Source organism: Sebastes umbrosus, chromosome 2 (assembly GCF_015220745.1).
Source record: "Sebastes umbrosus isolate fSebUmb1 chromosome 2, fSebUmb1.pri, whole genome shotgun sequence".
NCBI lineage: Eukaryota > Metazoa > Chordata > Actinopteri > Perciformes > Sebastidae > Sebastes > Sebastes umbrosus.
The window spans coordinates 38408472-38837682 of NC_051270.1; the positions used below are offsets into that span (position 1 = coordinate 38408472).

The following is a 429211-nucleotide window of genomic DNA, read 5'->3' on the forward strand; positions in this document are numbered from 1 at the left end:
CTGCATGGTTTAAGAGTTCAGAGCAAACCTTACATTCAGAAGAGGGTGAAGCTCAATTTTATGGGTCCATAATTTACTAATTATTTATTAAATCTGAATAAGGAAATACCTTTCCTTAAAGGACAATGTAATGTTGTACTAATTTCAGGGAAATAAAGACAAACGCAGTTAGCATTTGAGTTTTGTAAGAAGCGTTAAGTTCATAAGCAGTTGTTGGTTTCCAGAGAAAAAAACTGCTTCGTTTGATTTCATATAGTTGAATTATTATTCAAAATTATTCAGCAACATGCAACATGGCGACGCTCTTAAAATTATTCAAGTAATGTTTCACATGATACGATTCCCATTATTTCATGTTCAGCTAACTGTAGCTGACACAATGCTGGTTTGTACTAAAAAAGAACAGTCTGTGTAATTATTACCTAATAACCTTTTTCCAGGAACCTTTCTAAGAATTCACAGTTACAGGAATAAGTTCTTTGTAGGAAATGAATATTAATATTACCTGTAAATAAAGCATTACCATAAAATGCAGTTTATAGAACTCCAGTTATGTACTGATTGTTTTACAGCATATAGCTTGAAGGATTGAAGAAACCCAACCCTAACTTAATCTGACTCCTCTCTTTTTTCCAATATTGTTAGGATTATAATGTTTTTCATAATGTTTAATTCTTTCAGTGGTGTCAGTACTAATGAGAAAATATGCACACACTAGATATATGAGGTTTCTGAGGACAAATAGTAACAGCCACTTTGTGGTTATTATTCAATAACAAACGAAGTGTGTGTGTGTGCTATCCAGCCTCCACCTTGACCTGTAGTAACACTTCACATTCAGCTGTAACCCATCATCAAGCAGCATGTGTGAGAAGCCTATCACCTCCATACGTGCAGGCTGTGGCCACATCCTGCTCCTGGATTACTTCCCAACCCTGAGTATTTGCGCAGGAATTCCGAGATAAAGGTCTCACAGAAAGATCATAGCAAAGCTGCGCTGAACGGAGGAGCCAAACACGGGCGGCACTGGAAGCCGCACACGGAGTCGCAGGCAAACACTCCCAGTGTGTGACGCGGTGCCTTTTGGGCAAGGCGGTACCGCCACAGCACACATTCAGAAGTCAGATCTTTCTCAGGCTAATGGGTGGGAGATACAAAAGGTATTCATAGAGTCCTGGTGAACAAGGATGTTTAATTAATATATAACATTTATCTAACTAGACTAACTAATGAAAGAAAATGATCATGACTTACTGTACCTCTCGACACCAAGTTGTTAGAGTGTACAAGTAACAGTGTGTAGCTGTGAAAGACGTAATCATACAAATTCAACATGAAAACAAATCCCACCGTTAAAAAAAAACGGGGGTCAGATAAGCAACTTTTTTACTTGAGGCATATCATAGATAGATAGATAGATAGATAGACAGATACTTTATGATCCTGAAGGAAATTTAGGCATCCAGTAGCTTAAACAACACATCCAACACCAATACACCTTAAAATGAGATACAATCGAATAGAATAAAGTAAAACTAGAAAATTTCGCAAGAAATTTTGACCAGTGTGCCTGGTGCTGGGGGATGGGGTGGGGGCTAGGGGTGGTGTGTGTGTGGAGCGGGGGGGGGCAGATTCAGACTGTCTGAGGTCCATAGTGAGGTCATCACTGTAGGCTATTCGCTAATATCTAATGTTTCCATAGGTTATATGTGAATTTCGCTCCAATTATTACTGTATACGCTGATCTATAATGTTCGTGATGTTCTCCTCATTTCTGTATTTTACACACCACTGGCAACCACTGACAGACACGCACTGTCCATGGCGATTGGGGGGCCGTGAGGAGTGTTTAGTTTCCTGTTATCATACAGTAAGAGTTGAGGGCTTTTATTTTGAAAACTAGGTGAATCCCTAGTTTCCTGTTATCAGACAATGAGAGTTGGGGCTTTTAATCACAGGTGTAATTAATAACATTAATTATGTCCCTGTCCATTTGAAGGCCCTGGTTTAGAGCATGCTGGCTCACTGAAATGGCGTGATACAGTAAATAGAGTGTGTGTGTGTGTGTGTGTGTGTGTGTGTGTGCGTGTATGGATGTGTGTATTAGTCAGCCTGCTCTGTTTGGCTAAAGTGAATCACCTGTCTATCACCCTCAGTAGGCAGTTTTACAATAGGAGTTAATCAGAGACGTACATGTCATAAAAGTGCTTCTAAACAGAAACCGTGAATCCAATCGCTTAGATTGTCCATGAGACCAGTTAGGAGTCTCTGATGAACAAATGGTGCGACATTTGGGTCTGTAGTGTCAAAAATGTGACCTCGGCGGCAGTTTCGAAAAGTGGTAACTTTTTTCTCTGATCCCAAAAATTCTGTGAAATTTATATGGGCCCCTATGGGAGCATAGCCTGGAGTTGCTCTCACGTTCAGGCCATGTGTCGCTTAATGTGTAAGTCCGACTGATTCCTAGCTACATGACTGCGACCGGCACAAAATTTTCTACAATTTGATGTATTAATTGTGTATGAGGAGTGGAAGTTGTGGACTAGGGAGCAATTTGTTCGGAAAATCGTCAAAAGATTTCAAAGCTTTCCCACACCCTAACGATGATGTCCACGTGCTCTAGCCCCTTAGCCCTTCGGCACGCTGCGGGACGAGTAGCGTGCCGAAAAACACACATGGGAAAGCCAGAATAAGAAAAGAAGCGTTGATTATAGCCCAGTGTGCTTTGCACAAGGCTTTGCTTCTAGGCACACTGGAATAAAATAACAAAATAAGATAACCATAAATACAGAAGTGAAGTGACAGTATGCCAAAGGTAGTGCAAATAGTGCAAGAGTACTGAACATAGTAGTCTGCATATTGTAGTGTATGATACAGTAGTGTAATGTAATAGTATAATAGTAGCTGTATAATATGATGATACAAGATGATGTAAGAAATGATATGAGAAGATATAATAAGATATAATAATAATAATGATAATAATAATAATAGAGGTGAAGTATAGGTTAATACAACAATAATAATAATAGTAATACTAATGATGGTACTGTATTCATTTCCACTAATTTTTTTTTTAATAAATCCACAGGGAGCCACTGGAGAGGAGCTAAAGAGCCGCATGTGGCTCCGGAGCAGCAGGTTGTTGACCCCTGGCCTAGCCTATTGAGTGCTCCAGGGATGACGTATTTGTATAGGCACAACCAGGAAGTTAGCATCGCCCTGGTTCCCTCGACAAAAAGTGGAAGAATCTTCTAATAGATCATATATCCCTAGAAAAAATGTCCGCCTTCCTCAACCTAAAACCGCAGTTTTCCATAACAACCTGGTCCACAGATCAATCATTAAATGAACCTCTGCTATTGCCTGATCTCCAATCCACAATTAAAGGATGAATGAATACACACACACAAAATTCTGAACCTCCCTTAGCCCAATTTTCTATCACACATACATTCCCTGCACCGTCAAACTTTCTCTCTTTTCCCTCCATACTTTGCTCATCCTGTTCCTCTTAAAAAAAAAAAATCCTTTTAAATTCATTAATTCATTAATTTATTAATTAGAGGGACTATTTGTAACTTTCAGAATTGCTTGTTAACAGCGACACCTGTGGCCGTGAAATCAACGAAAGTCAGCGTCGGGCTCGCGCTTGCTCGCTCTAAAATATACCTGAACGAGAATCGCTCAAACAGTGAGGCGACACACGTCAGCTAAAAGCACAATATCACTCTATATTTCAGCTGCTTGGCAGTAATGTTAGCTGACCAGACGAAGGTCTCTCCATGAACATGATTTAGATCTGATCCTAGTGTTGGCTTTTCCTGCCTAAGTGCAGGCTGAAGCAGCGGGGCTCTGCAGCGTGTCTCCCTGCTCTCGTCCGCCCGCAGCCGGAGAGAGCAGAGGAGACACCGGCACCCGGTCGGTAACAAGAAGACAACGTAACTCTCTGAAGAGCTCCGTCACTTCATAAGACACGGGAAAGCTCTGGTGGTCTGGAGGAACTGCAGCATTTATTTCTGCACAAACGTCCCCTGTGCATTCACTAGATATTCTCAGAGCTAAACTAACTCTTCTGCAGTGTGTAGTGAGCGCGCGTTCACGTCTAGAGGTGGAGGACGCACGCGCTGTCTGAGTGAAGGAGAGCAGGCAGCGGAGACGAGGCTCCGGCCACACGCGAGCGCGCATATGCGAACGCGCATGTGTGCCGACCCGCTACATTTATACGCTTAAAAAAGTTTACAAACAGTCCCTTTAATTCATTTATTTTTTAGCACTATTTTCTTTTCTGTTTCAATTTTGCAGTGATTTAGTATCAGAGCCATGGAATTAAACACAGCTACACATACTTGTTCTTTCTAATCGAGATTTTCCCCTTCACAATTCTGCTTTTCCTTGGTGTTAATTTTATTTTTATCATGGTATTTAACAGTTTTTGAGGGGGGGGGGGGGGGGGGGGGGGGGGGGGAGTTTCATTATTACTACTTACCCTATTTGTTATTTTTTCATTTATCATTTCGATTAATTAATTAATATTTAATCATTATTATTCTTTACTTTTGCATTGCACACTCTGATCCCAAACTTGGTTCAGTAACTCATCACTTTTTTAATATCAGAATGGCAACAAGGCTGTTGATCATTTTGATGATGATGATTGTTATTGTTATTATTGTTATTAGTAATATAACATTATTATTGTATTTGTTGTTGTTGTGGTGATATCATTATCATCATCATCATTATCAGGGGCGATTCCAGGATCAGACCTTTAGGGGGGGGCTTAGCCCCTAATGAGAATGTAACATGTATACAGTCAGGGGTGTAGGTTTCATTTTAACATTGGGGGGAAAACATATTGAGCAGGGGGTCTGGGGGTTGTGTGACCCTGTGATAGTCTGGCGACCTGTCTACCCCGCCTTCGCCCCAATGTCAGCTGGGATCGGCTCCAGCCCCCGCGCGACCCCGAATGGGATAAGTGGTCACAGATGATGGATGGATGGATGGATGGATAATGCAGTAAGCCTCTCAGTCATTCTGTACTGCTTTCAAATATGTATTCTCTTTTAGATAAACTTTTCTCATTAAATGTTATCCCATAATCTATATCTATGGTAATAACGACCAATTTGACCTACAACTATATGAAACGGCTACTATGGGGACTAACATCATCACACATGAATACAGTTGGGCTCCAATCCACAAGAGTCTCAGTTTTCCAGTGATACCCAATTTTTGCAATTCAAAGACTGTTTAGGGACCCCAGTATGCAGAAATATTCAAATACACCTTTTTGAAAATACGTAAAAAATAACATATTTATACAGCATGCAAACAAACTGCATGGTTTTTGTCCAAAACAGCATGGGATTAGCATAAATTTAGCATGTCTAGTAAAGGGGAGACTCATGGGTACCCATATAACCCATTTCATTCATGTCTTGAGGTCAGAGGTCAAGGGACCCCTTTGAAAATCGACATGCCAGTTTTCCCTCGCCAAAATTTTGCCTAACTCTGGAGCGTTATTTAGCCTCCTTCCCGACAAGCTAGTATGACATAGGTTTTGTAGTTTCATATGATACCAGTATCTTCACTATAGCTTTAAGACTGAGCCCGCTACAGAGGGTTCGATGATTATTTTTTAGGGCTGCTGAGATGAAATTTAGGTGTGCTTGAGCACACCCACAGAAGAGTCACCACATTTATTATTGATTATTATAAAACAGACAGGTTTGATGAGGATTAGGATGGGATTATTATTTATTAAACAGAATACTATTAGCAATATTGCACAATTTATAAGATGATGATTATGATGTTGATTGGTATCATCCTCATTATATATGTAGATTATTATTGGTAGGTCAAGATTTGTGATGGTGGTGATGATGATGATGATGATGATGATGATGATGATGATGATGATTGTTTTAAATCATTACCATCATTATAATGTCACTATTATTATTATTGATATTAATCTGTTAAGAATTAGCTTCATTTATCACCAGACAACAAGCATACCAACACACAGACATCATCATTCTCAGGATATAAACCTGATGAGGGGAATAGTATTATGTAAACGGACCACTTTCAGTTCTTGGACTAGTTTGGGATCTTGGGAAAGTTTAGAATCTGATTAGGACCTGATTCCCACTAAACCCATCTCTTAATAGACCCAATTGAACAGACCCTCAACAAGCCAAAACAAGGCAAGAGCAAAGAAAGCAAAGAAGAGGAGAAGGGGAAAGGAGCTAAAGATTAGAAAAAAAAAGGATGAAGCAAGTAAACAAATAAAAATAATAAATAAAAATATAATAAATTCTTCCCTGACCCAGCTGTCCTGACCTGACCCGCCCCAGATCCACCCCAGCGTCAGAGATGCCCTCCAAGAGCATTGTGGTATTGTTATTTTATTTCTTGTTTTTTAGATTATTTATTTATTTATGTATTCTTATTTCTCTTTCTATAATTCCTTTGGTTAATACTGTCGCCTCTTTTGCTCTTGCTCCCCTCTATATCTTTCACACAGAAAATCCATCCATCCACACAATCACAAACATATTCAGCAGCTGTGGCTCAGGAGAAAGAGTGGGTCGTCCACTAATCAGAAGATTGGCCGGTTGAGTCCCCGGCTCCTTCAGTCTGCATGTCCTTGGGCTCCTGATGAGCAGTTTTTGCACCTTAAGGGAGTTTTTCCTTGCCAGTGTCACCCTTGCTCATGGTGGGAAATGTTGGGTCTCTGTAAATAATAATATAAAGAGCAAAAGAGCCATTTTAGGCAAAAAAAACAAACAAAATCTGTCTGGAGCCGTAAAACATTTGAGCATTGTGATGAAGGTAACACCGTTTATAGTCTAACTATACTGTATAGTATATGAGTCTAATGCAGTGAGGGCCAAAGTACAAATGTACTACGGAGTATTAGGGCCACATTGAGGGGGAAAAAATCTGAGATTTCCAGAATAAAGTCATAATATTACGAGAAAAAAGTGGTAATATTCCGAGAATAAATCATAACTTTACGAGAAAAATGTCGTAATATTACAAAGATAGTCAGAATTTTACGAGAAAAAAAAAATAACACGTAAAATTACTAAATAACACGTAAAATGACTACCACTATACTACTCTATATATATATATATATATATATATATATACACACTAATATTATGACTTTATTCTCATAATACTACCACTTTATTTCTCATAAATCTATGACTTTATTCTCGTAATATTATGACTTTACTCTCGAAATCTCGGATTGATTTTTTTTCCTCAATGTGGCCCTAATACTCAAACAATGATAAATAAAAATGACAATGTAAACGAAAAAACAGTTATTTATTTCCACTCATTTTTAAAAAAATCCACAGGGAGCCACTGGAGAGGAGCTAAAGAGACGCATGTGGCTCCGGAGCCGCAGGTTGCAGACCCCTGGACTAGACCATAAGAAAAGTGCCCTGAGATAACTTCTGTTATAATTTGGCACTATGTGACTAAAATTGAATTGAAACTGATTTGAATATACCGTGGGTTGATTAGCTGATCGCAGTGTATGGTGAGCCGGGAGAGGTGATGATCTGATTGCAAGCAGGTGTGTTGGCAGAGCAGGACTGACTCATTCTCTCTTTTTCTCTTTCTCTCTCTCGCACACACACACACACACGCGCGTGTGCGTCACGGAAATAGTGTAAAGCATGTCATTAATAATAACTAATTATACAGTAACATTTGTTTACAGATTAACTTGATAATCTATGAATAAATAGACTAAATCACAAAGTAATTAATTAGGCATCTGTGCAGGTGGGCGTGGCAGGTATTCAGCTGCAGACAGAGGGAGAGGTTTGGAGTAGGCTCATGAGAGCAGAACCAGGGTGGTGTGTTGAACCGGAGGAGACACACACCGGAGAGGAGCGGACATCGGGGAGGATGATGGCGCCGCGTTCTCAGAGTTAAAAGTGTTTACGTCGAAAGTGCGTGAGATGAAAGATCGTGTTATACGTTGCTGAAGTGGTCCCGTGTCTGCTGTGTCGTGGGGAACCCACGGGGTGTAGCGGCAGCAACAGCAGCAGTGCTACAGCATCATTCAAGACGGCTTTGCTGCTTGCTTTTGACCTCAGCTAAGAGAGTATGTGAACCGACTGCGCTGTTGGTGCACCCCAGCTGCTTGATGCTTCGTGGTGACCGCAGCAGGTCTACTCTCATTCAACCCTCCTTTGTTCCCAAGAATTTGAGTTAAGTCACATCGCCGAGGGTCATACAACTAGATACGTCAGACTTGCAATACATAATCCACAGTAGGCTTGCATGACCACGCCCCTTTTTAGGGGAAACCAATCCTGTGTCTCTTGTAGACGGTAACAGCGAAAAGAGAAGAAGTTGAGACATGTCCCCAAACTTCTACTTTAACCAAACCGCTAATAGTAATAACGCTATGCTGAAGAGTTGCTGTGTAGTTGGTTGCACCAACAATAAATCCAAAAATGCTGATGTCAGATTTGTTCCCCTGCTATGTCGTAAAAAACATATAATTGAGGGGCTTAAAGGCTCCAAGCTATAGACCAGACCACATGGTGTCATCGCCAAGGCTGCGCTCCCTTTTGGGGGAAAGAAACTCACTGTCACAGGAGAGAAAATGAGGAAAAGCTGTTGTGTAGCGGGTTAACGAGGCTTTCACACTGAGATTTGAGGCACATACGATACGTGAATATTCATTGTCAGTGTGCTAAATGGCTAAATTGAGGCTGGTGACGGTGACTAGCATGGCCAGCTAACGTTAGCTTGAGTGTGAGGCTGCTGCAGTAATACAGTCATACATTAACGTTATAGCAGCATCAGACTGTCGTCTCCAACTAAATCTCAGCCTACAGATCAAACAGTTGGCTATTAACAGGCTGGTTATTAACAGAAAACACTTTGCATAACGGGATTCAATCAGATATGTAGAGATGTCTGGATAAGCAATATCCAACCACTGTGTTGGACGGGGGAAGACTGAAGGGACATGGCGGCGATCAACCTGAATTTATTAAGGTATCACGAAGGCTCAGGTTCAGGCAAGATCGCAAAATAATTATCAGCTATGCGTACATGGGATTTTCAGTTTTCTATCCCCCAAAATGGGGCATGTGTAGCGAACCCCAGCCAGACAATGGTGAAGCGTACTGATGTTTCAGAAGCCTTTTATTTATGTTCAGCCGTTAGCCATATTTTGAACACAAATTCACCTTTTCTTCAGAAAACACCGTAAGAGCTAAAGGACAGACAAATAAAATACAATGAGCTCTTACTAAAAATATAACATTACAAACCTTATCCATATACTGTATTTGCCATACAAATTAGCATTAATCAAACCTTAAGCCTAATATGTGCACATGAAAAGCTAGAAAGCTAGCATTACAGCAATGTCCATGAAAAGCTAATGTTAGCAAGACCGTCAGAATGACAACACAATTAAACACACACACTGTAAATGCGTCCACCTAAATCACAAAATGTTACTGCATATAATCATAAAACATATTCAACACACAATACCTTGTTCCCGTACTGGCTAGGCGCTTAATTATCAGTTTATGATGACATAAAGCAGCGCAATTGCGTGCTTTCCCTCCTTCAGTAAATCTCCGTAGCACTATCCTTCTTCCGCCAGGAGGTGGCGTCAAAATAAAAGTCACGTAATGTAAAAAGGTGACTTTCAAAATAAAAGCTTGCAGAAAGTAATTACCTTATAAACAGACCTTAATACACATTTAGGAGTCACTTACAGCATGACATCGACTTTTAGCAAAGTACCCGAATGTGTTGGTCTGATGTAAGCCTCTCCATCCCATGTGGGAGACAGGGAGGCTCCCATTAAAAACATAATCACAATTTGACCAAATTAATATCAAATGATTAAAAATTAAAAAATGATCCAAATAAAGGGACATTGACAGTACAGACACCTTCTGAACTGATGTCATTCATAACATGCCGGTGCAAGAATTCAACTGCCAAGTAGGAATCTGAATTATTTTAGTAATATATTGCATAGCATAATATTTTCTGTATTGACATTAAATGGCTCATAAGCCTTTATTGACACAACACAAACACTCCAGTTAGCAAAGCAGAACAGAGTTCTTATCAAAGATGCACCACAGGATGCATATCCTGAACTGAGGGAGCTGAGTTAGGTGGCTGCAACCGGGGGGAGTGGGAGGGGGAGTCTGCTGGCGAGAGGCGGATGCAGTTTGTGGAGGGGCTCCTGGCCGGGACCTTGGAGTGGGTACGGTGCCACCGTCCTGCAGACTTGGGGGCCACCGTTACCCTCGCAGGGAATCACCTGGCTGTCCATCCCAGAGGCCGGGCATCAGAGGGTCGGCCACTGGCGTTCATCTATCTAATCCCGGTGCCCCACAGAACACCCACAAAAACATATAATTGAGGGGCTTCAAGACTCCAAGCTATATTCCACCAACGTAGCATCATCGCCGAGGCTGCGCTCCCTTTTGGGAGAAAGAAACTCGCTGTCACAGGGCAGAAAATGATGAAAAGCTGCTGTGTAGCGGGTTAACCGAGGCTTTCACACTGACATTTGAGGCACATACGATACGTGAATATTCAATGTCAGTGTGGTAAATCGCTAAATGATGCTATTGACAGTGACTAGCATGGCTTAGCATAACATTTTCTTTGTTGACAGAGTTACATTAATGCCTCATAAGTCTTTATTGACACAACACAAACACTCCAGTTTGCAAAGCAGAACAGAGTTTTATATCAAAGATGCACCACAGGATGCATATCCTGGACCGAGGGAGCTGAGTCACCTCTGGATTGTGTACGCAGGCCTGCGACATCAACACAAGCCAAAACAATCCTTCATACCTCCTTAGAGCAACACACGTCATGTTTACATCTGAACAATGTAGCATATTGTGTTCTATTTTCAGCTAAGTGATGGGCGTGGGACCACTGCGTATTGAGACGTCTTACACACTGAAAAAGGCCATTGATTAGATATTCTATGTCTAACATTCAGACTGCTTGGTAGCTAGTTTATTTATTAACATGTAGATTTTGATTTCTAATAGTAATTTAAAGCAAGCAGAGTGAACTATGTGATTGGAGGAAATATTGTGTCTTTATAGTCCCTGCTTGCATGGCCACATAAATGTAAAGATTCTCTTTCAGACTCAGGGGTTTGGCCCCTGGACTCAAAAGCCCCCTTTCCAACCCAGCACATCTGTAGACACACAACTCAGTGACTTCTTTTCTGTACACCATCAAAACTGAACATGGCTTTAAGGGGAAGCTTTGGACCCTTTGACTCACCAACAACAAATGTTAACTCACAGAGGCTCTGGCTCACCCCGTGCCCAAATTGGACCATTCGGTAAACCATCCATGTCTTCTCACTGCGGTGATTTTGTCCTCACACTTCAATAAAATGTAAAATAAAAAATCATTCAAAGTGCAAACCTATTCGACACAATCCTACACATTATTTGAGTGATAGAAAGTGGTTAGATTGCATAAAAATACTCAGTGGTCAACATGATATCATGATGTCGGGCTGGTAGTTTTGGATCTGAAACCCTGTTGATCAGGATGTGAGTCTATAGTGATATTACACCTGCAACCCAGTGGCCAGAAAAATGTTGACATTAGACGTTTCTGAACAAAAATACGTTTCCATATCAGCCTCGTATCACGCTTGCAGAAATGCAATGCCACGTGGTTAACGTTGTGAAACGCTTGGTTAGGCTTCGGCAACAACATTACTTGGTTAAGATTAGAAAAAAAGACCATGGTTTGTGTTCATATAACATTAATTTAATTTAACAACAATGTAATGTATAACAACCGTAACAACGCAAGAAAACCACTACAGTTAGGCTTAGGAAGGGGCAAATGGCTCAAAGGTAAAGCGGGTCGTCCACCAATCGGCAGTTCGATCCCCCCGGCTCCTCCAGTCCGTATGAAGTGTCGTTGGGCAAAATACTGAACCCCAAATTGCTCCGGAATGCTCTGCCATCAGTGTATGAATGTGAGTGTGAATGGGTGAATGTTGGCAAGTAGTGTAAAGCACTTTGAGTGGTTGAAAGACTTGAAAGGAGATCTATAAAGGGAAGTCCATTTACATGGTTGGGCTTAAAACTGCTACGTTTGTGCAGTAAAAATAACACTGAACGGTGTGAACACGTGACACGAACAAACAGCTGATTGTAACGTGACGCACGGAACACGAACAGCGGCCTCCTGGATGAAAGCCAGTGTGTCTCTTTTCACTCTTTATACTACGTCATTTACTCAGACCGAACGCAAAAACGTCGACATTCAACGTATCATTGATTTGCAGATAGGTCCAATGCCAGCATTTTTTCCTGGCGACTGGGCTGACATCTGATACCAGAGCCCCAAGGCTTGTTTCAATATTCTGAAACAGTGATGTTCACTTGGCTGGTGACCTTTCAAGCATCGTGAATCGTTTTGTCAGTGAACCCACGGGTGGTATGAAACTCTGAACCACCATCGGGGGGGAAATGGAAAATGTATGAAGGCACTCTGCGAGATGGAAAGAAGAACAGTAAAGTTAAGTTCTACCATTTTGACAAAGGCCAGCTTCATAAATCCTTTTTGGTGGATGGAGAAGCAAAATGGGACCCTGGCTGCGGTCGAACAGTCCTTTTTTGGTTAGGAAGGTTCCTAACGGATTGAAATGACCCGGAAGTGATCTGAGTAGCAGCCATGATAAGAGCTGGTTGTTCGGACGTTCATAATAACAAACGATATGCTGATCTTGCATATTATTTTCATACGCTCATACACTAATTGGGATTCATGTTTAATATGAGTGGACAGTGACAACCATTTCGTTTCACTTTATTTTTAATTAATTATTTATTTATAACAAATAAAATGAACAGTAAACAATCAATAAACAAATAATCAACATAAATAAATATTACATGTCCGAAAAGAAGTTGGAAGAAGTTTATGATCCTACACCTTCTCCATAACTCCAACAATTAACCCAATATTTATCATATATTCCTTTGTTTATTTCAATTCCAACCTCAGTAATGAAGTGATATTTTTCACCGGTTGTCCACGTTTAAGGTCAGATGATCCTTTATTATATGTTGATAGAGTGTTCCAGCAGCAGGAGGACCTGCTGGATTTCTCTTTCACACACCGCGGGTGAAGCAGCCTGTCACTGAAAGACCTATTTAACAACGCACGGGGGGAAGCAGCGCCTTTTGTAGTCCATCTTCAGAACATTGTAGTTTCACCACAGCAGACACGTGTCACTAACATCCGCCGCCGTCACATCATAATTACGGAGCTTATAGTGAAAGAGCAGTCGTATTCTCTGAACACCGCGGTTGTCTTTTCTTTAGTCCTTCTGAATTCTCCTTCTCATCTTTCCTTGACCTCATGACGTTTTCCATCGAGGTCAAGGAAAAGTGGTAAGGAAAAGACCTTTTTATTTGACTTTTTGAATGCAGCCTTGAATCCTTGCTCTACCTGCACGCCTACCAACATCAGCTCATCACCCCTCCAGTATGTCAACCCCCGTTCTGCTCCCCGACCCGCCAGATAGTTGTCTCAGCTACAGTGGTAGTCTTACGTCTCAGGCCTCTCTAAATCTGGTTTAGTCCTCTGATCTATATTTGTGTCTTTTCCAAGCGTGACACTTACTGTCTTTTGTCCTGTGTCCCAGGATCATCTGCTTGTCTGCCTGCCAGCAAACCCTCGAGCCACGTACTGTAAGCCTTCCCTGTGCCTTTGCCAGCCATCATCTGGTCCAACAATAAATCTCCTTAACTTCCCCTATACCTCCGTATCAGTGTCCTGCGTTTGGGTCCACCTAGTTACATTATAACAGCTTAGCTCCAGTATGTCGACATGTGTGTTGCAATTGCAACGTTGTAATGTTAAACACACTACATTAACAACAATTTGGCAACTGGTAAATGGACTTTGCTAGTCTCCTGACCAGCGCTTCACACTACATGTCAACATTCACCCTTTTCACACTTTCGTACACCTGCTCATCAGGAACTATTCTAAATGCTCATTCACACACCAATGGCACAACCTTTGTGAGCAATTTGGGGTTCAGTGTCTGTATTAATTAGGGGTGGAATGGTTCGTGTATTTGACCTAAGCCGTTCGGTTCAAGACGTTTGTTTCGGTCCGCGACATCCTTTCAGTTCGCCGTTACCCAAACAGCTGTTTATATCTACTATTCGCACGCACGGAACAGAAACTCTGGAGCGTGAGTTTTACCCGGAAAGTTTTGGCAGCGCACCAGGAATGGTAGCAGCGCTGTAGCGCCCAGTAGCTCATGATAGTCGAGCTAAACTGACAACGATTTGTGTCAAACTGTACGCCGACACTGTTCAACTGAATTTGGGGTTATTTACGTGGACACTTGAAACATTTAATTACGACGGCATCACCCGAATTTGTCGATCAGCCGAGCGAAACAAAAGCAGACCGAGAGTCTGTCCCCCCCCCCCCCACAGCGTTCAGACAGCCTCCCACTGCAGATTCACACCGTGCCAAAGTAATATCTAATGCTATAGGAGTGTTTATCGCTGCATATACGACTAGACTCCATCGTAAACAATACAGAATTAAAGCATATGGTCAAAGAGCATGAGCCTTCACGTGTGAATTTTAGTCTGTTGTGCCTGCCCTTTATAAACTAGCATAAGCAGCAGTTGAGGATTTACCAACAGCCTTAAGATGGAACATTACAGACATTTGTGATTTATTTTTGTAATTTATTTTTTCGTATTGACAATATGTCAGTATTTGAGTGCCTTAACTGTTGTAGTAAGAATTATGACCAATGAGCCACTGTTGAATGAGTGGGAGATAAAAAGCTATCTGTTTTTTAGCATAGTTCCGGTTGAGCTTATGCTTCAATGTATGGCCTTAGTTTATAATTTCATCATGTATGAAAATAACAAAGCTGCATTTTTTTTGTTTGTACTTATCACTGTAGAATACCTATTCTTTCAATTTGTCAATGAAGAAGTGTTTATGTTCTTTATGTAAGCCATACTTTTGTTAAGGCAAACATTTGTTAACTTATTTTTGCCAAATAAATGAAAAGCATGTTGAAATCAGAACACGACCTCCTCGCTGTAACATAAATGAACCGAACTGAAGACCGTGACGCCAAAACCGTGATATGAACCGAACAGTGAATTTTGTGAACCGTTCCACCCCTAGTATTGATACACTAATTTATTCAGGTTTTAATTTGTGAACAGTATATATGTTTATATTTCACTGACAGATAATGCAAATAATGACTTTCCTCTGTCAGAAACAAATGAGGAAGTAGAGTGATGTTGATAAATCCTGATAGGCCGGCACAGGAGACTGCAATTAACATCCCATCTCCCACCAACAGTGAATGTTGGTTTCTTTCCACCATGCCCGTGATCTTTCCCTAACATTAACCAAGTAGTTTGTGTGACCTTTGGCTAGATCCAGGCTAGCTCCTCCTTCTCCCCCAGTCTCCAGTGTTTGCGCTAAACTAAGCTAACTGGCTCCTGACTCCAGTTATATAGACATAAGAGCAGTATTAATCTTTTCATCTAACGCTCTGCAAGAAAGCAAATAATCTTATCTCCCAAAAAATGGAACAATTTCTTTAAATCCAACTATCACAGTGTTTATCTTCTTCTTCTCCAAATATATAGATATTGTTACCAAACATCTTTTTGGACAGTTCTGAAAACCCCCGGGTCATGTTCAATGTCTGCAGGGAAAATTAAGTATGTTATAGTTAGGGACAAGGTCATCCTGCGTCCCAAACGCTATTCAGTTTAAGATACTGAAAAATTTGGGTAAGGTTAGGGAAGGATGGTGGTTTTGGTTAAATTTTGAAAGATGTTTCATGTCAACATTGGCTTTTTCAAACTACATTTGTGAAGACAATAAGCCATACTATGGTGAGATTTATGCCTTTTAGTTAGTTTTCCACCTCCGATGAAGAGCAGCTTACAGCCGCCTCTCTAAACTTTGTCTCATCCAGAGACCAGAGTCCCAAACGGGGTTCTGTGTCTGCCAGACGGTCTGAATGGGATACTACCATATCAGCAGTAATATCGTAATGCACAGCAGACGATGGGGCGGGCGGCATTGTGATATTATGACTTTATTCTTGTAATATTGCAACTTTTTTCCTCAAAATATTACGACTATTTATTTCTTGAATCTCAGAGAACACAGATATGTGGGAAATATTTTGAAAGTGCAGAAAAGTTTTGAACACGAGCTGAAATCTGAAACACATATCAGCTATTAAAGTCCATGGGTTTGTACATTAATTAAAGTGCATGCATTCATCATGGGTGTGAATAGGTGCCAAATGCACATTTAAAGAGGTTAATTCCCCCAACAAAAGACACAAAAGAGGAGGGAAGAGTTAATCACGTGTCAGCAGAGATGATATTAAATGGGAGAAGTTGATCTAATACGCCTGAATTTTATGTTTTCCTTTACATAAATAAAGATATTTCCACAATAAATTGATGCAGAAAAGGCACACATTGATGCAGAAAAAAGTCACCAGAATGCAGGAAATGCTCTGGTTCTGCTCAAAATTTCCTGGGGGAGGAACCCCAGACTCCCTGCTTAAAGCTGAAGTAGGCGAGATTGGAGCAAATATCATTAAATTCAGTTATTTTTATAAAACGCTATATATCGCTATATTGTGACAGTAGTACATGAAACAGGTAACCTGAAAAAAATCATGTGCCTCTGTGTTCTCCGGTGCTCCTAACGGCATCTGCAAGATTTCACAGACCACAGGAAAACAAGCAGTCAGAGCTGATCTGAGGTCTGCTGTCCAGCTGCCGTCTATGAGAGCCGGCTGTCAATCACTCGCAAACTCCGACCAAACGGTCAAACTAGGCAGCGCTGATCAAATATGAATCAATATTCTGTTACTGTAATGCCTATTTCTCTCCTCAAATGTTTTCAGAATCATCTTGTAGTGCACGGTTTAGCTATAAAATGAGAAAGTTTGGACGCCGCTGCAACCGCCATTGTGAAATCTGCCAAGTTCCGGTCACATGACCGGAGCACAGCCAAAAGGAACGCTCTCTCAATGAAATGACCTGTGATTGGTCAAAGTCTCCCGTCACGGGCTAGATTTTCTAAAGCCTGAAAACAGAGCCATGAGGAGGTGCAGAAGTCTAGTTATCTCTCAGAACATTTGAATTACAATATGCTGAAAGGTTATTATGCCCAATGATGCCAAAAATATACTGCCTACTGCCACATTAATATGTGTCCTTACCAATTTATTTTAGATGTAAATGACAACCACACTGAAGATATTTAGATCTGGAGCTGTCTCACGCCCTCTCTCTCTCTCTCTCTCTCTCTCTCTCTCTCTCTTTGTGTCTCTCTCTCTCTCATAGCTCCACCTTTACTGGTTATAAAGGGATCCGTCCTCCAGGTAAGTTCTCACATAGTGGGTCAGTCCTCAGCACCAAACATGGGGACCACAGGACTCCAATCCACGTTATGGCTCATCTACCTGATGCTGCTGGTCGGCACACTCACACAGACTGGTGAGTGATGACCTGAGAAATATGCTTACAGCTCCAGTCTTATCCACTGGATACAGCACGAGATGATTGGACGTTGTTAAGAGAAGTTCATATTGGTGTATGGTGAAGGAAAGAAAAGTTCATATTGGTGTATGGTGAAGGAAAGAAAACATGCTTAATATCTTAATATCTTGTTTTGATAACTTCCACATTTTCTTTGTGTTTGTCTGTAAAATACCATAAGAAACTTCAATGATACTGTTCATCATAATTACTACTACTTCTACTACTTCTACTAATAACCTACTTTGACTTTTATACTTTGATTCAAAGCCTAAAGCAGCTGATTAAAAGTTGCCAATTATCTGTTATCATTGCAATATAGACTCATGTCATGCTGCCAAGTATTGTTTAAATTTATAGAAGACATCTCCAAAGATACTGAATACTGTATGTATAAGTTTACATTTCTATTTCTACAATAGTCCATTTGATTGAATTGACTATGGCATCTTGGGTTTGATTATTTCATTCACAGCGGAAGAAGAATACAAAAGAATACAATGCACGTTCAAATATACATGCAAAAATAAAATACAAATAATAAATAAATATAAAATAAAATAAAATAAATAATTATTTTTTCTCTTTGTACAGTAACCGTCATTCCTTCGCTTCAGACACTGAGCCTGAGTTCAGGTAAATTGTGCAAATGCCCAAAACAGATTTTGCTCAAATCTTCACGTCAGTTAAAAATATATGTTTTAATCTGTTAATGTTGTTGCAGCTAATGCAAATCACATTGGCCGAGTGTGCACGACTTGGGGACATTATCACTGGAAGACCTTCGATGGAAACTTCTTCCAGTTGGCCTCCACCTGTAACCACGTCGTGGCCTCTCAGTGTAAGGACAACTACGAAGATTTCAACATCCAGATGAGGCGCGACATGGTCGACAACATCCCCACCATTAGCAACATCGTCATGAGGTTTGAAGGTTCTGTGGTGGAACTGACCAACAGCTCAGTGGTCGTCGATGGCAAGACGTAAGTTTGGTCCAGACCTTTCAACTACTGTACTTGTATCCCTGTGACACTGTACCTCATATGTTCTATGTTACATCCCTGAGACTCTGTTTTAGTTGGGAATTTTGCTCTAATCAGATATTTACATTCAGTACAGAACTGACGAGTTGAGAGTTTATCTTGAAAACAGTAGTTTGACATCTATCAATGGATGGAGGTCGTAGTCATGGAGTAGTCATGGAGATAGCTATCTCTATCTCCCGTCTTTATCTGCAAACTCCAATCGCTGAGTGTGAGATACAATAGACAGCTTTGAAAAAAGTGAATAAGTGGACTGTGAGTTAAGATTATTATATTATATTATTTTGCCTATTTACAACCAGTTATCTCTTCATCACTACCAATCGTTTTTAAAGGCTTTCCACAGGGTTTTAGATTATTGAATCCCAAGCAGACAAAGACCAAAGATAGTTATGTTAGCTAAAATATGAACAACCTGTAGATACATCTTTACCCAATGTGTAGAATTTTTACAGTAGGCTATGTGATTGGTTACAGCATCATTCAAATAATTCTGGTGAAGTTTTTGCTTTTAGAAAAATGATCCCAGTCCCAATTGAAAAGTCTTGAACATACCTGGCTTTAATTATTGTTATCCATTCCGATGTTCAGTTGTTTGTCAATCTTGTGTTATTGGTAGGTTCTGTTTACTGAAGTTATTATCGCTTAAGTTTTACGCTTAAGTGTGTACTAGTACCCCAGGGGGATACTTCCACAGTTGTTACAGGGAAAGCTTGTGGAATAGCAATCAGTGTGTAAAACGAATGGACATCTTCTATGCCCAAGTGCCAGTCAAAAAAAGTTAAAATAATAATAATAATAATAATAAAAATAGATGCCATCTGTTTCACATGGATTTGCAATGCTGTAGAATACTCCCTTTCAAAAACTATTTTTCTTTCTTTCATTTAGAAAGGGTACAACGTCCCGAGCCCAGGTTGGCTCTCTATCAGGTGCCTCTGTACCTGAAAGGGAACATTCTACAGTGTGAATCCTTGTGAAACAAGATTGTGGAATAGCCCAGCTAATATGAGCAAAAATGTATTTCATAAAAAAAGAAGATATATACATATTAATGTTTAAGAGGAAAACAATTGGTGCGATGCTGATATTTAATTATTAATTGTCACAGTAACCGATAAACTACGAGTTACAATAGGCTGTTGCATCAATAATCAGTGTGTCAGTGTTTGAAGAAAATATTGGAACATAACAGGTTGGTGTTGATGAAGGGTAAATAGGGCTGTGAAGGTAGGCTACATCAAGAAAACATGTTGGGAACCACTGAAAGCATTTCGCTCATGCTGGTCAGAACACGAGATGACCGCTGTGTCACTTAGAGATGACTTTCTGCAATTGTTACATTTTTATAAGCCTATCTCTTTTAAAGAGACTTAATGGCTGAACTGTTTGAGTCTCTAAGCTGTCAGTGTTACATTTCAATGTATAACTCATCTTATCAATTCTTCACATCAAGAGTAGGATTTCTAAACCACTTGGAAGCCTAAATATTTAATCTCATTGAAAGGATTTGAAAATGTACAATTTTGGCTGGCACGTCGGCGCTCGAGCATCATGCGTGAGAGGCGAGCCGATGCCTCGCAGACAAATCCCAGATATCTAGCATGCTAAATATGTCGACCTGTCGGGGACTCGGGCCACCAACTACAGCCAATGAGAGCGCGAGACACGGGTTGAGGGGAAACCTTGGATAGGAGGGGTCGCCTGTAACAACAGGAACTTACTGGATCTGCTGCATTTGCAACACGGAGCAAAGTTGTTGTTGCACTTAGAGGAATAAATAGTAAAAAAACACCAACATCACATCATTTACCGGGTATTTCCCGCGTGTTTCTTCGTGGCAAAACGTAATTTGTTGACCTCATCGGGGGGTTCCTCCCGGTGGAAGGTCTTGTAGTGTGTGACCGACCCTCTGTCGCCGGTCAGTCATTTAGTGTGAAAACTACAACGACTTCAAGACTCCCGATTACAAGACAGCAAGTTGGGTAGTGAGAACGGTGCTGTAATCTGACGATTTTGACAGTCTTGTGGTGTGAACAGCTGCTCAAACGAGTTTCAGGCTGTAAATTGAAGTGCAAATAAATGCTGTGTGTATGGTAGGAAATCATAATCCCACCTCGGAGAATGGTCAGAAAAAATCATAAGCAGCGAAGGCTTACACGCTGCTTAGAATCTCTTAGCTGCCCTTTGTTTATTACTGTTACTTATTACTATAATTTCAACCTGAACTAATCAATTTTCTTGAAATTCAAATTGAATCAAATGACACAGCATATTTTAAAGGGGGTCACTCACATTGCTGAGGTCATGAACACCCACCACTGCAGTTTGAACCTCTTAAAGCTAATTTTTTCCTCCGCCAAGGCCGAAGGCTTAGGAAGGAGGTTATGTTTTCACCGGCGTTGGTTTGTTGTTTGTTTGTTTGTTTGTCCGTTAGCAGGATTACTCCAAAAGTCCAAAATGGATTTGAAGGAAAACTTTTGGAGGGGTGGGGTGTGGCACAATGAACAATCCATTAGATTTTGGTGGCGATCCGGATCATGAACCGGATTCAGGAATATTTTTTAGAATTCCGATCAGCCTGAGCATTAACAACACAGTGTATAACACATGCGCAGTGTGACTGATGATGCGTTGATGATGCGTGACCACGCCTTCTTCCTCCTTCTGAGAGCAGAGAGATACGTGTGTGGATGTGTGTGCGGGAGCTGTTGGCTGTCCGCAGTGAGAAAGAACAAAGCGGTAGATGACGGGATGAGAGACAACGTAGTGTAACGTTATACAGACATAACAAGGCTGCTGAATGCAAGAGGCATCCACCGATACGATACACGGAAACACACCGTGTTAATAATACGCCAACCACCTCACGGTACCGCCAGCTGGGCGCTGTGATATGTTTTTAAAGTCACGCACATTGGCGGAGGTCTGCGCTCTCCGAGTGCCATTCTAGTTTGGTTTTACTTTTACTAATAGCCACTATCATTAACACTTTGAAGGCAGTCATACCCTGAACAAAGCTTTGATAAATCAACTATATTCTGCCTGCAACAGCAAAAACAGCAGTAAGACAAAGTTATCCAGATTGTAAATATTTTAGTCTGACCTCCTGTATCACTCTGGAAAGGCTGTACACTGTCTGCAGCATTTAGCCACTGACTACCTTAAAGGGGACATATCGTGTTCATTTTCAGGTTCATACTTGTATTTTGTGTTTTTTACTAGAACATGTTTACATGCTGTAATGTTAAAATAAACTTTATCTTCCTCATGCTGTCTGCTTGAATATACCTGCATTTACCCTCTGTCTGAAACGCTCCGTTTTAGTGCATTTCAACGGAATTGCAACGGAATTTCGTTGCTAGGCAACAGCTTGGGTCCATGTTTACTTCCTGTCAGCTGATATTATTCACATACACTGCAACAGGAAATAAACTGGGACACATTTAGAATGTTTACGTTTAAAACTTTGAAATGGTCTAAATATTGTAGATTTGTGATATCACAAATCTACAATATTTATTTATTCAAAAAGCACAGTTTCTGAATACGGGCTGTGTGTATTTCTCTGTGGATTAAGCGTTTCTATACTTTCACAGTATTTATATATAACTTAAATCTGCTTTATAATATAAAAGCCATGAAACTGTCACTTTTTTACAATATGGGACCTTTAACACTTAACAAATGAGCCTCATGACTGTCTGTGACTTACATTTCACAGTTATTAGTTTGTCTCTCATAAGAATATGACTTCCTGTATCAGCTGCTGCTTTCTGTCTAATGTTCACACTAACTCTCTGTGTTTGTTGCAGGGTGTCTCTGCCGTATGTCATATTCGGGGTGACTCTCAAGGGGACCACCTCCAGCATCACCGTCGAAGCTAAACTGGGAATTACAGTTATCTGGAACCTGGATGACTCCCTGGATGTATGTACTGTAGCACACCCTCTCATATGCACACAGTCCTGTTCTGTGTTCAGGTGTATGGTCATGGGGTTTTAAACACTTGACAAAAGGACACATTGTGAGTCTGCTGTAAACAATTCAACAGGATCTGACTCTACCTATTCCTGGTTATGTTTGTGTATGAGTACAAAAAAACATTCACTTAGTTTTATACCGTTTTAATTGTTTAAACGATAAGGCCGATGTTTACTTATCAAAAATACCAAAGCCAACAAGAAACGTATCATTCTAACAACTATTGCCTGTGTCACCACAGTCTGATAGAGCTTATCTTTCTTTGCCACAGAACTCCATTGTTTTCCAAAAGCCGTTAAAACCCAGAGCCACGGTGTTGCACTTGGGTGACGTACTTGATAAGTTAGGAAACAGCCAGTGCAGTTTTGTTTTGTTTTTCACTCACAGTTGTTCACAAACCAGCTGAATAAATTGATACAAAAGGCAAACGTAACTGCCAGTGATACCTACCACTCTTTATACATGGAGTTGCAGCTGTTCCATTTGGGGTGGAGTTATCACCTCCTCGTTTTGCTGTGAGCAATTAAATTAAATTAGAACCTCTAGTTACCAGCACTGTAGCACTTTAATACCGCTTGAACTCAACTTGCAATTTTTAAGTTGTAGCGGGCTCAGATACTGGTATCATATGAAACTAGAAAACCTAATGAATTCATTGTTGTACCAACCATGTCATACTAGCTTGTAGCAAAGGAGGATAGACAACGCTCAAAACTTATGCTAAATTTTGGCGAGGAAAAGCCGGCATGGTCATTTCCAAACGGGTCCCTTGACCTCTGACCTCCAGATATATGAATGTATATGGGTTCTATGGGTACCCACGAGTCTCCCCTTTTCAGACATGCCCACTTTATGATAATCACAAGCAGTTTGGGGCAAGTCATAGTCAAGTCAGCACAATGACACACTGACAGCTGTTGTTGCCTGTTGGGCTGCAGTTTGCCATGTTATGATTTGAGCATGTTTTTTATGCTAAATGCAGTACCTGTGAGGGTTTCTGGATAATATTTGTCATTGTTTTATGTTAATTGATCATAACAAATATATATACATACGTTTGTATAAAGCAGCATATTTGCCCACTCCCATGTTGATAAGAGTATTAAATACTTGATAAATCCCCCTTTAAGGTAAATTTTGAACAGTTAAAAAAATGTGTGATTAATTTGCGATTAGTCATGATTAATTATGGACAATCATAAGATTAATCACGATTAATTATGACTGCCTAGCAGCAGTGACTCACTGGGTGAGTTTGTGGGATACTTCCTGGAGAGATAAGCAAACAATATGGATACGCCAAACCTGAATACCACCATTAAATGTAGTTGCTTTAAGTAAACTTTTGTGTAATTTGCAGTTTTGACCACAGGTCATACACCAGCTTGAAAAGCAAAGCTTTACTTATAACTATCCAAACAGAACACTGCTAAAGAGTACAGTATACCCATGTCAGAGCTCACACACAGCACAAGAATGACCTACTGAAATACCAAAATGGATTACATAGAAAGACTGACATATGTCAAATTTCCATTAATAATATGTTTAAATCTTAACAACCTGCTTTGAATCATGACTAACTTGTGATTTTGCCAATAACTACTTTGCTGTATGTTTGGGACATGTTCACAGGTTGAGATAGACAAGAAGTACCAGAACCAGACATGTGGACTCTGTGGAAACTTTGACAGCGTAGCCAATGATTTCATGAAAGATGGTAAGGTCCTTTTCAGAGTACTCAATGTGTGAACAGATTCTTTAATATTAGGCATACAGCATCTGATGGCAGTGGCCCAAAAATGTCCTCTATTCCTAACGTTACTACTCCACAGCTCACAGTTTGAGTCGTTATTGCAAAACGTCACCTCGGCGACTTGCTGTAAGTCGTTTTTAGTTTATGCAGAAGTTAGCCCGCTACAACAGTCGCAATGCCAAAGGCACACATAAAAATGGCCGCCTCTCTGACCATCCTGCTACCAAGCCCCCAGGAAGAGCGCCGGTCGTTGATCCCAACTTTCGTAGTGGCCAAACGGCGGTACTGCAACTTCCATGTTCGTCACGTGATGCCATTGGGCCCAAAAAGACTTTTCCCCATAGACTTACATTGGGAAAGAGACGTCTGTAACTCAGAGGATAGTTTTTTTGGAGGTGAATCAACTCCCCAGTACGAACATTCCAATAGCCCTTATTTAAATCATTAGGTTTTAAAGTCGTAAAACGCACTAATAGCCGAATCCAGAGTTACTTCCCTTCATCTGTTCATGTGAATGACACCCAGACCGAGGCTGGAGCGCCAAGCCGTGATGACGGCGTGACGTTAGGACCCCGTGACGGAGTCATGTGACCGAGCGGACGCTACTGCGCATGTTTCATGTGCCCAAGATCAGGTTACTTTTCCAGGCGGATGTCGAGCCATTTTGTCTTCATGCGCCACTGAGCAACTTTCATAGGAATGAACGGGGCCCTGAATCCAACGCCATATCCAGTTCTTTTAATACATCCATGCCTGCTACGTTGATTTGTATGTGAACGTCCATTCTACTTCTATTCTATTTTTGTGGAATGAACAATCGACTCTCCATGTCGTCACCTCACACACATCTAGCTAGCTGCAGTAGCTCCTCCTGATTGGTCAGTCCGTGCTCTGGCTTGCCGGACACAAACGCAATAAGCCTGATAAGATCGATTTTTGCGATTCTCTCGTAATCTCGTGGCATCGCGAGAATCCAGCTGCCGTGCAAGGTAAACAAGAACCCAAACAAGGTGGAAGTCCTTTTTTGTTAGTTAGTGCTGACTATTAACTTAACAAAAACAACTTTCTGCACGAACTGCACATTTGAAAATAGTTTTTAAACATATTTCTCCATTGACTTGAAATTGTTGAACATTCGCAAAAAGAGGTGCAAAGTGTGTTGCAAATTGTTTACCTAACTGCAAGATACTGGGGCTGAATAATCACAATTAGCATTGTTGTGTGATTGCCTGTACTGTAGGAGCTCCACTGTCTGTGACAGACTATGCTGACACCTACAAGGTGGACGGGCCAACGGAGTTTTGTGAGGAGCCTGAGCTCAACCCGGTCCTGAGCTGTGGCAATCAGGTAATTATTCACTCTTTATAATACTCCAAACACATTAGCATTAAACATCTCATGAAGTCACGTGTGTGAAGAATGAGATGCCCTATACAAGGGGTTGGCAACCTTTTGCATTTTCTTGCTAATCAGTGTGCTATATCAACATTAAAGGTCCCATATGCTGCTTATTTTCAGGTTCATACTTGTATTTTATGTTTATAATAGAACATGTTTACATGCTGTAATGTTCAAAAAACAAATTTTTTTCATCATACCGTCTGCCTGAATATACCTGTATTTACCCTCTGTCTAAAAACACTCCGTTTTAGTGCATTTCAATGGCATTGCAACAGAATTTCGTTGCTAGGCAAAAGTTTGGGTCCATGTTTACTTCCTGTCAGCTGATATTATTTACATCCACTGCAACAGGAAATAAACTGGGACACATTTAGAATGTTTATGTTTAAAACCGTGTAATGGTCTAAATATTGTAGATTTGTGACATCACAAATGGACAGATATCCTAATGGCTTGTTTCAAACGCACAATTTCTGAATACGGGCTGTGTGTGTTTCTCCGTATATTGAGCGTTTTGATAGTTTAACAGTATTTATAAAGCACTTAAACCTGCTTTATAATGTGAAAGACCTGAAAATCTCACTTTTTACAATATGGGACCTTTAAGGTTCACATTTAGTATAATTATGACACCACATCAAAATTTAAATCTCCGACAGATCTGTAATTTTATTCCATCCATATAGGCAAGGTGCGTAGAAATGTTTAAAAAGTCATTTTCTCCCATAATCAGGACATTGTAATTATGTATGAGAGAACTAAGAAGGCTGCCAGTCTTATGAAAACATCCACATCTTAATTGAAATCATTAACCCTACCAACCTTCCACCAATCCTGTTCATCAGCAATAAACTTATCAAATTCTGCGAAGAAGGCAACAAGTACTAGTCAATCACAGAATCCTCCAATGAAACGTCAACCGATTATATTTTTCTTTGAATCCACAACATGTCTTCTAGACTAGTGGATAGAAAACATCCAAAATACACATTTAGGTGTTTATTTTACTACACATTGTGTCTTTGCGTCTGTAGAGTTCTCCTAAATTCACCAAAAGTTAGCATTAGATAATATCTCATTTGCATAATTAAATATAACATTTCAGAAAAAACTTGTAATTCAAAGAATAATTATCTTAATGCAAGCACTCAATGGGAGGGGCCGAGGTGGAGTCGGGGTGGTGACCGTTTCCGTGAAATACGCCCTAGCTAACATGGAGGGAGTGGGAGGGTTCGGGGTCTGGCCATCAAATACCTAGCTTTTCCACGGCCCTTTCGAGAAGACGAATAAGCTCCTGGTGGTAGGGACCCTTCATTGAAACAGGGTTGGACGACTCCATAGGCTCGCCAGGTACGTCCTCCCCCATCATCTTCCTCGTCCTCGAACCCCACTGAGACGCATGAAAATCCCGCAGTTCCTTATGGTGAGCATACGGCAACTCTTCCTGCTCTCCCTGGCCCGAAAGCTGAGAGTGAGCGGGGGGAATGTTGGCGAGATGCGGGGGGTTGCCAGCGGCAAATTGTCGTCTCTCTCCCGACCACTTGTAGGCCTTACTGCAGTACAAGAAGGTCCGGGAACCGGGTCGAATAAATCCCCCCGTTGTTGGGAATTCAGAAGAAGGGGTCCGACAGGGCCGCAGACTTTCGTTGACTTAACGGCCACAATTGTCGCTGTTAACAAGCAATTTCTGATTCTTACATAGAGTCCCTTTAATGCTCTGGATATCGTACCTTTAAAGTATGAGAGCAAGTCCATCAAAGTTGACACACATCGCACAACTCTTCTCCAGCACACCATGCTCTGCTCACCAAACTGCCTCATACACCAACCTGAAGCTCACATTGTCTTTGCACCCTCAAAGCCAAAATGAATAATCTATTTACATGTATTTTATTACTCCAAACTGGATTTTCTAGCAGATTGACTGATTTTCTGATTTTGTTTTTTCAGCAATTCTGTGACCAGGTCTTCTCCGCTGCTCCATTCAGAAGTTGCCAAAACCTTCTGGATGTGGAATCCTTCAGTGAAGCCTGTATGGCTGATATGTGCAACTCTAAAGACAACACCGACTCTGTCCTCTGCAAAACCATCTCAGAGTACTCCAGAGAATGTATCCATGCAGGTGGCAAGCCCCAACAATGGAGGAATGCAACTTTTTGCCGTAAGGATGCTAACATCTAACGATAGCTCCTTAGTATATATGGAGTTAATTTGAATGTTCTGGCCCTGAATGTCAAACATCAGTTGCAGTGTTGTTTGCCTCGTGTTTTGCAAAATTGTGTGATTGTCACTAGTACGGCAACATTAAAGTGTTTGTCTCCACAGGCATGGAATGTCCATACAACATGGAGTTCTTGGAATATAGCAGTGCATGTGTTGACAGCTGCTCCACCCCTCAGGCCAGCCAGACATGTGACATCCACCCCCATGATGGCTGCAGCTGTCCCGCCGGTATCCACACACGTTTTACACTAAAGTGTATACGTTATATATGCAAGCATACACAACGTCAATCATGTCTCATGCACAGACATAAAACACGACAGTAATGATTATTATCTCTCTTCTCCTCCTCAGGAACGGTCTTTGATGACATCAGTAACACTGGCTGTGTTGTAGTGGATCAGTGTCCATGTCTGCACAACAACAAGGTCTTCAAGTCAGGACAGTCCTACTCTTACAGCTGTAGATCCTGGTAAGATGAAGACTTGGGTGTACAAATGAATATAACTGAGTAAAAGTTATTTTTGAACTGCGTTCTGAAGTCTGACATTTTTCCTTCAACTGTGAGGAGAAAAGAATGACAGACAACTGAGCGCACTGCCTTATATACTGTGGGTATTTGAGTAGACACGTCCTGATGGCCGGCTACGCTTATGTCAGATTTTCAGTGGGCGAATGCATGCTCTTGACTGGAGGAGAGTATTACCCATAGAGCCCAGTAGAGGGCGGAGCCTGTGTGAGTTAGCACCAGCAATGTAGTAACGTAACTTTCACCAGATCAACTATCAAGTTACTTAAATTGTGTACTGCATTACTTTTTTACCAAATGTGAGTTGAACACTGATTTAAATGGATTACTGACGTGTGTGTGTGTGTGTGTGTGTGTGTGTGTGTGTGTGTGCTGACAGTGTGTGTGAGAGTGGCCAGTGGAACTGTATGGAGGAGAACTGTCCAGGAAGCTGCTCTGTGGAGGGAGGGGCTCACATCAACACCTTCGATGGAAAAGTCTTCACCTTCCATGGGGACTGCTCATACATCCTGGCTAAGGTAGTACACATTCATCATCTGCAACAGTGCTAGTATACACACCAGAGTTATGTCATTTTATACAAGCAGGATGGATGGATTGATAAACCATGTGCACAGAGAATGACAGACGTATCATCATGCTGCATGATATAATGTGACGAATGTGCAGCATGATCGACCCATTTATGAAAATCTTAGTGTGTCCTAAAATAGATCCTGTTTATGGTTGGTGACATGAGTGTACTGTCTCTAATTTATTTTACTGTCAGCAGTTTTCAGCCCTTCATTCACTATTAAACTTCCAAGTTTTGTCCCTAATGTGCGTTACAGCAAAGTGACGGCTTCTTATATACTGTGCTGGCGGACCTGGTCAAGTGTGGCCTGGCTGACAGTAGGACCTGCCTCAGAGCTGTAACTCTGAGTTTATACAGCAATTCTGTGGTAAGCTCCAGACGCAGAAACACGCACACATACACACAAACACATACAGTGCAAAAAAACAGCACAAAACACTACAAAAGTCACCTTTTTGAGTTGATTATGTGATTATAATGACAGTCTACCAGGGAGTCAGATACTGTATACACCTGTATATATAGTAGGGGTGTGATGAAATATCGTGCCACGAAAAATCGCGATATAAAAACATGACTGCTGTGCTCCTGTTTGTTATAATCTAACATGTGTCTTTCCACAAACTGTCAGGTTATTAAAATTCAGGCATCCGGGCAGGTCTATGTGAACCAGATTCTTTCTCAGCTTCCGCTGTTTACACGTGAGTTACTTCGAATGATATTACAGAAGGCATAGTCAGTTCAAAGTCATTAGTTACAGCCTTAATCGATTTACTCAAGTGCTAAATAAAAAAATGAATATGGGGATAGCTACAATCGTGCTGTGGCATTGACTTTTCCAATGTCTTCTGGCTGCTGCAGCGGAGGTGAGTGCCTTCAGGCCATCCTCCTTCTACATCGTCATCAGCATCAAGCTGGGCATTCAAGTGATGGTCCAGCTGTCCCCCGTGATGCAGGTCTTCATCTCAGCTCACACTTCACTCAAAGGAACCACCTCTGGTACGACATTATTGTTTCAGGAAAACACCTCCAGTATTTACAAAATTATAATCGATCAGTTATGTTCAGAAAAAAAGTACTGGAAAAGTGTTTCTGTTTGTAATACTTAACATGTTGTTAAACTGTGTAAATGTGCATCACCTCACCCAACAGGTTTGTGTGGGAACTTCAACGACGTAATGAGTGATGACTTCAGGGTGATTAGTGGGCTGGTGGAGGGCACCTCTGTAGCGTTTGCCAACACGTGGAAAACTAGAGCCAGCTGTCCAGACATCACAACACGCTTTGGACACCCCTGTCGCGAAAGTATCAGCAAGGGTACGGCTAGACTCTGCTCCTATGTGTTGTCACATCATATGATGTAATGTTTGTCATGTCATATCATAATGAACATATGAATGAAATTATACCAGGGGTCTGCAACCTTTAGTATCAAAAGAGCAATTTTAGGCAAAAAAAAAGAAGAAATTCTGTCTGTAGCCGCAAAACATTTGAGCAATGCGATGAAGGTAACACAGTTTATAGTCTAAGTATATAGTATATAAGTCTAATGCAGTGAGGGCCAAAGTGCAAATGCACTACTGAGTATTAGGGTCACATTGAGGGAAAAAACATCTGAGATTACGAGAATAAAGTCATAATATTACGAGAAAAAAGTAGTAACATTATGAGATTAAAGTCCTAACTTTACGACAAAAAAAAGAAAATAACACATAAAATTACTACTTTATAATATCATGTCTTTATTTTCATAATATTACGGCTTTTTTTCTCGTAAACCTATGACTTTATTCTCGTAATATTATTACTTTATTCTCGAAATCTCAGGTTTATTTTTTTCCCTGAATGTGGCCCTTATACTCCGTCATACCATTGTACCATAGACCTACAACAATGATAAATAAAATGAAAATGTAAACAAAAAACAGTTATTCATTTCAATTTTTAAAAGCCCCTCTCCAGCGAGCCACTGGAGAGGGGCTAAAGAGTCGCATGTGGCTCCGGAGCCGCAGGTTGCAGACCCCTGAACTATACCTATCGCACCACATTTTAGGGTTAACCATGCCATTTTCAGGGCATATGATGTTTTGTAACTTCTAAATTTATGTTTGTTTCTGTAACTCAGAGAGTTATGCCACATACTGGTGCTCCAAACTGGCAGATCCCAGCGACGTGTTTGCTCCTTGCCATTCTGTCATTAGCCCCAAGATATACAAAGATGTAAGTCTTCGCCACACAAAGCTGTAATAAGGAATAATCTACTACTATTGTACCCTTGTCAATATGTCCATGTCCGCTGTGTCTCCTCACAGAACTGCATGTATGACAGCTGTAACTGTGAGAAAAGTGAGGACTGCATGTGTGCCGCAGTCTCCTCATATGTCTATGCCTGTTCAGCGGCAGGAATCCGCATCAGTGACTGGAGGGCAACCGTCTGTGGTGAGTAAAAAACACCAAGGACCGTTTTGTTTTACTAGAGATATAGAGGCTGGATTTGTAACTAACAAACAGACAAGTCAAAAGTTTTATATTTAATGAGATTTCATGAAGTTATTGGTGTGTTTATAGGACCGGGTGCAATATCAATTCAGTTCAATTTATTTTTATATAGTGTCAAATCATAATAGAAGTTATCTAAAGACATTTTTCATATAGAGCAGGTCTAGACCGTACTTACATAATTTAGAGACCCAACAAGACCTTGGGCAGAACCAGGCTCTAGATGGGCGGCCATCTGCCTCGACCGGTTGGGAGAGAGAGAGAGAGAGAGAGAGAGAGAGAGAGAGAGAGAGAGAGAGAGAGAGAGAGAGATGCACAGCAACAACAATAATAGCACAATGACTATAATAATAATAGAAATAGGACTAATATAATTATAAATAGCAGTGGATATAATAGAGTGATAGATTTAGATTTAGGGTTGATTAATAAGCTTGAGTCGAAGATGGCTGCCACCTCGGCCAGTGCCTTGTGAGTACTAATTTGACTAATTTAATTGCACCTTTAGCACCCTATGACCCCATCTGCAACAACAAACAATTTACCGACTCAAATCTTCTGTCTCCCACTAGGCAAATTCAGTACATCATGTCCAGCAGGAACAGTGTACGGCTACAACATGACCTCCTGCAGACGTACCTGCCGTTCCCTCAGCCAGGCTGACTACTCCTGTCAGACCAGCTTCACCGCAGTGGACGGCTGCGGCTGTGCCGAGGGAACCTACATGAACGAGGAGGGGCAGTGCGTGCCCAGCGCAGGCTGTCCCTGCTACGATAAAGACACCATTATTCCTGCCGGACAGGTTGTCAGTGAAGACGGCTCCACATGGTAAATACAGAGTGTAATAAAGTCAGGAGTTGAGCATTAAGGGGTCAGGTAATAAACACCCAACAGTTTACTTTAGAGTGAGCCGTAAATCGAGAATATGGACAGGATATTTTTTGTTCCATAAATTGCATTTCATCCAGGTTTGTATATCCTTAAGGTGTGCTTGAAGTTTAGCTAACTGGTTGGTTTCATCTGGCTTGATATAATTGGATTTCGTCTGCATAACAATGATAGTTTATGGAGTGTTTTCTAATAACATTATCTAAAGGAAGCATATATAAGGTAGGTAGGTCCATCTGCCAAAACCGGTTGGTTTCAGAGAGAGAGAGAGAAAGAGGGAGAGAGAGATATAAGGAATTCCATTGACGGACAAAGAATGATTTCAGGATGCTTTTTCTCATTTTCCCTTCTACCTGTTCTCACAGTATCTGCAGACAAGGAGCTCTCAGATGCTCTGGAGGGACATGGCTATCAAGTAAGTTTCCACATATGGACATACTCAAATCCCCTATAATTCTAATAACCATTGAATGCCAATGTGTTTAAACTGTTGAATTCAATTGAAGCTTTCAAGCTGAAAGAAAATTCCTCCTGCTGAAATGCAAGGAATTGAGGATGGAATTATGCATATGACATCTGGAATTTTGACATAATCATAATACTCTTTTCCATGAATTTGTTATTTATTACCCAGCGTCAACATCATGCCGTGCCCCCATGGTTTACTTTGACTGCTCCGCTGTTCCACCTGGGACCACTGGGACTGAGTGTCATAAGAGCTGCGTCACTCTGGACATGGCTTGTGTAAGTGCAGCATAGCACATAACACACTCACAGAAGTCAAACATATTTACATGCACAGGCCCTGTTTGGCTCACACCTTCTTTTCACCCTCCACTTTGTTTGGATACAGATCAGTACAGGCTGTACGTCAGGCTGCACATGCCCTGATGGCCTGGTGTCAGATGGAGTAGGAGGCTGTATCAGTGAGACCAACTGTCCATGTCTGCACAATGGAAAGGTCTATCAGCCCGGGCAGACACTGACTGTGGACTGCAACACCTGGTTTGTACAGTGCTTTACATACACACCAGTATAGGATGTACCCGCATGGAAATACTAGTATTATATATAAACTATATATAATACTATGTGTCTTACAACTTATAGTTTTTAAAGGTTAATTTGGTCAAAATACTACTTTCTGTCTAACGACTTATTGCTTTAAAGGTTCATTCCGCCAAAATACTATTTTCTGTCTTACGAGTTATAGTTTTTCAAATTAAAAAATTCGGCCAAAATACTACTTTCTGTCTTACAAATTATAGTTTTTAAAGGTTCATTCGGCCAAAATACTACTTTCTGTCTAACAACTTATTGCTTTAAAGGTTCGTTCCGCCAAAATACTAGTTTATTTCCAATGACTTATAGTTTTTAAAGGTGCATTTGGCCAAAATACCACTTTCTGTCTAACAACTCATAGATTTTAAAGGTTCGTTCCGTCAAAATACTACTTTCTGTCTAAGAATTTAAAGTTTTTAAAGGTTCATTCGGCCAAAATACTACTTTCTGTCTAAGGACGTATTGCTTTAAAGGTTCATTCCACCAAAATACTACTTTCTGTCTAACAACTTATTGCTTTAAAGGTTCGTTCCGCCAAAATACTAGTTTATTTCCAATGACTTATAGTTTTTAAAGGTGCATTTGGCCAAAATACCACTTTCTGTCTAACAACTCATAGATTTTAAAGGTTCGTTCCGTCAAAATACTACTTTCTGTCTAAGAATTTAAAGTTTTTAAAGGTTCATTCGGCCAAAATACTACTTTCTGTCTCAGGACGTATTGCTTTAAAGGTTCATTCCACCAAAATACTCCTTTCTGTCTAACGACTTATAGTTTTTAAAGGTGTATTCGGCCAAAATCCTATTTTTAAAAACTTAAAGTTTTTAAAGGTTAATTCGGCCAAAAAACGACTTTCTGTCTAACAACTTATAGATTTTAAATGTTCATTCTGCCAAAATACTACTTTCTGTCTAACAACTTATAGTTTTTAAATGTTTGTTCGGCCAAAATACTACTTTCTGTCTAACGAGTCAATTAATTCCAACTTCCACCTTTTACAGTATTACAGTTTAGCTTCCTGCTTTTCTAGCAATGTATTTCAGCTCTTACATTTTTTTTGGGTCATGCAGTTCAGCTTCAGCTCCAACAGGATATAGGTCTATATGAGCCACAATCAGTTGACAAGTAATTGACAACTCTGGGCAGGGTCCTCTGGGCAGATATACTTGTGCGAAACAGAGAGCGAAATGAAAATTTATTTTTGTATTCCAATTTGCGCACACATTTTTGCATTCTAAATTCACATTTAATAAGAGTAGCCCTATAATTACAGATAATTTTGCTGATGATGCTGATGAAATAATAAACTAAATAAAAATGCAATGATTTTTCCGTTTACGTGATTTAAAGTTTGAGTCTGCTGTGTGTCTCCCTAGCTACTGCAGTAAAAGAAAGTTCACATGTACCACCAATGTGTGTGATGCAGTTTGTGGGATCTATGGCGACGGTCACTACATCACATTTGATGATAAGAGGTTTGACTTCAGCGGAGAGTGTGAATACACACTCGTACAGGTAAAGTGGCAGTGGGACAGATGCACTGTGAATAAAATTGTAAATTAAGTTCATTAGTGAAATACACATACTCTTCTTTGTTGTACGAACACAATGCTTTTTAAAATTAAATTTTCCTCTTAAATTATAACCCCCCTCCCTGTCACAAAGCATTTTTTTAATATTACATAATTATTGCGATTTTAAATTTCACCATATCCATGAATTTCAATGCATGCGACTTTAAAAAGAGTGTGTTTGTGTGTTCCCTATATATCCCACATTATTTACTATCCTGATTGCTCTCTTTTGTAGTATGCATAATGGTTACATAATTCCACCCTGTGTCTATGCCTTACTCAGGACTACTGTGGCACCAATTCGGGCAATGGAAACTTCAGAATTGTCACTGAGAATGTTCCCTGTGGAACCACAGGAACCACCTGCTCCAAGACCATCAAGATCTTCCTGGGGGTAAACACAACACATGTACACTGTGCACATGTTCCGCCTCAAATACTAGATCAGAATATCAGACTAATATTAATGTTAAGGATTGGGCAAGGATTATGGCTCAAATGATAATCACTAAGACTGGGACCTATCATTATTTCATGATTGATAAGCCTTATAACACCTTTGATAAGTCAGCATTAAAATGATGAACAATTTATATGAACAGGTGGGTGAACAAGCAAACTGAAATTGAATTATTTAATTAAATGTATTTGCTACCATAGTTGGAGGCACAAGGCTCATTCTAAAACCAATAATAATAGAATTTCATTCATGGTAATGATACTATATATCATGGACATGTTTAGCCTGTACGATCATTCACATTCAATGACACTGCCAATGAAATGTAGCCTTCATATTGCCATGCAGTCAATTTGTATCTGTGTCTTTGTGAAGGAGGAGGCAGTTTCTTTCCATCTATTTGAGAACCAAGTTCCTTTTCTTTAAAATAGCATGTAACTTTTCCAGTGAAAACTAGAGAATTTGTTTTAATTATTATTATTATTATTATTATTATTATTATTATTATTATTATTGAGTAAGTGATTACTTGTTCCACCTCACTTAACTAGTGCAGTAATAAAATGCCTGTTTATTCTATGTTGATGCCCACAGGATAATGAATTCCAATTTAAAGATGACAACTTCCAGGTGGTAAAGGGCAGCAGCCAGGTGTTCCCCGCTCAGGTACACAAGATGGGTATTTACCTGGTGGTGACGATCAAGGTGGGACTTGTGCTCATGTGGGACCAGAAGACCAGTCTTTTCATTAAACTCGGACCACAGTACCAGGTAAACAATCGAGTCTACATGTCTTGATTGACACTTGGGCTTTTGCACGAAGCATATTGGTTGAGGCAGTTCATTCAGTCTGGCTTATTGTCATGATACACCATAAGAATCTTCACAGCCACGTAAGCACATTTTGTAACCACAAATAAACTTGCATTAATCAATATTTTTGATTAAAATGTTGAGTAAATTAACTCTGTGTAATGCAAAAGGCTTCGCTTAGAGTGTTGAAATCACAAAGAATTATCACCCAACTTATCTACTCAACTAGTTAGTGAGTAGCAGGTAAACATTGCATCTAGCTTAACAGGATATTTTCCTCAGGAGCTGGTGGAGACAAAACAGAGATAAAAGGAGAAGGAATAATGGACTGAAATGTATCTGGTAATTTGAAACAAGACAGCATTCTCTTGCTGTCTGCTAACACATTTGCCATAACAGTCGACAATGATGGTGGTTGTTTTAATATTTACGTTTAGCTTTGAATTAGGTTACATTACATTTCTCACAAAAATTTGGCTTAAAAATCTATCTTATGTTATGCTGCAATACATAAGTATTTTGTCCTCAGCAGCTATTTGGTAAACATGTGACACTTTTAAATACGGGACAAAATTGAATGTGACACAGGGAACAGTTGCAGTTCCAGACGATGTTGGAAAGCTAGCAAAGTAGCATGGCCTCAGGAGCTCCGTCTAAACCCACCCCCTCCCCTCGGGGCTCCTTCCAAGGCAACGCCCCCCCCCACACACACATGCAAGAGCACCGCCGCATCGTAACTACTTCACAGACACAGAGCGGAGAGAGGACCTCAACTCAACAACGCTACCTCATGACAAGTAACCGCGGCAGTGCTACTGCAGGGCTGAGTTTTCTCTTCCATTCTCCAGGAAACGGGCGGCGGCGACGCGCTTTGAGTTCAGGCTGGTGCACACCAAGGGTAGAGTACGAGCAGGGAGGCAAGGAGGCATCTGAATGGTTCTTTCCAAGCGGACCGCGAGGCAGTGATTGGTAGACGTTTTTACAGGATTACAGCAGCTACAGATGACGGCTCTTTTCCGCTCCTTTTTCAGAGCTCATAAGTAATGGATCGCTGTCGGGGTGTAAAGACCATTTCAACCAATATAACAAATAGTGTAGACTGGAGAACATCGTCAACCCTGCCTTTAAAGCATAAGGTGAAAATGCAAAACCTACGCTCGGCTCGAGGTCTGAAGGATATTTCAGTGGCAACAAACAGGTGCCTTATTCTGTTTCAGTCCTATCATAGCAGTTAATTCTGTCATTGGGTTTCTCCCTCTCAGGGTCAAGTATGTGGTCTGTGTGGAAACTACGACGGCAACAGTAGGAATGACTTCACCACGCGCTCCCAGGAGACGGTGGCAGACGTACTGGAATTTGGAAACAGTTGGAAAGTGTCATCCGGCTGCCCAAATGCCCAAATACTCACTGATCCTTGTGCCTCTAACCGCTACCGGGAAGCCTGGGCCCAGAAACAGTGTAGCATCATCACCAGTGTTACCTTCCAGGGCTGTCATTCACAGGTAACTATGTATGCACATACACAAACATTATCACTTTAACTGCTGTGGTATTTGGGAAATGATATAAATGTAATTGTTTCTCTCCATCTATGGCACTAAGTGCTGCTCATTGCTTTGTGTGTTGATGACGTGGGTGTTCTGCCCATCCATCTGTTCAATCCAACATTGGTCTAGGGCAGGGGTCGGCAACCTGCGGCACTTTAGCCACTCTCCAGTGGCTCCCTGTGGCTTTGACAAAAAATTATATAAAAATGAATAATGGTTATTTTTTAACATTTTAACTTTCATTAATCACTGTTGTAGGCCTAAAGTGATTCTTACATTCTCCAATTGCAAAAATGTGTAGCCTATATTAGGGATGCACCGATACCAATGGGCTGATACCCAAAGCCCAGGTATTGCTATCGGTATCGGGACTGAAAAAGTGGGATCGGTGCATCCCTAGCCTATACACTGAATAATAAAATAAGTTTTAACATTTAAGTCAACTAAACTGTGTGTCATAGCCTAGGTACGTCTACGGCACGGCACTTATCCTCTAATGTTGCCAATCCTCAATAATGTTGGCTAATCTTGAATTTCCCTAGCTACAGTAAGGTCTCCAATTCCCCAAAAAAAAGAAAATTCTTGGAGGAAAATGGAGAACTTAAATGTGGCATGGACAGATTTAATTTGCTTTCTGCGGTGAGAAATTGAAAGACATTTCCAGAACAAACACACTGGAAGCTCCTGCTGAAAAGAGTTTCCAGCCAAATCTCCTACTTCAATGTCCTCTCGTTTGCACTCGAGTCCTCACTGCATTAGACTTAATAGGCGGTGTTACCTTCATTATAAGGCTCAAATACGTTTTGCAGCTCCAGACAGATTTTTTAATTTATTTTTTGGCCAAATGGCTCTTTTGATAGTAAAGGTTGCTGACCCCTGGTCTAGAACTAGATATCTTAAAAACTACTTTTCAGACTGTGAAATATTTGGACTGGATATTCACAGTTCACAGTAGGTGATTCCTTATGACTCTGACCTTCCACCATCACCCCACTATTTCTACTATTAGAACCAAAAGTATGGCCCGTGTGACTATTGCCATCAACATTTTTGTTGCCCTCAAATTGTATTATTCTGCTAAACAGTACATGATTGTGTGTTCAAGGTTGACCCAGGTCCATACTATGATTCTTGTGTGAGAGACTCTTGTGCATGTGACAGCGGTGGGGACTGCGAGTGTCTCTGCACTGCTGTGGCTACCTATGCCAAAATCTGTAATGAAGCTGGGGCCTGCGTTAAATGGAGAAAACCAAAGCTGTGCCGTAAGTTTGGTCACCATCACACCAGGAATATCTGAGCTACAAGATTGTTAGGGAATTGTCTCTGTAGTCAAAAGATTTAAATTTGTCATATTGAGTAACACCCTGATTTTTTGTAACAAGTTTCTTTAAGAAGATTTTGTCTCTTGCAGCTATTTTTTGCGACTATTATAACTCCCCTGGTGAGTGTGAGTGGCACTATAAGCCTTGTGGAGCTGACTGCATGAAGACATGTAGGAATCCATCAGGAAACTGTTCCAACCTCATCACTGCCCTGGAAGGTACGTTAAACAGATCTTTTGGCATGTCCTCTTCTTGACTACTGGAATCTCTGTGTCAAGGCCATATTTTGAGTCCAACTCAGGTCAACTGACCGATTGACCTTTTCTCTGCTCAGACATAAAAGTGAATATCAATCAGAAGTGCTTTTGTTCCAGTATTTAGACATCGTAGACATACGTTTTTTCTTCTTTTATTTTGTTGATGGATATGCTTACAAAACTTTTTGGGATTTAAACCAACCAAACAGGGATTATAGGCTGTATTTGCGTAACCTTTGACATAGTTGGAAAACACTATTTCATAATGATCTATTTATAGAACATATGAATGTTATACCATTTTGAAAACCTGAGGTCTTCAGCTTTCAGAATCCGTAAACCAACTGTATGTAGTCCAAACTATGTCTTATTACCAAGTATTTTAATAATAAAATCATACAGAAATAAACTTCGTAAATATAAGAACAAGTTGTGATCAAAAGATCCACGATAATTTTTTCTCATGAGGCTAGGAGGACGGGAGGAAAAACCAACCTATGGTGTCATGTCATTTTACAATAGTTGGATTCTTATCTCTACTTAATTTATTTATTAAACATAAGAACATAATTCACATTCGGTATAACAATAACAAAAGAACCAGAAATATATCAATATATATATCTTAAAACCTACATATAGGCCTATTGAGTGTCTTAATAGCCTTATAGTCAAATTAGAAAGTGGTTTCACATATTGCTCAACATCCTTCAACATCCTTCAAGAAAGTTGTCCAGTGATAGCAGGGTCAGTAAATGGCCCATCAGTGTGTGTGTGTGTGTGTGTGTGTGTGTGTGTGTGTGGGTGTGGGTGTGGGTGTGGGTGTGCGCATGTGGGTGTGGGAGAGGCGAATTTTAAAGTGCTTTGGGTAAAAGCGCTATATGAATGCAGGAGGATACCATTTAGCGATACTTTTTTACTGAGGTTAATCAAAATGTTATAATGGTGTTGCAGGCTGCTATCCACAGTGTCCCCCATCCCAGCCCTACTTTGATGAAGACGACATGAAATGTGTCACCAGGGAACAATGTGGCTGCTATGATGACAAAGGCACCCATTTCAGCATCGGAGACGAGGTTCCATCGAAGGACTGTTACACTTGGTATGTGTCATACAGAGGATTCATCGTCACGCTAAAGGCTTAGTCTTAGGCAGTGATGCATGTACCACATTTAGACATGCACTCTAGTGATGTAAAATAACTGAGTAGAAAACTATTTAATTTTTTGAGTGATTACATCCTTACTTTGACCAATCAGCATAGGGCATATTGACAGACTAATGTAATAGATACTGACCGTTGAATCCTTGCCACTGACCATTACCACTGACCTACTGATCATTGCCATTGCCAGATGAAAACAAATACGTGACCCACAAGCACAATAGCTGGAGAATTCAAAGCTCCAAATCTTTAATCAGCTTCTTTGTATTCTAAACTTTTGGTGAGTTGAAGTGTAAGAATGTCAGTGAACAAGAAACAACTGCCTTCATGAACGGCATCTCCTTTCTGGGAAGTAGTTAAAAACAGCAGTAGAAGCGAACATAGAGGATGCCACTTTGCGGGCACTGACCAGCAGCAAGAAAGGCTGGAGATGATAGTAGCTAACGTAAGGAGAAAGGCCAGGATGGGTGTGCAAGTTATCTCATTTCAAAAGGACATAAGCAGCATGGCTGGGGGCCCATCTGTGTGGAGTTTGCATGTCATCCCCGTATTAGTATGGGTTTACTCCGGGTGAGTTTAATTGGTGACTCTAAATTGCCCACAGGTATGAATGTAAGCTTGAATGGCTGTCTGACTCTATGTGTCAGCCCTGTGATTGATTGGCGACGGGGGGTGTACCACTCTTGCCCACTGTCAGCTGGGATCAGCTCCAGCCCCCGCGATGCTGTAAAGCGGTTACAGATAATGGATGGTTGGATGATGACTGCACATACAGTACATCAACCACTCAAGCCATTTTACGGCTTGAGTGGTTGGTCTCTATGAATGGTTAACATTATCTTCCCTGTTTTTCTTGGGACACGCCAGGAGTCGCCCTATACCCGGGCCTTGTTCATACTTTCAAATAATCCATTACTTAGCTCTAAATGAGTTGAGACATTAATACATGCGGATGAATTAACTCTATACACTAATTGTGTTTGTTGATAGTCAATTGTCAATCATTTACCAGTTTTTGAAGAACTGAAAGTTAGCTGGATACAAAACAAACTGGACAAATCAGCATTACTGTTACAGTTGCCCCGATAAACATTGTTCTGCGCAAGTCCTCATTTGAATCTCTATGCCAGGTTGACGCAAGGTACGTAAGGTTGGGATGATCCAAAGAGGATGACCTCAGATTTGGTGTCATCAAGGTGGATACTATGCAATTCTGAAGGGCTTGCAGGCTGGTTTTGTCATGAGGTTTTATCGTCATAAACTTTCTCATTTTACAGCTATACAGTACACTAAAATATGTTTCTGAAAACATGTGAGGTGAGAAATAAGCAATACAGTAACAAAATATTGATTCATATTTGTTCAGTGCTGCCTACTTTCAAAGTTTGATTGATGATCGCTGCATCTGGTTGACTATTTACTATAGTAAATATATATATATATATGATTGAGATATGGTTAACATCATAAGATATAATATGTCAATATCATTTTTGTATTTTTTCCTTCTATTTCAAAGCTCATGTACAGACTCTGGAATAAGGTGCAGCTACAATGTAACCTGTAAGTATACATAATGTATACTGTGACTATATATATATACACAGTATATATATATACTGTATATGCATGTTCTGAGAAAATTAAAAATGATGACACAATACTTTTGATCTGCAGCTTGTACATGCTTTCTTAATGGAAAAACCTACGAGTATGGAGCAACCATCTACAACACCACGGATGGGCTAGGGCACTGCATCACAGCTGAGTGTAGGGCCAATGGGACCGTAACCAGAAGCATGTACCCGTGCTTAACTACCACCACAGCTGGCCCTAAAACTACTCCCTTTGCATTCACCACAAATGAAACGACAACATCAGGTACCAAAATATATGCAGCATAACCACTGATCTTGCTTTCATATTCTCAATAATTGGTAAATAAAAAAAAGAAAGAAAATGATGTAAAAAAACAAGACGTACATGAGTAATTTGTCTGTATTTTTTTTATAAAATACCATTTGTTTTTCACAATGCCAGGTGTCACAACAAAAAAAACCTGAAACAACAGTTGTTGTTGTCACAGGAACTACACAAACATCAACTGTAATTACACAACCTTCAATTTTGAACACAACAACTGTTGTGGCATCAACTGTAACTACAGGAGCAACGGCTAAAGCTACAACTTCAATTGGCCCAATAACACAGACACTTCCAGGCAGCACAACTGTTTACACTACTGGACCAGCCAGAACCACAGTTGCTTCTACACCATCACTGCTTACCACAACTACAGCACCACCTGAAGTAACCACTAACACAGTTATAACCTCTACCACAGCTGCTGAAACTACGGCCTCAGTGCCAGGTGTCACAACAACAAGCCCTAAAACAACAGTTGTAACAACAAAGCCTTCTCTTAGAACCATAATCACTACGGTACCGTCAGTAACAACATCAGAAGAAACAACAATAAGCATTGGGACAACAACACCTAAAGTCACAACTAGCCCAGTTACAACCTCTACCACAGCTGTTGTTGAAACAACGACTTCAGTGCCAGGTGTCACAACAAAAGGCCCTGAAACAACAGTTGTAACATCAAAGCCTTCTGTTGGTACCTCATCCACTGAAGTGCCGTCAGTAACAACAAAGGGAACCACAGCCACACCTGCAGAAACAACATCAGAAAAAACAACAGTAAGCATTTCGACAACAAAACCACCTAAAGAAGTCACCACTGGCCAAGTAACAACCTCTACCACAGCTGTTGTTGAAACAACGACTTCAGTGCCAGGTGTCACAACAACAAGCCCTGAAACAACAGTTGTAACATCAAAGCCCTCTGTTGGTACCACAACCACTGAAGCACCGTCAGTAACAACTGAGGGAACCACAGCCAAACCTACAGAAACCACAATATCAGAGGAAACAACAGTGAGTGTTGGGACAACAGCCCCACCTAAAATCACCACTGGCCCAGTTACTTCTTCTACCACAGCTGTAGTTGAAAGTACAACCTCAGTGCCAGGTGAAACAACAACAGGCCCTGAAACAACGGTTGTAACATCAAAGCCTTCTGTTGGTACCACAACCACTGAAGTGCCGTCAGTAACAACAAAGGGAACCATAGCCACACCTGCAGAAACAACATCAGAAGAAACAACAGTAAGCATTGCGACAACAAAACCACCTAAAGAAGTCACCACTGGCCAAGTAACAACCTCTACCACAGCTGTTGTTGAAACAACGACCTCAGTGCCAGGTGTCACAACAACAAGCCCTGAAACAACAGTTGTAACATCAAAGCCCTCTGTTGGTACCACAACCACTGAAATACCGTCAGTAACAACTAAGGGAACCACAGCCAAACCTTCAGAAACCACAACATCAGAGGAAACAACAGTGAGTGTTGGGACAACAGCCACACCTAAAGTTACCACTGGCCCAGTTACTTCTTCTACCACAGCTGTAGTTGAAACTACAACCTCAGTGCCAGGTGTAACTACAACAGGCCCTGAAACAACAGTTGTAACATCGAAGCCTTCTGTTGGTACCACAACCACTGAAGTGCCGTCAGTAACAACTAAGGGAACCACAGCCAAACCGACAGAAACCACAACATCGGAGGAAACAACGGTGAGTGTTGGGACAACAGCCCCACCTAAAGTCACCACTGGCCAAGTAACAACCTCTACCACAGCTGTTGTTGAAACAACGACCTCAGTGCCAGGTGTCACAACAACAAGCCCTGAAACAACAGTTGTAACATCAAAGCCCTCTGTTGGTACCACAACCACTGAAGCACCGTCAGTAACAACTGAGGGAACCACAGCCAAACCTTCAGAAACCACAACATCAGAGGAAACAACGGTGAGTGTTGGGACAACAGCCCCACCTAAAGTCACCACTGGCCCAGTTACTTCTTCTACCACAGCTGTAGTTGAAACTACAACCTCAGTGCCAGGTGTCACAACAACAGGCCCTGAAACAACAGTTGTAACATCAAAGCCCTCTGTTGGTACCACAACCACTGAAGTACCATCAGTAACAACTGAGGGAACCACAGCGAAACCTTCAGAAACCACAACATCAGAGGAAACAACAGTAAGCATTGCGACAACAAAACCACCTAAAGAAGTCACCACTGGCCAAGTAACAACCTCTACCACAGCTGTAGTTGAAACTACAACCTCGGTGCCAGGTGTCACAACAACAAGCCCTGAAACAACAGTTGTAACATCAAAGCCTTCTGTTGGTACCTCATCCACTGAAGTGCCGTCAGTAACAACAAGGGGAACCACAGCCACACCTGCAGAAACAACATCAGAAAAAACAACAGTAAGCATTGTGACAACAAAACCACCTAAAGAAGTCACCACTGGCCAAGTAACAACCTCTACCACAGCTGTTGTTGAAACAACGACTTCAGTGCCAGGCGTCACAACAACAAGCCCTGAAACAACAGTTGTAACATCAAAGCCCTCTGTTGGTACCACAACCACTAAAGTACCATCAGTAACAACTGAGGGAACCACAGCCAAACCTTCAGAAACCACAACATCAGAGGAAACAACGGTGAGTGTTGGGACAACAGCCCCACCTAAAGTCACCACTGGCCCAGTTACTTCTTCTACCACAGCTGTAGTTGAAACTACAACCTCAGTGCCAGGTGTCACAACAACAAGCCCTGAAACAACAGTTGTAACATCAAAGCCTTCTGTTGGTACCTCATCCACTGAAGTGCCGTCAGTAACAACAAGGGGAACCACAGCCACACCTGCAGAAACAACATCAGAAAAAACAACAGTAAGCATTGCGACAACAAAACCACCTAAAGAAGTCACCACTGGCCAAGTAACAACCTCTACCACAGCTGTTGTTGAAACAACGACTTCAGTGCCAGGCGTCACAACAACAAGCCCTGAAACAACAGTTGTAACATCAAAGCCCTCTGTTGGTACCACAACCACTAAAGTACTATCAGTAACAACTGAGGGAACCACAGCCAAACCTTCAGAAACCACAACATCAGAGGAAACAACGGTGAGTGTTGGGACAACAGCCCCACCTAAAGTCACCACTGGCCCAGTTACTTCTTCTACCACAGCTGTAATTGAAACTACAACCTCAGTGCCAGGTGTCACAACAACAAGCCCTGAAACAACAGTTGTAACATCAAAGCCTTCTGTTGGTACCTCATCCACTGAAGTGCCGTCAGTAACAACAAGGGGAACCACAGCCACACCTGCAGAAACAACATCAGAAAAAAACAACAGTAAGCATTGCGACAACAAAACCACCTAAAGAAGTCACCACTGGCCAAGTAACAACCTCTACCACAGCTGTTGTTGAAACAACGACTTCAGTGCCAGGCGTCACAACAACAAGCCCTGAAACAACAGTTGTAACATCAAAGCCCTCTGTTGGTACCACAACCACTAAAGTACTATCAGTAACAACTGAGGGAACCACAGCCAAACCTTCAGAAACCACAACATCAGAGGAAACAACGGTGAGTGTTGGGACAACAGCCCCACCTAAAGTCACCACTGGCCCAGTTACTTCTTCTACCACAGCTGTAATTGAAACTACAACCTCAGTGCCAGGTGTCACAACAACAAGCCCTGAAACAACAGTTGTAACATCAAAGCCTTCTGTTGGTACCTCATCCACTGAAGTGCCGTCAGTAACAACAAGGGGAACCACAGCCACACCTGCAGAAACAACATCAGAAAAAACAACAGTAAGCATTGCGACAACAAAACCACCTAAAGAAGTCACCACTGGCCAAGTAACAACCTCTACCACAGCTGTTGTTGAAACAACGACTTCAGTGCCAGGTGTCACAACAAAAGGCCCTGAAACAACAGTTGTAACATCAAAGCCTTCTGTTGGTACCTCATCCACTGAAGTGCCGTCAGTAACAACAAAGGGAACCACAGCCACACCTGCAGAAACAACATCAGAAAAAACAACAGTAAGCATTGCGACAACAAAACCACCTAAAGAAGTCACCACTGGCCAAGTAACAACCTCTACCACAGCTGTTGTTGAAACAACGACTTCAGTGCCAGGTGTCACAACAACAAGCCCTGAAACAACAGTTGTAACATCAAAGCCCTCTGTTGGTACCACAACCACTGAAGTACCGTCAGTAACAACTAAGGGAACCACAGCCAAACCTACAGAAACCACAACATCAGAGGAAACAACAGTGAGTGTTGGGACAACAGCCCCATCTAAAGTCACCACTGGCCCAGTTACTTCTTCTACCACAGCTGTAGTTGAAAGTACAACCTCAGTGCCAGGTGAAACAACAACAGAACCTGAAACAACAGTTGTAACATCGAAGCCTTCTGTTGGTACCACAACCACTGAAGTGCCGTCAGTAACAACTAAGGGAACCACAGCCAAACCGACAGAAACCACAACATCGGAGGAAACAACGGTGAGTGTTGGGACAACAGCCCCACCTAAAGTCACCACTGGCCAAGTAACAACCTCTACCACAGCTGTTGTTGAAACAACGACCTCAGTGCCAGGTGTCACAACAACAAGCCCTGAAACAACAGTTGTAACATCAAAGCCCTCTGTTGGTACCACAACCACTGAAGCACCGTCAGTAACAACTGAGGGAACCACAGCCAAACCTTCAGAAACCACAACATCAGAGGAAACAACGGTGAGTGTTGGGACAACAGCCCCTACCTAAAGTCACCACTGGCCCAGTTACTTCTTCTACCACAGCTGTAGTTGAAACTACAACCTCAGTGCCAGGTGTCACAACAACAGGCCCTGAAACAACAGTTGTTACATCAAAGCCCTCTGTTGGTACCACAACCACTGAAGTACCATCAGTAACAACTGAGGGAACCACAGCGAAACCTTCAGAAACCACAACATCAGAAAAAACAACAGTAAGCATTGCGACAACAAAACCACCTATAGAAGTCACCACTGGCCAAGTAACAACCTCTACCACAGCTGTTGTTGAAACAACGACTTCAGTGCCAGGTGTCACAACAACAAGCCCTGAAACAACAGTTGTAACATCAAAGCCCTCTGTTGGTACCACAACCACTGAAGTACCGTCAGTAACAACTGAGGGAACCACAGCCAAACCTTCAGAAACCACAACATCAGAGGAAACAACGGTGAGTGTTGGGACAACAGCCCCACCTAAAATCACCACTGGCCCAGTTACTTCTTCTACCACAGCTGTAGTTGAAACTACAACCTCAGTGCCAGGTGTCACAACAACAGGCCCTGAAACAACAGTTGTAACATCAAAGCCCTCTGTTGGTACCACAACCACTGAAGTACCGTCAGTAACAACAAGTGGAACCACAGCCACACCTGCAGAAACAACATCAGAAAAAACAACAGTAAGCATTGCGACAACAAAACCACCTAAAGAAGTCACCACTGGCCAAGTAACAACCTCTACCACAGCTATTGTTGAAACAACAACATCAGTGCCAGGTGTCACAACAACAAGCCCTGAAACAACAGTTGTAACATCAAAGCCCTCTGTTGGTACCACAACCACTGAAGTACCATCAGTAACAACTGAGGGAACCACAGCGAAACCTTCAGAAACCACAACATCAGAGGAAACAACAGTAAGCATTGCGACAACAAAACCACCTAAAGAAGTCACCACTGGCCAAGTAACAACCTCTACCACAGCTGTTGTTGAAACAACGACTTCAGTGCCAGGTGTCACAACAACAAGCCCTGAAACAACAGTTGTAACATCAAAGCCCTCTGTTGGTACCACAACCACTGAAGCACCGTCAGTAACAACTAAGGGAACCACAGCCAAACCTATAGAAACCACAATATCAGAAGAAACAACGGTGAGTGTTGGGACAACAGCCCCACCTAAAGTCACCACTGGCCCAGTTACTTCTTCTACCACAGCTGTAGTTGAAACTACAACCTCAGTGCCAGGTGTCACAACAACAAGCCCTGAAACAACAGTTGTAACATCAAAGCCTTCTGTTGGTACCTCATCCACTGAAGTGCCGTCAGTAACAACAAGGGGAACCACAGCCACACCTGCAGAAACAACATCAGAAAAAACAACAGTAAGCATTGTGACAACAAAACCACCTAAAGAAGTCACCACTGGCCAAGTAAAAACCTCTACCACAGCTGTTGTTGAAACAACGACTTCAGTGCCAGGTGTCACAACAACAAGCCCTGAAATAACAGTTGTAACATCAAAGCCCTCTGTTGGTACCACAACCACTAAAGTACCATCAGTAACAACTGAGGGAACCACAGCCAAACCTTCAGAAACCACAACATCAGAGGAAACAACGGTGAGTGTTGGGACAACAGCCCCACCTAAAGTCACCACTGGCCCAGTTACTTCTTCTACCACAGCTGTAGTTGAAACTACAACCTCAGTGCCAGGTGTCACAACAACAAGCCCTGAAACAACAGTTGTAACATCAAAGCCTTCTGTTGGTACCTCATCCACTGAAGTGCCGTCAGTAACAACAAGGGGAACCACAGCCACACCTGCAGAAACAACATCAGAAAAAACAACAGTAAGCATTGCGACAACAAAACCACCTAAAGAAGTCACCACTGGCCAAGTAACAACCTCTACCACAGCTGTTGTTGAAACAACGACTTCAGTGCCAGGTGTCACAACAAAAGGCCGTGAAACAACAGTTGTAACATCAAAGCCTTCTGTTGGTACCTCATCCACTGAAGTGCCGTCAGTAACAACAAAGGGAACCACAGCCACACCTGCAGAAACAACATCAGAAAAAACAACAGTAAGCATTGCGACAACAAAACCACCTATAGAAGTCACCACTGGCCAAGTAACAACCTCTACCACAGCTGTTGTTGAAACAACGACTTCAGTGCCAGGTGTCACAACAACAAGCCCTGAAACAACAGTTGTAACATCAAAGCCCTCTGTTGGTACCACAACCACTGAAGCACCGTCAGTAACAACTGAGGGAACCACAGCCAAACCTTCAGAAACCACAACATCAGAGGAAACAACGGTGAGTGTTGGGACAACAGCCCCACCTAAAATCACCACTGGCCCAGTTACTTCTTCTACCACAGCTGTAGTTGAAAGTACAACCTCAGTGCCAGGTGAAACAACAACAGAACCTGAAACAACAGTTGTAACATCGAAGCCTTCTGTTGGTACCACAACCACTGAAGTGCCGTCAGTAACAACTAAGGGAACCACAGCCAAACCGACAGAAACCACAACATCGGAGGAAAACAACGGTGAGTGTTGGGACAACAGCCCCACCTAAAGTCACCACTGGCCAAGTAACAACCTCTACCACAGCTGTTGTTGAAACAACGACCTCAGTGCCAGGTGTCACAACAACAAGCCCTGAAACAACAGTTGTAACATCAAAGCCCTCTGTTGGTACCACAACCACTGAAGCACCGTCAGTAACAACTGAGGGAACCACAGCCAAACCTTCAGAAACCACAACATCAGAGGAAACAACGGTGAGTGTTGGGACAACAGCCCCACCTAAAGTCACCACTGGCCCAGTTACTTCTTCTACCACAGCTGTAGTTGAAACTACAACCTCAGTGCCAGGTGTCACAACAACAGGCCCTGAAACAACAGTTGTTACATCAAAGCCCTCTGTTGGTACCACAACCACTGAAGTACCATCAGTAACAACTGAGGGAACCACAGCGAAACCTTCAGAAACCACAACATCAGAAAAAACAACAGTAAGCATTGCGACAACAAAACCACCTATAGAAGTCACCACTGGCCAAGTAACAACCTCTACCACAGCTGTTGTTGAAACAACGACTTCAGTGCCAGGTGTCACAACAACAAGCCCTGAAACAACAGTTGTAACATCAAAGCCCTCTGTTGGTACCACAACCACTGAAGTACCGTCAGTAACAACTGAGGGAACCACAGCCAAACCTTCAGAAACCACAACATCAGAGGAAACAACGGTGAGTGTTGGGACAACAGCCCCACCTAAAAGTCACCACTGGCCCAGTTACTTCTTCTACCACAGCTGTAGTTGAAACTACAACCTCAGTGCCAGGTGTCACAACAACAAGCCCTGAAACAACAGTTGTAACATCAAAGCCTTCTGTTGGTACCTACAATCCACTGAAGTGCCGTCAGTAACAACAAGTGGAACCACAGCCACACCTGCAGAAACAACATCAGAAAAAACAACAGTAAGCATTGCTGACAACAAAACCACCTAAAGAAGTCACCACTGGCCAAGTAACAACCTCTACCACAGCTGTTGTTGAAACAACGACTTCAGTGCCAGGTGTCACAACAACAAGCCCTGAAACAACAGTTGTAACATCAAAGCCCTCTGTTGGTACCACAACCACTGAAGCTACCAGTCAGTAACAACTGAGGGAACCACAGCCAAACCTATCAGAAACCACAACATCAGAGGAAACAACGGTGAGTGTTGGGACAACAGCCCCACCTAAAGTCACCACTGGCCCAGTTACTTCTTCTACCACAGCTGTAGTTGAAACTACAACCTCAGTGCCAGGTGTCACAACAACAAGCCCTGAAACAACAGTTGTAACATCAAAGCCTTCTGTTGGTACCTCATCCACTGAAGTGCCGTCAGTAACAACAAGGGTAACCACAGCCACACCTGCAGAAACAACATCAGAAAAAACAACAGTAAGCATTGTGACAACAAAACCACCTAAAGAAGTCACCACTGGCCAAGTAACAACCTCTACCACAGCTGTTGTTGAAACAACGACTTCAGTGCCAGGTGTCACAACAACAAGCCCTGAAACTAACAGTTGTAACATCAAAGCCCTCTGTTGGTACCACAACCACTAAAGTACCATCAGTAACAACTGAGGGAACCACAGCCAAACCTTCAGAAACCACAACATCAGAGGAAACAACGGTGAGTGTTGGGACAACAGCCCCACCTAAAGTCACCACTGGCCCAGTTACTTCTTCTACCACAGCTGTAGTTGAAACTACAACCTCAGTGCCAGGTGTCACAACAACAAGCCCTGAAACAACAGTTGTAACATCAAAGCCTTCTGTTGGTACCTCATCCACTGAAGTGCCGTCAGTAACAACAAGGGGAACCACAGCCACACCTGCAGAAACAACATCAGAAAAAACAACAGTAAGCATTGCGACAACAAAACCACCTAAAGAAGTCACCACTGGCCAAGTAACAACCTCTACCACAGCTGTTGTTGAAACAACGACTTCAGTGCCAGGTGTCACAACAAAAGGCCGTGAAACAACAGTTGTAACATCAAAGCCTTCTGTTGGTACCTCATCCACTGAAGTGCCGTCAGTAACAACAAAGGGAACCACAGCCACACCTGCAGAAACAACATCAGAAAAAACAACAGTAAGCATTGCGACAACAAAACCACCTATAGAAGTCACCACTGGCCAAGTAACAACCTCTACCACAGCTGTTGTTGAAACAACGACTTCAGTGCCAGGTGTCACAACAACAAGCCCTGAAACAACAGTTGTAACATCAAAGCCCTCTGTTGGTACCACAACCACTGAAGCACCGTCAGTAACAACTGAGGGAACCACAGCCAAACCTTCAGAAACCACAACATCAGAGGAAACAACGGTGAGTGTTGGGACAACAGCCCCACCTAAAATCACCACTGGCCCAGTTACTTCTTCTACCACAGCTGTAGTTGAAACTACAACCTCAGTGCCAGGTGTCACAACAACAGGCCCTGAAACAACAGTTGTAACATCAAAGCCCTCTGTTGGTACCACAACCACTGAAGTACCGTCAGTAACAACAAGTGGAACCACAGCCACACCTGCAGAAACAACATCAGAAAAAACAACAGTAAGCATTGCGACAACAAAACCACCTAAAGAAGTCACCACTGGCCAAGTAACAACCTCTACCACAGCTATTGTTGAAACAACAACATCAGTGCCAGGTGTCACAACAACAAGCCCTGAAACAACAGTTGTAACATCAAAGCCCTCTGTTGGTACCACAACCACTGAAGTACCATCAGTAACAACTGAGGGAACCACAGCGAAACCTTCAGAAACCACAACATCAGAGGAAACAACAGTAAGCATTGCGACAACAAAACCACCTAAAGAAGTCACCACTGGCCAAGTAACAACCTCTACCACAGCTGTTGTTGAAACAACGACTTCAGTGCCAGGTGTCACAACAACAAGCCCTGAAACAACAGTTGTAACATCAAAGCCCTCTGTTGGTACCACAACCACTAAAGTACCATCAGTAACAACTGAGGGAACCACAGCCCAACCTTCAGAAACCACAACATTAGAGGAAACAACGGTGAGTGTTGGGACAACAGCCCCACCTAAAGTCACCACTGGCCCAGTTACTTCTTCTACCACAGCTGTAGTTGAAACTACAACCTCAGTGCCAGGTGTCACAACAACAAGCCCTGAAACAACAGTTGTAACATCAAAGCCTTCTGTTGGTACCTCATCCACTGAAGTGCCGTCAGTAACAACAAGGGGAACCACAGCCACACCTGCAGAAACAACATCAGAAAAAACAACAGTAAGCATTGTGACAACAAAACCACCTAAAGAAGTCACCACTGGCCAAGTAACAACCTCTACCACAGCTGTTGTTGAAACAACGACTTCAGTGCCAGGTGTCACAACAACAAGCCCTGAAACAACAGTTGTAACATCAAAGCCCTCTGTTGGTACCACAACCACTAAAGTACCATCAGTAACAACTGAGGGAACCACAGCCAAACCTTCAGAAACCACAACATCAGAGGAAACAACGGTGAGTGTTGGGACAACAGCCCCACCTAAAGTCACCACTGGCCCAGTTACTTCTTCTACCACAGCTGTAGTTGAAACTACAACCTCAGTGCCAGGTGTCACAACAACAAGCCCTGAAACAACAGTTGTAACATCAAAGCCTTCTGTTGGTACCTCATCCACTGAATTGCCGTCAGTAACAACAAGGGGAACCACAGCCACACCTGCAGAAACAACATCAGAAAAACCAACAGTAAGCATTGCGACAACAAAACCACCTAAAGAAGTCACCACTGGCCAAGTAACAACCTCTACCACAGCTGTTGTTGAAACAACGACTTCAGTGCCAGGCGTCACAACAACAAGCCCTGAAACAACAGTTGTAACATCAAAGCCCTCTGTTGGTACCACAACCACTAAAGTATCATCAGTAACAACTGAGGGAACCACAGCCAAACCTTCAGAAACCACAACATCAGAGGAAACAACGGTGAGTGTTGGGACAACAGCCCCACCTAAAGTCACCACTGGCCCAGTTACTTCTTCTACCACAGCTGTAGTTGAAACTACAACCTCAGTGCCAGGTGTCACAACAACAAGCCCTGAAACAACAGTTGTAACATCAAAGCCTTCTGTTGGTACCTCATCCACTGAAGTGCCGTCAGTAACAACAAGGGGAACCACAGCCACACCTGCAGAAACAACATCAGAAAAAACAACAGTAAGCATTGCGACAACAAAACCACCTAAAGAAGTCACCACTGGCCAAGTAACAACCTCTACCACAGCTGTTGTTGAAACAACGACTTCAGTACCAGGTGTCACAACAACAAGCCCTGAAACAACAGTTGTAACATCAAAGCCCTCTGTTGGTACCACAACCACTAAAGTACCATCAGTAACAACTGAGGGAACCACAGCCAAACCTTCAGAAACCACAACATCAGAGGAAACAACGGTGAGTGTTGGGACAACAGCCCCACCTAAAGTCACCACTGGCCCAGTTACTTCTTCTACCACAGCTGTAGTTGAAACTACAACCTCAGTGCCAGGTGTCACAACAACAAGCCCTGAAACAACAGTTGTAACATCAAAGCCTTCTGTTGGTACCTCATCCACTGAAGTGCCGTCAGTAACAACAAGGGGAACCACAGCCACACCTGCAGAAACAACATCAGAAAAAACAACAGTAAGCATTGCGACAACAAAACCACCTAAAGAAGTCACCACTGGCCAAGTAACAACCTCTACCACAGCTGTTGTTGAAACAACGACTTCAGTGCCAGGCGTCACAACAACAAGCCCTGAAACAACAGTTGTAACATCAAAGCCCTCTGTTGGTACCACAACCACTAAAGTACCATCAGTAACAACTGAGGGAACCACAGCCAAACCTTCAGAAACCACAACATCAGAGGAAACAACGGTGAGTGTTGGGACAACAGCCCCACCTAAAGTCACCACTGGCCCAGTTACTTCTTCTACCACAGCTGTAGTTGAAACTACAACCTCAGTGCCAGGTGTCACAACAACAAGGCCCTGAAACAACAGTTGTAACATCAAAGCCCTTCTGTTGGTACCATCATCCACTGAAGTAGCCGTCAGTAACAACAAGTGGAACCACAGCCACACCTGCAGAAACAACATCAGAAAAAACAACAGTAAGCATTGCGACAACAAAACCACCTAAAGAAGTCACCACTGGCCAAGTAACAACCTCTACCACAGCTGTTGTTGAAACAACGACTTCAGTGCCAGGCGTCACAACAACAAGCCCTGAAACAACAGTTGTAACATCAAAGCCCTCTGTTGGTACCACAACCACTAAAGTACCATCAGTAACAACTGAGGGAACCACAGCCAAACCTTCAGAAACCACAACATCAGAGGAAACAACGGTGAGTGTTGGGACAACAGCCCCACCTAAAGTCACCACTGGCCCAGTTACTTCTTCTACCACAGCTGTAGTTGAAACTACAACCTCAGTGCCAGGTGTCACAACAACAAGCCCTGAAACAACAGTTGTAACATCAAAGCCTTCTGTTGGTACCTCATCCACTGAAGTGCCGTCAGTAACAACAAGGGGAACCACAGCCACACCTGCAGAAACAACATCAGAAAAAACAACAGTAAGCATTGCGACAACAAAACCACCTAAAGAAGTCACCACTGGCCAAGTAACAACCTCTACCACAGCTGTTGTTGAAACAACGACTTCAGTGCCAGGTGTCACAACAACAAGCCCTGAAACAACAGTTGTAACATCAAAGCCCTCTGTTGGTACCACAACCACTAAAGTACCATCAGTAACAACTGAGGGAACCACAGCCAAACCTTCAGAAACCACAACATCAGAGGAAACAACGGTGAGTGTTGGGACAACAGCCCCACCTAAAGTCACCACTGGCCCAGTTACTTCTTCTACCACAGCTGTAGTTGAAACTACAACCTCAGTGCCAGGTGTCACAACAACAAGCCCTGAAACAACAGTTGTAACATCAAAGCCTTCTGTTGGTACCTCATCCACTGAAGTGCCGTCAGTAACAACAAGGGGAACCACAGCCACACCTGCAGAAACAACATCAGAAAAAACAACAGTTAAGCATTGCGACAACAAAACCACCTAAAGAAGTCACCACTGGCCAAGTAACAACCTCTACCACAGCTGTTGTTGAAACAACGACTTCAGTGCCAGGCGTCACAACAACAAGCCCTGAAACAACAGTTGTAACATCAAAGCCCTCTGTTGGTACCACAACCACTGAAGTACCATCAGTAACAACTGAGGGAACCACAGCCAAACCTTCAGAAACCACAACATCAGAGGAAACAACGGTGAGTGTTGGGACAACAGCCCCACCTAAAGTCACCACTGGCCCAGTTACTTCTTCTACCACAGCTGTAGTTGAAACTACAACCTCAGTGCCAGGTGTCACAACAACAAGCCCTGAAACAACAGTTGTAACATCAAAGCCTTCTGTTGGTACCTCATCCACTGAAGTGCCGTCAGTAACAACAAGGGGAACCACAGCCACACCTGCAGAAACAACATCAGAAAAAACAACAGTTAGCATTGCGACAACAAAACCACCTAAAGAAGTCACCACTGGCCAAGTAACAACCTCTACCACAGCTGTTGTTGAAACAACGACTTCAGTGCCAGGCGTCACAACAACAAGCCCTGAAACAACAGTTGTAACATCAAAGCCCTCTGTTGGTACCACAACCACTGAAAGTACCATCAGTAACAACTGAGGGAACCACAGCCAAACCTTCAGAAACCACAACATCAGAGGAAACAACGGTGAGTGTTGGGACAACAGCCCCACCTAAAGTCACCACTGGCCCAGGTACTTCTTCTACCACAGCTGTAGTTGAAACTACAACCTCAGTGCCAGGTGTCACAACAACAAGCCCTGAAACAACAGTTGTAACATCAAAGCCTTCTGTTGGTACCTCATCCACTGAAGTGCCGTCAGTAACAACAAGGGGAACCACAGCCACACCTGCAGAAACAACATCAGAAAAAACAACAGTAAGCATTGCGACAACAAAACCACCTAAAGAAGTCACCACTGGCCAAGTAACAACCTCTACCACAGCTGTTGTTGAAACAACGACTTCAGTGCCAGGCGTCACAACAACAAGCCCTGAAACAACAGTTGTAACATCAAAGCCCTCTGTTGGTACCACAACCACTGAAGTACCATCAGTAACAACTGAGGGAACCACAGCCAAACCTTCAGAAACCACAACATCAGAGGAAACAACGGTGAGTGTTGGGACAACAGCCCCACCTAAAGTCACCACTGGCCCAGTTACTTCTTCTACCATCAGCTGTAGTTGAAACTACAACCTCAGTGCCAGGTGTCACAACAACAGGCCCTGAAACAACAGTTGTAACATCAAAGCCCTCTGTTGGTACCACAACCACTGAAGTACCGTCAGTAACAACAAGTGGAACCACAGCCACACCTGCAGAAACAACATCAGAAAAAACAACAGTAAGCATTGCGACAACAATACCACCTATAGAAGTCACCACTGGCCAAGTAACAACCTCTACCACAGCTGTTGTTGAAACAACGACTTCAGTACCAGGTGTCACAACAACAAGCCCTGAAACAACAGTTGTAACATCAAAGCCCTCTGTTGGTACCACAACCACTGAAGTACCATCAGTAACAACTGAGGGAACCACAGCCAAACCTTCAGAAACCACAACATCAGAGGAAACAACGGTGAGTGTTGGGACAACAGCCCCACCTAAAGTCACCACTGGCCCAGTTACTTCTTCTACCACAGCTGTAGTTGAAACTACAACCTCAGTGCCAGGTGTCACAACAACAGGCCCTGAAACAACAGTTGTAACATCAAAGCCCTCTGTTGGTACCACAACCACTGAAGTACCGTCAGTAACAACAAGTGGAACCACAGCCACACCTGCAGAAACAACATCAGAAAAAACAACAGTTAGCATTGCGACAACAAAACCACCTAAAGAAGTCACCACTGGCCAAGTAACAACCTCTACCACAGCTGTTGTTGAAACAACGACTTCAGTGCCAGGCGTCACAACAACAAGCCCTGAAACAACAGTTGTAACATCAAAGCCCTCTGTTGGTACCACAACCACTGAAGTACCATCAGTAACAACTGAGGGAACCACAGCCAAACCTTCAGAAACCACAACATCAGAGGAAACAACGGTGAGTGTTGGGACAACAGCCCCACCTAAAGTCACCACTGGCCCAGTTACTTCTTCTACCACAGCTGTAGTTGAAACTACAACCTCAGTGCCAGGTGTCACAACAACAAGCCCTGAAACAACAGTTGTAACATCAAAGCCTTCTGTTGGTACCTCAATCCACTGAAGTACCGTCAGTAACAACAAGTGGAACCACAGCCACACCTGCAGAAACAACATCAGAAAAAACAACAGTAAGCATTGCGACAACAAACCACCTAAAGTCACCACTGGCCAAGTAACAACCTCTACCACAGCTGTTGTTGAAACAACGACTTCAGTACCAGGTGTCACAACAACAAGCCCTGAAACAACAGTTGTAACATCAAAGCCCTCTGTTGGTACCACAACCACTAAAGTACCATCAGTAACAACTGAGGGAACCACAGCCAAACCTTCAGAAACCACAACATCAGAGGAAACAACGGTGAGTGTTGGGACAACAGCCCCACCTAAAGTCACCACTGGCCCAGTTACTTCTTCTACCACAGCTGTAGTTGAAACTACAACCTCAGTGCCAGGTGTCACAACAACAGGCCCTGAAACAACAGTTGTAACATCAAAGCCCTCTGTTGGTACCACAACCACTGAAGTACCGTCAGTAACAACAAGTGGAACCACAGCCACACCTGCAGAAACAACATCAGAAAAAACAACAGTTAGCATTGCGACAACAAAACCACCTAAAGAAGTCACCACTGGCCAAGTAACAACCTCTACCACAGCTGTTGTTGAAACAACGACTTCAGTGCCAGGCGTCACAACAACAAGCCCTGAAACAACAGTTGTAACATCAAAGCCCTCTGTTGGTACCACAACCACTGAAGTACCATCAGTAACAACTGAGGGAACCACAGCCAAACCTTCAGAAACCACAACATCAGAGGAAACAACGGTGAGTGTTGGGACAACAGCCCCACCTAAAGTCACCACTGGCCCAGTTACTTCTTCTACCTCAGCTGTAGTTGAAACTACAACCTCAGTGCCAGGTGTCACAACAACAGGCCCTGAAACAACAGTTGTAACATCAAAGCCCTCTGTTGGTACCACAACCACTGAAGTACCGTCAGTAACAACAAGTGGAACCACAGCCACACCTGCAGAAACAACATCAGAAAAAACAACAGTAAGCATTGCGACAACAATACCACCTATAGAAGTCACCACTGGCCAAGTAACAACCTCTACCACAGCTGTTGTTGAAACAACGACTTCAGTGCCAGGCGTCACAACAACAAGCCCTGAAACAACAGTTGTAACATCAAAGCCCTCTGTTGGTACCACAACCACTAAAGTACCATCAGTAACAACTGAGGGAACCACAGCCAAACCTTCAGAAACCACAACATCAGAGGAAACAACGGTGAGTGTTGGGACAACAGCCCCACCTAAAGTCACCACTGGCCCAGTTACTTCTTCTACCACAGCTGTAGTTGAAACTACAACCTCAGTGCCAGGTGTCACAACAACAAGCCCTGAAACAACAGTTGTAACATCAAAGCCTTCTGTTGGTACCTCATCCACTGAAGTGCCAGTCAGTAACAACAAGGGGAACCACAGCCACACCTGCAGAAACAACATCAGAAAAAACAACAGTAAGCATTGCGACAACAAAACCACCTAAAGAAGTCACCACTGGCCAAGTAACAACCTCTACCACAGCTGTTGTTGAAACAACGACTTCAGTGCCAGGCGTCACAACAACAAGCCCTGAAACAACAGTTGTAACATCAAAGCCCTCTGTTGGTACCACAACCACTGAAGTACCATCAGTAACAACTGAGGGAACCACAGCCAAACCTTCAGAAACCACAACATCAGAGGAAACAACGGTGAGTGTTGGGACAACAGCCCCACCTAAAGTCACCACTGGCCCAGTTACTTCTTCTACCTCAGCTGTAGTTGAAACTACAACCTCAGTGCCAGGTGTCACAACAACAGGCCCTGAAACAACAGTTGTAACATCAAAGCCCTCTGTTGGTACCACAACCACTGAAGTACCGTCAGTAACAACAAGTGGAACCACAGCCACACCTGCAGAAACAACATCAGAAAAAACAACAGTAAGCATTGCGACAACAAAACCACCTAAAGAAGTCACCACTGGCCAAGTAACAACCTCTACCACAGCTGTTGTTGAAACAACGACTTCAGTGCCAGGCGTCACAACAACAAGCCCTGAAACAACAGTTGTAACATCAAAGCCCTCTGTTGGTACCACAACCACTAAAGTACCATCAGTAACAACTGAGGGAACCACAGCCAAACCTTCAGAAACCACAACATCAGAGGAAACAACGGTGAGTGTTGGGACAACAGCCCCACCTAAAGTCACCACTGGCCCAGTTACTTCTTCTACCACAGCTGTAGTTGAAACTACAACCTCAGTGCCAGGTGTCACAACAACAAGCCCTGAAACAACAGTTGTAACATCAAAGCCTTCTGTTGGTACCTCATCCACTGAAGTGCCGTCAGTAACAACAAGGGGAACCACAGCCACACCTGCAGAAACAACATCAGAAAAAACAACAGTAAGCATTGCGACAACAAAACCACCTAAAGAAGTCACCACTGGCCAAGTAACAACCTCTACCACAGCTGTTGTTGAAACAACGACTTCAGTGCCAGGCGTCACAACAACAAGCCCTGAAACAACAGTTGTAACATCAAAGCCCTCTGTTGGTACCACAACCACTAAAGTACCATCAGTAACAACTGAGGGAACCACAGCCAAACCTTCAGAAACCACAACATCAGAGGAAACAACGGTGAGTGTTGGGACAACAGCCCCACCTAAAGTCACCACTGGCCCAGTTACTTCTTCTACCACAGCTGTAGTTGAAACTACAACCTCAGTGCCAGGTGTCACAACAACAGGCCCTGAAACAACAGTTGTAACATCAAAGCCCTCTGTTGGTACCACAACCACTGAAGTACCGTCAGTAACAACAAGTGGAACCACAGCCACACCTGCAGAAACAACATCAGAAAAAACAACAGTAAGCATTGCGACAACAAAACCACCTAAAGAAGTCACCACTGGCCAAGTAACAACCTCTACCACAGCTGTTGTTGAAACAACGACTTCAGTGCCAGGCGTCACAACAACAAGCCCTGAAACAACAGTTGTAACATCAAAGCCCTCTGTTGGTACCACAACCACTGAAGTACCATCAGTAACAACTGAGGGAACCACAGCCAAACCTTCAGAAACCACAACATCAGAGGAAACAACGGTGAGTGTTGGGACAACAGCCCCACCTAAAGTCACCACTGGCCCAGTTACTTCTTCTACCACAGCTGTAGTTGAAACTACAACCTCAGTGCCAGGTGTCACAACAATAAGCCCTGAAACAACAGTTGTAACATCAAAGCCTTCTGTTGGTACCTCATCCACTGAAGTGCCGTCAGTAACAACAAGGGGAACCACAGCCACACCTGCAGAAACAACATCAGAAAAAACAACAGTAAGCATTGCGACAACAAAACCACCTAAAGAAGTCACCACTGGCCAAGTAACAACCTCTACCACAGCTGTTGTTGAAACAACGACTTCAGTGCCAGGCGTCACAACAACAAGCCCTGAAACAACAGTTGTAACATCAAAGCCCTCTGTTGGTACCACAACCACTAAAGCACCATCAGTAACAACTGAGGGAACCACAGCCAAACCTTCAGAAACCACAACATCAGAGGAAACAACGGTGAGTGTTGGGACAACAGCCCCACCTAAAGTCACCACTGGCCCAGTTACTTCTTCTACCACAGCTGTAGTTGAAACTACAACCTCAGTGCCAGGTGTCACAACAACAGGCCCTGAAACAACAGTTGTAACATCAAAGCCCTCTGTTGGTACCACAACCACTGAAGTACCGTCAGTAACAACAAGTGGAACCACAGCCACACCTGCAGAAACAACATCAGAAAAAACAACAGTTAGCATTGCGACAACAAAACCACCTAAAGAAGTCACCACTGGCCAAGTAACAACCTCTACCACAGCTGTTGTTGAAACAACGACTTCAGTGCCAGGCGTCACAACAACAAGCCCTGAAACAACAGTTGTAACATCAAAGCCCTCTATTGGTACCACAACCACTGAAGTACCATCAGTAACAACTGAGGGAACCACAGCCAAACCTTCAGAAACCACAACATCAGAGGAAACAACGGTGAGTGTTGGGACAACAGCCCCACCTAAAGTCACCACTGGCCCAGTTACTTCTTCTACCACAGCTGTAGTTGAAACTACAACCTCAGTGCCAGGTGTCACAACAACAGGCCCTGAAACAACAGTTGTAACATCAAAGCCCTCTGTTGGTACCACAACCACTGAAGTACCGTCAGTAACAACAAGTGGAACCACAGCCACACCTGCAGAAACAACATCAGAAAAAACAACAGTTAGCATTGCGACAACAAAACCACCTAAAGAAGTCACCACTGGCCAAGTAACAACCTCTACCACAGCTGTTGTTGAAACAACGACTTCAGTGCCAGGCGTCACAACAACAAGCCCTGAAACAACAGTTGTAACATCAAAGCCCTCTGTTGGTACCACAACCACTGAAGTACCATCAGTAACAACTGAGGGAACCACAGCCAAACCTTCAGAAACCACAACATCAGAGGAAACAACGGTGAGTGTTGGGACAACAGCCCCACCTAAAGTCACCACTGGCCCAGTTACTTCTTCTACCACAGCTGTAGTTGAAACTACAACCTCAGTGCCAGGTGTCACAACAACAAGCCCTGAAACAACAGTTGTAACATCAAAGCCTTCTGTTGGTACCTCATCCACTGAAGTGCCGTCAGTAACAACAAAGGGAACCACAGCCACACCTGCAGAAACAACATCAGAAAAAACAACAGTAAGCATTGCGACAACAACACCACCTAAAGAAGTCACCACTGGCCAAGTAACAACCTCTACCACAGCTGTTGTTGAAACAACGACTTCAGTGCCAGGTGTCACAACAACAAGCCCTGAAACAACAGTTGTAACATCAAAGCCCTCTGTTGGTACCACAACCACTAAAGTACCATCAGTAACAACTGAGGGAACCACAGCCAAACCTTCAGAAACCACAACATCAGAGGAAACAACGGTGAGTGTTGGGACAACAGCCCCACCTAAAGTCACCACTGGCCCAGTTACTTCTTCTACCACAGCTGTAGTTGAAACTACAACCTCAGTGCCAGGTGTCACAACAACAAGCCCTGAAACAACAGTTGTAACATCAAAGCCTTCTGTTGGTACCTCATCCACTGAAGTGCCGTCAGTAACAACAAAGGGAACCACAGCCACACCTGCAGAAACAACATCAGAAAAAACAACAGTAAGCATTGCGACAACAAAACCACCTAAAGAAGTCACCACTGGCCAAGTAACAACCTCTACCACAGCTGTTGTTGAAACAACGACTTCAGTGCCAGGCGTCACAACAACAAGCCCTGAAACAACAGTTGTAACATCAAAGCCCTCTGTTGGTACCACAACCACTAAAGTACCATCAGTAACAACTGAGGGAACCACAGCCAAACCTTCAGAAACCACAACATCAGAGGAAACAACGGTGAGTGTTGGGACAACAGCCCCACCTAAAGTCACCACTGGCCCAGTTACTTCTTCTACCACAGCTGTAGTTGAAACTACAACCTCAGTGCCAGGTGTCACAACAACAAGCCCCGAAACAACAGTTGTAACATCAAAGCCTTCTGTTGGTACCTCATCCACTGAAGTGCCGTCAGTAACAACAAGGGGAACCACAGCCACACCTGCAGAAACAACATCAGAAAAAACAACAGTAAGCATTGCGACAACAAAACCACCTAAAGAAGTCACCACTGGCCAAGTAACAACCTCTACCACAGCTGTTGTTGAAACAACGACTTCAGTGCCAGGCGTCACAACAACAAGCCCTGAAACAACAGTTGTAACATCAAAGCCCTCTGTTGGTACCACAATCACTGAAGTACCATCAGTAACAACTGAGGGAACCACAGCCAAACCTTCAGAAACCACAACATCAGAGGAAACAACGGTGAGTGTTGGGACAACAGCCCCACCTAAAGTCACCACTGGCCCAGTTACTTCTTCTACCTCAGCTGTAGTTGAAACTACAACCTCAGTGCCAGGTGTCACAACAACAGGCCCTGAAACAACAGTTGTAACATCAAAGCCCTCTGTTGGTACCACAACCACTGAAGTACCGTCAGTAACAACAAGTGGAACCACAGCCACACCTGCAGAAACAACATCAGAAAAAACAACAGTAAGCATTGCGACAACAAAACCACCTAAAGAAGTCACCACTGGCCAAGTAACAACCTCTACCACAGCTGTTGTTGAAACAACGACTTCAGTGCCAGGCGTCACAACAACAAGCCCTGAAACAACAGTTGTAACATCAAAGCCCTCTGTTGGTACCACAACCACTGAAGTACCATCAGTAACAACTGAGGGAACCACAGCCAAACCTTCAGAAACCACAACATCAGAGGAAACAACAGTGAGTGTTGGGACAACAGCCCCACCTAAAGTCACCACTGGCCCAGTTACTTCTTCTACCTCAGCTGTAGTTGAAACTACAACCTCAGTGCCAGGTGTCACAACAACAGGCCCTGAAACAACAGTTGTAACATCAAAGCCCTCTGTTGGTACCACAACCACTGAAGTACCGTCAGTAACAACAAGTGGAACCACAGCCACACCTGCAGAAACAACATCAGAAAAAACAACAGTTAGCATTGCGACAACAAAACCACCTAAAGAAGTCACCACTGGCCAAGTAACAACCTCTACCACAGCTGTTGTTGAAACAGCGACTTCAGTGCCAGGCGTCACAACAACAAGCCCTGAAACAACAGTTGTAACATCAAAGCCCTCTGTTGGTACCACAACCACTGAAGTACCATCAGTAACAACTGAGGGAACCACAGCCAAACCTTCAGAAACCACAACATCAGAGGAAACAACGGTGAATGTTGGGACAACAGCCCCACCTAAAGTCACCACTGGCCCAGTTACTTCTTCTACCACAGCTGTAGTTGAAACTACAACCTCAGTGCCAGGTGTCACAACAACAAGCCCTGAAACAACAGTTGTAACATCAAAGCCTTCTGTTGGTACCTCATCCACTGAAGTGCCGTCAGTAACAACAAGGGGAACCACAGCCACACCTGCAGAAACAACATCAGAAAAAACAACAGTAAGCATTGCGACAACAAAACCACCTAAAGAAGTCACCACTGGCCAAGTAACAACCTCTACCACAGCTGTTGTTGAAACAACGACTTCAGTGCCAGGCGTCACAACAACAAGCCCTGAAACAACAGTTGTAACATCGAAGCCCTCTGTTGGTACCACAACCACTGAAGTACCATCAGTAACAACTGAGGGAACCACAGCCAAACCTTCAGAAACCACAACATCAGAGGAAACAACGGTGAGTGTTGGGACAACAGCCCCACCTAAAGTCACCACTGGCCCAGTTACTTCTTCTACCTCAGCTGTAGTTGAAACTACAACCTCAGTGCCAGGTGTCACAACAACAGGCCCTGAAACAACAGTTGTAACATCAAAGCCCTCTGTTGGTACCACAACCACTGAAGTACCGTCAGTAACAACAAGTGGAACCACAGCCACACCTGCAGAAACAACATCAGAAAAAACAACAGTAAGCATTGCGACAACAAAACCACCTAAAGAAGTCACCACTGGCCAAGTAACAACCTCTACCACAGCTGTTGTTGAAACAACGACTTCAGTGCCAGGCGTCACAACAACAAGCCCTGAAACAACAGTTGTAACATCAAAGCCTTCTGTTGGTACCACAACCACTGAAGTGCCGCCAGTAACAACAAGGGGACCCACAGCCACACCTGCAGAAACAACATCAGAAGAATCAACAGTAAGCATTGCGACAACAAAACCACCTAAAGAAGTCACCACTATCCAAGTAACAACCTCTACCACAGCTGTTGTTGAAACAACGACTTCAGTGCCAGGAGTCACAACAACAAGCCCTGAAACAACAGTTGTAACATCAAAGCCCTCTGTTGGTACCACAACCACTGAAGTACCATCAGTAACAACTGAGGGAACCACAGCCAAACCTTCAGAAACCACAACATCAGAGGAAACAACGGTGAGTGTTGGGACAACAGCCCCACCTAAAGTCACCACTGGCCCAGTTACTTCTTCTACCACAGCTGTGGCTGAAACTACAACCTCAGTGCCAGGTTTCACAACAACAGGCCCTGAAACAACAGTTGTAACATCGAAGCCTTCTGTTGGTACCACAACAACAGAATTGCCATCAGTAACAACAAGGGGAACCACAGCCACACCTGCAGAAACAACAACATCTGAAAAGACGACAGTAAAGATCGCAACAACAAAACCACCAAAAGAAGTCACCACTGGCCCAGTAACTACCTCTACCACAGCTGTTGTTGAAATTACAACTTCGGTTTTAGGCCCTGAGACAACAGTTATTGTTGTCACAGGAAATACACAAACATCAGCTGTATATACACAACCTTCATTTTTGAACACAACAACTATTGTGGCATCAACTCTAACTACAGGAGCAACACCTAAAGCTACAACTTCCATTGGCCCAATAACACAGACACTTCCAGGCAGCACAACTGTTTACACTACTGGACCAGCCAGAACCACAGTTGCTTCTACACCATCACTGCTTACTGCAACTACAACATTATGTGTCTGCATTGTCAATGGAACTTCACATCGTCCTGGTAGGTGATTTTCTCTTTTCCATTTTCACATTCATCTTGTTTCTTTTGTCATGGGTTACCAGGACAGAAGGTACCAAGACCCCTTTTGTATTTGCTTTTTCAGATCATTATTATTTCTTAATATAATTTTTTTGTTATTCCAACGTCCAAACTGAAATCCTTTCTTTAATTTTTTTAAAGTAATTTTTTCTCTTCTCTATCTATTCAGAACATTGAACAGTGTACTTCAATTTATAATATTATGTGCAGTTTAACATATGTGTATTCAGTCTCCTACAGACATGGAAAAGCAGTTTTTTTTCATTCTCACACAGGCTCCGCCCTATTCTGGAATCTGTGGGTAATACTTTCCTGCAATCACACGCACGCGTTCGCCCATTGAGATTTGAATGAACGTAGCCAGCCAATCAGTATGTTCCTAATGAATACATTCATTACCACGGCATCAAGCGCTACCTGGTATCCATTTCTCTTCAGCGATTGGCAATTGCCCGCTGACTGCTACTTCTCCACGGATGGAGTTGCTGCTACAAGAACCTTGCCAGTGACCGTCGTGCCCGTCGGTCGATACCCAAGATTCGACGCCAGCAGAGATAGGATAATTTTTGACTCTGCGATGTAGACTCCGCTGTGATGACAGTGACCCAGAGTCTGAGTTCGACACTGCCGAAACCGCGCTCCGGCCTCCGACGCTCTACCGCTGCCTCCGGCCATTTCTGCCGAGACGCTAGTTTCATCCGCTGATGAAGACGATGATTTACCCTCGGTGTCTGGCGGTTCCACGGTCAGAGGGACGCATTGGGCTACAGCTGCTCACACCGAAACCTGTGAGCTGCCTTCGCCACGGCTTTTAAAGGCCTTGTAAAGGAATTTCAGATATTTTTTTCTAAACACTTTATAAATGTTGGAAAATAATTACGGAAAACATGTGAAAAGACTGTGATTATTGTAGTACTGGATTGTGGAGTTACTGTTTTTTGCCAGTTTTGTGTTCAGGATTTTTTGGGCAGGGCTGAAATCATGGCTCAATGAGGCAGTGGAGCAATCCTTAGCATGATCCAACCCCTCTTCAGAAACCTGGTTTTTGAAAGGCAAAAGAGAAGCCCAGGAAAATGACAAAGTGTTAGAGTATGGAGTATCAGGGCCACGAATGTCTTTGAGACTACCAGGACCACAAAAGCAAGCACTTTGTCCACGGCCCCGGGAAGCAGCGAGGTCCGGGCGGTGGGTGTGGTAAAGCTTGTGGCCGCTGGCCACCTTTGCCCCGAGCCTTTCCAAGCCAACCTAGACCCGGTCGCGGCGCACTGCCTCGGAGGAAATGCGCCCGGCAGGGGCCAGCCGGGTAGAGGTCCCACGAGGGGATCCTCCCACACCGAGCGGCCGTCCCTAACCCGTCGAGTTGAATCCCCCGGGCAGACTGCTTGTACATCATCCGTTTACCTCTAAACGGTTTCACGCCCTCTTGAACTCTCTCTTAAGTTCTTTTCAGCTTTCCCTAAAGGTACTTGTCGACTATCGATCTCTTGCCGGTATTTAGCCTTAGATGGAGTTTACCACTCGCTTTGGGCTGCAATCCCAAACAACCCGACTTCGAGAAGACCGTTAACGGCCTCACACCGTCCACGGGCTGAGCCTCGATCAGAAGGACTCAGGTCCCCAAGCAACACCGGGCAAGCGGTTTTCCGTACACCACATTTCCCCAATCCGCCCGTCGGTCGGGCATTCGCCGCTGGGTTCTTTCCTCTTTGCTTGCCGCTACTGAGGGAATGCACGTTCCCCGCTTGTGGGCGTGGTTTCAGCGCCTTCAGCGGACACGCCCCCTGTGTTTCAGAGCAGAGAATACTGCTTATTTTTCTATGATTTTGAAATCTAATATTATATACTTGAAGATTTTTTTAATCACTCAAATTTGGCTGGGTGGTTAGTATATTATATCTTTTTCTGCGGTGTGACAAACCCAGAATGCATATATTATTTCTTTACAAGGCCTTCGAGGCCCAGCACGTCCAGCTCAGGCAGCCTTCGTCTTGCCTCAAAATATTTCAACTGGGAACTCAGATGGCTACAGCTGCTAATAATTTAGGCCTGTTGGGTGTTTTGCTGGCATCTCCCGTGCCTGACGCTGTTGCACAGCCGTTTAAGAAGACTGAGGTGAAGTGAAACAACAGGACTGTAAGACTGTCAGAAAACACACCTCACACGGTGTAGCAGTTCTGAATATGGTCACTGACAAGCTGTCTGGTAGGCGTTCAAGGACCTCAAAGTCAGATCAGTGTGTTTCACTTACTCCTAGTTTTGGCCGTCGTTGCGGTGATTTCACGGATTGACGTGCACAAATCATTCTCCAGGTTGTCTGTGGAAGGTCTGCCATCTGTTGTCTTGTAACATCATTTACTATAGCCTATAGACCTGGATCCAGTGTTATTCAGGAACTGCTTATTAATGATTCTTTATCAGAATGTTTCTGATTTGTTCCTCACTCATTCTAGAGTAATTACTCACAATTTATTGTATTGTGAAGTGTAACCCTTTAGTTTCTAAAAACAAAATGCTAATTGTCTAATTTGCTGTACAATAAATTACCTGTCCAGGGTCTGAGCTCACTTCTCTTTTGCTTTGTTGGGGTTAGGGTTGCAGTGTTTGTTTGTTTTTGATCTAATATATACTCTCCGGCTTGCACCACTGCTTCCAAGTCCAAACAAAAATGGCATCCCACTGGCTACCTGGATAGGAAACAGAGTTGCAACTTGGGAAATGGGTCAGACTAGCAATAATTGCTTTTGAACAACCTTTTGGGATTTTCAGAAGGTACAAACTGGGGCTATAAATAATCAAGACTTAGTCTGCACACATTAGCCCGGAGTTGGCTTTACAAAACAGATTAATCCTGGTTTAGTCTCGGGCTCATTCAATACAGACCTTTCACAATAAGAGCCACCATTTTTTAAAGCAGGACTGTTTTCAGTCTGAACACCCACTAACTCTATTTTTTATTAAACATTTTTTTTTTACAAATCAGTAATCCTTTCATTTGGTGTACTAAACTTTTATCTCCACTCTCCTCTTATCTCCACAGGGGACTTGGTGTACAATGTCACTGATGGCTTAGGGTGGTGTTACATTGCATATTGCAATGCATCTTGTAAAGTTGAGAAGCAGAACAGTCCATGTCCTACAACACCGACACCCAGCACAACCGCACACTCTACCACTGCAGTGTTTAGCACCACTACAAAGACCATAATTTCTTCCACTACAAATATTCCTACCTCTACTTCCATTCCATCTACAACTACCAAAGACTGCAATGATGTGAATCCACCAAGAAAGGTGAGGTTTTATTCATGATTTCATGATTGTGTTTCCAAAAGACTTTGAGCATTTAAAATCACCAGTCATTGCTTTGTGTCCCAGAACACACCTGTGGGGACTTTTCAGTTAAACTTAAAGGAGAAATATGTAGCACTCACGGCTAGCATTTAAAATGTACTGCAGTCCAAATTCAAAACACCTATCAGTGTGACTGATAGCAGTTAAATGGACTTGGACTTATATAGCGCTTTTCTAGTCTTCCGACCACTCAAAGCGCTTTACACTACATGTCAGTATTCACCCATTCACACACTGATGGCAGAGGCTGCTAAGGTGCCAACTTTGCCCATCAGGATTTAATCTAAATACTCATTCACACACCGATGGCTATGCCTCCGGGAGCAATTTGGGGTTAAGTGTCTTGCTCAAGGACACATCGACATGTGACCCGGAGCAGCCGGGGATCGAACCACCTATCTTCCGATTGGTGGAAAACCTGCTCTACCCTCTGAGCCACAGCCGCCCCACAAGTTAACATGTGTTAGCATTATGTATTTAGCCTCTGGCCAGCAGCAGTCGGAATCAATTCACAGGCTGTGTGTCTCAAATACTCGCTGCCTTGATAACCCAGCTGCATTAACGTCATCTCTGTTGATCCAGTTCGTTTGCTTGCTTCCACGGCTGCAGAAGGCCGTGTTTGCGTGCCAATTTGTTTAATATGTGGCGACAGGGTGTCGAAATAGGCATTCGATGGGATCACACAGGCCAAAACAAAAACGGACGTTCTGGACCGGAATGGAAATTTCAAAAGGAGGATCATTAACAGGACTATTGTTATGTAGCGATATGAAGAACAAAGAGCAAACTATTTAGTTCCAAGATTGTCAATAATTCTTTTTTGCATGTAAAACAGTCGACTCTGATTAGGAAGTTTGAAAATAATTTCCGAGATTAAAAAAAGACATGCAAAATATAAGACCACATTTTGAACTATCTGTTTATATATGGCACTATGGTGATAGTTGACTGCTTGTTATTGAATGGATCATTGTGATTGTGCCAAATAAAATTATGCACTATTACTCACGGAAATCATCACTGTAGGAACATGTCTAGAAACATAAAATTCAACTTTTAAAGAGTCATCACCTGCGCACAACATTTGACCTGCTGTGAGCAGCATTTTCAAGAGCAATATGTTTCCTATGAGGAACAGGATTCCCAGCCTGTCAGTGCATTATGAAGGGGGGGTGAAAGTAGTGAATGTGATTGGCCATGATTGTCACACCCTCTAACACGTCCACCTATAAATGTATGATAATGTATTATTTCTGATCCCACCCCATATCCAAGTGTGCCATAGGTACACTTGGCAAGCCTGGCCAATTACTAAAAGTGCATTTGGAATGCGCCCAACGCACTGGTTGTGGTGGAGAAAATAGCCCTGCATCCCTGCGAAAAATCTGTTGAATTACACTTTTTGCGTTTCCTATATGACTTACTGCTTCTCGATACCCATCCAGAATGGAGAGTCCTGGAAGGTCAGCAACTGTACCACAGCTATCTGCACCAATGGCAATATCACAGAGACACCTACTCCCTGTCCCACTGTACAACAACGCATCTGTGCCAACGGACGCAAAGCTGTCAAAGTCTATGATGATGACGGATGCTGCTTCCACTACGAATGTGAATGTAAGTTGAAAATGTAACCTTTCAATGCAGGTTACCACTTTTGACTTTTATATGCAGCAAATGATTTTGTGTCAACATGCTAAGACTATTGACATTCCTCCTCCAAATGAATTGCACTACATACTAGAAAGCACTGAAGGCCAGATTTACTAAGAAAATGGTGGTGCGTAAATGTGTGTTGCAGTTTTCATAGAATTTGCAGCCACAATCAGTGTATTGAGCACCTGATTTACTAAAGCAGCAGCCTATTATGCAGTCAGCTCCTGGACTGATCCTGGGAGAGCCCCACCAGAAGCATTCTGCGAGAGAAGGAGAGCTCATTGGTGCAGTTCAACAGCGGATTTTCTGAGATCGCCAAACTAAAATATTGTAGTGATCTTGATTATAAAACATTTACATTGGCTGCAAATCCACCTGAGATAAATGGTTAGACTGTTTCTCAAAATGTTACTCATAAAATGGTGATATTGTTATATTTAGCTTATATCTAATTATTTATACATTAGGAGGCAATACAGTTTCATGGGATTTTATATTTGATGGTCAAGTTCAAATTCAAGTTTGATGAACACAAACCAAAATTCCCCGTCCAACAGTAGTCAGTAATTGTGTTCATTAATTATAGCCTAATTGCATTTTTTTTTTCACAATAATATAATAATATTTTTTTGTTGTTATATACAAGCCTATATTTAACCCCTTAAAACTCCAATGCCCTTTATGATAATCACATGCAGTTTTTTTTGGTAAGAACAATGAAGTTTTTTTAATGCAGTATTAATGTGTTATTTTCGCCTATTCTAAAATGTTGTGTTTGAATATTTTAGCATACTGGGGTCCCTAAACAGTCTTGAAATTACGTAAATTGGGTATCACTGGAAAGCTGAGACTCTTGTGGATCCAATGAGCCCAACTTTTATTCCTATCTGATGATGTTAGTCCACATAGTAGCCATTCCATTGTAGTGAGACCATTTTCCTATTATCTAGGATAATCAAAGCCTCATGAAACTTTACAGCCACAAACTAGAGACCTAGAGCATTCAGAGGATGGATGGATCAAACTAGAGACCTAGAGCATTCAGAGGATGGATGGCTTTCCTAGCTAGATTGACAATAAGGGGGTTTCTGAGCAGTTTACACAACAGAAGTGATCAACATCCAATTGCCGAAAAATGCGAGTCTTGCAGAAGTCTCCAAATGTCAAAAGTTTTTTATACTAAATCACAGCATGGCTTTTTCTATGGTGTTCCTCAAGGTCTTTGGTGTCTTAATGTGGTATTTTGGAGGGATTGTTGATCATTTTTTATCAACTTCTCGAGTGGTAAAAAATTTGGGAAAAAAAGTGTTAAATTTAGCACCGAATCTTTGTAACAAATTATAACAACACAAAATTTGCTGCAATAATTTATAAGATATAATAGAGCATGAGAATGGCCATCATATACTTCCATCATAATGTTCTAAGCCCTTATACACTTTCACAATTATTTTAATTAATTGATTAATTAGTCAATTAATACATTTTTATTTCTTATTAATGACTAGAACAACTTGACACACAGTGCTGAGCTGCATCTCAAATTAATCTTCAGGTTCCCAGCTTTCAGATGATTTACACCACTTCTATGTGGCATCTACTGCTGACTATATATCTACCCCTGAACTGAACATCCCCTTTCCCCCACCCCTACCCCTCAAAAAAAAGAGAGCGCAATTGTAAGGGGTTAATGCACTTTTCTTTTCATCACCACAACATTCCTGGCTGGAGTAAATTTAATTTGCGCTATGCTAGATCTGGTCTTCAGAGGCAGACTTCCCCGCACATTGTGTGACCTTAGTCAATCTAATGGAATACATGACTGGCCTCTGTTAACTAAGTGTATCCTCCTATTATTTGTGTAATCCTAAATCTTAAATGCATGCACTTAAATGCAATGAGGAGAGAGATGCACTTTGCAAACACTCGGTTGAATGACTTTCAATCTGCTTCTCTGGCCTTGTGCATCCGTTTGATAAATACGGCATCACATCTGCGCCTGAAAACAAGGTGCAAAAAGCCCCAGTAGTGCATACCACTGCCAATAAAGCAGAATAATCTTTGTTAGATAAAGTGTTTTTGTAGTGATACAACGTTGGGCCAGCGAAAGCCCTACTGAAACTGTAGGAATTATTCTTTTATTTATTTTTTTTCACAAAAATGAATCGCCTTTTTGAAGGCCTCAACATGCTCAAAAAGTTGTTAAACTTGGCACACTTATCAGACGCAGTAAAAAATTTTATATTTTAAGGGTCTCGAGCCTAGGTGTTGCAAAATGGCTTGCTAGCGCCCCCTAGAAAATTGGAAAAATTGAGCCCCTCACTCCGGTTTCACCTACATGTATGAAATTTGGCATGTGGAGACGCACAAAAAAGCCTCTTGAAGGTATGCCCAAAACTCAACAGGAAGTCAGCCATTTTTAATTTTATGTGCGATTTTCGCCTATTTTCGCCCATTTTTGGCGTTTTATAGGCCGTGTGCTTTAACGAACTCCTTACAAATTTAATCAGATTGACTTGAAATTTGGTCAGGACCATCTTAAGACCTTGAGGATGAAAAGTTATTCAAATGGTGGTTTTCACTGAACGACCTGACCGTGGCGTGGTGGCCATTTTGAACCATTCACCATGAAACAGATAGTCCGATCTGCCCCAGATTTCTCAGGCATGATAAGGGTCCAGTTCTGAGGACATTTACATGCAAATATATACTCTTAGCCCGCCCCCTATACATTAGCCCCCTTTCATAACCGTTTGTTGTAGAGTCTTGTGGCAGGCATCATTGCGCTCATCAGAGTTCCTGTTTCATTGTGCCTGGCCCTGTCAGTCGGCGTCCCGCCAGGGCGAGGGCACGTTCATCGCTGCTTGCAGCTTTAATTTGCAATGGATCTGCATTAAGAATCCACAGTGATATGTAAAATGTCATCATGCCATGCCTTCATGATTTAATTGTTGTTTGTGTAAAAAAAAAAGGCATATAAAAATAAATCAACCAATTACAGGAAAATAGTATGGCATATGACAAAATAAAAATGTTCATTGAAATATGTTATCTAGGAAATTTGGTTAAGAGCAGATGACATTTGTACTGTAGGAGGAGTGGTAAAATGTGTCTTGTTTCAGCAGTTAGGAGCAAATGGTGCCATCACATGATATGGATCAAAAGTTACTTATTTATATCTTGGGCCATTGTCTGACCATCCACTAGATTACATCAAAACTACTAAAACGATTCTGTAGTAGATATCAATTGCCAATAAACAAACATACTCCACTTGGTGGAGGTAATAAATATGTTTTCTGCCTGTTTCAGTTGTTACTGATTATTTCCATTCTCATCCTGCAGGTGTGTGCACTGGCTGGGCTGGATCCCACTACATGACATTCGATGGAAAATCATACAGTTTCAAGGAGAACTGCTCTTACTATCTGGTCAAAGAGATTATTACTAAATATAACCTGACTATAATAGTAAATAACGGTGCCTGTGCGCCTTCAGACAGCACATTCTGTCCCCAGGCTCTCATTGTTACATACCAATCCTACACTATAGTTTTGACTCAGTTGAAGACTTCAGGAACAGCAGCTAATGTGGTAAGTAACCATTCAAACTGTCAAAGACATTTGTTGTTTTTGTGTTAGTATCTCACTTCTTTACTGATTTTGAGATTTAATGGTTAATCTGTCAAACAAAGTGGTGCGGTATATGGTAACAGTTAGAAATGCTGCTGGACCCGGTTTACAGTCTTCTACAATGTGTTTTGTCTCCTTGTCCTGCAGGTCTATGTGAATCAGAAACGTATCTTTCCCGCCTACCAAAATTCTGTCCTACGCATCACTGGCACAGATATGGTGATCACATTGGAGATACCGGAAATCGACACAAAAGTGGTCTACAGGGGCTCCTCATTCAGCATTGATGTTCCTTATTCCCTCTTTGGTGGGAACACTGAGGGACAGTGTGGTGAGTAAGCGGAACATTTGATAGTTAACCTAAACCAGGGGTCTGCAACCTGAGGCTCCGGAGCCACATGCGGCTCTTTAGACCCTCTCTAGTGGCTCCCTGTGGATTTTTAAAAATGGAAATGAATAACTGTTTTTTGTTTACAATTTCATTTTTTTTGTATCATTGTTGTAGGTCTATAGTACGATGGAGTATTAGGAACACATTGAGGAAAAAAAATAAATCTGAGATTTCGAGAATAAAGTCATAATATTACGAGAATAAAGTCATATGTTTACGAGAAGAAAAGTCATAGTATTATGAGAATAAAGGTAATTTGTAAATAATAATGATAATCCACAATTAAAACCCTGTACTATATTCATTCATGGAGCTCTCCAAGTCACTGCATGTTCTACAGCACTGTCCTGCTCATATTTCAGAATAAAAGCATCGTGTTAACAAATGAAGGACTTGCGCCCACAGAAAAAACTCTTGAGGGCTTTTATTTTAAAATGAAAGCAGGAAGTGTTGATTTAAAAATAAATCTTTACTTTTTTTCATCTCCGTAACATTTTCTACAGATACAGACATTGAAACTGTAGTAATGTAGTTGATATGATGTCAATATACAGTCAATAGATCACTTTCACTGTTGTTGCTGTGAACCGCGGGCGGCTCGAGACTCGACTGAGACCTGCAGGCAGCTGTTAGAGTGAAAGAATTTTTCGACAATACTGAACTTTAAAAGTTGCTGTGTCAAATATCAATCTGTCAATTGGCAAGCTGAAAATTGGCAAATGATGATGATAATATGGTGAACAGAATATTAAGTTGGATAAAAGTGAATACAAATTAATATCAAAGGGGACATATCATGAAAAACTCAGGGGAGATAGCGGCTGCTGAGGTGTGTATTTCTGTTCATTGACTTTTCCAGTGCTTGTGCACGTATATTTGGGTATCTGGAATACCTACCAACCCACAAACTGTGAAATATGACAACCCAGTCAGTTTTTTATGGGCCACCTAGATCAGAAAACATGTAATTCAACAAGCCAATCAGATTTCAGATCAGGAGCGAAAGAGAGAGACAGAGAGAGACAGAGAGAGAGAGAAGGTGGACTATTGCATGCAATGGTTCTGTAAATTATTAATAATAATAAAAAATTGAAGGTCAACATTACGAATGAAGCTTCAAACTATTCAGCCCAGCCCTTATGCTGTGTGGTTGTGGGTTGCCTTGTGCTATTGTGCAACCAAACTCGGTGTGTGAGAGCACACGTGGGGCATGTGTACTATTTTCAATCATCCTCATGTTCTATTGTGCGCCAGCTAGTGAGCCTTTGGGCAAGTGCGGACCAGATTTTACTGCGCATGTGTTGTACTTCTCCTCGTGTCACATCCTGGCTCATCAGAATATACTAATATATCTCCACCTACGGCTTGAGAACTACCTTTGCAAAGGTGCACCGTATTTTTCTCGGCTTTTTCTGGAGTGGTGTTTAAAGAGACAGGCGCTAAAACGGAGCGTTTCAGACAGAGCGTGAATATATATAACATTAAAGGTCCCATATTGTAAAAAGTGAAATTTTCATGTCTTTTACATTATAAAGCAGGTTTAAGTGATATATAAATACTGTTAAACTATCAAAACGCTCAATATACGGAGAAACACACACAGCCCGTATTCAGAAATTGCGCGTTTGAAACAAGCCGTTAGGATTTCTGTCCATTTGTGATGTCACAAATATACAATATTTAGACCATTACATAGTTTTAAACGTAAACATTCTAAATGTGTTCCAGTTTATTTCATGTTGCAGTGTATGTAAATAACATCAGCTGACAGGAAGTAAACATGGACCCAAACTGTTGCCTAGCAACGCAATTCTGTTGCAATTCCATTGAAATGCACTTAAACGGAGCGTTTCAGACAGAGGGTGAATACAGGTATATTCAGGCACAGTACGATGAAAATAATGTTTTTTGAACATTACAGCATGTAAACATGTTCTATTAGAAACACAAAATACAAGTATGAACCTGAAAATGAGCACGATATGGGACCTTTAATTCAAATTCTCCTTTGTGAAGAAAAGGAAGGACTATCTGTACATGTACGAAAGGTCTGGACCACCCGTGAATTTTCTTCGAACATAAGAGAAAATTGTCAGAAAAAACAAAACTTAAATCACTCATACTTGCTATTTAAGAACAACTCTGTTGATTATTTTTTGTTTTTGCATGAAGCCCAAATGCTTTGGCTTCAACCTCCTGCCTCTTCTCTTCTAGGGACCTGTGACAACTCCCAGACCAACGACTGTCGTTCTCCAAACGGCCAGGTGGAAAGCTGCTCAGACTCTGCCGGCCAGTGGCATGTCCCAGGTACACCCTGTGTCAGCCCCACAACCCCACCGACTACTATAACCACCTCAAAACCAACACACTCAACAACAAAGCCCGCTTGCAAACCTGCCATTTGTGATCTCCTAACCAGCAGGTGAGGGGAACCACAAAATAACCACAAATAATTTATACTTTAATGAAAGTTAATGTTTATTGCAAGTCTGTTTTATTGCTTTCTATCACATCTTAGATGATGTTTATATTTTTTCTGGTCACTTGGGTGTATTCAAAGTCTTCTGACTTTTCATGACATACTGTCCTGGCTTGTATGTTCCCCTTTAGTGTTTTTGCACCGTGCCACACAGTCATACCCCCAGGACCATTTGTGACATCCTGTGCGTCTGACATTTGCAACAGTGGCAATGCCACAGGCTGCTCCAGCCTGGAGGCCTATGCCACTCAGTGCTCTAATGCAGGAGTCTGTATCGACTGGAGGAATGAAACCAATGGGCAGTGTGGTAAGATACATAATCAATAGTCTATAATACTATGAGTTGTTGCACGGAGTTCTGAAAAAACATATCTCCATCTTACAGAGCACAAGTGTCCAAGTAACAAGGTGTACATGGCCTGTGGCGCCAGTGTAGAGCCCACATGCAACGGCAGGTAAAGAATACGTTAACAATATGATGTGTTTTCTTTTTCTTTTTGTTGTTTTAAAGGGACTCTATGTAAGATTCAGAAATTGCTTGTGAAGAGCGACACCTGTGGCCGTTAAGTCAATGAAAGTCAGCGTCCTGTTGCTCGCGTTTGCTCTACATAGACATGAACGAGCATAGCTCAAAACAGTGAGGCGACACACGTCAGCTAAAACCACAATATCACTCTATATTTCAGCTGCTTGGCAGTAATGTTAGCTGACCAGACGAAGGTCTCTCCATGAATCAATGCTGATCCTAGTGTTGGCTTTTCCTGCCTCAGCCTCCCGACCGCGGCCGGAGGGAACAGGGAGACACCGGAGTTTTGGTCGTTTCTCTCTGCGGAGCCCCGTCACTTCACAAGACACGGGAAACCTCTGTTGGTCTGAAGGAGCTGCAGCAGTTATTTCTGCACAAACTAGATATTCTCAGAGCTAAACTAAGTTTTCTGCAGTGTGTAGTGTGCACGCATGCACGTGAGAGTGGAGCGAAATAGCGAGAACGAGCGCGGTGTGTGAGTGAAGGCAAGCAGGCAGAGCAGCAGAGGAGCAGAGTACAGCAGAGACTCCGGTCCTGGAGACCAAAGCTACGATCTCCCCCGCGTCCTTCGACCGCGGCCAACACTGTTTTGCAAGACGGGCTTCACTAGATATAATTCTGCGGTTTTGGTACTTCCGTGTAGTTTGTGTTGGAGTCTGAGTCTGAACAGCGTAGCGACACGCGAGTGCGCACATGGGACACCGACCCGCAATGATTTATACGTGTACAAACATTGCGTACAAGTTTTTACAAACAGTCCCTTTAAGAGATCTTAACATTTGAACGCCACTTCCCTGATTCATATGCTCACATTTCCGCTGTCGTGAATTAAATTGTGTTTATTAATATGTGTGAGGATGTGAGAAGGATGAACAGATTAGGAGCCCTGTTTGTGTGACGATTCTTCAAAACATATTAAATTCCATTTCTGACATCAGATATAACGAAAAGTTCCAGGCAGATAGCGATGCATCCACGAGCAACACAAAGGAGGGTTGCTTCTGTCCTCCTGGCACCGTCTTATTCAACACAGTCTATGACACGTGTGTTACCTCCTGCGGTAAGAGGAGATCCTATAAATACATTTCTCAAACGCATTAGCTTGAATTGAAATCCTTCAAATCTACATACACTTGTTTTTTTCTGTGTGAATTTCAGATTGTGTTGGACCTGATGGAAAACCCAAACAGGTGCGAACTCTGCCCGTCACATATATTCATGTACGGTAGCTAAAGCATGAGCTCTGTGTCTGAACTGGTTTTCTGTCTCTTAAACAGCCAGGTGACATGTGGACAAGCGACTGCAACACTTGTACGTGTGACAACGATTCCATGAGCATCCAGTGTGAGCCTGTTCAGTGCCCATCGGTGAAGAGCCCCGACTGCAGCGGACCCGGCCAGCAGCTGGTCAACAAGACGGACGGCTGCTGCACAATACAGTCATGCGGTCAGTTGTAGTGTCACAGAACTAGATGTGATTCTGTCACAGTTGATGGCAGTAAGATTAACCCACAGGCTTTCTTTTCATTCTACCCCCGCGACAATGTAGTCGGGGGAGTATATAGTGTCCGTCCGTCTGTCCTTCCATCCGTTCGCGTGTCACACTTTCATTTCCAGAACTAGAAAACTATTTAACTTAGGAACTTCAAATTTGACAGTGTGGTCTAGTTGTGCCTTTTGGGGGGTTAGAAGCCCAGGCTGCCCAAAATTTCTGAAATTTTTCTAAAAGGGCTAAACCTTTGGTCCTACTTTAGTAGGGGTCAAGCAGTGAGCGGGGGTATGTGAGCTCACTTTTGCCTTGTTGCATTGGTGTAGAACTTTCATACCCCATTTCCACCTGATTTAAACATGTGGTCTGTTTCTGACACATGTTACTGCAGGTGTAAATACACACAGCACACTGCAAATCGGAATGCTATTTAATCTGCCAGACCACATCTGGAGGTGGTCTCATTTCAGCCACATTATTAAAGTAATTGCTCAACATTTTGGGAAATATGCTTAATTGCTTTTCTGTTTGTGTTTGGATTAAACACACAAGATACTAAGTGTGAGCTTCAGATGTGTTGGTAGGCATATTTTGCTGACTTCAGCTCTGTACTTATCACACAGACATGAGACTGATATCCATCTGAACACCTCAATGAAAAGTAATGTATGAGCGGAAATTGACACACGCCACGTGTTGCCGGACATCGGTAGAAAAAAGCACGAAAAATGTTGAAAGTTGCGCTGAGCGTCATGAAAAAAAGGTGAAATTTGTGTCTGTGTGCACAAATCAAAGAGATTAAATTTCAGTACACTGCGGGAATGTGGTGACATAGTTTTAAGAGCAAAAGAGACACATCGGGCTGGCGGGAGGGGAGGCGGATGGGTCCAACAAAAACAGAGCTTTGATCCAGTAGAGCGCTGTTTGTGTCCTATGCGTCACGTTACAATCAGCTGTTCGTTCCTGTCCAGTGTTCACAACGTTCAGTGTCATTTTCACTGTCCAAATGTAGTAGTTTTAAGCCCAACCATGAATTTCTTTCTTAACCTAACTATAGTGGTTTTGTTGCCTAATCCTATAGTGACGAATGTGTCGAAAATGTGTTAAGAGCAGTGCCTTCCTGAAAAAGAGAGCATCGGTCTCGGCTGCATTTCCTGCTAATTTGTAGTGAATCATCTAAACATGTAGAGCCACTATTACGGTTCTTTAATAAAATTGTTATCAAAGGAAAGCTGAGACAAATCTCCACATTCATATATTATATTAATTTCTTCCTTTTTTTCCCCAACAGAGTGCAATGTAAATCTGTGTCCCCGTCCTATCACCTGCCCGCTGGGCTTCGAACTCAGCGTCGCCAACGGCACCTGTTGCGAATCCTACGAATGCCGTATGTGACTTTAGTTCAATCAACATATAACAATATCTGCTTGTGTATCAACTTAATCAAGATTTTGCATTTGTGGGGCTTACATGCTTGAGAATATTGCGAAGGTGTGGTGCATAAAGTTGATTGGTAACATTCTTTTCACATTCTGAGAATGAATGGATAATCATACTCGCAATCGAGTCTGGTGACTGTTGAGCAAAGAATAGATTTTCATTTACGAGGCCATTTTTGACAAAATAAATTCATATTCGATTTTTGATGCATTTTTGGTTTATGGAAAAGGCAGAAATATGCTGACCAGGCTTCAGTTCAGCTATTTAGTCTTGAAAGGAATAACGCTGATTTACACATTTTAATAATTTGTTCACAATTTATTGTTAGAAAAGTAAATATGAAACAAGTGATCCTCATATATGGGCTTTTCAAAACACTAACAGTGTTGGTGGGGAAAACATTAGTTTACTGTCTTACCTGAATTACACTAATAGAAGATCAATATTGATTTGTATGCATCCAGTACAGAGATAGATTAGCTTATTTAGCACACATCTACATTACTAATCTAAAAAAACTTGTGTCAGTGTTAAACTTACTCATGTCTCTTGTTTGTTTCTGCAGTTCCTAAAGGTGTATGTGTCTATAACGAGACTGAGTACACGGTAAGGGTACAGTCCAAACTCCAGACATCGATACATCTGTCAAAGCTCTTCCTTAGAATACTGAATTGATGTTTGAGAGTAAAACGTTGATCAATGTGTATTTTATAGCCTGGAACCATGATACCCACATCAGAAACGCCATCAGAACCACCATTAGAAGCGCCATCAACACCAGGGCAACCATCAGGACCAACCACAGCACCAGCAGGAGCAGGAGGAGCAACAACAGAGGGGTCTTTTAAACCGGAGCCCTGCCATGAGTGTTACTGTGGCCCCAGACTGGATCCCATCACCAAGCTGCACATCATTATTTGCAATCCTATTGTCTGCAACAAAAACTGCTCCATAGTAAGCTCATTCACAGGACGACCGACAAACACACACACTTTCGCCTCAGGGATACATTCACACTCTGAGCCAACTTTCTTTGGTACAATTGCACCAGCTAATGCATGTTGTAGTCAGTGTTAGTTGTCGCACTGGACTGTACAGTACTCGACTAACATGATTAACACCTCAGTGTAATGCAGTACAATCTAGTTTTGTATTTCTGCATTTATTTTATTGACATTTTTTGAAAAACAAAGCATCCTGGGCAGGGTCCGAAATTAACGTTTTCCACTTCCTGCCACTGTCGCAGCAGACAAGTATTTTTTTTTTGTCCTCCACTCAGAAATCTTATCTGCCACTTTGGAAATCTCTGCGCTACATAAAGGAATAACATTTTAGATCTGATGTCATTCAATGTTCGATATATTTTGCATAAAAAACATTATATAAGCCAACTTGGTAAATTACAGGGTTCGAATTACACCATGGATGGAGGTTAGCGTACTATACACATTACTGTGCTCGACTTTGTTATTGTCATCTACAGTGGTTGTTTGCATAAAAACACACAAATGATTATGATTATTTAAATATTTGCTTTGATTAAAAGAAATCTTGGCAAGCTGCTTAGACCTAGTGTTAGGAAGTTAAACAGGTCATAATTCTATTTTATATCGATGTGAAAACATCTCAAACAACTGGATTTACTCAAGTTTCTCGCCAAAAACTTAATTTTTACGAGATTACATTCGAACACCTCGTGATAACGTTGTAATTTACCTTCACCCAATAGTCCTTTTTCCTGAGCAGAAGTTGAACGCCTCATAATAATAACTCAATGGCACCTCCGTTAACGTTAGTAGCTCCGCTATTTATCAAAGTGGCAGGTGTCCTGATGATTTCACCCGCCACTGCCAACAATTTACCCGCATTTGTCCGGTGGCGGGTGATAATTTCAGACCCTGATCCTGTGGCTTTTGCCCATATTCTAGCTAAAGCTTAAGTGGTATCTTCTACTGTTCTACTGAAAAATACAATTTCAGCAACTCATCATTTTCACAAAGATAAAAAAAAGAAGAAAAATGTTAGAATCCTCTTTGAGTCTTACATGAGTTTTTTCAAAGCTTTATCTGTTTTCTTTGGTAAAATGATGAGTTGTTTAAATGCACTGTCTACTAAAGTGATATAAAGCTGAAAACACTATATGAACAGAGAAAGCCCAGTATCATGATCCAGCTTTTCAGAAAGTTCCATTACAAAGATTCTCTATCCATTGAAGTTTTATAGACAAAAAGGAGTTAAAGCATTTTCTCACAAAGCCAAAACATTTCTCTCTCTCCCTCACTCTCTCTGACTCTCTCTCCAGGGTTATGAATATCAGACTGTACCTGACAAGTGCTGCGGGAAGTGTGTTCAGGAGAGCTGTATTTTCACCACACCTGACAACATAACCCATATCATTGAGGTCAGTACTGCAGCTGTGTGAGTGTTGATCTTCATCACATCTGATGGTGTTCTACTACAGAAATAAGTTGCGTGATTGGCCTTAAAGGATAAAGGATTGAATGTCTCTGTTGACTTGGTTGAATGTCTGACCTAGCTTCTGCTCTTCTTGTTGGTACAGGTCAACAACACCTTTGTAGACCCTAATGACAAGTGTGTGCAATATACCTGTGAGAGGATCAATGAACAGCTTGTTACCAAGGAGACCAAGACCACTTGTCCTTCCTATAACTCCTCGGACTGTGAACCTGTGAGTTTGTCTAACCCTTACTCCCCTAATCCCCCCCTCCTCTACCCTAGCTGTCTAACACCCATTATACATGACATGTGTCTTTATCCCCCCAGGGCACCGAGACAACTGATGCTAACGGATGCTGCAAAACTTGTAAGTTAGTGGAGTCACAGTATTTAAAATAAAAAACGACTAAATCACAAATCATAAATTGGTTTTAAGAATGGGGAAGTTGACTTTCATGTTGAGCCTAACAGTTGCTGTGCGTTCCAGGCAAGCTGCAGAGCGTCTGTGAGGTCGAGAGTAAGCAGACGGTCATTGATGTGAACGACTGTAAGAGCACGGTCAACTTGACGTCCTGCGCTGGACACTGTGGAAGCTCGTCCATGTGAGTCTATTTAGCTCCCAAGTTTGAAGTTCGACTTGATCAGATAAACCCTTTAGTTTTCACTGTCATTTGAAGATCAGTTCTCTAAGGTTCAGTTAGCCTGCTTCAGTTCATGTGGCACTGTGCACTCTTTAACACAACATATCATTAGACAGTATTGGTTTCGCCTGTCAGAGGGCCAAGTAGGGTTATGGCGCCACTGTCTGATACCCGCTGCAGGGCCTAATGATAAGCCAAAACATCATTTAAAGGGACTCTATGTAAGAATCAGAAATGTCTTGTTAACAGCAACACCTGTGGCCGTTAAGTCAACGAAAGTCAGCGTCCTGTTGCTCGTGCTTGTGCTCTCTCTACATAGACATGAACGAGCATCGCTCAAGACAGTGAGGCGACACACGTCAGCTAAAAGCACAATATCACTCTATATTTCAGCTGCTTGGCAGTAATGTTAGCTGACCAGACGTAGGTCTCTCCATGAATCAATGCTGATTCTAGTGTTGGCTTTTCCTGCCTCAGCCTCCCGACCGCGGCCGGAGGGAACAGGGGAGACACCGGAGTTTTGGTCGTAGACGATAACGTTTCTCTCTGCGGAGCCCCGTCACTTCACAAGACACAGGAAACCTCTGTTGGTCTGGAGGAGCTGTAGCAGTTATTTCTGCACAAACGTCCACTGTACATTCACTAGATATTCTCAGAGCTAAACTAACTCTTCTGCAGTGTGGAGTGTGCGCGCATGCGTGTGTGAGTGAAGGCAAGCAGGCAGAGGAGCAGAGTACAGCATAGACTTCGGTCCTGGAGACCAAAGCTACGATCTCACCTACATCCTCCAACCGCGGCCAACACTGTTTAACAGACGGGCTTCACTAGATAGAACTGTGTGGTTTTGGTGCTTCCGTGTAGTTTGTGTTGGAGTCTTTTCTGAACAGCGTAGCCACACGCGAGCGCACATGGGACACCGACCCGCAATGATTTACATGTGTAAGAAGTTACAAACAGTACCTTTAGCAGGACTACTGGGCTTCTATAGGAAAGCTCACCCAACTTTTGGCTCATTTCACTGTCTTGCCCTGATTTGAAATTTGTGTCACTCTTTGCTAGATTAACCTGTTAGGAGGCCCAAGGGAAGAACGTTGCTGTTGGGAAACTCAAAGCATCATGTCAGCACAATATAAACTAAATTAATGAGGATATTGCATGCGTGTGCGTGTGTGTGTACAGATATTCTGCAGCAGCTAACACGTTGGTGCACCAGTGTGACTGTTGCCAAGAGGGCACCACCAGTCAGAAGCAGGTGGAGCTGACCTGCCCCGACGGCTCCAAGGTCCAGCACAGCTACATCGTGGCGGAGACGTGCCGCTGCACCAAAGGAGATTGTGGGGCGGGGACAACGCCCAGACCACAGCGCCGCAGGAGACGCTGATCAATTACTTGTTGAACTAAAACCTTACAAACACTGTGCAAGACTTAACTTTCTTATTCTTGTCAGGTTTTATTATTTATAGCTTTTTCAGTGTCACAACATAATAATGTGATGTAAACTCTCTTCATTTTAGGATTTCTTGGATGATAATTATTAAAATGCTATTTCTGCAATATGAACACTGGCTCTGACATTCTTATGATCACTGGGGAATGATTAAAGGGGGACGTATCATGCTCATTTTCAGGTTCATATTTGTATTTGGGGTTTCTACTACAACATGTTTACATGCTTCAATGTTCCAAAAAACATTATTTTTCTCATCCTGTTTGTCTGAATATACCTGTATTCACCCTTTGTCTGAAATATCTATTGAAAAATAAAATTCTATAATAACCTTTCAGCATATTGTAATTCAAGTGTTCTGAGAGAAAGCTAGACTTCTGCACCTCCTCATGGCTCTGTTTTCAGACTTTAGAAAATCTAGCCCGTGACAGGAGACTTTGACCAATCACAGGTCACTTCAGAGAGAGAAAAGAAGTACTTAATCATGAAAATTTGCAAAATCCTTTATTACAACATTAAGTGAAATTCTTGTGAAATAAGCAAAATCCTCAATTTGAAAAAAAGTAGTAAAAGTAAATAATTCTCAATTATAGATTTGTGTAAATTTGTTAAGTACAACATTAAGATTTCCACGAGTACAAAATTCAGTAAATTCCTAAAATACAAAAGTAAGTAAAATTCATAGACATATAAGTGCAAAATTAAGTAAACTCCTTATGTACAAAAATTAGCCAAATTCTACTGAAATAAAATTAAGCAAAATTCTTATGTAATAAGAAAATTCCTTAATTACAAAATGAAGTAAACTTCTTTAAAAGATAAGTACATTACTTAATTATAAAAATTTGCAAAATTCTTGATGACAACATTGAGTGAAATTCTGATGAAATAAGCAAAATCCTTCATTAGAAAAAAAGTAGTAAAAATAAAATCCTCAATTATAAATTTGTGTAAATTTACAGAAATTATGTCTGTTTAATATATAGCATTGTTCCTGACAGGCCTGGGTTGTACTCCGGTATTCCTGCTTTCAAGTCTAGTTTTAAATGACACTTTATGTTTGTGAGGTGTTTTTAGAGATTTACATCTTCAGTAGGTTCCAATGGACTACATACGTTCTGATAGGAAGTCAGAACGTATGAAAAGACTAACACATTGTTGGTTTTCATATTGAGAGTGAGACAAATATAGTATATAATGTGATAGAATAAATGCAGCCTTCTTTTTTAAAGGGAACATTCATATAAAATGAGCTGCTGCTGGGTTGTGTGTTATAAATCCATCTGGATGTGAGATGAGCTCCTTGGAGGTGCTACTCTGCTCCCTGAGCTCCTTCCTCCTTCAGCTGCAGGAACACCCAGGTTATAATAATCCGGCTCAGCCTTCTCCCGTCTGCCCGGCCTCTGTCCCCTGGTGGGCTGGAGACACATGACAGCACATAGATGTGACTTCCTGCATCACTCCTCTCTCTTCACTTCAATAAACACAGACTGAGTGCTTCATGTCATTCAGTGGTCTAAACAACAGACGTGAGTCAGTACTTTATAGTAGAAGTAAAGGCCAATGTTCGCCGACAGCAGAATCAGCGGCAGGACGATCGCTCTGATGATAAAAGGCCTTAGATCTGATCAAACACATGGACAGTCATCACATCACATCACATCACATGACATCATGAGTCCAACAGCTCCCATTAAACACAAACTGTATTGACCTGAAATCTAAAACCACTTCTTGAATCTGCTTTATGTGAATCCAGGCTCTGAGGACGGAGACTGTTCTTTGTTGGACAGATTATAAAATCCTCTGAGATTAATCTGTAGAAATACAATTGACGGGACTTTAGTGAGACTTTTATGTGTTTATAACCAAACATGCTCTGTCCTCCAGTAGATTGTTGCTGTTGACATTTATACACTTTGTAGAAGTTTGGTTACTATATGACATGTGGAACACAATGACTGTAGTCACAGTGTCATTCCACAAACAACAACATGCATGGACTTATTATGACTGAATATGTCATAACCCTTAAAGTACTTTAATAAAGTAGTACTAGTACTAAATTTCTCTCTTTAATGGGTTGTGAGCAGACGTCCTAAAGTGACATCATCTCCACGTAGAATAAACCTCTAATTTTTGTTCATGTTTTCATCTCTATGATCTCTGAAGGCTACGACAAATTTTGTCAAACTTCTTCAATACAAAAATAAGCAGAATTCTTATGAAATAAAAAAAAATCCTTGATTAATAAATTAACTACAATTCATGAAATAAGCAAAATCCTTCATTACAAATTAAGTAAAATCCTTAATTATAAAAATATGCAAAATTCTTAATGACAAAACTACATAAATTCCTGAAGTACCAAAACATGCAAATTTCTTATGAAATAAGAAAATTCCTTAAGTACAAAATTAAATAAAATTCTTATGAAATAAGAAAATTCCTCAAGTACAACACTATGCAAAATTCTTACGAAAAAAGAAAATGTCTTAAGTACAAAATTAAGTAAAATTCTTATAAAAATGAGAAAAGTCCTTCAGTGCAAAAATATGCAAATTTCTTATGAAATAAGAAAATTTCTTAAGTACAAAATTAAGTAAAATTCGTATGAAATAAGAAAATTCCTCAAGTACAACACTATGCAAAATTCTTATGAAATAAGCAAAGTCCTTAATTATAAAATAAGCCGAATCCTTTATTACAGAATGAAAGCTTTTCTGTTGCCAGCTGATCATTTCCACATTTTCCAAACCTGCATGTAAACAGTCAGTTTACCTGCGACGGTGAGAGAGATCAGACGGCTCTCAGACAAGAAGTCATGAGAAAAAACATAGACCTGATAAACACAGCTGTAGCTTCCTTGGTGGGCAGGCTCTGCAGCAGGAAACAGGAAGTGGGCGGAGTGATTGACAGCTGGCTGGGTGTAGTTGAGGGCAGAGGTGGAGGAGGTGAAGTTGAGCTGGAAGGAGCCTCCTGGATACTGTGGCTGGATGGAGCAGCTGATGGTGAAGGTGGAGCCCCTGAGCACGTGAAACCCCCGCTGCTGGGCCTCGGAGACCCCGTCCACGGAGGAGGACCCAGAGATGTTGGGCTGAAGCAGCAGGTCTGTAAACACAGAGAGATGATTGGCTGAGAGCTGGGGCACTGTCTGAAAACGGTGTGCACTGGTTTGCTACAGTTTCCAGGTTGAACGGCGTGTTTCCTAGAAATGGTGCAAACAGGCTTTGAGGTGCGTTTCCTCTCATTTGGTGGGTGTGTCAGAGGTGTTACCCAATCAGCAGCGACGTGCACGAACCCTGCCGTATTATGAAGGCAGTGCATTTGCGTAGAACAACAGAGTGTTCAGTGCACCGCCGTTTCCGTTTAAACGTTTTTCTGTGTTTTGTTGACCCTCCGTTCAACAAAATAGACCTGATTTCGTGCCTCCTCGTCTCCTCGATCCTCAATGCTCCGGCTTGTGATCCAGAAATTGATCTCAGCGCTGTATCTTGAAGGACATCCCAATTCCTAAAATGCATCTGGAGGAGCGAGGAGGCTTGCCGAAGGAGCTATAAGCGACGATACTTCTGTGTATACTTTGCGTAAGTCTTCTAGGCACCCGTGTTTTTTTTTGTTTTTTAACAACTTTATTGAGGCAGTTATCAAGTTTAAAACACTTGTGTATGTAACTCTAGTCTACAATTACAAACACGCCAGGGGGACTAAAGGTTGTAATAAAAAAGATTAAAAAAATAAAAGTTAGATAAATATCTTGTAAAGCTTACAGTGGTTTATTCAGAGTTTTCATGTGACGTCACGGCCCTATGGGAACGCCCACCTGGAGGGCAAAAGAAAGTTGCCCTCCACTGTCCGCCAGCGACAGCTCAGCTTTTACAACACTGTTAGTTGTTGTTCAATTTGATGCACAAACCGAAGAGAAGACGAGCCTGGACTGTGTTTCTACAGCACCGTCTCAGAACCAAAACCCAGAGCAGAGGATTGTGGATTTATGGAATTAAAATAGATGTGCCGCCGTCCCTGACAAGAGCGGACAACACTGACTGCACATCCTTGCAACCAACGACTTCGACCAAGCTAGCTGTCTCTCCCGTCTCCATGGTCAAACCAGCTCATTTAACCATTCAACCATTTAAATCATTTTCCAGACTTTGCTTCGCGAGCGGTGTTACTACGTCTGCTCTGCCTGTGTCCGTCTCCAGCGGCTGGTTTAACTACGGAGATGCGAGCGAAAGCTAGCTCGACCGCAGTGAAAAACGTTAATTTCTTGTCCTTCACCTCGCAAACAAAAACACTAGTGACCCATCCAGATTGAAAGTACAGATAACTGTGACGTTCCACTTTCATCTTGGCGACAGTATAAGGGATGGAGTCTCCACAAGATATAATGTTATGTAGCTAAACATCATCAAAGTAATTCCACTTAAATGATTAAAATACCGCAGCAGGTACTGTATATGGGTCACATGTACCTAAAACTTGCAGTTTGTATTTATATCTTACATATACATATATACATATATCTTTCCGAGGTCTCATTTTGTTAAAAGCCTGTTGCCTCAACTCCTCTCTCCTCGCGTCTCTTCCTCACCTCCTCGGCTCGCATCTCTCGTGGGTGGGACTAAGACGCGAGGAGAGGAGGTGAGGAAAGGAGGCAAGGAAAGGATGGAGGATGTAGAAACTGTGAAATGGGAAAGGTCTCCAGACAGACAGGTGTGTCATGTCAGGTGAAGCTCAGCAGTCTGTGGAGAGTTTGAAGCTTTCAGAAACAAGCCCACTTCTATCGCAAGCTATTTAAACATTTAATAGATAGACAGGAGATTCATTAGAGATATCTGCAACGTTGTTTAGCCTAGTCATAACTCTAATTCTAAGATAAGATAAGATAAGATAAGATATACTTTTATTGTCCCTGTTCGGAAATTTTTCCTGGACTCCGTCCAACTGCAGTTACAAACGCTAAATTAAAACAGCATCAACAACAATAATAAAAACAATTCCACATCAGACAGGGAAACAGTTCCACAGAAACAGATGTTTCAACACATACACAGTCCACGTATATAATGGCACATACTATTTATCACACACACTATCACACACACCATGGCAGATATTGCACCCAGGTAGTGCACTGCACCGTCTACTGTCTTGCCCATATTGCACAGACAATAGTCCAATATTACACAGATGCAACATATTGCACTGATTCTAGATATCTGTAATGTTGTTTTGACTAGTCATAACTCTAATTCTAGATATCTTTAATTATATTTAGACTAGTCATAAATCTAATTCTAGATATCTGTAATTACATTTTGACTAGTACGATTCAAACTACTTTTCCCATTCATGTGTATGAGGTTTCTCATAACGGATATCCACAACTGAATTGTGACTAGTCATAATTCAGTTTCAGATATCTACAATCTAATTACAACTAGTCATAACGAGATTTTAGATATTTCTAACTGTTGTATAGGATAGTTAGAACTGAACTACAGATATCTCTAACTGTTGTTGTGACTAGTCACAATGACGTTCTAGATATCTGGAATAAGTACTCTGACTAGTCACAATGTAATTACGACTAGTCAAAATGTAGTTGTAGATATCTCTAATGTTAATTCTGGATAGTCAAGCTGAGCTATTAAATGTTAAAACAGTTCTCCATACACTTCTCTACACTTTAGGATGTCACTGTCCTGGATAACTTTACAGTTCAGTCCAATGGAAACCACCGACTGTCACTGTGATGGAGGAAGGAACATACTGGAAACATTACTGTCATAGATGATGTCACTGATGGGCTTACCTGAGCAGGTGAGATTCAGGATGGAGTTAAAGGAACCTGATGTTGCACACTCCCTCAGAGCAGATCCAGACTGAACACAGTGAGACCTGATCCACCACACAGATCTGTCTGAGGACTCCTCTCTCTTTTCTACAGAAACAGCAGAGCCACAGTCCAACTCTCTGCAGGCAACAGCTGCTTCCTTCAGGGTCCAGTCAGAGATAAAGTCACTCACTGGTCTCCAGTCACCTTGATGTTTCACCTCCAGTGTTCCTGCACAGCGACTGTCTCCTCCCACCAACCTGACATCATCAGGCTCTGAACAGAAACAAGAGAGTCATCAGTAAAATAATAAAGTGAGTTTCATTAGAACAGAAATGAACCAGATCAGAGCTGCAGCTCATCTTCTACCTGAGCAGGTGAGTCCAACAGCTTTGCCAGGTGAGCAGGTGTTTCTATCTGAGCCTGAGCTTCTACAGTCCAGGAGAGCAGACTCATTTCCTCCACACTGGAACTCTTTGGTCCACATTGAAGCCTCCATGTCTCCATAGAGCGCCCCCTGGAGGACTGAAAGAGCCCCACAGCCGAGTTCCCTACAGACCACCTCAGCATCCTGCTGGTCAAAGTCAGCTTCACACACTGAGGACCACGACTGGTTAGAATGGTGAGACTTCACCTCCAGTCTGCCTGAACACAGACTCTTCCCATTCACCAGCCTGACAGAGTCTGGAGAGATGATAGAAGATAAAATAGAGAGAGATAAAAGACACCAGACACTAAATAAAAAGATGTCATGAAACAACAATTCAGTGATTCAAACTGGACTCAGAACAGTTCCAACATGAGTTCATCATCAGAACACATCTTTTCACTGCTCATTGACAGTGACAAACTGGAGAAGTTTAGAGCGGTCCATGCCATCGATTCGCTAAGTTAGCTCAAAACACAAATATCAAAAGCCAAAAGATCAAAACCATATAATTTATATTCAGAATGGGAGAAGGATTATCTTTTGGTTTCCTCATATTCTAACTCTGTCTGCATTATCTGCAATGTGAGCATGGCTTTACGAAAGAAGGTCAAGTTGGAGCGGCATTTCAAAACGGGGCACTAATAGGTTGACGGTGAATAAGTCTGGAGAGATGAGAGAAGATAAAATAGAGAAAGATAAAAGACACCAGACACTAAATAAAAATATTTTATGAAACAAGGCAGAGTTGCAACTTCAGCTCGATGAATCTGTGTTTTGGACAGACAGTACTTCAGCTTTGAAGTACATTAATAATAAAGACAAGTGCTTCCATACATTTGTGATAAATAGGATCTCTGCCATAGTAGAAGTTTCAAGCCCTTCCCAATGGAGGCACGTTGGCTCTAAAGACATCCCAGCTGACGCTTCATCCAGGGCATGAAGGTGCTTGAATTTCTAAAGAACTTGGTTGGCTTGAGGGTCCAAGTTTTCTGTGGAAGTCTGAGAAAGGTTGGCCAGCCGATTATGTCGGTGATGTCATAGTGAACTTGGATGATCCGGAGGTCAGAAAGGTCACCTCTGTGAATTCCGTTGTCAACAATTCACTTAAATACACTGACTATCTCATGACTTACTTCACTGACTGGAAGAGGCTGAAAGTGTCAGTGGCCTGGTTTCTAAGGCTGAAAGCAATTCTGTTGGAGCTCAGTAGTCTGAGAAAGGGGTTAACTGCCTCTGACAATGCACAAGCTTGTCAAATGGAAAAACTAAAGGCCACAATCACACAGAGGAGGAATGTCAAAAGACCTGTTGGAAGCGGAGCTGGCTGTCATTTGTTATTTGCAACAGCAAAGGTTTCAGGATGAATTTTCCTCTCCGGTATCTGAAAAGGGAACCGTGAGCATACAAAGTTCCATTTATAAGCTGGAGCCGAATTGAGAAAATGGACTCCTAAGAGTTGGAGGGAGATTAAGCAAAAGAGCAATGCCTTTAGAGGTAAAACATCTCATCCTCTCCAATGATCAGCATATCTCCATGCTTATCCTCCAATATACTTACAAACTATTAGATCACAGCGGTCAAAATCATACACTATCTATACTGAGGAGGAAGTATTGGATTACCAATGCAAACTTGGCTGTGAGGAAGATCATATCTGAATGCAGCTGTAGCAGACGGTACAATGGAACAGCTATAGAGCAAAAGATGGCAGATCTTCCGAAGGAGAGAATCATTCCTGATTTTCCTCCATTTACCAAAGTCGGAGTGGACTATCTTGGACATGTGGAAAGAAGGAAAGGCCGGACAACTTGCATACGTTACGGAGTGATATTTACCTGCCTGACGAGTAGAGCAGTTCATTTTGAGGTGGCAGACTCACTGGAGACTGACACAAGCATAAACGTGTTACGTCGGTTCATCAGCAGGAGAGGGCAGGTTGTTTACATCAAGTCAGACAATGGAGCTAACTTTGTCGGAGCAAAAAGAGAACTGAGAGAAGCTCTCGCCACATTGAATCACGCCGGCTGGAGTTGAATGGAGTTTTAATCCACCAGCAGGATCTCATCACAGTGGTGTTTGGGAGCGTATGATACGCATAGTAAAGCGCGTTTTCAACTCAGTCTAGCACCAGCAGATGTTGGATGATGATGGACTCCAAACAGTTATGTGTGAAGTAGAAGCCATTCTTAATGATCGTCCAATCACCAAGCTTATAGATGTTATAGATATCTGGAATAAGAACTTTGACTAGTCACAATGTAATAACGACTAGTCAAAATGTGGTTGTAGATATCTCTTATGTTAATTCTGGATAGTCAAGCTGAGCTATTAAATGTTAAAACAGCTCTCCATACACTTCTCTACACTTTAGGATGTCATTGTCCTGGATAACTTTACAGTTCAGTCCAATGGAAACCACCGACTGTCACTGTGACAGAGGAAGGAACATACTGGAAACATTACTGTCATAGATGATATCACTGATGATGTCACTGATAGGCTTACCTGAGCAGGTGAGATTCAGGATGTATTTAGAGGAACCTAGTGTTGCACACTCCCTCAGAGCAGATCCAGACTGAAAACAGTCAGACCTGATCCACCACACAGATCTGTCTGAGGACTCCTCTCTCCATCCTAAAGAAACAGCAAAGCCACAGTCCAGCTCTCTGCAGGCAGCAGCTGCTGCCTTCAGGGTCCAGTCAGAGTTAAAGTTATCATCACCCACTGGTCTCCAGTCTCCCTGATGTTTCAGCTCCAGTGTTCCTGCACAGCGATCGTCTCCTCCCACCAACTTGACAGGCTCTGAACAGAAACAAGAGAGTCATCAGTAAAAGAATAAAGTGAGTTTCATTAGAACAAAAATGAACCAGATCAGGTTGCTCCCGTCAGGCCGCAGATACAGTTTGCCTAAATGTAGGACCAATAGGCTCAACAATTATTTTGTTCCGACTGCCATTGGTTTCCTAAACAATACCCTGTAATGTTTTATGTTGTAAGCCTTTTTGTATTTATTGCCTTTAATAGGCTATTCATTGTGTTAATTGTTGTTGTTTGATGGCTGTGTGGTACTGCTGACTGTACAACAAATTGCCCCTAGGGGATAATAAAGTTTTCCTTGACCTTGACCAGACCTGGGGTCTCATTTATAACCGTTGCGTACACACAAAACGGGGCCTGAAATGTGCGTACGCCACTTCTCACAAAACAGTTGTGATCTATAAAAACAAACTTGACGGGAGAATGTGCGCACCGGTACGGAAACTTCGATCCATGCGTACGCACATTATGGAGGCAGGGGAAACTGGCAACGCAGATGGTGAGGTGGTGAGGTGGTGAATTGAGGCCAGACTATAGAAATTAAATATGAGAGCCATTATACATATATGATGCCTCTCACACATTTAACTTCACTTCGTATCACACGTTATAGAGCGCCAATAGTTTTAATATCTTCTAATAGTGTGCAGATATCAACAAGTACGATATTATTTTTCATTAAGCTGTTTTGTGTAAAATCGCTACAGTGAACATGATATGACTAATTTATTTATTTATTTATTCATATATTAGATAGGGACAGATACAGTATACATAAACTAAATGAAAACAGCTATCAGATGCAACTACAGTATCAGACTGTCTCCAGTGCACCACCCGGTGCACCACCGTGGTGGCTCTCATACACACTCTGCTTCCTCCAGTCACCTCCACCCGGCACATCTTCACCACCTGCACGCACAGTATGGATTGTGTAAATTAACAAAGTGAGGAAATAAAACCAGTGACAGCTCTCCCACAATCGTTACTCTTCATATCCTCATTATCATTATCAGTCCTAATCATAATGCAGGACAAGTTCACCATAACAACTTACATAAATAAATAAATTGTGTTCACCTATCAAACTTCCTTTTACAGATAATATCCAGGGTGGGGGGATATTTCTGATTGTCATGATCATTTTGGCAAGTTGTGAATCGATAAGTCTGATTTCTGTAAACATATAAACACTGCAGTGACACTCGTAACATGCTGCATGGTGGATGCGCTCTCACTGCGAGGACTATAAATGAAAGAATGAGGAGGGAACGAGTGTTCAGGGATCTCCTCACCTACAAGCACCTCGATCTCTGTATATCTCTGTATAAATATATATACATATACTATATATATATACAGAAACATTCATGAGGTGCTTTGCATCGACCATTTATGGCTGAATGTGGGCGTGTAGAAGGCGGAATATGAGGCGGATCCACGTGCGCACATTTCCAGGTGGACTGTGATTTATAAAGGGAACATTGCCTGCAAGTGTGCGTACGCACAGTGTAATAAGTCTGATTTTTTCTGGCGCACACCATTTTCGGCTTTTGTGCGCTCATATATTTTTAGTTTGGATCCTACGCACTGTTTTATAAATGAGACCCCTGAACTGCAGCTTCTCTTCTACCTGAGCAGGTGAGTCCAACAGATTTGCCAGGTGAGCAGGTGTTTCTATCTGAATCTGAGCTTCTACAGTCCAGGAGAAAAGACTCAGTTCCTCCACACTGGAACTCTTTGTTCCACAGTGGAGCCTCCACATCTCCATAGAGCGCCCCCTGGAGGACTGAAAGGGCCCCACAGCCGAGCTCCCTACAGACCACCTCTGCATCCTGCTGGTCAAAGTCAGCTTCACACACTGAGGACCACGACTGGTTAGAATGGTGAGACTTCACCTCCAGTCTGCCTGAGCACAGACTAGTCCCATTCACCAGCCTGACAGAGTCTGGAGAGATGATAGAAGATAAAATAGAGAGAGATAAAAGACACCAGACACTAAATAAAAAGATGTCATGAAACAACAATTCAGTGATTCAAACAGGACTCAGAACAGTTCCAACATGAGTTCATCATCAGGACACATCTTTTCACTGCTCATTGACAGTGACAAACTGGAGAATTTTAGAGCGGTCCATGCCATCGATTCGTTAAGTCAGCTCAAAACATAAATATCAATATCTAAAAGATCAAAACCATATAATTTATATTCAGACTGGGAGCAGGATTATCTTTTTGTTTCCTCATATTCTAACTCTGTCTGTATTATCTGCAATGTGAGCATGGCTTTACGAAAGAAGGTCCATTTGGAGCGGCATTTCAAAACGGGGCACTAAGCCAACTGAAAGAGTGTATTATATACAGATTCACAATATGTAGTTAGGGAGGGACAGGACCAAGACATAGGAATTCGATTTATAACTGGTTTTAAATGTCTTAAAAACCTCCCTGAATCAAGACATCAGCTACCAGGTTACATCTGTGGAGACAATCAGTCACAATGCTGATCAGAAGTGTCTTCTATTAGTTTAGGTTTTCCACCTCCGATGAAGAGCAGCACACAGCCTCTTCTGAAGCCTCAGGGCCCTATTTTAACCATTGGATGATATTTTAGCATAGAATTAGTAAATAATGTAATGTGCAATGAGTGCTTTATATTTTCAATAAAATAACATTTTGCAGTTTCTGTGGAATATTTTGGTCTAAAACCAAACTGTTGTGGGTGAAGTAGTTGATTGGTCTCTAGGTGGTCAGCTAGCTGTGCTGCCACAACCCTCTCAAGTACCTTTGACAGGACAGGAAGAATAGAAATAGGGCGATACTATGTCAGATCACGATTCCCTGCTTTAATGACGTGAAGGTGTAATGATGCCTTTTTCCATTTATTTGGGGATTTGCTGGTCCTAATTGATAAGTTAATGAGATGAGTCACAGGTGTATTTCTTAATGAAACAAGTATCCAGATGTCTTTTGCCTTAGAATTTGATAATTTCTTAATAACTTCTGCAATTTTTGCTTCATCGACCTCATGGATACGAAAGGAATCTGGTGATTCCATGGCTACGGAATTATTATTTATAGCTGACAAATCTAAATTTTGGGTCAGTTCTTCTACTGATTTTATAAATTATGTGTTAAATTCATGCGCTATGGTGGCATTATCTGTGGCAATCGTGTCATTTATTTTCAGTTCCTTAATTCTTTTCCAACGTGGGATTTGTTGGTTAAATTGTTGAAGTATTTCCAGAGGGATGCATTGCTGCGTTTCCTATAAGTCGTGTATAATATGAAGCTTTTGCTTTGCGTAATTCCAGCACTTGTTTTTTCACAAGTTTACGTATGTTATTATTTAGCCATGGTAAAGTTGTCTTCTTTTGTGTGCATTTCATGTTTTTGGTATATTTTGTTATGTAAATTGCTTAAAAAAGTAACTTTTTTTACTCAGATTTCATGCATATGGTGTTGTGTTCTTTATACCATGACAGTTTTCCTAAAATTAAATTTAAAAGAATTACACTATATGGCCTTGATTACAGTATCATAATATATCACGAAATACTGAATGGTAACCCCTGTATCATGATACGTATTGTATCGCCAGATTCTTGCCAATACACAGCCCTAATATAATATAATAAATCCAGCCTTCTTATTTAAAGGGAACATTTATATTAAATGAGCTGCTGGTGGGTGAATATAGAATTTAGTTAAAATAACAATGTGCCACACGTCATATTTAAACCGGTGTGGCTTTAAAATGACAGCTCCGAGGCTCCGAGGTCTCATTTTGTTAAAAGCCTGTTGCTTCAACTCCTCTCTTCCTCGCCTCCTTGGCTCGCATCTCTCGTGGGTGGGACTAAGACGCAAGGAGAGGAGGCGAGGAAAGGAATGGAGGATGTAGAAACTGTGAAATGGGAAAGGCCTCCACACAGACAGGTGTGTCATGTCAGGTGAAGCTCAGCAGTCTGTGGAGAGTTTGAAGCTTTCAGAAACAAGCCCACTTCTATGGCAAGCTATTTAAACATTTAATAGATAGACAGGAGATTCATTAGAGATATCTGCAACGTTGTTTAGCCTAGTCATAACTCTAATTCTAGATATCTGTAATTACATTTAGACTAGTCATAACTCTAATTCTAAATATCTGTAATTACATTTTGACTAGTACGATTCAAACTACTTTGCCATTCATGTGTATGGGGTTTCTCATTACAGATATCCACAACTGAATTATGACTAGTCATAATTCCAGTTTCAGATATCTACAATTTAATTCTGACATGTCATAATTCCAGTTCAAGATATCTTTAATTCCCCTCAGTTGTAGATATCTACATTGTCCTTTTTAGATATCTAAAATTAAATGTAGACTATTCAGAATGAGTATGTAGATTTATCTAACTGGAGTTAGGGATAGTCTAAATATAATTACAGATATCTAGAATTAGAGTTGTGATTAGGTGAATGCCGTATGAGTTTATAAAGTGTGTCTGGAGACAATAAATCTACAATAGGCTGTAAATTTCTACCACAACTCTCTAGTGAACAAAGCTCTCGTTGGCCACAGATTCCTTGATGATGAGCTCTTTCTATTTCAAGTCATTTTCTATCTGATCCACAGCGGTCCCCAACCACTCGTCTCGCAGCCGGCTGCACATAGAGACCAATGTAATGTGTCCAGCTCAGAGGACTAAAGGCTCGTTGTGATTAAAATGAGCTTGTAGCTCGTTGTCTACCTCACTACGGTTGGAAAGAGCCCTCGTTGGTGTTTTAACTATGTTTCTCTGATGAGTTATTGATCCGGGAAGAATCTGTCAATATCTTTCACACTTTTCCGAACTACCCAAGTTAGCAAAAGCTTCTGCTGACACTGTTCAGATGCTTTGTTGGGACGATATCCAATGGGAAGCCTTGATGAGCAACGTCATGACAACAACTCTGTCTAGTCATAATGAGGTTATAGATATCGGTAACTGTTATATAGGATAGTTAGAACTGAACTACAGATATCTCTAACTGTCATTGTGACTAGTCACAATGACGTTCTAGATATCTGGAATAAGAACTCTGACTAGTCACAATGTAATTACGACTAGTCAAAGTGTAGTTGTAGATATCTCTAATGTTAATTCTGGATAGTCAAGCTGAGATATTAAATGTTAAAACAGTTCTCCATACACTTCTCTACACTTTAGGATGTCATTGTCCTGGATAACTTTACAGTTCAGTCCAATGGAAACCACCGAAGGAAGGAACATACTGGAAACATTACTGTCATAGATGATGTCACTGATGATGTCACTGATGGGCTCACCTGAGCAGGTGAGATCCAGGATGTAGTCAGAGGAACCTGATCTTATACACTCCCTCAGAACAGATCCAGACTGAACACAGTCAGACCTGATCCACCACACAGATCTGTATGACTCCTCTCTCTTTTCTACAGAAACAGCAGAGCCACAGTCCAACTCTCTGCAGACAGCAGCTGCTTCCTTCAGGGTCCAGTCAGAGTTAAATCCTTCCGCTGGTCTCCAGTCTCCCTGATGTTTCACCTCCAGTGTTCCTGCACAGCGACTGTCTCTTCCCACCAACCTGACATCATCAGGCTCTGAACAGAAACAAGAGAGTCATCAGTAAAAGAATAAAGTGAGTTTTATTAGAACAGAAATGAACCAGATCAGAGCTGCAGCTTCTCTTCTACCTGAGCAGGTGAGTCCAACAGCTTTGCCAGGTGAGCAGGTGTTTCTATCTGAGCCTGAGCTTCTACAGTCCAGGAGAGCAGACTCATTTCCTCCACACTGGAACTCTTTGGTCCACATTGAAGCCTCCACGTCTCCATAGAGCGCCCCCTGGAGGACTGAAGGAGCCCCACAGCCGAGCTCCCTACAGACCACCTCTGCATCCTGCTGGTCAAAGTCAGCTTCACACACTGAGGACTACGATTGGTTAGAATGGTGAGACTGGTGAAGCTTCACCTCCAGTCTCCCTGAGCACAGATTAGTCCCATTCACCAGCCTGACAGAGTCTGGATAGATGATATAAGATACAATAGAGAGAGATAAAAGACACCAGACACTAAATAAAAAGATGTCATGATACAACAATTCAGTGATTCAAACTGGACTCAGAACAGTTCCAACATGAGTTCATCATCAGAAAGCTGTCAAACTGAAGAAGGAGTCCTTTCAGGCTGGTTGCTGGTTGGCCAAGGGGACTCCTGAAGCAGCAGACATGTATGTTTCATATTAGTGATGTGACGATGAGGAAATGTTCCCACCGGTTAATAAACTTATGACAACACAGGTGTTACCGATTACACCGGACATTTTACAAGAAAAGATGATGGTCAACATATGTAGCGCACTGACTCTAATCTTTACCGTTGGGTGGCGGTGTTGCCTCTCCAGTAGAGCTTTTGCTGAGGGGCTGTAGAGGTCTACCTGGCGCCGGCTGTGAACGCTCTGTCCTCGCGGCGATTACCTCAATAACGTTTTGGTTCCCTCATAGTATTTGGGTTTAAATCTGAAATATTGCCAAATAGGCGCGTTTGCTTTTCGCTTCAACACCAAATCCTCCGCCATCGTCTTGTCTGTCAACTCTCTCTCGTCCCGTGTGTGAAATCTGACTCCTGCTACTCTGAGCTGACTCCTTTCGGAGCAGATGCATTCACTTTCAGATTGTAGCGTCCGTCATCCGACTATCTATTGATAAAATGCCGCTGATACGAGAAAATGAACTAAATGGGTTTTATTTCTGCAAAAAAAGCATGACGAGGGTGGGGACGGTGGGGATGGTGGGGACGGTGGGGACGGTGGAGACGTAATGTAATCGGTGTGTGACACCGGTGGCAGCAGATCAACAGACTCCATCATGGCTGCTGGAGACAGTCTGCTGGGATTCTAGCTGCTGCATGTATGTGTCAACCTGGGTACATTACTGTCATAAATGATGTCACAGATGATGTCACTGATGGGCTTACCTGAGCAGGTGAGAGCCAGTATGGAGTAGGAGGAACCTGGTTTTGCACACTCCCTCAGAACAGATCCAGACTGAACACAGTCAGACCAGATGTCCCACACAGATCTGGATGAGGACTCCTCTCTCTGTTCTACAGAAACAGCAGAGCCACAGTCCAACTCTCTGCAGGCAGCAGCTGCTGCCTTCAGGGTACAGTAATAGTCACCCACTGGTCTCCAGTCTCCCTGATGTTTCAGCTCCAGTGTTCCTGCACAGCGACTGTCTCCTCCTACCAACCTGACGGACTCTGAACAGAAAGTCATCAGTAAAATAAGTGAATTTAAGAAAAAATCAAACTGAGACTTGACTTTATTTCTTTATTTTTCTTTTTTTATTTACCTGTTGAGTTGTGATTTTCTTCAGCCTGAAGTCCTGTAGAAATACACAAATATTTATTGTTTTAAGTACATTTTTGGAGATGTGACGGAGCCGCTGGCGGGGATGCCTTGAGACCGGCCCAGCCGTCAGTCATGTGATACGTCTTGCTTGATTATACTTCTGTGTTTACAGTCTGCAAATTGAATCGTTCATTTAGTCAGCAGTATGCAGAACAATATGGGAGTGAATCTTTCAGTATTTCACAATTTGATTTCAATTCTTGGGGTCACGATTCGGTTCAAAATCGATTCTGCATTCAGTACATGGCGGTGCTCAGGATCTACTCCAGTCCGTTGTGCACTAATAAAGGCGGTATGGTAAATTATATCATTGAAAGCAGAATAAAGTGTGTATAAGATTATGGAGTTTTTATATTTAAAAAAGTTATATCAAAGAATGTAAACACAAAGGCAAAAGGTAACATTTATTCATGCTAAACTTGCAAATAAACACATTATAATAAAAAGTGTTTAGTATTTCTCAATTCCCAGTGACTTCAAGGTCAAGTTATAAAAAAAATAAAAATGCTGCCTGTTATATGACTGATTTGTTATTTATGGCCAGCTGCCTTTTTATTTCTCAGAAATTTGCCAATTTCAAAAATAAATTGTGCACAGAATAACACTGCAAAACTGGTATTTTGTGGGATTTTTCAACTAATCACACAGTAATGCTTGTCACAACTTTGACTTGGTGTGTATTGTTCATCAGTAGCAATATCTAGGTTCTTTTGTAGAAAAAAAACTTTAAAAATCGGCCAAATGACGTGACGGACACAGAAGTTGTAGTTGTAATTAACTTTGATTCGCCAATTTTAAAACTGCCAGTATTCGGGCCCTTCTAGTTCATTGCGCTGGTTAGCATTATAGCTAGGCTAATGTTAGCGTTTAGCCGACGCCTGGAATGCCATAGCCAAACAGAGGCAGAGTAGGGACCCAGCAAGTCATGAAATCTCCCATAGAAATATATACATAGACGCCGCATCAGACGCTTCAGCCCGTTGCGGCAATACGTCAACATGGGTGCCATAAAGGACCTGGCAAGACTGGCCTGTAACCCTATACAAGTGAACGGGGGAGCTGCTGTTTTTCTGGATAAAAAGCACTATAAGTATAACTATATTTCACAACCGATTTCAACGAGTCGTTATGCTAATTGGACAAAGGCTATATTGTTAACATATTTATGGTTGGGGAGCTGGACTTTGACTATGTTGGTGCCTAGGCCTCCAGGAACTAGCCCTGTAGCTTTCAGCCTCCTTGCCCAAGGCACTTTGTAGATATGGCCTCTGTCCACTCAGCATACCCGAGGCCCTGCAGAAAGGTATTTGACGTGGACTTGATTTGTCCACTTCACATACCTTACCGCAGGTATGCCAAGTGGACCTTGTCCAATGGCAATACCTCGACCAATTGTAGCCACTTGGAATTGGATTACTGGTCCTCAGAGTGTTTTGAGCCATTTTATCAAATTTCTCTGATTTACTTCAAACTTGGCACACGGGAAGCTCTGCCTCCAGGATTGAATGTCCCAAAATTTCAGTTTTGGAAATATAAACCCTGAAAATGTCAATGTTAATGTATTGCCAGTGGACAGGTTGACCTTTTTTGACATTTAACCAATTAAGGCCATATTTTCAATTCTGCAATGAATTTTGACTCCAAAATGGCATGATGTGATCTCTGCGACCTCCTGAATCAACTAGCCTTGGATCTGTATTACTACAATGACCCTGTAAGGAAGTAGCCGTGGAGGGGAGATAGAAGCCTGAAACACAGGATTCTGGATTAGACGGTCAATTTTAGGTGCCCCTATAAATTTCACATCACTTAAAGCTATTTTAGCTGAAATATGACTGTCCATTACAAATACTTTATAATGGGATTTTCCGTAACTTTCAACCCCCATTCATTTGTAATTTCAAATGGACATCTTCCCCCAGAGTGTACAAAATACATAGAGATGTGCAACCACCACAGGATTGCTCTAGAATGAGTGGAGATCAACATATTTCAGTTTCCGCACCCCAGAAGCTCTAGAAAAAAACTTTCCTCCTCCCATCAAGGGGTCTTAGACTTGACGCCACTAACACCCTTTAGAGGTGTGAAGATGGAGTCATTTTTTTGCAGAGCACCTAGAACCACCAAATTTAAGGTGCTTAATCTTGACCCCACGAACTATTGCTGCTCCACATTTGGGGCCTTGTAGGTCCTCTGGTGCCCGAGCAATAGCGGTAAGAAATTTGAGAATTTTGGTGGAAAAATTGGGTGTGCAGTAACTTTCTTTCTAAGGTGTCCAGAGCTTCTAAATTCTAGGGACCCTTTCTCCTGTCAACAAAGAGTCCTGGCAGCAAATTTGAGCTCTATAGCTGCTCAGGAGCAAGGTTTGGTCACTAGTTTGTCACTCTGTGCCGTTCGAGGCCACAGTGTCTGCAGGTAAATCAGAGCAGGTTTTGATATCATATTCTGCAATTAGGCTCATATTCTGACCTATACTCGGCCCAAAGGAGGCCTTCTCAACCTCCAAATGTGGATCAAATTAGACAACTTGATAAAATACAAGTCACTTTGAATGTGTATGACATAATTAATAAGAAACTGTGCCTTATTTTGCCTAATTTCGCCAAGTTTTAAATGTTTTTTGCATTTCCCTACTGGTTGAGGCCTACTGTTTTGGTCATGTTTTGAGAAGTGTGTTTTTGTACTTTTCTGAAGCCGAAACAACTTGAAACTCAGGACACTTAAACCACATAGTTGAGTGATGAATATGTTTGATTTTGGTGTCTCTTAACCCCTGAGAACCTTCTTAAAAAGGCCAAAGTATTCTTTTAAAATTTGAAAGGGAAGGTATTACTATTGGACGCCTGGCCTGGAAATTATCCCTCACTTCCCTCATTTGATCTAAAGGATGACCAAAGGAGCTAAAACTCTTGGGAACCAGTTTAGACACTACGAGCAAAAACTTGGAAATAATTTCAAGTGTGGCAAACATGCCCTTGTTCCAATCTGCTTCATTTTCACAACATCCATTTGTGTGTGTGAGAGGGTATCACAGCCAAAGTCTGAGCATCCTAGTACATTCCAGCACAAAGTTGTGAAGTTTCTCTTTTCTTAATGTTTTTACATTAAAGCTGCAGTATGGAAAACGTCAACTTTTTTCGATCTTCATTTTTGCAGCATTTATTCATCTATGGGAAAGGGTGTAACTGATGAATTTTAAGCCTCCTAACGCAAGGCCTTTTGAAGATATATCCTCTGTTCACTTGGCATACCCAAGACACAGCAGTAAGGGATGTGAAGTGGACAAATGTTGTCAGGATGGTGGGCGGTGTCCAATGGCAATACCCGAGCGATTAAGGTATTGCCATTGGGCAATCCCGTCCAATGGCAATACCCAAAGAGCCTGCCATCTGGTGGACAGATGAAGGGTTACACTGAGAGTGCAGAAAATTGAGAAAACTTTGAAATATCATAACTCCGCGGGGAAAAGGGCCAGTGCTCCAGTTTTCAGTCCCCTTGATCATTGTAAAATGAGTTAATTTAGAGGCCTTTCCCTGATTTTTGGACCCCGAGACGGGCCCCGAAAGGAAAGCTTTTGAGTGTCCACTTGGAGCTTTGGACCCCATGTTAAGGTATCTGAATTGGACACCTTATCTCCCAAGGACCATAAGTACAGTTATGATCTGAATTAATTGAAATAATGGTGATAATACAGCAATTACAAAAACTAAATAATCTAATGACGTAATTGTTAACCATGACATGCCATCAGTTTTATTACTTTTATTACAACTTTTTTAATACATATCGTACATTTAATGTTTTAAACAAGATGTCATGTTAGATATAAACATCACTAAGCCAACATTAGCTTATATCGATTAGCTAACAATAACAAACGTTAGTTAGCTCTTATCTGATGTTACAGAAGCAGACGTTTTGTAAAGACGTAACGTTAACTTGAACAGTTGATAATGTGAAAAAGTGCTTAAAGGAAAATGTGATATGATAGTGCCAGTTTTTAATAATGACCTAATAATTGATTGAATCCACCATATCAAAGGACAGACCGCTGATCCAGCTCCTCCGTTCACTTGTATAGGGTTACAGGCCAGTCTGGCGAGGTCCAATATAGCTCCCACGTTGTTGGACAATCCAGGAGTCAATGTGGCGTATATAAATGTATGTCTATGTAAATATGTATATGTATATATATGTCTATGTATACATTCCTATGTATCTATGTGTCTATGTATATACATGTCTACATGTATGTATACATTTCTATGTATACATGTCTATGTATACATGTCTATGTAAACAGTATATATGTCTATTGTGACGCTCCTCCCCCTGTCTAGCAGGCTGCTCTGGTCAACCTCAGCAGGCAGTTGGCTGATGAGGGAGGGTCGTCAGCTTGATTGAGTTCACCTGGGCCTTCCAGGCTATAAAAGCTGCCCCATGTGCTCACTGTCTCTCTCTCTTCCTGCAGCCACATCCACCAAACATTCCCTTTGTTTGGTTCTGCACCTTCAACATCTCCACTGAACATATGCCACACATCCATGCACTACATTCATTTGATGACATTACTGATCTACACACTGCATTGTTCATTTTATGTTAACCTTAGTTTAATAAATTGTTTAGTTTTACATATAATCTTGCCTGGACTCTGTTTTTGTCACATTCCCTGAGCCAGTTTGTGACAAACACGTGTCTAAACATAGACATGTATACATGTCTATGTATACATGTCTATGTCTGTGTATATGTATATATTTCTATGTATATGTATAAATGTCTATTTATACATGTCTATGTATAAATGTGTATGTAATACAGTATATATGTATATGTATACATGTGCATGTATACATGTATTATACATGTGTATGTATATGTATATATATATATATATATATATGTATACATGTATTATATATGTATGTATACATGTCTATATATACATCTCTATGTATACATGTCTATGTATATATGTCTATATATACATCTCTATGTATATATGTCTATGTATACATTTCTATGTTTGTATGTCTATATATACATGTATGTCTATGTATATACATTTCTATGTATATATGTCTGTGTATATATATGTCTATGTATATATGTCTCTCTTTATATATGTCTATATACAAATTTCATTCAATTTTCAAAGCCTTTCGCTCCTTTGTGGAGCATAGGCCGTTGACCACAGTCCGCCAGAGTCTTTTGTCCTGGGCTTTCCTCTCCAGTTGTTTCCATGTCAGCCCGCTCTGTGTGATGTCCGTGTCAAGGTCCCTGCGCCAGGTGTTCTTGGGCCGGCCTCTCCTTCTTTTGCCTTGTGGGTTCCATCTAAGGGCCTGCCTGGTGATGCTGGTACCGGGTTTCCGGAGTGTATGGCCAATCCATCCCCATCTCCTTCTCCTGATCTCTTCTTCAACAGGTTTTTGACCTGTTCTTTGCCAAAGATCATTGTTACTGATGGTATCCGGCCAGTGGATGTTTAAGATGCGCCTCAGGCAGTTGTTTATGAATGTTTGTACTTTTGTTGTTGTGGTCTTTGTTGTCCTCCACGTCTCTGAACCATAGAGGAGTATTGGTTTAATGTTGGAGTTGAAGAGTCTGAGCTTTGTCCGCCGGCTGATTTCTTTGGAGCTCCAGATGTTCTTTAGTTGTATGAATGAAGCCCTTGCCTTGCCGATTCTGGCTCTGACATCTGCATCCGTTCCGCCCTGTTTATTGATGACACTACCGAGGTATGTAAAGGCTTCTACTTCTTCCAGTGCTGTTCCCTCCAAGGTCACTGAGTCTTCACTGGTTGTGTTGACCTTGAGGACTTTACTTTTTCCTTTATGGATGTTGAGACCTATTTGTGATGATGTGTCTGCCAGTATTGTTGTCTTTTCTTGCATCTGTTGTCGGCTGTGAGACAGCAAAGCCAGGTCATCAGCAAAATCTAAGTCGTCTAGCTGTGTTGTGAGTGTCCACTGGATCCCGTTTCTCCTCTGTGCTGTTGTGGTCTTCATTATCCAATCGATAACCGTGAGGAAGAGGAAAGGGGACAGTAGACAGCCTTGCCTGACGCCGGTCTTCACTTGGAAGCTTCTGGTGAGCTGTCCTCCATGGATAACTCTGCAGGTCATCCCTGCGTAAGAGTTCCTGATTATGTTGACCATTTTTTCTGGAATGCCATGGTATCGAAGTAGTTTCCAGAGGATGCTTCTGTCAATGCTGTCAAATGCCTTCTCATAGTCTATGAAGTTGATGTATAGCGGAGAATTCCATTCCAATGACTGTTCAACTATGATGCGGAGAGTTGCGATCTGGTCCACGCATGATCTATTCTGCCGAAAGCCTGCTTGCTGGTCTCTTAGCAGTGGGTCCACAGCTTTCTTTATTCGTTCCAGGAGAATTCTGTTGAATATCTTTCCTGGCACTGAGAGAAGCATGATTCCTCTGTAGTTAGAGCATTTGCTCAGGTCTCCTTTCTTGGGGAGCTTGACCAGATAGCCCTCTTGCCAGTCTGTTGGTACTTCCTCCTTCTCCCAGATCTTCTGAAACAGTGGGTGCAGCATCTCTACGGAGGTGTCCATGTCTGCCTTCAGCGCCTCTGCCGGAATGTTGTCTGGTCCTGCTGCCTTGTTGTTCCTCAATTGTGTGATGGCCTTTTTAATTTCCAGCTTGGTGGGTTTTCCGCAGTTGATGGGCAAATCCGTCTCCGCAGGTTGAATGTCTGGAGGGTTAGGTGGTGTAGGTCTGTTCAGAAGTTCTTCAAAGTGTTCTGCCCATCTCTCCTGTTGTTGCTCTAGTTCTGTGATCGTCTTCCCTTCCTTGTCTTTCACTGGTCGATCTGTCTGTCTGGTCTTGCTGGACAGCTTCTTGGTGGTGTCGTACAGCTCTTTCATGTTTCCCTTTGCTGCCGCCTCTTCTGGTTCTTTAGCCAGGCTGTCGATGTAATTTCTCTTGTCCTTCTTCGCACTTTTCTTTACCTTTCTGTTGACCTCTGTGTATTCTTGTTGGGCTTTTGCCTTGGTTGTTCTTGTACGACAGTTGTTAATCTCTGCCTTCTTCTGTCTTCTCTCTTCTATCTTGTGTAGAGTTTCTGCTGATATCCACTCTTTCTGCTGGCACTTCTTTAGTCCGATTACTTCCTGACATGTTGTTGTGACGGCCTCTCTTATCTTTTCCCATTGGTCTTTCATGTCTTCTTCCATGCCCAGATCTTGCAATACCTGGAATCTGTTCTTCAGAGTCAGCATGTACTCCTCCCTTTTCTGTGTCTCTTCCAAAAGGCGGACGTTGAACTTCTGTCTCTTTGTTGTTGTTTCCATCCAGTGCTTCTTCAGTTTCAGCTTCAGAGTGGCAACTAGCAGGTGGTGATCTGATGCTATGTCTGCTCCTCTCCTCACCCGCAGGTCCTGAAGTGATCTCCTGAACTTCCTGGTTATACAGAAGTGGTCGATCTGGTTCTCTGTCACGCCATCTGGTGATATCCAGGTCGCTTTATGAATCCTCTTGTGTTGAAAGACGCTTCCACCTATGACTAGGTTGTTCAGGGCACAGGTGTCTGCAAATCTCTCTCCATTCTTACTCATCTCTCCCAAACCCTGCTTGCCCATTACTTCTTCGTAGCCTGTGTTGTCTCTTCCGATCTTTGCATTGAAGTCCCCCATGAGAATACTGATGTCTTTTCCCTTTATCTGTTCCAGGATGCTCTGCAGTCTGTTATAAAAGTCATCCTTATTTTCATCGTTACTGTCGTTTGTTGGTGCGTAACACTGTATCACATTGGTAAAAAAACGGGAGAGACCTATACATAGACTTATATACATAGACTATATACAAATGTCTATGTATATAAGTCTATGTATAGGTCTCTCCCGTTTTTTACCTCAGTGATGAATACATTCTGTTTCCTGTGGCTGCTTCACATTAAACATCCCACTGTGTTTGTCGGGTTGAGGTGTTTTACTGTGAAGCAGCAGCAGCAGCAGTAGGAAATGTTGTTTTAGCATTATCAGTAAGTTAATGCAACTCAGATACGGCTGTAGGAGAGTGAACAGGAAACATTGAGGCTGATATCAATCAGAGCAGCTTACAAACAGCATCACTGGTTACGTGATGCATCGTTTCCTCTCAATGTGTCATGAGTCTGAATCTATGGCGGACTCCGTCACGAACCATGAAAACCACTGCCCAGAGAGATCATTACTGAGTACACATACGGCTACATTGATTACAGAAATAATAACTGACTAAAAATAGAATCAAAAACTTGGTTTGATTTGGTGAAAATATGAAAGATTATAACCAGGGCTGTCAAAGTTAATGTGTTAAGGCAAATATGTTTTAATGCCACTAATGTCTTTAATGCATTAACACGACTTGTGATTTTTAGGTTGTCCCTTGACCTCTGACCTCCAGATATGTGAATGAAAATAGGTTCTCTGGGTACCCACGAGTCTCCCCTTTACAGACATGCCCACTTTATGATAATCACATGCAGTTTGGGGGCAAGTCATAGTCAAGTCAGCACACTGACACACTGACAGCTGTTGTTGCCTGTTGGGCTGCAGTTTGCCATGTTATGATTTGAGCATATTTTTTATGCTAAATGCAGTACCTGTGAGGGTTTCTGGACAATATCTGTCATTGTTTTGTGTTGTTAATTGATTTCCAATAATAAATATATACATACATTTGCATAAAGCAGAATATTTGTCCACTATCATGTTGATAAGAGTATTAAATACTTTACAAATCTCCCTTTAAGGTACATTTTGAACGGATATAAAAATGTTCGATTAATCATGATTAAATATTTTAATCAATTGACAGCCCTAGTATTTATGTTATCATTTTATTAACATTTAAATGTATTTATTTATTTTTGCATTTATTTTTCTATTTATTTTAAATTCATAAATTAATTTATAAATTATTAAATTGTATGTATGTTATGTCATTGTATGTAATTGTATGTCATGTTAAATGCAAATAAGCAAGTGCCCACTGCTGCCACAGCTTTTGCCTTAACATAAAGGTAATATGTATATTATATTATTTTATTTAATTACTATTTTTAATAATTTATTTAAACACAAAATATTTTATAATTACCTTTGAGGTAATATTAAATCATGCAGTAATTTTTAACAACATTTTCCATAAGCCGATGTACTTCTCACCACGTTTGTGACTGAATGTGAACCAGGATATATCCGCATTTAACAAACAATCAACAAACAATCGACACCCTTTTAATGCTTGATGGTCACAGTTCACCGTGCCTCTCACCGTATTATCTACCGGATATGCACATGGACTCAAAACAAACAACCGGTAGAATTAAACAAGCGATCTTCTACAAACAGAGTCAAACTATCGCTACAAACAAATGGACCACCGTTCCCCGGTGCATAACAGAGCTAAACAAACAGCAGCATCAGTGATCTCCGCCGGGTAAACAGTCTCTCAGTCTGTGATCCAGTAAGATCTTACTGGCTGCTTCTACAACTTTGTAGCTGTCCGTTCTGCACACAGTTGTACCGCCGATCGCAGCGCTGTTTGAGTGACAGCACTGCTTGTTAACGTGGTGCTAACTTCTCCAGACCCTTTTCACTGTGACACTGAGAGTGTTGCTTTTCTAATGCTCTGGGCGTAATTAGATCAATTAGTTCTCTCCGGTTTACTTCATGAACATTCAGCTTTGCTAGTGGACTTATTCATTTACTAATTACATCCTGATTTATTCATTTTCTATTTATGTTATTTTCTTAATTTCTATTTATTTATACTTATAAAGCTTAATTTCCTGGAACCTTCAGTTTGGCTTAACACCCATGTTGATAAGATATTGATATTAAATACTTAACAAATCTCCCTTTAAGGAACATTTTGAACAGATAAAAAAAGTGCCATTAATTTGTGACTAATCGTGATTAGCTATTTTAATTGATTTGCAGCCCTAATTATAACTTTAATGTGTACAATTTTACAGCATCCATGTTCCCTTTTTTGTCTTTTCTTCTTTTGAGTGTGGAGGTGATGTGATGTGATGTGATGTGATGTGATGTGATGTGATGTGATGTGTGTGGGGGTGATCAGTGTCGGCCCGCCCGATACACTGAATATACAGCTGCGTAGGGCCCAAAAAATCTTTTTTTCCCCCTTTAAAATTAGGGCTGTCAATCAATTCAAATATTGAATCACTATTAATCACATGATGTTGTAGTATGAGGTTGTACTACTAGTATAGCACAAGGTTGTACTACTAGTATAGCACAAGGTTGTACTACTAGTATAGCACAAGGTTGTACTACTAGTATAGCACGAGGTTGTACTACTAGTATAGTATAGTACGAGGTTGTACTACTAGTATAGTTTAGTATAGTACGAGGTCGTACTACTAGTATAGTATAGTACAAGGTTGTACTACTAGTATAGTATAGTATGAGGTTGTACTACTAGTATAGTATAGTGTGAGGTTGTACTACTAGTATAGTATAGTATGAGGTTGTACTACTAGTATAGTATAGTATAGTATAGTATAGTATGAGGTTGTACTACTAGTATAGTATAGTATGAGGGTTATAATCCAGCCTTGGTGTGTGTGATCAGGTGGTTCTCTGGTTTAAAGATCAATATAAAGGTGTGAATAATAACACATGATGTTTAAAGCAGAGTCCTACCTGAGTTCCACAGCAGCAGCAGCAGCACCAACAGGTGATCCATGACGTCCAGGTAGACCGTCTGTCTGCTCATGTGTGCTGTCCTCACTGGAAGAGCTGCAGCTTCACTCATCATTTACTTCTCTTTAGTTTTACACATGATATTTATCCTCCTCCGAGCTACATTTCTGTGGAACTGATATTTTGATAAGAAGCTGCTGACAGATCACTGATTGCAGGACTGTGGTTTCTGGTACCGTGACAACCAGGGCAGGCTGAGATGTTCCTCTCAGATTAATGCCGTCAGAGTGTTCTTATCATTTCCAGGTAAATGTGTTAACCTCAGCAGAGAGCAGACTGAACTACAGCTGCAACTAACCATTATATTAATAGTTGATGAATCTGTCCATTCTGTTATTCAAGTAATCAATCATTGAGGAAGGAAAATACTGATCATAAATGGTGCTGGATGATATTTAAGTGTTTCAGTGTGTCGTCTCTTTGGTAACTGCTGCTTGTTTATGGACTTTATTGGACTTTATTAGTTGTAATCCACAGAAGACATTCCACAACTGTGTATCATGATTTCCAAATATTTCACTATCCACAAACATGTGTTTTTATATTTGTGTTGTGTAAAGTCACATCCACAAAAATAAAGGGTGATTTGCAAATACGCCTAACTTACTCTGTAAATACGTATTTTAAAGGGACTATTTGTAACTTTCAGAATTGCTTGTTAACAGCAACACCTGTGGCCGTTAAGTCAACCAAAGTCAGCGTCCTGTTGCTCGCGCTTGTGCTCGCTCTACATAGACATGAACGAGCATCGCTCAAAACAGTGAGGTGACACACGTCAGCTAAAAGCACAATATCACTCTATATTTCAGCTGCTTGGCAGTAATGTTAGCTGACCAGACAAAGGTCTCTCCATGAATCACTGCTGATCCTAGTGTTGGCTTTTCCTGCTTCAGCAAAAGTGGGTCGGTGCCGAGGCTGAAGCAGGAAGAGAAACGTTATCGTCTCCCGACTGCGCCCGCAGGGAGACACCGGCACCCGGTCAGAGACGACAACGTTTCTCTCTGTGGAGCCCCGTCACTTCACAAGACACGGGAAACCTCTGTTGGTCTGGAGGAGCTGCAACATTTATTTCTGCACAAACGTCCCCTGTACATTCACTAGATATTCTCAGAGCTAAACTAACTCTTCTGCTGTGTGTAGTGAGCGCGCATGCTCGTCTAGAGGTGGAGCGAGACAGCAAGAACATGCCCGGTGTGAGTGAAGGCAAGCAGGCAGAGGAGCAGTGACTCTGGCCACACGCGCTCGCATATGCGAGCCATATGCGAGCGCGCATGGGATCCCGACCCGGTACATTTATACGCTTAAAAAGTTACAAACAGTCCCTTTAAGGTTTACATGTAAAGTGATAGATACGCATTTGTGCATCTATTTCTACACGTGGAATGATATTTGCACATTTGCAGATTGCTTCCTGCTCATTTATGGGTCACGTGACATTTGCAACTTCCCTCCTGTGTATTTACGGAATTTTGTCCAATTGGTACCGCAGCAGGGGTCTCATTTATAACCGTTGCGTACGCACAAAACGGGGCCTGAAATGTGCGTACGGCACTTCCCATGCAACAGTTGTGATCTATAAAAACAAACTTGACGGGAGAATGTGCGCACCGGTACGGAAACTTTGACCCGTGCGTACGCACATTATGGAGACACCGAGGTAGGGGAAACTGGAGACGCAGACAGTGAGGTGGTGAATTGAAGCCAGACTTCCATCCATCCATCTGCAACCGCTTATCCCGTTAGGGGTCGCGGGGGGGCTGGAGCCGATCCCAGCCGACATTGGGCGAAGGCAGGGTACACCCTGGACAGGTCGCCAGTCCATCGCAGGGCTGAAGCCAGACTGTAGAAATTAAATGTGAGAGTCATCATTATACGTATAATGATGACTCTCACACATTTAACTTCACTTCATACTTATATCCACTTTATCATAAACATTTAAACCAGCAGTGTTATTTGTGCTAGTGAGCCATAACTATTCCATCAGCACCTTACAAATGTAAAATATATCAGCCAACTCAAATCTCAGATAAAATTCAACTCAATATTTCATCAGCATTGTCTCACATCCCGTCCCTGAGCCAGTTTGTGACAAACACGTGTCTAAACATAGACATGTATACACGTCTATGTATATACATGTCAATGTATATATGTCTATGTATATGTTTCTATGTATATATGTAAATTTATAAATGTCTACTTATACATGTGTATGTATATATATGTATATGTATACATGTGTATGTATACATGTATTATATATGTATACATGTCTATATATACATCTCTATGTATACATGTCTATGTATATATGTCTATGTAAACATTTCTATGTATATATGTCTATGTATACATTTCAATGTATGTATGTCTATATATACATGTATGTCTATGTATATACATTTCTATGTATATATGTCCGTGTATATATGTCTGTGTATGCATCTCTATGTATATACATGTATATACACAGATATATATACACAGACATGTATATATGTCTGTGTATATATAAATGTCTATGTATATATGTCTCTCTTTATATATGTCTATATACAAATGTCTATGTATATAAGTCTATGTATAGGTCTCTCCCGTTTTTGACCTCAGGGATGAATACATTCTGTTTCCTGTGGCTGCTTCACATTAAAAATCCCACTGTGTTTGTCGGGTTGAGGTGTTTTACTGTGAAGCAGCAGCAGGAAATGTTGTGTTAGCATTATCAGTAAGTTAATGCAGCTCAGATACGGCTGTAGGAGAGTGAACAGGAAACATTGAGGCTGATATCAATCAGAGCAGCTTACAAACAGCATCACTGGTTACGTGATGCATCGTTTCCTCTCAATGTGTCATGAGTCTGAATCTATGGCGGACTCCGTCACGAACCATGAAAACCACTGCCCAGAGAGATCATTACTGAGTACACATACGGCTACATTGATTACAGAAATAATAACTGACTAAAAATAGAATCAAAAACTTGGTTTGATTTGGTGAAAATATGAAAGATTATAACCAGGGCTGTCAAAGTTAATGTGTTAAGGCAAATATGTTTTAATGCCACTAATGTCTTTAATGCATTAACACGACTTGTGATTTTTATGTTGTCCCTTGACCTCTGACCTCCAGATATGTGAATGAAAATAGGTTCTCTGGGTACCCACGAGTCTCCCCTTTACAGACATGCCCACTTTATGATAATCACATGCAGTTTGGGGGCAAGTCAGTGTGTCAGTGTGCTGACTTGACTATGACAGCTGTTGTTGCCTGTTGGGCTGCAGTTTGCCATGTTATGATTTGAGCATATTTTTTATGCTAAATGCAGTACCTGTGAGGGTTTCTGGACAATATCTGTCATTGTTTTGTGTTGTTAACTGATTTCAGAATATTTGTCCACTATCATGTTGATAAGAGTATTACTGTAAATACTTTACAAATCTCCCTTTAAGGTACATTTTGATCGGATATAATAATTTGCGATTAATCATGATTAAATATTTTAACCGATTGACAGCCCTAGTATTTATGTTATCATTTTATTAACATTTCAATGTATTTATTTATTTTTGCATTTATTTTCTATTTATTTTAAAATTAATAAATTAATTTATATATTATGAAATTGTATATATTTATTTATTTATTTCTGCATGATCTTTCTTTTGCATTTTCTTCCCTATTTATTTCCCCAAACTTATTTATTTCTGTATTCTTTTCTCTATACATTTCTAATTCATTATGAAAATTAGGACAATATTTTGGACAATATCTGTCATTGTTTTGTGTTGTTCATTGATTTCCAATAATAAATATATACATACATTTGTATAAAGCAGCATATTTGTCCACTCCCATTGTCAAGTTATTGTTCAAATATGTGCAGTATCCCAACTTGAGAGAGATTGAAACATTAACTCGAAGATTTTTAACTTGAATCCACTCAATGACAAACAGCTTTTCCTTTTTCCCTCCTTGATTTTGTGGGTTGAGTACAAAGTTCATTTAATTTAAGAAATTATTATTAGCCATTAGTCATTAGGTGAAAAACCTTTTGAAATAGAAAAAAATACAGAAAAGAAAATATATACATTGTTACAAAATAAGTGTAAATATGAACAAATACATCTTTTGATACTTTGCAAAATTCATTAATCCTTATTTAATTTAATACACATACTCATATTAAATATCTCATGTTAAATGCAAATAAGCAAGTGCCCACTGCTGTCATAGCTTTTGCCTTAACATAAAGGTAATATGTATATTATATTATTTTATTTAATTACTATTTTTAATAATTTATTTAAACACAAAATATTTTATAATTACCTTTGAGGTAATATTAAATCACGCAGTAATTTTTAACAACATTTTCCATAAGCCGATGTACTTCTCACCACGTTTGTGACTGAATGTGAACCAGGATATATCCGCATTTAACAAACAATCAACAAACAATCAACACCCTTTTAATGCTTGATGGTCACAGTTCACCGTGCCTCTCACTGTGTTATCTACCGGATATGCACATGGACTCAAAATACCTGCTGCACCTGATTGGACAACTCTTTCCCTTGTGGGCGGTCCTCTCCCGGATTTCAAACCGGAACCAGCATGGAGGCTCGTTTGGAAACTTTCTCTTATTTCACGTAAATAGTTCACCGAAATGTGTTTCTGAAAACATTTGAGGCGAGAAATAAGCCATGCAGTTGCTGAATATGTCTTTATTTTGGATCAACAACGTTTATTTTAAAAGATCTTCGGGATTTTCGAGAGGCGGCGAGTCGCATCGGACGCCCGTGATTTGCATAAAGTAGCCAGAACCTCAACTTTATGCAAATAAGGAGCGGGCGTCGTGACGCCTAGTCTCTCGAATCGCGACGCCATGCTACCCGAATGCATTGCGCGGCTGCTTGCATAGACAATGAATGGAGAGCGTGGAAAGCACGGAGCCTGTGGACACGTACCGTTAGCTGGAAGGAGTAACGTGTCCTTGCTGGAATGGTGTGCTTCCTGCAGCTGCAAACATAGAGCTTCTAGGCCTGGTCCAGCTTCATCAGAGGGTCCAGGCTTATGAACGATTCCTCCAACACTGTCCAGCGTTTGGAGCTGTTTGCAGGCAGGCACATGGCAGGAGACTGCACCATTGGCCTGATGCCATCTTGTTCCTTAGCAGCCTGCACATCCTCCTCAGGCTGGACGGGTTCTTCCTCTGGCTTGTCAGGTGCTGGTGGCTTGTGACACTTTGCCCCAGGTAGGAGGCAACGGATGGGGATGCTCTCTTGGATCCTCCAGATCAGGACATTATAGACTTTTGGCATGTTGAACCTGGAAAGGATCTGGAGCTTCTGCAGCTGTGCCTGTGACATGACATGGCCCGTGCGTGTTAGCAGATCCCTGAGGTGGTTGTAGTCCACAAAATCACCATTCATGATTAAGCCGACACAGCTGATAAAGGTCACCACTTGCAAAAGTATGTCCCCATGAAGTCCTATTGGCAATCGAGAGAGGACCTTCTCCATCCATGGCATTCCATGGTCCCTGTATTTCTCCAGGGTCCTGGAATAGGCAAAGGAACACCTTTCGAGTTCCATGCAGGCCTGCAGGGTCATGCCTGTCACTTTGGTAAGAGCAGAAGGTTGTTGGTCTCCTAGGTGGACCTGGACAAAGTCCTTTCCATTCCACCACACCTTCTTGGTGCCCCTGAGGTCCCTGAACTTTATAGCTGGGAAAAAAGAAACCTTGTCCATCCACAAAGCCTTGCAGCAGACAAGACTCCACATCTTTTCCAGCTCTCTCCACCAGGGTGCGAGCCCTTGCAAATGTGTTTGGCGCAGGAAAGCTGTCCTTGATCTTTACAAAAGTCCTCCAGGGACAATGCACCGACGAGTCTACCTGGTGGTGAATCACCACAGAGATTTTAGAGGGGTAGCTCTGTGTTTATTTTGTAAAGGTCGCCTAGCAGCACTCTGATGAGAGCTGCACCAGTCACCGATGGTGCTGCATCAAGGACCTGACAAAGAGGGAAAATGCGCTCTATGCGCAGCTTCTGAAGCGCATCTCATGTCCAATGATAGAGTGGAGGAGTTGTTTCCTCAGAAGTGGCATTTGAGTGAGTTGCTAGGCCCAGGAACCCCCTGTGATTGGTCAAACTTTTGTCACTCACTGTGTTTGTGCCCAAGCTCGCACTGAGCTGAAAGTCAAGTGGTGACAGAGGCCGGCCATAGAAGAGCTCTTCCAGTGCCAATTCAGACTGGAATGCCTTCCAACTAGCATCAAAACTTGCCACTCCTTCACTGGTGTAGTACTCCTCTCTGAGAGTGTCAGTCAGGTACCCTATCACCTTGCGGAGAACTTTGAGCAGACCCTCACCATGAACTGTGTCCTTGAATGGCACAAGGATAGGACGCTCCGCAATGAGAAAGTGTAGTGACATGAGGTCAAAGTGGGCTGAAGTGTCAATGTACATTGGGATTTCATCTTCAAACCTCACAACCTACCCAATGCGGCATCCCAGTTGACAGACAAGTCTGTCCTGCAGGTCCCTCATGTGATTCAAGTAGCTGATGGCCCTTGAAAGGAGGGAAGTTTGACATTGAGGGTGTGACAACCCACATGTAACAATGGCACCACTCACAGGATGCTTGAATAGCATCTGAACGTACGCATGTGGGGAGTCCACGTACAGCTGGAGAAATGTGATCTTGCCTTCTTTTCCAAGGACACCCATCAGGTCATCACTGACATCCAGCCCAGTGTGGTCAAGATTTGTCTGGAAGTTTGCGGTCTCATGCATCCCCAATGTGGAAAATAATGTGCCTCTGAGACCCACAATGTCTTGCAACCCAAAAGGACATGGGTGTCAGGGTCCTTGGCCACAATCATGAGGGCCATGTGGACAGACACTGACCTAACAGATGATGGGTCAGCCAGGTCTGAAAGTTCCAGGGTGTTGGGATCTTTTTGGGTAAACTGATTAAGAAAGACCTTCATCTTTATGAAGTAGCAGCTGTTGACCTTCTCAATTGCCTGGTCAAGCAGGTTCAGGATGAAGTGGGAATCCTGCAATAACACGTGGTAATTTCTCGTTTCATGAGAGACCTGCTTTTGGATAGTGGGTCAGCTCATATCCTTTGGGGACAGGTTGGCGAGTAACTGTTTGAAGTTTCAAGTCACTTCCTTAAGCAACTCTGTGGCCACAATGTTGTAGAGGTCTTTTCTGAACAGCCTTGTATCTGGTGTTGTTCTGTCAGACGGGACAACGGTCAACAGTAGGTAGTACCCACCATCTACATATCCAAGTGTGTGTCCCACAGCATTTTTGAGGGCACGGATGCCATCTGGACTGTGTTTGGTCAAGTCCTCATGTTTCTTCAGCATGTGGTAATGTGGCTTCAGTGAAGGTGATTTGAAACGTGGGAGAAAGATGTGGTGCAGCCCACCTAGCAGCCCTTGCGGTTTGTCAAACTCTATGACAAGTCCATCCACATCAAACAGGTATTGAAGAAAATGATGGGGATAGGACCTGTTGGAGGCCTTGCGTTCGGCCTCCAACAGATTGTCTGGGACATCTGGATGGTTGTGTGAACGGTGTGAATTTGTGAGTGGTTCCAGATTTGAAGTATGTGGTGATTTTAATTCTTCTGTGGTATTGGTGGAGATCCCTTTGAAGTTACTCCCAGTCATATGTGGATGGGCGGGGGACGAAGGAAAGCCCCCTTTGATAAGAAGGGACTACAGCTCGTTGACAGATTATATCAACAAGTCCAGAATGAATTTTGTTGGTAGCTGGGCAACTGAGGTGGAAATCCAGGCTGCAGCAAACCTTCTGGGTGTAGATATCTACACACACTCTAGTGGCAAGTGGTTGAAATACAGATGTATGGGCAAGCAAGTTTCTGAGCAGGGAATTTACTTACTGCATCATAATCAGAATCATTATGAATCAGTTGTGTGTGTTAAACACCATTCAGGTTGCTATAATCTGTGTACGATTCAAGAACAGCTCAATACAAAGCAAATGCAAACCAGGAGAGATAGAAGCAGTTGTATTGAAATAATTGACCTGAGTGAATCTGAAGATTCAGTTGCAGTTCAGGGCAGTAGAATGTCATCAAAACGGCAGCATGTTGCTGATTCAGATGAATGCGATGACACATGTAGACAGAAAGAGTATTCATTCTGAAACAAAAAGATCTACTTGTGGACAGGATTCGAATTATATTCATAAAAAGAAACGATTGTCTTTACAGCAGCAATATGAAGATGATGCATCTAACAAGGAGGAGAAACAAAGGGCATCTCGTAAAAGATATTATGATAATGAAGCATATGGTTTGAAGTTGAGGGAAAAAAGTATACAGAAATATGCTATTAATGAGAAGCACAGGTTGTCTCTTTGTAAAGCCAGCATTAAAAAATATGTGGTAGATGAGCAACACAGATTGTCATTGAAAAGAGCTAATAAGCAGAAGTTTATTGAAATCAAAGAGAGAAAGAAAAGCGTTGACTTTGTGTTGAGACAGTTTCAGGAAAAGGTAAAAAGTAGTCCAGACTATATATGTTGCGTTTGTCATAGATTGCTTTTCAAGCACCAAGTACTAATTTGTAATAAGAATAGTTACTTGCAGCAGAAGGATAGTTCTTTGGTAGCCAGTAAGTGTATCACTGAAGATTATTTGCACAAGTGTGATCATTGTGAGGTACTTTGCAAGTGGTTAGAATCATCAAGAGGTCAGTTATGGATTTGTCATTGTTGCAATGTTAAATTGCGTCGGGGTGAAATGCCAGCAGAGAGCATTGTTAATAACTTGCATATGTATTCTATTCCTCCAGAGCTGAGTTGTCTTAATAGTTTAGAACAGCATTTGATTTCATTACACATTCCTTTTTATGAAGATGTTGGCCTTGCCTAAAGGTGCACAAAACGGCATTCATGGACCAGTCACTTGTGTTCCATCCAATATTGTTAGCACAACGGATGTTTTACCAAGAACTGACGCAGATGTATCTCTCTTGCGTGTGAAGTTGAAACGCAAATTGACATATAAAGGACACTACGAATATCAATATGTCAATATATATCATGTAAGACAAGTTTTGCTGTACTTACAGAAGACCAATCCATATTATGCAGATATAGCATTCAATAATGATTGGCTAAATGATTTTGAACAAGACAGCGATGAAGCTATGCATGTGGATGCTGAAGGGGAGGCAAGTGCTGAAGCAGACAATTTACATGATCGCCAATCACATGGCATGTTCATTGATACATGCCTTCAGCCAATAGACATAGGGCAGGAGATATTAGATCACTTTGACAACAATTTAAATGTTGCACCTGCTGAGGGTAACAACCCTGTTCAAGTCCTCCAAGATAAAACTAATGAGGCAAAAAGTTTCCCAACTTTATTCCCAATGGGAAGTCCAACATATCATGACTTCAGTAACAATAGATTGACTTTGTCACGCTATGTTAATAATCGCATCTTGAATGCTGATGGCAGGTTTGCTACAAATTTGGAATATATTTTCTACGCCCAATACATGAGTGAAGTGGATAAGGTTTCATCCAACATTTCAATAGCTTTACGCAAGGGGCATAATTGGAATAATACTTCTAAAATCTCAGCTGCCATGCTGAATAACAACCAGTCTTTGCAACGATTCTTTCAGAATGATGAGGGATATAGGTTTATGAAGCCTATTCGAGGCACCCCTGCTTTTTGGTCTGGGTTCCAAAAGGATTTGTTTGCAATGGTTAGACAGATTGGTCTGCCTACTTTCTTCTGTTCTTTCTCATCAGCTGACATGAGATGGGGGAATTTGTTAAGTTGTATGTTGCATCAAGAGGGTAGAATTGAGAATCCTGAAGATTTAGACTGGGCAGCCAAATGTGATCTTTTGCGACGCAACCCTGTTACTGCTGCTCGCATGTTTGACTATAGATTGCATACCTTTTTGAAGGCTGTCATATTTTCACCTAGTCAACCAATAGGGAAAGTGGTAGATTATTTCTATCGTTTTGAGTTTCAGCAGAGAGGGAGTCCTCACATTCACGCTATTTTCTGGATAGAAAACAGCCCTCAAGTTGATAGACAGAGTGATGAGGATGTAGTTACATTTGTTGACAAATATATCACATGTGAACTACCACATGATGATGAGGAACTTCTTGAAATAGTCTCAACTGTACAAACGCATAGCAGGAGACATTCAAAGACGTGCAGGAAGAAGAATACGGTATGCCGATTCAATTTCCCAAGACCACCTAGTGAGCGCACTTTTATTCCCAGAGTCAGTGATGCAGATGTTGCAGGGAAAACTTGTGATTGTACAGATAATACATGTTCTTGTTCTGTAAAACATGAGAAATTGTCAGATAAATTGACCAAAGAGCAGGCTAGTAAAATAATGTCTTCAGTTAAATGTGCATTAACAGATGAAAAATCTGCCTTTACTTCAGTGTCAAAGTTGTTTGACAGTCTAGGTATTGACCAACACAAGTTTGAATCAGCATATGAATGCATAGTTAAGAAATCTGAGTCAAGTTACCGATGTGTGGGTAAATCCATACAACAAAGATCTGCTTAAGGCTTGGAATGCAAACATGGACATACAATATATTGTAGATGCTGTTACGTCCACAAAGTGGAACAATAACTGAACAACAACCAAATTAAACAGAGTCAACGTGAAGTTTCAAAATGTAACAGTTTATTTCAGTACAACGGAAGGTTCACAAATGTGGTGGAGGTAGGGACAATATAGTTGTGCCAAATAATCAAAATTAAGAAACCAAAACTAGGCCTAACTAAATCTGTCTTCTTTAAACACAACAAACAAAAAGGCTGACTAAGTTATCTACTAACAGCAGTTTTACAAAACATACATGGGATGGCAACAACCACTAAACCTAGTGTTTCTAGACATGAAAAGACCTACGTGCAAGTGTACAGGGTACCCCAGACTTACCTATGCCCTCTACCTCCTTACCACAAACCTTATCTTTACTTTCCCACTGGAAACAAGAGACTTCAACATCCAAATACCTCATTACAAATGAGTCAGAGAGAGAGAGACAGCCCAGAGTGTGCCTCTTTTATGTGCAGCCCACGACAGCGATTGGCTGGATATAATGAGTGTGAGCCACTCAGCAGCTGGCAAACTCTGCACAGGTGGACTCCAATCACCTCCATTAACTCTGGATCCTGGAAGCACCTGCAAGACAAGGAGGAGGGGCAGAACAACACAGGAGAAAAACTCTGCAGGCCTGTCTGGCCCTGCAGGCACGTAACACCTCCACCCATAAGATTCCAACTATGGCTGGAATTATATACACACAATGCTATACTACAAACCTGTTAACTACGTGATAGTGCATCAGCTACCACATTTTCAGACCCTTTTTTATGTATTATTTCTAGGTTGAACCCCTGAACCATCAGCGACCAACGCATTAAACGCTGGTTGTGATTGTACATCCTTGAGAGGAACACCAAAGGATTATGATCTGTGTAGACTCTAATGGGTTCAACACTGGATGCAAGATAGACCTCAAAATGTTGCAAAGCCAACAACAAAGCGAGGGCCTCCTTCTCAATAGTGGAATAATTAAGCTGATGCTTATTGAATTTGCGAGAAAAATAACTCACGGGATGGTCAACACCCTGGGTGTCCTCCTGCAGAAGCACCGCTCCAGCCCCGACACCACTGGCATCAACCTCTATCTTGAAAGGCAAGGAAAAATTTGGGGCAGACAAAACTGGACCACAACACAATAGAGCTTTCAGACTCTCGAAGGACTTTTGGCACTCATCCGTCCAAACAAAGGGCTTGGATGGACTGGTCAAAGTAGTCAGTGGGGCCGCCACAGTGGAAAAGTTCATACAATACCGATGAAAGAACCCGGCCACCCCCAGATAACGCCGTAATTCCCTCCTGGTGGTGGGTACAGGGAATGCAGCAATGGCAGCTACCTTTGCATCTGCAGGACGCACTCTTCCTTGACCGACCTGCTGACCAAGATAAAGAACAGTGCCTTTGCCAAAATCACATTTTGCAAGGTTAAGGGTCAAAGATGCAGCCGAAAGTCGGCAGAAAACTTCCCTTAATGTGGCCTTGTGGCTCTCCCAATCATCGGTGTAAACAACAATGTCGTCTAAATAGGCTCTGCAGTTTGAGACACCTCCAAGTACTTTGTTGACTAGTCTCTGGAAGGTAGCAGGAGCATTACACATGCCGAAGGGCATCACCGTGTACTGAAGGAAATGATCAGGGGTCACAAAAGCAGAAATCTCTGAAGCACGTGGAGTTAAAGGGACTTGCCAATACCCCTTTAACATGTCAACCTTTGTGACAAATTTTGCCGGACCAATCTCATCAATACAGTCATCCATAAGTGGCAAAGGATATGCATCAGCAACAGTCACAGCATTCACTTTGCGAAAATCACTACAAAATCTAGGACTCCCATCAGACTTCATGTCTAAGAGACAAGGGGAGCTCCATGGACTACAACTTGGCACTGCAAATCCATTCTTAAGAAGATAGTCAACCTCCTTTTTCATCACCTCCCTTTTTGCTGGACTTGCCCGATAAGCATTTCGCTTTATCGGCCGAGGGCAGGTCAAGACAATGTCGTGACTGACGACAGAAGTCCGGGAGGGAACATCACCAAACAAACTTGGAAACTCACCTATTATCTGTTCAATATCTTTACGCTGGTTACTACGGAGATGAGATAAGTATTGGGGCAAATTAGACAATACCTCAGAGTTGCTCAACCTTGCCCCCTGTGGTGTGGCATTTCGCATCACCAACCCATCTTCATCACCAGCACTACTCACTCCTGCAAAAGAGACAACAGGTGAAACAATAGTCTTCACATCATGGACTGGAGATGACTCACTTTGATCATCTCGAGAATGATACAGTTTTATCATATTTACATGACACACTTGGGTCCGTCGCCTGCGGTCAGGTGTCTGGATAACGTAGTTTGTATCACTAAGCTTCTTCTCTACTACATAGGGACCTGAAAACTTGATAGAGAGGGCCGAACCAGACACAGGCAAGAGAAGCAAAACTTTGTCACCTGGCTGAAATGAATGGGCGACTGCCTTCTGGTCATAGTGCTGCTTCATCTTTACCTGAGAAGATTCTAGAGCCTCTTTAGCCAATGAGCAGGCGCGCTGCAGACGAACTTTAAGCATGGCAACATACTCAGGAACACTTTTTATCTTGACTGTTGGAGACACCAACTGTTCTTTGAGAACCTTTAATGGACCCCTAACTTCATGTCCAAACACTAACTGTGCAGGACTGAAGCCGAGTGACTCTTGCACTGCTTCACGGGCAGCAAACATCAAAAGAGGAATGCCATCATCCCAATCTTTCTGACTGTCATGGCAGTGTTTGCGCAGCATTGATTTCAGAGTCTGGTGGAATCTCTCTAGTGCCCCCTGGCTCTCTGGATGGTAAGCACTAGAGGTAACATGCTTAATTCCTAAGGCCTTCAGGGCCTGAGCAAAGACTCTGGACTTGAAATTGGTACCTTGGTCAGTTTGTATCTCACGAGGCAGACCAAATACCGTGAAAAACTTCACAAGAGCCTTGGTGACAACCGGAGCTGTGATTTTCCGTAGCGGAATGGCTTCTGGGAATCTGGTGGAAGAGCACATAATTGTGACCAAAAACTGATTACCGCTCTTAGTCTTTGGCAACGGTCCAACACAATCAACAATTACTTTCCCAAATGGCTCACCCATCACTGGAATCGGGTTGAGAGGAGCAGGAGCAATCACCTGATTTGGTTTCCCTGAAACATATGGCAGGTACGACAGTAACGAACAACATCAGACTTGAGTCCAGGCCAGAAGAAATGTCTAAGGACTCTATTATAAGTTTTTGTAACCCCCATATGTCCTGACCAATGGTGATCATGAGCTAAGGACAGTACCTGTGAACGATACACAGTGGGAACAACAACTTGGTAAGTTGCGTTACAGTCTACATCTACATCCTCTGAAACTTCACTTGTCCAGCGACGCATCAACAAGCCATCATTTAACAGATAAGCCATTTTCTTTTTCTTAGCTTCTTCCTGACTAAAGACAGAAGACAGACATTTGGAAAGAGTGGAATCACCTTTTTGTGCAGCAATGTATTCCGCACGACTTGCCGGGAGTTCAACAACCTCTCGAGTGGACTGAGACATGATGTCAGCAGGCTGATCAGTAAGCTGACTATCAGACTGTGTCACAGCAATATCAGGAACCTGGTCATTAACAAAGATAGTGTCAGACAAATCAAGATCATACTTCTTTGACTGGGCCCTGGTGACAGCACAAGCCGGAAAGACACTGGGGAGCAGTTGTCCCATTTGGTCAGACTCAGAAGTGGTAGGAGAGCTTTCAACCACCTCAGGAACTGGCACAACCTTACCACCAGCCAGATCATTGCTCAGAATAAAGTCAACACCCTTAATTGGTAACGCAGGAAGAACAGCAACTTTGAATAACCCACTAACCAGGGCATGGTGAACATGTACATTATGTAAAGGGGCCGGAATATAACTCATTCCAACACCCTGTACAATTGCACTTGAGTTACATGATGAGATAGACGACAATGGTAAGATACCTGCTCGAATTATCGACTGGGAACCTCCTGTGTCTCTCAAAATCGTTACCGACTGCTGGTCTTTTGGATCACCAGTAAGAGAAACAAAACCTTTTTGAATGAAAGGTTTGAAACAGGGATCAGGTTCACCATCCTCACTGTGAACTTTCTTGATTCCTGGCATGGACACAGTCTTCACCAGACCCACACCTTTCGGTTGTGTTGGGTTATACGGATTTTGTTGTTTACGCTTTAAAGTCAAACAATCAGCAATAAGATGACCTTTTTTCGACAGTAAAAGCACTCACGCTCACTACGTGGAGGAGACCGTGGTCCCCAGGTTTTCTCCAGTGAGGGATCAGGTCTCACAGGACGCGACACAGTGACTTTATCTGGACGAGAGGAAGACACAAACACATTCTTGTGAGTAAGAACAAACTCATCAGATAGTACTGCTGCTTTACTCACTGAGGTCACCTTCTGTTCATTTAAGAACATCACCATCTTCTCTGAGAGAGAATTCTTAAAGTCCTCCAAAAGAATCAACTGACGGAGGGACTCAAAGTTATTCTTAACATCATTGGCTGCACACCACTTATCAAAAAGAACACCTTTCTCACGTTCAAACTCAACAAAGGTCTGTCCAGCCAGTTCCCTATGATTCCTGAACTTCTGTCTGTAGGCCTCTGGCACAAGCTCATAGGCACGCAAAATAGACTCCTTAAGAACCTTGTAGTTCAAACTGTCTTCCAACGAAAGAGATGATACTACTTCCTGTGCCTTACCTACCAACTTACACTGTAATAAGATGGGCCACATGTCCTTGGGCCAATCTAGTGCAGTAGCAATCCGTTCAAATGCACCAAAGTAAGAATCAACTTCTGGCTCTCTAAATGTTGGCACAAGTGCAATATGCTTACTGACATCAAACCTAGTTTTATGAACATCATGTTTTGGTACACCCTCCTCAGATGAAGGTTTTAGAGACCGATTGGAAGTGATTCTCAGGGCCTCTAAATCAAGCTCCCGTATTCTAACTTCTGCCTCCAGTTCTAATTTACGAAGCTGTAATCGATGTTCATACTCTGCCTTACGCACCATTTCCTTCTCTTCTAACTGAAGGCGAGCCAGACGAACCTTAAGCTTAGCATCACTGCTAGAACCTCGACTGCCTGGAGAAAAAGCCTCAAAGCGTGGTAATGTTGAAGGTGGGGGATCACTTTCAGCTAATTTCCTCGTAGGAGTAGTTGATTCTATTTGCTCCTCCTTGGGAGTCTTTGGTTCTTCTAGGGAACCTGCATCATGTAAACTTCCATCAACAGAGGAATCAGGGTTTCCTGGAACCTCTAAAACATTTAATTCGACCAATTTTTCAATTAATTTCACTTTTATTTCTTTTTTTACACTATATTTGGACACTACAATGTTGAAGTGTGCCGCAATGCTAAGTAAATCGTCTTTACGACATCTCTCAACTTGCTCCAAATTAGGACTATTCACAAAATCCTTTAGATTAAACGCCATTTTTACACAGATTTCCAACTACCACAGTGACTCATCATCAATTCGGTTGTTGAGTTGTTCATGGGGAAAAGATCCCGGACGAGCCCCCATTTGTTACGTCCACAAAGTGGAACAATAACTGAACAACAACCAAATTAAACAGAGTCAACGTGAAGTTTCAAAATGTAACAGTTTATTTCAGTACAACGGAAGGTTCACAAATGTGGTGGAGGTAGGGACAATATAGTTGTGCCAAATAATCAAAATTAAGAAACCAAAACTAGGCCTAACTAAATCTGTCTTCTTTAAACACAACAAACAAAAAGGCTGACTAAGTTATCTACTAACAGCAGTTTTACAAAACATACATGGGATGGCAACAACCACTAAACCTAGTGTTTCTAGACATGAAAAGACCTACGTGCAAATGTTCAGGGTACCCCAGACTTACCTATGCCCTCTACCTCCTTACCACAAACCTTATCTTTACTTTCCCACTGGAAACAAGAGACTTCAACATCCAAATACCTCATTACAAATGAGTCAGAGAGAGAGAGACAGCCCAGAGTGTGCCTCTTTTATGTGCAGCCCACGACAGCGATTGGCTGGATATAATGAGTGTGAGCCACTCAGCAGCTGGCAAACTCTGCACAGGTGGACTCCAATCACCTCCATTAACTCTGGATCCTGGAAGCACCTGCAAGACAAGGAGGAGGGGCAGAACAACACAGGAGAAAAACTCTGCAGGCCTGTCTGGCCCTGCAGGCACGTAACAGATGCATATGCCTGCATTGTGTACATTATTTCGTACATATCCAAAGCTGAACGTCAGATGGGATTATTGTTAAGTAATGCTCAGAATGAGGCTAAGCAAGGTAATACTGATGCCAAAGCCACTTTGAAAAAGTTGGGCAGTGTGTATTTACACAACCGCGATGTGTGTGCACAAGAGGCAGTGTATAGGGTAACAAATATGCATCTCAAGGAATGTTCTCGTAAGGTTATGTTTATACTTACAGGAGACAATTGTACACGTTTGAGTTTGCCTCTGAAGGTACTTCAGCAGAAAGCACAGACAAAGGACCTCAGTGAGCAGGATATGTGGATGACGAGTCATGTTGATCGTTATAAAGCCAGGCCAGAGGAGAACATTTTCAATGAGATGTGTTTAGCTACATTTGTGTCAGAATATTGAGTTTTAGCCAAGACAGAGAAGGCGACAGCAAAAATCCAACTGGGGAAGGATTTAGGTTTTGTTAGGAAGAGGACGAGGACACAGCCAGCAGTTGTGCGATATGCACGCTTCAAACCAGACTCCGACTCTGAGAAATACTTCCAAAGCATTTTGCAACTTTTCCTACCTTATCGTTTGGATGTTGACTTGAAACCAACAGCCTATCAAACTTTTGAACAATATTATCATAATGGTCAGTGTACATTTAATGGCATTGTTCAAAATGTTAAGGTTGTAGTTGATGTCAACAGGCAAAAGTATGAAAAGGAAGGCGAAGACATTGTTCATGCTGAGAATGTATTCAATGGAACAGGTGGTCTTGAAGATGCATGGTGTGAAATGTGCCCTGAGCAACAGCTAGAGCAGTTGGAATGTGCACAGGAAATTCGAGAGCAACCAAAAGTGGATAATGAACATGTTGATGTTATTCCAGACTTGGCCGTGAGTAGTGATAAGTTCAATCAGTATGAGGCACATGTTAATGTTATGCCCAGATGTGATGCACTAAATCTACTCCGATCTCTCAATGACAAGCAAAGGGATGTTTTTTATCAAGTTAGACAGTGGTGCCTTCAAAAAGTCAGTGGCCAGAAGCCAGAACCTTTCCGTGTATTTATTACAGGAGGTGCTGGGACAGGCAAGACACATCTGATTAAGGCTATTCACTATGAAGCAACTATGTCTGAAATAATGAGGTGGATGTGCCTACCAAATTTCATGAATATCGGATCAATGTTCAAAGGCTAAAAGACATAAGGGGGCGCTAGAGAGCCAACATGCCACGCCCAAGCAAAATTTCACTGCTAAATCAAAGTAATTACTAGTTTAGATGTGCGTGTAAAGTTTCATTAGTTTTTATGCATCCTAAAGTCCTCAAACATGTGTTCATAAATTTTAAAATCACGCAGGAAGTCCAAGATAGCTGACTTCCTGTTGGCCGAAAAAATCTCAAAAATATTTAATACGCCTTTGAAGATGTGAGCAATGACATACTTACATTTCGTGAAGATCGAAGTAACTTTTTCTGGTGTTTTACCCTGCCAGTCTGGTCTGTCTTTCTGTAAGGAGGTGTGGCCATCTCCTCCTCCCTCTCCTGGGCGGTGGTTGCTGGAGCAGCTGACACAAATCACTCAATCAAGACACACTCTGCAGTATATCAACCCTGGTCTTCCTGCCATTCATCACCAAATCGTTTTAGACGCCACAGTGGTAGTAACGCATTCAGGCTCTCTTACCTTGCTCGCTAGTTTTGACTTTGTCTCTGCTCACTTTGTACCTTTTTATGCTCATCCAGTTTTTGGATTGTCCATGTTATATTTTCATTATATTGTTACTCTGTACACACACGACATCTATTGCACGTATGGACATATAATATATTCACAAAGCAGCCATTTAACACAGGTTCTTTCTAAGATAAATTATATATTTATGTTAGTAGCCAATAAATTTAAAAATTAAGATCATCAGTTATAGAAAACTTACACTAGCCTATAATATATGACCAGAAGTATATGGATACCCAAACATACACCCATATGTGATTGTTGACCATACATGGGCATTAACACATTAATATATTAATGGGTGAACCCATCAAACCAAGCCTTTGTCCAATCAGCACATTACCACCAATTTATGGAAACATATATAAAAGGTTGTGGAGAAGTTGGAACTGTGTTGGAAGTAGGGAGAAAGAAAACAAAGAGACACACAGTAAGAACTCGGAAAAATAATGGATGAAAAACTTGTGAGTGAAATTATGGACTTCAAAGTTCATAATCGCTTACCTGATGGCCTCACTAAGCAGCAGAGGTATACAATAAAAAGAAGAGCTTCAACATTTGTGCTCAAGGGTAAGTATTAATGTTATATACCATGAATCACAATAAGTAATTTTGTTCTGTTATATTAAGATTAAATTGAGCTTTTTTTGACCAGATGGAGTTCTGCACTACATATGCAGACGCAGAAAGGAAAAGGAGCATTTGGCCAAGGTGGTCTTATCAGCCGCCGAGGCCAACAATATTTTTGAAGAGTTACACTGCAGCGCATTGGCTCACATTGTGGTGTTGAAAAAACACATCATGCAGTGATCAGCCATTACTATTGGCCTGGAATGGAAGCGGACATCCGCAAATGGGTAAGTTATAAGGGTCACCCAAATTTACTCCAATTTTTTGTTTTACATGATGACCTAATTAAGAAAGCATTTTTGTCAAATGCAAAAGCAATAACTAAATTAATTCTATTTAAACATTCATTTGTGATATTACCTCCATTTAGGCCTACTGTTCGTACTTGACCAAAGGCCTAGGTACATTTAATTTGAATATTATTTGGATTCAGGTTGCTCATTGTCCAGATTGCCAGGCAAAGCGGGCCAGTCTTAAAGAAGAGACCCAGTACAACCCAATAGAGGTGAGGTTATTTGTGCGACTGAATGTCCCATGTTGCTAAATGTGCTACTTGGTTGGAACTGGTTGGCATGGACCTATTGAAGTTAACTGTAACTGAGGGTGGTAATCAATACATTTGTGTAATAGTTGATTATTTCACAAAGAGGGCAGAGGCCTACCCTTTGAAGAATAAATCTGCAGAGCAGGTGACCAATTGTATTCTTGATTTTGTATACAAATTTGGTGCACCTCAGAGACTGCTTACAGACCAGGGGACAGAGTTTAAAAACCAGGTACACTCATGAGAAACGTCACTTATTATTTAGCCACACTGTAAATGCTAACTTTTTTTTCTGTAAATGGAATTTAAGGTGAATTCCAGACTCTGTGAAGCCCTTGGCATTCAACGGTCCTTCTGTTCCCCATATCATCCCCAAACCAATGGTTTGGTGGAGAAACTTGATAGCACCATACAAAGGTAAGTTGCATATTTTTAAATTGCCAGATCATACACTTACACAACATGAATGCTATGGAGTAAATTACTGATATAAAAATGCCTGCTGTTATTTTTCAGGTCTCTCTGTAAACTTGCCAGAAATAGACCGAAAAAATGGGACGAGTACCTTGAGGCCACGATGTTTGGTCTAAGGACAAAAAAGCAGCTAACGACACAATACAGTCCTTACTATTTGATGTTTGGCAGAGAAGCCAGGTACCCATCTGAGGTGCCAAAGGAGTACGAGGTAAGTGGCTCTATTTGGTTTGGAGTCAAGGGGTTATGGTCGTGATTACTTGGATAAATAGCTCGGACTCTAACACTACTTGGCATTTTTGTACTTTAGGTGACAACCGAGAAAGTGGAGGATTTCATTATCAGGGAGGAGCTATTCCAGGGACTTGACAAACAAAAAACTGTCTACAAGGCAGTCCAAGATAATGTTAAAAAATCCCAAAACAAAATCCGTAAGCGCAAGCAGGAAAAAGGACAGCAGGACAATTTTCAAGTGGGAGATGTTGTCCTGAAACAGAATATAAGAGAACAACAGAGAAAAGGAGGAAAACTGGAAACCGATATGCTTGGACCATTCAAAATAAACTCAATTCAGGGAAAAGTAGTCAGCTTGAGCAACAATACCACCAAAACCATCGCCAACCTGGACCAAATCATTTCATTTACAGAGCCAGAGGAAAGGATTCCTGCGAAGCTGGCAAAAAATAGCAAGTCCCCTTTAGCTCTCCCGCTCCCCCCCCACAACCACCGTCCAGCCCCTCCAGCCCTTCTGAACAAATTGCTCCTCAATCAAACTCTCAAACCCACGCTGCCATCCTTACTCCTGCCATTCACTCCTTTGATCCTCCACCTGCCACATCATCAGGAGAGAGTCAACCCACCCATATTAAGGGTATATGTCCCATTAGTAATGTGACATCAAGTATAATGCGACATACTCTATATATACATAATTTTATGAATAATTTAAATGACTGAAATGTTCTGAATTTCCAGCTCTCAAGGATATATTGAAAATCCAATGGGAGATACTTTGGGCAATGGTGGGACCATACAAACTGTTTACTGCAGATCTCCAGAGGCTGGCACCTGGGAAGGAATTGGAGAGTGAGGTAAGTATTGTTTGCTAAACTGCTTCTGATTTTTCCTCTTTAACATGAAAGTTAATGTGAATATTTATTTTGTGTAGATTGTCAATGCTTACCTGCTATGGGTGGCAAAACAGATTGGGAGGCCTGTCAGAGTCAGAGTCATTGACACCTTCGAAGTGACGGCGATTTGGAATGGTACATCAAGGGGGATGAGAAAGGTAAGGATAATGGTTGCTTTTAAAGGTGTTAGTTACAATTATGCAATCTTAAAAACTAAAATTATCACTTGCAGCTCGATGTAAGGGAGTGGGACACCCTGGTCGGGGCTGTCTGTAAAAATCATCATTGGACTCTAGTAGTAAGTGCACTTAAATGAATGCAATGTATGCAACTAAATGTACAACTCTGAGAATCTTGTATGTTAAAGTATCCTATCTGTAAAAGGCCATGTATCCAAATGAAGGACGGGCCGTTGTGATCGACCCATTTGGAGCGACCTCTAATCAATTAAAACAATGTAGAGATTCAACAAGGTAGGTAAATCCATGATTTATTCTCATGTGTTTCATTTAGTTTCTGATTTGCAACAAAATGTTTTATTTTTGCTTTAGGGCTTTCATGCGGAAAAAGGGAGTCAACTTATCACGATGGATGTCTGACACAGTCTCTCATCCACGTCAGCAAGATTCCACATCCTGTGGAGTTTTAGTTTGCAAAGTAATATTATGTACCCTAGTAAGCCTTTAAACACTTTTTAAAAGGACTCAAATAACACCGGCTGTATTTTAAGGTTGCCAAGTGTCTATTAACCGGAGGCAGCATGGACTTCGACATGGATGAGGACGGCATAAACACTTTGAGAATACAAATAGCCAGGAGACTGATGGATGATTCTGGTAAGCTTCAATCAATTGTTATAGTTGTGTAGTTGTCTACATTTCCCTATACTTAACCCTCTGTGAAATTTTTATATCTTAATAGACGACCTGACAGACCTGTGCAGGGCATGTGGCGAAAAGGACCCTGAGGAAAGAGAGCCCTCAGAGGAACCCGTTGATCATTGGGAAGGAAGGCTTTAAAGTTTTTTACATGGAGAGTGCATTCTTAATTTATAACAAATCTAATTTATCTATCTACTTTCAGATTGAATGCACATCATGCCGCCGTTGGTATCACTGGGTGTGTGTGGCAAAACCCAACAGGCATGAGGACTTTTTGTGTCCGGCCTGTACACCATGTTAAATGGTTTTGTCCCAGTAATCCAATCTTGATATTATAAAGAGAACCGGACACTGGAGTCCTTCTGCTTCCTGGGCTCAATCATCACCCTCAAGTCAGAGCAGAATATCAGTAGTGTCACTAAGAAGGTTCAGCAGAGATCAAATCAATTCAATTTGTATAGCCCAAAATTACAAATTTGCCTCTGGGGGCTTTACAATCTGTACAGGATCCGACACCCTCTGTCCTTTACAACGCGACCCTGTCATTGAATGAAGAAAAAACCCTTTGAACATGGGAAAAAATGTAAGAAACCTCATGAAGAGCAACAGAGGAGGGATCCCCTACCAGGATGAACAGACATGCAATAGATGTTGTGTGTGTACAGAGTAACAATATAATGAAAATATAACATGGACAATGTCAAAAATGGATGCATATATTGTGAACATAACATCATGTACTCCCTGCAATATTCTCTGCCTTTTCTCCCTTTGTGTAAATAGTATGTTTTCCCCTTGAGAGGGTCGTATGTTGTGCAGATTGATTGGCTACAAGTAAAATTTGTTGGCCTCTCCTGAATAAAAATAACTTCAGTGTTGGATAACACACTGCTGGTGGCGCATTGGAGGAAACTCCCGTCTGTCACACTAGTTGTGATTTTGGTATGAGTTTGAATCCCGTAAAACCTGACATTTTTATTCATTTTTTTTTTTTCTTAAAGGGATGAAGAGTTCTTCTACGTGACACATGTTTACTAAAACAGGCTCCAAAGACGAATATGTGTATTTAGAAACTTTTATTAGCTTACAGGAAGAGCGACGCTGCTCTTCCTGTTTTCAACATATTCATCATAACAAGCAACTTTTCGAACGCGAGCAGAATACAGCGGACACGTTTCCACAAACAAGACTCCAAAGACCAATCCGGTATGTTTAAACATTGTAATGAAATACTAAACAAAGAGGCATTCACGAGGACAGCTACGTATTCTCTTCCTGCTTTCAACAGCTGCCGTAACTACGACAACCACAGAATCATTGGGCTGAAAGTCGCCAGTTATCAGGGTCGCCTGATAAACCATAACACCGGACGTTATAATAGCTACAGCTAGAAAATGACTGTTCAGTTTGACCCTGAGTCAAACACCGAGTCGAACTCTGAAGAGGAAGAGGCCCCAGCAGCAGCAGCACTTCCACCTCGAATGCAGCGGGACCTTCCACAATGGTTAGTTCAACTTTTTGTGTAACTTTATGTGTGGGTTAGCACAAAGGCTAACGTTAGCTCTGATGCTACTTTCACCGCTCTGTAAGTAACGTTATTGTGAGGTACTTGGTCAATAACCAATTTTTTAATTTGTGCAATTTAGTGAACATTAGGCGCTACGTACGTTGCATGTTTTACAATTAGTAAGGTATATTTTACTTGATATATCCAGAACAGAGTAACGACAGCCGATGAGAAATAGCTATCTTTATACGGCCAGTTTATTTTGTTTACTTTGCATTCTGCTAGAACACAAGTCCGTATCATTATTGTCCTCCAGTTGAATACTAAACTGTTTGCAGTGTTTTGTCAACTCGATTGTGCTCCATCTCAACATTACCTGCAATGACTTACTGTTACAATATTCTATCATACTGTGCGATACAAATGTGTGGGGAAAAAAGCTTACTGCTCATTCACCTCAGCTTTTTTGCATCTTCTGTCAGGTTTATAGTATCATAAGCTTCACATGTTGAAATGTTCACATTTTTCTATTTATTTGTTCAGGTGCACATGTGGAAATTGTGCAAGGATGCCTACAGAACCGGAGAATATATGCTGCTTGGAGACACAAAAGGTAACATTTTATTAGGTATATTAAGTTGTGTGTTTAGACATATTTTTCACATACCATGAGGCTTACCATATGTCATTCACTCTAGGTTAAAAGATGGATGGAGCAGCTGCAGGACAACATCTCCTGCATGATAGAACATCCTGGGTTGGACCCTGTATGTTTAAATATGTTCACAATGCAAAACGCATACAACATTTACAGGGCTGAATATGGTGCTTTACAGCAAAGGGCGATAGAGCGGTAAGTGGTTTCTTACTTATTTGATCATCATCATTTTAATGAAAAAGTACAATGTCTGGGATGTTGGATCTTCATTATCTCCTCCACGTATGGCGCCGGGTCCACAAAGACTTCTTCAAAGACCAGGTCCATCAGGTCATCCACATACCCTGTGCAATATAGACAAACAGATAGATTTTTATACAATTTCATGTTTCAAAAAAAAGACTGAAAATGTTTTTATTTTTTACTATTTTTTATATATTATATTTACATAAATATGTTTTGCTCTACTTTATACAATATTGACATTTTCTCAGGTTTATGTTTGCTTTTACTGTGTTTTTTGTTTATGTGAAGTGTTACGAATTTGACGTGCAATATTACAAATATTGTACATAATACATGTCAGGTCAGTCTTTACAACTTTTGCTCAGCATTCTCCCTTCCTGGCCTTTGAGAACTGCAGTCGAAGCAGGGTGCTGCTCAACACTACACATAGATTTAACACTCTTTTCAGTTTCATTTCATTTCACAGTATCAAGTAACAGCATCCACACTGCTACTGTCACTGCCACAACAATGGCTTCAGGAACACTTAAAAATCCACTGCAGGAACTGAGGGACATGTTCCCCCTAATCCCTCAGAGGAAGAAACGTTGTTTAATTGGTCCTGACTCACGATCAACATCTGGTGCTGCCCCAAAGGTGAAGTCGGAAGTTCTAACAGCAAGACTAAACACAGAATCTGGTGTCTGCTTTCGAGCTATTTGATACAATTGAGGATTTCCTGCACTCGGATGATGTGCGCATTGCACGTCATCCGACCACAATTGACAAGCCACAGGAAAATCTTGAGTATAGATTTGACACAGATGGCATTGTCATCAGACTAAATAATGTGCGATCACTCAAGGCATGCACTTCCTGTTTCTGCCTGAGTTCAAAAGTCACATGCTTGTCCCACAGTATCATATTGTGAAAAAAACATTTGAACCTGACAGCCCTCAGTGGTGAAGGGTTGAAGGCACTCTGAAATGCCTTAGGGTATGTCATTGTGTATGTTGATGGTGGTTACTTCCTCAATCTCACAGCTGTACCTTTGAGCAAGACAAACCCAAATCCTCATCTTTCTCAAATGATGTTATAGGGAATTGGCAACAACCTCATTAAATGAGGTTGTCACCATCTTCAGGCATCAGCTGATGATCATGGAGAGTGAGGACATACAACGACCCACCATCCAGAATCAGTGTTTGTCCAGCATATCAAAGATGAATGCCATTCATCTTAGATCTGTTGGACAAGGCCATCAAACATACCAATAGTAGCAACAATGACCTCTATATTCTGGCAACTGTCAGCAGGTTTGGACAGAGGAAGACACATCTGTTGCTCTGGATTTTATTGACATGGAGTGTGTCCACTCAATATCGATCCATGCTGCATGCACTGTGGCAACCAAGGACCCTCAAATCCACATGTTTGGGTCAAGGTATGGCTTGCAAGATCTTGTGGGATTTGGCAGTCGCCTGTTCTCAGTGCTTTCCATGCATGAGGCAGCGAATTTTCAGACAACAAGCCCATGGATTTTAGACATCCCATATGGGTCCTGTTCAAGTGGAAGTCCCTTCAGTTTGTACAGATGTATGTGCTGTCACCACATGTCCACTTCAAGACACAATACAAACATCCTGTGAGTGGGGTGATTGTTACATGTGGGCTGACCCACCATCAGACACAAAAAGCCATGTATGCCAGGGCTCTGGCATACATGGATCACACGGATGATTTACAATCAAAGGTGGGGGGGGTCAGCTCAAGTCCAGGATTGAGCAGGTTGTGTACTTGACTGGAGCTGAGATGCCCAAAGTCATTGTCCCTGCTGACTTCTTTGATACCGTCAACCTGGACCAACTCCTTAGCACTCAACCAGTCATCCTCCCATTTATTGAAGGAGAGGAAGGGGGCCTGATTGCCACACTGTCCCAAAGCATGGACTTCCTCACCACACTGCTGAGGAACACTTTTGACTCAAATAAGGCAATGGGAGGGTATGTTGCCAGCTGGAAATCGTACCAAATTGAACTGACCTTGGAGGAGCTGATATACGGACATCCAGTCTCCCCATCGGATTTTCACCTGAGTGCATCGTTGAGCAAATGTTCAGTGAACCCAAGGAGCCTCACCCACTGCCGTGGCTTCCTGGGTTTGGCTCTGTACAACTCTGCCTCTGTGTGAGAAGACCTCCCCACCCCTTGAGTCGTGGACAAAAGATGATGTGCTAAAAAGGAACATCAGGAGGGTCTTCCCAGTGATGGACACATTTCAAGCAGCACCAGCAGTGGTTGGGACAGAGCTGATCACTATCCTCCTGTGTGACATCTACAAATCCCCAAAAGACTTCATCCCTTTTGCAGAAATGAAGTCTTCTGCCAAAAGTGATGGATGGGTCCTGAAAGGGTCCATGACCATTGAGGCAATGGTCATGGACCCACCCACAGATGACCGTGAGGCTTGATCAAAGAAACCATGCAGAACAGGTAAAACAACATCATATAACTTAACAACTTGCATTGCCTGAAACCTGGAAAGGGGGGTGGGGATTCAATTACACCTGATGGCACAGGTGTAGAAAATTTACATTAATGAGATCATTAGGGCATGGATCCAGGCTATATAAAGTCAGTCAACATGGCACAACTTGGTGGGTTTGTGAGGAGATAGTGAGCGATAGAGAGCAATAGTGAGCGATAGTCAGAGATAGAAATAGTCAAAAGAAGTCAGATATAGTGAGAGATAGTGATAGTAAGTAGGTGAGAGTAAGGTAGGTAGAAGTAGGAAGGAGTAGATTGGTGAGTCAGGTGGAGGAAGGTACAGGTGCAGAGAGAGGGAGAGCTTTTTGAAAATGGATCCCAGTATCGTTACACAGCTGCTGGATGTGAAACTCCATAACCGTTATCCTGAGGGGTCAACCAGTAAGGAGAAATATGTCATTAAGAGGAGAGCTGAGACCTTCAGGTTAAAGGGTAAGGATGCATGCCACATGCACTTTAGAACACAATGATCATCTGCCATGGTAAAACTCCCAATATATCTAATATGACATTTAAACACCAGATGGAGACCAGTATTACATATGCAGGCGCAAAAAAAATAAGACTGAGCACCTGGCCTAAGTGGTTTCCAGTGCTGAGGAAGCGAGTGAACTCTTTGAGGAGTTCCATTGTAGTGATATTGGTGGCCACTGTGGAATTGAAAAGACTCATAGTGCAATCATCACCCGCTACTATTGGCCTGGAATGGAGGATGATATTCGCAAGTGGATGAGTTGGTATCTTCCAAATAATGTGGTGGAACACATTTTTGTTCAAAAGTAGAGCATATATATGTTTGAAAGATGTATAAGCAAAGGACTATCACTTTTCAATATAATATAGTATAACATAATATTCATTTGCGCTACCATTCGTCATCATTTTGAAATAATCTTTCACTGTTTAGATTGCTCAGTGTCCACAGTGCCATTTAAAGAGAGCGAACCTCAAAGAAAAGCAGGAGTACAATCCAATAGAGGTAAAGGAAACAACAGCATATTGTCAGCTTTGAAACACATCAACAGTGATGCTCATGTCTTTTATTTTTGTTTCTCCCAGGTGACGGAGCCCTTTGAGCTCATAGGGATGGACCTGGTGGGTAAACTCACAGTAACAGATGGTGGCAACCAGTACATATGTGTCATGTTTGACTATTTCACCAAATGGGCAGAGGTATACCCACTAAAGAGCAAAACAGCAGATGAGGTGACCAATTGTATTCTCGATTTCGTTTACAAATTTGGTGCACCTAAAAAACTGCTAACAGACCAGGGCTCAGGATTTTGCAACAAGGTACAGTGATGATGCTATATGAATCCCCAGTATCTAACAGTTGCTGTGCTGATATCTTTCTTATTCCTGCTGTCTGATGTTTGTCCAAATGAACATTTTAAGGTCAACTATGGCCTTTTGTTAGAGGCTGGGCATCGAAAGAAGCCTGTGCTCCCCCTATCATCCACAGACCAATGGCCTTGTGGAGAAACTGAATGGGACAATACAGAGGTATGTTTTTGTATTCAATACTTCAATAAATCAAGGTCTTCATAATACTTTCTGAGAATAGCTCGCTTTATCATACATGAGATTCTGTCCTGCCTCCTCATGCCTATACTTGAATTCTGCATTTTCAGGTCGCTGAACAAACTTGTGGCTGAACAACCCAAACAGTGGGACCATTTCCTGCAGTCTACCATGTTTGGCCTTCGGACCAAAAAGCAGCTGACCACGAAATACAGCCCTTATTATTTGATGTTTGGGAGGGAGGCCAGGTATCCTTCTGAGGTGCCCAAGGAGTACAAAGTAAGATTTTCTAATGTTGTCACATTTTTTAAAAGTCTTAATTAGGGTCATCTATGTCCTCTACATTCAAACTGTGATTTGTGGCAGGTAACTGAAGACAAAGTCCGCAGCCTGCTGGTGAGGGAGGACATCTGCGAAGGAGTCAGAAAGGTGCCTTCACAAACATAAAAAAAAGTCAGGACAAAGTCCTTAAGAGGAAGGAAGAAAGGGGCCAGGAGGACAATTTCACAGTGGGCGATCTTGTCTTGAAAAAAAACATCAGACAGGAGCAGAGAAAAGGGGGGAAGCTGGAGCCAGATATGTTGGGACCGAGGGAAAGATTGCCGTCCTGGCTACAGGTAAGGGTAAGGGAAAGATTAAAACAAACATTGATCTGCTGACACACTATTTCCAGCCAGAGGAGAGGATCCCTGCTAAACTGAAAAAATTGGCACAGTACAACCGAAATTATGCAGTGCACAAATAACTGGCATTGCTGTGTTTGCAGTAATCCGAGACATATGGACAGGGAGGAGAAGGGAAACCCTGTGGTCCAAGATCGGGCCTTATAAAATCCATTCTGAAAACCTCATGGTCTTGGCCCCAGGAGAGCAGCTGGAGGGAGAGGTACTTTAAAAACAAATATTGGACTGATATTTCTCTTTTCGATTGGATCACAACTTACTATTGTACTCTTAGATCGTGAATGGTTATCTTACAATGGTGGGCAGGAAAGCTGGAGCACTAATAGTCGACACATATTTGATGACCTCACTCTGGCAGGGTACACACAAAGGTGGTTTAAGAAGGGTGAGTAGGACTATATAGTTGGACTGTGTGTATATATATTGATTATGATTTTTTAATTTTAGTTGGACCTTTTCAACCATGACGTGGCAGCTGGAGCGGTCTGTCACAATGGACACTGGACACTCATTGTAAGTCATCTCAAATGTTAACAGATCTCGACGCTACCATGAGTCTACCTGATGTCTGAAGGGTTGGCTAACCTTTTTATTTGCATTTCTACAGATCATGTACCTTAAGGAGATGAGGGCCTTGTTCATAGACCCATTTGGGGCCACAGACGAGCAAATCCAGAAATGCAAGGATGTGACCAGGTGAATTAACTTTAATGATTGCATTACACAAATGCATTTGGAATATTCTTTTGGCAGCAACACTAAGCTCAGTAAACCATTGTCCTAAGAACTATTATTTAACTATAACATAAGCTTGTCCTTGTGAAGTCCCTTAACATGATTCAACTGATCTTGAATTGAAAATGATATTACTTGGCTTTATGTTAAAATTGTCAAACTGTAATCAATCTTTATCCGTGTAGAGCACTGGTCCGCAAAAAGTGCCCAGCTGTTGGGAGATGGGCATGTACCACAGTAGGGCATCCTAAACAGCAGGACGCTGTATCATGTGGCATGTTCGTGTGCAAGGTAACCATTTAATTATCTCTTTGGCTATCTGTCATTCTAAAGTCATCAGAATTATATTTATCAGAGACTTTGTAACTTGTAGAGCAGATTTTATTGAAGGAGGCGATCCAGTACCCGGTGGACCAGAAGGGTGTGGCTATCTTGCGGCTCAACATAGCAATATATTTGCTGAATAATTCAGGTATACAGAACTTTGCCAGGTATACTTAAATGTGTTTGTATTGGCATTAATCTACATTTGCGCCTATATATTTTTACATATGACCTATCGCAGCTGTGTCGAGCATGTGGGGAGCTCAGCTCAGGGGCTGACATTGATGATTGGGTAAGAAGATTAATTTGTATCCTGGCCGACGACTGGGATGCACCTTGGATAGGTTACCTCAACATCACCGGGTGAAAACTCACCATAACAGAGATATTGAAAATATCTAATTTAATTCACCTAACTTGCATGTCTCTGCACTTTTGGAGGACACTGGAGCATCTGAAGGAACATAAGAACAGACTCCACACAAAGAACCACAGCTAAGATTTAAATGCAGTATCTAACACCCATTGCCATATAATTATAACATATGATGATGCCTAATGGAGTTTAAACCGCAGAATTTAACATCCTAAAATGGATGACTGATGTGAACCTGACAATGTTTTCACAGCATTCTAAGGTCTGTTTTTTTATTTTTCCCTTTCAGAATGAGTGCACTACCTGTGCTCTGTGGTACCACACTAGATGTTTTGGCCAGCCCTCCACAGATGTAGACTACTTCTGTACTGCATGTACGACTTGAAAGTTGTTCCTACACCAGCTCAGGAAGTCTGGCCTGTCTCAGCTGCTGATCCAGTTCTACACTGCAGTGGTCCAGTCTGTTCTCTGCACATCCATTACCTGGTGGTTTGGGTCCAAACAGGACATCAACAGGCTTACAATGGATGGTCAGGACTGCAGACCGACGTATCATTTTAATGTTTGTATTTGAATTTTTTTTTTTTACTTTCCTGTGACGGTACATCGAGAGCAATGCAAGAAGAATAGGGTCAAATTCCTTGTATGTGTTCACATCTTTGGTCAATAAAGGTGAATCTGAATCATTACTAATCGTTGTTGTCTTTCCTTCAGTCACAGTAATGAGTAAGTGTAGCTACATAGCATATTTGACCTTGATTTTGGCCACTGTTAATATTGTCTACATGGGTAAATTCAGCACTTAGCACACTGTGTTGCCTATACTGTTAAGCAGTGATTCTCCAAGTGGGGGTCTGGGGACCCCCAGCAGCCTGTGGCACTCAGCGAAATAATTAAGTATGAAATGAAAATGGCACTGTATCATTTAAAACTGCACGTGTGGATGACGACCATTTGCGCCAATGAAACAAGTTTATTGTGTCCATTACTCCCACACACGTTAGCTTTAGTTCAAAATCATCTTTTCCCCATTTTTTAGGGTGATGTAGCATGAAATATGAAGAAAGAGTCAAAGTTTCAATCAATCGAACCACAATCAAAGCTTCATAAAAGAAATGGCATTTGATACAGCCCTAATCTTCATGCTGTGTAGTGAGATGAGCCTCCTGAATTTGCACTCGAAGTGCTGTCAAAGCTTTTATTTGTAATGGCCAGCGCAGCCGCCATAATTCTCAACTCGGAAAGAGGCAGACAAGGGGTGCAGAGAAAATAAAAACCTGGCATAAAAAACAACAAATGACACCAAATCACCCTGGCCCTGTTCAGACATTAACATAAGGTATTAACATGTGTTCTCAATGATCCAATCACAAGTGGACAGCTTTAAGTACAGGTGTGAACACACTCAAGACGCATTGAGATCGGATCTTTCAGACCACATTCAGAGGTGGTCTGGGCCACATATGACCACATTCTTGTGTAGTGAAATGCGTCCTGGGCCACATTAAGGACCGCCCACTCATCTGATGTCCAGCTGGGATCCGCGGGATTACCGCGCCCCTCTGGTGAATAAACAGGGAGACACGGGCGCTTGTCAGCATGGAAACAGCCTCTGTGCTCTACTGTATCCTGTCAGTACAACTGTATTTTATTAAAATATATCTTTTTTATAGGCTACATATCTACGGACTATCGGACTAGGCACGCGAAGTGCATTATTATCATAATATCGGAGGTGTGTGCGTTTTTGTTCCGCTGCTTTGCGCGGAGCTGACACCCGACCGCCTGTTCTGTCCTCCCCGGCTCTCTGGAGCGCTGTACACCTACAGGCTGTTGTCTGGCAAAAGCAGCGGTGCCAGCGGCGCGGAGGTCCCCAGGGACCGCTGGTACAATAACATTTTATTTTGATGTTAATACATTGTACCAGAATTCACAAATATGTAGGATATTACTTACATTCATGTAATATTACATCATAACGTCTGCTGTATTAGCCGTGTGTTTACTACGTGTTTATTTGCATATGGAGCGGGGAAGTGAGATCGGATCACAAATGGCCACTGAAGACGCATGTGGAGACGCATTCTAATGCCAGGTGTGAACAGACGTACTTAAAGCTGTCTACTTGTGATCCGATCACTGAGGACGCATTCTGAACAGGGCCTATGATTGTTACACAACTTCACGTAGCCCTTAGCCTTGTTGTTTCACACGGGACACGAACAGATCTCCTGAGACAGAGCATTCTCCAGGGCAGCTCCCAAGCTTTTGAACTCCCTCCCACAACTCATTAGCCTACTGCCTACTCCTAGCCCCCCCCCGTCCCTTCAGCCATTTGTCCGTGTGTATGTATGAGAGTGCGCCTGTGTATGTCGTCTGTCTCACACCGTTTCCCCCGATAATGTAAAGCGTCTTTGAGTTCTTTAAAAGCGCTATATAAGTTGAATTTATCATCATTATTATAATAATAATAATAATAATAATAATAGGGTATCATTCAGGTTTTAGGAGCAGTGTCCCAGTCTGGATGCTCCTACATATTATGCAGCAGGATAGAGACACATTCTGAATTTCTCCAGAAGTGATGGGAATTCCGGCTCTTTTTAGTGAGCCAGATCATTTGGCTCAGCTCACCAAGAAGAGCCGGCTCTTTCGGCTCCCAAGCGGTACTTCGTTTTACCACTTCTGCCTTTTATTATTCAGCCAAATTTAGCGCTGTTTTGACCTATGATTATTATGTATCCACAAATATCACTTTAATTATTCAATATAATTATACGAAACCTTATAATTTCCAGAATACCATAATTCTACATGCTGCTTTGTTTCCGCGCATCACACTCCTCTCTCCTCCTCTCCCTCCTGCTCTGTACCTGTAGACCGTCAGCGCGCCGCGCCGCGCACCCCCGCCCCTCCCTGCTTGATGGTATGATCGTTGTCTGTCATCACCTGATTGGTCGCATAGACGTCAATAACACAACATTCAGTCCCAGTCAGTGCATGGAGTGCCTGTGGCGCGGAGAAGATCATCCTATCATTCCGCCTTGAATTAATTAAAGGAATAAAAAAAAAAAAAAAAAAGGCTCTCGGACAGGAGCCAGCTCCCATCGTTCACTTAAAAGGGCTCGTTCGCGACAGACACATCACTATTCTACAGTGAATAAAAAATACTCAAAGATATTGGGTTTGGGGATGCCGCCACCCCATGTAAAGGCAGATGAGATGGTTGGGCACTGGAAAACTTTAAAAAGGAATGTTGGAAAAAAAACAGGTTGATAAGCCGGAGTAGTGCAAAAAGTTTATCAACCAAAGTTCACTGAAGCAAAAGGCAAAAATGAAACCCAGGAAATTCACTGATACTTCATTTGAACTAAATCAAAAGAACACAAAACAAAAGAAAACTGCAGCCTCACAGCAAGCTGTTCACTCTCCTCTCCCTCCTACCGATCTCATCCTGCTACTAAACAGAGCCCAGTCCCTCCCCTCTAAGAGGACCTAATGAAGCAAACCTGACTGCAATCTCCCTGATTGAGCTGCTGAGCAGCTGATCCACCCCAACAGCCCAGGCAGAGCAGCAAAATCCCATGAACCCACAGAACAAATAAACTAAACAGGCTTGTGTCATACACCTTAACTGATAATATATCAAATAAACATGGTGGTCTGGTACTGTTGCCATAAATGGTTATATATTATTACTTATTTACTTTTTTCTGGCTTGTTATTTGTATATTTATGTTTTCTTATTTTATTTCATTATTTTCTCTGCTTTCTTGAAATCCTGTAGAGCCATCTAGTGACCACATTTTGCACTTGTCACCTGAGAGTTTATTAGCCTCTTACTCAGGTGCTTGCAATCATCAATTGTGTGAATATATTTATTAAGAGTATTTATATTTTGGGTAATGGTTTTATGTAAATAGATTTGTATATTTGTTTGTTGTACTTAATATGAGGAATGGTATGTACAAATTGAATGGGCTATATAAGGCTGGTGAATCTAAGTCGAGGGGGGAATACCAAGGTACGGTGAAAATAAAAATAAAATGTTTTCATGCTGAAACGCCATCCGGTTGTGGACTTCTCCTCATTGACCACTCGGGCATTCTAACAAGGGCTTTAGTAACTATTACAGTTTTTGTACCAATGTCACAGCCCGGCTCTAGAACTGTGACAAAAACGGGAGATACACAGTTATATTGAACAGATAAAGTGATTTATTAACCAAAATATGTAAAAAAGTAAGTCAAAAGAATGTATGGGAGGAAAAAAAACAAGTAACAAAGGTATGGTGTGCAAGGAGGTCTGCCAGCCACAGACTGCTGCATGTTCTGGCTTTTATAAGCAGGGAGCACACCGGGCCCAGGTGTGTCCCATGCTGCTGATTAGCCTCCTAATCAGGTCTGCAGCCCTGAAGGGAGAAAGCAAACACAGCAGAGGATCCAAAACAAAGAGGGGCGGTCACAACCATCAATAATAATACAAAATTGACAGTTTTCTCTAAACAAGTTGAGGAAGCTCCCAGTCTCCTGGTGAGCTGATTCAACACAGTCTCACAGCAATTCGTGAAATAGTCATGAATTTTGTCTATTTGATTCATGGATGTAGACACAAATTTCCCATTTCTTTTCTTGACACTCAGCACGACTTTCAACAACATGTGACGCACGTGTCAATTTACGCTCTGGTGTTTTCAAATAAAGTGACTTAGTTAGGTTTAGGAATAGAGTGAATAGATCCAGTGAAACAACACCGGAAGTGGCGTAACCTAAGTACAGAAGTTACTTGACAAAAACTACTTAGTTAGCTTTAGGAAAAGATTGCGGTTTGGGTTAAAATAACTCCGGAAGTGGCATAACTTAAGTACGGAAGTTACGTGACAAATAAATCAACTTTGACTTGTGGCTTCACACGGGACACGAACAGCGGACTCCTGGGCGAAAGTCCTGTGTTTTTTGACCCACCCACCGACCGTACAATGCGTTCACCGCTCTTTATACTTCTAGGTTAACATTTACGTGGATTACATACAAATTGTTTTTGTGCTGACTATCATGAAAAATAGTGTGAAATTCCTGTCTGTGTAAACGAATCAATACATTGAATTTCGTGATTATTTCACGAACTGCTGTGCGACTGGGCTGGCTGATTGTTCTTTTTTCTTATGGTCCTCTCACTCCATCACCCTCTCCGTAATTGTAACGGCCTGTCCAGACTGCCCGTGTGAGCAGCGCGTGGCAGCTGCCTCGCTGAATTGCTGCGTGTCCCTCGCGTGGGTTGTCCACACCAGGTAGTGTTTCTGCTGCTGCTGTCAGCCCTTTCTTTCTATACAGAGTTTGCCTTTGATAATGGCCATTTCATTTCATTATAAATGTCATTTATATTCATTTTAGACAACAGAAGGTTAAGAAGTGTGTGCTCATTTGTAAATAATAGTAAAAATCCCATAATTAATGGAGCCGTGCAAGTCACTGCATGTTCTACAACACTGTCCTGCAAATATGCTCGTGTTAACAAATGAAGGAATTCTGTCCACTGGAGAGAAAATGCTTGAGAGCTTTTTTTTTTCTTTTCTTTTTATGAAAGCAGGAAGTGTCGATTTTAAAACAAATCTTTCCTTTTTTTCATGTCTGTGACATATTCTACAGATATTGTAAGTGTAGTAATGTAGATAGTATGATGTCAATATACTTATCAAACGATCACTTTCACTGTCTGTTGTTTTGCAACTGCTGACATTACGTGTGGACAGGCCGTAAGCATTTGAAATTAAATTTCAGCTTACCAGCACAGAATGCGGGGGAGGTGGTCAGGTTGCTGTAGATGATGTTGATTTTTGTTTGGAAGAATGAGAGGAAAGCGTTGAACTTGTTGGCTGTGAAGGAACTGGAGATGTTGTCACTGGGTTTGAGAAGTTTGTTGATGGTGGAAAAGAGAGTCCTGGGGTTTGTGGAGCCAGAGTGAATGAGGTGAGAGTAGCAGGTGGACCGGGCTGTGGAGAGAGCGTCTTTGTATTCTTGAAGGTAGTCTGTGTAGGCTTGGTGATGGACTGTTAAACCGATTCTCTTGGAAAGTCTTTCAAGCTGGCGCTTACAGGATTTCATTTGGTGGAGTTCAGGAGTGTACCAGGGAGCTGAGTGTGTGAATGAGACTCTTTTGGTTTTAATGGCAGCTGATCAGGACAGGAGGAGAGTGTGTAATTATAATAGTTGGAGAGGTCGGAGGGATTATCAGACAGTGGGGGAGGGGAGGCTGAGAGAGCTGAGGGGGAGATAGATTTGAGGTTTCTGAAGGAGATGCGTTTTTCTTTTGGGATGGGAATGGGGATGTCCATGTCCATAGTGATTGCCAGATGGTCAGAGATATTGAGATTGAGGCTGGAGAGGTGGTTTATTGTGAGACCAGTGGAGCAGACTAAATCCAGGGTGTGTCCGCGGCTGTGAGTGGAGAAGTTGATGTGTTGTGTGAAGTTGAAGCAGTGTAGCAGTTCCAGGAATTCTGTGGCAGGTTTGCAGTCAGTGTCATCAATGTGGTAGTTAAAATCCCCCAGGAAGAGAACAGAGGGTGAAATGGCCCATAGCTGGGGAAGAAAATCGGAAAAATCTGAGAAAAAGGATGGGTTTAGCTTGGGGGGGCGGTAGATAATGGCAGAGACCAGGGGAGTGAAGGCAAGGTGTTCAAAGAATGAATGGCAGGGATGGAGATGGTTGTTGTTTTAATGTCCTTCCTGTAAACGGCAGCAACACCACCTCCCCGCTCCTCAGGACGAGGTTGGTCATTATAAGTGAATCCAGTGGGTGTGGTTTGGTTGAGTTAGAAATAGTCCAGGGGTTTGTGCCAGGTTTCAGTGAGACAGAGGAAGTCCAGGGTTGCGTTCGAATAGTCCTTTTTGCTTAGGAAGGTTCCTGACGGAGTGAAATGACCCGGAAGTACCTCAGCAGAAGCCATGATAAGAGCCGTTCAAATTCACCAAATGTTAAGGAAAGGAGCTTCAATGCTTCCTTTAGTACCTCCTTTAGCATAGGATACACTGGAGCATCCTTTACGAAAGGAAAGGAGAGAATGAGGTCCCACAATTCCTTGCGGCCGCGACGTTTAAAAGCGGCGCACCATTCGGCTGTTCACGGAAACAAAGATCATGACCGAAAAACGCAGATCATGTAAGTTACCGTTGCCTTAATTGCTAACATGCTAATGTGTTTTGTTTGAACCTCCAACAACGTGTTAAACCCATCGGCGAACTATGAACGTAACGTTACTGTTGCTGTTACTGTAAACTTATGTAAAGTGATCAAAGTGAAGTTAACATTGTAGCGTAATTGATGTTCAGTTAGTTATTTCTTACTTTTGAGTGTTGTTCAATTGACAGCGTTCAGGAATATGATTCATTCATTTTATTTTATTTCATTTCAGTCTCAGATGCTGAAACCCTTGTCCTGATAAAGGCACGGGTTAAACTGGATAACCTCTTCAGTGGGAAGAGGAATACAGCTAGATCAGGCTGGAAGTAAGTATACCGTATATCCTGGGTTAAAATGTTATCATAGGGGACTTCCGGTAGGCGAAGAAAATGTCTGCGTGAATTTGATCTCCCTATAGCTAGCTTAAACTAACTCCCTGTAATTCATAAAAGAATTAACAGACTCGATAAATCTGAAGTGTAATGAGTAGGGGAGTTGAAACAAGAGGTAAAAAGAAAAACCGTGACAAGGAGAAAGGACGTAATTCGCCCGTGATGGACGAAGCGGAGGACAACGTGGAGCAACTCGAAACTCCGCTAACCACAACCATGCGCTTGGGGCTGGATACAATTAGCAAAGAGATACGTGAACTCAAAGCTGAAATGAAGACGGACTTAAATACACTCAAAGACCAAGTCACGAAGGACGTGAAGTCTGAAATCAGCGAGCTAAAGCAGGAGATATACTAGCAACTCGCGGCTAACACCAAAACCATGCAAGCACACGATGCCCAAATTACTGAAGCAGAGGAACGAATCGAGGAAATAGAGAGGTGGAATCTGGAAGTAAAGGACACACTATGCAGATCTTTGAAAGAACAGACTTCTGCAAAACAAGCTGACAGACATCAAAGGTAGGAGCAGAAGGAACAACATTCGTATCTTTGGTATACCGGAGGAAAAAGAGGGGGACTCGACCATAAAGTTTGTTGTGCAGCTACTCGTAACCGAGCTGTCACTGCCACCTGACGTTAACCTGCACATCCAGCGGGCTCACAGCGCTAGCTCAGAAACCAAACCGCAACTCTCCACCACGGTCCATGGTTGTTAACTTTATGGAATTCACCGTTAAGGACATGGTTCTGAAAAAAGCTTGGCAGAAGAACATTGTCATGGAAGGACGACAGCTGATGTTTGATCACGACTACGCAACAGAGGTGGTTCAGAAACGTAAGGCATACAGCGGGATCAAGAAATTATTAAAGGAGAAAGGGATCCGCTTTCAAACCCCCCTCTCTAAAATGAGAATTCACTGGGACTCCGGACCGAAACTGTATGAGACCGCGCAGGACGCAGCCTACGACCTGAGGAAACGGGGATATACGGTGGAGCTATCATGTATCCATCACCATGGATACAGATGCAACAATGGAGCGGCTGCATCAGGCGCAACCATGGCAACGAGTCGGAGGAGGGAGAGCGGGCGGAAGCGCAGACCGACGAGCAAAGGAGAGGCTGCAGGGATTTGAGCGGATTCCCCCACAGTAACTAATCCTTCATATGCAGGTATTATCAGACTTTTATATCTCTCAGAGGATAAATAGTCATACTAATTAACCTACACCAGTTACCTCGCCTGGATTATACAGTCTTTTCTATCGGGGAGCAATTGAACCATAAACAGTTGGACTGCTAGAATGTGTGGAATATCCCTTTTCACCACTAGTGAGGGGCCCTCTTCACGTGAGAGGAATTCCCCTCTTCCCACCAATGGGGACTCAGGGTGGTGCGACGTCATCATCCTTATATGGAAGTCAACATCTTCTGTTTCTTTTTTCTTTAGTGTTAATAGGCCAAATGTTCAGGTCTGTATTGTTTTCAGTTGTCAGGGTGCACATGAATGGACTATGAACAGGGACAATGCATAACAGTGTGAAAGTGGTATCACTCAATGTAAATGGTCTGAATAATGTCATAAAGAGAAATAAGGTTTTTTCCAATTTAAAAAAAGAAAGTGCTCTAATACTGTTTTTACAAGAAACAAGGCTGAATCAACAAGAACATGAGAAACAAAAAAAATGGGTTACAGAAATTTTTCTTTAACCCATTCTTTAACCAAGTTTCTTTTTAGAAACTTTTTACAGCTCCTACGAACCTAAGCACAAAAGGGGGAGATACGTTTTGGTTAAAGGGAAATTACAAAATGAGGTGGTAACTCTAGTTAATGTGTATGCCCCTCCAGAAAGTAGGACATGTTTTTTCAGAGCCTTGTTTAACCTTATAGCACTAGAAGCCGAAGGTATCTTGATATGTGGAGGTGATTTTAATGTGATTTTGTGTCATAGTTTAGACACAACAAGTTCTCGTAAAGACAAAAAGCATTTAACAAGGTTTATCAACACAACATTGCGGGAAATGGGAATGTTTGATGTTTGGAGGGAATTTCATCCCCTGGAAAGAGACTACACCCCCCACTCAGTTCCTCATTCTGTCTACTCCAGAATTGATTATTTTTTTATGAACATTAATGAAAGGTATAGAGTGGAGAGGAGTGTGATTGGGGTGGTGGATGTCTCAGACCATAGTCTAATTTCTTTGACAATTTGCCTAAAAAAAAAGAAAACAACACTTTATGGAGGCTTAATGTTGGTATTTTGAATAATAAGACAGTAGTGGAACAGATAAGGACAGAGATCAAAAGATACGTATATAGAAGAAAATAATAATGGTGAGGTGGATCCTGTCATAGTGTGGGATGCTTTAAAAGCAGTTATACGTAGAAAATTGATTGCTCTAATGACAATACAGAAGAAGGCTCAAAAAGCCAGATATCAACAGCAGGTGGAAATCTTGAAGGAATTGGAAAAACAACATAAAGCATCACATGATCCAGTAGTTTTTCAACAAATTAAGAAGGTAAGGGTAGAAATAGATGACATCCTGAAAGGTGAGATAGAAAAGAGAGCTAGATTTATAAAGCAGACTTATTATGAATCAGGTCCCAAGGCAACTAGACTATTGGCAAGGCATCTGCGTAAACATCAGGCCTCTAACATCATTAACAAGATAAGAGAACCTCAGACCAACCAAATATTACATGAACCAGAGGAACTATTAAATGTGTTTGAGGAATACTATAAAAAGTTATACTCGGAACTTTCCTCAACTCACTCGATTTGCCATTTATTGGCGAAATGCAGAATAACACTCTTACTTAAGAAATAAAAAGTGAAGAAATACAAGATGCAATTAGTAGACTGAAGGCCAATAAATCTCCTGGTAGTGATGGGTTCCCATCTGAGTGGTACAGAATATTTAAAAATGAACTAACTCCTCTGCTTGTGTCTTCCTTTAACTGGACTTTGAGAGAGGGAAAGGCCCCCCCCCTCCCGTCATGGCGAGAAGCGATTATATCTCTCATACCCAAAGAAGGCAAGGATATAGAACAATGCAGCAACTTTAGACCAATTTCAGTTCTAAATGTTGATTATAAACTGTATACCTCAATACTATGTAAAAGATTTGAGACCTTTGTACTGGATTTAATTAATGAGGACCAAACCGGGTTCATTAAAGGGCGCCAGACCCAGGATAATATTAGAAGAACTCTCCACATTGTAGAACAAATACAAAGTAAAGGCATTAGCGCAACCTTGATCAGCCTTGATGCAGAAAAGGCTTTTGATAGTGTCAGCTGGGCATTCTTATATTTGGTACTTGAAAGATTCGGGTTAAATAAACAATCAATCCAGAGCATTAGAACCATATATCAAGATCCGACTGCCAGAATCAAGGTAAATGGACATTTATCTAATATAATAAAAACAGAAAGGGCCACCAGACAAGGCTGTTGTATGAGCCCCACGCTCTTTGCTCTCTATATTGAACCTTTAGCGCAAGCAATCAGGCAAAATAAGGATCTGAAGGGAATAGAGATAGGAGACAAAGAACACGTTATTGGCCTTTTCGCGGATGACATAATAATTTTTTTAGAGAATCCCGAGAGAGGATTCCACCTGCTGATGAATTTTCTCAAGGTCTGGGTCATGGTCACTACTCAGGATATAAAATCAATGTGGCAAAACCTCAAATCCTTACATTTAATTACTCTCCATCTCAACCAATTAGGGATACACACAACTTAAAATGGGACTATAAACTAAAATATTTAGGAGTGATTATAACCAAGAGACTTAGCAAACTGTATGAAGCCAACTACAGTGTTGTAGAACAAAATATTCAAAAAGATATACAGAGATGGTCAACTTTTCCCCTGGACCTCAGCTCTAGAATCCAGGTGGTTAAGATGAATATTGTACCAAGATTGCTGTATCTATTTCAGCCTTTACCAACAACGATACCACAAAACAAATTCATCTCCTGGGATAAACAAATATCAAGGTTCATTTGGAATGGTAAAAAACCTAGAACAAGATATACAACACTCCAACTACCTAAAGATAAAGGAGGAATGTCCTTACCAAACCTACAAGAATACTTCTACGCAGCACAGCTAAGGCCTCTAGCCTGTTGGTGCAACTCAGATTATGAAGCAAGATGGAAGGATATAGAGATGAAAGTTCAGGATCTACAAATTCCAGTTTTAGTAGGAAACAAAGAACGAACAGGAACTATAACATATTTAATGGATCCAATTACAACATTTACACTAGAAATCTGGGATAAAGTAATTAAAAAATATAAACTTGAAAGGGAAAGAAATATACTGAACTGGGTTGCATATGATCCAAAATTTAAACCAGGGGTATATGACCTGAGGTTCAAACAATGGACAGAGAAAGGTATCACTGCTCTATGTACCATTCTTAAAGATGGGACATGTATGAGCTTTCAAGACCTAAAGGTGAAATTTGGTCTGGAAAGACGAGATTTATTTAGATACTTACAAATACGAGACTATTTTATGAAAGAGGTGAAAATTGATCCTAAAATAGATCTGAATGGTATTATTAAAATCATAGTGGATTCATATCACCAGGGTAGATCTCGTGTCATCTCAGCCTTCTACAAAGCCCTAGGGGAGAATAGAGGAAGCTCAACATTATATGTAAAAAACAAATGGGAATCAGAGCTAAATATAGAAATTTCAGATGAAGAATGGTATAAAATGTGTATGACACAGTGTACCACCAGTGTACCAGTGGAGTTGAAGAATCCCCCCACCGGCACAGGGACAGAGAGTGGTGAGGCAACAGCAGCTACTTGGCCGTGGTTTGATGCCATGCATGAGGCACTAGGGGAGAGGCCGTCTATTCAGCCTCCCACTCTAGTTGCCTCACGCTCGGTGCCAAACTGTGGCCAGGCTGCTGCTGAAGCCTCACCCTCAGAACCCTCAGGAACCTCCAGGAGCTCTCCCTGTACACCGCTCCCATCACTTCAGAACTCACTGTACTGTGCAAGCCCCTTCCTCCAACCTCTTACAAGAGTATATGTGAGGAGCCCCTTTTTCAGAACAGTCACCTTAAAACACATGAGAACTCTGTTGTTCATGTAATGTTATCACTGTGATACACATTAAAATTTTCGAAAAGGTAGGAGTATCTGAATGCAAAGTGACTGACTTACTCCTGTGAAATATATAAGTTAAATCTGATGACACAGATGAAACAAATGAGTCTAGCAGCACATGTAGGCTATTAATGCAGGACACAGCCATGTCCACCATGTCATCCTATTTACTAAATGCTTCCATTTACATTCAGACAGGGCAAGGCAAGTTCTTATTTATTAATGTGCAAAAACAAAACTGTAGAAGAAAAGTTCTTCAACTATTGGCAGAACCAAAAAACAAAAACAGGAAAACCATATACTTTACAGAATGAAATAGTTGTGCTCTTGCAGCGGTGAGGGTCACCGGTTTGGGGCTGACACATGTGCTGCCTGTCTGTCCCTGTATAACTGACCTCCATCTTCAATCACTTGCGCAGGTGGTGGCGGTGGTGACGGTGGCACTGGTTCCTCTTCCTCAGCCGGCTCCAGGATGTCCCCAGCAGTAATACAGATGTTGTGGAGCACTGTACACACCGTGACAACTTTCGGAGCGAAGGTGTGATCCACTTCTAGGGCTTTGAAGAAGATCCCCCGCCACTGTGCCTTCATCATTCCAAAGGACCTCTCGATAATGGATTGGGCTCTGGCATGGTTAGCGTTGAATCGCACCTCCACTCTTCCCCACACTGGCTCCCGGTACGGGGTAATGAGGGTGACTGGTGCCCTCAGACATGGGTATCCCCCATCCCCCACGAGGAAGAAGCCAGCTGGTGGGTAACAGCCCCTGATAAATACTGGACTATTTCTTAGTACCCTGGTGTCGTGGACCGAACCAGGGTACCCAACAAATATGTCCAGATATTTCCCAGTGCTGTCACAGATCGCCTGAAGCTGGACCGAGTGGAAGAGTTTCCTGTTCAGATAATCTTGCACATGTGGATCATTAGGAGCCTTGATACGGATGTGGCATCCATCGATGGCTCCCACACAGTGGCTGAAGTCCGGGCTGCAAGGTGCTGGAAGCCATGGTTTTTAAGATAGTTACAGTGATAATAAAACAGTATCAATGAGATCTGTCTCATATGAACAACCTTTCCTGTAACACTTCCCTTAGTTGTAGCTTAACATTCAACTTTAGGCTGTCGACAGTTTACTGTAGTACTAATCCACCCAGATACATAGGCCTACAGAACTAGAACTTCAAATTATTTTTAATGTATGTTCCACTTTCCTGTCAGAGTTGTTATAGAAAGCTTTTTAAAAATGTATGAAAAGCATAGTAGTTATGTATTAATTATATTAATTATATATTAATTACATTAATACATTAGTAATGAATACATTAAATTGCAACTCAAATACTAACCTACTGCATATTGAATTACTTTTTATAAGTGTAAATAAATACTACTTGATTCAAATTCTCCTCAAGTTTATTCAAACAGTGTACTTAATAGTGTATCACATTCAAAGTGCGCTACTATTGGGTTTATTCACATTATACTTAGTAAAATAGATATTTATATTACACACACCGGTTTTGTCTGTCAAGCGTATTTAAAGAAAGCTTTGTATAAGTGCATTAAGTACATTTTCACATGTATTCCATGAAGCCCATTTCAGAATACTGCATTCCAGTGAGTATTTAAATACAACCTATTTGTACACTTTATTTGACAGTACATTAAAACACAAAGTAATTAATCCTGGAGGGTGACAACTCTCTAGAAATGCATCTATATTTGTTATAATAACGTAGAACTAATAATTTACCGTAATGTCGAATAATATCGACTTTGTTGTGTTGTCATATTGACAGAATAAGAAACCAACAAGATGAGAAGATCGATTTGTTGTCTTTTTATTTACATCGGACGCTCCGTCTACACACCGTTAAATATGCACTTCTGTTACGCCACGTACACAAACCACGTACATATCAGCTGTGAGGTCAAGACTAGAGGCGTAACCACTTAAAAGATGGGTGAGTAGTACATTTTGGTCGCCTGAAAATGTCTTATTCAGCGTTCAGTCGTACGTAGCTCCACCATCTCGTGACACTTCTAGTTGCCAAAAAACAAGATGCGACAGCCAAAAACCCAGATGGCGACGGCAAAAATGCCAAACTCGAGGCTTCAAAACAGCAGTCTACAAACCAATGTGTGATGTCACGTTGACTACGTCCACTTCTTATATACAGTCTGTGGTGCTAGGCGTGTAGGAGAACTACAATGTATTAACAACTTCACACTGAACACTGTGCTTCCTTCCTTAGTAAACTGTACCCAGCATGCCGTTCGGCAGTGTAACAGTTAATGCGGATCTCCTTGCAATACATTGGTGTTACATCTTAAACCAGGGACTGGACAAATTCCACTGTCTCTAAATACATGTTGATGCCATTGCTATCGGAGTGTTGGAGGGGATTTATTGCCGCCCTGAGCAATTCCATTTGTTGGTCGCTCAGGGGGATGTCATTTTCGGGCAACTCCAAAATCAGGCTCGTGTGGACGGCCACTGTCTTTGAACCTGAACACTTCTCACTGAGACACTTCAGTTACACAATAAAACATAGTAACTGACTGGTTGACAAACTGATTGTAGCAATTGGTCAGAAGAACAGAGTGAATCTTACCTTTCCTCTAAACAAAGCCTCTAAGGCCTCTAAACATCCTGGCTAATCGGTGTCTGAAGCAGGCTCCCCTGCTGTGGCACAAGAGACACGATCTACAGCATGCTTTGTTGGATTATTATTTTTTAGACTTTTCTGCATTATTTGATAGTGACAGAGAGGGGATGACATTCAGCAAAGGGTTTGGGTCGGACTCTAACCCAGGCCGCTGCACTAAGGACTTATCTGATACATGGTATGTAGTCTACCATGGCCGCCGTGGTGCCTCATCTTTATTTTCATAGGGAAAAAAACTTGAGATGTGGTGCACTGATGCTGTTGAGCACACAGTCAGAGAAACAATTCACCCCAATAGACTTGTTTTTGTCTTTTTTTTAGGGGGGTACAGGTTTTTTTTAGGGGGATAGCAAGTCAACAGTAGACGTCACATAGAAGTGGTGTACATCATCTGAAAGCTGGAAACCTGAAGATTAATTTGAGATGCTGTTCAGCACTGTGTGCCAAGTTGTTCTAATCATGAATCAGAAATAAACATGGATGAATGAATGAATGAATTATTTAAAATAAATAGTGAAAGTGTATAAGGATTTAGAATATTATGATAGAAGTATATGATGGTCATCCCCATGCTCACTTATGTTTCATAAGTTCTTGCAGCAATTTTTGGGTTGATATCATTTGTTACACAGATTTGGTGCTAAATTTAACCATTTTTTTACCACTCGTGAATTGATAAAAATGATCAATAATCCCTCCAAAATACCACATTAAGACACCAAGACCTTGAGGAACACCGTAGAAAAAGCCATGCTGTGATTTGGGATTAAAAACTTTTGACATTTGGAGATTTCTGCAAGAATTGCATTTTTCAGTGATTGGATGGTGAGCACTTCTGTTGTGTAAACTGCTCAGAAACCCCCTTATTGTCAATCTAGCTAGGAAAGCCATCCATCCTCTGAATGCTCTAGGTCTCTAGTCTGATCCATCCATCCTCCTAATGCTCTAGGTCTCTAGTTTGATCCATCCATCCTCCTAATGTTCTAGGTCTCTAGTCTGATCCATCCATCCTCCTAATGCTTTAGGTCTCTAGTTTGATCCATCCATCCTCTGAATGTTCTAGGTCTCTAGTCTGATACATCCATCCTCCTAATGCTCTAGGTCTCTAGTCTGATCCATCCATCCTCCTAATGTTCTAGGTCTCTAGTCTGATCCATCCATCCTCCTAATGCTCTAGGTCTCTAGTTTGATCTATCCATCCTCTGAATGTTCTAGGTCTCTAGTCTGATCCATCCATCCTCTGAATGCTCTAGGTCTCTAGTTTGATCCATCCATTCTCTAAATGCTCTAGGTCTCTAGTCTGATCCATCCATCCTCCTAATGCTCTAGGTCTCTAGTTTGATCCATCCATCCTCTGAATGTTCTAGGTCTCTAGTCTGATCCATCCATCCTCTGAATGCTCTAGGTCTCTAGTTTGATCCATCCATCCATCCTCTGAATGCTCTAGGTCTCTAGTTTGATCCATCCATCCTCTGAATGCTCTAGGTCTCTAGTTTGATCCATCCATCCTCTGAATGCTCTACGTCCCTAGTTTGATCCATCCATCCTCTGAATGCTCTAGGTCTCTAGTCTGATCCATCCATCCTCTGAATGCTCTAGGTCTCTAGTTTGATCCATCCATCCTCTGAATGCTCTAGGTCTCTAGTTTGATCCATCCATCCTCTGAGTGCTCTAGGTCTCTAGTTTGATCCATCCATCCTCTGAATGCTCTAGGTCTCTAGTCTGATCCATCCATCCTCTGAGTGCTCTAGGTCTCTAGTTTGATCCATCCATCCTATGAATGCTCTAGGTCTCTAGTTTGATCCATCCATCCTCTGAATGTTCTAGGTCTCTAGTTTGATCCATCCATCCTCTGAATGCTCTAGGTCTCTAGTTTGTGGCTGTAAAGTTTCATGAGGCTGTGATTATCCTAGAGGTCACAACAGGTCATTTTATACAGTGAGGTCAAGTTTAAAAAAATGGTCTCACTACAATGAAATGTCTCCTATGGGGACTAACATCATCACACATGAATACAGTTGGGCTCATTGGATCCACAAGAGTCTCAGCTTTACTGTGATAAACAATATTACAATATTTGTATTGACTACATTTCGATACTGCTTGGATCTTAGTCAGGTCAAAGTGTTTGAGAAAGTGGAAAGCACAGCCATATTTATCCCTCCTGTTGTCTTCCCGTCAACCATGCAACTTTTGTCCTATAAAGCATACACTATAAATTATCACCCAATTCTGTGTTACACCTTTTTAGCCAACTTCATTCCAACTCATTACCACAAGTTTTACACTTATTTTTAGAATTTATGGTCAATAAATCTAATTTTTATGAAAATACACCTATTTTTTTTAATTTAAAAAAAGCAGAATTTTGACTATAGTTATTATCAGAGTAACATAATGTTGATGGATTATGACAGGCTGGTATATGTCAAAGTTTAGAAAAAAAATAATTTTGAAAGCATTTAAATTTTTTGAATGGCAGCAAATAGTGACACCTATTGTCCTCCCGGGTCAAAATTGACCCGGTCTGGTTTGACTGTTTATGAAGCATAAACTATAAATTATCACCCAATTTTGTGTTTCACCTTTTTAGCCAACTTCATTCCAACTCATTACCACAAGTTTTACACTTATTTTTTAGAATTTATGGTCAATAAATCTAATTTTTATGAAAATACACCTATTTTTTTTAATTTAAAAAAAGCAGAATTTTGACTATAGTTATTATCAGAGTAACATAATGTTGATGGATTATGACAGGCTGGTATATGTCAAAGTTTAGAAAAAAAATAATTTTGAAACCATTTAAATTTTTTGAATGGCAGCAAATAGTGACACCTATTGTCCTCCCGGGTCAAATTTGACCCGGTCTGGTTTGACTGTTTATGAAGCATAAACTATAAATTATCACCCAATTTTGTGTTTCACCTTTTTAGCCAACTTCATTCCAACTCATTACCACAAGTTTTACACTTATTTTTAGAATTTATGGTCAATAAATCTAATTTTTATGAAAATATACCTAATTTTTGAATTAAAAATAGCTGAATTTTGACTATAGTTATTCAGAGTAACATAATGTTGATGGATTATCACAGGCTGATATATGTCTAAGTTTAGTCAAAAAACATTTTTGAAAACATTTTAATTTTTTGAATGGCAGCAAATAGTGACACCTATTGTCCTCCCGGGTCAAAATTGACCCGGTCTGGTTTGACTGTTTATAAAGCATACACTATAAATTATCACCCAATTCTGTGTTTCACCTTTTTAGCCAACTTCATTCCAACTCATAACCACAAGTTTTACACTTATTTTTAGAATTTATGGTCAATAAACCTCATTTATATGAAAATATACCTAATTTTTGAGTAAAATAAAGAAATTGTGAATTATTTTGGATTATCAAAGAGCAATTTTATTCACAAATAACAGAGAGAAAAAGAGCAAAACAACTTCATTTGCAAAGAACAGTCAACATTTATTTCCAAAACTCAACTTTTCAAAACATTAGCTTCTCAGAATAATTTCTGTTCATTTGGATCATAAAAACAGAACACAGAAAATACAAAAGAACCTTCCCTGTGTGTGTGTTTGTGTGTGTGTGTGTGTGTGTGTGTGTGTGTGTGTGCGCGCGCGCGTGCGCGCGCGTGTGTGCCTTCAATTGCATGAGTGGCAGTGTGTGGTCGTAATGGTGTGTTTTTTGCAAATGTATGCATCGCATTTTTGGCACCTGGTGCCCGTTTTGACATCACTCTTGCCAGGGCAGAATCTGCACCTCTTCCTTGTGGCTGATGGGTCAGGAAGAGCAGCTGGAAGAGGGGGGGCTGCTGCAGAGGTAGAGGGTGCATCCTGCTGCTGAACATCCACAACCAAGCTGGCAGAGGCTGGCAGAGGCTGGCAGAGGCTGGCAGAGGCTGGCGTGCGGGGAAGAACCTGGTGTCACCAGTTCTCTCCCAAGCTCCTCTAGGAACAGCCTCCTCCTGTGGAACTTCCCCCGGTTCCACGCCGGGTCAATCTCACTCCACAGTACAAACGAGTTGTAGGCAGACACGTCGAGTATGTTGAAAAAGATCACCAGGGGCCACGGGCTGTCATTGTTTTACAAGCGTACCCACTGGTAACCTGCAACACAAGAAACAAACAATACATCATTTGAAAATGTATACTTATTTTTTTACATAAAAATGCAATGCATTGCCCTTTGAATGAATGACAGTAAATATTTTATGAAGAAAAAGTGCAATACCTTGTCAAGGTTGTCGACTCCTCCTTTGTTCTTGTTGTAGTCCAGGATGATTTGAGGCTTTCTTTCTTCCCCTGTGCTTACAGCAGTATCCCTGTGATAACTGCTCATCAGAAGCACATTCTTCCTTTTTTTGGGACAATAGGACACAAGAGTATGTGTCTCAGTGAAGGCAAACTTAGATGAGAATCGAGCCCTGTCTCTTGCCACTAGCAGTGCAGCTGGAAGCTCGGGTTTATTCTTTCTCACTGTTCCCACCATGGTCAGCTTCTTCTTCAGCAGCTCCTGGCCAAGGGCATGGGACGTGAAGAAATTGTCACATGTGATAGTTTGACCCCGGAGACCTTCTGTCATATCAAGCATCACACGCTTGCCCTGATTCTTTTCTGGCTGTCCATCAGCAGGTTTGCCAGTGTATACCTGCATGTTCCATGCATAGCTGGTCCTGGCATCACATGCTGCCCAGATTTTTATCCCATATTTCCCTGGTTTACTTGGCATGTACTGTTTGAAGGCACAGCGACCTCTGAAGGGAACCAGGCGCTCATCCACGGTGACATCAGCGCCTGGGTTGTACAACAGCTGCAGGCGACACAACCACTTGTCCCATACAGCCCGAATGGCAGCAATTTTGTCCCGTTGACGGCGTGCCGGTCTTGTGTCCCGATCATCAAATCGAATCACTCTCGTAATCATGTGGAACATCTTCAGTGGCACAGTAGCCCGAAAAATTGCTCTGCCAGATTGAGCATGCCACAAACTAGCTGTAGCCTCCTTACTGGATCTGTATACACCAGCTAGAATCAATAGACCCAGGTATGCCTGTAAGTCTATGTTGTCCATCTGACTCCACTTGTTGCCGTACACACGACGCCCCTCCAGGTTTGTCATGTCCAGCACAATATTTGAAATTTCCTCTGACAGAAACAGCTCAAAAGTAGATTTTATGAATTCAATACGAGACACTGCCTACCTTGTTGGCCCCCGGGGGCTCCTCTCTTTCTCTGCTCCCAACATGTGTCGTTTGTCACTGAGAGGGATGAAAGACCAGACCAATTTGCCGTCCTTTGATTCGAATCCATCTTCCATCTCAGCAGGTGCCTCTTCCTCATCACTTGAAGACTCCTCCGTGGTGGAAACATAATTCGGATCATGTTCAGTGTTGTCCTCTGGTTCTGACACATCTTCCTCCACTTCTGCAGGTTCCTCCTGGTCTATCTCCTCCTCAACAGGGTTCCAAATTAAATCAAGGGCCTCCGATACAGTATAGCTCCTCTTCATCGTGCTGTCTCAGACTAAAATGTGACAGGCTGCAAAAGCTCAGAATTTATAACCTCTTGTTGTTGTCTTGTCCCAATGGAGGGAAAGGCACATCAAATGTGTGATAACCCCACGTTTACGCACCTGTAACTTTGAAGTCTGCATATGTGTGTGCGTGTATGCGAGTGAGTTTTCTGGAAGTTATGGTCCCGTGTAGGGAAAAGTTTTGATGAAATCAGGTTTACACACATCAAAGTTCTTATAAGAACATGTTTACACACCCGTAGCTTTGAAGTTGTGCGTGTGTGTGTGTGTGTGTCTGTGTGTGTGTGGGTGTGTGTATGCACATTTCTGCTGGAAATGTACATTGCACCCTATAGAGTATGGGTGAGTATTGCTGCTGCTATGTGTGTGTGTGTGTGTGTGTGTGTGCGCAAGTGTGTGTGTGTGTACACATGCGTGTGGGTGCGTCCATGTGTGTGTGCATGTGCGTGGTTGTGTGCACGTGTGTGTGTGTGTATTTATGTGCTGGAAAACACAATAATGTGTAGGTAGATGAGTAATGCGGCTGTGTGTGTGTGTGTGTATGTGTGTGTGTGAGAGAGTGAGTGTGTGTGTGTATGCATGTGTGTATCTGAGGTGTGTGTGAAGTGTGTTTGAGGTGTGTGTATGTGTGTGGTTGTGCTTCTGTGCGTTTAGTTGCTGAAAAACACAATAGTATGACACATTGCACCACCGGGTCAAAATTGACCCGGGAAGACAACAGGTGTTACAAAATTGAATAAAATACCCATAATGCAACGAAAATAGTGGTCATTAATTTTTTTTTGCAAAGACCATAGAAAGGAACCCCCATGTAATTGTGGGGCAATTACGTGAAAGAAATCCATATTTATGATAAAATGAAGTTTGAAAACGGGTCAAATTTGACCCGAGGACAACAGGAGGGTTATACATAAAGCACAGCAATAGGTAAACAAGCTCTATAATGGCAGGTGTAGTTTATCTGAAACACCAGCGGGATAAAAAACATCCACAAACAGTTCACAATTTGATAAAGTACATAAAAACATTAAATGCCATACTTCTAATATCATGCTTCTAAATATCAAACATTTCATGTCATATTCATCATCTCATATATCAGAAAATCCATCACCCACATTTCAAAAATATCACATTACATTGAGGTAGAGGAAAATATGCAAGAAGAAATATTTGATACTTAATAAACATAAACTGAGTTTAAAACACCCTTCTAAATACGTTATCTATATCAAATCCCAATAAAAAAAAATCGCTCCATATGTTTGTGGATTTGACTTTACACAACACTAATAAAAAATAGTGGATAGTGAAATATTTGTGGATCGTGGTACACATTTGTGGATTACAACTATTGAAGGGACTGTTTGTAAGAATCAGAAATGTCTTGTTAACAGCGACACCTGGGGCCGTTAAGTCAACGAAAGTCAGCGTCCTGTTGCTCGCGCTTGTGCTCGCTCTACATAGACATGAATGAGCATCGCTCTACATAGACATGAATGAGCATCACTCAAATAGTGAGGCGACACACGTCAGCTAAAAGCACAATATCACTCTATATTTCAGCTGCTTGGCAGTAATGTTAGCTGACCAGACGAAGGTCTCTCCATGAATCACTGCTGATCCTAGTGTTGGCTTTTCCTGCCTCAGCCCCCCGACCGCGGCCGGAGGGAACAGGGGAGACACCGGAGTTTTGGTCGGAGACGATGACGTTTCTCTCTGCGGAGCCCCGTCACTTCACAAGACACGGGAAACCTCTGTTGGTCTGGAGGAGCTGCAGCATTTATTTCTGCACAAACGTCCACTGTTCACTAGATATTCTCAGAGCTACGAAGTCTTCTGCAGTGTGGAGTGTGTGCGTGAGGTGGAGCGAGCTGAGTGAAGGCAGGCAGGCAGAGGAGCAGCAGAGACTCCGGTCCTGGAGACCAAAGCTCCGGTCTCCCCGCGTCCTCCAACCGCGGCCAACACTGTTTAACAGACGGGCTTCACTTGATAGAACTTTGCGGTTTTGGTGCTTCCGTGTAGTTTGTGTTGGAGTCTTGTCTAAACAGCGTTAGCGAGCGCGCATGGGACACCGACCCGGATGATTTATACGTGAAAGAAGTTACAAACAGTCCCTAAAAGTCAAATAAAAACTTCCAAAGATTGTTGTTTAATTATCAGACTGAATTAAATATATAATTTCATTTCATTCATTCTAGTGATTCAGGAGTCTGGAACCAGGTTAATTTAGTCTGTACAGCTGTACGTAATACAAGTATTTGTGTATAAACGGGTAGAGAAATATAAAACTGCAGATGCTTCCACAGAATGCATGGTACAAGTAAGCAAGGTGAAATGTTTAAAAAGGCTGAAACAGTTGACCTCTATTTTGGAACAAGATGGCGAGAGGAAAACATCTGAATGAGTGCATGTGTGGTGTACACCAGCAGACCCCGGCAGTGAGGGGCCGCGCTGGCTCTGTTATCAATCCTTTATGTTATTTTGCAGCCACTACATGTAATTCATATAACCAGAAGGATTCTTTTTGAGCTGTCTTTCTAAAACCAGGTCTTCTTGAGGGCAGAGGTGCAGTTTAGCTGAATAACACACTTTCATCCACTGAAACTTCAGCTGATCTGTCCAGGACATTTCTTCACTGACAGCTGAACCAACAGTGTGCCACTAGAGGGCGCCATGAAGCTGCATTACATGTTAAATCTTCCGTCTGGTTTTAGTCTACTCTGTGCACAGTGCACAGGGGCAGATGGAATTTAGTGCCTGTCACCACAAACTGGAGGCAGCACTATAATGCCTTAATGCCTCACTTATTAATATGTCCTGCACACATAAGAATGCTCACTGGTTCATTTTATTGACATTTGTTTTTATTCACAGATGCCTTTTTTACAGCTCGGCCATAATGTGCCACCAGTAATTTCCCAGCTGGGCTTCATTTAGATTCATGTCTCTCCCTTAAAGGCATTACGTTTGCCTTATACATAAGTGATGCTTCTGCATTAGTGTCAAGCTAATTAATATTCACATTCGTTCCCACTGTGTAGTTTCTTTCTTTTAATGCATCTGGGTTCAAATAGCTTCCAAGCATGTTGTTGTTATTGTAGTATTTCTTCAGGACTTCACTGAAATATGATTGTGCAGTCAGATATTATGCTGTCTCATCTAAATACGAGATGATGTAGGCGGAGACATATCAGACATGACTTTTGGAGTTACATTTCCGACTGAGGGCTAACCGCTAACGTTAGCTAGCAATCAGCAATGCGTTATTGAATAGAGCGCCGTCAGGGGTCTAATTTGAAGCGTTGTGTTGCGTGGGTGCGTGGCGTGGGTGCGTGGCGTGGTGTGGTGCGGCGCGGCGTGGCATCGCATGGGTGTCGGGTGTTCACACCAGCTGTGTTCTGCTGCTGCTGTCAGCCCTTTGTTTCTACATAGCGTTTGCCTTTCATAATTGCCATTTCATTTCATTATAAATGTCATTTATATTTATTTTAGACAGAGAAAGGTTAAGAAACGTGTGGTAATTTGTAAATAATAGTAATAATCCACAATTAAAACCTCGTACCGCATTCATTGAGCTCTGCAAGTCACTGTATGTTCTACAACACTGTACGGCACATATTTCAGAATAAAAGCCTCGTGTTAACAAATTAAGGAATTCTGTCCACAGAAAAAACACTTGAGGGCTTTTATTTCGAAATGAAAGCAGGAAGTGTTTATTAAAAATAAGTCTTTACTTTTTTTCATCTCCGTAACATTTTTTACAGATAGGGACATCGAAACTGTAGTGATGTTGCTGGTATGATGTTAACATACAGTTAATAGATCACTGTCTGTTGTTGCTGTGAACCGCGCGCGGCACGCGGCACGCGACAAAAATAGGTGAGACCTCTTCTTCACTTCCCTGGAGCCAACAAGTCAGCCAGTTCGGAACATCCACGCCCCGATTAGGCAGTATTAAATACAAATTTTTGGTATAAGATAAAAATCCAATATATACAATATGTATTTATGCATGGTATATTAAATACATTGAGGAAATAAATAGTAAATAGAAATAAAAAAGTATTAAGTATTAATGTATTTAAAGTACATAAATGTACATTGCAAACATGTACATACAGTATGCATTGTCAAATATATAAAACATGATCAATTTTCATGTGTAAATGCGTTGGTCACATTTTCCTTTCAGATCACACAACAGGAGACAAAAAGAGTAGCAGCAGACAACAGTCCCATTTCCACTGGTCAATATGATGCTGCCATTCTATTTTAGAAACCCAGAGTGGACTAACAGGCTCAAACAGCGCTGTGAGCAAAGCTCTCCTCATATCACTTTCACAAGGAAAATGCACTTTGAAATGATTGTTCTCCTCTCAGGGGGAATGAGGACAGGTTGTGTTGACATACGGCTGTACGATTTGCAGTAAACGTGGTTAATAATCCATTTTTAACTGTAATGGCTGATGATCTCTACACAGATGGATACACAGATATCTGCAGAATAAGCACACATCATATCACTGTGTCATATAAATCGAAGAAGTGCAGAGCGTGGCGCTTGTACAAGAATAAGCAAAGATATAATGTAATTTACAGATGACAGGACTCGTGAGTGTGATTGGTTGGACAACCTCTACTTCTCAGCAAGGTCAAAGATGTTAGTCTCTTCCGGTTGGTCCTCAGAGCTCTACAAAGACAGATGTGCTCATCTGTAAGAGGCAGTGGCGGACTCAGGCTGTCTGAGTAGTGTTTCCTTTAACTCCTCCTCCCAGCCCTCGGTACAGCCTCGGTCTGGGACTGAACAAAGCAACATTGCTAAAAACTGTAATAATAATATTAGAAGTAGTAATTGTTTTAGTAGTGGTGATATAGACATCATTTTTGAAAATATATATGTAAATAATTCACAAAAATACACAATGTCTTAAATATTATATACATGAGACAATAGAAAATGCTGATTAAAGCTGAAGTAGACGAGATTGGAGCAAATATGTTTAAAAAAAGTTATTTTTATAAAACGGTCGCTATATCCTGAGAGTAGTACATGAGACAGGGAACCTGAAAAAAATCATGTGCCTCTTTGTCCTCCGGTGCTCCTAACAGCATCTGCAGGATTTCACAGACCGGAGGAAAACAAGCAGTAAGAGCTGATCTGAGGTCTGCTGTCCATCTGCCGTCTATGAGAGCCGGCTGTCAATCACTCTGAACTCCGATCAAACGGTCAAACTAGGCAGCGCTGATCAAATATGAATCAATATTCTGTTACTGTAATGACTATTTCTCTCCTCAAATGTTTTCAGAATCATCTTGTAGTGCACTGTTTAGCTGTAAAATGAGAACGTTTGTGGCGCCCCCGCCGCCATTGTGAAATATGGTGAAGGAATGCCAAGTTCCGGTCACATGACCGGAGCACAGCCAATAGGAACGCTCTCTCTGAAATGACCTGTGATTGGTCAAAGTCTCCCGTCACGGGCTAGATGTTCTAAAGCCTAAAAACAGAGCCATGAGGAGGAGCAGAAGTCTAGTTATCTCTCAGAACACTTGAATTACAATATACTGAAAGGTTATTATGGAATTGTTGCCGAATGCTGACAAAAATATACTGACTACTGAAGCTTTAATATATTTCCTTTCTTTTTTCTCTCACAAATTGTTTCTCCACCACAGTGTTTAAACCTCAACTCAATAAAGACCAACACAAATACAAGACTAGTTGTTATAAGATTATAACATGGAAGTCTGTTTGTGTGTGTCAGAGGGGGCTCAGGGAGGACATGCAGGAGACATGCTCAAGAAAACAAGTAGTCAGCCATCTTGTTGACTGTGGGTGAGATCTTTCCTTTAGGTGCATTTGACATGAGTGTTTTTGACCCTGTTGTGGTACTAGATGTTAAAATAATCATATAAATAGACATAAAGGTCCACTGCCCTATGGTGATGTCATCAACCTGGTAGGTGAGGACGTCTTGTGTAGTCCAGATACACACCAAAACTATTCACCAAGAAGGCATTTCCTGTCATTACAAGGATAGGCGTTGGGACCTCTGGATTCTAGGGCAGACAAAAAAAACAAATGTAATATGACATTTTTGAGAATTACCTGGACAGTGTTCTGACCAACTATGTGTCATCGTAGAAAGACCCATAAAAGGGGGGTGTTTGGCGTCATTTGACTATTACCGCACAAAATGGACCGATCACCTACTTCAGTCAAGAGGAACAGGTTGTTATGAAGGATAGCTACAAAGAATAGAAACAAATTACAACATCAAAAAGCAACACTGACACAAACACTTGAAGCCTGACTAGATGGATTTTCATGTGATCTTGTGATATTGCGAAAAACCAGCTGCTGTGCTGGTAAGGTAAGTTGAGAGCTGCACTTTGTGTCAAACATACTGTACATACCCGGCATCAACGCCACCCCAGAGACTTCTTGCCTCTCACCTAGTGAGTGCCGTGACGCTCCGACTCCATCAGAGAGCCAAATATCTTAACAGTGATGTAAAGACAACACTGTCAGTAAAAGGCAGGACCCCACATCGATTCCTACTTTTAATTCTACAGGCTTTGAGCTCCGACAAGCTTTCTGCCTAAACTCTCTGCCGAATCATTCAAGAGCTCAGACTGAGTTTAATGTCCAGGTTTCCCATCTGAAGTCATAAGCTGGGACTGGTCCACATGGACAAAGACACATTGGTCAGAAGTACTCCTCTGAGTAGAGTCAAACAGCCACCAATTACAAGAGACATCTGTTAGGTCTTCATTAAGCTTCAGTGATGGCTGAACAGAGTCAGGAGCCAAAAGAACATGAGGCACACTATTACAGTAGCAAAAAAGGCCCCATGCAGACTTATGAATAAAAGCATATAAATGAACCCATACCTATATTCAGAAAAGGTTTTATTAAAAACAAAATGTAACGGAAAAAACAGAGTATGTCTGAGAACAAAAGCAGCTCTTCCTGAAGCTCTATACACTTTGCTACAGAGAGATATATCTCAATAAAATATTGTATTGAGTGTTACTCCAGCACCACCTTCAGAATCTCATAAGACTGCTGACACGTCTGATGATGCAACATGCAGATTGGAATTCAATTTGCTGAGCACATTCATGATGCCCAGAGGATAAACCACTTATATGTCACCTGCTTCCTCTAGCACAGGGGTCAGCAACCTGCGGCTCCGGAGCAACGTTCTCTAAGAGCCACACTCTTTAGCTCCTCTCCAGTGGCTCCCTGTGGATTTTTTAAAAATGGAAATGAATAACTGTTTTTTGTTTACATTTTCATTTTTATTTATCATTGTTGTAGGTCTATGGTACCACGGATTATTAGGGCCACATTGAGGGAAAAAAAATAAATCTGAGATTTCGAGAATAAAGTCATAATATTACAAGATTAAAGTCATAGGTTTACGAGAAAAAAAGTCGTAATATTATGAATATAAAATCAAATGTTTACGAGAAAAAAGTCGTAATATGAGAATAAAGTCAGAAGTTTACGAAAAAAAAGATGGAATATTATGAGAATAAAATCATAAGTTTAAGAGAAAAAAATCATAATATAACGAGAATAAAGTCATAGGTATACGAGAAAAAAGTCATAGGTATACGAGAAAAAAGTCGTCATATTATGAAAATAAAGTCAAATGTTTACGAGAAAAAAGTTGGAATATTATGAGAATAAAGTCATAATATTATAAAGTAGTAATTTTACATGTTATTTTCTTTTTTTCTTGTTAAATTATGACTTTATTCTCATAATATTACGAGTTTTCTTCGCGTAAAGTTATGATTCATTCTCGTAATATTACGACTTTTTCCCCGTAATATTATGACTTTATTCTGGAAATCGCAAATTTTGTTTCCCTCAATGTGGCCCTAGTACTCCGTAGTACATTTGCACTTGGGCCCTCACTGCATTAGACTTATATACTATATACTTAGACTATAAACTGTGTTACCTTCATCACAATGAGCAAATATTTTGCGGCTCCAGACAGATTTTTGATGTTGTTGTTTTTGCCTAAAATGGCTCTTTTGATAGTAAAGGTTGCTGACCCCTGCTCTAGCATCACTCATAGCACACTGTTGACTCCACTAAAGATGAGCAAAATCATTTGTTCTGGCCAACACTTTTGCATCGGGGTGGCTAATAAATATTGCCTTACTGGCTTTCAGGGCCATCAATTAGTCTAAATTCTAATGTCTTAAAGGTCATATCTTTCAACACAGTGTCACGACAGTTTGTGAAATAGTCACAAAATGTAATATATTTCATTCATTCATTCATTTCATTTTAAAATGTATTTAGAACGTGTAGAATATAAAAAAAAGAAAAGAAAAAGAGATTGATAATACCAACAAGTGGACAGCCAGAAAGAAGTAGTATTTACATACAATGAAAAGCATAAGAAATATAAATTGTCAAACACTTGATGCCTTGATTTACATATTCAAAAAGGAGTGAGAAGAAGTACAAGCTTATTTAATCCCACCCCTTCTCCATAAGTCATTCATTAATAATTAACCAGCTTCCTTATTGAGCCATACATATACTCTAATTACATTTTTCTAAATTTGTCTAAATATAATTATTACCTTTAATATCTGTCATACAGAAATCTAAATTAATTACTGATAGAATTATCCTTATCAAAATATACATTTGTTATCAATCCAGAATACCAATTCATTACTATAATATAACTGCATCACAGTACCAATTCATTACTGACATATTTAACTTAATCATATTGACTAGTTGTTATCTTTTCTTATATGCGCATAGTATTATTTACAATATACAATTTATAATATACAATATGCACATGCAATACAACATGCAATACATACATACACACATACATACACATGTTTGTACGTGCGGAGCCGTTTTTAGATAACTTCATCTGCTCCAATAATCTAAAGCAGTTGCCTTCAGTTTAACTCTTGTAGATTTCTCTTCTAATGAGAAAAAATAAGGCTTTCAGCTGGAAACTGTGCTAATGAGCTAACAGTGTCCTATTATTATTATTATTATTTTGATATTGGACTACAGTCATATCTATTTTAGTTTTTTGTGGAATCATATTGTAACAATTTCTCTCCCTGTAATACACAACAATACACTGTCAGTTATAAAGGTGTAGTTAAATCTATACATTAAAGAAATCTAACATGTCCAGTTTGGTGCTGCTCCTTTAAGCAGTCAGTGTGGCTGTGATTGGGCTGATGAGTGAGGGACTGTACTGCTGAGAGTGTGCGATGCTCCAGTGGGGCTCCAGAGCAGCAGGTAGCTCCAGGCCAGTCGGGCTGAGGACCATGCAGTGTCTGCACACAAACTCTGAGACAGCATGAGTACAGTGTCTGAGCCTCTGGTTGGCAGCAGCAGGTCTCTGTCTGCAGCCAAGAGACACAAAAGTATCAGGAAGAACTCCAGACGGATTTATTCAGCCTACCAGAACCACCAGCAGGGGTGAGTCTCTTACTTTCATCAGGATTTCTTGGAACCCTGTCTTCTTTTCATGTCAGCCTCACTCTTTCTCTCACTCTTCATGGCTTTCATCTCTCTGAGGCTTAAATGACATCCTGTAGGTTATACAATTAGTCATTGACTAAATCTAATCATCAGGCACAACTACAAAGAGTTTCCTGTATGCTGTGTGACCATTAACTACCACGCGGATGACATTCTGATCTGTTGGTCATCTTGGTGAATTTAGTCTGAGCTCATTAATCACATTAAGTGCCTGGGTCATTCCTGTTATGCAGCAAAATGTCAGCCTCATGTCTGTTGAGAAAAAAAGAGATGGATTTTTCAAACATATTGGCCGATATTAGCACTCACATTAGAATCCTTATGGGTAGACTGGTTTGTACTGGTCTATAGACCTGACAGGGTGGAACATTTGGAGCTAAATCCGCCATATCTCTGTGATTGATCTGGGTTTAGCTAACAGAACTTTTATAACATCAAATATGTTTTAAAAATTTGATCGGACCAACTTTCTTCATAATTTAGCCGAACAGAGTGGAACTGTAACAGTGTGACAAAAAAAGACACAAGTGAAAGTTTATGCTCACCCTACTTTACTCTAAAATGTCACTTCCTGAAAATGGTCTCAATGGATATATATACTGTATGTGTATATATTTTTTTTTTTTGTTGCTATGGGCGCAGCTCTGATGTCAGACCCGCTAGCGGGTCATTGTTGTGATAGAATCCCCTTCAGGGCGATGAGAGACCCCTCCGAGGTCCACCGCATCGCCCTGAAGGGGATTCTATCACAACAATGACCCGCTCGCTGTACATTATCCATTACATACTGTATATATATTATGGCATGCCGTTTAGGAAGTTATTACATGTATACTATATATACAGTATGTATATAATGTGAAACCTGAGAATATGGAATGAAACCTGAGAATATCGGATGAAATGTGACGTCATCAAGGCGCTCCTGCCATCTTGTGTTTTAGGTCATTATCCGTACAGATGTTGGTGCTGCTAGACATGTGTGTAGATGAAGAGTTTATTCACTTTTTCATGGTGGAAGACCGAATGCAGAACTGAACTAGTTCACTAAAGTTGGAAAGATATTCACAGATTCAAACTTCACGGATCAATAACTCATAAACGAAACGTTGTTAAAACACCAACGAGGGCTCTTTCTAACCGTAGTGAGGTAGACAGCGAGCTACAAGCTCATTTTAATCACAACGAGCCATCCTCCGAGCTGCATTCGGTCTTCCACGATGAAAAAGTGAATAAATTCTTCGTCTGTAGAACAGTATTGAATATGTTTACCAGTATTATTTTGGCCCGTGGTACACGCATTCACCATGGTGTTAATTATCTCCTCATTATTTAGGATTGCTGATGCTAGATTTCATGCTGACTCATTCATAGTGACACACACGTCTAGCAGCACCAACATCTCTACGGATAATGACCTAAAACACAAGATGGCAGCAGCGCCTTGATGACGTCACATTTCATTCAATATTCTCACATTTCATTCCATATTCTCAGGTTTCGCATTATATATATATTAATTTCCTAAATGGCATGCGTTAGTACATGAATATTTTGCATATTCTATAATTTTAAGGCTTATAGTTCTTGTACAAGTTGATTACTTACACATACACCAAAAAAAGCTCAGTAAAGTAAAAACAAAAATGTTTTAATATGAATTATTCTTTGTTTATGTTAGAAGACCTTAATCTGTAGTTTAAGACATTTGTTATATATACTGCATATTTGACACATTTTAAAGAAAATATGAGGAAGTAATTCATGGGGACAGAAATGTTGCTGCATAACAGGAATGAGCCGCTTATCAAAGAGTTTGACTCCGTGAATAAATAATATGATAGATGTATTGATCTTGGTGATAATGGAGCTCATTATGTTATCAATGTTAATCCAGAGATTGTAAACATTGTTTGGATATATAATTCCTCTCAACCAGCTGTGAATTTGGTTTCACCCTGATGGAAAAACCCTGTTTCTCTATTTGTAATGGTGATGGCTTTGAATGATGGCGTGCTACAGAGGCATACTGATGTATCTCTTATATATAGATATTTTCATCAGATTAACTCAGAGATCATTAAAACAGCTGTATATTTCTACAAAGAAGACTGTATCTAAAATGTACACAGCATTTATCACAAATACATCACAAAATACGGACAATGCAATCGAAGAAATGTTCTGAACAATTAGTATGTCTATAAATGACTTATTATGAAGTCACTGAAGATGCTGCACAGGATATATTACAGCGTACCCCCCGAGAAGATACATAAGATTCATATGCTAATCATTACAATTTCACCCAAATGTTTAACAGAATAAAGGGATGACATCTTGGACAGACATGGACGTAAGCTGCATTGACTGGTTGGCGGAGGGATACAACAACGAGGCAGTAATTCTAGTTTGCACACGTTTTGGTCCTCTGACCTTCTGACCTCGTTTTGGAATTCTGTTGCTAATATTTTACCCTGCATTCATCATTTTCCATCTCTAAATCCTCAACTTTGTCCATTCGGCACTATTAGACGGACGGTTGGAATTCCCCAGATGAAATGTTTACAGTATTGATCAGCACTATTGGTTGGAAGGAAATACATTCAAACTTACAGAATGAAATCAGCCAGGATGTCGTTATAATCAAAAAATAAATGAAACCGTACATCAATTAGGCTGAAAGTAGAACTGCAGTATAATTACATTTATATAAAGTTAGCCTGACATAATTCAGTTCAGCATTACATGTTGACAACTAATCTGATTAATTGGACAAATGAAATGAAACACATTGACTGTGACGGACAAGGCCGTGGGAAGTAGTAGGGGTACAGAGGGTGCTGCAGCAGCCCCCGACAGATGGTAGAGGACCTGCACATTCACAACTATACTTTAAAAAAATAATAAATAAAATGTTTCATTTAATTTCCGTTGGTCGTCTTCATATTCTAATGATATTTTGATTTCAGTAAGTGGTTAATAGTGGATCCAAATTTTCAGTCCAGTTGGAAATTGCATTTAAGTCTCGTGACCCACACACAAACAGACGCGCAACAGCACAAGAAAATGGCAACGCAAAAGGTAATGTCGGATTTCTTTATGAATCCATCAAAAAGGGCAAAACCAAGCAGATCCGAATCAACAACTGACAGCAGCACCTGCAGCACAAACAATCTTTTTTTCACATGTCAACGGTGAACTTTAACAAAATAGTACTCTTATATGTAGGTCTAAAGCAGGGGTCTGCAACCTGCGGCTCTGGAGCCACATGCGTCTCTTTAGCTCCTCTCCAGTGGCTCCCTGTGGATTTATAAAAATGGAAATTAATAACTGTTTTTTTGTTTACATTTTCATTTTTATGTATCATTGTTGTAGGTCTATGGTACGACAGTACAACGGAGTATTAGGGCCACTTTGAGGAAAAAAATAAATCTGAGATTACGATAATAAAGTCATAGGTTTACGAGAAAAAAAAGTCGTTGTGAGGACACAAACTTTAACTTCTCTTTCTCCACAGTAAGCTGAACTGTAAACTAACAATCTCAGAACTTCATCACAAACCAAATCAGTCGTGCATGAAACAAGTTTACTGATAGTCTACCGGAGCAGGAGCTCACAGTCAGTGCACGCTGGATTTGAACCACACAGAAGTTAACTGTACCGCCCAACATCCTTTATTTTTTTTCTTTTCCTTTCGATGTCAGCGGACCGAGCCCCTTTTTCATTGTGTCAATGTCTTCTCCTGCAGCTCCTCAGATGATGAAGATAAAGAGGATGAGCGGGTGGACAGCAACGACCCAGAGGAGATGTTCCAGAACATTCAGTATCAGAAGGAGATCATCGCCAACATTCGGACCAGACCCTGGCCAATGAGACGCAAGCTCAAAGTCCTAAAGTACCCCTGAGTCTGATTGTTCCCTCTGATAGTTTAACTCTCTCCCTCCTCTTCACCTCTTAAACACACACATCAACACACACACTCTGTATATTTGAGAAAGGTTACTCTTCCTAATGAAAGTGTCATATAAATATATGGTCATTTGGGATGAATATTGAAAAAGTAAAAAGGTCCTGTCTCACACTCTCAGTTACGATGGTAGTGGCTAAAAGGGAGCCAGCAAACTGGGGAAACTCTCGCGAGATGGTTGAGGTTAGGCATTGGTCTCGAGTAGTTAAGGCTAGGATAGGTCGTCGGACAGCAAGTATTGCAAGAGTTCTTGCAAGTTTTTGCAGATCTCAGATCAGATTTTGCGCTTTGCGGCAGATGGACAGCAGATCTCAGATCAGCTCTTACTGCTTGTTTTCCTCCGGTCTGTGAAATCTTGCAGATGCCGTTAGGAACACCGGAGGACACAGAGGAACGTGATTTTTTTCGTGTTACCTGTTTCATGTACTACTGTCACGATATAGTGACCGTTTTATAAAAATAACTTTTTTTAATCATTTGCTCCAATCTCACCTACTTCAGCTTTAATAGTACATGGATGTGGTTTTGAGGAGACCGGGTTGGTTAAAGAGCCTCTGCTGCTGCATCCCAACTCTGTTTACAACTTGGAAACCCACCGAAGAATTGGTTTTGTACTGATTGATTGACTCATTCGTTTGTTCCTCCTATTTAACTAATTACTCCAACTGACAGTTGCAGGGCCTGTACATAGATTAGGTAGAAGATGCATAAACATATACATGTATGGGACTTTGTTCTTTCTTTTCCTTTTCTTCTCTATTCTTTGATTTCCAATACTACATAACCGTTTATGTTGTTACCATTTACCACAGACACCTCTGTGGTAAATGGTTCAACATATGTGAACATTCTGACAGGTGTCCAAATGCCACATGAACTTTGTGAATGTCCACATGTCTAAAGAAGAAGCTTATTCCTAAGTGTTGTGATCAGACACAAAACTGTGAAAGCTGTGTTCTTCCATCTGACTGGATGTAATTAGAGCAGCAGATAGCGTAACAGGCCGAGCCAGAGAAAACTAGAGTAGATAGAGAGCTTGGAAGATGTGCTGAGTATGTGCCATGGATAACAGGTTATATGGGCAGTTTGTTATTACCGCGGAGGTTTTATTACCATCATCAGAGACGGGATGCAAGTCTGCGCTTTTACACCCTCTTTAATCTCAGGCTGAATGTCTGCGATTACTCCCACTGCAATAACTGCTCGTATTTCACATCACAAATCAGTGATTTTTTTAACCCATATTTTTTTAGTTTGAATTTTACTCTGAATTTTCAATATAACTTCATCCCTCACCCTGACAAAATATAACATAAAAATATAAATAATAATTGTATTCCAAAATTGTAAAAACTACAGTTGCTTTCAATTGGAGAGTGTGTAAAGTGCATGTTGAGAGTTGTAATTGATTAGTACGTGGCTCATAGCCCTCTGAATTGTGCTGTGACAGGATGAGCTGGTTTCTTATCTTATGGACTGCAAAGCTGCAGAATCACTTTAGACAGTTTATTTTAATGGGACCAGTCTGCTGTGACTGGTTTTAGAAGAGTCTGGGTTTTCGTACTAGTTTGCACTATGATTTAAAAATGTTAAGACCATAGTATTCAGTGTAATGTATTAAAAAGTACACATTTTAGAATATACAAATTAAGAATCAATTTGTTTTAAACCACAGAACAAACACCTCAAAGAGCCTCATAGAAATCATGTGAACCCTGTCTCCTAGAAAATGACATTCCAAGACAACTAAACATCATTCATATTTACTTTTCGAGAGAAACGTTAAATAAATAAAAATGAAACAAAAGTACTTGGTTAGGTTTAGTAAAACATCATGGTTGACTTAAAATAAGTATGTTTGTTACGTTATTTAAGTTACGGATGTGAATTAAAATAAGGCACCGTTGTTTTTTGGTTTCACGCGGGACACAAACAGCAGCCTCCTCGCCGGGAAAAAATGTTGGCATTGTACCATGGATACGACGAAACCCGACGTTTTTTGCATTTGGTCAGAGCAAGTGATGTAGTATAATGAGCGTCCCGCGGAGCAAGTGACGCAGTGTATCGAGCGGTCGTTATTGAAAGTTCCGTGGTGTAGTTACGAGTATAACAAGCGAGATAGTTCACTGCGGGTGGGTGAGAGGGGTGGAGTATGGGTCAAACAAACACAGGACTTTCACCCAGGAGACCATTGTTCGTGTACCTTATGAAACCAAAAATCAGCGTAATTACGTAATGTTGTAACGCTACGTTGTAACGCTACGTTTTTACGCTGTATACGTTGTTACGTTGCGTTGAAACATCAAACCATGATCGTTTTTCTAACCATAACCAAGTAGTTTTGTTGCCTAAACCTAACCAATGGTTTTTGTTCGTATGGGTTATTCTGATCTCTCGCTCATCCATTATTATCTTATCAGGAAACCTCAGAATGGGCAACATCTAATCATTTGTTTTTAAAAATGTGTTTATAATAGTTAAAAATCCCTTCCCTCAGATGAGTGTATTGGAGCAAAACATACAATATTTCCCTAAAAAATAAAATTTTTTGTTGAAATCTGATTGGCTCAGTCATTTTCGTCGTGAACGTGACGAACTGTGACTAGTGTTCCAGCTCAATAGGCTTTGATGGCCGGTCTTGTTTTGATTCTGGTCAGTGGTGACGTGCTTATACAAACTGAGAAGGCAGGTGTCAGCAAGACATCTTAAAGTGTCTTGAAGGTCTTCAGCACCATCAGATTTTCTTTATACCACAAAAACTGTGTTAGTGTTAAAATTAGTGCGAAAGGTTTTCGGCTCACGCCCTCTAGCCGTTCGCATTAAAAGGCCTCTCCAGCTCAACATCCCGGGCTGAATTTCAGTACGTCCCTGAGCGGAGTAGTGGTAGAAATGTACATTTAAACAATTAGAAATATTTGAGTAAAGAACACAACAAGTCTAGTCAGTATGTGAGTAAATGTACTGAGTTTACTTCCACCTGTGTGTCTTTGTGTCCCAGGCAGGCCAGAGAGATTGTTCTGAAGTATGAGGGCCGACTCACCAGAACCAGAGGTTACCAGACTGCAGGAGCTGATGTATGTGCACACCAACCGTTCACTGTCATTTACACTCACAGCATTGTTCTTCAACATGTAGTAACACTGGGCCTCTATCGCTAATGTGTTTGAAGATATGTTCTTACTTTGCCTACAAAATAAGTGCACACGCAAAATTACCGTCAGATTCATTTCATTTACAACGTTGACATTCAAATTCTAAATCAACATTTGAATTTTTTTGTTTTGGTTGCAGGTCTATTCATTCTGTTAAAACCCAGTATTTCTGCACAGTTGCAGATAAAGATCAGGCTACACTAATATTATTAGTATTATACTATTTTTAGAATTAGATTCCAGTGATCCTGTGATCTAAACATTTCCAATAACTCCAGAGCGTTGTGAAGTCCAAAAGTCAAACAAAATGTATTGAAAAAAGATAGATGTAATCATTTCTCAAATTCACAACATGTTTTATCTAACAAAATATTCTGCTTCAATTCATATTTGTTGGCGTTTAGCCTTTCATACACACATTTTTGCTAATTGCTACTATTTTTTCCTTATTTTTTTTTAGGGTGATGGCGTCATAAAATATGACGACATACAGTTGATTTACTGACATGTCAAAACTTAACCAAGTATTTCAAATGTACTTATACTAACCACGATCTTTTCCTAAACCTAACTTAGTAGTTTTGTTGCTTAAACACTGCAGGGGCTTACTAAGTTACACCGATCGCTCAACCTGTTTGCATGAAAAGGCGCATAAATGCCACGATAATGCGCGAGGCGTTTTGTGTGCTGTAAGTATTATTTGAAGCCCAACCATGACGTTTTCCCTTACCCTAACTAAGTGGTTTTCTTGCCAGAACCTAAGTTAGTGGTTTTCTTAACTGTGGACGTTTGCGTGGCGTACAAATGACACTCGAAAAGCGGCGTGCAAATGACATGCAAAAATGCATACTCACGATACACAGAATGTCCGTGTAATGTCATGGTATTTATACGCCTTCCCGTGTAGACCGGGTCGGATGACTTGTGTTGCTGGACATTCTTGGAGACCGTGCGATTAATTACAAAATTACTTTTTGTAAGATATCAAATGAATCGTTGTATGAGGATACCATGTTTTTAGATCCATTGAGCATGGTGGTTATGCCCTGCCAAGGGGTGGACGAGGCACAACATGAAATGAACCCATCTTTTCCCAAATCTCCAGCAGCCACAGAGACAGATTGTGGAATATAAGAACTTGTGTGTTTATTTACGACGTTGCAAAGGTGCCGCAGAAAAGTGAAGTTCAAAATAACAAAGATGGCTCTGCTCTGGCTGACTTGACATCCTCCATCCTCCATCCTCCATCCTCCAGGTTGTCACTGTGGGCAGATTCAATGAAATATGTGCTCGACACCGTACAGCCACAACTCCATTCAATCTGTTGACTGTATGCTGAGAGGAGCTTCTTTCTGTTATTTCACTGCACTGCAGTAACTTGACGATCAGAGCCAGAATAATAAAACATGTTGGATTTTCATTTGTGCAGGCTGCTGAGTTCAGATTTTAACAAAGCTTTTTTTTCCTCCCGCGAGCTGAACACGCACACGCTGTAGATAACTTTATCTTATTTATCTCTGTGTATTAAAACGCACTCATATACGGAGAGGAAGAGAGCTATGCAGCTGTAGCACAGCAGCATGAGTGAATTTATAGCCTGTTGTAATAGCTCAGTTTAATTAAAATGTTCAGGCTGCTCAGGCTCCATTAGAATAAATTGACTTTTAGTGAGCAGTCTGATGATGAGTTATTAATTTTATAGTTTGGATCCCAATTAATTGAAAATCAGAATTATTGGTCCAGTTGACCTTATCTTGATTAATACTCATCTCAGTTTAGATTTCATTTTTTCATCACATCACTAGATGTGAAGAGCTTCGCAGAGTCACATTGTTTCTGTTCCTATGTGGACAACATGGATATGTGCTACAAAATTATATCCTGAGAAATGCAAACTATGTGGCAATGTGTTTGAACACTTAAAATGTATCAGCAATGTAATAACATAAAGTTAAAGTAATGTCATCTGAGACAGCTGTTGTGATTGTAGACCAGAGACTGTCCTCTCCAGAAACTAAAAATGACTACTACTAATACTTTATGCCTCAGAAGGGTTATAGTTACACCTCTGTTCCAAGCCAACTGTCAATGTTGGTTTCTTTTATCCATGACCATAAACTTTTGCCCAACCTCTTAGTTTTTGTGCCTAAATTTAACACAAACTCATTCATAGAAAACATTAGAGCAGGGGTCAGCAAGCTGCGGCTCCAGAGCCACATGCGGCTCTTTAGCTCCTCTCCAGTGGCTCTTTGTGGATTTATAACAAAAAAATGAGTGGAAATAAATAACAGTTTTTTGTTTACATTTTTATTTATCATTGTTGTAGGTCTATGGTACGACGATATGACGGTACGACGGCATATTAGGGCCACATTGAGGAAGAAAAATAAATCGGAGATTTGGAGAATAAAGTCATAATATTACGAGAATAAAGTCATAATATTATAAAGTGGTAATTTTACGTGTTATTTTCTTTTTTCCGTAAAGTTATGACTTTATTCTCGTAATATTACGACTTTTTTTTCTCTTAAACTTCTGACTTTATTCTCCTAATATTACGATTTTTTTTCTCGTAAAGTTATGACTTTATTCTTATAATATTATGACTTTATTCTGGAGATCTCCGATTTTTTTCCCTCAATGTGGCCCTAATACTCCGCAGTACATTTGCACTTTGCCCCTCACTGCATTAGACTTATATTATATATACTTAGACTATAAACTGTGTTACCTTCATCACAATGCTCAAATGTTTTGCGGACAGAATGTTTTGCCTAAAATGGCTCCTCTGATAGTAAAGGTTGCTGACCCCTGCACTAGGGGATTGAAAATGAACGACACATATGAGAAAACTAATACCAGAATAAGAGATCCGGCTACATCGATCCACAACCGCAGATCTGAGTGTATAGAGCACCAGATCAGAGAAGGCTCATATGTGTTATTTTGAAAGGCAATGACTAATTATGTATTTTGTCATTAACTTGATACAAAGTTATTATGGAAGACACGACACAGCTCTACAAACACAAATGTTATTAATCTCTGTCAACATGGCTTCTATCTCATGGGAAGGCGTATAAATAGCATGACATAAGGAGGTCCATTCAGCGTATCATATTCTCATGGTCTTGTTTATTTTATAAATTAATTGATTTAATTATTAATACAATAACAAGCAACCAGAGGCCTGTACTACGAAGCGAGTTCAACATACCCAGGGTATCTTCTCGTTATCTGGCTTCACTAACCCTAAGTACCGAAATCCCGCTAAGCGGTCCTACGACGGTGGTTATCAACTCGGTAAATCAACCCAGGGTTTCTCCGTCTGGCTGTGAGCGCGTTCACATGAACGAGGCGATGTTTGCAGCATCTGACCAATCACAGACATGGACAAGTCATTTTACAAAGGAAGAGTAAACTATATTAGACCATTACGAAGAAGTATTTTTTATTTCAACCTTCTTTCAGCTGCGTCCCCATCTCCAGCGGTGTGAAACGGACTCAAGACCAAGTAAAGAAAATAAATATAAAAACATAATTCAAAGCAGTAAACACCGTGCTGATGCTTTCCTGCATCTGTCAGTTTAAACTGTGTTGTTATTAGCCTGGATTTTGACTTAAACTTCTTCATATGTGTGTAATATTACCATACGATCCGCGCACTCAGCTCTGATTGGTCAGAAGCGGTGCTTTTATATGAGCTGATCGCTTATCTGGAACATAACCTGCTCCTGAGCAGGTTAGGTGTTCCGCATCAGTTACCATGGTGATCTACCCCAGTAAGAAGAACCACCTTCGTAGAACGGAAAACCCTGAAGTTACCTCGCTATAACGCCAAATCCTGCTTCGTAGTACAGGCCTCTGGTGGCTTTATAACAATATAATAGATATAGAAAATCTACATTTTTAATTCCAATAAGCAACTACGATCATCTTCAGTTTCTCATGTTTATAACAGACCACATGTCATGAAAAAATTCAGAATCAAGTAACAGTCGATTCTAGCGGATCTTGCCTCTACAACGGGCGGACGTGACATACAGCAGCCTGTGGGGTGTGATCGCGTCCATAGGGACCAATCATAAGAGGGCCAGTGCCTCCGTTGGTTTTCGCCCCCAAATTGTCAAAAGTCAGGTCGATTCGCACGAGCAGAACTGAACTCGTGACCCGTGTGAGCGTGAATACCCTCCAGCGCTCGCCAAGCAGCCGCTCTCTCGCGTGCGGTGGCCGCCCTGTGCACTTGCTATATAATATATAATCATAGGTCTATATAGTTATAGATTTAGATTTATATGCACATCTTGCAGCTGCTTGTACAACTCTTGGTTGTTGAATTGGTGTGCAAGGACTTATATTGTGCGAGTGGCATTTAATATCTGCGCGTGTGAATAATATAATTTGCTCGTGAGCATGTTTCATCACACTCGCGACGTACGACATAAATCTGACGCCAATCCATCCACTTCCTCTCACACCCGCCGTAAGCAGTCTTTCTCAGTTTTTATTCTACGTCACTAGCCCTGAGCGTGGTATATTTACGCGGATACGTTTACATTGCAGTCAATACAGACCACATGGCTTACAAATGACTCGCCAAAAGAAAGACCCGCATTCTTATTTACCGTGTCACTCGTATGCCATTTACTGCGGCCGGGCTACTTTTAACATTTCTGCATGCTCATATAGCTATTAGATATGATTCACAGTATAGATATGATTTTATGTTCTTCTCAATTATGCACTTATACACAGTTTTAGTTTTCTAGGGTTTTAAATCACCTACGGTAGTTTACCATGTAAAGTGTTTGCATATCTTGAAAAGCCCTCTAAAAATGTAATGTATTATCATTATTATTACTATGAATTGTTTTCTTCATCCAAACTGATCAGATATGAACAGCAAAAGAGTTTATCTCAAATTATTACTAGATGGTTAAATATATTCACAGTATACCACATTATTGCTTCCCATTGTGGAGGTGTGTGTCAGTCAGAGGTTTCTTTACACCCCGGTTTCTCCTCCTGTAGCTGCTGAAGAAACTTTCCCGTGTGCTTTACAACATCGTGGTTCTGTTCATTCCCTGGGAAGTGAGGATCAAGAAAATTGAAAGTGAGACCTCTGTTTGCTCTACAGTATTAATCAAAGTAATTATAATTACTGGATAATGTCCTAAATGCTTTCATTTCTTTTGTTTAATATCTGTTACTGTTACTATCTCTTTCTCATTGAGGTCACTTTGGGTCGGGCGTGGCCTCCTACTTTATCTTCCTCCGCTGGTTGTTCGGGATCAACATCGTCCTCACCATCATGACTGGAGCCTTCATCGTACTACCAGAGGTCAGCAAGTCTCTGACACTCTATACTATACAATACTGCATATCAGATGGGAATCGTAGGCTTAACAGGGATTTATGATTTAGTGCGAAAAAATGACACTTTTTGAAAAAGCTGGGCCAAAGAACCGTTAGTTTTCCATAGACCCTTTTTGTGTCGACGTCATGATTATGTCACGGTGTTAGCTGGAGGCTAAACAAAGGAAAGACTAGAGGCTAACACTGGCAGTGGGCTAAAGTTACACAATGCCATCTTGTAGTGTCAGAATCCAGATATCACAGACATTTGAGATGACAAACTGTTATTCGAGGCTCCAGCGAGCTACAATATCGGTGAAACGTTTCAGACATGGAGTGTAAATGTTGCTATTATTTAGCCTTCTGCTAACAGCAGCCGTGAGCTGTTGGCTGCTGTTAGCAGAAGGCTAAACTATTAGCAACTCTTTCTCTCCGTCTCTGAAAAGCTTTGCCGATATTGTACGACTCTCTTTTTGACTGACTTTACTGAGCGATAGTTAACTATATTTTTTTATTTATACGCTCTCAATTTATCTTGACAGCGCTGCCGTTGGCCACCAGCCCGCTGGTCGGACGGCTGGCTGCTTAGCTAGCTTAGCTTGCTAATTCCACCATGCTGTCACGCAACACAGAAAATGAGGTGAAAAAAGTTGTCACTCATCTGGTGATAGCACTGTGCTTTCCTACGCTGTGACAAGAGTGTGAGGATGAAGCATTAAATTGTTAACTAATTAAGCGACTGGCTAGTTAGCTAGCTACCTTGCTAATTCCACCATAGTACAGAAAATGAGCCCAACAGCGGACAGCGCCGGGTCACGGTCCCTCTGCCTCACTCCTCGCCGCCAGGAGACTACTTCACCGGGAGGAGAGCTGACGTTAGCTTGCTAGAAAAAAGTAAAACAGTATGGACATGGAATTAGCTGCAATGGCCAAATTAATTATTATTCTACTCTATTTTTGAATACAGATTCGTTAAATAAATGCTTATTACAGCCACTGAATGAATGAACCGGGCCAAGGCAGCAGCTCTGCTGACGGATACACCGCCCCTGATTCTAAATAATATGAATACATATAAATTATATCGGATGATGCTTTATAACGTTGCCTGGACACCAGGGTATAGCATCGCATTGTTTGGATTCCTCCAAACAGCCTTGCCAAAGAGTGCAGTGTTAAATATGTAAACACTTGTGCTCATTCAAGTCTGTAAATCTGATGTGTGGACAACCCGTTCTCACTCCCAACTCGTCAAATACCGCCGTTTGGTCAGCGCCCCTCGGAATCGGAAACCAACGCACGGAGGCACCCTTTAGCAAAAATAGGCAATGTGACGAATCAGGCTTTCAGCTAACTCCAATGTAAACCCATCTGCGGTGTTATTTTGTCACATCAGTCTTAAGTCATGTGACTCGTCGGTATCGTCCGTCCCGTGAGTCACCCAACGTCAACCACGACCGTTTCCTAACCCTAACTAACTGGTTGTGTTGCCTAAACTCAACTTCCTGTGAAAATTAAAGTTTATTTTGAAAGGACACTATACGTGCAACGAGCATACCTTGACACGCCGTCCTTGGTCCATCCAAAAGTAACGCAAGAGGGTAGGCTACCCCGTGTGTCGATCTCCAATGGTGAGGGGCACTGACCAAGCGATGGCATTTGATGAGTTGGGAGTAGGGATGCTCATTTTGAAAAATTTTCTTAACCGATAACCGACCTTGTTAACCGATTATTAACCGTTAACCGGCAAGATTTGTGCCTCGCATGCAGGGGTGTACCAGCTGCAGGAGTACAACAGATATTCGTTGACGGCAGTCTCCAGTTCATCGTCCGAGAGCGTTAATTTAGCAGCTACGATGCTGCGTGTAGTGTCGCGGACATGCAGCCACTTTCCCAGTAAAAGTCTCCACCACACATTTAGTTCAGTTCAGCAGGTTGTAAGCTGTGTGTCTGCCCGGCGTAACGACACTCTGTCTGCGCAGCATAACTTTAGCGAGTGACCAACAAACAGTGTGTGTATTTGTGCTACGTTAGCAGCTTTAGCATTGCCGGAGGCTTTGTGCTCGCTGCCGCCGCACACGTAGTCCGCGTAACTTATGCGAGTTTCCGACAGACCGATGAGTGTGAGGTTGTTGGTGGCGTTCTAGCTGTGAACGTAAGTGTAGCAGTGTGTGTACAGTGTATTTGTCGTTGAATAAATGCTACGAAACTACAATTCCTCCGCTCCGCTCAAGCGAGCTGGAGAGACCGGAGCCGACTTCCTGTATCCTGCAACTCCGGCTCCGCCTCTTAAGGTGGACCAGCTTTTCTCCTTAAAGTGACGAGCCGCTCCTCTGAGCCGCTCAGCTTTTGAGATAATTATTAACATTTCTTTTAACCGTTTTAACAGATAGCGTTAACGGTTAAACGGTTAATTATTGATATCCCTAGTTGGGAGTGAGAATGTGTTGGTGTGGAAGATACAGAAATAAAGTAGAAATATGAGGTAAGGGGAAAAGATTAAAAGGCCCTCTGCTGCTCTCCCAAAAAGTCCACAAACATTCCCCTTTTTGTCAGCTGATGAATGAACTTACTTCAGACACTCCTTTAAAAAGCTCTACTATGACTTTCTTTAATTCAAATATATCTTATTAAAAACTCCAAATATATCTAACTAATGGTAAAACTAATTGCTTAGTGTTATTACTCAATTTTTTGGTCACTCAAGTGCTAATTAAAAAACACACACACCCTCCAGTTGGATCACAACTGATTTATCTTAAATGTAGAATTTTCTGGCCTATTTCTTTTAGAGTAAAATACAAACCCCTTGCATCATTATTTATGTTATATTGTATATTTAATCCTTAGATTCTGTGTTGGCTTCTCTGTTTAGTTCATATGTTCATGATCGGAGGATCCTTTAAGGTGGAGCTTGTAGCCTGGTGATTCTCCAGCAGCTTCGGCTTCAACCAGTTAAAGCACTAACTGTAGACCGGAACAAACGACAGGAAAACATTGCCGCTGGATTTATGTTTGTCACTGACATGCAGACACAAGCAATTTCCCCAGACATTACTCATCCTATCATTCCCAATGCCTAATCTTATCCCCCCCGTTTATTTCTTCTACGTCTCCTTACTGGGACTAACCCACCACATCCCTCCTTTATCTCACCTCTGCTCAGTGAGTAATATCATCCGACATGAAGCCTTGTGGATGTTCTGTCAGGTTTGATGTCCGTGTTTGTTTCGTGCTGTGAATTATGTTTCCGAGGCTGGAGAGGATGGTTGATTGTGTAATCTATAAACAGGAATGTGAAAACAATCGATGGGTTATTGGGGAGTTATTATTGATGAATGACAGTTTATTCTTCTGTATTCTGCCAAGCAGTTATGTGTAGCATCATGGGTTGACAGTAGGGCTGTCAATCAATTATTAAAATAGTCAATCGCAAATTAATCACATATTTTTGATCTGTTCAAAATGTACCTTAAAGGGAGATTTGTGAAGTATTTAATACTCTTATCAACATGGGAGTGGGCAAATATGCTGCTATATGCAAATGTATGTATATATTTATTATTGGAAATCAATTAACAACACAAAACAATGACAGATATTGTCCAGAAACCCTCACAGGTACTGCATTTAGCATAAAACAATATGCTCCAATCATAACATGGCAAACTGCAGCCCAACAGGCAACAACAGCTGTCAGTGTGTCAGTGTGCTGACTTGACTATGACTTGCCCCAAACTGCATGTGATTATCATAAAGTGGGCATGTCTGTAAAGGGGAGACTCGTGGGTATCCATAGAACCCATTTACATTCACATATCTGGAGGTCAGAGGTCAAGGGACCCCTTTGAAAATAACTGTGCTAGTTTTTCCTTGCCAAAATTTAGCGTAAGTTTATTTAGCCTCATCACAACAAGCTATGACATGGTTGGTACCGATGGATTCCTTAGGTTTTTCAGTTTAAAAAAAACTGAGCCAACCTAAAAATCGTAAGTTGCGTTAATGCGTTAAATAAATTAGTGGCATTGAAACGACTTTGCATTATTATCACGTTAACTTTGATAGCCCTATATTTGCCAGATACAGTCAGTTAAGTGTTTAGAGGTGTTGGTAGGACAGGATCAAGCTAGCTGTTTCCTCCTGCCTCCAGTCTTTATGCTAAGCTAGGCCAGGCCACAGCCTGACTCCAGCTCTGTATTTACACATACACAGATTGATATCAATCCTCTCATCTCAGGCTCAGATGGAACTGTTGAACTATTCCTTTATTTAGCATGTAGCTACTGACATAACTAGTCTATACTGCCATCAATAACTAGAATGGCACACGGAGAGCGCAGACCTCCGCCCCCATCTCCGTTCAGCTTGCGCCATCATCCACGTGTATTTGTGTTTATGTTGAGATCAGCTGTACATAGCGGAGCATCGTAAAACACTTCATTCAAACTGGACAGAAACAAAACAAAACTCACCTAAACCATCGTCATTACTCTTTCCAACAATCACCAAGTGTGCTTTGGTCCAACTCAACTGTAATTTCACTGAGTTTAATTTGAAGTTTAATTTTCCCTCTCTCTGCAGGCAGAAGGAAAGAGGCAGGGTGACGCGTCATCAGTTACACTGCGCATGTCTTAAAGCCTGTGGTGTTAATGCACAGGTTAAGCAGAGTTATTAAAAAAAATTCCCGAAGCCGGGTTATGATCCGTATCGCCATTAAAGTCGAATGGATTGTTCATTGTGCCACACCTCACCCCTCCAAAAAAGTTCATTCAAATCCATCAAGGACTTTTGGAGTAATCCTGCTAACAGACAAACAAACCAACAAACCAACAAACCAACAAACAAACCAACGCCAGTGAAAACATAACCTCCTTCCTAGGCCTTTGGCCTTGGCGGAGGTAATTACAATGACCTGCAAAGAAATTAGCAGCCAGCTTTTAACAAAATCTGTTTCACAGGGTAAAACATTGGAATCAAACTAACTACTATGAGACCTGTGTGTTTCTCTTCAGTATATAAAAGGTCATGGATGTACTATTATCATACTGCATTGACTTGGTCTGTGTTTGTTTGTACTAGCTGCTGGCTGGAGCTCCGTTTGGAACGACGAGGAGTAAAACTATCCCCAAGGAGCATCTGGCTTCAGCCCAGGACCTGGACACCATCTGGTCTCTGGGGGTGAGCCTCTCTTTCCTTTTACTGCTCTGTCAATAGCACATTACTCACAGATACAATGGGCCATTATTCTGACATTACTTTACTGCCTCCCTGACCTCTACTCCAAGGCCGTCCCCGCCTTCCACATCTTAGCGCACTGGGCTTGTAAAGACCTATTATCATTATTAAAATATCGACATTTACAATTAATTTAAGGGCAATAATGATTCAGAGTTTTCCCGTGTGTTGAGCAGCTGTGATCACTCACCTTTTTTGAGAGAACCACCAACCCTAGAAAGCTTTCTGGCTCTGGATTCCGGTGGAGTTTTGTCCTGTTTGTCGAGGGCCCACTTAATAGAAATACTCAATTTGTTGTAATTCATTTTTACATAATATTACATAATCTAATCTAATCAATCCCTTTCAGACATGCATTTTGTTACTTAAAGCAGCAGAGGGTAGAAATGGAGCAGATTAAAAAAAAGTTATTTTTATTAAACGGTCACTATATCCTGACAGTAGTGTATGAGACAGGTAATCTGAGAAAAATCGTGTGCGTCATATGTGAACTGTTCAAAGACGCGAGCTGAGAGGCTCGTCGGTGCATCGCAGACACATTCCAGATATCTAGCAGGCTAAATATCTGGACCTGCTAAGAAGCTATAGCTAATGACACACGGGTTGAGGGGTAACCTGGCCTGGTCGCCTCTAACAAGAGGAACTTGTGTTGCATGTGCAACACGGACCAAAGTTGTTGTTGCACCTAGCAGAAACTGGCTAATACAGTAAAGACGTGTGGAACATGCTATTTTTTTAACTCATGTGCCAACGACAACATCAACAAGAATGACTACAAGGAAAATTCCACAGATTCCTTGAACAAAAACATCTATTTTTACTGTTATGTCCGTTCCCGTGTCACTTCATTCACTTGTTTCCATGACAAAACGTAGTTTGGAGACCTCATCGCGGATTCCTCCCGGTGAAAGATCTTGTAGTGTGTGACCCCCTGTTGACAGTCAGTCATATAGTTTGAAAACTTCAACAAGACTCCTGATTACAAGACAGCAGGTTGTGTACAATCTGACGTTTGTTTAGTGTGAACTTGGCTTAAGCACCTACAACACTTTTATGTGAAAGTTAAAGCGCCAATGTTACTATGGAGGACGGAACCTGCCAAAATAAAAAAATAATTAATTAATTAATAAACGTCTCAATAAATGAATAAATAAATAAATATAGCAAAAATAATATTAAAAATAAATGTAGCCATTAATTGATTGATAAAATGTGGCATAAATAGATATTACCATTTTAATTTGCTTCTTTATATATTTATCTTTGTATTAATTCCCTTATTTATTTGCTCTAGTTTTTCCTTTTATTTATTCATGTTATCATTTTTATAATTTTTTTAAATGTATTTATTTATTTTTATTATTTATTTATTTTTAAAATGTGTGTATTTATTAATGTATTTATGCATTTATTTCTGCACAATATTCCCTTTGCATTTCACCCCTTATTTATTTCCCCAAACTAATTTATTTCTGTATTCTTTTCTTTATACATTTCTTTACACTTTTGTTTTTACATTTCTTTTGTCACATTTTATCAATGTGGCTACATACATTTTTTTAAATATTTTTGCTACATTTAATGACATTTATTTATTTATCGAGTCATTTATTTATTTATTTTTTATTTTGGCAGGTTCCGTCCTCCATATGTTACTCGGTCGGACCTAGAAACATTTCAGCACGAGTCTGAATTGAATGTCACCTTGAATTAAGGCTTCAACAGCGCTCACTGATGTTAAACAGGAGAGCATTCTTCTTCCATCATATTAATAGCTACTTTGCAACTCACTGCTGCTCTTCAGCAATGACACCACTCCCTCTCATGCACCAGTTAACAAATATCACATAAGCATTGTGGCTTTTTAACTGTCCTGTCATGTCATGTCAATATCAATGCACAATATCAGCTATCTAGCTTATAGCATGTAATCAATGATATCCGTGGGATTTCATGGCAATCTGTACATATGTAATGTGACAGAGGCGTTGGAGGAAAGGTCAGAGAGTCAACAAAAACATTATAATTCATCCTCTGCACACCATGAACATCAGTTAATGGCATTTGTGTTTATAGCTGTTGTGATGCGTTGCTCACAGATTCAGCATTCATGATGATTTTTAATGATTCTCTATTTACCTCACTGCTTATGTTTCAGACGTGTTAGACTGCAGAGCCTCTTATACTGTAGATGGAGTTGATTTCCTAGTCATGTCATCATGTACTGTACCTCCTGTGTTGTGTGTGTGTGTGTGTCTGTGTGTGTGTGTGACCTCCACAGGGCTACCTGCAGTACTCTGTCTTATTCTATGGTTACTATGGCAGGCTGAGGAAAATTGGCAGCGCAGGCTACCGGCTGCCCCTCGCCTACTTCCTGGTTGGGATGGCTGTCTTTGCCTACAGTTTCATCATTCTGCTGAGAAAGTAATCATTACACTCTTTACAACTCATGATTAGTGAAAACGATCGATGATATAATAATGTGATGTACTGCCTGAGGATGACGGTCTGTTTTAGATCATGATTATATCATTTATTTTTTTATTTATTTGTTATTATTTGCACACACATGAAACTTAAACACATGAAGCCACCGGCTCATACAGTGGACCTGAAGCAAGTTCAACTTAACCGGGGTATCTTCTCGTTATCTGATTTAGCTAACCCTAACAACCGAGATCCTGCTAAGCGGTCCTACGAAGGTGGTTATCAACTCGGTAAATCAACCCAGGGTTTCTCCATCTGGCTGTGAGCACGTTCACATGAACGGGGAGGTGTTTGCAGCATCTGACCAATCACAGACATGGACAAGTCTACTGAGTGCAGACAGACAGGCAGAGCGGTACATTTTACAAAGGAAGAGCAAACTATATTAGACAAATACGAAGAAGTTAAACACTTAATCCAGACTAAAAGTAACACAGTTGAAGCTGCAAAATGCAGGAAGGACAGCTGATAAAGAAAAAACTCTAATATGTGAATGCGTAACTTAACAGACTTATTAATTTAATGGAATACTCAAAAGTTAGATATAGTCGTCTAGATATAAATAGATTTAACAAATGTAATGGATGGATGGGTTACACCTCATTACATCCATTATTTATGATACGGCGTATATGACTATTTCAACCTTCTTTCAGCTGCGTCCCGTCTCCGGCGGTGTGAAACGGACTCAAGAGCAAGTAAAAAAAATAAATATAAAAACATAATTTAAAGCGGTAAACACCCACAAAATAAATCCAGCTGTCCTTCCCGCATCTATCAGTTTTGATTGTATTGTATTCAGCCTGAATTATGACTTAAACTTCTTCATATTTTTGTATTATTATCATACGATCCGCGCACTCAGCTCTGATTGGTCAGTAGGCGGTGCTTTATACCCGTTGATCTCTTATCTGGAACATAACCTGCTCCGGAGCAGGTTACCTCGCTAACCGCAAATCCTGCTACGTAGTACAGGCCTCTGTACTGACTGCAATGTAAACACATCCGCGTATAAATGCTGAGAGTTAGTGACGTAGGATAAAAAGTAAGAAAGAACCCTTATTGTGGGCAGGAGGGGAGGTGGATGAGTCCAACAATCACAGGTAGGATTGATTCATACTGTGCCCGAGTACGATTGCCCCCCCTCTCTGGGCAGCTTCCACATTGTAAAGTTGTTCCGTACCCGAGTACACTTGCGTCATCATCTACCTGTATTTGTTTATGTTGAGATCAGCTGTTCTAGTAGCGGAGCATCGTAAAACACTTCATTCAAACTGGACAGAAACAAAATGAAACACACCTATATTGTCGTCGATTGTCTTTCCAACAATCACCAGCTCTGGTTTGGATGGAATAAACTCTTATTTCACAGAGTTTGATGTGAAGATTGAACGACTCTACACGTTGTCTCCCCCCACCCCGTCTCTCTCTCTCTCTCTGCCCACTGAGCACATGAGCAGCTGTGCTTCTCTCGTTCTTCGCAGACAAACCATTAAATCAGCTAAATAAAATAACAAACATCACTCTACCCCATTGCCTACTATTGTTTATATTTTAAGGAACCTCTCGCCGGCCTACTGTAGATATGAAACAGTTTTATATCTATGTATACAGATTTCGGAGGAGACCGGCGACGTCTAAACTACTCGCTGACTGCTAACGTTACTCGCGTTAAATTGCGGTCCACTTCCGTGTTTTGGCACACCTGATGCGAACCGTACCCGAGTACACATGATCCGTACTCCAGACCACCTTTTCAAGTGGACTCGAGTACGGATCGACGAACCGTGCCCAGGTAAGGTACGGAGCGTTCACTCGAACTGGACTTTGGGGACAAGTGGACTTGGATCCGGCCCCGGGTCCCTAATGTGAAAGCACCCTAAGACTGTTGGACTGTCTCCTAGAGGCAGCAATGTTCATTACACCCCACCATACAATGTAGTGGACAAGACCGCACAACATATCTAAGAATGATCAATTCATCATTATATCATTCTTAGAGCCTTAAGAGGAGGAGGGAGTCACCATAGGAAGAGGCATTTAAAGTCAATGAGGTGTGATTATTTTTGAGTAGGCTGCAAATGTAAATAATGTATATCCTGCAGGTGGTGCCAGAGGAAAGGTTAAGAGGTCACAAAATCATTCATTCTATAGGAATCTGAAATATATCCACCAATTCCATATCAATCTGGCCAGAGTTTGTCGAGAATCTCCCTCTGAACCAAAGTGTCGGACTGGTGGACTGACCGATCACCTGACTAGCATCACTATCCGAAAAATATCGCTTTGATAATATATCGTATGGTTTGATAATATGCTCTACATAATAACACTCCTGCAGAATGGCCAAGAACTCTCGTCTGAGCCTGGCCAGCGCCTCTGACGAGAACTTCACGTTCTGCTGGAGAGTGTTCTGTGCCTGGGATTACCTGATAGGAAACCCGGAAGCTGCGGAGAGCAAAGGAGCTGCCATCGTCAACAACATCAGGGTCAGAGACGCTTTACACTACATTACACCTTTATTCACCGTCCAAGCAAGGACAGCCCCTTTATTCCTGTGGTAAATCATCTATAAGACCTTACATGCACAGAGCACTATGAATCAGAACTTGTGACCCTCAAACTAATGACAGCAGTGCTAATCAATGCTAATAACAGCTGTTTTTCTGCACAGGAAGCTATTGTTGAGGAGCAGGAAAAGAAGAAGGATACCAGTCTGTAGGTGTCTCTGTTATTTGTTTCTTGTCTTGCATGTTGTCTGTGCATCTTCTTCTTCTTCTTCTTCCTCTGGACTTTTCCCCCCCTTTGAATAATTTTCAAACCCATCTGATTTACAGCACCCTGCGTGTCAAATCTCTGTAGTTTATACACCGTTCTGTGCACTCATCTTGACATAAGTTATAGAAATTGACAGTAAATCACAAAAAGGACACTGAGGACTGACTGAAGTACTCTGGCATACAGTAGTAAAAAGTACTTTTAACTTATCTATTTTTAACCTACTTCATAACCTCTCATGGAATGGGTTATTATGTGGATGTAGAATATGTACAGCAGAGGCTCAGACCTCGTCACTCCCCACAGGCAGACACCGAGCGCAGCACAGCGGGAAGTCTGGAGTGACGATAACTTCACTCAAACTCAGGTGGATGCTGGTGTGGAGGTGGGGCTTTTGAAAGGCTATAGTATCTCCCAGGTGAGTGGTGGTGTGGCAGCAGACATGACAGTAAAAGAGAGAGCAGAGCTCTGACAGCTTAAAGTTACTATCAAGGACTTTTAACTGGTTGTGAAACAGTCTCGATGTAATCCTGATGCCTCTAGATCAGTGATTATCAAAGTGGGGTCCGGGGACCTCCAGGGGTCCCTGGCACTCTGCCAGGGGGTCCGCGAAATAATTGGCTATAAATTATAAAATTGTGCTGTATCATTAAAAAGTGCATATCTACAGATGGGGACCATTTGCACCAATAAAACAAGAATATTTGACTCCCACCCACGTTAGCTTTGGGCCAATAGAAACTATGATATGATTGAGAAACATCACCTCAACCTGTCATCAATCGGTCACTTCACTCACTCTAATGCAAATATTCAAAATCAAAATGTTCTGAAGTAATATGTTTAATTATATAAAACTTCCGTTATGAATTGTTCAGAGCTTTCTGACGATGATTTGAATAAGGAGCAATACGTTCATTGTTTTAAAGTTGAGTCACTTACTGAAAGTCAGCATTAAACTGGTCATTTTAAATGTCTGGATTCATCAGGACAGGTGAAACAGGTCTGAAGTATTTATGTCAATAAGTTCCATACAAACAGTTCCAATGGCTAAGAGGACAAAAGGTACATTAGGAGGCATATGCTTGATTACGATTGTCGATTACAATTAATTGTTATGATCATGAGGGGGTTCTTGAAAAAATGTTCTACCCTGTAAGGGGTCCCCGGCCCCAAAAGGTTTGAGAACCCCTGCTCTATATGACCTACGTAAGTAAACAAGACCATCAACGAGAAGATTGGCTATTTCTATCTAGTTATTCTTAATGCTTGTATCGGTACCACCGGGTCCTATTCTACCGAAATCAGACGAAATCATGCAGGTTCACCAGAAACTCCTTCAGCTCAGACTCAGGGAGGCCTCGCAGCGACCAGCCCACCTCGGACAGACTCCGATCCAGCTGCCGCCTTAAAAATTAGCTTTTTTACTTTTATTCAAAGTTAACAGCTTTAAGTAAAGGGTGTGTTGGACTGTGTGTTGCAGTGAGAAGAGTATGCCATGCGAGTGTGGTGGCAGACTACAGACCGCCTTTTTATCATTTCCCAGCTGTAAATGCATATATCAAATATTTTGAGGAATTACTGTGAACTTCCAGATTGTTTGAAGATAAGATGTGTGCTCTTTCACTGATCAATGTATTTCTGTGTATTTCTGTGTTTCTTCAGGGCAGTTCTGATCAGTCTGCGTATCTTAGCCAACATCCTGGTGCTGCTGTCGCTGGCCGGCAGCATCTACATCATCTACTTTGTGGTGGACCGTTCTCAGAAACTAGAGCAGGAGAAGCCGGAGCTAACGCTGTGGGAGAAGAATGAGGTAGCAGAGCAGAGCAGACATCATTAGTTTGATTAGATTATTCAACATACAATACAGTTCCAAGGAATCAATGAAAGTGAAACCTGAGGCTGATCTAGAGGAAAACATGAATGCTTTCAATCCTATTTAGAACATGGGGTAGTGTTCAGCCTTCAGCCTCTTGTGGCCGAACATGAGTATTACAACAACAAACACACAACAGAAACCCTGGCACAACCTTTTTTCACCTGTTCTTAAGTCATAAACTGGATGAAAATATAGCAAGCCCCCAGGAAGAGTGCTGGGCTGTGAATCAAATTTTCGTATTCGTCAAACGGCGGTACTACAACTTCTGTGTCAGTTCACGTGATGCCATTGGACCCAAAAATACTTTTTCCTATAGACTTACATTGGGAAAGAGACGTCTGTAACTCAGCGGATAATTTGTTTGAAGGTAAATCAACTTCCCAGTACGAACACTTGAATAGTCCTTATTTTGAATTATTAGGCCCTAAAGGTTGTTAAAATGCACTAATAACTGAATCCAGAGTTATTTCCCTTCCTCTGTTCATGTGAATGAGACCCAGACCAAGGCTGGAGCGAGGGCTGGGAGGCCGAGTTAAAGGAAACACTACTGCGCCTGCTCTATTTGCACAATCGATATGCAGAGGACACTGTCATCTGCATATTGTATAATCAGTTTCCAGGAGAAATGGGATACACCCTCCCTGCCAAGTAGCTTTCCTGTTCTTCCTCTCTCCAGGTGAGTGTGGTGGTTTCTCTCATCACCATGATTGCTCCGTTCTGCCTTCGAGCTGGTGTCTCAGCTCGAGATGTACCACCCACGAACCTCGCTGCGATTCCAGCTGGCCAGGTACTCCATCACTGCTGCCTCATGCAGCACCAATTACACTCTATATAATACATCACAGCTAATACTGCACACTAACATTGGTCATATGTTCATGTGTTTACAATAGTGCTTGTTTTATACCTGGGGACTCTCTACAGCCTCATTATTGCCCTCCTTGATAAGGTCAACAGTATGAGCTCTGCTGTGAGTATAGAAAGCTGTCACCTCATCCAAATCACGATGTTGTTTTCTTCTGAATAGGCCCGATTCACCGTAATGTCTCTTCAAAGTCCGAAGCTTATGATTATATGGCGATTCTGGGATAAAATCATGAGTATATCCTTATTGCTAAATATGATTGCAAAGTATAAGTTGATTAGGTCATCCAGTGCAGGCATAATACATGGCAGGAGGCAGCATCTGTGGTGTGATGGGTTTTCAGAGTTTCTTTCTTGTAAATTTGTGACTTTATTCTCAGAGATTTTTTATTCTCAGAAGTTCTGAGTTTTTTCTACCCCCCTCCTCCGGCTCCGTATTTGTTTTTGTTTCGTTTTTTTTTACCTGTAATGGCCCTAATACGCCATCATACACTGTATGGTTGTATGTGTTAAAATTATATTTTATATTAAAGCAATAGCATAGCATAACATTCAGAGAAATATGCTTATTTACCTTTTTTCCAAAAGTGGTATGAGAAAAAGATGGATATCAATGTCATGTATGTGTGTTTAGCACAAAGCTGGAATCAGGTCATGTTAGCTTAGTTTAGTATAAGACTGGAAGCACAGCAGCACTTGTTTTTATTTACGCAATGTTGTGTTAAACATGAACAGAAATGTGAAAAATTACATATTTAGATTTTTGGGGAAGTTACGTGCTGGAACTATCTTATCATATATTTATTTTAATTTGGGGGTGGGTGGGCAGCATTTCATTTGCCTTTATGAACAGTCGATAGTGAACTTTGAAGGAACGGTTCATACATGCGCGGAATTTACATTTTGCCTCCCGTTTACTTCCACTCTATGCGAGTGAAGGCGCGAAATTTTGTTTTGCTTCCCATGGCAAAGCAAATTCGCCTCTTTGCATTCGCGTGGAGTTCAACTTTGGTGAACTGTTAGGTGAATATCGCCACGGTAGGCGATGGCGAAGTAGCAAAGTATCCAGGACTTCTGTGTGGTGTCTGTGCCCGGCTGTTGTTCACCACGTTACTCTCCCTAAAACCACAAACAGTTGTTCATACATTTCTGTTTGTGTACGGGTTAAATGAGATTGGAGTGAGCCAGCCAGACTAGCTGTTTCCCCTGTGTGCAGTCTTTATGCTAAGCTAGGCTAACCTTGGCCTGTCTCAAGCTCTGCACTTAACACACAGGCATGAGATTGATGTGTGTATCATTTCATCTCAATCTTGGAAAGGAAGTCATTTCCCAATATGTTGAACTATTCCTTTGACACCAGCTATTACATGATTAGTTGCCCATATAGGAGTTAGCATAGCATGTAGCTGCTGATGGATCATAGTATATGTGTCTTCCAGATCCCAGTGAGTCCAGGTAACTGGTCTGACTCCAGCTCCTTCCTGGCCACCATCTCTCAGCCTGAGGTAGACAGCCCTCTCCACCCTGTTTCTGAGCTCTCTGTCGTCCTGAGCATCACAACAGCACCATAGCGACCATCGCCACGGTGCTGAACGTTACGAACACCAGCACGCGCCAGCTCGAGGACCGTCTCCAACCAGGACAGCTCTGTTCGAGAAGAACACCCGCTCTCAGCAGGACCCATGCTGGGAGACCTACGTGGACAGGTTCTCTCTTCTGATTGCTATCTGTTATTATTATTACCTCCGCCAAGGCCGAAGGCCCAGGAAGGAGGTTATGTTTTCACCGGCGGTTGGTTTGTTTGTTTGTTTGTTTGTCCGTTAGCAGGATTACCTCCAAAAGTCCGCAAAGGATTTGAATGAATTTTTTTAGAGGGGTGGGGTTGTGGCAGAATGAACAATCCATTAGATTTTGGTGGCGTTCTGGAACATGATCCGGATTCAGGAATTATTTTTAAGGAATATTTTTAAGGATTCGGATCAGTCTGAGCATTAAAACCACAGTGTATAACACATGCGCAGTGTAGCTGATGAACATCAGCTGGCGGTCCACGGTGAGGCTGCTGAATGAGAGAGGCATCCGCCGATACGTTACAAGGAAACACGCCTTGTTAATAACAAGCTGACCACCTCACGGTACCGCCAGCTGTGATCTGTGATCTGTTTTTAAAGTCACGCACCTTGTCGGAGGTCTGCGCTCTCTGAGTGCCATTCTAGATATACATATTATATCCAACATATGGCATGTTTCTTGTCTTTCTTCAGGTTGAAGTAGGTTCACAAAAACTGTTAGAAAAGTCACACAAATTCTAATGATGCCAGATTTTACTTGTGATCTGAATGTGTTCCCTTACGGTCAAATTTGGTTTTGAAACATTGAATAGAAAACATTTAATTCAAGGGCAATAAATAGATATAGAATACCAACACAAAATATACTGTTGATGTACAAACATTTGCTAATTAGCAGTAAACACAAAGTGCAGCTGAGACTGATGGAAATGTTATTAGTGCTACAGGAATGAGTCCTAAAACTCGGAAATGAGTTAGCATTTTAGCACTTCCGGTTCCCTCGTCTGGAAGTCAATGGGTTTTTAGTTCGATGCCTGAAATAAGGTCTGTGGTTAACACAAGCTGAAGAGATTTTAACGTTTTCTTCTAAGACATAAAATACATCGATAAATACCCCACTATATTATGTGTCTTAAAAAAGGCTAAATGAGACTACTAAACGTCCTCACGCCGACTTGTCTGCCTTTACAGCCTCGTTGTGTATACAGTACGACCGTGTTTATAGCCTAACGTTAGCTTTTTATTTCTGCCGACTGCATTTACACATCAAAACCATAAAATGGTGTTCATTTGTGAAGATTATCTTGCTGAGCAAAACGTGTCAGTATCATACACGTGTGTTTGCCACAGAGCTGATTTTCTGCATTAATCCAAAACCCAATAGAAAAATATCATTGGCTTTTTGTTGAGGGAACCGGGGCAATGCTAATTTCCTGGTCGTCCTACAAAAATACTTCATCCCTGGAGCACTCTATTATGTCATAAAACAAGGTATTGGACAAAGTGAAATGTCCAGAAAATGGCACTAGAAATGTCAGGGGAATCACCAAAGTTATTACAATTCATCCTGAATGGGACATTAATGGCTTTCTAAAAAATTCATGGCAATCCAACCATTAATAATTGAGACATTTCAGTCCGGCCCAAAGTGGCTGATCAACCGACTGACTAACCATCTAAAAATATATACAGTACATGAAGGCTGTCTCTGCCTTCTGTGGCTGATGGACACGCCATTAAGCATTCTACTTTATGTCTCTGTGTTCTCTTTTTACAGTCCCTACATGATAATCACCAGGGACATTTCTGACATCTTAATCAGTCTGTAGATGCATCTCATCTCTATATACAGATATCTGCATATGAATGCAGAATCAGCAGGACAAGTTTTTGGTATCAGAAGGTTTCTTTTTATAGTCCGAGTAGTTATGACCAATCACATTTGAACAGGCTCTGGTTGAATGAAGGTAAAAAGTCCATGTGGAGAGCAAAAGAGGTGGAACGCATCGAGTCGAAATGAAATCTGGGACCCCACCGCCTATCGTCTGATGATGATTTAGCTTTTAATTAGCTTTTTAGAAATGTATATGTATTTCATATGCAAACAACCGGTCGTTCTCTCAACTCTAACTCCAGTCTCGCGTCTCAAGTTGCTTAATTGGACTGAACGGAATGACCGGCGCCAGAGGAATGCTATGTCTACATACGGATACTTCTGTTAGTGCACTTCCATGTAGTAAACTGTGTAAAACTATGTACTACTTGCAGAGGTGGAGACTCGAGTCACATGACTTGAGGACTTGAAACTTGCTTAATTAACATTGATAAAAGACTGGACTTGACTTTGACTTGGTATTCATGACTTAAGACTTGACTTAGTTTTGAGACAGATGACTCGAAAGGACTTGACTTTTTTTTTTTAAATATTTTCATTTTTCTAGATATTGAGAAGTTACGTTTTGTTTTTGAAACATTGAGTGATATGCGCAAACCTGGCAACCTACTCGGACGCAGCAGACAGTAGACAGCAGAGGCCAATGCAGGAGGCAGCGAGCTATCATGGAGTGGCCTAGTCAAAAAATAATAAAATTTGGATTCAATGATTATGTTGTCGATGACGTTAGTAAGAAGAGAACAGCGGTATGCAAGGTCTGCTGCTCACAAATCAGTGGCACGACCACCACAACATCCAACTTCATCCGTCACCACAAAACTCGCAGAGAAAGGTATGTGAGTGTGTCTTTTTAGCTAACTTATTGGCTGGTCAAATGTTAGCTAGAACGCTAACGTTAAGTTTAAGCTACGTTAGACTTGGCTTTAAATCGATTATGCATTTTATTGAGAAGACATATCATCAGAATTTCATATGACTTGACTTGTGACTTGCTTGACCTGAGCAGGGACTCGACTTGACTTGCTTGATTCTCACCACAGTGACTTGGGACTTGCCTGAGACTTGAAGGTTAAGACTTGAGACTTGCACATGTGTGACTTACTCCCACCCTTGCTTACTTGCGTAGTGCGTGAATTTCGACAGGGTAATTTTAATGTTTCAAATCGAACACGTCTGTCATACACTCACTGGAAATGATGATGATCGCTTCTACTGATGGCTTCTGTCTGACATCAGTATAGTGATACTTACATTTCTATAATGTTCACCGGAGCGACTGCGACCGCCACTGGAACCTTCCCTTCCGCTATAAGAAGTGTCCAGCGTTCCACACTCTGGCTGAAACACAAAGCGAGACATCACTGAGCAGGTTTTAGCCTGATTTGAGTGGTGAATAATTACATGAACTGCATATGTTTGTATATTTACATGTTGTACCCACGGTTTGTGTACGGTGTTGTCTCCAGGAGATGCTGAAGCTGTCCATCATTGACATGATCTTCACTGTGGCCAGCATCCTGCTCATTGACTTCATCAGAGGCTTGGTGGTTCGCTACCTGAGTGACTGCTGCTGCTGGGATCTAGAGAGCAAGTTTGTAAGTTGTACACAAGTTGAGTTTTTGTAATTATAAAACTTTAAAAGCCTTTTCTTTGAGCATCAGTGCAGCTTAGTGCACCTATCTTTAGGTTTAGATTGCTGTCGGGATGTTACGAGAATTTCAACAAATATAAGAAAAATGTTTTTGAAGAAACCCTAGCTTTAACATCAAATGCATCATTTAAAGACCCCATGGTTGAAAAACTAAGAGAAAAAGAACATACACGACATAAAATTAATGCTTTTTTCTGTCTTTTCTCAGCCTGAATACGGAGAATTCAAAATAGCAGAGAATGTTTTGCATCTGATATATAACCAAGGGATGATCTGGTAAGTTCTTGTCTAAAATATCTGACAGAAAATTAAATATGGAGGATATCTTTCTAATTCCACTGTATCACCTTGGCCTCGCCACCGTGTGTGTAATCGAAGATCTAACTCAGAGTTAATAGTGTGGCCGGTGCTGACCAGTCTCCATGACCCTGTTTAAAGGACTTGGCCCTCTATGATCTCTCCATTACACCTCTGTGACTGGCTCCACTGTATTTCCTCAACTCATTTCAGAAATGTCGCCTTGCAGCGATGAACATAATGAAGCGAAACCACAAGCCACTGTAATGTCTTTTATATGGGGTGTGACCCGGATGGCTAAATGTGTGTGTGTGTGTGTGTGTGTGTGTGTGTGTTACTGACCTTTCTATTTCATTCCTCTAGGATGGGGGCGTTTTTCTCTCCCTGTCTTCCTGCCTTCAACGTGTTGAAGCTGATCGGTCTGATGTATCTGAGGAGCTGGGCCGTCCTCACCTGTAATGTTCCCCATCAGCAGGTGTTCCGAGCCTCCAGGTCTGACACACACGTACAAACACACACGTTTGTGGTGTTAAAGGTCCCATATCGTGCTCTTTTTCAGGTTCATACTTGTATTTTGTGTTTCTACTAGAACATGTTTACATGCTGTGATTTTCAAAAAACACATTATTTTCCTCGTACTGTCTGCCTGAATGTACCCGTATTCACCCTCTGTCTGAAACACTCCGTTTTAGTGTATTTCAATGGAATTGCAATGGAATCGCGTTGCTAGGCAACAGTTTGGGTCCATATTTACTTCCTGTCAGCTGATGTTATTTACATACACTGCAACAGGAAATAAACTCTGACACATTTAGAATGTTTACATTTAAAACCGGTAAATGGTCTAAATATTGTATATTTGTGACATCACAAATGGACAGAAATCCTAACAGCTTGTTTCAAACGCGCAATTTCTGAATATGGGCTTTGTGTATTTCTCCGTATATTGAGCGCTTTGATAGTTTAACAGTATTTATATATCACTTACACCTGCTTTATAATATAAAAGACATGAAAATATCCCTTTTTACAATATGGGACCTTTAATATATTTGTATTTATTCTTAATATTGGTACACACTGCTGTAGATAACTGTTAAATGTGTGTTTATATTGCAAGCTGAATTACATTAATGTGTTTTTTAAATAATCAACTGTGTTGATGTCACCACGCTGGCATCCGAATGCCAATGTCATTATCTGCCTAAACTGCATGTCATCTGCCAACCCTGTCTCCTACTAAAATATATTTCCATACAACTGAACTGGATCCTCTATTACGTTTTGAGGGAAACATATTTTCTCCTGGATTACAGTTACAGTTTTAAACATAATGTTGTAAATTGAAACAAAACAAAACAAAAAAAACGCAACAAAAGTACTTGGTTAGGTTTAGTAAAAAATAACATCATGGTTTGGCTTAAAATACTGCGCCCCCTTTTGGGTTCATAGAAAACCGAAGATCCCATAGACTTCAATGCAATTTGACGTATGTTTGGATTGTATTTTTGAGTTTGCATTCATCTCTTGTTTAACAAACGTTTGTTTTACACGCGTCTGATAATCCTTTTGCATGATGCAATGATTTGCAATTAATTTTGTCCTTCAGTGTTCCCCCCGTCCAACACAGTGGTTGGATATTGCTTATCCAGACATCTCTACATATTTGATTGAATCCCGTTAGACTAAGTGTTGTCTGTAAATAACCAACGTGTTAATAACCAACTGTTTGATCTATAGGCTGAGATTTAGTTGGAGACGACAGTCTGATGCTGCTCTAACGTTAATGTATGATGCTTTAACGTTAATGTATGACTGTAATACTGCAGCTGCCTCCCACTCAAGCTAACGTTAGCTAGCCATGCTTGTCACTCTCACCAGCATCATTTAGCCATTTAGCACACTGACAGTGAATATTCACGTATCGTATGTGCCTCAGATGTCCGCCTCGGTTAACCCGCTACACAACATCTATTCTTTCATTACCTCTAACCGCTTATCCTATTCAGGGTCGCCGGGGGGGCTGGAGTCGATCCTAGCTGACATTGGGTGAAGGCGGGGTACACCCTGGACAAGTCTCCAGACTATCACAGGGCTGACACATAGAGACAGACAACCATTCATTGGGCCCCAAGTCAGGACACCTACGGGACATTTAGAGTCAACAATGAACCTAACCTGCATGTCTTTGGACTGTGGGAGGAAACCTGAGCACCCGGAGACAACCTACGCTAACACGGGGAGAACATGCAAACTCGAACCTGCGACCCTCTTGCTATGAGGCAACAGTGCTAACCACTGCAGCCAGCTACACAACAGCTTTCATAATTTTCTCTCCTGTGACAGCGAGTTTCTTTCCCCCAAAAGGGAGCGCAGCCTCGGCGATGACGCCATGCTGGTCTGGTCTATAGCTTGGGGCCATAAAGCCCCTGTATTAGATCTTTTTTCGATTTTTGAGATCAGCGTTTTGGGAAATATAGAGTGATATTGTGCTTTTAGCTGACGTGTGTCGCCTCACTGTTTTGACCGATGCTCGTTCATGTCTATGTAAAGCGAGCACAAGCATGAGCCCGACGCTGGCTTTTGTTGACTTAACGGCCAAAGGTGTCGCTGTTAACAAGCAATTTCTGATTCTTACATAGAGTCCCTTTAAAGTAGAAGTTTGGAGACATGTTTCAATGTCGTCTCTTTACTCTGTTACCGTCTACGAGGGACACGGTAAGGTCTTCCCCCAAATAGGGGCGTGGTCATGAGAGCCTACTCTGGATGACGTATTGCCGGTCTGATGTATAGAAGTCTTTCATCTCACACACACACACACACACTCTCAGAACAAAAGGACACATGACTTCATGTCCATATTTTCTCTTATTCTCCATCCTCGTCACTGAGCTCTGCACAGTGTGTGCACGAGATCCTCTCTTTGATAAAGATGAAACTGCACCAGCACACTGCTCTTATTATTTATTAGCACCGATAGGTTTGTGGCTATTTTCTTCCTCCCTTTTCATTTTCCAGCTCTGCCGTGATGGTGACCAATCAGTGTGTAGTCCTACAGTACAGTATATGCATCCTATACACACACACACACACACACACCACACATGCCTCAGGCGCTCAGCCCACTCTGATTTATGTAACAAGGCTGTCATTGCCTCTTTCAGTCCTTATCAGTCACTCCCAGATGTGGTGGAAAATCCTAGCAGCCACACACACACACACACACACACACACACAGGCAGTCCTCCATACAGCTGAGAGAACATTTATGTGAGTCATTAAATGCAGTTGTGCTGGAGGAGAGAGTTTGATACGGACACGTTGCTGATAGTAAAGGAGACGCCCCCTACTCATAATTATGGAGAGCTGGAAACACTGTACTGTATGTAACACTGACGACATGTCTGCTGGAGATAATATGGATTTTGTTTTAGCATCAGTGAAGTAGTCTAGTGTTCCTGGTCTCAAACAAGAAATGCAGCCACTACAATGGGAGAACTGATGAATTGGCGGTGAATTTAGTCAGCGTCTGAGTGAAAACATTCAGCAACGGGTCTTCATTCATGGGGATTGTTTTGTGAGTGACTGAGAACTTGCTTTAAAGGGGACATATTATAAAAAAGTGAGATTTTCATGTTTTTTATTATAAAGCAGGCTTAAGTTTTATATAAATACTGTGAAAGTATTGCAACGTTCAACCCACAGGGAAATACACACAGCCCGTATTCAGAAACTATGCATTTGAAACAAGCTGTCAGGATTTCTGTCCATTTGTGATGTCACAAATATACAATATGTAGACCCTTTACGCAGTTTTAAACATAAACATTCTAAATGTATCCCAGTTTATTACTGGTTGCAGTGCATGTGAATGTCATCAACTGACAGGAAGTACACATTGACTCAAGCTGTTGCCTAGCAACGCAATTCCATCGCAATTCCGTCGAAATGCGCTAAAACTGAGCGTTTAAGACAGAGGGTAAATACAGACGTATTCAGGCATCCTGCTACAGCCTCTGAAAGATGGTAAAGTCAGCCAATGGAAGAGGTTAGGGACAATGGTGGCCCAGAATGCAGTAGTCTAGGCTGACTTTCCCACATTTACTTCAATTTTGGCTGCATTTTGCAACAGACTGCTCTGAAAGCAACAGTAGAGCAAAGGTCTGAAAACAACAGGAATGAGAACATTGTTCATTTGAAAACATCCTTTTTCTCTTTTTTGCTTTGCCTTTCTAGATCAAACAATTTCTACCTGGCTATGCTGCTTTTCATGCTGTTTCTGTGTATGCTGCCCACCATCTTTTCCATAGTGAGATACAGACCATCACAGCACTGTGGACCATTCAGGTAAAAACAGAGTTTATATAGTATCAGAAGATGTGTGTTGTTGAAAGGTACTGCTCTGACTTATATTCCATATTATTATTTTTTTTTCAGACTTTATTTTTTTCCCTTTTTTTCGAGGTTGTTTTCATATATGCAATTTACAGTTCGTAATTACAATAGTTTATAAATCATTTTTTTAAGTAGTTGAGCTTAGAGACGAACACAATAAGTACACTAGGGAAAACAACTTCAGCATTCAAAATGAAATAATTTTTTTTAAAAAGAATAATAATAATAATAATAATAAAAAAGAATAGAATAATAAAAATAAATAAAATAATAATAATAATGATACAAAGAAAAGAAAAGAAAGTAATAATAAGTTAAATAAACAAAGAAGTTAATAGCAAAAAAAGGGGGGGTGGGGGCGCAGAGATATAGCAATATCATTTACATGGGCACGCACATATGTCAGCCTTCACATGTCAGGTCACCTCCAGGCATATGTATATGTGAATGTGTGCTAACCCATGTAGCTATATTTTTCCTTCTGTTCTGACTTATATTCCATATCAATGGAAGGATGTTCCAAAACTACAGCTCTTGCCTGTAATATAATAATAATATAAATAATATAAAGGATGTCTGGTGGTATCCCCAACATTTTTATGAATATGATTTTTATTTTATTTTATTTTTTTTTTACAGCTAAAGCAATATGTAAGGTCCTTGTGACTACATTTAACGTTCCTCTGTGTTTTCCAAAGAAAGAGTAGCTCATTGCTTACATCACACGCATGAATCTGTAAGTGAATCTCTGACACATGTCCTGGACAGGCACTACATGTACAAATCAATGTAGCCTACTGTGTCTACTGTAGCAAGAATTTATAGAATTTTAAAGCAGCAGTAGGCGAGATTGGAGCAAAAATAATTTTAAAGGGACTATTTGTAACTTTTTAAACGTATAAATGTGGCGGGTCGCCACACATGCGCGTTCGCACATGCGCGCTCGCGTGTGGCTGGAGCCTCGTCTCCGCTGCCTGCTCTCCTTCACTCAAAATGCGCACACATCCTCGCTGTCTCGCTCCACCTCTAGACGGTGAACGCGCGCTCACTCCACACTGCAGAAGAGTTAGTTTAGCTCTGGAGAATATCTAGTGAACGTACAGGGGACGTTTGTGCAGAAATAAATGCTGCAGTTCCTCCAGACCAACAGAGTTTTTCCCGTGTCTTGTGAAGTGACGGAAGCTCCTCAGCTAGTAACGTTATCGTCTCGTTACCGACCAGGTGCCGGTGTCTCCTCTGCTCTCTCCGGCTGTGGGCGGAGAGAGCAGGGAGACACGCTGCAGAGCCCCGCTGCTTCAGCCTGCACTTAGGCAGGAAAAGCCAACACTAGGATCAGCATTGATTCATGGAGAGACCTTCGTCTGGTCAGCCAACATTACTGCCAAGCAGCTGAAATATAGAGTGATATTGTGGTTCTAGCTGACGTGTGTCGCCTCACTGTTTTGAGCGATGCTCGTTCAGGTATATTTAGAGCGAGCAAGCGCGAGCCCGACGCTGACTTTCGTTGATTTCACGGCCACAGGTGTCGCTGTTAAGAAGCATTTCTGAAAGTTACAAATAGTCCCTTTAAAAAGTTATTTTTATAAAACGGTCAATAGATCGTGACAGTAGTGCATGAGACAGGTAATCTGAAAAAAATCATGTTCCTCTGTGTCCTCCGGTGTCCTCCCAACGTCCTCCTAACGGCATCTGCAAGATTTCACAGAAAAAAACACCCAATCAGAGCTGATCTGGAGCCTTGCCATCTCTTAGAAGCTGTCAATCACTCGCGAACTCCGACCAAACGGTCAAACTAGGCAGCGCTGATCAAATATGAATCAATATTCTGTTACGTTAATGTCTATTTCTCTCCTCATATGTTTTCAGAGATCGTCTTGTAGTGTACTGTTTAGCTGTAAAATGAGAAAGTTTGTGACCTGGCAGCCATGTTGAGATCAGCTGAGGAAATACCAAGCACCGCCCACCGCCGGAGCAAACGTTCTCATTTTTTCTCATTTCTCTCAACCTGTGATTGGTCAAAGTCTCCCGTCACAGCTAGATTGTTTAAAGCCTGAAAACAGAGCCATGAGGAGGTGCAGAAGTCTAGTTTTCTCTCAGAACACTTGAATTATACAATACAATATGCTGAAAGGTTGATACGGAATTTTTGCCCAATGATACCAAAAAGATTCTGCCTACTGAAGCTTTAAACCAGAACGTTACCCTTATAGCTGATGCTGTCTGTAAAGTCTGTTCGCATTCTGCAGTCTGGGTCGTGTCCACTAGTTGGTATAAGGACGCTGCAGATGACAGCTAACAGCTAAAGTACTACTCGCTAGATTCTGCTGTGTTAGAGCAATATGAGGCATTTGAAGGAGGAGCTGCTACCTGCGTCTTTAGGTGCGGTTGTCTTTATATTGTTTTTAAATGTTAACTAAATAAAAAAGTACCGTAATTTGTGTTTCAGTGGTCAAGAGAAGATATATGACATCATCTCTGAGACAGTGGCCGACGACTTCCCCCTGTGGTTCAGTAAAGTGATGAGCTACGTCACTAGCCCTGTTGTAGTGCTACCAGCACTGCTGCTGCTGTTGTAAGACTGCACACACACACACACACACACACAGAGACATACACACATATACACATTAATATGCCATCTTGACTTGTCTCCCTGTGTGTTTCAGCATGCTGATATACTATCTCCAGGCTATTGCCAGATCCCTAAAATTCACCAACAACCAGCTGAGGATGCAGCTCCAGACTGTGAGTTTCTGATGAATAATGGATATTTTCAACATTTGTAATTTGTAGCACACTGAATCAAAACGTCTACATCCCTCTCAATCATGGCACATTTGCTTTTAGCAGCTTCAGTGGCCCTATATGACAGGAAGATACGGTATGGAAGTAAGCAGGAAAGTATGGCCGGTTAAAGCTACAGTTGGTAACTTTAATATAAATATTTTTTTCAAACTGTCACTATATCCTGACAGTAGTACATGAAACAGATAACCTTTGAAACTAGAATGGCACTCGGAGAGCGCAGACCTTCGCCAAGGTGCCCGAGTACGATTTGCCCCCTCCCCCCCCCCCCTCCATTCTGCTTGCGCTATCATCCACGTGTATTTTTGTTTATGTTGAGATCAGCTGTACGTAGCGGAGCATCGTAAAACACTTCATTGAAACTGGACAGAAACAAAAAAAAATCACCTAAACCATCGTCGTTTCTCTTTCCAACAATCATCAAGTGTGCTTTGGTCCAACTCAACTGTCATTTCACCGAGTTTAATGTGAAAAAAAAGCAGAATCTACAGTTGTTACCCCCCCCACACCCCTCTCCAAGCCCCCCCTCTCTCTCTGTCTCTCTCTCTGAAGGAAAGAGGCGGGGTCATGCATCATCAACGCGTCATCAGTTACACTGTGCATGTGTTGTACCCAGAGGTCTTAATGCTCTCTTTTTGAGTAATCCTGCTAACAGACAAACAAACAATATTTTTTGATCCCGTTTGAATTGTGCCATGAATCACACATATGATGTTTGTACATTTAAAACTTGTTCAAGTCAAGAAAGTATCAGTTTGTCGTAGTATCATTTAGTTTAGTGTGAAACCACTCAGTGAACTACATCTCACATCTCGCACAATATACGTCACCAACACTACCTAGCTAGCTAACGTAGCTATGACCACGCACAGATGAACCGTTATCTGACCTGATGTGTTTTATCCAGCGACTTCTGGTCTTTTTATCAGCCGGGAAGTGAAAAGAAGGATCAGACCTGTTGCTAGTGTGAGTTCATCCCAGTAGGAAACACACAAACATTGTAGCTTAGAGAGAGACACGTCACTACCACACTGTTGGGTGTGTCGTCTTTCTAATAATGTATTTTCACAGTCTGATACTTCAACAGTTTTACAACAAAATGAGACTCTCTTGACTTGCAAAATTATGTTTTAAATGGACAAACATGATATGTGTGATTCATGGCGCAATTCAAACGGGATCAAAACAATATTTATCTCTCTCCGTTGACTACCGTTCATATTTTTTCAGAAATAAGGTCTCATGGTGGTCCACCGGAAGGGGCGGGACTTCTGCTCTCTATTAGGAGCACTATAGGAGCATGCAGAGGATCCTGATTTTTTTCACAGATTATCTGTCTCATGCACTATTGTCAGGATATAGGGACAGTTTGAGCAAATAAGGCAAAACGTCCTTGAGCATGTGGAGATCTTTGTGGGTAAAAAACACAGAGGCAGATTTGGATTTTTGGTTTTATTTCTCAGTAGGATCCTTTCCATAATGTTGTCAGATACTTAGAATAACAATCTGAGCCTGTCAGTGGCAAAAACAAGAACTTTTAGTGGATATAAAATTACAAATTATGACATTACAGCTCGTTTAGCGGTTGCCGGGTACAGCGTTCTCCCTCAATACTGGACCAGTTTCAAAGAGTGTTGTTCCCATTAGTCACTTAGACACCAACACATGGGAAAACAGGGTCCAGGTTGAAAAATACCGAAGTTACCCTTTAAAATATTATGCCCAAGTTTTGTACTGAGCAGGCATTTTACACTTTACAAATAAACCAGTACTCTCGGGAGGACAAACTATCTAAAGGCAACAAAACAGATATAAATTATTCGATTAGTCAAATTAATCTGCAACAATTTTGATAACAGAATAATCATTTTAAGAATTTTTTAAGCAAAAATGTAGAAAATAATTAAGGTGGAATTTTCCTTTAATCTTTTAAGGAGCGGACCGACGACAAGAAGAAAGTCTTCCAGATGGCTGCAGGTACCTCTAGTGTTTTTTACACATCTCCTGTGTGTGTTCCATTATGTTTCATAGTGTCGTAGTTGACCTCACCCTGTAACATTTAACCCCACCTCAGCCAGACTGCAGGCTCCAGAGGCTGTAGCGGACAAAAAGCCGGATCAGCAGGAGAGCGACATCACGAGCCAGGAGGCCTCCATCCACACTCCGTCTCCCCGACGGAACGGCAGCGTCACAAACTTTGATTCTCCTGTTCGTCGTGGGAACAGCATCCGCACCATCGCCCAATCAGCATCTAGGGCGGACCTGAATAGAGGAAGTGTGACTGGATCTGTCAGAAGTCCAACAGTGACCATACTGCCCAAACCCAGGCCGGAGCACATACCCAACAGGTCTGACACACATTGATATACTGGTTTAGCCAATTAGGTTTACTTAAAGGTCCCATATTGTAAAAACTGTCATTTTCATGGCTTTTATATTATAAAGCAGGTTTAAGTGCTATATAAATACTATGAAAGATTGAAACACAGAGAAATACACATAGCCCGTATTCAGAAACTGAGCTTTTGAAACAAGCCGTGTCCATTTGTGATGTCACAAATCTACAATATTTAGACCATTTCAAAGTTTTAAACATAAATATTCTAAATGGGTCCCAGTTTATTTCCTGTTCCAGTGTATGTGAATGACATCAGCTGACAGGAAGTAAATATGGACCCAAGCTGTTGCCTTGCAACGCAGTTCTGTTGCAATTCCATTGAAATGCACTAAAACCGAGCGTTTCGGACAGAGGGTGAATACAGGTATATTCAAGCAGAGAGCATGAGTAAAATAAAGTTTTTTTTTAAACATTAAAGTATGTAAACATGTTCTAGTAGAAATTGTAGAAAATGTTCTAGCAAATTTTTGGCCAACTCTGAGTTGAATTAACACACTTCATTAATGTTTTTGAACTTCAGCTGACTAAATTTGATAGTGACAGTTGTAACTATATAAAACTTTCACTCTCACAGCAGTTAAGATCGTTAATAATGTTATTATTAACCAAGTTATAATTCAAACTGTGGTTCCCGTGATTTGAAAATTGCACTCTCTCGAAATGTTGCGATTTTTACATAAAAACGATTCGTTGTCTTTTAGTATTAAAGGGTAACTTCAGTATTTTTTTTAAACCTGGACCATATGTCCCCATGTTTTTGTGTCTAAGTGACTAATAGGGACAACAATTCCTGACATTGGTCCAGTATTGAGGGAGAGCGTTGTAGACGACAGCCGCTCACAGGCTGCAATGTAATCCTATTGGGGCAAGCTGGCACAGTCATTTATGCCCACTAGTCAAGTCAAGCCAATTTAATTTGTATAGCCCAAAATCACAAATCACAAATTTGCCTCAGGGGGGGGCTTAACAATGTGTACATGAAACAACATTCTCTGTCATTTACAGTGTGGCCCTCTCATCGGTTAAGGAAACCCCCCCCGCCCCCAAAAAAACAACAACCTTTTAACAGCGATAAAGAAAAAATGGAAGAATGCTTGTTTTTTCCACGACAGACTCTGATTGTTATTATAAGTGTCTGACATTATGGAAAGAGTCTCGCTCAAGGAGAAGTCTCGTTGTGCTTTCGACAATGTGGACGAGGTCTTTGAATTCAATGGCCGCCCGTATTTATTTGATATTCATATTTCATAACAAGGCTTCTCCTTGAGCGGGACTTGGACACAATAACAAACAGACTGCATCAAGAGAAAGGTAGGGTCCTTTCCACAAAGTTCTCAGACACTTATAATAACAATCTGAGCCTGTCAATGTCAAAAACAAGATTTTTTTATGAACGTGACGTAACTTTGACGCTGACCACTTGCCCCTCGCAGCTCGTTTCACGGATGCCAGTTACAGCGTTTTCCCTCATTACTGGACCCATTTCAGAGAGTGTTGTCCCCATTAGTCTCTTAGACACAAAAACCTGGGGAAATAGGGTCCAGGTTAAAAAAAAAAAAAAAGTTACCCTTTAACCTGGGTTTTCCAAATGCTGTGTGAGTTTCTTTTCTTTTTCTGTGGGAAGCACTGAGTACTTGTAAGTTATGGGAATGTTTTTTGGCATGAAAAAGATGAAATTGAAACCTGCTGAATGACGGCTTTAAAGGACCGTACTAGTATTTTTGCATGACCATTTTCTTTTAACAAATAGCATAAACATTACATCACCGCTGACCAATATACCAATCATAGCAAAGTTTTACTTTTTTAATGTGTTTTTTCAAGCTTCCACACAGCCATTGGTTTTCATGTATTTCAGTACTTTAACAGTCTTTGGATCCTCTTTCATCATCCATCACAGTGATCATCATGTCTCCTTTAATTTGGTCAAATTACAAGATTGTCATGTGGCAGTGCAGTGCAAACATTTCAAATAAGTCCATGCTTTTTAGTAGCATCATGCAATGATAACATACCAACAATATGATCACAATGATAGTCATTACAATAGTCATACTCATTCTTATGTGTTGTCCTCTCTCATAACAGGCCCCCGCCCTTTCTCGGTGGCCCTAGTGGTACCTGCAGGTCCAAGTCCTACCACCACATGGCGTACAATCCCCCAGCTCGCTGTTCTGACAACATCCACTCTGACCCCCTGTACAGGAAGACCATACGCTCCATACACCCAGTCGAGGCTGCCGGGATCATCACCGCACAGAGTTATGGAGGACGGCGTGGTCACACCACCCGCTATGTGATTGTCAATGAGCATGAGCCCAGGAAGAAGCTGCTGCGCTCAACCACACGGATCCCACGCCACTACCTCATGGAGGAGCCCGCGGAGATCCTGGAGCTGTACCCGCGCAACATCAAACGCTACGCACCCCGCACCGCTCACCACCAACCGCATCCTCACCGGCCCCACCCATCACATCAGCATCTGAGTGAAGAGGAAGAGGAGGAGGAAGAGGGAAAAGGCAGGAGAAGGGTGTTGTTGGGGAAGGCTCATCGGCCCCGTTCCCTCTCTGACCTCCACCAGCCGGCGCACTTCTACATCGGTGACCGCGTCGAGGGCCACGTGTCCGTGGCCAAAGACGGCCACGCCGCTCGAGGAAGATGTGGAGTGCAAGAAGAGGATGAAGTGGAGGATGGTGAAGGAGGAATGGACTGGAGAGATTTGGAGTCGCACTCCCGGTCCCAGACCAATGTGAGAGGAGCAGACGCTCTTCTTGTGCGAACCAGGCGTTACATCCATTCCCCAGGAAGACACTGTCAGTCACCGGCCAGGACCAGGCACATGGAGTCGTATGTGAAACCCAAGGCGAGACCAAAGCTGGAGAGCCCTCTGACCGAGTCCGACTCAGCCTCCCTGGCCTCCAGCAGTGACCAGCAGAACAGCAGCACTGACCAGTACATTCAGGTCATCCACAACAAGGAGCACTATGTCAAGTCTGATGCCAGGCAAGGTAAGCTGGCCAAAAAGAAGTCCAAAGCCAGCTTTGATCTGAATGTCACTGAGTCCAATGACCTGGTCTGCTCCAATGTATGACATCTTTGCTAAAATTATGAATTCTGATAAATGATTCTCAAAATATAATAGGCCAGATATATAGGCCTGTATGCTACTGAGGGTTAATACATGGCATTGAAAGCACAGCGAGTATATCATTATAAATGTGATTTCTGTCTCCTACGTGTGTGTGGTCTTGTATCATTTAGAAACAGCTGTATGTCAGCGAGTTAAATTGGTTATTATGTGTATAACAATCAAACCATATTTAACATTAGCTGTGACACATACAGCTTACACAATTACACCTGCTCCACAAACAATCACAATAAAATAGTTACTCATGTGATATCACATAGGCTGCACGGTGGTGCAGTGGTTAGCACTGGCGCCTCACAGCTAGAGGGTCGCAGGTTCAAATCTGGCTTGTGGCCCTTCTGTGTGGAGTTTGCATGTTCTCCCCGTGTTAGTGTGGGTTTTCTCCCAAAGACATGCAGGTTAGGTTAATTGTTGACTCTAAATTGCCCGTAGGTGTGAATGTGAGGGTGAATGGTTGTCTGTCTCTATGTGTCAGCCCTGTCACACCCTGGACTGGCGACCTGTCCAGGGTGTACCCCGCCTTCGCCCAATGTCGGCTGGGATCGGCTCCAGCCCCCCCCCGCGACCCCTAACGGGATAAGTGGTTGCAGATGGATGGATGGATGGATGGTGATATCACATTGATCCCCTGCACACTGAATAAGCAGCATTTTCAGATGGAATGAGGTGACCACTACAACTCCCAGCGTGCTTTGCTGCAACAAGCGAGGACCTCCAGCCTCCAGGTGCGTGATGCCAACTAGAAAGAGTCGGGCGCTTTCGCCTTCAATATAAGATACATGGAACTTTTGTCGCTTAATTAAATGTTTTGCTGCGTACAACAAAGAGTAAAATAATCCATTAAAGCACTGGATATCATTGGAAATATACTGAAAACTTTATTATAGCACATTTTACATTTGCATATACGCCTAAGTTTGTGAAAAGGGGCTTTATTTTGAAAAATATAACCGGAAGTGTACTTTATTTCCGGTGATGTGACACCACCTCTTCCAGCGGCTCTCTGAACATTTCAGACTATTCATTCACATATTGTTGGGTTTTAACGTCTTGCTGGTGACAGGTGTGGGCTGTCACGCGGCCGTGCGTGTTGTACAGTGACCGGTAGTTGACCGAGTGGTCACACAGTAACCTCCTCGGAGCCGCCAGCCAGCTGCCTGCTACTGAACGATGCATTACTGTGCATCGCACAGCACCGTTCATTCATTGGGGCTAACGCTAGCTAGCTGTGGAGTAGCGCTTCTACCTGCTGATGTTCAGTAACCTGCTCGTCGCTGCTGCATCTGCGCTCAATAACCCGGTTCCGGTTCCAGAGTCACTGTGAGAGCTCACAGCATCATCGTGTGTCAACATCTGGCCGCTGTAACGTCAGCTAGTCTTTAGAGTGAACTAACGCTAGGTTAGCTATATTAGCTTTAGGTTAGCCAGCTAGCTTTAACTGTACCTACTATGGAGTATGAGCAGAAAGCTCAGGCGGTGGGGGAATGCATGATGGGCTACAAGACGGATGAGTCCGGCTGGAAAGTCTGCAAGAAATCGGTAAATGTTTGCTCTTACTATCACTGTCTGAATATGAAATAGTATAATATTTAACGTTATCCACTTGGCCGTGATGATCTCTAATAACCTTATAGAGAGCCAACGGAGAGCCTCATTGATACATGACATTTGACGTGGCATCGCCCGACGTACTGTACAGACTTGGACTTATATAAATGGACATGCTTTTATAAAGCTCTTTTCTAGTCTTCCGACCACTCAAAGCGCTTTACACTACATGTCAGCATTCACACACTGATAACAGAGGCTGCTAAGGTCAGGATATAATTTAAATACTCATTCACACACCGATGGCTATGCCTTCAGGAGCAATTTGGGGTTAAGTGTCGTGCACCTTGACGTGTCAAGGACACATCAACATGTGACCCAGAGCAGCCTGGGATCGAACCACCGACCTTCTGATTGGTGGACGACCTGCCCTACCCTCTGAGTCACAGCCGCCCCACTTACTGTAGGCAACGTTAGCTCACCTGACAGGACAGGGCGAAGAACTTTGACCAAACTTGAGGTTCAACTATTCATTTAGCACCTCATGTAACCAAGCAGGTGTGAACAAGCAGAGTTTTTACTCTGGGTTTGTTGAAATTCCTCATTTTAGTTCAGTTCCACATTTTCCAGGTGTGTGAACCAACTGAATAACTGAGACTGCTATATATATATACACTAGATACTACTTATACTGTTATTAGATAAGAGGAATGAAATGAGGGTGGAGAGAATACCACAGACAAGTCATTTATTCATGTCCCTGGTTTCTTCTTTGTTGGTCCAAGACACCATCATTCAGCAGGTTATGTCACAGGCTGAGGAGACATCAGGTCAAAATCTGAGAGATTTCTTGCAACCCAAACACCAGCTGCAAACACAAAGTCCATAGTGTTTGGCTTTGCTAACACTGCCAGATGTTTGTATACAGCTCAGTGGTTATTTACTACACACACGTCTTTCACTGGTGCTGGTTGGTGAGGCTCTGCTTGTGACAGACTCCTACTCTTTGCAAATGCATGTTTTTTCCAAGCCACACTATGTAATGGTAGATTTGTTTAGGTCATTGCAGGGTTCAACTTTAATGTTTTATTTATTTTTTTAAACTTGCCCGGTCAGGCAATTGGGTCAGAAATCTACTTGCCCAAAGCAGTCATCTAATAACATCAAAGACCAAAAGTTAATTGTCACGTTTAATCCTCATTTAAAGCTGCAGTAGGCAGAATGTTTTTGGCATCATTGGGCAAAAATCCCTTAATAACCTTTCAGCATATTGTGATTCAAGTGTTCTGAGAGATTACTAGACTTCTGCTCCTCCTCATGGCTCTGTTTTCAGGCTTTAGAAAATCTAGCCAGTGACGGGAGACTTTGACCAATCACAGGTCATTTCAGAGAGAGAGCGTAATGACTACTTCTCACCTCAAATGTTTTCATAAACATCTCGTAGTGTCACAAACTTTCTAATTTTACAGCTAAACAGTACACTACAAAAAGTTTCTGAAAACATTTGCCTAGTTTTACCGTTGGATCAGAGTTCGCGAGTGATTGCGAGCTGCTCAGAGACTGCAGGCTCCAGATCAGCTCTGATTGGTTGTTTTCCTCCGGTCTGTGAAATCTTGCAGAAGCCATTAGGAACACCGGAGGACACAGAGACACATGATTTTTTTTCAGATTACTTGTCTCATTCACTACTGTCAGGATATATTATATCCTATTTGCTCCATTTCTACCCACTGCAGCTTTCAGTAAATTAACCTGGAGTTTCGCCCACATCCTCTATTGCCACCAAGCTAAACTCCTGTTTCCAGGATAATTGAAATGCTCGCTTGCGCTTCACCTCATAAACTTTGTCTTTACCTGCCGCCATTTTCTCGTGAGTGACCGATCGGTTGTAACAGATGTGCAACTCTCAGCAGAGATGCGAAGGAAGCGAGATGGCTTACTCCTTAGCTACTTGCTTCATCAGCTCAGGATGTTTAATTATTTTTTACGGTTATTGCTTTTGCTTACGGTTTTTCAATATATAGCACGTAGGGCTGTCAATCGATTAAAATATTGAATCGTACATTTTGTTATCTGTTCAAAATGTACCTTAAAGGGAGATTTGTCAAGTATTTAATACTCTTATCAACATGGGAGTGGGCAAATATGCTGCTTTATGCAAATATATGTATATATTTAATATTGTAAATCAATTAATATAAAACAATGACAAATATTGTCCAGAAACCCTCACAGGTACTGCATTTAGCATAAAAAATATGCTCAGATCATAACATGGCAAACTGCAGCCCAACAGACAACAACAGCTGTCAGTGTGTCAGTGTGTCAGTGTGCTGACTTGACTATGACTTGCCCCAAACTGCATGTGATTATCATAAAGTGGGCATGTCTGTAAAGGGAGACTCGTGGGTACCCAGAGAACCCATTTACATTCACATATCTGGAGGTCAGAGGTCAAGGGACCCCTTTGAAAATGGCCATGACAGAATTTCCTCGCCAAAATGTAGCGCAAAGTTGGAGTGTTATTTAACCTCCTTCACGACAAGCTAATATGACATGGTTGGTACCAATGGATTCTTTAGGTTTTCTGGTTTTATATGATGCCAGTATCTTCACTTTAGTTTTAAAGCTGAGCCCACTACGACCTAGAAATTGCATTGATGCATTAATGCATTAAAGAAATTAGTGGCGTTCAAACAAATTTGCGTTAACGTGTTATTATCGCGCTAACTTTGACAGCCCTAATAGCAATATATCAAATTGTAACTCCTGTATCATATCTCCAGATTCCCGCCAATACACAGCCCTTGTGTTGTCCTTTTATTGTTGTTAAAGATGAATATCATTGTGGGTTTATTCAAAGCTATTTAAAACAGTTTAATTTACATGCACAACTCACTATTACCATCTTTTATAAATAAATCTTAAATAAAATAAATTTACTGTTCAGAATATTCAGAATTCAATACATCTTGCCTCAGTAAATGTGATTGTCAGAATTCTTTCAGCCACACGTAACACCTAATCAACACTGACACTGAATTAATGTGCTTAATTGGCTGAACAGTTATGGGGCGACTAGTGCCAGTGATGCTGAACACACTGCAAAAGCTCTGGACAACGGTCAGCTAACGGTACTCAGTGGTGTCTGACAGTCAGCTTGGTGCATCAGCTGATAAAGACCACTCAGAAAGACACAAACTTAGTTATGACTTATTGTGTTGTTTTGAAACATGTAGTGTGTCAGCATTTACCAGGGTCGTTCATGACACCAAGGCATATGTCGCTCACTGTAAATTTCCTGTTTTTCTTTGGCAGAATGACGTGGTGGTGTCCTGGCGTCCCTCCTCCGAGTACCCTGGGAATGTGTGAGGACGCTCAACTTCTCCTTTTTTTTTTCTCTTCTAGTTTTGGTTTCACCCACACTTGAACACAATGGATCTGTACAACGTTTCAGAAGAAGTTACACATTTTACTGTTGTGCAGGTGTAAGGATAAACACAAGGATCAGGATAACAGTCAGGGCTTGTGCCTACAGATAGAACCATGTGTTTATAATGCTACCTGTCCTATAACATGATAACTAAAAGTGCATGAAATGAAAAGTCATTTCTCAGCTCGATATCCAGGAATAGTTTTGTGGCAAAGATGGTGAGCTTGTGAGCTTATCACAGATGCTACTTCATCTTTTATATTTAAAAAAAAGCTGCTACCAGCAGGTACTGTAATACCCTTTTTTAAAGGCATGATTTCAAGATTATACTGCTTTTCAAAATACTTCGATATGACTCAAGTACACATCCTTGCATTAACCTTTTCATACGACAGCCACATTAACAAAAGTGCGACCGTGGTGTAGTTAGTTTCTAGCCTAACGTTAGCTTTTTACTTCTGGGGATTGTATTCACGCTTCAAAAATCACAAAAGTGGTCATTTGTGAAGATTATCTTCTGAACAAAACCTGTTAGTATCATAAATGTGTGTTTGCCACAGAGTTTATTTTCTGCAATAATCCAAAACCTAATGGAACAATCCCATTGGCTTTTATTGGAGGGAACCAGGGCGATTCTAACTTCCGGGTTGGCCTACAGAAATACGTCATCCCTGGAGCACTCTATAATGTATGGATCCAATTTACAGCAGTCATGCCTTAATAATCTGCTCTCCTGACTGTTCCGTTGTCCGACTTCCTCTGCAGTTATAAGGGGGAGGGGATTGTCAGCGGCAGCCCGGAGAAAGTGTGGGAGTGTCTGAAACCGGTACCCAATGGGCTCAGAGTCAAGTGGGACAACAACGTCAAAAAGTTTGAGCTTTTGGAACAAATCACTGAGGTGTGTTACTAATTTCTCTCTTCTGATTAGAGGATGTTTTGTCATGCTCGTTCTGTAGAAGTTAACCCACGTCTCACTCCAATGGTAGTCACATTTCTTTTGACTTCCATCAAAGATTGTCTGAATTATTTTAAAGCTGCACCAGGTGTTTTAACATAGCGGTGGCTTCAGATGGCAGCAAAACTGTTTTGGAAACTGTAACTTTGAAGTGCAGTACCCAGAAATCTAGTTAGGTCATTTCAGTAAACTCCATATATATATATATGCCTCATGGTTTGATGATGATTTTGATCTAACTGTCATTTATCTCTTTGTGTGTTTGCTTTGCCAGTTATTATTCAACCTGCTGAATTTGATCAACTAGGACAAATCCACAAACATACATTTTTTTTAAATGAAACCTTGCCCGGTGCAGCTTTAAATGCATACATGTGATACCAGAGGTGATATTCATTTTTGCTTTTGCTTTGTTCGACTCAGTCTTTGAGCACATTCCCTTGTCTCCCACTCTCGCGCAGGACATCTCTATCTGCCGAACAGTCACGCCCTCAGCAGCTATGGGTATCATAGCTCCACGGGACTTTGTAGACGTTATTTTAGTTAAGCAATACGAAGATGGCACCATTTCATCAAATGGTGCGTAATGACTCATTCTTGTCTCCTCTACTTCCTGTGCTTGTCTCTTTTGTACTTCCTGAGATTCATTGTGCCATGATGCAGTAGGGGTCTGTAACTGGTTTTACCTGTGGGAGTGAAGCTGTCTGAGATTGAACGACGCTGCGGATTAGGGATGTTAATAACTAACCGTTAACCGACATTAAGCATTTTAACCAATTAATGCCATCGGTTAAAATGGTTAAAATACATGTTAATAATAAATTAAAAAGCTGAGGAAAACTCACTTAAAGGAGAAAAGCTGGTCCACCTTAAGAGCCCACCTTAAGAGAGTCTGAGCCGGCGTTACAGATACAGGAAGTTGGCTCCCGTCTATAGCTCGCTTGAGCGGAGGAGTTGTAGCCTCGTAGCATTTATTCACCGACAAATAAACTGTGCACACACTGTCTGCTACGCCAACGTTCACAGCTAGAACGCTACCGACAACATACACACGGTCTGCCGGATACTCGCTGAAGTTACACACATACGGTCGTATGTGTGTGACAATGGTGAGCACAAAGCTACCAGCAGAGCTACAGATGCTAACGTAGCACAAATACACACAATGTTTGTCGGACAATCGCTATCGTTAATCCGGACAGACACACAACTGACATCCTGCTAAACTAAACTAAATGTGTGGTGGAGACTTTTACTGGGAAAGTGGCTGCATGTCCGCGACACTACACGAAGCACCGTGGCTGCTAAGTTAACGCTCCCGGACGGCTGAACTGGTGACTCAGTTGTCTGTTGTCCTCATACACTGCAGTTGACGCACCGCTGCATGCGAGGCACAAATCTTCTCGGTTAACGGTTAATAATCGGTTAACGAGGGTCAGTTATCGGTTAAGAAAATGTTTCAAAATTAGCATCCCTACTGCGGATACACTACAGGCATGAACAGACTAAATAGATTAAATGTCACACATTAATGACAGATTTCCTTTTTTCTTTTTGATCTTTCTTTGAGTGGTTTTCCACCTCACAACAAAACACTTACATATTTACATATTTGACTTAAATCAGATGTCTGAAAAAAATTGTTATAATAGTTAGGAGAGATTAATAGGAACTCAGGAATTGAACCTCCAGGAACCTAGTTCAACTTTTAGTTTCCTAAAAAATCTGAGCCCCAAGGTTGTACTGTACCGTACCTACTGATATGTCTGCTGTTTGCAGTACGAAATGTCCTGGATTTGTTAAGAACTAGTGTTTACAACCGCCGTTTCAAACACAGATAACAGCTGTTTGAAAAATAAAAAGCAGAAGCGTGTTCCAACACCAAGTCACATACACATGTTACACAGCAAATGGCAAAGAACCAGTAGGAGCCAAATCCACCAACGCAGCTACGAGGACATGATCCCTCACCAGCTTTCCACCCACAGACGGTGTTTGATGGAGCAAAGTTTGATTGGTTGTTGAAATGGGGCGTAAAACTAGGGCTGTCAAAGTTCACGGGATAATAAGCGTTCACGTTAAATTTGCTTTAACGCCAGGGTAAAGATACTGGCATCATATGAAATGAAGGAGGTTAAATAACGCTCCAAACTTGAGCTTAATTTTGGCAAGGAAAAACTGTCATGGCCATTTTCAAAAGGGGTCTCTTGACCTCTGACCTCCAGATATGTGAATGAGTCTCCCCTTTACAGACATGCCCACTTTATGATAATCACATGCAGTTTGGGGCAAGTCATAGTCAAGTCAACACACTGACACACTGACAGCTGTTGTTGCCTGTTGGGCTGCAGTTTGCCATGTTATGATCTGAGCATATTGTTTTATGCTAAATACAGTACCTGTGAGGGTTTCTGGACAATATCTGTCATTGTTTTCCGTTGTTAATTGATTTCCAATAATAAATATATACATTTGCATAAAGCAGCATATTTGCCCACTCCCATGTTGAGTATTAAATACTTGACAAAACTCCCCTTTAAGGTACATATTGAACAGATTAAAAAAAATGAATTCGCAATAAATCGCGATTAAATATTTGAATGGATTGACAGCCCTATTGGAAACACCAACAAACAGCTACGCACCAAAGGAAGTTTTAGTTGCCGAATTAGTGTCTGAATTTATTACCTGGTATCATTTTTTTTTTTAAATGGACCATAATCCTGGATCGTCATACATGACATTACAAGATCATCTGCTCCGTATAACAAAAAGCACAACACATTATTTGAAAGAAAAACAACAGCCTTACTACAATTAATTTCTGTTTTATTTCTATGCGCATCGATGAAGAACAGTTAGACTGGAAGAAGATAAACTGAGATAGGACAATCTATCAGACGGTCTACCAATCGACATGATCGTAGGGACTGTTTATCTCAGTTGTGCTGCTGTGGTTCATGTCCACTTTGTGCTACAGTGTGAATTAATATTGGTGTGCCTTTCCGCTCCTAAATGATTTAGGTAAATCCTGGCTATAGTTGGCCGAGCTCAGCATGTAGTGTGTCCTCCGTGTCAGGCAGCGCAGAACTGGTTGCTACTGTTTGCTGCTACTGTAGTGTTATCAAGGATGACTCATACGGAAGCAGATAAGAGACATAAGTATTTGAATTTTAATATCCACTGAACACTTAATATTTAAATGCAAACACCACTGAATTTATAGCATTGAAATATTTTATTTTGAAAGACCATGTATCTGAATTTATTTGTTCTGAAGGGACCACGGGGTGCTCTAGCTAGATAGCTAATTCTGGACCCATTTGTGGTCTGATAAATGGTGAATTCATTCACGCTGTGTCTGTGGCCGTGGTTTCATCATGGACGTTCTTATAGATCCATGGGGTTTCATAAAGTGGGTTAGACTTTAGTTTTTAGAATTTAACCAATCGAATTTATGCTACCTGAATCATTTTTTTTTTTATTTTAAAACTTTAATTTTTGGATCTGAATTTGTGAACATTGTAAAGAAATATATTCAAATTCAGCTTGTAAATCAAGAAATTTCATATTTCAATTTAAAAAAGAGTTGAATTCAGAACAAATAAATTCAGATACATGGTTTCCAAAGTAAAATATTTCAATGCTATGGATTACAAAAAAATTCAATATTGAGTTTTCAGTGGCTTTTAAATGTCTCTTATTTGCTTCCATAGCCGTAGCAACTAGCAACCTCTGCTTTTATGGGCAAACATGTTCCTGTTGCTTGACGGATCATTTAAAGGATCATTTCAGTTTATTACATTTTGGCTGTTATTTTTGTAGGTTTGGCCACCAGTTCTATAGGTATTAATAACATACTCACCAAAGAAGTGTATTTTATTTAGTTTCTAAAACAATTACAACAGAAAGCGGGAACATACAATACATACAAATATACAGTAACTGCAAATAAGCGGATATCAAATGTCCACCCAGTAAACTGTTTCCCCAGAAAGGTTGATAATTATTAACCTCTCTGGTTCAGTTTATTCTAGGCAAAAAAACTAATTTCATCTATAAGCCATCATAAGTGTTATAGTTGAAACATGTTTTTTTGTCCAAGCACCCGATAATGAACAAGATTTGGAGCCGTGCTCGCCACTACTTTCTACTTTTGAGATTTCCATGTCCTTTTTTATCATAAACAAGTCTAATTGCTATATAAATACTGTGAAAATATCAAATCCACAGAGAAATGCACACAGCCCATATTCAGAAACTGTGCGTTTAAACGAGCCGCCAGGACTTCCGTAATGTTGTGTTGTCACAACTATACAGTCACCGATAGACGTGCTGCTAAACTCAGCGTAGTTGACACACCAGTGAGTCTCTGGCTGCAGTGACGCTGTAAAGACAGCGACAGTGCAGATGCGGAATAGACCGGAAAACGCTGACCAATCAGAGCAGACTGGGCTTTTTCAGGAGGGGGTCTTAAAGAGAAAAACGGAGCGTTTCAGACAAAGAGTGAATTCAGGTCTATTCAGACAGTCAGGATGACAAATTTATTTATTTATTTTTAACATTAAAGCATGTAAATATGTTCTAGTAGAAACCCCAAATACAAGTATGAACCTGGAAATGAGCACGATGTGTCCCCTTTAAATATGTCTGATCCCAACCGCGTGTGTTTGAGGCCCGTGAGTCTGCAGATTTTCAGTCTTCAAGGTGAATTCACAGAGTGAAACTGCTTCAACCAGCCCATTTAGAGCACGCACTCGTGTTTGGAGGAATGGTTTGGCTTTTTGGGAAATACACTTATTCACTTCTTGCAGAGAGTTAGACGAGTAGATGGATAGCGATCACATATGGATCTTCTAATCTTTTTCTCAGCAACAAAGCAAATAAGTATTTCCCAAAAGGCAAGCTATTCCTTTAATAGAAAACCTGCAGGCGCTCGGTTTAGTTTCTGTGCTCACACGGTTGAGACAGAAATACAGCCCCCTCACAAAATCGGTATAATGAAGACAAACGTGCATGTGAACGTGTGTTTTGTGTCATGTCAAACAGCCACCAATGTGAGTCACCCGGGCTGTCCTCCCCAGTCTGGCTTTGTGAGAGGATTCAACCATCCATGTGGCTGCATCTGTGTTCCCATCTCAGGGTGAGTATATTGACCAGGGGTGGGAAAAAATGTATTCACCTATTTTTTTTTTTTTTATGATTTTTAAATAATTTTTCTTAATGTTAGAATCAATATTTGCTTCATTTGAGTCTATGCGGAGGTAGAAGGACGTTACTGCTTTTATTGTTATAGACTGGGTAATGTGACGTTATATCTGTTCCGTATCCGTCCAACCAAAACAAACCGCCGCGAGCTGAAACGACAAAGTAGAAAACAGCGGACGCTCGGCGTGGATACGACCTGCATCCTCCCATGTTAAATCCAACGTGGTAAACACTACACATCCAGTAAAGTATGGAAACACTTTGGGTTTCACACATTGCAGGAAAAGCAGAGCTAGACATCACGGCTGAAGCTGCATGCTAACGGTGTCACGGACAGGAAACGTTATCGTATCGCGGTGACGTTGCGGTCAAGCTGGCCGTCGCTCTCATCTCAGTGGTCAAATGGGCCGACGCTACGACTGTAGAGCACCCAGATACTGACATTTATGGCCCCGATGGAGCTGACCATGGATGGATAGAGAGAACGGAGCTGATGGGAGAGCTAGAGACCACCTTGGAGAAATTAGCGGAAGTATACACGTGTGACTACTTCCGGTTTTTAAAATAAGGTGTTAACAAAGGGAACTGTATATACAAAATATATATATGGAAATAAGATTGATTGGATTATATTCACCAGAAGTATAAAACATTACATGTCCCTGTGTTCGTTCCTACTCTCACCTTTGATCATGAGTGCTGGGTTATGACCCAAAAAACTAGATCGTGGGTACAAGCGGCCGAAATGGGTTTCTTCAGGAGGGTGGCTGGCGTCTCCCTTAGAGATAGGGTGAGAAGCTCAGTCATCTGTGAGGGACTCGGAATAGAGCAGCTACTCCTTTACGTTGAAAGGAGCCAGCTGAGGTGGTTCGGGCATCTGGTAAGGATGCCCCCCCCCTGGACGCCTCCCCAGGGAGGTGTTCCAGGCACGACCAGCTGGGAGGAGACCACGGAGAAGACCCAGGACTAGGTGGAGAGATTATATCTCCACACTGGCCTGGGAACGCCTCGGCATCCCCCAGTCAGAGCTGGTTAATGTGGCCCGGGAAAGGGAAGTTTGGGGTCCTAATGGAGCTGTTGCCCCCGGCGACCTGACCCCGGATAAGAGATTAAAGATGAGAGATGTCTTATAAATCGAAAGGATAATACCACTTATTTGTGAGGGAAATTTCTTTATTCTTTGGGTCGCTGGAAAAAACTGTAATAGATAATTAGTGACAATGACTGATAGATTTGGCTTCAGGACATGTTTGACTACATACAGGCTGAAAATAAAACATTTTTACTGTATTAATTTAGATATTTTCCAAAGTAAAAGTCCCAACAAGTGTTTGATTCAACTTTTCCCCCATGGTCTAGTGTTAAAAAAAAGTGAACAGAAATTGCAATAAATCCTAGTATCAAATCGCCATACTTAAAAAACGCAATACATATCGAATCGGAACCGAAGTATCGTGATAGTATCAAATCGGGAGATAGGTGTATCGTCCCAGCCCTACTACGACACACACACACACACACACACACACACACACACACACACACACACACACACACACACACACACACACACACACTAAACAAGTACAGTGTGTGTTTGTAGAGGAAACTCTGACCAGAGTTCAAATTCATCTTCTCTTTTTCTTATATTTCGTTTCCTCTTGTGTGTTTTCTTCCAGAGAGCCCAACAAAACCCAGGTGTTCAGCTTCTTCCAGACCGACCTGGGCGGCTTCCTGCCTCGCTCCGTGGTCGACTCGTTCTTCCCCTCCAGCATGGCCGAGTTCTACAGCAACCTGGCCAAGGCTGTCAAATCCCTCAAGGACCTTTGACACTTAAGAGTTAAGAAATCTACCTTCAAACCGGAGCCCCTGCTGACTGGTCAGGTCCAATTGTTCCTTGTATTTTAAATCAGTCCAAACTCAACAGCAAGTCAGCACACTAAGATTATCAATCACTTATTTCAAATAGATCCAATCCACGATTTCTGTTTAATGTACATTCCTAGTATATTCCTGTGTGACTGCAGGAGGAAATCCAGTAAGTCAACATTCAACCCCACCTTACTGGGTTTGAAAGCAGTTTACACGCTGAGAAGTCCCAAAATAAGATCGGGGGCTTAACCTGCATCTCAAACTCAGTCTGGTTACATCTGTGGGATGATTTATTTCCTCCAATCCAAAGAAAGAAAAATAGATGTCAAATCTATATTTGTACATGTGCTGAAAGTACAGCAACATCTCTGTTTTTTACCACTATGATGAGACACTAGACATTTTCCTCTTCTTATTATCGCATACTTCAGTGTGTACTGTAAACATGCATGTTGCATGGACCTTATTTACCCTATGCTGGTATCAGGCTGTTGGTTTGGAGTACTGACTCGTACCTCATATTTAGTTGTTTGTGTTGTACTTGAACTGCCATTTTGCTCATCTCCACCTCACCTGTAAAACCATGATGATCTGCCTCTGTCGTCAGTTACACTGAAGCACGGGTGGGATGGCAGAGGTGGCCTTTTTTTTTTACATAAAGGCAGCTTTATTTTTCCTTATGAAACGACGCCTTTTGAATAGGACATGTTCTCTGTGCTGCTCTATAGCAGAAAAAGTGTCTTCCCCTTTTTTCATGGCATCGGTTTCTGAAGTACATTTCCCTTTTCTTTTTCTTCATATGCAGTCTCTGATGTTCAAACTATTGTGGTGAAATGAGGTCACTGACTGTAAAATAACATGATTTAGGATGTAAAAAGATATAACCGCACTATAGGCTGATATTCTCAACACATCAGGCTATTTTCAGTAGCTTATACTGTAAAACTGAGTATTAGAATGGCATGGTTTACTATCACTAAGGCCCCGCTCACACTTCGCATTAACATGCGTCTCGGGTGATCCGACCACAAGTGGACAGCTCTAAGTACGTCTGTTCACACCTGGTATTAGAATGCGTCTCCACATGCGTCTTGAGTGATTGGATCTCACTTCCCCGCTCTATATGCAAATTAACACGTAGTAAACACACGGCTAATACAGCAGACGTTGTGATGTAATATTACAGGAATGTCAGTTGTAATATCCTACATATTTGTGAATTCAGGTACATTTTATTTACATAACAATTAGGGCTGTCAATCGATTCAAATATTGAATCGCAAATTAATCACATTTTTCTATCTGTTCAATAATGTACCTTAAAGGGAGATTTGTCAATTATTTAATACTCTTATCAACATCAAATGTGCTGCTTTATGCAAATGTATGCATATATTTATTATTGGAAATCAATTAACAACACAAAACAATGACAGATATTGTCCAGAAACCCTCACAGGTACTGCATTAAGCATAAAACAATATGCTCAAATCATAACATGGCAAACTGTAGCCCAACAGACAACAAGTGTGTCAGTGTGCTGACATTTTAATAATGTCAGGTTTGAAGTATTGGTTGGACAAAACACATTTGTTGGATCTTTACAAACCAAACAATAAATTGATTACTTGAGAAAATAATCAGAAGATTAATCCATGAGGGGGAACATCATCAGTTGCCCTCCAGTTTAACTACAGCAGTGAAATGATGCTCACACATCAACACAGGAGTAATACTAATTTGATATACTATTACTAATAATAATAATAATGTACAATAGTATGTCAGTCACAGGAGACATTTTTCTGCATTGAGTGTAGTACATTTACATTTTCCTGATTATACTTGCACACTGTTACATAGTAACATTTTAAAGGGACTCTGTAAGAGTCAGAAATTGCTTAACAGCGACACCTGTGGCCGTTAAAGTCAACGACAATCAGCGTCCTGTTGCTCGTGCTCGCACTACGTCGACGTGAGCGAGCATCGGTCAAAACAGTGAGGCGACACACACAAGATGATTATCGTTAGCAACATTAGCAGCTAAAACCACAATATCACATGCTTAGTAATAATGTTAGCTCACCAAACGAAGGTACCCCCCATGAATGGAAGGCCGATGTTGATCCTAATGTTAACTTTTCGCGCTTCAGCCTCCACCGCTCTCTCTCTTGCTTCACCACTCATTTTCCAATGTTCACACACACTCTTCACACTGGCTTTGCTATTCTCCCACAACACTAGTCCCCCCCCCCGACGTTGGTCACATTCCTGTTTTGCCAGACGGGCTTCACTAGATATAACTTTGTTTTTTTTTCGTGCGTCTGTGGAGTTTGTGTTGGAGTCTGAGTTGTGGTGGGGGGCTGGTCATTTGTTGGCGTTAGCGGATTCTATTTCTAACCGAACGTTAGCTATCGTTGCACACCGTTAGCCCTGTAAGCGGAGCTGAAGAGAGTAAAAGGTACTCACGAGCGTGCATGACGTCACATCCGTTGGATTTTCCCAGAAAAAACGTCACATTAATTACTTCACATTTTAAGCAGCATACAGGCCGATAGAGGAAACCCAGAGAGTCAGTTAGTTTACATCCTGTTCACACATGGGCAATAAGAAACGATTAAAAAACGTTTATACGTGTAAAGAAATGACAGTCCCTTTTAAATGCAGGGATTTTTACTTGTAATTTGGTGGTGTATTAGTACTTTTACTAAGTTAAGGATCTGAGTACTTCCTTCACCACTGCCTTTGTGAGACCAGAAAGCCAGACTCAAGTTTCCACTGTAAACACTAATCTCACTTCCTGAGAGGTTGAGCTCAACACCGAGGAAAGAAAATCACTCATCTCGGAAAGGCTGAAACATTCGAACATTAAAAGATGCTCATCCCATAAACCTTTCAGAGTTTATGGTTTATCAAATAAATGTTACTTTAGTGTGTCACACTAAAGTAATTGTCACACTTTTTCTTTTTTTTTTTTTTTGTTTACATGTGGATAAAGACTGTCAGAGGTCTGTTCCATTACAGTATTTGTCAGTCTAGTTTCTCATGAGGCCACCTCATTGTCTCCACTTTATGGTCAATGATAGCTGTGTACGGGGAAAAAGAAATGGGAAATGTACCTGTGGAACTTGAAGTGGGATTGAATATAATGACAGTATGTAATCCCTGGAGAGAAGCCCATCCACACTGATCATTGGCTTTACTGATATTATGTTGTCTTGTTCTTTAACATGAAGACTCATTTTCAGGATTAGAGAGCCCGGATGAACAGCTCCACTCCTCTGTACCTGCACACGAAAAATCAAAGCTTGCAGCACTTGGGAAGAAAAAAAAATCATGTCTGTATTTAATAACTTAACAATATAGAAGTTGCTATTGCATTTTATTTACATAGATATTATATACAAATGTAAGTTAACTCTACAACTGCCAGAATCTTCTTCAGGTTTTCAGAAGAAAAAATAGACATCACCACAAATGTACTGTACTTGTTTTAATCCTCATCGGCTAAGAGTCACTTTGGTCGGGGGAAATAAGAAAATGTTACATCTCGGTGGTTTTAAAAGACACCACGTAAAGGCCTTTACACACCGGGGCCGCGGGGAATAAACGACACATACTCATCAGCAAATATTATATGTCTATGGCTTTATTGTGAAAGGAAGGTGTGGATCTGGTCTGAGCTGCTTTTGTCAAGATTGAAAGGAAGGGTAAAGTTTGCCGTCCTGGTTCGGACTACGGAGCTTCCATGTTGTTTTTTCTTAAATAGATCGTTTGATGCCTTTAATCGCGGTGCAAAAGCTCAGATTAGTCAAACTCGTTCCGAAAAAAGTGCTGCTTTTCCGCTGCGTAATATTCACATTTTATGAAAGTACTCACGACAAAAACAGGTTGAAAAAAATAGATTGACGCACAAATTAATCGCACAAAAAAAACCTGCCCCTGGTGTGTGAAGGCCTCAAGCCTTCCCTTCTATTCCCTTTTTATGATGGTTCAGATTTGGGATGCACCGATACCACTTTTTTTCAAACCGAGTACAAGTGCAAGTCCTTACATTTGGGTACTCACCGATACCGAGTACCGATATGAGTACTTTTCTGTGCCAAAAGACCCAGCCAGCTGGAAGGTGTGAGCAACACACGGCAGTCCCGCATACGAGGCGGTGCGCCGCGACCGACTCTAGGTCGGCTTGGAAAGGTTCAGGGCGAAGGTGGCTCACGGCCGCAGCTTTACAGGGCTACCCGCCCGGATCTCGCCACACCGTGATGGGCCCCTCTGCTCCCGGTGCGACTGTCGACCGGGACGGACTGTCCTCAGTGCGCCCCAACCGCGTCGTGCCGTGGCCCACGTAAGAGGCGCCAGGGGTCTGTGGCATTGTCGGCAACCCACCCGACCCGTCTTGAAACCAAGGAGTCTAACGCACGCATGAATCAGAGGATGCAAGCAAAACCCCGTGGCACAATGAAACTCAGGGCCGGCGTGCGCTGGCTGAGGTGGGATCCCGGCCCCGCGGGTTCGGGCACACCACCGGCCCGTCTCTCCCGCACCGTCTGGGAGGTGGAGCATGAGCACCCGAAAGACGGTGACGAGAGGTTAACGTCGCGCTGCTGTAAAGTGGTTTCGGTACCGTTGTATCGGAGCCGTTTTGCGAGTACATTACAGTATCAGACCCGATACTGGTATCGGTGCATCCCTAGTTCAGTATGAAATAAATGAAGATAGATGAGTATCTGAGTCGGGGAAGGCTGGATGGAAGATTTGATTTGTGTAGTGAACTGTTGGCGTACCCACCTTCTCCAGAGCGTTCATGTGTACTGTATGATGAGCCATATTAGGCTGACATGTTTTAACCAGTCTTTCTTTAGGAGTATCAAGATTCCTTTAAACATGTTTTTTTTGGCTTTACCTGTAACATCTTTTACCTCACAGTGTAGCCAGTAATTTAAATGAAAGACCTCTTAATTGCATTCCACCATTTCCAAGTCACGTGTGCTTGAGATGTTATTGCTAACGTGTGGATCTAAAGGCGTTTTCATGTGTGTGTTGTTTAAATGGAACCAGCAGGGTTTTTAATTTATGTGAAATGGTCTCGATGTACATACAGGTGTCTGCTAAAGTGAATGGAAACCAGAGAAGCACATGTCCCTGGCATTCAAAGTAAATCAACACTGAATCACCTTTGACTTGTTTTTGACCCCGTCTCTACCAGGTCTTAACCTGTGATCTGTATCTGATTACGTACGCCTGCCATCAATAAGTGGTATAAGCTCGTCTGCCTGCATTGGGATCGGATCTCAATAATTCCAGTAGGAGGAATTGGCGGACTTCTTAACAACCATGGTGCAATATGTCTCAGGTTAAATAATGGATATTTTGCAATAACGTTATCAATGTGAAAGTGCGATCATGTAAAAGAGAGGGGTCGCTCACAGTGACGAAACTACTGAGAATTATCAATCGAATCTGCAGCTCCCTTTTGCTTTACGGAGCTTCGTGACCCACCGTCCACTACCTGCTCAGCAGCAAACCGCACGGACACTGTTAGAGAATAGCTGGAGAACATAGTGGAGCATTGAGCAGCTAAAGAGACGGACATGTTGATCAGGAGATGGTGGAGGCCAAAATCGCAGCAAAAAGAGAGAGAATATTGGATTTACATTTGCCAGGTGGCCAGAAACACAACTGGTGGATGTATAAGTAAGCAACTGGTTGCTAACAAGTTCACCTCACCAACTTTAAAGAGGTGATGTCGTTATGTTTACATGTTTCCGCTGCTCCCCCGTAGCCAACAACTATCTGTTCTATATGCAGATTTCTGTCGAGGGACAGCAAGGTGCACTGCTGAAGGCATCTGCAGGCTACTTTTTAGTCACCTAGATAATTTCAAGATATACTTGCTTTTTAACCACGCGTTCGCGTAGAATACCGGATGACTTGTGAGCAGAATTGCTCACATACTTGTACTCTGCGTATCATTGGAGGATTCCACTCATAGAAATAGAATAGTAGAAGAACGGACATTGAACTGTTTTCAGTGGCCATTTGACGATTACAAAATAAAATGGGATTGTTGTTATGGTGACAACAGAGCACACGTCAGTGGGGCCGTAAAGTGGTCGCTGGTCGCCGGGAAGAGAACGAACGCAGCGCCGGAGATGGATGGATGGCTGGCTGGCTGGCTAGTTAGCTAGGTAGCTTGTCCTTCTCCGGAGCGGTGGGAAGTGAGGCAGAGGAACAGTTATGATACGTGTCCACGGGTGTTTTTTTATCGTGATGGATCGCCTCGCTTCCCAGCATTGGACACTTGATAGGCTGCCACTAAACACAAGGCACCTGATTGGACGAATGCTTTCCCTCGTGGGCTGCTGCTGCTCCCAGCTTTCAAACTGGAACCAACATGGCGGCTCGCTTGGAGACTTTCTTCTCTTATATCACAAAAATCACTCACCACACTCAAATGTGTTTCTGAAAACATTTTTGTGCAACAAGTAAGCCACGCTATTGCTGAATCTGTCTTTATTTTGGATCGACAACGGTCACATCATCATACCGCCGCTACGCTGCCCCTACCGCTCATGTGCTTATTGCATCTTGAGGATGTGTGGCGTTCATTTCTGAGGTCGTGCACAACCAACACTCCAAACGGATGCAAGGTGCGTGAAATGTGCAAGCAAACTTGTAGTTAAAAGTGATTATATCTCTTTACGAGGCAACCGTTTATACAGTAAGAATGTAATCTGAGCCAGTGGGGAAGCCTGATGGCACTAATGCTAGATTGACTATCCTTGTCAGTCATGCGACCATCATTTTTCATGTAGCTGTCCCTCGAGTCTCCTGAAGCGTTGCTGCTGTAGCGGCTCTCTTTAGAGGGAGGAGGCATCTTGACAAAGCTCGAGTCAAACTGTACAGATGTCATCTGAAACACCTCCAGATGTGGTCCGGGTGATCCGACTGTTTTTACACTCGCGTTGCATTCTGCATGCACTTACACATGCAATAACTACTCTTCCCCTTACCCGGATATGCTATCCAGATACAGATAACATGTTAATACCAGATGAAAATGGCGTCCTTTGAAACACCTGCTGGGTCGTCTCTGTTTGGACGGACACCAAAACGTTGGGACTTATCTGCCAAATCACCAGCAGCTCTTTAAACATAAAACTCTGGAAAAAAAGTTTGGAAATTTGGGTTAGGTCGATTATTTCTCTGTTACGATTGAATTGGCATTGTATTTTACATGGTTGGAAAGCCTGTTTATTTACCTTCACAATGATGTCCAACTTGTAAGGATCATGCATTTGTACACTGTTTACCATTGGCAGAGAATTTTGGCAAATATTTCTTGGGCGCTACTCACAAAGTCAGCTGTGCTGCTCATCCCACAAATGCATGTTCGTAACAAGTTGGACATCATTGTGAAGGTTAATAAAAGGACTTTCCAACGATGTAAAATACAAAGACAATTAGCATTGTAACAACATAGAAACGCAAATTTCCAAACTTTGTTTTCTGAGTTTATTTGGAGCCATCCTCACCACTACAGAGCCCTGTTTACTGTTAACAGGACTTACAGTAACAGAGTCCTCTGACAACAGGAAACAACGTCTTATCATTGGTGAAATATGTTTTGCTTGAAAATTGGCTGAATCTAATGAATTCCCTTCTATATTGTTTTTGTGAAAATAAGTGAAAAACGCCAGCAGTGCAGCAGCATGTGATTCAGCATTGATTTATCAGACCTCGGTGAACTTTGACCAACGAAGCATCTCGCTGTAGCCACGATGACAAGATGGTCAAACAGCATGTTCACTATGGCAGAACCAGACTCCCTTTAAGTAGTGCATTCATTGTGACTGTGACGGACGTTTTGGACCACTAATGAGACCAAATACCAAGAGTCGATTTAGTATTCTGTGATTGAGATTCAGATACCAATCCAAAGTTTCCTTACGTGCGTTGTTCTGGCAACTTGTGGTCCAACAATCAGTTCAGACATTTCTTTGTCTCCTGTGTTACACACACCGTCTATAGGGTCATTTAAATGACTGGCATGACAGAATATATGTCAAATGATACATGTCGGATGTTTGTCATTTTACTCCTCTTACTGACAGCGACCGCTGCTACTCTTTACATTTTTACATGTCTAGTCAGAACACATGAAACTGTTTTCTCTTGTATTGTTCTGCACCCAGTTAGTTTTGTATTTCACCAGCATTAAAATGATTAATAAGAGCATCTTGTTGTCCTCTGCTCCTTTTTCTTTATAGAACAGCAACATTTCTCACACTTGTGTTTGTATAAACTTGGAGAATGAAACATCACAGACTTTGGCTCAGTTTTGAACCGTTTTATAGTTTGAATTCTTACAGCAGATGTAAGTGACTCTATAAACATCTGTTTTGTAAATGGATAATTTTTGACCATAATAAAACTCATTTGTTTTGTGGTTGCTTAAAGAGACAGACGCTAAAACGGAGCGTTTCAGACAGAATGAATACAGGTACTGTAGATTCAGACAGACAGGATGAGAAAAATAACGTTTTTTGAACATTAAAGCATGTAAACATGTTCTAGTAGAAACCCAAAATACAAGTATGAACTAAGGATGGGTCATGATTTTTTATTTTTCGAATAGTCGTTAATTATAAAAAATCAAATAGGTTATGTGACTATTCATCCCATCCTAAAACATATATATTTCCCTTGTTTTAACCATCGCAGTCGCTGCCTGGTAGTAACGTTACTACCGGTAAAATGTGTGTGGCACGTTCAGTTCGGCTCTTCTCTGTCTGCGCGTGTGTGTGTGTGTGTGTGTTTGTCCCGCTCAAACCGCCGTGTTCCCTCTGAAGGAGGGAGGAGAGTTGGGTACCCGGAGGTGCACGGCGGGCGACCGGGGCGAGGCTGCCGCACCACCCTCATAGTTTAAGGTTCTGAATGGCGGGCCACTCTCCCCCCCGGGCACACTCTCCGCACCGCCGCGAGCGCACCCCGACGTTGTGTCCGTGTGCAAGCAGCCCCGCGCCCCTCGTAGTTTCAGCAGGTAGATCAGCTGTTCGATCAGCGGAACATATCGTCATTCAAACCCGACAGAAACAAAATAAAACTGACCAAAACCGTCTTGGTCTGTCTTTCCACCGGCCTCTTTCACTGTTACAACAATATGATTGAAATAAACTCTTAATCCATAGCGTTAGATGGGAAAATGTGCCGACCCTACATGCTGGGAATTACTAAAATATATATATATATAAACAAACAATGAAGCACCACCTAATACACACCTGTACTTCAAAAACATAATTTGAATCAATCCATTAACAGCACCACAGACTTGTACTGGGCTGTTGTATTGGGTTGCTTTGTTACGTACAGGTGTTGCTTTTATTGTGCTTAATCTCCTGTAGTTCTTCCCTTCTCCTTCAGATTTGTGCAAATGTCTGAGACCACCTGCCTCACATCAGCTAAAACCAGTCTGTCATACGTTAAGTGACTCACATGGTCTGATCAGTTGCTGTCTGTATCGCATCGGATGGATAGAGCGGATAAAACTGCTTGGTACACATCAATACTCTGGTAGGACTTTTTGCTTGGCCTACACTTTTACCGGCGTTTGTCTGTCTGTCTGTCTGTCCGTCTGTCCGTCCGTCCTTCTGTTAGCAGGATTACTCCAAAAGTCCGCGATGGATTTGAATACAATTTTTTGGAGGGGTGGGGTGTAGCACAATGAACAATCAAATTAGATTTTGGTGGCGATTCGGATCATGATACGGATTCAGGAATTTTTATAAGAATTCCGGTCAGCCTGAGCATTAAGATCACGGGGTATAACACATGCACAGTGTAACTGATGATGCCTTGATGACGCGTGACCGCGCCTTCTTCCTCCTTCTGACAGTAGAGAGATAAATAGGCTCGTTGGAGATGAGCCAGGCCTGCGCAGAATCGATCACCGGCGATCGCCGCGCAATGCACGCCGGTTCGATTTGTGTCCGACTTGATGCCGACTCGCTCTGACGTCATGCGCACGTGAGCAACAATAACCTCACAAGATCGAGGCGGCCGCAGTTTTTAGAGCCAGGCGCCGCAGTTGCGTTTCACCGACTGCAAGACCCAGGGCATTATGGGAAACGCCTGGCTCGCGCCTGATCAAAGAGCTGATTGGCTCTTAGTTTTGAAAGCAAACACCGCATGCTGTAGAAAGTCACAACTTTCTGTGTAATTGTAATATTTAATGCTAGATTGTAGGATATTAAGTCTTGTGTTGTGCAATGAAGGTTTCATCTGTTAACAAACACATCTTGTGTGGTTGATAATAATAATTATTATAATAATGAAGGTTATTTATATATAACACTTATCAAGCGAGTGTTTATTATGTGCTTTAAAAGGCAGACATAAAAATAATAAAGCATAGAATCCAACGCCAGACACACGCACATTTCCACATAGATTTACAAACAAATATAAATAAATCCCAACGTGGTCTGAAAACTACAAGTAGCCTACAGATCGCATCTAACAGGAAGTAACATTTTCTGGGACTTCCTGTAAATTCAGTGAAGGCTGCTCGAAACAGCTTCAAACTGTCCTACTTGACCGCAGCTTTTAGTCACTGCCCCCTGCTGCTGCCGCCTGATCTCGTCTACTTTCCAGGCGAGTTGCAGTTCATCTCCAACATACTATTGTGTGGATGTGTGGCGAGGATCCGAGGTGCGGGAGCTGCTGACCGTCCGCGGTGAGAAAGAACAAAGGGGTAGATGACGGGATGAGAGACAACGTAGTGTAACCTTATACAGACATAACAATGCTGCTGAATGAGAGAGGCATTCGCCGATACGTTACACGGAAACACCGTGGTAATAACAAGCCGACCACCTCAAGGTACCGCCAGCTGTGAGCTGGGATCTGTTTTTAAAGTCACGCACCTTGGCGGAGGTCTGCGCTCTCCGAGTGCCGTTCTAGTTTTAAACAGTGTTTTTAAAAGGAAGTTTTGCTGCCTCGTACTTAGCTGCACTTTTGGCTAATTTTGTTAATATGTGGGCGTGGCCTATTTAGCATTATATGCTCTATTATCCCTTTGCTCAATTTGCTGTGAGCTGGAACAAGAGACATGAAACCTGTCACCATAATAACTGATCAAGATGTTCTGATGCTTCACAAAAAATATGATTCTAATTGGTCTGATGGTGGCGCTATGATTGACAGCCAAAAATGTGAAAACTTTCAAAGGCCGGCCCCCTCACGTCCAATTGACTTGAAATTTGACACACGTCTCTACATGCATATATATAGATATAGATATAGATATATCTATATCTATAGATATAGATATAGATATGTGCTTGATCCCTACCGTTTTTGAAAAGAACTATTACATCCAAAATTGCAATGCAAGCAGTATACAAACAGCACCCATGACCACAGTTATACCAATCCAAATGTATTCATAAAGCACATTTAAAAACAACAAAAGTTGACCAATATGCTGTACAATTATACATAAAAACGACAATATAAAACACTAAGACCAACTGAAAACCAACAGGACATTAAAATAATAAAAGGTGGTTAAGACCAATAGGAAAGGAAAAAGGATTTAAATAGTAAATAGTCAACTCTCAAGCCGAGCCAAAAGCCAAAAGGAATGAAGGTGTGTTTTGAGGTTTGATTTAAAAGCAGGCAGTGTGGGGGACAGCCCAACACGTGGAGGCAGAGTGTTCCAGAGCTCTGGAGCTGCAACTGAAAAGGCTCGGTCACCCCTGAGTTTTAACTTTGGTCATGTTGGGGTCGTTCCTGCCTCCATTGGGTCCAAAAATATTAACTTCAGTTTTGTTCTCATTGAGCTTAAGAAAATGTAAAGCCATCCAATCTTTGATGTCTTTGAGACAAGCTACCAACATGCTCAAAGAGTTTGAGTTATTATTTTTCCAGGGCAGGTACAGCTGTGTATACTACTATTATTACAATACTGTCTCCAAATATAGTATATGTAGAGTAATATGACACCACCAACTATCACAGTACATAATATAAAGTGTAGTGCAGTAAATATCTGACATTATATTATTATTATTATTATTATATTATAGTTCTAACTACCCAAGAATATGTAAAAGTGATTATATTAATACAATGCTGTTAGAGGCTATTCTACCTGCATAATACCACCGTACAAGTACTTTTGTTAGTTTATAGTTTACATACATTTAGCTGATTTTACATCAGTAAAATATCTGAGTGCTTCTTCTCACTGCAGTCTGTCTCACCCTGTCCTCGTCCTCTCCTCGTCCTCTGTCTTCAGTAGTTCTTAGTACAAAGTTAAACAGCCGACACCGCCCTCTGGTGGTATTAAGCACAAACAGCATCTCTCTGTGTGTGGTGGTTTAGATTAGACTTTATTATCCATATTGTAGTGTAACAGCAGTCACACTAATTATTATTGTTGTGTAACTTTGTTTCAAATGTTATTATTGTGAAGCTTCATTTTCAAAGGTAATGAAATATGGTATTGTCATGCTTTCTTTCCCCCCCCCATATAAACAAACATAATGTCAACAGACATAGGAAGAACACCACAAATACAAAAAATAAATACAAATAAACAATCATAATAATATTGATGCTAGTAATGATAATAATTATGAAAAATAAATAAATAAATAAAAACAGTAGTAGTAATAATAATGATAGTGATAATAAATAATAACAATAATACTATTACTTATATATAACTTTACTTGTATAACACCTGCATATTGTAGTGTTACAGCAGCCAAGGCACACTTTAAAAAACATGAAGGACAATAATAATAATAATAATAAATTCATAAATTACAAATATAATACTGATAATAATAACACTATTAAATAATAATCATAATATTTACCTGCAAAATTTTCTTGCCTACATATCAAAGAAAAACTAACCCGTAACCAGCCTCACACGCTCCCCTTATCTGCTCCATGTCCACCCCCCCCCCCCCCCCACCTCCCCGTCCCGTACTGCAGGTAACATTTGGTTCCTTCTGCGAGTGTTATCGTGTAACGTTACATTTCACAATTGTTTTACTGTTCAGATAACTCATCTTTTCCTCTGACCCCTGCACCAAAACAAACTACTGTCTGTCTACAATCTTCAGCAGGAACCGTGGACAAAGGGCTCACTGCGCCCTCTCTCCCCGCCGGGGATGGCCCCCTGCTCCCGGTGTGACTGTCGACCGGGACGGACTGTTTTCAGTGCGCCCCAACCGCGCCGTGCCGCCAGTTCGGGGCACGGCCCACGTAAATGGCGCCAGGAGTCTGCGGCGATGTCGGCAACCCACCCGACCCGTCTTGAAACACGGACCAAGGAGTCTAACGTCGGGCGAGTCAGAGGGTGCAAGCAAAACCCTGTGGCGCAATGAAAGTGAGGGCCGGTGCGCGCCGGCTGAGGTGGGATCCCGGCCCAGCGGGGTCGGGCGCACCACCATAAAGTGGTATCGGTGCCGTTGTTTATTGGAGACGTTTTGCAAGTACGAGTACATGAGCACAGTATCGGACCCGATACCCGATACTGGTATCGGGTATCGGTGCATCCCTATCATCAACAGAAACATCTCCAGCTTGTTTGCCGACAGGCTGCTCCTCCTAAGTCTGCTTTTGATAAATTTCAGGGTTGAGAACATTCTTTCACAAAGAAAGGGTCAGCAGGAACTTGTACGCAAGCCCCAGGAGAGGATAAGCACCTGACGACATGTTGAACCGCCTGAGTGTTTCATAGCAGCAGAGTGGACAATTTTTGCAGGAAGCGCAGTTTTTATTGACAACATCAGTCTCCTTCCTTCCTTTCCTGCAGATCCATCTGCCACCGTTCTGGTAATGTATTCATCCACATGTGATGCTTTAAGCCTGTCCCTCTGTCCAGCTAAACTTTGCAGCTCTGATTGTAGATTGTCCACTGCTGTCAAATCTGATCAGACATTTACTGAGGTCAGTTGGGAAATCCCTGGCAATGCTTTTGAGGCTCTCTTGTGTGGCAGTCACCATTCGGTGGGCCGAGAGGATGTCCATCCCTTCTGTCTGGAGGTACTTGTACAGTGGAGTGGTTTGGTCAAATAACACTGTTTCATATCTCAAGAGGCCGTCTTCAAAGCCTCGTGCTTTGGCACGTATAGTTGGCTTTGCATTTGTCTTCTGTTCTATGGCTGCCAGTGTGAGCACTGCGTCGATGAAGAGACCATTCTCTGGTTACCAAAATGTCCAAACACTTTTTTGAGAGCAACGTGCTCGGCACCACCACCGTGTCTCTCCAATCGGAGAGAAGCGTCTGTGTTTTTTTTCCTTGGGTTTGATTTTCCCACAGATTGACCTTCTGATAGGATTCCCTGGTGAACACAGCTATGTCATTCAGTAGACTGAACAGTGTTCCACTTTCGATAACAGTTTGAGTAGTGTCAGTCAGCACAAGATTAAGTACATGAGTATAGCACCACACATGCACATGAGTGGGAGACTGGGAGGTCATCAGTGCTGAAAAACCTTTGTACTCGCCCTGCGTATTGGATGCCGCATCTGTTGCATTCCCTATAATTAATACCAGGGGTCTGCAACCTGCGGCTCCGGAGCCTAATGTGTCTCTTTAGCTCCTCTCCAGTGGCTCCCTGTGGATTATAAAAAATGGAAATGAATAACCATTTTTTGTTTACATTTTCATTTTTATTTATCATTGTTGTAGGTCAATGGTACGACGTACAACGGAGTATCAGGGCCACATTGAGGAAAAAAAATAAAAATCTGAAATTTCGAGAATAAAGTCATAATATTACGAGCATAAAGTCATAGGTTTACGAGAAAAAAAGTCGGAATATTATGAGAATAAAGTCATAAATTTAAGAGAAAAAAGTCGTAGTAATATGAAAATATAGTCGTAATATTACGGCTTTTTTCCTCGTAAAGTTATGACTTTATTCTTGCAATATTACAACTTTTTTCTCGTAAAGTTATGACTTTATTCTCGTAATATTACAACTTTTTCTCGTAAAGTTATGACTTTATTCTCGTAAAGTTATGACTTTATTCTCGTAATATTAAGACTTTATTCTCGTAATATTACGGCTTTTTTCCTTGTAAAGTTATGACTTTATTCTCATAATATTCCGGGGTTTTTTTCTCGTAAAGTTATGACTTTATTTTTCGTAAAGTTATGACTTTATTCTCGTAATATTAAGACTTTATTCTCGTAATATTACGGCTTTTTTCCTTGTAAAGTTATGACTTTATTCTCATAATATTCCGGGGTTTTTTTCTCGTAAAGTTATTACTTTATTCTCGTAAAGTTATGACTTTATTTTCACGTAATATTCAGATGTTTTTTCCCGTAAAGTTATGACTTTATTCTCGTAATATTCCGGGTTTTTTTCTCGTCAAGTTATGACTTTATTCTTGTAATATTCCGGGGTTTTTTTCTCGTAAAGTTATGACTTTATTTTTCGTAAAGTTATGACTTTATTCTCATAAAGTTACGACTTTTTTTCTCGTAATATTATGACTTTATTCTGTAAATCTCAGATGTTATTCCCCTCAATGTGGCCCTAATACTCCGTAGTACATTTGCTCTTTGGCCCTCACTGCATTAGATTTATATACTATATACTTAGACTATAATCTGTGTTACCTTCATCACAATGCTCAAATGTTTTGCGGCCCCAGACAGATTTTTTCTTTTTTCTTTGCCTAAAATGACTCTTTTGATAGTAAAGGTTGCTGACCCTTGATGTAATCTCTTGCTCTTTTCTATACAACTGTCAAGATGCTCTATGACGTCCCTTGCAATATGTGAGCTACTTCCTGCTTGTTCCGTCTTTACTAGTGAATACCTGTTGCACTAAAGGATTTCTGGTATTCTGTTGCGGGTGGTGATTTAAAAATATTTGTAGCGTAGATGGCTCAGGACGTACAAAGTAATCTATGTCCTCCTGCTCCTTGCTCTCCTCTCTCTCGCTGACACACTGCTGCTGCTGCTAGTTCAACCTGGCTCAATGAGACAAGAGGAGAGACGATTAGGTGAGATTTTTTTTTAACATAATAATACAATCAGGTCCAGAATTATTGGATTCCTTGATAAAGAGGTGTAAAAAAGCTGCATTGATATAACAATATCATAAAGGTAATGGACAAATAGTTGTTGAATAAATAAATGCATGGATGTCTGAATTTCATTTATCTATATTGTTCATCAACACCCACCCAAAAGCTGACTCCCAAACACATTTTTTTTTTCTAGGTCCCAAAAGAGCACTGTTCACCATATAGCTTATAATAAATGAAAAAAGAAAAACTAAACCGAAAATGCTGACAGCCAACTCACTGGTATTGTTGATGAATGGTATTCTAGTCAACAAAATAATGATGTTCTTCCAATAACACAAGAGTGTCATTAAAGGTCCCATATCGTGCTCATTTTCAGGTTCATACTTATATTTTGTGTTTCTACAAGAACATGTTTACATGCTGAAATGTTCAAAAAAAACTTTATTTTCCTCATACTGTCTGCCTGAATATACCTGTATATTCTCTGTCTGAAACGCTCCATTTTAGTGCATTTCAACGGAATCGCGTTGCTAGGCAACAGTTTGGGTCCATGATTACTTCCTGTCAGCTGATGTCATTTACATACACTGCAACAGGAAATAAACTGGGACACATTTCGAATGTTTACGTTTAGAACCGTGTAATGGTCTAAATATTGTACATTTGTGACATCACAAATATACAGAAATCCTAACGGCTTGTTTCAAATGCACAGTTTCTAAATACGGGCTGTGTGTATTTCTCCGTATATTGAGCGTTTTGATAGTTTAACAGTATTTATATAGCACTTAAAACTGCTTTATAATATAAAAGACATGAAAATATCCCTTTTTGTGTGCACAATGTGTTAACTAGCCACTATGACCTACACGGTAACACTGGTGTTATAACTAGCTAGCTAGCAAACTACACCTGCATTCATAAAAGTCTCAAGTTAGCAAAATTGAAAATGAGCAAAGCGTACATAATTTGTTTTATTGTAATATGTTATCAACATGACTTTGCAAACAACAGCTAGTTTGTTCAACATTAGCCCTTGCTTTTGCTCAGTTTTATCAAGGGGACTGTAATGTGTTAGTTGACTGAGAGAATAGTGTAGCCTCATCTCTCATGACATACTGTATGTTGAGCCAGGCAGCGAGCTAGCCCTTAACTTCTGCTTACCTCAACCTCTACACCACCCCCCCCCCCATCTCTCTCCCCCTCCTCCTCACTGTGGCCACCAGCCACGGGTGCTGCTGACGATGGTCCTCCTCCTGCTGCTGCAAACATGTCAGTTAGTTTAACACATTCGGCAGCATCTGCCTGAAGGGCCTGTCGTTTTTTGATCTCTCAATTTCTCCGCGCCTCCCTTGCGTTTTTTCTCCATTTCTCGCATCTTCAAACAACCTGCCCTCCTTTGGGCTCTGTACGCAAGGCCTATGGATGGAGGATGGGTCACGCCTCATTGAGCCAATCGCAACGCATGGCCGCTGCTTCAGTTACACTGCGCATGTGTTATACCTACGGTGACCAGATGTCCCGGTTTGTCCGGGACTGTCCCGGTTTCAAGCAGATGTATCCTGAGTCCCGACACATATCTGTAAAACACTCAAATGTCCCGGTTTTCAACAGTGACTAACAAATTGTCCCGGTTTTCACTACAATTAAAATAATAGTATTATACTTACATAGACGTATATCATGTTCCACTCATTAACTAATTTGTGCGAATGAGATAATACAGAGAGCCAGCACGGCGCACCGCTGCAGTCTCTATAGAGAGTGATGCTGTCAAGCCACAATTATGCTCGGACACAACAGATATCTGCTGGTTACATTTAATGTAATTTTGAACCACAGAACCCTCCGTGCTTGTGTGCACATCAAACGTGTCGTTTTGATTAGTTATTCTACATTTCTTTCACCCGGACGGTGTCTCCATCCTGGCCAAAATGTCGTCTGAGCTCCACATTTTAATTATAATAGCCTGAGACGAAACAAGTTGAGAAATAATGTACGTAGGCCCAGAAAACAATATGTTTCCTCTGAGGGAAACTCTCTACAGGACTCCCTTAAAGGGGGAGAAAGTAGTGAATGTGATGTCATGATTCTCACAGCCTCTAATGCACCCCCCTATAATAATGTCTCCTTTCTGATCCCACTCCGTGCTCAAATGTGCCACATGTGCGCCAAGTTCTGCATCTTGATGAAAACGCTTATGGTACGTGCATATTAGCGAGTGCCCGTGCACGTGTTTACGAACGTGCGCATGCATGAACTTTGCGGTGCACTTAATTGTCCTGGTTTGAAATTATGGTCACCCTAGTTATACCCCATACCCTGAGACCCATGTCCGCCCGTGTCCCAGGCTCCTTTCAGAGGCCTTGCGGCACAGTGCCCAAAGGGGGAGGTGTTTAAAGATACGATCGGACCGGGCCAGCCCAGTGCAAGGCCGATTTACTTGTTTTATGGGCCAAAAAAAAGGGGGAAAAAAGACATACGTCGGCGACCGGCCCAAAAGGCATGCCGGCCCACTGGGAAAATGCCCGGTATGCCAGATGGCCAGTCCAGCCCTGCATGCAGCAAAAGGATCGGATTCGAAACCCGGGTTGCTGTGGTAAGGACTGAGCATTGGTACATGGGGCGCCTACTTTACCCGGTGAGCTCCCGGGGCACCCCAGATATGTTTATTTATGACTTTTAGGTTTGGGCAAATAGTTGTTAAAAAGGGCTCACTACAGGTCCTCCCCTCCTCTGGAATGAGCCATTGGCTCCGCACCCCTCTTGTCATTGATAAGGGAGCTCAGATGTGCAGGTATTGGTTCTTATACATGTTATTAGGGTTGAAGTCCTGAATGGACAGAACCCTTCTAAGTTTGTGCCGGTTTATTAAGGTTCAAGCCCAGCACAGACTTAGAAGGGTTCTATTGGACCAACCTTATCAAAAGTTTTCTAAAGCTTGTTGATATGTCATTGTGTTTTGAAGATGTTGACCAACAAATTTCACAAAGGGCGGAGCTTAGCAGGAAATTGGCCATAATTCATTGGCCATTAGTCCAATCGTCATAAATCACGTTTTGGAATAGGCGTACCAAAGCATTTTGAGCTCAACCCATAGACAAATTCCAAAAACGTGTACCTCAAAACCTGTCCCACAGTCCAAAGACATGCAGAATAGGTTCATTTTTTCTCTAAATGTCCCGTAGTTGTGAATGTGAATGTGAGTGTGAATGGTTGTCTGTCTCTATGTGTCAGACCTGTGATAGTCTGGAGACCTGTCCAGGGTGTAGCCCGCCTTCACCCAATCTCAGCTGGGATTAGCTCCAGCTCCCTAACGGGATAAGCGGTTGCAGATGATGGATGATGGAGGCACCGGTAGTAACGTTACTACCGGTAAAACGTGTGTGGCATGTTGAGTTTGGCTCTTTTCTGTCAGCACAGGTGTGTGTGTGTGTGTGTGTGTGTGTGTGTGTGTGTGTGTGCGCGCGTAAGCGGCACTCCACCTCTCGTAGTTTCAGCAGGTAGATCAGCTGTTCGATCAGCAGAACATATCGTCATTTAAATCCGACAGAAACAAAATAAAACTTATCAAAACCGTCTTGGTTTGTCTTTAAGAGACCTCATTAAGAGTTTATTTCAATATGGTTGAAATAAACTCTTAATCTATAGTGTAAAATGGGAAAATGTGCCGACCCTACCCACTGCACCCTGATTTTCAAATAATAATCGACTAGTTCCCAGTGATTATCGAATAGTATTTTTGCTTGGAATGCACATCCCTAGTAGACACAATTTCATCAAAGTTGGTGCCCATGCTCTGGGGGGAGTATTAACCAAGATCTGGAGTGTCATATTATTGGTGCATGTGGGCGTGGCCTATTTAGCATTATATGCTATATTATGCCTTTACTCAAGTTGCTGTGAGCTGGAACGAGCTAGAGACATGAAACTTGGTATATTTACTGGAAACGATGTCTTAATGCTTCACATAAAATATGATCCCAATTGGCCTAATGGTGGCTGATTGACAGCCCAAAAAGCAAAAACTTTTAAAGGCCGGCCCCCTCACACCGTAAGTCTGATTGACTTGAAATTTGACTCACATGTCCAGCTCTATGTGGACTACAAAAAAGCCTCAAGAATCACTAAAGTCCACCTGACAGAATTTCCGCCATTTTTGGAAAAACACATTTTTGACATTTCCTCCTAAACCGTACATCCAATTGCTACCTAATGTTCTGGGGATCGTTATTGGACCAAGATGATCAAAAGCTTGTTGATATCCCATTGCATTTAAAAGATTTTGACCAATGAACTTTAAAAGGGCGTGCCTGAGCACATCAATAGACCAAACTCCATAACCATTGGGCCCATCATCTCGTGTCCACAAGAGTACCTAAAACATACCCTGCAAGTTTCATTCAAACCGACCACTAGGTGGCGCTACAAATCAGACTACATTTCAGAAATTGTTTGTCCAATCAATACAAAACTTGCAGTGACATTTTTTGAACCACGTGTAAAACTATTAGAAAAGACTCCATAGGGAGGCGTCACTAGTTCCAAATATGTGCATGTGCCTGGCGCAAATTTGGCCATAAATAAATGAGAATTTGTCCAAACATCACCAAAAATGGCTGGATATTTTTAATTAAGCTGTTGAAATGACCGGCAGGACTTTGAGAGTACAAGTACTGAAAGGCTGCATACATTGTAATGATGAAACAAGTTTGTGATTTGTCTCACTGCTTCTTTATACAGACTTAAACCAGTTGAAGTGACTTTGCCCTGCCTTGTGAAGACCAAAACCCAATCACTGCTGCTTGCGGCTTTGATTCTTGCGATTCAGCTGCTTCCTTCTGTTGAGCAAAAAAACCTCGCCCGTTGAACACCATTGTGTTATCTTTCAAATGTTTTAATCCGAAATCACAAATTCAGTAATTCGAGGACAACAATTAGTACTTTGTGCACCATTTTTTTTTTTCCCCCACCAATGACACTAACTGGACTCTGTATTCAACAACTCAGATCCCATTTCACTGTAAACAAGACATCAGTATGCAGGATAATCCTGGACAGACCTGGAGCTAACAATGAGACTAATCTGGACTCTGGTATGAGTAAGTATGTTTTGGGGGGATTTGGGTGAACTGACCCTTTAATAAAATTTCATATCTGATCAGAAATGTGCTATAAAAATAATAGTAATGTATTCATTCAGACTGTTAATAAATGGCCAACATCTGCGTGCCTCCAGTGCTATTGTTTCTTTTCTTTTTTCTTTGGCCTCTTCATTTGTAAGCCACTACCAGCAGCTGTGTCTCGTCATTCGACCCCCCCCTGCCTCCTCCTGAAGACCACTGTGATGGGCCCTTCAGGTAAAGCCTTGATCATGTTCCAGGCCTCGAAGCGAGTCATGTCCTGCAGACTGATTCCCTGGACCTGCAGCAGTTCATCGCCATGCTGCAGACCGTTCTGCTCTGCTACTCCACCTGCAACACACAAAGACAGCGGACACTGTTCACAATATTATGATAACTGGTGACATGGGTTTAAGTACAGATAACAAAGAACTGACTGACTTTATTACAGTATTTTTCTTTCCAGAAGTAAAATGTATGGAAGCCCTGAGAGGTAAGTGAGTTATTTTCTCTCCTGTGTTTATTAACAGGTTAAAAAAAAAGGTTTTGCCAGGATAATCTTTCTAAATTGCTTCATTTTTTTCCATCTGTGAAAACAGGTGGGAAAAAAAAAGTTTTCCCAGGTGAATATTTTTTTTTTGTTGCCAGGATAATTTTTTTTAAGCCAGGTACATTCATTTTGTGTAAGCAAGTTATGTAACATTGCTGTCGTATCTTTCTTTTGGCTAGAAATGTATTTTAATCAGCACTAATCTGCCGTTAGGGGGAAACAATGGGGTAATATCTCACCGACAGACAACGATATGTACAACTGAGCAACCACAGGTCAGCAAGGTGTTCTACTGTTTCACGGGGTGTCCCCCAGGGGTCAGTATTGGGTCCACTTCTATTTATCATTTACCTCCTTCCCCTTGGCACTATCCTCCGTCATCACGATGTCCTCTTTCACTGCTATGCCGACGACACACAGGTCTACATCTCAACAAAACCCACCGCTGCCCTGCCACCCACCTCCCTCGCCACCTGCCTTCAAGAACCGCCCCAAAGCTCTTCATTGATGGCTTCTCCATCCCATTCTCCACCCATATCAAGAGCCTTGGGGTCAACCTAGCCAGCACCCTCTCCTTTGCACCCCACATAAAAAACGTCAACCAGACTGCTTTCTTCCACCTCCGCAACATCTCCAGACTCCGCCCGTTCCCGTCTCATGCCAGCACAGAAATCTTGGTCCACGCATTTGTTACATCCCGAATCGACTACTGCAACGCTGTTCTCTCAAGCCTTCCCACCAAACTGCTGAACAGACTTCAGAACTCTGCCGCCCGGATCATCACCCGCACCAGATCCTCCGACCACATCACTACATTCAAATCCCACCTCAAAACCCACTTGTTCAAACTGGCATATTCTCTGTAGTTTCCATCTGTTTGAGTTTAATTATATCTTTGTAAGGTGTCCTTGGGTGTCTTGAAAGGTGCCACCAAATAAAATGTATTATTGTTATTATCATTATTATTAGTGGTGCTTCAGCCTCTTGTGGCTGAAATGAGTATTACAACAACGAATGCTCAGAAAAATGATCTGACAAATCCTAGCAAAACTTTATATATATATATATATATAAATATAAGACTGTGACCAAACATTTATTTCAATAGTTTAGAGTTGTACATAGTTGCTGCTACAGACATGAGTACTACAGTACTACAGTACTACTCATGTCACAGTACTCAGAAATCAACTTTCTGTCCATTTCAATAAATAAACAGAAGCACTTTTCACGTTGATTAGTGCTGGTTACTTTTGAATTCATTAGGAATGGTTTCATTGTAAATATAATGAAATCATATGATATCAGCATCATGAGCGTACCTGTAAAGATCCTGTTGATGACTAAAGGTTTATCTCCATGGATTGAGCCTTTTCCTCCCTCGAGAGTAATCCCAACTCCTCCGGCTCCTATCTCCAGCTCCACAGTCACCGGAGCTCCCTGCTCCGCCACTGCAACGCAAAACACAACTCACATAACGGAGCAAATGTAGCCTGCATACTTTTAATTTAAGGAAAAATCCAATGTGAAGGTATTAATAGGTTTAATTTATCTCCGTACATAATGTGAAACCTTTCCAGGCCTACGTGAACCACAGGGCTTATTTTCTGCATACATTAAAAAGCATGTCGTTGGGACTCCACCCTTGTGTCTGTTGTTGTATGACTCACCTGCAGGGTTGGGCTCTTCGCTCCTGCAGCCGCCTCCCTCTCTTCCTTCCTCCTCTGCTCTCTTGCAGATGACCACCACAGCCTGCTTCAGATTGCGGGCCTGACGCACAGTGGCGGTGGCGTCGGCGTGCGTGAGGCCGCGCAGCGTCTGTCCGTTTATTGACAACACCTCATCTCCTTTCTGAATGGTGCCCTCCTGAGCCGCCAGGCCGCTGGGGAACACCCTGTGGACCTGGACAGAAGACAGTCAGTGTCTCTCTCACACACACACACACACACACACACACACACACACACACACACACACACACACTTGTTCTAATGGGATCAGTCTGTAGTGGCTGCTTACTGTAGGAGCCTTGCTCTCCAGGTCAGACCCTCCAGCGATGCTGAAGCCCAGCCCAGCTCCCTCCTCTTTATGCAGAATCACAACGTGGATGTCCACCAGTTGCTGTGGAAAAAGAGGCACAATTATTACTGCAGTTAATTTGTTCTTTATGTGATGTCTTATTACCCCCATCACTGTTCACATCCACATGGCCAAGGCCATATTGGGTTTGAATATTTTTACTCCATCTAAATGTTAAAGGTAAAGGGTGATGGTTAAGAGTTTATTATGTGAGATCCTGAAGGGTTGCTGCTCTACATAGAACACAGTGCACTGATCTTTAAACTTTAAAAATATATTATTTTTAGGCCATATCGCCCAGCCCTACTTACAGCCTAATAACATCGGAGGGTGTACTATGTAGGCTAAACGCATCCCAATACATTAGACCTCACTGCGTCGTACACATTACATTCCCTGTAGATGTTCTTTTGTGAACCCCCAACCTTAAAGTTTAAACTGCGCCTATGCCAACACCTCTAAAGCTCTCCCACTAACACCATGTAACCTGTTTCTTTACTTTATACACAGAGATGTAAAAAACAACAATTTGTGATTTTACGGAGTGTTACGTGACGGAACAATTTTTTTTTGACAAACAACAGTGTATCCATCCGCCCTGTACTTTTGTGCAGTGTCATTAGCCACGCTGTGGGTTGCCAGGTAGACTCAGGTTGAGGTTTTGGTATTTGTACAGACTCAAAGGTACCAAACCTGGCAATCTCGCTGTGATGACAAAACTGTGGGAAGCTGCTCACAGTCACATCACATACTTTTAGTTTTTAACAGAGCCAGTATATTTAGCAACGTGGGCGAGTTACATTCTACAATTAATTAACACATTTTATATTTTATAAGTCAATTTTAGTATATTTTGGGCTTAATATATTTAATGTGATGGATATTGGTGGTATTGTATGTTCAAAAGTTTTTTCTATGCATGTAAGGGATTTGTAATTTGTTTGCAATAAATATTTTTTTTTATAGTTTTTACAGTTTTATAACCTGGTGAATCTGGGTTATACCAAGTGAAAGTCGGGAAAGTTTTTTTTTTTTTTTCTTTACCTTCAGCGTCTCTTCGTCCAAATCTTTGACTTCCTGGATCATCTTCTGTATTTCCTGTGAGGGGATGGCTGAGATGACAGAGTGAGCGCAAGCAGAAGTGACTGCTGCCTCGTCGTGAGATCCCCCCTCCCCTCGCTCAATGGTACACTCCCTCAGCGTGGCCAAGCTGTGTTTGAAATGACGGAAACACATCAAACATGAGGATGTAATGTCAGTTACACACTGCTGGTATGCACAATGCTCAGCAGTGTGTAACTGTGCTCTATTTTAACATCTGTTCTGACAATTAAAGTTCGTCACTGCTTCTCTGCTAAAACAGGAAGTGATTTTTTTTTTTAACCTGAACCACTTCCTTTTGAATATAAAACAGGCCCAGAGTATGACTTCTGGGGGGCGAGTCTCTGTTCAAATAATAAAATACTACCGGTCATGTTGGCCCAGACCTCTCAGTGGAAGTCTTACCTGACAGAGAATCCTCTGTCGGAGCTGTCCGAGGCGTGCTCGGACTCCTGAGGGTTACTAGGATCCACTGCAGAGAGGTCCTGCAGGTTTGGAGTGTGAGGGTTACCATGGCAGGGGAAGGGCAGAGAGCGCATCAACGCTTGTGAAACCTGGAACAAAAATCAACATATTAAAATAGAATTAGAATTAAAATCTGGTTATTCTTTTGCCAAACAGTATGAAGACACTGCAAAGACAATTAGGACAGATTGAGCTTTTAAACACATAATACTTCTAATTTCTATGTTTTAAGTGTATGTCTAAGTAGAACATGTAGAAAATAAAGAAAGATAAAATAATAATATATGGACAATAACAGCAAAACATATTAGGAGAAAGACAAATTGTATAATAATGGTATACTATAATATGAAGGAAAATTCAATTTAAATCATTCATGCCTATAAGCATAATGTGACAAATATGTGTTGTATTGACGTTACTTGCTACATGGGAGAAAGCATCAAGGCAGATAGAGCGTGTGTTGAGAAAATGATTCACCATAATTCTGGTTTATTATAACTTTGAGTCTTATTTTAGTAGTTTTGGTTATTGTGTTGAACAAGTTAATTGAAATGAAGGTAATTGTTAAACTATTACCCAAACTGTCCACTGTAAACAGTTTACAGACCGATCTGCTGTACTTAAAGGTCCCATATTGTAAAAAGTAAGATTTTCATGTCTTTTATATTATAAAATGGGTTTAAGTGCTTTATAAATACTGTGAAAGTATCGGAGCGCTCAATATACAGAGAAATACACACAGCCCGTATTCAGAAATTGTGTGTTTGAAACAAGCCGTTAGGATTTCTGTCCATTTGTGATGTCACAATTATACAATATTTAGACCATTACACGGTTTTAAACTTAAACATTCTAAATATGTCGCAGTTTATTTCCTGTTGCAGTGTATGTGAATGACATCAGCTGACAGGAAGTAAACATGGACCCAAACTGTTGCCTACCAACGCAATTCTGTTGCAATTCCGCTGCAATTTTGTTGAAATGTACTAAAACGGAGCATTTCAGACAGAGGGTAAATACAGGTATATTCAAGCAGACAGTGTGAGGAAAATAAAGTTTTTTTTAACATTACAGCATGTAAACATGATCTAGTAGAAACACAAAACACAAGTATGAACCTGAAAATGAGCATGATATGGGACCTTTAAAGGCCCTTCTACACTGTGTGATAACAGTGATCTTGCAGGTTCATTGCAGGTCAAACTGTGTGAGATGGGTCTATTAAAGTTCAGATCAAAATCTGTCAGAGACAATATCAACATTGAGACGTGTCAAATAGTGAATCAAATCGCTATGAGGGAAATAGAAAAAAAATGACATGTCATCCATCAGCTTGCATCTTTCTGCTGCTCTCATATTCAAAATATCGGCGCTCGTATCATCACGTTGGCCAGTGTATTCTGCGTCACCTCATGTCATATGGCAATTGGTTGGTTTGTACATGTGGGTCTTAACAGCAGTCACATTGTTAGAAATTGGTCCTAGATTTGTGTCAGAATTTTGACGCAGCCCGATTACTGTAAAACGGCCGTCAGTGAATATGTCTCACGGCCAGATCTAGGACAACCAAACATCTCTCACAATTTTCGTCTGGGACAGCTCAAAATGACATTGTGCATAAGGACTGTTGTGGTGCACGCACACAGTTTCCCTGTAGCCTATACTGTCAATAAGAAGTGGACTGCCGTTTTGAAGCCTCGAGTTCTGCAGTTTGGCCGTCGCCATCTTGGTTTTTTAGAACCAAAAGTGACGTGAAACCAAAAGTAAACGTTGACTTTACACTTTTCATGTAGTGTTGTTATGATTGTTTCATGACGTTTATTAACGTTATGTAAGAAAGTCCATTAAGGGCGGTTGTTATTTTTTTGCGCTAGCTGCGCTGTTACGTCACGCTGTTACGTCACGCTAATACGTTATTATTTTAACACAAACCATGATCGTTTTTCTAACCTTTACCAAGTAGTTTTATTGCCTAAAACTAACCAATCGTTTTACAACGTTAACCGCATGGTATTTCGCATTTCTCTAAGCGTAATACGAGGCTGATATGAAACACATTTATTAAGCATATTTTTGATTCAGATGTGTCGACAACGTATCCTGTGGTTTGCAAGGAACGTACAATGCCGACATTTCATTTGATTACTGGGTTGGAATAAGACCACTAAAAAAAACATTAAAATAAGTCAAATAAATAAATAAATTGTCCTTTCAATAATGTTCACATGACACATAAAGAACAACAGATTACCTGGTTACTGAAGGCGAGGATTTTCCCCAAACTCTCGCCCTCCAGGCCTCTCGGGGGGTTAATGTCTGTGGGTGGAGTAGCACTCAGCTTTCCTTGGCTCTGTGCTCCATCTTCCTCCGTCCCTTCTGGAGGACTTTCCTCTTCGGCTTGATTGGAGCTCATAGATGTCTCGGGTGGCAGGGATTTGTACTCTGTGGACCCGGTAAGATCCACTCTTTCCAGCTCAGACTCCCTGTGTGATGAAAAGTCATTCCTGTCATCGTGGACTGGAGCAGAATGAGAATCCTCCATCCCTGAGTCCAGATCAGTGTTGACGGTGTCAGGAAGTGGGAGATCTGTGGGGGATTGGATAGAGGATGGTTCATCTTCTGTTGCTGTTGTTGGACTACAAGCTTCAGAAGCAAAGGAGGTGACAGCAGAGACGCTTCTGTTGTCCGTCTCCCTAATAGATGAAGACGGGTTGGCCGGGATCTCTTCTGGGATTTCATGTGTGCCCTTCCCATAATCTCCATGTGAGGCAGGTTGACTCCTGGACTCCTTCTCCAGAGGAAGAGAGGTGGAAGGGGCCACAGGCTTCATGTTGCCCCCCTTCTCTGGACCCTCTGCACTGGAAAAAGTCTCAAATGAGTGGATCTTTTGTCTGATTGACAGGTTGGCTCCAGATGAGGCCGATCTTATTCCGAAGTTTCTGTTGAAGCCCACGGCAGGCCTCTGCTCTGCGGGTTTGGCCGGCTTCTTCTGGTCCTGCTCATCCCGAATTTTCCTCAGACTTTTGCGAAACCAGACAGGCTTGGGTGCCACCGGGGGCGCCGTCTTTGCTTCCAGAGGAGATTCAGATGTGTTTTCGGGAGTCAAGTCGGACGGAGGATCTGACGTCACGTCTGTGGCCGTGCCGTTGAGCTCGGACACGTTCTCTTCGTCACTCATGGCGGCGGGCTTGCTGTGGACGTTGACTGGCTGAGTTCTGTCTGCGGCGTGGTGGTGGTGGCGGTGGCGGTGATGGATCTCGGGCAGCTGTTCAGGGGAGCTGTCTGAAAGGCGAACCCAGGGGTCCTGGAGCTGTACTTGGGTATGTTGGTCGATACGAGCCTGTCTCCTCAGAGCTCCTCTCTTTGGCTGTGAGCAGAGCCCAGCTGATGAATCCCCTGTCCACACAACACAGTTGAAAGTAGAAAAGTCTGAGAGGTGTGTTTCAAACATGTTCATGTCACAAACTCTTGAATAGATATTATTGTGTATTCACACTGTCAACCACATGATGGTTGCAATAGTGATCAACCAGACCTCTGCCAGTATTAATAGTCTAGTAATAGTAATCATGAAGGACTTATGAGGTTCTTCAATCCCCCTAAAAGTGTTATTCCATGCATTCAGAGGGCTGTCAAAGTTAATGCGATAATAACATCCTTCCATTATCCGTAACCCTGGACAGGTCTCCAGACTATCACAGGGCTGACACATAGAGACAGACAACCATTCAAACACTCACATTCACACCTACGGGACATTTAGAGTCAACAATGAACCTAACCTGCATGTCTTTGGACTGTGGGAGGAAACCTGAGCACCCGGAGACAACCCACGCTAACACGGGGGAGAACATGTAAACTCCACACAGAAGGGCCCCAAGTCGGGTTTGAACCTGTGACCCTCTTGCTGGGTGACAGGGCTAACCACTGCACCATCGTGCCGCCCGCGATGATAACAGGTTAATGCAAATTTGTTTTAATGTCACTAATTTCTTTAACCCATTAATGCAACTTGCGATTTTTAGGTTGTAGCGGGCTCAGTTTTAAAGCGTGAAGATATTGGCATCATAGGAAACTAAAAAAAGTAAGGAATCCATTGATACAAACCATGTAAATTGTACATTTTTATTCTTATTTTATCTAACGTTTTATCTATTCTTTTGTTATTATACTGTTTGTCTTGCACCAACAAAGCCAAAGAAAATTCCTAGTGTATACCTCTTACACCTGGCAATAAACACATTTCTGATTCTGATTCTGATTCTGATTCTGATGTTGGTACTTAAGATATCTTTAAAGATATTGGTAGGCTATCATGAGGAACTTAAGGAATCCATCGGTACCAACCACATCATGCTAGCTAATCGGGAAGGAGGCTAAATAACGCTCCAAAGTTAGGCTACATTTAGGAAAAATTGTCATTGCCATTTTCAAAACGGTCCCTTGACCTCTGACCCAAAGATATGTGAATGAAAACGGGTTCTATGGGTACCAACGAGTCTCCCCTTTACAGACATGCCCACTTTATGATAATACTGACACACTGACACAATGACAGCTGTTGTTGCCTGTTGGGCTGCAGTTTGCCATTTTATGATTTGAGCATATTGTTTTATGCTAAATGCAGTACCTGTGAGGGTTTCTGGACAATATCTGTCATTGTTTTATGTTGTTAACTGATTTCCAATAATAAATATACTGTATACATACATTTGCATGAAGCAGCATATTTGACCACTCCCATGTTGATAAGAGTATTAAATACTTGACAAATCTCCCTTTAAGGTACATTTTTAACAGTGTGATTCATTTGCAATTAATCATGATTAATTATGAGCAATCATTTGATTAATTGCGACTCACAAGACAAAACAAGACTAGGAGTCTACTGCTATGCTAGCGGCTCTGTTAGGCTGTACTTAGGCTGTGCTTTGAGCTGAATAGCCTTAGAATGCATGCTCATTGTTGATCTCTTGTTGGGTGTACTGTCTAGACCTGCTCTATATGAAAAGTGTCTTGAGATAACTTCTGTTATGATTTGACGCCATGTAAAAATGAATTGAATATAATTAAATATTGATATCAGCATGCATATGTTCACAATGACAGTACTAATGCTGCTGTTTAGCAGGTATAATGTTTAATCTCTGACTACATTGGTGTAACTATAGCAGGTGATCATCAACATTGCTGCAGCCCCATCTGAGTGATTTCTATTAACTGACACATAAAAACCCTGACTTAAAACAGGAAATGGAACCTCAGTTACTTTCCACTGTAATACTGATGAACCACAGCGCCAGGATCAGCTCGCTGTCACGTTTTATCTAATTAATCATATAGTTCAGAAGTTGCATTTGGGTGCTTAAATGTCAGACAATAGTACTTGTCCCCTACCTGTGTGCAGTCTGTCGGTGGTGCAGGCTGAAGTGTCTGGATGAGTGAAGTCTTCTTTGGACTCTTCTCTTATTCGTTCTCCTTCCTGCTACACAAACAGGAAGTATTGTGTCACGCCAGCTTCTCTCGTATCGACCACAGAGAGAGGTGCAATAATGCACCCTGCTTCCGCTCAGGCGTTCATCCACATCATCGCTACTGCTTTCACACCATTTGACTGTCTGAGTCAGTAACAGGCCCATAACCTCAGCAACAAGCATGATGCATGCAGGCAGCAGTTAAACTGGGTTTTGTGAGGAACGGGAGCCCTTGTCCAATGAGACTGGGGGCTTCAGTAGAAAGTGAAAACTGTAGCCACTGTGTTCTGCGGGTGTGGATCGTCCAGCACTGTTTCTGGAAAGAGATGTTGCTGGTGTTTTTTTTTTTAATGCTGTACCACAAACTAAATTCCATTCACCTCCATTGTATCAGCGACATTTAGGAGACAGCTATCTCAAATTGAATCTAACTATCTAAATGGGCAGATACAACTAGGGTGAAGCAAGAACGTTTTCATTTTTAATTGCGATAACGCAAATTCGTTTTAATGCCACTAATTTCTTTAAAGGTCCCATATTATAAAAAAGTGAGATTTTCATGTTTTTTTATTATAAAGCAGGTTTAAGTGCTTTATAAATACTGTGAAAGCATCAAAACACTCAATCCACAGGGAAATACACACAGCCCGTATTCAGAAACTCTGCATTTGAAACAGGAAGTGACAGGAAGTACACATGGATCCGAGCTGTTGCCTAGCAACGCAATTCTGTCGTAATTTCGTCGTAATGCGCTAAAACAGAGTTTGAGTATATTTTTTATGCTAAATGCAGTACCTGTGAGGGTTTCTGGACAATATTTGTCATTGTTTTGTGTTGTTAAATGATTTCCATTAATAAATATATACATGTGTTTGCATAAAGCAGCATATTTACCCACTCCCATGTTGATAAGTGTATTAAATTCTTGACAAATCTCCCTTTAAGGTACATTTCGAACAGATAAAAAATGCGCAATTAATCGCAAATAACTATGGACAATCATGCGATTAATCGCGATTAAATATTTTAATTGAATGACAGCCCTATTTAAGCAGTAAAACTGAAATCTCCCTTTAATAATCTACTCGAAGCGGCAGAAAAAATCCCAAGGTGTGAGAGTTGGCAACGCCGTGACGCTGAAGGAAAGGAAGCTGAGCTCCTATTGGCTGTAATTTGGATGTCAGGAGGCAGAGCTCTGCTCCAGAGACTCCGACCCAATTTAGCCCCTGCATACGGGCACATGACATGCACTGCTTTCATGCTGACATGCACACAAACGCACACAGATATATCTAAAAGCATGCATAGTAAGCAGGATTGGAACATGAGATGGGTATTGTAAGCACCATATTATATTCTAACATCAAAGTTTTCAAAGCCATTTACACACACAGAGAAGCACAAAAACACTTACAGTACACTACATGGCCAAAAGTATGTGTACACCAGAACATTACACTCCAGCCCAGCATCCCCCCGAAATTACATTCATATTGAACGATTCGGCAGTGCATAATATACGCCCAGTGCCAATGCAGGAAGTAGTTTGCCTCTAAGAAGACCTGAGTTTGGGTTCTGTCACCAACCCAGTCGCCAGAAATTGTTTTTGGCATTGCACGTTTCTGCAAACCACGGATATGTTGAATGTGGATGTTTCTGAACCAAAAATATGGTTAATAAATACGTTTCACATCAGCCTCGTATCACGCTTGCAGAAACGCACAATGACACGTGGTTAACGTTGTAAAACGACTGGTTAGGTTTAGACAGCAAAACTACTGTTAGAAAAAAGGTCACGGTTTGTGTTAAAAATAATAATGTAACAACGCAACGTAACAACCGTGACCACGTAATTAGTGTGAATAAATAACAACCTCTCTTAGCGGACTTTCTTACGTAACATTACGTAAGATGTAGGGATGTTAATAATTAACAACATTTTTTTCCTGGCAACTGGACTGCTGTCACAGATCTACAATTAATGTTTGCCTTTTTTTTTAAATAGTCTTTCCTTAACGATATTGATACTGTAGTTGTCAAGCACAGATTGTAGAAAGAAGGAATTGTAAAAACCTTTGTACTGAATATTAAAAAACACCACTGAGCATAATCCAGCATTTTGCAGAATAGTCCAATTGTCCAGTCGACAATGTTCTTGTCCGGTGACAGGGTGGTACACAACCATGTATAACTGTTGAACATTTCATACCTAAACCATGGGCATTAATCTGCTGCTATAACAGCTTCCACAAGATAGTAAGTAATTCATAATAAATTGTCCAAATGGCTTATAACTGATTTATGAAGCATTAACCCTTTATAAAGCCATTAGTTACAATTGATAAACCATTAAAAGGCCAATTAAACAATTGCCCTGTTCTCTGTAATGTCTGTAATATGACTAGGCTGATAGCTTTATGTTTCAATACATCATAAAAAGCCAAAGGTGATGCTGTTGCATGCTTTCACACTGGAAGCCACATCACGTCACATACATTCCTTAAGAGTAACCTCAGGATCTTTCGCAAGGCCTTGTACATACTGCTGAAGAACTGCCGGCAGTGGAGGGAGAGGAGCATGTTAAATGTTACTCTTTTCAGAAGAAGAAGCAGGATTAGTACACAGAGGGAGACATGAAAAAACACTGTTGTGATGCAGATGGTCTCAGACTTACTCTAACATCCTTATATGGGCACTGAACTGTTTGATAAGCCAAGTTAGCTATCTGAGCAGCATCTCTCAGATGAGTGCAAAGTTGTTACGGCTGCAGCCTACGTCTCAGGCTCCGTTTCGGTTATTTTTAGGGGCTGTCAAAGTTACCGCTATAATAAAGCATCAAAGCAAATTCATTTTAAAACCAGGCTCTTAATTTCTTGATAAGAGCATTAAATACTTGACAAATCTCCCTTTACTGTACATTTTGAACAGATATTTAATGTGCGATTTATTTGCGATTACATATTTTAATCAATTGACAGCCCTAGTTATTTTCAAATCCAATATTTAACTTCTCTTTTTCTGTCCATAACTTGTCTGGTGTCTGATGTGTTGCAATGCCCACTGATCAACAGTCTGTGGCAGAAACGCACCAAGAAGACATGTAGCAATACACCAGCAAACGGCTAGTAGCTAGTTAGCAAACACGGATGAAAACAAGGCAGATGAAGATGTTTTGTCAAATTACCACCCTCAAAGTCAATGCCTGTGTAGTCAAAGGACAATTAAAAAAATGCCCTCCTGTCTTGTGTGACATAGTAGATTAAGTGTATAATTATAGTAAAATGAAAGCTTTTTTAAAAAATATGTTCATCAAGAGCAAATACTAGCGAATGTGCAAAGAGTGCACCAAGTCAACAGAAGTGGACTCCTTTAAATACAGCCATTCCATTGGCTGTCTTCAGAGCGGTGTACCTGGCAGCTGGTGTGTGAAGAGGACTCCAGTCCTCCATCTCTAACTGGGGATCCTCTACTGGAGCCGCTGGAGTCTCCGTTATAACCCTCCTCACTGGTCACATCCTGAGGCCAGCAGTACCGACGTGGAGTAGCACGCACCCTGCAGGTGGACTACACACACACACACACACACACACACACACACACACACACAGCTGTATTACAGGCATTAACAGTGTTGAGCAAGAAGACAGTGTCTCAAACTGGATTCACTGTTTGACCAAATGATGGAAGACAAACTGAAGTGACTCTGAACACGGTGTGATTGTTTCCCGCCAGATGCTGACCGATTCACCCGTCATGTCAAGTTTTATCACTATAGTTTACAGAGAATGCTAAACAGGGCCGCTGCAAGCCATTTGGGTGCCCTAGGTATGATTGCTTAGTGAACAGAGGATGTGTAGTCAGAGACAGGACCAGTGGATGGTGATTTACTGCACGTAACTAATGAAATTTTCATCTGCAAATAACATTCTACAACAACTCTTGGTACTGACCTTATTTGATTAAAAACCTTTTGTATTAAATTATTCTGCTGTTGCTATGTATAATTTTATTTTACTCTTATCCTCCCAGGACCCAGTATTTCCTTCCTGTAGGAGACCTGTGATAGACTGGCAACTGGTCCCTGCTGCACCCTGTCTCTTGTCCAATGGACAATGTGATAGGGTCCAGCCCCACAGGACTCTGAACAGGATACATGGCTGTGGAGAATAGATGGATGGACTAACTTTACTTCATCTCAAAGACTTTGAATATGTCAGAAAAAAATAATAATTAAAGTACAGAGCCTGGAAATGGCAAAAAAAAACTAAAATAACAATTAAAAATGGCCGATTTGCTGTTGGGTTTACGGTATACCTCCAAGAGGCTTTTTTGTATGTCTCAACATGTTACGTATACCTGCCAAATTTCATACTTCTAGGTGAAACCACAATGAAGGGCTTAATTTTAGCAATTCTTTAGGGGGCGCTATCGAGCCATTTTGTCACACCCGAGCAAGAGACCCAGAAAATATAAAATTTTTCACCAGTCCTGATACATGTGCCAAATTTGTTCAGTTTCCGAGCACCCTTAGCCCCTCAAAAATGCGATTCATTTGCGTAAATTATAATAATAAGAATAAATGGACCAATTACAATAGGGCCTTCGCCGACCTCCAGTCAGTGCTCGGGCCCTAATTAAAAAAATTAATTGTACATGTCCAACCACACTACCAACACCAGGTTTACAGAGGAAAGAAGGAAGGAAGGAAAGATGGATGGATGAATGGATAGATGTGGTACCTTGTTGCCCCTGAAGGCCAGATCCAGGGCCTGCTGACTGGACAGGTTGGCAGCAGCAGAGTTGTACGGGACGTTATAGTCTTCATCAGGATACACGGGCACTGACAACCTGTTGTCAGACCATGTCTCTCTCAAAGACTACAGGATGGGACAACATAACATAAGATGGGACACACTACTACTACACGTCAAAAGAGGAGATCCCTTGGACTCCCGTCTGATCGCAGAAACTTTATTCGACCTACTGCACGTTTGGTTACCTTGGGTGCGTCTAGGCTGTGGACGCGGGCCGACGGGTTATGGTGTGCGTTGTTGTGGAGGTTGTGTATGGCGAGGCAGTGGTTGTGGTGGTGGTGGCCATTGGTGTTGTCGCTGCAGGAGCGGCTCATGGTCTTCTGTGCTCGTCGAACCGTCAGCTGACTGAAACTCCTCTCCAGACAATGTTCACATCTCTGCCGGCTGTGGGAGCAGGACTCCAGTCTACGCAGCCCTGAGACCGAAAAGAAAAGAAAAAATATACATAATAATAAATAAATACAATAACATCATAATATAATGAATAATGATAAACACTAGAGACACATTCCCTTAGGAAAATATGTGTGATTGCTGTACGCATTGATGCTGATTAACGTGATTTTTTAATTTATAATCACATGAAAACTCACTGACCATAATACTGCAGTAGGCAGAATGTTTTTGGCATCAATGGGCAAAAATTCCATAATAACCGTTCAGCATATTGTAATTCAAGTGTTCTGAGAGATAACTAGACTTCTGCTCCTCCTCATGGCTGTTTTCAGCCCGTGACTTTGGCCAAACAAGCGTTACTATTGGCTGTTCATTCAACGGAGGCAGCTGTCAATCACTCGTGAATACCATCTAAGCAGTCAAACTAGGCAGCGCTGATCAAATATGAATCAATATACTGTTATGCCTATTTCTCTCCTCAAATGTTCTCAGAATCATCTTGTAATGCACGGTTTAGCGGTAAAATGAGAACGTTTGTGAGCCATGTTGAGATCAGTTCTTTGTCAAGATGTTTCTGAAAACATTTGAGGAGAGAAATAGGTATTACAGTAACAGAATATCGATTCATATTTGATCAGCGCTGCCTAGTTTGACCGTTTGATTGGAGTTCGTGAGTGATTGACAGCTGCTCATAGACGGCAGACTCCAGATCAGCTCTGACTGCTTGTTTTCCTCCGGTCTGTGAAATCTTGCAGATGCCGTTAGGAGCACCGGAGGACACAGAGGAACATGATTTTTTTTTCAGATTACCTATCTCATGTACTACTGTCAGGATATAGTGACGTTTTATAAAAATAACTTTTTAAATTCATATTTGCTCCATTTCTACCCACCGCTGCTTTAATGCATAGGCTGAATTAGAGATGTAATGGGAGTGAATGCAACACTTCTGCATGATGTATCTCATACACTGTACATGTCATAATAAGCTTATTCACACTTAATCAATGTGCAACAGTGAGCATTTGAAATGTGAATGTTTTTTCTACTGAATACTGATGCCTATAAATACATACAGTTATTAATACATCAGACTCCATAGACTCATAATAACTTAAAATAAAAATAAAATAAAATTGTATATACCATTCATTTTGTAATACAAATGTAATGGATGCTTCGGAAACAAAAGTGTAACATGCGAACAGATGGACGGAAGGGGGGTATAACAAGGAGTGATCTGATATGAAAGACACAACTGAGTTGCATTATGGGAAGTGTAGGATCCAGTGTTTTTGGAGCGTAAAACCCCACAAGGAACTCAAATTCACCTTCTCGGTTGCTGGATCATTTTTGACCATTCTTTATTTATTTTTCATTCTATTGTTACTGCCCCAACTTTATGAAAGTGCGCCTTTCATAACTCAAAAAGCATGAGTTATTGCTAAGAAAAGCACCCATCTACAAAGAAGTGCGCAATTTGACATATGAATCATCTTGGTAACATTTGAGCTGTCCGAGATACATTATCAAAACTGTCTTTAAAAAGAGTGATTTTTGTGAGTCTCTTAAAATATGCAAATGTATGCACATTTTATGAAAATGCCAAAAAAAATCATAAAATTCAGCAAACATTGGTATATGAACGGTCAATCTAGTGTAAATATTTTTTTAAATTACAACTGAGCAAAAAAGGACAAGAAGTGTGCAAGACAACTGGAGTCAAGACAAACAACTGAAGTCCCAGCCCAATCATGATCCTGAACAGGAATATGTGACTGTGGAAAATGAATAATGAAGAAATAAATATTTCACCATCAATGCTCCACTGGCTCTTATCCTTTCTCAGTTTGCTGTTTTCCACTGCCTGAGCGATAGCATCATTCAGCTGCTGCTCTGATACCTGTGACACACAGAAGATGGGAAAGTATAAGTCAGGATGATGAAAACTACTGGTGATGAAGGCAACTAACAAACATCTTAAAGAGGGTTCTAAAGGTTAAGAAAGGATGAAGGATTAAGCGCGCAATAACAACGCCTTTCTTGCTTTTGGCGTGTCATTTGACGTCATGTAGGACTGACTGCTACGTAAACACATCTGTGTAAATATGCTGCGCTCAGAGTTGGTGACGTAGAATAAAAAGCGAGAAAGAAGGGTTATAGGATGGGTGGGGAGGTGGATGGATCCAACAAAAACACAACGTTTAACCAGGAGACTGGTGTTCGTGACCAATGTTGATTTGTAAGTTATGTTAGTGACGTTTGTCACGTGTTTCTTAGTGATGTTAGTGACATGTTTTTCGTACGTTGTTTCTGTACAGATTTTACATACTTATTTTAAGCCCAACCATGATATTTTTTATAAACCTAACTAAGTGGTTTTGTTGCCTAAACATAACTTCTGACATTACAGTAGTTTTGTTGTGTGGCGTACAAATGAGATGCGAAAAGCTGAAAAATGTGTCCCCATGACACGCTGAATGTCCTAATGCTATTTATGCACCTTCCTGTGAGACCGGGCTGGACTAATACATTGTTGGTTTTGGTCTTTTCATGGGATTTTACAATGTTGCTTTAAAAAATATGGCTGAGTAGCATATGAACAGAATAAATTAGGGCCTAAAATGTAACCATGTGGTACTTCAAATGCAACCCTATCTCCTACAAAAGTATACTCCCATATAACTAAACTGCATTCTCAATTACGTTTCAAGGAGAACATATTTTCTCCGGGATTGCGGTTAAAGTTTTAAACCGTTTTAAACAGTTTTAAATACGTGGTTAACGTTTTAAATTGAAACAAAACAACACAAAAATGCAACAAAAGTACTTGGTTAGGTTTAGACGACAAAACTACTTAGCTAGGTTTAACCAACAAAACAACTTGGTTAGGTTTAGGCAACAAACCTACTTGGGTTAGGTTTAACCAAGAAAACTACTTGGTCAGGTTTAAGCAACAAAAACACTTGTTAGGTTCAAGCAACAAAATTAGTTGGTTAGGTTTAGGCAACAAAACTACTTGGTTAGGTTCAAGAAACAAAACTACTTGCTTAGGTTTAGGCAACAAACCTACTTGGTTAGGTTTAAGCAACAAAACTACTTGGTTAGGTTCAAGCAACAAAACAACTTGTTTATGTTTAGGCAACGAAACTACCTGTTTAGGTTTAGGCAACAAAACTACTTGGTTAGGTTCAGGCAGGAAAACTAGTTGGTTAGGTTTAGTAAAAAACATTATGGTTTGGCTTAAAGTGACTATGTTTGTCACATTATTAAGCTATGGACATACATTAAAAAAAGTAAACATTGAATTTTAGTGTCAGTATGGGACACAAACAGCGGTCTCCTGAGTGAGACCACCCACCACCACGTCCTCCTCCCTACGTTGACTTCCGCGGACTATCATGACAAACATTGTGATACATCAAAAACAAACATAATCTGTGACAAAATCCGTTTCCCTCGAAATATAATTCACAATGTAGTTTCGTTGTTTGGTAAAGGCAAACCACCACAAAACAACAACGTGCTAGAGAGGCACTTTTAGGAACTAGAAAGTAGAAACAGTGTCAAAGGCACCAGAGAGCTAATATGGAACTTCCTCTCCCCTGAGTGTTTCTTCTCAGGCAAAAGATAGCACATGAACTTTTACCATTTCATTTACCAAAATAAATCTATTTGTATTACACTTTTTAAAGATGACTGCTACTATTATAGGAAACACTTACATTTTAGACTCGTGACTTTCAGGGTCATAGGTACCATTGAAGACACAGAGGTCATGTTGTTAGTATTGTTTCAGGGGATTCTTGATCTAATTTCAGACAACCCACAATTTGGCATGCTAACACGCTAAACTAAGGATTGAACAAGGTAAACAGTATACCTGCTAAACAACAGCACAGTCATTGTGAGCATATGAGTGTGCTAATGTTAGCAATAAGCTTAAATCACCGCTGTGCCTCAGTACAGCTTCACAGCAGGACTTGTTAGCGGTGAAGCTAGTTTGACCTTTAGCCTGGAAAATAGTTCAAATCATAAACCTCCATGTATGGCCACTGTACAGCTCCACAAGTATGAACGGGTGTTACATAACTTGCTCAAGGGCCTCATCAGCCAATGACTGGCCAATGTTGGGATTCATTCATCATTCATTTTTCATCCTGCTTATTCCCTCTCAGCTTCACAAGGAGCATATACTGGGAGGAAGTCCCAGAAACATTTTGAGGAAAACAAGTCACCAGTTTGGACTGAGGGAGGGAGCCAGAACACCACGTACAGTAGAAAGCCAGAGGGAGTCCATTGCTAACAACACAAAGGCACACAGTTGAACTCATGAGGCAACAGTAACACTGAGCCAGCAGGCTTTGCCCTTGTAAGCCCATAAATCTGCATAGGTTAATGTAAATGAGGGGGAGGCGTTGCATACTTTGGGGTCGGGGTGTCGACTGATGATGATGTGGACCGGACCTGGCGAGCACTGACTCAGTACCGTGTAGACGTCATTCAGCGCCATGTTGTAAACCACAGTGTCGTTGATCTCCATGATCTCATCCCCGCAGCTGAAGGTAGGGAGGGAAAGTTCAGGAAAAGGTGTTGGAAAAAGAAAAAAAAGAACACTGAGGAGAGAGACATAAGTATACGGTATGCACAGTATTAGCCCAAGCACCAAGGAACCATTAGACCAGGGGTTCTCAAACTTTTTGGGGCCAGGGAACCCCTTATAGGGGAGGCAATTTTCCAAGGACCCCCTCATAATCGTAACACAGATTAAGTTTAGGTACTACCATTTGCACTCCTATAGCCATTGGAACTATTTGTAACGTAAAACTTCTTAACATAAATACTTCTGACCTGTTTCATGTTAATACTATATGCTTTTAAACAGAGGGTCATTTTATTACCTCCTTCCAAGGCCAACGGTTATGTTTTCACCGGCGTTGGTTTGTTTGTTTGTTTGTTTGTTTGTCTGTGACCAGGATTACTCCAAAAGTTCGCAATGGATTTGAATGAAATTTTTTGGAGGGGTGGGGTGTGGCACAATGAACATTAGATTTTGGTGGCGATCTGGATCATGATCCGGATTCAGGAATTTTTTTAAGGATTCCGATCAGCCTGAGCATTAAGACCACAGGGTATAACACATGCGCAGTGTAACTGACGGCGTGTTGATTACGTGTGGATGTGTGGCGAGACATCGAGGTGTGGGAGCCGCTGGCTGTCCACGGTGAGAAAGAACAAAGCGGTAGATGACGGGATGAGAGACAACGTAGTGTAATGTTATACAGACATAACAAGGCTGCTGAATGAGAGAGGCATCCGCCGATATGTTACACGGAAACACACCGTGTTCACAATAAGCCGACCACATCACAGTACTGCCAGCTGTGAGCTGTGAGCTGTTTTTAAAGTCACGCACCTTGGTGGAGGTCTGCGCTCTCCGAGTGCCATTCTAGTTTTAAATTGCTTTAAAGCTTTCAGGAAATGAACAGTAGCAAGACTGGCATGGTCTCAATAAATCCAGACATTTAAAATAACCAGACCAGAGCTGACTTTCAGTAAGCACTTCAACCTGAAAATGATAAATGTATTGCTCTATATTCAAATCCCCGGACTCCACTTTGAGAATCACAGTGCTAGACAAATTATATATACAGTACATTATATACAATGTACTCCGAATTATATCAAATCAATAGTGCAACTCAGCCGTCTGTTCTCATACACAGTTCGTAGCTATACATACGAAAAGTACTACACTATAATTTGTATATAACCCACATAATCAATTGGTATGTAATCCACGTAAATGTGAACCAGGAAGTATAAGAAGCGACAAGGACGCTTGGCGAGCCGGTTGGGGTGGACAGGTGGGTCTAAAAACACCAGACTCTAACCTGTTTGTGTCTCGTGTGGAACCGGAAGTTAGTGGTGATTTATTTCTCACGCAAGTTCCGTACTTAAGTAACGCCACTCCCGCAGTTATTATAACCCAAACCACGATCTTTTCCTAAACCTAACCATGTAGTTTTGTTGCCTAAACTTAACCAAAGTGTTCAAACATAGTTATTTTCACCCAAACCTAAACCGAACCAAGTAGTTTTGTTGCCTAAACACTGCAGAGGGTTGCGCAGGCGCACTGATCGTTGGTATTGCTGGACATTTGTAGGACAACGCACGGAAAAACCCAAATAACTTTTCACAAGATAAACAAACCATTCTATGAGGATATGTTGAAGTCAGTGAATTCAAGCAAAATCAAAAAGTTGACAATGCCATTAAGATGGACGTCAGTTTTCAAAATCACTCTTATAAATAAGAAGACAGGCTGTGTGTGGGAAATACTTTGATTACTGAACTTAACATTGATCGTCACATATGGTTATCATGTTACACGATGTACCTAACAGCATCTGTTTTTTTAAGTAGTAACTGACTATTACAGTAGGCATTTTAATACCCTTTCCAACCCCGTATAGACCCCTGTAGTATTGTATCCTTACCGCAGTCTACCATCCATGTGTGCTACCGATCCAGGAGAGAGGGTGTGGATGTAGATCCCAGGGCACCCGTCACCAGATGGAACACAGCACAGTCCAATACCCAGACCAACACCGGCCTCTGGGAACATGCATAAACGTATATTTATTATGATACTGGTTGTCTTTACAGGTTTAATTTCAAAAGAGATTTAGCATTTACAAACCACAGCAGAGCCACATAAATCAGTCTTTTAGAGCTGCAACGAACACATGCTTTCATTATTGATTGATCAATCAATCATTTAGTCTATAAAGTGTAAAAATAATGACAAATGGCCATCATAAGTTACTTTACTTTACTTGAAGTGATGTCTTAAAAGGGAACACAATCGATTTTACATATACATGTCAGTTTACTAGTGGTGGGGAGTGCGAGGCCCCATGACTACCTTTGTGAAGACTGACTTATTATGGCTCGGAAACTAAAGAGATAGGCTGCATTACAAACTGTCAGTGTGGAGTTCGAAAGATACGAGTGTTTACCTGGCCGGGAGGGTATAACCAAAAGACGCTATTGGTTGCATTATGGGAAATGTAGGATCCTTCTTTTGACCATTTTTTTTAAATCTCTTTTGTATAAATTGCTTATTTTGTAAAAATAAAAATAAAAACCTTTGATAAACCTACTGAATATTCTATTTATAATCAAATGCATTTTCCCATCAGATAAACTGTTCCAAAAGTGGAAACTTCTGATATTTAAAGGGGACATATATATTGAACTTTTTCAGTGCTTGTGCACATCTATCTGGGTATCTGGAGTTCCTACCAACCCACAAACTGTGACATAAGACAACCCAGTCAGTTTTTTGTGGGCTGTCTAGATCAGAAAACATGTGATTCAACAAGCCAGTCAGATCTGGCTCCCCTTCCTATGTCACATGCAGGCTCATTAGAATATACAGCACACAGCCTGAGTCTTTGCAAAGATGCACCATATTTTTCTCACAAGCCAATCAGAGCAGACTGGGATTTTTCAGGAGGGGGGGGCTTGTTTAAAGAGACAGGCGCTAAAACGGAGCGTTTCAGACAGAGGGTGAATACAGGTATATTCAGACAGACAACAAATAATGTTTTTGGAGAATTACATGTTCTAGTAGAAACCCAAAAATACTAGTAGGAACCTGAACATGAGCATGATATGTCCCCTTTAAATGATAAAACACCAAAAAGATTTAAATGATTAATCAACAACTGACCTTTGTGCAGGATGATGTCCATCATGATGCGGTCTCTGGGCTTAGCAGGCTGACCCGAGACACTCAGTGTGTTGCTGCAGGCGTTGTTCAGGTAGTTGTAGTCTCCCATGTCGGCACTGACCCTGGCCATGCCTGTGGTGGAGCTGAGGGAGCGTGACCTGCACAGCTGGGCCACCTGCGCCTGACCACACAGGGCCCCCACGCGCAGGCTGGTCCTCACCACCAGAGTCAGCAGGCCCTTTTTGATTTGCTGCACAAAGAAATTTCATATTTCATATCAATGCTGAATGCTTGTGGAAATGTTGGTTGGCTGGTGGTTTTTGTTGTAAATTGGTTTGTTTGTTGAAGATGGGATGCAAAATGAGCTCTGGGCCCCTGTTAACTCCCACCCCCAGTTGCAATCTGTGAGAATACGTTTTACCAATAAACAGTTATATTAGTATTTAAGCTGAAATACATTTTAAACTAAAGTCATGTTTACAGTTATAGTTCAGTTATCTAACACTTTTCCTGGAAGGTGCTAAATCCAATATCCAGAGCATTGATATAGCAGCAGACAACTATAGCGATATAGAGGAGTAAAGTCTACCTGAGCAGAGAATGAAGTCTCTCTCTCTCTGTGTGTTGTAATCAGAGCTTCTCCTCACTTTGCTGATATACATCAGACCGGCACATACGGGTACTTCACAAAATATCAAGGCCGTGCCCCCTTTTGGGGGAAAGAAAACCGAAGATCCCATAGACGGCAATGCAATTTGACGTATGTATGGATTGCAATTTTGACAAGTTTGTATGCATTCATCTCTTGTTAAACAAATGTTTGTTTTATGCACAAGGCTAATAATTATTTTGCGATCTTGCCTGAACCTGAGCGTTAATGATGCCTTAATAAATTCAGGTTGATCGCCACCATGTCCCTTCAGTCTTCCCCCGTCCAACACAGTGGCCGGTTATTACTTATCCAGACATCTCTACATATTTGATTGAATCCCGTTAGGCGAAGTGTTGTCTGTAAATAACCAACGTGTTAATAACCAACTGTTTGATCTATAGGCGGAGATTTAGTTGGAGACGATAGTCTGATGCTGCTATAACGTTAATGTATAACTGTATTACTGCAGCAGCCTCACACTCAAGCTAACGTTAGCTAGCCTTGCTAGTCACTGTCACCAACATCATTTAGCCATTTAGCACACTGACAATGAATATTCACGTATCGTATGTGCCTCAAATCTCAGTGTGAAAGCCTCTGTTAACCCGCTACACAACAGCTTTTCCTCATTTTCTCTCCTGTGACAGTGAGTTTCTTTCCCCCAAAAGGGAGCGCAGCCTCGGTAATGACGCCATGCTGATCTGGTCTATAGCTTGGAGCCATAAAGACCTTCTATTAGATCTCTTTTAGGACATGGCATGGGAACAAATCGGAGATCAGCGTTTTTTGATTTATTGTTGGTGCAACCAACTACACAGCAACTCTTCAGCATAGCATTATCACTATTAGCGTTTTGTTTGAAGTGGAAGTTTGGAAACATGTTTCAACGTCTTCTCTTTACTCTGTTACCATCTATGAGGGACACGGGATTGGTTCCCCTTAAAAGAGGGCGTTGTCATGCAAGCCTACTCTGGATGACGTATTGCCGGTCTTATGTATATAGCCATAGCTGAGCCGGGCATGTGGCTTTTAGTGCATGTGAGCGTGCCCCACTGGCTAGCTCACGGCCACGGCTGCACTGCTGCTCATACGGCAGTTACAGCTAATAATGCCGACCCGACCTACGGCGTCGTTGCGGACGCGTAGGACCCACCCTCCGGTTCCCCCTCAAGTAACCACCGTTAGCTCTGCCAGCACTTTAGCCATTGTTTCCACTGTTAGCGCTGTTAGCGCTGTTAGCACCGTTAGCTGTGAGTCGCTGTCCCATGGATGTATAAAGAGAACTGGATACAGCGTTGGAGGCTCCCATTCATTCCCATGAGAGTTGCTCAGTGGTGCATGAAGCTAAAATGGCTCGACTTCCGGCGCACTAGCGTTTCCTTTAACTCTGTCTCATTCAAATGTACGGAGGAAGGTAAATAATTCTCGATTCAGCTATTATTGGATTTTACAACTTTTAGGACCTAATGATTTAAATAAGGACTATTATAGTGTTCGTACTGGGAAGTTGATTTACCGCTGAAAAAATTATCTGCTGATTGACGGACGTGTCTTTCCCAATGTAAGTCTATGGGAAAAAACCTTTTTGGGCCCAATGGCATCACCTGACGGACACGGAAGTTGTAGTACCACCATTTGGCCACCACGAAAATTTGCTTCAAAGCCCCGTGCCCTTCCTATGGCTTGCGCCGGCTCAGCCGTCTCCATGTTGAGAGCCATGCGAAGGCAATAGAAATGCTCCCAATCTCGCATTTAGCACCTTTAAAGGTCCCATGTTGTGCTTAAATGTGCTTAAATTAGGTTAAATTATTCATTAGGCAGGGAGGACCCCATCAGTGTTATTATATGACATATTACTGATTTATTACTGCTCGTGCATTTATGTATAAGAAGCATTTTAATGTTGTAGCTGGTCGAGTTGGATCATAATGTAGCTGCCTTACTTTGAACTTGTGCAGGGCTTCATCATGAGTCAGACCATGTAGTGACTCTCCATTCAGCTCCAGGATCTCATCACCTTTTACAGACACAGAAACATTTTTTTATTATTTATTATTATAATATGGATATGGATAAGACTGATGAAAAAGAGTTCCCATCATTTCTAACACATTAACACTCTGTAAGACTTCATTACAACATCATTTTTACTATTTATAAAAAAACTAAATTTCAACTTCTTTCATTTCTCACCTACAGCAGGATGACAACTATGGGAAAATACTGTCTCAAACATTTGTCCTGAAGTGTGTGTATCAGCTTCATACATGGACAGAATGTTGTCCCTCACCCTCCTGCAGCCTCCCATCAGCAGCTGCTGCCCCTCCAGGGAATATAGTCTTGACGTAGATCCCCATTGGTCCGTACATGCTGTCCCTTCCGCCCACTATACTGAAGCCCAGACCCTGGAAAAAAGCAGCAGAATCATTATTAATAGCATTAGCACTTAATAACATCAACAACAGTATAATCACAATCATAATTATAATCATAATTAAAGGAACAGTTTCACATTTTGGATAATACTGGTATGTAATTTATAAAGATAAGAGAGGTGAATTAAGACTATAGAACATTAGTTGAGTGTCAAAGTTCATTCTCGACCTGGAAATGAATAGTTTATGTAAAGAGTAGAAGCTGATGGAGATTGATCAAACTCACGCTAAGCTATGTGAAGATATCTAAGTTGTGCAGACTGACTCCGAGCAAACTCCATTTGCTGATGAACTTGCAGCACGTTCTCATTCCCAGGTTGTTAAATACTAATGCTTGGTCACGCCCCTCAGCATCTGATAACGTACAAGGCACCCTTTAGCGTCTGTAGGAGACGCACCGGGCTTTCAACTAACTCCAATGTAAACTCATCCGCGGTAATATTAGACGGTCAGAGCAACTGCTCCGGCCGTCCACTCACTCCGTCCACGTAGGGAGGAGGTCGGGCTGGATGGATGGGTCCAACAAACCCAGGACTTTCACCAAGGTGACCACCATTCATGTCCTTACTAACTTATTCTAAGTCCTGAAACACACGTTAACTTACGTAACGTACTTAACTTACATCAAGTATGTAGAAACTTAAATTACATCACGTACGTAACTTACGTTACATAACAAACATGCTTATTCAACACGTTCTCATCCCAACTCGTCACATACCGCCACTTTGTCATTTTCAGCATCAAAACCACTCTAGTTACCCTTTGCATCACTTTAGGATTAGGCAACAAAACCCTCTATTGTTAGGTTTAGGAAAGAACTATATGGTTGGACTTAAAACTACAACATTTGTACAGTGAAAATGACGCTGAACGTTGTGAACACGGGAAACAAACGAACAGCTGATTGTAACGTGACTCACGGGACACAAAAAGCGGCCTCCTGGATGAAAGCTCTGTGTTTGTTGGACCCCATCCACCTCCCGTCCCGCCTGCTCGGTGTGTCTCTTTTGCTCTTTAAACTACATCACCACACTCCCCCGGCGCACTTTTCTCGAAGCGTTGGCAAGGATGTGTTTAGATTATAGTTAATGGAACGCCCGGTGCATTTCATACCGGCGCTAAAGGGTGCGTTGTGCGGTGGTACCGAACGTCAACGGCTGTGACAAAGCCTCAGTATTTACCGCTCTGGGAATGAGAATGGGTTGACTTATTTTAACCCAAACCACTTTTACGAAACCTTACCAAGACGTTTTGTTGCCTGAACATAAACGACACCGAGGGGTACCCACTGTGCTAAAAAGTTATGCCAAGGGGTCCTGACCAAGCGTTCGTATGTGACGAGTTTGGAATGAGAACTGGTTGGAACTGGTTGGAACTTGCGATGCAGTTGAAAGCTCTTGAACAAGCTGGCAAGGTGACCTTGCTAGATTATTTTTCAAATTAGAATGTTATGTGTTATGAGCACGTACTATATGAACTATAAAACACGAAAATAGACTAGAGACACTATTTACACCCCATTTAAAATAATTACAAATGAAAGTGACCCAGTTGATGAACCAAGTGAAATGAATAAGATTCAATCAATAAATGAATGTAAAATTGCACTGAGTGGGATGGTGTGGTGGGTGAAGGGTCTGCAGATATTACACTTGAAGAGCAGCAGGGATAGAAGACATGGTGTCATTTGCTCACAATGTGATACGAGAGAAAATTCAAAGACTTAAAGAAATAGTTTTGGTGGCGGTGTATGGCTCCTACCTTGCCGTGGCCCTTCATCAGCACAACATTACAGATTATGAAGGCTTGCACGTTGCTGCAGGAGTGTACCAGCTGGGCGGAGCTGAGAGAACGGGATGGACGGTGAACAGGCTGGAGAGGAGCAGCACGTAACACACACACACACACACACACACACACACACACACACACACACACACAGGGCAAGGAATTATGTCATGATTTAATTGTTTCCTTTGCTACCAGTAAGTAGACCTTTGTTTTACCACCTAAACCAGGGGTCAGCAACCTTTACTATCAAAAGAGCCATTTTCTGCAAAAAAAAAAAAATGTCTGGAGCCGCAAAACATTTGATCATTGTGATGAAGGTAACACAGTTTATAGTCTAAGTATATAGTATATAAGTCTAATGCAGTGAGGGCCAAAGTGCAAATGTATTACGGAGTATTAGGGCCACGTTGAGGGAAAAAACATCTGAGATTTCCAGAATAAAGTCATAATATTACGAGAAAAAAAGTCGTAATCTTACGAGAATAAAGTCATAACTTTACGTGAAAAAAATCATAATATTACAGCATAAAGTCATAACTTTACGAGAAAAAAAGAAAATAGCATGTCAAATTAATACTTTATAATATTATGACTTTATTATTATAACACCACAACTTTTTTTTCTTAAATTTATCACTTTATTCTCATAATATTGCGACTTTCTTTTCTCGTAAACTTCTGACTTTATTCTCGCAATATTATGACTTTATTCTCGAAATCTCTAAAGATTTATTTTTTTCCTCGATGTGGCCCTAATACTCCGTCGTACCATAGACCTACAACAATGGTAAATAAAAATGAAAATGTAAACAAAAAACAGTTATTCATTTTCACAGTGGACAGTTTGTCTGTGCTGAAATAATTACTGGGTTAAATTTGATTAAATACCAATTTATTTAAGAACATGCAACAAGTAAGCAAAAAACAAACAAAGAGTGAAATCACAGAAAGTCTTAAAACTTTGATGAACCCTCTTCAAAAGAGTCAGGATTCAGACTCATATCAAGGACCTGATCATGTCATTTATTGTGCTCAAGTCATGTGCATTTCAAAATAGCACAGCCAATGGACACACATTAAACCTGGGGCTTTTGGGTCTTTGGAGGCCCAGAGCAGTTGCTCACTTTTTGCCAAATTGGTAGTCCTGTGAAATATCAACTTTACTGAAGTGTGTCACGATCAAGTCTGTTGCACTTTTCAGACCACATCAAACATCACAGTTGGGTAACCAGGTGTGACAGAAAATTCTGCTGGAGACAAGGTGTTAAGGCCTTGAGACGCACCAAGCCGACGGACAGTTTAGGGCCGTCTTTGAGTGTCTGTTGGCCTAGTTTTTTGCGGCATGTCCCGTCTAGTCTGCCCGTGTCGGAGATTTTTCGGAGCTCGTCGGTGAGAGAAATCACTCTGATTGGCTGATCAGCTTAAACGAATAAGTGCACGAGAAGAGAAACGGAAGTGAGGAAAGCAAGCCGACGAGTAAAGTCAAGAGGAAAAACACAGAAGGCTCTTCTCATTTTTCATCTTCATCTCATCTGATCATTCCAATACCTGGATGTTTTCACAACGACATGAACATCTAGAATCAAGCTAAGCGGTGAGTGAGAGTGGTGTGAAAATGGTCGGCAAACGTCGCTTCGTTTCTTGTATGTATCATAAAAACGTCTTGTATATCCGCCGTCCTCGGTCTTCTGGTTTCTCTTTTTGGATGACTAATACAGACTACCGTTGCCTGTTGGTGTGGAGAGTTATTTCCTCTCACGCAGGCGCAGAACGTATGTGATAACTGGCCGTCGGCTGTAGTCTTTGCGGTGTGTTCAAGTGCAACTTGTCGGCCAGGACAAAGGTTGACGTGAGGCGACTCAAAAGTCGGCCTTCGTCGCTGCTCGTTCTCTGATGTCGGGTTGGTGTGTCTGGGCCTTTAGGCTGCGTTCAAACCAAATCAGGCGTTGCGGCAAAAAAACACCAGTCCTGCAGCATCAACTTTTGGAGAAACCCAACCTGACATCACGCTGCAGTGACCAATCACGTAACCAGAAATCCAGAGCTGTACAACCATCAGCCATGAGGGAACAAAGACGTTAATCGTCATGCAGTCGCCTGGTGTTAATGGGCCATTAAGTGACACTCCCACACCGCTGCACAACCCTATGCTAATGGCCACTAAATCATCTCTTGCTTGTCAAGTGTAGCTATTTCACCACACTATAATGGACGTACATATATAACTTGATTTTGCGTCAGTGTATGCATTGATTTACAGTATCTGCCTTCACTTTAGCCTTACTGTCTTTGTCTTCTTTACAGGAGGAGCACCAGTGAAATAATATTTTTTTGTGTGATTCTCACAATCACATTAATGAACATGTGTGGTCATCAGGTGAGATTTTTTAATGCATTCTGTTTATAATATCAAAAAAAATCAAATACTTGTGTAGTGGTGTGAGGAAACTCCAGCTGCTGGGACAGAGACTTCCTGTTTCCATATAAACCACCATTCCCATGAGGATGACTAGTATACAGCTCTGGGGTCTTCATGATGATGCTGTCCAGATCCCCGATCCAGTAAGGATGAACACCTGGTTATACACACAGTGTCAGAATGAACATCAGGTTTATTAATTTCCCTCTGAATTATTATGTAGAAGAAGAGCCAGAACCAGCATTTAGACCATCAGGGGATACCAAAACCCAGGAAACAAGTTTAATGAACCTCTCTGTCTCTATTTGATCATACAGAGTGACCAGCAAAATAGCTATATACTGTATGTACTACAATATAATAGAGCAGCAGTGAAATATGTACTACTTTAATGTTCAGTTTATGTGTAGACAACTACATGTGTTGTGTGTTGACTCAGTTCTTTGGAGTTTTAGTTGCCAGTCACAAAACTGCACAGGTGTGTAGTTGAGTTCAAAATGAAGGTTCAGAAGATGGGCGTGGTCCACGCAAGGGCACAGGAAGTTGTGGGGGGGTAAGGAGAGGGGAAGGTGCCATTGCCTCCCCACTTTACGTCCCTGGCCGGATTTGGCGTCGCGGCTAATGTGATCCCCTCACAAGATGGTCTCTAGTTAAATTTCTAATATATTAATATATTTCATGTCTGATACAGCAGTTTGAATACTAAGGAGCCGATTACATTGAGACGCGTCGCTACAGGCGCGGCCGCTTCAAAAACGCCGATACACTGATGTGGCTAGCTACATCATCAAAACCAGAAGGAAGTTGTAAGGTAGTCCACCTCTTGCTTGATTTGATCGGCTGACTGGGTCAGTTGTGACATTGACGAGTGGTGCGACTGGCGCTGAAAAGTTGCGAATATTTTAACTTTTAAAATAGGGCTAGAAGTACGTGACGCTTGGCGCAAGAGAGGAGCGCACGACAGGTGCGCCTACCATAGGAAAACAATGGTTTCATGGACAACGCTAATCCGTGCAAAATACTGCAGCACATTGTCAACAGATCCTCCAAAATCCATTAATTGAATAAATGTACAACTAGAGATGTGATGAGATCACACCAGCCGCGCAACAAAATCGGGCCAGGGGGGTAAAGTGTGAGGGACAATGTCACCTTCCTCTCTCCCTATCCCCCTACTTCCGGCGCCATTGCTTGGAATACGCCAATCTTTTGACTACACACCTGTAAAGTTTCGTGACTACATCTTGCGCGGTTGTGACGCTATCGTGGTGACAAAATCTGTCCACAGTCAGATTGACAGAAATATAAATACCAGCGTCTCCTTCCCAACTCGTCACATACGGACGCTTGATCAGACATGGCTTGGCATCACTTAGGTTTAGGCAAGAAAACTACTCGGTTAGGTTTAGTAAATGTTACATAGCTCAAGTCATGTACATGACATTAGTTAAGTATGTTACTTTCGTAACTTAAAATAAGTCAAAGTCGATTTTTGGTTTCACACGGGACATAAACAGCGGTCTCCTGGGTGAAAGTTCTATTTGTTTGACCCATCCATCCACCTCCATGATCTCCTCCCTACGCTGACTTTGTTGCTCTTTATACTACGTCACCTGATGGCCGGGGCAGTTGCTCTGGGTTTACATTGGAGTTAATTGTCTCTAGGGATGCACTGATACCGATACCAGTATCGGGTATCGGGTCCGATACTGTGCTCATGTACTCTTACTTGAACTCGTACTCGCAAAACGGCTACGATACCACTTTACGGTGGTGCGACCGACCCTGCTGCGCCGGGATCCCACCTCAGCCGACGCTTAATTGTCTCACACAGATGCTAAAGGGTGTCGTGCGTTGGTATCAGACACTGAGGGGTACACAAAACGTCGGTATTTGATGCCCTGGGAATGGGACCAGGCTGGTTATGTCTGCCTATATGTTGTGCTGCTGACATTGTGTACTGAATACTTTTGTCCATGCTGGTAAAACAGATTCTACCGACTGCAGTTGTGTGGCCTTTAAAAATTAAGCAATGCAATGGATGTAATGAACATAAGCAATGGAGTTGGATTACAATGTACAGGGGTTTCTATTTCCCTAATCACTGTGAGTATACTGTATGTCTCAGTCAAACTAGCTGTTATACTTTGTATAATTATAAATATACAATACCATTTACAATCTGTCCACTTCAATCTCACAACGTTGGACCTGTAGCACATGCATTTCTCACAATTAAGACCCCATTTCCCATAAGCGGTGTGGCTTCCCGGTGCTAAAAGGATGCTACTCCCTGGCCTCACACCCTCCCTGAAGACAATAAACATATTAGAACCAATTTTCCCATCTGCGTCTCTCTCTCCTTTCATTGTCTGTCGTTACCATACACTCTAAAAGCTTTAGCCCGTCCGTCTGAACAGAGCAGCAGCCTCCTGTTTGTACAGCTTTCTACACACAGATCTGACCCACTTCCATGCAAAAGTGAAACACAGTAGAGGTTAATGGTTCTCACTCCTCTTGGTGGAGGACAGATGATTGGTAATTTTACTATTGAGTGAAAACTGTATGATACACACTGGTTGAATTGGAGCGTGTCCTATTGCTGGCCGTCTGTCCTGGTGGGCTCTGCTCAGTCTTCTCCGTGTTCCAGCACTTCTCCTCATTCACCTCTGGGATGGGTAACTACACACACACACACAAAATTGAACAATGACATCATTATACGTATAATAGTGTGTCAGACTACACTTTTGGTGAAAGATTAGTTTACCTTGAGGTGGTTGTTGTTGGCCAGAAGTTCTTCGTCTGCGTATCCAGGCAATGACAGAGGATCAGACGGGGATATGAGAGCTGGATGCTGTGGGTTTGTAGACAGACTACCTGAATGGAGAGTGTCTTCACATGTGGACATGTCCTAAAGCACACAGAACACCAGTGAAGAGAATGATTTCAACTGTGGCCCAACGAGGCACGCCAACGGTGGAATGCACCTTTAAAGTTCATTTCAGCCATGCAGAGTATAACAGAGTATAATATAAAGTAGTATAGTATAGTACAATAGAGTACAGTATGATATAGAGTAGTGTAGTATAGCATAGTACAATAGCGTAAAGTATAATATAGAATGGAGTAGTGTAGTATAGTACAGTAGTAGCAGTTTGTAGTTTGAGTATTGTATAATATATAGTAGTACAGTATAGGTAAGTCAAGTATATGGTAGTAGAGTGTAACAGAGTATAATATAAAGAAGTATAGTATAGTATATTATAGTATAGTACAATAGAGTATAGTATGATATAGAGTAATGTAGTGTAGTATTGTACAATAGAGTATATTATAATATTTAGTAGAATAGTATAGTATAGTAAATTTTAGTATAGGGTAGTAGAGTATAACATAGTATAATATAAAGTAGTATAGTATAGTATATTATTGTATAGTACAATGGTATATAGTATAATATAGAGTAGTGTAATATAGCATGTACAAGACAGTATAGTATAATATAGAATAGGGTAGTGTAGTATAGTACAGTACAATAGAGTATTGTATAATATATAGTAGTATAGTATAGTAAAGTATAGTATGGTGTAGTAGAGTGTAACAGGGTATAATATAAAGAAGTATGGTATAGTATAGTACAATAGAGTATAGTGTAATATAGAGTAGTGTAGTAAAGCATAGTACAATAGAGTATAGTATGAAATAGAGTACTGTAGTGTAGTATTGTACAAGAGAGTATAGTACAATATAGAATAGGGTAGTGTAGTATAGTACAATAGAGTATTGTATAATATATAGTAGTATAGTTTAGTATGTATAGTAAAGTCTAGTATTAGGTAGTAGAGTATAACAGTATAATATAAAGTAGCGTAGTGGAGTATAGTACAATAGAGTATTGTATAATATATAGTAGTATAGTACAGTAAAATCTAGTATTAAGTAGTAGAGTATAACAGAGTATAATATAAAGTAGTATAGTATAGTATAGTACAATAGAGTATAGTATAATATAGAATAGTGTAGTGTAGTAAAGTACAAAAGGGTATTGTATAATATATAGCAGTATAGTATAATAAAGTCTAGTATTAGGTAGTAGAGTATAACAGAGTATAATATAAAGTAGTGTAGTGTAGTACAGTACAATAGAGTATTGTATAATTGATAGTAGTAAAGTCTAGTATTAGGTAGCAGAGTATAACAGTATAATATAGAGTAGTGTAGTGTAGTATAGTACAATAGAGCATTGTATAATATGCAGTAGTATAGAATAGCATAGTGCAATAGAATATAGTATAATATAGAATAGCATAGTACAATAGCATATAGTATAATATAGAGTAGTATAGTACAATAAAGTACTATGACCAATAGTAGTATAGTATAGTTTCCAGTGGAGACCAGTGTCCCCTGTGAAACCAAAAGTTTTAAGTTACGTGGCGTACGTACTGTAGCCTAACTACATATCAAACTTAGCCTACTTATTAGAACCCAAACCTCAATCTGTGGCTAACCCTAACCAAGTTGTTTCCTGTGAACGCAAACGTTTATTTTGAAAAGACTGCGTATGCATGTAAAGAGCGGAAATTGACACGTGTGAAACTGAGACTAGAAGGGTACCTAGAGGGTCACAGTGTGAAGTGTAGGGCCAGTGAGTGAGAACATGTTGCAGCATAGTATAGTACTGTATGTAGAAGAGCAGAGTAGCGTACAAGTAGTTAAGCCAAGGCAGTAAAGTATAGAATATTATAGTATAGTATATACCCTATGTACCACATATGTATCACAAATGAAAAGTTCAATTCATAAGCAGTAAACAGTTCGATGCAATGAGGGGCTTTGCTGCTCGGCTCCATACTAACTGGGCCTGGTATAACCAGCAGCTTACTGTATGGTGGGTTAATGTTAGCCAACTTTACATAGATCTCGCTGTAACTGACATCATTAAGTAAATCCCCTGACTTTAAAGCTCCATGTACCCATGGCAACACGGTCTATATATCCTCTGAATTATTATGAACTAGTCTTTGGAACCACGTGAAAGGGGGCATGTCATCACTGAAGGGAGCCATTATGAAAAAATGAAAAAAAAAAAATCAAACAGATGGTTATTGAAAACAGAATCAGCTGAGCCCAGTCGTCACATATTAGACATTCTTTCCTACTGCTCCATTTCTCCTTCATTCTGCCGTTCAGGTTTCCACAGCCTCTTAAAAGTGACTCAAATAGACGTGGCAGCATAACAATGTGTGAGCAGAAAGCTCCCACAGCGACAAAAATATTAAAACCTGTAAAAAAAAACAACCTCATACACTGCCTCTATGGCTACTCAGAGCAATGAAAACACAGCATGCTGGGCTCAGTTCACACCATGACACATCCATACATGAGCATGGACTGCTCATTATGTTGATGCAGTTCCTCGCTTAAAGGTAATACTCACTATAAATGATGTCGGTATTAACAAGCACATCCACTTTAACGTGTCGCTTTAAGGGCCATCTGGTTGTACTATTTTATTTATAGTGCAGTTACTGTACAGTAATTGTGGCTGTGTGTTTTTGTTGTGTGTGCTATGTGATTCCAAATCAACTGCGGTTGATATGGCAATAGATTATTGAATCAAATAATCATTGAATAGAATTAAAGTTGTTAATTAAAGTGGCAGTAGGCAGTATATTTTTGGCATCATTGGGCAAAAAGTTCCATAATAACCTTTCAGCATATTGTAATTCAAGTGTTCTGAGAGATAACTAGACTTCTGCTCCTCCTCATGGCTCTGTTTTCAGGCTTTAGAACATCTAGCCCGTGACGGGAGACTTTGACCAATCACAGGTCATTTCATTGAGAGAGTGTTGCTATTGGCTGTGCTCCAGTCATGTGACCGGAATAGGCATTAACGTAACATAATATTGATTCATATTTGATCAGGGCTGACTAGTTTGACCGTTTGGTTGGAGTTCGCGAGTGATTGACAGCCGGCTCTCATAGACGGCAGATGGACAGCAGACCTCAGATCAGCTCTTACTGCTTGTTTTCCTCCAGTCTGTGAAATCACGCAGATGCCGTTAGGAGCACCGGAGGACTCAGAGGAACATGATTTTTTTCAGGTTACCTGTTTCATGTACTACTGTCACGATATAGGGACCGTTTTATAAAAATAACTTTTTTTATATATCTTATATCATATTTGCTCCAATCTCGCCTACTGATGCTTTAATGAAATTTGTTTTCTTACAACAACATTTTACATTTTTATGATCTTACAGAACACCTGATGTGAAATTACACAACATTTCCCTGACTAGCTGGAGAGAATCCTAAACTGATGTCAGAATGTATCAAATTCATTGGCTGAGTCTGTATGGAATATAATGTACATTGTCTAGACTCTAAAGTATGTTATTCCAGAAATTCCACAAGCACTGTGAAGCCTACAAATGATATAAATATTATTGAATTTTCTTCCTCTCACATTACTCTTTTTGTTGACCAAATTCTTTAAATTCCTTTCTGTGTGTTACCATTTCTGGCTGAACTCCATAGAGCATTGTGTCTGAGTGTGTGTGGGAAGACTTGAAGACTGCAGCGTGACAAACACGCCATGCCCACACAAATAGTTTGTTGTTAGTCACAACCCATCGACAGTCCCAGGGTTCTGTGTCTAGCCCATAGACTGTATATAAGAAGTGGACGTAGAAACCGTGAAAAAATGTCAAAAGTCAAAAAATTACGTCCTATTGTCTTTTCCTAACCACTTTTCCTCAACCGCGATGGAAAACGATATGAGGTCAAGGAAACATCAGAAGGAGAATTCAGAAGGACTTAGGAAAAGCTGCAGATGTTAGTGACGCGGGTCTGCTGTGGTGAAACTACAATGTTCTGAAGACGGACTACAAAAGGTGCTGCATCCCCCGTGCGTTGTTAAATAGGTCTTTCAATGACAGGCTGCTTCACCCGCGGTGTGTTAAAGAGAGATACCACAGGTCCTCCTGCTGCTGGAACACTCTATCAACATATAATAAAGGATCATCTGACCTAACGTGGACAACTTCTTTTTGGGACATGTAATATTTATTTATGTTGATTATTTGTTAATTGATTGTTTACTCATTTTCTTCATTTTATTGGTTATTCTTGTTTTTTTTTTTCTGAGGTATTTGTTACATGTTTGGAATAAATAATTAATTAAAAATAAAGTGAAATGAAATGGTTGTCACTGTCCACTGATATTAAACATGAATCCCAATTAGTGTATGAGCGTTTGAAAATATTATGCAAGATAAGCATATAGTTTGTTATCATGAACGGCCGAATGGTGCGTCGCTTTAAATTATGCGGCCGCAAGGAATTGTGGGATGTTCTTCTCTCTTTTCCTTTGGCAAAGGATGCTCCAGTGTATGCTATGCTAAAGGAGATAATAAAGGAAGCACTGAAGCTCCCTTCTTCAGCATTCAGAGGATTCGACCAGCTATTATCACGGCTGCTACTCAGATACTTCCGGGTCATTTCACTCCGTTAGGAACCCTCCTAACCAAAAAAGGACTATTCGACCACAGCCCAGAAGTGACACGAAAGGGGTGGAGCTAAGTACAACCGAACGCTGAATACATGAGACCGGCACATACAAGTATACTTTGCAAAAAGTCAAGGCGTGCCGCCTTTTGGGGGAAAGAAAACCGAAGATCCCATAGACTTCAATGCAATTTGACAGTGTTTGGATTGTAATTTTGACAAGCTCGTATGCATTCATCTCTCAAACATTAAGATAATTCTTTGGCCATTTTGCCTTTATTAGATAGTGAGAGTTGTGAAAGGAGGAGAGAGAGAGGGTATGACATGCAGCACAGGGGCGCAGGTCAGATTCGAACCCTGGGCCGCTGCGGTAAGGACTTAGCCTTGGTACATGGGGCGCCCAATTTACCAGGTGACCTACCGGAGCGCCCCTACAAACGTTTGTTTTATACACATGTCTAATAATTATTTTGCGATCTTGCCTGAACCCGAGCGCTCTCGATACCTTAATAAATTCAGGTTGATCACCATCATGTCCCTTCAGTCTTCCCCCGTCCAACACAGTGGTTGGATATTGCTTATCCAGACATCTCTACATATTTGACTGAATCCCGTTATGCTAAGTATTGTCTGTAAATAACCAGCCTGTTAATAACCAACTGTTTGATCTGTAGGATGAGATTTAGTTTAGCTATGCTAGTCACTTTCACCAGCATCATTTAGCCATTTACCACACTGACAGTGAATATTCACGTATCGTATGAGCCTCAAATGTCAGTGTGAAAGCCTCGGTTAACCCGCTACACAAGGAGCACAGAGTGGGATCAGAAAGGAGGCATTATTATAGCGGGGTGCATTAGAGGCTGTGAGAATCATGACTCATCACATTTACTACCTTCTCCCCCTTTAATCACAGGACTATCCCCATCATGACGCACTGACAGTTTAGGAGTCCTATAGAGAGTTACCCTCAGAGGAAACGTATTGTTGTCTGGGACTAGGTACATTCTTTTTCAACTTGTTTCGTCTCAGGCTATTAGAATTAAAATTGTGGAGCTCAGATGAAATTTTGGCCAAGATGGAGACACCGTCCGGGTGAAAGACGGAACGGCCGGTCCTGAGGGAGTTATAAGCGGAGCGAAAAGCCTGTTGATGAGCAGAAGGAACTGTAGAATAATGAATCAAAACGACACGTTTGATGTGCACATAAGCACGAAGGGTTCTGTGGTTCAAAACTACACTAAATGTAACCAGCAGATATCTGTTGCATCCGTGCGTAATTGTGGCTTGACAAGTGGGAAGCGATGCGTATGTGTGTATATATGTATGTACATATTAAATGTTAAATGTAAGATATAATTTTTTTGTATTCTGGCACTGGTGTTATGTTTTGTTATGTTTGTTATGCTATGTTTGGAAAAAAGGAATACAATTTTCCAAAATAGAATACTGTGATTATGTGTATAAATTTGAGATTTTTAAATTATCTTTACCGTACTAAAAATGTAGCAGACACGCTTTTAACCTGTGCATAACTCTGGTTACAGCCTTTACACCTTGCTCATAATACACAATACTGCTAAGAGTAGAGCAAATGAAAGGTATTGAACATCATGCCCCCCCAAATTTCAGCAAAATGAAGTGGAGGATATGAGCTTGTAGAGGTTGCACTATGATATAGTGAACATACAACATATTTGCATCAAGCAGTCAATGCCACATGATCACAAATCACTGTATCTACTGATGAACTGTCGTTGTAGTATTTTACTTTATCGGACTGAAGACAGTCAGATAGTGTTTTCTTAAAGAATCAGGAAAAGAGGAGCATATGTCTCACTGGAGTCCATTGCATGTGTCAGCTGCTGTTACCTCACTGTAGGCTTTGATGTGACTGCTCCTCATCTCCTCCCCTGCCATCCAAGCACTGCCGTTTAGAAACTGTCCGTTAAAGGGTGCCAGCTTGTCTGGGCTCGGGAAGCTGCAGCCTCTGAAGAGAAAACATACAGAGACAGCTGAAAACCAAGCAAAACCTCACTGCATGACTCATTCAAATAAACATTACGCTATTAGAGTTAGACTGATATGGGATTTAGAAGTCCCTCTTCATGCCAAAACTATCTAAAAGTCATATTATATTTTGTGTTTCACATTTAAAACCCATGTACTGAATGTCTTTTCACTGAGTTATCGGATTAAAGGTATCCCGCTACGGCACAACATTTTTACAAGTAGGTGCGCGCGCGCAGGCAAAGCAACACACATTCCTAACACCAACTCCTTGTTATTCCACAGATCAACAGTTGGTGGCGGTTGATGTGCAAAGAAATGTAGCAATGTGCCAACAAAGGCAGTTTAAAGGGACTGTTTGTAACTTCTCACTCGTATAAATCATTACGGGTCGGTGTCATTTGCGCGCTCGTGTGTGGCTACGCTGTTCAGACTCAGACTCCAACACAAACTACACGGAAGCACCAAAACCTCTTGGTTGTATCTAGTGAAGCCCGTCTGTTAAACAGTGTTGGCCGCGGTTGGAGGACGCGGGGGAGACCGTAGCTTTGGTCTCCAGGACCGGAGTCTCTGCTGTACTCTGCTCCTCTGCTCCTCTGCCTGCCTTCACTCACACACCGTGCTCGTTCTCTCTCTCTCTCTCTCTCTCCACCTCTCACATGCATTCGCGCACACTCCACACAGCAGAAGAGTTAGTTTAGCTCTGAGAATATCTAGTGAATGTACAGTGGACGTTTGTGCAGAAATAAATGCTGCAGCTCCCCCAGACCAACAGAGGTTTCCCGTGTCTTGTGAAGTGACGGGGCTCCGCAGAGAGAAACGTTATCGTCTCCAACCAAAACTCCGGCGTCTCCCCTGTTCCCTCCGGCCGCGGTCGGGAGGCTGAGGCAGGAAAAGACACTAGGATCAGCATTGATTCATGGAGAGACCTTCGTCTGGTCAGCTAACATTACTGCCAAGCAGCTGAAATATAGAGTGATATCTCCTATCTGTGTAGCTCCTCTTAGGACGCTGATTAGTCAGGTCACTGACAAACGCATTACTTGAAGCCTGACCAGATGGATGGTTGTGTGATATGTGATTCTGCGATTCGCACATGATCTCGTGACATTGCGAGAATCCAGCTGCCGTGCAACGTAATTTTCCACCCGGTATTAACCTGCATCTTTATGCTATCTGGATAATGACATCCGATCACAGGCTTTTGCTTTATACCCGATATTAATGTTCTTGTTATCTTGATTCTGCCTGCATTGTGATCAGATGTCTATATGCAAATTATGTAGGTGGAGCTGGCAGTGTGTCTGAGGCTAAAGGAAGCCATGCAGGATACTCTCGGATAGTCGAAAGCATCAGTAGGCTACCGTTGTTTGGTAGCCTTGCTAACTAGGCTAATGTTACTTATACTGTAAGGCCGTGTTCAGACAGACAGCACTATGGCTTTGTTCAGACCTGGTATTAACATGCATTTCTTTCTTTTGCTTCTACACTTTCTCATTTAGCCTGATAAGATGCGTGTATTTTTGCATATCTAAGCGCAGCTTTCACCATTTTCTTCTGGCACATTCCTGAGAAATAAAGTGCTTCAACTTCTAGTACTGTGTTTTATTACCTGTGTAGGTCCCCTCCATTCCTCCCTGGCTCCACATTAGTGTCTTTGTCCTCCGTCTGGACGCTGTTATCAGCCATTTGTGGTCCACACACCTCCTCAGCAGGCCCTGTGGCTACACACATCCTCCAGATACTACTCTCCTACAGCGACACACACACATACAGACACACACACACACACAGTACAGTGAAGAAGTATAAGGGAAGCTCTATACTGGGAGGTAGAAAGCAAGCTTTATGAGCATATCAACCATCTGGCTGAGTGGGGTGACAGCCAAAGAAAAAGAAAACAGCAGTATGGTTTTATAGGTGCATGAACTGGGCCATAGTGTTTGGAGTTTAAGCTTACAGGAGGTAAAGCCATGTATGTTTCAATGGCTGTTAAAGGTGACAGTACAGTATGTGACCAGATTATTAAATGACATGATACAAACAAAATGGTTGTGTTCTTTAAATGGGTATTTATTATGTGTCAATTACTTTAAATATAGAGCAATCACAAAGTTGAATATCATGTGAAACAAGCATGAATTACTTGAATGATTTCTTGAAATGACTGTTTTTATGACAACACGGCTCTATTCACAAAGACTCCATTCATAAACTTCTGTTTGACTGTAAAGAATTTAATCTCAACATAAAAGCCAAATGGACACGGCTCTGATATCGTTTGGTGATTAAGAGTGATTGATGTTCAACCTGGCATGAATCAGCCCCAGAGGGGAAACGCTGCTCCATTAAATCACTGTTGAGCTCAGCTCGGGGTCAGGGTTGTATAGCAAGCCTGAGCTTCAGTCCATGAAGTGGTACAATGACAGCCGGCTGTAATTGGCGTGCAATCTGTTGTTGATGGATAATATATCTGTAGGACTATAGAAAGAGTGGCTTTTCTCAGTAACTTCTGACTTAGCACATTTATTTATTGATACATTATTATTATTATTGGATACCTTTAAGCCAATAACACATACAAGTTTCAGTATATCAATCTTTGGTCCAGATTGAAATATCTCAACAACTATTTGATGGCTTGTTGGGAAATTTACATCAGACCAGGTGGCAACCTCCGGGTCTGAAAAGTGAAGCCAATGCTGAAGTGCCTTAAACCTGCATTCTTTCTAACAGCCAGCAGGGGGCGACTCCTCTGGTTGCTAAAAGAAGTCCGTTTGTATAGAAGTCTATGAGAAAATGCCCCTGAGTTTATGGTCTCAAGAGCATAAAGCAGGGGATGTTTTAGGGCGTTTAGGGCACTGTATTATTGCTCTACTGTTTATACTGAAAATGAGGACAGAAGCAGCAGGTTACACCACTGTTCATTTTACTTGAATAGAAGTTGGTTTACTATATTTTGTGTTAAATATTAAACTGCCTTGTATCTTGAGAACTGAAGTAGCAGGTCCTGAAGTTGCACTTTTTACTATTTTCGAATAAAAGCTGTATGTATTTGCCATTAATGGTTGTGTTTACTCCATAATTCATTTATCCCTGATTCCCTTACAAGAAAAACTTTGAGGAATCCTGACCCAAACTGTCCAGTATCAGCTATTTATTTCAGTCACACTGATTGAATTTTTTGCAAAAAGAGTTACTGTATCATTTTCCAGTCATTGAATTGTATCGTATCGTATCGTATCGTATCGCTCTAGATGAGCCAAATATGTAGCTTGCTGTTGATGGAAATAAGGTCCACGAGGGATTTTGAAGGCTCATAATCATTTAAACTGCATCATACTGATTTTATCAAAAGTGAATATGTATATTTTATTGGAATACAAATGCTAGAAATAAAAAAGTTAGCATTTAAAAAAGATGTAAGGCTGACGGAACAGATTTTTCTAATAGACCTATGGTACCTGCTTCAGCCTTCTCGACTGTAGACAAAGCCTTCATAACCTGCTGCCGCTCACTGTTATAGGCCTCTACTCAACCAGAAAGACCAAAAAATGAAGAAGAAAATGATCATAGGTATCAGGGGCATATATAACCATAACGCCCATGTTGCATGTTACCCCTCTATATCACCATAGTGACTGGTAAATCCAACCATGTGTACCCTACATGGATCAGAAGACACCAATTCACTCACTAAAAAACCCTAATGCAATCTTAGGCGGGAAACAGCAACAACATGCCCTGATGTATCAGATTTACTGGTGTTAATAAATGATGCCATTTTAAAAATATCCCCTTAAATACATGGAGTAATAAAGACGATATCTCTGATTCTCCTGCAACGACTTTGATACTTAAAAAAAATGTTTAATGTCCGATGTGAGTCCAACAATGTTATAGAAGTGCTGAATCAGTGGAGTACGATTATAAGTACACCGCCAATGGAAATGGGTGCATTAGATGTATACACCGATCAGCCATAACATTAGGACAGCATGGTCACTGCAGACCGGGAACATCCCACAGGAGCTGCAGTTCTGGAGATGCTCTGACCCAGTCGTCTAGCCAGCACTATTTGACCCTTTTCAAAGTCGCTAACATCCTTACGCTAGCCCATTTTCTCTGTTTCCAACACAAAGTCTCATCTCATCTCTCATCTCATCTTCAACCGCTTATCCGGGATCGGATTGCGGGGGCAACAGCTCCCTTTCCGGGGCCACATTAACCAGCTCTGACTGGGGGATCCCGAGGCGTTCCCAGGCCAGTGTGGAGATATAATCTCTCCACCTAGTCCTGGGTCTTCCCCGTGTCCTCCTCCCAGCTGGTCGTGCCTGGAACACCTCCCTAGGGAGGCGCCCAGGGGGGAGGGCATCCTTACTAGATGCCCGAACCACCTCAGCTGGCTCCTTTCAACGTAAAGGAGTAGCGGCTCTACTCCGAGTCCCTCATGGATGACTGAGCTTCTCACCCTAGCTCTAAGGGAGACGCCAGCCACCCTCCTGAGGAAACCCATTTCGGCCGCTTGTACCCGCGTCTAGTTCTTTGGGTCATGAGCCAGCACTCATGACCATAGGTGAGAGTAGGAACAAAGATTGACCGGTAGATCGAGAGCTTTGCCTTCCGGCTCAGCTCTCTTTTCGTCACAACAGTGAGGTAAAGCGAATGCAATACCGCCCCCGCTGCTCCGATTCTCTGGCCAATCTCACGTTCCATTGTCCCCTCAACACAAAGTTCAAAATGTTCACTTGCTGCCTAATGTATCCCACCCGCTGCCAGGTGCCATTGTAACGAGATAATGAATGTTATTCACTTCACCTTTCAGTGGTCTTAATGTTATGGCTGATCTGTGTATGTTGCAGAAAGAAGGGTATGCCATGTGAGTGTAGGGGTGGACTGCCTGAATGAGCACATTTTGGAATTTTGCTTAAAAATTGTGTAACAATTTATTGGAAACATAATTAAATTGAATGAAATAACAAAATGTGTGAAAACAAAATCTCAGTATTGATATACAGTATATATTGCAGAAACAGCGCAGCACAACAAACCCCGTCTTTGTCTGAATGTTTGACATTCAGGTCAGCCACAGCTCTCAGTCTACCAACACACCAACACAGGGCATGTGATTATCATCACATTTAGACAAGAAACTCTCCCCACAGTGCACATAGCACAGCGTTAGCACGTTGATACCATGTCAAGGCTTGGGCTATACAAACACTTATTTGTACGTAGCCTACTATTCTGCCAAGAATAAAAATTGGTAAATGTATTGCTAATGGTATATTAAATAATGGATGTTTTAGTTCAGTCGTTTGACAGGAATGAAACACCCTTTACTGTCTGGAGCCACGTGTGCTGAAACATGTGCTGAACATCTTATTACTGGAAAATGAATACGACAATTCATCCTCATATCAGCCTCAGAGTCAGTAAACTGACTATGGCCAATGGCTTGGACACACGCTGAAAGGGAATGCCTCGTGACTACGATGTACTAAACCTGATCCTGACTTGTTAGTTCAAAGAAATATGAATTAAATCAAAGTCAGCATGGCTGTTCAAGACAAGACAATGTAACTTTTGCTGAACAGTGGCCTCTCTGGCCATAAGTGGTAAATAAAGAAAAATGGAATTCGAAAGTCGATTACTTCAATGACAACATGAGTAATGGCATGTTAACGCGAATGGGATGGATGGTTGTATGACTGCAAAGTTGGTCGAGTGAGGGTTCAAAAATACTGTGCAATGACAAAGTAACACTATATCCATTAAATTCAGGATTAATCTCCTTGAACGATGGACTTTGGCTTGATGTGAGGTGTTCATGTTTGATTGGTTTTCAGGCTCCACCATATTCTGAAGCTCAAAGTCAGATATATTGGCGCTTTCAGAAAGATCTTCCCTTCAATTTTCCAAGGACCCCCTCATAATCGTAACACCGATTAAGCAGATGCTTACTACCATTTGTACTCTTAGATGCCATAGGAGCTATTTGTATTCACTATGAAACTAAATACCAGTTTCATAGTGATAAACAGAAACACATTTCAATTTGAATCATATTAATACCACTTATTTACTTTTAAACAGAGGGTCATTTTATTCAAATTGCATTTTGACTCAAAACGCATTTGTACTGTTCAAGTAATTGATCTTAAATCTTTTGGAAAATCAACAGTAGCAAGAGTGACAGAGTCCTAATAAATCGTGACGTTTAAAGGGACTGTTTGTAACTTCTTACACGTAAAAATCACCCGGGTCGGTGTCCCATGCGCGCTCGAGTGTGGCTACGCTGTTCAGACTCCAACACAAACTACACGGAAGCACCAAAACCTCTTGGTTGTATCTAGTGAAGCCCGTCTGTTAAACAGTGTTGGCCGCGGTTGGAGGACGCGGGGGAGACCGTAGCTTTGGTCTCCAGGACCGGAGTCTCTGCTGTACTCTGCTCCTCTGCTCCTCTGCCTGCCTTCACTCACACACCGCGCTCGTTCTCTCTCTCTCTCTCTCTCTCCACCTCTCACATGCATTCGCGCACACTCCACACTGCAGAAGAGTTAGTTTAGCTCTGAGAATATCTAGTGAATGTACAGTGGACGTTTGTGCAGAAATAACTGCTGCAGCTCCTCCAGACCAACAGAGGTTTCCCGTGTCTTGTGAAGTGACGGGGCTCCGCAGAGAGAAACGTTATCGTCTCCGACCAAAACTCCGGTGTCTCCCCTGTTCCCTCCGGCCGCGGTCGGGAGGCTGAGGCAGGAAAAGCCAAAACTAGGATCAGCATTGATTCATGGAGAGACCTTCGTCTAGTCAGCTAACATTACTGCCAAGCAGCTGAAATATAGAGTGATATTGTGCTTTTAGCTGACGTGTGTCGCCTCACTGTTTTGAGCGATGCTCGTTCATGTCTATGTAGCGCGAGCACAAGCGTGAGCAACAGGACGCTGACTTTCGTTGACTTAACGGACACAGGTGTTGGTGTTAACAAGACATTTCTGATTCTTACAAACAGTCCCTTTAAGCCTCCTAGTCTAAAGCGGACTTTAAGTAATTGCTTCAACTTCAAAATGATCAACTTATTGCTGTGTGGTCACAATCATATGAGAGTTTCTATCGGCCCAAAGCTAACATGGTTGGGATTAATGGACACAATATGCTTGTTTTATTGGCACAAATGGTCCCCATCTGTAGATATGTTCTTTTTAAGGATACAGCACAATGTTATAGCAAATTATACCCTGACAGAGTGCCACAGACCCCTGTATTTTGAGCAATGCAAACTTTGTAAAAATGATTATGAGAGAAACAAACCTAGCTAGCAAGCCAACCTCTCCTCTATTTAATCTGATTTAATGATCCCTTCAACAGAGACTACTTTACAATATCTGCATAACAGTTCTATAATCACACTTCTTCTCTCAAATTCTTTAATGCGTGGGTCTGTCGCCCAGCGAAAGACTTCCAGCAGCTCTGTTCACAATGTCTAAGATCATGACAAGGGCAGAGCTCAATGCCACTGTAGGAAAAATACATCAACGTACAAAGAAAGTCACCCTGCTGGTGGAGCTAGAGGAAAAGTCACTGAAGTCAGTAGAATTCCTCCTCTGGGGACCATGAATCGCTGTACAAAAATTTGAACCCAGTCAATAGTTATTTCAGTCAGGACCAAAGAGGTGGACTGACCAACTGACTAACCGCCATTGTCATCCCTAGAGTCATGCTGCTAGCATGGCCAAATAATTACTACAACAAGGACCTTATCTCTTGCTCTGTTTAAAGTAGAGTAACGGTGAGAAAGTTTACAATTAGTCCAAGAATATGCTCAGATTATTATGGGAAAAGGATCACTAGTGCAAAGTCATACCTTGATGCTGAAGGACCTCCGTATGCTCCTTTTATTCTCCCTGAGTATGGTGGTGTGATGCAGCTGGTTATCTGCCTCGGTGCCTCCTCTTTTCTCCTGGGCCGATTGCTGGGTTGCCCTCCAGTGTCTGTTTTCTGTATCTCGGTACCGCGTTTGATCCTCAGCAGTCCCGTCTGCCCGGCAGCCTGGGCCCCATGTTCTGCACCCATCTGCCACCTCCCCAGCATGCCTCTCTTCTGGACAGTCATCATTAGTCTTAGAGTGACAGAGGATCAGGGACCTGGACAGAGTCGGAGAAAGTCAGAGGGTCAGTTTTAGGCAATAAATAGCAAGACTGAAAAACTGGAGTAATTCAGCTGTAAAGTGATGCAAGTACATGCTATATATCAGAACTGATAACAGTACTCCAACCATTATGTTTGGTCATCATAAGGCAAAACTTAATCAATATGTAGCATATTCTAGACTATGAAATTACATTACAGTGACCAGCCATCACTCGCATGGCAATTACCATAGCACATGACCCTGACCTCCCCCTTAACCCATTTCTCACTCTACTTCCATCTGGTCTCAGATACATAACAGATGGAAAAAGGCACCCTTCAGCGTCTCTATGAGACACACCGGGCTTTCAACTAGGCTGCGCTCACACCAGATCAGACGTTGCGGCTATTCGCTGCAGGGTTGAGCGGCGGCGTGGGAGAATCATTTTGATGGAGCATTAACTGTGACGGTTAACGTCTTTTGTTCTCTCATGGTTGCACAGCTCTGGAATTGTTTGTTTGTCCGTTAGCAGGATTACTCCAAAATACGGCAATGGATTTGAATGCAGTTTTTTGAATGGAGTGTGGCACAATGAACAATCCATTAGATTTTGGTGGCGTTCGATTCAGGAATAATTTTAAGAATTCCGATCAGCCTGAGCATTAAGACGACGACTGTAGGTTCTGCGTTTTTTTCACATTAAACTCTGTGAAATTACAGTTGAGTTGGACCAAAGCACACTTGGTGATTGTTGGAAAGAGTAACAACGACGGGTTAGGTGAGTTTTATTTTGTTTCTGTCCAGTTTGAATGAAGTGTTTTACGATGCTCCGCTACGTACAGCTGATCTCAACATAAACAAAATACACGTGGATGATGGTGCAAGATGAGTGGAGAGGGAGGCGGAGGTCTGCGCTCTCCGAGTGCCATTCTAGTTTTACTGTAGTTTTGTTACGTAACTTACGTACTTAACTTACGCAGCATAGCCTACCTATGTTATGTAACAAACATACTTATTTCGATTTTTGATCTTTTCCTACACCTACCCAAGTAAACCTAAAAAACTAAGTAAACCTACATCGGAAGTTTATTTTGAAAAGACACATGCATTTAACGAGCGGAAATTGTACCTTTCCTGGGAACAAGTTTGAAGCGTATAGGGCCGGTGACGAAGCATCGGTATTTGACGAGTTGGGAGTTAGAATGTGTTGAAAAGGCACAGCGTTTTAGCGGTGATGAATTCCATAGCTCGCTAATCACAATAACGCACAAGTTTTCCGTATTTATGTTGTTTGTTGTTGTATGTAAATGTACTTTTGCTCTGGAGGCACACACAAATTTCTCCTTTGGGGATAATAAAGTCGAGATGAAATGAAAAAATGCTTTTTTTAACCCTTTCAGATCACCTCTCCGGTCATATTGTTTACCTATTTAACAATATACAAAAAATCAATTCCTTTGTATTTTGATATCAAAATCCAATCATCTTTATTCCTGTAAAACAAAATATGACATGTGCTTACGTAAGCTAGTATCAACCAATTTCAACCAATAACATCATGACATCCATCCATCAATCATTCTACAACTTTTAGTGACATTGGATGTGTGTGTGGAGCCACAACAAGTCCTCTGTAGCTCCGTATTGCGCTACATTCTAAGCCCACCCACTTTTTAGCGGTCCAATCAAATACGAAGGATTTGATTTAACTCCCTCTTGGACCCTCAAATATTCCGTTTCACTGGGGGAATACTCACGGTACAGAAGCTATAAAGACGCTCTAACTTCCATCTCACTGGGACTTTAGTGTCTTGGGCTTTCCTGTACAGCCCTAGTTGTAAGCCTTTGAGTGGTTCTGGTACCTGGAGAGCATGGCCAGCTTCTTGGAGCGGTGGCTGTGGTTGCTGGTTGGGTTGTTGTTGCTGCTGCTTTTCCCCTGGTCCCTGCGTCTCCGTTCCATCCTCCTAGCAGCCGCTGTGCTGGCTTTCCTCCTCTGGTGGGAGTATCTCTGAGGCATGGCCGTCAGTGTGTGTGTATGTGTGTGCGCAGGGAGCTCGGGAACCATCACACTCCTCCCAGCCGGCCCGAAGCCTAATGGAGAGGGACGCTCTGGAGGGCAATTAGAAAACTCAGTTAGGACAGCCTGACTGCATCCGTGTGTGTAAGTGTTCTGAGGAACTGCTGAGGCAAGTTGTGGAGGCTGGTGGAGATAAAAACACTTTTCTTTCCCTGCTTTGAAAAAAAAGTTTTCCTCATGACTGCAGCTTATAATCAGACAATCAGATGTGTGTCGAGAGACACAAAAACAGTAACTAGTGAGGTAGTAGTGGCTCACTCTTAGCTCAATTCATGTTTTAAAGGTCCCATAGCGTGCTCATTTTCAGGTTCATACTTGTATTTTGGGTTTCTACTAGAACATGTTTACATACTTTAATGTTTAAAAAAACTTTATTTTCCTCATACTGTCGGCCTGAATATACCTGTATTTACACTCAGTCTGAAACGCTCCGTTTTAGTGCATTTCAATGGAATTGCAACAGATTTGCGTTGCTAGGCAACAGTTTGGTCCATGTTTACTTCCTGTCAGCTGATGTCATTTATATACACTGCAACAGGATATAAACTGGGACACATTTAGAATGTTTACGTTTAAAACCGTGTAATGGTCTAAATATTGTATATTTGCGACATCACAAATGGACAGAAATCCTAATGGCTTGTTTCAAACACACAATTCTGAATACGGGCTATGTGTATTTCTCTGTATATATTGAGCGCTTCAATACTTTCACAGTATTTATATATCACTTAAACCTGCTTTATCATATAAAAGACATGGACATTTTACTTTTTACAATATGGGACCTTTAATGTGCAAACAATCTATACTAGAAGAGAACACAACAATGCCGTTAGCCATAGTGTACTGGCCCATTAATGACCATGGAGTGGTCTGTACACTTCTATGCTTCACGCTCCAGGGAGAGCTCTATAGGATGACCCTCACATGCATTATACATGCTAGTGTAGATGGCCTCTCACATCTGCCATGAACACATAGTAAACAATGTGCAGAGGCTCTTTAACTGAAACCATAAGGCCTTTTGTCTGGCATCATTATCTTTTGCTACCTTCTCTCTCAACCCCCTCACAGTCGGGGCCTGACCGGCTCAGAGGGTTCGAGCAGTTCATCAGCTGAATGCGATGTCGATGCTTCGGTTGCCCTATAGACATCTTGATTGGGATCATTTCACATTGACTGAATACTAATTAGCTCAACCTTTGTGACCGCTGTAGCTTTCTCACTTCCAACCCGTCGGATACCACTGCTTGGTCAGCGCCCCTCGGCATCGGAGACTGGTGCTGCACAGGGTACCCCTCCTGTGTTACTTTTGGCCAGACCAGGGACGGCGTGTCGATGTACGCTCCTTTCAAAATAAACCTCCATTTTCACAGGAAGTGAGGTTTAGGCAACACAACCACTTAGGTAGGGTTAGAAAATGGTTGATGTTAACTTCACTGACTAGCGACCCATGTGACTGATGACCAGGGAATGAAATTGGCACCTTCCACCTGCCAAATACAGGCTAAATGTTGGCTGTGGCAGGTAAACATTTCAGGTCACCTGCCACCATGGGAAATAGGTTTCCCTTATATTAAAGATAGGGTCGACGATGTTGGAAAGCTAGCATAATTTGAATGTAGCATCGCCTCAGGAAGCTCCGTCTAAACCCACGGGTTCGAACCCATGACCCTCTTGCTGTGAGGCAATGGTGCTAACTACTGCACCAACGTGCCACCCTCCATGTATACACTACATATGCCATTCAGAACATTAAAATAGCAGCAAACAACTATTGCTATGTAAAGATAAAGTGGAGCAATGTCTACCTGAGCAGAGAATGAAGTCATGCTACTGCAAGATCCCAGTCTTTGCAAAATATTATATTCTGGGACTAAAAACTCTGTGACATAAAGATGTTGGAAAGCTAGCATAATTTGAAAGTAGCATCTCCTCCGTCTAAACCCACCCCCTCCCCTCGGGGCTCCTTCCAAGGCAACCCCCCTCACACACACATGCATGAGCACCGCCGCATCATAACTACTTCACAGACACAGAGCGGAGAGAGGACCTCAACTCAACAACGCTACCTCATGACAAGTAACAGCGGCAGTGCTACTGCAGGGCTGACTTTTCTCTTACGGTGCTGGTGCACGCCAAGGGTAGAGTACGAGCGGGGAGGCATCTGATTGGTTCTTTCCAAGCGGACTGCGAGGCAGAGATTGGTAGACGCTTTTACAGGATTACAGCAGCTACAGATGACGGCTCTTTTCCGTTCCTTTTACAGAGCTCATCAGTAATGGATCACTGTCGGGGTGTAAAGACCATTTCAACCAATATAACAAACAGTGGATACGGGAGAACATTGTCAACCCTGCCTTTAAGAAATGTTATTTTTAAAAAAGCAATTCCTAACTTAAAAAAAAGTCGGTGTTTAAGGTTACGTATATTCCATATTTCTACTGTCTTATACCACTGACTCAGTGTTTACAATTCTAAAGCGTTCTACATAGATTTCAGAAGAAACTGGCAGACAAAAAAATTGAGTGGCCGATAGAAATGTTCAGTGACCTGCCACGGTAGTTGAGGAAACATTTTAATTTCAAAGATACCAACGCGTCACGTGACAAAATAAGTTAACGTTACATTTAGTTACACACAGGACACGAACACCGGTCTGGTTGAAAGTCTTGTGTTTCTTTAACCCATCCACGGCCCGCCCTGAACGGACTCTCACGCTATAAATACTGCGTCAATTGCTCCGACCGTCAAATAACGACGTGGGTTTACATTGAAGTTAGTTGAAAGCCCAGTTCGTCACATACTGTCGCTAAAGGGTACTTCAGTGCATCGGTTTCCGAGGGGCGCTGCCAGGCCGCGGCGTTTGACGAGTTGGGAGTGAGAACGGGTTGTTTTTGGTGATTATGTGTAAAAAAAAAAAAAAAAAAAGGGTGAACCATCAAAGGTTGACAGACAGTCTGTCCTAAACTAAACTAGTCTAATCACAGGATCAGACGACATGATATTTTTGTCTTTTGAGATGTCTCACTGTGTCAGATTAAGTGATCATGGAGTCAGAAACTTTTGCCATGACTTGGCAGAGAAACACCAGACTACGGGGAAGGAAATGCCAGAAACCGACTTCATGGTTTTGCCTGACACAACCAACAACATCACTTATCTTTTGCTCCACCATAGTTACAGATGTGCATGGGAAGTGTTCTGCGCTCCTAGTGATGAACGTCAAGGAACATGTTGTAGAAATTGGTGAACTGCTGTAGGCAAGGGAAGGTAAACAAATCCTGACCTGCCAGACTTTTTGTCGGGACATTGTGAAGCGTCAATGACTGTCAGGTCTGGCCGTTATCTACGGATGCACCGATACCGATACCAGTATCGCATCCGACGTTAACCTCTTGTCAGCATCCTTCGGGTCCTCACGCTCCACCTCCCCGACGGTGCAGGCGAGACGGGCCGGCAGAGCCCCGCCCTGGGGGCACGACGCGGTTGGGGCGCAATGAGGACAGTCTGCCCTGGTCGACAATCGCACCGGGAGCAGGGGGTCCCGTCCCTCCCCGGCGCGGAGAGAGGGCGCAGCGAGCCCTTTGTCCACGGTGCGGGGAGGTTCGGGCAGGGAGCGCTGTAAAGCCGGTAGAGCCGGTCGCGGCGCACCACCTCGTATGCGGGACTCCCCAGCATGCCGTGTGTCACTCACACCCTCCAGGTGGCTGTTAAAGAGGGGCTTTTGGCACAGAGAAGTACTCATATCGGTACTCGGTATCGGCAAGTACCCAAATGTAAGTACTTATACTTGTACTTGGTCGGAAAAAAAGGGGTATCGGTGCATCCATACCGTTATCGGTCTTATATTGTGCGGTCTGATCTCGGCGTAAGACCTAAAGATGTACACTTGACATTTGGACTTGGATTCCAGTCAGACTAAAGTCGCAAAAATTAGGACTTGACTTGGACTGCTGTGAGATCTGACGTCCTAGAAAATGTTCACTTTGAGAACCACCGCTATAGACAATGTGTTATATTAGCTTGATGAGATCGATAATAGCCAGTAACAGATGAAATAAATAAAATGGAAATCAAAAATAGCCTTGGGTCTCAGCTTTGGTTCAGATGTTAATTTGGCAGTACCAATCAGGGCTCAGTCAGGTTGGGTCGGCACTGGTTTCAGGCCTGGTTCTGGTCTCAGAATTGAGGTCTGTACAGGAGTCTACATTAGAGGAGTTAGGGGAGAAGAAAGGCCTATAACGTGTGTGTTATTGTATCCTTTATTATCCTAAATAAGCCAAACTTCATTTTAAAAGTACTTATTTTTGTTTCTAAATCTCACCCAGTTTAGTAGCGGAAGAGACTCGTATCTTTGAGCTTGTGTAGGATGAATGTTTGTATGCATGTAACTCAAAGCTGAAAGAACTCAGTGCAGCTGAGCTCTGTTACAGTGATGTGGCAGCCCATAATGCTGACAAATGCCTCCGTGTGCTGTGAATATTACAGCATGCAGGTGGAATATAACAGACTTCTTCAAATAGTAAATACTGTATATAACCTCTCAGGTTTATCTCCAACTCAGCCACTTAAAGAATAGTAACGTATTATTATAATACTTAACAGATATTTGATTAAAAAAAAAAAAGTTAATTAAGGACTTTACTAAATTTGATTAGTTTACCTATTAAAATAGATAATTAGATAAATCAATCAATTAGTAATAACCCCCAGGTTCCAGTGAGCGAGTATGGAAGAAAGGCTTTCTTTTTCTGGGGAATCAGTGGCTCTGATCCTGGAAGTGTGTTCGCAATTAAGGAGCATTAGTCTGCTTGTTGTGTTGGCCAGATAGACAGGAAACAGAGATATGGATCTCCAGCTCTCCCTTTCTCTGCTCTTTTCATAGGCTTATACACACTCCTGGGCATATGCCAGCACAGTGGGAACACTTACAGTAGTAGGATGCAAGTCAATCTCTAAACCAACTATTCAAACATCATATTCATTTTGATCACTAGTTGAACATGAATGCAAATGTGCGTTTAGATAAAGCCGTGTCAGATCTGCAGCACTATAGCAACCAATCTCTGTTCTCAGTTCTGGTCCTTGAATTTGGAGAAAAACTGGAGCCGGAACTGAGTAACCTACCAAATGTCTAGCACACATTTTATGTCTATATTCGAGCAGCCAACTAGAATAACATGAACACTGCTAAAAATGCATCGTAGTTTGGGTACATAATTTACTGAGACATTATTTAAAGTTCGACTCCATCTGTGTTCTTTTCCGTTTTTTGTTTTGTTCAAATGGAAACACCCACTCAAAAAGCTGTAAAAAGCAGTGACATGGGTTACCACAGTAAGCTAATCAATAAGGTTATGAATAATGTGAACGCTAGCTAATGCTAGGTTTGGATTTTCTGAAGTGGGGTAGTATGTATTCTCCCGTGTTAATTCTGCAAGGTAAAACTACTGTTTTTTTTCAATTGAGTCTGGTGGCTTTGAAAAGAGCGACATAACGACTTCAATTCCCTGTTGGAAAGGGCTGCCTGACGGCGAAGTAAAGCGGCTGTGGACCAGAGCAGCAGAAAAACGTAATTTAGAGACAAAAACAATAAATTGATATTTTCACTGCTTTACCTTGCCGTTGGGGAACTGGAGCCGTTATATCTTTGCAGAACATAGGTGTTGCTGGTGTACCGCTACATTGATTGGTTAGTTAGTTTGTGTTATTGTGTGACTTTCGGATCTGAGCTACAGTAACGTGGCGTCCACAGCAGTACATTGTTTAGCTGTTACTCCTGTCTGCTTCTCAAAACTGGGAGCATGCCGACTGCCATCAAAGTTAATGTATATAATAGACTAAAACACAGGACTTTCACCAAGGAGACCACTGCTGGTGTCCCATGTGAAATCAAAAGACAAAGTTGATTTATTTGTCACATAACTTCCATACTTAAGTTACAGCAGTTATTTTAACCCAAACCACAATCTTTTCCTAAACCTGACAAAGTATTTTTGTTGCCTAAGCCTAACCAAGTTGATCTTTTCCTAAGCCTAACTAAGTAGTTTTGTTGCCTAAGCCTAACCAAGTCGATCTTTTCCTAAACCTAACTAAGTAGTTTTGTTGCCTAAGCCTAACCAAGTCGATCTTTTCCTAAACCTAACTAAGTAGTTTTGTTGCCTAAGCCTAACCAAGTCGATCTTTTCCTACACCTAACTAAGTAGTTTTGTTGCCTAAGCCTAACCAAGTCGATTTTTTCCTAAACCTAACTAAGTAGTTTTGTTGCCTAAGCCTAACCAAGTTGATCTTTTCCTAAGCCTAACTAAGTAGTTTTGTTGCCTAAGCCTAACCAAGTCGATCTTTTCCTAAGACTAAGTAGTTTTGTTGCCTAAACCTAATCAAGTCGATCTTTTCCTAAGCCTAACTAAGTAGTTTTGTTGCTTAAACCTAACCAAGTCGATCTTTTCCTAAGCCTAACTACGTAGTTTTGTTGCCTAAGCCTAACCAAGTTGATCTTTTCCTGAGCCTGACTACGTAGTTTTGTTGCCTAAGCCTAACCAAGTCGATCTTTTCCTAAGCCTAACTAAGTAGTTTAATTTGAAAAGACTGGAACAAACTTGACACGTGCGTCACGTGTTGCTGGACATTCGTAGGAAAACGCACAGAAAATACGTTGTTGAAAGTCATCCTGAGCGTCACGAAAAATACGCTAATTCGTGTCTATGACTCAAACACAAATCAAATATATTAAATTTTGTCACAATTTCACGAACTGCAGTGAGACTGTGTTGTTAGGACAAAAGAACGTCCGCTAAGGACGGTTGTTGTTTATTTATGGTAGCTACGTTACGTTGTTACATTATTATTTGAACACCAACCATGATCTTTTTTCTAACCTTTACCAAGTACTTTTGTTGCCTAAACCAGGAATCCCTAACCTTTGACTTTATTACCATAATATTCCGACTTTTTCTTGTAAACCTTTGACTTTGTTTTCATAATATTATGACTTTTTTCTCGTAAACCTATGACTTTATTCTCGAAATCTCAGATTTATTTATTTTTCCTCAACGTTGCCCGTACCGTCGTACCATAGACCTACAACAATGATAAATAAAAATGAAAATGTAAACAAAAAACAGTTATTAATTTCCATTTTTAAAAATCCGCATGGAGCCACCGGAGAGGGGCTAAAGAGCCACCGCATGTGGCTCCGGAGCCACAGGTTGCAGATCCCTGGCCTAAACCTAACCAATCGCTTCATTTCTGCAGGCGTGATATGAGGCTGATATGAAAACAATTTATGAATTGTATTTTTGATTCAGAAACGTCGACATCCACATATCCCGTGGTTTGCAGAAATGTACAGTCCTAACATTTTTTCTGGAGACTTTGTTGCCTGGAGGGCCTACTGTATCTCCATGGGTTCCATCCAGTCCAACAGCTGCTGTTTTCCAGAAATTAACAGTTTCCATTTCTCGCGGTCTTTAAAGCCCTTCCATGTAGCCTTTGTGTTGGTAAGTATGTATATTTAAAGCTTCATCAAAAGCATTTGTTTCAGAGCCCTGAAGATGTTCACTGCCTCCTGTGATGTCAGCAGAAGTACACGGAGAGTCCAAGTTTCCTCTGACACACACTCAGTATTCTATCGATGTAATGGCACACAGCAGTAACACTGTTTAATATGAAAACTTGGACGAAGAGGAAAAATGGGGGGAGGAGGAGGAGAGTGAGCGTGGGTCACGTTGAAAGGTGTGTTTAGAATAGAGGCTGAATAAACAGTGTGTATACATGTGTCTGCATATTCATGTGTGTGTGTGTGTTAAACCATACTTTTTGCCTGTAGCATTAGCAGGGCAGGGACTCCAGCCTAACAGAACAGAACCTGATTGAGAGAAAGCAGAGGGCGGGGGTGGCTGTGCAGCTGAACAACGTGTGTGTTGTTTGGGAGTTTTCACTGGGGATTTTTTTCCAGTCTGTGAGACGGAGCAGGGCCTACAGCCAAGAGAGCCACCTGAAGGGAGTCACGCTATGAATAACCCACCACTTCTACAAAGTGTACAATCACTGAGATCATTGATGGGCTTAGTCCTTTAGGGGGGGATACGACTGATCTTGAATTCTTTATACGCAGATGATCTCACACTCTCCGGGGAGGCTCGGCTCTCCGCTGGTCTCTGTTTCAGTGTCAGTGTGGAATGACAACTGCATGCTGTGTAAAGCCATGTGGTCGTATCTAAGCCTAATGCCGTGGCTGTGGGGAGAGCAGAGAGGAAGCCCTGCCCATCCACTGCTGGCCTCACTGAGCTATTTGTGCTCTAAAGGTCGCCTCGGAATGGACATACACAATGTTATGTAATTTTGTGTTTTCATAAAGGACCTCTGTGTGCAAAGTGGCTCCGTAAATCCACACACACACACACATTTCATCCAGCCCTCAGGCCAACAAATGCATCATTTAACTTGCCTGCTCTGCAACTAATTTTGATAGTTACACAATACTGAGAAAAACAACATTTTCTCTCTTACTTTCCTGTCCTATAATCTTTATTTTAGTCATTAATGTCAACTTGGATAGCAGTCTGAGAGTCACACGGTTCCAATAATTATGGACTTTCGCTGATAAACATCCCTGTTAAAAAGCCTTCAGCGTTTGGAGTGGAAGTCCTACTCACCGTAGTCGATCATGTTGTCTGTCAGCCGGTGTCTACCAGCTTCTAGCGAAGATGCAAACAGGAGATTCAAAGGATGGATTCACTCCACGCAGACAGAAGGCAGAAGTCCACACAGAACATCAGGTCAAAAACTGACACATCACCCAGAGCATGACTTCCTCTCTGTGATTCATCTGGGGGTAATGTGCCTGTACCTCTTCTCCTCCTTCGTCCTCCTCCTCCTCCTCCTCCTCCTCCTCCCTGCTTTTCCTCCCCCTCTGTCTGGAGAACACACAGTGTGTCTCAGTCAGGCACGGCTCCCCAAAATCACTGCCCCTTTCCTGTGAGCCAGCTCCAGAAGGGAAAACACACCGTACTTAGCTGGGCCTGACCTCACACCTACAAGGTCTTTTACGAGGTTCTGTGAGTGTGTGTGGGTACATACTAAGATGAATACATTCTCTGTGGCCCACATAAACACACACTCCTCATTTGGGTGTGTATGAATCTAGTTTTCAGTCTGGACGGGTGCTGCAGCAGTGGCCAGTAAATATACAGATCTGGGTTGATTTTGGTGGAGGCTGTGAACCACTCTGGGCTCTGATGGGAGGAGAGACCTTTACTGGGTTTGGTAGCTTAGGATATGGAGGATGATTAAATGTGGGCAATTTTCAAACTATTTTGTGTCACATCCACCACAAACACACTACATGTGTGGGGAAGATAGTGGTGAGACTGAAACGTTGTCATCACTGTTTATTATTTAGTGATGGAAACATGACACCCGGGTGGACACGATCATTTTCACCCCCTTTTCCACTGCAATGCTATGTTACACACGTTGAAATTAATATATAATGAAATCAACAGGGATTTGAGCAATTATTATAATGTATTAATGTACAAACATACAATTAAAATGCTCTCCTCAAAGCCATCAGACTCCAGTCACGAAGAGTTGTATGAATGCCATGATAATGCGCAAGGCATTTAGCGTGCAATAAGAACGCTTTTCCACATATCATTTGCACGCCATGTATCCTGTACTGACTGCAATGTAAAAGCATCCGCATCTAAATGCTACGGTAAGAGTTAGTGACATAGTGTAAAAAGTGAGAAAGACCACTTATGGGTGGCCAACCCAGTCTCGTGGGACGGTGTATAAAAAACCACAACATTACACGGACATTATACGTGTCACGAGTATGCATTTTCACCTGTCATTTGTACGTCACGCAAACGTCAGCAGTTTTTGCCAGTTTAGGCAAGAAACTAACTTAGGGTAAGGGAAAACATCATGGTTGAGCTTAAAATAAGTAAACTAAGTAAAACACGTACGGAAACAACTACAGAAAACACATTACATCAACAACAAATCATCAACACACTTCATTCAAACTCAACAGAAACAAAATAAAACTCACCAAAACCATCTTTGTTAGTCTTTCTACCGTTCCAACAATCACCAACTCGTTTGAGAGTTTGAAAGAGAGATTGAATAAGTAACAGATATTAAAAAAGAAGTAACCACTGTAACGTTTTCGCAGTTTACTAACCCTGTTTTCCGGCGTGTCATGTGACACACCAGAAAAAAACCCAGAATGACATACTTGTCTATCACTTATTTTTTAGCGAGTTTTCCAAGATTAAAAACTGCATATACTGTACGTGCTAATTTTGGGGGAAAAAGGATATTAAGGTAAATGTGTTACAGTGAACTGTGCGCACAAATGTGGGGGACTTGTGAGAGATAGATGAATGAAAAGTATGGTCAAAATCAAAGTAGTAGAGCATAAGCCAAGATTAACTTGTCAAAACTGGTTAGTACAACAACTGAGTAGTACTAACCATGACTGGTTTATTGACACTGACCTCCAGAGGTAATAGGAGGTGACATAGTTCAATGCCACTGTTGCTTCAACTTTACAAAGATAAATCATTCACCATATACGACTTGTTTTAATATTTTGCGGCTGGGAGTGTCTCCTCCAGATTTTTGTTACATGGTAATGCAACATTCGACAGCATATTCATAATTAAATTGGTACAAACGCTTTAGATTTCTAAGTATGTCAAGTGTATCTGAGAAAGTGCAAGTGAAGCCCCCAGTATTTTCAATGAGCCATACATTGCCTGGCAGCCTCACTGACCTTGTAACGTGTTGGTGTATACTGGAGGTGGAGAGAGCTAGCAGCGTGGGGCTAGTTAGCAGGAGCTCCGGGATAGCCGATTAGCTCAGAGAGTCCACAGACAACGAAACGGAGATCTCCACACTGTTACTTTATTCTACAGTACTTAACATTGACCACACAATGCCAGGTCTCTACGGAAGCATATTCACTAATCATACATGAGCAGTAGAACGTAGACAGCATAACCTGTACCAACTCAGGTATCTCTTGTGGACGTCGGTCGGAGTAGTTGCGATAGAACTGTGTGTGTGTGTGTGTGTGTGTGTGTGTGCGTGTGTGTGTGTGTGTGTGTGTGTGTGTGTGTGTGAGTGCGTGAGTGCACAACTCTCCACTCAACTTTCAACTCAACTCTCAGTACATCCCAATAAAAGGAGGCACCACCTTGTGGCACTATTTGGCATTAGCCTACAGTAATACAGCAGTTTTACTAACAACAGGTACACAGGTTGTGTCTCATGTCACATTCAGAAGGCAAATAGAGAGCCGATGTCTGAGTGAAGGGATTGATCCCATTTTTGGTGACTTCCTAGAACCCGTGCATCTACCATTCAGAACACTTGTGATGCACTGGGAGATAAGGACCACAAGGTCTAAATTAAATACTTAAAAATGAGAGGGTTGTGTGTTGACGTTATGGTTCCTTATAACTATAGGCTACAAGACTTAAAGGGATAGTTTGGGCTGTTTTTGAAGTGGGGTTATATGAGGTCCTTCTCCATAGTCAGTGTATTACCTACAGTAGATGACGGTCGGGCGCGCCCCCAGTTTGGAGAAGCAGACAGGAGTACCAGCACGGGAGAAAATCAATGTACTGCAAAGCTTATTTTAGCCACCTAAGGCTCACCCAAAAAAAAATAATATCAGTTTAATTGTTCGCTATATTCAGAATATTTTCCGATGGCGAACCGAGCTGAAAGTGAAATGTATCTCTAATGTTTTTGTCAACAGAGACTGGAGGCTTTGGAGAGAGCAATGATAAGTTTCACTTTCAGTTCCCCATCGGAAAGGGCTGTCTGATGGCAAGATAAAGCGCTGAACATATTGTAAATACAGCGTACACTTAAATGGCCGTTGTTTTTTTTTAGGTGGGCCTTTGTTTTAGGTGTCTAAAGTACGTTTCTCCCAACTGGGGGCGTGTCAACCACCATCTACTGAAGGTAATACACTGACTATGGATAAGTAGCTCATACAACCCCACTTCAAAACACCTGAACTCTCCCTTTAGGAGATGCCCTTTTTCTGGATCAAAACCTTCTCTTAAGTGAATCTGCTATCCAAAGTGATCTCTTGGGCGTTGGGGTCTTGGTCCAGCGTTCTAAGGCAGACATCCATTTTCATATCTAAATTTCTTCATAGCTCTGCTACACTCTCATTCACTCCCTACACCACTGTCTCCACTCAGACTCCTTTATTCACACAAACAGATTAACCACTTAAATAAGTCTTGGCCCATTGATCCAATAGAATATCAAAGTATTTTTTATAATCAGGATTCACGCTGTGTATTTGCCATGATTAGAAACAGCAAACGAGACGTGGCTTTAAGAGCAACATTGGAGCAGTTTCTTGAGCAACAATAGTTTACATAGTGACAGCAAGCATGTCTATCTCTGCAGTCCTGTGCAGAACTAAACCACTCTTTGAAGGCTTTCTGACAAGCTTACCTGGAAATAAGATGCAATGTACTGTATATATTATACAGCTTTCCCTAAGCCTAACTGTAGCCACTGAGAGTCTGCAGGTAGACCTACTTGGGGCAGCTCACTGAGCTGTGATAACACTGGTGAGCAACCTCAGTAGTCCCTCAGTGGTCTCCCAGGCTGGTCTTCAGACGCTGTGCGAGGCTTCCACCCCCACAAACACATGTAACGGAACTGTTCATACCAAGATGTTTGTATCCTTTTGATAAATGAGTCAGATCTCCTGTGTGAGGAACTCGCCATGCATTTTGTTGTGCCTCCCTCTAGTGGCTCACTTGTGTCATTGTGGCCGGGGGGGCTTCTGATAGAGGTCTCCTTCAGTTTGTTATACCAGCAGTGAGGAGTTGGATTTTGGAAGTGAGACTTACAGGTGTTCATGTACAGAATGTTGCTATTTTTTGTCAACTAAGTATGAAATATTAGCAACATGGATAATAGTGTGTGGCATATGAAATCAGTATGAAAAACAAATTGAACTCATTTAAATCTATTCAGTCTAACTACACATCTACTGATACCATTCATTCAGCTGTGTGTTACACTCACTCATCTTCAACCTCTTATCCGGGGTCGGGTCTCGGGGGCAACAGCTCCAGCAGGGGACCCCAAACTTCCCTTTCCCGGGCCACATTAACCAGCTCTGACTGGGGGATCCCGAGGTGTTCCCAGGCCAGTGTGGAGATATAATCTCTCCACCTAGTCCTGGGTCTTCCCCGTGGTCTCCTCCCAGCAGGTCATGCCTGGAACACCTCCCTAAGGGGGGCATCCTAACTAGATGCCTGAACCACCTCAGCTGGCTCCTTTCAACATAAAGGACCAGCGTCTCTACTCCGAGTCCCTCACAGATGACTGAGCTTCTCACCCTATCTCTAAGGGAGACGCCAGCCACCCTCCTGAGAAAATCTATTTCGGCCGCTTGTACCCACGATCTAGTTCTTTGGGTCCTGACCCAGCCCTCATGACCATAGGTGAGAGTAGGAACGGAGATTGACCGGTAGATCGAGAGCTTTGCCTTCCGGCTCAGCTCTCTTTTCGTCACAACGGTGTGGTAAAGCGAATGCAATACCGCCCCCACACTGCTCCGATTCTCCGGCCAATCTCACGTTCCATTGTCCCCTCACTCAAGAACAAGACCCCGAGGTACTTGAACTCCTTCACTTGGGGTAAGGAATCATTCCCTACCCGGAGTAGGCAATCCACCGGTTTCCTGCTGAGAACCACGGCCTCAGATTTAGAGTTGCTGATCCTCATCCCAGCCGGTTCACACTCGGCTGCAAACCGATCCAGTGAGTGCTGGAGGTCACAGGCCGATGATGCCAACAGGACCACATCATCTGCAAAAAGAACTGTGTGAACTGTTTACAATAATTCCTCTCCAACATGCCTGTTGATCTACACTGCAGCAAAAACTGCATAGAATCACTCATTCATTCATTAACCGAAAAGTTTAATGTGCACACGAGCACGGCGAAGGACGGGTAAGGACTCATTTCGTACCCGCAGTGTGTTACAGTGTTTTACTATTGGTTACATCCATTTCTCAATACTGAGTACAATTTTTGTTTAAACCAACACACAAAATGGTGGTAAATTATAGTTAGGCTGCTGATTACCTCTGTAGCTGAATTTCAGGTAATTATGCTTTTTTATTTCACAACATCTACAGTTTATGTAAAAATAACATATATTTGGAATTAATGTTTCTCAGTATACACAGAGACCTCTGATAGATGGGCATCAACCCCATGGAGGAAATATTAGTTATTTAGACAAAGTTATATTTGCTGCATCAATCTGTCTTGGTGTTAATGGATGGATTGCTGCCCTAAAATATGGAAACGCCTCTGCCATCTACTGGAAATATTAGAGAACAAACTGTAAAACAATCTGTGTCAAAAATGAATATGAATTTAATCAAAGAGATCGCGATCATAACAATATGAGACTCCAAGAAAAGTCGTACTTCCTGAAGTCTTCCTCATGAAATTTGATTTTTGAGGCAAATTTGGTGAATTTGGCCTCTCCAGTGGCTCCCTGTGGATTTTTAAAAATGGAAATGAATAACTGTTTTTTATTTACAATTTAAATTGTATTTATCATTGTTGTAGGTCTATGGTACGACAGTAGGAAAAAAAATATAAACCGGAGATCACGAGACAGAAGTCATAATATTACGAAAATAAATTCATAATATTATGAAAATAAATTCAAAGATTTACTAGAAAAAAGTCGTAGTATTATGAGAATAAAGTCATAATATTATAAAGTAGTAATTTTACGTGATTTTCTTTTTTCTCGTGAAGTTATGACTTTATTCTTGTAATATTACGACTTTTTTATCTTGTAAAGTTATGACTTTATTCTTGTAATATTACGACTTTTGTCTCGTAAAGTTATGACTTTATTCTTGTATTATTACGACTTTATTCAGGAAATCTCTGATGTTTTTTCCTTCAATGTGGCCCTAATACTCCGTAGTACATTTGCTCTTTAGCCCTCACTGCATTAGACTTATATACTATATACTTAGACTGTTACCTTCATCACAATGCTCAAATGTTTTGCGGCTCCAGACAGATTATTATTATTTTTTTGCCTAAAATGGCTCTTTTGATAGTAAAGGTTGCTGACCCCCTGGTCTATACAAATAAAATTTGACATCTAAATGATTCAAATATTATGTATATATCACTTCACATGCCCTGGCTGTAATACTGGTTACAGGCCAAACTGAACACTGATTAATATCCAGATTAATTCAGCACTAAGAGTATTGTGTATGAACATTCAAACATGTAACTGATTTTATGACACATCCTGTTGAAATGGACTCGAATTCTGGAACAAACTTGGAAACACTGAAGAGACATCGATCCATGGACGACATACAAAATGCAAACGTAACAGATCAAACACAGTTTTGTGATCAACAGATCCGGTTTTAACTGTTCTTCTCCCAATCTGGAATGCCCAGTTCCAGTTTCAGGTGTAACGCAAGGCTACTGTATCGGTATCTGTTCATGTCACAAAGATATCTGTATTTGGATTATAGCCAAACCGTATATCAGACATTAGAAATTGTCTTGTCTGCTTCATTTTCGGCATTTAATTGTTTTGTATATATATATATACTGTATATATAATCTGATTACTTAATTACATTTCTTTACATATATTGTGTTTATATTGTAGCATGTGCACATACTGTAATTGACATGTTACGTACTCCTTTATTTCTATTTTCTTTGATTCTTTATGTTTATATAAGAGCAACTGTAACGCCCCAATTTCCCCCCGCAGATGAATAAAGTATTTCTAATTCTGATAATATTTTAACCATGTCCTTAAAATAATCCAACGATAAAGTATGATTTGTGTTTGAAAAAAAAAAAAAAAGTCTAAACTGAGATGAAATAAAAGCTGAGGCTGTAAATGGTCCAGGTAGAAATCACTGGTGAAAACGGGGAGGTTGGTGTAAAAGACAGAGTCAGAATGTATTTATCGCCTTAATGTGGCTTCTGGATCCAAGCTGGCCTCAGCCTTTCTTCCATCGGCATCTGACTGACCATTAGGTCTGTGTCTGTCTCCCCGTGATACTGGTAGGAATCATCGACCACTTTGTTTACTGCCAATGGCAGCCAGGAGTGAATGAGACAGAGGCCCTGTTCACACCTGGTATTAACATGAGTCCTCAGTGATCCGATCACAAGTGACAAGACACATTAAGATTGGATCTTTCAGACCACATTCAGACGTGGTCTGGGCCACATATGACCACATTCTTTTAGCAGTGTGTACGCGAATGCATCCTGGCCACATTAATGACCGCCTATTCATCTGATGTCCAGCTGGGATCCGCGGGATCACCGCGCCCCTCAGGTGCATAAACGGGCAGACACGGGCGCTTGTCAGCATGGAAACGGCCTCTGTGCTCTACTGTATTCTGTCGGTACAAATGTATTTTATTAAAATATATCTTGTTTATAGGCTACATATCTACAGACTATCAGACTAGGCACGTAAAGTGCATAATTATCATACTGTTGGTGATGTGTCGGTGTTTTTGTTCCGCTGATTTGCGCGGAGCTGACACCCGACCACCCGACTGCCCGTTCTCTGTCCTCCCCGGCTCTCTGGAGCGCGGTACTGCGCTGTAGTACCGCGCTGTTGTACTGTGTTGTACCATGCTGTTGTACCGCGCTGTTGTCTGGTAAAGGCAGCAGTGCCGGCAGCGCGGAGGTCCACAGGGACCGCCGGTACAACAACCTTTTATTTTGATGTTAATACAATGTACCAGAATTCAGGAATATGTAGGATATTATTACTGACATTCATGTAATATTACGTCACAACGGCTGCTGTATTAGCCGTGTGTTTACTACGTGTTTATTTGCATATAGGGCGGGGAAGTAAGATCGGATCACAAGTGGTCACTGAAGACGCATGTGGAGACACATTATAATGCCAGGTGTGAACAGACGTACTTAGAGCTGTCCACTTGGGATCCGATCACTGAAGACGCATATTAATACCAGGACTGAACAGGGCCAGAGTGTAAATCATGGGTGTAAGCTACAACGTGATATCTATTCATAGTTTTCAGTTACGTGACTCGCGCATAGCCTGGAGGTCAAAACCAAGCCCCCAGAAAGAGCACAAGGCTGTCAAATCTTTATTTTTTTCAATCAGCAAGTGTTTAGATCACCTCTCAAACAAGGAAAAACAAAGATATATATACAAACTGCAAGTCTTAGGCACCTGTGACCCATATACAGTACCTGCTGCGGTATTTCAATCATTTAAGTGGAAGTAGACAACTTTTCAGCTGTCTAGCACGCTAGCTTATCAACTCCCTGGTCATAACAGCATCTAATAACTTTAACCACTGCTCATTTTAGAAACGTCACCGCAACAAAACCTATTCTTTGTTTATGTAATGTGTGCTTATTGGTTTCCCATAAGCCTCGCTTTCACTGTATAATTCTGTCTGATACTGGGAAAATGTAGGCTTGTTAGCTCGCTATTATGCTAGCTACACCAGCTAACGCTGACAGCACGTAACAAACATCTATGATCCATTGTCTGTTTGATAATCTAAACAAAGAACATGTTTTCTTGCGGTGGCCTTCCTAAAAATTAGCAGTGATGAAAGTTACTATATTCTGTTCTGATCAAGGAGTTGATAACCAGACAGCATTAGCTAGCATAGCTTGCTAGTTGAAAAGTTGTCTCAGCTACGTCCCCGGAGCTGTACTTTGGTGATGTTTAGCTACATAACGTTATATCTTGTGGAGACTCCATCCCTTATACTGTCGCCAAGATGAAAGTGGAACGTCACAGTTATCTGTACTTTCAATCTGGATGGGTCACTAGTCCTTTTGTTTGCGAGGTGAAGGACAAGAAATTAACGTTGGTTACTGCGGTCGAGCTAGCTGTCACTCGCAAAATGATTTAAATGGTTGAATGGTTAAATGAACTGGTTTGACCATGGAGACGGGAGAGACGTCTAGCTCGGTCGTAGTCGTTGTTTGCATGGGTGTTCAGTTGTAGTCAGTGTCAGTGTTGTCCGCTCTCGTCAGGGATGGCGGCACGTCTAATTTAATTGCATAAATCCACAATCCTCTGCTCTGGGTTTTGGTTCTGAGACGGTGCTGTAGAAACACAGTCCAGGCTCGTCTTCTCTTCGGTTTGTGCATCAAATTGAACAACAACTAACAGTGTTGTAAAAGCTGAGCTGTCGCTGGCGGACAGTGGATGGCAGCTTTGTTTTGCCCTCCAGGTGGGCGTTCCCATAGGGCCGTGACGTCACGTGAAAACTATGAATAACTGGGATGTGCAGGTAGCCTACAAGTCATGCATGTGACTAAATATAAGATCTCGACCTGGGCGGACACATATCCCCTTTGTTTATCCAGGAATTCACAGAACCATAGTTACCTTCCTAACTTATGTTGGCCCAGATCAGAACACACAAATATGGGTTGTTTTTAAACGCAATGATAAACAAGATATTTAGTCGTATGTTGGAGGAGTTTTTGCGTTCAAGTGTTGCAAGTAATCCAACTGTGATTGTCTATAAGCAGAAAAAGACCGGAGCCCCGAGCCCTCTCTCCATGTATTCATTTGAATACATGACCAAGTAAGAGCTACTCTGCGCACGTCTGTGGTAATGAGCAAGAATTTTGCTCATTACCTCCAACCCAGACTGGTGCACATCTGCTGTATTACCATACAATGATGTCATTTTCACAAAATAAATACTAATAAAAGATTAAAAAACTAATTGGCATGGCATTCACTGTAATGGATTACTTATGACGAGCAGATCTCTACAGCCTGATTTTCACCCCAAGTATACCCGATTGATTCGTAGAGAATGGGCTGCAACCATTGACTCTACTGTATATAAGAAGTGGATGTAGTCACCATGATGTCACCCATTGGTTTGTGGACTTCGGTTTTGAAGCCTTGACTTTGGCCATCGCCATCTTGACAGTCCATCCCGAATGCCGAACAAGACATTTTTAGGCGACTAAAATGTTGCAATTAGCTTTCATGAACTGAGAACACACCGTGAAAGGGTTAAAGTTCTAAGACAGCGCTGCGTTACCCAACATATCCGCATATAACGTTTCCTATGATATGCTATTTTTCATGCGTTCTCCTACACTGTAAACCCCAATCCATCCATGAAACAAAATGTTATTGTTAAGTCTACACAAATGTTCAGGGCGACCGGGTCGCCAGGCAATCACAGGCTAGCGACCGGGCCGCCAGGCCATCACAGGCTGGTGACCGGGTCGCCAGTGACATCAAAACTTTATGTTCACTTGACCCAAACACTCATCCCTTGTGAGCTTAACATAATTTTTTAGCCAATATAGCCTAATTAGTTAGAGGTCAATTAACAACACATACATTGTGCACTTAGCATATAATTGGATAGTTGAATGAACTAAAAAAGATGTTGCAAATATGTAGTTATTTTCTTGTTCAATAACGTGAAAAATTTGTGTTCACTTTACATAACAAACACATAACAAGAGTTGCAGAGTTATGCTGGACACAATTTTTTTGCTGTCTTAACATAAAACTACCACAATTTTTTTGTGTTTTTACCAACTTATTATTTTCTATTAGTCAAAGCAACATTCTATTTAAAGGCTGAGTACAACTCCATCTCTTTGTTTATGTAACTTAAAATATTTGAGTATAAATAAAAACATATATTTGTGTTATAATGTTTATGTCAATAAAACTTAAGTATTTAATGTTAAATGGCATATATTGTTAAGCTCAATGGACAGCATAGAAATTGTACACTATGTATACATTTTAGTAGTTGTTTTAACTTAAAAATTGGTGTAGCCCTTTGGGTGCCCCAGACAAAATTGAGATTTGGAAACCGCATCACACATCACAATGGCTTTAAGACAAAAATAAAGATTTTTTCTTTTTCATAAATAACTGCATTTCTTATAATCTAAATAAACAATTGGTCCCTGATATTGTTGGTTTAAAAATGTCAAGTCAGTTCATTCTAACAATAGTTACAGGGGTAAAAAGTGTATTTCTTTCTTTCTTTATTTATTTGTTAATTTGTTACCTCAATTCAGAAAATGAGGAAGGGCATCTGACATTTTTTTCATTTAATTTTGTTTTCTAGAGGGTGCCGCTGAATTCCTAAACATTACTGATTCTTTCAACCTGGTGCAGCACATCTCTGGTTCAACTCATAACCGAGAACACGCCCTTGACCTCGTCTTTACTCTGGGCCTGAATATAAACTCCCTCTCATTGATAGACCTCGTCTCTGACCATAAAGGTAATGTATTGGACTCCTGTATCCAAGCATAAGCAGTCTGTCCATGACCTTTTATGATATACTATACTATGACTTTTCATGACATTTGTTATGACATACTATGCTACTACATACTATGACTTTTTTATAAGTTTTTCATGACATAATACACTTTGACTTTTTTAACATATATTTATTTAACTCAAAATGCAGTTAGAAAAACAGTATGTTGATTCTCTGTGGTCTAAAGAAAAGATGAATTAATTGGGTTTAATTTAATTAAAGTTTATTTTCATGGCTGAGTATTAAAAATCACATTAAATAATGGCTAATTGGAATATGAGCAGAACCTGCCCAGCCCAAGCTCTCTAAGAAGACGAGGAAAAACTCCTCCAAAATCCTGAGGCCAGATGGAAAATGGGAAGAAACCTCGGGAAAGGCAATTCAAAGAGAGATCCCCTCTCCTCGAACGGCTGGGGGTGTTACAGGATCTGCAAAAAAAGGGCAAACGATGAATAATAACCATCCATCATCTGTAACCGCTTATCCTATCACAGGGTCGCGGGGGGGCTGGAGCCGATCCCAGCTGACATTGGGCAAAAGTCGCCAGGCCATCACAGGCTAGTGATCGGGTCGCCAGGCCATCACAGGCTGGCGATCGGGTCGCCAGGCCATCACAGGCTAGTGACCGGGTTGCCAGGCCATCACAGTCTGGCGACCTGTCCAGGGTCGCCAGGCCATCACAGGCTGGCAACCGGGTCGCCAGGCCAACATCGTTCAAACAGGACCACATGGGGCCGGCTCTGTAGCGCCAGCCTATCACAGGCCGATGACCTCGCCAGCCTATCACAGGCCGGCGACCTCGCCAGCCTATCACAGGTCGGTGACCTTGCCAGCCTATCACAGGCTGGCCGCCCCGGTTACTCACGTTCTTCCTGTCAAAGATAGAGCAGCATTAATACTTGGAAGATTGTATGGCGAGGACGTGTGTGTTCCGGATTGGTTCATCTGAGCCAATGGGTGATGCTTGAGCTGCTCCAGGGTCAGGCGCTTTTCAGGGTCTTCAGTCAGACACATTTGCAAGAAATCCTTGCAATCTGGTAAAAAAGAAAGAGAAGAAAGATGAAGGTGACGGCTACAGAGATCAATCAGAATGTGAACTAAAATGAACAGATTAGTGTCTGTTGACATGTTTGTGTATGTTTTTGTTACCTTTGGACATCCTCTTGTTGAACGTCACGCCGTATTCGAGGAACGCGATGGTCTAAAAAAATGTGTCCCTTGGAGCATTTGTAACAGGACCACTCCCATCTGGCGAGGCAAACACACTGGTGACCTGTCCAGGGTCGCCAGGCCATCACGGGCTGGCGACCAGTCTCCAGGCCATCACAGGTTGGCGACTGGGTCGCAAGGCCATCACAGGCTGGTGACCGGGTCGCCAGGCCATCACAGGCTGGTGACCGGGTCGCCAGGCCATCACAGGCTGGTGACCGGGTCGCCAGGCCATCACAGGCTGGCGACCGGGTCGCCAGGCCATCACAGGTTAGCGACCGGGTCGCCAGGCCATCACAGGCTGGCTACCGGGTCGCCAGGCCATCACAGGGTAGTGACCGGGTCGCCAGGCCATCACAGGCTGGTGACCGGGTCGTCAGGCCATCACAGGCTAGTGACCGGGTCACCAGGCCATCACAGGCTGGTGACCGGGTCGCCAGGCCATCACAGGCTAGCGACCGGGTCTCCAGGCCATCACAGGCTGGCTACCGGGTCGCCAGGCCATCACAGGCTGGCTACCGGGTCGCCAGGCCATCACAGGCTGGCTACCGGGTCGCCAGGCCATCACAGTCTGGTGACCGGGTTGCCAGGCCATCGTCGTTCAAACAGAACCACATGGGGCCGGCTCTGTAGTGCCAGCCTATCACAGGCCGGTGACCTCGCCAGCCTATCACAGGCTGGCCGCCCCGGTTCCTCACGTTCTTCCTGTCAAAGAGAACACAGCATTAATACTTGGAAGACTTGAGTATCGTATGGCGAGGACGTGTGTATTCCGGGTTGGTTTATCTGAGCCATGGGTGATGTTTGAGCTGCTCCAGGGTCAGGCGCTGTTTGGGGTCTTCAGTCAGACACATTTGCAAGAAATCCTTGCAATCTGGAGAGAAAGAAGGAGAAGAAAGATGAAGGTGACGGCTACAGAGATCCATCAGTGGACTAAAATGAACAGATTAGTTTCTGTTGACATGTTTGTGTATGTTTTTGTTACCTTTGGACATCCTCTCGTTGAACGTCACGCAATTTTCGAGGAACGCGAGGGTCTCAAAAAATGCGTTCCTGTGGAGCGTATGAAACAGGACCACTCCAACCTGCCACGCTGTGGTCGGGCCGGCACTGTAGCCTTGACCATTGTACCACTCCGGAGGGATGTAATTAAAGGTACCTAGAGTACACAGACATAATGATAAGACGTTGAGGAGGAGGAGGAGGAGGAGCTTTCTTTAAACGTAAAAGTCACGGATGGGTAAGTTAGTGAAGAGCAGGAGTAGAAGCTAGACATCTTACCGTAGTAGTCGCGGTAATTGGCTCCTCTCTTCACGAAGCAGCTCAGTCCAAAGTCAATGAGGCGAACTCGCGGGACGTCCGAGCCGGTCTCGATCAAGATATTTTCCACCTTGATGTCCCGGTGAAAGATGCTCTTATCCTCAAGATCAATTAATGCATCAACCAGCTGTTTCAGGATGATCTGAGAAACAAAAAGAGAGAGATGAAGGATCGTAGAGGAGGGTGCTTTGACATTTCTTCATGGCTGTTACTCAGCAGGCTACCTCCGGGTCTGAGAAGTGACGCCAACGTGGAAGTGTGATTACTTTGGTGAGGACAATGTACAATAATGACTAGAAATGATGGTCAAAATAATCCCCTCAAGTTCCTGTACAACGTTTAAAACACACACAAGATCCTCCAGCAGCTTACCTTGGCCTCTTCCTCTTTTAAGGAGCCTCCCTTTGACCAGATGTACGTGAACAAGTCCATGCAGGGGACTGGTCTCTCCAGCACCAGGATCAGCTCCTGTTCCAGATCGTACCAGTCCAGTAGGGACACAGGTGCCGAGGAGGCCGCTGAGCCACTTGTATTGGCCGCCAATTTCAACAAGATGGCGACCTCCACAGAGAGCGTATTCCCATGCTCGTCCTGAAACATCACAACAAAGAGGAGGATGAGTGAGAGAAGCTCCACAGAGAAGCAGGATTCATCCAGAATACACCCAATAAGAGAGTGCAATGTTGAATACAGCACATCTTAACTCACCACGTGTTTGATGCACTGATTGTCGCTCGGGATGTATTTGATGGCAACCTACGAGACACAAACTTTGTCAGCACTTCCTGTCCATACTGTGTGTGTGTGTGTGTGTGTGTGTGCGTGTGTGTGCGTGTGTGTGCAAACGTGTGTGTGTAATACTTACAGGCAAATTATCTGCTTTGCGATATCCAGCAAACACAGATCCACACCCTCCTTCGCCGAGCTTCTCTTGCTGTTGATATTTGTCCTCGAATGCAGCTATAAAAACAAACAAGGTTTAGTTTTAATAGAGTTGTGAGGAACACTGACTACATGTTACTGAAGCTCTGGGGTGGATTCATACACAGAATGGCCTACGCTGCTATTTACAGGGACCCCATATTGACCAGATTATTTTAATTAGTTAAAAAAAACAAAAAAATGTTCCCTTATTGGCCCACAAGAAACATAAAAAAAATGAAGAGGGACACATGTACCCAATCAGCTGACCTTATGAGCCTGGTCCGATGATGTGACCAGGTTCATGAGGTCAATTTGGTTTTCAAATAATACGTCACTACTGGACAGAATAGTGGCAAAATGTCAAAAAGAAAATATGATCACGGAGCACAAAAACAAACAGCACAAGGTCTGAAAGAACACCGTGACCAGAATCTACTAAAGAAAACCCCTAAATGGACGAGTTATGACGAGGTTTAGATTAAAGGCTGTCTCAATGAGGTTGTATACGCCAGTGTTCCCCCACTGCGTACGTGTGGGCTGTGAAATATAACTGGCACGCTTTTATACATGACACTAAATGACTTTTTTCTGGTAACATTAAAGCATGATGAGTAAGGTTGGGGGGGGGGGCATACAAAGAGTAGCTCAGGGGCCCCTGAACACTTTAATCCGCCTCTGCTTAAGCTCTAATATGAATTTTACACTTAACATAAAGCCAAACCTGACATGTATCACTCACCTCTTTGCACACGTACGGGCAAATTGTGTGCGGTGTTCAGTTTGCCGTCCTCGGACTCTGTCAGGTCTGGTCTCTGCTTCTTTCTCTTACCGCCTCTCTTGCTCTCATCTTCCGCAGATGAGATACGGTTTTCTACAGATGAGAAAAGAAAAACAGAGGGACATCAGCTTGTTGACAGTCACAGGACCTAACATGGACAATAAGTCCTCCAAACTAAATGACAACACAGACCGTCATTCCGTGACTTCCAATATGACACATTGGAGTCTTTTCTGCCCTGCTGCCTCTCAGTTAAAGGAATAGCTCGTCATTTCTTTTCACACTTTGCTATTGTATATAGTATGATATTATTATTCTATGTTCATATTTTATATTTTCTAAACTAGTTGTAGTAGTCTGTCATATTTATAGTGTATTCTATCTATCTATCTATCTATCCATCTCATTTTCTATTCTTAATCTTAGTACTTATATTTCTTTACATATACTGTATATTGTGTTTATATTATATATTATATTGTAGCATTATGTACATAATTTACAAGTTACATACTCCTTTATTTCTATTTTCTCACATTCCTTATGTTCATACAAGAGCAACTGTAACGCCCCAACGTCCCCCCGGGGATCAATAAACTATTTCTGATTCTGATTCTGAAGCTGGAGTTGAGCTGTGGCTACTCTAACTTAGCCTAACTTAGCCTAACTTAGCCTAACTTAGCCTAATTTAGCCTAATTTAGCCTAACGTAGCATAATTTAGCCTAATTTAGCCTAACGTAGCCTAATGTAGCCTAACTTAGCCTAACTTAGCCTAACTTAGCATAAAGACTCGTGAGGCTGGGGGAAACAGTTAGCCTTGCTCTGTCCAAAGTAAAATAAAATACACCCTCCAATTCAAACTACTATTTCTCTCTGTCCTCTGGTGGTATCTATCCATGCAGATATACTCTATCTGTCTCCATCCTAATACAATGGAGTGGAATGCAGTTTAGTTTGTGGTGCTCACAGCATTGAAGCAGTTAACGGCAACATCTATTTCCAAACACAGGGTCCTTGTTACTCTGGACAATCCACGAGCCTCACTGTGAACACGTTCTATTGGAACAACCTTCTACCAAAGAAATAGAAACTATGGTGTGTTCAGTGGATCATCTATTCCATCCAGGACAATATTGTTGGAAAGAGATGTTGCTTTTAAATGTTCACGTCATTTGTCGATGCTGTGAGCACCAAAATGGAATACCGTTTACCTCTGTTGCACTGGGGTGAATGCAAAAATCTCATAGACAGATATTTAAAAACCTGGAGGGTTAAAGTTCCAAACTATCTGCATAAATAGATACCACTAGAGGGAAGTGAGGATTTGTTTTTCTTTGTAATTTAGGTGAACTGATGTCTATTTAGATCAAGATACCAAAAACCCTGTAGATGGGTATTTCTGTGAAAGATCTGAGTACAACTTCCACCTGGTGTTCAGTAGATGATGATGGTATACACTCCCAACAGCAGTTTCACATGATCAGCTTACCTCTGTGAACGTCCACTGAAGAGGACGGTCCTGCTTCGTCTTCTCTGGCTGTCCTCTTCAATAGTCTCACACAGACATCGTCCTTAGAGCTGTCTGGGTGTTCACCTTCAGAGACCCTTGTCGTGTGCTGCCAGACGGTCTTTATGTCAGGACATGCCTTCCTTTTAGGCCTCCCAGTCGTCCTAGTCCTATCCATTGCAGGCGCTGAACTTGGTTCTGACGTGCTAGGGAGCTCTACGAATTAGAAAAACACAGTGGAACAAATTGTATTTTTTAAAATGTATTTCCTGGTATTAACTCTGAATTAGTGCTTACACTTAACATAAAGCCAAACCCGACATGTATCACTATCTACTGACCAAATCGCACGTGTGCGGGCACATTTTGTGGGGTGCTCAGTTTGTCGTCTCTGGTCTCTGTCAGGTCCAGGTCTGGCTTCCTCTTCTCTTCATCGTCGGTAAGCTTTCTCTTACCGACTCTCTTGCTCTCATCCTCCACAGATGAGATGAGGTTTTCTACAGATGAGAAAAAAACAGAGGAACATCAGCTTGTTGACAATCACAAGACCTAACGTGGACAATAAGTCCTCCAAACTAAATGACAACACTGACCGTCATTCTGTGACTTCCAAAATGACAAATTTGAGTTGTTTTCTGCTCTGCTTTCTCTTAGTTAAAGGTCCCATATCATGCTAATTTTCAGGTTCATACTTGTATTTTGTGTTTCTAATAGAACATGTCTACATGCTGTAATGTTCAAGAAACACATTATTTTCCTGGTATTGTCAGACTGAATATACCTGTAATTACTTTCTGTCTGAAACGCTCCGTTTTAATACATTTCAATGGAATTGCAACGGAATTGCGTTGCTAAGCAACAGTTTTGGTCCATGTTTACTTCCTGTCAGCTGATGTCATTCACATACACTGCAACAGGAAATAAACTGGGATACATTTATAATGTTTAAGTTTAAATCTTTGAAATGGTCTAAATATTGTAGATTTGTGACATCACAAATGGACAGAAATCCTGACGGTTTGTTTCAAACGCACAATTTCTGAATACGGGCTGTGTGTATTTCTCCCTATATTGAGCGTTTTGATAAGAGTATTTATATATCACTTAAACCTGCTTTATAATGTAAAAGACCTGAAAATCTCACTTTCTACAATATGGGACCTTTAAAGTAATAGCTCATCATTTCTTTTCCCACTTTGCTATTGTATATAGTATGATATTGTTATTCTATGTTCATATTTTATATTTTCTAAGCTAGTTGTAGTAGTCTGGCATATTTATAGTGTATTCTAACATATTCATTATATCTATCTATCTATCTGTCTGTCTGTCTATCTGTCTATCTATCTATCTATCTATCTATCTATCTATCTATCTACCTATCTATCTGTCCATCTATCTATCTATCTATATATCAACTTCCACCTCTGTGTGAACCTGGTGTTCAGTAGATAATGATCCCAACAGAAGTTTCACATGATCAGCTTACCTCTGTGAACGTCCACTGAAGAGGACGGTCCTGCTTCGTCTTTTCTGGCTGTCCTCTTCAATAGTCTCACAAGCTCATCGTGCAGAGAGGTGTATGGGTGTTCACCTTCAGAGACCCTTGTCCTGTGCTGCCAGTCAGTCTTTGTGTAAGGACAGGTCCTTCTTTTAAGCCTCGTAGTCGTCCTAGTCCTATCCATTGCAGGCGTTGAACTTGGTTCTGACGTGCTAGGGAGCTCTACGAATTAGAAAAACACAGTGGAACAAATTGAAATTGTAATTTTTAAAAATGTATTTCAAGGTATTAACTCTGAATTAGTGCTTACACTTAACATAAAGCCAAACTCGACATGTATCACTATCTACTGACCTCTTTGCACATGTGCGGGCACATTTTGTGCGGTGTTCAGTTTGTTGTCCTTCGTCTCTGTCAGTCGTCTGTCGTCCTCTGCAGATGAGATGAGGTTTTCTACAGATGAGAAAAAAAACAGAGGAACATCAGCTTGTTGACAGTCACAGGACCTAACGTGGACAATAAGTCCTCCAAACTAAATGACAACACAGACCGTCATTCTGTGACTTCCAATATGACAAATATGAGTCTTTTCTGCTCTGCTGCATCTTAGTTAAAGGTCCCATATAGTAAAAAAGTGAGATTTTTAGGTCTTTTATATTATAAAGCAGGTTTAAGTGCTATATAAATACTGTTAAACTATCAAAACGCTCAATATACAGGCATATTCAGGCAGACAGTATAAGAAAAATAAAGTTTTTTTTTAACATTACAGCATGTAAACATGGTCTATTAGAAACACAAAATACAAGTATGAACCTGAAAATGAGCCGTTATGGGACCTTTAAAGGAATAGCTTGTCATTTCTTTTCACACTTTGCTATTGTATATAGTATGATATTGTTATTCTATGTTCATATTTAATATTTTCTAAGCTAGTTGTAGTAGTCTGGCATATTTATAGTGTATTCTATCTATCTATCTATCTATCTATCTATCTATCAACTTCCACCTCTGTGTGAACCTGGTGTTCAGTAGATGATGATGGTATACACTCCCAACAGCAGTTTCACATGATCAGCTTACCTCTGTGAACGTCCACTGAAGAGGACAGTCCTGCTTCGTCTTCTCTGGCTGTCCTCTTCAATAGTCTCACAAGGGCATCGTGCAGAGAGGTGTCTGGGTATTCATCTTCTGAGACCTTTGTCCTGTGCTGCCAGTCAGTCTTTGTGTAAGGACAGGTCCTCCTTTGAAGCCTCCTAGTCTTCCTAGTCCTATTCATTGCAGGCGCTGAACTCATTTCTGACGGAGCTCTACGATTCAGAAAAACACAGCGGAACAAATGGAAATTGTATTTTTTTTAAGTATTTCCAGGTATTAAGTCTGAATTAGTGCTTACTCCTAAATAAGTCATATTAACGTGAGTGACTGGATTTTTTCACTTACCTCAACTTGTTCCAAGAGCCGGAGAAGAGAGAGAGTTAGTGTCCTCTGCTGAGTCTGTCAATGATAAAGTTTCTAAGACGTTTCTAACAGCACAACTCTCAGAGCAACGAGATGTGTCTGAGTGTGTCTAAATGTGTCACTGTGTCTGTGTCCTGAGCTTCTAAGGAGTGTTGGAATGTTGTCATTATGATGTTATAAGGGCATCACAGCCAAGTTCTTTCCGGAATATGCAAATGAGTGTTTAGAATAAGTTGTGTATGTGTATATATCTGAATTACGTTGCTAGGCAACAGTTTGGGTCCATGTTTACTTGTCAGCTGATGTTATTAACATCCACTGAAACAGGAAATAAGGATTTTTAATACTCAGCCATGAAAATAAACTTTAATTAAATTTAAACCCAATTAATTCATCTGTTCTTTAGACCACAGAGAATCAACATACTGTTTTTTTTAACTGCATTTTGAGTTAAAAAAAATATATGACAAAAAAGTCAAAGTGTATTATGTCATGAAAAACTCAAAAAAAGTCATAGTATGTAGTATCATGGTATGTCATAACAAATGTCATGAAAAAGTCATAGTATAGTATACCATAAAAGGTCATGGACAGACTGCTTATGCCTGGATACAGGAGTACAATAGATTACCTTTATGGTCAGAGACGAGCTCTATCAATGAGAGGGAGTTTATATTCAGGCCCAGAGTAAAGACGAGGTCAAGGGCGTGTTCTCGGTTATGAGTTGAACCAGAGACGTGCTGCACCAGGTTGAAAGAATCAGTAATGTTTAGGAATTCAGTGGCATAATGGTTTGATGGGTCATCAACATGGATATTAAAATCCCCTACAATAAAAATGATATCATGATTGAGGACAATGGAAGAAAGGAATTCAGAAAATTCATCTAAAAAGCTGTTATTTGGTTTTGATCTCAAAACACTGAAAGTTGTCAGTAGTGATTTGTTTACAGTTAAATGGTTGCTGTAGGCAACAGCAAGGCCTCCAACTTGGTCCGTGCACCTCGGGGCACGGCTGGTTTAAGGCATAGGCCTTATAGGCGGTTGCCTAGGGTACCACCTTCTGGGGGGTGCTGGTCACACTCTAAAAAATAAAATAAAGAAAGAAAGAAATACACTTTTTACCCCTGTGACTCTCGTTAGAGGGAAACTGACTTTTAAACCACTTTTAAACCAACAATACCAGGGACCAATTGTTTTATTTATATTATAGTAAATACAGCTATTTATGACAAAGCCATTGTGATGTGTGTTGCGGTTTCCAAATCTGCAGGCACAGCGGAACATTTTACAAAGGAAGAGTAAACTATATTAGACAAATATGAAGAAGTTATTGTAGCGGTGCACAGAATGATGTCCCACAGGCTCAGTCTGGTGCTACACATTTATTTAGGATGTTCTGCAAAATGTAAAATAATGCTTTAGGTTGACATCGCTACACAGTGCATTCTACTTCTAACTAGTACATAGAGATTCTCATTATCTCACGTATTCACAAGAACAGTAACAAAATGCCAGAAATGCACAAAATCAAAGATTACACCATCTCTAACTCTTTAGAGTGTCATATATCGAAATAATTCCTGTTTAAATAACCTTAGCTCAGCAGCATAACACCATATTTCTTATATTTCTTAATAAACAGTAAACAACAACATAAACAGTAATCATAGCAGCGGGAGGGCTCCCTCACATGAGGGCTCATTGTCAAAGCTCCCAGCGCCCCGCGCTACTACTAATGTTACCATGGCGACTGTAACCCTGTATTAGCTGCTAGCTAACTGGCTAAATTGAAGCAGCAAAACAGACGCTAACACACGCTAAACATTCACTGAACTGAACACAGCGTCACCGAAGTACAGTGTAAACATTACCCTAACACAGAATTGCTAACTAACATCACCAGCTTACCTGCAAAATGTAAAATAATGCTTTAGGTTGACATCGCTACACAGTTTATTCTACTTCTAACTAGTACACACAGATTCTCATTATCTCACGTATTCACGCGAGACTTCCCTGTGACGCTCCCTTCACATACACGGCTTCTGTAGCGACACTGCTACCTACTGGTGATCTACTGGCACAACACCCTAATAATGACACTGGCAATAAATAACACTGTACCCTAAATTATAACCACATTGAACTTGTCATGGCTCTGGCCTTGACTCCAGTAGTTTTCCAGTGTTCTGCTTCCCCTGGGTCTCCCCCTCCCCTGCCTGTCTGTGTGGGTGTGGCAGGGGCGCGGCTTCCTCATCAGGCACCTGGTCTCACTCTCCACTCTGCACTCTGCACCTGTCAACAATCGCGAATGGGGTTGAGCTGTACGGTAGTGCAATTGTCCCCCAACGCAATTGGTCAAAAGTCTATAATCTAAAGCGACAAGCAGCAGAATTATATTAAAGTCACAAGCACCAGAATGATGTTAAAGTGATAAACACCAGAATGTTGTTGTTGAGTAGTCAGCATGATAGATTTATAATATAATAGGCATATATTCATCAAATATATGAAATATGGAGCAGACTCAGTCTTCATTTAGAACCCTGATATAGTGAATCCAGAAGAAAGCCATTATCCCTTGCTGGTTTCTGTTATTATTCGATGTGTTTGTTTATCATGCAAGCACAAATGTCATTTTATATGTAAGACTTCTTTAATCATTTTTGTGATGTGTGGTGTCACCATTTTCAGATAACATTTTATGTGCTCTTCAGCAGAGCAGCACCAAAATACTGCTGCCAAGCCATTTTAGGGAAACTGGGTGTAACTTTATAGATGAAGCCTGACAGTTCCATCATTTTCCACAAATATGATGTTTGACTTAGGTTAACTTCAGAATTATAGCAAACAATTCAAGACAGCAGACGCATACTCTATAAAACATCACATCAGCTGCTATACCTGTCTCTTTATACCTATAGATCTTTATCATTTTCTTTGTATATGATTACAGGGGAGAGTGCGAACAAAGGCCCCCATTACCGGAAGGAGGACTGGACAGGAGGAATCTACAATACGGTTCACCCCCAATCATCCCAAAGGTTGAGGACTGTTGATATCATCTGTATTCATTCCATTACAGATTTAAATTGTCTATTAATTGTGATACCTATTGAAGCCATTGAATTATATATATATTATATATTTGTGTAAGCAAATGCTACATAATACATGTCATTCATTCACTTGTTACTGGACAGATTTTTTTTCCAATGAAATATGGCTTATTCTATCAAAAATATACTTGTAAGAAAATGCTTTGTCTTCCCAAATGCCATTAATTTACATTTGTTACATAAGTCCCTTATGACTATTGGGAGGCTGATTAAAAGTAGTTTAATTTGGTTAAAATATTGTGAATTTCAATGGAAGATATCGAGCTCAACCTTATGGAGAGCGTATGGCTGGAAGACTGTTAGTAGATTTTTTATTACACCCGCTCAGAAGTCTCATCATTCAGGCTCTTCCAGCTGCTGGAGGAACCGTGGTTCCCAGGTAGCTAACCACTATCACCTGTTTTGGGCCTGTCCAAAAGTAAATTCTTTTTGGCGTAAGATTTACACAGAATTAGTTACTATATTTGGTACAAACATAGTTTTTAAGTGGGACAAACTACTGTTTGGTCTTCTACTTTCAATATCTACAAATATTAAAACAAAATACTTATTTGGAATATTGAGTGTAGCTGCTAGAAAAGCAATCACTAAGAAATGGCTTAAACCAGATACGCCATCATTAGACAACTGGTATGATGTTATTTATGACATATTTGTAATGGAAAGAATTACTTTCTCAATGAAGCTTCAAGAAAATAAATTTGAGGACATTTGGAAGGAGTGGAAAAAGTATATTCCCCCAAAACGCCCATCTTTTGTTTAATTTTTATTTTTTTCTAAATGTAATTTTTTATTATTATTCATTTGATCTTATTTTACATGAAAAGCACCCCATGTTCTATTTGTGTGTTCTATAATTTCATTGTAATAAGTGGAAAAGTTGGTTTACCTCGTATTTGTATCTAATTAAGTATGTTTATGTAAATGAGTAAAACCAAATAAAGGAAAAACAAAATGAAAAAAATAAAAATAAAAGTAGTTTAATATTTCTGAGGCTGATTAAAGCTACTTTAATGTTTCTATTGCTATATATGCAAAAGTATCTGATATCATTGTACTATAAGTGCAAACAAGTAATCTGTCACTCTGTGCCCCTATTTTTTGATGAAAACAAATGTACCCCTATTGTTGCATTCATTAATTGATATTCCACAACTCATTGTTACTGTAACACAGACCATTTTAATGAACAAAGTGCATGAAATGGGGAAAACACAAAAATAAAATGTATGCAATTTGGAACGAAGCCTTTGTCTCCTACTCTGTGTCCCAGGTGCATAAAAAAGTGCAAATAATAATAATAATAATGAAACAGAACTATAGTGCAGAAACTATAGAGGGAAAACGCAAAAGAGGGAGGCCCAAAACAACCTGGAGGCGAACCATCGAAGGAGAAATGAAGACGAGAGGATACAGCTGGAACAGCATTGAGAAGAAAGCAAACAACAGAGATGAGTGGAGATCCTTAGTCGTTGCCCTATGTGCCACCAGGCACAACAAGGACTAAGTAAGTAAAGTATAGTGCAGAAATAAAGTATCACTGAACATGACTAAGAATGAAATGCCATAACAATATGAACATAAATATATACATGAAAATGAAAACTATAGTAGTTTGTCCGATTAGATGCAATTCTTTAAAGAGTCTTTCCTCCAGATCACCTTATTGGACAAATTGCTGGCAACAACACAACAGTACAGTTTAAAAGACTATTTACAATACATATTTACAGATATATACAGCATATTTACAGGTTATCATAACTTGTCCCACAACAGAGGTGAAGTGTTCGTAGCTGTCGTACACTCTGTTATCCAGACCTTTCGATGTTGACATCAGTTTTACAGGGCAGAAAGTCTTTTTTTTGTACTTTTTATGTCCCTGTGGTGGTTGGCCACAGCATGCACAGACAGGGAAATTTTGCACCCGTGACATTTTCTCTGCTAGTCCTATGGGCTGCTCCTTCCCCTTACGCTTGTACTGCGTAGATCTCGACCAGGATGAAGGACGGCAGTCATGTGTAGCAGCAGCAGTTGATGTAGTAGGACCAGCAGGCATTATTGACGGAGCTGGACGAACTGATGTCGTCAGACCAGCAGGCATTATGGGCCGTGTGGATGGGCCAGCAATGCCTGCGGTTGCTGTGGATGCAGAGAGGGAGGGCACAGGTCTGGTAATGGTAGAGGTGGCAGGGGTTTTTTCTGACCGGCGGTGGCAACAGCACAGTTGGCAGTGGTGGTTGAGGCCGGGAGAGTGGCACGATCATGTCCGTCCTTCCCTTTAACACCTTTGTCCCTGCCGTGCTGGGTGTGGGCACATACTCCATCAGAGGGTAGTCTGGTGGAGCGAGGATGGCTGGCTGGTGTGGTGCTGGAGGGAGGTCTGCAGATGAGATGGAGGTGAGCTTTGTGATGAGGCCGGTGGGCTGTTTTGTGGCACGCAGATTGAGGAGGCGCTCTTGACAACGGATGAAGTCCCGCACTGTCTTGATGTTGATTTTTGGCAGAGGAATGCCTGCTTTGCACAGGACTTGATCCTCCACCAAAATCCGATGCTGGATTCTCTCGTAGGCCTTCAATATGGTAGCCTTTTCAGGACTGATGCGAGGACCCTTGAGGTGAGCGCAACCACAACAGTTTCACCAGCGTGTACATCAGCCTGTTGTGCTGAGCACTGATGTCCTGTTGTGCTGGTGCGTAGCGCTTGGCCATCTTTACCCTCTGTATCACAGCAGCATCAACAAGATCATCCCTCTTTGTGTGGCAGTAGAGGGTGTTGCCCCAGTGTGTTCTGTAGAGCTGATTGAACTGCTGCGGCTGCTTGTCATGCTCCTCCACTGCATTCCAGACTTCCAGGACCTTGTCCTCTGCTCAGTGGAAAGGGACAGCTTGTCCTCTGTCAGGCCAATGTCCACCAACACAGAGCAGAACTTTTCCAACTTCTGAAAGCCAGGAAGAGGGTTTGGACTGCAGGCATCCTCCTGTTAAAAATTGGCATACAAATGTAAGTTGTAAGTAAATGTGTACATTATCCAACAAGTGAATTTGCAATTTATTCTAGCAGACACGCAGTTACTCACAAAGGCCGGAGGTTGAACAGTGGAGGTTTCTTCGCTGGTGAGTGTAATGTGGGATGGCATCCAGCACGTTGTCATGTGCCTCCACATCGCTCTGGTACGCCTCGTCTGCCTCGGGATCTGGATCGGGCTGCCCAGGCTGAACCACCTCCTCATCTGGATCAGGTCCATCGTTGACCAAGTCCCGAAGAGAGAAGGTTCCAGATTGACCCCGTGCTCTGGCTGAACAGGTACTCCAACCCGAGCAGCTCGTTGGAAGGGACATCAGCAGGGGCCCGGAAATTCTCCTCCACTGCCTCTCCGAACAGCCGCCGACAACGGGTGTTGAGGCGATCAATCAGCGGGGCAGAGTAGGTCCTGTGGTGCCGTCCTTTGCCACCAAACACGGCATCTGACCTCCTGTCGGAGTTCCACCGTGCAATGCCACTTATCAGGTAAACCTGATAGGGCCGTGCTGCACAGTGGGGACCTGAGTAGAGCAGAGTAAAAGGTAAGTATTTCAATTTAGGTTTGTTGAACATCACAATAAAAGATATTAGAATAATGACAGGGTCACATATTTCATTTTTTACATGTATACAGACTAGAATTGTGTACCTGGAATCATGTGCGGCAGAGATTTGTGGAATCCTTCCAGGCTGTTGCTTCCACGCAGACCTTTGTAGTAGGGCACGTCCACATTGTTGATGGTTGTGGTACGCGCCACCCGATACATATTCATGTCTGGTGGATCCTGGATGCACTCCAGGTGTCTCTGCTGGCCTGCCCACATCTCAGCAATGGCCTCTGTAAATACACATACATATATGAATACAGTGTGTTATGTTCACTTTGTATGCTACACTAACCGTATCGATGTTGTAATAATGTTTTCACTGTCTTTTTTACCAGGTGATTTGAACAAGCTCACTCCACTCTCGTCCAGCCCGGCGGGGACCTTTCAGCTCCTCGATGGCCTGCTGGATGAGCCGGAAGGTTTCCTGAGCCCCAAGTGTGACCCTCCGCACATGGTGTTTGAGCTGCTCCCTGGAAATGTAGAGGCGGATAACGTCTTTGTCTGAGACGACTTCATCGTTGCCGGATCCTTGGCTCTGACTGCCTTGATGAGCAGCTCCAGGTCTGTGCGGTTGTAGGCCAGCACTGCCCCAGCTAGAGCAGACTTGAACACAGCGTACTTGCAGTGAGACTCTGTGCGTATGGCTGCGTCAAACCGGTGGATCCAGTGGAAGATGTCCAGACGCACAACCATCCCATTGTCCACCCAAGGCCGGAACAAAGTCTCCACTGATGTTGGGCCCTGTGCACGGCAACATCCCCTGTCCACATACAAGATCTTGGGGACAGATTGATTGGCCAGCCGGAACCTTTCCATGACTCCACGGCACATCGGTTCCAGCTTCTGAGTGGACTCCTCACAGGTCAGCACAAATGAAACTATTTGTGAGAGCTCGTTCCCGATGCTGGTGAACCACTCAGCTGAGCCATGACCCTCCCCAGACAGCTTCTTCACCACCTAAAAAAATATGTCAGGTTTGTATAATGTGATAACATCTCTTAAGATTGTATTGATGTGTTTTTTGTTTTTTTTTCATTTTACAACAGTATGAAAATATGTTTTGCATCATACAGTATGGTGAGCATTATGTTTTGATTTACATACTTTCTTGGTGGAATCCATTTTCAGCACAGTGCCAAAGGTGGAGAGGATCTGGTTCCGGTAATCCTGCACATTGTTGGCTTCTGACAGCAGGAAGGCGTGGCGCAGGAGCCGTGCAGAGGGAAGCTCTCTTTGAGGAGGTGGAGCCTGGAATGTGTGACTGAATGCAGAGACGATCCCGCCGGGCTCCGCTACGGTCATGAGGAGTGTGGTGTACAGGTCCTTACGGTGAAGGTACTCCTCAACGTGATTCTCCTGTATCTGACGCCACACCTTGACCATTGTGTTCCCTTCGGTCCGGTCCCTCAGAAGGCGCACAACATTCTTATCCACGCCACGCCTTTAAGTAGAGTCACAATCAATATGTTGCAATTTGTGATTACTTTCAAGTTTGTTAAATGCACACATTATGTTCAGTATACTCACTTGCTGGTGAGGATGGCAGGGAACATAGCTTGATGAGCCTCGCTAAGTTGCGATAAAATAGCGGGATCCCACGCCATCCACCGGCCCACCGTTCCACCTTCTCCGCTCCTGGCTGCCTTTATACATGGCCCACAGCCCAGGACCTCTGTGAGCACTGAGTACCAGCTAGACATATCACAGATGTGACGTACCTAAAGTACATTTTGAGGGAAAAAAATCAAATCAAATAAAGGCAAATAGCAGCATAAATAAATATTCAACTGTAATGTAATAACACAGGTGAAGTGAGTTATACCCGGGTGTGGTAGCCAGACTTGTAGAGGTGCACATTCCGTCCTCTACCAGCACAGTCATCACCTCGAGGACACTTCAGGGAGTACCTCCACACTCCAACGGGGGCGCCACACAAAGCTGTGGAGTTGGCAGAGCACCTCCAACATAGCCAGGAGGTTCTGGTGGGTAAAACCACATGCGGTCAGATTTCAACACCCGTCGCCTCTTCAACAGACCAGTGATGTCCTTGTAGAGTTGAACGGGGTGAACAGCCCTCTTTCTGGGTCCTCTTGAGCCAGGAAATGTCAGCAGGTGGGATGCTATTGGGGTTTTCCCACAGACGTACCCAACCCTCTATCTCCACCTGCAACACACATAACGCATACAAAACATTTGGTTATTATTGTGTACAAAGTATTGTTAAAACACAAACCAATTTCAAAAACATGTAAAACAAATTGTTCTCATTTACATTGTTTTCATATAATGTGAATATCACTTACAGAGGAGTCTCTCAGAGGTGATTCCATATCATGACCCTTGGTGGTGGACGGGTCTCTGTGGGCCTGACAGTTGCCTCGGACTGCTTGGGCTGCTGGACAGCGGCCTCGGGCAGCTTGGGCCGGACGGCGGCCTCGGGCAGCTTGGACTGCTGGACAGCGGCCTCAGGCAGCTTGGGCTGCTGGACAGCGGCCTTGGGCAGCTTGGACTGCTGGACAGCGGCCTCGGGCAGCTTGGGCAGCTTGGGCTGCTGGACAGCGGCCTCGGGCAGCTTGGGCTGCTGGACAGCGGCCTTGGGCAGCTTGGACTGCTGGACAGCGGCCTCGGGCAGCTTTGGGCCGGACAACGGCCTCGAGCAGCTTCGGTGGGGTTGCGGCCTCGGGCAGCTTCGGCTGCAGGACAGCGGCTTCGGGCTGCTTCCGCCGGACACCGGATGGTGACTCTTGGGATTTGAGCAAATCTGAGAATTTACCAAACAAAGTAGTTTTGTATTATGATTTTTTTTTCGGAACAGTTTGATGTATATTAACTCTGTATCTCACTTACCTTCAACTGCCTGGCTTGCGGCTACCAGTTCAGCGTCATCGCCTGGCCATGATGAGGGGTCGAACTGGGAGGTGCTTGCCTGCTGGGAGGTGCTTGCCTGCTGGGAGGTGCTTGCCTGCAGTTGCTGGACAACAAATGTAATGTAACTATCTAGATTTATGACGTACCAGTCTTTAATTACCAAAAGCAAACAAACACATTTAGCCAAACTGCTTTAAATATCAGTAATTTGAACAATTTTCATTTACTACGTTATTCTGCACTTCCTGTTTCGTAACAAATAATCAAATCAAAACTTACTTGCTCCTTCTCCTTTATATATTTCTTGAAGCGCTTCATCTGCACACTTAGGATGTGGGTGACTGGTGTGTTCTGCCACCTCCTCACAGAGCTGTAGGCCTTCTTCATCATCTCCCTCTGCTCAGCACTGAATTGCTCAGGCCTGTCCTTCTGGGTGTGGTTACTGGCTGTAGAGTTCCCACATCTCCTGAAAGGTGTGATGCTCAAATCCTCTCTGGCCGTAGATACACCTGTCGATGTTGGCCTCGAGGAGAGCGGAGACTTGTGGGAAGCTCTCTGCATATTCAGTGAGGTAATCTTTCACCCACTGGTTCCCCAACTGTCCCTTTCTTTGTGGGTTTGTCACCTCTTCTCTGTGCTTGTCAAGCATGCTGAAATCATATTATACATCAACTTAGTATCGTCATCATTAATATCACAGCAATTATGATAATGAGCAAGCAGATATACAGGTAATTTATTTTAAACATGCCATGAAAATGTTTTTTAAAATGCATAGCCTACAGTGGTATTAAATATAATATGCTTACTACTTCATGTAGCCCACATCATTTTGCCACAAGCCAGTAAAAATGGGGCATTCAGATACTGGTCCGAACGGCAACACCAGCTTTCCAAGGCACTGCTGACGCGATGGCGCGGGGATGCCCTTTGCTCGAAGGAGCCTCTCTGCGTGAGCCAAAGCGGTGGTCTGGTTGAGCAGCTCCTGTGGAGGGTTGGGGAACACCAGCTTCTTCTCCCGATAGCACCGGGCCTCTTTGGTCGCGATCACCACAGCCTGTTGGCGATCCTTGGGGGCATCTGGGTTGTTGATCCGGATGACTGGGGTCGCCATCCCTAGTTAGCTAATTGAAAAACATAAAGAGCAATGCTACAACAACAGCAGCAGCAACAACAATATGATTGTTATTGTATTATAATGATATATTAATCACTAATATAAAATTGATGTTAATATGTATAACAGGTATTGATACCCTTTTAGCACACAGCAAGGAAGAGGAGGAAGTGTCAGAGCATAATGACAACTGCTAAACCCTGATTACAGCTTCTTCTCATAACTCATAACTCCTGGGCCTACAATACTGACTCCCATGCATCTGTCATTTTATCCACTTTTTAACTTTTCTTACCTTTGGCAAAGGTTTGGCTCATAGATTTGCCTTACCGATAAAACTGGAGTCAAAAAACACAATGAGAGAAACCATTGTAGTTGTTATATTCTCCTATGTTGAATACCATGGTATTTTGACAACAGGCAAAAATGATTACAGTCTCCCTCACCTCTGAAACACTGGATAGGAGTTACTACCTATTCATTAATGAGTGATGAATTGTTTTTGGATGCCAAATAGATTTGGAGGTCAAGATTTGAAATGGTTGGTAACATATAATGTTAGGTCAAGGCAAACGTTATTATTAGATGTATTAGATATATTAGATAGATGTATTAGATTATGGTCCACACACTGTAATAGTTAGTAGCACATCAACAAGTGATATTTCAAGCTAATGCTCTTTTATACACTACAGTATCCACATAGTGGGTATAAGGAATAAAAGCTAATGTTATCATTCAAAAGAGGTTTTACTGGAAGATGTTAATCTTCACCTAATGTTATTTACCTGACCCGGTCCATAGGTCTACTGTTGTACGTGGGACTTGAAAAGCAGGTAAGGTTTAACAAGAGAAATGCGTTATAACGTTATAACAAAAGAAATATATCATTTAAATGAGAGTTTACTGAGAGAGAGACGCTAACCATTGACTTACCTGTAAACAACGTTTAGCTAGTTAACGCTAACAAGACGTCCAGCCTCCGGCAAACGATTAAAAGTCGACAAGAAAGAGACAGGCTTGATTTAACTTTGTAAACTAATTAATAATTTCTAACCAGAAACACAGTAACGGTCGCGTTGACTTAGTGACCTGTCAATAGGCCTGTTAGCTCACTATAACAACACGTCCCTCCAGCTAACTGTGCTGTAGAAAAAGAAAGCGTGCATTATAAAAAGACAAGCGTGCATTATAAACGGCGATGTTTCTGTTTGTCTTGTCAAATGTCCACTGTTTTGTCATGCTTCACTGAATAAAAAGTTTTTTAAAAAAAAGTTTAAAAAAGTTTAAAAAAAAAAAGAATGTGGCGATCTGATTGGTAGTCTACAACCCTCAACCCCTAGACTCCCAATCAGAGTCCTAGGGTTTGAGGGTTGAGCCCACAGTTAGCTAGCCAACAGGAGGGCTCAACCGGTCTGTCTACAGTGGAATGCGTCGATCTGATTGGGAGTCTACAGTCTACGGTCTACAGTCACCGTAGACATTTGCACTTCTGTAGACTCGACCTCTGCGAATCAACCCACAGTACAAGAACACCAGCTTTCCTGCCAGTCCTCGCCAGATTGTTCTGCCTACCATGCCAGCCTCCCATCGAGCCATCCTCACGCCGCCGCAGCTCATTCCTCCAGCTACTCCACCCTGCTCAACAGCCTGCCTGTCCCCTGCCTTCTACAGCGCCCTCACCACCTTTATTATAATAATCCACCTGACTTTCAACCACCATCCAACTGTGTCCTGTGTCTGCTTCTGGGTCCTAAACCAAAGCCCTCACAGTTTATAGAAAATTATACCCTGACAGAGTTGCCACAGACCCCTGTATTTTGAGCAATGCAAACTTTGTAAAAATGGATTATGAGAGAAACAAACCTAGCTAGCAAGCCAACCTCTCCTCTATTTAATCTGATTTAATGATCCCTTCAACAGAGGACTACTTTACAATGTCTGCATAACAGTTCTATAATCACACTTCTTCTCTCAAATTCTTTAATGCGTGGGTCTGTCGCCCAGCAAAAGACTTCCAGCAGCTCTGTTCACAATGTCTAAGATCATGACAAGGGCAGAGCTCAATGCCACTGTAGGAAAAATACATCAACGTACAAAGAAAGTCACCCTGCTGGTGGAGCTAGAGGAAAAGTCACTGAAGTCAGTAGAATTCCTCCTCTGGGGACCATGAATCGCTGTACAAAAATTTGAACCCAGTCAATAGTTATTTCAGTCAGGACCAAAGAGGTGGACTGACCAACTGACTAACCGCCATTGTCATCCCTAGAGTCATGCTGCTAGCATGGCCAAATAATTACTACAACAATGACCTTATCTCTTGCTCTGTTTAAAGTAGAGTAACGGTGAGAAAGTTTACAATTAGTCAAGAATATGCTCAGATTATTATGGGAAAAGGATCACTAGTGCAAAGTCATACCTTGATGCTGAAGGACCTCCGTATGCTCCTTTTATTCTCCCTGAGTGTGGTGGTGTGATGCAGCTGTTATCTGCCTCGGTGCCTCCTCTTTCTCCTGGGCCGATTGCTGGGTTGCCCTCCAGTGTCCTGTTTTCTGTATCTCGGTACCGCGTTTGATCCCCAGCAGTCCCGTCTGCCCAGCAGCCTGGGCCCCATGTTCTGCACCCATCTGCCACTCCCCAGCATGCCCTCTCTTCTGGACAGTCATCATTAGTCTTAGAGTGACAGAGGATCAGGGACCTGGACAGAGTCGGAGAAAGTCAGAGGGTCAGTTTTAGGCAATAAATAGCAAGACTGAAAAACTGGAGTAATTCAGCTGTAATGTGATGCAAGTACATGCTGTTTGTCAGAACTGATAACTACTCCAACCATATGTTTGGTCATCATAAGGCAAAACGTAATCAATATGTAGCATATTCTAGACTATGAATTACATTACAGTGACCAGCCATCACTCGCATGGCAATTACCATAGCACATGACCCTGACCTCCCCCCTTAACCCATTTCTCACGCTTACTCCCATCTGGTCTCAGATACATAACAGATGGAAAAAAGGCCAGCCCGTTCTCACTCCCAACTCGGTAAATACCGACGCACGGAGGCACCCTTCAGCGTCTCTATGAGACACACCGGGCTTTCAACTAGGCTGCGCTCACACCAGATCAGACGTTGCGGCTATATCGCTGCAGGGTTGAGCGGCGGCGTGGGAGAATCATTTTGATGGAGCATTAACTGTGACGGTTAATGTCTTTTGTTCCCTCATGGTTGCACAGCTCTGGAATTGTTTGTTTGTCCGTTAGCAGGATTACTCCAAAATACGCAATGGATTTGAATGCAGTTTTTTGAATGGAGTGTGGCACAATGAACAATCCATTAGATTTTGGTGGCGTTCGATTCAGGAATAATTTTAAGAATTCCGATCAGCCTGAGCATTAAGACGACGACTGTAGGTTCTGCGTTTTTTTCACATTAAACTCTGTGAAATACAGTTGAGTTGGACCAAAGCACACTTGGTGATTGTTGGAAAGAGTAACAACGACGGGTTAGGTGAGTTTTATTTTGTTTCTGTCCAGTTTGAATGAAGTGTTTTACGATGCTCCGCTACGTACAGCTGATCTCAACATAAACAAAATACACGTGGATGATGGTGCAAGATGAGCGGAGAGGGAGGCGGAGGTCTGCGCTCTCCGTAGTGCCATTCTAGTTTACTGTAGTTTGTTACGATAACTTACGTACTTAACTTACGCAGCATAGCCTACCTATGTTTATGTAAAAAACATACTTATTTCGATTTTTGATCTTTTCCTACACCTACCCAAGTAAACCTAACAAAACTAAGTAAACCTACATCGGAAGTTTATTTTGAAAAGACACATTGCATTTAACGAGCGGAAATTGTACCTTTCTGGGAACAAGTTTGAAGCGTATAGGGCGGTGACGAAGCATCGGTATTTGACGAGTTGGGAGTTAGAATGTGTTGAAAAGGCACAGCGTTTAGCGATGATGAATTCCATAGCTCACTAATCACAATAACGCACAAGTGTTTCCGTGTTTTTATGTTGTTTGTTGTGTGTATGTAAAGTACTTTTGCTCTGGAGCACACACAAATTTCTCCTTTGGGATAATAAGTCGAGATGAAATGAAAAAATGCTTTTTTAACCCTTTCAGATCACCTCTCCGGTCATATTGTTTACCTATTTAACCAATATACAAAAAATCAATTCCTTTGTATTTTGATATCAAATCCAATCATCTTTTATTCCTGTAAAACAAAATATGACATGGCTTACGTAAGCTAGTATCAACCATTTCAACCATAACATCATGACATCCATCCATCAATCATTCTACAACTTTTAGTGACATTGGATGTGTGTGTGGAGCCACAACAAGTCCTCTGTAGCTCCGTATTGCGCTACATTCTAAGCCCACCACTTTTTAGCGGTCCAATCAAATACGAAGGATTGATTTAACTCCCTCTTGGCCCTCAAAATATTCCGTTTCACTGGGGGAATACTCACGGTACAGAAGCTATAAAGACGCTCTAACTTCCATCTCACTGGGACTTTAGTGTCTTGGGCTTTCCGGTACAGCCCTAGTTGTAAGCCTCTTTGAGTGGTTCTGGTACCTTGGAGAGCATGGCCAGCTTCTTGGAGCGGTGGCTGTGGTTGCTGGTTGGGTTGTTGTTGCTGCTGCTTTTCCGCCTGGTCCCCTGCGTCTCCGTTCCATCCTCCTAGCAGCCGCTGTGCTGGCTTCCTCCTCTGGTGGGAGTATCTCTGAGGCATGGCCGTCAGTGTGTGTGTATGTGTGTGCGCAGGGAGCTCGGGAACCATCACACTCCTCCCAGCCGGCCCGAAGCCTAATGGAGAGGGACGCTCTGGAGGGCAATTAGAAAACTCAGTTAGGACAGCCTGACTGCATCCGTGTGTGTAAGTGGTTCTGAGGAACTGCTGAGGCAGTTGTGGAGGCTGGTGGAGATAAAAAACACTTTCTTTCCCTGGCTTTGAAAAAAAAGTTTTCCTCATGACTGCAGCTTATAATCAGACAATCAGATTGTGGTCGAGAGACACAAAAACAGTAACTAGTGAGGTAGTAGTGCTCACTCTTAGCTCAATTCATGTTTTAAAGGTCCCATAGCGTGCTCATTTTCAGGTTCATACTTGTATTTTGGGTTTCTACTAGAACATGTTTTCCATACTTTAATGTTTAAAAAAACTTTATTTTCCTCATACTGTCGGCCTGAATATACCTGTATTTACACTCAGTCTGAAACGCTCCGTTTTAGTGCATGTCAATTGGAATTGCAACAGATTTGCGTTGCTATGCCACCAGTTTGGTCCATGTTTACTTCCTGTCAGCTGATGTCATTTATATACACTGCAACAGGATAATAAACTGGGACACATTTAGAATGTTTACGTTTAAAACCGTGTAATGGTCTAAATATTGTATATTTGCGACATCACAAATGGACAGAAATCCTAATGCTTGTTTCAAACACACAATTCTGAATACGGGCTATGTGTATTTCTCTGTATATATTGAGCGCTTCAATACTTTCACAGTATTTATATATCACTTAAACCTGCTTTATCATATAAAAGACATGGACATTTTACTTTTACAATATGGGACCTTTAATGTGCAAACAATCTATACTAGAAGAGAACACAACAATGCTGTTAGCCATAGTGTACTGGCCCATTAATGACCATGGAGTGGTCTGTACACTTCTATGGCTTCACGCTCCAGGGAGAGCTCTATAGGATGACCCTCACATGCATTATACATGCTAGTGTAGATGGCCTCTCACATCTGCCATGAACACATAGTAAACAGTGTGCAGAGCTCTTTAACTGAAACCATAAGGCCTTTTGTCTGGCATCATTATCTTTTGCTACCTCTCTCTCAACCCCCTCACAGTCGGGGCCTGACCGGCTCAGAGGGTTCGAGCAGTTCATCAGCTGAATTGCGATGTCGATGCTTTCGGTGCCCTATAGACATCTTGATTGGGATCATTTCACATTGACTGAATACTAATTAGCTCAACCTTTGTGACCGCTGTAGCTTTCTCACTTCCAACCCGTTGGATACAACTGCTTGGTCAGCGCCCCTCGGCATCGGAGACCGGTGCTGCACAGGGTACCCTCCTGTGTTACTTTTGGCCAGACCAGGGACGGCGGTGTCGATGTACGCTCCTTTCAAAATAAACCTCCATTTTCACAGGAAGTGAGGTTTAGGCAACACAACCACTTAGGTAGGGTTAGAAAATGGTTGATGTTAACTTCACTGACTAGCGACCCATGTGACTGATGACCAGGGAATGAAATTGGCACCTTCCACCTGCCAAATACAGGCTAAATGTTGGCTGTGGCAGGTAAACATTTCAGGTCACCTGCCACCATGGGAAATAGGTTTCCCTTATATTAAAGATAGGGTCGACGATGTTGGAAAGCTAGCATAATTTGAATGTAGCATCGCCTCAGGAAGCTCCGTCTAAACCCCCGGGTTTCGAACCCATGACCCTCTTGCTGTGAGGCAATGGTGCTAACCACTGCACAACGTGCCACCCTACATGTATACACTATATATGCCATTCAGAACATTAAAATAGCAGCAAACAACTATTGCTATGTAAGATAAAGTGGAGCAATGTCTACCTGAGCAGAGAATGAAGTCATGCTACTGCAAGATCCCAGTCTTTGCAAAATATTATATTCTGGGACTAAAAACTCTGTGACATAAAGATGTTGGAAAGCTAGCATAATTTGAAAGTAGCATCTCCTACGTCTAAACCACCCCCCTCCCCTCGGGGCTCCTTCCAAGGCAACGCCCCCCGCACACACATGCATGAGCACCGCCGCATCATAAACTACTTCACAGACACAGAGCGGAGAGAGGACCTCAACTCAACAACGCTACCTCATGACAATAACAGCGGCAGTGCTACTGCAGGGCTGACTTTTCTCTTACGGTGCTGGTGCACGCCAAGGGTAGAGTACGAGCGGGGAGGCATCTGATTGGTTCTTTCCAAGGGACTGCGAGGCAGTGATTGGTAGACGCTTTTACAGGATTACAGCAGCTTACAGATGACGGCTCTTTTCCGTCCTTTATAGAGCTCATCAGTAATGGATCACTGTCGGGGTGTAAAGACCATTTCAACCAATATAACAAACGGTGGATACGGGAGAACATTGTCAACCCTGCTTTAAGAAATGTTATTTTTAAAAAAGCAATTCCTAATTTAAAAAAAGTCAGTGTTTAAGGTTACGTATATTCCATATTTCTACTGTCTTATACCACTGACTCAGTGTTTACAATCTAAAGCTTTCTACATAGATTTCAGAAGAAACTGGCAGACAAAAAAATTGAGTGGCCGATAGAAATGTTCAGTGACCTGCCACGGTAGTTGAGGAAACATTTTAATTCAAGATACCAACGCGTCACGTACAAAATAAGTCAACGTTACATTTAGTTACACACAGGACACGAACACCAGTCTGGTTGAAAGTCTTGTGTTTCTTTAACCATCCACGGCCCCGCCCTGAACGGACTCTCACGCTATAAATACTGCGTCAATTGCTCCGACGTCAAATAACGACGTGGGTTTACATTGAAAGTTAGTTGAAAGCCCAGTCGTCACATACCGTCGCTAAAGGTTACTTCAGTGCATCGGTTTCCGAGGGGCGCTGCCAGCCGCGGCGTTTGACGAGTTGGGAGTGAGAACGGGTTTGTTTTGGTGATTATGTGTAAAAAACAAAAATAAGGTGAAACCATCAAAGGTTGACAGACAGTCTGTCCTAAACTAAACTAGTCTAATCACAGGATCAGACGACATGATATTTTTGTCTTTTGAGATGTCTCACTGTGTCCAGATTAAGTGATCATGGAGTCAGTAAACTTTGCCATGTACTTGGCAGAGAAACACCAGACTACGGGGAAGAAATGCCAGAAACCGACTTCATGGTTTTTGCCTGACACAACCAACAACGTTCACTTATCTTTTGCTCCACCATAGTTTACAGATGTGCATGGGAAGTGTTCTGCGCTCCTAGTGATGAACAAAGGAACATGTTGTAGAAATTGGTGAACTGCTGTAGGCAAGGAAGGTAAACAAAATCCTGACCTGCTAGACTTTTTTGTCGGGACATTGTGAAGCGTCAATGACTGTCAGGTCTGGCCGTTATCTAGGGATGCACCGATACCAATACCAGTATCGGGTCCGACGTTAACCTCTTGTCAGCATCTTTGGGTCCTCACGCTCCACCTCCCCGACGGTGCAGGCGAGACGGGCCGGCAGAGCCTCGCCCTGGGGGCACGACGCGGTTTGGGGCGCAATGAGGACAGTCTGCCCTGGTCGACAATCACACCGGGAGCAGGGGGCCCCGTCCCTCCCCGGCGCGGAGAGAGGGCGCAGCGAGCCTTTGTCCACGGTGCGGGGAGGTTCGGGCAGGGAGCGCTGTAAAGCCGGTAGAGCCGGTCGCGGCGCACCACCTCGTATGCGGGACTCCCCAGCATGCCGTGTGTCACTCACACCCTCCAGCTGGCTGTTAAAGAGGGGCTTTGGCACAGAGAAGTACTCGTATCGGTATTCGGTATCAGCAAGTACCCAAATGTAAGTACTTATACTTGTACTTGGTCGGAAAAAAAAGGGTATCGGTGCATCCATACCGTTATCGGTCTTATATTGTGCTGGTCTGATCTCGGCGTAAGACCTAAAGATGTACACTTGACATTTGGACTTGGATTCCAGTCAGACTAAAGTCGCAAAAATTAGGACTTGACTTGGACTGCTTGTGAGATCTGACGTCCTAGAAAAATGTTCACTTTGAGAACCACCGCTATAGACAATGTGTTATATTAGCTTGATGAGATCGATAATAGCCAGTAACAGATGAAATAAATAAAATGGAAATCAAAAATAGCCTTGGGTCTCAGCTTTGGTTCAGATGTTAATTTGGCAGTACCAATCAGGGCTCAGTCAGGTTGGGTCGGCACTGGTTTCAGGCCTGGTTCTGGTCTCAGAATTGAGGTCTGTACAGGAGTCTACATTAGAGAGTTAGGGGAGAAGAAAGGCCTATAACGTGTGTGTTATTGTATCCTTTATTATCCTAAATAAGCCAAACTTCATTTTAAAAGTACTTATTTTTGTTTCTAAATCTCACCCAGTTTAGTAGCGGAAGAGACTCGTATCTTTGAGCTTGTGTAGGATGAATGTTTGTATGCATGTAGCTCAAAGCTGAAAGAACTCAGTGCAGCTGAGCTCTGTTACAGTGATGTGGCAGCCCATAATGCTGACAAATGCCTCCGTGTGCTGTGAATATTACAGCATGCAGGTGGAATATAACAGACTTCTTCAAACAGTAAATACTGTATATAACCTCTCAGGTTTATCTCCAACTCAGTCACTTAAAGAATAGTAAAGTATTATTATAATACTTAACAGATATTTGATTAAAAAAAAAAGAAGTTAATTAAGGACTTTACTAAATTTGATTAGTTTACCTATTAAAATAGATAATTAGATAAATCAATCAATCAGTAATAACCCCCAGGTTCCAGTGAGCGAGTATGGAAGAAAGGCTTTCTTTTTCTGGGGAATCAGTGGCTCTGATCCTGGAAGTGTGTTCGCAATTAAGGAGCATTAGTCTGCTTGTTGTGTTGGCCAGATAGACAGGAAACAGAGATATGGATCTCCAGCTCTCCCTTTCTCTGCTCTTTTCATAGGCTTATACACACTCCTGGGCATATGCCAGCACAGTGGGAACACTTACAGTAGTAGGATGCAAGTCAATCTCTAAACCAACTATTCAAACATCTATCATTTTGATCACTAGTTGAACATGAATGCAAATGTGCGTTTAGATAAAGCCGTGTCAGATCTGCAGCACTATAGCAACCAATCTCTGTTCTCAGTTCTGGTCCTTGAATTTGGAGAAAAACTGGAGCCGGAACTGAGTAACCTACCAAATGTCTAGCACACATTTTATGTCTATATTCGAGCAGCCAACTAGAATAACATGAACACTGCTAAAAATGCATCGCAGTTTGGGTACATAATTTACTGAGACATTATTTAAAGTTCGACTCCATCTGTTCTTTTCCGTTTTTGTTTTGTTCAAATGGAAACACCCACTCAAAAAGCTGTAAAAAGCAGTGACATGGGTTACCACAGTAAGCTAATCAATAAGGTTATGAATAATGTGAACGCTAGCTAATGCTAGGTTTGGATTTTCTGAAGTGGGGTAGTATGTATTCTCCCGTGTTAATTCTGCAAGGTAAAACTACTGTTTTTTTCAATTGAGTCTGGTGGCTTTGAAAAGAGCGACATAACGACTTCAATTCCCTGTTGGAAAGGGCTGCCTGACGGCGAAGTAAAGCGGCTGTGGACCAGAGCAGCAGAAAAACGTAATTTAGAGACAAAAACAATAAATTGATATTTTCACTGCTTTACCTTGCCGTTGGGGAACTGGAGCCGTTATATCTTTGCAGAACATAGTGTTGCTGGTGTACCGCTACATTGATTGGTTCGTTAGTTTGTGTTATTGTGTGACTTTCGGATCTGAGCTACAGTAACGTGGCGTCCACAGCAGTACATTGTTTAGCTGTTACTCCTGTCTGCTTCTCAAAACTGGGAGCATGCCGACTGCCATCAAAGTTAATGTATATAATAGACTAAAACACAGGACTTTCACCAAGGAGACCGCTGCTGGTGTCCCATGTGAAATCAAAAGACAAAGTTGATTTATTTGTCACATAACTTCCATACTTAAGTTACAGCAGTTATTTTAACCCAAACCACAATCTTTTCCTAAATCTGACAAAGTAGTTTTGTTGCCTAAGCCTAACCAAGTTGATCTTTTCCTAAGCCTAACTAAGTAGTTTTGTTGCCTAAGCCTAACGAAGTTGATCTTTTCCTACACCTAACTAAGTAGTTTTGTTGCCTAAGCCTAACCAAGTCGATTTTTTCCTAAACCTAACTAAGTAGTTTTGTTGCCTAAGCCTAACCAAGTTGATCTTTTCCTAAGCCTAACTAAGTAGTTTTGTTGCCTAAGCCTAACCAAGTCGATCTTTTCCTAAGACTAAGTAGTTTTGTTGCCTAAACCTAATCAAGTCGATCTTTTCCTAAGCCTAACTAAGTAGTTTTGTTGCTTAAACCTAACCAAGTCGATCTTTTCCTAAGCCTAACTACGTAGTTTTGTTGCCTAAGCCTAACCAAGTCCCTCTTTTCCTAAACTTAACTAAGTAGTTTTGTTGCCTAAGCCTAACCAAGTTGATCTTTTCCTAAGCCTAACTAAGTCATTTTGTTGCCTAAGCCTAACCAAGTCGATCTTTTCCTAAGCCTAACCAAGTAGTTTTGTTGCCTAAGCCTAACCAAGTCGATCTTTTCCTACACCTAACTAAGTAGTTTTGTTGCCTAAGCCTAACCAAGTCCCTCTTTTCCTAAACCTAACTAAGTAGTTTTGTTGCCTAAGCCTAACCAAGTTGATCTTTTCCTAAGCCTAACCAAGTAGTTTTGTTGCCTAAGCCTAACCAAGTCGATCTTTTCCTAAACCTAACTAAGTAGTTTTGTTGCCTAAGCCTAACCAAGTCGATCTTTTCCTACACCTAACTAAGTAGTTTTGTTGCCTAAGCCTAACCAAGTCGATTTTTTCCTAAACCTAACTAAGTAGTTTTGTTGCCTAAGCCTAACCAAGTTGATCTTTTCCTAAGCCTAACTAAGTAGTTTTGTTGCCTAAGCCTAACCAAGTCAATCTTTTCCTAAAACTAAGTAGTTTTGTTGCCTAAACCTAATCAAGTCGATCTTTTCCTAAGCCTAACTAAGTAGTTTTGTTGCTTAAACCTAACCAAGTCGATCTTTTCCTAAGCCTAACTACGTAGTTTTGTTGCCTAAGCCTAACCAAGTCCCTCTTTTCCTAAGCCTAACTAAGTAGTTTTGTTGCCTAAGCCTAACCAAGTTGATCTTTTCCTGAGCCTGACTACGTAGTTTTGTTGCCTAAGCCTAACCAAGTCGATCTTTTCCTAAGCCTAACTAAGTAGTTTAATTTGAAAAGACTGGAACAAACTTGACACGTGCGTCACGTGTTGCTGGACATTCGTAGGAAAACGCACAGAAAATACGTTGTTGAAAGTCATCCTGAGCGTCACGAAAAATACGCTAATTCGTGTCTATGACTCAAACACAAATCAAATATATTAAATTTCGTCACAATTTCACGAACTGCAGTGAGACTGTGTTGTTAGGACAAAAGAAAGTCCGCTAAGGACAGTTGTTGTTTATTTATGGTAGTTACGTTACGTTGTTACATTATTATTTGAACACCAACCATGATCTTTTTTCTAACCTTTACCAAGTACTTTTGTTGCCTAAACCAGGAATCCCTAACCTTTGAATTTATTACCATAATATTCCGACTTTTTCTTGTAAACCTTTGACTTTGTTTTCATAATATTCTGACTTTTTTCTCGTAAACCTATGACTTTATTCTCGAAATCTCAGATTTATTTATTTTTCCTCAACGTTGCCCGTACCGTCGTACCGTGGTACCATAGACCTACAACAATGATAAATAAAAATGAAAATGTAAACAAAAAACAGTTATTAATTTCCATTTTTAAAAATCCGCATGGAGCCACCGGAGAGGGGCTAAAGAGCCACCGCATGTGGCTCCGGAGCCGCAGGTTGCAGATCCCTGGCCTAAACCTAACCAATCGCTTCATTTCTGCAGGCATGATATGAGGCTGATATGAAAACAATTTATGAATGGTATTTTTGATTCAGAAACGTCGACATCCACATATCCTGTGGTTTGCAGAAATGTACAGTCCTAACATTTTTTCTGGAGACTTTGTTGCCTGGAGGGCCTACAGTATCTCCATGGGTTCCATCCAGTCCAACAGCTGCTGTTTTCCAGAAATTAACAGTTTCCATTTCTGGCGGTCTTTAAAGCCCTTCCATGAAGCCTTTGTGTTGGTAAGTACGTATATTTAAAGCTTCATCAAAAGCATTTGTTTCAGAGCCCTGAAGATGTTCACTGCCTCCTGTGATGTCAGCAGAAGTACACGGAGAGTCCAAGTTTCCTCTGACACACACTCAGTATTCTATCGATGTAATGGCACACAGCAGTAACACTGTTTAATATGAAAACTTGGACGAAGAGGAAAAATGGGGGGAGGAGGAGGAGAGTGAGCGTGGGTCACGTTGAAAGGTGTGTTTAGAATAGAGGCTGAATAAACAGTGTGTATACATGTGTTTGCATATTCATGTGTGTGTGTGTTAAACCATACTTTTTGCCTATAGCATTAGCAGGGCAGGGACTCCAGCCTAACAGAACAGAACCTGATTGAGAGAAAGCAGAGGGCGGGGGTGGCTGTGCAGCTGAACAACGTGTGTGTTGTTTGGGAGTTTTCACTGGGGATTTTTTTCCAGTCTGTGAGACGGAGCAGGGCCTACAGCCAAGAGAGCCACCTGAAGGGAGTCACGCTATGAATAACCCACCACTTCTACAAAGTGTACAATCACTGAGATCATTGATGGGCTTAGTCCTTTAGGGGGGGGATACGACTGATCTTGAATTCTTTATACGCAGATGATCTCACACTCTCCGGGGAGGCTCGGCTCTCCGCTGGCCTCTGTTTCAGTGTCAGTGTGGAATGACAACTACATGCTGTGTAAAGCCATGTGGTCGTATCTAAGCCTAATGCCGTGGCTGTGGGGAGAGCAGAGAGGAAGCCCTGCCCATCCACTGCTGGCCTCACTGAGCTATTTGTGCTCTAAAGGTCGGCTCGGAATGGACATACACAATGTTATGTAATTTTGTGTTTTCATAAAGGACCTCTGTGTGCAAAGTGGCTCCGTAAATCCATACACACACACATTTCATCCAGCCCTCAGGCCAACAAATGCATCATTTAACTTGCCTGCTCTGCAACTAATTTTGATAGTTACACAATACTGAGAAAAACAACATTTTCTCTCTTACTTTCCTGTCCTATAATCTTTATTTTAGTCATTAATGTCAACTTGGTTCCAATAATTATGGACTTTCGCTGATAAACATCCCTGTTAAAAAGCCTTCAGCGTTTGGAGTGGAAGTCCTACTCACCGTAGTCGATCATGTTGTCTGTCAGCCGGTGTCTACCAGCTTCTAGCGAAGATGCAAACAGGAGATTCAAAGGATGGATTCACTCCACGCAGACAGAAGGCAGAAGTCCACACAGAACATCAGGTCAAAAACTGACACATCACCCAGAGCATGGCTTCCTCTCTATGATTCATCTGGGAGTAATGTGCCTGTACCTCTTCTCCTCCTTCGTCCTCCTCCTCCTCCTCCTCCTCCTCCTCCTCCTCCTCCTCCCTGCTTTTCCTCCCCCTCTGTCTGGAGAACACACAGTGTGTCTCAGTCAGGCACGGCTCCCCAAAATCACTGCCCCTTTCCTGTGAGCCAGCTCCAGAAGGGAAAACACACCGTACTTAGCTGGGCCTGACCTCACACCTACAAGGTCTTTTACGAGGTTCTGTGAGTGTGTGTGTGTGTGTGTATGTGGGTACATACTAAGATGAATACATTCTCTGTGGCCCACATAAACACACACTCCTCATTTGGGTGTGTATGAATCTAGTTTTCAGTCTGGACGGGTGCTGCAGCAGTGGCCAGTAAATATACAGATCTGGGTTGATTTTGGTGGAGGCTGTGAACCACTCTGGGCTCTGATGGGAGGAGAGGCCTTTACTGGGTTTGGTAGCTTAGGATATGGAGGATGATTAAATGTGGGCAATTTTCAAACTATTTTGTGTCACATCCACCACAAACACACTACATGTGTGGGGAACATAGTGGTGAGACTGAAACGTTGTCATCACTGTTTATTATTTAGTGATGGAAACATGACACCCGGGTGGACACGATCATTTTCGCCCCCTTTTCCACTGCAATGCTATGTTACGCACGTTGAAATTAATATATAATGAAATCAACAGGGATTTGAGCAACTATTATAATGTATTAATGTACAAACATACAATTAAAATGCTCTCCTCAAAGCCACCAGACTCCAGTCACGAAGAGTTGTATGAATGCCATGATTATGCGCAAGGCATTTAGTGTGCAATAAGAACACTTTTCCACATATCATTTGCACGCCATGTCTCCTGTACTGACTGCAATCCGCATCTAAATGCTTAAGAGTTAGTGACATAGTGTAAAAAGTGAGAAAGACCACTTATGGGTGGCCAACCCAGTCTCATGGGATGGTGTATAAAAACCACAACATTACACGGACATTATACGTGTCACGAGTACGCATTTTCACCTGTCATTTCTACGTCACGCAAACGTCAGCAGTTTTTGCCAGTTTAGGCAAGAAACTAACTTAGGGTAAGGGAAAACATCATGGTTGAGCTTAAAATAAGTAAACTAAGTAAAACACGTACGGAAACAACTACAGAAAACACATTACATCAACAACAAACGTGACAAATCATCAACACACTTCATTCAAACTCAACAGAAACAAAATAAAACTCACCAAAACCATCTTTGTTAGTCTTTCTACCGTTCCAACAATCACCAACTCGTTTGAGAGTTTGAAAGAGAGATTGAATAAGTAACAGATATTAAAAAAGAAGTAACCACCGTAACGTTTTCGCAGTTTACTAACCCTGTTTTCCGGCGTGTCATGTGACACACCAGAAAAAACCCCAGAATGACATACTTGTCTATCACTTATTTTTAGCGGGTTTTCCAAGATTAAAAACTGCATATACTGTACGTGCTAATTTTGGGGGAAAAAGGATACTAAGGTGTAAATGTGTTACAGTGAACTGTGCGCACAAATGTGGGGGACTTGTGAGAGATAGATGAATGAAAAGTATGGTCAAAATCAAAGTAGTAGAGCATAAGCCAAGATTAACTTGTCAAAACTGGTTAGTACAACAACTGAGTAATACTAACCATGGCTGGTTTATTGACACTGACCTCCAGAGGTAATAGGAGGTGACATAGTTCAATGCCACTGTTGCTTCAACTTTACAAAGATAAATCATTCACCATATACGACTTGTTTTAATATTTTGCGGCTGGGAGTGTCTCCTCCAGATTTTTGTTACATGGTAATGCAACATTCGACAGCATATTCATAATTAAATTGGTACAAACGCTTTAGATTTCTAAATATGTCAAGTGTATCTGAGAAAGTGCAAGTGAAGCCCCCAGTATTTTCAATGAGCCATACATTGCCTGGCAGCCTCACTGACCTCGTAACGTGTTGGTGTATACTGGAGGTGGAGAGAGCTAGCAGCGTGGGGCTAGTTAGCAGGAGCTCTGGGATAGCCGATTAGCTCAGAGAGTCCACAGACAACGAAACGGAGATCTCCACACTGTTACTTTATTCTACAGTACTTAACATTGACCACACAATGCCAGGTCTCTACGGAAGCATATTCACTAATCATACATGAGCAGTAGAACGTAGACAGCATAACCTGTACCAACTCAGGTATCTCTTGTGGACGTCGGTCGGAGTAGTTGCGATAGAACTGTGTGTATGTGTGTGTCTGTGTGTGTGTGTGTGTGTGTGTGTGTGTGTGAGTGCACAACTCTCCACTCAACTTTCAACTCAACTCTCAGTACATCCCAATAAAAGGAGGCACCACCTTGTGGCACTATTTGGCATTAGCCTACAGTAATACAGCAGTTTTACTAACAACAGGTACACAGGTTGTGTCTCATGTCACATTCAGAAGGCAAATAGAGAGCCGATGTCTGAGTGAAGGGATTGATCCCATTTTTGGTGACTTCCTAGAACCCGTGCATCTACCATTCAGAACACTTGTGATGCACTGGGAGATAAGGACCACAAGGTCTAAATTAAATACTTAAAAATGAGAGGGTTGTGTGTTGACGTTATGGTTCCTTATAACTATAGGCTACAAGACTTAAAGGTATAGTTTGGGCTGTTTTTGAAGTGGGGTTATATGAGGTCCTTCTCCATAGTCAGTGTATTACCTACAGTAGATGACGGTCGGTGCGCCCCCAGTTTGGAGAAGCAGACAGGAGTACCAGCACGGGAGAAAATCAATGTACTGCAAAGCTTATTTTAGCCACCTAAGGCTCACCCAAAAAAAATAATATCAGTTTAATTGTTCGCTATATTCAGAATATTTTCCGATGGCGAACCGAGCTGAAAGTGAAATGTATCTCTAATGTTTTTGTCAACAGAGACTGGAGGCTTTGGAGAGAGCAATGGTCTGGGTATCATCGGATATTCCGTTTTTCCTTTGGAATTCAGAAAGGAAAAAACGTTTTTTTATTTTTTCGTTTTAAACCAAAAACGAGAAAACGGCCGTTTTCTCGTTTTTCGTTTCTGAATCAAAAAATGAAAAACGAACCCAAACCGGGCCGTTTGTTTGTTTTTGCGAATTCCTTTTCTCATTATTCGTTTTTAATTGAAGAATGGAAGTCACGTGGGTTTTTCGTTTTTTCGTTTTAAACCACAAACGAAAAACGGAATCACGTGGTGCTCTGTTTGTTTTTTGTTTCCAAACGAAAAACGAAAAAAAACAAATTAAAAAAACGATCCGATTTAGTTTCTTCAAGTTTCTTTCTGTCATTTTCTCTTTTGAATCGAAGAGCTGAGAACGGCAGTCACGTGACCAGGAAGTGAAGGCAAACATGTCAAAATAAAAGCCAAGAAGATAGTTTGGTCATTCTATAAAAGTATAACATTATTTAAGCACAGGATCGGTTAAATAAATACACAAATAAATACATACATAGATATTTTTTTGTTCTGTTATTTTCATTAACACATGAATGTCTTTTATCCAAAAAGTGTGTGATAAATTACAGGGAGGGTTTCTACAGATGTTATACAGAACTCTCACATAATTGACAATTTTCTCTCTCACACCCTTACTATGGGCTGTTTCTTTATGTCGGCAGGTGAGAAGCACTTTGTGGCTAATCCTTTCAACACACCTGACACTTCCACCTGATCCCCTGCACTCCATTAGGAAGACTGTAGCCGAGTAGTTCTATATCATTATAATGCTGATTTTTCAACCAGCGATTATGACATTAATGCCAGCTAGACAGAATAAAGCTCTGTCTGTCATGACAATACTGTACTGGACTGAAGGCCACTCCATCACTCCAGATACTGTAGATTTAACAGATACCTGCTGTCTTCAGACGGCTGTAAAGAGTCACCCGAGTAAAGGAAAGGCTTTCAGTACAGTTCTATTGTCATGACAGACAGAGCTTTATTCTGTCTAGCTGGCATTAATGTCATAACCACTGGTTGAAAAATCAGCCTTATCATGATGTCGAACAAATTAACTAAATTACATATACTAACAAACAGACTAGAAATGATTGAAAAGCATCATAAACTACCAAACAGGCTAGAAATTATTGAAAAGCATCATAAACCACCAAACAGAATACAGAAAGTTAGTGATTTCAGTTTTTTAGTGAACTCAGGCTGATTAATCCTCATATTAGACTATGATGTCTGAAGGTTGGCAAACATGCTGATCAACCATACTTCTCTATCATTGACCAGGATTATTGACTTGACTTTTCATCTATAAATGCGTCAAAATTGAAAATTTGACTGAAAAGAAAATCCTTGGGGATTGAGGAGTGGTGACCTCTGACCCCTATGGTGGGTAACGTCACAGAAGGCCTACTCATAAAATGCACTGACTTCACTGGTACCAAATCTCCTTCCAAACTAAATTGTAAAGCTGACGGCCCCTCAATATGATCTGATCAATACAATACAATCAAACTGTATTGTCCACCAGGCTGGAAATTTGTCTTCAGCTCACAAAACACAGAAAACAACAGACATTAAAAACCAGACAGCAGTTAGTAAAAAACAGAGACAGGTTATGTTACACATTAAAACAGTTCATGTCAGTGTCTGTGGCTCAGATCTGCTCGGTCACTGTGTTGAGTTTAGAATATTGATGGCATTTGGGATGAAAGACTTTTTAAACACACGTTTAGTTGCCAGAGGGGCTCTATAGCGCCTCCCGACTGGCTGAAGAGAGGATGGGAGCTATCTGCCAGGATACTCCTCGCCTTCTTCCTCGTCCTTTCTGTAAAAAGTTGAGTCGAGGGCTTTTGGGGTTTACCAACTATTTTGCCTACCATTGACACAATCCTAGACAGTTTATTCTTCTATCTACAGCAGGGGTGCACACACTTTTTCAGCATGCGAGCTACTTATAAAATGACCAAGTCAAAATGATCTACCTACTATAAAAATGCAAAACATATATTTATTTATAAATATATTGAGTATTCTTTATATGTACAATATATGTTGGTGTACCTTGCATAACTGCATGAACCCATATTGTACAATATAACTCTGTACATTTTTTGTCATTACCTTACTCTGATGACTTGCACTGAATGGAATCAGCCAGGGATGCATAGTCCGGACAGTAGCTGCTGATAGCCAGCCTCAAGCACACTTCCAAATGATCATCAGTCAAGGTGGAACGGTATTTGGACTTAATAATCTTCATGTGGGAAAAGGCTGACTCGCATAAATAAGTGGAGCCGAATAATGCAGGCAAGGAGGTAGCACATTTCCTCATGTTGAGGTACTTTTCCTCTGTGAGTAAGTTCCAGAACTGTCCATGAGCCCTGGACTTAAGCTGAATGTCAGCTTGTAGTGTCAAAATCTCATCCTCCACTCCAGATGAGTTCAGGTGAAACAGTGTTGCAATTTGTTGGCTGACGTCTATTTAAAAAAAAAAAAGATTTTTTTTTTTTTTTTTTTTTTTTTTAATGCCATGCGATCTACCCACACTACCTTTGTGATCGACCGGTAGATCGTGATCGACGTATTGGGCACCCCTGATCTACAGTGTAGGTGACCGTACCAGGCAGGAAGGTTAAAGGTTAAAACACTCTCAACAATAGTTTTGTACACTAATTCTAAAATCTGCCGGCTGACACCGAGGCCACTGAGTTTCCTTAGAAGATAAAGGTCACTGTGAGCATCTCTTGAAAATATACTCTGTATTTACAGAGAAGCTCACCTGGGTGTCCAGGACTGTACCGAGGTATTTAAAGTGTCCCACAGTTTCAACATGTTGGCCATCAAGTGAAACTGGCTCTGTGATCAAATGTTGTTTTGTGCAGCACATGATTAATTCTTTTGTCTCGGCCACATTGATTTCTAGCTGGCTAGTGTGACACCGTGTTTGAAGGGCTGTAGTGTGGGCCAGATAGGCAGCTTCACCTAGTGGGCCTGTTTCCTGTAAAAGGCCAACTAAGGCCATGTCATCCGCATACTTAAACAGTCTAAAATGTTTCTCATTAATCATAAATTCATTAGTAAAAAGAGAGAATAGCACAGGGGAAAGAACACAGCCTTGTGGGCAGCACGTCTGATATGTTCTCCCTGACACAGACCCTCTGATCCACAGAACTAACCCTGTGTTGATGTTGAGATCAATGAGCCTTTTCAGGAGAATATGCGTCTTCATTGAGTTAAAAGCTGAGCTAAAATCCACGAATAAAGCTCTGGCATAACCTTTAGGATGCATAAGGTGTTTTGTGACTGTGTTAAGCAGAGTCAGCACAGCGTCGTCTGGGCCTCTGTTGCTCTTATTTAAGCGAACTGGAGCAGATCTAGCACTGTGCTGGTCAGGTGGCTGGCAAGAACTCGTTCCATGGTTTTACACAATATGGAGGTTATTGCGATAGGCCACAGATCATTTGGCTTACTTGTGTCGGCTTTTTTAGCACAGGCCTAATTATTGTGAATTTCCATGATTTTTTATGAAGTGGCCTTCAGTCCAGTACTATTGTCATGACAGACAGAGCTTTATTCTGTCTAGCTGGCATTAATGTCATAATCGCTGGTTGAAAAATCAGCATTATCATGATGTAGAACTACTCGGCTACAGCCTTCCTAATGGAGTGAAGGGATCAGGTGGAAGTGTCAGGTGTGTTGAAAGGAGTAGCCACATAGTGCTTCTCACCTGCAGACATAAAGAAACAGCCCATAGTAAGGGTGTGAGAGAGAAAATTATCAATTATATGAGAGATCTGAATAACATCTGTAGAGACCCTCCCTGTAATTTATCACACACTTTTTGGATAAAAGACATTCATGTGTTAATGAAAAGAACAAAAAAAAAAAATATCTATGTATGTATTTATTTGTGTATTTATTTAGCCTATCTATCTTCTACTGTTACTTTGATCCTGTGCTTAAATAATGTTACACTTTTATAGAATGACCAAACTATCTTCTTGGCTTTTATTTTGACATGTTTGCCTTCACTTCCTGGTCACGTGACTGCCGTTCTCAGCTCTTCGATTCAAAAGAGAAAATGACAGAAAGAAACTTGAAGAAACTAAATCGGATCGTTTTTTTAATTTGTTTTTTTCGTTTTTCGTTTGGAAACAAAAAACAAACAGAGCACCACGTGATTCCATTTTTCGTTTGTGGTTTAAAACGAAAAAACGAAAAACCCACGTGACTTCCGTTCTTCAATTAAAAACGAATAATGAAAAAAGGAATTCGTAAAAACAAACAAACGGCCCGGTTTGGGTTCGTTTTTCATTTTTTGATTCAGAAACGAAAAACGAGAAAACGGCCGTTTTCTCGTTTTTGGTTTAAAACGAAAAAATAAAAAAACGTTTTTCCTTTCTGAATTCCAAAGGAAAAACGGATTATCCGATGATACCCAGACCGCAATGATAAGTTTCACTTTCAGTTCCCCATCGGAAAGGGCTGTCTGATGGCAAGATAAAGCGCTGAACATATTGTAAATACAGCGTACACTTAAATGGCCGTTGTTTTTTTTAGGTGGGCCTTTGTTTTAGGTGTCTAAAGTACGTTTCTCCCAACTGGGGGCGTGTCAACCACCATCTACTGAAGGTAATACACTGACTATGGATAAGTAGCTCATACAACCCCACTTCAAAACACCTGAACTATCCCTTTAGGAGATGCCCTTTTTCTGGATCAAAACCTTCTCTTAAGTGGATCTGCTATCCAAAGTGATCTCTTGGGCGCTGGGGTCTTGGTCCAGCGTTCTAAGGCAGACATCCATTTTCATATCTAAATTTCTTCATAGCTCTGCTACACTCTCATTCACTCCCTACACCACTGTCTCCACTCAGACTCCTTTATTCACACAAACAGATTAACCACTTAAATAAGTCTTGGCCCATTGATCCAATAGAATATCAAAGTATTTTTTATAATCAGGATTCACGCTGTGTATTTGCCATGATTAGAAACAGCAAACGAGACGTGGCTTTAAGAGCAACATTGGAGCATTTTCTTGAGCAACAATAGTTTACATAGTGACAGCAAGCATGTCTATCTCTGCAGTCCTGTGCAGAACTAAACCACTCTTTGAAGGCTTTCTGACTAGCTTACCTGGAAATAAGATGCAATGTACTATATATATTATACAGCTTTCCCTAAGCCTAACTGTAGCCACTGAGAGTCTGCAGGTAGACCTACTTGGGGCAGCTCACTGAGCTGTGATAACACTGGTGAGCAACCTCAGTAGTCCCTCAGTGGTCTCCCAGGCTGGTCTTCAGACGCTGTGCGAGGCTTCCACCCCCACAAACACATGTAACGGAACTGTTCATACCAAGATGTTTGTATCCTTTTGATAAATGAGTCAGATCTCCTGTGTGAGGAACTCGCCATGCATTTTGTTGTGCCTCCCTCTAGTGGCTCACTTGTGTCATTGTGGCCGGGGGGGCTTCTGATAGAGGTCTCCTTCAGTTTGTTAAACCAGCAGTGAGGAGTTGGATTTTGGAAGTGAGACTTACAGGTGTTCATGTACAGAATGTTGCTATTTTTGTCAACTAAGTATGAAATATTAGCAACATGGATAATAGTGTGTGGCATATGAAATCAGTATGAAAAACAAATTGAACTCATTTAAATCTATTCAGTCTAACTACACATCTACTGATACCATTCATTTAGCTGTGTGTTACACTCATCACACTCACTCATCTTCAACCTCTTATCTGGGGTCGGGTCGCGGGGGCAACAGCTCCAGCAGGGGACCCCAAACTTCCCTTTCCCGGGCCACATTAACCAGCTCTGACTGGGGGATCCCGAGGCGTTCCCAGGCCAGTGTGGAGATATAATCTCTCCACCTAGTGTTGGGTCTTCCCCGTGGTCTCCTCCCAGCAGGTCGTGCCTGGAACACCTCCCTAAGGGGGGCATCCTAACTAGATGCCTGAACCACCTCAGCTGGCTCCTTTCAACATAAAGGACCAGCGTCTCTACTCCGAGTCCCTCACAGATGACTGAGCTTCTCACCCTATCTCTAAGGGAGACGCCAGCCACCCTCCTGAGAAAACCCACGATCTAGTTCTTTGGGTCCTGACCCAGCCCTCATGACCATAGGTGAGAGTAGGAACGGAGATTGACCGGTAGATCGAGAGCTTTGCCTTCCGGCTCAGCTCTCTTTTCGTCACAACGGTGCGGTAAAGCGAATGCAATACCGCCCCCACACTGCTCCGATTCTCCGGCCAATCTCACATTCCATAGTCCCCTCACTCGCCAACAAGACCCCGAGAACCCTTGAACTCCTTCACTTGGGGTAAGGACTCATTTCGTACCCGGAGTGTGTTACAGTGTTTTACTATTGGTTACATCCATTTCTCAATACTGAGTACAATTTTTGTTTAAACCAACACACAAAATGGTGGTAAATTATAGTTAGGCTGCTGATTCCCACTGTAGCTGAATTTCAGGTAATTATGCTTTTTTATTTCACAACATCTACAGTTTATGTAAAAATAACATATATTTGGAATTAATGTTTCTCAGTATACACAGAGACCTCTGATAGATGGGCATCAACCCCATGGAGGAAATATTAGTTATTTAGACAAAGTTATATTTGCTGCATCAATCTGTCTTGGTGTTAATGGATGGATTGCTGCCCTAAAATATGGAAACGCCTCTGCCATCTACTGGAAATATTAGAGAACAAACGGTAAAACAATCTGTGTCAAAAATGAATATGAATTTAATCAAAGAGATCGCAATCATAACAATATGAGACTCCAAGAAAAGTCATACTTCCTGAAGTCTTCCTCATGAAATCTGACTTTTGAGGCAAATTTGGTGATTTTGGCCTCTCCAGTGGCTCCCTGTGGATTTTTAAAAATGGAAATGAATAACTGTTTTTTATTTACAATATAAATTTTATTTATCATTGTTGTAGGTCTATGGTACGACAGTAGGAAAAAAAAATAAACCGGAGATCACGAGACAGAAGTCATAATATTACGAAAATAAATTCATAATATTATGAAAATAAATTCAAAGATTTACTAGAGAAAAGTCGTAGTATTATGAGAATAAAGTCATAAAATTATAAAGTAGTAATTTTACGTGATTTTCTTTTTTCTCGTGAAGTTATGACTTTATTCTTGTAATATTACGACTTTTTTTATCTTGTAAAGTTATGACTTTATTCTTGTAATATTACGACTTTTTTATCTTGTAAAGTTATGAATTTATTCTCGTAATATTACGACTTTTGTCTCGTAAAGTTATGACTTTATTCTTGTATTATTACGACTTTATTCAGGAAATCTCTGTTGTTTTTTCCTTCAATGTGGCCCTAATACTCCGTAGTACATTTGCTCTTTAGCCCTCACTGCATTAGACTTATATACTATATACTTAGACTGTTACCTTCATCACAATGCTCAAATGTTTTGCGGCTCCAGACAGATTATTATTATTTTTTTGCCTAAAATGGCTCTTTTGATAGTAAAGGTTGCTGACCCCTGGTCTATACAAATAAAATCTGACATCTAAATGATTCAAATATTATGTATATATCACTTCACATGCCCTGGCTGTAATACTGGTTACAGGCCAAACTGAACACTGATTAATATCCAGATTAATTCAGCACTAAAAATATTGTGTATGAACATTCAAACATGTAACTGATTTTATGACACATCCTGTTGAAATGGACTCGAATTCTGGAACAAACTTGGAAACACTGAAGAGACATCGATCCATGGACGACATACAAAATGCAAACGTAACAGATCAAACACAGTTTTGTGATCAACAGATCCGGTTTTAACTGTTCTTCTCCCAATCTGGAATGCCCAGTTCCAGTTTCAGGTGTAACGCAAGGCTACTGTATCGGTATCTGTTCATGTCACAAAGATATCTGTATTTGGATTATAGCCAAACCGTATATCAGACATTAGAAATTGTCTTGTCTGCTTCATTTTCGGCATTTAATTGTTTTGTATATATATATATACTGTATATATAATCTGATTACTTAATTACATTTCTTTACATATATTGTGTTTATATTGTAGCATGTGCACATACTGTAATTGACATGTTACGTACTCCTTTATTTCTATTTTCTTTGATTCTTTATGTTTATATAAGAGCAACTGTAATGCCCCAATTTCCCCCCGCAGATGAATAAAGTATTTCTAATTCTGATAATATTTTAATCATGTCCTTAAAATAATCCAACCATAAAGTATGATTTGTGTTTGAAAAAAAAAAAAAAAGTCTAAACTGAGATGAAATAAAAGCTGAGGCTGTAAATGGTCCAGGTAGAAATCACTGGTGAAAACGGGGAGGTTGGTGTAAAAGACAGAGTCAGAATGTATTTATCGCCTTAATGTGGCTTCTGGATCCAAGCTGGCCTCAGCCTTTCTTCCATCGGCATCTGACTGACCATTAGGTCTGTGTCTGTCTCCCCGTGATACTGGTAGGAATCATCGACCACTTTATTTACTGCCAATGGCAGCCAGGAGTGAATGAGACAGAGGCCCTGTTCACACCTGGTATTAACATGAGTCCTCAGTGATCCGATCACAAGTGACAAGACACATTAAGATCGGATCTTTCAGACCACATTCAGAGGTGGTCTGGGCCACATATGACCACATTCTTTTAGCAGTGTGTACGCGAATGCATCCTGGCCACATTAATGACCGCCTAATCATCTGATGTCCAGCTGGGCTCCGCGGGATCACCGCGCCCCTCAGGTGAATAAACGGGCAGACACGGGCGCTTGTCAGCATGGAAACGGCCTCTGTGCTCTACTGTATTCTGTCGGTACAAATGTATTTTATTAAAATATATCTTGTTTATAGGCTACATATCTACAGACTATCAGACTAGGCACGTAAAGTGCATAATTATCATACTGTCGGTGATGTGTCGGTGTTTTTGTTCCGCTGATTTGCGCGGAGCTGACACCCGACCATCCGACTGCCCGTTCTCTGTCCTCCCCGGCTCTCTGGAGCGCGGTACTGCGCTGTAGTACCGCGCTGTTGTACTGTGCTGTACCATGCTGTTGTACCGCAGGTCCACAGGGACCGCCGGTACAACAACCTTTTATTTTGATGTTAATACAATGTACCAGAATTCAGGAATATGTAGGATATTATTACTGACATTCATGTAATATTACGTCACAACGGCTGCTATATTAGCCGTGTGTTTACTACGTGTTTATTTGCATATAGAGCGGGGAAGTAAGATCGGATCACAAGTGGTCACTGAAGACGCATGTGGAGACACATTATAATGCCAGGTGTGAACAGACGTACTTAGAGCTGTCCACTTGGGATCCGATCACTGAGGACGCATATTAATACCAGGACTGAACAGGGCCAGAGTGTAAATCATGGGTGTAAGCTACAACGTGATATCTATTCATAGTTTTCAGTCACGTGACTCGCGCATAGCCTGGAGGTCAAAACCAAGCCCCCAGAAAGAGCACAAGGCTGTCAAATCTTTATTTTTTACAATCAGCAAGTGTTTAGATCACCTCTCAAACAAGGAAAAACAAAGATATATATACAAACTGCAAGTCTTAGGCACCTGTGACCCATATACAGTACCTGCTGCGGTATTTCAATCATTTAAGTGGAAGTAGACAACTTTTCAGCTATCTAGCACGCTAGCTTATCAACTCCCTGGTCATAACAGCATCTAATAACTTTAACCACTGCTCATTTTAGAAACGTCACCGCAACAAAACCTCTTCTTTGTTTATGTAATGTGTGCTTATTGGTTTCCCATAAGCCTCGCTTTCACTGTATAATTCTGTCTGATACTGGGAAAATGTAGGCTTGTTAGCTCGCTATTATGCTAGCTACACCAGCTAACGCTGACAGCAAGTAACAAACATCTATGATCCATTGTCTGTTTGATAATCTAAACAAAGAACATGTTTTCTTGCGGTGGCCTTCCTAAAAATTAGCAGTGATGAAAGTTACTATATTCTGTTCTGATCAAGGAGTTGATAACCAGACAGCGTTAGCTAGCATAGCTTGCTAGTTGAAAAGTTGTCTCAGCTACGTCCCCGGAGCTGTACTTTGGTGATGTTTAGCTACATAACGTTATATCTTGTGGAGACTCCATCCCTTATACTGTCGCCAAGATGAAAGTGGAACGTCAGTTATCTGTACTTTCAATCTGGATGGGTCACTAGTCCTTTTGTTTGCGAGGTGAAGGACAAGAAATTAACGTTGGTTACTGCGGTCGAGCTAGCTGTCACTCGCAAAATGATTTAAATGGTTGAATGGTTAAATGAACTGGTTTGACCATGGAGACGGGAGAGACGTCTAGCTCGGTCGTAGTCGTTGTTTGCATGGGTGTTCAGTTGTAGTCAGTGTCAGTGTTGTCCGCTCTCGTCAGGGATGGCGGCACGTCTAATTTAATTGCATAAATCCACAATCCTCTGCTCTGGGTTTTGGTTCTGAGACGGTGCTGTAGAAACACAGTCCAGGCTCGTCTTCTCTTCGGTTTGTGCATCAAATTGAACAACAACTAACAGTGTTGTAAAAGCTGAGCTGTCGCTGGCGGACAGTGGATGGCAGCTTTGTTTTGCCCTCCAGGTGGGCGTTCCCATAGGGCCGTGACGTCACGTGAAAACTATGAATAACTGGGATGTGCAGGTAGCCTACAAGTCATGCATGTGACTAAATATAAGATCTCGACCTGGGCGGACACATATCCCCTTTGTTTATCCAGGAATTCACAGAACCATAGTTACCTTCCTAACTTATGTTGGCCCAAATCAGAACACACAAATATGGGTTGTTTTTAAACGCAATGATAAACAAGATATTTAGTCGTATGTTGGAGGAGTTTTTGCGTTCAAGTGTTGCAAGTAATCCAACTGTGATTGTCTATAAGCAGAAAAAGACCGGAGCCCCGAGCCCTCTCTCCATGTATTCATTTGAATACATGACCAAGCCAGAGCTACTCTGCGCACGTCTGTGGTAATGAGCAAGAATTTTGCTCATTACCTCCAACCCAGACTGGTGCACATCTGCTGTATTACCATACAATTATGTCATTTTCACAAAATAAATACTAATAAAAGATTAAAAAACTAATTGGCATGGCATTCACTGTAATGGATTACTTATGACGAGCAGATCTCTACAGCCTGATTTTCACCCCAAGTATACCTAATTGATTCGTAGAGAATGGGCTGCAACCATTGACTCTACTGTATATAAGAAGTGGATGTAGTCACCATGATGTCACCCATTGGTTTGTGGACTTCGGTTTTGAAGCCTTGACTTTGGCCATCGCCATCTTGACAGTCGATCCCGAATGCCGAACAAGACATTTTTAGGCGACTAAAATGTTGCAATTAGCTTTCATGAACTGAGAACACACCGTGAAAGGGTTAAAGTTCTAAGAAGACAGCGCTGCGTTACCCAACATATCCGCATATAACGTTTCCTATGATATGCTATTTTTCATGCGTTCTCCTACACTGTAAACCCCAATCCATCCATGAAACAAAATGTTATTGTTAAGTCTACACAAATGTTCAGGGCGACCGGGTCGCCAGGCAATCACAGGCTAGCGACCGGGCCGCCAGGCCATCACAGGCTGGTGACCGGGTCGCCAGTGACATCAAAACTTTATATTCACTTGACACAAACACTCATCCCTTGTGAGCTTAACATAATTTTTTAGCCAATATAGCCTAATTAGTTAGAGGTCAATTAACAACACATACATTGTGCACTTAGCATATAATTGGATAATTGAATGAACTAAAAAAGATGTTGCAAATATGTAGTTATTTTCTTGTTCAATAACGTGAAAAATTTGTGTTCACTTTACATAACAAACACATAACAAGAGTTGCAGAGTTATGCTGGACACAATTTTTTTGCTGTCTTAACATAAAACTACCACAATTTTTTTGTGTTTTTACCAACTTATTATTTTCTATTAGTCAAAGCAACATTCTATTTAAAGGCTGAGTACAACTCCATCTCTTTGTTTATGTAACTTAAAATATTTGAGTATAAATAAAAACATATATTTGTGTTATAATGTTTATGTCAATAAAACTTAAGTATTTAATGTTAAATGGCATATATTGTTAAGCTCAATGGACAGCATAGAAATTGTACACTATGTATACATTTTAGTAGTTGTTTTAACTTAAAAATTGGTGTAGCCCTTTGGGTGCCCCAGACAAAATTGAGATTTGGAAACCGCATCACACATCACAATGGCTTTAAGACAAAAATAAAGATTTTTTCTTTTTCATAAATAACTGCATTTCTTATAATCTAAATAAACAATTGGTCCCTGGTATTGTTGGTTTAAAAATGTCAAGTCAGTTCACTCTAACAATAGTTACAGGGGTAAAAAGTGTATTTCTTTCTTTCTTTATTTATTTGTTAATTTGTTACCTCAATTCAGAAAATGAGGAAGGGCATCTGACATTTTTTTCATTTAATTTTGTTTTCTAGAGGGTGCCGCTGAATTCCTAAACATTACTGATTCTTTCAACCTGGTGCAGCACATCTCTGGTTCAACTCATAACCGAGAACACGCCCTTGACCTCGTCTTTACTCTGGGCCTGAATATAAACTCCATCTCATTGATAGACCTCGTCTCTGACCATAAAGGTAATGTATTGGACTCCTGTATCCAGGCATAAGCAGTCTGTCCATGACCTTTTATGGTATACTATACTATGACTTTTCATGACATTTGTTATGACATACTATGCTACTACATACTATGACTTTTTTATAAGTTTTTCATGACATAATACACTTTGACTTTTTTAACATATATTTATTTAACTCAAAATGCAGTTAGAAAAACAGTATGTTGATTCTCTGTGGTCTAAAGAAAAGATGAATTAATTGGGTTTAATTTAATTAAAGTTTATTTTCATGGCTGAGTATTAAAAATCACATTAAATAATGGCTAATTGGAATATGAGCAGAACCTGCCCAGCCCAAGCTCTCTAAGAAGACGAGGAAAAACTCCTCCAAAGTCCTGAGGCCAGATGGAAAATGGGAAGAAACCTCGGGAAAGGCAATTCAAAGAGAGATCCCCTCTCCTCGAACGGCTGGGGGTGTTACAGGATCTGCAAAAAAAGGGCTGGAGTCGATCCCAGCTGACATTGGGCAAAAGTCGCCAGGCCATCACAGGCTAGTGACCGGGTTGCCAGGCCATCACAGTCTGGCGACCTGTCCAGGGTCGCCAGGCCATCACAGGCTGGCAACCGGGTCGCCAGGCCAACGTCGTTCAAACAGGACCACATGGGGCCGGCTCTGTAGCGCCAGCCTATCACAGGCCGATGACCTCGCCAGCCTATCACAGGCCGGCGACCTCGCCAGCCTATCACAGGCCGATGACCTCGCCAGCCTATCACAGGCCGGCGACCTCACCAGCCTATCACAGGTCGGTGACCTTGCCAGCCTATCACAGGCTGGCCGCCCCGGTTACTCACGTTCTTCCTGTCAAAGATAGAGCAGCATTAATACTTGGAAGATTGTATGGCGAGGACGTGTGTGTTCCGGATTGGTTCATCTGAGCCAATGGGTGATGCTTGAGCTGCTCCAGGGTCAGGCGCTTTTCAGGGTCTTCAGTCAGACACATTTGCAAGAAATCCTTGCAATCTGGTAAAAAAGAAGGAGAAGAAAGATGAAGGTGACGGCTACAGAGATCAATCAGAATGTGAACTAAAATGAACAGATTAGTGTCTGTTGACATGTTTGTGTATGTTTTTGTTACCTTTGGACATCCTCTTGTTGAACGTCATGCCGTATTCGAGGAACGCGATGGTCTAAAAAAATGTGTCCCTTGGAGCATTTGTAACAGGACCACTCCCATCTGGCGAGGCAAACACACTGGTGACCTGTCCAGGGTCGCCAGGGCATCACAGGCTGGCGACCAGTCTCCAGGCCATCACAGGTTGGCGACTGGGTCGCAAGGCCATCACAGGCTGGTGACCGGGTCGCCAGGCCATCACAGGCTGGTGACCGGGTCGCCAGGCCATCACAGGCTGGCGACCGGGTCGCCAGGCCATCACAGGTTAGCGACCGGGTCGCCAGGCCATCACAGGCTGGTGACCGGGTCGTCAGGCCATCACAGGCTAGTGACCGGGTCACCAGGCCATCACAGGCTGGTGACCGGGTCGCCAGGCCATCACAGGCTAGCGACCGGGTCTCCAGGCCATCATAGGCTGGCTACCGGGTCGCCAGGCCATCACAGGCTGGCTACCGGGTCGCCAGGCCATCACAGTCTGGTGACCGGGTTGCCAGGCCATCGTCGTTCAAACAGAACCATATGGGGCCGGCTCTGTAGTGCCAGCCTATCACAGGCCGGTGACCTCGCCAGCCTATCACAGGCTGGCCGCCCCGGTTCCACACGTTCTTCCTGTCAAAGAGAACACAGCATTAATACTTGGAAGACTTGAGTATCGTATGGCGAGGACGTGTGTATTCCGGGTTGGTTTATCTGAGCCATGGGTGATGCTTGAGCTGCTCCAGGGTCAGGCGCTGTTTGGGGTCTTCAGTCAGACACATTTGCAAGAAATCCTTGCAATCTGGAGAGAAAGAAGGAGAAGAAAGATGAAGGTGACGGCTACAGAGATCCATCAGTGAACTAAAATGAACAGATTAGTTTCTGTTGACATGTTTGTGTATGTTTTTGTTACCTTTGGACATCCTCTCGTTGAACGTCACGCAATTTTCGAGGAACGCGAGGGTCTCAAAAAATGCGTTCCTGTGGAGCGTATGAAACAGGACCACTCCAACCTGCCACGCTGTGGTCGGGCCGGCACTGTAGCCTTGACCATTGTACCACTCCGGAGGGATGTAATTAAAGGTACCTAGAATACACAGACATAATGATAAGACGTTGAGGAGGAGGAGGAGGAGGAGGAGCTTTCTTTAAACGTAAAAGTCACGGATGGGTAAGTTAGTGAAGAGCAGGAGTAGAAGCTAGACATCTTACCGTAGTAGTCGCGGTAATTGGCTCCTCTCTTCACGAAGCAGCTCAGTCCAAAGTCAATGAGGCGAACTCGCGGGACGTCCGAGCCGGTCTCGATCAAGATATTTTCCACCTTGATGTCCCGGTGAAAGATGCTCTTATCCTCAAGATCAATTAATGCATCAACCAGCTGTTTCAGGATGATCTGAGAAACAAAAAGAGAGAGATGAAGGATCGTAGAGGAGGGTGCTTTGACATTTCTTCATGGCTGTTACTCAGCGGGCTACCTCCGGGTCTGAGAAGTGACGCCAACGTGGAAGTGTGATTACTTTGGTGAGGACAATGTACAATAATGACTAGAAATGATGGTCAAAATAATCCCCTCAAGTTCGTGTACAACGTTTAAAACACACACAAGATCCTCCAGCAGCTTACCTTGGCCTCTTCCTCTTTTAAGGAGCCTCCCTTTGACCAGATGTACGTGAACAAGTCCATGCAGGGGACTGGTCTCTCCAGCACCAGGATCAGCTCCTGTTCCAGATCGTACCAGTCCAGTAGGGACACAGGTGCCGAGGAGGCCGCTGAGCCACTTGTATTGGCCGCCAGTTTCAACAAGATGGCGACCTCCACAGAGAGCGTATTCCCATGCTCGTCCTGAAACATCACAACAAAGAGGAGGATGAGTGAGAGAAGCTCCACAGAGAAGCAGGATTCATCCAGAATACACCCAATAAGAGAGTGCAATGTTGAATACAGCACATCTTAACTCACCACGTGTTTGATGCACTGATTGTCGCTCGGGATGTATTTGATGGCAACCTACGAGACACAAACTTTGTCAGCACTTCCTGTCCATACTGTGTGTGTGTGTGTGTGTGTGTGTGTGTGTGTGTGTGTGTGTGTGTGTGTGTGTGCGTGTGTGTGCAAACGTGTGTGTGTAATACTTACAGGCAAATTATCTGCTTTGCGATATCCAGCAAACACAGATCCACACCCTCCTTCGCCGAGCTTCTCTTGCTGTTGATATTTGTCCTCGAATGCAGCTATAAAAACAAACAAGGTTTAGTTTTAATAGAGTTGTGAGGAACACTGACTACATGTTACTGAAGCTCTGGGGTGGATTCATACACAGAATGGCCTACGCTGCTATTTACAGGGACCCCATATTGACCAGATTATTTTAATTAGTTAAAAAAAACAAAAAAATGTTCCCTTATTGGCCCACAAGAAACATAAAAAAAATGAAGAGGGACACATGTACCCAATCAACTGACCTTATGAGCCTGGTCCGATGATGTGACCAGGTTCATGAGGTCAATTTGGTTTTCAAATAATACGTCACTACTGGACAGAATAGTGGCAAAATGTCAAAAAGAAAATATGATCACGGAGCACAAAAACAAACAGCACAAGGTCTGAAAGAACACCGTGACCAGAATCTACTAAAGAAAACCCCTAAATGGACGAGTTATGACGAGGTTTAGATTAAAGGCTGTCTCAATGAGGTTGTATACGCCAGTGTTCCCCCACTGTGTACGTGTGGGCTGTGAAATATAACTGGCACGCTTTTATACATGACACTAAATGACTTTTTTCTGGTAACATTAAAGCATGATGAGTAAGGTTGGGGGGGGGCATACAAAGAGTAGCTCAGGGGCCCCTGAACACTTTAATCCGCCTCTGCTTAAGCTCTAATATGAATTTTACACTTAACATAAAGCCAAACCTGACATGTATCACTCACCTCTTTGCACACGTACGGGCAAATTGTGTGCGGTGTTCAGTTTGCCGTCCTCGGACTCTGTCAGGTCTGGTCTCTGCTTCTTCTTTCTCTTACCGCCTCTCTTGCTCTCATCTTCCGCAGATGAGATACGGTTTTCTACAGATGAGAAAAGAAAAACAGAGGGACATCAGCTTGTTGACAGTCACAGGACCTAACGTGGACAATAAGTCCTCCAAACTAAATGACAACACAGACCGTCATTCTGTGACTTCCAATATGACACATTGGAGTCTTTTCTGCCCTGCTGCCTCTCAGTTAAAGGAATAGCTCGTCATTTCTTTTCACACTTTGCTATTGTATATAGTATGATATTATTATTCTATGTTCATATTTTATATTTTCTAAACTAGTTGTAGTAGTCTGTCATATTTATAGTGTATTCTATCTATCTATCTATCTATCCATCTCATTTTCTATTCTTAATCTTAGTACTTATATTTCTTTACATATACTGTATATTGTGTTTATATTATATATTATATTGTAGCATTATGTACATAATTTACAAGTTACATACTCCTTTATTTCTATTTTCTCACATTCCTTATGTTCATACAAGAGCAACTGTAACGCCCCAACGTCCCCCCGGGGATCAATAAACTATTTCTGATTCTGATTCTGAAGCTGGAGTTGAGCTGTGGCTACTCTAACTTAGCCTAACTTAGCCTAACTTAGTCTAATTTAGCCTAATTTAGCCTAACTTAGCCTAACTTAGCCTAATTTAGCCTAATTTAGCCTAACTTAGCATAATTTAGCCTAATTTAGCCTAACGTAGCATAATTTAGCCTAATTTAGCCTAACGTAGCCTAATGTAGCCTAACTTAGCCTAACTTAGCCTAACTTAGCATAAAGACTCGTGAGGCTGGGGGAAACAGTTAGCCTTGCTCTGTCCAAAGTAAAATAAAATACACCCTCCAATTCAAACTACTATTTCTCTCTGTCCTCTGGTGGTATCTATCCATGCAGATATACTCTATCTGTCTCCATCCTAATACAATGGAGTGGAATGCAGTTTAGTTTGTGGTGCTCACAGCATTGAAGCAGTTAACGGCAACATCTATTTCCAAACACAGGGTCCTTGTTACTCTGGACAATCCACGAGCCTCACTGTGAACACGTTCTATTGGAACAACCTTCTACCAAAGAAATAGAAACTATGGTGTGTTCAGTGGATCATCTATTCCATCCAGGACAATATTGTTGGAAAGAGATGTTGCTTTTAAATGTTCACGTCATTTGTCGATGCTGTGAGCACCAAAATGGAATACCGTTTACCTCTGTTGCACTGGGGTGAATGCAAAAATCTCATAGACAGATATTTAAAAACCTGGAGGGTCAAAGTTCCAAACTATCTGCATAAATAGATACCACTAGAGGGAAGTGAGGATTTGTTTTTCTTTGTAATTTAGGTGAACTGATGTCTATTTAGATCAAGATACCAAAAACCCTGTAGATGGGTATTTCTGTGAAAGATCTGAGTACAACTTCCACCTGGTGTTCAGTAGATGATGATGGTATACACTCCCAACAGCAGTTTCACATGATCAGCTTACCTCTGTGAACGTCCACTGAAGAGGACGGTCCTGCTTCGTCTTCTCTGGCTGTCCTCTTCAATAGTCTCACACAGACATCGTCCTCAGAGCTGTCTGGGTGTTCACCTTCAGAGACCCTTGTCGTGTGCTGCCAGACGGTCTTTATGTCAGGACATGCCTTCCTTTTAGGCCTCCCAGTCGTCCTAGTCCTATCCATTGCAGGCGCTGAACTTGGTTCTGACGTGCTAGGGAGCTCTACGAATTAGAAAAACACAGTGGAACAAATTGTATTTTTTAAAATGTATTTCCTGGTATTAACTCTGAATTAGTGCTTACACTTAACATAAAGCCAAACCCGACATGTATCACTATCTACTGACCAAATCGCACGTGTGCGGGCACATTTTGTGGGGTGCTCAGTTTGTCATCTCTGGTCTCTGTCAGGTCCAGGTCTGGCTTCCTCTTCTCTTCACAGTCGGTAAGCATACTCTTACCGACTCTCTTGCTCTCATCCTCCACAGATGAGATGAGGTTTTCTACAGATGAGAAAAAAACAGAGGAACATCAGCTTGTTGACAATCACAAGACCTAACGTGGACAATAAGTCCTCCAAACTAAATGACAACACTGACCGTCATTCTGTGACTTCCAAAATGACAAATTTGAGTTGTTTCTGCTCTGCTTTCTCTTAGTTAAAGGTCCCATATCATGCTAATTTTCAGGTTCATACTTGTATTTTGTGTTTCTAATAGAACATGTCTACATGCTGTAATGTTCAAGAAACACATTATTTTCCTGGTACTGTCAGACTGAATATACCTGTAATTACTTTCTGTCTGAAACGCTCCGTTTTAATACATTTCAATGGAATTGCAACGGAATTGCGTTGCTAAGCAACAGTTTTGGTCCATGTTTACTTCCTGTCAGCTGATGTCATTCACATACACTGCAACAGGAAATAAACTGGGATACATTTATAATGTTTAAGTTTAAATCTTTGAAATGGTCTAAATATTGTAGATTTGTGACATCACAAATGGACAGAAATCCTGACGGTTTGTTTCAAACGCACAATTTCTGAATACAGGCTGTGTGTATTTCTCCCTATATTGAGCGTTTTGATAAGAGTATTTATATATCACTTAAACCTGCTTTATAATGTAAAAGACCTGAAAATCTCACTTTCTACAATATGGGACCTTTAAAGTAATAGCTCATCATTTCTTTTCCCACTTTGCTATTGTATATAGTATGATATTGTTATTCTATGTTCATATTTTATATTTTCTAAGCTAGTTGTAGTAGTCTGGCATATTTATAGTGTATTCTAACATATTCATTATATCTATCTATCTATCTGTCTGTCTGTCTGTCTGTCTGTCTGTCTATCTGTCTATCTATCTATCTATCTATCTATCTATCTATCTATCTATCTACCTATCTATCTGTCCATCTATCTATCTATCTATATATCAACTTCCACCTCTGTGTGAACCTGGTGTTCAGTAGATAATGATCCCAACAGAAGTTTCACATGATCAGCTTACCTCTGTGAACGTCCACTGAAGAGGACGGTCCTGCTTCGTCTTCTCTGGCTGTCCTCTTCAATAGTCTCACAAGCTCATCGTGCAGAGAGGTGTATGGGTGTTCACCTTCAGAGACCCTTGTCCTGTGCTGCCAGTCAGTCTTTGTGTAAGGACAGGTCCTTCTTTTAAGCCTCGTAGTCGTCCTAGTCCTATCCATTGCAGGCGTTGAACTTGGTTCTGACGTGCTAGGGAGCTCTACGAATTAGAAAAACACAGTGGAACAAATTGAAATTGTAATTTTTAAAAATGTATTTCAAGGTATTAACTCTGAATTAGTGCTTACACTTAACATAAAGCCAAACTCGACATGTATCACTATCTACTGACCTCTTTGCACATGTGTGGGCACATTTTGTGCGGTGTTCAGTTTGTTGTCCTTCGTCTCTGTCAGTCGTCTGTCGTCCTCTGCAGATGAGATGAGGTTTTCTACAGATGAGAAAAAAAACAGAGGAACATCAGCTTGTTGACAGTCACAGGACCTAACGTGGACAATAAGTCCTCCAAACTAAATGACAACACAGACCGTCATTCTGTGACTTCCAATATGACAAATATGAGTCTTTTCTGCTCTGCTGCATCTTAGTTAAAGGTCCCATATAGTAAAAAAGTGAGATTTTTAGGTCTTTTATATTATAAAGCAGGTTTAAGTGCTATATAAATACTGTTAAACTATCAAAACGCTCAATATACAGGCATATTCAGGCAGACAGTATAAGAAAAATAAAGTTTTTTTTTAACATTACAGCATGTAAACATGGTCTATTAGAAACACAAAATACAAGTATGAACCTGAAAATGAGCCGTTATGGGACCTTTAAAGGAATAGCTTGTCATTTCTTTTCACACTTTGCTATTGTATATAGTATGATATTGTTATTCTATGTTCATATTTAATATTTTCTAAGCTAGTTGTAGTAGTCTGGCATATTTATAGTGTATTCTATCTATCTATCTATCTATCTATCTATCAACTTCCACCTCTGTGTGAACCTGGTGTTCAGTAGATGATGATGGTATACACTCCCAACAGCAGTTTCACATGATCAGCTTACCTCTGTGAACGTCCACTGAAGAGGACAGTCCTGCTTCGTCTTCTCTGGCTGTCCTCTTCAATAGTCTCACAAGGGCATCGTGCAGAGAGGTGTCTGGGTATTCATCTTCTGAGACCTTTGTCCTGTGCTGCCAGTCAGTCTTTGTGTAAGGACAGGTCCTCCTTTGAAGCCTCCTAGTCTTCCTAGTCCTATTCATTGCAGGCGCTGAACTCATTTCTGACGGAGCTCTACGATTCAGAAAAACACAGCGGAACAAATGGAAATTGTATTTTTTTTTAAGTATTTCCAGGTATTAAGTCTGAATTAGTGCTTACTCCTAAATAAGTCATATTAACGTGAGTGACTGGATTTTTCACTTACCTCAACTTGTTCCAAGAGCCGGAGAAGAGAGAGAGTTAGTGTCCTCTGCTGAGTCTGTCAATGATAAAGTTTCTAAGACGTTTCTAACAGCACAACTCTCAGAGCAACGAGATGTGTCTGAGTGTGTCTAAATGTGTCACTGTGTCTGTGTCCTGAGCTTCTAAGGAGTGTTGGAATGTTGTCATTATGATGTTATAAGGGCATCACAGCCAAGTTCTTTCCGGAATATGCAAATGAGTGTTTAGAATAAGTTGTGTATGTGTATATATCTGAATTACGTTGCTAGGCAACAGTTTGGGTCCATGTTTACTTGTCAGCTGATGTTATTAACATCCACTGAAACAGGAAATAAGGATTTTTAATACTCAGCCGTGAAAATAAACTTTAATTAAATTTAAACCCAATTAATTCATCTGTTCTTTAGACCACAGAGAATCAACATACTGTTTTTTTAACTGCATTTTGAGTTAAAAAAAATATATGACAAAAAAGTCAAAGTGTATTATGTCATGAAAAACTCAAAAAAAGTCATAGTATGTAGTATCATGGTATGTCATAACAAATGTCATGAAAAAGTCATAGTATAGTATACCATAAAAGGTCATGGACAGACTGCTTATGCCTGGATACAGGAGTACAATAGATTACCTTTATGGTCAGAGACGAGGTCTATCAATGAGAGGGAGTTTATATTCAGGCCCAGAGTAAAGACGAGGTCAAGGGCGTGTTCTCGGTTATGAGTTGAACCAGAGACGTGCTGCACCAGGTTGAAAGAATCAGTAATGTTTAGGAATTCAGTGGCATAATGGTTTGATGGGTCATCAACATGGATATTAAAATCCCCTACAATAAAAATGATATCATGATTGAGGACAATGGAAGAAAGGAATTCAGAAAATTCATCTAAAAAGCTGTTATTTGGTTTTGATCTCAAAACACTGAAAGTTGTCAGTAGTGATTTGTTTACAGTTAAATGGTTGCTGTAGGCAACAGCAAGGCCTCCAACTTGGTCCGTGCACCTCGGGGCACGGCTGGTTTAAGGCATAGGCCTTATAGGCGGTTGCCTAGGGTACCACCTTCTGGGGGGTGCTGGTCACACTCTAAAAAATAAAATAAAGAAAGAAAGAAATACACTTTTTACCCCTGTGACTCTCGTTAGAGGGAAACTGACTTTTAAACCACTTTTAAACCAACAATACCAGGGACCAATTGTTTTATTTATATTATAGTAAATACAGCTATTTATGACAAAGCCATTGTGATGTGTGTTGCGGTTTCCAAATCTGCAGGCACAGCGGAACATTTTACAAAGGAAGAGTAAACTATATTAGACAAATATGAAGAAGTTATTGTAGCGGTGCACAGAATGATGTCCCACAGGCTCAGTCTAGTGCTACACATTTATTTAGGATGTTCTGCAAAATGTAAAATAATGCTTTAGGTTGACATCGCTACACAGTGCATTCTACTTCTAACTAGTACACAGAGATTCTCATTATCTCACGTATTCACAAGAACAGTAACAAAATGCCAGAAATGCACAAAATCAAAGATTACACCATCTCTAACTCTTTAGAGTGTCATATATCGAAATAATTCCTGTTTAAATAACCTTAGCTCAGCAGCATAACACCATATTTCTTATATTTCTTAATAAACAGTAAACAACAACATAAACAGTAATCATAGCAGCGGGAGGGCTCCCTCACATGAGGGCTCATTGTCAAAGCTCCCAGCGCCCCGCGCTACTACTAATGTTACCATGGCGACTGTAACCCTGTATTAGCTGCTAGCTAACTGGCTAAATTGAAGCAGCAAAACAGACGCTAACACACGCTAAACATTCACTGAACTGAACACAGCGTCACCGAAGTACAGTGTAAACATTACCCTAACACAGAATTGCTAACTAACATCACCAGCTTACCTGCAAAATGTAAAATAATGCTTTAGGTTGACATCGCTACACAGTTTATTCTACTTCTAACTAGTACACAGAGATTCTCATTATCTCACGTATTCACGCGAGACTTCCCTGTGACGCTCCCTTCACATACACGGCTTCTGTAGCGACACTGCCACCTACTGGTGATCTACTGGCACAACACCCTAATAATGACACTGGCAATAAATAACACTGTACCCTAAATTATAACCACATTGAACTCTTTCTTCTTATAAACACATATGAAACATTACAAACTCTCTTCACTTGCATTACACCCAAGAAATGGTTCTCTTTTATAACCTACACATGACTGATTATGCCACATTATACACATAATCCAGACTAACAGTAACACAATTGGAGCTGCCACAAGCAGGAAAAACAGCTGGCAGAAGAAAAAGATGCCGATGTGTGAATGCGAAAAATTAACAGACTTATTCATTTAAGGGAATACTCAAAAGTCAGATATTATCATCTAAATATTTAGTTTTTGGAAGAGTAATGGATGAAAGGATTACAGTTAATTATGCCTTATATCACCGAGTTTGCTGTATGACTATTTCAACCTTGTTTCAGCTGCGTCCCCGTCTCCAGCGGTGCGAAACGAACTCAAGAGCAAGTAAAAAAAATAAAATATAAAAACATCATTCAAAGTGGTAAACACCCACCGCATTAATCCAGCTGTCCTTCCTGCATCTGTCAGTTTAAACTGTGTTGTTTTTAGTCTGGATTATGACTTAAAGGTCACCTATTATGCTAAATGCACTTTTTCATGTCTTTTAAACATCAATATCTATCCCCAGTGTGTCTACAGGCCACCATAGTATCATAAAAGACCATCCTCTCTTTTTCTCCTGCTCCGTTTGTCCGGAAATGGGTGTAGAAAATCACTTCGCAGATTTTCCTTCTCTTCTGACGTCATTAGAGAATTGCAAGCCATGTAAGGGTTTCCTGGTCGAACCAGAGCAGAACCTTCAGTAGCTGACCCCGCCCCCCACACTCTCAACCGAACTATGAGCAAAGTAGCTCCTGTTAGTCTGCAAGAACCAGCAGAACAGGCTTCATGTACTCCCATCATCTAAATATAACATGTTCTTTCACAAAGGCTTCATGTAATTACACTGTTTAAACAGCTGACATTTATATATTATATATATTTGATGTCATGCATGTAGAAGAGTACAGGTAGTAAATAGTGACTTGTAAGCAACACAACACATTTCTGTTTCACAGTCAAACTTTATTTGAGTAGACAGATGACAATATTAATTATTCACAGCATTTGTAATCATCCCACCTGTTAGTTAGTTATGTTGACATGGTACAGGAGAAAGTCTTTCAGCTCCAGTACACTACGGTAACACACGGTCACTTTATTGCTGACTGCACATATGTACATATTACATTTATTTATTTATTTATTGCACAGTCTACATTTATTTATTGACGGACTGTACACACTATGTTCACCCATTCACTCTGTATTTTTTATATCTCTATTATTGTCTTTATCATTTTTGTATACCTTTACCTCTCCTGTGATTCACTCTGTTTGCTGATGTTGCTGCTTTGACACCTGAATTTCCCTCCGGGGATTAATAAAGGTTCATCTTATCTTATCTTATCTTAAACTAAGCTCCGGTGGTCTGTAGTCATGGTAACACAGAGACAGCTCCTACAGTAAATAATATACCATTACTCTGATCTTCCATACATTTATCAGGTGTCTTTTACCAGAAATAATGAACTGACTACTGTTTCACATCTTCTATTTTCCAACCTGATGTTCGCTGTGTTTACACACCGTGTTATAGCGGTAGCATGTAGCTAACTCGTTAGCATGTAGCTACATGCTAACGGGTTAGCTCTGTATCTCCATGTAAACAACTATTTGCTCACTGATAATGTTTTCTTCTCCTCTGGGATGATTCTGTCGGTCATTTCTCACAGATGGACCTGTAAAGACAGACGTAAAACAGAGTGTGTGTTTACGGTTTACAGAGTTGATGCATGAGGTAAACACTGAGCTAACTAACAGAGATATAAATAGTATTATTTACCTGAGAGAAACCGTCAGGAAAACCTGGAATCTGAACCGCAGATGTTGTTCATTTGTCGCCGATTTCTGATCAGATTCCACCGGTAACGTGCGCTGGGTGAAGTTTCTGGTTTATAAACTTTAAAGTGGTTTATAAGCTCTATTCTAGCTGCCTCTCCCTCTCCTTACTGTCAGAGCTACAGGCAGCTCTCTCTCTCTGTCCGTGACGTTGTGTTGTTGAGGACGTTTGATTGACAGAAACGCTGACCAATCAGAGCAGAGTGGGAGGAGACAGGCTGTAAATCAGGATCTCTCAGACAGAGGCTAAATGCAGGCTGAGTGAGAGACACTATGAGAAGAATAAAGTTTTTTTTGAACATTGCAGCATGTAAACATGTTCTAGTGCAACATGAACCTGGAAATGAGCATAATATGAGACCTTTAAATTTCTTTATATGTGTGTAATATTACCATACGATCCCCGCACCGAGCTCTGATTGGTCAGTAGGCCGTGCTTTTATACGAGTTGATCTCTTATCTGGAACATAACCTGCTCCGGAGCAGGTTAGCTGTTCAGCATCAGTTATCATGGTGATCTACCCCGGTAAGAAGTGATCCACCTTCGTAGGACGGAAAACCCTGAAGGGGGTAACCCTGAAGTTACCTCGCTATAACGCCAAATCCTGCTTCTAGTACAGGTCTCTGGTGTTAGTTAAGTATGTAACAAAAGTAAGGTAAACTAGGTCAGCGTTGACTTTTGGTTTCACATGGTACATGAACGGCGCTCTCCTGGGTGAAAGTCCTGTGTTTGTTTGACCCATTCATCCACCCTGACCTCCTCCCTACACAGACTTTGTTGCTCTTACGTCACCTGTCTTCCTTAGAGGCAGCCCTGCATGTCCTGGCTCGTGATTACGTGGGTTAATATATGAATTATAGTGCATTACTTTTCTTAGGTATAAGTGTGAACCATGAATGAGAACAGCCTGAACTACCAGGAACTATGTCACTCTGTTTTCCATTGGCGGGAATCACTTTAATGCCTTTTTGCTTGAAATTTTAGTCGGACATATAATCTTCAGTGGTTAACTTTAGTTTAAAGTTTGAAGTTTGAAGAACATGTGGCTAGTAAATGTCGTGCTATATTATGTATTAATGGTGTAAGAGTAGATGTGTGTTGTTTCTTTCTATGCTGGATGTCTCAGTGGAGAAATTAACTCAACCACACTGATCTAACAGCACACAGTAGACAGGCTCTGCTTCTGTACTGTACTGTGTGAAGGAAGTGGACCACACCTCAGAGGGAAAGAGGGTAGAAAACATCCTCAGTAAACAGCCTGAGAGCAGGAAACCCTCTCTCTGTTCTCTCTGGCCCTGACCTGACACTGTTTCACTTCCATCTGTGTGCTGAGCCGGCACACACTAAAGGCCTGGGCAGAGTTGGGTCTATATTTAAACAATAGCACACTCCCCTCACTCTTTATGAACTCTGATAGAACAGTACACTTACTTTGTACATCTGTCCAAGGCTCAGAAAGGAATTTTCTTTGTCATGACTGCTTCCTCAGTTGTGTTTTTTCGCCCATTCTGCTTCTCTGTCCTTCCTTCCAGCCACATTCTTATATAGTATTGCCATTCTCCCTTCATCCACCAGATGCCCTCAGACTTTCCTCATCCTGGTCACCTGACTCCCACATCCTCCTCCTCACCTGTCCCTCACCATTTCCCAAAAATACAGAGTAGAGATATTGACTTTGATGATGGTGATAGTGCCAACAGTTGACCCCATATGACATGACCCCACACTGGCCTCCCACTTGTAACCTTTGCCAGACGTGTTCACTGGGACCAAGCCGGATGCCGGTGACTGAACCTGGGTGGTTTGCCCCTGTGCCGATACTGGCACCCTTACATCCACTACTACTTTAGCAAGACTCGGTCCAAACCGAGTATCTGTCTGGACCGTATATGGTCAGTATGTGAATTTGTGGGTAAATTGTTACACAAGTAGTCAGAGGTCATGTCTATAATGTTTTGTGAACAGTTTTTTTTCCACTTATATCTTAATGTTTGATTGAAAGACAACTTATAATGAAGCAAATGATATTAAGTAATAGTGAATGGTAACATTAGTATTACTAGATAATATAAGATATGATAGATAGAATGACTAGAGTAATTATTTGTCATTATATTATACATTCTATACAAGGTGAAAGGTATCAGCATGACATACAGTATGCAAGGTTAAAAGTATTTCAGTTTTATATTAAAGCATGTGTATCAAAAGCATTCATCATATAAGTGGTGTGCAACAATATATACATACTTCGCGAAGGTTCATGTCATCACTGACGTTGTTGCTGCCGTATTTATTCCTAGATGGAGTGTTAATGGAGCAGCTACAATGTTAGCATAGCCTGGCACTGATCGATCCAAACTCCATTCAGAATACAAGCATTTTAAAAGTTGTTTTCTTGTTGTGTTGCGGACAGACCCGACAAAGCATGAATTCAGACTTTTTACTAATCAGCATCATAATGCCGTTATTTCGGCATCATTTTGATCTGTTTATTGCAATTCAATCCCAGCACAGTCTGTTTATTTTGGGTTCATACCGCAGTAGCGATGTGTGGCTTGCTAGATACAGATACAGTATGTGAATACAGCTCGCCGCCAGGTGACGTTATGAACCCAGACACAAAGGCGTTTGGTTTTCTGACATATCTGGGACTTCCACAACATGTACAAAGCAGCAGCAGTGGTTATTTCTGGAGGAAAACGAGGCGAAAATTTGCTTCGAGCTTGGAGTGAATGCACGGTAACACAATACGAAGCACAACGTAACGTAACTTAAAAGAACATAAACAACAGCACATGCACAACAACAGCTCTATGTAATGATTCATTGAACCACTGACACGCTCCCCAGAAAACATAAACACAGAACTGTTCTCCGCCTTTTCATTTTGAATGAGCAACGGCCAATGAGGAAACTCCAACAGTCGGCCGACCAATCCTGTAACTTCATCACTCAGTCAGTCACTCAGTGACAGACTTTTGCATTTGTAGGGCTGGCCCTCTGAGGTCCAGCCAAAAATACCTGTCCAAGGGGCTGATCACACTGAGACGCATTGCTAGAAACGCTGCGCCAGCAAAACCATTGTTTTCCTATATATGGTATGGCGCGCCAACCATGCACTCCTCTCTTGCGGCACGTTTCTCTAGCGGCTTTTAGACGTGCATTAAAAACTTAAATATTCTCAACTTTTCAGTGCTTGGCCCTGGCAGCCAATCAAATCAAGCAAGAGGCGGGCTTTACTACTTTACCACTTCCTTCGTGTTTTGGTGATTTGGCTAGCTAGCTGTTGGGCTGTGAGAGGGAAGGGGGGATCCATACCTCATGTCATGTCATGGTTTCATGTAGGCTACTGTCTGAGAGAGAGAGAGAGATGCACAACAACCAGCACAGCAGCTATAAGTAGTACTCTAATACAAATACGACCAATAACAATAATCAATAGCAGCAACAGCAGGTTGCGCGCGCAGCCCCGCTCCACAGGCGCATCATGCTGTTTTTGCCTCACGCCCTTTGCCATGGTGTTTTTGAAGCCTGTAGCGACCGTGGCTGTATAAACAGAACAGGATACAGCGCTGGAGGCTCCCATTCATTCCTATGAGAGTTGCTCAGTAGCGCATGAGGCCAAAATGGCTCGACTGCCGAGTGTTAAAGAACCCGGATCTTCCGGCGAACTTCCTCATCCATTGGACCCACAGAGCAGGCGCAGTAGTGTTTTCCTTGAACCCCGCCTCCCAGCCCTCGCTCCAGCCTCGGTCTGGGCCTCATTCACATAAATGGAGGAAGGGAAATAACTCTGGATTCAGCTATTAGTGCGTTTTACAACTTTTAGGACCTAATGATTTGAATAAGGGTTATTCAAGTGTTTGTACAGGGAAGTTGGTTTTCTTAAAAAAAAATATCTTAATATATTACAGACGTCTCTTTCCCAATGTACATCTATGGGGGAAAGTCTTTTTGGGCCCAATGGAATCACTTGACAGACGCGGAAGTTGTAATTACATCGTTTGGCCACTACGAAAATTTGCTTCAAAGCCTGGCGCTCTTCCCGGGAGCTCGGTAGCGACACGTCTCGGTGTTATCAGCCCCTAAGGGATTGTATGAGGTTTTTACTGTATACCTCAACTGCTTATTAACACACAAAACACAAAGAAATACCAGAAGAAAAGAAGAAGAAGAAGCCTAGCACCTTGTTCACAGGTCTCTCACAAACCTGAAGCTTTTGGGCAAGTCTGCGTTGAACCTGTATTTTACATACTCATCTCTGATTATTATTATTTTTATCATTTTCTTGTACTTACCTACTACCAATTTCTGTATTACAGTTTTGCCAACACAGAATATTCCTTCATATTCTTTATTACACAGCTGTGTTTAATACTCGATTCGGATTGGTCAATCACGGCGTTCTGCGGTCTGTAATTTCTTTATAACAGACCGTTGCTATGTATAGCAGACCGTTGCTATGGACGCAGTTCAGATGTAGGACTCTGGAGGATCGTTTTTGCGTCAAAATATTGATTTCTTCAGCAAGTAGCCGTGTAATAAACGGGATAACGTAAAGCTAGAGCAGGGGTCAGCAACCTTTACTTTCAAAAGAGCCATTTTAGGCAAAAAAACAAAAACAAAAAAAACTTGCTGGCGCCGCAAAACATTTGAGCATTGCGATGAAGGTAACACAGTTTATAGTCTAAGTATATAGTATATAAGTCTAATGCAGTGAGGGCAAATGTACTACGGAGTATTAGGGCCACATTGAGGGGAAAAAATCTGAGATTTCCAGAATAAAGACATAATATTACGCAAATAAAGTCATAACTTTATAAGAAAAAAGAAAATAACACGGAAAATTACTACTTTATAATATTATGACTCTATTCTCATAATATTATGACTTTTTTCTTGTAAACATTTTACTTTATTTTCATAATATTACAACTTTTTTCTCATAAACCTATGAATTTACACTCGAAATCTCAGATTTATTTTTTTCCCTTAATGTGGCCTTAATTCTCCGTCGTACCATAGACCTACAACAATGATAAATAAAAATGAAAATGTAAACAAAAAAACATTTATTCATTTCCATTTTTAATAATCCACAGGGAGCCACTGGAGAGGAGCTAAAGAGATGCATGTGGCTCTGGAGCTGCAGGTTGCAGACCCCTGCACTACACCTATACTGTATATGTTTGTTATATAAACACTGTTTAAAGCAGAGAAATAACTTGGATCATAATTGATGACTTTGTGTAAATCTCTTGTCGACCACAGTTGATTTTGTACCTGTCTGCTGTCAAAATTAGAGCTTACACACTAGGCGTACTTATAGGAGCTCGTCAGTGTATTCCTTGGACTCACGCCTTGCAGAGCAGAACCTGAACTGTCAAAACAATGCGCCGCCATTTGTACAATAGAGGCTTTGAATTCACAATCAGAGCGTTACTGTGTAGATCCCGGCCAGCAATTTTCTGTCAGTCTTGCGAAACAGGACGGTGAGTCTGACCGGAGAGTACAGTACAGACAGTACAGAGGTAACATAAAGCAGCAGGGAAGCATGACGTCACACACTTTGAATGTTACTGCTGGTTCACATTAGCTTGTACACACACACACACACACACACACACATACTGTATATACATATATCATATTGTGTTTTAATGCTTGCAATCAATATATGTTTGGCCATATGGGCTACAGGGTCCAGTGGGGAGGAGTAGCTTACAGTTCAAAAGCAGAGGCTAGATTGGGATTTGGGGCCACAGTTAAAGGGGCTCTATGTAAGAATCAGAAATGTCTTGTTAACAGCGACACCTGTGTCCGTTAAGTCAAACGAAAGTCAGCGTCCTGCTGCTCGCGCTCTTGCTCGCTCTACATAGACATGAACGAGCATCGCTCAACACAGTGAGTCGACACACGTCAGCTAAAAGCACAATATCACTCTATATTTCAGCTGCTTGGCAGTAATGTTAGCTGACCAGACGAAGGTCTCTCCATGAATCAATGCTGATCCTAGTGTTGGCTTTTCCTGCCTCAGCCTCCCGACCGCGGCCGGAGGGAACGGGGAGACGCCGGAGTTTTGGTCGGAGACGATAACGTTTCTCTCTGCGGAGCCCCGTCACTTCACAAGACACGGGAAACCTCTGTTGGTCTGGAGGAGCTGCAGCAGTTATTTCTGCACAAACGTCCACTGTGCATTCACTAGATATTCTCAGAGCTAAACTAACTCTGCTGCAGTGTGGAGTGTGCACACATGCACGTGAGAGGTGGAGCGAGAGAGCGAGAACGAGCGCGGTGTGTGAGTGAAGACAGGCAGAGGAGCAGAGTACAGCAGAGACTCCGGCCCTGGAGACCAAAGCTACGGTCTCCCCCGCAACCTCTGACCGCGGTCAGGGGGCCGCAGCAGGAAGAGTTAACACTGTTTTGCAAGACGGGCTTCACTAGATAGAACTTTGTGGTTTTGGTGCTTCCGTGTAGTTTGTGTTGGAGTCTTGTCTGAACAGCGTAGCCACACTCGCATGGGACACCGACCCACAATGATTTAGAAGAGTGTAAGTGTAAGAAGTTACAAACAGTACCTCTAAAAAAAAAACTGAAAAGAAAAAACAAACAAACTGATGTTTTGAATAACGTTTCATATGTTATCATGGTATAAGGCCTTACAACGTTTGGATTCAATCAGCAGGAGTAGATGTCAATTAGAAGTGGTGTACATCATCTGAGAGCTGGGAACTTAAGATTCATTTGAGATGTTCTGGCCTGAGGAAAGGAACTTTCAGTTAATTTCTGCAGCCACTAGGGGGTGCTGTTTATTTTACGACAGGCTTTATCTGTTGACCTGTGACCTGTGACCTTTGATCTTTGACCCTAGCTGCCATCTTTGTTTTTCTTGCATTCCTGAGTAGAAGCACATGTTGAAACTATCTAGTCCATATCTACATCCATCTTCTTTTGGAAGCACTTTTAGAAGTATTGTCTGTGAGTACTGCTTTTATAAGATGTCCATATTTATATCTATGTTTATATTTTGTGTGGATGGCTAATTTAAACCATGTTTTTTATGTGTGATGCACTACTCATTGTTTCCTTTATATCCTTTTTCATTTCAGTTTTACTCCTTTGTCATGCTGACAATAATAACAGTGGTGCAAAATAAAGCCTCCATTTATTGTCTACAGTGTGTGAAGAGTTATCTGTCTGTCTAGTCAAAGAAGGGGACTCTCTGATGAGGGCAGAACAGTAAAAAGACAGACTCTACGGTGATTTCTACCACAGTGGGATAGATATCAAGCCTTCTCAACTCCATCTGCAACAGCCAAGATGTCCGCTGCAGAGGGAAGAATCCATGGGACTAGATCAGTGTCCTCACACTCATCGAAATTGTCAAAACACTCCAGTAGATCGGCAGCTACCTTGGCTGCAGTAGAAGCACGCGCCAAGGCGGAAGCGGCACGAACCAGAGCATCTTATGCACAAAGGGAGATCGACGTGAAGGTAAAGAGGGCTCAGCTAAAGGTAGAGGAGACGCGTCTTGATGCTACACTGGAGGCCATCCAGCAGGAGAAGGAGGCAGAGGCCGCTTTAGCTGAAGCGACTATTTTTGAAGCGGCCGTGGATTCAGCAGACATTGAAGAGCCGTCTGCAGTTCGTGACATGGACCAAGGTTCCTCTTATCAAACAGCTGAGAGAACTGAAAAGTATGTTCAGGACCAGTATGCCTACATGAACACCAGCCAGCCATCGGCATACAATGACAATCCACGTCCTGACGCGGAAGTTGAAGTGACTTCCCCAGGAGCTGTAAATCCCATGCCACGTGATGACTCTCCCCCACATCACAAACCTGTTCATAGCCAAGGTGAGAGGCAACATTCATCCTTGCATGCCCCTAACCCTATTGAAGCAACTTCTATCTTGAGGACCCCGGTGGTTCGTTTCAGGCCTAAAAGTGAACGGGAATGGAACATGCCACAGTCAACCATTGGGTTCAAGAGCTCATCATCACCCAGGGACAATAGAGGAGACAACGGGCAGTCACGTAGAGGAGGACACCATGCGTCTGGTGAATCCGGTTCCAACGTCTCAGACCTCGCAAAGTTCCTAGCTCGCCGCGACCTACTTACAGCTGGACTCACAAAATTCAATGACAAGCCAGAAAATTACTGGGCTTGGAAGTCTACATTCTCCAATGCCACTGAAGACCTCGATTTGAAACCCAGTGAGGAACTTGACCTGCTGATTAAGTGGCTTGGACCAGAATCAGCAGAGCATGTGAGAAGAGTGAGGTCGGTTCGCATCAACCACCCTGCTGAGGCCCTCAGTATGGTCTGGGAAAGGTTAGAGGAGTGCTATGGATCTGCAGAGGCAATGGAGACTGCTCTCTTTAACAAGCTTGAACGTTTCCCCAAGGTCTCGAATAGGGACCCCCAGCGTCTCCGGGAGTTAGGTGACCTTCTCCTTGAACTGGAGTCAGCCAAAGAGGAAGGTTACTTGTCAGGTCTGTCCTACCTGGACACTGCACGTGGCATTAACCCTATTTTGGAGAAATTGCCCTTCAGTCTTCAGGATAAATGGATGGTGCAGGGGACAAGATACAAACAACAAAACCACGTCAGCTTCCCACCCTTTTCCTTCTTCTCTAGTTTCATTCGTGAGGAAGCAAGGATGAGGAATGACCTTAGCTTCATCCCTGCAACCTCCAGCATCACACCACCAAGGGAAGAGAGATTCTCAATGAAAACAGCGAGAACCCCCATAACGGTGCACAGAACAGAGGTGGACAATACTCAATGGGAGGATGAAGCAAGAGGATTGGACAACCCTAAGAAGCAGTGTCCTATTCACAAAAAGCCTCACCCCCTGCAAAGGTGTAGAGCTTTCAGAGAGAGACCCCTAGAGGAACGAAAGACTTTCCTTAGAGAAAATGGAATATGTTTTCGTTGCTGCTCCTCAGGGGCTGCACGGTGGTGCAGTGGTTAGCACTGGCGCCTCACAGCTAGAGGGTTGCAGGTTCGAATCCAGCTTGGGACCCTTCTGTGTGGAGTTTGCATGTTCTCCCCGTGTTAGCGTGGGTTTTCTCCGGGTACTCCGGTTTCCTCCCACAGTCCAAAGACATGTAGGTTAGGTTAATTGTGGACTCTAAATTGCCCGTAGGTGTGAATGTGAGCGTGAATGGTTGTCTGTCTATATGTGTTAGCCCTGCGATGGACTGGCGACCTGTCCAGGGTGTACCCTGCCTTCGCCCAATGTCGGCTGGGATCGGCTCCAGCCCCCCCGCGACCCCTAACGGGATAAGCGGATGGATGGATGGATGGATGCTGCTCCTCAACCTTGCACCAAGCAAAAAACTGCAAGGCTGTCATTCAGTGTTCAGAGTGCAACAGTGACAGGCACATTGCAGCCCTTCATGCTGGCCCGGCACCCTGGTCGACAAGGCTATCTTCCCCTCGGAACATCATGGCGGGGAGGAAGAGGGATTGCCCTCTTCTTCAGTCGCCACCTCAACTTGCACAGAGATCTGTGGAGACGGCACTGCAGGGAAATCATGTGCCTGATCAACCGGAGAAGAAAGCGAGTGCGTACGCCATTCTAGACGACCAAAGCAACAGGTCTTTAGCCTTCTTCAAAATGTTCGACATAGCTGATGACACATCCCCTTACACACTCAGAACATGTGCAGGTGTGTCAGAGACTGCAGGCCGAAGAGCAAGGGGTTTCATTGTGGAATCGGCTGACGAGAAGACCAGTCTAGCTCTTCCTACACTTATTGAGTGTGACCAGCTACCTGATAATAGGGCGGAGATCCCAACGCCAGCAGCTGCGATGTATCATGCTCACTTAAAGTCCCTAGCCACTAAGATACCTCCACTTGACCCAAAGGCTGAGATTTTGCTCCTCTTGGGAAGAGACATCATCCAAGCACACAAGGTCCTAGAGCAACGCAATGGGCCCCTGCATGCTCCCTTTGCACAACGATTAGCCCTTGGCTGGGTGATAGTAGGTGAGGTCTGCCTCGATGGTGCACACAGACCCTCACCTGTGAACACCTTCAGAACCTATATACTCGACAATGGACGCGCCAGCCTTATGAGTCCTTGTCCCAACAAAATTAATGTCAAGGAGAGTTTCAGCCACACCCACCAGTCTCAGAGTTATCCTGCCTCAAACCAGGAACCACGACTTATGCCAAGAGACATAACAGATCTCATGGGAGAGTCTGTTTTCCGCGTCACAAAGGATGATGACAAAACAGCTCCTTCTATGGAGGATCTTGCCTTCCTGAGGATTATGGAAAGGGAATTCCATCAGGATGAATCGAACAGCTGGGTTGCTCCGCTCCCTTTCCGTAGCCCACGACAACGCCTCCCTAATAACTTTCAACAGGCAAGGAATCGTCTCACCTCACTGAACCGCACGCTGAGGAAACACCCAGAGAGGAAGGACCATTACATTGAATTCATGAGTAAGGTCTTAGAGAACGGACACGCTGAAGTGGCTCCGCCCTTACAACCGGATGAAGAGTGCTGGTACCTACCTCACTTCGGGGTATATCATCCTCGAAAACCTGAACAAATAAGGGTGGTGTTCGACTCTAGCGCCCAACACCATGGTGTGTCTCTCAATAATGTGCTCCTTACTGGCCCAAAAATGAACAACAGCCTGCTTGGGGTGTTGCTGCGGTTTAGGAAGGAGCCAGTCGCTGTGACGACCGACATACAGCAGATGTTCCATTGCTTTGTGGTACATGAGGACCATCGGAACTTTCTGCGCTTCCTCTGGTACCGCAACAATGACCTTGATGATGATATTGTAGAGTACAGGATGCGGGTTCACGTATTTGGGAACAGCCCATCACCATCTGTGGCCATCTACGGACTCAGGAGAGCTGCCAAAGAGGGAGAGAGAGAACACGGAGCAAAGGCAAGGAAGTTCGTTGAGAGGAACTTTTATGTTGATGATGGTCTGGTGTCCCTCCCCACAGAGGAGGAAGCCATCACTCTTCTCCGGAACGCTCAAGACATGTTAGCCATCTCAAACTTGCGGCTTCATAAATTATTGTCCAACAGAGTCACTGTTATGAGAGCCTTTCCTCCAGAAGACCTTGCTAAGGGGCTGAAGGACCTAGATCTCAACACGGACCTCCCTCCCATGCAGAGAAGTCTAGGAGTGAGCTGGGACGTCTCAGAAGATGTGTTCACCTTCCAAGTGTCAGAGGCAGAGAAGCCCTACACAAGGCGTGGGGTCCTGTCTACTACAAACAGCCTGTTTGACCCGCTGGGATTCGCTGCCCCTGTAAGCATTCAGGGAAGGTCTCTACTCAGGGAGCTTACCACAGAAGCCAGTGACTGGGATGCCCCTCTGCCAGAAGAGAAGTACAGAGAATGGAAACTGTGGAGAGACTCACTTAAAGAGCTTGAGCAGGTCAAGATACCACGCCAATACACCTCCATCTCTCTCAGCCAGGCGCAAAGTAAGGAGCTGTGTGTTTTCTGTGACGTATCCACAACTGCTATTGCTGCTGTAGCCTACTTGCGGACAACTGATGCGAGCAGTAATACAGATGTTGGCTTCATATTTGGCAAGGCAAAGCTCGCTCCACATCCTGAGATGACTGTTCCAAGGCTTGAGCTGTGCGCTGCTGTTTTGGCTGTGGAAATAGCAGAGGCAATCATGGATGAGATGGACACCGAATTTGATGCTGTGACATTCTATTCTGATAGCAAAGTGGTCCTAGGGTACATTAACAATGAATCTAGAAGATTTTACGTGTATGTACACAACAGAGTGCAACGCATAAAGAGATCAACCAGTCCAGAGCAGTGGAGGTACGTCCCTACTAAAGAGAACCCAGCTGATCATGCTTCCAGATCGGTACCAGCAGGCAGCCTGACTCACACCACATGGTTGACAGGACCAGCATTCCTGTTGAAGTCAGTTGGATGTGAAACCCCCTCTTCCTTCAACTTGGTTGACCCGGCTTCTGATGTTGATATTCGCCCACAGATTACTTGTCATGTCACCAGTGTCACCAATGGCAGATTAGACCCCAAGCGCTTTCAGAGGTTCTCAAGTTGGCGATCACTCACTCGTGCAGTTGCAAGGATTGCACATGTTGCCCACTCTTTCAAGCAAGACATCAGCTGCAAGGGCTGGCATATTCATGAAAGCCCTTGTCTCAAGGAAGACCTGGATCAAGCGAGGACCATCATCATCTGTAGTATGCAACAGCATGCCTTCATGGAGGAATTAGAATGCATCAGAGAAGGAACATCTATTCCCAAACAAAGCCCACTCTACAGCTTGTGCCCTTACATTGATACTTCTGGCCTTCTCAGGATTGGGGGACGCCTGTCCCAAGCCAGCCTAGGCAGGGACGAAATCAATCCTCTAATCCTCCCTGGACAGAGTCACATCACAACTCTACTCATCCGACATTATCATGAGCAGGTCCAGCATCAGGGGCGTCATATCACGGAAGGTGCCTTGAGAGCGGCGGGTCTGTGGATCATTGGTGGAAAATGACGCATCAGCAGCATACTTCGTCACTGTGTCCAATGCCGAAAACTGCGGAGGAAAATAGAGACTCAGAAGATGTCTGATCTACCTGTTGACCGCCTCAGTACCGACCCACCTTTCTCCTTCGTAGGTTTGGACGTTTTTGGACCATGGATGGTTGTGGCACGGCGGACTAGAGGAGGTCTAGCAAGCAGCAAACGGTGGGCGGTGCTTTTTACATGTATGAGCACCAGGGCCATACATATTGAGGTCATCGAGTCAATGGACTCTTCGAGCTTCATAAATGCTCTGCGACGGTTCTTCTCTATCAGAGGCCCAGCCAAACAGATAAGGTCTGATTGTGGTGCAAATTTTGTGGGGGCCTGCAGAGAGCTGCAGATAACATCAGTGAGCAGCAATAAGGAAGTGCAGGGTTATCTGAACAACAATGGATGTACATGGGTCTTCAACCCACCGCACTCATCGCATATGGGAGGCAGTTGGGAGCGACTGATAGGACTCTCTCGGCGCATCCTGGATTCCATGCTGTTGAAGGTTGGACCATCAAAGCTCACCCATGAAGTCTTGACCACATTCATGGCAGAGGTCGCAGCTATAGTGAATGCTCGCCCATTGGTTCCCGTATCCACGGATCCAGACTCCCCATTCATCCTGACACCAGCAACACTTCTCACACAGAAGATAAGTGCACTTCCTCCTCCCCAAGGTGCATTTGATGGGAAGGATCTCTATGGAAAGCAATGGAGGCAAGTACAAAGTCTCGCCAACACCTTTTGGCATCGCTGGAGGACAGAGTACATTCCTACCCTGCAGAGACGTAGGAAATGGCAAAAAGAAGAACACAATCTTCACGAGGGGGATATCGTGATACTGAAAGACAACCAAGTGAAAAGAAACGAATGGCCCATGGGCATCATAGTCAAGACATTTCCCAGCACAGATGGTAGAGTAAGGAAGGTGGAGATCAAGACAGCAAGGGATGGTTTGTGTAAGACCTTCTTATGACCTGTCTCAGAGACTGTCCTACTCCTCTCCCCAGAGACTGATTAGATTTTAGTTCTGTTTTTCGTTAGTAATGGCATCCTGCCAGATACCAGGCGGGGAGTGTTCTGGCCTGAGGAAAGGAACTTTCAGTTAATTTCTGCAGCCACTAGGGGGTGCTGTTTATTTTACGACAGGCTTTATCTGTTGACCTGTGACCTGTGACCTTTGATCTTTGACCCTAGCTGCCATCTTTGTTTTTCTTGCATTCCTGAGTAGAAGCACATGTTGAAACTATCTAGTCCATATCTACATCCATCTTCTTTTGGAAGCACTTTTAGAAGTATTGTCTGTGAGTACTGCTTTTATAAGATGTCCATATTTATATCTATGTTTATATTTTGTGTGGATGGCTAATTTAAACCATGTTTTTTATGTGTGATGCACTACTCATTGTTTCCTTTATATCCTTTTTCATTTCAGTTTTACTCCTTTGTCATGCTGGCAATAATAACGGTGGTGCAAAATAAAGCCTCCATTTATTGTCTACAGTGTGTGAAGAGTTATCTGTCTGTCTAGTCAAAGAAGGGGACTCTCTGATGAGGGCAGAACATGAGATGCTGCGCAGCACGGTGTGTCAAGATGTTCTAGTCATAAATATGTAATCAAAACAATGCCATAATCATGTCATTATAGCAAGACATTCTGATGTTATGACCAGAAAACATTTACCGTTACAACACTAATTCTGTAGTCGGCTTTCACATACAAGGAATGCCCTTTGGTGTACTGGCGCATAACAGACACATAATAAGAGAAAATGAAATGAAAAATAACAGAAAAAGGATTGCAAAAATCAAGAAGCATAAATATAGAATAGAAGTAAATTACAATTAAAAAATAAATGAAAAAATATTATACAAAATATGAACATTATATCTGAATTAAAATGAAAGTTTTTAGAAGTGGTAGAAATGTGCAAATTTGTTCAAGGAATGTGCAGAGGTTCACATTACTGAAAGAATATGCAATGCACAGAGATATAGTCCCAAAGATGACCCATGGTGGGTCTTGCTTTATTACCTGATCTTGACACTGACTTGTAGTGGGGCTCTGTGTCGAAATCTACTTTGAATGCCGTCATTATTTCAATTTTGTGCTCGTATGTTACATATTCCAAAACTGATGTGGCTATTCAAATTACCATAGCGCAGATCTGGTGCACATAGCGCTATGTGTGTTCACACCTGTACCTAGAGCTGTCAACTTGTGATCTGATCACTCAGGACGCATGTTAATACCAGGTGTGAACAGGACCTAAGAGTGGGAGGAAGGGGGCCCGGCAACTCATTTCTGCCCCGCGCCCCCTAGGAGGCTTTTGGTATCCTGGGAGATCCAGAACAGACATCTGGAAGGGTATAGGGATGAGGGGAGCTGGGTTCAAGTATTCTTTATTAAGTACTCTGGTCATGTGACTTAACATCCACCTAGGAACAGCTGCTGGTATATTTTTTTAATTATATAAAGAGATCATGGATGTATTACTGAACGGGCCTGCTTGGCCCAGGCCCAGGAGCCCAAAGTGTGAGGGGTCCCCCCTGGCCTTCACCTACAAAATGTTACTCAAAGAGACATGCACCAACCAGGAAGAGACTCAAAATGACCACAAGGAAACATAAAGTGACTACAAAGAGACACAAAAAGATTACAGAGACCAAAACAACTACAAAGAGACAAAGACAACTACAGAGAGACACAAAGAGAAGCAAAACAACTACAAAGAGACACAAAGAGACTAAAAAGAGATGCAAAACAGCTGCAAAGAGAAGCAAAACAACTACAGAGAGACAAAAGGAGACTACAAAGAGATGCAAAACAACTACTAAGAGACAAAAGGAGACTACAAAGAGATGCAAAACAACTACAAAGAGACAAAAGGAGACTACAAAGAGATGCAAAACAACTACAGAGAGACAAAAGGAGACTACAAAGAGATGCAAACCAACTACAGAGAGACAAAAGGAGACTACAAAGAGATGCAAAACAACTACAAAGAGACAAAAGGAGACTACAAAGAGATGCAAAACAACTACAGAGAGACAAAAGGAGACTACAAAGAGATGCAAACCAACTACAGAGAGACAAAAGGAGACTACAAAGAGATGCAAACCAACTACAGAGAGACAGAAGGAGACTACAAAGAGACCAAAACAACTGCAAAGAGATGCAAAACAGCTGCAAAGAGACACAAAGAGACTCACAACGACTATGAAAAGGGCAAAACAACCACAAAGAGAACAAAAAGAGGCTAAACAACTACAGAGTATGTCTTTGTCCTATGTGGGAGAGGTGGTGGGGCCTAGCATGTCTGTGCCCAGAGGACCCACTGTCTCATAATCCGCCCATGAAAGTGAAAACATAAGTGACTCTGAGGATACTTTGCCCTAACAGGGGTTAAAAAGGATTATCACTATTGCAGATGCAATGTTCTGAGAACATGCAATCTCCACACAGAAGGGCCCTAAGGCCAGATCCAAACCGGCAACCCTCTTGTTGTGAGGTGACAGTGCTAACCACTGCACCACCTTGCAGCCCCAATATATAATATTCATAACTATATTTTCATTAGTGTATAATCACCTGAAACTAAGAATGGTTGTGTTTTCGTTAGCTTAGAATGAGTCCTTCATATCTACATAGGGAGCAGGTCCTCTCCACAGAGTCCGCCATGTTGGACCACCATGTTTCTACCGTAGCCCAGAACGGACAAACCAAACACTGGTTACCTGAAGGCCACCATAGTTCACCCACACACTTGTGAAACTGCGGTAACGTTAGCCGTGGAGTGCAAAACCGACAACTGACTTCCGTTGCTCCTAAAGTAGTGTTATTATGGTATGAGTGGCCTCTGAGCGAGGTGAACGCCGTGAACACGGTTTTGCACTCGGCGGCTAATAAGTATTTTGGTATTTTACAGGAGAACGACGAGGAGGAATCACCCCGAGTGCCCGCTGTAAAATACCCTGCACGCCAGCCTCACCCAACTGAAATACATCGACAATAAATGAATTGATCAATAAATACAACTGTGTGTTTATTTACCCTGTTAACAATATGTACCAATAAGTGCGTTCAATAACCATTAATGCATTGTGATCATAGTTATAGTTAGAGTTATCAACATCCAGTAACGGCGAGCCATCATTACACTTGGAAAGGAAGGAGTACTCAGATGGTTGCAATCTGCAACCACACCACTAGATGCCGCCAAATCCTACACACGTACCTTTAAGCACCACTGTGTACTTTACAGCCTCACATAACCGCTAGCTGTAGCTCTTTGGACTTTCATTAAAGTTGTTTGAGCAGCAAGCAGGAAAAGCAGTAACAGCTGCTATCTTGTTTCCACACCCTTATGGCGATAGTATCCCCCACCCTCCACCTGGCTTTAAGACAAGAGGAAGTTAGGATACAAAAAAATAACCCACTGCCTCCCCTCAGGATGTGTGAGCAGTGCTTACATCACAGGGAAATCACACCCACTTTCCCACAGTATGGAGAGATGAGGTGATCCCTGATAAAGTCCAAACAGTGACTGCAGCAGACTGCGGTGACTGAGGCACAGGCCAGTGTAAATATTTGTGTTTGTGTGTGAGGACAATAGTGAGCCGGGTGGGGTGGGGACAGGATGTGTGTCTGTGTGTATTGTGAGTGGGTTGGGGTTTAACAATGTGTGCACCTTCTACTCATCTTGAGGAAGTTCTCCAACTACTCTGAATCCAAAAAAAGATCCTGAAAGCATTGTGGCTCAAAGGTCAGTGTGTGTGTGTGTGTGTGTGTGTGTGTGGGTGTGAACGTGACCAGCTGACCATGTTTCCCCTGCAGGCATTCAGGACCAAAAGAAAAAGAGGGTCCCAACAAGGCTAAGGTAAAGTCAGTCCTGCACTGAGAGGGGAGCCAAAGAAGGGCTGTGCCTGGAATTAAAAATGGACTTGACAGAGAGCCAAGTTTCCACATTCTGTGGCTGAATGTGAATGGAGGGTGTTTTCTGTAAAATAGAGCAGATGTCAAGGCTGGGGGAACAACTGTTTAGTTCCATCACCTGCAATAACAGCAGAGGATCACCTCCCATCATGTTCACAAGCAGATCTGCTGGGAGGTGCCATCTGAATGCCTCTTACTGGTTGTGATGTCACCAAATAATCTTGTATGTCTTCCTCTGTATCGTCCCAGTGGCAAAACAAAATAAAAGCACCGCACGAGGATCAGGTAAGAAAAATGAAAAAAAAAAAAAAAACGAAAAAAAAAAAAACGAAACAAAGGTCACTAAGGAGCTTAATTATTTATGCAATCTGTTCATGATGTAGATGGAAACATGCATTGATTCACATTTACTGTCTGCCGACTAGGGATGTCAATAATTAACCGTTTACCCGTTAACCGACATCAAGCATTTTAACCGATTAACGCTATCTGTTAAAACGGTTAAAAGAAATGTTAATAATTAATTAAAAAGCTGAGCGGCTCAGATGAGCAGCTCGTCTCTTTAAGGAGAAAAGCTGGTCCACCTTAAAAACCCACCTTAAGAGGCGGAGCCGGAGTTGCAGGATACAGGAAGTTGTCTCCGGTCTCTGGCTTGCTTGAGTGGAGTGGAGGAGTTGTAGTTTCATAGCATTTATTCACCGACAAATAAACTGTACACACACTGCTACACCTACGTTCACAGCTAGAACGCCACCAACAACTCCACACTCACCGCCAACACACACACACACACACACACGGTCTGTTGGAAACTCGCTAAAGTTATGCAGACTACGTTTGCGGCAGCGAGCACGAAGCCTCCGGCAATGCTAGAGCTGCTAACGTAGCACAAATACACACACTGTTTGTTGGACACTCGCTAAAGTAACGCCGGGCAGAAACACAGCTGACAACCTGCTAAACTAAACTAAATGTGCGGTGGAGACTTTTACTGGGAAAGTGGCTGCATGTCCGCGACACTACACGCAGCATCGTAGCTGCTAAGTTAACGCTCCCGGACGGTGAACTGGAGACTCCCGTCAACCAATATCTGTTGTGCTCCTGCAGCTGGCGCACAGCTGCATGCGAGGCACAAATCTTGTCGGTTAACGGTTAATAATCGGTTAACGAGGGTCGTTTATCGGTTAAGAAAATTTTCAAAATGAACATCCCTACTGCCGACATTATTTTGTAATCTAAAAAATACAACAACAACAAAATAAAGCTGTAGTACCAGAGGGCATTCTCCTTTCCAGATATTACTCAAATGCTTCTTACTTTTGCTTCCCTAATTGCTACTGAGGCGACTTCTATATGAAGTGGAAGCAGGAGGCCTCTACCACCCGTGTCCAGAGGTTGAGAGGTTTATATACATGGAGAAAATAAAGTGGCTTTACACATACAGACCAATGTGTTAGTGTTAATATGAAGGAATTTTCTGTATTGACTTTTTTACAAGAGTTTTACCGGTATTATTTAAATATGCTTTGCATTGTGGGAACAAGAACCTCCACTAGCACCAAAGTTGGTAGGGGCAGAAACCATCACACAAGGCAAAGTTTAGTTCAAATTTGGAGAAACCTTTCTCACACTTCTGTGGTAAAAAATCAACAATTAATGTCTAACCAAGATGATTTATGTGAAGGACTTAACGTTAGCTCAGTATCGTTTTAGTTGGAAAGCTGTTTTGTTGTTTAGTTCGGCTGTTGTCGACCATTAACGTTACCAGATACGCCAGGAATATTTTGCTGACTCATTTTGAGACTAAGTTTGGTTATATTTTAGACTTCAGTGGACGTCAGGTAGAGTTAGCCCCAGTTTTAGCCTCAGGCAGACCGATAGGTAACGTATAAATGCTAGCGTTATCGTCTGTTTTCCCTCCAGAATGTAAAGGTTGGGCCTGTTATTTGGCTCGATACGGAGGATATACTGTAAATCTGCAGAATTTTCAGTTTTAGGATTAACAGAAGTGTCCGTGAATGGTACAGTGGACATCCTGTGAATCAACAGAAATTTCCGTTTTAGGGTTGAAGAAAACATCGAAACAGAAAATGCACTGGTAATTTTCTGCCAGGACATCATCTGTTTTTCTACGGATTTTTTTTTTAGAGTGTATAGACACATTTTATAAGACATGGCAGCCATTTCTGATATATCTGACACAGCCAATATACAAATGGACGAGATGCACACTTCTGTATTTGGTATTTCACACTGAATGGATTGCAAAGTTATTTTGTTGATTTAAAGGGATAATAAAATTAAAATTATAATAAAAAAATAAAGCTAGGCTGACATGGTTCAGTGTGCTCTGGGTCCAGATTGTGTGGAGTGTAGTGACTATAAATCATCATAAACATCGCTTATTTATGGAAACACCTACTGTACACACACAAAAGCCCTAACAATTAACATTATATCATCAGTTACTGTATCTCACTGTACTCGCACGTGCGTCGATTAAAGCCATGGAAACAGAACGTTGAGGTTTTACCGAGGTGATGTAAGAGCTGCAGGCCCTTACAACATTCATATTCAGCACTTGGACTTGGACTGAAGTTGACCTGTGAAAACCTGGAGAGTTGAAATCTTTGAAATCGGATCTCCTGGAAAACAACTTGTGGACAAACCGTTGGATTACTGAGCTGAAGAAACATCTGCAGCTAAAAGCTAGCTGCTGGAAGAGACGGCATCTCACGGACCCCCTGTGGAGGAGCACGGCCTGCTGACCAGAATCAGGAGCTGGATCGCTTCTTTTGTAGGTAAGACATCTTTTAATGTCATGCCAAATGTATTTATTAATGTTCCTTAAAAGCTTCAGTAGGCAGTATATTTTTGGCCTCATTGGGCAAAAATCACATAATAACCTTTCAGCATATTGTAATTCAAGTGTTCTGAGAGATAACTAGACTTCTGCTCCTCCTTATGGCTCTGTTTTCAGGCTTTAGAACATCTAGCCCGTGACGGGAGACTTTGACCAATCACAGGCCATTTTCATTGAGAGAGCGTTCCTATTGGCTGTGCTCGGGTCATGTGAATGGAACTTTGCGTTCCTTCACCAGATTTCACAATGGCAGCGGTGTCACAAACGTTAATCATATTTGCTCCGATCTCGCCTACTTCAGCTTAAGGAACTGTAGTGATTTGATTTGTTTGAGGTCAACACATTTTCCAATTTTGTCGTTGAAAAATCTAGGAAACAAAATGGCAATTGAGTCATTTTTCGAATGATGTCAAAAAAATAAGTTTTCTTGTGCACCACGGAGACGATCAAACTTTTATGGCAAACGTCTCGACGTCAGAATTGTAAACACACAAGGCACGTTCCTCTGTGTGGACAGGTGAGACTGCAGCTGAAAATGTATCCAGATATGTTGTGGGGTCCTTTTTATGTTCAAATTTATGAACACATTTTTAGATATTCCTCAAATTGCACCAACAGATCGATATTGTTATGAGCCTGAATGACGGCGATAAAGTGGACATAAGTGTCTGACAGTTATTGGACCTAAAACCAAAGCTGTCCAGTGATCACTCAGAGCTTCTACTTGACATGATAGTATTGTCCTAACATTGTAATATATGCTTTGCTTGTTCACGTGGTATTTTCTCATGAAGGATGAGAGTGGTTTGTCATGCGATGACTGTGCGCGTCCTGCGTCCAAACATGTCACCGTCTCGTCCACGCCGTGTGATTTGCAACTTGAGGAGAGTAACTAAATATATAAGCGATTAGTTTGCCGGGCCAAGACGCACATATATTTTGGTGTGGTTATTTTTGGAGGCCCTGTGCACGTGAATTAATGAAGGTACCCACGTTTAAGCGTGCGTAATTGCACACGCAGGTCTGTGCGCGTCAAACTTTTTGGCTGTCTCACTGTTTTTCACAGCTTATTGCAAACTAATAGATAAATAAAATACATAACTAATAATCTTGGAGGCAAAAAACACACATCATGAACACTCATCTCTTCTCACTACTTCACTGAATAGAGTCAGAATCACCTTTTCCCACTACTTCTTAATATCATTGAAATGTAATGCCTGCTGACCCAAATATTGGCCTTGAAGCTGCTAAGTAATTGAATCACAGGTACGGGGAACCTGCAGAGGACGAGGACCATCTTGGGGACGAGGACGAGGAGCTTATGATTGAGACCCCCGTTGAGGACATAGGGCCAATCTGCCTAGGCGACTCTTCTGAGGAGCTCAGCGAGGTAGACTCTGGCCCCGGCCCCTCCACAAGGAGACGCAGGGAAGACAGCGACGGGGAGGAGGAGGCTGCTGTGAAGAGGCCAAGGTGGTCCGATGAGAGCGACTCGGATTGACTCTGGATGGACGGACAATCCTCCTGGAAACATCAGAGCAATCCCCGAGTCCACATCTCCCCTTCATCACTTCCACGTCACAGCAGGACAAATCATTCCAATGAAAGCCTTTGCGGGGTGACACCCCCGGTAGCGCCTTGCGCCGGGACTGTTGGGTTGAGGGAAGGCCTTTGCGTCTGACAGGGCTGCCAACACCCCACGCAGTATCTTGCACTGGGGCTTTTTTCTTTAGTTATTCCTCATTTTTGCACGGTGGATCGATCGACATTTCTTTATTTCTTTCATCCTGAGGGCCGGCCTTTAAGCCTGGCAAGGCCGTCAATGCCCCAGGTAGCAGGTAGGTCTGGCAGGGCTGTTGACAACCCGTGCATGTAGCCTTTGCGTCTGGCAGGGCGAGGAACCTTCAGCTTGGTCGGTGTTCAAATGAACACAATATTCCTTCCCACAGGGAGTTAGCTTAAAGTCTGCCCAACGTTAGGTGTCCGATCAGGATGAGTCTTGAACGTCTTCCTCCGGAGGTTAAAAATACCGTAGAGGGATAGTTTGAGTGTTAAGAAGTGGGGTTATATGAAGTATTTATCCATAGTCAGTGTATTACCTACAGTAGATGGCGGTCGGCACGCCCCCAGTTCGGAGAAACAGACAGGAGTACCAGCACAGGAGCAAAGCGATGTGGATGGGCCGGCAGCAAAACATGTTTTAGCCAGTATTTTTTTTTTATTTGTAGTATTTTTATATTTCTCTTTCGCTCTTTAAACTATGTCACCACCACAGCACTTCCCCTGAGTGCTTACTGTCGCTGTGGATGTGTTTATATTGTAGTTAATGGAATGTCCGCTGCATCTCATACCGACGCTAAAGGGTGCCTTCTGCGGCGGTATCGAACGGCGACAGCCATGACAAAGCGTCGGTGTTAGGCGCTCTGGGTTAGAGAACGGGCTGATATAGCGCACACTTAAAAGGATATTGATTTTTTTAGGTGGGCCTTTCTTTTAGGTGTCTAAAATCCGTTTTGCTGCTGCCCCCCGTCCACAGCAGTATGTTGCTTTGCTCCGGTGTTGGTGCTCCTGTCTGCTTCTCCAAACTGGGGGTGTGCCAACTGTCATCTACTGTAGGTAATACACTGACTATGGAGAAGTACCTCATACAACCCCACTTCAAAAACACCCCAAACTATCTCTTTAATACGGCCAAAAAAGGTATTGTAACTATATAAAATACATACTATATTCATAATATTAAATAATGCAAAGATTATTTGTCTTACTAACCACGTTTGTCTTACTTTACTCTAATCTTACTCCACCACCTGAGCTGCTGTTGTTGTTCTCTGAGGACGTAAAAAGTAAGTATGAGCTTCTGTTTTGTAGAGAAAGTGACTTGGAATAGTCTATAATGTAAAGACAAAGTAAGAAATGTGTGGTTCTGTGTTGTAAATCATTTTATTCCTACTTGGTGGTGATGTCAGTGGGGAACCTTAGCTGCTTGTCAAGGTCATTTCTTGGGGCCTGTCTGAAGACTGATGGTCTGTTGGGACGCTTCTGTTACAAACTGGACAAGCTGCATATTTGGGGGATTTACCAATAGTGTTGATCATCTCTGTCCGATGTTACTGATCACCGAGAGTTTCAACTTCATTGTCTGTTGCTTGTTCTCATCTGTGGAAGAAGCAATAAATCAGGAAATGCCAAAGGCAGCGTTGAAACTAAATCAAATGTTCTGTTTCCTTTGGGATATATGTGTCTTGGCACAAACAGCTATGGTCTACTCCACTACCTAATCTTGAGTAGTTCAAGGGGGCTTTTCTGTAGAAATCTGCATGGAATTACATAAATGCATTTATATAGCACCTTTCTATTCCTCCGACCACGCAAAGCACTACATGTCATACATTACACTACATGTCAGCATTCACCCATTCACACACACTTTAATACACTGATGCCAGAGGCTGTCATGCAAGGTGCCAACCTGTCCATCAGGATCTAATACAAACACTCTCATTCACACACCGATGGCTCAGCCTTCAGGAGCAATTCAACTGAGATTTAAGGTGTACATATAGAGAAATGTTCCTTCTCCAGCAGATGAATGTGAAAATAGCCTCTATAATGTCAAACTGTACATTCTCTCTCCCAATGTGTCAAGTACTGCAGCTTGGTCCATTGCCCTCGGCGTCTGACACTGGTGCACCGAAGGGTGCTGCGGTACTCAACGTGTTGGGAGTGTGAATGTGTTGAAGCATAAAGACTTGTTTCATTTAGTCACATTCAGATCTGAGAATTCAAGTCAAATTAAATTGGATTGGTTAAATCCCAAAAAACAAAACTGCATTGTGAATTACATTTCGAGGGAAAACTATTTTGTTGTGGATTACGCTTGATTTAGACATATCACAAATACATGTGTAATGATAGTCTGCGGATGTCCACGTAGGGAGGTCAGGGTGGTGGATAGGTCAAACAAACACAGGACTTCCACCCAGGAGACCACTGTTCGTGTCCCGTGTGAAACTAAAAGTCAACGTTGACTCATTTACGTCCACAGCTTAATAACGTAACAAACGTTTCAAATGTTTTATACTAAACCTAACAAAGTAGTTTTGTTTTGTTTTTTGTTGTGTTTTGTTGTAATTTACAATGATAACCACGCGTTTAAAAAATGTTAAAACTGCGACTGTAATCTGGGAGAATATATATGTTTCCCTGGAAATGTAATTGAGAATGGAGTTAGTTGTATGGGAATGTAATTTTGTAGGAGACAGGGTTGTTCCTATCAGGTTGCATTCTGTCAGTCATATGATCCAAGCATCTACTCTGCCTAAAACACAAGAGGACATATCCTTCCTTGGGAGTTTGTCATCTTGAATTGTGTTGTCTGAGTTTAACCAATCCAATTTGACCTGACTTGAATTAATAGATCAGACTATTAGACAAAATGTACAAGTAGGTGTTCTCTTACTAATTATTTCTTTGTATGGATGTCATTGACTTACATTTAGACGGCTTTGAACCAACATTTAGACCTGTGCAGACCTGACAATATTAGGCAGATCTCAAACATATTAGGCTGAAGGTTTGTTAGTGAACAGCGACATACATGAAACCTGCCTTGGTGGAGGTCTGCGCTCTCCGAATGCACTTCTAGTTAAGTGTGGATTTGGTCAGATTAGATCAGTGATTATTAACAACCGGGTTGCGTTGCCATATTGAATTGTGCAGTGATGGTCTACTTAAAGGTCGGGTTGGTAATACTGAAAAACGAGCAAGAGTACACTAGATTTTAGAAATGATTCAACTGAAAAACTGAGCCCATAGTTTCCAACTCTTCTCAAATGAAAATATCTAGCAAGAAAAGCTAGCAAGAAAGTCTGCAACACTGACAGTCTGTCCCTTCAGGCCTTCCTCTAAAGACACTCCCCCAAAAGTATCATTATGAACATAAACAACAAACATTTCTACTGTTAATACTCACAGCTGTCAAGCTACCAAGCCCCCAGGAAGTGCGCCGGTCCGGACTTTCGTAGTGGTCAAACGTAGGTACTGCAGCTTCTGTGTCCGTCACATGGTGCAATTGGCCCAAAAAATACTTTTTTCCCATAGACTTCCATTGGGAAAGAGACATCTGTAACTCAGCGGGTAATTGTTTTTGAGGTGAATCAACTTCCCAGTACGAACACTCTAATAGCCCTTATTTTTAATGTAAAAAGCACTAATAGCTGAATCCAGAGTTATTTCCCTTCCTCCGTTCATGTGAGTGAGACCCAGAGCGAGGCTGGATTAGGACCCCGTGACCAAGTCATGTGACCGAGCGGACGCTACTGTGCATGTCCCATGTGCCCAAGATCCGCCAAGATCTGGGTACTATTCCAGACGAAAGTCGAGCCATTTAAGCTTCATGTGCCACTGAGCAACTCTCATAGGAATGACGGGGGCCCCGCCTCCAATGCTGTATCCAGTTATTTTAATATATCCATGCAAGCTAGCGGTGACGTGCAATGAGCCATCAGGTAGACAGGCAGGTAGCCTCTCCAATCATTTCATTCAGCCCAAATAAAATGATTGGATGGGTTTATTACAGTCCTGCGACAGCTGCAGATACCAGATTTTTCTTTGTTTTGTCAGAGCATTTGATTCATTGATTGCTGTCATGCTGACAGCAATCAATGAATCAAATGACAAGAATCTCAACAAATATAACAAAAAATGTATTTGAAGAACACTACCAACCCCACCTATAAGCCGTTATTTTTGACCACTGAAATTTAGCGTCCCTCGGTGATGTCCTAATGCTACCTATGATTTAGACCATGTTGGGAAATAAACAATGCAAAGAAAATAAAACAATTTAGAGACTCTACTTTTGTTGTCTGATCAAATGTTTTGGGGACGAGGTGCATGAGGGGGGGGACTTGGACTCATGACCTCAGTATATGTGAAATCTTGGCTACGACCCTGCTGCCATTGTGTAATAGTGATTACGGGTCCAAAAGTGAACTCTAAGGCATAAAATGAGTGAGCCTGCTTCTGAACAAACAAGTCATTGAGGATCAGGAAAATGCTGTGACTAAATTTGATCAGAAAATACGGATTTTTCAGATCCAGAAGATTGAAGGATGATAAGAAAACAGTAGTGTCACACGACATTCTCTCTTTCTTCAGAAGTGTTTCTAACGTTCCCTGTGTCAGAGCAACAGCATTTCATCAGCCACACAACACATAAATAATGCACCAAGGATCAGTTTGCTCTTCTCAGGTTTCTGCAACACCAACCTGGAAACCTAATATGCTAACCTGCCTGGCAAACGGGAAGGGCATCCACCTTGTGCAGTGCCAAAGTTAAAATGAAAAAGTAAAACCCACATTAAAATATTTGAACACTGGTACAGTTAAACAGAATATCTCACAACAGTTTATCTATCTAAGGGTGGCCTTTTTTTTGGTACAAAAACTGCTCCCACCAACAAAGAGCTTGAGCTACAGTACAGCTGGCAGCCAGACCAGGTCAGCTATGTGTGAATAAGAATAAAGGCCTACAGCCTCCTCTCGTCCACAGGCAGCTTCCTTCTCCTCAGAGACGGGTGTCGTCAGCGCTGCTGGGATGAGAGCTTCCTCGGGGAAAAGGATAGGCAAGTGTTTCCCTCCTGCAGCAGGAAATGGGCGAAACCTTGCCCCGAAATTATGACTCCAGCATTTTGTTGTGTGAAGGAAGCCGATCCTGATAGCACAGGCTATAGGTTTCCTGTTGTGGGCCAACAGCCCTCGGTCCAGCCTCGGTCTGGGTCTCATTCACATGAACGGAGGAAGGGAAATAACTCTGGATTCAGCTATTAGTGCATTTTACAACTTTTAGGACCTAATGATTTAAATAAGGGCTACAGTATACAAGGGTTCATACTGGGAAGTTGATTTACCTAAAAAATAATTATCCGCTGAGTTACAGACGTCTCTTTCCCAATGTAAGTCTATGGGAAAAAGTCTTTTGGGGTCCAATGGCATCACCTGACGGACACGGAAGTTGCAGTACCGCCGTTTGGCTACTATGTCTAAACCCAACACTCTTTCTGGGGGCTTGGGTAAAACTGGTCATTACAGTATGTACACATGACATTATCACAATGCTCAGGTAGCTAACTGGCTTCAACATTATTTGATATTTTCAAAGAGTACCCTCAAACCCTGAGAATAGACCTTTTTCATGGCATAGGGAATGGAGCATCTGAAGCATCATTTGAAAGGTGCTACGGAGCTACGGTAACGCTAACGATATCGATCCTTGACAGCTTACCATCCATGATGGTCACTGATGTGTGTCCAATGTACAAATAGGTGGGGTGGAGGACCTTCAGGCCTGCTAGCCAAATGCCGACTACACAATCGTCCAGACAAAGATAAGCTAGCTAGTTATGCTAACCGAATGCTAACAAAATGTTGGCTAATCAAGCATAATTACCGGTATCTTGTCAAATGAAACCCATAAGCCTACTTTTGTCTGACTGTATACTAATATACATATGCAACATTTTGTGTTTTAATCTTATTCACTGTGTAGTGTTTTGTGTTAGTTCAGAAGTTCTTTTGGACACTTACAGTAACCAGCCAGATGGCACTCTTACCCTTACCCTCCAAAAAAGGCCGACTTGCTGTCAATGACATCACATTCCTATAGACTGTTCCAGGGATGACGGATTTTTGTAAGCCAACCAGGAAGTTAGCATCGCCCTGGTTCCCTCGACAAAAAGCCAATGGTATTTTTCCATTGGACGATTATTGCAGAAAGAAAAAGCTCTGAGGCAAACAAACTTTATGATACATGATACACATTTTGTTCACATAATGAACACCATTTTTATGATTTTTGAAGAGTAAATGCAATCGGCAGGAGTAAAAGGCTAATGTTGATGTATTTTATGTCTTAGAACAAAATATTCAAATCTCTTCAGCTTGTGTTAACTGCAGACCTTATTTCAGGGATCTAACTAAAAACCCATTGACTTCCAGACGAGAGAACTGGAAGTGCTAAAATGCTAACTCATTTCTGGGTTCCTGTAGCTCTCTATTCCCTGTTCAGTTGTAGCCTACATGTCAGCAGGAAAAACACTTTGAACATTGAAGGAATACTTCAATATTTTTGGGAAACATGCTTATTCCCTTTCTTTTTGTGAGATGACAAAACAATATCAATCTTAAAAATGATTATCTTAGGATGTGGTTAGCCTTGCTTAGCATAGGCAGAGGAGAAACAGCTAGCCTGGTTCTGTCCAAAGCTCAAAAATACACCGAGCAACACCTGTAAAGCTCACTGAATAACATCATGTATCTTATTTGTTTAATCAGCACACAGACTGAACAAACAGAACTGTTAAGATAACAATTTGTGGTTTTAGGGGGAGTTCCTCGCTGTAAATCTACATATTTTTATTTATCAGTCTTTACCAGTGAGGTTGTCAGGTGCCTGTACAGAGACCAGAACCAAAACCTGTGCTCATCGACTGTATCTGGAAATCCCGCAGTGGAGACAACACAGAACTGCTGGGGATGATAATTTTGAAAAAAAATAACCGACCCTCGTTAACCGATTATTAACCGTTAACCGACAAGATTTGTGCCTCGCATGCAGCGTGCGTCAGCTGCAATGTATGAGCACAACAGACAACTGAGTCTCCAGTTCACCGTACATGAGCCCTAATTTAGCATGCAGTTGCTTTCCCAGTAAAAGTGTCCACCGCACATTTAGTTTAGTTTAGCAGGTAGTCAGCTGTGTGTCCGCCCGGCGTAATGACACTCTGTCTGTCCAGATTAACGATAGCGATTGACCTACAAATAGTGTGTGTGTTTGTGCTACGTTAGCAGCTGCTAGCATTGCCGGTGGCTCCGTGCTCGCTGTAGCCACACACATACACTCTGTCAGGGCCGCGTAACTTCAGCGAGTTTCCGACAGACCGCGCGTGTGTGTGGTTTCTGTCGGTGGTGTTCTAGCTGTGAACGTAGCTGTAGCAGACAGTGTGTGTACACTTTATTTGTCGGTGAATAAATGCTACGAGGCTACAACTCCTCCGCTCAAGCCAAGCCTCCAGGAAGAGCGCCGGTCGTCGATCCCAACTTTTGTAGTGGCCAAATGGCAGTACTGCAACTTCCGTGTCAGTCACATGATGCATTTTGGACCCCGTGACCGAGTCATGTTATAGAGCGGGCGGTACTGCGCATGTTCCATGTGCCCAAGATCTGGGTACTTTTTTCCATACGGAAGTCGAGCCATTTTGGCTTCATGCGCCACTGAGCAACTTTCATAGGAATGAACGGTGCCCCGCCTCCAACGCTGGATCCAGTTCTCTCTATATATCCATGACTCAAGCGAGCTATAGGCGGGAACCAACTTCCTGTATCTATAAAGCCGGCACAGCCTCTCTTAAGGTGGACCAGCTTTTCTCCTTAAACTGACAAGTTTTTCTCAGCTTTTTAATTAATTATTAATATTTATTTTAACCGTTTTAACCGATAGCGTTAATCGGTTGAAATGCTTAATGTCGGTTAATGGTTAAATGGTTAATTATTAACACCCCTTGTCCAGATAGATAAACTGTTGTTCATTCAGAAATGACAGCAGCACATAACTTCCCAAACTACAAATGATCATTTTTACATTTCTGTCTGTGTACAGATCAAACAAAGGAGATACAGTAGGCCTACGTGTTAATTAGTGAGCTTTACATAATCTGACACAACGTGAGGCAAGCATTTCCATCCACCGTGCGCATTTTCAATTCGTGCATAAAGAAAACCTGAGTGGAAATGTTGAATATTTGAAAAAAAAAACTCTAATACAGAATATATACTGTATATCAATATATATATATATATATATATATATATTTATATTGCAAAAAAGTTAGTTCAGTTTCCAACTGACTTGGATTTGTCTGCTTGACAAAAACACAGAACAACAGTGCAAATCACACAAGACAAATTGTTTATGTGACACTTCACTGTTCCATTTTTGCCCTGTTCTGGGGGGAGGTCAAAGGTCAGGGACAACGACAGAGACTTCCCAGAGCTGGTCTGTATCCAGTGTGTTGCTCAATAACACCTCAGCTACTGTATCACCATGTCTATAGGTAAAGCACGGGCTCTCTAAAACACATCACCACCACAATGTGCAGACTACGCCAACAACTGATGATTATTTTATTATATAAGAACCTCTAATTTATTAATTTATTGATTAATCAGTTAATTGTTAGCCTCAGAAAATAGAAAAAAATCAAAAGCCTGTCTGTATTTCTCAGAGTCCAAGGTGACTTCAGCAGTTAAATCCTAAAGATATTTCAATTCATAATAATAACCTATAAAACTGAAAAATATTGAGCATTTTTGTATGATTGACCTCAATGAATCGATTATCGAAATTGTTGTCAATTTCCGTTGATCAATTAATGAACCACTTGTTTCAGCACTAGCGTAGATGCAAATGGCACAAAAGTAACCATAATGTAGTATACAGTGGTGAAATGTAACTAAGTACATTTACTCAAGTACTGTTCTTTTTAAGGTACTTTTACTTTACTTCAGTATTTTAATTTCATGCTACTTTCTTCTTCTTCTCCACTACATCTCTGAGGGAAAGATTGTACCGTTTACTGCACTACATTTATCTGACAGCTTTAGTTACTTTTAAAAAAAAAAATACAATACTGTGCTACAGATTAAACTATCCAACAGTACGTACAGTACTTTTATTGTAGTATATTTTAATGCTAATACTTTTGTACTTAAGTAAAATTTTGAATGCAGGTCTTTTACTTGTAACAGAGTATTTCTACACTGTGGTATTAGTACTTTTTAAAGATCTGAGTACTTCCTCCACCACTGGTAGCATAGCACTGTACTTGAATACATTGTAAATGTCGTTGTACTTAACTTGAGTTTCCATTTTATGATACTTTACACTTCTACTCATCTACATTTCAGAGGAAATTTTTTTACTTTTTACTCCACTAGCTTTGTTTGGCAACTACAGTAACTAGTTACTTTATTGATAAGGATTTTACACACAAAACCTATAAAAAAAAACCACTATCAAATGTGACGTGTTGTTAAATATAATGAAGACTCCCAAGCAAAATCTGAACCTCGACCGGCCACATTTAAATGCTACCTGGTCATTAAAGGTCCCATATCATGCCCATTTTCAGCTTCACACTTGTATTTTATGTTTCTACTAGAACATGTTTACATGCTGTAATGTTAAAAAAACAACTTTTATTTTCCTCATGCTGTCGGCCTGAATATACCTGTATTCACCCTCTGTCTCAAACGCTCCGTTTTAGTGCATTTCAACGGAATTGTGTTGTTAGGCAACAGTTTGGGTCGATGTTTACTTCCTGTCAGCTGATGTTATTTACATCCACTGAAACAGGAAATAAACTGGGACACATTTAGAATGTTCATGTTTAAATCCACGTAATGGTCTAAATATTATACATTTGTGACATCACAAATGGACAGAAATCCTAACGGCTTGTTTCAAACGCACAATTTCCGAATACGGGCTGTGTGTATTTCTCCGTATATTGAGCGTTTTGATAGTTTAACAGTATTTATAAAGCACTTAAACCTGTTTTATAATATAAAAGACATGAAAATCTCACTTTTTACAATATGGGACCTTTAAAGCTGAAGTCGGTAACTTTGATCATATATGATAAAAAAAAGTTAAACTGCCACTATGTCCTCACAGTAGTACATGAGACAGATATTCTGTGACTAAAGTCATGTTCCTCTCTCTCCTCCTAGTGCTCTTGATTACATTTGCAAGATTTCACAGCGTGGAAGGAAAACAACCAGAGCCGAGCGGTCTCTAGGCAGCTGTCAATCACTGCTCACCAACTCCGATCAAACGGTCAAACTAGGCAGCGCCGATCAACATGAATAAACATTCTGTTACTGTAATGTCTGTTTTCAGCATGCTGACCGGGTCACAAACTTTCTCATTTAACAGCTAAACAGTACACTCAAATATGTTTGTGATTGACAGCTGCCCGGAGACAGCTCGGCTCTGATTAGTTGTCTTGTTCGGGACCGGTGGAATCTCGATGCCAGTAGGAGCACAGGAGGACACAGGGGAAGAGGATTTTTTTCAGATTATCTGCACTACTGTCAGGATATAGTGACCGTTTTATAAAAATTGTCATATTTGCGCAAAGTTACAGACTGCAGCTTTAATGTATCAGTGATAATAATCCAATATAATAATATAATTTAACAATATAACACTCACAAGGAACACATTTTCCTGCATGAGTACTTTTACTTTCAATGATTTATGTAAGTTTTACCGATAATACTTCTGTTCCTGTGATTGAATATTTTTAGAGTGTAGTATGGAGTGCAGGATCTGAATACCTCTTCTATCACAGCAAGATGTAACAAAGACAGACTGATATTATCATTACTGTTAAGGATATTAAAAAGACAAATAAATATGATCAGCTGTGACACTGTTTACACAAAGAAGTTTGTAAACTTGATAAATGATATGATCATTATTGTTCATGACGATGTCATCATTATTGTTATGGAACCACAAATTGCTACTTATATTATAAAATTAAAAGAACTGATTTGCTGTGCTACTGTATATCCCCATTCTACAAACTCATCAAATTCCACCCTAACTTGGTTACCACGACAAGACACAACTTTCCATCTTAAATCAATTAAAGGTCTCATATTGTAAAAAAATAGATTTTCATGTCTTTTATATTATAAATCAGGTTTAAGTGCTTTATAAATACTGTTAAACTATCAAAACGCTCAATATACGGAGAAACACACACAGTCCGTATTCAGAAATTGTGCATTTGAAAGAAGCCGTTAGGATTTTTGTCCATTTGTGATGTCACAAATATACAATATTTAGATCATTACACGGTTTTAAACATAAACATTCTTAATGTGTCCCAGTTTACTTCCTGTTGCAGTGTATGTAAATAACATCAGCTGACAGGAAGTAAACATGGACCCAAGCTTTTGCCTAGCAACGCAATTTCCGAGGAAAATAACGTTTTTTTTAAACATTACAGCATGTAAACATGTTCTAAAAGAAACACAAAATACAAGTATGAACCTGAAAATGAGCACGATATGGGACCTTTAAAGGGTTAGTTCACCCAAACTACGAAACTGTACATATATTTTAGTCTCTTCCCTCTAGTGCTATCTAGCCATGCATATAGTTTGGGTTTTATTTGTCCAGGTTTTAAAACATCTGCCTCCACACCAATGTAATGGAGATCAATCAACAGTTTTCATTAGAACTATTTGTCACCCGGGTTGGAAATTAGCACCAGCCACCAGACAAATGCAGGAAAAATATTCAAGTGGCTGCTGGATTTGTTTCACTCACCAGCCAAAAATACAATGGTAATCTATTTAGTGGCACAGCGGCAGGTGGGAAAAAAAGTAAATTTCCAACCCTGTTTGTCACAGAAGAAACTGAAAACAGCTGACACTATTTCTGAAACAAAAAAAAAAGTACAGACCCTCCAAATGCTGATAGATAACATTTTCATTAACTCAGAGGCTGTGTATTAAAGAGATGTTGCGGATTCATTTTTGGTAACATTTTCTTATAAGGCACCCTGTATAAAGGGTTTATGAGCTGTCACTAAAGATTTTAACTGTAAATAAATCTTTTATTAATGCTTTATACATCAGTAAGTTCATGAGACATCAGGGTTGCCAGGTTGTAAAAAAAATCTCATTTGGTTGGTCAAACAGTCTACTTGATGAACTAAAGGGCTACCAGGCCTTTCTTATCAACAGCTGATAATTCATCTACCAAGCATTATTTTATGAACCATTAATTAAGCCTTTAATAAAACCTTTTATACAGTGTGCCTTATTAGAAAGTGTTTTTATTAATATGAATACCACAAGCAAAGTTCATTTAGCTCCATTGTATTGAGGGGGAAGAAATAAAACTCAGAGAACCTGGACAGATACAACTGAACTCTGGACAGACACCACTAGAGATGTTATTGGAGTGACAAAGCCTTTTCAAAGCACATTAACCCACCAACAGCATGTCGGAAACAACATTTTTAATAGTTGAAATAAATACTCCAATACATGCATGATCAAAACACTTTAAAATACTATGGGAAGTCTGGTAAATAGTGTAAAACCTATGGCACACACTCACAGCAGCTTTTTACCAATTAAGAATTCACACATGTTGAAAAAAAACAAAAACAAGCATCGAGACACTCGGATCACTCTTTTCCAATCTCACAAAGCACATGTAATCGAGCAGGTCAGCCAACCATAGGGTTCACACAGTGAGGCTACATCCATCATCGAGGCTGCTGTTTTCACCGAAGCTGAAAACTGAGGTAAACTTTTCAGGTTTGAAGGCTGCTCGTCTGTCGGTGAGAGCGGGTGGTCACAGCTGAGCCCGCCACGTCAGGCCCAGAGAGCTCAACGGGGGTCCGTTCGGAACAAGGTTTGAGCCGCAGCCAGCGCGACACAAAACCCTGTAGCGTTTGTTAGCGCTCCTCTGCATTCAAACACACTTCAGCCACGTGAACAGACCCACCGACAGCCTTCTACTGATGTTACTCTGACTCTAAACCTGATGAACAGGGATAACCCAAGTGAGTCTCTTTGGTACGTCAGAATAGGACAGAGGGGACATGCTGCCTCTTCCTAAACTAATTCACAGAATGAGAGTTGACTGGCGGCAGAGTCCTTGGAGAGGAGCGTTCTCTGAGTGCCTGGGTGACCAGGGTGCAGCCGTCGGACACGGCACACGCCGAGTTACGCAGACGCTCGCGGTAGTCTGCCATTTTGGAGCTGCTCTCGGGATGCTGTGCGACGTCCCTGAGGCCCTGAGTGAGGAGGACGCAGGCTGAAACCACACTCATGGCCCCCCCTAACACCGCAGTCTGTACCCCCTTCCCTTCAGTGGAGATACTCGCAGCTCTCCCCAGGAACTGAGGTTCCGTGGCGAAACCGACCAGGGCGCTGACAGCCTGGACCAGAGCCGCACTAAAGAGAACACAGCGGTTCCTGGTCAGCTCGCTGGGCTGGGTTTTCACCTCTTTGACGCACGCCAGGAAGGCTGTGCCGCTCGTGCTCATGCTCTTGACGCTCAGTTTGAACTGCTCTTTCGCAAAGCGGTCCCTGGACCGCTCGCTGGCTAGCGAGGAGATGTCCGTCAGATTCTTGAGGCTGGTGGAGATGTTCTGAGAGAGCTCGAGGAGGAGCTGTGGGGTGAGGTCCAGCAGGGGCGTGACCCGGAGGACGCCGCAGCTCTGCTCCACTTCGTGCCGGCAGCGGGTCACCTTGTAGCGGTCCACCAGACCCGGCAGGCAGGGCTGAGAGCCGGAGGTCTCCACGGCCGCCAGGTAAGCGGCGTGGGCCGAGCACTCCGTCAGAGACACCACCAGATCGGCCATCTCCAGGAGACGGTCGCCCACCTCCGTGAAGCGGCCCATGTTGAGCTGGCTCTGGATGTCGTGGGTGAGAATGGAGAGCTCTTTGGTCCTGGCGATGACCGTGTCACGGCACTGGTCGAAGGTCTCCGCCACCGCCACGCCCTCAGAGGTCATGACCGGCCTGGTCTCGCTGGACAGCAGCAGGAGGTCGGCCACCAGCTGCATCTTGCCCTTACATGTGTCACAGACGGAGGAGAGACGCTTCCTCTGCTGCAGGCTGCCACCGGGTGTGCTGGTTGATCCCTCGCTAGCCGATTTGCCAGAGCCACCACTAGCCATAATAAGGAGGGGAGTGGAAGGAGAGGGGGGGTGGGGCGAGGGTCAAACTGCTCTTCTGGAGGGGTTCAGTTATTTATAGTTCTCTGCTGCTGCACACTGCATTGTACTGTTTAAGACATTTCCAAGATAAGCCTCACCTCCCTGCTTTTTACAAACTCTTTTAAATAACAACTGGCCAAACAGTCTTCCTTAAATTCCTTCAGAGTATAGGTCATCAACTGTACACACAGGACATGGATTCTCACTGTAAACATGTAGAAACTCAATAACTGCATTTACTTATGTCTGAATAACATTCCCCATTATTAATTAACTATACTAGTATACTATAATAACGATCTATAACTATGATCTGGCATATTCCCAGTTATCTGCCCTCGGTTATTAGTAATGTTTTACAATGTAACACAGTCAATCAAAATCCCTACAACTTCAGAGTAATCAGTGTAATATGCTCTTATCTTGACAAATTAATTTAAATGCCCTGAACAAACATAATCCAAAAAGTCAATATTCTCATTGTCGTCCCAGGTTTTCATGGGACAGAATCATTCACAGGTTGTTGAATTAAAAAAAAGAAAATCACACACAAACTGCAGTGCCACCGAGGTGCCTTCTAAAAGAGGCAAAGTGCAGATTGAGATTAATAGAAATGATGTCTAAAAGCTCCTTATCGTTTGAAACAAGATGGATTTACATTTGCTGAACTGACTCTGTGCTATTCCTGTGACGTTTCTTGGGGTCTCTTTAGGACTTTAGCCGAGAAAAACATCACCTCAACATTTACTAACTTCAATGGCTGTTCAGTCTCGTTGGGACTAGAATCAATAGGATCTCATTTTGTGTCCACCCGCAGCAGAGCAAGTAGCCTGAAACAGCACCGAGATCTTGTCCGCCTTGTTCCCGCTGAGTGTGACCGGCCTGGCGGACTCATGCTGGTTCTAACCGGGGCACCACCCGGGCAGCTCTTGTGGACAGCGGGAAGACTTGTGTTTCCCTCCAGCACCATCCTCTCATGAGTCCCCCCCACAAGAAGTAACATCCACCGAGAGGGAAACTTTCCAACAACACGAACCCCTTCAGTCCACTTTCAACCTCTTCTTCTTCAGACACAGTCCTGGGTTAGACGCTAGCAGTAGTTGCTCCGGTCGCTTCGCCTCCATATGCATCGTCCGTGTGTCCGCCCTCCACCGCCTCCACCGCGTCTTAACTCGGGACCAGAGACCGCGTAGCCCCGCATAGCTCCTGTGGGGACTCGCTCCTCATATCCATACCAGTCGGCGGTCGTTGAACATTTAACTCACTTGTCTCGGGAGCTTCTACGGTAATGAAACCGTAACCGTAGCTGGAAGAGAGTGGCCGTTATTCCCACAGATTCTGCGCCGTGCTGCGCGCTCCCGCTGCAGTACTATGAGGAAGCAGGGAGGGTGTGGTCCGGTGTGGCCGCGGCTCGGCGGCTCAGCGGCGGAGCGGAGCGGCGGAGCGGCGGCTGGACGGAGCGAAGTTATAGCAACAGAGCGGCACAAAGTAGTCCTTCAGCTTCAAACTCACTTCCCGCCCTGTCTGTGAGCCGGTTGTTGTCTCACGTTAACGACGCCGCGGGGGAATATTGTAGTCATACGGTAGCCATGGAGCTCCGAGGAGTTCAGCAACTGCTTTTACTTTCAGGACTGGCTGTTAGTCTGCCATGATGAGACATCCCGGTTACGTCAAGCGAGCCGCTAGCCGAGCTAGCTCAAATGACGCCGGAAGCTTGCGTTTTCAAAATAAAAGCAGAGCTTTTGTCGCCAAAGATTAACAGCTTGTGGTGAGGACCGGAGCTATACCACGAAGGAGCCCTGAGGTCCCTGAAGACATGTCCTCGATATGTTTCTGGGAATTTGGGGGGTTTTAGGAACCTGGAGGAGAGGTTAGTTTAGACATAGTGGACTTTATATGAAGAAATATAGCGGAGTAGAAGTTGCATAAATTAGAACCAGTATCTTGAATGCTCTCTCTTTGTATAAATGATACTACCTGTAGGCCTGGGAATGAATGATTTAGTGTGAGAAGGGTCTAAAACAGCATTTAGATCTTCATGTTGGGAAATAAAAATGTAGGCCTATATAATAAATAATTGACCCGTTAACATTTACTAAAATGTTTTTAAAAATCCAAATAATTAAAAAGTATTCAACAAACTCAACAGGAAGGTTTAATCTCACTTTTGTTGGAACAAGATTCATGTGGAAGGTGTAAGGATCCAACTAGATTAAAGAATTGGATGTCAATTACACTGAAATGTAATGATGCTAAAATATTAGCTTAATGTCTTGTGAATAGATTTCTAAAAATGGTTCTCTGCCGGAAAAACAGTGGATTGCGCCCTCTGGGTTGGGAGTGAGCCACTGCCCCAAAAGCGGGAGTTCAAGTATCTCTGGGTCTTGTTCACGAGTGAGGGTAGAATGGAGCGGGAGATGGACAGGCGGTTTGGTGTGGCGTCAGCATTTCATGCGGGCGTTGTAGGCTACCGGACCATCTACGTTCCAACCCTCACCTATGGTCATGAGCTTTGGGTGGTGTCCGACAGAATGAGATCGCAGATACAAGCGGCCGAAATGAGTTTCCTTCGTAGGGTGGCTCGGAGTAGAGCCGCTGCTCCTTCGCGTTGAAAGAGGCCAGCTGAGGTTCAGGCATCTGATCAGAATTCCTCCTTGACCCCTTCCTTTAGAGGACTGGTAAGAGGACCCATGATAGACCCAGAACACGCTGGAGGGATATATCTCATCTGACCTGGGAACGCCTCGGGGTCCCCCTGGAAGAGCTGGAAAACGTCACTGGGGAGAGAGATGTCTGGAATTCCCTGCTAAGCCTGCTGCCCCCGCGACCCGGCCCCGGATCAGAGGAAGCAAATGGATGGGTGGATGGTTTGAGAATAAATAGTTTAGAATAAAAAGATTAAATGTGCGGATGATGCCAATTTTCAAATTCAACCAAGTGTTGCTTATCTTACTGAATTAGTTGAGAAATGAGATAGCTTTTCAGTTGTTTACAGTTTGAAACCTAATTATGATAAATATACCTGTTGGATCTTTATAGGACACACATTTTGAGCTTTGTTGTAATCTGCCAATAAAATGGTCGGATTGCCAAATTGATTTTTTAGTTAGGCAAATATACCTAAAAACATGGAACACATGAAAACCTTGATGGAAAGCTTCAACCAGTTGATAGAAATTGTTTTAAAGTTTGGAGAATGACTCATTTAACTTTATATGGAAAGATAACAGTGATCATTTCTTTAGTAATACCTCAGTTTATCTATCATGTCATTACCTAAAACATGAACAAAATGTATTCCATTTTTTATGGAGCAGTAAGCCTGACCAGATTAAAAGAGCTTGCCAATGATCATAAACACGGTGGTCTGAATTTATTAAACCTTAAGGCACTCAACTTTGCATTAACAGCATCCTTATACCTACTCTTTTTTTAATGTGGGTCAGGGTGAAGGCTGGAGTTAAAGATAACATTGGAAGTTAATGCAGGTTAATTAAAGGATGTATGCCTAAATACCTTATTTTTTTGTCTGTATTCAAATTCAAACAAAAAATGATGTATGGGTGTGTAAGTAGCCTATATGGATATGTATATGCATGCCCATGTATATGTTTATATGCAATGTATATATATATATATATTACTGTTGTAGATGGTCCAGTACTGTTTACTCTGGCATTTTTGACATCTGCAACCCAAGCCCTCACATCTTGCATGCTTGTCAACTTGTTATCAACATCCAAAAACCCAGAAGCCCACTCTGAGTGACCGACACCCAGTAATCCAAATACAAGTCTTGATTATGGATATATGGACTTTTTGGTAATTGACAGTTCACTGTAACACACTTGTTATGTTTGGGGAAGTTTAAAGGTCCCATATCGTAAAAAGTGAGATTTCAGGTCTTTTATATTATAAAGCAGGTTCAAGTGCTATATAAATACTGTTAATCTATCAAAACGCTCAAAATACGGAGCAATACACACAGCCCGTATTCAGAAATTGTGCTTTTGAAACAAGCCGTCAGAATTTCTGTCCGTTTGTGATGTCACAAATATACAATATTTAGACCATTACTCGGTTTTAAATGTAAACATTCTAAATGTGTCCCAGTTTATTTCCTGTTGCAGTGTATATAAATAACATCAGCTGACAGGAAGTAAACATGGACCCCAAACTGTTGTCTTACAACGCAATTCCATTGAAATGTACTAAAACGCAGCGTTTCAGACAGGGTAAATACAGGTATATTCAGACAGACAGTATGAGGAAAATAATGTGTTTTTTGAACGTTACAGCATGTAAACATGTTCTAGTAGAAACATAAAATACAAGTATGAACCTGAAAATGAGCACGATATGGGACCTTTAAATGACACAGCAGCACGGCTAATCCCCTCTGAACACTGCTCCATAACCTCATACTGTAGTTTTTTCTCATGGGCCGTGAAATGTGAATCCTGTAACTGAAAATAATGACCTCCGAGTTGTCGTCCAATTATTAAACATAGGTGTGGATGGTATCCAATCACAAGAGTCGAATAGGGGAATAGCTCAGAGCTAAAGGAGCCAATCCAGTTGTAGTAGCCAAAATATTGTGTTTGTGCCTCTTGAACACATTCTTTAACACAGGATGCTGATACCAAAATACCACAGGGCACTGATATCACGTGTTTGTGACTTCTGAACAGCAGGTGTCGTGTGTTTACATTTTCCTAAAGTGATTATAACGGCATTATCAACTGATGAACCATGCAAATGTGATTAAATTATTTTGTATCAAATTGAAATGTATAATCACATTCATTAATTTTCGTCAATGTTGTATATTTGCCGTTTGAAGTAGTGAAAGACATATTCTGTTTTTTTTTTGTTTAAAGGTCCCATATTGTAAAAAAAGTGGGATTTTCAGGTCTTTTATATTATAAAGCAGGTTTAAGTGCTTTATAAATACTGTTAAACTGTCAAAAAGCTCAATATACGGAGAAATACACACAGACCGTATTCAGACATTGTGTTTGAAACCATTTGTGATGTCACAAATATACAATATTTAGACCATTACTCGGTTTTAAATGTAAACATTCTAAATGTGTCCCAGTTTATTTCCTGTTGCAGTGAATGTAAATAAAATCAGCCCACAGGAAGTAAACATGGACCCAAACTGTTGCCTAGCAACACAATTCCATTGCAATTTCGTTGAAATGCACTTAAACGGAGCGTTTCAGACAGAGGCTAAATACAGGTATATTTAGACAGACAGTATGAGGAATATAATGTGTTTTTTGAACATTACAGCATGTAACATGTTCTATTAGAAACACAAAATACAAGTATGAACCTGAAAATGAGCACGCTATGGGACCTTTAAGTAACAGTAGCAATACCACAAAGTAAACATCTGTTACAATTAAAAGTCTTGCATTCGAAATTCTACTCCAGTAAAAGTACAGAAGTATGAGCATAATGTACGTGAAGTATTAAAGTAAAAGTACTAATTATGTGTAATCCACTGACTATCTTGTGTGTCTTTCATGGAATTATAGATGACAAAGCAAATATTTGAATATATATTTCTTCCAAAATTATTTTTAATAAATACACAAAAGAAACACTTTTTTCAGACTATATTTTGGCCATACAGAATGTTGAAGCTCAGGTATGTCGCGTGGTAACAAACCCTCTTTTCTTCTCGGTAGGAGGTTGTGATGAACACACTGGGAGTGAATGTGAGTGCTGTTGTACTGTCAGTGGGATTTGCAGCTGCACAGGGCACCGTGCCATTGGGTGGAGTCGGCCAGAGAGGAAACAGCTCTACAGTTTCTGTCAGCTACGCTGATCTCTGAGCTCCACAACCTCATGAACTCTGCTTGCCTCCACACACACTACTTTCTAACGGTGTCTCACTAATATAACCACATGCTCACAGAGGGGAATAATCATTTATTAACATTATGATTGTAGCAGCAAAGTAAAAAGTACTGTTACAGTAAGACTAATGTATGAATCTAATATTGGCCTTTATGTTATCATCTACTGTGTTTCCTGCCTCTGGACACAATGGAGGCTCCTCCCTTCCTCCAACTAACGGATATGTTTCTATTCTTATGCCTTTTGACCATATTTACAGAAAAAAAGATGTAGTTTAAATACAGCTATTGCCTAAAAACTATTGTTTTTAAATTACAAAGTGGTAATTTTCTATATCTTTCTTATTGTCAGCAAATCCCATGTGCAAACCACCTGTAATGTATCTCTATAGCAAGTACTGATAGTATCACAGCCTGATATGATGTATTATATTGATATTTTGCTCCATTGTTGTCCAAAAAACATTAAAAGACACCAATGAGCTACTCTGTTGCATTGGGTGACATGTTCCTTCATTACCATCAACACACACACTGTAGTCCAAGAACGTAATAATGATCAGAAGTGAAAGTCAATTGTTCGTTCCATCGCAACATCAGCGCCCAGCAGCAGAGCTACACTTCCGCCATTTTGGACTGAAAGCGACTACTGGACGCCAGTAAAACCTACAAAATATTTCTATTCTATCATCACATATTGAATGTCTCTACCGAAATGTCCTGTGTTGAACAATACAAATATTATAAATATGCATACTATTATAACTATTTACTTACTTATTTATTTATTAAACTTTTAGCACAGAAATCTCAAACTTTTTCATGTCAAGAATCCACAATGGAGTCCATTAGATCACAGACCATGGATGTAGAAGAGGGTCCAATAGACCACAGACCATGGATGTAGAAGAGGGTCCAGTAGACCACAGACCATGGATGTAGAAGAGGTTCCAGTAGACCACAGATCATGGATGTAGAAGAGGGTCCAGTAGACCACAGACCATGGATGTAGAAGAGGGTCCAGTAGACCACAGATCATGGATGTAGAAGAGGGTCCAATAGACCACAGACCATGGATGTAGAAGAGGGTCCAGTAGACCACAGATCATGGATGTAGAAGAGGGTCCAGTAGACCACAGACCATGGATGTAGAAGAGGGTCCAGTAGACCACAGATCATGGATGTAGAAGAGGGTCCAATAGACCACAGACCATGGATGTAGAAGAGGGTCCAGTAGACCACAGACCATGGATGTAGAAGAGGGTCCAATAGACCACAGATCATGGATGTAGAAGAGGGTCCAATAGACCACAGACCATGGATGTAGAAGAGGGTCCAATAGACCACAGATCATGGATGTGGAGGAGGGTCCAATAGGCTACAGACCATGGATGTAGAAGAGGGTCCAGTAGACCACAGACCATGGATGTAGAAGAGGTTGTGTCCTGGTCTTTTGCCATGCGTGTCAGTAAATAGCCTACAACTCCATTAAATTCTGTTGACGTCATGCTACTAGCACTACTAGCTACTGGCCGATAGCCGGTTGTTTGGGAACAGAGACGTTAATACATCCACCACGGTACAGGCTTACAGCTTACAGAACCATGGGTGTATTAGAAGATAATAAAAGTGATGAATTACAGCCAATATATCCATTATTACAGCCACATACAGCTAGCAGGAAGCCGGCAGAACCATATGAGCGTGCAGGGCTGTGCAGTCCCGTGGATCTGATGCACGTTCATTATGGCGAGAAAAATAACTCTGGATTCAGCTGT

The 429211-nt window shown here is 41.9% G+C and overlaps 8 protein-coding genes, 3 long non-coding RNA genes and 1 pseudogene across 14 annotated transcripts; 7 read left to right on the forward strand and 5 right to left on the reverse strand.

Moving 5' to 3' along the window:
• The first annotated feature begins 28417 nt into the window (after positions 1 to 28417).
• On the forward strand, positions 28418 to 86693 carry LOC119478918 (mucin-2-like). Its single transcript, XM_037753998.1, has 41 exons — positions 28418 to 28530; positions 28967 to 29105; positions 29418 to 29528; positions 29793 to 29862; positions 30023 to 30160; positions 30314 to 30478; positions 31287 to 31381; positions 31474 to 31600; positions 32233 to 32488; positions 32914 to 32963; positions 33183 to 33292; positions 33402 to 33553; positions 34987 to 35125; positions 35468 to 35578; positions 36239 to 36415; positions 37720 to 37959; positions 39110 to 39266; positions 39416 to 39544; positions 40538 to 40685; positions 42268 to 42311; positions 42426 to 42629; positions 44221 to 44390; positions 59797 to 67033; positions 70110 to 70363; positions 71869 to 72040; positions 75425 to 75672; positions 75859 to 76042; positions 78317 to 78524; positions 78713 to 78888; positions 78967 to 79036; positions 80046 to 80167; positions 80266 to 80297; positions 80385 to 80553; positions 81887 to 81982; positions 82601 to 82641; positions 82750 to 82989; positions 84338 to 84436; positions 84596 to 84724; positions 84820 to 84859; positions 84980 to 85094; positions 86313 to 86693. The coding sequence occupies exons 2-41, from the start codon at positions 28995 to 28997 to the stop codon at positions 86512 to 86514; spliced, it is 12738 nt and encodes a 4245-aa protein (XP_037609926.1). The 5' UTR covers positions 28418 to 28530; positions 28967 to 28994; the 3' UTR covers positions 86515 to 86693.
• A 9787-nt stretch (positions 86694 to 96480) lies between these two features.
• Positions 96481 to 102951, reverse strand: LOC119478923 (scavenger receptor cysteine-rich type 1 protein M130-like). Its single transcript, XM_037754013.1, has 4 exons — positions 102682 to 102951; positions 100981 to 101016; positions 97366 to 97614; positions 96481 to 96578 (listed from the first exon to the last, which is right to left on the reverse strand). Exons 1-4 carry the CDS (start codon positions 102944 to 102946, stop codon positions 96481 to 96483), a joined length of 648 nt encoding a protein of 215 aa, XP_037609941.1. The 5' UTR covers positions 102947 to 102951.
• Positions 102952 to 137340: 34389 nt separating this feature from the next.
• LOC119501017 lies at positions 137341 to 141188 on the forward strand. Its single transcript, XR_005209739.1, has 3 exons — positions 137341 to 137631; positions 138178 to 138247; positions 138333 to 141188. It is a non-coding gene; the product is annotated as an uncharacterized LOC119501017 (long non-coding RNA).
• Positions 141189 to 141218: 30 nt separating this feature from the next.
• LOC119501025 lies at positions 141219 to 143173 on the forward strand. The gene is made up of 5 exons (XR_005209741.1): positions 141219 to 142042; positions 142123 to 142356; positions 142459 to 142566; positions 142695 to 142863; positions 142951 to 143173. It is a non-coding gene; the product is annotated as an uncharacterized LOC119501025 (long non-coding RNA).
• Positions 143174 to 157753: 14580 nt separating this feature from the next.
• LOC119478926 lies at positions 157754 to 165609 on the reverse strand (annotated as a pseudogene).
• A 9392-nt stretch (positions 165610 to 175001) lies between these two features.
• Positions 175002 to 219285, forward strand: LOC119481324 (transmembrane channel-like protein 3). Its single transcript, XM_037758130.1, is given in 25 exon segments — positions 175002 to 175123; positions 178938 to 179084; positions 182155 to 182230; positions 187340 to 187421; positions 187543 to 187649; positions 192743 to 192841; positions 195180 to 195322; positions 197727 to 197874; positions 198060 to 198103; positions 199829 to 199976; positions 200719 to 200757; positions 200759 to 200829; positions 200934 to 201012; positions 202346 to 202450; positions 202453 to 202518; positions 202521 to 202609; positions 205834 to 205966; positions 206231 to 206298; positions 206683 to 206811; positions 210556 to 210666; positions 213161 to 213286; positions 213381 to 213459; positions 215454 to 215496; positions 215594 to 215867; positions 218006 to 219285. Coding segments are annotated over 25 exon segments (3531 nt in total). The 3' UTR covers positions 219009 to 219285.
• A 1232-nt stretch (positions 219286 to 220517) lies between these two features.
• stard5 (StAR-related lipid transfer (START) domain containing 5) lies at positions 220518 to 233204 on the forward strand. Its single transcript, XM_037758119.1, has 6 exons — positions 220518 to 220607; positions 223935 to 223984; positions 224815 to 224947; positions 225466 to 225583; positions 230054 to 230147; positions 231892 to 233204. The coding sequence occupies exons 1-6, from the start codon at positions 220518 to 220520 to the stop codon at positions 232040 to 232042; spliced, it is 636 nt and encodes a 211-aa protein (XP_037614047.1). The 3' UTR covers positions 232043 to 233204.
• Positions 233205 to 235026: 1822 nt separating this feature from the next.
• On the forward strand, positions 235027 to 254203 carry LOC119503660. Its single transcript, XR_005210365.1, has 3 exons — positions 235027 to 235037; positions 245464 to 245466; positions 254078 to 254203. It is a non-coding gene; the product is annotated as an uncharacterized LOC119503660 (long non-coding RNA).
• Positions 252767 to 345269, reverse strand: il16 (interleukin 16). Of its 3 annotated transcripts, none has more exons than XM_037795500.1 (26): positions 311599 to 311756; positions 302721 to 302967; positions 300592 to 300871; positions 294340 to 294479; positions 292590 to 292707; positions 285973 to 286116; positions 285779 to 285884; positions 283211 to 283359; positions 280754 to 280864; positions 278845 to 278959; positions 278498 to 278571; positions 275903 to 276152; positions 274665 to 274782; positions 272591 to 272723; positions 269980 to 270067; positions 267954 to 268183; positions 267694 to 267831; positions 266366 to 266518; positions 262878 to 262962; positions 259732 to 260876; positions 257418 to 257566; positions 256956 to 257121; positions 255852 to 255953; positions 255503 to 255734; positions 255155 to 255283; positions 252767 to 253633 (listed from the first exon to the last, which is right to left on the reverse strand). In XM_037795500.1, the coding sequence occupies exons 1-26, from the start codon at positions 311609 to 311611 to the stop codon at positions 253467 to 253469; spliced, it is 4782 nt and encodes a 1593-aa protein (XP_037651428.1). In that variant the 5' UTR covers positions 311612 to 311756; the 3' UTR covers positions 252767 to 253466. The 3 variants fall into 3 exon arrangements, with proteins under 3 accessions (XP_037651428.1, XP_037651420.1, XP_037651435.1); XM_037795492.1 differs by having other exon boundaries at positions 262878 to 262965; XM_037795507.1 differs by lacking the exons at positions 300592 to 300871; positions 302721 to 302967; positions 311599 to 311756 and adding an exon at positions 345196 to 345269 and having other exon boundaries at positions 262878 to 262965.
• Positions 325030 to 381394, reverse strand: LOC119503645. Of its 2 annotated transcripts, XM_037795528.1 has the most exons (18): positions 381334 to 381394; positions 380974 to 381200; positions 380249 to 380347; positions 379883 to 380116; positions 378716 to 378871; positions 378357 to 378590; positions 330931 to 331029; positions 330565 to 330798; positions 329417 to 329572; positions 329058 to 329291; positions 327529 to 327660; positions 326731 to 326825; positions 326574 to 326621; positions 326238 to 326456; positions 325827 to 326007; positions 325531 to 325704; positions 325311 to 325419; positions 325030 to 325277 (listed from the first exon to the last, which is right to left on the reverse strand). In XM_037795528.1, exons 2-17 carry the CDS (start codon positions 381185 to 381187, stop codon positions 325328 to 325330), a joined length of 2601 nt encoding a protein of 866 aa, XP_037651456.1. In that variant the 5' UTR covers positions 381188 to 381200; positions 381334 to 381394; the 3' UTR covers positions 325030 to 325277; positions 325311 to 325327. The 2 variants fall into 2 exon arrangements, with proteins under 2 accessions (XP_037651456.1, XP_037651448.1); XM_037795520.1 differs by having other exon boundaries at positions 325030 to 325419.
• An 11140-nt stretch (positions 381395 to 392534) lies between these two features.
• Positions 392535 to 407249, forward strand: LOC119478948. Its single transcript, XM_037754051.1, has 5 exons — positions 392535 to 392640; positions 392799 to 394364; positions 394836 to 395834; positions 398448 to 398899; positions 407032 to 407249. Exons 1-5 carry the CDS (start codon positions 392627 to 392629, stop codon positions 407247 to 407249), a joined length of 3249 nt encoding a protein of 1082 aa, XP_037609979.1. The 5' UTR covers positions 392535 to 392626.
• Positions 407250 to 419833: 12584 nt separating this feature from the next.
• tlnrd1 (talin rod domain containing 1) lies at positions 419834 to 423258 on the reverse strand. The gene has a single exon (XM_037752799.1). The coding sequence runs from the start codon at positions 421522 to 421524 to the stop codon at positions 420460 to 420462; it is 1065 nt and encodes a 354-aa protein (XP_037608727.1). The 5' UTR covers positions 421525 to 423258; the 3' UTR covers positions 419834 to 420459.
• Positions 423259 to 429211: the final 5953 nt, after the last annotated feature.

Bases quoted from the DNA above. Each gene is read 5' to 3' on its own strand.
- LOC119478918 (XM_037753998.1), top strand. From the start codon at position 28,995: ATGGAGGAGAACTGTCCAGGAAGCTGCTCTGTGGAGGGAGGGGCTCAC. The intron at 29,863-30,022 runs GTGAGTTACTTC...TGGCTGCTGCAG, and splicing joins TCAGCTTCCGCTGTTTACAC to CGGAGGTGAGTGCCTTCAGG. The intron at 76,043-78,316 runs GTGAGTAAGCGG...CTTCTCTTCTAG, and splicing joins GAACACTGAGGGACAGTGTG to GGACCTGTGACAACTCCCAG.
- LOC119478923 (XM_037754013.1), bottom strand. From the start codon at position 102,946: ATGACTTTCTGTTCAGAGTCCGTCAGGTTGGTAGGAGGAGACAGTCGC. The intron at 101,017-102,681 runs GTTCCTCCTACT...GTATAAGATCAG, and splicing joins GAGGGAGTGTGCAAAACCAG to GTTCCTCTGACTACATCCTG. The intron at 96,579-97,365 runs GTAGAAGCTCAG...CTGTGCGTGCAG, and splicing joins TGAGTCTTTTCTCCTGGACT to GTGGTGAAGATGTGCCGGGT.
- stard5 (XM_037758119.1), top strand. From the start codon at position 220,518: ATGGAGTATGAGCAGAAAGCTCAGGCGGTGGGGGAATGCATGATGGGC. The intron at 223,985-224,814 runs GTGAGGACGCTC...CTTCCTCTGCAG, and splicing joins TCCGAGTACCCTGGGAATGT to TTATAAGGGGGAGGGGATTG. The intron at 224,948-225,465 runs GTGTGTTACTAA...ACTCTCGCGCAG, and splicing joins TTTTGGAACAAATCACTGAG to GACATCTCTATCTGCCGAAC.
- il16 (XM_037795492.1), bottom strand. The intron at 266,519-267,693 runs GTACCACATCTA...GTGTGTGTGTAG, and splicing joins TGGCCTTCAGGGGCAACAAG to TCCACCTGCAGGGTGCGTGC. The intron at 255,284-255,502 runs GTGAGTCATACA...TTTGCGTTGCAG, and splicing joins CGAAGAGCCCAACCCTGCAG to TGGCGGAGCAGGGAGCTCCG.
- LOC119503645 (XM_037795528.1), bottom strand. From the start codon at position 381,187: ATGAGTTCAGCGCCTGCAATGAATAGGACTAGGAAGACTAGGAGGCTT. The intron at 330,799-330,930 runs GTCAGTAGATAG...TCTAATTCGTAG, and splicing joins GCCCGCACATGTGCAAAGAG to AGCTCCCTAGCACGTCAGAA. The intron at 326,622-326,730 runs GTAAGTATTACA...TGTGTCTCGTAG, and splicing joins GCAAAGCAGATAATTTGCCT to GTTGCCATCAAATACATCCC.
- LOC119478948 (XM_037754051.1), top strand. The intron at 395,835-398,447 runs GAGGAAGGACCA...TTCCATGCTGTT, and splicing joins ACGCTGAGGAAACACCCAGA to GAAGGTTGGACCATCAAAGC. The intron at 398,900-407,031 runs GTTTGTGTAAGA...GGGAACCTGCAG, and splicing joins GATCAAGACAGCAAGGGATG to AGGACGAGGACCATCTTGGG.
- tlnrd1 (XM_037752799.1), bottom strand. From the start codon at position 421,524: ATGGCTAGTGGTGGCTCTGGCAAATCGGCTAGCGAGGGATCAACCAGC.